The 546478-nt window shown below is 43.5% G+C and overlaps 7 protein-coding genes across 11 annotated transcripts; 3 read left to right on the top strand and 4 right to left on the bottom strand.

Moving 5' to 3' along the window:
- Positions 1-63782: 63782 nt before the first annotated feature.
- Positions 63783-177403, bottom strand: timm50 (translocase of inner mitochondrial membrane 50 homolog (S. cerevisiae)). 2 transcript variants are annotated; one of them, XM_052044391.1, is made up of 10 exons: positions 176960-177403; positions 153596-153627; positions 123495-123516; positions 97973-98031; positions 96563-96682; positions 92731-92835; positions 88279-88377; positions 75135-75291; positions 66952-67058; positions 63786-65409 (listed from the first exon to the last, which is right to left on the bottom strand). In XM_052044391.1, exons 1-10 carry the CDS (start codon positions 177369-177371, stop codon positions 65308-65310), a joined length of 1215 nt encoding a protein of 404 aa, XP_051900351.1. In that variant the 5' UTR covers positions 177372-177403; the 3' UTR covers positions 63786-65307. The 2 variants fall into 2 exon arrangements, with proteins under 2 accessions (XP_051900352.1, XP_051900351.1); XM_052044392.1 differs by lacking the exons at positions 153596-153627; positions 176960-177403 and adding an exon at positions 123706-123912 and having other exon boundaries at positions 63783-65409.
- Positions 177404-179889: 2486 nt separating this feature from the next.
- On the bottom strand, positions 179890-240788 carry supt5h (SPT5 homolog, DSIF elongation factor subunit). Its single transcript, XM_052044393.1, is given in 31 exon segments — positions 179890-181774; positions 183982-184077; positions 185758-185961; positions 188091-188259; positions 188658-188816; positions 189001-189106; positions 192087-192214; positions 192802-192904; positions 194884-194991; positions 195554-195638; positions 198326-198451; positions 201060-201206; positions 203686-203832; positions 206527-206682; positions 207477-207613; positions 210987-211080; positions 211730-211835; positions 212524-212594; positions 212910-212999; positions 214533-214784; positions 216525-216593; positions 217955-217985; positions 218102-218167; positions 218286-218354; positions 220555-220624; positions 231504-231569; positions 233843-233857; positions 233860-233892; positions 233895-234049; positions 237290-237389; positions 240687-240788. Coding segments are annotated over 30 exon segments (3321 nt in total). The 5' UTR covers positions 237370-237389; positions 240687-240788; the 3' UTR covers positions 179890-181591.
- Positions 240789-246683: 5895 nt separating this feature from the next.
- Positions 246684-284495, top strand: zc3h4 (zinc finger CCCH-type containing 4). Its single transcript, XM_052044062.1, is given in 19 exon segments — positions 246684-246969; positions 254518-254749; positions 262469-262579; positions 266739-267055; positions 268297-268307; positions 268656-269215; positions 271516-271629; positions 273853-273966; positions 277423-277530; positions 277977-278311; positions 280014-280357; positions 282157-282399; positions 283270-283403; positions 283436-283456; positions 283458-283741; positions 283743-283983; positions 283985-284167; positions 284169-284297; positions 284299-284495. Coding segments are annotated over 19 exon segments (3660 nt in total). The 5' UTR covers positions 246684-246877; the 3' UTR covers positions 284386-284495.
- A 66609-nt stretch (positions 284496-351104) lies between these two features.
- zgc:154093 (uncharacterized protein LOC777623 homolog) lies at positions 351105-375538 on the top strand. Its single transcript, XM_052044247.1, has 2 exons — positions 351105-351336; positions 372013-375538. Exon 2 carries the CDS (start codon positions 372218-372220, stop codon positions 372953-372955), a length of 738 nt encoding a protein of 245 aa, XP_051900207.1. The 5' UTR covers positions 351105-351336; positions 372013-372217; the 3' UTR covers positions 372956-375538.
- Positions 375539-407227: 31689 nt separating this feature from the next.
- Positions 407228-446963, top strand: pld3 (phospholipase D family, member 3). 2 transcript variants are annotated; one of them, XM_052044354.1, is made up of 13 exons: positions 407228-407372; positions 408519-408665; positions 413788-413855; positions 418612-418680; positions 420772-420944; positions 421314-421497; positions 422985-423102; positions 426019-426146; positions 427515-427715; positions 429562-429701; positions 432505-432670; positions 434218-434317; positions 436107-446963. In XM_052044354.1, exons 3-13 carry the CDS (start codon positions 413829-413831, stop codon positions 436307-436309), a joined length of 1509 nt encoding a protein of 502 aa, XP_051900314.1. In that variant the 5' UTR covers positions 407228-407372; positions 408519-408665; positions 413788-413828; the 3' UTR covers positions 436310-446963. The 2 variants fall into 2 exon arrangements, with proteins under 2 accessions (XP_051900314.1, XP_051900315.1); XM_052044355.1 differs by lacking the exon at positions 407228-407372 and adding an exon at positions 407621-407759.
- Positions 442425-463374, bottom strand: LOC127586257 (homeodomain-interacting protein kinase 4-like). Its single transcript, XM_052044061.1, has 4 exons — positions 462858-463374; positions 451610-452763; positions 447741-447839; positions 442425-442604 (listed from the first exon to the last, which is right to left on the bottom strand). Exons 1-4 carry the CDS (start codon positions 463372-463374, stop codon positions 442425-442427), a joined length of 1950 nt encoding a protein of 649 aa, XP_051900021.1.
- Positions 463375-478511: 15137 nt separating this feature from the next.
- On the bottom strand, positions 478512-546144 carry LOC127586411 (neuroblast differentiation-associated protein AHNAK-like). Of its 3 annotated transcripts, none has more exons than XM_052044351.1 (7): positions 545943-546144; positions 501635-501687; positions 498741-498845; positions 495222-495341; positions 493821-493977; positions 490436-490629; positions 478512-488997 (listed from the first exon to the last, which is right to left on the bottom strand). In XM_052044351.1, exons 4-7 carry the CDS (start codon positions 495252-495254, stop codon positions 482677-482679), a joined length of 6705 nt encoding a protein of 2234 aa, XP_051900311.1. In that variant the 5' UTR covers positions 495255-495341; positions 498741-498845; positions 501635-501687; positions 545943-546144; the 3' UTR covers positions 478512-482676. The 3 variants fall into 3 exon arrangements, with proteins under 3 accessions (XP_051900311.1, XP_051900312.1, XP_051900313.1); XM_052044352.1 differs by lacking the exon at positions 545943-546144 and adding an exon at positions 507025-507052; XM_052044353.1 differs by lacking the exon at positions 501635-501687 and having other exon boundaries at positions 545943-545990.
- Positions 546145-546478: the final 334 nt, after the last annotated feature.

Below are 546478 nucleotides of genomic sequence, written 5' to 3'. Positions count from 1 at the left end.
TTTTTGCCCATTCCTCATCACTACGTAAAAGGAATCTCTTCAGTTGCCCTCTGCCTCATATACAGTTATTCTGACCTCCAATTACTAATTCACCTGCCAGTGAACGATTGCTCCTGATTTTTCTAACCTGGTTTAATTTCTGGGCCAAATCCAGTAGAAAGCTACAGAATATTTTCACCATTTACATTGCAGCTGCAGGTCACAAGTTAAACCATGAGCATGCACATTGAAATTTCCAGTTCAAATGCACCTGTTGCGCACAGTTGGAACAACATTGGCATATTCACCCATTGCTGACCCACACTTGTTTCAGACTGATCCAGTGAATGCTGAATTCCTCAGCTGACCTGTGCTGAACAAGGATTTCATAGAACGTAGAACATTATAGCACAGGCCCTTCGGCCCACGATGTTGTGCCGACATTTTATCCTGCTCTAAGATATATCTAACCCTTCCCTCCCACATAGCCCTCCATTTCGCTATCATTCATGTGTCTATCTAAGAGTCTCTTAAATGTCCCTGATGTATCTGCCTCCACAACCTCTGCCGGCAGTGCGTTCCACGCACCCACCACTTTCTGTGCAAAAAACTTACCTCTGACATCCCCCTTATACCTTCCTCCAATCACCTTAAAATTATGCCCCAACCCACACTCTGAACTTCATTTTCAAATACTGGACAATTTTCTGTTGGTATTTTAAATAATATTCTTACATTTCCATAGCACCATTCACAAACTCAAGATCTCCAAAAGCACTTTACATCCAATGCATTTCTAACTGAGTGTTGTAACAGAAGAACTCCGGCAGCCATTTTGGCGCAGAAAGGTCCCACGTGATCAAAAATTAAAAACCCAGGGGAGGCCATTCAGCCCGTCATGCCTGACCAGACCTTCAATGTGATTATGACTGATCTGCAGCCCCAGTGCTACCTCCTGCCCTAACCCCATTTTGTTTGATTCCCTTAATATCTAAAGCATTTCCTTTTGATCTTTCTCTCTCTCGGATATACTCGGGGACTAAATATCTAAAATATCTCCCGTCGATCTCTCTCTGTCTTGGATGTACTCTGGGACTAAGTTTCCATAGTTCTCTTGGATAGATAATCCAAAGATTTACTACTCGCTGGGTGAAGTACTCTCTTCACATCTCCGAATGACCAACCTCTTATTTTGGGACCAGCCAGGGGAAACATCACCTCTGTATCTACTCTGTCAAGCCCCATAAATATGTTGTAAACTTCCATCACGCATTCTTCTGAAGTCCAGAGGTTACAGACCCCCACTTCTTAATTTCTGTTGCTAGTTCAATAATGAGTTAATTGCGTTAATTAGGGAATAAGCATTGGGCAAGGGGCTAACTCCTTGCTCTTCTTCAAAACAGAGGGATCTTTTGCCCCCATTTTAGCAAGAGCAGACCTCCAAATGGAGTCTCATCCAGAAGAAGCCAGCCCGACAGTGCAGCAGTCCCTCAGCGCCCGCAGTTCCTTCCATTTCCGTTGCACTCAGTGGGTGACGGAGGCCAGGTAGTCACAAACGCTTATGAATTATCTGGACCAGCACAAGACAGAGAAGGATACAGACCGAGTGCTGGTAAATGGGTTCGGAGTAGATGGGCACCTGATGGTTGGGTGTAGTGTTTCTGTGCTGTCTGGCGGTATGAACAGAAATAATGATCATCGAAATGAAATATGATTCAGTTCCCGAGCGGGACACAATCAAAGCAATGTCGTTTCGCGTTAGTTAAACAGTTACAAAACAGTTTGTATCTGGGTCTGGCTTTCTCAAGGGCAAGTGGACAATTGTAATAAATGCTGGACTTGCCAAGGACGCCAAGGTCCCGAAAATGAATAAAAAATATATTGCTAATTCCTGTTCTTTTTGTTCATATTTATGTTGCATTTTTGTGCCGGGGACTTAGCTATTAGCCCCAGTTTTTCAGGTAACTTCCCTGACGCTGCAACGCAAGAGGTTTGAATTCGAAGAACCCGCTGTCCTGTGTAACAGCAATGTAAAATATTTAGCCATTGCTACCTAACCTCCATTTTAGCTTCGTAATTTTAAATCTAACCTGCCGTTTTTCCCTCAAAATCTAACACAAAAAGCAAAATGGTGCGGTTCTGGGACTCCCATCCTGAGCATTTCCAACTATTTCTTTTTTGGATTTCTGCTCAAAACGGAACGTTTTATCCCTCAAATGAGCGTTTGGAGTCACGGTTGTTGTGTCCCGCTGTGAACAGATCAACATTCGCATCCAAGGGCCAGGAGATCGGAGTGTGGTGCATTGGAAAAGACATCCCGTCACTCAAGTCTACACCACTCCATTCACATATCTGTCATCTGGACACACAACACAATGTCACACGTCACACCCAATGAACAGCAAGCAACGGGGAAGGAAAATTAAGATCCCAAATAGGTCAGAAGAATCGTGTCAATAGTGAGGAGGCTATTGCTTTGTCTCTCAGACAACCTAGAAAAACACGTCCCTTCAAATAACGTCCAGTGGGCTTCAGTGAATGGGATAATTCATTATTATCGCCACATCCCCACCTCCTTGTTGATTATGGAAATTACCGGATCTTCCTTTTTACCTCAAAAGGGACTTTGGTTATCGGGGGTAAATTGTGCAAAATGCAATCCCTTGTAGGTTTGTTTCTGGAATGGATAATTGTGGAAATGGCGTGTGGTGGTGTACAGAGCAGTAGGGCAGCGTTCCCGGAGTCACAGCATCGCCCCCCTGTCGATCTTTAAGCAGTCCATTTGTCAGAATTTGAGATTGGCACGGGTCCCTGAACCACCCGTGCAGCGCCGCTGACTGCCGGCACTCCCCGGCACTATGGTTTGACCATAAAGAGCACAGAGAGGTGGACAATGTTCCGGCTGTGAGCTCTCATCCAAATACTGGACTTCATTTCCTCTTTGTCAAGTGAAAGCTCAGCAGGTCGTGAGTTGAGTTTAAAACTTGAAGAACAGTGATCCTGCGCCTCTGATTGAAATTGAGAGATTATGTACAACCATTATATAGGGAGCTGGGATACCATAAACTCTACACAGACAATACAGGAAGGTCCAAACACCTACACACGCAGTCATATCTAAACATAGATGCACATAACAACTACACACATAAATAGATACACAACATGCAAACACAGACGCGCCATTCAGAAACATCTACCACCACAGAGAGATAAATGTATCAAACTATTTTATTTAATTTATCTAAATATTTATCCATCAATACATGTATCCAAAACGCGTTTCATTCCAGACAATTATTTCTCTCGTTATCTATAGTTCGTCCAGTCTCCGCCTGCATATCTCCTCGTCTATCTAAATGCAATAATCTACCTGTCTGACGATCTACTAGGAGATTCTATCCACAAGGAGAGACCGGAGAGGCTGGGTTTGTCTGCCCTGGAGCGGAGGAGGCTGAGAGGGGACCTGATAGAGGTGCACAAAATTATGAGGAGCACAGACGGCGTAAATAGTAACAATCTTTTCCCCCAGGTGGGGGTGTCAGAGACAAGAGGGTATAGGTTTAAGGTGACAGGCATGAGGTTTAGGGGAGGGGGGATTCACACAGAGGATGTTTGGAACCTGGAACACGCTGCCTGAGGGGGTGGTGGAGGGAGATACTCTCACAACATTTAATAAGCATCTGGAGACGCAAGAGACTGCAGATGCTGGAAGTCTGAAGTAACACAAAAAATGCAGCAGGAACTCAGCGGGTCGGGCAGCGTCTGTGGAGGGAAATGGACAGTCGACGTTTCGGGTGGAGACCCTTCATCAGGAATCCCTCAATTTTATCTCCCTCCACAGATGCTGCCTGAGCCACTGAGTTCTTCCAGCATTTGGTGTGTTGCATTTAATAAGCATCTGCCTGAATCACCGGCATAGAAGGACCCAACGCCGGTAAATGGCATTAGAGTAGGTAGGTACAACGGGCCGAATGGCCTGTTTCTGTACTGTATGATACTATGACTCTGAATTTTTCTGAAGATTACGCCGAGTCATCTCATTATATTGTAACGATGTACAGACAATAAACAAAAACAGTGTTGCTGGAGATGCATTTTTATCATCTGAAGGGGATTTTGAAGGCAGGTAGAGCCACAACGTGGCCGAGCCGTTTGCCAAGGTAAACCGCACCTGCAACTTCTCCCCAACGTGAAACGAAATCTTTTCAGCGAACACTTCACCGTACCAGCGGTTCTTGCAGCTCACAAAGCCCGCCAAGAACGCGTGCCTTTCACTGTGCAGATAACAAACGAAAGCGAGAGATTATAGAAAAGTGGAAATCTTTAAGGGTCATTAACAATAAGGGATTCGGGAGAAATCTTACGCCGGAGGGTGGTGGGAAGGTGGACCTCTCGGCCGGCGGAGAATGGAAGGGCGTGGGGAGAGGCTGGGCGGAAGGTGGGGGAGGCTTGTGTGCACCAGAACTGGACTAAAGGGGCCGAGTGGCCTGTTTCTGCGATCCGTATTCAGTGTGGTGCGGTGAGAGGGTGCGATCCATGCCCCTGACAAGCGAATATAATACATTTTATTTTAAAAAATCTATTACTAACAGGTTATTGACTTCAACCGGATTTAACTTTCTTCTGGAGTAATGATAGGAGGCGTTATATAATGGTGTTTATTCAGATCTGTGTGGGGCCAGTAAACCGGGCAACGCTTACTGTGTGTAAACGGGTGAAGTCATCGAAAGCAGTGGATTCCGTGCATTATCCACGGTTGGCCCAGCTCCTATTCTGATCTCATGTCCCACTGCAGGATGGTCTCTGCCCTCCCCCTCCTCTCTCTCTCCGGCAAGATTCCTGTTTCAATTAATAATAAAGGAACGGTCTGTATGCAAGGAAAAGTCCGTCCATTCTATTTCACCAGTACTGGCAAACAATCGTGCACATGTTTTTCGACACAATGGAACAATGTAAGTCTGGTTGATGGACTTCTCTTCGCTGCAAGAAGTGTTATTTCCTTGTTGGGTTTCGGAAGAACATTGGCTCATTAGATCTTCAGAACTAGGGTCCCAGTCCCTTACAGCCCAACCATTAAAAACACAGGTCATTCCGTATACAATTTCCAACTTAACTCATTCTGAATAAAAAAAAGGAAGCCAACACAAGAATAAAACAGTTTGCAGTGTCAGAGAATAAATTTAAGACTTGTTCAGCAATGGCGACTCTCAATATCCAGATGTCTTGGTTTTCTGATCGATTCTCGCCTGGGCTGTGTGGTAAGAGCCAGATTTGCATTTCTGCTCAGTTTATCACGACCCTCCAAAGAGCCTTACAGCCGACAACGTCCTTTTTTGAACTGTTATAATGTCAGAAAGGCAGTAGTTAATCTATGCACGGCAAGATCCCACAAACAGCAAAGGACCTTCTGCTTTAACGCTGTTGCTTCAGGGACCAATACTGGGCAGGATGTTAGGGTTAAATACCCTCTTTCTCTTCATGATGGGACCACGGACTTCTTCCATCCACTGGAGAGGGGCCAAAGAGTCAAAGTCAAAGTCGAGTTTATTGTCATCTGCACAAGTCCACATGTGCACAGGTGCAGTGAAAAACTTACTTGCAGCAGCATCATAGGTACATGGCATCAGATATGTGCCTGTGATGCTGCTCCAGTGTGACTATGTCCTTCCTATAGTGTGGTGACCAGAACTACACACAAGTTTTAAACTTGACAAACCAGTGTTCTGTAAAATTGTAACATAATGTCCCACCTGCTATATTCTATACCCCAATTTATGAAGGCAAGCATGCCATATGCCTTCTTTAACATCCTATCCACCTGTGTTTGACTTGAAACCCAAGGCCCCTCTGTTCACTAATTGAAGGTCTGGAGTCACATATCGGCCACATATGGGTAAGGGCAGCAGATCTCCTCCCTTGTAGGATATAAGTGCTCTTTTACCACAGTCTGTTAGATTCAAGGTCACATGAGCTTCTTATTCCAGATTATCAACTAACTGATGTCCCTCATTGCCAGGTGGGATTTGAGTTCATGTCACTGGATCCTGAGTTTAGGATTCTGGATGCCTCATCCAGCTGAGTGATGCTACTGACTCCAGCACTCATGTCTAGGCTTGTTACTGAACACATTAACTATAAAAGCCTAATAATTCTTCCTAAACATTGGGGTTAGTGGAACCAATAAAGAAGAATGCAACAGAAACTGATGTGAGGTTCATAAAGGTGAAAATACATGGACTCAAGACTTCCCGCTCAATAAACTTCATCCTTTCATTCAATCATCCATTCTTCAATCTTCAGATCATTCACCATCATTCCCTCATTCCATCCCGTTGTGCAAAGTCCCAACCATCCCTCTGACTCTTTCAGAGGTTAATGGGATGAAGATCAAGTATTAAACATTAATAGGTGAACAGCATTGGATTGTTAACGATCCCATCAGAAGGCAGACAGCTACACTTTCCAGTCTGACGCTTTGTTTTGTTAATTTTAAGGCAGCAATATCAGGACATAGAGCTATCCCTCGGTCAGTAGCTGAGCAACTGAGCCGTGGAAAGATCAGGATGAATACTGAATGTAAGCAAGCCAACAGTTTGGGAGCTAAAACTGGTCTCATTATCCAGATGTGGGAAATTGTTAGATCCCATTTTAGATTAGGTATTATATTTTAATAAGAATTGCAGAGAGAAAAGCAACTTAGCTTGATTGAAAGTTTCCACACACCAGCTGGTGTACTCCTCTCAACAGCCAGGAGATTAAATGGAATTGAGTGTTTAAAATTAATTATGAATTCACTTCGAAAGTATTTATTGATGCTGCTGTTGTCTGCACACTGCTGAGAACCTTTGGTTCAGTGTAATGGAGATGACAGAGGATCATACACCCAATCACATCTGAAAACCCTATAACTGAGTTGACATCTATTGAAATAAGACTCCCCTCCTGGCTCATTAAGTTTATGCAGTGTTAAGATATACAGACTTACCAGGTCATTGGTTTGATCACTGGGCTCAACCTAACACAGCTGAAGCAAAATGTTGCAGATGCTACAAACCTGAAATAAAAACAGAAGGTGTGGGAAATACTCCGCAGGTCAGGCAGCAACTGTGGAGGGAGAAACAGAGTCAATTCAGGTCAGTTCATCAATCAGAAATGTTTATTCTGGTTCTTGATTTCAACAAGGCATCAAAGGTGAAAAAACTGGGGCAGAAAAGGATCGAAGGGAATGGTATGGTCTTTGAGGTTTATTTGGGCTAGAATCACGCAGACACACTGAGCAAAAGGTCGCAGGGGTCACTATCACCAGGTTTTTGTTTTTCAAGGAAAAAGAGACAGAATTACAGAATGGGAATGGCTGCTCCCCCTCCCCCCCCACCCCGCCCCACCAAACAAAAAAAAAATTCAGTAAAAAATTTGAGGATTCCTTATAAAAATCACTGCTGACCAGTCCTTCTCTGTACACTGTGACTGACTCTGATAATCTGCCATTGTTTTGTTGCTTAACAAGGGGTGGGCAAATTATCTACTTTCGGGTTTCAGACTTCACCGAGTTTTGGAAGTTAATTTGCTTTGCTCTGGACGGTTATTTTCAGCATTAGCCTCAATCCAAAACAAAGCAGAGATCCGAACTTCCCTCACCTCCTCTCAGCCAGCTGAGCTCAGCTTGGCAGTCATTCAATCTCCTTCCAACAACCAACCTCTTTCTATTACTTTGCAGGAAACTTAGGAGCATAACCCATTGTTATTAAAAGTGAAATCATACAAATAACAAAATAATCCCATTTGTACAAGGCTACGGAGAAAGAACAGGGGAGTGGGACTATTTGGATGGCCTATTCAAAGAGCCAGTGGAGAGATGGTGGGCTCGTCCTGTACTCTGAGTCTTTCCTATCCTGCAGAAGTCTTCAAGTGATCCTAATTTGTTATAGTTTAGTTCAAGTGCTCCAGCTAATTACCTGCAATTGCAACACTATATTCTGCGTTCTGTTGCGATGTTCTTATGTGTGGCATGATCTGTTTGGATGGCACGCAAAACAAAAGCTTTCCTAGAGGAAGGGTTTCGACCCAAAATGCCGTCTGTCCATTTCTCTCTGTGGATTCTGCCTGACCCGCTGAGTTCCTCGTTCCTTTGTGCATTATTCCAGATTTCCAGCATCTGCAGTCTCTTATGTCTCCTTTTCCAGAGGCCATTATAGCCAGCTCCACTTTTCAACCTACAAGATTACAAGATTTAACAGTCAGATTAACAGCATACTCACCCAGCATAGAACATATACAGGAACAGGTTCTTTGGCACACGGTGTCTGCACCAAGCATTATGCCGAATTAAACTAAATCTCCTCTGTCTGTACGTGATCCATATTCCTCCATTCCCTACATATTCATGTGCCTAACAGCCTCTTCAACACCACTATCATATCTGCTTCCACCACCACCCCGGCAGCCCGTTCCAGGCACCCACCACTCCCTGTGTAAAAAAAACTTGCCCTACACATCTATTTTAAACTTTCCCCTCTCACCTTAACGTGGCCCAGTAAGACTGAAATCCAAACCATATTCATGCTAATACAGCAGCTCTACCACAAGCTTCCAAGCCTTGTCTTACTGAGAATCTTCACCATTCTTGCCCCACACCTTTCCCCACCTCACAATCTCTTTATAGTCATTGAAGTACCCTTGTGGACACTGTTGTAATGTAGGATGCAGCCATTCGGAGTACAACCAACATCAATCAGTGTGATGGTTGTACTCCCAATTTATTTTATTAACATTGATTGAAGGGTAAATATTGGTTGGGACACCAGGGAGGACTTGTTTTTGAAATAATTGTTTTACTTTCAACTGAGAGGGCAGATGGGACAGTTTAATGAGGGACTTTATTAAACAGTCCAGCCCCCAGTAATGCCACTGGAAACAGGAGCAGTGCAGTCCACTCCACCATTCTACAAGCCCATGGACAATCTGATCATTGGCATCGTTCATTTGCCTGCCAGATCCCTGCAACCCTTGACTTTCCCGTCGTCAACCTATCTCAGTCTTCAATCTACTTAATGACTCAGCCTGCACAGCTGGAATATGGCAAAAATTTCAGAATAATTTTATCCCATCTTTGGAATATGGGTGGTGAGTACATGGAACGAGCTGTCAGAGGAAGCTGTAGAAGCAGGTACAATTACAACATTTAAAAGAGAGGTACATGGATAGGAAAGGTTTAGAGGGATATGGGACAAACACAGGCAAAGGTAGGCAGGTTGGTCGGCATGGATGAGTTGGGCCGAAGGGCCTGTTTCTGTGCTGTACAACTACAACACTATGGCATAATTTGACCCACAGTCAAAAAGCGTGGCGATTTTCACACCAGAGCTCACAAACAAAAATAACAATGATGTCACTGCATCATTTATAATAGTGTGGTTTGTGGGTGATAAAATCAGTGTTTATTATATTTAGTTTGGGGAAATAGGATGACTACTTCCAGTCACTGAAGTTATTTCATCTGGAATTTAAAGGTAAAATGTAATAGAATACATTACCAAAAGAACATGATGATAACATGGGCGCAAGTTTAATGTTGTTGTATTCCTCATTGAAAAGTGAGAGGAATCTTGTGAATTCCGCTTCCTGTCATCATTATTGATCAGAAAATAATTACCCAGCATTGGCCTGGAAGGGACGGTCACAGAGCAGCCATTGAGTTAACCACTGGACTGCCAATGGTCTACTAAAATGATCCAGTATTTTACAAATACTCTCATTCTGCTACTTCAGTCCACAAATGTCCTTTCCTGTGGCCTCAGTGAGGTTGTTCCACCAACCCTAAGGTATTACAGCCTAAACCGTAATGCAGAAGGCAGTGCAGTTTCTCACAGTTACAACAGTCCAGGTTTGATCCTGATCTTTGCTCCTGTCTGTGTGGGAGCGATGGTCATTGTAGTTTTCCAACTTTTATTAAGCTGTTGAACAATATGCGAGCAGCAACCTTCGCAATAACCCAGGCCTGCTACACAGAATGTGATTGCCGCACTGGCAACTGTTTTACTCCTTGCCTGTGTTTTTTGTCTGATTATTCTTTATTGTTAGCTCCTTGCTTGGCTGGAAACTACTTTGTGGTTTTGTGTGCTTCACAGTTCAATTTCACTGAAATGTCAGCAATGAAGGAAAATCATGGCTTACTGCAAGTTCTGTGAAGTGTGGCATTTTCCTTCTGGATCTTCTCTGCGTCTAATGCGTTATGCACAGAGGAATCCAGATGTTTAGTTTTGGTCACCCTGCTATGGGAAAGATGCCATTAATCTGGAAAGAATGCAGAGCAGATGCTACCAGGACTCATGGGACTGAGTTATGGGGAGAGGTTGAGTAGGTTGGGACTTTTTTCATTGGAGTGTAGGAGAATGAGGGGTGATCTTATAGAAGAGGATAAAATTATGAGGTGCATAGATACAGTGAATGCTCACAGTCTTTTTCCCAGCATTGGGGAATCAAGAACTAGAGGGCACGGGTTTAAGGTGAGAGGGGAGAGATTTAATAGGAACCTGAGGTGCAACTTTTTCACCTGGAGTGTGGTCCATATATGGAACGAGCTGCCAGAGGAAGTGGTTGAGGCAGGTACATTAACAACATTTAAAAGGCACTTGGACAGATACGTGGATAGGAAAGGTTTAGTGGGATAGGGACTAAACGTATTGATAATGGTATTGGTATTGGTTTATTATTGTCACTTGCACTGAGGTACAGTGAAAAACTTGTCTTACAAACCGATCGTACAGGTCAATTCATTACACAGTGCAGTTACATTGGGTTAGTACAGAGTGCATTGATGTAGTACAGGTAAAAACAATAACAGTACAGAGTACAGTGTTACAGCTACAGAGAAAGTGCAGTACAATAAGGTGCAAGGTCACAACAAGGTAGATCGCGAGGTCATAGTCCATCTCATTGTATAAGGGAAGGGCCACAAGCCACGGTTAGGGTGCTTGAGCAGCCTGCTCCATGCCCAGTGGAAACTCCTCGCTTTCTTTTGTCTCCCTTTCTCCTCTCGGCATTTTAACTGCTTCTTCTTCTGAGATTCAACAAACAATCTGGTGTCAACTCCCAGAAGGGGATTTGGAAGTGGATTCAATGGGAACTTGAAACTGGGGAAAGGGTAAAGGATTGAAGAATTCAGCGGGGGGGGGAAGAGTAGAGAATTGGAAGCTATGATTATCTGAAGCCTGAATCTCAGCTTGTACACTGGACAACACAGTAGTGTAAAAGCAAACTGGAGTTCTGGTCTGTGTGTATCAGTGAGCAAAGGAGAGGCATTTTAACAAGTCTCTGCATGTTCTGAAGGTGAATATGGAGTAGACAAGACAATTCAAATAGATGGTTATGTTAACTGTAGTCTTTCCTTTGAAAACTGGAACTGATTTTTGTTATGTTAACTTGTGAAGGGCTTCACAAAAGGTTGTAAACAGAGCACATTTAGATATGGAAGAGCCAGAGATGGCCAATGTTGTCACCTGCTTTCTCTGTGATTGTGGGAACGGCCTTCAATTGTTTATCTCTGCTGCAGAGATTAACCTCCTTCAACCCACCTTCTGAAGGTCGCTCCGAGCCCAGAGTGCTGTATAAATGGGCAAACTGTCTGTCCTCCCCAGTGGGGCCTTGCACACAGTCTGCACACAGGTGAACCAGCAGGATCCCATAAATCCAGATGAAGGGTCTCGACCCGAAACGTCAACTGTCCATTTCCCTCCATAGATGCTGCCTGACCCGCTGAGTTCCTCCAGCACTTTGTGTGTGTTGCTCCAGATTTCCAGCACCTGCAGTCTCTTGTGTTTCACCTTATTCTCAGTGGATGCCAGCATGGAAAAAGGATTGGGATCTTGATCCTTTAGCATATCCTTGAATTCCGAAAGAATTCCTCACATCAGGACTTTTGCTACGGGTATCAGCTGTGGTTCGGTGTGAGGCACTGGGCCCAGATCAGAGACAGATGCTCCTGAGTCCCTCGATTGACAGCGAGGCCAGACAAGCTGTGATCTTAACCAAAGTGTCCACAACAGGCAGCACAGGGCAGTGTCAAGCAAGACTGTACCATCACCCCAGCAATTTTCTCAATCATTCTTACTGAAGTGCTACACCTTACCTCACCTCCAGCTTCCTGCTGGGATGGAACTAATCTACAGGATAACTGGAAAACAGTTCACTCTGCGTCACCTGCTCTCCAAAACCAAGGTCATGCTGACCTCAGTCACCAAGCTGTGACACACAGATGACACTTGCATATGTTCAGAAGCCAAACTCCAAGTCATTCTCAACTTATTCATTGAAACAAACAAGGGAATGGGCTTTACTGTAAATAGCCATTAAAAAAGGTCCACCCAGTGTACAACACTATGTCCCAATAATGGTTCGTGATGAGACCCTGTTAGATAAGAGCTGCCTCCCATATCTCAGGAGCCACTTCTCAATGAAGGCAGACATTGATGACAGAATTCACCATTGCCTTCAATGCAAGACCTTTGGTTGTCTCAAGAATAGAGTGTTTGAAGGTCATGACCTCAAACTGGGTACAAATCTGATGGTTTACTGGGCAACAGTTACCCCTGCCCTCCTGCATGCTCCAAGACCTGGACGACCTACAGCAGGCATCTCAAAGCACAGGTGAGATACCACCAGTGCTGCTCTGCAAATCCACTGGAGGTTCCTCTCCCAGGCCAACACCCCAGCATCAACAATCAGTCGGGAAGGCCACTTGACCACATACATGGCACAAATCAGGCACACTATTGCTACATCACAGGAAGAGGCTACCAGGCTCACAAAGGACAGGACCCGCATGAACCCGACAGGAATCCATGGCTCCAACTGCTCAGAGCGGAGAAGGACCATTCAGGATCATGCTGACCTCAAGTCTGTGCATCAAGGACGAACAGACGCCCAGCGTGAATGGCGAAGAAACAAATGACTTCCGAGATTACCCACCCACGGCCCATCAAGCACCTCCTGCCACATCTGCGGGAGGTTCCCTATTGGTCTCAGGGATAAAAAATGGGAGTGGAAGCAAGCTATCCTCGAGCCTGAGGGACCCCTTGAGAGCAACTCCCCCCCCAGCCACCCCACACACACACTTAAGTCTTAAGGTTGCTCAGACTTGAACAAGACAATAATAATTGGAAAATCTGCTTCAGTGTCGTTGATTGGGGATTGGGAAATATTCACCTGGCATCCTTAAGGTTGCATAGTGAGACCTTTTACCAGAGAGGCCACCAGGGGCCTTTGTCTGAAGATCCCAGCTGAGGGATGACAATTACAGCACTCACTCAGCACTGGACTGCGGCGCCAACCCACATAATGTGCCCAGGATCCTGAGTGGGATTTGAACCCACAACCCAATGTATCATAAACGCTGCCCACTGAGTCACAGCTGACACCTGAGCATTGGGAATCAGTGCCAACGCACATGGGACTGCAGAAAGGGTCAGGGTCTTCAGAGAAAAAGCCGTGTCGGACAATCTCCAGAAATAATTAGTCTTTGAATTCTGCAATCAGGTTGTTTTTCTCTCCCAACTATCCCTGCTTGTTGCCAAAGATGTGGAAATGTGTGTGAGTGAGCCAGTGGAACACAGCAGGGAAATAACCCACACTGACATTGAGATAAGAAAAGCCTGAGGCAAGGGGATGGTGAGTTCTCCAGCACAGTCTGAATGGTAGGAAGTATCTGAGTCCTAATTATTTCTGCTTTGCTTTGCCGTTCCAACTCTCAGCAGCAGCCGTCACTGATACACGTTAGAACTCAGAGTATTTCTCTGTAAACAGAAAGAACCCAGTGGTCCGCGAACAGCCAGCCTGTTTTCATCTACATCCACGCACACAATTCCTGGCATTCATGTCCCACAATAGAACTGTCTCCACATTTCCCAGGCAGTGCCATTCTGCCGCTCAACCTGCAACTGCAGCTGTTTGAACCGAATCCCAGTGACAGACAGTAAGTTCAGCTTTAGTAAGTTTAGCTTTACTAGATCCCTACCACCCAGGCCATGCCATCTGCTTCGCAGGGGGTACAGAAGCCTGAAGTCCCACACCACCAGGTTCAGGAACAGCTACTTCCCTTCAACCATTCAGTTCTTGAGCCAACCTGCACAACCCTAATCACTGCCTCAGTATAGCAACACTATGACCACTTTGCACTGCAATGGACTTTGTTTGCTTTGCTTTAATTGTGTACTTTCTTGTAAAAATTGTGCATAATTTATGTTTAATTTATGACTGTTGTGTGTCAGATGTTATGCGCCTGTGATGCTGCTGCAGGTAAGTTTTAGCAAATATATTCCAGCTGTGGTAGAAGCTCAAAATGTTTCTGCTCTTTCGTCTCTGAGTCAAAAGAATCCAAGTCCCACCCTAGGGACTAAATCTAGGGTGACATCCCTGTCCAGGACTGAAAGAGTAATGTCCTGCTCCATGATATTTGTGGGCAGTAATAACCTGAGGTCAAGAAACAAACTGCTGGAGGAACTCAGCGGGTCAGGCAGCATCTGTGGAGTGAAATGGACAGTCAACGTTTTGGGTCAAGACCCTTCATCTGTCTGAGGTCACAGGAGGTGCTGCCTCAAGAAGGCAACATCTATCTTCAACGATCCCCCACCATCCGGGCCATGCCATCTACCATCGGGCAGGAGGTACAGAAGCCTGAAGTCCCACACCACCAGGTTCAAGAACAGTTACTTCCCTTCAACCATTCAGTTCTTGAACCAACCTGCACAACCCTAATCACTGCCTTAGTATATCAGCACTGTGACCACTTTGATCACTTTGCACTAAAATGGACTTTGTTTTCTTTGTTCTAATTGTGTTCTTTCTAGTAAAAATTGTGTATAATTTATGTTTAATCTATATTTTTCTTGTGAATGCTGCTTATCTGACGCTATGTGCCTGTGATGCTGCTGCAAGTAAGTTTTTCATTGCTCCTGTGCTCACATGGACTTGTGCATATGACAATAAACCTGATTTTGACTTTGAGCAACGGGCTTGGGGAGGTTCGTCTCCAACAAGCTTGCCGCTGGAGTGGAGCTAATCTACAAACCAAATAGAAAAATGTTTGATGTACATCAACTCCAACTCCAGAACCAAGGTCGCCTCTGTGGTCAAGCTACAGCAAACATACAACTTGTCTATGCACACAGTTGGAGGCAGAGTTCCAAATAATTATCAACTGATTCGCCAAGGCTTATGAGAGAATGGGCCTTGTATTAAACATTCGCAAAACAAAGATCTCCACAATCCTGCTCCCGAGGCACAACCTTGCCCTCCAACAAAAAAGAAACTTGAGAAAACAAGGTACATGTCCCACCTCCCAGACATTGATGATGAAACTCTTCAGACAGCGACACACTCTTTGGCTGACTCAGGAACAGAGTGTTTGAAGAGTAAGACCTCAAACACCGCACAAAGTTGGTAATTGGTTATTGGTAATTGGTTTGTAATTGTCACATGTACCGAGATACAGTGAAGAGCTTTTGTTTGTGTGCCATGCAGACAGATCATTCCGTACATAAGTACATTGAAGTAGTACAAAATGGAAAAACAGAATGCAAAATATAGTGTTGCAGTTACAGAGAAAGCGTAGTGCAGGTCGACAAATAAAGTGCAAGGGCCACGACGAGGCAGACTGAGAGATCGTGGTCTAGGAGGGAGCAGTGAGCCCTGCTCTCCTACAGGCTTCTGAGACGTGGACACCTCAAAGTATTGGAGAGATACCACCAACAGGATCTCCAGAAACTCTTCCAAATCTCTAGCAGGACAATAGCGAGCTAACATCAGCGTCCTCTCCCAGGCCAACGTTCCCAGCACTGAGGTCCCAATTACACTCAGTCAGCTCCGCTGGGGAGGTGGGATAGTTCCCATGGCTGACAGCAGACGTGCGAAATGCATGCTCTACTCCACACTCTGCCAGGGCACAAGGTCAACCAGCTGGGCAGAGGGAATGATTCAAGGATGTCTCCAAAGCCTACTTGAGAAAGTGCAACATCCTCACTGGCTCCTGGGGATCCCAGGCCCATTACCTCTCAAAGTGGAGAAGGAGCATTTCCTAAAGCACCCGACAGTTAACAAAATAGGGTGGTAATCACAGGAAAGAGGTGATCATGTGTGCATTGCAAGATCCCACAAACAGGAACAAGAAAGTGAGAAGACCCATTTTGGACTTACGTTGGAGCTTTAACGTTGAGAGAACAACTGTTGTGTGTTGTACGAGCATGACTCATTGAGATACCCCATAAGGTCCAAATTTAAAGCTTCGGCCTTTTGATCATAACATCTAATGGACACATAATCCAGTACTCAAAATACCTGTACAATCATTTTCCTTCATTCCATTGTTGTTTGCAGTTTTAGTTTTACTTCATGCACCTCGGTTCATTACTTGCCTCCCTGATCATGATGCACCTCCCTCACAGCACAGGACTCCAACAGGGCGGTGTGTTGCGAGGGTGGTTAGGTGCACTGAAGGTCACGTTGTCCCCTTTCTCCAGCATTTCCCTCACCTCCATGGCAGCCTGTAATGCAGCTGGTCTGCAGTTGCTACAAGGATGCCTGCTCCATGGTTTTGGACCAGCTGTGGCTTGGCAACATTCCCTGCACATGGCTTGGTAAAGGTGCAGCAATCGCAGTCATTCTCTGCAGCAGAAACTGCAACATCATTTGGCGCATCTTTCAGGTAAAACCACCCAGGCACTGAAACAAGCATCTGTTTAACCACATTCACAAATGTTTGCAGGTGATCTAAACAATGGGTGAGCACACCAAAATTAGGCAAATCCTATCCCTGGGCAGGTGTTCCATAGTCTTACCTTTGTACGTAACAGCTTGTCCTAATTTCTCTTCAGGATGGACCAGCTATTGTCCCCCCAGGAGCAGGTCATGGGTAACCTATCAGGTCCAAGATTCTTTGTGGGAAAGAGAGAAAGACGTTAGTTTTAATGTCAGATATTCCCCTGTCTAATCCACCCCTCCCCACAAATTCTCTGCTAACTTTTGTTCTCTTTCCAAGTTCTGATGAAGGGTCTTCGACCTGAACCGTTAACTCTGTTTCTCTCTGCACAGATGCTGCCTGGCCTGCTGAGTATTTCCAGCATTTCCTGCCTTTGTTTCAGATTTCCAGCATCTGCAGTCTTCCGATTTTCAGCAGGTAAATGTAACGTCCTTGTTACAGACTAATTTTAACCATGCACATATAATTTATTCGTTCCTGTTGTCTCTAACCCCCATCACTCACCTCCAGTTATTTGCCTGAGTCAGAAATCATTTGCAACTATTATTTTTTAAATCTCTTCTCTTTCCTTTGATGTAAAATATAACCAATTCCTTTAGCAGACACCTGGTTTGTTCCATCAATCAGAGTTTGCCTTATTTAATTTGTCTGTGGTGGCGTTTCTAGGACGCAGGGAGGTATCTGCCTCAGGTTATCAGTGGGCAATCTGCTCAGGATCATCAAATCCTCCGACAGAGCACAACAGGCTTGTGCCAGCAAGCTTGAGTATTGTGATCAACCAATGCAGAGAATAACTGATAAAGGAGCTGCTTGATGGAATCTCCTTGTGTTTACTGAATTCTGGCAACTGATCCAGCAGTGACTCACATTTAAAATTCTCTTCATATCTTCGGCTTCATTATCTCCGTTACCTCATCCAGCCCAAAAACAGTTCACCAGGGACACAAGAGACTGCAGATGCTGTAATCTGGTGCAAAAAGACAAGCTGCTGCAGGAACTTAGCAGGTCGAGCAGCATCTGTGCGGGGAAAGGGACAGTTTATGTTTCGAGACCCTGGATCAGGCTTTCAGAACTTACCTCTTGCACAACCCTGATTACTTTCCCCTCCTCCCTGTACTAAGCTCCATCTCACCCCTCTCTCCTTCCACAAAACACATTTTAAAATCCATCCTTTCATCAAGCCCTTGTTCACCTGTCTTAACGTTTGCCTCTGAGACTCGGTCATGATTAGTTTGCTAATACTTTATGAATTTTTGTACATGCAAGTCCTAAATACAAGTTTTTGATGCGTCTAGGGCTAAATCAGCATCAAAAATCAGACATCCACACCTTTGCTGTTTGTCTGAGCTTGCAAATACATCCGCTGAATTTGGACGGTGAAGTACCTTGAGGTTGCCATGATCCACTCTGTCATGGGTCTTGAGTTTCAGTTCTATGGCCATGGAGGCTGGTACTCCTCTACGTCGGTGAGACCATACGCAGACTAGGTGAACGTTTAGCAGAACACCTGCGGTCTGTCCGTAACTGCGATCTGCATCTCCCCATTGCCAGTCACTTCAACTCCCCCTCCCACACTATCACTGATATGTCAGCCCTCGGCCTCCTCCACTGCCAGGAGAATTCCAAGCACAAACTGGAGGAACAGCACCTCATTTTCCGTCTTGGAACCTTGCAGCCTAACGGCATGAACATTGAATGCTCCCACTTTAGGTAATCCTCACCCCCCTTCCCCACCACCCCCCCACTCCACCCCACCATGTTTCTTCTCTTCTTCCCTTTCCTAGCCTCTTTTTTTCAACATTTTCTTCCTCTCTCTCCTTACCTTTGACCCATCCCACGGTGGATCTGCTCTCCCCTCCTCCCCCGCACCTGCCCATCACTATGTCTTACCTGCATCTACCTATCACCACCCTGTGCCCACCCCACCTCCCCTCTTTTGTCCACCTGTCACTGCTTTGCTTTTCCCTCCTATATATTGGGCTTCCCCTTTTCCTATCTTCATTCCTGAAGAAGAGTCCTGACCCAAAACGTTGACCGCCTGCTTTTCTCCACGGATGCTGCCTGGCCTGCTGAATTCCTCCAGCATCATCGTGTTTTTCATTGTTCCAGTGTTGTTGTGAGGGAGTGATGCAGTATCGGTGGTATCAGTGCTCCAACAGCGCATTAAACACAGGCCCCATCAACCTGAGCAGGGGGATCTCGGTGCTGTCTACCTCAGGGAAAGTCATCCCCGGGGTCCTGCTTAACCACCACTTCCCAATGGTCAAGGAGCTGCCAGCGTGGATCCCTCAATGGTAGGCACGGTAGTGTAGCGGTTAGCGTAACGCTTTACAGTGCCAGCGACCCGGGTTCAATTCCCGCTGCTGTCTGTCAGGAGTTTGTACGTTCTCCCCGTGTCTGCGTGGGTTTCCTCCAGGTGCTCCGGTTTCCTCCCACATTCCAAAGACGTAAGAGTGAAGGAGTTGTGGGCATGCTCTGTTGGCACCAGAAGCGTGGCGACACTTGCGGGCTGCCCCCAGAACACTCTACGCAAAAGGTGTGTTTCACTGTGTGTTTCGATGTACATTTGACCAATAAAGATATTCAATCAATCTATCCATCCATCTATCCATCCATCTATCTATCCATCCATCTATCCATCCATCTATCCATCCATCTATCTATCCATCTATCTATCGATCCATCCATCTATCCATCCATCTATCTATCCATCCATCTACCCATCCATCTATCTATCCATCCATCTATCCATCCATCTATCCATCCATCTATCCATCCATCTATCTATCCATCCATCTACCCATCCATCTATCTATCCATCCATCTATCCATCCATCTATCCATCCATCTATCCATCCATCTATCTATCCATCCATCTATCCATCCATCTATCCATCCATCCATCTATCCATCCATCTATCTATCCATCTATCGATCCATCCATCTATCCATCCATCTATCCATCCATCCATCTATCCATCCATCTATTCATCCATCTATCTATCCATCTATCTATCCATCCAGAGGTACAGTGGTTTACAGTGATTTTCACCATATGACAATCCCAGGACAAATGCAGGGAGCAGCACCAGCCACTGTTTACCCAACTAAAGCCTTCAACTCTGTCAACAGGAGGGACTGTGGAGCAGCCTCGTCAAATCTGGTTGCCCACAGAAAGTTGTCTCTATCTTACACTTGCTTCAAGATGCTATTAAGGTCTTGCTCCTCACCAATGGGACTGCAGCAGAGCCAATGTCAGTGAAGCCCAGTGGAGACACGAGAGACTGCAAACGCTGGAATCTGGAACAACCTGCTGGAGGAGCTCAGCGTGGCGAGCAGCATCTGTGGGAGGAAAGGAATCGTTCAAGCCCCACTCCAAGCACTAACGCTCTCTGCAGTGGTGCAAGTGAGCTGCATGGTTGGTGGTATTGACTTTCGGATGGGGCATTAAACTGAGGTCTTATCTGCCCTCAGAAGAGGTTCATCTGAATTAGAGGGTATGTGCAATATGGAAAGGTTGAACAAACTTGGGTTGTTTTCTCTGGAGCATCGGAGGCTGTGGGGAAACCTGATAGAGGTTTATAAGATTGTAAGAGGCATAGATAGAGTAAACAGTTAGAGTCTTTTTCCCAGCATAGAGATGTCAAATACTAGAGGGCATGCATTTAAGGTGAGAGGGGGAAAGTCTGAAGGAGATGTATTGGTATTGGTATTGGTTTATTATTGTCACTTGCATACCGATCGTACAGGTCAATTCATTACACAGTGCAGTTACATTGAGTTAGTGCAGAGTGCATTGATGTAGTACAGGTAAAAACAATTACAGTACAAAGTGTCACAGCTACAGAGAAAGTGCAGTGCAATAAGGTGCAAGGTCACAACAAGGTAGATCGTCAAGTCAGAGTCCATCTCATTGTATAAGGGAACTGTTCAATAGTCGTATCACAGTGGGGTAGAAGCTGTCCTTAAGTACGTGCCCTCAGGCTCCTGTATCTTCTGCCTGATGGAAGAAGAGAGAAGAGAGAATGAGCCGGGTGGCAGGGGTCTTCAATTATGCTGGCTGCTTCACCAAGGCAGCAAGAGGTAAAGACAGAGTCCAAGGAGGGGAGGCTGGTTTCTGCGTGCAGGGCAAGTTTTGTTTACACAGAGAGTGGTGGGTGCCTGGAATGCACTGCCAGGGGTAGTGGTGGAAGCAGATGCAATAGCGGTGTTTAAGAGGCTTTTAGACAGGCACATAAATATGCAGGAAATGAATGGATACAGATCATGTGCAGGCAGAAGAGATTTAGTTTAATTTGGCATCGTGTTCAGCACAGACATTGTGGGCCGAAGGGCCTGTTCCTGTGCTGTACTGTTCCATGTTCTATGATTTCCCCCCTCTCTCCTGGTCAACAGTCGTTCCTCAACAAACATCATTAAAGCAGATTACCAGCTGGTTAGCCCATCGTTGCCCGTGGGATCTTTCTGTGCACAAATCAGCCAGGTTTCCTGCATGGCCACACTTTAGAAATGCTTCCTCGACTGTCCAAGGCTTTGGGTTGTCTTGGCGAAGCTGTGAGAAAGGCCAGTTCTTTCTCCAGTCACTTGGCATACCGTCCTGGGAATCTCCAACTGTTAAAAATTACTTACTGATCCCCTCCCATCATCGTTTCCCATGGGTTTCTCCACCACCTTTCAGCTAACCCCCACATATCCTCCCAACTCCCCGCCATTTACAACACAGATTAGAAACTCCTACCATGTGCAAGTGAGAAATCTGAAATCTGATAACCCTTTGCAAAGTAGGAGACCCACTTGTTTCTGTGGTTGTGCTTAATCATGTAAACACTTTAAAAAATGTAACTCAGTTTATTTATTTACAGAGCTGCACATTGCTTTGTTTAAATGGAGTCTGATTTTCAGCACAATAGTACATTATTCAGCAGAACAATGCTTGGGCTTAAAGTACAAGTGGAAACAATGCCAACCACTACAAGAAAGAGGAAACTGCACTCATCTGACGGCCTCGAAGGTACAACTAATGCCCAGTTTAGGGCCAGAGCTAGCGCTTGCTTCGATGGGATTCCAGGAAATTACCATCATTGAATCATCTCTGTTTCCCTGTGGCAGAATTATGAATTTATGAAAAGCTGGGGTTATAGAACATAGAACAGCACAGCACAGGAATAGGCCCTTTGGCCCACAATGTCTGTGCCAAACACGATGTCGAATTAAATTAAATCTCTTCTGCCTGCACATGATCCATATCCCTCCATTCCCTGCATATTCATGTGCCTGTCCAAAAGCCTCTTAAACGCCACTATGGGATCTGCTTCATCACCACCCCTGGCAGCTCGTTCCAGGCACCCACCACTCTGTATGTACAGCAAACAAGCCCTTCCACCCATCATCTGTACTGACCAACAAGCACCAAATTACACTAATCCTACTTTAATCCCACTCTTATTCTCTCCACGTTCCCATCAACTCTTCCCAGATTCTATCACTGATTTATACATCAGGGACAATCTACAATGGTCATTTAACCCACCAACCTACGCATCTTTGGGATGTGGGAGGAAACCGGAGCACCCGGGGGAAACCCACGCAGTCACAGGGAGAATGTGCAAACTCCACACAGGCAGCACCGGAGGCCAGGATCAAGTCTGGCTATTAGAGCTGTGAGGCAGCAGCTCTACTGGCTGTGCCACTGCACAGTTAGCAGGATTAAGGAGCCTGGATAACTGCGAAATGTGAGCATCTGGCTCATTGACACTGGGAGTAAAACCAGACCAAGACCAGTGGGGGTTTACCTGCATCTTCCTGGTGGCTAGCCAATCGAGCCTGTGTGGATTTTCTTCTGAGGAAAGGTTTGACAGACTGGACTTTGGAAGTGTGAGTGGTGATTATAAGATGCTGAGGGTCTTGGCAGAGGGCATTTGCAGAAGATGCTTCCTCTTGTGAATAAAATGGGATTAGTGTAAATCAATGATGGTTGGTGTGGACCCGTTTCTGTACTGAATGACTCCATGACCTGCTCACCGTCACTGTGAGGTCCAGTGCAAGCTGGATGAACAACACCTCATCCTCCATCTGGGCATGTTGCACCCTTCTGGACTCAATGTTGAATTCTACAGCTTCAAGTAACTGGGGTTCTCAGTCTATATCATTCATTATCTGTAATATTAGATCAGCTTGTTTTTTTTAATCCCTCCTTATTTTCTCTCTGGGAGTGGAGGGCATGCCCAGGCTGACCTGCCGGGCATGTCTTCCTGCTCTGTATTTTGCCACTCCCACATTCTTTTGTCTAAGTTCTCACCCACTGACTGCTCCCATTCACTCACTGACCAGACAACCTTGTTTACAGCTTATCCCACAGGTTTCTCTATCAGAGACACCCCACCCTGCAGGTTCTTTTGTCTCCTTTTCAGTTCTGACAAAGGGTTTCCAACCCAAACCTTTAACTCCATTTGTCTTCCCATAGATGCTGCCTGACCTGCTGAGTATTTTCTGTTTTTATTTTAGATTTCCAGCATCTGCAGTTTTTATTTGATTTTCAATCTGCCATCCTTACCCAGTGTGACCGACATGTGACTCCTGATCCACCAATCCAGTTGACTCATATCTACCTCCTCAGTTCAGGGGCAATTGCGGATAGACAATGCTGGCATTTCCAGCAATATCCACCTCCTGTGAATCAACAAAGTTAATCCAACAAATAAGAACTGATTGCAAGTTGTGATTGGGTGCAAGATAATTGAAGTCCAAGTTCCCTTTAGTATTTCCTAATTAAAATGTTTACTTTACCTCAAGTTCAGTTGGAATTGTTACCTGCACCACTCACCCCCAGTAGGTGATGGCTAAATTAAAAAGTTTGACAATGGAGGCCCCATTGAAAGGCTGATCCACTCTGGGGCAGGTGGACTTTATCTACACTTGATTCCTTGGAAACACAAGGGACTGCAGATGCTGAAGTCTGGAGCGACACACAAAGTGCTGGAGGAACTCAGCGGGTCAGGAAGCATCTGTGGAGGGAAATGGACAGTTGACGTTTTGGGTCAAGACCCTTCATCTGGTTGAGTGCAGAAAAAGATTAGAAGTTGGTTTTAAACGGGGCCTCATAAAAGCGAAAGTATGTGTGGAGACAATGTATTTACAGTCCAAGTCAAAATGTCATACAGCATGGAAAACAGGCTCTTTGGCCCATCAGGTTCATGCTACCCATTAAACATCCATTGACACAAAACCTACACAAAGCCATTTTATTCTTCCCACATTCCTATCAGCTCCCCCCAGAATTCTACCACTCACCTACACATTACATACACTACACATACACAGAGCAACACTGTGACCACATTGATGATCACTTTGTACTACAATGGACTTTGTTTATTTTGTTCTAATTGTTCTTTCTCGTAGAAATTGTGTATAATTTATGTTTAATTTGTTTTTCTTGTGAATGCTGCTTATCTGATGCTTTGTGCCTGTGATGCTGCTGCAAGTAAGTTTTTCATCGCACCTGTGCACACATGTACTTGTACATGTGACAATAAACTCGACTTTGACTTTGACATTAGGGGCAATTTACAACAGGCAGTGAACATTCTGACCCACATTTCTTTGGGATGTGGGAAGAAACCGGAGCACCCAGAGGAAACCTATGTGGTCACAGCGGGAACATGCAAACTCCACACAGACATCACCAGAGGTCAGCATCGAACCTGGGTCTCCGAAGCTCTACCAGCTGTGTTATTGTGCTACCCTAGGTGGGGAAGGGATTGGATCGTGGCTGTAGGCATGGCCAGCAATGATGGATCACAGAATGCAGGGACTGGAATTTGAGATTTCTGGCCTCTAGTCTCAGTGGGAACATGGATATTGCACGGAACTTATAGCAGAGCAAGAGACCATTTGGCCCAACCAGTCTGTGGCAGTGTTTATGCTCCACAGGAGCCTCCCATCTTGTAATCCTAGCAGAATAACCTTTTATTCCTTTCCCATAGTGTAACTAATAAAATAGAATCATAGAGCATGGAAACAGGCCCTTCGGCCCAACTGGTCCATGCCGACCAAGATTCCCATCTAAACTAGTCCCATCTACCTGTGTTTGGCCCATATCCCTCTAAACCTTTCCTATCCATGTACCTGTCCAAGTACCTTTTAAATGTTGTTAATGTATCTGCCTCAACCACTTCCTCTGGCAGCTCATTCCATATACTGACCACCCTCTGGGTGACAGAGTTACCCCTCAGGTTCCCATTAAATCTTTCTCTTTCCACCTTAAACCTATGCCCTTGAGTTCTTGATTCCCTAACCCTGGGAAAAAGATTGTGCGTATCTATGCCCCTCAGGATTTTATACACCTCCATAAGATCACACCTCATTCTCCTATGGTCTAATGAAAAAAAAAGTCCCAATCTGCTCGACCTCTCTCCATAACTCAGTCCCTCAAGCCCTGGCAATGTTTCTCCAAAATTCATTAATAATGACGATCTTTATTATTCTGGAACTGGTCTCACCCACAAAAAGTGCCTTCTCTCCACCATGCCAGATCCACTCAGATTCCTGAAGATCTCAATGAGGTTGCCCCTCACCTTTCACTCCTCTGGTTTGCTCAGCATTTCCTGTTAGCTGTAACCTCTCATTTCGGGTACACCATTGTAAACTTTTGTTTTTTAATACCTGCTCCACTGTCTCTAAATCCATGTGCTGATCAGAATTGTGCACTGTCCTGTACTCACAGGGGTGGACTGAACACAGTCTGATGGAATCTGGAGCAACAAACTGCTGGAGGAACTCAGCAGGTCAGGCAGCATCCGTGGAGGGGAAAGGAATTGGCGATGTTTCAGGTCAAGACCCTTCCACCTTTCAGTCTGGATTGAGGGTCTCGACCGGAAACGTTGACTGTCCATTTCCCTCCACAGATGCTGCCTGACCCGCTGAGTTCCTCCAACGGTTTTGTTTTTTTTTGCAAGTGATAAAGAGCAGGTATCCTCAGTACCTCCCAGTTAGTAGAGGATTTCTCTGCATCTCTTTACCTTGTGTATAACTCTTTAAATGGGCATGTGACAGGCAGATCCTGTGACACTATCACACACAGCAATCACTGAATGAATTTTTCCCACACTCAGTCACGGTGTAAAACGGCAGGAGTTATTGGTAATACCGGAGTGATTTATGCTGCTTTCCTTGAAGTTGCAATGTTCCAAAAGCTCCCTTGGGCTGCCAAGGTCTTGCCTCATTGTTTCCTGTCTTTTGGTTTCAATGAAGCAATTTCCTATGGTGGCCTTACCTCATTCTGACAAAATGTAGGACATTATTGTGGGTCCCACAGTGGGAGGGAGATGGAGGAATTTGTCAACAAACAATTGGCGACATTTTCACTTCATTTTCAGTTGTGAGAATCATCCTTTGTTCCCTGCAGGTTCCTGTGTCCTCCTGGCTGGGCTCCTACACTGCACCCTCTGGAAACCTTACCTCACCTTCTTCCCTGCTTCCCGTATCCTGCCGCATCGAACCAACCTCCCCATCTTGCTGTCCTCCATGTCGTAGACCAGTTCCTCAGCTGCTGCAGTCTTTAAAAATTCTAGCCTTTGTCTAAAGCTCCTATTGTAGCCTTGCTTCTCCCTATCTCTGTAATCTCCTTAAGCCTGGGCACTTACACTGTGAAGCACTCCATAGTCAAATTTCCTGCAGATAAGCACCATCAAGCTACACTTGAAAAAAAGATGAACAATCACTGACCTGAAACGTTAACTCTGTTCCTCTCTCCACAGATGCTGCCTGACTTGTTTTATTTCGGATTTCCAGCATCTGTGAGACTGGTCATGACAACCAGGTATCAGAGAACGGATGAGGTCCAGGAACTGTAAAGGAAACTCTGAGCAAGTATATCGTTGTTCCGTCACTGTCACTGGGTTGAAATCCTGGAACCCCCTCCCTAACAGCACTGTGGGTGTACCCACACCTCAAGGACTACTGTGGTTCAAGAAGGCAGCTCACCACCACGTTCTCAAAAGCAACTAAGGATGGGCAATTAAATACTGGCTCAGCCTGTGAAGCCCGCATCCCTTGAGCAAATAAAAGAAAATCACATATTGCCAATACTGCCCTCAGGTATATAGGGGACTGCTTTGCAACCAAGTAATTAGTTATAGTGATTAATCATTTATGAGAAAATGGGAAGAAATGATGTCAATGCCAATTTCTGTCAGATTTGCTCAGGACCCTGAATGGTTTAGGATTCTTTGCAACCATGCAGGTCCTAAAGGTGAACTCTTGACCTCCCAATCTACCTCATCATGGCCCTTGCACTTTGTCTACCTGCACTGCACTTTCTCTGCAACTGCAACATTACATTCTGCATTCTGTTTTCCTTTTTACTACCTCAATGTACTTATGTACAGAATGATTTGTCTGGATGGCACGCAAACAAAAACTTTTCACTGTATTCCAGTATTGGTTTATTATTGTTACTTGTACTGAGGTACAGTGATAAACTTGTCTTGCATACCAATCATATAGATCAATTCATTACACAGTGCATTGAGGTAGTACAGGGTAAAATACAGAATGCAGAATAAAGTGTAAGAGTTACAGAGAAAGTGCAGTGCAAGTAGACAGTAAGGCGCAAGGTCATAACGAGGGAGATTGTGAGGTCAAGAGTCCATCTGATCGTACCAGGGAACCATTCAATAGTCTTACAACAGTGGGATAGAAGCTGTCCTTGAGCCTGGTGGTATGTGCTTTCAGGCGTTTGTATCTTCAGCCTGATGGGAGAGGGGAGAAAAGAGAATGTTTAGGGTGGGTAGGGTCTTTGATTATGTTGGCTGCTTTACCAAGACAGCGAGAAATGTAGACAGAGTCCATGGAGGGGAGGCTGGTTTCCGTGATGTGCAGAGCTGTGTCCACAACTATCTGCAGTTTCTTGTGATAATGGGTAGAGAAAATGCTGTACCAAGCTGTAATGCGTCCAGACACATGTACATGTGACAATAATAAATGAATAGTAATCCCATGCTCTGTCGAAGCATCTCCAGCAGCGTTGCTCACCTTCAGCCTCTCACTGACCTGTCAATGAGCCACAATTACTTGGTCCTAGAGAAGGAATAGAAGACCCTGCAGCCCTGCTCCAGAACATCATCAGACAGGACCATATCCTGAGCCCCATGCTGAAATATTGGGGCAGGTGACCAAAAACTCAGACAAGGAGGTGGGTTTTAAGAAAAAGAGGGAAAGGGAGAGAAGTTTAGGAAGAGATTGGGGCCTCAAGAGTCCAAAGGCATGTCCAGCAAGGTGTAAATCGAAGGAAACTGGGAACTGGAGGAGTGTAAAGGTCACAGAGAGCTGGAGATTACAGAGAGCAAGAGTATGGAGGGGTCTGATAACACGGGCTGTAAATTTTATTATGGATGATTTGCTCAAATGGCATCCAGTGTAGATCCAAGTGCACTGGGATGTTGGGCAAGAGAGACGGTGTAAGTTAGGACAGTGACAGCAGAACTTTGGATGAGTTTGTTAATGGAGAGGAGAACACTGTGGGCAGCACAATGGCCCAGCTGGAAGAGCCGCTGCCTCACAAAGCTGGAGACCCGGGTTCAACCCCGGCCTCGGGGACACTGTATGTGTGGAGTTTGCACGTTCTCCCTGTGACAGTGTGGGTTTCCCCCGGGTGCTCCAGTTTCCTCCCACATCCCAAAGAAGTTTGGGTTGGTGGGCTAATTGGCCGCTGTAAATTGTACCTCGTATGTAGGTGAGGGGTAGAATCTGGGGGGAGTTGATAGGAAAGTAGGAAGAATAAAAGTGGGTTTAGTATAGGATTAGTGTAAATGGTTGATGGTTGGCACAGACTCGCTGGGGGGACAAAGGACTGTGTGTCTCTATCACTCTATGAGAATGAGTGAGGTTGGCCAGGATTGGAGTGGGTAAGTTCAGGGGTACAAGGCAGGGATGTGGGTTTCAGCAGCAAAAGAGATGAGGTAGGGGTTGTGATGGAGCTGAGTGATCTTATTCACGGAGAGGACATGATGTGTCCCTGGGAAGCCAAGAGCTGAGTCAGCACCTTTAAAAGGGTGGGGAGAGAAAACTGGCAGGACATGTTATGTGGAGATTTTTTAAAAATTACCGTGATGTAGCATCTGGTTCTAAATGTTAAACAAAGGCCGATGCTGAGAATTGGTCCTTGAACCCCGACCTCCTCACACTTGCAGCCGCTATTTCAGAGCTCCCGACTGGCCCTTTATCTCGACTGAGCCAGAACTCTCAGAAGGGGCCTGTGTTATTGTAATGGTTCTGACGTGGTTTCCTGTCAATCTTTTTCTCACAGAGTCTTCAAAAAATAGAGAGCTGCGTTGGATCCAGGTTCTACAGGGAGTAGAGAGACTGAGAAGTCAGTGTGCACACACACTCACACAGTGGGAAACGCACATACAGACTGACTCGCACATTCTCTCACATAGAAAACGACACAATCCCACTCACATAGAACAGTACAGCACTGGAACAGGCCCTTTGGCCCACAATGTTGTGTCAAACTAATTAAGTTCATGACACCTTATCCCTTCTGCCTGCACATGGTCCATATCTTATTTAGATATTTATTTATTAGTCATATGTACAGCGAAACACACAGTGAAATGCGTCTTTTTGCGTCACTAAGAATGTGCTGGGGGGCAGCCCACAAGCGTCGCCACTCTTCCGGCACCAACGTAGCATGTCCACAGCTCCTAACCTGTACGTGTTTGGAATGTGGGAGGAAACCGGAGCACCCGGAGGAAACCCACGCAGACACACAGGGAGAAGTGACAAACTCCTTACAGACAGCGGCTGGAATTGAACCTGGGTCGCTGGCGCTGTAATAGTGTTACGCTAACCGCTACACTACCATGCCACCCTCCATTCTCTGCATATTCATGTGCCTATATAAGAACTTCTTGAATGCCTCATGCACACACAAGCTCACATACACACACTCACAGACACACTTATCGTGGGACACACTCTTATACACTAGTAGTCACTCACACACTCCTCACACAGAGTTATATGCAGACATAAGCACAAGTTGAAGGAACAACACCTCATATTCTGGCTTGGGAGTCTCCAACCTGATGGCCTCAATATCGATTTCTCTAACTTCCGGTGACCCCATCCCTTCTTTTTCTTCCCCCCCCCCCCCACTCCTTTGTCTTCCCTTATTCCTGTGGCTCCCTTCCCCCGCCTTGATGACCTGCCCATCTCCTCTCCTCCCCTCCCCCATCCTTTATTCCATGGCCCACTGCCCTCTCCTACCAGATTCCTTCTTCTTTAGCCCTCCTCTACCTATCACCTCTCAGCTTATTACATCTTGTCCCCCTCCCCCACCCACCTACCTTCCCCCTCTCACCTGGACTCACCTCTCACCTGCCCGCATGTGCTCCTCCCCCTCCCCCTCCCCTTCTTATTCCGGCTTCTTCGCCCATCCTCTCCAGTCCTGATGAAGGGTCTCGGCCTGAAACGTCAACTGTTTATTTCCCTCCACGGATGCTGCCTGACCTGCCGAGTTCCTCCAGCGCTTTTCATGCATTGCTCCGGATTCCAGCATCTGCAGAACTTTTTGTGTCTCCTGCATGCACTCAGACATGCACACACGTGTCCACGCATGCACATACATACACACACCTGTTAGTAATTTGCAGCGTTAATTCACAACACAGTTCCAGCTTTTAAAGGGCACTCTTCACTTCTCCATTCAGCCACAGGCACAGCTGGAAAAGTGCACTGATAACCTCACATCAAATGGCTGTAAGAGCAGGGTGCTCCTGCAGCCCATTATTAACAGAGCAGTCCTGTATTTAAGCCATAATATGGGTGCCCTGACCTCTTCTTACAAAATGGCAAATTTTCCTGTGTTTTCTGGTCTTAATATCTGTTGCCTTTCACAGGAGAGCATGACTTAATAACGATGTCCCTGAAACAAAGCTCACATAGGTGAGTAAGGGCCTGCAATGCCATGTAAAGATAAAATCTTGTTGATTTTGCAATAGCAAAACATATACGTATAAGGGCATTCAATTTTAAGATGACACAGCGACACAGCTTGTAGAGTTGCTGCCTCACAGAGCCAAAGGTTCAATCCTGACTTTAGGTGCTGTCTGTGTGTAAAGTTTGCACATTCTCCCTGTGATTGTGTGTGTCCCTCACAGGTGCTGTTTCCTTCCAAATTCAAGCGGGTTGGTAGGTTAATTGGCCACTGTGAATCGCCCCTAGTGTGTAGGTGAGTGGTAGAATCTGAGGATAGAACAAAAATCTGGATGAATGTAGGATTGCGGGCAGGGTAGTGTAGTGGTTAGCGTAACGCTTTACAGTGCCAGCGACCCTGATTCAATTCCGGCTGCTGTCTGTAAGGAGTTTGTACGTTCTCCCCGCGTCTGCGTGGGTTTCCTCCGGGTGCTCCGGTTTCCTCTCACATTCTAAAGACGTACAGGTTAGGAAGTTGTGGGCGTGCTATGTTGGCGCCGGAAGTGTGGTGACACTTGCGGGCTGCCCCAAGAACACTCTACACAAAAGATGCATTTCACTGTGTGTTTTGATGTACATGTGACTAATAAAGATATCTTATCTTAATGTAAATAGGTGGTTGGTAGTCAACATGAACGATGGGCTGAAGGGCCTGTTCCCGTGTGGCATCTTTCAATGATTCTACGTGCTGTGGTAATGGCCACTGCACACGTACTGAGCCAAGAGCAGAATGTTGCAAACCTTGTTAACATTGCAGACATGTCACATGAAGGAGCCTGCTTTATTTAACTGCAGGCTTTCAAAAGGAATTCTGCAGAAGGACCCATCAGTTACTGACAGTGGCAGTGTCATTTGTCAGATGTGAGCAGAAACACTCTCCATCTCCTGCAGTGGATGGTGACATTGCTCACCACCTTTGAACGCAAAGCCACCACACCCAGTAACTGTGCAACGCCAAGTGTCTCACTTCCACTTACAAAGCAAAAAAATGAAGACGATGGTGAGCAGGGGACTGCTTGCTGGCCATCCTGTCGCCATGGACACAGTTTCACCTTTTCAGTTAATTAAAAAAACTTTACCAACTGAAAATTTCCTACACATGGAGAAATCATTATGGTTTATTATTATCACAGGTACTGAGATGCAGCGAAAAGTTTTTGTTTGCGCGCCATCCAGACAGCTCATTCCATACAGAAGTACATTGAGGTAGTAAAAAAGAAAGCAGAATATAGTGTTACAGTCACAGAGAAAATGCAGTGAAGGCAGACAAGTGCAAGAGCCACGACGAATCATTGGTGTTTGCGCCCTTGCAGACCAAAGAACTATTGGGTGATTTTAAAGGCACATTTAAAACTTTATTTATACAGCACGGTAACAGGCCCTTCCAGCCCAACAAGTCCGCCTATGTTAACCTACCCGTACATCTTTGGAATGTGGAAGGAAACTGGAGCACCTGGAGGAAACCCACGCAGACACAGGGAGACAGCAGCGGGAATTGAACCCGGGTCGCTGGTGCTGTAATAGTGTCACGCTAACCACTACACTACTGTTTGCTTTGCTCACTTTGCTTGGATGACTTAAACAAAACAACCAACTGGGACAAATTGTTCCCAGTGCCGGAGTGTTATTTTCTTCCAACAGGCAAGATACAAGAACAAAAATCAAAGAGATTTCTCTGCTGGATAACACATCAGGATTTGCAATGTGAATTTCTTCATCGATTGAAGAAAAGTCATCTCAGAGAAAAGCCTGCAGGATTTGTACAACAGACAGCATCACCACCAACAATGGTGGTTCTAAACCAGCTGGAAGAAACAATGTCTGGCAAAAACTGCGGGTTAAGCTAAGGAAAGGTATATTTCACATTGGTTGTGGTGCTCCCAATGCTCATAGTGTTTACATAGAGCATCTAAATGTCTTACATTGGTCTTGGAATACGCTGCTGTTTATAAAAACCCCCACATTTATGCTGAGCATATAGAAGAACTGAAAGACTTTTCTCCATATTCCATATTTCCTTACAACACAGTAGGAGGCCATCTCGGCCCATCTAGTCTATGCCGCTCACAGAGCAATTCTGTCCCCCACTAATTTTTGCTGTAATCTATTCTACCAGATTCCTATCTACTCCCCCCAAATTCTACCACTCACCTACACACACTAGGAGCAATTTACAGTGGCTAATTAATCTACCAATCTGTATGTCTTTGAGATGCACGAGGAAACCAGAGCTCCTGGAGGAAACCCAGGCAGGGAGAATGTGCAAACTCCACACAGACAGTACCAGAGTTCAGGATCATACCCAGGTCACTGGAGCTGTGAGGGAGCAGCTCTGCTAGTTGCACCCCTTCCTTACGCTGATTTGTCAGCCCTGAGTGTCACAAATTGTCAGATTTGTGCCAGAGAGCTGAGTTCTTCCAGCAGTTTGCTTTTTGCTCCAAACTCCAGCATCTGCAGTCACTTGTGTCTCAAGAAAGTATTTTGTTATTTTTCCAAGACAGACATTGAACCAGCTGCCACTTATCCCTTATTTACTTACCACTTCTTATTACAGTACACACACAAACACACATCCAAAGACAGAGAACAGATTGTGGGTGAGAGGGTCTAGAGAAGGATGGGGAGGGAGGGGAGCAGAGGGCAAGGACACCAAGCCGGAGCACGCTCACGTATGTGTTGACAGTCCAGCTATATGTTTCATATCTCCTTACAACATGGAAAGAGGCAATTCGGCCCATCAAGTCCAGGCCAACTCTCAGAGCAATTCCATCAATCCCATTCCCCCATGTACTTCCATGTAAGGGGAGAAGGTCGTTTGGCCCCTTGAGCCTTCTCCATCATTCATCAAGGTCATGACTGATCTTCTACCCCAGCACTAACCCCACCTGGACCAGACGGACTCCACCCGAGTTCTGAAAGAGGTCGCTGAAGAGATTGTGAAGGCATTAGCAGTGATCTTTCAAGAATCACTGGAGTCAGGGAGGGTCCCAAAGGACTTGAAAATAGCAAAGGTCATACCCCTTGAGCAAAGATGGCCAGAGTTTAAAATGTTGAAAGGTTTTGATAGAGTAGACAAAGAGAGAGTTCTGCTTGTGGGGAAGAACAAGACAACCAAATGGGAATCCTGAAGAACATTCTTTAGCTGGACAGCGGTGAGGATGCAGAACTCACAGCTACAGGGAGCGGCGGTGCTGGATGGTAAGTATTAAGGAGAATTGGAAAGTAATGCCACCTTTGTATCAGACCTTGGTTAGACCACACTTGTATACATCCAGTCAACATTCACAAGGTTGATACCAGAAATAAGTGATTTCACTAATAAGGAAAGGACAGCAACCTGGATAACACAAGGGAACAGTGAGTAAGCTAAAGTTTGCTCAGATGTGAGGAGGTTGAAGGGATCACCATAACCTGGACTGTGTGGGCAGGAAGGCCTGTTCCTCTGCTGTAGATTCTATGCAATTAATTCTGCGTAATTCTAGTAAATGCCCTCTGCACCTTCCTCAAGGCCCTGACATCCTTCCTCAGTGCAGTGAGCAGAATTCAACACAATCCTCCAGCTGAGGCCTGGCCAGTGATTTATAAAGGTTCAGCACAACTTCCTTGCTTTTGTGATCTCTGCCTCTATTTATAAAGTCAAGGCTTCAGTGTGCCTCTTCTGCAACCTTAAATTAGCCATGCAGCTTCACAGATTTATGTATATAAACTCCAGTTCTCTCTGTTCCTGCACTTCCATTAACATTGCTCTATTTATTTTGTCTCTTTCATTCCACCTCACTAAAACCTGTCTCTGGATCTTAGAAAATTTATTATGCAGGCAATTATTCAGCCCATAGTGTTTATAACAAGGGAATGATATCTTTCCATCTTCCAGCATTAGCTCCATAGCCCTGCACACCACAACTCTTCAGATGAACATCCATGTACTGTTTAAATGTGATGAGAGTTTCTGTCTCTCCCAACCTTTTCAGGCAGGGAGTTCTGGACCATGACCACCTCCGGGTGAATTTTTATTTCCTCATGTCCTCTTTAAGGTTTCCATCAATTAAAACCAACAGTGCAAGTACAAAGATCACCCCAAGATTGACTGAAATTTCTCAGAGGAAGTATTTTTAGAAACAAAGAGAGGTCTTGAATTTTTATTTTCGGAATGATTTCTCTCTCCTCTCATTCAGATGCTCTTCCACACGACAACAAAAATTGGCTTCCTTTCTCCGACCTCCAGGAAGGTAAAGGTTCAAACAGAAGCACCCCTGCTGTTCAGCGTAAGGTCATTCTGGTCACGTGATGGATGGGAACATGCTGACTGAAATGTTCACCAATGTCACACCAGGCAGGGCCTCTGTTCTTTTCCCTTGTATGACACATAAGGAAAAAGCAATCGCACTTCCTTCCCTTCCCAGCTCCAGCTCCCAGAAGTGCTCAGAAACCAGGCCTCTGCTGCCCTCTTAAAGCTGCTCATTTTATTTATTTTCCTCTGCTTTTCTACAGAAAGATGTTGACTCCTTGCTGGAATGTTTTCCACAGGCCTCTGGTTTTCCCCAATTCCTTGCTGCCAGGACTCATGCAGGAGACTGAACTGTGAGTGATGGCAGGAAATCTCCACGCAAATCTTCACACAACACAAGTGAACGCCGTAGAGCTGGAGATGTTACCAGCCTTCTGGTGTTGATCTGGGGTCTGCAGGACTTGAAGATTAATCACCTGGACCCTATTGCATGCAAAACCTAGAACAAACATTAAATGGCAATATATAAACATTGTGTTTTTTAAAATGTTGTTTTCTTTTAACATTGCTGCTTATCAGTTATGATAATTTTGGAGCTGGGTCGAAAGGCTGTTGGACGATCAGCTCAGAATCATCCAAATGGGTAGTGAAGCCCTTTCATTTTCCAGTTGGCGTGGGGGGTGAGGCATACAGAGGTGGGCAGGTTAAGCAACCAATGGAAGCAATGTCAGACACCATCCTGGATGTGTGCGCACACCTGGCCCCATTCACACACACGTGCACACCCAGCCCCATTCACTCTCTCACACACACACACACACGCACACATGTGCACACACGGACAGGCACCTGGCTCCTGGATGTGTGCGCACACCGGCCCCATTCTCACACACACAGACACGTGCACACACAGACACACAGACACACACACAGTGTGCACACAAAGACAAGCTCACACACACGCACATCCAGACACACATCCATAATTACACAATTTCACACACACACCACATACAATTACACACAAATTACACACACATACAGACACAATCACACGCACTGACACGCAAACACACAGCACATGCAAACACATAATCACACACACCCCATACACGCACTTCTTTGGCAGTCCCTCGGGATCGAGGATAACTTGTTTCCACCCCAGTTTTGTGAGCTCTGAAGTTGCCGATGAGACCAATGTTGCAGACTCTTCCACAGATGGGGCAGGAGGTGGTGTTGGGGCAAGCAGGTGTATAATTTGTGAGGTGCTGCACTCTTTTTGTCACTTGTGCAGACCCCTGTGTGCTCCCAATGCATGGACTCGAGAGTCTCAGAAACATCCCGAGAGCTCCTTCTCCACTTTGAGTGATCGTGGGCCAGAGATTCCCAGCAGCCGGTGGGAGGTTGCTGCAATTTTTCAAAGAAGCCTTGAGAACATCTTTGAATTTTTTCCTTTGTCCACTTGGTGATATCCAGTGACAGAGCCTGAAATAGAATGTCTGTGTTGGGAGTCAAACGTCAGGCATGCAGGCCCAATGAAGCTGATGGAGTCAGGACTGGAGACGCTGGCCTGGGACAAGGCACTGACCTTGCCTTCCGAGTTCTGCCAGTGGCGTAGAGGATGTTGTGGAGACACAGCCGACGTGGTCCTAACTCCAAGAGAAATACAAGAAGCAGCACCAACCCTGTATGGATGGACCTCACTAAAGCCTACAACTCTGGCAGTCAGGGAGGTTTCGAGTTTGGCTGCCAGCAAACTGCCTGTCTCTGTTTTACATTTTGCTTTATCATGGCATGCAAGCCATAATCTTAACCAACAGGTCCATAAACAGAGCCAATCTCAATGCAGTCGAACAAGGCCGTTCTATCAGCCCATCACTTTTTCCCCCCGTTATGTGGCACCTCACCTCCAACAAGTTTCCCACAGGAGTGGAGATACTCTACAGGACTAATGGGATGCTCTTCAACCCACAGCACTCCACTCTGCAGCTAAGGTGACTCCAACCGCAGCAGATGAGTTGCAGCTTGTGTGTGCACTCCTTCAGAGGTCGAGCTGCAAGTCATTGTCAACTCATTCACTTTGCAGACAAGAGGATGGACTTTATACTCAAGGCCTGATAAACAAAAGTCTTCTACTTGTCTGCTGTACATCACTGCCCTCCAACAACAAAGGTTCACAGTGAGACCCTAGGAAGCATTGGACCACTTACTACACCTCAGGAGCCACCTCTCAGCAGAAGATGTTGATGATAAAATTCAACATTGCCTTCAGAGCACCAGCACACGTTTGGCCCTCTGAGGAAGAGGATGTTTGAAGATCCCAGCATCAATCTCAGTTCTGACCCCTGCCATCCTGCAGGTTTCTAAGACCTCCTCACAAGGATATGTCACCTGACACATCTGAGCAATAAAGCACCAGACTGGAAGGGAGGCAGGATGCCTGTTCTGAAATAAACAGTTACACCATTTGTTTATGACAGTTTCAAAATTTTGTCAGTGATTTTCATGTGAAATCTCAGTAAAATTATAAGATATCTTTATTAGTCACATGTACATCGAAACACACAGTGAAATGCATCTTTTCTGTTGAGTGTTCTGGAGGCAGCCCACAAATCAGATAATCTACAAACCTATCATGCCTCATTCACCTTTTCTTCTTGTTTACCAACTGTTTATGGTTCTGTTTATGGTTCTTGTGCACCACTGGCACAATAGTGTAGTGGTTAGCGTAACACTTTACAGTGCCAGTGACCCGGGTTCAAATCCGGCCGCTGTCTGTAAGGAGTTTGTACGTTCTCCCCGTGCCTGTGTGGGTTTCCTCCGGGTGCTCCGGTTTCCTCCCACATTCCAAAGATGTACAGGTTAGAAAATTTTGGGCATGCTATGTTGGCGCCGGAAGCGTGGCGACACTTACGGGCTGCCCCCCGAACACTCTACGCAAAAGGTGCATTTCACTGTGTGTTTTGATGTATATGTGACTAGTAAAGAAATCTTATCTCTTATTTCTTATTAATTTCCATTATTAAATTTGATGTCACAATGAAAACTGACACTGATGTGCTGATAAGTTCTGCGTCATCAACCGAAATATCTTTTTGTTCAGGTGGACGTAAAGTATCCCCACAGAAAAACCGGAAGGGTGGAGAATTCTGAAAGATCATTAACCTAAAATATTAACCCTGCTTCCCTCTCCACAGGCGCTGCTCAACTGCCAAGTGTTCCTGGCAGTTTCTGTTTTGGTCTCAGATTTCTGGTGTCTGCATTCTTTTTCACTTCAATAGACTTTACTCTTATTTCCTTTGCAACACTTTTTTTGTGATCAACATCATCAGAGGATAACTATTGCTCAACTGGCTGCACTCAAACCTCTGACTCAGGAGGCTGTGGGTTTGTATCTCTCATGGGACAAATCCAAAGATCTGGGTTGAGACTCCAGTGCAGCACTGAGGGAGTGATGCACTGTTGGGAATGCAGTCTTCCAGGATGAGACTGAAATGTTGTCCATAGTCTTAAAAAATCCCAGACCAATACAGGGCTGTCCCTGGGTTACACAGCCCAACGTACGGACACTCCTACCTATAATCGAGCTCTCATAATATTACTAAATTCAAAAGTCCGACATACATACATATGTTCATTCCTGCAAACAGCAAAACTAGTTATTTCTCTCTCCCCATTTTTAGCATTTGTTCTTTCTTATCATTCTTATGTGTTTTTGATGCCGTTCATTACAATACTGTGGCGGTGAGGTTACCACATTGAGTGATTTTTCTGTGGTTTCTGACTTATGGACTCAATCGACTTAAGGACGTCTGCTGAAACAGAACCTGTTCATTACCAGCGGACTGCCTGTAACTTGAGGAAGTCAAGGATGTGGCTCTGAAGTTACCCCCTAACCAACATGACTATCATTTGGGTAGCAGTGAAGGCCGGGGAGGGTGATGGGTGGAACAAAGGGAATGTTCTCAGTTCTGATGTAGGGTCCCCCATCTGAAATGTTCACTGTTTCCACGGAGGCTTCCTAAGCTGTTGAGCATTTTCCAGCATTTTCCATTTTTATGTCATGTTGACTCAGTTTATTCTTATTCTCATAGTCCAGCCTGCTGGGCAGGTACCACAGCAATGCCATTGGCAACTCATCACACAGACCAACCTTAATGTACTGGTAACTGCCTTCATTAAGCCATTCCAATTCATCCTATCAAAGATGTTCCCTTTGCCCTTTCCTCAGCCATCTCCTCTCCAACTGAAAACAAAACGTGTACTTCTCTCTTTTCCAATTCTGGTGAAGAGTTCCAAACCCAAAATGCTGACTGTTTCTCCTTCTACAGTTGCTGCCTGACCTGCTGAGTTTTTCCATCAATTTCTGTCTTCACCTCAGATTTCCAGCATCTGCATCCATTTTGATCTTCATGACTGTTAGAATCATAGAGATACAGCACAGAAACAGGCCCTTCGGCCCACTGACCCATGCTGACCATTAACCACCCATTTACACCAATCCTACATTAATCCCATTTTTTTATTCTCCTCACATTCTCATCAACTCCTCCCAGATTCTAGCACTCACCTACACACAAGGAGCAATTTACAGTGGCCAATTTAACCTACAAAGCCGCATGTCTTTGGGATGTGGGAAGAAACCAGAGCAGCTGGAGTTTGCACATTCTCTCCCATGTGGTCACGGAGAGAAGGTGCAAACTCCACACAGACAGCACTGGAGGTCAGGATCGAACCCGGGTCTGTGCTGTGAGGCAGCAGCTCTAGTAGATTCACTATGGTGCTGCATTATTTGGAGACACAAGAGACTGCAGATGCTGGAATCTGGAGAAACAGACAAGATGCTGGAGGAACTCAGCGGGTCAGGCAGCATCTGTGCAGGGAAACGGACAGTTGATGTTTTGGCTTGAGACCCTTCATCTGGACTCTGGATTGTTTCATTTGGGGAAACAATCAACATTTTGTGTTTGCAAGAACACTCTTTGCCAGAATTGGGAAAGAGAGAAGTAGAAGTTTGTTTTCGGTAGGAGAGAATGTGGCTGAGGGATGTGTAGAGCAAAAGGCAACATCTCTGAAAGGGTGAACTGAAATGGTTTAACGAAAGCAGTTACCAGTACATTAACGTTGGTCTGTGTGATGGCATCATTGTGGTACATGCCAAGCAAGCTAGACTATCAGAATAAGAAGAAAAAGCTGAGCCAACATGACATAAAGCAGAATATGTATATCTTGGAAAAGTCAACAGTTCAGGTAGCATCTGTGGAAAGAAAATCAGTTAATGTTTCAGACGAGGGACACTACATCAGACCTGAAGATTCCCTTTGTTCCACCCAGATAAGGGTCTCGATCCTGTCCATTTCCCTCCAGAGTTCCTCCAGCATCGTGTGCGTTACCACATTACTTGGTTGTTATCAGACTGCTTGGGTGTGGGATGTTGCTGTGCAGATGTTGGCTGCTGCGATTCCTCCATTTTGTGCGGTCACTGGCGCTTTGGAACGGACTGAGGGAGTGAAAGGTACTGCAGTAATCCAAATCTGCCGTTACTTGGAATCAGATTAATTGGTCTTCCGTTCGCTTGCTGTTTGTGGAAGCTTGCTGTGCGAACAGCTACAGTGAGCAGCGGAGTTGAGCCATCCACATCAGGAAGGCACCAGCGAGCTACCAGTGTCTGTGGGAAGCAAACAATAATAAGAAAGCTCTCGGGCAGTAACTGTAAACATCTAAAGAAGGAAACAATTTTAACAAGCAGAAATCTCTGAACAAAGCTTCACAAAAAAACCCTCTTAATTCATATTTAGTATGATGTTGCCTGTAATACATATTTTGCCTGTTGTGAGCACCATGCTGATTGCAGGCATGGCCTCCTGACAATTAAAGGAAATAGCTGCCCTTGAACTAAGAGCGGCTGAAGCTTTGATGTCCCAGTAACAAACAGATTGTCAGGCTGAATGAGTGTCTGACACTCCCGCCTGTCACATTCATTAACCCCAGCGAGCAGAGGCAGCCAATCACGTCCAGCAGTTGTTCTCCAAAAAACTGCTGCTCGCCGCTGCTCTTTCATTCATATTAAAGTAACTTGGATCGAGTTCAATCTCCCTGTGGTTACACCGCACATTCTCCACCAAACTATGAAACAAAAGCGGAAGTGCTGCTGGTTGTTTAAATCTGAGTGGTGGGACATTGCCTTACTCGTGTCCTCTGTTCACCTTCACTCTGAGGCTGGAGCTCAGCTCCGCTCGTGTGGAAAGGCCAGACCTCCTCCTCCTCCCCCACCACCATCTCACAATGGCTCATTTCTTTGTCTAGGGCTTTCATTCCTCCTCCTCTCACCTCCTGGACAGCCCCTCTTCATTCATCGAACAGTTTCGGATCAGCAAGAACTCTGCTGCTCATTATCCCCACTCACAACCAGACCCACGGCCATCAGACTTGCTCCCCACCATCGGTTACCTCTCCAACAAGGGGTCGATTTTCATTTCCCATCCTTCTTTTCAAACCCTTCCATGATTACCTCCATAATCTTTCTCAGCTCTTCTAACACCGCCAGTTCTGCCCTCTCCTGCATCGCCAAGCCAGACCTACGTTGACAGCTGGGCCTGATTTTAATACTTGACTAGTTGTACCCCAATAGTTGTCACTCAGTAGTGCAGTTGGGAGAGCCGCTGCCTCACAGCTCCAGGGACCCGGGTTCAATCCTGACCCCCGGGTGCTGTCTGTGTGGTGTTTGCGCGTTTTCCCCGTGAACCTGTGGGATTCCCCCAAGGTGCTCGTTTCCTCCCACCTCCCAAAGACATTGCAGGTTAATTGACCACTGTAATATGTAGAGGTGAATTGGGGTTGATGAGAATATCGGGACAATAGGATTAGTGTATATGGGTGTGTGATGGTCAGCAATGGTGTAGATGGGCCGAAGGGCCTGTTTCATGCTGCTATGACTCAAATGGGGAAAATGACTATTGGTTAAGATAAACCTAAGCCCTGTGTCATTTTCTGATGGCTCTGCTGCTTCTCGCTGAGCTTCTTTGCTGAGTTTCATCAGCAGGTGGGTCTCCACCCACTGTGGTTGCCAATCCAACCAAGGATGTCAGGGGCTACAGCACCTCCTGGGTTTTCTCCTGGGAGATTTGGGCTCTTTGCAGATCGTCAAAGGGAAAATGGAGCGACCATGCCGATAAATCCAGTTACCTGATTTTAACCTTCCCCTCTGCCCCATTCCCTCACAGCCAGAAGAGGGTTAAAATCAAACAACCCCCCACCCACCCAATCAACCGGCACCGAGACTTGCCCATGGGATAATTCGTCCTGTCCTTGAGTGCCTTCTCTCTGTTGCTCCCTCGGTTTTATTTGGAGCTCGATACAGGAGGATATACCAGGGTGAGTGCAGTCAGGAAGAAAATCTGATGATCAAGCTCTTGGTGTAACATGTCTCTGCCTAGTCTTAAAGCTGGAGGTGATGCAGTCAGAAGCACAGTTAGAGAGCTGGAGCATTGCTAGCCAGCTCCCAGCTAGAGGTGATGTGCTGGAGGCCCTGCCTGTCACTCTTTGGCTCCAATTCCTATTTCCTTTTCTGCTCCTTGTAACTCTGGAGAGCTTTGACATTCTCACCCAGTCTGCATTTAGCCATGAACTTCCTGCAGGAGAGCTGAATATAGCCAAATCGCTAGAATCCTGACAGTTTGATTCAATATTGTGATGACTCAGACAAAAGATTCTGTGTCGCTTCCAATGGTACAATTAATTCAACCATGAGTATGAATATTTAACCCTTAAACTTCCTCATACAGTTGCTTAAAACTACAACCACACTGCTTCGCAATCCATTGCAGCCTCACAACATTGCACAGTAACTGAACGAGACAGTTCAGTCAATCCATTAGATCTGTCTTAGATCATAGAACAGTACAGCATAGGAACAGGCCTTTCAGCCCATCATGTCTGCACTGAATATAATGCTAAATTAAACTAAATCTCTTCTGTCTGTACCTGATCCATATCCCTCCATTCCTTGCACATTCGTGTCTAACAGCCTCGTAAACGCCACTATCCTATCTGTTTCCACCACTCCCCCTGTCAGCCCGTTCCAGGCACCCACCACTCTCTGTGTAACAATTTGCCTCACGCATTTCCTTTAAACTTTCCCCCTCTCACCTTAAATCCATTTCCTCTAGTACTTGATTTCTTCACTCTGCTCCTGTAACCATGAGTTTGAAATTTTCCAACAGTTTTTTGTGGGAGATCCAGATTTTTACTATCCTTTGTGCGAAGGGGTGTCTCCTGTGAACAACTTGGCTCCAATTTTAGGATCATGCTTCCTTGTTCTAGACGTCCCCATCAAAGGAATACCGATAATCCAGCACCTGATTGTTCAGAAATCTGAATAATCCAGCATCTGCCTCACTCATTCGTCCGGAATGTGAACTATGGGTCCAGAGTGCAAGCTAAGGGTCTGGAGTGTGGGCCAGGGGTTGGACTCCAGAAGACAGGGGGGTTAGGAACATGGGTAAGGTGTGCGGATGGGGCCAGGGGACACAATGCTTGTATATTTACCACTCCCTTTAAGTGCACTGGTTCACTAAAAAAAAATGTATTCTATTACTGTGTAACATAGAAACATAGAAATATAGAAAACCTACAGCACAATTCAGGCCCTTCGGCCCACAAAGTTGTGCCGAACATGTACCTACATTAGAAATTACTAGGCTTACCCATAGCCCTCTATTTTTCAAAGCAGCATGTACCTATCCAAAAGTCTCTTAAAAGACCCTGTCGCATCTGCCTCCACCACCATTGCCGGCAGCCCATTCCACGCACTCACCACTCTCTGAGTAAAAAACTTACCCGACATCTCCTCTGCACCTGCTCCCCAGCACCTTAAACCTGTCCTCTTGTGGCATGTAAAAAAAGTGAAATAAGAGTATGTTTGGTTAGTAATAGGAGCATTACCAAAGCAGCAAGGGTGCTGGATTGTCAGAGTTTTACTGTGGCTTCTCTCCATCTACTCTATTACCCCCTTTAATCATCCAAGAAACCTCAGTTACATTACTGTTAGACCACCTGTGCGAGGTCTTTTTTAATTTTATTCCTTTCAGTCTCGTCTCCCAGTTTTCCCATGCAGTGCCAGTAACCCTGGTTCAATCCTGACCTCGGGTCCTGTCTGTGCGGGGTTTGCACGTTCGCCCTGTGACCTCATAGGTTTCCCACGGGTGCTCCAGTTCTCCTCCCACATCCCAAAGACTTGCGGGTTGATGGGTTAATTGGCCACTGTAAATTGCTCCTAGTGTGTGGGTGAGTGGCAGAATCTGGGGAGAGTTGATGAGTGGGGAGAATAAAATAGGATTACTGTAGGTTGTTGATGGTCAGTGTGGACTCGATGGGCTGAAGGGCCTGTTTTGACGCGATATGTCTCTATTAAAAAGTACCTAAATGGCAGTTTACCAATGAATGTAAAATACACCGTTGAAGAGGCACAGGGAAGTTCCTCTTTAGAAGAAGGTGTTGCAGAAAGTTGTACCAAAGCAGCACCTTGCAATACTGCAGCCATACAAAAGCAAAGTCCTGCAGATGCTGGAAATCTGAAATAAAACAGAAAATGCTAGAAATACTTAGCAGCTCAGGCAGCATCCATGAAGAGAAAAACGATGCAAATGTTTCAGGTCGAAGACTTTCCATTGGTTCCACGGTCAGTCTGAATCATGCATTCTGAGGCATGAGAAAGTAGAAGAGGGAAGGATCATCACAGCAATTCCTACAAGTGGGCCTACCAAGAGTGAGTACTCAATGTCATTCAAGGACCGCAGAAATTTATGGGACTGAAGCTGGCAAACAACCAGGTTACATCCTATGGTATTAAAACAAGTGAGAATGATAGAAGAGGAATTGGATTTGATCTTCCCTGGATTCTAGAATATTCCTCACGGACTGGAAAGTGACGAATGTAACAATGTTGTTCAAGAAAGGAGTAGACAAGAAAATGGGAAACAAGCCATTAACTCTGATATCAGCCATAGGAAATAATGGGAACATCTATCATTAAGGACATGACATGACAACTGGAAAATTACAGGGGAGACCCAGTATCATGCAAGGGAGATGGCTGGCTAACCATTCACTTTTTTTTTAAAAGAGATAACTAGCAAGATATTGAAAACAGATCGAGGACTATTATGATGAATGGTCATCAATCTAAAATGTTAACTCTGTTTTGCTCTCCACAGATGCTGCTTGACCTGCTGAGTATCTCCAGCATATTCTGTTTTTAAACCAGCAGGATATGCAATGGAGCATTTCTGGATGTTGTATATTTGGGAATATCGTGAGCTATCACACAAAGGGTTGGGGCTAAAAACTTGCCATGGTTTGTGGAGAGATCGCACCTGGAGCAGAGTGTACAGTTTAGATTTCCTCAACTTAGAGAGGTATCCAACAAAGTTCATCAGATTGATTCCTAAAATGAGAGAGCTGACCTGGGAAGAGACTGCGGAGATCGATCTCTGTTCATCAGAGTTTAGAAGCAAAAAATATGTTTGCGTATTTTGGATAAGCTTCAGTTCATGGGGAACGAGGGTAGGATGCCAGTTAGAGCATCAAAGAAGTCCAGTCTGATGGTAAAAAGGGCATAGATATGGTTCATGGCAACAAGCTAGGAAGAGACAAGATCAGGGTTGATGTGATGAAAACACCTTCATAATGATGTACAGAGGAATTGTCTTTCCTCAGAGAACAGCAGCAGCAATAATATGTGGGGAAAAACAGTGTCTGATGACAACTGAGGTCCAGCTGAGGTTCCCAGGGATTAAATATCTTCTGTCATTCACTGCCATTGTTCCTCTTGACTTTACTCTGATATTGTTCCTGAAGACCAGGCATGCATACTTCATTTCATGACCTTCAAATGAAGGCCAACCTGAGATTCTTCTTTTACCCAGTATCTCAGAAATGGAAGCCCTTGTTTCCATTAGCTGTCTACTGTGGTCTAGCTGGTACCAGGCTTGGCTCTGGGCCAGAAGGTTGCGAGTTTAAGCAGCATTCCTCAACCAGCATCACCAGCATTTGTGTCATTCAGTCTCTCTTGGTCTCCATCCCATCACAGATATTCCTGTTTGTTCGCTTTACCCACTCTAATTTTGATGAAAGATTATCAACCTGAAATGTTTCTCTCTCCAGGGATGATGCCCAACCCACTGAGTATTTCCAGCATTTTCCCTGTTTTGATTTTCAGACTTCAGCATCTGTAGTGTTTTGCTTTAGGATCCAGAGGGCTGTACTACTAACCCAGAGACACGAGTTCAACTCCCATCACCGCCCGTGGGGAATTAAAATTCAGTTAACTAAATAAATCTGGAATTAAAAAAACCGTCTGGTGTCAGCAAGATAGTTCAGATAGGCATCTTGGCTGGCATGGATGAGTTGGGCAGAAGGGCCCATTTCCGTGCTGTATAATTCCATGAATCAATAGTATTGATTCACAAATTATTATTTAAGACTCATTTGGTTCATATGCTGTAAGGAAGGGAATCTGCTGTCTTTACTCAGTCGGACCCATGTCAATGTGGTTAACTCTCAAGTGCCCTCATAAATGGCCCAGAGACCCATTCAGCTACACAGGTAACGAGTGACAGGGTAACAAATTCTGGCCTTGATAATGATCCCTGCATCCCAATAACGAGTATATAAAAACACGTAGAGCAGATAGAGGTGCCCTGAGGTAGGGTAAGGTCTTCATGCATTTTGTTGTCCCATCCTCCTCAAACTTTATCTACCATATTTCCCTTTCAATGAATGTGCTCTTGTTTAGAGGAACTTTTAAATGTCATAGCATCAAACAGCACAGAAACAGACCCATCGGCCAGCATGTCCATGCTAGGCATCAAATACCATATTAGTCTTACTTTCCAGCATTTGGTCCCTAGCTTTTATGCCATGATATTTCAGGTGCTCATCCAGATAAATGTTGTGAGAGTATCTACCACCCCCTCAGGTAGGGGTTCCAGATTCTTCCTCAAGTCCTCTCGAAACCTCCTACCTTTTACCCTCTGGTTATAAACACCTCTGTTAGGGGACAGGTTTCTTACAATCTATGTCCTTTATAAATCCCCAAAACGTGCAGGTTGGTAGGTTAATGTGCCACTGTAAATTGTCTCTGGTGTGTAAATGTGTGGTAGAATCTGGGGTGAGTTGATGAGAATGTGGGGAGGAAAAAGTGGGTTAGGGTAGGAACAGCTTCTTCCCCTCCGCCATCAGATTTCTGAACAATTCATGAACCCATGAACTCTGCCTCATTATTCCTCTTTTGCACTATTTATTTATTTTTGTAATTTATGGTCATTTTTATGTCTTTATGTCTTGCACTGTACTGCTGCCACAAAAATAACAAATTTCACAACATATAAATCTAATTCTGATTCTAATTCTAATGTGAAACTGTGTGCTTGACGGTTGGGCTGAAGGGCCTGTTTCCGTGCTTATCTATGACTCTATAAAAAGTTTTAAAACAAACTCGTGACATAATAGTGAGATTATAGTTTTGCTTCAAGGATAGTGTCCCATCGCTGAGAGAAGCCACCAACTTGTTGATTACAGAGCTTCTGTTCCCAAAATAACACATCATGGAAAAACCTATTTTATTTTAATCAAGGGATCAAACAGGTGGCTTCCACCTCAAAACAGGCCACAATGTTGGGTAACAAAGACCAGAAAGATTAACTAAAGAATCTGTAATAGGGCATTATGTGAATTTCCCCTTCTTTAAACTTTTTCTTAGTGCTGTCAACCATACAAACCAATCAATACAATCAAATAAGTTCTTTGAAGCAAGAATTGATTTTGTGTTTATACAAACCTCAGAAGTTCAATGTGAAAACTTTGCATAGGGGTAGAGGAGCAAAAAACAGAGAACAAATGTGTCCTGTCTAATGAACATGCTGTATTCCAAATTTTTATTTGAACTCCTAGTTAAACTGAATATACAGAGTAAATCTATAAAAGTGGACTTATCTCTCTGTCTCAACATGCTCCAGTAATTGCCTTTGTGCGTCAGATCGCTGCACCTGCTGACCAGCTGTCAAACACAGAGAGAACTCACTCGCCCCTTCCACTGATGGACAATGGGGAAATTATTGGAAAATGGAAGTTAATCACGATTTCACTGACACAAGAGAGTGTGGAAAGACGGAAGGAGGAATCAGCTAGAAATTATTTTGCTAATGAATCTTGAAGTTTTGTTTAATTCTGCTGAAAGGTCACTTTCATTTATTCATGTATTTGTATGATGTGCATGCATGTGCATGTTTGTGTGTGCGTGTTTGTGTAAGGGGCGTAGAAATAGGAGAACAATATAGAAGAAAAACTAATTGTATTGATTAGGAGCAGGCGAATCTGCCTCTATTTCTGAAGGAAGAAAACATTTAGCATATGAAAAGTAATAGCAAAATCCAAATAAGGAGTGCAAAGTCACACACTGCAAATTCATTTAGATTCAAAAAGGGTTACTGTAGTTCTAGCCACTCAGAGATTGCAGATTCCAGGCCAGCGTTGTGCTAATCTAGGGTTGCAGACTCTGAGAGAGATGAAGGGGTGAAGGGTGGGTAACCTAGGGCTTCAGCTCCCAGTTAGTATGTGGTAACCCTCCTAATGCTAGGGGAGCCTAGCAAAGGATTTGACCATGATATCCAGTCACAACTGAGTAGTCCGCCGGTGCTGAGTCTGGCACTCAAAGCTAAAACAGCAGCCAGTTCTTGGACCAGAGGATCACTCCTAACCAGCCTTCGGAAAAGTAAAGAAATGCCTCTAAAAATGTGTCCACAATGTAAATTCTTGCCCTTGCTTTGTCAATTACAGAATGGACTTTAGCATATTCACTGTCACCAATACCTGGTATTTACAGCATAGACAAAGAACCTCAGAGCGACAGCTCAGTGCAGTTGTCCATGTTCTGCCTGCCTCTTCGCACCTTTCCTCAATTAACCCAATGGTAATCCTCCTTATTCTTTGTAAATTTGACTCATGGCAGAACCCTTTTACGGACCATTGTGATATTGTCCAACTGAATCTCGGGTATAAATCCCAGAGTACGCACACCATGGTGGGCTGTTGTTCACACCTCCTTAATATGGCTATCTTGTACTGTACAGGTCAGAGGTTCCTATTCACTAACATGAGCAGATCTCAACTATTGCACTTCAATCTGCCTTCCCGTTTCAAGACTAGGATCAAAGCAACTGAAGCAAATTTCCACTGGTTCATATGCGCTCCATTTCTGTACCATATTACCAGGAATGTGCCCAGTCTGACACTACAACAAGGTATTTAAGCTAAGGGGTGGTAATGGAGGAGTGTTACTGCTGGCTCCAACTTCTCTGGGTTAAAGAGCAGAAATATCAATCAGGGCTCACAGTCACTGTGTAACAATCCCTAAAAGCAAAAAAAAACACAGATGCTGGAAGTATTGAATAAAAACAGAAAATTATGCAAATACTTAGCAGGTCAGGCAGCATTTGTAGAAAGAGAAATAGAATTAACTTTTCAGATCAATGACTTTTCATGAAGTGTGGGGAATTCACAAGCAGTGGTGCTGAGTACAAGGTTTTACTACAGTTAGTTAGTCGGGTAGTTTCCTCATATTACTGAGATGTGTCAGAGGAGGAGTTAATATAGTTGGTCGAGTGAAACCACTTTCCCTGCTGGAGAAATCACCAAAGAGGGGTAACATCTAAACAGAAGTGAGGCCAATCCTGGTGGCATTTCTCTCACAGAAATGTTAGTGGAGATCTCACCCGAAACATTGCTGAGACTGGGAAGCATCTGAACACTTCTAAACTGAGACTGTTGGATTTTTGTTAGGTAAGAGTATCAAGGTGTCCAGAACCAAACAATGCACAGGGAGTTGTTACTGATCTAACTGAATGGTAAAACAAGCTCAATGATATTCCTATATGGATGCTGCTCATGAGCCAAGATATTCTGCATCCCAACAAGGAGGTATGGTAATCTTCCGATTTCTGATGGGATGAACTGCAACTCATTTGGTATTTGTCAAAGCTCTATACAGAGCTGCTTCACTACAGAATGTGGCAGTAGCTGTAACACACATGCGCACACATGCATATGTACGTACATACATACAACACACACACACACACACACACACACACGGAGGAACTGGAATGATGGACTCTACTTGGAGCCCGCACAGACTTAATGGGCCAAATGGCCTTCTGTGCTGGAATAATGCTACGTTTATACTATGCTGAATACTCTCCTCTTGATCTGTATGGAGACTGGGTGGAACTGCTTGGTGGCTGAGCTTGTGAAGGATCTGGAAACAAAGGCAGGGAAAGTAACTGAAGAAAATGTCTGACATGTTCAACACTGATTGGTGGGTTACAGATAGAGCTCATGTCACTACAGGTGGGTACAGAAAGCAGAAAGACTTTGCACTTCCTCAATAGAATGGAATGCTTGTTCTGCTTCAGACCCAATCAGCCCATGGAGGTGGGTGCATGGGATATTGACTTCACCCAGTGTATTGCTCTCAATCTGCGTTAAACTCAGCCATTTCAGAGGGCATTGAGTTTTGGATGGGCTCTCAAATATATGAAGTTAAAAAACTGATTGTCTCTCCTTAATGTGTTTGTTTTGTTTGGCTAGAAGTTTTTGATGCATTAAAACATTTGTGCTCGTGCTAAATTGGGTCCTGTTACATACAGATCATAAAGCAGGTCAAAATAATAAGCCAAAGAGCACTAGGGTGGTTTACACCCAGGAAGAAGTGCTAAAGGAGACTTGTATGGTTTGCTGGGAGACCACACAATTCAGGACAGTAATCACAGAAGGGCATTAGCCCTTAATGCCACATCCCACATGGTAGCCTGACAACATCTACAAACTGCACACTTATCCTTGAGCCCTATTTTACAGAGGCCAATTAAAGGAGATCTGAGGGGTAAGTTTTCCACACGGAGTGTGATGAATATCTGGAATGAACTGCCAGAGGAAGTAGTGAAGGCAGGTACAACTACAATGTTTAAAAGGCACTTGTAAAGGTAGGAAAGGCATAGAGGGATACAGGCCTAATGTGGACAAATGGGATTAGTGTAGACAGGCATCATTGTTGGCATGGATGAGGTGGGCCAAAAGGCCAGTTTCTATGCTATACATTTCTAAGACTCTATGAACCTATCATTCTGCACATCTTTGAGATCTGGGAGAAAACTGGAGCATATTGAGGAAATCTATGTGATCACAGGAAGAACATGGAAACCCAGCACAGGCAGCACAAGAGTAGATGTGGCTAAGTTGTTTCCCTTGGTGGGTGAGTCTAGGACTAGAAGGCACAGTCTTAGAATTAGAGGGTACCCATTTAGAACAGAAATGAAATTTCTTTAGCCAGATGGTCGTGGATCTATGGAATTTGTTGCCACATACAGCTGTGGAGGCCCGATCACTGGGGGTGTTTAAGGAGGAGATTGATAGGTATCTAATTAGTCAAGGTATGAAGGGATATGGGGAAAAGACCAGGAATTGGGGCTAGATGGGAACAGTTTAGCTCATGGTGAGGTAGCGGAGCAGACTTGATGGGCCGAATGGCCTACTTCTGCTCCTTTGTCTTGTGATCTTGTGAAGGTCAGGATTGAAACTGGCATGCTGGAGCTGTGAGGCTACAGCTCTAATAGGCTGTGCCACTGTCTCCCTGAGAATGACTGCAAGCACTTTTGCAAAACAGATCTTGCATTTACGTAGCACCATTCATGTTCTCAGACCATCCCAGCATGAAACAATTGAATAATAAGGAACATTGGACAGAAACTCTTAATCAGCTTTGAACAGGGGCATTGGATCTATCATTTGCAATTGCAAAGATTTTATTTGAAAGATTACTACTTCAACAATGCAAAGCTCCACCAATATTGTATTGCTTAGACTTAGCACTTGTTTTGAAGGGAATCTGACTCAAAGGTAAGGGAACTGCTAAGCTATCAAAATTCTAGTGTTGAATCTAATAAAGGTTATTGATTCCTTTTGTCCTCAAATATGTGGAATTATAAAAGGTAGCTATACAGGAAATACAGTGGCATGCAAAAGTTTGGGCACCCCTGGTCAAAATTTCTGTTACTGTGAAAAGGCATAAAGTTAAAGATGACACATTTCTTTAATATTTTAAGCAAGATTACTTTTTTATTTCCATCTTTTACAGTTTCAAAATAACAAAAAAGGAAAAGGGCCCGAAGAAAAAGTTTGGGCACCCTGCATGGTCAGTACTTCGTAACACCCCCTTTGGCAAGTATCACAGTTTGTAAACGCTCTCTGTAGCCAGCTAAGAGTCTTTCAATTCTTGTTTGGGGGATTTTCACCAATTCTTCCTTGCAAAAGGCTTCTAGTTCTGTCAGATTCTTTGGGCCGTCTTGCATGCACTGCTCTTTTGAGGTCTATCCATAGACTTTCGATGATGTTTAGGTCAGGGGACTGTGAGGGCCATGGCAAAACCTTCAGCTTGTGCCTCTTCAGGTAGTCCATATTGGATTTTGAGGTGTGTTTAGGATCGTTATCCTGTTGTAGAAGCCATCCTCTTTTCATCTTCAGCTTTTTTTTCACAGACGGTGTGATGTTTGCTTCCAGAATTTGCTGGTATTTAATTGAACTCATTCTTCCCTCTACCAGTGAAATGTTCTCCATGCCACTGGCTGCAACACAAGCCCAAAGCATGATCGATCCACCCCCGTGCTTAACAGTTGGAGAGGTGTTCTTTTCATGAAATTCTGCACACTTTTTTCTCCAAACTTTTCTGTGTCCTCACCACAAAATTTAGCATCAGAAGTTTGCAAAGGAACATCTAAACAAGCCTGATGCATTTTGGAAACAAGTCCTGTGGACTGATGAAGCTAAAATAGAACTTTTCGACCGCAATGAGCAAAGGTATGTTTGGAGAGCATTTATTTTGAAACTGTAAAAGATGGAAATAAAAAAGTAATCTTGCTTAAAATATTAAAGAAATGTGTCATCCCTAACTTTATGCCTTTTGGAAATCAGGCCATCTTTTACTCACTTAGCTATTCACAGTAACAGAAATTTTGACCAGAGGTGCCCAAACTTTTGCATGCCTCTGTAAATATTCCCAGACAGTAGGGTGCAAGACGGTCCTCAAAACATACCCTTTACTCAATGTCTCTACCACACCATTTGAGCAAGGGTTACAGAGTACAAATCGAGAGTAACAATTTAAGCTAATTTTCTTCTCAGCCTTCACCAAGGTCAGGTAATTCCACACACATTGCATATCTTTTTTTAAGCAGGGAGTGTTGATTGGTTTGTGGTCTTAAATGCAGGAAACAAAGCTACAACATTAACATCACCCCCAATCCAGTGGCTATTCTTCAGAAACACGAATACCTTTAATTTTACAAGGTACCTTCATTTCACTTCGGGATTGTCTCCATAACCACAGCTGTTGGAGATCGATACCACAAGTCTATTCCTCTGATACAGCAGGGTACCAAAAGTCATCATTACAATCACAAGTGTTTAATACTGCAAAGAAAAGAAACAAACCAGCAAATTAAGTCTTCAATGACATTCCAGTTTGGTTTCCGAATCGGGCACTTACATTGTAGACATAAGATCTCACACATGAACCAGACAACTTTATAGTGTTAAATAAAAACAGAAAATACTGGAAATATTCAGCAGGTTAGGCAGCATCCGTGGAGTGAGACACAGAGCTACTCTTTCAGGTTGTTGTGTTTTCATCAGAACTATGCAATGTTAACTCATCTTAGCCAGCACAGAAACTGCAGTGATAATTGCTCCAAGAGCTTTCACTATTAAACAGTCTGAAAACAGTCCGAAATATCTGGTGAAAATCAAATAAAAAATGCTGGAAATTTGAAACAAATCTAGCTCCAATATATCACAGATATTCATTTTGTCCTATCCATTCCTCTCCATAACTTCTCTGCAACTTAAAAACTTTTTTTCATGAAGATTGAACATTGTTGGGTATGAACACTGAACTCTCCAATTTCAGGTAACCCGCTCCCCCTTTACCCCTATTTTCTCTCTCCGTCTGATCTACCCAGTTCCTCCTATACCCAGCCCAACCCTCGAACCCCCTATCACCCTGTTTCATTCCCCTCTCCATCTGCCCATCACACACACACTCCTCCCACTGGGTCCCCACCCCCCTACTATTCCCAACTGCCCTCCCCACCTCCCTTAATTGCTTCCATGCTCCACCTTCCCTATCAGGTATCCACCATCTGCAGCCCTTTGTTGCTTCCACCTATCACCTCCCAGCCTCTGTCGGTATTCCCACTCTCCCCTCCCCATCTGCCTTTCACCCCTCCTCACCTGGATCCACCGATCACCTGCTAGCTCCTGCTCCATTCCTTCCCCTCACCTCTTTATACTGGCAATCGCCCCTCTTGTCTTTCAGTCCAGGTGAAGGGTCTCAACCCGAAACATCAACTGTCCAATTCCCCCCACAGGTGCTGCCTGACCCACTGAGTTCCTTCAGCAGTTTGTTTTTTGCTCCAGATTCCAGCATCTGCTGTCTCTTGTGTCTTCTCTTTTCTCTCTCTGTCCCAGTTACATCAAAAGATCTTTGACCTGAAACATAAGGGTCTCAGCCCGAAATGTCGACTGTTTATTTCCTACCATGGATGCTGTCTGACCTCCTGAGTTCCTCCAGCACTTTTGTGTATTGCTCCAGATTCCAACATCTGCAGAATTTTTTGTGTCTCATCTCTCTTAACCTGCTGCGTGTTTCCAGCATTTCCTGCTTTTGTGTCCGAACCATTCAGTGACTTGCATTGGTGGACTGCACAGCAAGGACCGAGGCAAGTTACATTCCATGGACAAATAGGCTGTCGGAATCCCCTGTCAGGGATGTCCGCGCTGATGCTCCAAATCCATGGCAATCTAGCCCAGCAAAACCCAGGCAACTCAGTCTCAATTGCACATAAACAGAGAAACTGGAAACTTTAAAAACTCAACGGTGGTGGAGGCAGATACGATAGGGTCTGTTAAGAGACTTTTGGATAGGTACATGGAGCTGAGAAAGGTGGAGGGCTATGGGTAAGCCTGGTGGTTTCTGGGGTGGGGACATGTTCGGCACAGCTTTGTGGGCCAAAGGGCCTGAATTGTGCTGTAGGTTTTCTATGTTCTGTGTTCTAAGTGCCCTTAAAAGTCCCAAATGGTGTTGGAAGTACACGTGGGCACAAACTTCACTATACGGCACATTATAGTGGCCCAGGCATAGCAAAAAGCCACCAGAATTATGCAGAGCAAGACATCCTTCAGTGCACACTGTTGATTTGACACCAGTGCTGTAATTTGGAGTTCAATAATTTAGTTGAACAAGTGTTCAGTGGCAGGAAGGATCAGCACTAAGGGATCACCAAGCACTTACGGGTTGTTGCAGGCTTTTTCTTCCGACTATTGTTAGAATTTTTCAAGTGTTTAATGATTTTTCTTTCTCTGCCATGCCGCTCCCTGCTGGAGTACACAAGGAGTAGCGTGTCGGGTGCTGAAGAAATTTTTGCTAAGTTCAAGCAGTCTGTATTATCCAAATGCTCATAAACATGTTTGCATTAGCAGACAGCTCCTTCGCAGTATAGCATGATTGGGAGAATGAGTGGAGAACACACCAAGCAGTCCAGGAGTTTAAAGAGAGGGGAAGGAGAGAAAAGTTCTCAACAGGAGGCCATATCCATCCAGGATGTACAAGGATCAATTCAAAGAAGAACAATGTGTGGGACTTCTGTCCAATAAGGAAGTCCTTATTGAAATATGCCATCTGCTGCAGTTACAATTGACTGCATTGCAAGTAGCTGCTAAGATTGCTCTAGTAATGAACTTTTATGCATCTGGTTCCTTCTAGGCTGCAGCTGGAGTTAATTGTAACCCCTCTCAGTTTGCTGTCCACTGTTGTATGAGGGAGATCACTGGCAATGTCTGTCAGAAAATTAGCTACATTTTAGTCTCTCTTGTGAGAGATTAGCAGGCAGAGAGAATACTCGGCTTTGCTACATTTGCAATCTCCCTTACAGTACAGGCTACCATTCACTGTAAGCATATCACTTTGTGGGCACAGAGATCAGTTCCACCCTTTGCCAGAACCAAGAGGGGTTTTTAAAGAAAATGATTGCAGTGATAGTACAGCCAGTGGTTGAAGTTTTTCAAAACTCACTGAATTCCGAGAGGGTTCTGGTGGATTGGAAAACCACAGTGTCCTTATTCAAGGAGGGAGAGAAAAAGCACAAAACTGTAGGCCAGTTAGCTTAACGCCTGTTGTTGGCAAGGTGTTGGAGTCTATAATCAAGGAAAAAATAGCTAATCATTTAGAAAACCTGAAGTCACTATGTTTTATGAAAGTCATGTTTGACAAAGCTGTTAGAATCCTTTGAGGATATAACAAGCAAAGGTGGTAGAGGGGAACCTGTAAATATGGGGTATTTTGATTTCCAGAGGGCAATCCATGTCACACAAAAGGCTAGTGCACAAGAGCTCTTGGTAAAGGGGAGGTGTTAACATGGATTGATGACTGATCACATAGAAGATATAGCTGGAATAAATGGGGGAAAAAGCTGCTGGAGGAACTCAGCGCGTAGGGCTGCATCTGAGGAGGCAAAGCGATGGTCAATGTTTCTGGTTGAGGGCCTGCATCAGGACGAGAGTGTAGAGGGGAGATAGCATAAAGAAGTGAGAGGAAGGGGTGAATTAGGGGCTGGCAGGTGAATGGTGGAACCAGGTGAGGAGGGAGATGGTGGGCAGACGGAGCCAGGAAGGGGAGAGGGAGAGGTGGAGTTGGGAGACAGCGGCAGGTGGGTGATAGGTAGAGAGATGGGAAGTGAGAAAAAAAGGGGGGGGGGCAGATGGAGCCAGGTGGGAGGAGGTGAGGGTGGAAGAAGAGACAGAGGCTGGTAGCTGATAAGTGGAGACACAAGAGGCTGAAGATGCTGGAATGTGATGTGAGGAATGGGCCTCCATTCTGGAGTAACTTGGGTCACTTTTCAGACTGGTAGAGTGCCCAAGGACTTCAATGATTTACTATCTATATGAATGACTTGGAAGAGGGGGCAGAGTATAAGTTATCCATGTTTACTGATTGCATGCAAATAGGTGGGAAGGCATACTGTGATGAGGATACATGGATTCCGTAACAGGACATAGATAGGTTGACTGAGGGGGCAAAAATCTGGCCAATGGAGTTTAATGCAGGAAAGTGTGAGGTCATGAATTTCATTGGAAGGAATCAAATGGAGGTGACTGCAAATGAGTAGAGTACAGTGGGACCTTGGTTCTCTTGTGCATGACAATGTCAGCATCACAGGTGCAGCAAGTAATTAAGAAGGCAAGTGGCCTATTAGCCTTTATTGCAAGGGCATTGGCGTTTAAAAATCGAGAACTAGTTATACTGGCACAGAGTATTATTGAGGCCACACCTAGAGTGCCGTGTACAGTTTTGATCCCCTTATTTAAGCAGGATATACTAGCATTGGAGGCAGTCCACAAGAGATTTGCTAGGCTACTTCTTGGGATGAAAGGGTTGTCTTTTCACCAAGGCCTAAAAAAGTTAGACAAGTATACCTTAGAGTTGAGAAGAATGAGGAGTGATCTTATTGTGGTATATAATTTTGTAAGGAGGCACAAAAGGGTAGATATTAAGGTTTTTCCCCTGGTGGGAGAACCTCAAATGAGAGGACATAGTTACAAGTTTAGAGTCCATCCTTTAACACGTGGCTGTGTAGGAATCTCTTCCCACAGAGGAACGTGAATCATTGGATTCTCTACCCTAGAAAGTGGCAGAGGCTAGAATACTGGAGGTATTTCAAACAAGAGATAGACACATTTCTGTAGATGAGGGAACTGAGGGCTATGTGGGACTGACACATAAGAGGAGTTGAGACTTAGAGGAGGTCAGCCATGATCAAATTAAATGGAGGGGCAGGCTTGAGAGCCAGATGAGCTATAACTGCTCTTATTTTCTCATGTTCTTGTATTCCTTCAATATCCAGTAACTGTAACCAGTGCAACTTGCAGAATACTGCCAAGTATCGTGGCACAACAGTAATGCCCCTGTTCTGACAGTACACTATGCAAGCTGCATTTAGCAGCCACTACAACAGACAAAAGATGGCCACAATAAAATGAAGCCATCTACTGATGAAATGGTTGATGACTCTTATGCCTGTGCAACATCAATACAAATGAACACCAAGCTGTGATTTGAAATGCGATACAACAGTCCACTGGCATACTGAAAGAACAGCTCCACTGCCTGGACCATAATGGAGGAGCCTTGCAATGAGGGGCAGAGCAAGAGTGATGATCTGCTGCAGGTTGCACAACTTCATTATCATGAAGGGACTGTTCTTGTCATCAGCTATAGGGCAAGCATCAATGGAGCCTGAGCATGTAGAACAGGCAGAAGTAGAAGGTAGGAAATCAGCTTCAGTCTGGATGTTGTAATGTAATGCAAATATGGATAACTGCAACCCCAGTGCCTCATTCATCAACACTCCCACACATACCTCCTTCTATTATCTATCAAAAACATTATCCAATGTAAAAATAAAAGCAACGACAAAATAAACATTGCCAACTAATTTTGTCACTCCATAGTCAAACATCTATTACAAGCCCACAAGCTCCCACTGCTATTTCACCTATCCTTCAGCTTACCTCCTGTAGAGACTCCATACCATTATCCTTATTCTTCCATCTCCATTGCATCTGTTCCAATGATGTGACTTTCAACACAGGTGCCTCTGAGATGTCCTCCTTTTTCTTGAACCGTAGCTTCCCTTCTACGGTTATATATATTTGATGTAGCTCTTGATCACACCTCATTTATTTCCCTCATTTCTGCTCTCTTCCCATCTCCTTCTGCACAAGGGTAGAGTTCCCTTGGTCCTCACTTTCCACCCTACCAGTTCCCAAATTCAATGGATCATCCTTCACAATTCCCACCAACTTCAACGAGATTCCACCACCAGGCACACCTTCCTCTTCCCTCTCATTTCAGCATCAATATGAAACGTTGACTCTGCTTCTTTCTCCACACATGCTACCTGGCCAGCTGAGTATTTCCAGCTTTTGCTGCTTCTATTTTGACACACCACCACCTCAAGGGAATTAGAGATGGATAGTAAATGTTGGCTGAGCCAGCAATCACAAAAGGAGAAAGGAATTAGGGTAAGGTTGTGGGATTGGAAGTAGGAGGTGTATGCTTACACCTTTTTGAGAACGTGAGATGGTTAGGATGTGGGGTGAAGGATTAGGATTGAGAATATCAATTGGATTTGCATCTATAGAACTTTTCAGCCAATTAAATACTTTTGAAGTATAGCCAATGTAGCAGTGTGGGAAATGCAGCTGCTTTTCCACACAGCCAGGTCTCACAAAACAGAAATGTGATAACTATCTGTTGCTGCAGGAGATAAATATTGGCCAGAACACTGGGATTAACCCTCCTGCTCATTTTAAAAACAGTGTTATAGGATCTATCAGTGAGTGGATGGAGTTCAGTTCAATGACATCACTAATGTGGCACTTCAACGGTACTGCACCAGAATGTCAGCCTGGATGTTTGCCACAGTGGGTTTAAGAACATAGGTAGAAGCCTGCCTCACAGTAACAGCTCTGGGGAGACTCAAATCCACACCACGTGAATGAATTCTTTTGCTTCATTTTTGGAAGTCCAACACATTAGCCAGCAGGCCACAGAATCTGAATCTAGAACTTACAGGCATTAAGTTTTTCATTGTCTTCAGTTGTTTAAGCTCTGCACTAGCCATTTCCCAGTGATGGCCAGCACCATCTCTTCAATGTGGATAAGACATGCAGATGCAACTGCATTCATTCCAATTAGCTCCTGAGCTGTGTGAGAGAACACGTCAGTGGATGTTGTGTAAATTACTTAGTAATGTGGTTGCATGGTTGACAGTGTTTGCAAGCTGAGAACTGTGGCTGTGTGTGGGAGGCTGCAGTGGAGCATAAACGTTGGTCACAATTCCTGATAAGAGTGTGAACTGAGCATTTCTGGGGAAAGTGATGCAGTGGGTAGGATTGTATTCAATAGGGCAGGGGTGAGTTTTAGTGGGTAAATCCTGAATTCTAACATCGTTATTTCATGTTTTGGGATTTGGGTATCACTGGCAAGAGGTATTTTAATTCCTAATTGCTCTTCAGAACACAAGAAAATAGGAGCAGGAGTAGACTATCAGGTCTTTCAAGTCTACCCCACCACTTAATATGATCATGGCTGATCTCTGCTGGCCTCAACTCCTCTTCTGTGCCATTTCTCCATACCCCTCAGTTCCTCAATCGATCATGTATTTATCCATTTCCACTTTAAATACTTCAAACGATTCAACTTCCATTACCCACCGGTGCAGAGGATTACAGAGATTCACCACCTTCTGCAAAAAATTTTATCTACCTCAGTTCTGAATGACCAGCCCCTTGTAGTTATATCCCCTTGTTTGAGTCTCTCCCAGGTTAGGTGATCAGACTGTCTCTTACTGAGATGGTCACTGCCTGGCACTTTTGTGGCACTAATGTTGCCTAGGTCTAACTGCATGCAGGCATGGACTGCACAGTGGTGCAGCAGTTAATGTTGCTGCCTCACAACTGCAGGAATTTAGGTTCAATCATGATCTCTGATGCCATCTGTGTGGAGTTTGCATGTTCTCCCCATGACCAAACTCATTTCTGCTGGGTGAGTTTCCTCCCAAATCCCAAAAACATAGTAGGTTAACTGGCCACTGCAAATGACTCCTTAGCGTAGTTAAGTGGCAAAAGAATCAAAGGACAGTTGATGGGTAGGGGAGAGAGAACTAGTGCATGGTTACAGAGAAATAAGAGATGAAAATAAAAAAACTGCAGATGCTAGAAATTTGAAATTAAAACAGAAAATGCACTTTTTCAATTCTGCCAAAGGGTCTTGGACATAAAACATTAACTGTTTCTTTATCCATAGGTGCTTCCTGACCTGCTGAGTGGTAGGATTGTTCTGCTGGGAGCCAGCTTGGGTCCAATGGGCCAAATATCCTCCTCCTGTGTTGTGATAAGGAAGCTTCATTGGCTGAGCAATTGTGAATGGAATTAAATACTGGGCAAATCAGAAAGAAACATCTCCACAGCCGAGTGTTGATGTTAAGGACAGTCACGCTCATCTTATCTCTGGAATTCAGTTCATTGGCTGTGATGATGTCTGGAACTAGGAGCTAAGCGCATCATGAAGTGCTTTGAGAGGCTGGTCATGGCACACATTAACTCCAGTCTCTCAGACAACCTCAGCCCACTGCAATTCGCCTACTGCTGAAACAGGTCTACAGCAGGTACCATCTCCCTGGCCTTACACTCATCTCTGGAGCATCTGGACAGTAAAGACATCTACATCAGACTATTGTTTATTGACTACAGCTCTGCCTTCAATACTATAATTCCAAGCAAACTCATCTCCAAACTCCGAGACCTGGAAATCAACACCTCCCTTTTGACTTCCTGACCAACAGGCCACAATCAGTAAGGATAGGCAACAACACCTCTGCCATGATTATTCTCAACACTGGTGCTCTACAAGTACATACAGCCCCGTCCCTATACATTCATGACTGCGTGGCCTACACTGCTCTAACTCCCTAACTCCATCTACAAGTTTGCAGATGATACCATCATAGTGGGGTGTATCCCAAATAATGATGAGTCGGAGTACAGGAAGGAGATAGAGAGCCTAGTGACATGGTGTTATGACAACAACCTTTCCCTCAATGTCAGCAAAACAAAAGAGCTGGTCATTGACTTCAGGAAGGGGGAAGTGCACATGCATCTGTCTACATCAACGGTGTTGAGGTTGAGAGGGTTGAGAGTTTCAAGGTCCTAGGAGTGAACATCACCAATAGCCTGTCCTGGTTCAACCACACGGACGCCACGGCCAAGGAAGCTCATCAGCGCCTCTACTTCTTCAGGAGGCTGAAGAAATTTGGCCTGTTCCCATTGACCCTCACCAATTTTTATCAATGCACCATGGCTTGGTATGGCAACTGCTCTGCCTGTGACCTCACGAAACTGCAGAAAGTTGTAGACACAGCTGAGCACATCATGGAAACCAGCATCCCCTCCGTGGATATGTCTATACTTCTCACTGCCGCGGCAAAGCAACCAGCATAATCAAAGGTCCCACCCACCCCAGACATTCTCTTCTCCCCTCACCCATCAGACAGAAGATACAAAAGCCTGAAAGTGCGTACCACCAGGCTCAAGGACAACTTCTATCCCACTGTTATAAGACTACTGAATGGTTCCCTAGTACAGTAAGATGGACTCTTGACCTCACAATCTATCTCATTATGACCTTGCACCATATTGTCTACCTGCACTGCACTTCCTCTGTGACACCTTATTCTGCATTCTGTTATTGTTTTATCCAGTACTATCTCAATGCACTGTGTAATGAATCGATCTGTATGAACAGTATGTACGTTTTTTTTTAACCTTACCTCAGTACATGTGACAATGATAAACCAATTTACCAATTTAAGTGGTCCTGACAAAATCCAAACTTGGTAGCATGACTAGGCACTTGACAGCACCATCAACGACACCTTTTGTCACTCTGGAGATGATTGAGCGCAAATTCACTGGATTGGATTTGTTCTGCTTCTTTGGAACAAGTTATATCAGAACAATTTTCCAACTGTCAGGTAGATACCAATATTGAAACTGTACTGGAATAGCTCGGATCGAGATGTAGCTAATTCTGAAGTGCAGGTCTCCAGCACCGCAGCTGTATGTTGTCTGGTTCCACGCCCTTTGAAGTATGCTCTCTTGTGATCACATGGAGTGAATTGAATTGGCTGAAGGCAGCTTCTGCAATGGGAGGATCTCAGGAGCAAGCTGCAGGGAGCATCTACTTGACACTTCTGGCTGCAAATGCTTCAGCCTCTAGTGCAGAGTTTTAAATCAAACACAGCACACACAGATTGTAAAGGTGAGGAATTCAGTTTCTCAGCTCTGCTCCACGTTCAGTTTGATTGTAGCTTATACCTCAACCAATTTACCTGCCTTTGACTGGTATCCCTTGATACACTTACATAACAAAACAATGCCTTGCAAGCCTCAGTTGAGAGTGTCCTGACCAGCTGCATCTCTGCCTGGTACGGTAACTGTAACACCTCAAACCGCAAGCCTCTGCAGAGAATTGCAAGCACAGCTGGAAAGATAATTGGAGAACCTCTTCCCTCTATCCTGGACATCTACAACACACGATGCACCCGCAAGGTCTGCAGAATCATAGATGACCCCCGTCATCCCTCTCACGACCTATTTGTCCCACTGCCGTCTGGCAAGCGGTACCGGAGCATCCAGGCCAGAACTACTAGACTGTACAACAGTTTTCTCCCCACAGGCTGTCAGGCTCCTGAATACCCTGGAGGCAGTCTCAGACACATGCCGTGTCAAAAGTCCTGGTTTGCACAACAGCGTATGAGAACTTTGGCTGCTGCTGAACATGTTTATACACTTAGTGCAATACATTGAGTTCTGTATTTTCTTTGTCCAACTCGGTTTTGCACTGACCTTGCACTAATTTTGTATCCTGTATATACCATTTTTTGCACTATTTGTGCTTGCACAATTTTTCTGTCTGCGTTTATTGTACGTCTTCTGTTCTATGTATGCCCTCTGTTGTGTGAGTCTGGGGGAAACGACATTTCGTTCCTCCATGTGTTTTACAGCATATGGGTGAATGAGTTCCAGCTTTCCATTATGGAAAGTGTTTTGATGTCACAATACCAAAATTTCTGGCTCTAATTCTTAAGCCATTACCACCATTTTCTGTTCTGAATTATCTGATCAGAGGAAACAAATTTCTTTTAATGTTTAAAAATATTAAAAATAGCAAGGCAAATTTTGCTTCCTTCTACTTACTCCAAATTGTTTTGTTTGTTTCTTCAAACAAGCACTTTTTATTCAAAGTGCATGTCGATTAATGCAGGATTAGCGTAGCAGTTGATGATCAGCACGAACCCAGTCGGCCAAAGGGCTCGTTTCTGTGCTGGATCTCTCTATGACTCAATCAACAATCCCATCAGAAACTTAAGTGGCTGTCTTGCTTTCCTTACTGATAATCACAGGTATGTGATATTCAGAATTCTGAATAGGGGTAAGAAGGGAATTTCAAGCTGAACAGTTTGCAAGGGATCGATGAAATTAAGAATATTCCTTTAAAGGAACAAAAGGACTGCAGATCCTGGAATCTAGATGAAAAACACTATGATGCTGGAGGAACTCAGCAGGCCAGGCAGCATCCATGGAGAAAAGCAGACAGTCAACATTTCGGGTCAGGAGCCTTCTTCAGGACTGAAGATAGGAAAAGAGGAAGCCCAATATATAGGGGGAGAAAACAGAGCAGTGAAAGATGGACAAAAGAGGGGAGGTGGGGTGGGCACAAGGTGGAATATTCCTTTAAACTTATGTCCAAAACAAAACACAGAAAATTCCTTAAACAGATTTCACTTACTCTATGCAGCACATGCTAAACATTGTTCAGTATAAACAAACTTAGGCAGTACGCGCAATAAAATTGTTCAACACAACAAGATTAGGACTGTTCAAAGCCACACTGCTGCTATGAGTATAGGACAGGTACCACATAGACATGTTAGCGTTGTTGTGACTACAGTGAAATTTATGTGGAATTTAAATTCCCCATTTTTGCTTTCATAATTTTATTAAACATTTCACTGACCACACTCTGTTTCATATGCACATCATTCACAGAATGCTCGAGACACAAACCTGTATTGATTGTACAAAAAGCAAAAGAAAAAATAAATTTTGGTGGATGCCATTTTGTAGGCACAGTCTAAAAACCCGTGTGCAGATTTAATACTTGGTAGAGTACAGTCACAATGATAAGACAATCGGATTTCCCTGTTCCCAATCCCAGAGTAACTTTACCACGATTTAACTGTTGGCATGTTAAAAAAAAAACTGAAACTTGGGGGAAAAAAGAATGATTATTTCTTCACTTAACTAAAATGTGAAACAAAGCAATGACATAAGATTAAATCTGACTTTTCCATTGCATTCAAATTACGTTGGTACATCCAAAATGGTAGCCAATATCAAGGCATGTAATGGAAAATAATTATCAGTGTTCCATCTCTGTGCTATCTTTCATATCTAACCCTGCCAACTAAAGGCATTGGATAGTATGAAATTAACTGGACCGCATCTGGTAATAGCTTTCACTATATGCACAACCCAGGGTGAAGACGCCATTGATCACTCCAGCTTGGAGCGATGTGCCAGGCTTCTCTAGGTAACTCCCTAAGACAAGAGGGTGGGCCTGGAAATTAGGCTTGTGTTACTGTGGTTTGGACCGATGCCATAGTCTGCTTGTCAAGGATCCAAGGGAGAGAGTAGATGACTTCTGCTGTGATAGCTCAGATATTCGCTGTTTTTCTTCCTGGGTTTTGAGAAACAAAAAGCAAATAGTTAGCACTGTCAACAGACTCTTACTGGCATGACTAACTCTTCCAGTGTAACCATTATTTAACGTATGAAATGGGTCAGACAACCTGTGCAATCAAACCGCTGCAAACAATAACAGCATCAGAGTGAGATAACCTCCATTTCCTAAAAGTGTGATTAGTTGAGTTTTGGACAGAGAAGAGTACTACTCAACTCTTCTGAAAAGCTCTCCTGCTTGCCTGGTCTCAACATGGTCTTAGTTAAACACTGCATGAGAAAAGGCGGCTTCACCAACCATGTACCATTCCCTCAGTACCGCAGAGGCAGTTAGTTCTCAACCTGAAGAGCCACAGTTCACATCTGCCCACAATAAAGCAGAATTAAGTGACAATGTGGTAAGTTAAAGTAAAACTGACAATCAATCCCACAGGAATTCTGTAATCAAATATATTGCTTTACACAAGGGTTTCATACAAATACATATCTGAAACAAATGTGTGAAATTGGGTTACAATATGATGTGAGAAAAGCTGAAAAGCTGTTTTACATTCCAAGACAATTAACAAAACCGATAATTCGCTAAGTCTTTGGCAAAAAAAGACACAGAAATATTTTAGACATATAAAAATACTGCTGGGAACTTTCCTAGTGGGAGAAAAGGTAAGTCAACAGCCGTAAGGATCTATTGAGAACAGCACCGACAGCTGTGTAACCTCTCCATTGGCAAATGACATAAAAGAAACCAGTGAAAAAACACGTGTCTTATGAGGACCGAGGAGGAATCTGACAGAAGTACAGGTAGTTCTGCTATAATGCAATAGTTACATTCCTAAGAAACCTCGTGTCATTAAAAAATTGCATTATAGCAGAACAGGCTGCAGTTGCCTTCAATGCCCAGATTTAGGCAGGTTTTCCCGATTGTGATTGCACTATAACCAATGAGGTCTGCGTAATGCGAATTGTGCTGCCTAATCCATCAATTGTGTTATAACAGTTCGTGTTATGGAAACACATATTATAGCAGGACTACCTGTACATAAAGTAACAGCGGTCTGGACAGGTTGGATAATGGGAGGCTGAACCCATTGCTGGAGGTGTTGAGGACTAGAAGTCACATGTATAAAATAAAGAGGAAGATAACTAACAGTGACAGAAGGAAAAACTTTTTTTTACTGAGTGTGTGGTTGGACTAGGAATGCAGATGTGGTGAAGGCAGGTTCCACTGTGGCCTTCAAGAGGGCACTGAATAAATGGTGAGGAAAACTTTGAAAGGTTACAGAGAAGGGGCCAGGGGTTTGGAATTAGTGAGTCGTTGTGGTTGAGGATCCAACATGATGGGCCAAATGGCCTCCTTCTGTGCTGTAACCACGCTATGATTATACTTGGAGTGACAAAAGCATTGATAACAGAAGGGTGATTGTCAGATTGCCAGTCAAAAGATATCAGAAACATTATTAACATTAAAAAATGTGCTCACTTTTTATTGTAAAAACAATGTGGTAATTTGAGGTACTGACACAAACAGCTGAACTCTCACCTGTGCTAGAAGTTCTTGCCTTTTTTTAAATGCTTCAATTGGATCATCTTCGAGAGCATAGTTCTCCAGTACAGATCTGATATCTTCAACTCCACTCATTGCAATTGCTGTAATGAAAAATAAACAAACGAGTGAACTGAAATGCATTATACAATCAGAACGTTTCACTGAAGCATTTGTAAGACTGACTCTGAGGTCCTTCGATGGATCAGTGGGAAAATACACATAATCCAGATGTCAGGTCTCATAGATTATGGTAGTGCTGGTTTAACTAGCATAGATTTAACTAATATACGGGTTGGAACTATAAGTCGCCTCGGAATGCCTGTTCCCAAGGATGGAGAAAAATCAAGGGCATCATCAAAGTAACAGCTAGTTTCAAACATGTATTAGTCAAAGTATGGGAGCAGGTGTCTCTGCTGGAACAGCTAGGTAACGATGTGCAAGAGGAAGGAAAATAAAAGAACAAATTAACTTGCATCTATATAATGCCTTTGTTCCACATATATCCTAAGGTGCTTTATAATCAGTAGCTATAGTCATTGCTGTTATGTAGATAAATAAACCCACTCATTTTCACACAGCAAGAACACATGTACAGCATACAGGAAAACCAGCTTTGGTGGCATTGTTTGAAGCAGCAATTTAAACACCTTCTGAGTTTCATATATATCACATCAACTACACTTCCCTCGTTGATCCTCTTTGTTATTTCATCAAAAGATGTTTATCAAGTTCTCAAATGTTCTCAATCAGTGATAAGGATCTCCTTTGGAGGCATCACTCAAACAGAACAACGTCTCATAGAATTATGGAAGGACAAGGATGCTGGGGAAGTTAATACTCTTCCTTTTATATCCATAAAAATAGCCACTTGGGGTCTGTGTAAACATTAACCATATATCATTTTATGCACAGTCGTGATAAATGTGACAAGACGCTGTGCTGCGTGAGTGATGCCTCCAAAGGAGATCCTTATCACAGATTGAGAACATTTCAGAACTTGATAGAGATTTTTGATGAAGTCACAAAGAGAGTCATTGAAGGAAATGCAGTTGATGTGATACAGATGAAAATCCAGAAGGTGTTTAATAAAGTAAACATTAAAGACTTATCATCAAGATTGAAGGCCATGGAATTAGAGGCTGCAGCAGCATGGGTAGAGAATTGGCTAAGTAATAGGAAACTAAGATGGTGAAAGATTGTTTTTCAGATCAGAAGTGTACAATGGAGTTTCCCACGGCTCTGAAGATAGACCATTGCTTTTCTTAATATGTATTAATTGCTTTAAATTGAGTTTTCAGGGCATGAGTTCCAATTCCAAACCTGCAAATGGCACAAAGCTTGGAGGTGTAGTAAACTGTGAGGATAGATCAAGGAGATATGGCAAGTGTGGTGGAGGGGAGGAGCAGATGAAATTTAATGCTGAAATGTTATATTTGGTAGGATGAGAAGAGACTATATCAACTGAAGGACACAATCCTGAAGAAGTCCAAGTACAGATGGATCTGGGGTATTTAGTTCATTGAAAGTGGCAGTGCAGGTTGAGAAAATGGTTAAAGAAATACACGATTCTGGCTTTTGTTTAGAAGAGAGTACAAGAGCAAGGAAGTTACAATGGAATTTTATAAAACACTGACCTGAACCCATAGGGAGTATTATGCCCAATACTGGGTGCCACACTTTAGGAAAGGTGTAAAAGCTTTAGAGAGGTGCAGGAGAGGTTTACAAAAATGATTATAGGGATGAGGGACTTTAGTTATGTGAATAGACAAAAGGACTGGGATTGTTCTCCTTGGAAGAGCAGAGATTGTAAGGAGATCCAATGGAGGTATTTCAAATTATGTATGGAATGAAGTAGTCAGGTAGAGAGAAACCATTTCCATTGGTGGAGGGGGTCAGTAATTAACAACACAGAATAAAGGTGGTTGGTAAAGGAACCAAAAGTGATGTGAGGAAATACTTCTTTTATACCATGTATGGCTAGGGTCCGAAATGGGGTGGTAGTGGGGAAGAGATTAAAATTACAGCCCTCAAGGGGAACTGGAATAAATATCTGAAAGGAAAGAATTTGCAGGCTGTGGAGAGTGAGGCTTACTGGGTTGCTTTTACTTAAGAGCCAGTACGGATTAAATGAACTAAGTGGTCTTCCTTGCTGAACCATTCTCTGATTTGGAGGGGAAAATGCAACAGGTATAAAAGTGAAACTGCAGTCTTATGGTTGAGTAATGAGTCTGCAGGAAAACCACCTCACAGGCTAGTCCACCCCAAAGAAATGAAACAATTATCAAGCTTCATTTCACAAAGCTAGAGAACCACCAAAAGTGGGAAAGGTAATAATGGCGGAGGAAATACGCCATCAACCCTCAAACGAGTAAGGCCTTTGACGAGGTCTGATGTGTGAAACTGGTACAAAAATTTAAAGTGCATTGGATCCAAGGCAAGTTGGCAAATTGGATCCCATGTACTTTGGGTTGGGTTGGCAATAGGAGGCAGAAGGTGATGGTGATGGTGAGGCCCTGTTTTTGTGACTGGAAGCCTATGACCAGTGGTGCACTGCAGGGACTGTCCTAGGACTCTTACTATTTGACATATACATTAATGACTTGGATATGTATTCAGGAAGTATGATGAGTAAATTCACAGAGGATCTGAAAGTTAATGGTGTTGTTGATAGTGAGATTAGTCTCAGGTTACAGGATAATATTGTTCAGTTGGTGAGACGGCTAGATCAATGCCATAGGAGATATAATCTTGATAAGTATAAAGTGATGCACTTTGGAAGGACTCACAAGGAGAGGACACAAACAATGAATTGGCCTTGTGAGATGGTGGTGAGCCACCTTCTTCAATCTTGGCAGTCCTTTTGAAGAAGGTACCCCAACAATGATGTTGGGAGGAGAGTTCTCACATTTAATAGTGACAATGGAAGAATGGTGATATATCAGGATGGGGTGCAACATGAAAAGAAACATACAGATGTTGGTGTTCCCATGAACATTGTTCTTGGTGGCTGAGGTCATGGGTTTTGGAGGTGCTGTTAGAATATCCTAAGTGAATAACTACAGTGTGTTTTCTAGAAGATACACACTACAGACACAGTGTGCCAATCGTAGAGGGAATTAATGTTTAGGGTGATGGACAGGGTGCCAATCAACCAGACTGCTTTACCCTGGATGCTGTTGGGTTTCTTGAATATTGTTAGACCTGCACTCATTAAGTCAGTATTGCATTGCACTCCTGAATTGTATCTTATAGATGCTGGAAAGCCCTTGGGATTTTAGTGAATCACTTGCAATAAGAAATCCATCCTTTGACCTGCTCTAGTAGCACGGTGTTAATGTGGCTGGCTCAGTTGTCAATGGTGACCCCAGAATGTTGCTGGTTGGGAACTTGGCAATGATAAATGCATCTGAAGTTGAGGGAGGGTAGTGGAGATGGTCATATCCCGGCATTTCTGTGGCATGAGTCTTCATTACCTCATGCTGAATGTTATCCAGGCCTTGCTGTGTGTAAGTATGGACAGTTTTATTTGCTGAGGAGTTCTAAGTGGAACTGAACACTGAGCAATCATCAGTGGGCATTCTCTCTTCTGACCTTGTGACCAAACTAAGGTCTTTGATGAAGCAGTTAAGATGGTTGGGGTAAGAACATTGCCCTGAGGAACTCCTATAGTGATGTCCTGCAGCTGGGCGGACTGATTTCCAACATCCACAACTGATTTCCTTTGTGCAAAGTACAACTCCAGCCATTGGAACACTTGCCACCTGAATGCCCATTGACTTCAGTTTTATCAGAGCTCCTTAATGCCACACTCACAAGAAAATAGAACTCAGCTCCTGAAGCCTGCCCTACTCTTCCATATGATCATGGCTAATCTGCCCTCATCTCCTCATCTCCAATTTCCCATCACCCTTAATTCTCTGATCTTTCAATAATTTACCTACTTCCTCTTTAAATACCCCCAATAATCTAGTCTCCACACTTCTCTGCGGTAGACAATTCCAGAGATTCACCACCCTCTGTGAGAAGTTGTTCCCACTCACCTCAGTTTTATGTAACCACCCTTGATCTTTAACCACTATGTCGACTCATTCAAGATTCTCCCACTAGTGAAAACATCTCACTACCTACCCTGTCATTCCCCCTAAGAATCTTATAAATTTATCAAACTTCTAAACGCCAAATCACTCAGTCAACTACTGTCTTGATGTCAAGGCCAGTTACTCCCACTTCAACTCTGGAATTTAGTTCTTTGGACACTGTTTGGTCTTGGTGAAATCCAAAATGACCCTTGGTGAGCAGGTTACTGGAGAGGAAGTGCTGTTGAACAGCACTATCATATACAGCTTCATCACTCTGTTGGTGACTGAGAGTAGATTGACTGACTGGTAATTAGTTAAATTGGATTTAGCCTGCTTTTTGTGAACTAGATAAGTGAGTTTTAAGTGTAAACAAATTTAGTGTTTTGAGGATGCCAAATGATAATTTGTCAATGAAGATGGTTTCAAAGTACCTCTTATAATAACCTGCCATGTAAGGTTATTTGGGATTGCAAATGAATGTTTTTACAAGAGTTTCTTTTTTAGGAGTGCCATTGTTACAGATTTCACTGTGCCATAAATTGGTCCCATTTTTTATATTGGGTCTAAGCCACTGACTGTTGCAAATTCAAGATTTTTGTTTAAAATCTACAACTTTAAATTGGAAACCAGATACCAATTTAATCCAACTGAAAGCAATTACACTAAATACAACTGAGACCAGTGCATCTACCATCAATAATGTAAATTTCCTGCATGAAACTTTAAAGAAAAGCATCATCTATCCATTGTAAATTAAAGTAAATGTAGTGAACACATTTAAATTTCCCCCAACATAGACCTTTGTTGGGTAATGACCCTACAGGTGCTGAAGAGTTTTCTAATGCTTCAGGCAAGTAGCCATCTGTGGGCCAAGACATTAGATTACAGCAGAGTATTTGAGGATGGAGAGTATGACATTAAAGTCCAACACTGCTATCTCCCAACAAATAGATTGCTTAGTGATCAGAAGTAGTTAATCTGCATTATTTCCCCACAGCCTCACCTCATGAGATTCAGGTCAACTGCAGTTTGCTTATAATGGCATATGCAGATAAAGTGAGTCCCAATTCCTGACACAAATGGTTCTGCATCATATATGGCATTTTGGCTTAACTGACAGCACTCAGCTCTAAATCAGAAGGAATTAAATTTAAGCTATGCTCCAGGACGTCAAAGCCAAATTCGGGGAATGCTGCATTGTCTTCCTGCCTGTCCATGAGATTGAAAAAATCTCAATACACTACTTGAAAAAGAATAGAAATCTCTCTATTATCTAGGCCAACATTTTGCTCTTAACCAGAAAGAGATTAACATGTAATTTCTTGTACTACTGTTTTTGGGATAGTAATATGCACAAAATTGTCACAGTCATAGAGTCATACAGGATGAACAAAGACCCTTCAGGCCACCGAGTCCACATGGACCATTAAGCACCATTTACATTGATCCCATTTTATTCTCCCCACATTCCCATCAACTACCCCCAGGGTTCTAACACTCACCTACACACTCGGCACAATATACAGTGGCCAATTAACCTACTAATCCGCATGCCTTTGGGATGTGGGAGGAGACCAGGGCACCCAGGGCAAACAGACAGTGTCACAGGGGGAGCTGCAAACTCCACACAGACACCACTGGAGGTCAGGATTGAAGCCGGGTCACTGGAGTTGATGAGGCAGCAGCTCTACTAGTTGTGCCATGGTGCCACCCACCCCCATTACTAGTTGCACCATTGTGCTATCCACTAATTTTCCATGAGCCTCATAATAACAGTGATTAGATTATTAAAGTAATTCTTTGGCCGTGAAGCAATTCAGGACTTCCTCAGGATGTGAAAGGTGCCACATAAATGCAAATTTTACCTTCGCTTGCTAAGCCATCAGGGAACTTGGGATACAAGTTTAATTTCTTTTCTCCAAAATTACTGTGATTGGAAAATAAAGTTCCAAATTTTGCTGAGTTACCCAGGAAGAAGAGCGAGAAGAGTGTTCACAATCTGATAATTGCATGAAGGTCATGGATTGTTAACAGACTGGAGTCAGCTCTCCTCGTATCAAATTCAAAGTGAAACTTTAGATTACTCTTGCAGTAATTAATTAAGATCAACTGGAAATTTACATCTCCACCAGGTATATTACTTTGAAAGAGTGTTTCAATAAGAGGTTGCTCCACCAGATTCTATTAAGCCACATATCACAAGAACATTCCAGTGTGAATTCCTTTCCCAGACATCAGACATTTTTAGTTTTAAAGCCGCACAAATAGGTATTCTTATAGTAGCTTGCTGTTTCCTGTTCCTGGCTTAATAGCTGAGAGCAGCAATCTGTCTGAGGCTGGGTGAACTGCAAAGAATGGTAACCTCAGTCCATGCAGGCTGTATAACCTCTGATACTGATGTGCTTCACTAAAAAAAAGAGGGTGGCAATCGATTTTGCTGTCATACCCATTGAAAACAATGCCTGATTACTGAAGTTTTCAGTTATGGAAGTTATGGAACTCAAGAGGCAAATGTCAAGATAGGGAAGTAATAAAATAAAACAAAACCATGCAGGCTCTTCCTTTAATTCTACCTAGTCATTGGGAGTCCATATGCGACCTGGAGCCCTTCACACTCCAAAATAATATGGGCCTGGTATGTAGGTATAGAGACGTAGTACTGAAACAGGCCCTCAGCCCACTGCATCCATGATGACCAAACATTCACCTACATTAATCTTATTTTTCCTTTTGCTCTCTCAACTCCGCACCCACCTCCCCCCCTCCACCAACCATCCCAATTCTCCTGCCACTCACCTACAGTGGGAGCAATTCACAATAGCTCTTAACCTATCAACCCTTACACCTTTGGCATGTGGGAGGAAAACTGGGCTCCCAGGGAAACCTACGTAGTCACAGGGAGAATGAGCAAACTCTACACAGACAGCACCCAAAGTCAGGATCGGATCCGGGTAGTCAGAGCTAACCGCTGTGCCGTAGTGCTGCCAGCTTCTCTCCCAATGCCAACCCAGTAAGGACAGAGTATTCGTAAGGTCGTTGTGTGTGCCAAACACTTGTCACAAAAGTACACTGCCTTGCCAACCTGCTCTGCCACCATTCCCTTGTGCCTCTTTCACCTAGTGCTCCAAAACAACACCTGCTGTGTGATTTACCAGACTGGTTGGGACTGCAAGTGACATGAAAAGACCTAGTTTCACCAGCGATGGGTACTACCTGTATCAGCAAAATGGAAAGATTAATTTGCCACGGGCATCGTCCACATAAAAGGGAAGTGCGGCAAATAATACCTGTTTAGTTCTGAGACTTTCAGTGAATAGCTTCTTAAGGAGACTTTTGGTGCAAGGCCACCAAGGTAATTCACAACACGGAGTTTCATCCATTGGTAATTTTTCCAATACAGGCAATAGCTTGATAGAAAAGGGCATAACTGTCTGCAGCTAAGGCTTCCTGACATTAAATTTAACAACATAATGTAGGCTCTCACAATGCAATTTTAAACATGCCCCGAGTCCCTTTCAAACCTTGTGTCACAGCTTTTCTTTAGCCTCTGTGACCTTCTAACCTCAGTTCATTCAAAGGCACAACAAATATTTAACTTGTTCATAACTAAAGGAACCATTTGGCATTGTTCCCCCCATGGACCTTGGTCCTTGGAAGATGCCAGATGGCATCACTGCAGCTGCTAGCAGCGACATGATCTATAGTAAGTGGCATCACAATGGCAGTGCATGGTGAATGAGTTAATCTACATCAATAGTGAAAAGAGGAGGAAAAAAAAATACATTAATAAAACACAAAGGACAAATAACCAGATTGTCATAATTGACCCAAAGGTCTTGGGCACATATGCCTCTTGCAGCTTTCCTATGATTAACTGTTAAGGTACCAGTTGCAGTACTTATTATGGAAACTTTAGCTCATGTTTGTTCATACAGAGAGGTGGAGGCCAGCCAGGGTTTGAGGAGGGGTTAAGTTTAGAGTAACAAAATAAGATAACCCACGCAATTTGAATTAGTGGCACAAAGCCTTCAAGGGAATCTCGCTCGAGGATCCAGAGAACAAAACACATCATGAGACAGCAGGCAGATGGGAACTTACTTTTCAGGAATGCTGCAAGTTCATATAGGGTTCGGTCATCAGAATTTCCATCCCATTTCTTTAGTGCAATGCCGTTGAAAGGCTGGAGACGGAAAGCTTCTTTTTTACAATCTACAATAATAACTTTGGAAGGATCCCTGTTCAGGCAAGACACATCCTACATGAATGGAAAGAGAGAATATTCAACACAATTTCATTTTACACTGATAAATTAAGTGTCTCTGATGGCTGCCTAAGGCAGTACCATACCAAGATTTGATTCAATCTGTTCAGACAGTATTGGTGTCAGCAAGTAAATACAAGATCAGGCTTGACCACCATGCTTCCCAACTAGAATGATATGTCAGCCTCTACTGTATACATGGTGAAAAATTCTAACATGTGACCACTTCACAGCACCAGTTGACTTCTTCAGGAGTACAACAAAGAACAACCCCCTTCTGATGCTGTGCTGATTTCAGCAATCCATTTATTTATATGGGATGTGCATCAGGATTTATACTCCTAAAATAATTGTTATCTAGTAACCCCTCATCAAAACGCATGCCATAGTCATAGGGTCATATATGGATGGCAAGAATAATGCTGGATTGTAAATAATCTTCCAGAGTTGACTGGGTCCACAGCAGAACGAATGGTCACTTTGGGCAGGGAATTGAGGGCATTTAGTGCCTTTTGCTGCCAGACTCAGAAATAGGAGTGAAAAATCAGTCACGAGAGATCAGAGAAAATTGATTAAAATTTAAAACAAAATCCCAAACAGTCAGCATGAATTGCATATTAATAAAAAAAATATTAATATTGAAGAGACTGCTGCCACCATCTGTGGATACAGAATTGCCATATTGTTTAATCTAATTATTGCAAACCCATCTGCTCTCGAGAAGAGTAAATCAGTCATTATTTAACCAGAGACAAATACTAATAAAGCTGTTATGCGTCACCCCTTCATAACAGCATAACCTTCTAATTAATTACAATTAAATCTACACTCACTCCATGTACATTCCCTCTATATTAAAGGAACAGTTTGATGTCGTGCAGGGAAATCTGTCAAAAGTTAACATGTTTCCATTTTACAAATATCTGGTATTAAACCAAAGTATCATTAACTTGAATGAGGGCAAAACATCAGCTAATGTAAAACAGAATTTCTTTAATAATATTTGCACGGCACAAGAAGAAACTAACAGGATTATAGTTGTTACCATATTATGAACACATGGAGTATTCTCCAGCTTATTTGCTAACACTTAGCCTCGTAAATAAGAAATGTGGAGATCTGAATTTTATACATCACAGCTTAGATATTTGGCATGTGTCAAATTAGCTAACGAAAGAAGGGATAGCCGTAGGAATGAGGTATCATTTTATCCAATTTACCTGTTCCATTCTCCCTTTTATGACCTTTGCAACTAAATTCTGCCCTACAATCCAGCTGTGGTCAAATCTATAATATGAACACCACAATGATCTGATCCCCTCACTTTTTTCATTCTTGGCAACCTTTGCTTGTTTTGTGTACTCATCAATTTTGCGGTCATTATCTCAACTGTACTCCACTATAAAACATTCCAGTCTTTGGCTCCCTTCTATTTCTTCATGTCTCTTGGAGACATCACCCAACTTCCATATGTATGCCACCATGACCCAGCTTTATCCTAAACCATCATCTTTGATTCCATGGGAGTGGCCATGTCTTTCTAATGAACAGTCCAAGATCAAGTTGTGTATCAGTTTGAAGCTCCTCCATTCTTTCGCAAGACTAAATCTATCCCATTTAAAACTCAACATAAACTCCATATCCACATTCAATTCCTGTGACTGCGGGGTGTGAGACTAAACCAGATTGTACACATACTGTATATCATGTTGTTCAAGCTGAAATTTGAACAAATTCAGCCCAGCAACCAAAAATACTAGTACTACATGTGTCCCAATATCATCAACTTTGAGGCCATGAGGTTCAACAGGATGCTCATCAGCCTCTGAACTCCACCACCACTTTTCCATTTACTGCTTACTTAACCAGTGCCCTTTGTCAACCACTTATTGCCCATCTCTCAACACTGACTTCAATATTACACCTACAACTCCTCCATTTTCTCTCTCCACTTTCTTTGCAGCTTCACCCAGCTCTATATACCCATCCAACTCTACACCCCAACTCATAACTTTCTGCTCCTGTGAACCTGGAGAATTCATAATCTTCATTCTCTTCACATATAATTACTACGTTTAAGGGGCACTTAGGCAGACACATAGATAGGAAAGGCTCAGAAGGATACTGTGCTAATGCAGGCAAATGGGATTAGTGTCGATGAACAAAAAGGTCAGCATGATGTGGTGGGCCATAGGGCCTGCTTTTGAGCTGTACTACTTTATGACTATGCCTCTGACACACCACTGGATGCAGACATTGCAACCAACATAATCTGGCTTGAGATATTCTCAAATTCACTCCACTGATGTGAAAGTTATTACATTGTCTGAGATCATCTGCCCTGACTTTCCTCCCAAAATCCCTGCTCATTCACACCGCCAGCCCACCTTGCAAATAATTTTGATACCTTTGCTTTAGTTAAAGATGATACGTAAATGTGGTCTGCACAACTGAATTCAGCGCCCAAGCTAGAAATTAAATAGAATTTAAACAAATGGCGTAGCTGGCCTTTGGCAGTGATTATGCTTTAACATGAGCCTCCTCTCGAGCTACTCCATTTCATCCTATCAACATTACATTGCAGTTCTTTCAAATTCAAGTTTTACATCCAAGGGAAAAATCTTTTTGACTGCCTTCTACAGAACAACATATAATTTCTCCCATCCAACTGGATAAATGAATGAAGCAAACGGTAAAGTGCAGGAGGCTGTGACTTACTGGATAGATGATTAAAGAGCTAGCACATGAATGATGGTTCGAGTGTCCTGTTTTTGCACTCTCATTCTAGGATTCAATGGTTTCAGGCCAGAATCTTACTGTGATGAAGTTCTATGCATTCACCAGCTCCACAACACCTGGAGCAACTGGCCATTCTTCCTAGCCATTCTAGATAATAATATTTAGCAAGCTCTGCAACATTTGTCACAGTGAGGCCCAAACTTATTCTCATCCAAAATCAATGCATTTCTGCAGGCATCACAGGCAAGTGATTTGAGTTGAAATCTGGGTGGTTTACAGGCTCTCTCAGCCAGGATCTGCCCCAGCTGAGGTCAACCAAACCATTAGAGGCTAGCAAATGAGCCAGCCATTCTTACTCAACACCTTTCACAAGGATGCTGTTAGGCCCATCGGGTCCACACCTCCTCCAAAAGACAAACCGCATCGTCCCATTCCCTCTCTGTTTATTTCCCCGTAGTCCTTCTACTTTATTCTTTCTCATATGCCCATCAATTCTCCTCCTATTCTTTTGTTGCTTATTTACACTAGCATACAAAATCAAGATCAATCTGAATTCCAGGAGCAATGAGGCAACAGCACCAACTGCTGTGCCATTGTCTGTATTGCCAATAGGGATTCCCACTCCTGATTATTATCAATCAAAATTGATAAATATGGATAGAGATGGAAGAAGGGCGATGAAATTCCAAAAACTGCAGATGCTGGAAATCTGAAATAAAAACAGAAAATGCTGGAAACAATCGGCAGGTCAGACGGCATCTTTGGAAAGAGAAATAATTAACATTTGGTTTTGGTATTGGTTTATTATTGTCACTTGTACCGAGGTACAGTGAAAAACTTGTCTATCAGAGGTCCTTCTTTGGAATGTTGACTGTTTCTCTTTCCACAGATGCTGCCTGACCTGTTGACTGTTTCCAGCATCTTCTGTTTTTCTGGAAGAACAAATCAGGTTGTTGATACCCAAGTGTAGAAATTCATTTACGGACGGTGGCATTTGCAAATTCCAGCACCACTAAAAACTAATGGAACCGAATTTCAGAAGGTGGAGCAACTATTAGTGGATGTGCATGTTTTGTGTAAAAGACAAAGCTGCAAAATCTACTTTCAATACCTAAGCTCTCACTCATGAAGAATGTTCACTCAGATGAGGCCGTTGGTACCTGGTAAAAACTGAAAGCACAAGTTATTATCTCCAGATCAGACAAAAGAAGAGGTAGGTTGGAATGAGGAGACAGACCTTAAAGCAATGGGAAATAAATAAAATCATGTATCTCAGCCTCCTCATTAAATCTCTCACAAAACCAACAATTAAGGAGCGCCTGTTTGATCTCTGCTTGTGCAGGGTTGGCTGCTCTCACCTTGAGTATGACAATCTAAGCATTAAAAGTTTACATCTGCACACTGGATTACAGACAGAGCATTAGTTGGAATGCTTCAGCTGAAAGTATCAAGTGCCCCTGCAAGAAGTGCATGAATGAATATATAACCTGACTGGCTATATGATCCATGCACATGGATAATCTGCCAGTATTTTCCACAAAGGATATTATATGAACACTCACTATTTAGCTTAGCTTCTGGAAGACAACTAGCACTGAAAGAGTCATACATCAAAAAGGACAAATAAATTATAGAGAGGAAGCAACAGAAAACAATGTCATAGAGCTCCATGTACAATGGAACTATTTTTAATTAATTTTTGCTTACAACTATAATGGAGACCATTTGGCCCATTATGCTGCTGCAAGCTCCCAGCAGAGCAATCCTATCAGTTTCACTCTGATTTTTCCAAGTCTCCTTTGATTCTACTTTTGCCACTTACACAAAAGGGAAATTTTTGCAGTCACCAACTAGCTTACCCGTATGTTTTGGATGTGGGAGGAAACCAGAGGACCCAGCAAAACCTTGTACAGTCACAATGAGAGCATGCCAACTACTCACAGACATCATATAAAGTCAGATTGAACTTGGGTCCCTGGAGCTGTGAGGCAATAGTGCTAAGTCCTGCACCACCATGCCGCCCTATGAGTTTTCAGCATTGCTGTCAAGAGCAACATTTCCCATCCCTAAATGCCCTTGACAAAGTAGTGGTGACAACAGAGTGGTTTGCTGAGCCATTTCAGAGTTCAGTTAAGAGCTACTGGTCTGGAGTCACATACTGTGCTATAACACTATTCAGAAGACATCTCATCCTACATTGCTTCCATAATGACAAGCTCAGGGGCTGCCAGCAGGCACCTTGGCCTACATATATTAGCCAGGACTTCCAAAAAATCTTGATGCTCTATCTCTCTCCTGCATCTCCATCACTCTATGGAATGCTTTGCCATGCTCTTCACCTTTAAAACCATCTCCATAAAACTTACCAATGACCTTGCCTTTGGTCATCTCTTCTGACTCTTTTGGCACATCCTAAATGAGCATTCTCATATGATGCTACATCGTGAGTGTTGGTGGGATATTTAACTTGGCTGTCACCTGAAGATCATGCACAACTTCTTGCTGCTGGGATGTATCTCAGTGATCAAGAGTGAAACCCTAGTTGCTTTTCTCTTTTGCTCTCTCTGTCAGGCCCTGGACAGCTCAAATGTTGCTTACCACTGGTGTTCCTCACACAGATAAGTATGCATATAGCTTAATACCGCTCTGGAACACTTTCAAGATGACACTGAAACACAATAACACCCCTATCGTTACAATTTGGTGACTAGAGTACTTTTGTAAAAAAAAATAAATTTAGCAAACGTAATGAAGTAGACAAATCTAATTAGTGCAATGGAAAGCAATAGGATGCAGATTCCTAAATGGTAGTGGGTTTGCATTTTGTTCCTGGTTGTCAAGATATGAATCCAAGCAGGCTTGACAGAAGAAAGTGAGCTTCTCAAGATCAAAATATTGGGCATTTCACAGCTGACAGCTAAAGACATGCTCATGATCTCATTCTGCAATCAGTACAGTACAGAGGGAGGTACAATTTCAAAGCTGTATGAGTGTCAATCTAAAGTATAATTGTAGAACCATTTGTAAATATTATTCCAAATCAAATTCTTGTTTTGGCATCCTGATACGGAACAAGCTATAAAAGTCAAAGGTAAATAGGGATTAGATGCTATAAAAAGAGCCTGTCACTTTACATTACATGTTATAGAACATTTGATTAAATTATCCTATTTTCAGCTATCATTAGATATAACTTAAAACTGCACTAGAGTTATTTCTTTTCTAGTTAGGTGTACTCAGAAATTGCACAATATAGTTAGGTGATAGGTAACATTTTGAAATTGCCACATGAAGGTCTAAGTGGTCTTTACATGTATGTAAGATATGAAAAATTAATCTTCAAATATACATTTTAAAAAAGACAATATCTGCTTTAAAAAAGACAAATTGAGGCAAACCAAAACCTTGATCAAAAAATAAACTGCTGTGCACACATCCCTGGAAGCCCATCATTTCCTGACCAACATTGTACAGTCAGCATACAAAGTCTGTTAGATTGAGTTTCAGCAGTGTGGCTTCTTGTTTGATGATTTTATTGGTGCAGGTTGACTTCTGACAGTGCCAGAAAAAAAAGTGACAGATTGCCCAGGGCCAGATGCTCCACAGTGAAGGCAGCAGAGCAGCATTTTGTCAGGTGGCAGATGGGCGATGGGATTTTTTAGAAGACATCGTCACCTTGCCCTGGATCTAATGTGGGCTTCAGACTATAGCTGTTGAATGCTCTGATTCACAAATATCAACAACTTTGTTCAAGTTATCTGTAGCCTGTAGATTATGGGTGATGAGTACTGTATAAATATATGTACATGTACTTGAAGGGTCACTTTCCAACTACCTTGCTTATGTCAACATCAAGGATCATAAATCCTGTCCTATGACTAGTGGATGCCATGGACTCTTGATCCACACTTCTTATTATCTTCCAGTAGGTCGGCCAAGTGTATATACTTTTGTAATCAGCCCCGAACTGTAAATTCTTTACATGCAATCACAGTAAGGAATTAAACCTAAATTGGATCCTTCCCTCATTCGAAGAGCACAACTCTTAACAGAATAATGCACACAGCTGGAACTGCTTTGAGTCTAGGGCACAACTGGACTGCCTTTCTAGTATCAGAGAACAAAGCTAGAACCCTTCAGATCTACGCAGCTCAGTCCCTTAATGGGTAATTCATTTACTAATCATGCCAACCAGAACACCGTAGTGGAGAAATAAATCTATGATTGGTCTTCGATCTGAATGTAGTTATTTTTCTTGTCAAAGTAAATGCTTCAATCTATTCGGTAACATATTGACTTTTATTTTCTAAAGCTTACAGACACCAGAAAAAGATTTAACCACAAAAACTAAGCAAATTTTATAAAATATACTGATTATCAGTACATGCTAGTTCAGAATATATTCAAATATATAAAATATATTTCATACATATATATATATATGTGTGTGTGTGTATATATATATATATATATATATATATATATATACACACACATACATACATATACACACACACACACACACACAAAGTGGCAAAAGAAAAGTATCCGAAACAAGAAAATTACTGAGTTGTAAATTGGAAAGAAAGTAATAGACATAACTAGTATGGAAGTGGTTAAGTTACTAGGCTAACAACCAGAGTTCTGGACCACTGATCCAGAGGCATGAGTTCAAATCCCACCACGGTAGCTGGAGAAGTTAAATTTAAGTAATTAAATATTATAAAAAGATAGTAATTCATATAAAAAAATTTGCCTCTGTAATAGTTCACTAATGTCCTTCAGTGAAGGAAATCTGGCAGCTTCATCCAGTCTGACCTCGATGTAACTCCCGACCTGCTGATGGTTGAGTCCTAAACTGCCTCCTTGGTTCAGGGCCAATTATAAATGGACAGTAAATGTCGGCATTCCCAGCAATATCCACATTCCATGAATGAATTAAAAAAAAAACACACTTCAGCTCACCTGTTACAAATAGTTTGTGGTTTTAAACATAACATTACAAACTCTCTATAATTAACTAAACTCTTGAATAAATACACTTTCATCAAAGAATTGAGTGAAATGAGCAGATGCGTCAGCATTGGTGAGAAAGGCAACTGGGGAATGCACAGCATTTCAAGGTGTTGGTGAGGATACTCAGAACCAGACTTGATCACCTGATAACCTTGGAGTTTCACAGAAGTTTGGCGAGAGTCGGGGTGAGGTGGCGATGAGTGGTGGGTGGCGGGATAGGAGGTGGCAGTGGAAATGGTCTGCAGTTTAGAAGATAGGGCAATAGAACATAGGGTGAGCAGTCAAGCCCTACAACCAGTTCTGGTGTCCTTCCTTCAGAGTGGGACAGGTTTTGTTACTTTTCCAAGATGAAACAAATGCAGACAAAGGAGAATGAGGATGCACTGTTCTTGTGGAAAGCCTGAAAATCCATCCCCCTTCATGAAAAGGTGTAGGCTTTCCACATTTGCTTTATAGTGTTCAAGATAAAAGCAACTCCACCACGGCTCTGGCTAAGTTTGTAGTCTGAAAGCTTGCATATTTGGAAGATGATGGAGACAACAGTATGCCATCAATAACACAGGCAAGAATTATCACTCACACAAGCTGATAATTCTACCCAGCCCTAAGAACATAAGAAACAGGAGTAGGACTAGGTTAATTGGCCCCTCAAGCTGCTCCAACATTTTCTATGATCATGGCTGATCCAATCTTGGTATCAACACAACTTTCCTCTCACTCTCTCCAAACCCTTGGACTCCTTGCTGTGGCAGTTTAAATGTCTGTCAATCTCCATGTTGAAATATTCAATGACTCTGTCTCTGCAGCTTTCTGGGGTTAGAGAATTCCAAAGATTCACAAAGCTCTGACAAAAGAAGTTCCTCCTCAACTCCAGTTTAAATGTGCTATCATTTGTTATAGATAATCGCATTAGGGAAACATCCTCTCAGTAACCCCCATCAGAATCAGAATCTTATATGCTTCAATAATATGACCACTTCTAACTTGCTAAACCATTCTTCACACATCAACCCTTTCATCCCAGGAATCAACCTTCTGAAACTTCTCTGCATTGCCACCAATGTAAATCTATCATTCCTTATGTATGGAGATCAAAACTGCACACACTGCTCCAAGTGCTGTAAGCAGCTCACCCACACTCTGTAAATTTGCATCGTAATTTCCCTACTTGTGTTCTCCATACACTCTTCTCCAAGGTTGCCACCAAGAGGACCCGGTCTTCTGCTGCAGAAGTGGGTTCCAGTGTACAAAAAGTGAAAGCTTGCATTATACAGCACCTAGTATTTTTAAAACATGGATGTAGGAAATGAATCAGTCAATTTATACACAGTAAGGTCTGCCAAAAAGCAATGTCACAATAAACAGATGATATGTTTAATCGTGTTGGGTGAGAAATAAATATTAGGCAAAATTCCACGGAGAAATCCCATGCTTTCTTTCAAATAATGCCATGGGACATTTTTTTTAAACCCATCATCCTAAGAGGAGATTGGGCCTTGATTTCATATCCCATAGAATACATGGCACCTTTGACAGTGAAGCAGTACTGTCTTGGAGGCTTGTGTGCAACCCACTTAAGAACAGAGATATCAGAGGTATTTGTACTTACTCAGTCCCAGAAAAGAGGAAGTTTAAAAGGCCAAAGATACATCAATCAAAATTTGATAATGAGCAACAATAAGATATTAAGATATGTGATCAAAGATACAGAGTCATACAGCACGGAAACAGGCCCTTTGGGCCAACTGGTCCATGCTGACCAAGATGCCTCATCCCAAGCTAGTCCCATTTGCCAGCATTTGGCCCATAACCTTCTAAACCTTTCCCATCCATGTACCTGTCCAACTGTCTTTTAAAACTTGTTATTGTACCTGCCTCAACCACTTCCTCTGGCAGCTCATTCCACATACAGACCACCCTTTGTGTAATAAAAGTTGTTCCTCAAGTTCCTCTTAAATCTCTCCCCCCTCACCTTAAACCTATGCCCTCTAGTTCTTGATACCCAAACTCTGGGAAAAAGACTATGCATTCACCCTGTCTATGCCCCTCATGATTTTATACACCTCGAAGATCACTCCTCAGTCTCCTATGCTCCAAGGAATAAAGTCCTAGCCTGTTCAACCTCTCCCCATAAATCAGTCCCTCAGGTCCTGGCAACATCCTTGTAAATCTTTTCTGCACTCTGACCAGTTTAATAACATCTTTCCTATAGCAGGGCGACCAAAACTGAACACAGTACTCCAAGTGTGGCCTCACCAGTGTCCTGCACAACTGCACCCTGACCTCCCACATTTTATACTCAGTGCCCTGACTAGTGAAGGCCAGTGTGCCTATAATAAGGGTTTAAGGAAAAAGGAAAATGGATCAGCACGTAAGAATAATTTGCAAGGCTATGGGAGTGAAATTGATAGGATTGCACTAATAGAAGTCAGTATAAATTCAACAGACCAAGTATTTCCTTTCCATGCCATAACAACTTCATGATTCTAAAAATAGGGGCAAGAAGGCAGAGAGGTTTAGGAAGAAAATTCTATACTTTAGAACCCAGGCAGCTGACGCTAATGAAGCAATTAAAACTTGGATCAGGCAAGAAATCAGAATTAGAGGAATGCAGAGCTCTATCTCAATAATCGGGTGGCACATAGGAAGAAAGGAGAAAATGAATTGTAGGGGTGGGGAATAGTGGAAGTTTGAGGTAGTAAAACTTGTTCTACATTCCAAATCTGTATTAAATTTCCACTCACTGCGAAACTCAGTTGAGCCTGCTCATTTTTTTAAACTGAGATAAACAGATAATTTTTTAGTTTACTCATCTTTTACATGCATGCATCTGCAATCCACCCCCCTCCACACAGACAAGTGCATTCTACAGGGTTTCTTCAAAATACAACATAATCTACAAAATGGAATTTCAGTGAAGGCAATAATTAATCCACTTTGCTGTTAAAAGTTTCACAACCATCCTAACAGAAGCTGCACATTTATCACAGACAAGGTTAAAAAAGATAGGGAGCAAAAGCAGGAGAAAACGTGGAGGTAGGGAAAAAAACCCAGCATATAGCAAGAGCACAAGCAAGATCAAGGTAATGACACAGAGGGTGAGACGGACAAGACTTTTGGCCCCAGTCTACATAATTTTCTTAAATGCCACAAACAGTTGTACTGAAGAGACATTGATATGTAATTAAGCACTTGTGGCTATAACTACCCATGTCTTTCATCTGGAAATGAAAAGGTCCTTTGGGGAATCAGTCTCTAACACTGTGGTTATAGTACCAGCAGCCTTTAAACTATCGTAATCTTAAGTGCACAGCAGGTCTGTCACTGCTGTTGCTCTCGGCAAGCCCCAGTCTTTTTCAGGAGGGGATGTTGTGTGCTCAGAAAGGCTCCCTGGGTGCCACAGGCCAACAGATGGGAGGTGGGAAGCAAAGGCAGAAGGCTCACAATAATGCAGGCCACACATACTATTGTAGACATGGTCATTTCAGGGGAGCTCAGATTACAGAACATGGGGCAACCCACAGCTTCCCCTGCCCCCAACACAGCCCTGCCCCCATTCCATCTATAAACTTTTGCTTTGTAAATATTGTGGAACTGAAGCTAGTGGCAACAGACAGATGGGATACAGAGGATTACTGAGGCCTTTAACCCTTTAAAGACTACTGTAAATTACAAGAATAAACAAGACTCTATTTTTCCATTTTCTCATCTCTCCTGATGCTGCTGCCTATGGCTCTCCTATTCCTTACTGAAGTGGCTGCTCTTCATGTCTCCATCTAAGACAGGTCTTCACCTTTGTCAAACACATAAATACGTAGCCAGTTCAGACTCAAAGAAATGTGAGTCTACGTGTTTGCTGTTTGATTAAAATTTTCTGATTCTGAAAAAGTTGCCTGGGTTCCAGGTTTCTACAGTTCCTTGGCTCTGTAAGCTTTTACAAAGTGGCGAGTGTCACCAAGATAAAATGAAAAGAGAATTAGAGATCTCTGGTAGAGGAAGTGACAGTAAACCAAAAGCACATTTAATGAAATGTCCCCCGAAAGTATCAAATTAACTGAAAATTCAGCACTTTGAATACCCACACAGTTTCTCTGGCATCACCCAAGTACAGGAAAATTCCAAAAATCTGGCACCCTCAGGACTTTGATGGTTCTGGACTGGTAGTTTTTCCGGAATGTGGGATATCTACATTGTCTACGTGAGTTTTAGCAAGGCCCTTGACAAGGTTCTGCATAGTAAGCTGGTCAGGAAGGATAGATCACATGGGATCCAAGGCGAGCTAGCCAATTGGATACACAATTGGCTTGCTGGTAAGAGGCAAAATGATAGTGGTGGGTTGTTTTTTAGATTGAAGACCAGTGGTGCACTACAGGGATCGGTGCTGGGTCCTCTGTTGTTTGTCGTGCATATTAATGATTTGGATGAGAATGTAGGTGGCATGATTAGTAAGTTTGCAGATGATACCAACATTGGTGGTACAGTGGACATTGAAGAAGATTGTTTACGGTTACAACAGGATATAGATCAACTGGGAAAGTTGAATCAGTGGATCAAAACTGTGACCAGCCTTCCAGGTGTGGCCTTACCAGTACTCTGTATAATTGTAACAATGCCGCCCTATTTCTAAATGCCAATCTTCTTACAATAAAGGTCAATATGCTCTTTGCCTTCCTAACCACTTGCTGCACCTGCCTACTAACTTTATGATTTGTGCACAAGAACACTTAGATCCTGTACTTTGCTCATCTGCAATCTTTCTCCATTTAGATAGATCTTCCTTTGGATTCTTCTCACCAAAGTGCATGATCTAATTTTTTCTGCATATTTCACTACATTTGCCAAGTTTCCGCCCACTTGCTTACATTTTACACTTGCTTACCACCTACAATTTTGTGATTTTAAATTTATTTTGAATTCCCTATTTGAGTAATATCACATTAGTGGTCATCACATAGCAGTTATCCTTCTGCCTCACACTCAATATAGTATTGTTTCCTCCATGTTAGAAATTGTTCAAATGGAGGGGTAATGGAGAACCTACTCTTTCACCAACCAAAGCACTTAACAACTTACCAACTCTTGTGCCAAATGGTCAGAGGATTCTGTGCATTGACAAATTAAATGTTTCATAGAAGCTTTCGACACCTAGGAATATCACACCCTGCTGTGGAGGCAGAATTAATATTCAACATATACAGATTGTAAAAGGAGGAAAGGGACAATTACCTTCACATGGTGGCCTTCCATATAGCGTGTTGCATCCCTGAACAAACGGTACATGATGAATCCATGTGGATCCACACTGTCAATGAGTGGATATGCTGTCTGTGAAAGGTAAATTTGCAGAGATATTAACAACTATCCTAAATGTAGATTAAAGTTCAAGTCAAAAATAAATAGAAGTGAGTCAACACAAAACCAATCCCAACACATATACACCATCTAACCTGATACTGAAATATAGTTGCTGGACACAGTGAACTGAGGATGAGGGAATGGAATTAATACAAGGATGTGAAGAAGTTGTGAAGTTTGACATTTCTACCCTGGGAGAAAGATTCTGACTATCTACTCTTTCTATGCCTCTCATAATTTTATAAACTTCTATCAGGTCTCCCCTCAGCCTCCAATGCTCCACAGAAAACAACCCAATTTTGTCCAACTTCTCCTTATAGCTCATACCCTCTAGTGCAAGCAGCATCCTGGTGAACCTCTTGTGTACTCTTTCCAAAGGTTCCACATCCTCCCTGTAATCAGGTGACCAGAATTACACCCAATTTTGAAGAGTCAGGGGAGCTCTCTGTCAACCAGCATCATATAAAAAAAATCTGGTCCTTATCACACTTCTGTTTATGGTAAGAACCAACTGCGTGACATATTTCCTGCATTATTGCAATGAATATACATTCAATAACATACATAATTGACTGTAAGACATTATGGGGCACTCTCAAGTCATGAAAAGTGGCAATACAAATGCATGTTTTAAACATTACTCTGAATAACTGCTTCCAAACCACTAAAATTCATTGGAATTACTGATTAGTTATGAAATGTGGGGTTAAAAAGCCACTGTGCTGCTGCTAAGTACAGTCATAAAGACATACCACTCAGAAACAAGCTGTCAGACCATTGTGTCTGTGCTGGATATCAGCTAACTATGTATTTCAATCCCATTTTCCTGTACTTAGCCTGTGGTCCTCTGTGCTATGGCATTTCAAGTGCTCATCATCTCTCCAAGTGCATATTTCTTAAAAATGTGGAGTGCCTCTACCACACTCTCAAGTAGTGCACTCCAGATTTCAACCATCCTCTGGATGAAAAAATTCTTTCTCAAATTCCCTTGAAATCTTTATCCCTTACCTTAAACATGCTCTCTGGGTATAGACACCTCACCTAGGGGAAAAGTTTCCTATTATCTACCCTATCTATGGCCCTCATAATTTTATGTACCTCAATCTGATCCTCCCTCAGCCTCCTCTGTTCCAAGGAAGACTAACCCAGCCTTTCCAATCTCTCATTGTAGCTGAAATGATCCATCCCTGCAATATCCTGGTGAATTTCCTCTGGCCCTTTCCAATGTAAACACAACCTCCCTATAGCACGGCAACCACAACTGCACATGGTATTCCAGATGTGGCCTAACTAATGTTGTGTGTAGTTGTACCATAACCTTACTACTTTTATATTCTGTGCCCTGGCTAATTAAAGCAAGTACCCTGTATGCCTTCTTAACCACCTTATTTGTCTGAGCCACTACTTTTGGTGATCCTTGGACATGTACATCAAGGACCCTACGGTTCTCATGGGGTCCAGCCAATTGTTGTGTACATCCTAGGCTTATTAGTGCTCCCAAAATGTATCACTTCACACTTTTTAGTATTAAATTCCATCTGCATATGAGCATAGTTGGCAAATAAACTCCCTCCCGTAAGCAGGCATAAACCTGCCATCCCACATTCATCGTTATCTATTCCAGAATAAGTATATCGGTTTTGCATCATTTCATTTGCAATCTTGCCTTGAAGAACATTTTTGAAAGTTGAGCAGTGAGCATAGCCTGAGATTGAATCTGTTGCAAAAGTATTTTTGTTATCTGTCACATTTCCCATATACTGGCTACATACCAAACAATGTCAGCCCACAGTTCAGTGAACCCAACAAAAGACTCGTATTTATGTCAGACCTTCCATTACTTTACAGTAAATGAAACATTTTTCAAAACTAAAAAAACAGAAAATGTCGAGGATACTCAAGAGGACAAGCAGCATCTGTGGAGAGAGAAATAAGAGTTAATGTTTTGGGTCAGTGATGTTCCATCAGAATTGGAAAAGTAAGAAAACAAGAATGTTTTAAGTTACAGAGAATGGGGGGAGGAGCAGAGAAAATAAAGGGAATGTTTGATAGGGCGGAGACCAAGATAGTCCATCTGATGCCACTGTTTATAATGCCATCTTAGAGAGAAAAAGGTTTGCTCATTATTCATAGCTGATCTGTCTGGAGTCATGTAAATAAAGGAAGATGAAACTGTGAGATGCAGAACACAGCTGATTATGGAAATCTAAAATAAAAGAAAATTCTGAAAACATTCAACAGATCAAGTAGCATCTGTGGAGTGAGAAAAGGTGGACGACCTTGTATTAGAATTCACACAAATAGGAAGGGCTTGTTGTCTGAAATTGTGGAATTCAATGTTGAGAGCTGAGGGCTGCAACCTGACATGGTGCTGTTCCTCAAGCTTTGTGTTGGACTTTGCTGGAACAGTGTAGGAGGTGTGTGAGAGAGAGCGAGAGATAATTAAAGCTCAGCTCAGGCAGGTAACCTCACAACAATTGAATTGTCAAGGTATAGAAAGCTACAAACCAAGTGATGGTAAATGGAATTAGTGTAGATGGGTACTTGATTGTCAGCATGGAGATGGTGGGCCAAGGGGCCTTTTTCTCTGCTGTATGACTCTAAATTCACTTTTCAGCACACGATCTATAACTTTGCATGTTACTTCAGCAAGTCCACTCTAAATGCAGTGAGAGGTTTTACCTCTGATCCCTCTACCAACTACAATAAATGGACCTCATCATATCATAGAAACATAGAAAACCTACACAATTCAGGCCCTTCGGCCCACAAAGCTGTGCCAAACATGTCCCTACCTTAGAAATTATTAGGCTTACCCATAGCCCTCTATTTTTCTCAGCTCCATGTACCTATCCAAAACTCTCTTAAAAGATCCTATCGTTTCCGCTTCCACCACCGTTGCCGGCAGCCCGTTCCACACACTCACCACTCTCTGAGTAAAAGACTTACCCCAAACATCTCCTCTATACCTACTCCCCAACACCTTAAGCCTATGTCCTCTTGTGGCAACCACTTCAGCCCTGGGGAAAAAGCCTTGGACTATCCACATGATCAATGCCTCTCATCATCACCTTAGGAACATCCTTCCTATTCACCTATTCAGGAGCTCCTCTGTTCCAAAAGCAAAACAATCCTACCCTATCCAATCATTCCTTATGGTTGAAGTCCAGTCCAGGCAACATCTTTGTAAATCCCCTCTATACTGCCACTTGTTCTAGTTATGTGGTGATCAGAACTGCGTTCAGTCCTCCAGCAGTGGCCTATCTTGTGCTTTATCAAGTTCTAGCTTGAGCTCCCTGTGCTTGTACTTTTTGCCTCAGCCAATAAGACAAAATATCTCAAATGGTTTCTGAAAAGCATTAGTTACCAATCCTGCTCTCTTCAGGGATCACGCACTTTGTCCTTATGTTCCTCTTCATTTCTGAGTGACCTAACACATAATGTGCAGTACTTTAGTTTGCTCACCCAAATACATTACCTTTCACTTCCCCATATTGAATATCACTTGTCACTTTTCTGCTCTCCTGATATCACTGTTGGATTCGACTGTTTTAATTAGTTTTTTTAACAATTATAGTGTTTAATACACCTCAAGCGGCTGCACAAGGAATGGCCGGTTCCTAGCTTATTGGTTCGTCCATCAGGTGAATATGTGTTTTCTCATTGGTTGGTTTGGCCACAAGTATCTAATAGGTTTCCTGATTGGACTATTGTTAGCTAAGGAGTAGCTCTTATCTCAGGTATAAAAGGTGTCGTTTTTTTTTGTTAATCACTCTCTTGCTCTCTTCCCCCCCTTGGCCCTAGCTCATCTTTAGTTCCTTTTGTCTCGGCTCATCTCCTAGTAGTAAAGCTAGTGTTATGTGCTCTGTGGCTGTTTCTTTGTTTTAAACTTTTCCAATAAAACTTTGTGAAGCACCAAGTTGTTTTCAACTCATTCCTGGACTCCTGAAAGAACCTGCGGATTCGAAAGTAACCGGATCCGACATCACCTTGATGTCTCCCTGCAAACCTTCTTCCTCACTTTCAACCACAATGACAATTTTTGTATAATTTGCAAATTTTAGTCACAGCCCCTATGATAGGAATCCTACCCCATTCTAAAAATCAACCATAAAATATATATTTCTTTCATAGCTAATTTACTCCTCCGTATCTTGGCTGAAGTTGAATTTGGAACTGGTCCTGCTCACCTACACATTTTTCAGTTATTCAGCATCTTGAGCAGGGGATAAGGTTGAAAAAGAAAAAAGGTAAACACGAGCATAAGGTAGCATGAAGGATTATTAATCACGTAGTGAATTCAAAAATACATGATAAACTCACCATTCCTGTTTCTGTGGTGAAGATAACAATTTCATACAGTGGAGCCAATTGCTGGAAAAGGTAGTCTATACCTGGCCTCTTCTTAAACCGCCAGCCTGTGACTAACTTGAAAGAAGGATAGAAAGAGTGAGTCGATTAAAACACTACTGTTTAGAAATGTTGAGGCCAAGACCCCATATTCAGTGGGCAAAGAAATCTAATAGTACTACATTGAGAAACTTTGGGACTTCTCTTGGTGACTTGGTCATAATTATCTCTCAACCTAAAGGGAACATCACTAAAATTGATTATCTTGCAATGTCACTATCTCAATACAGTTTTCAGTGAGCCAATAGTCTACCGTCTTTCCTCCATTACAAATAGAAACCTCTATAGAATTATTTCATTGGCTCCCATGCACATAAATACATGCTTTGAATACTACCATATAGCCATATGATACGGGACAAATAATTGTACACTTTTCACAGTTTACTTCTTTATCTGCCATCTCCCATAAACTAAGATGCAGGCTCATAAATGTCAGTTACACTACAGAGTCTCAAAGTACTCGATGGATTGGCCTTGACAATAGGCATCAGCTGGTCACTTGCTTTCAGAGCTTACAACTCGATCACGCCTGATACCATGCTAGTTTTATTCTCTCTCTCAGCATGAGTCATCCGATAGTGAACAGGACCAGAAACTTTGAATTATTTTCACATTCTACAATAAGGGTCACTAAGGCCAATTATACTACCACAGAAGCAAAGATTGTCTGCAGAATGTAGAGTCTAAAGTCTACATTTAGTTTCGAGCAAGAATGCACCAACATCTGCAGGTACCTCAGATGATTCAGATATAGTGAAATGAAAATCAGATTCAAGGATATTGTTAAAATGAAGAGTATCATGCTAAGGCAAATATCAAAACAGCTCAGGGGTATTCATTCTTTGTTTCTGATGTGTTCCATGGAGTACTGAGGCCAGATATGGAATTTAATCCACGTTCCCATTAATTTGCACTTTTCACAAGATGTAGAAACAAATCTTGATCTTTCTACTCATGATTCACCGACCTGATAGACTGCTACATTAACATTCCTTTCTTAAACGTCTCACAGGACAATTACAGGAGTATAAACATGAAAGAAATACATGTCCAAAAATAAAAAAAAAGTTCTTGGACTGAACTATCTGGAGTACACATGCAGCCCACCAGCTATAATTTAGACACTTATTCTATTCTGTTCCTAGTATGGACCATAATTAATGGAATAGAATGGAAATGTCTTCATTGCAAAGAAAAAACCTCACAGGGATCTGATATTGGAAGTATAGTTTCTGATGCAGTAATTGTTAAAATAATGCACTGGAAGCATGCTGAGATCTTTTTTCCCTTATTCTATACTTAATGTTTAACATGCAGGAAGACTATATGACTCAGGCCTTTGAAACGATACCATGATGTTGTGTGAAGAAATTTAATCTGAACTCTAATGGCACCATCTAATCAAATCTGTTTGTGTCACCAGAAATGGAGGGAACCCACAACTCTCATTCTATACCCACAACAACTTTTACAATCTGCAAACTCAAAGTTGACACAATAAAACAGTACTTCCAAGAATAATAAATAATAAGAGTTCTCATAATCTTGCCTAAGGACAAGTGCTTTCATTATACCTCTACATTGTTAAAAAGTACTGTAATAAATATCACTGCAGTCCCTCCCCTCTGAAAAGCAGCATATGGGGAGTCCTCACTCTTTACAACCACCTGCTCCATACTCAGGTGCTCATGTTACATCGGACTGCCCACTCAACAGGTGTGGGTTTCAACAGATACAATGAAACACTTAGGCACACTGACACAAGAAGAAGCCAGTCTGTGAAGTCAGTTGATCTAGGCCCAACATGGGTTGGCAGCAGAGATATGGTAATTGGTCTCAGTACTTCTCTAATTGGGTATGGAGGGACAAAATCATTACTGGTCCCCGTTTCACTGTCTGACTTTGGAAAAGGATGGAAGCATCCTCAACGTCAATGCCCCCGGTAACAAAGAGAGTGTTTATAATAAGTGAAGAATCATTAATACACAAAGAATCGTTTGCTTAGGAAAAGAAGGAATGGTAGAGGATGGTAAATGTAAGTGAATGAATTAATACTTTCAGGCTGGGATGAAGCAGAACTGCGAAAGATTACTGCAGAGACTATGCATATTTTTGTTTCCTTGTTCATGGGAAATGGACTGCATTCAAGAGCAGCATTTATCACCTGTCTCCAAATGCTTGTGGCTTACTAGGATATTTCAAAGGATTGTAAAGGATCAACCTACTTGTGTGGATCTGGTGCCAGGCCAGGCCAGGATCCTGAAGGACTTGGGTGGGTTTTGTTTTTAAACAATCTAATAGATACATGGCTATTATAATAATACTAACTTTTCATTCCATATTTATTCGACATTCAATTCCTCGGATGCTAAAGAGGGTGATGTATTCAGTTTGCAAGTCTTGCAACAACTGTTCAGGGCACCAGATCATACCTGGAGTACTGCATACAGTCTTGGTATCCTTTTTTAAGAAGAGTTGCAATTGGTTTGGAGGCAGAACACACGAGGTTCACTTAATTGATCTTGAAATGAAAGGGTTCTCTATTCTCTTAAGAGGAAATGATGAGTGGGTAGATTGTAAACTTATTGGAGTTTAGAAGAGTGAATTATATAACATTCCAAGGAGGCTCAACAAGGTTGAGAGGATATTGGAATTTGGAAGCAGGGGACATAGTTTCAGAATAAGGGGTTGCCCAATTCAGAGATGAGAGGAATTTCTCAGAGGGCTGGAATTCTCTACCCTAGAGAGACATGGAGGCTGAATCACTGAATATATTTAAGCTCAAGATGGACAGTTTTCTGGTCTACTGGGAAGATGGGGCTAGAGAAAACAAGCAAGAAAGCAGAGGCTGAGATCAGAAAACTATCATCTCAGTGAAATGATGGTGCCCTGAGGGGCCACAAGGCCTATTCCTTTTCATCTTTCTTATGTTCATATGACATGTTTCCAGATCTATAGTTACAGAAATCATAAAACTGAAATGAGAAGCCATTCGGTCCACTGTGCCTGCGCCAGTCAAGAAAAAACTAGCCAACCTGAACCCAACTTTGAGCACTTTTCCAGTACAATCCAGGTATATTTTAAATACAGTGAGGACCTCTGGCCCTACCACTCTCTCAGGTAGCAAGTTCCAGACCCCCACCATCCAATGTCTAAGAAATATTTTCCTCATCTCCCCACTACGTCTACGAATTACTTTAAGTCTACGTCTCCAAGTTTCTGACCCCTCTGCTAAGGGAAACAATTTATTCTATATAGGCCCCTGATAAGTTTATACTGCTCAATTAAACTTCCTCTCAGCCTTCTATGTTTCAAAGAACCCTATCTTATCCAATCTTTCCTCATGGTTACAATTTCAATCTGTTCTTTCTGTAATGTGGTTCAGGCTTCTGGATACTAGGCTAGTAATCAATATGCTACCATACACCCTGTGGATTTTCTGTGAAATGAAGTAAGCATCTCTCCCTAAATGCCAAATGTATACACAAAGATGATGTTTTTCAGATTAAAGCAAAGGTTCTGAATGTTATTAGGTACAGCTAGATAACTGATAAAACTGTGTTGCAGTAATGGTGGTCAAAGGGTTAAAGAGGGCTTTTTTAAAAAAGATTGGAATAACAAAACTTTAATTTAAGTGAAACTTAAAATTTAAAGAAAAAATTCCTCCTGATTTTTCTTCCCCTTTCTTCAACTCACCAATCGATGCCTTGAGGTGTTGTACATCAGGTGCTGAGAGACTTACCGACCATTCTGGGTGCAGTAACACATCTGTTAGTTCTAACACAACAGTATACGGTGGCTGGTAATATGGCTCTTTAAGGGGGTCTGGCAGCAGCTTCTGACTGGTGGGCTCAATTATCATCTGGGAAAAAAAGGAATGAAAGAAAAAGGGCAGGATCAAAGAAACGGGCAACAGCTTATGTTACAAGGGCAAATTTGTAAAAAAACAATACTTTGATCAATCTGAAGAGGCAGGGAAAAGAAAGTTTCTTTTCAGAGCATCCCTCCCATCTATTGATGACAACCTCAATGCCACTAGTTTTCTATTGTTGCATTCACAGATCTGCTGTGTGAGTCAGCTCCCAGCTGTCGGGGGATTACTACACACCTGAACCTTGACGTGTATCACAGGACAACCCACCACAGCAGAATCTTAACATCCACTGATGGTAACACAAGTACTCTTAATAACCCATTTATTGCAGTTGTGTGTCAAGAACACCACCCAGTCAGCTGGCTTTGCTCTCTGCCTCCAGAGACAGCTGTTCACATTCAGTTGGAGGGGCTGCTATTTCACTGGCCTGGAAAGCCAGCTTTCAGCACAGCTGCATCAGTGAACAATCTGATTTCACACAAAATCTAATGTACCTTTGCTGGTCTGACATTAAGGAAGCAACATTATCAGAAGTAGTTTGCTTCAATGTTATAACCTGTGGAATAGGCAATGCAGCATTCACAAAGTTTTAATACTTTCAAACATCTCCACTGTAGTTTGCAAATATGCTACTCAATAATGAATTGAAAGGTTGTGGCTAATACATGTCTTTATTTTTAACAGGAGAGCAGAACAGACTTAGCACAAATATTAATCTCATCAGTTCTGTCCTGGACTTTGTACACAGGGAGAAGGCTTCAGTGAAGATCAGGAGAAAGGGCTCACTGAAGATGGAACTGGATAGAAGATGAAGAGATTCCACAAATGTTGAGGTTGCGGGATGTAATTATAAACAGTAACAGAAATTGAAAGTCTGAGTTTTTGTGTGTCTGGTGTTCCTTTACTCAAGGAGGTTGAAAAACCTTGTGCTTTTGGGAAGTCATGGCATATATGGATTAGGAAGGAACAACTAGATGCGGGGAACTTGTTTAGTTTCAGTGCAAGTCAAACAGGACATATGGCCTAACCCCCCTCCTATTTTTGATCCCACATGCCCATTTTCCATGTGGCAAATTGTTAAAGCAAAGCCTGAGAGTGCAAAAATCCAAACCACACAACACAAAATCACCAATTTTTCGGTTATGATCTACAATTTTAGTTGACATAGAGAACCTGGTCATGTATATACCATGAACTGCACCTATAAGTTGTTGCACCTTGTTCTGCTTGATTGGACAAGAATTTCTTGAGTATGCTGTATGTTGTTAATACACTCACCTGTCTGTAATCTTTGAAGTAGCGATACGTTCTTCGTAACTGCTGTACTACAGGAGGATCTGTAAGACACAATGGCAAAGGCTGAAAGCACATATCACCAGGCTCAAGGACAGCTTCTATCCTGCTATTATAAGACTATTGAACGGTCCCCTAGTAAAGTAAGATGGATTCTTGACCTCACACTCTACCTCGTTATGGCCTCACATTTTACTGCCTGCACTGCACTTTCTCTGCAACTGTAATACTTTATCCTGCAATCTGTCATTGTTTTCCCTTGTACTACCTCAATGCACTGTTGTAATGAAATGATCTTTATGGATGGCATGCAAAACAAAGTCTTTCACTGTAGCTCAGTACATGTGACAATAATAAACCAATTTACTCTGTAAACCATGAAGTTCTTATTCACCACCACTATTAAATGGATGTAACACTTCCTCCAAATGACTTGTAAATAATTTCTCAATAAGGATAAAGACTTAACAAATTGTTTGGTATCTTGGGAAAATAGTACATTCAAACCAGGACATAAAGGTGCACGTAATTTAAAATAAACTGAATTTTATTTGCTCTACCTGGTCCTTTGTGTTAAGCTATTTAAATTATTTTAACATCACAAGGAGTAGTCATGGCGAAAAACATTGATGCATTTAGTGGAACCCAATAAACACGTGATGGAGAAACTCACAGGCAGGTATACTGGGAAAAGCTCATGCATAAAAGGCTTACACTATTCATTCTTGCAAGTTCTAGCAACGTTGACTGGAAGGGAAACAAACATATGCTGCAATTAAGAAAATAAATGCTTGGAGAAAAATACCTCTAGATCTGGAAACCACAGATCATCCTTCAACACTTAAAACAGTGAAGAGGCTACCTACCTCAACCATGTGTCAGTTGTGACTCAATGGATTCTAAGCCAGTAAACAGTAGGTTCAAGTTTCCGTTTACAGATGCCCAGGCTAACACTTCAATTCTGTACTGTCAGATACCAGTTTTTGGTTGATACATTAAACTGGGATGTAAACTACTGGATCCAAAAGATACAAGGGGGAATAATTTCTCAGCATCCTAGCTAGTAATCATTCTTCAACCAACGCCTAGAAAATGGCGCGATGATTTATTTTAATCCTGTTTGTGGGAGCTTGCTGTGAATGAATTGATTATCTTGTTCTCAAATTACAATAATTAGATATTTCTTTTATCCTTTCATTGGTTGTGGAAGCCCCAGGCAAAGTTACGTTTATTGCACTCAAATTGAGTGGCTTGTCAAGTCATTTCAGATGACAGTTAAGTGTCAAACACATTGATAGTTTCAGAATCATATACAAGCCAGACTGAGTAAGGACACCAGATTTCCTTCCAAAAGGGTATCAATGAATGAGATGGATTTTTACAATAATCTAATAGTTTCATGCTTATTGATTTTTCTTTTTAATTCCAGAGTTAGATAATGAAAAGAATTTAAATTTTGCAACTCCCATGGAAAGATTCAAACTCGTATTTCTGGATCATTAGTCTGACTCTCTGAATTCTAGTATATTAAATAGCTTTATATTACCACACCCTTGTCTGGCTTCAAAATTAAAACACTTGTAACATCCCAATGTTGTGACAGGTGCTATGTGGGCTGCTTTAAGATTGTAGGTTCATTCTTTCACAACAATGAGCCACAGACTAATTTGGATTGTGCCGCATATCTTAGGAAAGATGTGCTGATGTTAGAGAGGGTTCAGAGGAGACTTACAAGGATGATTCCCGGAATGAAAGGGCTTCCGTATGATGAGCGTTTGTTGGCTCTTGGACTGTACTCACTGGAATACAGAAGAATGAGAGGGAACCTCATAGAGACATTTAAAATGTTGAAAGGACTGGACAGAGTAGATGTAGCTAGGCTGTTTCCCTTGGTGGGTGAGTCCAGGACCAGAGGGCACAAACTTAGAATTAGAGGGTACAGATTTAAAAACAGAGATGAGGAGAAATTTCTTTAGCCAGAGGGTGGTGAATTTGTGGAACTCCTTGCCAGGTACAGCAGTGGAGGCCAGATCATTGGAGGCGTTTAAGGAAGAGACAGATAGATATCTAAATAGTTGGGGTATCAAGGGATATGGGGATAAGGCCGGAAATTGGGGTTAGAATAGTTTTTTTTTTCACCTGCCCCCCCCCCCCAAATTTCTCATTTCTTTTTCCCCTTTTCCTTGGAGCAGACTCGATGGGTCGAATGGCCTACTTCTGCTCCCTTGTCTTGTGATCTTAACGGATATTTCTGTTTGCAATGTATGTGAAGGTGAACACAAAAATGTACAGTTAACCTTCCTGATGGCAGACTTAATGGACCTGGCAATCTTATTTTGGGGTTGCTGATGGCCATGAAGCAGTACATATTATAAGTTCTCACCATTAAAGTTTACACATCAGCAATGGCCATTTCAGTAAAACAGGAGAGGACACCAGTGGTGCAGTCAAACTTGAGAAAATTAAAAATAAATCAAATGACTGTCATGCACTGGAATACACAACTGTGTGAGGAAAGAAAAAGATTGGTGTGTACGATCACGGTGCAATTATTGCTGTCTTGCCTTTCTTATACACATGACCTTTAAGTACAGACTGAATTAAGTTACATAATTATGTTACTTTCTGCAGCCTATTACTGCCATATTGTTCACAAAGGCGAACAACACTGTTGGAAACTAACAGTAAATGGTAGCCTGAGGCAGTTTTAAGAGTTTAAAATAATTATGCCGTACTTAGATTAATGAGTCCATAATGGATCAGTACCAACTTGAAAGCAAGTGAGGAAGGCTGCTGATCTCAAACAAGTCCAATGTGTCACATCTCTGGAGCAACAGCCTCAGACAACAGCTCAATAGAAAAGTTATAAAACTTAACAACCACCTGAAAATTCGGAAGGGAAGTTTCCTCTAATGGATCATTCTCATTAAACAAGTATAATTTTGAGTTTCAAGGTTTGCACAGCTTTTATTCATTTACACCAATTGTGCAATCTTCCATTTGCATGCATCAGTCTTCATAATAGAAAATATGAAAGTCCAATCCAAAGTACTAATACACTGAGCATCTCACCATTCCTGAACCATCACTATTTATCTGACATCCTGCCATTATCTATTATACTTGCTTAGAAAGAGTTTTTCAATAACCAAAAAAGGTCTGTGTAAAGGTGAATGTAGAAAGCTTGAATTTGTACGATGTAAGTGCATTTCAAACTTCTACAACCATTTGCAAGTAGAAGTATTACTCAGTTTCACTCATAAAAGGCCCAGCTCCAATTTATGAAAAATATTCCCTTGTTCCTAAACTCACCCACCAGCAGCAAGAATTTCTCCTTATTACCTCACGAGTTAATGATAAAGATCTTCATCTTTAAGATATCTTTATCAGTCACATGTACATCAAAACACACAGTGAAATGCATCTTCTGCATAGAGTGTTCTGGGGGCAGTCCGCAAGTGTTGCCACGCTTCCAGCGCCAACATAGCATGCCCACAACTTCCTAACCTGTACGTCTTTGGAATGCGGGAGGAAACCGGAGCACCCGGAGGAAACCCACACAGGCACGGGGAGAACGCACAAACTCCTTACAGACAGCAGCCAGAATTGAACCTGGGTCGCTGGTGCTGTAAAGCGTTAGGCTAACTGCAACATTACCATGCCTCACTCAGTATCTTGAAAACCTTAAAAAAAATCACTCCTTAGACTAAGTTTCAGAAGTTATTTGATGATCAAAATGTAGAGGAAGACAAAGCAGGTTTGAGTGAGAATTTCAGTGGTCGAGGTGAATGATTAGCCTCTTACAAAGTAACAATCAGATGCTGAGGGGAAAGGCTGGCCTAAATGAAAAATAAATTCTATGTGGAGTAATTTCAGTCAGTGGAAGGATTTAAAATAGATTCTTTGGAGAAGGTGAAGGTGGCACGTTGCGCACTGGGTGAGGAGGCCAAACTTTGTACGACAGATGCCTTAGCTAGCACCAGTTGCAGTAGTGAAGTTCATAGAAGTGATGGGCCAGCTAAGTTCTTCAGGTGAATGTTGGGAAGAGCAATGATAAACAAGGCACAAGGTTTAAATTCAGTTCTGGATTAACACTGACAGATATTGGCAAATATATGTGTTGTATTCAGGTTCAACTGTGTTCTTGGTCAAATGGTCAGCTATCAATCACATATCAGAATAGGATGCAATGGATGGCCAGATTTTAAAAAAACATACCAGGGATGCCAGCATCCTTGGAAAATTAGCTCAATCCTAGTCACCTTTTTTGACAGATAAGGAAAGAAAATTGTTTTCAGACAAGGAAATACACAGTGAGTTCAAGGCATGAGTTAAGGGTTAAACCGTCTGGGCAAAAGGGAGCGAATTTTATTTGATTGTTTACGTCAGACAATAGAGAGCAGTATACTGCTAATCTAGGTACAGCTGGCGATTCATGTGCCATTCTCTTCCTCCATGTGCGGCTGGGAGGAGGAGCCAGTTTGGCAGTGCTGACTGCGCAGTGATTACTAAACGCTCCTCTGAGAGAGAGTATTAGCATTTTGGTGCCTGATCTCATTCAAACAAAAAAGGAGTGTTAATCAATCATTCGGAGTCCTGCTGAATGATCCCCGATTTGTTTTTTATTCTGATGTTAATGTCGAGGAACAGCTGAAACAGATGACTGCTTAATGATTTCAAATGGGCTTTCAGGTGTTAACCTGTGTGTAGGAGTGAGGGAAAGCATGTGAAAGTGCGAGGTTGAGTGTGAGAGGAGGGAAGGGAAACACGCACACAGGAAATGGGGTACATATGACAGGTGTGTTCATCATACCTGGAAACCACAGGTGAAGAAAGGGATAGGCTAAGTTTAGATAGAAGGAAAAAGAGTGTGAGGGACAGAGGAAACAGAATAGAAAAATAAGAGGTAAATTGGACAGTGAGATATAATAGCAAAGGAAATGAATAAAGAGAAAGGCAACAATGTGAGAGAGCAAATTGGAGTTTGAGTGCATTATTCCAATTCTGGAGACAAGCTGAGTTTTTAACCAAACTGCACATTGTGAATCTACAGCCAGAATGACACTGCAAGCAGGAGTGCAAGCGCACCATTGTTCCACTATTACCAATAAATGAGGAAAACATGGGAAGTCTTGAAGCTGAAACAATTGCGAAGCTGCTTCTTTGGAGTGTGTGAAACACCCAGTGGAATGTGACCTCGAAAAGTGGGCAGGAGATATCTTGGCATGGGGCAGTGGGAAGGGTCAGGCTTTGGGGAGGACAGGAGCAAATATAAGACAAAACAAGATCTTTGAAAATTTTAAAATGATATAGGCTCAACCCAAATTTAATGAAATTTCTAACCTTGACCTCACAAGGCACCTAATATTTACAAGAATGCTAAAACCAGAAAATGGAGATAACATTTTGCAGCAGGACGTTCAAGTAATAAAGGGCGTGGGCTTGAATGGACAATGCACAGTGATTCTAATGCCTCATGGTCAATACAACATATGCTGACCTTGTCATACTTAGCAGGTAAAGCAACTCCCTTTCATACGTCAAACATTCACAAAACAGTCTTAAATCAAATCACTCCACTCTGCAAAACCAGTTGCTTTTACATCTCTAATGCCTTTAGTGCAGCCTCAGAGCCCAGTTCTATACAGCATTTGGACTCCTGTGGGAGAATGTTTCAAAATTTGCGTTTCTGCTGTGCAATATGTTGCAGCAAAGCAGCTGGGAGGCCTGAGCTCTGAGTCCTTGGGGACCGCCATTTTATCTCAGCCCCCAAAGGTCCTCATTATGCTTCATTACACCATTTGCCACCATGCTCCCTATAGCCATGCCTAAAGGGCAATGTGGAGCCACGGTAGGCCTATCTTCTCACCCTGACCTGCTGTCCTTACACAGGGTCAAGCGCTGTTAATGCAGAACTACAGCTGTTCCCTCAGCCCAGTGCAAACAGCTCTTTTATCCAACGTTTCACAAATCTTATTAGAATTGTAAAGCACATTTCTCTGCTCTGGCTCTCTTGTGCTGGTTACTTACCATGAGAAAGCCTTTGAACACATACACCAGAAGGCTCATTTAAGCATGGAAGGTATTTTGCATTTACAGTGCATGCTCAAACTAGACAGTGAATTATCTTCAGACTGAATTCTAATGTTTTTTGAGTAAAAATTGATTTTTCTTTATGTACAAGAAAAATAGCATGCACACCTCCTGTTTACCTATCAGACTTTCAAGGGTCAGAAGTTCACAGCCTAGCTGAACAGGTTTTCAAACTCGATGTGTTTGTCACTGGAGCTTTGTTTATATACTCGGACGTGTTTCAACATCAATATTAGTTACCTTAAGTTTTATTACCAGAGTCCATAGCTTCTCCTGTTTACTGAGACTGGTGAGTTAAGCTTTCTGCTGTTCTGCTGGAAATGGGATTAAGATTGCCTTCACCCCCTGTGTAAATACCATAAATCGAACCCAGGACCCCTGCAGTGGGTTTTTGTCCATTTCACAAAGGAATATAATGGGATGGTTATACCAAGACCAGGAGGTGTAATGCAGACCCAGTATCTTAAATTTGCATAGACAGATTGAGCAGAACTGACCCTGTTAAATTGCACTCACTCAGTGGGGCAGCTCGGCTGTAGAAATATTTTTGGCCGTACACAATGCAAATATTCAGATGGGTTGATATTTTCCCATCCAATATTTTCCCCCTTCCTGTCCTGAAGCCAATAACTCAACCTTGCTACAGACACCTGGCCAAGTACTCAATCTTTTTCGGCATGTCTAGACAGTGAGTATCAGCAGGTCACTCTACTGTCGGACACAGCTCAACCACAGTCCCACTTATCCGACTCCCACAAACTCTCAGGCATCAGTTCATACTGTAACAAGGAATCCCAGATGATTTATACAACACTATGAAACAGCACTCAGACTTGTTACTGGCCCAGCTGATTCAAGACAAGAAGAAAGTAAAGCCTTTATAACTCCAGAATATCACAAAGTGCTTTACCATCAATTAAATATTTTTAAAGTATAATCTATTTCCATATTCTCTTATAATATTGGAGACTACTTCAACCCACCAAGTCGATGCTGGCTCTCAGAGCAATCCCATTCCCCGACTAATTTTCCTTGTAACCTATTCTCCCCATATCCCCATCAATTCCCCCGGATTCACCATCCACCAAATCGCAATCTAGTACTTTGGGTTGTAGGAGGAACCAGAGCACCAAGGGGAAGCCCCACACAGATACCAATATAGAAAATGCGGCAGCCAATTTGTACATTATGAGTTCCAAGAAACAGCAATGTGATAATGACCAGATTATCCGCTCTTTAACAATGTTGGTCAGTGGAAAGATATTGGCCAAGACAATAGTGAGATTCCCCTGATCTCTTCCATTGGGATTTTATTTTACAGCCACCTGAGAAAATAGGTGGGACTCAGTTTCATATCTCCTGTCTGATAGCTCTTCACTGTTTCAGGATGAGCACGAGTAGGGTTTATGCGCTTAAACCACTGGATTGGGATTTGAATGTTATCAAATGAATCACTGAAGACCCTTGGTGCCCAAGGACTATATCCCAAACCTAAACTAAGTCATACATATTCTAAAAAAAATGCAACAGCCAGTAACCTGCAGTTGAGGTGAAAAGAACCAACAGGAATCAATGTGGTTGGACAAACAGTACAAGTCACTTGTTACAGCATTAAACTACAGTGGCATGGTTCCAATTCAATGTCTGCAAGATTTGGAATGCTTGATATATCACATTTTTGAAAACTGATTTAGAAAAACTGAAATTGAGGAACAGAAGTTCAAGATGACTTTGGTAAAATCTTGAAACAAGGTTTCCATTATAACATAAGTTTGAATTTGAGATTTAACTTGGGCTACCCAGGAATATCAACATTACCAAAGAAGCATCTTAAATCATAAAATCATAGAATAGTACAGCACAATACAGGCCCTTTGGCCCACAATGTTGTGCCGACCTTAAACCAAGGAAATCTCTTCATTTGTATTCCTGCAGCCAGCTCTATTTGATTAACCCAGTTTCTCTAACTCAGACTCCAACCTGTAGCGTATATGTCACAGCTTGAATGCCTATTCTGAAAAACAAATCTAAAAGATGTCTGTTATGTTTCGGCCCTCCAGTCACACATGACAACATCTATCACACAATGATTAAGCACCATGCAGACAGATACACATCTGAGTTTGATCATTTCATGTTAATCTATTAAAACCAATTCATCTCGTTTTAATCATAGTATTAATCTGCAGCTAATTAATATGCAAATTGAAAGGATTTTGGTAACAATGAGGGAGTGATTAATTAGTTGGGTGGTTTTGTTCTGTGGCCAGTTAAATTTTATTTACGAGCATTTTTTCTTGTCTGGATGTTAACGGTAAGGAAATTGAGTCTCCAAATAGTAGCCAGAATGCTTCAGCCTGTGTGTGCCAATAATTTTTACCAGCAGAAGAGAAACAATAATAACACATGGCAATTTTGTCCTTTTCTGAAGTCAAGCTGCCTGAAACACTTTGTTATTACTTGTAGTGATTGTGCAGCAGCTCTTTCCTCTACATTAAGAGCAACCATTTCTCTGCAAACAGAACTCGAACAAAAAAGGTGTCAAGTACAGATGCTGCCTCTGCACCAACAGAGACTGCTCGGCTCAAGTCCTCATTATGGCTTTGGTCCAAACATAGATAAAAGGCATGAATTAGTGAGGCGAGGTGAAAGTGACTGACTTTGGCATAAGGATACAAGAAAAAAAAGCAGTAGCAGCCATTCGTCCCCTCATGCCTGCTTCGGCATTCACTACGATCATGCTGATCCTTTTCCTTAGTGCCATTTTCTTGCATAAACCCACATTGCTCCATTCCCTTCATATCCAAAGATCCATCAGCTGCTATCTTGAATATACACAGCAACCATCCAGAATACTCCCCCTGGGTAGAGAATACCAAAGATTCATTGTCCTCTGGATGAAGACATTTCTCCTCATCTCTAAATGGCAGACCCCTTATTCTGAGATTGTGGCCCCAGGTTCTATTCACACTATCCAGGGGAAATATCATCCTTGCACATTATCGATTTTTTCTGTATTATATTCCATATGCCATGTCCTCACCTATTTACTTAGGCTGTCTCTACCCCCTCAGAAATTTCTCTGCATCCTCCTCACATCCTACACTGCCATCCAGCTTTGTATCATCAGCAAATTTCTATATATTACACTTTTTCCCCTTTATCCAAATCATTGACACAGATTGTACGCAGCTGAGGCCCCAGTCCCAACCTCAGTGGTATCTCAATATCCCAACCTGAAAATAACCTGTGTATTCCTACTGTTCAAATCATCTACTATCGAAGATTCGGGCCATGCCATCTTCTCGCAGCTATCATTGGGCAGGAGGTATAGAATCCTGAAGTCCTACCACACCAGGATCAAGAACAGCTACTTCATCCAGTTGGTTCTTGAACCAACCTGCACAATCCTTATCACTACCTCAGTATAGCAGCACTGTGACCACTTTGACTATTTTGCACTACAATAGATTTTGTTTTTTTTGTTTTAAATGTATTCTTTTTTGTATAATTTATGTTTAGTGTTTTTCTTGTGAATGTTGTGCCTCTAATGCCTGTGATGCTGCTGAAAGTTTTTCATAACATCTGTGCATACATGTACTTGTGCATTTGACAATAAATTCGACTATGAAAACTTTATTTTCTATCTGTAAACAAATCTCCCATCCATGCCAGTGTATTACTTCCGTTCCTTAGGCTCTGATTTTGTTTAATAGCCTCTTCTGTGGCACCTTATTGGAGGCCTAAAATTCCAAATACATCGCATCTACTCATCTATTCAACTCAAGTTACAACCTCAAAAAATTTAACAGATTTCTCAAACATAATTTCCATTTCACAACTTCATGCTGTCTCTGCCTAATCCTATTATTTTCCAAATGCCCTGTTACTACTTTCTTAATAATAGATTCTAGCATTTTCCCTAGTCCTGATGTCAAATTAACTGGCCCATGGTTCCACGTTTTCCCCTCTCTTTCTCTCTCCTAAGTAGTGGAGTCACATTTGCTGTCTTCCAATCCCTGGCAACTGCTCTAGAATCTATGGAATTTTTAAAGATGACAGCAGCCCATTTGATTTACTGGCTTTCTGTCTCATTAAGTTCAAGACTATTTACTTTTTACTAATGCCAATTTCTTTATCACAACACAGAATGAAGCCATTTGGCTCATTGTGTGTAGGCGAGCTCCCAGCAGAGCAATCCCATCAGTCCCATTCCCTCTCTCATTTTCCTGTAACCCTGCAACTTAGTCTCTCCCACATGCCCTTTGATTCTTTTGCCACTTATCTACATTAAGGGGTAGTTTACAATTAACCCACCAGCACATCTTTGGGATGTGGAGGAAACCATCACAGAGAAAACAGGCAAATTCCATTGTCAGCACCAGAGGTCAGAATTGGATCTGGGTGGCTGGAGCTGCGAGGCAGCAGCACCAACAGTTGTGCCACTGCGCTGCACAGATCCTTATTCATTATAGACCTGATGTTCTCCACATTTGATTAATTTCCCTGCCATTTCTTCTTTCTCCTAAATAATTTTGCTTGTCTTTGCTTTTTTTAAAAATATTTATAGAAACTTTCACAATCTGTTTTTTTAAAATTTCTTCTTATATTACCCTAATATTCTATTTCCCCTTTCCTCCTTTTCCAAGTTTTCTCCAATCGTCATTCCTACTGCTCTTTTTGGCAACATTATAAATCTTCAATTAATGAAGCAGGAACATCCACATGAAACCAGACCTGGGTCATGTTCAACCATTGGCTGATAAATCTAGGTAACCACTGGGCCACAGAACTGGCAGACAATGAACATCTCTAAGAAGAGAAAAAGTAACTATTTTTCCATCACATTCAACAGCATTGCCATGGAAATTCCTTTGCCATCAACATACTGTAGGAGAACGTGTAGGAGTTTTTTTGATGTGATTGTTCTGAGAGCTGGCATAGACTTGATGGGTCAAATGGCCTCCTATGTCATAGGAGAACATGATAATAGGTATATAGGAGAATGGGTGGTAAAGAAGGCTTAACTGAACTAACTATAATACTCCAACCACAAGGTTAGATCAGGGACTGGGTATTCTGTGACTGGTGACTCACAACAGACTTCCCAAACCATTTCTACCATCTACAAGGGGCAAAAGTTCCCACAATGATAAAGCATGACTGACTAAATAGGCCAAAATCAACATGGTTTCCTTAAGGGGACATCTTGCCTGACAAATCTGTTGGAATTCTTTGAGGAAGTAACAAACAGAATAGACAAAGGAGAGTCAGTGGATGTTGTTTACTTTGATTTTCAGAAGGCCTTTGACAAGGTGCTGCACACGAGGCTGCTAAACCAGATAAGAGCCCATGGTATTAAAGGAAAGGTACTAGCATGGATAGAAGTTTGGCTGACTGGCAGAAGGCAAAGAGTGGGAATAAAGGGGGCCTTTTCTGGTTGACTGCCAGTGACTAGTGGTGTTCCCCAGGGGTCAATGTTGGGTCCACTACTTTTCACGTTATATGTTAATGATCTGGATGATGGAATTGATGGCTTTGTGGCCAAGTTTGCGGATGATACAAAGATAGGTGGAGGGGCAGGTAGTGTTGAGGAAGCAGGGAGTCTGCAGGAGGACTTGGGCAAGTTGGGAGAATGGGCAAAGAAGTGGCAGATGGAATACAGTGTAGAGAAGTGTACGGTCATGCACTTTAGTAGAAGGAATAAAGGCGTAGATTATTTTCTAAATGGGGAGAGAATTCAGAAATCAGAGGTGCAAAGGGACTTGGGAGTCCTAGTGCAGGATTCCCTAAAGGTTAACTTGCAGGTTGAGTCGCTAGTAAGGAAGGCAAATGCAATGTTAATATTCATTTTGAGAGGACCAGAATATAAAAGCAAGGATGTAATGCTGAGGCTTTATAAGGCGTTAGTCAGACCATATTAAGGGTTAATGTACGAAGAGTGTTTGATGGCCTGTACTTGCTGGAGTCTATAGGATATGGGGGGGGGGGGGGGGGGTAGGTGTGGTGGTGGATCTCACTGAAACCTACTTTATATTGAAAGGCCTGCATAGAGTGGACGTGGAAAGGATGTTTCCAGGAGTGGGAGAGTCTAATACCAGAGGGCACAGCCTTAGAATAAAAGGACATCCTTTCAGAACAGAGATGAAGCCAGAGGGTGGTGAATCTGTGGAATTCATTGCCACAGATGGCCGTGGAGGCCAAGTCATTGGGTATATTTAAACCAGAGATTGATAGGTTCTCGATTAGTAAGAGTGTCAAAGATTACGAAGAGAAGGCAGGAGAATGGGGTTGAGGGGGAATAATAAATCAGCCATGATCGAATGGGGGAGCTGACTCGATGGGCTGAATGGCCTAATTCTGCTGCTATGTCTTATGGACTGAAGAGTGCATCTCCAACACCACCATTTATGACAAACTAGCATGCCTGACTAACATCTCAAAGACCAACTTAAAATTCACTCCCTTCATCAATGGCACACCATACTGCAGTGTATAACACCTTCCAAAGTAATTCTGTGAGCAATTATATAGAAAGCCCACTCCCCCCATCTCCTGCTAGGTTGCTGGTGATGCTGCAAGTTTGCAGTTATCACCCATTTTCTTTTTGATCTGAATTGTTTTAATAGTTCACCGGACATATTCAGACGTCATTGGAATCATTGGTAATGGAGTTGCCATTCCTTTCTTTGCACTACTTATTTATTTTGTAATTTGTAGTAATTTTTATGTCTTGCACAGTACTGCTGCCGCAAAACAACAAATTTCACACATATGTCAGTGATGATAAACCTGATTCTGATTCAGAGGTTCTTGTCCCTAAAGTAAAGATAAGATTTTTAAACAACAAAGCAATAATCTATTTTCTGCTGCGAAGGCTTCAATATTCAGATGTTCACTTGAGCCTTCCCCCTTTTCAATACATTAATACACATGGTTGGGAGGAAAAATCCCAAGGTAAAAGCAAACTATTTGGGAAGGGAGAGGCATGGGGAAGTACAGAATATGGTTCAGAGTGAACTCCAATGTGGAGCTGCAACTTGCACAGCTTTCCTCTAAATTAGCAACATTAGAGACGGTCACGACATCTCTCTTTACGACTGGGCTTACATTCCTTCTTGTGACAACTTCATAGCATCAGCAAAAAAAAATTTCCAACCAACCGTTCTGCATATTAACCCTGACTTCTGAATTATGATGCATTCCACACAGCTTTGACTCATCCTTAAAAGAATTGGTTTATTGCACTACCTAGTTCATATTTATTTCTTATACTTATCTATCATGACATAGGAGGCCACTTGGCCCATTAAATCTATTCCAGCTTTTTAGAGCCATGCCACCAATCCTGTCCCCTCACTCCTGTCATCTACTGTTTCTCACATGCCCATCATTTCTACCCTGGTTCTCCTACCGTCCACCAGCACCAGGGGTTATTTATAGTTGCCAATTAACTTACCAGCCAGTACATCCTTGAAAAGTAGGAGGAATCCAAAGCACTTGGGGGAAACCCATGCAGTCACAGGAAGAATGAGCAAACTCCACTCAGACGGCACCAGAGATCAGGATCGAACCCGGGTCACTACAGCTAGCAGCAATACCTGCTGAGCCACTGTGCCACCATTGGTGAGAAATGCAAATGTAAAGCCATGCAAAACAATGAGTGTCTTTAGAGATGATAAAAAATAAAATCATGGAAAATCATGGGGTGCTAAAAACAAGATGGCATAGGTCTAAGATCAGAGGAGAGAGATTTAAAAGGGACATCAGTGGCAGCTTTTTTACGCAAAGGGTGGTGCACATATGGAATGAGCTGCCAGAAATAGTGGTCGAGGCGAGCACATTAGCAACATTTAAAAGCCATTTAGATAAATACATGGAAAGGCAAGGTTTAGAGGGCTATGGGCCAAACACGTGCAGATAGGACTAGCTCACTGTGTAACAGTTAGCATGGATGAGTTGGGCCGAAGGGCCTGTTTCCCGTCCTCTATGACGAAAATAGTGTACTTTGAAATAAAAATGATGAGAGTCTACAGACTCAAAGATACAATTTCAAAGATGGTGCAGGGTGGGTCTTCAGTTTATCTACATTGAATATGTTAAGACAGGTTGATCAGACTATTAAAAAAAACACGGGGGTTTTAGCTTTTGTAAATAAGAGTCTAAGAATACAACAGCAAGGGTGTTATGCTAAATCTTTACTCAACTGGAGTCCAATTCACACTGTCCTGGAGGATGTTGGGGAATGAGTAGAGAGCTATTTTATTACTCTAGTGTTTGGGATGACATATATCAGTTACATAGAGAGACGTGAAAGGCTCTGGGCAGTGACTAGGGCAACAAAAATAATTGAATACTTATTTCAAAGAGCTGGGATGGGTATGATGGACTAGAATAGCCTCCTTAAGTGTTCAATAACTCTATGATAATAGTGGCAGAACTAGAAATGAGAATCACCAAAATATATTCTAAGGATGCATTAATAAAAAGAAAATAAGGTAAAGTTGGATTTCTGACAGTAAAGAACAGCGAATTAGCAGAGATCAAAGAGAATTGCAGGGATAGGTAAATATAGTAAAACTCCATTAATCCTGAATACTTTGAGCTTTGGCGGTGCAAGTTTTCTGGACTATTGGATGTTAATGCTACAAAACATTTAATTTAATTCAATTTTTTTTAAAGAAAGACATTACACAGTAAAATATTGCAATTTCCAGTGAATACAGTAAGAATAAAGGGATGGCAGGAAACAAGGTCCCAATAATTTTAAAGGGAATGTGCGAAACAAAAGCAAGCAAGTTTCAAGGGAGCATGGCCAACTTAACCAGATGAGTTTAAACAGAGCAAGGGAACTGGAGGGCAGGTGAGGGAGAAGGAATAGAGGAACCAAGGCCCTGGTGAGTTCCAGTGAATGGAATGCAATATGGGAACTAGGTCCCCAGTGAGCAGACAGGGATTGCGGAAACCAGGGCCCAAGAGAGCGGATGAGAAACGCAGGAACTGGGTCCTGGAGAGTGAATGAGGAGTGCGGGAACTGGGGTCCTTGAGAGTGGATGAGGAATGTGACAAACATCACCTGGTGAGACAGATGCTGGACCATTGAGATTTCTGAACAGTCGGATAGTGGATTATTGGAGTTTTATTCTACTTTGCATTATTTAGAGAAAGGAATAATGGCTGAAGGTAAACTACAGATTGATTAGTAATGAAAGATTTTTATAAATAAAACTTCTAGCAAGTTTGTTAATTTATTGCCTTGTAGTTATATAAATACTTTACCAACTTCAGGATGTCCCAAATCCTCTTAGAGGTAATGAAGTGCCTTTCTGAAGCACTGCATAGGAGGTGTGTACCAGAAGCTCTGACAAAGTGCTGAAACCTGACACGATATATCCAAGCACCCGCAAGAGAATTGATAGCAGAGGTGCTTTAAATTATGTTTAAATATTTGATTGAGAATTGCTTTGGAGGACATATTTTCATTAAGGGAAAAGAAAATTAACCAACTAGTTGATTTAAGTTATCTCAAATTCTGGAAACTGTAATTGAAGAGAAACCTGATAAAAATTCAAACTAAGGAAGAAGAGACAGCAACAATTTCAGACAGCAAGATCGTGCTTAACAAGCTAAGTTCTTTGAGGTGGTGAGAAACATGGTGAGTAAATGCAACAGATGTGGTATACGTAAACTCTTAGAAAACCCATGACAAATTATCACAGAGGAGACTGTTCAGGAACAAGAGATGTGAAATTTTAAGGGAAGGGTTGCAAATTGGATTAAGGCTTGTTGAGAAGGCAGGAAATAGAGGAGTTAGGGCAATTTTTTCCAGAGTGGTTGGAAATGATAAACTGTCCCAAAGACTGCATGCCTCTTCTATTTACAACATGCATGAATGACTTTGACATGCAGATTTAAAGATGTGTTAACATTGGCAAACAATTTTAAAATATAAAAAAATGTAAAGGTCTATTGATTAGATAATGGAACAGGGTAAAAACGGACCATAAAACTCAATCATAGTGTTAGATTGGTTAAATCTCACTTTTCATAATTATACTTTGAATTGGGGAAAAGCTGGTGACATGGAAGAGCAAAAGAACTTTACATTCAGGGTCACAAAGCATTAAATTCAGTATCTCAAGTTAACGTATTTAAGGAGAAGCAAGATAAACACATGAAAGAGAAAGAAATTTCAAAAATCCAGAAGATACACAGTAAATACAATCAGGACTCATCTTTCTCTACATTGCTTGTACCATTAATTCAATATATTCTCTTAGTATCAACACCACTCACATATCCTTCTTAAATAAAGCACCCACGAAGTGTTTGAGAGGCTGTTACACAGAGCCCAGCCCCTCAGTGTCATGTGACAGCAGGACCGCTGATTTTGCATTGGCTGCACTGAACTTCGCTGCATCCTTCAGCACATTCTCCTGCACCTTGGAACATATGTTTGCCAACATCCTAGATTGAAAGACCAACGGGTTTTGGGCAGATCAAAGCAGCAACTGATCTATGTCTCAGTATGCGTCCCTGGGAATAGCCCATAGATAACAGAATTCTGTGTTATGCAGCTGCAAAGGGTGAACCTCAACAAGGACCATTGCATCCTTTTCCAGACCACCTTGGCAAATGCACAGTGAGGTGGACAATTGTCTACACCACAGCCATCTTGAGGGCAGTGTGCAGTGGGATTAAGGCCCTCATTCTGTATGAAGGATCTGATGAGGAAGATCTCTCCCACTACTATCCAAGGTCTTGATGCATATTTCTTGAGTTCTGGCAAAGAGGCATTATGCCACATGACTTTGACAAACTGCATGGGGTATCATCTCGCAGCATCCACCGTCTCCTCCCACAGAGCCTCCAGGACATTCTGTGCTGACCACAGCCTTATGGACTCGTGATCAAAGGCAATTATCTGCAGAAACTCGTTCTACGAAGGGCAGGTAGTACGGCAAGCTGCAATTAAATGGAACAGTGCATGGCAACGAGGCCAGGCCCATGCACACTGCATGGCAGGTGGAACCTCAGCATCCAGTGACATTTGCCGTTTGCATGTTGAGGCTCTGTGCACAGTTTGAGATGGCATTGGTCACAATGGTGGCTATCAGGGTGAAGACTTTGTTGGCTGTTTTCCTCATTTTCTCTGGAGATTTGTACATCATGATCCAACAGATGCGATCTATCCTGGATCTCCACGTGAAATGGAGATTGGCTCAAGTGTGATAGACCTGCACCACATACAGCAACACTAAGAGCACCTCCAATTTGATGACCAGGTTCTTGCCCACAAAAGAGAGAGAGTGTTGTTCTCACATTCCCAATTTCTATTTCACCATGGCTATCCACTTCAGCCAATTTTTGTCCCACTTCCTGGCTCCTCAGAACCAGATTCCCAGCACCTTCAGGAAGTCGGACCTGACAGTGAAGGGAAGAGAGGATTTATTGGGCCAGTTGCCAAAGAATATGACCTCAATCTTGCTGCAGTTGACTTGGCCCAATGCCATCTCAAACTGGTCACAGATGCTGATCAATCTGCAGGTTGACTGTGGGTCCAAACAGAAGTCAGCAACATCATCCATGGGGAGGGAAGCTTTAGCTCGAGTGCTCCCATCAAGTGCCTGGCATCATTGCCCCTTTATGCTCTTCTTGATGGATTAAGCCAAATGCATGTTGAAGTAAACAAACAGGACAAAGGAGAGTAGGCCACCTTGCCTGGTTCCAGAATTAATGAGGAAGTTTTCTGTTTCTCAGGTGTTAATTTGAACTGTGCTACTGACATATGTGTAGAGCACCAATGTAGAGCAGTCCTTCTACATATTCATTTCCCACCTCCAACCCTTACAGGATAGTCTGAGAGGCCTGAAATACATCCAGACCCCAACCATCAAAACCCTAATCTTCTAGCCAGACTTATTAGGATTTAAATGTACAGAACATATGTTTATATAAACCCTACTTTGCTGATGTACACTTCATGTCTTGAACAAATTTCCCTTTCTATTCTGCTGCTGTGGTCTTGGGTATGCTGAGCTTTTGTGGGGTATATTTTGTTCCAGGCCTTTATCAGGAACTTGTCCTGAGGTCAAAAATTTCACTCTTCCCTTAGCTATACACGTATATCCTGCCTTTTCCTCCTTTGGCTACTCTAGCTCGATTTCTAAAAACAGCGTTGACCAACGTCCATTATAAGCCTTCTGACTCCCACAGCTACCACGACTGCAGGTCCTCTCATCCCATCTCCTGCAGGGTCAAATCTCCCACTTTATGATAATGCAAACTTCTCACAAGTCTTTTCTTTTCAATTTCAACATCGACAGGGCTCTTGACTGTGTCTGTAGATTCCACAGACTTCTGCTCTACCCTTCTCCTTCCTCCCAGAACCATGATGAGGTACTGATAGTTTTTATCCTCAACACAAGTCACCACATTTAACAGAATATCCTTTGCAATCTCAAATGTTGTAGCAGCAAATAAATCTCTCCCCTTTTCCTTCACCATTTCGAAGGCACTATTTTGTGACATACTGGTTACTGTTCAATCACCTCTAACAACCGCTCCTATGTTCACAACACCTTCCTGTATGAATACAGGAGACGCTTTACTGCCTTTTTACCTACCTCCTTCCCACTGCCTGTCATTCTGCTTCCAGCTGAAAGAGTGCTTTAATACTGTTAGTTGGTGCTCACAATGGCGACACAGGTGACACTAAACGCTGATAAGAAGAAAGCTCTGCAGATCCCTTTCCCTCTGATCTCACTTTCCAATCTAATGAAGATCAACGAGGCTTGAGGAACAAGACCTCATCTTTTGATTGTGCACTAAGTTCAACAATTTCAGGTCATAACTGACTTTCCTCAGATGGCACGGCAGTTGCTGGTAATAATTCAGATGTTTAGAGTTCTTCTGGGCCCATCTTTTGTTTTTTGGCCCATTGCTGCCCCCTTTGGTCAGTCTCTTTGCTTTTCTCATTCATCTTCTTCTGCCTTCCATCCTATCATAGTCCTTTCCTTTTGTTTCTTTCACCTTTCCTCCTTCCCCACATCCCTGTATTTCCTTGTTATATAATTTTTTTTGTCAGTTGTAAAATATCAAATGTGAACCACATGACATAAACTTCTGCTTGGCTCTTCACTGATGTTGCCTGCAGCATTTCTAGCGCTTTCGGTTTTTATTTCAAACTATAGGAAACCAAATTAAAGTTAAAGAAGTACCACACAGAATTATTGGGCAGGGGCTTAGTTTGAGAAAATCTGGAAGATTACAAAGCAATCTGACACTTAAAATTAAGAAATAAGACAGTAAAATTACATCACTGGATTCTTTGAAGATTTCCACATGTCTGCAGCGCTGCTTATTTCATAGGCAATGTGTCATGTTCAATAATAAGAAACATCTTCACAAGTGATGCACAAGATAACTCACGGGTACATTGACTGCACACATTCACCCACTGAGTTTGTTCACCTTGTCTTCAGCTTTGAATCTTTTAGTCCAAATCATTTTCAGGGCTGGAAGGTGCCCTATTCTCTGTATCTCTCCCTTCTCACCAGAGCCTCATTATCACACTCCATCTCTAATTCACAGCTTGTAACTATTGCTTCAGTCACTGTGTCCTCACTCTCCAAAACCATTTTTCCAGTTCTGATGAAGGATCACTAACCTGAAATGCTAACTTTGTTTTTCACTCTACAGATGCTGTCCGACCTGCTGGATAGTTCCAGTATTTTCTGCCTTATTTCAGACTTCTAGCATTTGCAATAATTTGTTTTTGCATCTCCTTTTGTGACTCAATATTAAATTTTACCTGATAATGAACTGTGGGAGATTTTTTTTTAAAGAGGCTCTGTGTAAATTAAAATTATTGCTGTTTTAACTGACTTTAAAGTTGCAACAGGCTTATTAATGAAACTTCCCTCTGAAGAGTTGCAACCAGCTAATCTGGCCTATGCAATGATTAAGCCAGACTGGGAAAACATATTAAGGTATCATTAGGAGCAAACTTGGGAGACTTGGGAGCAGCTGCCGAAAGGTAATTGTAGGCAAAATATGAGTTTGCACAAGCACCCATCCAATGTTTAAAAACTGTCAAAATTGTTGCTGAATCTGTGCAATTGCAACCAATAGAGATCACATTACATGTATTGGGGTCTGAAGAGTAATGGCAGTCCACTTACATATTTGATGTTGAGCTATTTTACCAGACTTTTTGGAATTTGCTAACAAAGCAGCAAAGGTGCAAACTTGTGTGTCAATTGCCTAAAGGCCAGTTGACGAGCATGGTCTTTGGAAAGGAGGGGTCAGCGGAGCTTGCTTATGATTACGTCAGTCTTATTGTGATAGTGGAATAATCAATATTCCCTCAGCTCCACGTGGACATGGGCCTTCAGAATTAAATTGTAAGGTACATCTGGATGGACAAGCTCAGGGAAACTCATCAGTCGTCTAGTCAGATAAGAATGCATGGCATATCATAACCACTTTATCTCCTATTTCTCACTCCTGAAATATCCTTGTAGTAATTACAGGATTCCTTTTGTTTTTTTGCTTAAATTCCCCAGATTTAGTTAACTGGGGAATATCTGTAGGGTGATACTATACACTTCATTAAAAGCCAATCAATTGCCCCTAATGTGTAGGTGATTGGTAACATTTGGGGGAGTTGATGAGAATGTGGGGAGAATAAAAATGGGATTAATGTAGACTTAGTGTAAATGGGTGGTTGATGGTCAACACTGATCCTCGGTGGGCTGAATGGCCTGTTTTTGTGCTGTGTGACTCTATGACTTTAAATTCCTAATGTCTCAAAATAAATCATGACGCAATTCTGTAAATGTGGCCACCTCTCACAAAGCTGCATCTTGAGAATGCATTTTCATTAAGTATTCATTCTGCTGTCTCGATTTCAAGGTGTTACTTGAGTGTCCATCTGCTCAGTACAACATGAGTCAATCAGATTGACTGTTTATATTCATGTCATCTGGTGCAAGCAGGTATATATTATTGTATTATGCTCATAACAAAGTCTCTGATAGCTTTCAACTCTCATAACTCAGATGGCTAAGAAAACATCCAATGGGGCCAGAACGATCAGAGGTCAATTTCCAATCTTCATCAAGTTAATTGATGCCAAACTGAAAGGAAAATCATTCCTTGCTTGAGCTCCGAATATTGTTGGAAGAATTTGCCTGGACCATTGAATGAACTGTCAACAATGCGCAGAACGAGAGAAGATAATTAGTGGGGTGTAAATAAACAAAAAATCTTGATGTCTACATAATGTAGACACCAGCCAGTTACACTGTTCTGTAAAATGCTAGATAAACTGTGGCTCCAGAATGGAAAGGCCCAGAGTATGTAATTGCTCATCTGCTGCCACATAATTACAATACATTAATAAAAAATACATTCTGCAGATTTGCCATGGATATCCAAGTCTGAAGACAGGAGGTCTCTGGGAAACTTATCGCAGTTGACTCTCAATTAGCTAGGGTCATGGAGGGGACTATCTCCATGGACAATGCAAACAAGTCAACAGACCACAACAACAGTCCGTCTACAGTGACGGAGGGTGGCTCCTCAGTGTCCAGCACTGCATGCACCTACTTTCATTGCAGCAAACAACTCTTCAGCAGGTTGGCCATACTGCAGATCCACTTCAAGACCATACTTCTGGATAAGTCTGGACAAGCAAAGGTTTTCCCCTGAGCAGAACGTGTCCAAAGCTAAAGGGCTTAAGTTTGGGATAAAGGGCAAAAGATTTAGAGGGATCAGACGAAGAATTTTTTCATCCCGAGGATGTATCTGACCTGAAGTGCACAGCTCGAGTGGGTGACAGAGACAGGTACTCCCACAATATTTAAGAATTATCCAGACAAGTACTTAAATCACCAAGACGTAAAAGGCTACAGACCAAATGCTGCGAAATAGGATTAGTATAGATGGGTACTTGATGGTCAGCCGAAGGGCTTGTTTCTGTGCTGTGTGACATTAAGGCTACACATGCCAGTCTACCTTAAGGGCATAACCTCCTTCTACAACCATAAGTAGCTGTGACTGGTCCAGAAAATGCATTAGGGTTTAAGGGTAAGGTATGCATTTATATGAATTCCATTTTATTGTTACACATCTCATATCTTGGATATGTGAATCTAAACTATTTAACTGACATGCAAAGTTCCTGGAAAATGTAATTCTTTGCTTGCTGAAACACTGAAGCATCTACATGAATTAATATGATATCCTGACCCACACTCATACGATATTCGTAGTAGCTTTGCCCATGAAAACGTGTCAAGCAAAGGCCTCTCTCACAAGGAGCAAGGGAAATGTTGGAATAGAGACAAGTCTTGCTCAGCTCAAATGTAACAGAAACTCAAGTGCAGCAGGCCAGTTTGTTCCTTTCCTTGAAAAATGCTAAAAATATCATTAGAATCATATAGCGTAGAGAAAGATTATTTGCTCAATTGTACTCATAACGACTCTTAGATCAATCCAATGAATCCCACTCTCCCCCACAGCCCTTTTCAGTTGTTTATCCAATTCTCGTTGAGAGATACTACCAATTTGTTTCAAATACCCCTTCAGCCATTGCATTCCAGATCGTAATAACTTGCTGTGTAGAAACAGTTCTCAACTCTCCCCTCCCTCTGGTTCATTTCCCAATTAATGTCTTCTGTGACCAACCTTCCTGCCAGTGGAAACAGCTTTATATTTATTCACAAAATTATAAAGTTAATGGTAACAGGTTAATCACAAAACACACTAAATTTATTTTAACAATGAACTAACTTGCACTGAAATTATACAATGTTTGACATGTGCACACTAAGCAATGCTTTTTAAAATCTCTTTTACATTTCTGAACAGCAACTAGAAATGCACACTTCTCTGGTCACTGGCAACTATTACAAGAAATAAATTACTTTTAAAACTTTTCAAATGAGGATTAGAAACCCACATTTTCTGTGGAAATTAGGAGATAATGTTGGGTTCAAGAGTCTGGAATTCTGCTACTCTATGAAAACCGACACACTTTAAAATACAAGATCAATGTTAAGCAAGTGAAACTAAAAGCAACTACTGTGCTGAATCACATAATTTTATCAGGTAGGCGTATTATATTTTTGAAATGAAAACTTACCAGCATAACACATGAGAAAAAAATCATGTTCAACTGGTATTTTAAAAATTACAGGACATAAATTTTCTGAATTTTGAGTATAATTAAACCTCCATAGCAAAACCTTCACAAGATGTGGTGGGGTGGGGCTGGAGGAATTGCAAGTAAATCAATCACCCCCTTCAGCACTTCAACAGCCATTAAATGTTCCCCACTACAGCCAAGGCTCAGGCAGTGAAAGACCAGAGAAATGAAGCAGTTCAAACCAGCTAAAAATAATTGAATTGCAACAAAGCACTCAGCCTGTACTGGAGAATTGAGGGTGGTAGGCTGATGGAAGGATTCAACCAGATGAATATACCATCCTTATTTCCCTGCTTAAGTCCAGGCTAGGAGTCAACCATTACATATTTGTTTCTTGCAAAACAATATCTAATAGTAACTCCACCAATATAGCCATTAACATATTAATGTATTTCTCTAGTATTTGCTCTGAATTATATCTTTCATTTTAAATGGAGAAACTACATCAGTAACTAGATCTACAAACACTTAACAAAAAAACTGGTTGATCAAGTCTCAGAAGGACAATTGTCAAAAATACTCCAGTGCTAACTGGCAAAACTTGTCAACCAGAAATGAAGATCATGCACACAGACAAGAAAAACATAAATCTTACTTAGCAGTGTTACAAGCAGCATTCTGCATTCCATGTACTTTCCTATCAATGTTTTTTTTCCTGACACCACTTCCACCAAATATACAAACATATATGGAGATATAGGCCCAACGAACATATTCCAGTACTCTGCCCAAATAGCTTCGTTAACAGGCATACTTTGAAAGGAATGTTGTGCAGTATTTGACTGAAATGGACCTACACTGCCAAGCTAATGTTGCTCTCATTAGAATTGCCCAGTGAGTCCAACTACACAAGATTTGCACCTTGCAAATGCCAGCCAATGACCATCTCCAACAACAGAAAGACTAATCACTAACCTTGACATTCTACATTACTATTGCTTAGTTTCTCTACATCATTATACTGGGGTGACCGCTACTGAACAGAAATTTAACTGGATCAACTGCTGTGGTTTGCAAGGGCAGATGGGTAACACATGGCCAGTGACTCAACTTCCTCGAAGCCTTTGGAATACTCTTCACTTGCCTGAATGAGCGTAACTCCAACAAGCTCAACACCAACAAGGACAAGGCAAACTGTCTGACCGGTACCCTGTCCATAACATTCACTCCATCACCGATGTATCAAGGCTACAGGATGGATTGCAGTAACTCATTAAGGCTACTCTGAGAACACCAATTGTACATGTAACCAATACAACCAGGAAGGGCAAATGCAGCAAGCATATGGGATTGCCACCATTTGCAGCCTCCCTTCCAAGTTGTATACTACTCTAGCTTGGAAATGCATCACCATATATTGTTGTTGGGTCTAAATCCTGGAATTCCAAAACAATGTGGTAACATCTTCACTACTTTCTTGAGATCAATTAAGGATGGACTGTCTGAAAACCCTACATCCTATAAATTAATAAATAAATACTCTGCAGTGGATAGTGACAAAGAATGTGACCCCTCATCAGATTTCCTTTCCCCATTGTATGGGAGCTAAAGCCAATGTAACATCCCAGCTGAAATCAGCAATAACATGCTTCTGTACTGAATTTGACTGTTCCATCAAATGATTAAGCTAGCTTTCTCAGTGATAAATACAACGTCCAAACTTCAATTTCAGATTTATAAGTTTTTATACGTAAGGCTGTCCCCTGAATCCATGCCTACAATGCTGAAAGATTTTTGCCTGGTGCAAATACAGCACATGAAAAGATTGGTTTATCCCCATTGCTCTAGAGGACACACTATGACTAAGAATAGCATTAAAGCAGATAACTACTTTGGGAATTATACCTTTAAAGTTACAGGGAGCAAAAACTTTAGACATATGGACACACTCTCTCTTAAGCTCACAGAGCACTTTTTATTTAATATTTCCAGTGCAGTAACTATATTCTGCAAACTGTTCATTTTGCAAAGTTTAGAATTTTAAATATAAGACAAAAGGAGCCCCAATTTCTTTCACACATGAATCCCACTTTATCAAAGTGGACCATCTGTGATCAGAAATAACAGTTTCAATATTTATTAAATAATAAAAAAAGGACACTTTGCCCAGATTGTGCCACTTAGGAAAAAGAAACTTGCTTCTACATGCCAATACCGAGTTGTGCCCAGCAGTGCAAACAATTCCAAATTGATTTTACTCACCATTATCAAATTCATCCGGAATCTGCAGAGAAAAAGAGAAAAAAAAGTGATCAGTTTATGCAGGCTGTTTACCAGCAGGTTGAGAGCACGCTACACCACAATCCCATTCTCCCAATTAAGATAGAAATTAATCTCCAAACATATGAATATTCAAATACATCTGTCAATGGTTGGGGAAGCAGCTGGTTCCCAAATCACCGTCAACACCCACACTGTAGCTGGAGTCAGGTCTGTTGCTAGGCCGAGACTTTATTAGCAGCAGGCAGTAGAAGTCAATCCACATATTTATTCCCATATCCCACTCTATCCTGAAGGCTTTGGCTTTTGCTGGGTTTACAAACTACTCATACAAGTGGACGTTCTTTGTTTTAAACATTGACTGCCCACAGGCTATTTGCGGGCATGATTGCCAAGCCCAATCTTGTCTTCGCCCAACGGCGAAACAGGAACAAACACCGAATAACAATTAGGGGGCGAGAACATTAGCTGATTTTTATCAGTCCCTCCCCCAAGCCACAGACCAATTGTAATGGTCCATTTATAGTTGTGGATAAAATTAGCTATCGCAGCACAGACAAGAATTAAACAGCACCTTCTGGTTTGCACGGCTTCATGTATTAGGCAGTCGCCAAACCATCAGCAGCTGTACACCTATATTTTAAAAGCTGAAAACTTATAAGTAATCATGATCGAGATAAATGGTAACCTCAGAGGCAGAGATAAGAAATTATATAGGCAGTTAGGTAGCAGTGAAGGTGTTAGACAAATGCTCCACATCTGTCTTTACCGTAGAAAACAAAAACATATCAGAAATATGTGGAAATCAAGGCTCTAATAACAGTGAATAATTGACTTGACATACTAAGAGTTTAAAAGAGGTGTTGCAAAGATAGTGAAACATTGGCTCTGATTCTCTGGAACCCCCTGGATTTTTAAACCACCCTGTGAATTAGAAGGCAGAAAATAGAACTCAATTGTTCAGCTCTTGCAACAGAGAAAATGGTGCACCAAAGTCCTGTAGCCTGACATCAGGAAAATGATAGCAACAGAACTCTTAACAAAAAATCTTATAACTATTCATAAGTCAATACAGGTTTATGTAAGGGAAGTGGTATTTGGCAAATCTATTAGCATTTAAGAGTTTGGCCAGCAGGGTGGATAAGAAGGAGCCATGGATGCAATATATTTGGCATTCCAGAAGGTATTCATTCAATAAGATGCCACATAAGAGACAATTGCATGAGATTAGAGCTCATGGGTTTGGGAGAGTATATTAGTACGAATTCAGGAATAGTTTACAGACAGCAAGAGAGTAAGAATACATGAATCAAAACAAATGAAGAAAAATCTCTCCAGTCAGACTGCAACTCTTTGGAACTCTCAAACCTAAAATGGCTCTGGTCATTCAATCAACGAACAACTTTTTGATACTAGTGGAATCAGGAGATAATAGGGATAGGCCAAGAAAGCAGAGCCACAACCTTATTGGCTGGCAGGAGAAGTTCATCTTTTAGATTCTAAATGGAGATCCTTGACAGATTCTGCATTCTCCTGCATTGCTACTAGCTTCAATAAGACATTAACTAGGAATCACAATCTAGCTATTCAGTTCTCAGCATAAAGGGCTTAATAACATTGCTTCTCCAAGACTCATTGATACAGCAATGAGCTGGAATCCTTCATTGTGTGATGGCTCTACTGATGTCAAGGCTGGACCACACAAGACAAGACAAGATATCTTTCTTAGTCATATGTACATCGAAACACACAGTGAACTACATCTTTTTGCGTAGACTGCTCTGGGGGCAGCCCGCAAGCATTGCCACACTTCCGGCGACAACATAGCACACCCACTACTTCCTAACCTGTACGTCTTTGGAATGTGGGAGGAAACCGGAGCACCCGGAGGAAACCCACGCAGACACGGGGAGAATGTACAAACTCCTTACAGACAGTGGCTGGATTTGAACCCGGGTTGCTGGCGCTGTAAAGCGTTACGCTAACTGCTACACTACCGTGACAGCCCTATTTAATTTTGATGCATCTCACTCTCTGTTAATATCAGGTTTGCAAATTGTACATGTAATGCGAATTCTGATGTGACTTTAACAATACTTTTAATGTGGAGCCACAAGAGATTGCAGATGCTGGAATCTGGAGCAACACACAAAAAGCTGGAGGAACTCAGCGGGTCAGGCAGCATCTATGAAGGGAAATGGATAGTCGATGCTTTGGGTTAAGACTCTTCATCTGGACCGTGTCCACTGTAGCTAAATGGCTAACACTCAGGAGGTTGTTTAGGTCCCACAGGAGCACAAATTCTAGGTTGAAAGACTGTTGCACAATCAGACAACAGCCTAATGGAATCTATATAGCTGTTACAGAAAGCATTCACAAATGCTTTCTATGACAATTATACAGACTCCATAAGGCTATTTAAAGAGCAGAAAGTTCCCTCTATACTGACATGCTCAAAATTTATTCCTCAACTACCATCATTAACAATGCTTACAATTTCATTACTGAGTTTGGGATGATGTTGTGTGCAAATTGGCCATTGCACCTACTTTGTAACTGTGTCAACACTTCAAAACTAATGTCCTTGCCTGCATGCTTTGAATAGCACAGCAAAAATACAGATCTATCTTTCTTTAAGGTGATCAATAGCATTGTGCACTGGTATAACCTTCAGAGTGTGCTTTGAGATGACACTGAAGGGTCTTGAATCCCTACGTTATACATTAAAGAAAACTTGCACGTTCATTCATGTCAGCAGCTGGTGAGATCCTCTTTTCATATAAATTGATGCAGCTATGAGAGATTGAAATGCTGGAAGGAAGCAGCAACATGGCACCAGGTCATTATTAAATTAAGCTATGCACTCTTACTTGTGTTGTTGCCATCACTGGAGAATACAAGTACTTTTGTATCCTACTAAGTAATCTAGAAAAAGGTCAAAACCTAGTTCTAATGTAAGGTACCAGACTTGAAACACTAACTGTTTCTCTTTCCACAGATGTTGCCTGACCTACTGAATGTTTCTAGCATTTTCTGTTTTTATATCAAAATATGGGTCCTGGACAGATTTTGACTCAAAACATTTGAATAATTTTTTTTGATCTGCCAGTGTGTTAACCTTTAAAGCAAGGTATTTTATCATTGAGATAGATTTAGTTATTAATAATAGTCTGCTACTGCAAGCAGTTTTGAATGAAAAACTCCAAGAACCAAGCTTGAATGCTAATCAAAAATGTCTCTACATTTTAAAATTTTCTTTTATTGCCAATCCCCCACTGCCCTGAAAGATGTTAGTGAACCTCCTTGGACTGCTACAGTCACACTTAGTTTGCCATTGAGCAGGGAGTTCCAGAATTTTTGAACCAGGAACAACGAAGGGATGGCAAGCATATGGCATATTTAGATTTTCAAAAGACTTTTGATAAGGTTCCACAGGGGTTGGTCAACCCTTGTGGAACCTTATTAGAATCCCATTTCCTCCCATGTCCAAAAGACGTGGGTTGGTAGGTTAACTGGCCGCTGCAAATTGCTGCTAGTGTGTAGATGAATGCTAGAACCTGGGGGGAGTTGACAGTATGCAGAAAGAATGAGATTAATATAGGATCAGTGTAAATAGATGGTTAATGGTCGGCACAGACCTGGTGGCACTATATCTCTCTATGACTTATATGGAGTTTGGGATAATATTAGTTGAGAATTGGTTGCTGGACAGAAAGCAAACAACGGGAGTAAGCAAACAACGGGAGTAAGCAAACTGGATCTTTCTCAAATTAGGAGGCTGTGACTAGTGAGCTACCACAAGATTGGTGTTTAAGCTCCAACTTATCACAGTCTATATCATCCATTTGGTTGCAGGGACAAAATGTTATATTTCCAAGTTTACTGATGATACAAAACTAAGTGGGATTGTGAGTAGGATGCAGGAGATAAAGAGGCTTCAAAGAGATACAGACAAGTTGAGTGAGTAGGCAAGAAGTTGGCAGATGGAATACAAAGTGGAAAAATGTGAAGTTATCAACTCTGGTGCACAAATGGAGTATTTGTTAAGTGGTGAGAGATTGGGTAGTGTTGATGTTTATGGAGGCAAATTTATAATTTGGCCTTTATTATGAGAGGATTTGAGTACAGAAGTAAAAGATGTCTTATTGCAAGTATATAGGGCCTTGATGAGACTGAACCTGGAGGACTGTAGACTTTTGGTCTTACTGAAAATAGGATATATCAGCCATAGAGGGAGTGTAACAAAGATTCACTAGACTGGCTCCAGGGGCAACGGGTTTGCTACGTAAGGGGAGATTGAGTAGACTGAGGCTGTATTCCCTAGAGTTTTGAAGAATGAGAGGAGATTACTTTGAACTTACACAATTCTTTCAGGCAGAATGCAAGATTAATATTTCACTTATCGGAGGAGTCTAGAACCATGGGTCAGTCTCAGAATAAAGAACAGAGGGCATTTTGCACCTAGATGAGGAGAAATTTCACCATAAAGAAGGTAGTGAATCTTTGAAATTGTTTATTTTGGGGAGCTATGGAAGTTCTGTTGTTGTGCTCATTCAAAATACAGATGGAAAAATTTCTAGATATGATGGGAATCAAGGGATATGGGGATAGTTCATGAAAATGGTACTGAGGTAGAAGATCAGCAATGATTTTAAATGGTGGAGTCAGCTCAAAGGGCCAGATGGCCTTCCCCTGCTCCTATTTCTTCTGATGGTGTGAGACATGGAGGGAAATAGTTGATGATGCACCCATGTCTCTATCATCAATGGACAGAAAGGTGATGACTGCAAATAACACCTTACAATCATAAAGAAAATACTGCAGATTGGAGACTCATTGGAGCTCTTCCACAGAATGCCATAAACTGCACACACTCAGGAGTATTAATCATTTCACATTGGTCTTTTTAACTATTGTTGTCTCTTATTCCATTAAGAGTTTTGGATAATAGCAGGATTTGCCACATTCCCATTTTAGCTTCCAGATATAATGCCTAAAAGAAAAAAAAGCTTTTCTTGTCCCAAAAAATAAATAGCCTTTATTGGGAGTAACTTGTGAGTAAAAGAGCAAGGAAGTTTTATTACAAATTAGTAAGACTGCGTCCAGTATGTTGTGTACCGTTTTGCTCTTCAAGGAAGGATGTATTTGTCTTAATGCAAGTGATTATTAACCAGGTTGATTCCAAGGATGACTTTTGTTCTACAAGGACAAATTTAGTAGAAATGGCATGTAAATTTTGTCAGTGATGTCACTGAAACGAGGAAAAATCATTGAAACAAGGAAAACTCCAGGAGGATTAACAGGGCAGATGCTGAGAAAACTTTCTCCCCAACTGGCAAGTCCAGACTTGTCATATTCTCAGGCTATAAAGTCCGTCAGTCAGGAATGAGATGTGAAGAAATTTCTCCTGGATGTAAAGCTTTTAAATTCTATACCCTAGAGATGTGGATACTCAAGTTAGAGTATATTCAAGACCGATAGATACATTTTTGAGGGCATTAAGGGAATGAATGCATATGGGGTTACAGCAGGAAAATGGAACTGATATAAGATTCAACCAAGACCTTACTGAATAGCAAAATGAGTTTGAGTAACCGTATGGCCTCCAACTGCTCCTATTGTTTGCAAGTAGTGTAGTTTCCTAAATCAAGATACAAATAGTTGTCATGTGATCATGGAATTATCAAATATGCAGCATTATTCAGAAATCTTTACCAGATACAGACAAATGATTAAGGTGCAATTCACTGAATAGAGTGGAATTAGGGCAATAGCAACCTGAAAATGCTTTACCAAAAGTGAGCATGCTGAATCATTTTTGGCAACAATTCTTCGCAGCAATTTTTATCCTTAATTCAATACAGATGCATTGTTAAACTTCCCTTAATTATTCCAGGCAATGAGACAGAATAATAATTGTGGTTAAAACTCTCAAAAGACACTAAAGCAAGTTCATTCATTGCTCAAAGAAATTCAGTGGTTCCTGGAAATTCAGTGTAAAGTGGTATGCCCATATTACCTAATTTAACACATGCTAGCTTTATGATCTTTCAGGGTTGAATATTTGGCTTAAAAACAAGAGCTTAAACCATTACTACTTAGCCCACATCTGCCAAGTTTCCTTGTTTTCATTTGTTAATAGTGTTAGTTTTCCAATGTTACTTGACAGCCATTAAATGAAATGTCCACCCAACTGCCACAAAATTACAACAGTTAAATTGGGACTGTGGAGAGGACTGAGTGATTTATGACTGTGTACAGTTCTAAAGATTGTGCAATAATAGAGGGATTTGGATATATCTTTGAAAGGTGACTGGACATTTTGAGAGAATGGTCAGTACAATATTCGGATCCTGGGACTATTTCCGGGGGGGGGGGGGGTAGAGCGGGTGTGGTATCTTTGACTCATTAGTTAAACCTCAACTAATATTAAAAATATCTTATCATTATCAAATATTGTCTGCGCAAGTCTGCAATAAACGTTGATTGCTACAGGAGTTGATGTTACTGCCGGGTGAAGCAACACACAATCTGCTGGAGGAACTCAGCATCTGTGGGAGGAAAGGAATTGTCGACGTGTCGGACCAAAATCCTGCATCATTCCTTTCCTCCCACAGATGCTGCTCGACCCGCGGAGTTCCTCCAGCAGATTGTTTGTTGCTCCAGGTTCCAGCATCTGCAATCTCTTGTGTTTCTCCTTTATGCCAGCTGGGTTATTTGACCAGGAGCTGCAGTCTCAAAATAAAGGGACAGCCATACAGGACAGAGGTGACAATAAATTTCTTCATCCAAAGGACAGTGAATCATTGGAATTTTCTATCCAAAAAAGGTCAATTGTTGAATATATCCAAGACATAGAGCAATTTTTTAAAATATATATTAAGGGAATCAAAGGATATGGGATTGGTGTAGAAAAGTGAGGTAAATGATCTCAACAACTGGTGATGCACAAGGGGACAAATGGCCAACTTTTTTTTTAAATGTTCTTATTTTCTATATTATATCAAAGATAACACTCAAAAGTATTCCTTTGGTTGTAAAGCTCCATGGGACATCCTGAGATTATGAAAGGCATTGAAGAAATAAATGTAAACTTTAATAAGTAAATAGTCTGATAGTCATTGGCTCTACCCATAATAATATTAGTCATTTTGACAGCATATTGAAATAGACAGTATCCATGACTGGTTGCTCAGGATGACATCTTGTCTTCAGACAAGTAAAAAAAATACAGAGATACAAGAGACTGCAGATGCTAGAATCTGGAGCAACAAAACAAGATGTTGGAGGAACTCAGTGGGTCAGGCAGCATTAATGGAGGGAAACTGGCAGACAATATTTCTGGCCGAGACCCTTCACCTGGACTTTAGCCTATCTTTCAGTCCAGATGAAGGGTCTCGGCCCAAAACGTCAACTGTCTATTTCCCTCCATATTTGCTGCCTGACCCGCTGAGTTCCTCCAGCATCTTATTTTTTTTAGCAGAAGTAAAATAAAACACTTTGTTATGTACAAGTCAAACTGCATATGTGGTATTCAACCAGCGGTTTGGTGGGTGGAGTGAGGCGGGGGGGGGTGAAGGGTGAAATGAGGGGTTGCAGATAACCATCTTGGAATGGGGCAGAAATTGAAATACAGGCTCCGTTGCTCATAAAATGATTACTAGCCAGGGTAAGATCCCTTAAGTTTGTTAGAGTAACGGTGCCTTAATGTTAAGTACCAACTTTATTGAACACAGGTTAGTCTCCAGTCACAAAATCACTAATTCTTACAACAATGACCTCCAAAACTATTAACACATTTAATGCTCAGAGCTTTTAAATGTTGCTTTGGATCAACTGCCTCACCTAACCTATAGCCATAACAAAGAAACAAAATAACTGAAAGTGATGAGGAAATTTTTTTGTAACACAGCGAGTGGTTTGAGTCTTTAATGAACTGTCAGGGATAGTGCACAAAGCAAATTCAATTGTAGCATTCAATGAGGAGCTGGATAAGTATCAAAAAAGAAAAGAACTCAGAGGGCTGTTGTACGAGGGTGTCGGAGTGGGACTGGTTAAATTCTTCTATGCATAGCTGGTATGGACTCAACAGGCACACAGCTTCTTCTGATTCTATGAAATCTTCAGCTACACTCATAAGAATTCTGTAACTACACAACATCTAATGATATATATAGACTCAATTCTTGACTGGCAAAAGTAAGTAACCACCAACATTATTCCTCAGAAGCACTCAGAACTATTTTAATCAAATTTGTATTTAAATAATATCGTGTACAGCATCATAGGACGAGTCATAATGCAGGAAATCTACCAAAGGATATTATAATCTGAAAATACAGAAGGCATGAAAATTTTGAAGGTACCCATACCACAATAGTTTTGAATAGCTGACACATACTTCCATTTAACACATTAAGCTGCCCACATTAAAACGAAAGGAAATGCTTCTTCGAGGAAGTGCTAAGTACCTGTCATCACAGGCTTACCAGTAGGCACAAGGAGGGAATTTGTGTTCCCACAAACCAAGTGTTAAGTTCCCAGACTCTGTGTCAAATTACCTTATAAGATAGTGTTAGATATTTCTGCTTACACAGGAGCTTGTCAAACCATATTGTCTATATTGACATATAGACATTGCACATGCAAAAATGTGACAAATGCACATTTTATATTACCAAATGGATTAGGTATATTGCAATATTTTTCTAATAGTAATGCTATAGACCATTCAAAAGGTTTATTCTCCATTTCAACCTTTAGAGCCACCACTATACTGTGTGACCAATAAAATAACCTCCGTCACAAGAGATTCTGAGTCCTATCACCTGCCAACCTTTGTTCCTCCCCCTCCCCCAACCTTCTTATTCTGGCTTCTGCTCTCTTCCTATCCAGTCCTGATGAAGGGCCGCAACCCGAAATGTCGACTGTTTACTTCCCTCCATAGATGTTGCCTGACCTGCTGAGTTCCTCCAGCATTTTGTGTATTGCTGCATCACAAATCTATGGTTTATTAAATGATTCATTTCAGCTCATGATTTTTATGAAACTTACTATGGCCGGATTGTGATAGACCACCTTGCCCCTTATGGCAGCACTAGGTTTTTGTGGTCTTGTAGGTTTAATCGAGCTTCAAGCTTTGGTGCCATTGCCGGGCTGGTTGAAAGCTCATGAACCTTGAGGTAAGCTTCAGTGCAGCACGACTGAGCCCTGGCCCTACACACAGCACTTGAGCGGCGGAGCTGGAGATGAAATGCACAAACATACAATTGCCAGCGCATTCCTGATTTTCACTTTGCAATGCATGGGCATAGAAGTCAGGAATGTGTTGAACCACAATGAGGAACTCACCATTGGTTCTCTTCCACAACAATGGCGAAAGCATGTTTCAACCCATTGGTTTTCCCTGAAGCTAACCAATTATAAATATTGTGCCTCGGTGATATTGGATAACTTATTCCAAGATGAACAGAGCAAGCTGGAAGGAATGGCTTACCTATACGAGTACCCTCATACTTAAGTATCATCAATCACTTTAAACTATAAACTGATGGCAGGAACAACAAAAAAGTCAACCATATTTATAACCATTCTGACATCATTTACTGCAGGTCATATACAGTTATCAACATTTCTACAAATATTTCTCACTACTCTGAAGGCAATAATTCTTGGTGGTGTACAGTGCCATGAAGATTATGGTTCATGCTGGAATACAATTCAATGGTGTCATCACTCATCTGACACCTCACCTAAGTGGCCATCGTTTAATTAATCCCACAAAGGATTGCCTGATTAGCCATGTAAACCATTTTCTCAGGCAAGATACTACTAATATCAAATGAATAATACCAATGGGGAAAAATGCAAACAAGCAGACTTTGAACCAAAGATAGCATGATTTTGTATTCCCACACTACCTTGATGGTTTTGTCATGCACCCTGATTAGCTCATTTGAAAACCAATAATGCATAATCTGGTTTAAAATTCAGATCTGGGAATGCATTATCCTGGATTTAATAACACAATAGAGTGAAATTTAGATTAACATAACAAATAACTGAAGCACAAAACTTGTACAAAAATAGGCTGTTATATTTAAGAGAATTGAGTGGTACTAGTATCATGCAATGACGATATCTTGCTGCTGTAGAAATGCTGATAAGGGAGAATTGCGGGAAAAAATTCTCACTTCACCATAATGATGAGTGTCCTTTACAATGGTGTGACGGAAAACTATTTCACATGTAAGGATCAACCCTAGGGCAATACCTTGGAACTGCAGAAGGAGTGGAAGATAAAGCCCAGGAAGGAGGGAGTGGACAAGGAGTCAGGATTCTTTGCATATGCTTATCCAATGGCCAGTGCTGGAGACCATACCTTCATGAAAGGCAGGTGAGAACAGAACCCACTAATGCCCACCATCAGTCACCAATACTGTTCACACAAAGCATGCATGCTTACAGAAGATAATGGAGGAATCAGCAAAGAAAATGTTGTGGGCTGGGGAAGTACCAATCTTACTTCAGAGATTTAAAATTCTGAAACCTATGAAACTGTCTCAAAAGAATCACGGCAAGAGTTAATTTTCATAGTTCCATGTACGTGAAGCTTTGATGCAATGCCTATGCACATCTTAAAAGCAAGACATCCTTTATTAGATCAACAAATGCAGGTTCAAAGTAGAGGGATGTGTTCACATTGCCTTGTAAGGAGTGTGCTTCAACACCACATATACTTGCTCTTCAACTATTCATTTTCAATGTGTTAGGATGAGACTGAAGAAACAAGGAGTTTCCCAGGGAGACTCAAAATGTGAAGATTCTCACACAGTAACTTGTACTGCAGCTAAACTATAAAATGCACCATGTACAAAGGAACCTCTGCAAGTCATTAAGAAAGACACCCTCACACATCATTGTTAAGAGACTTTGGTCAGTGCTTAAGTCAGGCTTAAGTATAAAAGGGAGGGCAGGGGAACAGAGTAAAAGACAAACAGAGCAAGTAAGCTTATGACTCATTGATCTAAATTACTTATATAAAAATGTTATTTATATATGCTGAGCACAACATCTAATTCTGAATTATTAGCATGTGTGGAAAATGCATGATCAAGAATCAAGGGATCATAAGTAGATTGATAAAATAATAAAAGCAATCATTAATGTTACATTATATTTTATTACATTAACAGTCAGAAATAAACTGAAATACAAAAAGCATTTTCTTTCTTCTCTGGAAAATATTAGATACATTTCTGAAAGCACTACCGGCTAAATAACCCTACACAAACCACTAAATATTCATAGTACATGAGTCTAAACTTGGTGCATCAGGAAGACTTTAAACGATGCCTGACTTCAGAGCAAGATACGAGTTGCTCTAACTTTATGTTTCAACTTGCACACCTTCCAGTTGGGTCACAAGAAGATAATCAGGGTGAGAACCTCAAGATTCTTTCTCGTCCAAATCGCAAGGACATCAAAACCCACTGCAAAATGATTGCTGAAATTAGTCACTTCAGGAGACCACAGATCCAATCAGGTCAATGTATATTTTTTTTTGTTACTTTATTAATTACTACATTGGGGAAACTGAGGGTTTGAATTTCAAGTTCATGTACTGTTACCAACTGCCTGGCCTTTGACCTTCCATTCTGTTGATGAACCAAATTACTTGCATGTCCATTTCCAATAAGTGTCTCCAATAAAATGCAGTCTTAATTTTTCCCCGGACTTTTAATATATCCAAGACTGCAGATAATGCAAAGCTGGATGGAAGCATGGGCTGTGAGAAGGATGCAGAGAGGCTTTAGAGGGATATAAACAGGCTAGGTAAATGGGCAAAGGCATGGAAATGGAACAGAATGTGAAAAAAGGAATATAATGTGGAAAAAGATGAGAAAAATAGAGAAGCAGAGTATTTTTTTAAAGTGAGATAATGAAAGGCATTGATGTCAAAGTTGAGTTTATTGTCATATGCACAAGTACATGTAAGCACAGATGCAATGAAAAACTTACTTGCAGCAGCATCACGGGCACATAACACCATGTAAGCAGCATTCACAAAAACATAAATTAAACAAATTATACAAAATTTTTATAAGAAACACAATTAGAACAAAAAAAACCCGAAGTCCATTTTAGTGCAAAGTGATCAAAGTGGTCGTGGTTTTGCAAAACCGTAGTGATTAGGGTTGTGCCAGTTGGTTCAAGAACTGAATGGTTGAAGGGAAGTAGCTGTTCTTGAACCTGGTGGTGTGGGACTTCGGGCTCCTGCCTGATGGCAGCTGCAAGAAGACGGCATGGCCTGAATGGTGGGGATCTTCAATGATGGGTGTTGCCTTCTTGAGGCAGTACCTCCTGTAGATAGTATCGATGGTGGGAAGGGATGCAATGGCAAGATCATTTTAATCACTCCATTATTGCAAGTGCACTGCTAAGGACTGAGCTCTCAATCAAGCACAGAAGCAGGCAGCTGCGGGGAAGGCAGGGGCTAGTACTAGGTTTGCAACATATCTAACTCACCTCTCTCTCTCTCTAATGCTATAATGACCTCTTTTAGCACTGATTCCATGAGCGCGCCCTTTGCTGGGAATGCATACTGAGCACCACTAGCGTCAGATAAGCTGCGAAAGAATCAGTTTTATCATATCAGTTGAGGAAAAGAAAAGCTATTTGGAGCACCTGGTCCAAAGGTTTCACCTACAACAAATTGCTGAAAGGCCACTCCAGGTTTTGATTATATGTTGTGAAGAACCTTTCCATTCAGTCCTAAAACTGTTTGAACAAACCATTATTCTACCCCTACTATACATGTTAAAGTAACATCAGTGATTAACCTGCATTTGAAAATCAAAAAACGGCACATGCTGAAATTTTGAAATAACAGAAAATGCTGTAAACATTTTAGCAGGTCAGGCAAAATCTATCAAAAGAGGAAAAGTTAACGTTTCACGTCAAAGACTCTTCATTGGAACTGGGAGAGTGAGAAAATGAGTTACATTTTAAATGGTAGAGGTTGGGAATGGATGGCTGGGACAAAGGGCATCTCTCTGCTAGGGCATGGCTAAAGTTGTCATGGTGGTGTGTTATAGAACATAGAACACTACAGCACAGGCCCTTCAGCCCACAATGTTGTGCCGACATTTTATCCTGCTCTAAGATCTATCTAACCCTTCCCTCCCACATAGCCCCCTATTATTTACAGAGCCATCTGTTTGATGGATTAACGGGTGAGGTTTAAGAGAGGAAATAAACAAAAGGGATATGTTAATACTGTGAACTACAAGGCAAAGTTATTGTGGTAAACTGAAATCAAAAGGAGAACAGTGGAACTACCCAGCAGATCAGGTTGTGTATGTGTTACTATAACTGATAGATAAACTGCAGCAGAAGAGTCCCATTTTTGTACACTTAACTGAAATTGTTAAATTTAATATCGTTCCAAAAGATGCAACTTGCCCAAATACTAGGTAAGGTGCTGTTCCTCAAGCTTACAGTGGGCATTGTCAGAACAGTATAGGAGACAATACACAGATAGGTCAGAGTGGGAGTGAGAGTGGACTGTGGCCTGTGGCCTCACCCTATCAGAGACATTCCCTTTATCCTATCCATCCCCACCCCCCAGCCTCTCGGCGTTTAATGGAGTCACAGACTCACAGCACAGAAACAAGCCCTTTAGTCCATCGTGTCCATGCCAACCATCAAGCATTAACCTATACTAATCTCATTTTATTTGCCACACATTGCCATGAAGTCCCCTCCAAGTCTATCACTATACTCATCTTCATATTAAGGGCAACTTACAGTAGGCAATTAAGTCATCAACCAGCTTGCCGTTGGCATGTGGGAAGAAACTAGAGCTCCTGTAAGAAATTCACGTATTTCATGTAATCTCCACAAAGACAGCACCAAAAGTCGGGATTGAATCCAGGTCAATGGATCTCTGAGTCAGCAGCTGTACTGTTGTGCCATGGTACTGCCCATTCACTTTTCCAATTCAGATAAAGCATCTTGGATCTGAAATGTTAACACCATTTCTCTTCTCCACAGATGCTCCCTGATCTGTTAAGTGTTTCCGGCTCTTTTCTCTTTTCATCCCACATTAACCTAGCCCATCTTGCTTTATAAAATCTTCTCTCAAAACATAACACTAACCTCTGATGTCAGGAACCAGCCTTCTCTGCATTGCTTCTGGTGTATAAACATTGGGAAATAACTTTTAAATCTCCAATGTTTCTTTCATCTGTATCCTCAGCAAATTCAAATGCATGGCATCCCTCTTCCCAACCACATGCAACATTAATGCATCAGGATGCATTATGTTTCATTTGCCATTGCTCCACACACTCACTGAATTTATTACATTTTCACTGGGCTGCTTTCAATACTGCTGCTCCCACTTTAACACAGCTCCATAATATAAGACACTGTGTACATTGGTAATTATTGCTAAGATCGAGTAACCCCTCTCAATTCTCCTTCACATTGACATGACAGATGAGGAATTATTCAGCAAGTCCTGAATTAAGTTGAATTGCCTTCATTAATTCACAGAGGAAATTAAGTTTACATTGTGCTCACATGAACAAACAGTTACACAGATTATCTAAGTGGGTCAATTATGCCAGATGAATTCTGCAGAATTATTTTTCTAGGATGCCTCCCAGCACATAATGCTATTGCCTGCCATTCTGGTTGCAACTCTCTGCACTGTTGAAATCACTGTCTTTTTGCCAGGTCTTTTCCACTGAATCCACACATTAACAACTGCATCACTATGTCCACCCATGAGCAGGTAAAACATAGAACAATTACAGGACAATTCAGGCCCTTCGGCCCACAAAGCTGTGCCGAACATGTCCCTACCCTAGAAATTACTAGGCTTACCCATAGCCCTCTATTTTACTCAGCTCCATATACCGATCTAACAGTCTCTTGAAAGACCCTATCGTATCAGCCTCCACCACCATTTCCAGCAGCCCATTCCACGCACTCACCACTCTGAGTAAAAAAAAACTTACCCCTGACATCTCCTCTATATCCACTCCCCAGCACCTTAAACCCATGTCCTCTTGTGGCCACCAATTCAGCCCTGGGGAAAAGCCTCTGACTATCTACCCTATCAATACCTCTCATCATCTTATACACCTCTATCAGGTCCTCCCTCATCCTCCGTCTCTCCAAGGAGAAAAGGCCGAGTTCCCTCAACCTGCTTTCATGAGGCATGCTCCGCATCCCAGGTAGCATCCTTGTAAATCTCCCCTGCACCCTCTCTATTGCTTCCACATCTTTCCTGTAGTGAGGCAACCAGAACTGAGCACAGTACTCCAAGTGGGGTCTGACCAGGGACCTATATAGCTGCAACAATACCTCCCGGCTCCTAAATTCAATTCCCCGATTGATGAAGGACAATACACCATTTGCCTTCTTAACCACAGAGTCAACCTGCGCCGCCACTTTGAGCGTCGAAAATCTTATCTCTAGGGTTAAAGAAGATTCAGTTAGTGAAACTGCCTTTTCATTCTTTTTGCTGGACAGTGGTCAAGGAAACAACAATAAATGCTGCATTATTAGGCAACTTCATGCAGCTGACAGGGCAAGGAAACTCCTGAGAGGCGGCAAACTTACCTTAAGTGGTCAGTTTGCGTTGTAACACAAGCAGAGATGCAATGAATAAATTTAGAACATTTTAGGGAACTCAGATGGAGCAAAATTCCACATATCAGCAGGAAATAGTTCTTGAAAATTATGTTTTCCTCACCCCAAGGTTCACCCAGCTCCCCAATGCTCTGGACTACACCACGTATACTTCAGGCATCAAGCCAACTGCCAGAAAACATAGTCAACTCTGCCAGCACGGGTACATAGTGCATCATATCCACAAGCCAGCATAATCTCATTTAGTAATGTCCTAACTGCAGCATTGCCAGAGTGGGAAAAGTAAGTACAGCATTGACTTTAGCTGAGCATGTGGGCAATTAACAAGGCAACAGACAGGAGAGCATGAATTAGACTTCAGCGTCAATCTCTTCACCTTATGTCCTAAACAGAACACGAGAAGAAGTGTGCTGCATGCTAAAAGGCCACATGCCCATTTGCAAAATACAGATGGCATGAGCTGAGTAAAGATCAAAAGAGCAGCTTTCACATCCAAGTGTGAACGTGTGCTACGTTCACATTCAAGCTCCTTGTTCAGCACTAAACAAATGAGGATGAAACAGAAATGAACAAGAGTTGTGGTGTGATATCTCCAAGGGATTTACCTGCATATAAAAAGACTATTCACTTCAAAACTAACGGCTTTAAAAGTGCTGGTAGTATCGCTTCTGTTGATCCCAAGACTTGCACTCAAAAGTGACGAGGAAACCTCCCACAATATACCTCCATCACAGAGGACTTTCCAATATCTGAAAGCTCACATTTTCTCAAAATATAGAAGGTGGCCATTCATCCCATCTCTAGCAAACTTGGCTAATAAATTTGATTTAAACACGTTTCAAAGAATGAACAAAGCAGGCTGCACGTCCTTACACAGTCAGCTATGGAAATTCAAACACTACATACAGCATTGCAAAACAGCGTCAGTTCTTTCTCTGACAATAGGTAATTAGAACAGTCATCTCTGTCAATTGCCAAAAAAATTCTGAGATCATCTGCAGCAAAGCTTAAAGAATTAATTTTAGTTTCAATTTAGTTACTGGCAACAAACCGCACATCTGCTGATATAAACCAGTTAGGGCTTACATCATTAAAATTGCTCAATTAGGGTTTCTGCTGCTGTATGTTAACAGCTTTAAAGTGCCGTTCCTATTCCTTCTGTTGATTCCAAGCCTCATACTCAAAAGTATGAGGAGAACATTGTACCTTTGCGCTCGCTCTTTTTTATTAATCATTGTTCAGGATCTGAGCATCACTGGTAGGGCCAACATTTACCATTTATGCCTAGATGCCCTTGAAAGGGTGGTGGTCAGCTGCAGTCTGTCTAGTGAAGGCACTCCCAGTATTGATAGGTTGGTAGTTCCAGGATTAAGATTCTGCAACAATGAAGGAATAGCAATATATTTCACGTTAGGGTGGTGAGAGACTTGGAGGGGAACCTGCAGGAATTAGTTTCCCAATGTGCCTGCTGTCTTCGTCCTTCTTGGTGGTAGAGGTTGTAGTTTGGGGAGGTGTTGTTGGAGTAACCTAGGCAAGTAAATGCAGTGCACTTTACATGTTGTAAACACTGTAGCCACTCAGCACTGGTAGTGAAGGAAATGAATGCTTTGGATGGTGAATGGGGTACCAAACAAGCTGACTGCTTTGTTCTGGATGATGGGGAAATTCTGGAGTTTTGTTGGAGCCATACAGTACAGAGAGTTTTCCATCACACTCCTGACATGCCTTGTACATGCAGAAGCTTAGGGATGTCAAGAGGCGAGTAACCTGCTGCAGGATACTCTACGATCGACTCCTGTCACCACATTTTATGTGGCTGGTCCAGCTGAGTTTCTAGTTAATAGTAACCCCCAGGATGTTGATTCTGAGAAAATAAGCAATGATAATGCCACTGATGTCAAGGATAGATGGTTAGGCTTTCTCTTGGTGGAGAGGGTCATTGCCAGGCAATTTTGTTGCAGAAATTTTACTTGCCACTTACCAACCCATACCTGAATGTTCTCCAAGTCTTGCTATATCCAGCCATGGACTGCTTCATTTGCTGAAAAGTTGCAAATGCAATTGAATATTGTGCAATTATCAGCAATGCCTCCAAATCTGACCTCCTGACAGAAGGCCAGCCAATGATGATGCAACTCAAAATGGTGAGGAATAAGATACTGCCCCTGATGCAATTGGCCTGGGGCTGAGATAATTGACCTCCAACAACTACAACCATCTTCCTTTTTGCAAGGTACTACTCCAACCACTGGAGTATTTTCCCCTTGACATCAATTGAGTTCATTTTTACCAGGGCCTCTTGATGTCACACCCAATCAAATGCCATAGTGACGTCGAGGGCAGTCACCCTCACCTCACCTTTAGAATGCCACTTTTTGGTCTGCATTTGGACAAAGCTATAATGAAGTCTGGAGCCAAGTAGTCCAAGCAAAATTCAAATTGAGCATCAGTGAGCAGCTTATTGGTGACTAACTATTGCTTAATAAACTATTAACACTTTCCATCACTTTGCTGATGATTTAGAATTGACAGACTGCAGCGTAATTAGCCGGGATTGGACCTGACCCGTTTTTGTGAACAGACATAACTAGGTAATTTTCCAAATTGTTAGGTAGATGCCAGTATCATAATGGTAGTAGAACTGTCAGGCTAGAGATGTGACTAGCTCTGGAGCTCAAGTCTTCAATCTTACAACTGGGATGTTGTGAGGCCTTTATTGTATCTGGTGCCCACAGCTGTTTCTTGATAATCTCATGGAGCAAACCAAATTGGCTAGACTTAAATTTCCTAGCTCATGCCTCCTAATTCACCTGCTACTGCCAAAACTGGAATGAGAGTGAAAATATTATAAACAACCTCCCAATTTTCTCATTGTGAATAAATGAACTATATAATGATACCATGCAGATAGAAAATCTCAGGTTCATTTACTCAGCCTGAATTGTCAGCTGGCTAAGCAATAGGGGTGTTCCAATTGGTCTGCTTGCCCTGGGCTAGGGGGAGAATAAAAAAATCTGGTCAGCTGGGGCCTCCAATTCCAATTGTCTTCAGCAGGTCCCACTCAAAATTAGGTTCACATAGATGCCAAGTAACAAGCAGCTCTGGGTTGCCTACATTTCATTCCAGTTAAAAGGTCTGAAGATATTACATTTTAGGTTGCAATTTTGCCACAAGATCAGAGGGCTACATTTCCCTGGGATAATGGAGATACAGGAGACTGCAGACGCTGGGATCTGGAGCAAAAAAAACCAAACTGCTGGAGGCACTCAGTGGGTCAGGCAGCACCTTTAGAGGCAAAGGGATAGTCGACGTTTTGGGTCAAGACCCCACATTAGGACTGTGAGTGTAAGGGAAGGCAACCAGTACAAAAAGAGGCGAGGCATAACACAGGAGCCAGCAAGCGACGAGGAAGGGTTGATGGGCAGATGGAGCTAGGTGGGGGAGGGAGAGGCGGAGATAGCGACAGTAGCTGGGAGGCGATTAGTGGAGACAACAAAGGGCTGCATATTATAAACATTGAACTATCGACTAACTCTTTGTCTCCACAGATGCTGCCTGACCCAGCAAGTTCTGCCAGTAATGTGCTTTCCCTAGGGTAAACAGTTTCTTAGTGAAAAAATGATAGCAAAACTGTACACAACTGTGAGACAATACCCTGGCAAGAGTTCAGATCTCTCTTCAGTACCTCACTGAAAGTTAACACTAGTGGAAGTCCAAGTAAGGCTACATCTGCAGAAGCATTTCCAGTGAGAGCTTACACCTTTGAAAGTGTCCTTTAAGAACAGTTGATGCTTATAGAAGCATTCCCCATTAAATTTACAGCTGTGAAACCATAACCCAGTAATAATCCACATCTGTGAAGTGTACCCCAGTGACAGTGTACACCTGTGAAACTATAGTCCAGTTATAGTATCGTTACACACCAGTAACAACAGAAACACACTGAGTCATGTACAAGTGTTAAAAACTATTTTATTAATAACTACTTGTAATAATAAAAGTAAAAATGTTAGATACCAAACATAATCCCCAAAACTAAACTCAAAGTGTGTGTGTGGCAAATTCCCAAACTCCAAGTCTAGGAATAATTCTCAAAGTTCACTTCAGCAAGTCATAAGGTAAAACGTGAACGAAGGCTTTTGCAAAACCACCACTGACTGAAGAGAAAATGTAGAGAGAATATAGAAAGAAATTATGAAATCCACATGTTCCACGATGGAACCCAAACGACACCTTGATCTCCAATGATCTCCATTGCTTTATTCCAAAGTACCTGCCACCCCGAAGGCATTCGAGACATGGCCGCCCACAGAAATACCTGTTTCCCTCTACAGGTTAACGGCAAAGTGGAGTCCACTTGTTTGCTCCAAAAATCCATACATGGATTGTAGTGACAGACACAGCTATTGTTCTTCATCCATTGTTACGGAGATCAGCAGTCAGTGTCTCTCTCTCTCCTGACCCAGAGCAAAACAGTCAGCATGTTGTAATCTTGCTGTCGTGATGATACCACACACACGCACACACACACACACACACACCACTACTCTACTGTCCAGATCTTAAAGGGACATTCACCAAATAGCAATCTGATCCGTAACAGTGTACACCTCTGAAAACAATACCTCACATGGTTAAATGGTATTCCAATGTGTCTACACGAGGTAACTCCATTTTTACAGTACAAAATAATAACAAGGCATCAACGTCTTTGGTTAAGATGTTTGGGACAATTAACACTGGTGAAGTATCATTTGAAATGAAACTACTGAAAGTCAGATGCTTAATATATCAAACCAGGATTTTCTGCACTTAAGTCAACAAGATGTGTTTCCATACTCTTCATGCATCTTCATTTCTTGCCTCTCCTTTAGTTAGGGTTTGCTCCTATGCCCCCCACTTCTGCAAATGTTCAGCTAGCCATAAGCAAACAATCTAAGGAATATGTCTAGGCTACAGCCCAATGTTCACTTGGCACCAACCCACTGCTGCACAATCGAAGAGAGAATAAACACGGAGAAATGTGCAACCAAATGTTAGTCCATTCTTTATACATAGAAATTCTTCAAATGAAATTCTTTCTTTATACCCTGTCAGGTTGACTCAGTTGATAGCACTCTTAGCTAAAACCAGCATCTAGGATTGTGAAGCCAGCAATACTGGCAAAGCATTAAAACAGCTCCTGTGATAAAGCTCAAATTCCACAAACAACAGTTGCAAGAGTTTTGTTTTGCTTCTCCATCTTTCTAAACAGGGCAAATAGCCAAGTATTACAAAATTAATGCCATATTTTATTTACAATGTCTGAGGCTTTCTCAAAGAGCCAAATCTAATTAATGGAGAAGTTAGAATCACAAGTTTACATCTGATCCACAATGATTAATATGTATAATGTTTCACCAAAGGCAGTTAGCTGGACCGTGAGCAATTTCTATATAGAAACAAAAGCAATTTAGATTTAGTTTTATGAGGGCAATTGGGAATGACTAATTGGGAATATTACAATTAAACACTTATCAAACCATTTCCAAAAACAGTCTTCTTTAAAGCAATAACAATCCTTCCACACAAAACTCTTCCTTAGAATTTAACTAAAGAACATGAGCTCAGAATCTATAACCTACTCAGCTCCTTAATTTTGTCACATTATCACCTTTACCTCCTCTGCTAATCTAACTGAGTGCCGCCTCATTGGCACTAAAACATCCTGTTTTATATTAAGCACTACTTTTCCTCTCAAGTCCAATCATGGTCCAGAAATGCTTCTAAAATGTTGCCCTCAAGAACACCCTGTCTAGTTCCTGCCTTACTTATCCTCATACCAAGAAATGAAACTCCCAAAAATCCTCCTCTATGACTTAAGACTCCCACGTGTATTCAGCCAGGCTTGTACTAATGCTAAGTATTCACTGGATCATATCGCAAAAGAAAATTTACTTATTCTCAAGGATCACTTTAAAAGCAGGAGGATTTTGTTATATCACAAATAACCTTATGTTTGTGCTCACAGTAACTATTCAGGAACCTGGGGTGGAAATGCATGTTGGGATTAAGCACAAACACAATGCCTTTAGAGTTAAATAGCTGTTACAGTAAAACTCCAATAACTCACTGTCTGACTCCTCTAAAATCCTATTGGCCCAGTAAATGGTTCACTGGGGACAGATTCCAGTACTGCCTTCCACTCAACAAGCCTGCAGTTCCTGCACTCCCTTCCATCTGGTAGTGTAGCGGTTAGCATAACGCTATTACAGCACTAGTGACCCGGATTCAATTCCCACCGCCGTCTGTAAGGAGTTTGTACATTCTCCCCATGTCTGCGTGGGTTTCCTCTGGGTGCTCCGGTTTCCTCCCACATTCCAAAGACATACAGGTTGGGAGTTGTGGGCATACTACGTTGGCGCCGGAAGTGTGGCAACACTTGTGGGCTGCCCCCAGTTCATTCTTAGTAATGCAAAAAGATGCATTTTAATGTGCATTTTGATGTACATGTGCCTAATAAATAAGTATCTTATCTTTATCACTGGGGCCCAAACTCCCGCATTCCTTTTCACTCACCAGGACCCCATTCCCACACTCCCTTTCAACTCACTCGGTTCACAGATTTATTATTCTACTGTGTAATATCTTAAAATAAAGGTGAACTAAAAGTGTGTTGGTGTATTAATAAAGTAACATCAGATAGACATGAAAATCTGCTTATCTGGCACCAAAGTCCCAAGTTTTACTGTAGAACATTACAGCACAGTACAGGCCCATCGGCCTATGATGTTGTGCCGAAATTTTATCCTGCTCTAATACATCTAACCCTTCCTTCCTACACAGCCATCCATTTCTTTATCATTCATGTATCTAAGAGTCTCTTAAAGGTCCCTAATGTATCTGCCCCCACAACCTCAGCCAGCAGTGTGTTCCACGCACTCACCACTCTCTGTTTAAAAAAAAACTTACCTCTGACATCCCCCTTATATCTTCCTCCAATCACCTTAAAATTATGCCCCCTCATATTAGCTATTTATGCCCTGGGGAAAAGTCTCTGACTGTCCACTTGATCTATGTACTAATCACAAAGACACATGCAAAACTACATTGTTATCAATTAACTAAAAACTCAACAAAAACAAACTATAATTGAGAAAAGGAAACCGCATGTACTGTACGACAAATACTAGAACAATTTAATGCAAAATTTGGAATGAGAATTCACAGAAATGACAGATACTGTTGCAGGCTATGAATGAGTGAATGTCTGCAATGTTGAGGATCTGCTAAGTCAGCAACTTCTAATTGAATTTAACAAATCTAAAATATAAACAGTGAATTTTCATAAAATCAAAATTAACTTCAGTATGACAGAAAAGAAGCTTAAAAACAGAAACTATACTTTCAAGGATGAAACCATTTTGTGCAGTTGGGCAAGACACCAAAGGTCATCCAACATCTGCGGAATTGAAGCCCAGCAAAGAGCTAATGACTCCCGAAGCAGAAAGAGAAATAAGTCATGCCATAATATTTTTCTAGCATCAAAGGTTTGGGAACCATGAGATAGAAATAATTTCTCCAGTGAGATTGTTTTCTTCCTCCTTGCTCCTCAATTTTTTTTATTGAAGTAACTGTGCTGGACTTTTATCAGTCCAAGGACAGGCTAATGAATACATCATGAATTTAAAGAGAGCAAGTTTTTCAGTAAGGCAGTGTCGTAATGTGTTATTATGTAGTTATAATAAAGAACTACAGTTCCCAGCAGGCAATGCAAAGGGTCACATGGGGGAAAGAGGAAGTGGCTGGAGAGAGGGGGAAAAGCAGCCAGCCTGTCTGTTGCAAGTCTGTTGTAGCCTGTTGTTGTTTTAATAAATGTTCAGATGTTAAACCCAAGCCAAGTTTGTCTCATGATGAAGAATAAATATAACAGTAAATAACTGCAAAAATCTCATTGTCTTCCAATTAGAACTCCCCTCTTGCATTTGAGAGAGGAGATTTGTGATCCAACAATTGATTAGTCAGACAATCCACTGTTCAATGTGGTAATGACCAATATAGGTCATGATGTAACTAGCTATCTCACCATCATACAACTGACCTCAGAACTGGGGGCTGGAGAAAAAAAAAACAGCAAATCACTTGATCGCTTTCCACTGGGACTTGCTGGAATGTCCTTTGAATAAGACATAATCACATTCACAGCTGAATACCTTGACAGTATTTACAGTTCAGGATCACCAGGCTCAAGGACAGTTTCTATCCCACTGTTATGACTATTGAACTGTCACCGAGTATGATAAGATGGACTCTAGACCTCACAATTTACCTCATTATGGCTTTGCATCTTATTGACTGCCTGCACTACACTTTCTCTGTAACTGTAACACTTTATTTTTCATTGTTATTGTTTTCCCTTGTACTACCTCAATGCACTGATGTGATAAAATGATCTGTATGGATGGTATGTAAGACAAGTTTTTCACTGTACCTCTGTACAAATAACAATAATAAGCTAATTTACCAAATTTACATAGGAAAGAATGGCCAGTGAAGAAGATATTTACTTACATAGTCATACTGCACAGAAACAGGCCCTTCAATCCATTGTGTCCATGCCAGCCACCAAGTACTTATCTTTACCGATGTTAATGTACACCATTTGGCCCATAGCCTTCGATGCCACAGTATTTCAAATGCTTATCTAAATACTTTTTAAATATTGTGAAAGTACCTGCCTCCACCACCCACTCAATCAGTGCTTTCCAGATGTTAACCACCCTATTGGTGAAATATTTTTCATCGAACACCCTCGAGATCTCCTGCCTTTTACCTTAAAACCTACGCCCTCTGGTTATAGCCACCACTGCTAAGGGGAAAGGTTCCTCATAATTTACTCTATCTATGCCCCTCAATTTTATACACCTCAGTCAGGTCCCCACTCTAGTGTTCTCTGCTGCAAAGAAAACAAATTCAGCCTACCTGGTTTCTCCTCCAATATCCAATCACATTCTTCCTGCACTGTGGCAACCACAATTACCTAAATGTTTTATATACTTATACCACAACCACAACCACAACTTATATTCTATGCCCTGACTAAAAAGGCACATATCCTAAATGCCTCCTTAATCATCTTATCTACCCATGCTGCTGTCTTCAGAGATTGTTGGACAGGTACAAAAAAAATCCTTCTGTATCTCAATATTTCCTAGGGTCATATTATTTATTGTTTTATACTAGCCTTATTGGTCCTTCCAATCAATTTCCATCTGCCATTCCTCTGCCCATCTTCCCCCTCGACCAATGAAGGGGGTATCACCTCAGGGAGCCACGTGAGTGGCAATGGTGCTATGTTTGTTTGTGTTTTCTCTTTAAAAGTTTATACTACTGAATGTAACAACCATGAATATAAAGGTTTTCTGTGCTGTTCCCTCCTTCATCTGTATTTTTTTTATTATGAATGAAGTCTACTTTTAAAATAAAAAACTTTCTTTAATGGTTGGCAGAACCTCTGGATTTGTTTCCACAGATCCATAGCTAACCAAGAATTTAGACGCATATCCCAGTATTCTCAGGAAACTAGTGCAGTAGGTAAGGGGCTGTGGGAAAGAGAGAAATTCAGGAAAAGGATGTTCAAATAATTGAGAAAGGTCCATTGATATGGTGGGCATGAACACACCTTTACTGACACTGCAACTTTGCAGAAGTCTATTATTTGAATAATGTTAAACAACACTATGTTCCCAGGGTAAACACCGAAAATCAATATATCCTTTTACAAAAGAACAAGCTCTTGGGAAATTCTTTCAGTGATGGGAACTCCTTGTAATTATGGCCAGTGGGAATCAAAGCACTCCCTTTGATGGCTGGTCAGCATTTCAAAGTGTCTGTATATCAAAGGGCTGCCCAATAGCAGCACTTCCAACTCTTAGGTAGCACCAAGGTTCACAGACGCACCTAATGGTGTGTTTCTGGCATGTGCTGAGGATAATGTAACACTGTGAATTAGGTGTTAGCATTGTCACCCCAGGCACATGTGAAATACAAGCTGCAGGTGAACCTATGAGAACTTTTAGTTTTCAAATCAACAAAATCATTACTTTCAGCAGACTCTAAGTGTTCTTTAAATGCCCTAATTCTGTTAGTGCAGTACACCCTGCCAATATCTTCACCTCCAACAAGCATTAAAAGATTTTCATCTGTGCAGGATGCTAGATTACACATGTTGTAGCCAGGGCAAGTGGGACCAAGAACCCTGGATGACTTTTACCATCCCTAGCCCAAAGGAGTTCAAGCCATTTGCTACTCAGGTAATCTCACCAACTGAGACCAGCTCATGAACCATGTTTTTGGCTTCTTGGCAGATCTTTCTATACTGAAAGGTGCATAATGAAAACATATTTCCTTTTTCTTCTTCATAAAGCAGTGCATTAACAATGTTGTGGAAGCTTTTAAAATACAAGACTACATGTCATTTGCTTATGATTTGAAGATTGCTGCTAAGATCAAGAATGGAAATTAGCTGCATTTAGTTAAATACCATGCTCAACAGCCCTGCTTGGAGTAAACAGCCTGATAAAACTCTTCAGCTTACAGCAGCCGAGATTCACACCAATCTGCATTAACAATGACCTCCACAGACCTTAGCAAACACAATGTGGTACAACAATTACTGAAGAACAGACTGACGCAGGGCACAACAACAACTCGTACTTAAATAGTGCTTTTAGCCTGGCAAAATATCCCAAGGTACTTTGCACGAACAAACAAAATTTGACATTGAGCCAAATAAGGAAAATTGAGGCAGATGGCAAAAGTTTGGTCAAAGGGGCAGATTTTATGGATCAGCCCAGATTCATGCTCCAAGCATATCCAATTATCAGGATTAAACTTCCAAGATAAAACAAACACAATATTGCCCTCTGCTTTTTTTTCCTCCTTCAAGCCGATTGTCACACACAGCACCAAGCCCCCATTTTCAATTTGTAATAGCAAATTCTATACAAAGTCTGATATAAACTTTAAAACAAAGCACCATAAATGTCACTTTATTTCTCCTAGAGCTCAATAAAACATCAGAACTGCAATTGTACAAACTTGCATGCAAAAGACTTAAAGCTGTTCTTTGCAAGTCTTTTTCAATAGGTTTGCCTTTACCTGGGGAAGGTACATTGGCTGGTGAATTAATTACTCAGCCTGGCTTTGGCAATTTCAGTTAACCCTCCAGTGTGACAGCACAACATCCTGATGTTTATACCTGATGTTAGGGCATTATCATCATGCATTACATGACATTTACCTGCACCTAACATACGCAAAAGCAACGGCTTAGGGTCTGAGGACTGATGCTGAATTAATTACTTTCCATTTGGAAATGCTGGCCACTTCCCATGATGCAAGGCTACTCCTGTTTTTTGAATTACCTCTTAGTTTGATAATTTGCTACCATTAAGTAAAGTTTAAAACAGTAAACTATAAGATATTTCTGAAGGTTATCAATTCAAAAGAAACAGAGACATTAAAAACAAGAGCTGCCCTTGAGGCTATTCCACCATTCTATGTGATCATGCCTCATGTTCTGTATCAATTCCATTTTTCTGAACTTTTCTCACAGCTCATTTACCCAACTTGCAAAAATCAATTTCCGTGTGAGTGTACAAATTCAACCAAACATCCAGAGCTCTCAGTAGTGGAGAGATTCACAATACTCCAAGTGAGGAAACCTTTCAGAGGAGTGGAAATAACTGTAAACTCTTCAGAAAGCTAACAAAAGTATCATGGCCTGAAATGCCTCCCGTGCTTGATTATAAAGATCTCTTTATTACCTATAATAGAATAAGTGAAAGGTGACGGCATGTGTCTATGGGAAACTCTCTCAAGTTGAATCCCGGCTGAGTGGTAGACAAGGTGAAAGCACTACAAAAGCTCAACCACACTTTTCAGCAAAGACTGTTACCTGTGAATCTATGGAGAATGTGTTGCAAGCCTGAGAACTATCAGATGATAAAGGGAATTTGATGCTTCCTGTCTGTTTGCACCAGTTTGCAAACTGCTGCTGCTGATTTCTGCTAACTCAAAGGGAAAAGGCTGTTTTTCACAGTGCTATGAGGAGTGTGCCAGGAGCCACACTTCTCACAGTGTGCATCGGATCTTTTCTGACCAGTAAAGATAATTAAGAACCACTAAGTGTCACAACACTGCAAGCCTTAATATGAAGGCTTAACACAATGCAACAACAATCTGTAAACATAGAGCAGAGCAACCTAGGTTAATTTAGTTTGATAGACTCTGTTCCTGCGGTGCATAATGTCTTGGTTTATCTTCAAAACAGAAGTATAATAAATAAATGTTTTATAAAGGTTTTTTGAAAAATATGCTGCTTGCATTCAGCATTTGCTTTTGAAATTAGAATCAAATGATACCAAAAAAATGTTGATTCCAGCTTCCAGAGTAATAGTAAGAACTGTCCTAATTAATTATTAATTCATTGTACCCTAACACATATCAAGTCCCATTCATCCATCATCCGTGTTTGAGTCACACTGGCTTCTGGTTGAACAGTGCCAACTTTACAATTCTCATTCTTGTTTTCAGTCCCTCCATGGTCTCAATTTTCTCTTGCTATGTAGTCTCCAGCCCTAAATCCCACCCAAATATCAGTGCTCCTAGCACAAGAACACAAAAAACATAAACAGCAGTTGGTGATACTGCTCCTTGAGTCTGCCCCACATTCAGTAAGATCATGACCAATCCTATACCTTGTCCACTTTCCTACACAATCCTCATTCCCCATCATTATTTCAGCATCTAAAAAATCCATCAAGCCTGCTGCTCATCCCTGAATTTATTCATTCCTTCTCTTGTGATGTCTTCAGCAACCAAGACTAAGTTCTGTAAGTCCTGCACCAAACACCTCCACATTTCCTATTTTGAAACCTCTATCCTTGACCAGGTTTTCAGTCATCTGTTGGAATGTCTCTTCACAAAGCTCAGATATTTTTTGGAACCCATACCCAACTCTAGGTTGAAACTCGTAAAAGAACATAAGAAATACAGGTAGGAGTAGGCCATCCTGCTTCTTGGACCTGCTCCACCATTCAGAGAATTATAGCTGATTTTTTTTCTTTCCAACAATAAACCCATATCCCTTGATTCTCGTCAAACCCAAAAATCCCTCTCTGCCTTCAGACTAAGCCTCCACAAGGCTCCTGGGTTGAGAATTCTAAATGTATGCTCGGTGAAGAAATTTAATTTAATTTCAGTCCTGAATGGCAACCCTTTGAGTCCCACCACCACCTATCCCAGGAATTAATTTGCATTCTATCTTTTTCTATCACATATACATCCTTCCTCAGGTGGAGAGACTGACCTGTACACAATATTCCAGGAATGTCCTCACCAGAGCCCTATATAATTAACGCATTATATCTTTACTCTTGTACTCAAATCCCATTGGAATAGAGGGCAACATACTGCTTGCCTTCCTGTTTGCTGTACCTGCAAGGAGACTCAAATCCCTTCGAACACCAACACTTTTTAAATCTCATTTAATACTCGGCTTTTCTACATTTTCCTACCAAAGTAGATGACCTCATGTGTTTCACATTATATCCCATCTGCCACGTCTCACCCATTAGCCCAACTTGTCTATATCTCCTTGAATTCTCTGTACAATCTACCGATAACTCAAATTGCCAGCCTGCTTTGTGTGATCAAGATAGCACGTAGAAGGTAGTATATAAATGGAAGCTGTCATTTTACTGCTGTCACTCTCTTTACAATTGATTTGCATCCTTTGCCAAAGTGATTCAATTTCCAGCACTTTTGGATCTACAAATCCCATATATGAATGGTGACATTCTGTAGACATGTAGATTCTAAGGCAATCCAGAGGCTAATCGCAGGAATCAATCTTGTGAAACTCCATTTTGCATTCTCCAAGGTCAAATACATCTAAAGTAAAACCAAATTCTTCCTACTAAAGAGAAAGGGGGGGGGGGGGGGGGGGGCGGGAAACAGTCACAATTGAATTAGAAAGTCAACTATGCCAGAACCACAAGTTTTATCTCTGATGCAAGATAAATCCAGCCTACAGCTACTGCCAGCTGAGCAAAGAGAAGAACTGGCACTAGAGCAGACTTCGCATCTGTTCAACCATCACCAAAGATAAGACGCTACATGGTAGAAAAAGCCTGAGGGGATTGGTTGGGAGGTCACAAAGGCAAAAGCGGATAGCAAAAATCATTTTAATTATCTCTCTCATTGTCCTGATTCTCACTGCTTGCCTCATGAAAAATGAAGTGGCTTTTCTCCTGCCAGACAGTTCTCGACCATTACAACTTAAAATCAGATATTCTAAGGATAACAGCATACTCTAGGGCACCGAGTTCCCAATACACCTTCACCACTGTTACCAAGAGCAATTAAAGGTTTCCTACCTTATTTCCAGCTTCATCCATTGAATTACTACCTGTAAAAGGGGGTTAAGGTGTTGTGGTTGTTGGGGTTTGGTGGGGAGGGGGGGAGAAAGAGGAAGGAAAAAAATATTTTTAATAATTGACAATGGTAAATAACAATTAGATGTTTGAAAATTACATTGAAAAAGATATATAAACATAATGAAATAAAATAAGATTTCTTTATTAGTCATGTACATCGAAACACACAGTGAAATGCACTTTGTGTAGAATGTTCTGGAGGCAGCCCTCAAGTGTCGCCATGCTTCCAGCGCCAACATAGCATGCTCACAACTTCCTAACCCATACGTCTTTGGAATGTGGGAGGAAATCAGAGCACCCGGAGGAATATTTTTGATTTAGTATCCATCAATAACAAAATTCATCAAGATGCTTCATCTAAAAGGATCTACTAATCTTGCTTTCTTTTTGAAACAACTACATCCTTTTTAAATATCCCAGATCACATTCTTTAATTGATTACTCTTCATTTAAACCCTTGCCATTAACTGGAATTCTTGTTTTATTCTGCCTTCGTCCTTTATATTTTAAGTCCACTTGCTCTCAACAGTTTGCCCATAAAAAAATGATTCATAGGAACTTACAACACAGAAAATGACCCAGTATATCCCTTCCAGCCAAGAGTTGAGCTTCCCAGGTCTCGGCACATTGCCTTGTAGGTTAGAGCTCTTCCAGACAATTTTTACATATAACGAGGGTGAAAAAATTCCCCCAGCTCCTCTCTAATCCTTCCCAATTAATATACTATGATCTGCAGTTATCAAGCTCTCTCCCATGTGAAAAATGTTTTTCCTGAACATCCGGTCAAGGCCTGTCAATTTGAAATGATTAAATCTCTCTTTAGTCTCCTTGCTTCTTAAGAAAATAACCCTAGCCCAGTCACTCTCTCCTCATAACTAATATGTCGTTATCCACAGGGGATAAGGCATGCACTTCCCCTGGATGACAAAAAATGCAGATACCACCAAGGCCCTCTCCTTGTTATCCAATACACCCCAAATAACATAAGAATGAGCTACAATGTTCTAGATGCATTAACAGATACATTAAATGCTTAAATATCTGAAAAGATATGATATCATCTAACATTACTTCCATTTGACTGTATTGTAACTTACAAGTAGTGATGAATTTGAAGTCACAAGGTGCAGCTGTGTAAATGAAGACGACTCTCAATCAGATCAGCACACAGTGGGGAGCCACTCCACAAAAGTAATCTGGAAACTGATTGTGGTATTCATATATAGAATGATCAGTTCCAAGTGTAGTGTATACAGATATATCTGTTCAAAAGAATTTCAAGATAAGGCCTGGGGATGACCTCACGATTATGCGGATCTGTGGATTGCAAATCAGCGGATAACGAGGATGCTTGTATTTTTGAGTTCATGGAGAATCAGAGCAGAATAGGTGGTGATGGTATGATGTGGACATCCTTGCAGTTCCTACTGAAATTCTAAAATTCAGTGATGAGGAGCTTCAATCAGAAATCCGTAACTTCGTTGTCTACATCTAAGAAGTGGAAATATGCCACAGGACCTCAGAGACAACATGGTCAAAACCATCTTCAAGAAAGGACAGCCAACTAAAGAACAGGTTGTACTAGTCTAGACACCATGCAATGAGAAGAGGTTCATTAGTAATATTGCTGTGTGGGGGCCTTTAGGAAAGAGTGATCAGAACATGAGCATGATTAAAATGGAAAGTGAAGTCAGTCAATCTGAAACTAGGGCCTAAAAATCTAAACGAAGGTTAGTGTGAGGATACGAGGAGTGTGTTGACTATGATAGATTAGGGTTCTTCATTGAAAGTCATGACATTGGATAGGAAATGGCTAATATTTAAGTAATGAATGTAGGAATGAACAGTATATATTCCTTTAAGACACAAAAACATAAAAGGAAAAGCAATCCAACCTTAGCTCCAAAGGAAGTTAAGGATAGTATTAGATCTGAAGAGACATTTAAAGTTTCCTGAAGAAGTGGCACACCTGAAGATTGGAGCTGTTTACAACTTATTAGCAAAATGGGCCAGGGGATTGATTAAGAGAGCAAAAATAGAGTATGAGAATAAACTTGCAAGAAACATAAAAGTGGACTGTAATACCTTCTAAGAATATGTAAAAACAAAAAGATTAGTGAAGACAAATGTAGGTCATTTACATTAAGACACTGGAGAATTTATAATGGGGAACAAAGAAACAGCAGAACAACTAAAGAAATATTTTTTCTTCTGCCTTCACGGAAGACGATGCAAATAACTTTCGAGAAGCGGTGGGGAAGTAAGAGTCTAACTAAAGGGAGGAATTCAAGGGATTTAGTATTAGTTAAAAAGTTCTGGAGAAATTAATGGCACTAAATGTTGATAAATCCCAGAGTACAATAATGCCTGCTTATAGACTATGGAACCATAGCTGCAGATTTGTGGGGTGGCAAATGTAACCCCATTATTTAAAAATGGAGGGAGAGAGCAAAAAGCAAACTGCACATCTCACAGTGACTTACATTTACAGTAGTAACATTACCAACATTAGTAGTGGGGACAATGCACAAAAGTCTACCATAAAGAATGCAATAACATGATTCTTAGAAAATAAGCTGTGATGGTTTCATCAATAGTTGAATCACCACACCACAGCATAATCAGCACAGCAATTCTGATCTCACCCCCATCAGAAATGTCCCCTTTCTCCTATCCATTCTTTCCACCCCTTCCCCCCACCTTCTCTGCAACTTATCACATACTCCAACACTAAAGGCCTCATAGTGAGACATGGACAACTAACTTCCCATATCTAGGGAGCCATCTTTCAGAGAAGGCAGACATCAATGACAAAATTTACCAGTGCCTTCAGTCCACTAGCACAGCCTTGGACAACTGAGGAATATGGTTTTTTGAAGATCAAATTTAGCACAAAGCTCATGGTTTACTAGACAGCAGTAATCCCTGCCCTCCTATATATTTTGTGACTTTGTCTACTTACATCAGGTTCTTTGAAGCACTGAAAAGATACCAATAATACCACATTGTCTTGCAAAATCCTCCAGATCCACTAGAAAGATAAGCAAACTAGTGTCAGCCAACATCCCCAAGACTGAGGCCCTAATTACACTTCGCGCTGTTGGACAGGCTACTTCATTCATGTGCCTGACACCACCACTATTCCCAACTCTGGCATGGGAAAACATCCTTGAAAAAAATGCAATATGCCCATGAACTTCTGGGAATCCATGACCCACGATCACTCAAAGTAGAGAAGGTGCTTGTGGGAGGGCACTGAGAATTGAGTCCTTACATCAGGAATACTAACCCTAACCCTAAGCCCAGTGTAAATAGCGGACAGACCACGCATCTTCTGCCTCATCAATGGAGCAGAATGCAGTATCCAGTGGTCTCAAAGAAATATATAGAACCAGATAGAAAGCAAGACATCCTAAATCACAAGGAATTGTATAAGAAGTTGCTGTTTTCCAATAACTGGCTCATGCCCTTAGTATCTCACATGCTTTATATCTACCTTATCCACCCGAGTTTTCTTTGATAATCACTTATCTTTCACATGTTTAATAGAAAGGGTTTGTACTTGATTTTACCTGCTGATATTGTTTCATGTGCCCACTTTACCTGCTGCTGTATAACTCTATATACAGTGGCATGCAAAAGTTTGGGCACCCCTGGTTAAAATTTCTGTTACTGTGAATAGCTAAGCGAGTAAAAAATGGCCTGATTTCCAAAAGGCATAACGTTAAAGATGACATTTCTTTAATATTTTAAGCAAGATTACTTTCTTATTTCCATCTTTTACAGCTTCAAAATAACAAGAAAGGAAAAAGGGCCTGAAGCAAAAGTTTGGGCACCCTGCATGGTCAGTACTTAGTAACACCCCCTTTGGCAAGTATCACAGCTTGTAAATGCTCTATGTAGCCAGCTAAGAGTCTTTCAATTCTTGTTTGGGGGATTTTCACCCATTCTTCCTGCAAAAGGCTTCTAGTTCTGTGAGATTCTTGGGCCGTCTTGCATGCAGTGCTCTTTTGAGGTCTATCCACAGATTTTCAATGATATTTAGGTCTCCCTTTTTTCTCCAAACTTTCCTGTGTCCTCACCACAAAATTCAGCATCAGAAGTTTGCAAAGGAACATCTAAACGAGCCTGATGCATTCTGGAAACAAGTCCTGTGGACTGATGAAGTTAAAATAGAACTTTTTGGCCACAATGAGCAAAGGTATGTTTGGAGAAAAAAGGGTGCAGAATTTCACAAAAAGAACACCTCTCCAACTGTTAAGCATGGGGGTGGATCGATCATGCTTTGGTCTTGTGTTGCAGCCAGTGGCACAGGGAACATTTCACTGGTAGCGGGAAGAATGAATTCAATTAAATACCAGCAAATTCTGGAAGCAAACATCACACCGTCTGTAAAAAAGCTGAAGATGAAAAGAGGATGGCTTCTACAACAGGATAACAATCCTAAACACACCTCAAAATCCACAATGGACTACCTCAAGAGGCACAAGCTGAAGGTTTTTCCATGCCCTCACAGTCCCCCGACCTAAACATCATCGAAAATCTGTGGCTAGACCTCAAAAGAGCAGTGCATACAAGACGGCCCAAGAATCTCACAGAACTAGAAGCCTTTTGCAAGGAAGAATGGGCGAAAATCCCTCAAACAAGAATTGAAAGACTCTTAGCTGGCTACAGAGAGTGTTTACAAGCTGTGATACTTGCCAAAGGGGGTGTTACTAAGTACTGACCATTCAGGGTGCCCAAACTTTTGCTTCAGGCCCTTTTCCTTTTTTGTTATTTTGAAGCTGTTAAAGATGGTAATAAAAAGTAATCTTGCTTAAAATATTAAAGAAATGTGTCATCTTTAACTTTATGCCTTTTGAAAATCAGGCCATCTTTTACTCGCTTAGCTATTCACAGTAACAGAAATTTTGACCAGGGGTGCCCAAACTTTCGCATGCCACTGTATATTTATGTCCTTTCTCATTTTCTTTTTAATTTCACCTCTACAGACTTTCTGCACTGTTGAGCCCTCAGTTTTGTGTCTTATCCTGCAATGTACATTCCTCAACACATGCTGGGTGGGGAGCTGGGGAGGAAGGGGGTCAAGATTTGGGAGAATCTATTTTTCTATTATTGGAAACGTATTTGAACTGAATCCTAACTACTTCCTTTTTGAACACGTCCCACTGTTCTGACATTAGCTTAACTTAAAATAGCTCCCCTTCTATTTTTGTTATATCATATTTCAGCTTGATAAATTTGATATTCTATCATTATAAACCACTTATTCCAGGACTATCTGTTCTTTCCCTTAAGTATGCCAAACCTAATTAATTATGAGTGCTCCCTCAAGAACATTCTTCTGCTTCTGCCCTTCCCACTTGCCCAGGTTCATTAAACACAGGTTCAGAACTGCCCCTTTCCTATTGTTCTTACTATGTACATCGAAACACACAGTGAAATGCATCCTTTGCACAGAAATGTTCTGGGGGCAGCCCGCAAGTGTCACCACACTTCCAACGCCAACGTAGCATGCCCACAACTTCCTAACCTGTATGTCTTTGGAATGTGCGAGGAAACCGGAGCACCAGGAGGAAACCCACACAGACACGGGGAGAACGTACAAACCCCTTACAGACAGCGGCCGGAATTGAACCTGGGTCGCTGGCGATGTAATAGCGTTACGCTGTGCCTAACGATTCTCTCAAATGCACTTCAAGAACTCCGCATCTTCCAAACTATTCACTCTCCTCTTGAATCTGATTAATGTTAGAGTAATTGAAATCCCCTATTATTACCTTGTTATTTTTGCACTTCTCAGAAACTGGCCTACGTATTAGCTCTTCCATCTTCCTCTGAACATTTGAGGTTTATAATATGTTCCCAGCAATGTAACTGCCTGTGTTTGTTCCTCAATTTATCTCATAGGACTTCATTTGTTGATGCATGTAGCATATTATCCCCCTCTACAGATGTAATTAATTCCTTAAACAATATTCTTATAACCCCTCTTTTTATAACCCACCTCAATTTTATCTGAAAATCCTAAACTGCCATTTCTGCCAATCTTCAAGCCATGTTTCAGCAATAGGCACAATACAATATTCATAATTCAAATTTCTAGAAATCTAAGTGAAAGATTTTGAACTAATCTGTTGGTAAAGGTACCTGCACACTCTCTCAAACCCAGTGTAGCTCAAAGCTGTACAAATGAGAATACCACTACAATGAGATTCTCCAGCAAATGTTAGCTACTACTGGTTGGGGGTGCGCAATTAGTTTGAGAGCTGCTGCTCTGTACAGCAGGAAAAACAAATAAAAATGAATTCCTTATTACAGTCACGATGTGTTGGATAAAATGCAAAAGCAGTAATGTATTTTGGTTGGAGGCGGGAGGATGGTGGTGGAGAACATGGTGTGGTGTTGTGGGTGAAGAAATCTGCACAAGATCTTCCAATCGTAATTATATCTTGCATTTAGATTACATATCCCTGATCACACTGACACTTAGGAAATGGATGTTATTATGCCATCAGTTGGAATTGGTGCCATATTCTTCATCTTCTCTGAGCACTCGTTACGAGGTACACACATGAACAATAGCCACTTCGGGCAGGATACCTGGCCATGGGCATCACAGATCCACTCCCAGCATGAATCAGTAGCTTCGAGAGAGAAAGGGAGGGGGCAAAGGTTGTTCCAGAATGGCCCTGATGTCAATGCTGGAAGTAACAAGTTGCCTTTCACTGCAAAGATTAATTGACTCCCTGGTGCTGTTATAAAGCAATATTTACATGACACATTTTTACTGCAAAGTAGCAAAGAGAAACACACATGTCTAAGTGACAAAATTAATTACATTACAGCTTTCCGGACTAGGCTGCCAAAATTTGTGTTTTTTTTGAAAAGGAAAGTGTTAAAGCAAAACAAATTGAATGCTAGAAATCAGCTCAGTGACGGTCTCAAAAGGCAGGAATTTTTTCAAAACACAAACCACCTTACTACTTTAAAAAGTTATTTTAAATCACTGAACTGTGCTGCTGAACAATCTCATTTTAGCGAGAAGAAAACTCGTTTTTTTCCCACCAAATCATTATCCTGTAACCTACAGTGTGGATGTGGGTGGAGATAGCATCTCTACCTGCAACCAAATAATCTGTTATTTATCTTTGTCAAAGCTCGTAAGTAAATAATAGCTATTTGGCAGCAATCTTAAGGGCACTCATCACCAATAGACGATCACGAGCAGCAAATGCCATCAAGAGAAAGGGAAGAGGGGACAAATGGCCAAAACAGGAGACAGAGAAATTATTTCTTGGTGGCACTAGATAACACTCAAATTTTTATCTACAGTTTTTATCTCAGTAAAATTGTAGAATTGGCTGGAGTGGCAGGGTTGTCATGATGACTCTCAATGGCTCTTTTATGTTGTTCCTTTCATCTGCCAGCAATGCTCAGTAGAGCCCAAAGATTTGCCAATTTATTTTCCTTCCGATTTCTATCACCAGTACAATTCTTCTCCCCAAACCAGGCATTTCAGATTGTAATCAAATGGGAAGCCAGAGTGCGTGGTCAGCGCATTCAATGACAGGAGAAACAGGAGAAACTGAATATGACTGAGCCCAATTTTCAGTTAACAATATTGTGTGTCCTGGCTGTTACTTAACTTTAAACTATCATCAATAAGACAATATATCTGTTCTTCAACACTTGGCTGTCTAAGGGAGCTTGCTGGAAGCAGAATGACTACCAGATTTCCTACATTACAAAAGTGACCGCAGTTCACATGCTGCAAGATACTTTGAAAAGTCCCAAAGTTGTGATGGGAACTAGGCAAATACAAACCTCTCTTCCTTCTTTTCATTTTGTCATCAGTGATGAAAACAATTTAAGTTCTTCATCACATAACTACTATGCGTCAAGTTGCTCTGTCCCTTCTAATTTTTTAAGCATTGATATGGTCCTGCAGTATGAAGTTGGGTCTCTCACCTAGTTTTCTATCTCGTGCCACTAATATCTTGTACTTTTACTCTTAAACTAAGACAGCCAGGCAAAGGGCCAAGATCAATAAATGCAGGAACATAAACTCGTACAGCTTCCTCTCCTTTTGTCCAGTAGACTTTCTGACCTCTGGGCAAAGCTCTGTTTCTCATAGCTACTAAGAGCGCAAAATGAAGCATTTTGAGTAGACTGAACAAGCAAGTTTGTTTTTAAAAAGTGAAACTTCTTAAACATTGTCACATTTAGACAAAAGTAACAAAGCAAAACAAACCTCTGGTAAACCAGCAACAGATCTTCAGAAAGAATTCAGCTACTATTTTACAGTAACAAGACTGAACTTGCCTTTGGAATTGGGCCAGCAACGGCACTTTTATCTAACTTATCTTTGGGCACACATGACTATTTAGGTGCCATGTGCAATCTGGCAAAAAAAATAGTCAACCAGCTTTCTGGACAAACCTTTTGTGACTTAAGAAGAAAGTTAAAAAGGTAAGAAAACTCACTTAAGTTTGAAGCAACTTGAAATAATGAGCAAACCCACTATGTTATCGCTGAGAGGCAGGAGGAGAGCACAACATAGTGTATGTTTTATGCTCATACAAGTCTTTGTGGTACAAAAGAGTTTCACTGTGTGAAAATATTAAGACAATTCAATCCAATGAATGTAGTTAACCCACAGAAGTCAAGTCAGGAGACTGTTTTAAGGCAGTACAGTGCTTGCATTTTAAGGTTGTATGTTGAAATATAAATGTCATTGTCATGCATGTAACATCTGAATAAAAACTGTAAATGGGACAGGAATTTTAATACATTAGATTTAAATGTACATCTTGCAAATTTTTGAACTGGATAAAACTAATTTTCCTTTTCTTTTGGGGAAAGAAGGACTCAATTAACAATTGAAACTCTCCTGTGGCTCAGTGTTTACCTTCCTGGCAATAATCACATGTGTTATATCTTTAGAGCAAAAAAATGTTACAGCAGTTCTCAAAGGGGTTAATGACAGGGAAGGATTTTTATTCCTCAACAAAAATGTAAAACAAAAGGAACCAATTAAGTTAGTTGGTGAAGCAGATGGGACCGCAGGGCAGCAGCAGGGGAGCAGACAGAGTGCCACATGCAGGGGTGCTAATACTTCTGTTAGCTTTAACTGCTGGCACTCGCACACTAACACATGGCAGCAAGCCTTTGGCAGATTTGTCATCAAACTCATTTAGATGAAACACAAACTGTTTGCTCCTCGATTGGAAAAGGTCAAGAAATCCACAAATTCACAACTCATTGGAAAAGCAGGAGAAGGCCAAGGATTAGGATACTTACTGCAGCAGCAAGATAATGCTACTTTGGCAGCTTGCAGGGATAAGTCTATTTACAAACCATCCTAACTGAGAGGAGTTACTTTTATCGTTACCTGCTCTTTTAGCTACTAACTCCCAAATGACACAAATTACATTCTCCTTTGCAGTGATAATTTTTGTTTAACCTAACATTTAAGTACCATTGTAAAATATATCACGACGTTTCACAAATAAGCAGAAGGCAAAGGCATCATAGCAAGAGCAATTACGACAGTAAATGAAAACTGGGATAAAAAGATCCTTTGAGATTTTCCAAAAGGCTAGAAATGCAGCAAAGTTTGGGGACTTCCAAAAACGATTGAGGTATATTAAAGGTGTGATGAATAAAAATGCAGGAACAAAGCAATTGAAAGGATAGAAGGAGTCAAAAGATTGCAGAGAAAAGGGTGCTAACAGATGGATGGATAAATAGAACAATTCTGAATTTAACAAGTTCAGAGACAGGAAGTCAGCACAGGTGAGCAAGATAATACAGTACAGGATACATGTTACAGAATGTTGGGGAAGTTGCATCTTGTATACAGATTGGCCTTGGGTGTTGTGAAAATATAAAGAGCACACCACCATTTTGGCAGAGTAAGAGTTCCAGACAACAGAGGTGTAGAATCTTGCTAAGATGGACGTAGGTTATCTTAGTGATGTTAAATAAGATCTGGAAGTGAGATTTATATCTCAGCTCATGGTTAAGTCAGGTATAATTGCAAATGATTTTGTCCAAACTGAGACAATGGTCAGGAAGGTAACCCTGGCAAGGAAGGCAAAGAAGTAGAGTTTGTGGCAGAGGCTGAAGACAATGGCTTCATCTGTAACTTGGCTGAAAGGGAACTGTGACTCATCCAGGACTAATACCAATTAAAACATGCGCGGTGGAGGTTGAGATGGAGGAGATGAATGATATCACAATGCACATGGAAATCCATCCTGCAGCCAAAAGACATCACAGTGTTCTCACTATTCTTTCTTGTATAATTTATGTTGTTAATTTATGTTTTTCTTATGAATGTTGTGTATCTGATGCTATGTGCTTGTGATGCTGCTGCAAATAAGTTTTTCATTGCACCTGTGCACACATGTACTTGTGGATATGACAATAAACTTGACTTTGACTTTTGACTTTGACCCAATGGTCTAGAAGAAAAGGAGACTATAAAAACAGCTTTATAGGATTCTAGGTCTGACTGCAGGTGGAAGAAGCCTCACATGAAATTGATAAGTGGAAAACGTTGAATGAGTAAGGGAGGGTCAGCTGAGAACAATGCCAATATTTTCCCTGTAATCTCCTCTTTCCTTGTACAGACCTGTCTCTACACTATGCTCTGAATTAAGGCATGTAAATGTCTGTAATCAGTGATGAAGGGCTTTTACCAAAATCAGATACAGAAAAGGTGGTGACTTGGGTATTCCAGCACAAAACAACAAGTATTACAGTGCACTGTACAAGACCTTGATTGATCCCCATCTAAAGTAGTGTCCAGTTCTTTGCCATTAGCATGGTGGGAGATGTACAATGGAAAATGTTTTAAAATCGGTTACTAGATTAATACTTAAGTTAAAGATCATTAATTATCATAATAGGGTTAGAATAGGCTGGATCTTTATACTCCAGATCAGTCTTAATATTGGAGATGGACAGGTCAGATGGGATTTTAATTAAAATATTTGGAATATTGAAGGGGAACTGGACTGAGTACATGTGGATAGATTATTACGATTAGATAAATTAATAGGGCATCATGGACTTAACTTGTTAATCAAATCCAGATCAGACGTCACGTGGTTTCTCTTTCCCCAAAGGGTCACTGACCTTTGGAATAACTTCCTGGCTCCAGCAGTGCATGCAATTTTCCTGCAAATGTTCAAATCAGAACTAGATATTTCCCAGCACAGATGAACCAAAGGAAGCTGGAATGTTGGTAATGTAACTCATGGCCACCTCCTGGAACTACCTTTTGGTGAAGACTTTTCAAGAATTCTTTTTTTTCATCCACATATCAAGTGTGTTTTTAAAATAAATGCAGGGCTTGGGAAAATCATAGATGGGAATTATTGGGGATTGTATTAAATAGCTGCAACACAATTTAATAAGGCACATGATGGATTGGCTGAGCCTTTGTTTTTTGAACATCTGTATGTTCTGATGCCATGATTCCATCTACCTTTCTGTGAAAAGCCAGAGGTCTTGAACATGTTGCACAAAAGGCAACATTGCTGCCAGCTGGATTGGAATGGAAGAATCCCTGTTATAACCTGTTACTATCACCCAGGATCTCATCATACAGCTTTAGGGCATAACAAGGCTGATGGGAGTTAGAACATTCAATGACAAATTTAGAAAGGAAGTGAGAGCCACACAGAGAAATAAAACAACTAGATAAATAGAACTATAGCATTAAGTCACCTCAACACAGGATCCAGCTGATGCTTGTGGTCCACTGGAAGTTCACTGAGTGGATATGAACTGCTTAGCTAATCGGCGTTCAACATCTTGCACATACAGTATTGTACAATGGTTTTTATGCAATAGAAGAGGTATACATGAGAGTGTGACAGCAAGTTGAAAACCTGCTACCATCTCATTTCATAAATTATACATTTGGATCACAGTGCATCACGATTTTGAGAAACTCTTGTTTCCATCTGCCAGTGATTAACAATAAATCCCTTCGAAATTAGACAAGACAGGGATGAACAAGAGAACAAGACACTCACTGAAGGTGGTGGATCACAAACCCAGCATTTGCTTAAACACAGGAAGGATCCTAGGTTGGTACAAAGACTGTGGCTAAACACAAGGTATATGCTACCACCCAGTGGACAATCTGGGCACATTACAGGAGGAAAATAATCAGATCTGGCTGGGTCTCCACAGTCTTAAGGAAAACTTTGGAAATAAATTACCAGTCCTTCATCATCACTTAATCTAAATGCTGCAACTCCCTCAATAACTCTGTGGGAACACCTTCACCAGAAGGACTGCAGTGGTTCAAGGAGGCAGCTAACCAGCAACTTCTCAAGAACAATTAGAGATGGGCAATAAACACTGGCCTTGCCAGCAACATGCATATCCCAAAAATGAATTTATGGATTAGTTGCTCAGCGTCAAACGTGCTGAAGGTTTGGTTTTTTTTTTAAATATATGAAATGATTGTTCAAGAAAACAACAGTGTCATTGCCATGACATTCATCTTCAGTGCTTGGCATGATGGAGAGTATGTCATGCATGTCCCTATAACACACATTTGACACAAACTGGATTAAGCTGCAGGAATACAGCTGTTCCCCTCACCCAATCTGTGATATCTGGAACTACCTGAGTTCACGTTTAAACAAAGTCTGGAAATCTTACATATCACGGAACTGAAATTTAGCTGTTTCTTACTGATGCTTCGACCTTCCACACCAGCAGTTTTCCCCACCGCAGAAGTGTTTATATTACTTTAGTTTAGTGCCAGTCAGAGAATCTCAGAATTACAGCATAAAATGAGGCTATCTGGCCCATCAAGTCCATGCTGCACCATGTAAGAAGCAATCCAGCTGGTCACAATCCCAGCCCTATCGTTATAGCCCTGCAAATTCTTTCCTCTCAGAGCACTTTTGAACACTACAAATGAACCTGTCTCCATCAGTACCCCCAGTTATGTATTTCAGACCCTAACCATTCACTGTGTAAAAAAAAATTACTTGCATGATACTGGGTTTTTAATGCCAATCATCTACATTTTATGTCGGTCATTTCTTGACCCCTTCAATAATAAGAAAGATTTCTCTATCTACTCAGCATAAACCCACCATGATATTAAATACTTCCATCAGATTGCCTGGCAACCTCCTCCATTCCCAGATGAGGGGTGACCTGATAGAGGTGTATAAGATGATAATAGGCATTGATTGTGTGGGTAGTCAGAGGCATTTTCCCAGGGCTGAAATGGTTGCCACAAGAGAACACAGGTTTAAGGTGCTGGGGAGTAGGTATAGAGGAGATGTCAGGGGTAAGTTTTTTTTTTACTCAGAGTGGTGAGTGCATGGAATGGGCTGCCAGCAATGGTGGTGGAGGCGGATACGATAGGGTCTTTTAAGAGACTTTTGGATAGGTACATGGAGCTTAGAAAAATAGAGGGCTATGGGTAAGCCTAGTAATTTCTAAGGTACGGACATGTTCGGCACAACTTTGTGGGCTGAAGGGCCTGAATTGTGCTGCAGGGTTTCTATGTTTCTATAACCCCAGCTACTCCCAGCCTGACTGCCACCCCATTGGCACCAATTCCATCCCTGTCTTTGACCAGTGCTCCAGACAATTTTAATGCACAGGCTGAAATGTATTTCTGCTGGCAGTTTGGAAGAGATCCACCCACGTTCCTCTTCGTGAATCAGCACATTCCCAACTTCCGCACCTGCTTCCTGGTCCACCCTGGACCCAGCACAGAGCTCAGAGATGGAGCTCAGTCAAGGGGGTGGATGCATTTCACATCAGCCCCTTAGCTTTACACCAGCCATGAAGATGAGCTCATTCATGGAAAGGCAAGAGCAGGTAGATAGGTTTCTTTGTTCTTTAACTTTAATTTTAATTTAAAATTAATTTTAGTTAACTTACATCAGTTATATGCATTTTAACTAAATGTAATTTTAATTTTTTAATAAATCATATTTTTAAAAAATTATTTAAATCTCTTTCTAGAAACAGTTAGAAAGCTTTTGACAACATAAACTGTCAAAGGGCCCTTAGGGCTGTCTAGGCCAAAAACTAATCAACCACTGCCCTGAAGCCTAGTTTCAGCTCACAGATTGCGCCACCTTGTGGGATGGTCAGAACAGCAAGGCCTGGACTCCTATTAGACGCAGGGGGCTTCAAAAGTTAGTTGCAGGGATCACACAGGGAGCACAAATGTGAAGTGCGGGTCGGGTCAAGCAGGATCCTTCTGTTAGGTTTTACACAACATCACATTCCATCCCAAAGGCCACCTGCTTCCTTCTCTGTCATACTTTCTGGCTCCTCTGCCTCCCCCCCCACCCATTTACAGTTGAAAACATATAATGCGCATTGTTGTTTGTGTTCTCTTCTAACTTAATATTGAAAAACAGCCACCTATGTAAACCAATAATCCATGGAAAGCACTTCCTGCTCCATTCCTTGCATAACTACCAATCACCTTACAGGAAACCTGCCAGGATTCACCAGGCAAGCTAATCACCCGACTTCAAGTAAACTAGTTTCATCCTGAGTACAGGTTAAACAAATAAAACATCTAATGTAGACAAAATTGAGACATAAATTCCACCGTAACTACTTAAATTGTTCAGTGAAAATCCGATCTGAAGACCTCACATGAAAAGGGCTACAAGTGATGCAAAAGTGAAAAGCAAAGTCCACAAAGCTGGCTTATTGGGTGGCAAATACAGGCACTTTTTTTTGCGGTAAAGCAAATTAACTGGACATTGTCCACTTCAATGGCCTTGCCTGGTACTATGCTCAAGGGAGTGTAGGAGAGAAACAGATCAAGTTTAGATTGATAGAAGCAGACAAGTGGGTTGCCTATCAAAAATCCACCATCCTATTGAAAGTACCATTAAGTAGATTTACTGCTGGCAATACATATCAAATTCTCCTCATCTGCCTCAGTGCAAGTCATTCTCTTAACCAAAATCTTTTGAGTTTTACTTTAAAGCGGCACTGTACATTTGCAGTAATTATGTATTCCACAACGTTTAACAGCAGCATTAATGATTCTAAGCAAATGATGGAAGACTTTGTAGCAATCTGGACAAAGTCAGAATTTTGTCATAAAAAGCACGAAGCAAGTTTAATCTCCCAAAATGCTGGCTGCTCCCAAGAGTGGTTAACAGTAATGGTACTAGCCTAACTTTAGCTGACTAAGCTGCACTATGAACTTGGAATCTTTCTCGGAGGATGTACACTCTGTACTATGCTAGAAGAACTCCTAGAGGAGGACAGCTTCAGGACTTCAATTTGTGGTTTCTGGAATACTGGCATAGGTGTAGATGCTGTTAGATACTTGGCCACTCAAGATAAAACAGCAGAAAGGATCATGATCCTCAGAATTTGTTCTGCAACCAGAGGGAGTTCAGGCTTGGTTCCTCCCTGGGGGGTCCTCCTGTGGTAGAAACAGGAGTAAGAACAAACTATCTTTTATATGGTTCCTCTCTGTTCTCTTGATATCCCAGTTAATGCTTTTGATAACTAGCCAATTATTTAGATAATACCACTAGTCAACAAGCCACTATATAGATCTTGCAAATACTCAGGTGGTTAGGCATTTCTAGAGTGCTGATGACACGAAATGTTAACTATTTCTTTTTCCACAGATGCTGCCTGACGTGCTGAGTATTTCCAGTATTTATTGTTTTAGGTTTGGATTTTCAGCTTTTGCACCACAGTCTTCATTTTGTTACTCAAGAATGGGAGAACTCTAAACTTCCCAATAGTTCCATGGGATTTTTACTTAGAAAGGAAATTAGTTTAAGGTCCTATTCAAACCAAAAGGAATGCCTGCAAATGCAGCAACTACAGTAAAGCATTGATACATCAGTCTGGAAATTGTATCAAGTCTATTGAAGTGATAGACTTGAACCTATCACTTCCTGACTTATGAGCAAGAGGACAACCATTGAATGAAAATGCAGTATTTAAATTAATAATTTTTATCATTACAAATAATATTTAATTGCTCTGACTACAAATAATTTATTCATTGACAACACTTATTACAGCTAAAGTCAACACACAAGAACCCGCAAATTCAAAGTGCAGTATGGTGTGTTTCTCTGTGCTCGAATATGCTTTCTGCACATGGGGACACCCAAGTCTCAGTAAACACATTGACAACACCCTCAACGACACAGGCTGAACCATGGCAGGCTGCCTAAAATTGCCCATGTTTCCTGCCTGAATGTCCCAATCCCCCAACGTCAGGTGGAAAGAAGCTGGTGGTTATTGAAGATAACTATCACCCACTTTACAAACATCTCCCAGAACATCATTGCCTCTCACCTGGAGTGAGTGGGCTATCTTAAGAAAGGTTAGACAGAATGGGCTTGTATTTATATGGAGTTCAGAAGAGTGAAAAAGGACTTCATTGGAGGGTCTAATGTTGACAAGATGACGATGGAGAAAGCATTTCCTCCCAAGGGAGAATCTAGAGCTAGGGGTTATTGTTTAAAATTGAAGCATTGCTCATTTAAGAAACAATATGATTATTTTTTTCCTCAGGGGTCTTTGGAACTCACTTCCTCAAAGGGTAATGGGAGCAGAGACTTTGAATATTTTTAAGCCAGAGGTAGAAACGTTCTTGATATGTAGAGGGTTGAAAGGTTACCACAGGTGGACAGCAATGCAGAGATGAGGTTAAGATCAGATCAGCCATGATCTTTTTAATTGCAGAGCAGATTCAAAGGGCCAAGGAGGACTCCTGTTCCTAATTTGTATGTTCCTTTGTAACTACCCTCGGGTGGAAAGAATGGGAGAAACTAGGCACAAAGCTACTGAATGGAACTAATGAGGGTTATCCAGTCTCAATTACAAATGGCAAAAATGGCCAGAGCAGAGAGGTAGAGACAGAAACAGGGTGAGACTGTGTGAAATTTGGTTGATGAAACTTTCTCATGAAATTGCTGCCACTGACTGTTATACATGTCTTGGATCCTCTCCCAAAATCCTACAGCAACACAGTGTACTCAAAAAGAGTTTGCAATATCAACAAGAGAAGAATATTCAAAGAACATTCAGAAATGTTGCACTGAAGACAAAACAACCACAGACAACACTAGTTTCCTTAGATTTCAGTGCATGTCTACATGACTGGATTTAAAGGCTGGTGTCAACGCTGCAACTTGTGCTAAAAATTGCAGACAAACAGGAGCTTACTCTAGCCCATGTCAAGACCTCAGTTTTAGAAATTTGTATTAAAACAGAAAAGGCCAGAACATTGGGGGGGGGGCCAAGCAGTATCTACGGTGAGAGGCTAACTTTTCAGTTCTACCTTTCATTGGAATGAGCCAGTTTCGATGCAAAATGAATAACCACATTTTCCAGTTTAGCCAGTCCTTCAGGCCTTGTTTTGCAGTCCTTTTAGCTTGCACCCTACCTGTGGCAGTCAGCAAGCCTTCCAACTCCAGATACTGCAGCCCTACACCAATCATCTTGCTGACACCACCTAGGTCAGGAAATCAAGACCACTAAGCACTCTGAACTGAGCATTTTTATCATTCAATTACTTTTGTTATGAACCAGCAACAAAAACACACCGAGTCATGTATAAGTGTTAAAAACTATTTTATTAATAACTACTTATGATAATAAGAAAAATAAAACTGTTAGAATGTTCGAAGTAAAAATGTTAGATCTTCAACATTAACCCCAAAAACTAAACTCAAAGTGCGTGTGTGGCAAATTCCCAAACTCCAAGTCCAGGAATGGTTCTCAAAGTTCAGTTCAGCAAGCCATAAGGTAAAACGTGAGCAAAGGCTTCTTCAACAACCACCGTTGACTGAAGACAAAACGTAGAGAGAAAATAGAGAGTAATTACAAAATCCAAATGTTCCACAATGGAACCCACACGACACCTCAGCGTCTACTCAGCAGTGACTACTCCACTGCTTTGTTCCGAAGCATCTGCCACCCCGAAAGGCACTCGAATCATGGCCGTCCACACAAATACCTGTTTCCTTCTACAGGTTAACGACAAAGTGGACTCCACCGGATTATTCCAAAAATCCATACGTGGATTGTAGTGACAGGCACAGTTATTGTTTTTCATCCATCGATAGAGACTAGCAGGCTGGTGTCTTTCTGTCTCTCTCTCTTCCTCTGACTGACTCCGACTGTCTGCTCCAAAAACGTCATTACATCCTTATCTTCTGTTGTCGTCATCACGCCCCACACACACACACTACGGTGCTCTATCTTAAAGGAACATTCACCAATAGTAACTTGGTCCGTAACACTTCAGACCAAGTTCTACACCTTCACCAGTCTTTTCTTTCTGTCTTCCTCAAAAAGAAATAAAAAGGCCACACTCCTCCAGCACTCTTTAGTACTTATCTCACAAATCCAAAGATCCCATTTTCAATTCCCATGCGAGAAACTAAATTAACAAGCCTCTACATTAGCCTCTCAGAGGTAGAAAAATGACCAAATCTACAAGACTGTTGTAAAGGTCTGACTAGTCCAAATACTATCTGTCAGAGAACCCACCACTCAGTCTGGACTCCAATCCCAGACAATGTGATTGATCAAAGCACCATGTCTCTTTTTTGCCTATTCACTGTTGGGACATGGATGCCTCTGACAATGCTGGCATTCACTGTGCATCCCTAATTGCCTCAAACTGAGAATAACAGACAACGGTGGGTGTGAAGTCACAAATAGGCCAGACAAGGAAAGGATTTCCTTCCTTGAAGGATATCACTAAACCAGATTGACTATTACAATAACCCTGAAAGCACTGGACCTTATCACTGAAACCTGATTTTTTTAAAATTCTAGATTTATTTAATTCCTGGTTTAAGATAACTCAACTAATGGAAACATCAACTGTGCATCTATCTTTTCATGCATATTCAAAATGTTGTACTTTTCAATGAGATCATCTCTCATTCCTCTGAACCCCCTAGAACGTATAAGGCATGTCTGCTTAATTGCTCCTCATATGACAATCATCATCATCTCTGGAATCAGATTGGTCAATCTTTGCTGCACTCCCTCTAACTGCAAGTATATCCTCTCTGAGGGAGGGTGACCAGACCCGTGCACAATATTCCAGATGCCGTCTCACCAGGGTCGTACACAATTGGAGCAATACATCTCAAATCCTTTTTCTATAAAAGCCAACATATCAGTTGCCTTAATTGTTGCTGAACCTACATGTGACTTCAATATTCTAGCTGTTTATCCAGTAACTTAACCTCCAAGCTACTACTCAAGAAAATGCACTAGCATCTCTTGTCCACTTGGGATGGAAAATGATGCAGCCTTGCCAAGACAACACAGAATTAGTGCTCACAATATTAGGGATAATATACCAATGGAATATAATGTAGAACAAGTAGAAAAGCAGACCATTTTTGTTAAAAGGCAAGCTGATTGTGTTGATAGGGATTTGGGTATCCTTGTACATGAATCACAATGCAAACAAGCAGGTAATGAAGGCAATTAGGAAGGCTTTTATTGTGAGAGAATGGGTACAAGAGTAGAGTGAAAAATTGCATAGGCCATGGTGACAATGCAGTTGATATAGTATATACAGGCTTGGTCTCCCTACCTATGGAAAGAAGGTTCACCAGACTGATTCCTTTGATGGGGTTTGTCCTGAGAAGAAAGATTAAACAGACTAGGCCTGTTGAATGAAAGGCAATCTCATTTAAACCTACAAAATGCTTATGAGGCTTGACAGGAGAGATGCAGAAAAGCTGATTTCCCTAATCGGATCTTTAGAACCAGCAGTCACAGTCTCAAAATAAAGGTTGTCCATTCAGGCAGAGACAAGAAGAAATTTGTTTACTCAGGGATAGTAAATCTCTGGAATTCTGGACCCAAGAGTGCTCTGAAGGCTCTCGAAATAGAGATCAATAGATATAGTGTATTAAAGAAATTAAGGATTAAGGTTAAATGCAGGAAGATGGCAATAAGGTAAAAGATCTGCCGTAGCTTGAGGGGCTAAATGGCCAACTCCTGCTTCTTCTTATGTTAACTGGAAATGTCAGCCAAAATAATGCCCTCAATCCACTGGAATGTCACGAACTTTTGCCACAGTCAGTTTGATATTACAAAGCCAAGTTGACATCAGGCTCATTGGTGAAGAAGCTCCATTTCCTATCACCCACTGCACTCCTGTAACCTGCTAACATTTAAAGATAGCACAGTGGCAACAGCAGCACAATGAGCAGTGTTGATGTCGCACAGCCCCAACAACCTAGACTCATTTCTGAGTGGAGTTTGCACGTTCTTTCTGTGGCCATGTCAGTTTCCCTCAGACCCTCTGCTTCCCAAAGATGTGCTAGTTGGTGGGTTATTTGGTTCTCTTCTTCTTAGGTAGTCCCTCAGGATTGACGCTGACTTGTTTCCACTCTGGTTTTGTGAAGTCTGAGGTGGTTGATGAGGCCAATTTGAGAATCTCAGACTTTTCCAAAGATTGGGCAGGTAGATGGGAAGTTTGTGGGGTACTGTGCTTCTTCCGCCAGTAATGCAGGCTTTCTGTGTACTCTTGATGCACGGTCTCAGGGTTCTGTATACCATCTCAAGTGCACCTTCTCCACTTTAACTGGTCATTGGCCAGGGATTCCCAGGGATCAGAGGGAACGTTATACAACTTCAATGAAGCTTTTGAATACACTCCCATACTTTTTCTCTCTCCACCTCTTCCAATGACAGACCTTAGAACAGAGTGTCTGTTTCAGGAGTTTAGTGTCAGACATACAATTGACGTGATCAGGTCAATGTAGCCAACTGAGAATAACTAGTGCCTCACTGTTGGGGAGGTTGGACTGAGAAGGGATACGGACAGAGGTTTACTTGTCCTTCCAGTGCAGTTGGAAGATTTTACAGAGAAAACACCGATGGTATTTTTCCACTGTCTGGTTCTGTTTGTCTGCTGAAGGGAATCCAGGTTCCAGAAGCACGTCAGAGAGCAGGGACCACTGCTGCCCAGTAGACCATCAGTTTTGTGTCAAGTCCGAGATGTTGATAGTCAAGAATTCTTTTCCTCAATCTGCTGGAATGACCATCACCTAATTCATTGTTATCTCCATCAACCTGGCTCCAAAACATCAATGTCAACAGAAACATGTCAGAGCTCTCAAGGATTCCACAAAGATAGCTCTTCTCAAACAGCGCCTCTCAGCCAACCTGCCCACTCCAGGTCCAGAGGAGCCACACACAGCCTTCACAGCATATGGGTTGGCCTGAAGTCTGCCATAATTAGCACCTGTGGAGAAACTCGCGGCTTCTCCACCAAGAACCAGGACTGGTTTGATCAAAGTGACAAGAAGATCAAACTGCAAATGCAAGGCAATCATGGATTACAAACTCCACCTTTACTCATCAGAAGAGAAACAGCTTTGCAGATGCCTGAAGGCAATGATCCAAAAGAAAACCCATGAATTAAACAATAAACAGTGGATGGAGTGACGGAGGCTCAGAAACTCACTGACGGCCATGACATGCACGAGTTCTTCAGCAGTGTAAAAACTATTTATGTGCTAAACACCCAAGCCCTACCCTACTGGAAACAAAGAACTGCAATAAATTTATCAGGGTTAGAGAAAGCCACTCAACACGTACAGGAAGGGGACACTTTGAAGACCTCTTCAACCATGACTCTGCCTTGATTCCACTCCACTCCACTCCACAACAGTCAATATAGACCAGCCTTGCTGCCATCCCTGACCAACGTCATCAATAAGGGCACATCCCTATTCAAAAGTATCAAGGCATTGGGAGCAGACAGTATCCCTGCTGAAATCCCAAAGCTTGCGGATGAGGAGCTTCATCAGAATCTAGTCGTATTTCGCACGTCTGGGAAGAGGAGGACATACCAGGGACTTCTAAGATGCCACAATCAGGACTACCTTCAAGGAAGGAGATAGGTCCAGCTGCGATTACCAGAGATAGGTCACCCTGCTGTCAGCCATAGAGAAATCATCGCCATGAAGAAAAAAGACATACATTTCAAAGTTGGTATGTGACTTGGATGGGAACCTAGAAGTGGTATGATTTTCATCCCTCTGCTGTCACTTCCTTTTTATTTTGGGGGGGGGGGGGATCAAGTTATCCTTTAGAAGCTAAGTGACTTTGAAAACAAAACAAGTGAGGTTCAGCAGCTGTACAGCAAGGTTACTGCATGTAATAGGTGTTCAGTGACATACTATTTATGGAGACACAAGAGACTGCAGATTCTGGAATGTGGAGCAACAAACAATCTGCTGGAGGGTCAACTCAGCGGGTCAAACGGATGATGCTCGATCCACTGAGTTCCTCCAGCAGATTGTTTGTTGCGACTCACTATTTATGGCTGTTAACACCATCATGTGACATCTTAGGAGCTTCACACAAGATGCTGGAAGAACTCAGCTGGTCAGGCGGCATCCATGGAGGGAAATGGACAGTCAATGTTTGGGGTGGAGACCCTTCATTTGGACTGAATGAATAAATGAACCCAAAATGTTGACTGTTTCACTCCACACACGTTGCCTGACACTCTGAGTTCCTCCAGCATCTTCTATGTTCCAGCATCTGAAGACTCTTGAGCTTGAGGTGTTGCTCAAGATGAATGTAAATCTTCAAAGATGAATATAAATCTTCAAGATGAATATAAATCTTCAAAGTCAATGTGTTGATGAAATGTCATCAACCCCAAATGCTGCATGACCTGAAGATTCCCAGCACTTTCATTCATTTGATCAAAGACCCCACCCACCTGGGTCATTCTCTCTTCTCTCCTCTTCCATCAGGTAGAAGATACAGGAGCCTGAGGGCACGTACCACCAGACTTAAGGACAGCTTCTACCCCACTGTGATAAGACTATTGAACGGCTCCCTTATACAATTAGATGGACTCTGACCTCACGATCTACCTTGTTGTGACCTTGCACCTTATTGCACTGCACTTTCTCTGTAGCTGTGACACTTTATTCTGTACTGTTATGGTTTTTACCTGTACTACCTCAATGCACTCTGTACTAACTCAATATAACTGCACTGTGCAATGAATTGACCTGTACGATCGGTTTGTAAGGCAAGTTTTTCCACTGTACCTCGGTACAAATGGCAATAATAAACCAATATAAATTGGTTCAAAGGCGGCAGCTTCCCAAACCCACTTCACGGCGCCCCCCAGCGCCCCACGCCGGAACTTCACCGTGACAGTTGACATAGAAAACCGAACGGGCCCCGGAGATCGACCGCTGGTGGACCGGCCAGACTTGGGGACGCGACCGATGCGCCGCCACTCACCGAAGACGTAGACCACCCCGAGGGCGCTGCCGGCGCCCAGCAGCCCCGCCAGCCTCAGCACCATTCTCTTGGCGTAGGCCGCGTTTTGCTTCTGTTTCTGCTCCTGCTCGGTGCCGGCATCGCCGCCGCTGCTGCCGCCGCCGCCGCCGCCGCCCGCCTCCTCCTTGCCCCGCTCCCGCTGCTGCTGCTGCTGCAGCTTCTCCTGCAGGATGGCCTGAGCCAGACCGCCGGTCCCCGGCCCGCCGCCTTTCTCCGTCGACAGCGGCCGGCACGCCGGCCACGGGTGGCACGTTACCTCATAACTTTGCAGCGCCGGTTTTTTGCGGGCGGTCCCGGGCCGATCCCGCAGGATTTTCCCGCAGAGATGCCGCACCGACCGGCGACACATGCAGCTGAGTGACACCGCCATCATGGGCAACGATCCCGCCCACCTCCCTCTCTCGGTCAATCTAACCGCCCTTCTCTTTTATTGACGTCGCACTCCACCAATGGAAAGCGGGGATACTAACTGTCGCTGGTACCGCGCCGCCAATCAGGGCAAAAGTAGGAGCAGACTGAGAGCCAACAAGTTAGGTTGATTCCGCCGCGACCCTGCCAAAGGTCAGGACAGCAAGGGAGGAGGGACAAACGGAACGTGAAACCAAAAAGCGAAGCTCGACTCAAAATATCGAGCCTGAAAATTCTTGAATTCTGTTAAAAATGTAAACAGCTTTTACTTACAACGAGGTTATGCTGCTGAAAAAACATTTACTCTTACTGAAATCATATATTAAAAGAAAATCTTTCCACATCTGAATTGGGAACTAGATATTGAGTAAAGTTAGTTTTTATTCCTAAAGATGCCATTGCATTTCAAGCACAATGGGAGAACCAAAATATGTAGCAGATTTTCAAAGAGAATTTAGTAAATAGGAATATTTCAGAGGACGTGTGGAAAGAACTGTATTCAAGTCTTGCTGTGGTACACTTACCTTGAATTTAAGGAATATTGGTGGGCATAGTCACATCCAAGGTATTAGCTGTATAAGTTTGTGCAGTTCACACCTCCAAACCCAAAGATTTCTCATTTCTCCGGGCTGACCTCACAATTCTAGGACGTGCAACATTTTACTTACCGCTTATATGGTCTTTATTATTTTGCAGTGTGCATACTTGCTTTTGCTGAGCATCACTCAGCACTGACATCGGACAGGCCAAATCATTCGCAACACCCGACTCCTGAGCAGTCCATTGGGCTGTCATAGGAAGACATTGCCAAGTAGGCAGAGGATTCAAGGATGCTCTCAAAGTCAATGTCCGCACTGACTGCTGGGAATCCTTGTTCAATTCCCATTTGAAGAGGAAAAACATTGGGAATGGTGCAAAAAAGGCAGCTGGAGGAACTGAGCGGGTTGAGCAGCATGTGTGGTGGAAGGAATTGTTGACATTTTGAGTCGAGACTCTGCATCAGGACTGTGAATGGAGGGGGAAGGTAACATGTAATAAAGAGCAAAGGGAGAGGGCTGAGACAAAGCTGATGGGTGGACTGAGGATGGGTGAAGGGTGATGGGAAGATGAAGCCAGAAGGGGATGAATGGGGAAACAGGTGGGTGATAGGTGGAAGCAGGAAACAAAAGCCTGTGTAGCACAGCAAGGCCTGAATACTGTCCATTCCCTACAGCTCCCCATTGCCTCATTCTCCTGATTTATAATCATCATTCCTAGAACTTGAGTTCTTTTATGAACTCTACATTACTTAAGTCCTGAGCTCTTGTATCACACATCCCTTTGCCCAGTACTGGAGGCTGAATCTAAAGCCACATAGGTCCAAATGTCAGAATTCCTTCCTTAAATTTTCCCTTCAAAATTGCTTTAACCTTACCACTGGCCATGTATAGTTAATTATCTCCCTTCATTTGACATGGTTGCTTTGTTGGTAAGGTACATGGACATGCCACCACCTTTATAACAGGAACCTTACTAAGAATCACCGAAAATACTACCCTCGGACATTTCACCCTCTTCCTCTCCTGGGTTACGTACCACCAATGATCAGGAAGACAGAAAGCTTGGCTTCCACTCAGCAGTGGTGAAATGGAAAAGTTATTCTGCACTTATTGCGGGCCATGATCTCAGCATCTCAGCCATTTTTCTACAGCAAAAATACTCATTCCTGAAGTATAGAAGTACTTCTTTCTTACTCCAAATTTCCACCAATTTTGAAGCATTTGCAAGGTCTCAGTTATTTTATCTTTAAAACGTCAATAATGAAAATAAACCAAACTGAACTGAATTTGTAAACCAGATGAACAGCAACTCTGATGTGGGCATCCACACTGTGTTAGAATCCCCACCTCAGCCTCCCCCAAGGTTCAGTTAAGTAAAAGTATCACCCAACCAGCACAGTGTTGAGCCGGAGGCTAGAGCCAATTTATTTCTCAGCATTTCCAATTAGTTAACCTCACTTGTAATTGCCCATGGGTATTTAAATTTTTAATTGCTTTCCATTGTCTCCGGGTTAGAAACTGCCGGTACGAATGTCAGATAAGGAAGGGCAAGTCTCTGGATTAGGGCTGAGCAAAGGGAAATTTCTCCAATCTTAAGGGTTGGGAATCTTCTGAATTTTCTACCTCTGGAGGGCTGAAGTGGTCTGATGATAAGTACATGCAAGGAGGGAAATAAGTTTATGGGTCTCAAAGGAATCGAGAAACGTGGCGAGAGGACAGCAATGCTTTGACTTTTCTAAGTGGTGAGGCAGCTCCGGGGGGGGGGGGGGGCATTTGGTCCTCCTCCAGATTTAAATTCTGATCCTATGGATGGAATAAAAAGCATTTATGTTTCAATAGTCACACCGTCAGGCTATCACCACAGAGAACGACACCCCAACAAGAACAAACAATACTGTAAAGTCTTAAAATGCAGCCCCCTCCACATGTACAACACAAGACCTTAAGATCTGCAAGTCTTTTTTTTATTGACTATTTGGAACAAATGGGTTTACAAGCTCAAATATTGGCCATACAAATGGTATTCCCAAACCACAGAAATACATTTTACATTAGGTGACATTTAGCAAACAAGTCGGCAGAAGCAGATCTTAGCAGTGGCCATTGTTCAATAATATTAACCTGAAGATTTAATGGTTGAGTAGAACAGGGTTTATCGTGTGCAGCTTTTCCAATTTACATTGCTTTTAAAACTATACACCAGACCAAGGTAGACATTTTGGGGCAGATGTTTTCCAAGTTAACTTTTATGATCACACATTTATGGAATATATATGCAATAAAATTAGGGTCAAGGAGTCTGCTGACGCTTTGGACTATGTTGTTTGTTCCCATGATGCTAACCGGTTAACTGACATTACGTTCATGGGGAAAGAAGATGCAGAATCTTCATGCATTTATCAGTCATTCTGAAATCTTAAAATCACAATTACTTGGAGAAACCTCAAGCAGATTCAGGCCTTTCTGGAAATGGTCTGTCAGGTGATCTTTTCTGACATCTGCATTCACTTCATGACATTACATCTGGACACAAAGTTCTGCAGGTTTTCCAATCTGGGGCAAAACTTCCTTTCCTCTGTGCCAGGCCAATTAAAAACTGCAGCCAGACCCACACTGACAGCTACACTCGGCGCACAAGCAGCTCAATAATAGCCCCTCTGACAGCTCCTTCTTGCGGGCAGTGGAGACATTACTCACTGCCTCTGATACAGACAAGATCACAAATCCACAAATCAGGAGCAATACCAGAATGTCGATGGGACTTTGGTTTAAATTTTGTCTCAGACTTTTGGCAAAACGAATGGAATCAGAAGGGAATAAATTGGGAACTGAGGGAATGAGCGAGGAATAAAGTGAGACTCCTGGCATTTAATCCCACCTAACCTCCATCACCACTCCTTTGTTCTTTTCTCCCCCCTTCCGACCCTTACTTTGCATCTTAAAAGTTGCTTCATCGCCAACTTTATCCAGTTCTGATGAAAAGCTAACTGTTTTTCTCTCTCCACAGATGCTACCTGACCTGCAGAACATTTCCAGTGTAATCTCCAGCGGTTCAGAGCAATAACTCCAGAATCTTGAAAATAGAACATCCAGTGCAGTTTTCAAAGCACTTTTAAATCTTTTCCAAAACAAGCGGCAACATACAAAGCTTTCTATAGAAATTTACACAACTATTTTGAGCTAGCTTGCTTAAAAAATAATTGCAGCATTTTTGTCAAAACTGTCTATTCTTTCCTGTGTCTTCTCTCATCTCCTCAGGTGCGCTTATTACAAAAATAGCTTTTCGTCTCTTCCTGAAGGAGTACCATTCGATTGCTACAAAAAGTATTTATCTTCACTGTCAAATCTCAGACTCATTTTACCCCTTTCATACATCAGTCTTTGTCTTTTGCATTAAAAAAAACACCATTTACCCATTTAAGTCTCAAATGGGTTTCATTTTTATAAAATGTACGGCCAGTTTTTTCAATGCCAAATTAATATCGATTTCTCCACTTACTCTAGCAACCAGTTGTTGCTATTTTCGGTCTTTTGTGATAACCACTGCTAACATCTGCCCACAATAAGCAAGACATTATCAAAGCAAAAACACAAGGAAAGAAGGAAACCTAAAAATCTGAACAAAACTTCACAGAAGAGAGTTCTATTACTTCCGACTATATACATCCTTTCCAGATGATCCTGTTCCTTCTTCATTCAGGATCCCAAGGAATCTCAGGTTGAGGATCTTCAGCTGGTCATCCAGTTCCATACGGACAATGCCGTCCTCACCGTCAATGCTCAGTAGCATACCTGTTGCCTCCCGATCTTCACCGAGAATCACCTTCACCTACAGGTAGAAAAATGGTTATACGAGCACTCACCAAGTTCCAATCGGAATTTTACTCTAAATCCTGCCCTGATGTGGACAGTCTCCTAGGGCACAATCCACAGCATCTAGTGGGCACCCATCATTGTGGACATGGCATCTCAGTAACTTACCCAGCCTCTCAGCCAAGCTTCCAAATTACCTCAGGAATTAGCAGAGGGAGCAAATATACAACTGATTCTTCTACCTAGCTTCTTCTAAACACTCGGAATTATGCCATTAAAAAGAGAAAGCTTTGGTATCCATTTCTAGCAACCATTAATGGATTGTCCCCTCAATCACTCCTTTCCCAACTGTGGCCAGTCACATACAACACAAAGTACTGTGCAAGACATAAAACACAATGGACATCAAGAATATGGAGGGTGCTATTTAAACATAAGGTTTTATTTCAGAGATTCGTTAGTGAAATTTCCTTTTTGTAACTTTTTGATATATTTGTAACTATATGTAGAACTTTAAAAGATGTTAATAAATCTTACTGTCAAGGTGTTATTTTGCATTTTACCACTTTAATACCACTTCAAGTGAAGTACACAGCAGTGTCTGCGTGGCAACAAACAGGCAATTCATCCATTCTCTTCTTATTGCAGAGAATTGAGGGTCAGATTGAGGCAATGCAGAACTCATTAATCAAGTGCCTTTACTCAATTATTTTCTGGCTCAGTGATACCAAATCATCAAACATTTAACAATTTTTAATTGGAAGGTCTGTTTGTAAAGGCTTCTTCCTGCTTGCTCAGATGTACTGAAAACTTCATTTACATCAGCTGATGAACTCATGTCTAAGACAACTCTTTCCAACCACCACTCTGGTGCCCTCATTAAAACATATCCTGCTGAGTATACATCAAACAAACTCTTCTTTAAAATAAACCCCAAGGCTTCCTCGAGTGGAAAGCATAATATTTTCTTCTCAAATCAGAATGCTGAGTTTTTGAAGCTATAATCCTTTGAATTATTAGTAAATAGGCTGCTTTTACATACAGCATTATTTTACTAGTCACCATCTTAAAATGACTGTCTAAATTATATTTCTAAATGCAATTTTTATGGTCAAATTAAGTCTTAGGGCAGGAAGAGTAAAACCACAATTTCACATGCTCCCACTTATGATTTAACACAATCAGATGCAGAGTAAAGTTCCCTCAGTTCTGCTGTTACGATGAGCTCAAAAATCTCGTGTGATATTATTCCACTTCCTACAGCTATCGCAGCTGCCACTTGGGACTAAACTATAGGCCATTTATGCTGGTGATTTATACCAAGAAATACAGAGTCCAAAAAAGATTTTTATGTACATTCTTTACAAGTAGGAGGTAGTGAAGTATTTCATCCCCATTCTATACTTGAGCAAAGAATCAGAAGTAAAAGATCCACAGCATCACCTTGTGAATCTTTACAGAAGCATAGGAATATAGCAGAAGTAGGCCTCTCAGCCCTTCAATAACCTGTGAAAATAAAATAAATGCAGGTGCTGGAACTCTGAAATAAAAACAGAAAATGCTGAAAAAAATCTCAGCAAGACAGGTAGCATCTCTGGAAAGAGAAACAGTTAACATTTCATCATAATTGAGAGAGGCAAGTATGTTAGTCGAGGTAGCAGAGTTTGGTACAGAGGGTAATGGGTGAAACAAAGGGAATTTTTCTGATGATGTTTTCTCCCCACATCCCTTGATCAGTCCAGCCCTTAGAAAAATATCCATTAAAGTTGCCCTTTCTAAAAAAAAATAATAAATAATAAATGCCCATACTAAAAGAAAAAGTTTTGTCAGCTGGGTAGTTTCATCATGAAATGCAAATTTGCTTCAGGGGCATAAACAGGTTGGATAGTGAGAAACTTTTCCCCATAACAGAGGCATCTAAAACCATGGGACATGGGTTTATGGTGAGAAACAAGAGAATTAGAGGGGATCTAAGGATTTTTTTTAAATCCAGAGCAAGGTTGGAATCTGGAAGGCACTGACTGAGAAGGTGGTGGAGGCAGAGACGCCCACACTTAAAAAGTACCTGGACAAGCACTTGAATCACTGAGGTATAGAAGGAGGTAGAGCAAGTGCTGCTAAAGGGGATGAGTCGAGATGGGAACTTGATGGTCAGCATGGGTGTGGTGGGCTGAAGGGCATGTGTGTAGTATGACTCCGTGGTTCTAACCAATTGGGTCTTACCTTATCGTTTTTCACAGGGGTGACTGGTTCAAGATGCTCACTCGAGATGCTGACCACTTTGTCAGTGGTTGACAGGTACACAGAGCACAGCCCACCCTGCAAGGGAAAAGAAATGTTCAAACTTCCATCAAACTCGTACACGCATTTCAGCAAATGCATTGCAGTGAACATTCCCCTCCTTCACCATCTGAGTACTGCTTTCCCCTGCACAAGCCATTACAGTTCAAAGTAATTAATGAATTCAAGTGCTTTGAGGGATCCACTAAGGAGGTAAAAATAATCTGTTGTCTAATTCTATACATCTGCACAACACACTGGGGAATGAAAACAAATACACATTTGCTTGTGCCAGCTTCTATTAAAAATTTTCCTCCAAAACGAAGTTTCTCTAACTGGCCTCTCAGCCCTCAGCTTTCCTCAGCATGATGTAAAGCAGCAAAAAAAAGTGATAGCTTTAGTAGCCAAGCAAAAAGGTCCACTCTCTTAGCTTATACTTGGTGTACGGCAGGTTTAGAAATCTCGCCTCACCACAGAGCTAGTAGTAAATGAGTATTTTATCTTCCAGAGATATGATGGCAAACACATATACCACTTATTTCAGGCAAGTGACAAAGTCTGTCAATGAAACAACAAAAAAAACTTTTTCAACAAATGATTAGAGTGGTAGTCCAATATAACCAGGCAGGGGCAAGATGAGAATATGGCGCTCTGGCTGACTCTGAACCACCTCAGAGAGAGGGAATTCCACATGCCTCAGCTGGAAAGCTAGTTTCCCCACAGGACTGAATACATGCAGATCAACTATTCTCAAGCCATTCCAAGATTGCTCTATTAACTTTACAGCTGAGGATTAATGGCAATTGACTGCAGAGCCTCTTTATGCTGCTTCTTTTGTTTGTGGTTGATTATACACTTTAGACCCAGACATTCAGACTTAAACCTGTCCATCAAGTTATTGTTCTAGATGCTATTAAACCCTATCCAAGACAGCTGGATAGGGTAGCACAGCCTTGTAGCTGGAGTGGCACACCTCCCCACATCTCCAGTGGCCTGGGTACAATGCAATCCTGACCCAGGGTGCTGTCTGTGTGGAGTTTGCATGTTCTCCCTGTGAACACATGGGTTTCCCCGGTTCCTTCAGCTTGCTCCCACATCCCAAAGATCTGCAGATTGATAGGTTGATTGGCCACTAAAATGTTCCTGGTGGGTGATGGAATCTCAGGGGTGGGGAGCAGAGTTGATGGGAATGTGGGGAGAATGAGATAGGATCAATGTAAATGGGTGTTTGATGCACTGGGACATAATGAGGGGACTGTGGAGATCTATCAAGCTATTGGAATCTTTCAGTAATGGGGAGAGACTGGATATCCCAGGTTTGCTTTCCTTGACACGAAGGAGAGTGAGGGGAACCTGACAGAAGTATACAACATTGTGAGGGGCTTAGATAGGGGGGAAACTGAGGAAGTTTTCCCTGATAACAGAGACATGTAAAACCAGAATGCATAGATTTAAGAGGGTTAGAGGGGATCTGAGGAGAAAATCTTTCACCCAGAGGGTGGTTGCCATCTGAACACACTGCCTGAGAAGGTGATGGAGGCAGGTACACTCACAACATTGAAGTGGTACCTAGAAGAGCACTTGAACTGCCAGCACATAGAAGGCTACAGGCCAAATGGGATTAGTATAAATGGGTTCTTAGTCATCATGGATATGGTGGGCCAAAGAGCCAGTTCTTGTGCTGTATAACTATGACAACAACACAGCAATACTACATACCGACACACTGCGGATGACTCCCGTCTGCCCCACAACCTGGGCGTCCAGGTACGTGTCCCGGACTTTGACCATGATGTCTGTCGTTACCCAGTCGTTGGACCCCTGATCAATGCTGGAACCTGGTGTATGGGGATTGTATGCGCCAGGAGATGGGGCTCCAGGTGTCATGGGACTATATCCGACAGGGCTTGGGCTTGGACTTGCCTGAAACACAAAACAAGCTGTGAGTGGGCCAGAAAAATACAAGGAGAAAATAATATCCAGCGCTGTTCACATTCCTTAAAGAGAAAGTTATTTCCTATCATCGTCGAAACAGTCATTTAACTCCATCCACCAGCAGTGCCCCCCTCAAAACAAAATTACCTTCAAAACCAACCTCAGCCAACTTAAAGTCAAGTAGGTACAGGAAGTATTGAGTTCTGTCACATCACAGGGATGAATGGACACAGTTCTTGAGCCTTTCCTTTGTGTCTTTAAACTTGTCGCACAAATCATTGTACGTCTGTACAGTGGAGGTAGGTAAATTTTTGGAAGGTCAGGGAATTGAGTCTATTGGAGGAGTTAAGCCCAGTACAGATCAGCTGTGAACATACTGAATGGCAGGGCAGGACTGAGGGGCTTGGTGGCCTACTCCCTCTCCTAGTTTCTGCTATTCTTGTATTCTCAGATGGATCCACAGGATCCCTCAGAACTCAAATGAAAATGGAAAAACTGCAGCTGCTGAAAAGGGCCTCCAACATGAAACGGTAACAGTTTCTCTTTCTACAGATAGAGCATAGAACAGTACAGCACACTACAGGCCCTTCAGCCCACAATGTTGTGCCAACCTTTAAACCTCGCCTAAAACTATCTAACCCCTTCCTCCCACATATCCCTCTATTTTAAATTCCTCCATATGCTTATCTAGTAGTCTCTTGAATTTGACCAATGTACCTGCCTCCACCACCGTCCCAGGCAGCACATTCCATGCCCCAACCACTCTCTGGGTAAAAAATACCTTCCTCTGATATCTCCCTTGATCTTCCCACCCATTACTTTAAAGCCATGCCCTCTTGTATTGAGCATTGGTGCCCTGGGAAAGAGGCACTGGCGGTCCACTATCTATGCCTCTTAATATTTTGTACACCTCTATGACGTCTCCTCTCATCCTCCTTCTCTCCAAAGAGTAAAGCCCCAGCTCCCTTAGTCTCTCCTCATAATGCATACTCTCTAAACCAGGCAGCGTCCTGGTAAATCTCCTCTGCACCCTTTCCAACACTTCCACATCCTAATGCTGATAATCCAGATGCTGCCAGCACTTTGTTTTTATCCCTCAGTATTACTTGGAGAGAGACAACATATCATCTCAGTGCCTAGCCAACATTTATCCATCAGTCAAGCCCACGAAAGAACAGATAATCTGGTCATTTACCTTGGAAAATCACATGACATCCTGCACCACACTAGGTCAGGGATGCTTCCAGCCACATGTGTAGGAAGCATCTCCAGATGTAGCAGCAGCTGGAGTCACCGTGGTGTATCTTTGAAGACAAAGACTTTGTGGATAACACATGTAGGGAGGTGGACACAGTGCAGCTTAAACACAGGCAGGCAGAGAGGGCGCGGCTGACTGTTGAACAGAGGAAGTTGCAGGTGGGAGTCCTCACTCCCTGATAGATTTTCCCCTTCAAATACCATTGGTGGGGTCTGTTGCTCAGATAACTGTGGTCACAGCCAGGAGCGTGGCATCGCAAAAGGAGGGGAGGAAGAAGAGTGAAGGAGCAATGGTGATAGCAGACTCAGTGGGGTGAGGGAAAACATAGCCCGTGGCTGGAAATAACTCCATGATGTTACATTGCCTCCATGGGGCCAGGGCTAAGGATGCCACTGCTATACAACATTCTGAAGGGGGAAGGTGAACAGTCAGAGGTCATGGTCCATATTGGTACTGACCACACAGAAAAAAGGATGAGATCCTGCAGCAGGGTTTAAGGAGCTAGGAAGCAGGTAAAAAGCAGGACCTCCTAAGGTAGCAATGTCAAGATTATTCCCAGTGCCATGTATAAATAAGTAGAAATAGGAGGATAGAGCAGATGAATTCATGGCTGGAGAATGCTGGTAGAAGATCAGCCATAATCTTAATGAATGGTAGACCAGGTTCCAAGGGCCAAATGGCCTACTCCTGCTCTTATTTATGTTCTTTCATATTCAATTATCTCGTTGATATCCAAGTCCTGACCAAATCTATTACAGAATCCGAACTACTGTACAGTTAAGCTAACCCAACAGGGTCAAAACAGTTCTGGATTAATACATGCGCAAAGTATCCATACACGTTCTGGCTTAAAATTTACCTGGTACGCCATGGGTGAGGGTGTTGGGTGATAGCTGGCTGGTGAGTGAGTATTCTGATAGCCCACAGGACTCGGTGCAACTTGGTGATAGCTCTGTGGACTGGGGCTGGGTTGATAAGATCCTTGAGGGGATGGAGCTGCATAGGGAGAAAATTGGTCAGTGTTGTACCTGAAAAATAAAATGATAAACAACAGGTCTCATTAAGTGAACAAACTTTTCAAACAAGTAGCAATCAATGCCAAGCCAGCTGAACATATATCAAAATTACTTCCCCTCTACCATCACCAACCCCTCGAAAAGGTGCTTACTAAATGAAATTGGCCAGGAAGGAATAGAGGGAGGAGGTTCACTTGGAAAATAACACTGCCATAGATCACATGGACAAGTAGCCTGTTTCTCTGCCTCAAATTCTAAGCACTCCATTGTCTATTTCTGCATAGATTTTCTTCCTCCTAGTAGCAACTATAGACAAAGGGGATGGAAACAGAAAAAATGTTCCATCTTTAGAGAATAAAAGGACCAATGCTATAATTAATTATTCAATGAAGGGATTTGCAGGTACTTACATTGCTGGTGTTCCAGGGGTTTGAGGGTTGTATTGGGGATTAACCTGTGGAGATGGAACATCTGTGTAGCCTGGAGTCTGTGGGTTGGGTGTTCCTCCGTATGCCTGTGGTGATGGTGTGGGCTCATCATCATAAGGGAAATCGTAGTCTTCTTCGTTCCTGTGAGATCAAATACATTTCTTTTTAAAATGGTTAGTTGCAGCTGAGGCAGAAAACAAAATAAATTAAATTTGTAAAAAATTAATATGCACATAAACATATGTGAAAAGATAAAGCCACATTATCTGTGGTAATTTGTAAGCCAATGTGCACTGTAACTGTTGAGGTTTCAAGAGCTGCTAACCTGGAGGGTGTGTTGGGATTATTAGGATCCCAAGCACCGCTCTGTCCTGGTGTTCTGCTCCCATCATGAACTGGTGTCTGGGAACCATAATGAGGGGTTCGACTTCCTAGAAGAATGGAAAATTAGTTTGAGACACAGTGATCTTCAGTGATGTTTTTGCAGAGTTATTTTAGATTATGTAGCCCTGAAGATTCTGCAGCAATTCTAGCTGAAATATACCGAAGTGGTCAGAATGGAGCAAAAGGACCATCACAAGGTACAACTAAAATGGAGCCATTCAGCCCAGTGTGTTATTTTTCTCTTTTGTCCCTCTGGGAGTTGAGGACACCCCCAGCCTAATCTGCCAGATAAATCTTCTTGCACTGCATTTTGCAACACCCACATTCTTTTTATGTTCCCTCTCTCTGACTGCTCCCATTCACTCTGATTAGATAACCTTGTTTACAGTTTATCCCCATGGTCACACTGATTTTACCCTATCAGGGCCATCCCTCCTTCCCGCAACTTTTGCCTCCTCCTCCTGACAAAGGGCGCAGCTGCTGGAAAATAGAAATAAAGAGAAAATGCTGGAAATCCTCAGCAGATCAGGTAGCATCAGAAACAGGGTAAATGTTTCAGCAGATGAAAATCTTTGACCTGAAATAATAATACTTCTTTGCTGGCACCTCAGGATAGAGTCAGAGTAATACAGCACGGAAACAGGCCCTTCAGCCCAACTCATCCATGTCAACCAATGGAGGATTATGGGTTGTGTAGGAGGGAAGGAAGGGTTAGATTGATCATATAGTAGGTTTATATAGGTCAGCACAACATCGTGGGCCGAAGGACCCATAAAGTGCTGTATTGTTCTACGTTCTAACCAAGATGCCCACCCTAAGCTTGTCCCATTTGCCTGCTTTAGGCCTATATCCCTCTTAACCTTTCCAATCCATGTGATGAAGGCAGACTTGTCACACTCTGGTTCTGTGGGTTCCAGGTGGCTGGCGAGCCAACATGGGGGACTCAAAGACTCTGTCCGAGGTAGAGTCAATGGAACAGCCGGTAGTTTGGAAGGGATTCCCACAAGTCAGCAAGAGTGTCACACTTTTTGTTTAAAAGGAGGCTTTGAGAAGGTCCTCAAATCTTTTCCTCTGTCCGCCTGACAATCATTTCCCATGACAGAGCTCAGAGCAGACTATGTTGGGAGTCTGGTTGGGCACACACACAATAAAGGCTGACCAATATAGGAAGTCATCCTCACCAGGATGCTTGGTGAGGCAGCACTTGGAATACTGTGTTCAGTTTTGGTCGCCCTGCTATAGGAACAATGTTATGAAACTGGAAAGAGTGCAGAAAAGATTTACAAGGATGCTGCCAGGACTTGAGAGACTGAGTTATAGGGAGAGGTAGGACAGGCTGGGACTTTATTCCTTAGAATGTAGGAGACTGAGAGGTGATCTTATAGATATGTATAAAATCATGAGGGGTATAGAAAAGGTGAATGCATTCAGTCTCCTCCCCCACGCTCCCCCCCCCTCCCCCCAGAGGGAATCAAGAACTAGAGGGCATAGGTTTAAGGTGAGAAGGGAAAGATTAAAGAGAAACGCAAGGACAATTTTTTTTTTGTTTACACAAAGGGTGGTCTGTATGTGGAATGATCTGGCAGAGGAAGTGGTTGAGGCAGGAACAATAACAATTTTTAAAAGACAGTTGGACAGGTATGTGGATTGGAAAGGTTTAGACGGTTATGGTCAAACAGTGGCAAATAGGACCAGCTTGGATGGGACATCTTGGTCAGCATGGACCAGTCTGGCCAAAAGGTCCATTTCCATGCTGTATGACTTTTTGACTCAATGGAGCTGACTGAACGTAATTAGGGCCTCAAACCTGGAGTGTTAGCCTAGGAGAAAACACTGACAGGCTAGCTTAAAATTCCAGCAAAAAACAAGCTGCTCAAAGAACTCAGCAGTCAGGCAGCATCTGTGGAGGGAAATGGACAGTCGACTCCCTTCACCTGGACTGCTATCCGCTGAGTTCCTCCAGCAGTTTGTTTTTTTGCTCCAGATTCCAGCATCTGCATTCTCGTGTCACTTAAACTTCCAATGGTGTTGGAGGATTTTTGCACTCCACTCCACTCCAGTGGCAAGTTTGTTGGCGGTGAAGTGCCGTATTATGGCGAGAAAAATTGAGTAGAGGCAACAACGCAGCCTTGCTTGTCTGTAGTAAAATTGGGATCCATTAAGATCATGATTTGGTGTAATCGTGTAGCAGGTATATGTGGGCTGTGAAATTCAAGGATGCCTCAAAATGGATGGAATCCACACTGCAATCCAGGGAACATCTCTGTGGCCACAAGGTGGAGGCATTTAAGGAGGACCTAGTGAGGACTTTCTCTGAGCAGATAGCAGGGAGTTACTGCAGTCAAAATGGTCTCCCTTCTTGAAGATGGTCATGATTGAGCTCCCCGAGCAAGTTGTCCTTTTCCCAGACAGTGTAAAGCCTCAGATAAAATCCAAGTTATTCATAGAAACATAGAAAGTAGGAGCAAGCCATTCAACATAATCATGGCTGATCGTCCAAATTCAATGCTGTTTCAGCTTTCCCCTCTTATCCATTGATCCCTCTAATCCAAGAACAATCCCCAACTCCTTCTTGAAGCCAAATCATTAAATATATTCAACTGCTTTCTGTGGTAAAGAATTTCACAGGTTCACCACTCTTGGGAAGAAGAAATTTCTCCTCACTTTAGTCTTAAAAGGCCTAGTCTTATCTTTAGATTGTGAACTCCGGTCCTGGACTCCCTGGCCATCAGGAACATCCATCTTGCACCTAATCCATCCCAATCCTGTTGGAATTTTGTAGGTTTCTATGTAATCCCCTCATTTTTCCAAATGCTAATAAATACAAGCCTAATTGAGCCAATCTCTTGTCATATGCCAGTCCCAAGTTAGAGTTTTTTCAGCTACTACATTTACAGACTGTCTCAGAATGTTCTTCTGCAAAGCCAAAATTCCTAGTTAATGATGCCAAGTATTTAGTTACAATGACCAATGGGAAAGGGTGAACTCAGAATGGAAGGAAAACTCCATCTGGTTGAGTGATCTTACCATCATGCAAGGGTGTCTGGGAACCATACATGGGTGTCCGAGATCCAGAGCCATACAGTGGGGTTTGGGAGCCATACAAAGGCGTGCGACCATAGGCAGACGTCAAGCCACCCTTCTTCTTTGAGTCCCTGAGAATTCAAATGTTAAATCATTCAGTATTTATGAGACAAATGTCACCTTAAGAAATCATTTATTTAGTTTGAGGCACATTTATTTCACTGCCTTTGGGATTAAAGATATTAAATATAAAATATTAAATATCAACACTAAATTCTACAGATAAATGATAAAAAATATACAAGCTGTATATACACAGAACCTCCACCTTCTAGAACTACCACAATATTTCAGATTAACCAGGATCAGTCTGAACAATTCCCAGTTACATACAAATTAGGAGCAGAAGACCAATCAGCTCCTGCCCATTACTTTGCCAATGCCCTCCAATCCCTATGAAATTCATTCCATGCTTGGGTTAGTTCCGTCAGCATAATACTCCAGTCACCATCCACTTCCAAGCCATCAGTGAGGATCAGCAACCTGTTCGAGTCTAACCCTTGGGACATCACAGACAAACTTAATGCTGGAAACGTTCTCACAGAACCATAGCTGCCTTCACTCTGTCTGGGCATTTGGAGTAGGATTCAGCTAATTTGAGTTAGTGCATTAGGCACACTCATCTCCCTCAACACTTTCAGTGAAACTCTGTACTTACACTGTGGTGAGCCGCTGACGATCTACAGAAATGGTCTGGCAGGTGGAATGAAGTTCAACTCGAGCCGTAGATTCTGTTGCGTCCTTAACTACACCAATGTAACCTGTGGAAACAAGTGCATTTGACTTGTGGCATTTGGCTGAATTTGGCATCGAGGTGCCATGGAAAAACTGGAGTCAATGGGCATCAAGGGGAAAACATTCCAGTGGTTGGAGTCACACCCGACAAAAGGAAGGTTGTGGTTGTTCGAGGTGAATCATCCCAACCTCAGGACATCACTGTAGGAGCTCCTCAGGGCAGTGTCATTGATGACCTTTATTTATCCAAGATCAGAAACAAGAATATTCACTGACCATTGCACAATGTTCATTCCAGGCACAACTACACAGTAAATGAAGCAGTCCACATCTACATGCAGTCAGATCTAGTCAACATTCAGGAATAGATGATATGTGGCCGTTAACAATCATGTAACAAAAGTACATGGCATTGACCATCTCCAACAAAGCACAGTGCAACTACTAACCCTTGAAATCTAACCACATTACCATGGCAGCATCCCCCACAATCAGCCTTCTACTACTGACCAGAAGCACAACTGGACTAGCCACATAAATACTGTGACTACAAGAGTGGATCAGAGGCTGGGTATCGTAGTAAGCGACTCACCTACTGACACCCCAAAGACTTTATGTACAAGGCAGAAGTCAGGACTTGTCTGGATGGGTCCAATTCCAACAAACTTAACACCATCCAAGACAAAACACCCTGCTTGAATGGCACCCCATCCACCAGCCTAAACATTAATTTCCTCCACCAGTGGCGCACTGTGGCTACAGGATGCATTTCCGACAAAACACACTGCAATTACTCAGCTTGGCTACTTTGAAAGCACCTCCCAAACCACAAAATCAAGATGACAAGAGCAACAAGCTCAAGGGAATAGAATCGCTTGAAGGTTATCCTTCAAGTCGTACACTGTCCTGAGTGAGAAATATAACAACATTCCTTCAGTGAGCCCAAATGCTGAAACTCTGATCCAAGAGTATTGTGAGAGCATCTTTAGCAGTAGGACAGCAGCACCTCACCTCCAAGGGCAATTAGCAAATCTGAAAATGAAATAAATGAGTCATTTTCAAAATGCACCTGCAGGTGAGGGCAGGGTTCCGTCCCCGAGAACCATCTGTAACACGAACAGTGCACAAGTTGGAAATCCGGCTGCAAATATGGCAGAAGATGCCTGCAGCCCCGCAGCAGCCGGTAAGTCCATCCAGCCAGTCTCCCAAATGCTCATTCATGTGCACGGACTGTACACAAGTCGGGTGTTCATGCGTAACCTGGGGAGGAACTGTACCGTGAAGTAGGCTGGAGGTGAGATATTTACATTTCAGTGAGGATGAATTGCTTGAGTTTTAATTTTTAATTCGGAAACATCTTATCCCAAAGTGAGGTTTGACCCTTCAAGGGGTGGAAGAATTCTGGAACACTACCTACTACCAGCCAACAAAAAAAAACCTCAGGCTGATAGTCAAATTAAAGTCTCAGAACTGAGAATGATAGAATTATGTTAGGCAAGGGTACTAAAGGTTACACAATCAAGTAGAAGGGAGAAAAAAAAGGTCAGGCAAAATCATATTGAATGACAGAACAGACCAAGGGGTTGAATAATTATCTATTATCTTATGATCCCCTTCTCATGACATCTGCCTGGACTTGTACTATGCCACACAGAGAGTATTAATCAATGAGTTAAAAAGAAACAATTTAAGCTTCACCTATTAAGGTGATACAGTGACAACCAAGCAGTCAACATGATCTACAATCAAGTATATTTACTAATAATTATTTGGATTTTTATACTGCAGTTACTGAGTTGTTAATGGTTTACATAGAATTTTAATTCTATTGTTTTAAAAATTTGATGCACAAAACCTGACACTGGAGAGACTGTGAACACAAAATTGTACATCAGGAACAGGTACTACCACCGGGAGGTTTAGCAGGTCCTGTGGTGCACAATATCTCGACCAGGTGGCCTTCACGAGTTGGTGTTATTTTAAAAGGTCTCTGTTGCAGACATACCTTTATATGGCCCTTGTGAAATACGAACTGTCTGTCCAATCAAATCGTTGTCTCTGCGTCCTCGACCACGCCCCATTCCTTGTCCTCCGAATCCGCCGCCTCGAGGGGCTGCAAGATAAAATAATTATCTGAATCTGCACAGTTGCAAAAAAGCTATTAATGAAATCACCAAAATGTACCATGCATACAGAACTTCAGATACAGACTAAATCTTAGCACGGAACTGGGGCAAATGCACAAAATGTAAGACAAGAAATAATTGAAATAAAACAAATTATGGCTTTAACACATTTAAAATAATATGGCAAATTTGAATTTACATTTCAGGCTAGTCCTGTTAAACTACTCGCAAGAAAATGCAACATTATATTAAACCACGTCATTTATTATTGAGGGCTGCAATGTCCTAACAGGCTTATTTGTTGACTTGCATTGAAATTATCCATTCCACGGTGGATTTCAAACATGTTCCTTGGTCATAATTAGGTTGCTGGGTTACTGAACCAATAAATTAACTGCTGTGCCAGCTTACCCCCCAACTGTATGAAACCGATGGGAGTGTGCTCCTGAGACAAGACAGGAATAGCACACTGTGTCACATTAACTTGTATGAACAGGTCGTGTTGGACCAAAGCAAATTTCAGTCCTCATGGTGACAATGTGCACTCACCTCCACCACTGGGGTGCATCGGACTGCTGATCCGTGGGCTCATAGGAGCAAAACCACCTACTGTGAAATTTGTAACGTCCCTTGGCTGCAACAGAAGTAAAACTCATGAATTAGAGAGAAGAAATACACAGATATTTGAAATCTGAAACTAAACAGCAAATGCTGGAAGCACACAGCAGAAGGGAATATCCTTGGTCTGGAACATCAACTGTTTCTCTCTGATTCATGCTGCTTGCTTCCAATATTTTCTGTTGTTAAAACTGGTGAACTGGTCCATATTGATTTTGATTTAAGATCAAGAGGCAGCACTAGTTTAAAGGAAAATTAAGATTGTTTTCTCAACCAGTTGCAGAATGGTTCTACAGGTATTGAATACAGATCCTCCCCAGATTACAATAGGGTCCCATTCCCATGAACTGTTTGTAACCTGAACACTTCGCAAGTTGGAAATGTGACCATGAACCAAGTTCCCACCTGGCAGAAGATGTCTCCAACCCTGCAGCAGCCAGCAAAACCATCCCACCAGTCTCCCAGATGCTTGTTCAAATGTACAGGCTGTACACAAGTTGGGTATCTGTAAGCTGGGGAGGACCTGTATGCTCCAATAACTTAGACAAGTAGCCATTACTGACAAGTTGGTGGAGACAGAAGTGACTCCACTCACTTCTTACAAAACAAAGTTGCAGCTGTGGGAATTCGCAAAGAAGTGGAGGAAGTGCCAGTGGGAAATAGCGACCATACCTCTTCAAGACGGTTATAAAGAATAAGGATAGAACACAAATTAAAGCCCTGAATTGGGGAAAGGCTGATTTCAAAAATGATAAAGCAGGACATGGCCAAAGACAGCTACCTACAAGCAAGTCTACATCCAACAAGTGGGAATCATTTAAAAGTGAAACAGTGGGAGTTCACAGTCAATGTGTTCCTATAAAGATGAAAGGTAAAGACAGCAAGTCCAGGGAAACCCAGATGACAAGGGATATCCAGGGTTGGATAAGGGGAAAAAAGGAAGCAGGTGTGGAGAACTTATAATGTGGTGGAACACCTTCTAGAGAACAGAAAGTGTAAAGATAGGAGGGCAAAGAGGGGGAACAAAATAACACTGGGCAGACAAGATTGAGGAACACTCAAAAGCATCTTATTAGTATAGTAACAGCAAGAGATAAGATAGGGACTAAATGGGCATATGTGCATGGAAGATGTAGTTGAGATCTTAAATGAATATTTCTCATCTGTATTCACTGAGAAAGAATAATTGAAGAATTCAGAGAAAGAGGTGATAGAACAAAAGAACTCTGGAACAAATTACCATCCAAAAGGAGGAGATAATTAGATATCTTGGCAGGTTTAAATGTGGATAAATCCCTAGTGACTGAAGTATATCCCAAGCTACTCCAGAAGGTTGGGGGGGGGGGGGGGGGGGGGCGGGTGTCGCGGGCAAGGAAGGAGATTACTGGAGCTCCAACAGAAATTTACAAATCTCCTCTGGCCACAGAAGTGGTGTCAAGGATAAACGAGGTAATTACAAGCAGGCATGTCTAACTTCACTGGTAGGGACAAGATGAATCTGCACTCGGAAAGGCAGGGATTAAGGATAGTCACTGTGGCTATGTGAACAGGATATGATGTTTGAATGAAATTGAAGAAGTGAAGAGGGCACATTCCTGCCCTCAAGATTTAACAATGAATTCGACACTTTCAGATAACTAAGTCTTTCCAATTTGGGTCAAAACTGATTTTTTTTTTGATGAAAGGCCATCAAACTTGTAACATTGATTCTGCTTTTCCCTTTCCAGAAATGCTACCTGACCTGCTGAGTATTTCCGGGATACTGTTTTATTTCAGATTTGCAGTATTAGCATTACTTTGTACCTCACAGTTCCAGCACTGCTTCCTCCCCCACTTAAAGTTATCGTCGTATTGCATCTCTCAGATCAGTTGTGATTAACAAGCTTCACCATGCTGTCTCAATCAGTATCACCAGGGGTCTCTCTTGATCTCCACCCAATCACAGACACCCTCTTTATTCTCTCTCTCTCTCTCCCTCCCTCTCCCCCTCCCCTTTCTCCGCAATTTAAAACAAATATTTTTAATTTTTCTCTGTTCCAATGAAAGGTTATCGACCTGAAATTTTAATTCCATCTCCACTACTGGTGTCCACTACTGCTGGGCATTTCAGGCATTTTCAGTTTTTATTTCAGACTTCCAAACAAAGACACAAATTGAGAGCAAGAAGCCACTCAGCCCTTCGACCTCACCCTACCATTTAAGAAGATCTGGCTGTACCCTCAAATCTGCATTTCTGTCAACCCCAGTAACCTTTCACCCCCTTGCTTTTCAAAAATCTGTCTACATCTGCCTTAAAAATATTCAAGACTCTGCTTCCAACCTTTGAGGAAGAGAGTTCAAAAGCAGTCAAAATATAAATACGAAGATGGATTTCACAAGGACGACTGCAAAATTCAGATCTGGTGCCAGATCCAGTCTTGTGCATGCAGTCATCACCTACACTCACAACGTTTGGTAACATTTTATATCACCATTTAGCATTGAAACTACCTTTGTAAACATATAGAATAAAAATTCCCTTGCTAAATTGCCTGGGATCTTTAACACCAATCTCTATGCAGTAGCATGGAAAATTCAGCAACACCCTTCCCATTTTACATATACAAAGAACATTTTCAACTCACCTTAGGAAATGTACATTTACTTTAAGACTGGAATTATACTCCCTATTTTGATTTTAAAAAGGTATTTTATTTTGCTTACCTTTGCACCACCAGCAAGTACCAAGTGGCGCGTTTTGCAGACAAACATGCCACCATTTTCCACCAACTTCTTACAGTGTAGAAATGCAAAGCTACGATACAAGTGTCTAATCTCGCCTTCACGGCCCTGAAAAAAAATGTATTTTACAGTTTTTCCTATTCAGCAAAATACTGTTTGCCCGCATATTTTGACCAAAGTTACATACTTCACTTATAAAACTGGGTGACCACAAAAATTAATGAGCTAAGACTTGGAGAACAACAGTATTTATATAAAGAACTGCAATAAAGTGAACAAAATACACCTTAGATTGACATATCTGAGGAAAAATTAATAAGACCAGATGAAAGATGAAAAATTATCTCCAAATAAATATTTGGAGGTTCAGGTTTTCTTTTATGTATACGAATACTTGCCTTTGTATCAAATTGCCAGCAACAGCCATCGAGACCCAGCTCATTAATTTACAGTTTATATGCCACTTGACTTACAAATTCACTGTCCTTGGAATCAATTTGATTAATCTTTCCTGTACTCCCTCTCTCACAAGTATATTATTCCTTGGGTTGGGAGATCAGACCTATTCCACATAAATTTTCACTAGGGGTCTATATAGTTGAAAGAGCCGATCTCTACTCCTGTACACAAATTCTTTGAAGAAATGCAAAATCAAAAGAATAACTTGATGAAGGCTTTCTTTTGGGTTAAAAGGATTTGTAGTAGAGTAGACACAGAAGAGAAATCTACTAAAATGTCCTCAAATCCCTGAGGGTAGAGTGGCAAGCAGATAAGGTTTTTTTTTTGTTTAAAAGGTTACAGAATATCTGCCTTTAATGCCCGAGGGACAGAATACAAGATCAGGGAAATCATGCTGAAGCTACAGCTACAGTTCTGGTCATCACACAAAGGGAAGGACATGACAACTATGCAACTATCTCCTCATAACTATCTCTTCCAGCTCTGGCAACATCCTCATAAGTTTCCTCCGGAGCCTCTCAAAACATATATGCTTGACCATCAAGGGCAGCAGACACTTGAGAACACCACTTCTACCTGCAGACTCCCCTCCAAGTCGCACACCATCCCGACTTGGAAATATCATTTCTTCATCGTTGCTAGGTCTAGATCCTGGAACATCCATCCCAAAGCGTTCTGGCAGTTCTGGAGGGTGGCTCACTCTCATCTCCTCAAGGATAATTACGGATGGGCATTACTTGCCAACTTTGTCATCCACGCAGCGAATCAAAAATTCATGGTGCAAAAATAAATACTTCTGATTGTTTCTTCTGGCTTGTACTGGAATGTTTTTCTGTATCTATACAAAAAGATGCATGGTGCTGATGCTTACTTTGAACACTTAATTCAGTATTGCTACTGGTGAATTATAAAAGTGGCTGTGCAACACTCTCATTTCATATTCATTTGAATTGTAAAATGGATTTGCAGGTCTCATTACTGCTTTTGCATTTTCAGATTTCTGTTGTCTTTTTTTAAATTGGATTTTCAGTGATGGATGTCGGGTGCAGTTCTAGTGAAAGTGTTTCTACTTCATGTGTAGTTGGCAATCCAGACACGGGTGCAGCTAATAGAGCTGCTGCCTCACAGCACCAAAGATCCGGGTACAGTCTGACCTCAGCTGCCATTTGTGTGGAATTTGCACATTCTCCCTGTGAATGCATGGGCTTCCTCCCACATCCCAAAGACATGTGGGTTGGTAGGTTGATTGACCACTAATTTGACTGAAGTGTGCAGGTAAATGGCAGAATCTGTGGGGGGTGGGGGGGGGATTGAAATCAGAATCAGGTTTATTATCACTGACATATGTCATGAAATTTATTGTTTTGCAGCAGCAGTACAGTGCAAGACATAAAAATTACTATAAATTACCAAAAAAAAAGTGCAGCAGAGGAATAACGAGGTAGAGTTTATAGACCGTTCAGAAATCTGATGGCAGAGGGGAAGAAGCTGTTCCTAAAATGTTGAGTGTGGGTCTTCAGGCTGCTGTATCTCCTCTGTGATGGTAGTAATGAGAAAGGGGCATGTCCCCGATGGAGAGGGTCCTTAATAATGGATGCCACCTTTTTGAGGCATAGTCTCTTGAAGATGTCCTTGACGGTGGGGAGGGTTGTGCCAGTGATGGAGCTGGTTAAGTCTACAACCCTCTACAGCCTCTTTTGATCCTGCACGTTGCAGCCTCCATACCAGGCGGTGATGCTCTCCACCGTACATCTATAGAAATTTGCAAGTCTTTGGTGACAAAACAAATCTCCTCAAACTCCTCATGAAGTAGACCCACTGCCGCGCTTTCTTCGTGATTGCATCAATGTGTTGCGGCCAGGATAGATCCTCTGAGATGTTGACACCCAGGAACTTGAAGCTGCTCAGCCTTTCCATCGCTGATCCCTCAATGAGGACTGGTGTGTGTTCTCCTGACTTCCCCTTCCTGAAGTCCACCATCATTTCCTTGGTCTTGCTGACATTGAATACAAGGTTGTTGCAGCAACCAACCAATCTATTTCACTCCCGTATGCCTCTTCGTCATCATCCCATAAAATGTTTAATCCCATAAAAATAGGATTATTGAAGGATCAGTGTAAACTGGTGATCAATGACCGGCACAGACTCACTGGGCTTAAGGGCCTGTTTCTGTGCATCTCTCGATGACCCTATGACTTAACTATTTCAAATTACTATTCTCGTGGTCCTAAGGAAAAGCCAAGCAAGCAAGTCTTACCGAGTGCGGTCCGTCAATGACTTTGACGATGTCTTTCACATGAATATTGTTTTGTTCAGAGTCCAGGGCCACAGCAAACCGATTGTCCTTTTTCCGGGTTATTGCCTGGTGCCGTACAGTAATCACCTTCCCATACATGTTAAGAACCTGCAAAAGACAAACATTACATGACCAAGGTGCTTGCAGTTCTCAGCCCACGTTTAAGAGGACCTAAACAACAGATAGTGGGTAGAAAGAGCACAGGAATCCAAGCAATGTTGTCGTCAGCTACGACATACATGGGTTCTTCAGAACAATCAAGGTCATCTGCAGCCTAAACGCTAAAGGCCGTCCCACTTCACTGGGAGGTGAACTTATCAAGGACAGAGACAGCATCTGCACCCACAGGAAGGAACTCTTCAGAAACCTAAGCTCCCACTTTGTTCTTGATGCGAGTGCTCTCAACTTAATCCCACAGTGGTCTATTTAGTACAGCCTTGCTGCTATTCCTGACCAACAAGAAATCAAAAAGGCCATATCCTAACTAAAAAACAACTTCAGGAAGAGATGAAGTTCTAAAACTCGGCAGTTAAGAACCCACAACCTCATTACCCACATTAGGAAAGAAAAGGATATGCACAAGGGGACCTCAGAGATCCCAGAATCATGACCGTCTACAAAAATAATTGAACTGGACTAACTGCAGAGAGGTCCTCCTAATGTTCCACAAAGTGCATTGTGGATTCTGTACATCTTGAGGCACAATGGACATGGTATTCACTGCACAACACTGTCAAGAGTACAAGGAGCAGCACTGACCTCTAGACATTGCCTTTCTCAACCTCACTAAACCCTTTGACTCTTAATCAGAAGGGACTGCGGAGCATCTTCTTCATCATATGTGGCCTCCAACAAAATTTCATGCCCACCTTATGTTTGCTTCACAATAACAATCCTAGTCAACAGGTGCCCAACAGCAGCAATCTTAGGAAAGAGTAGGGTTGAGCAAGGCTGCTCTTCTTTGTCCTGACACTTTTTTCAATTTTTCTCTCCAGATGTACTGGATTTCACCTTCAAGAAGCTTTCTGCTGAAGTAGAGCTAATCTACAGGACTAATGGGAAAATGTTTAACAATCAGCACCTATATTCTGGAACCAAGGCTACCCCCAACCTCAGTAATTAGGCAACTGTACAGAAACAATCCTTTTGTTTGCACACATTAAGGCCAAGCTTCAAATCACCATTGACTCATTCACTGAAGAATACAAGAGGATGGGTCTTACACCCAAAACCCACGAACCGAATGTCCTCAACTAATCTGCTTCCACTATACAGCACTGCCCTCTGATGACGAAAGTTCACAGTGAGACCTTGGAAAACATGAACCACCCCTCAGTAAAGGCAGACATTGATGACTAGATCACCACCACCTTTAATACACATTTGGCCATCCGAGCAAAATGGGTTTTTGGAGATCAAGACCTCAAAACTGGCACAAAACTCACAATGCACAAGGCAACAGTACTCCCTGCCCTCCATAAAGCTTTTAAGACTTGAACAACCTGCAACAGAGCACTGGAAAGATACAAATATTGTCTCCAGCATTGGGGCCCTAATTGCACTCAGACGGCTCCATTGAGCAAGTCACGTTGGTTATATGCCCAACGCCAGACTTAAAACCCACCTTTTCAAATTTGTATCACCTATCCTAATGTCTCTATATATGGTTCAATGTCCAATACTGATTAATAAATAGCTGTAAAAAAGCCACAGAACACTTTACGATGTTAATGGCAACATGAAAACCAAAATCATTAAGACTCTAGATTCTGAAGAGTAGGTTCAAATCCAACCCTGACCAATTGAGATTAAAGTCTTGGCCTTATTTTATACATTGCCTAACAGATGGACATCTGGTTAAAGCTCAACTCATGCCCACTGAACAAGTCCAGAGCAACAACATTTCTAACTTAGAAATCTAGCCCAGCAATGTGATTATGGTTCTTTCCAAACTACAAAAGGAATTAAACTTAACCATATTGCAGATGAATAGGATGCACAGCCAGATGCCCTGGACCTAGATAGAAATATATGATGCTGGTGTGGGCGACAAATAGAAAATACTGATAAGCAGCCCAAGAAAACCAACAAATTTACTCTTAACAGCCAGAATTTCTGACTGCTTGAGGAATTTCTGCATTAAAATGTCCAGTTATAAAACAATCACTGAATATACTGCCCAGTCAAATTACAAGTATCGCACTTCTTCTATAAGATCTCCAATAATTAGCAATACGTTTAGCAGGCACGGTAGTGTAGCAGTTAGCGTAATGCTTTACAGCACCAGCGACCCAGGTTCAAATCCGGCCACTGTCTCCAAGGAGTTTGTACGTTCTCCCCATATCTGCATGGGTTTCCTCCAGGTGCTCCGGTTTCCTCCCACATTCCAAAGACGTACAGGTTAGGAAGTTGTGGGCATGCTATGTTGGCGTTGGAAGAGTGGCGACACTTGCAGGCTGCCCCCAGAACATTCTACGCAAAAGATGCATTTCACTGTGTTTCGATGTACATGTGACCAATGAAGATATCTTATCTTATAATACATCCCAAAAGGCTTACTTCTGTAGTCTGTAATCAACCGTTGTACCTGGAATGTCTCTCTCTCCAACCGGACAATGACTCCCATAGTCTGTGGATCAAGTTGCACCAGTTCACCCCACTCATGCTGACCCCCTGCATCTACTCCAGATGCCGTTTCCGAACATAGCTGCAAATCCCTCGGGAGTACTTTCAGCTGAAAAACAGTGGGAGAGGATTGGGTGAAACAATGCATCGTAAAGCTGCATCACTGTGCAAGTTACCTGAAAGCACAAGGTGTACATTTTCTAACAGAATAAAACAGATGAGAATTGACCAGACCCAGGCAACCAATGAAGTGTTGACCTCGAGTGCTCTCAAAAAGGAAGGAAAATATTTAAAAGAATTCCTGCTCCAGTACAATATTCCAGGATCACCTTGGATATACCAGCAGGTGTGGAAAAAATTGCCACACTTAATTACGTTGTGAATAGTAATAATCTGGAGATGACGCCATGGAGCTACTGCTACCCCATGCCAGTGAACCTAGGAAACACTGGTAACAAGACAGTTTGGGAAAGAGACAAAACAGGAACCAAGCAAAAGGCTTTGTCAATTAAGACAAGATGTCATTACATTGCCATCAGAAAGGAGTTGACACAAACAAGTACAGGACATGAAATTCTTAGTAAAGCATCACAGATTGCTCAAACCTGTAGTGATTAGCGAGCAGTGCCTTGAGACATACTGTCAGCATCTGATTACTGACCCAGACACAGTACAGAAATAGATCAGAGGTTGTGCAATCCTCCCTTAAACTTTACATTAATATTCAAGTCAGTAAACAGAGAAAAACAATTATTAAATGAGAAAATTATATTTGGTTCCTTCAGATTTCTTAACTAGACTAATTCATAACCCAGACATTTTCCCCCAGTACTTTTGACTCAAGAAATGCCTCCTGAAACAGTTATCAGTTTATTAAACTATGGCCAATATGCTTTAAATTCAATTTTTTTTGGATGATTACCCAATTGCCAAGATTTAATGACACTTTAGCATCCATCCCTTGCCTTGCAAAGCTGAATCCCAGCAGGACTATCCAAGCCATTCACTCCCATTGTGACACACAGTAATAATATCATTTCGGCAAGGCTTAGTTTGGAACTGAGTACTACACCCTTAGCGTATTCCTTTCTCAAAAGAAATTTTGGACAAATCCAAATTTTGGATCTGTCCAAAATTTCTTTTCTCCGCAATCCTTTCCCCCTCCTTACAGGACCACTTTGTGTGCAACTTAGTTTCAGCTTAACCCACAGATCAATACTTAATCAATTCCCTGGACCAGAATTTGAAATCACAATGGCCTCACTATTTAAACATGATGTTTCCTGGAGTTGGTGATTTTAGTATTTAAGATGAAGACAAAAATCGAAAATACTAATCCTCCCATATGCAGGCCACCCCAGGTTATGAACACCCCTACATATGAATGAGCTCCCATATTACTAAATTCAGAAGTCTGACATATTTGCAAACATTTGTTCCTACGAATGGCAGAACTAGTTTCACCTCTCTTGATTTTTAGTAATTGCTTTTTATCATCAGTTTTATGCCTTTCATTACAATACTGTGGTTAGGTTACCATAAAGTCATTTTTATGCTCCCCCCCCCCCCCCCCACACAAGTTAGGGACAAAATCGGTTTATGGACATCTGTAAAAATAGAACACATTTGTTCCCCTGGAATGACCTCCTTGGTAAAAAGATCATTCCTTTAAACTATAATCACTCAGGAGGATCAGTGATTATATAGCAATAGCTCCCATGATACTCTATGAAGATCACATACAGCCCTGACCATAACACTTGCTACCCATCTCAACAAAAACACAATCTGGCTGCTTCATGGTTGGAAATACCACCGTAGCTCTAAACACCCCAAGGTTCTTCAATATCTTTTCACCTCCCAAATCCAGGTCCCACAACTCCATCCATGAAACATCCTACCCTGCACTTCAACAGCCCTAACCAAACATTCAAATATTTGTCTGATAGTAACCAGCGTTTACTTTTCCTTCTCCTGTTCCTCAGTTTCCACTCCCCCCCTCCCCCCAATACACAACCTCATTTCTCTTAACCACCTCTCTTTTTTCAATGGAGAGAATCAATCTTGCTAACTTCTACTCCTACTAATCCACTTGTAGCCAAAGAATCAACTTATGGATTTGCTTCCTATGCCCCACGCTGTTACCTTGGGCTCTTCCATATCCATTACTGGCACCATCCTCTCTCCCTTTCACATGTCATCTTTACGTCACACCATGACATTACATCAGATTCTTTGTGATACCTCTCCTTTCTTAACCCTTTCTGCATTGCCAGCTCTGGATGAGCTGCAATTAAAAGCCATAATCTGCAGTCACCTTTGATTCCCTTCCCTATCCCAGCCAGTCAAGCTGAACTAGCATACTTACAATGTTGCTGACCTATATTGTCTCATGGTGTACTGAAGCCTGAATTTTTATTCTTATCCTCATGTTCGGTGTCATGCCTTTCTTTATTAATATCCCACCATTCACTGCTAAGAACACTCCTTATGCATCCTCATTACCCTTTGCTCCACCACTGGTGGTTATCTGTTGTGTAGGTACTAAGTTCCAGAATCCTGTCAAACTTCACAGTAGCTCCTCTTTCTTCCCCTTTGAGGCCCTTAAAACTTAAAGATTTTAAGCACATTGTCTCTTAGCTGGGTGTTGATACTTGTCAGCAGACTCCTCTGCAGTGCCACCGAACATCTTCCTACATTAAAAGATACTATTTAAATGCAAATATTGCTAACGTTCACCATAAATCAAGATTTCTTCAAAGTAACAGTACAATTTTAGAGTATGTCATTTACAAAATATTACCTCATGCATTGTCAGATCAGAGAAAAGAATGACAAAATTCTCCTCCACTCGCACAATCAGTCCTGTATCTCCCTCATAACGCCCTGCTATCACTTTCACGTGGTCTCCCATTTTGAAGTATTTGCGCAATTCATGGGCTGGAAACTCTAAAGGATCCTGGAAATAAACAAATGTTGGAATTAAAAGCATAAAGACTGTAGACGGTGCAAATCTGAAATAAAAATTAGAAAATGCTGAAAATAACAGATCAAGCAGCAATGAGGAGAGAAACAGAGATACTTTAGGTTGAAGATCTTTCATCAAATGTTGACTGTTTCACTCCCCACAGATGTTACTTTTAATTTTAAAAAAGCATTTTCTATTTTTTATTTCAAAATGTTAAATTGAATCATTTTCTTTAAGGTGCACCCCATCTGCACATTCCAATGCCCATTAGTCGTTTACCAACATCATCTTTACAAAAGATAAAATGACCATTTGAGGTTTAATTTTTTTTAAATCTCTTTCAAATATTTTCTTTCTCCCAATGTGTTGACTCTCAGCTAAGAGACCACCAAAATATCTAAGATTCATGCAAGAAACTTTCCAGAGAAATTAATGAACTAAAATTGGCTTTACAGTGTTACTGGTCTCACCCATCCTCCGCAGAGTCACACTTCCAGGAGGGGTTCCTGTCCACTAGTTTGACAGCTGGTTATTAGATTCCCAAAAGCATGGATTTTCTTTGTTTGAATTTGCAAGTGAAAAGAACAATCCATTACTACACTTAATACAAGACTGGAACCGTCATTTTATTTTGGACAATCTGGCTCAGCTTAAAAGCTGGTTGCTACAAGTAATTGAAAAGATCACATTGGCACAAGTAAAAACATCCACTGTTAATGATACACTGTTTGTTCACTAGTAGAGATGAGTCGTCCACAAATGATTCTCAGCTAAATTTTCAGTACCTTCAGATCCTCATGTTTGGGCAGAATTGTGATCTTATTGCCCTCCACACTCAAAATCTTCCCTTGCAGGTTTATCAATTCACCCTCGCAAACTTCCACATTATCTCCAGGTTGCAAGTTGTGTTCTCTTTCTTTGCCTGAAAAATGTCACAACATTCGACTTAGGAAACTGAAAATTCAAGCAATGGCAAAAACCACACCTAGCCCACCACAATCTTCGCTTGCAATGACACACTGCCTCCACTGCAGCAATTTGAGTATGCTGGAGGATTGTAACACCAATAACCTTAATATGCCCAATCTGAATATTTCTGATATTGGTTTCCCATTTACCTTCAAGGAATTTACAGTGTAGGAATAAATGGGCCAACTCCTGGTTGGAAGGCTGTGGCTAACGAGATGCTGCATCAGTGCCAAGTTTGCTGGTAAGTGACACAGGAAGAGGCTTTGTGAAGAAATGGACAGGTTAAGTGAATGGGTCAGGGCATGGCAGATGGAATCTAATGCAGAGAAACTCGAGATCATCCACTTTTGTAGAAAAAAAACTATTTTTTTTAAAAATGGTACAAGATTGAAATGTATTGGTGGTTGAAGAAATCCAGGCGTGCTTGCTCACAGATCACTGGATGTTAATATGCAGATACAGCAAGCAACCTGGAAGGCAAACAGTATTCTGGTCTTGATTGCAAGAGGTTCTGAGGACAAGAGTAGAGATATCTTGTTCCAATTATATGAAATTCCAGTGAGATCACAGCTGGAATGTCGTGTACAAGTCTGGTCCCCCTACCTAAGGAATAATAAACTTGCAAAAGAGAAGTGCAGCAAAAGGTTCCAGACTGATTCCTGGGATTTGGGGATGAGGTGGGGGTACTTGGGCGGAATTATTAGAGTCATAAAGTCATGGAGTAATACAGCATGGAAACAGGCCCTTCAGTCCAACTCACCCACACCGACTATGATGTCCATCAAGCCAGTCCCATGTGCCTGCATTTGGCCCATATCCCTCTAAACCCCTCCTATCCATGTTCTTATCTAAATGTCTTTTGAATGTTGTTATTGTACCTGCCTCAACCACTTTCTCTGGCAAGTCATTCCATATACATACCACCCTCTGCATGAAGAGGTTACCCCTCAGGTCCCTTTTAAATCTTTCATCTCTCACCTATGCCCTCTCGTCTTTAGTTCCCCTTCCCTGAGAAAATGACTATGTGCATTCACCTTATTTATGCCCCTCATTTAATACACCTCTATAAAGTCATCCCTCAGTCTCCTATTTCCAAGGAATGAAGTCCGAGTCTACCCAACCTCTCCCTATAACTTTGGCCCTCAAGTCCTGGCAGCATCCCTTGTAAATCTTCTCTGCACTCTTTCCAGTTTAATGGTGTATTTCCTTTAATAGGACAACCAAAACTGTACACAATAGGAATTCTACAAGGGAAAATTAAACAGATTGGGCCCAAACACTTCCAAGTTTACAATGAAAGACAATGGCAATCTCAGCGAAACATACTAAATTCTTATAAGGTTGGCAGGGCCAATTGGTTGATGTTACCTTTGGATGGCCATCCTACAACCAAAATAAGGTCTCAGCCATTCAACACTGAAATGAAAAGATTTTTTAAAATCTTGGTGGGTAATAGATCTTTAGAATTTTCCACCCAAGAGGGCAGCAGAACTCAGTCAATGAATATATTTCAGACAAGAGATCTAACAATTCTTAAATATTGGAAAGTTAAGTGTAAGAAAGTGGCAGGGAGTTAAAGGATTAGCCATTATCAGTCACGATTCTGAGCAGGCACAAGGGGCTGCATGTGTACACCTACTTCTACGTTCTCCATAATATGCTAGGTTTATCCCTTCAAAACCCTTTTAAATAGTAACTGAATGGGAGTCTTTCCTTAGCCAGCCTTTACAGGTTTCTACTATATTTTTCTTCATTGTTTCCTTGACACTTAGAAAATGACCACTGCACAAACATCACTATACTTGACACACCACTACTTTTTGTGACACAGTAACAAGAAAATACTTCAAACTGTGGCTAACCACAACAGTGGAATAACTGTGGAAAAAAACTTGGGAGGCTGGATTTCTCAGTACACCACATTATTGAATGACTATTCCTCCTTTCAGTACCTAAAAAGTCAGCCACATAGCCCCTTCAAAACAAGGGGTTCTGCTCAAAAAAATTTACACAATATTTCTTACATACATTTAAATTTTCTAACATGCCCTGTGCAAGGTTCTAGATGTATCATTATAACCTTGGAGACATTTATGAAAATTTTATAGACACTGGTTGTCTCCGAGTCATTCTACCCATTTGTTATCCTACACCAATGAAATTTCCTTCCCATTCACTTTGGGGATCAAGTTAAGAGGATCTATTTTCACAAATACTGCATCCCCTTTAGTATTTCAACAACGGTCCATACTTCAGGCTATTTAACCACCAACTACATGGGTAAAAGAATGAAAAGTCAAGTTTGCATTTACCAAGCACTCTTCAAAATTTCTGGGTATTCCAAAATACAACCAAAGTGCCGCTGAAGAGCACTCATTATTGTATTGCAGGAGCAGCAGCCAGTTCACACATAGCAAGCTCCCACAAACAACAATGCAACAATAGAGACAGAAGAGGCTGCAGATGCTGGAATCGTGAGCAACACACAAGATGCGGGAGGAATTCAGGTCAGGCAGCATCTATGGAGGGAAATGGACAGTCAATGTTTTGAGTCGAGACCCTTCATCTGGTCAGTGAGCAATGCAACAATGACCAGGTAAGCTTTTAATGGCATAGACCAAGTGGTAATTTCTGACCAGGACAGCATCCTCTCCAAATAGCACCATGAGGTCTTTTATACTACCTGAAAGAGCAGATGAATCTCATTTTAATGTTTCTTCTGAAATTTCACATCTCTGACAATACAGCACCGTCAGAGCTGCACCGTAGTGTCGACCTATAGTTTTGTGCTCTAGAGTGGTTCTTGAACTCTCAAACTTTCTGACATGCATTGAAAGTTCTACCAACTGAATTACAACTGACATCCAATATCATTAGATTACAGAGCCTAGTTTTATTGCATTCTCACTCGCAATTGCCACTCTCACCTTGCAATCGGCAAAGGGAAACCTATCCAGCTTTTCCTCTCCCTAATCCAAAGGCACAAAGGCTGAATACCAGCACAACATATTTTACACCTCAACCTAATCAGTGGATTTATTAACATCTAGAGCTCAGTCAAATGCTGCAAACACTAACACAGATGTTGGGGAAGACTGAACTTGAAATCATAACCTCATTGCCTCCGAAAAATTCCAACTGCTGACGTGACATCAACCGTGTTGACTTCACTCCCCTCACCCCTCCAAAAAAATGTAGCTCCAAGTTCCAGCATCTGCATTTTCTTGTGTCTCCAAACTAGAAATTATTGCAGAGAAGTGAAAACCAAGATGCAAAATCCCTAGATTGCAACTCTGCAACCTCTCCCTTTAAAGCAAAGCACATACCTGTTGATTCAGTAACCACCTCCAGATCAATGCCCTCTGGCTGATCCTCATACTTTTCCAACTCAGAAAGTGTGGGTTTAACTCCTTCTGTAATCTGTAATATACCAAACACCAACAAAAATTGTAGAACACAAGAGGCACAAGCTCCTTTGTTACATTACCAGTGTTAATTGAACAGTCAAATAACCTCAACAGAGTGCAAATTGCACTGTTTTATTTGGTAGTTAGTCTAATTTAGACTAACGGTAGATGGGGAGGGAGGAGCAGGAAGATTAAATTTAGTTAAAATTTGCCTAAGGTAGATGTAGCACTTTAATAAGCAATGAAAGCTGAAATTCTAAATGATACTCTATTTTCAAAGATAATCTTCATTTCACTCAGCTAACAGGTTAAGAAATCTGCACTGCACAACCCTAGACCCAGGCAAAGGTCTGGTTTAATATGACAGGAAGTGAACATTGGATTTACAGAATGTGCATGCGTTACTCAAGACCATTACTACTTAATTACATTAAACATTGCAACAAGACTTCACCAGCATCTATTTGAAGGTTGGAGATTCAATACAACTTTCCTAGACTGGGTACTCTGATTTTTCATGATACTGCTATTTAGCACTAGTAGTATGTTTATGAAGTACCCACAGCTATAAAGCAGCTTGGATAACTTGGGAAAATGCACTTTAATGCAAGATTTCAAACCACAATGTCACATAAAGAGATTCAACAAGAGACATCACTTACAACTGCAGACATGGCAAAACTTTTGAACAAAAATCCTTTCCTGCTGTAGCGATTGCCCTCGAATATCAGGAAGTCTCCATCAGTGGTAACTTCACCACCCAGCGATCTGTGTAGTTATTGGAACATTACAATTCAAACAGATTAATGGTGTGAAAGCCCAACAGAAAATATAGTGGTTAATTGAGATCACTCTGTAGACAAAGTAACAGAATCCAGTTGTGTGTAGCTTCAATGCAAGACAATAAGACCAAGCAAATTTATCAACCCATTCCCATTACATTTATCTTGGTTGGAGTTGTGAAAAAGTTCTAATTAGAGGTGTATAAACCAGTGAATGATATTTGATATTTCCAATGTCATAAAACTGGCAGTAAGAAATCTATAGAGTTATGGTTAAAATGCCACAATGGTTGTGTTAAAACTATTTCAATGTACTTCATTTTATTTTGGTGGCCATCAACTCTTCTATGCTGGCTGCTACCCACTATACAAGTACCAACACTCAGCGTCAGCACAAAGAAAGGAAGCTATCCTTATGAAAGATGTTGTTCATATACAATAACGTTAAGGTCCAAGCAAGGCGCTGAAGACAAAAATGAGTATCAGAAATCAGAGACCAACTTGATTCCAAAAGGACTATCCTGATACCACAAATTAGTCTACGGTCCCATGACTTACCCAGACTATTAATGAACTGTCTTCTTCAAATTCCCTGAAATCACTCTTTAGAATTCAGATACATCCAAATTACTTGCACCATATCATTCTAAAGCAAATGAATTTTAAAATCATACCTGATTTTTTCTGCATCAAACAGTCTTTGAAGTGGCCGCTTAAATCTTTTCCTTTTGGCAAACCAGTCTTTCTGTGGGTCAAAATTTAAATTATTAAACACTTGACTTAATTATTGTGCTAGATTATCATTAACTCCATTTCAAAAATCAAGCAGCAACTAAACAACAGTGCAAACCAAATCTTCAGTGGAATATATTCATAGAACCATAGAAATTTCATGCAGGAGAGAATCTTAGCTTCAGCAGAATTCTCCCAATTCACAACTATATTGCTTGGATAATGCCAAGTACACACAGCTTTATTTTTAAATGTCAAGGCACACAGACTACTCAGAAACAGCCTCATTCCACTGCAGAGAAGAGTAGTAATGTAACTGGGTTCTTACTAAACTCATCCGAGCTTTGATGCGTTCATAATCAATTCTTGGGATCAGTTTCAGAGAAATGGTGTTCTGGCTTGGCTCAACATAGTCCACCTGGAAAGAAAAAGCAAGTCTTTGAAGGTCGTTTAAATGAGGCAGAACTGCAAGGACATTTGGAGGAATAGGCCACTTGGCCCCTCAAGCCTGCCCCGCACCCAATAAAATCAAAGCTGAATTGCCTCAGGTTTCATCTCCTCTTCTCTGCTAGTTCTCCTCAGCCCTCAATACCATGATGTTTCAAAAATTTATCTATTGCCTCTTTACATGTCCCAATAATCTAGCCTCCACAAACCTCCGTGGTAGAGAATTCCAGAGGTTCACTAACCTCTGGAAGAAGTTGTGCCTATGCACCTCAGTTGTAAATGTCAACGCCCAAATCGTATAACTTCAATCACTTGTTTAAGATTCTCCCATAATGGAAATATCTTGACATCTACCCTGTCCTGCCCCCTCAGGTTCCTTTATGTTTCAGTAATATCAGCCCTCGTCTTCTGAACGCCAAAAATATACACCTAATTTCCTTAGCCACTCGTGATAAGACAACCCTTTCATCCCAGGAATTAGTCTTGTGAATCTCTTTTGGTCCAATGCCAGTTTATCTTTTCTTAATTAAGGGGACCAAAACTGTGCACAGTTCTCCAGGTGCATTAAATGTGTGTCTTCTGGCTGCCAACACTACTAAGGGAATTAAGGGAAAGGGGATTAATGCAGCAAAGTCACACTGAGGTAAAAGACCAATTACGTCCTTAGTAAACGGTGTAGCAGGCACAAGGAGCCCATCAGCCTACTCCAGCTTCTATTCCTTATGTTCTTACATTCAATGCAAAGATGAGAGTCATAGACAAAAGCACAGGAAAAGGCCCTTCGGACCATCGTCCACAGCAGCCATCATCCACCCATTTACACTAATCCTACATTAATGCCATTTTATTCTCCCCATATTCTCACTATTTCTTCCTTGCCTACCCCCACCTTCAGATTCTACTGCTCACCCACAAACTAGGGTCAATTTATAGTGGCCAGTTAATCTACTGACCCGCATGGCTTTGGAATGTGGGAGGAAACCAGTGAGCTAGAAGGAAATCCATACAGTCACAGAGAGAACCTGCAAACTCCACACAGACAGCACTGGCAATCTGGATTGAACTCTGGTGTCTAGCACTGTGAGGCAACAGCTCTACCAGCTGCACCATCCAAAACAGTTTTCTCCTGTACAATCAATTGAAACACCTTGAGTTTAACAGCAGCTATATAAAACATGAAAGATATTTGGTGGTGAAAGGAGAATAATATCACCACTTCTGGTCTTTCCACATAAATGATAACCCTCTTTTCAGCTACCAATTCAAGCAAATTTCTATATTCATCACACTGGCATCCTTCCTGAAGTATTGAACACAATGTTCCTAAAAAGATATGAAAAATGGCCACAGAAGAAAAAGTCTGCTTACAGAAAATCAGACAGCACTGTTCTACTTTCAGAAAACACAGTACCTGCAATATTTTTTTTCCCAAAAGTGTCCACTTAATACATTCAGGCTATTTTTTTCCACTATGTTAGACAAGCTGCAAAAAAGTATGCTTTACCTGTGCAATGTCATCCTTGTAGAGACCTCTCTTTAGACGAACCCAAGACTTGGGTTTCAAGTTGGTCACCTCCTTCACCACCTTCAGCACATCTGTCATTTCCTTGATGGGGACCATCTGCTGGTTCCAGAACCCTATCCGGAGGTTCCCCACACCCTCAATGGCCTGCTTCACATGAGTCTGCTTGTATGCCTCAACGTAAATGTATCCCTTCACATGTTCAGGAGAAACAATAGACTTGATCTGGAGTGGCTAGAGGTAGAAAAAAAAAACAAAAAAAAAGTTTATTCTAATTAGCTTGCAGCTCATTCCAAACACTAAATTCATAATATGGCAGACAAGAATGTGAAGACAAAAACTGCCAAGAAACACTCATGCACAACAAGTCCTCCCATGCTTGGAATGTACACCTCTCAAGGATCTGAAAAAAAAATTTAAATGAATAATAATAACTGAGAATTTCTACAAGATTTGGAGAAGCAGAGACGATTTGGGAAAGTTAACACATAAAAAGAAATATATGCTGGCTAAATATTTTCTCTTTTTAAAGATGATATTGCGTAACCCATACAGAGGAGATGGTCTGATGAATTCTGTTATTTGCTAAGCTGGTTCATCTCAACTGGAATAATGATTACATCAATATTTCAGCATGGCAAAGGGATTGGCAGATTGTTATTCACCTACAAAGTTTGTGAATAGATACAATGGTGGACAAGACCAATTTTGACTGCTACCTTGACAACAGTACAAACTGATGAAAAGGGAGTAGACTTACATTGACATAATTTTTTCAACGTCACAGAACATTTTATAGGCAAGTACGTCTGAAGCCAATTAAGTCTGTTTTAATACAAGATGTGCAATGCAAAAATGCTCAGAGCAAGGCAAATGCTGAGAGAACACTCTGCTTTTCTTTGAAAGGGCAGCACAGTGGTGCACCCAGTAGAGCTGCTGCCCCCACAGCACCAATGATCCAGGTTCAATCTTAACCTCTGGTGCTGTCCGTGCGGAGTTTGCACGTTCTCCCTGTGACTGGGTAGGTTTCTTCCCACACACTAATGACGTGCAGACTGGCAGATTAATTGGCCACTGTAAATTATTCCTAGTATGTAGATAAGCAGTAGAATCTGGGAGTGTTGAGGGGAAGATGGGAAGAACAGGATTAGTATGGATGGGTGCTTGATGGTTGGCATGGACTCAGTGGGCCAAAGGGCCTTGCTTCATGTTGCATGTTTCTATGAATATATAAATACTAATAGTCCTTTAATATCCAGCGAAGAGTGTAAAAAAAAAGACAGTTCAGTTTATAATCTTGTCCAACGAGCAGTCCTTTAGTCATAATGGAACTTTACACACTATAGAATCCCTCAGTACCAAACTGATTACGATCACTTTGACTTCATGCTTGCCTCTGATTGCCACTGATGTGGCCATGAACTCAAAACCTCCTGCCTCAGATGCACAATATGGGTTAACGTGACTATGAAGATCTGAAAGATGCTGCTAGCAATAGAGGCATGGATGCATTCCTTCAAACAAAAAAATGGAGAGGCAACCGAAGGGGGAAAAAATTGAACAACCTGTTGATGTACTTGAACCCACGAACTGCCAGATATAATGGGTGCATCACTTCAAATACATTGCTATGATCAACACCAAACAGAAGCCACATCTCAGTAAATTTAATAGGACATGGATATCCACATCTCTAACATGTGGCTTCACAGTACTTTTGAGAAGGGAATGGTTAAAAAGGTGCATACTTCATGATGAATGAAGACGACACGAGTCATTTTCTAAGCATCTGATAATTAATTGATATTCCAAGCAAACTACTATATAAACCAAACAATCTTGGGAAACAGGGAGGGAAAAATCAAAACAATCCTCAGCAAGAATAATAGAAAAATTTATCCACGTATGTCTAGTATGAGTACAGTGGCCAACTTTGTTAAATTTGGTGCTGAATAATGATGAAAAGGTACCTACTGAATCTGTATACTGATAGGCAACAAACTTCCTCATCAGGGAAATGGCAGTTGCCCGTTCTTCACCAATCTGGAAAAGGGGAAAGAAAACTGAAATAATCCAAAATTTTACCAACAGCAATCCACAAACCATAGATGTATGTCTTTTTTAAAAAAAGGAAGCTGACAACTGAGTCAAACACAGTAACAATTCAGAAACTGTCAGAAATACTCAAAAGGTGAGGCACTTCTGTGTAGAGAGAATCAGTTAACGTTTTAGACCCACGACCTTGATCAGAACAGAGGAAAATTGGAAATCATGCAAGTTTTAAATTACAGAGAAGAGAACAAAGGGTAGAGACAAAGAGTGAATGGCAATTGGTGTTGGTGCTGGCTGAGAAAGAGTGGTGAAGGCTTCTTAATTACAGCTGATCTGTCCATGGAGATGTAAAGAGAACAAGAACAGAGGAGAGAGGAAAAATAAAACATGAGAAATGCAATGCTAGAAATCTGAAATAAAGTACAAGAAACAGTCAACAGATTGGGCAACATCTATTACATGTTGATGACCTTCCATCGGAACTGAAAAAGCTGGTTATCTTTGAATTCAAGAATGTTGAATGAGTCCCAAGGACTGTAACAAGCCTGATCAGAAGATAGAATGTTCAACTTCAAGGTTACATTGAACTTTGTTGAAACTTTGCTCAGGAGATCAGAGTGGGAGTGGTACAGTAAACTGAAATGACAGCCAACTAAAACTCGAGGATACCTTTGCAGACTGAACAGAGGTATTCTGCACAGCAGTCTCCTGACCTGCATTTGATTTCTCCAGCACTAAAATGGAAGCAGTACTACTTCATTTGGAATGTGTGTTTGGGTCTCTTCATGGTGAGAAGGGAAATAGTTTAAAGGCAAGTGTTATACCTCCTGTGGTTGCAAGGGCAAGTGCCATGTGAGAGGGAGGAACTGTTGGTGGAGATGGAAAAATGAAAAAGGGAGCCATGGAGGGAACGGTCCTTTTGGAATGTTGAAGGAGGGGAGGGGAGGGGAATATGTAACTGGTGGTGCCATCACATTAGAAGTGTCAGAAATTATGGAGGATGTTCTGTGGAATGCAGAAGCTGGTGGAATGGAAAGCGAGGACAAGGGGAGCTGTATCCTCTCTCTCAGTGGAAAGAGAAAGGAGAGAGCAGAAGTGCAGAAAAACATGGTTGAGAGCCTCGACAACTATAGTGGAGGGAAAACATGTCTTAGGAAAAAGGAAGATATCCATATGCATTCATTGGAATGGTTTGATAATTAAAAGAACAATCAGTTGTTGCTAGATGTTTGTGCAATTTTATATAAGTATTTCCTGCAATTCATATCATTTTGACGTTACTTTCATATTGTCCAGAAATGTACAAGGTATACAGGTTTAAGCATTCAATATACATTTGTAAACAGCCATACCTTACATTTCACAGTCCACAAATTGGGATCTCTGTGTGAATGGAGGAAAAAAATAGAATTAGATCAGGGATATACAAATGCTGTCAAATGTTGAAAAGAATTAATATAGATGTACAAAAGCTCATTTTTTCCTGAAGGGTTACTTACTTTACACCAGGTAGTAACTGTTGCTGTGTGATGTCATCCGAGAGTTCATCTGAAGCACCATAGAAGCTAAAAATACAAGAGAGGGTAGTTTATATCCAAACTTCTACATTTGTCTTCGAGTTCTATAATACAATAGGAATGGAATCACAAGAGTTGTCATGTGTGTTCGAATAGAATTACTTACTGATCTCCTGCAGTTGGCTTGGCATATTTATTCATATAATATTCACCAAGTTCCTCTTCTCTTTTGTCTCTGCAAAACACAATGAATTTTTGGCTGCAGCATTATTTAAGTAACATTAGCATTAACAAGTACAAGTACATACCATGATAATTTGATTTTCACTTCCACTTGTAACTAAATCACACCTCACTAGGACAGCTCAGAACTTGGAAGATGAGCTGCTGCCTGGGTTTTACAAGTTTGTGTGGGTGGAGCTTTCATCCAATTATACCACCAAAGTTCATTGAGCAGTTGACATTAACAGCAAACACCAAATTAAAATGAAAATAAAGAAGTCCATAACTTTGGCATGAACAATTACAAAGCTTTTCCTGCACTAAAAGTGCAGAACTATGAAGTATAATTGTGAAATTCAAATATTAACATTTAAGAGTTTGATGAAAAATGATATATCAGAATAAATGTATCAGCAAACTCTTCTTCTGTAGATACGATTCGGAAAAAATTTGGCTTACACAGTGATGGTGACTTTAGTTATTATATATTGTGTAGGATCTTTTGATATGCTTTAAAAAGTTAGATAACTTTCTCTGCTCTCCTAAAGTTCCAGTGTTTTACTGGACGTAGTGCCATGTGCAACATGACACTTTCTGGTATCGTGCCCATCACCGGGCATCTGTAAACATGCACAAATTATTCTATCTGAAATATTGCACATTGTGGAAACAAAGGGAATTCAAAAAATCTTCTGAAGACAAAGTAACATTAAAAAAATCATTGCCTGGAAAGACAGACCAAATTTGATTTATCCTGCGGGAAACAGAAGTCATGACTCAGGTCTCAAAAGAGTGCTTTGTCTTTACCAAGAAATCAGATTTTGCCAAAGATTTGGGAGGGAATCAGTTGTGAATGCTTGTCTTTCAGACTGGAAGGAGAGGCACGAAGACCACTGGCGATTAGGGCAGGCTATTAAATCAAACTTGAGAATGCCAGAAACAAGTTTAAGATCTGCAGATGTGAATCTTAAAGTGCAGTAAACAATAAGAAACAGTTAGAAACCCAGAGAATATGGGCAAGTTTGAGAGATGGGCAGTCACATGGCAAACAACATTCAAAGCAAAAAAAAAGCTACCAAAATGTATTGCCTAACAAGATGGAAATAAGTTAAAATGTTAAAATAAGTGCTATACTTAAAAATGTGGAATAGTTCTGGTACCTTGAGTGAAATGTTACCAGCTCACTGAACCTTAACGGAGAATCAGATATGCACACTGGCAAAGCCTCCATGACCTCTGACAAATTTATTGCATCTATCAGTGAGGTCCAAGGTATCAGTACATCAAGTTTGTGTCCCTAATATTTTATGGACGTTTAAGCTATATCACAGAAAGCGAAGTGCAGACTGAACAATCCTTGGTGTGTGGGATCAACATTTCACCAATAATCCTTAAGAACACTGGCCTACAGTTCATACAAGTGATCTTAAATACTCATAGGTTTTACTGGTTAAGGCAAACTAAGCAAATGCCTCAAAACCACATACCCAAAGATGGGTTCCATGAGCAACTGAAAGACCAGCCTCAAGAGAAGTCATTAACAGGGGGATACAAGCCTGCAGAAGGTCAATATCCTTCTTGAAGGCTCAAATAAACTTTGCCTGAGTGTCTGGTCTGAAGGAGCAGCACCAAAGCAAGTGCAGCTATCAAGGAGATTCCCCAGAAAAAGTCGGGAATTAGCCTGCATGCCTCCATACCTCTGACAGATGTGTATTTGTTGTGGGAAGCCCTGTTGTTCTCAGATTGTCTCCTCCCTCACATCAAAGTCTAGTACCCCATACTGACTCTTCCTGTGCACACATCTGTGAAAATGCTACATAGCCATGAAAATGGGTGCCAGAATAGACAAAGCCAGTGATGTTTAAATAGAGGCATGGAATACAAAAGCAAGGAAGTTTTGCTCAAACTGTGTAAAACATTAAGCCATTGGAAGTATTTCGTCCAATTTTGGGCATCACAATTTATGAAGCCTTAGAAGAAAATGTGTAATTTACCTTCTACGAATGCAAAAATTAATCCCCATCTCAGCTATGTCACCACGGGAAGGTACGGAAAGAGGTAAAGCAAAAGCATAAAAATTATTCTTCAGCCTTTCTTTTTCCAATATTGTTGAGTGTTGGGTGTGGAAGTGGGAGTGGGAGTGGAGGATGCAGGGAGATATGCCGATAATAAGAAGGTTTTTTCCATCACTTAAGGGAAATGGGATAAGTTACCTCCAATGATTCAGCAATCTTCTTGCTCCTGAATGATCTTCGTCAAGGACTAGGTTATCAATGTTGGAGGCTACAAAATACAATAAATAGAATAAAGAGGCAACATTTCAATGACACATCAACCCCTGTAGGTCCACCAAAAATTAGATAGAGACATATGGTTTGACTTTTACCCTTTTAAGTAGCGACCCACTTAACAAAAGTTGAAAATTTCTAAATGGTAAACAGATCAGTGTGTCCTATCAACCAAACGGAAGCCTGGGCTCAAACCGATATCGGAGGGCTAAATCACATCACGAGTAGTGTCTATCCTAAATTATATTCAAGAAATCCTAATATTAAAAATAAATTAATCACATTTTTGGACTGTGAAGAATAATTTGCAAATGCTTCTAGATTTTAACTTAAGTAACATGCATAGGTTAAAAGCATGGTTCAACTCCAATCAACAGTTATCACTCCCTGTTTTTCCACAGCACTTGGAAATTACTAACTGAATCAAACTACTTTATCAGCGAACTAAAGCTTTTATGTAACTGTTATCAACAATAAGAATACACTCATACTGTGGTATTGTGAATGCATTCACACACACAAGGCTGGCATTTTGTACACTGCAATAACTAATAAAAACATCTCACCCATAGCAAATACTACAAATGGATAACCATGCAACTTGAATCCCATGTTTTAATTTGTGCAAATGAAGCCTGTAGGGTGAACAAAGCAACCTGTTCAAGTCAGCTTTGGTTCTGAAGTTCCAATAAAATTAAGATTTCCATATTTACAAATCTGATATATTTAGACAGACTGTTTTCAGTTTGGGGGGGGGGGGGGATGTGGAGAAAGAGGAGGAATTGCTTGATCAATCAGCATGCACAAGAATCAACCCGTTTTCAGCAACTCCATTCTTTATGTAAGATGACAAAACAGTGAACAATTCCCAATTCAATGATTCCTAAGTAAAAAAAGTAAACACAAGGTTGCCAAGTTTTGCCACACAAAAAAAAAGCAAATAGACAAATTATCCTAGGCTGCAAACACAACAGATTATGGGTGGAAGATCTTACAGCAGGGTGCCCAACACTTAGTCAGACAAAGGACCGGGTGCTCCGGTTTCCTACCACATTCTAAAGACATATGGGTAGGTTAATTTGGGGGTTTAAAATGGGCAGCGCGGACTCGTTGGGCTGGAAGGGCCTGTTACCACGCTGTAAAAAAAAATTTTTTTTTTTAAAAATCTACATTAGAAAGTCAAGAACGTGTCATTCCACATTATCTTTCTAGTGTATTCTGTTACTTAAACTAAAAACAATTTCTTTTTGGGAATAAGAGGGAAAATGAAGTGCTTCAGACATCACTGAAGAACAATTAACATGATGATTAAAAAAAGGACCAAAAACCATAAGCAGCATTTCCAATCCCTCTTCATTATACCCAATCCTTGAGGAAGATGAACAGAACTAGAGAAACTCAGTCCAATTAAGAGACAGTAGTGGACTTTGATCTTTAACATCCCATCAATCAAAACAACTTAAAAAAATAGATGGTATGTTGCTTCAAAAAGAAAAGATATATTACCAGACAATTTAATTTAGTAACTACACAATTTCAAATTAAATCCCACAAATCAACTCAAAGCTTGTATTAGAACATACTAGGGCTTCAAAATTATTCTGTGCAAATATTACTATCAGAATATTTTATAAGTGTGCATACTTTTATAACACGTTAGTGGTTGCCGAAATAAATGCTTAACATCCCCCAATGAAATTCCTGCTTTTACTTTAATAGATTTTCTGAAACTCATCGATCATCCATTAAACAGGAAAAGAACAGATTTGTGATAACATTCATACAGCGTAATTTCTAAGCCCTAAATAAGTATTAAGCTTTAAAGCAAATGCTGAATTGTGTACATACCTTCAATTTCTTCTGTTCAGAAGGCAACACAGTAAAGAGCCAAATAATACCACCAAAATCACATGGTCAATGGGAAACAAAAGTGCAAGGATAAAAATTAAAACATGGCAGATAAGCAGTAATGTGTGATGTTTTAAACGCAAAAAATTTAAAAAAAAATACACACAAGCAAAATGGTTTTGTTCATAAAGAGCACTCACAGTAAACAAATCTTACACCAGCTCTTTATTAAAACTCGGGTCCAATTGAACATTTCTTAGTTTCCAACCGCATGCTCTCTGATTCATTTGATCACAGTGATCATAACCTGCATTGACATCTGAAGTGCTACCAGTGACAATACCGAGATATTTCATTCAGTGGGGAAAGAAGTGCAAAAAAAAGTGTCCTTGCTGGCATAAAACAAAGCATTTTAGCTGTTTGACTAAATTTTCCAAAGTATTGGGCAGTTAGTTCATTAAAGCATTTATATGCAAAACAGCTACTGAATTCAGTAAGTTGTTCCAGAGTTACATAGTAGCTAAAGCCTGTAGCTATCTTGGAAAGACAGAATTAGAAACATTAACAAAACAACTTGCAAGAGTAAACATTGTTGGGATTGAGAATCAAAAATATCATTAACCTAGTAGAGGTTGGACATAGTAGAAGTTGTATGCTTACAAGGTTTTAATTGCATCTATAAATAATCTATGCAAATATACGCATGAAGAAACTCCGACAGTCATTTGATTCGGGTCTACCTCTGCACCAAATTAATTCCAAAATGCTGACCCATACATAAACCAAGGATATCAAAATTTAATTTTTTTTGAAGAGGTATAAGAGAGTGGATTTAAATCTAAATAATTTTTAGAATTAGAAATTCTAAAATTGCGCTTTAATACAAATGAAAAATGTGTTAATTAACATGTTTCCCTTGGAATTCATAAATTAGATACTTAACATTTTACAGTGCAAAATTAGGTTGCATCAGTTCTTTGCTATTGTAATTTGTCCTTTTGGTATCAGCACTACAATGATAAAGGGATTTCTATTCAGTAATTTTTGTATACAAAAACAGAATGTTATAAAATTATGCTTTCTTTTAAAAATAGCTCAAATGTTCATGCTCCAATTGAATTATCTTGTGATCACAAGATCACAAGACAAGGGAGCAGAAGCAGGCCATTCGGCCCATCGAGTCTGCTCCAAGGAAAAGGGAAAAAGAAATGGGGAATGGGGAGGAAAAAAAACCTATTCTAATCCCAATTTCCAGCCTTATCCCCATATCCCTTGATACCCTGACTATTTAGATATCTATCTATCTCCTCCTTGAACGCCCCCACTGATCTGGCCTCCACTGCTGTACGTGGCAAGGAGTTCCACAAATTCACCACCCTCTGGCTAAAGAAATTTCTCCTCATCTGTTTTGAAACTGTACCCTCTAATTCTAAGATTGTGCCCTCTGGTCCTGGACTCACCCACCAAGGGAAACAGCCTAGCCACATCTACTCTGTCCTTTCCTATCAACATTTTAAATGTCGCTATGAGGTCCCCTCTCATTCTTCTGTACTCCAGTGAGTACAGTCCAAGAGCCGACGAACGCTCATCATACATAAGCCCTTTCATTCCTGGAATCATCCTCGCAAATCTCCTCTGAACCCTCTCCAACGTCAGCACATCCTTCCTAAGATGTGGGGCCCAAAACTGCACACAATATTCCAAATGAGGCCTCACTAGTGCCCCGTAGAGCCTCATCAACACTTCCTTACTTTTATACACTATACCTCTCGAAATGAATGCCAACATAGCATTCGCTTTCTTCACCACCGATCCGACCTGGTGGTTAACCTTTAAGGTATCTTGCACGAGTAGCCCCAAGTCCCTTTGCACTTCCGTACTTTGAATTTTCTCTCCTTCTAGATAATAATCTGCCCGCTTATTTCTGCTTCCAAAGTGTACAACTGCACATTTCTCAACATTGAATCTCATCTGCCATTTCCTTGCCCATTCTCCTAAACTGTCTAGGTCCCTCTGCAACCTTCCTATCTCCTCAATACTCCCTACTCCTCCACCTATCTTGGTGTCATCCGCAAACTTAGCCACGAAACCATTTATTCCATTATCCAAATCGTTGATGTACAAGGTAAAAAGGAGCGGTCCCAACACCGACCCCTGCGGCACACCACTAGTAACCGGTAACCAACCAGAACTACATCCTTTTATTTCCACTCTTTGCTTCCTGCCAACCAGCCAATGCTCCACCCATTCTGCTATCCTATCCGTAATTCCATGACCTCTCATCTTATTAATCAGTCTCTTATAAGGCACCTTATCGAAGGCCTTTTGAAAGTCTAAATACACAACATCTACCGCCTCTCCCTTATCCACCCTACCTGTGATTTCTTCAAAAAACTCCAATAGGTTGGTCAGGCAAGATCTTCCCTTCACAAAACCATGTTGGCTAGGACCTATCTTGCCTTGTGCCTCTAGGTATTCTGTAACCCATCCTTGAGGATAGATTCCAATAATTTTCCCACCACTGACATCAGACTAATAGGTCTGTAATTTCCTTTATGCTGCCTCCCATCTTTCTTATACAACGGAACTACATTTGCGACCCTCCAGTCCTCCGGAACCATGCCGGAATCTATCAATTCCTGGAAAATTATCACCAATGCCTCCGCTAGCTCTAAAGCCACCTCCTTCAGAACCCGGGGATGCACCTCATCCAGTCCGGGAGACTTATCAGTCTTTAGCCCATTTAGTTTTCCTAGCACCTTCTCCCTAGTAATCTTAACTGAACTCAGTTCCATTTCGTGAGACTCCTGACTAACCGGCACATTGCTGATGTCCTCCACGGTGAAGACCGATGCAAAATATTCATTCAATTCCTCTGCCATCTCTCTATCGTCCATTACAATACCTCCTGCACCGTTATCAATTGGTCCTATATCAACCTGTGTCTCTCTTTTACTCCTTATGTATTTAAAAAAACTCTTAGTATCCTTTCGAATGTTATCCGCCAACTTCCTTTCATAATTCATCTTTTCTTTCCTGATGACCTTCTTAGTTTCTCTCTGCAGCTTTTTAAAAGCTTCCCAGTCTTCTGTTTTCCCATTAATTTTTGCTTCTTTGTACGCCGCCCCTTTTGCTTTTATTTTAGCCTTTACCTCTCTCGTTATCCACATTTGTGCCTTTTTTCCATTCAAAACCTTTTTTCTTGGAATATATCTATCCTGCATTTTCCTCATTTCCTGTAGAAATTCCTTCCATTTCTCCTCCACCGTCCCTACAGCTAGCTTACTCTTCCAATCAATTTGGGCCAACTCTTCTCTCATACCATTGTAATTTCCTTTGTTCCACTGAAATATCGATACACCAGTTATCAGCTTCTCCTTCTCAAACTTGAAACTGAACTCAATCATATTGTGATCACTGGTTCCCAGTGGTTCCTTTACCTTTAGTTCCCTAGTCACCTCCTTGATATGAAATTAGGCCACAGCCTACATATCATTACCAGAACATGCACTTTAAATACATACACCACCAACAATTTTGAATGCATTTACTGAATGTATCAGAACAATCTGAGTAAGGGCTAAAGGTGGTACATTATTGCAATTCTTATCCTGCCTAGGAATAAACTAAATAACTGCACATCAAAATTTCAATAGTGCAAGTCAGCCCTAAATATAGAAACAACTGAGGCAACCTCTGAATGCTCCCCACGTTGTCATAACCCTGCATGGCAAAGATAACAAAGGCAACAATGTGGAAAAAGCATAGGAGGCATATTTAATGTTTCAAGGAGCAACAAAGTATTTTCAACAATACTGAAGGAAAAGTGTGTGTTTGAGGTTGAAGGTGCTGACCACCTGAGCAAGTATCAGGTGCCATCTTCTCAGTGCACAGGTGAACAAAACTGGCAGCCAATCCGCATGGATACATTTAGCATTTGCAAACAAAAGCAAATTCCACCCCAATGCCACTAAAAAGCTAAACTTTTATTCTTAGTTTCATCTTCTCCGCATTTTGATTTTTCATTCACACCTATATTTGTTCATCTGTTGATTACCAGACTTGTCCAATACATCTTGAACCCAACACAGGCAAATTGATGGAAAAACTATTTGTCAAAGTTGACTATCACTGGGACAAAAACACGATGATGCTGGAGGAACTCAGCAGGCCAGGCAGCACCCGTAGAGAAAAGCAGGTGGTCAACGTTTTGGGTCAGGATCCTTCTTCAGGACTGAAGATAGGAAAAGGGGAAGCCCTATATATAGGAGGGAAAAGCAGAGCAGTGACAGGTGGACAAAAGAGGGGAGGTTGGGGTGGGCACAAGGTGGTGACAGGTAGATGCAGATAAGAGATAGTGATAGACAGGTGTGGGGCTTGGAGGAGAGAGCAGATCCACCGGGAGGTGAGTCAAAGGTGGAGGAGGAAAAAAGGGGGGTAGAAAGAAAGAATAGGCTAGGAAAGGGAAGAGGCATGGTGGGTGCGGGGGGTTACTTAAAGTGGGAGAATTCAATGTTCATGCTGTTAGGCTGCAAGGTTCCAAGATGGAAAATGAGGTGCTGTTCCTTCCAGTTCGCGCTTGGAATTCTCCTGGCAGTGGAGGATGGCCGAGGACTGACATATCTGTGACAGAGTGGGAGGGGGAATTGAAGTGACTGGCAATGGGGAGATGCAGATCACGGTTATGGATGGAGCACACGGAACTCATATCTGGACAACATCCTGTCCACCCAGTCCAATACCTTCCCACCTACTTCCATGACGCATCACACAGTCTCCAACTCTTCCATAGCTTTAAGTTCTCCAGCACGCACAACCTCATCTTCATCATAGATGTCCAGTCCCTATGTACCTCCATTATCCACCATGATGGCCTCACTGCCCTCCGCTTCTTTCTTGACCAGAGACAGAACCAGTCCCCTTCCACTAACACTCTCCTCTGCCTGGCTGAACTTGTCCTCACTCTAAATACTTTCAATTCCTTTCACATTCTACAGACCAAGGGCATAGCCATGGGCACTCACATGGGCCCCAGCTATGCCTGCCTCTTCGTTGGCTACGTTGAACCTACTCTGGCCCCATTCCTCAACTATATCAACGACTGCATTGGTGCCACCTCTTGCACCCGTGCGGAACTTGACCGTTTCCATAAATTTTGCCACAAATTTTCACCCTGCTCTCCAATTCACTTGGACTATCTCTGAAACCTCTCTCTCCTTCTCGACCTTTCCATCTCAGGAGATTCCTTATCCACCGACATCTTCTACAAACCGACTGACGCCAAGAGATACTTCGATTACAGCTCCTCCCACCCTGTCTCATGAAAGGATGCTATCCTTTTTTCTCATTTCTCTGCCTCCTCCCCCATGATGAGGCTTTCCACTCCAGGACATCCGACATGTCCAACTTCTTTACTAACCGTGGCTTCCCACTACTGTGGTCAAGAGATCTTGCACCCGCATCTCTGCTATTTCCCACACCTCTGCTCTCACCCCCACCCTTCCCAGACCCAACAGGGATAGGGTCCCCCTTGTCGTCATATCTCACCCTACCAACCTATGTATCCAACACATCATTCTCTGCCACTTTCGCCATCTCCAACAGGACCCCACACCAAGCACATCTTCCCCTCCCCACCCCTTTCTGCCTTTCGTATGCATCTGTGACTCCCTACTTCACTCCCCCGCCCCCCCCAGGAACTTTCCACTGCCCCTGCCATAGGTGCAACACCTGCCCCTACACCACCTCCATCCAGGGACCCAAACAGTCCTTCAGGTGAGACAGAGACTACCTGCAGCTTTCTTAATATCATCTATTGCATTCGGTGCTCCAACTGTGGCCTCCTCTATATTGGTGAGACCAAACGCAGACTAGGTGACCATTTCGCAGAACACCTGCGCTCCGTCCATAACCGCAATCTGCATCTCCCCGTTGTCAGTCACTTCAATTCCCCCTCCATCACAGATATGCCAGTCCTTAGCCTCCTCCACTGCCAGGAGAATCTCAACGAAAACTGGAGGAATAGCACCTTATTTTCCATCTTGGAACCTTGCAACTTAATGCATGAACATTGAATTCTCCCACTTTAAGTAACCCCCACATCCCCCATGCCTCTTCTTTTCTTTTCCTAATCCCGCTCTCTTTTTTCTACCTCCCCTTTTTTCCTCCTTACCTTTGAGCCATCCCCCACTGTTCTCCCCTCCTCCCCCACACCTGCCTATCACTATCTCTTACCTGCATCTACCTATCACCACCCTGTGCCCACCTCTCCTTCTCCCTTTTGTCAACCTATCATTGCTCCTGCTTTTCCTTATATATTGGGCTCCCCTTTTCCTATCTTCAGTCCTGAAGATGGGTCGTGACTCAAAACATTGACTTCCTGCTTTTCTCCATGGATGCTACCTGGCCTGCTGAGTTCCTCCAGCATCATCGTGTTTTTCATCTAGATTCCAGCATCTGCAGTCCTTTTTCTCTCTATTATCACTGGGACAAAAATGGACAAAACTACCACATTCCCACTAACCCTACTCTCACTTTCCACAAACTTACTGACTCTACCTGGGGGCTGATCCCATGAGTGTTGGGGGCCAGCTGCTGACTCAACACTAGTATTGTTGATGTACAGATCAGAGCAGTGGGTGTTAATATGCTGAATGACATGCAGAGCAGCAACAGCTTGCATTTCTATAGCACCTTTTGTGCAATTAGATACCAAGGTGCTTTGCAGGAACATTATCAAACAAAATTGGCTCCAAGCTACTTCATATTAGTGAAGGTAACCAAATGCTTGCTTAGAGAGAGGTTCTAAAGTGTGACAAGAGACAGTCAGAAAGATTTAGGCAGAGAATTCAAGAGCTTAGGGCCAAGACAGCAGAAGGCACGATTACCAATGTATACAAAAGAAACTGGGGTAAAGAGGTATGCAAAGTCCCTGGAGGGTGCATGGTTAGGGAAAACATATCAAATGCACTCAGTGTAAGGACATAGGTAGCAGAGTTTGGGGTTGTATGGCCAAGTATGATCCTGCCCACCAGGTGTATTCTACCAGGACTGGCTAGATTGCAATGGGAATCCTAGTTTATTGTTATTTGCCCAAGCCAACTTCAGGATGGAGGTAACCTTGTTCCAGCTGCTGCCTAGGAACAAGTTCAGCTTGCAGGAGCAACTTCAAAGCATTTTGGTCTGCATGCTTTAGGAACCACGGTACGCCAATCCTCTAATTACACCACAGAATTGGTTTGCCAAATTCTAGCACTCTCTACTGATTCCCTCAGGCACACTTAAAAGGAATACAAGGTAAAAATGTAAATTGCCTTTACTTTACCAGACAAAAATAACTGATGAAATAGCTCTTACTGTTCCGAATTTTATGTCAGTTAAGTTACTGTCTTTTAGAAGACTTACGTGAAGCAAAGATCCATAGAGATACTTGGGACAAGTTATTGATTTCTGTTCTGTAAATTCCATGCAATTCATTTCACGTTGTATTGCATGGAATGCACAAGACTGACACAAATTATGCTGGTAACTTGCCATAGAAATGGCAATTTAGATTTTTCTTACATTTCATAAAGTTTTAAAGTGGAAAATTACTCCCACTACAGGATGCTTTCTCTGCATTGGCTAATTCAAGTTGTGTTACATACAAACAATTAACCTTTATATGCACAGCACATGTAGCCTGTATTTACATCTACTCATACAAAAAGGTGCACAGAAATTAGAAGTAACAGTGAGACACTTCTTTTGTTGTCCTGAGGTTCAATTGTCCTTTGCACAGAAACTAAAGAAAGCAAGCAAAAACGTTAAACTGACAATTTAATGCAAAAGGCCACAGGCAAGGCCAACATGATTCAATCATTCATTCCACATCAATACTCAATCAGAATTCATCACCTGCAGCCTGCACCACAACTTAAGACTTCAGCTCAGTCTTCTATTTCTCATACCCAGCTCAGATAAACGCCAATATGAAATAAAGCCATGCCAGTAACAGACAACCACCTGAACCATTCTCATTCACATGCTCCCTATTCCAGCCCCAAGCCCCTCACAACATTTCTCACATACCATGAAAGTAATGCAAAAACATGTGGCACAGAGAATAACATGGTAGAGAAAAGTAAGTACATGAAAGGATAGGGGAAGGGGAAGATAGGGGAAGCTAAGAGTTGTAGACAATAAAGTAAAACATTTCTTTTCCCCCATAAAGGGCTGACTTTTGTCCCATCAAGTCCATGCTGATTCTCAGAAAATCACTCAATTCCATTGCCCCATTGCTTTCCCTGCACCCTAATCTCTCTCACATGCCCATCAACTCCCCATGACTCTCTTGTCACCCTATGCTAGGGGTAGTAGCCAATAAACCTCCCAACATGTCTTTGGAACGTGGGCAAAAACCAGAGCACCCAGGTGAAGCTTACAGTCACAGGGAATAAGAGCAAACTCCATACAGATAGCACCCAAGGTCAAGATTGAGACCCAGGTGGCCAGTGCTGTGTGGCAGCAGCACTAACGGCTCTCCACCACACTGCCCGGTTACAGAAAAGGGGATGGAAATATAGTTATAGGAAAATAATTCAATTAAAAAAAAAGAAAATCTTGTCCATGAGGAATCAATTGGCTAGCAACTAAAGTATACCTGCCAACCTAGCTCAGGATGATTAGCAGACAATGAGCTTTTGGATCTGCAAATAAGATGATTAATTTGCTTCAGACAAACATTGTTGCTTGGATATTTTAACATAACCATAGAGATATTAACACCACATGAATTTCAGCAATATTGTTACTACAATCAAAGTCTAATTTTAGAAGTTACAATTTGACCAAATGAGTCAACTATGGTCAATTGGTACATTTTTAGTGATGGAAGCATGTAGGTGAAGTCTGAATGAATGGAATTATTATTTTACACATTTGGTTTAACATTGCATGGTCCAATACACAACAGGTGGAAAAGGTCATATTGCACCGTAATATATATTTCAGTCTGCCAAGGTAAATAATGTTAGCGTTGGACAAACCTTTCTCAAGGATGTCTTCTGCGCCATCTTCCCACTGATCTTCATCTTCATATTCATCATCCACATCTTTAAAGAAAAAGAAAAAAGAATTCAACGTTTCTGATATTTAATTGGCTAATTACTTCAAAGAAAAGTATATGCTCCAATTTTGATAACCATATGGCTACCTTGACAACCCAATTTCTTAGGCTGACAAATGCTAATGGCTCTAAGTTAAACCAGCAGCATCTAGATGGTTAAACAGCAAACCTCTGCGCATACACTATCAAACACACACGTTTCCTGACTGACTGACAGATTCGGAAAGCCAATTCTGCCATTTCTGTCGCGAAACTGCATAGACTTGTTAGCTGCAGAGCTCAGGCCTGCTAAGATTTCCCAGCATTATAATGGGGGGGGGGGGGGGGGGGGGGAGGGGGAGGGGGGTGGTGGGAAGATAGAGCAGGGCAGGAGAGCACCTTCAGTTCCTGCACCAAGATAGATGCTATCAATTCCTCATGATCAGAATCCCATTATTTTCTATAAGGATTTAGGGCTGCAGATTAGGAGGCAAAGCAGACTGCTAATTACTTCCCTTCAAATGAATTCACTTCAGTGCAATGTTTTTAGTTAACTCTTTTTCAAGTTTTTTTTTAAATGCTTGATTTTTCTATAAATACTTAATTCAAATTTTAAAACTCAAATATGAATGAAGAGTCATTTAAAACCTATCAGAAAGAACTTGCAGCTTTCACAGATGAAAAAACTTGGAACGAGTCTTTTGTCGGTTTATAAGGGCAAGGTTTCACCTCACTATGACCCTGCCAGCAAGACTGGCCCTCACATCAAAGTGGAGGCATGGGAGGTTCACAAATGGCAATTCAAGGCAGAAAGACCTGGTCAGCAAGAATGCGCCCACTATCTTTGAGAAAATTCTGGTGGCCATTTTGGTAGCCAAACTAATTCTAGTTAGGCCGCAGCTGGAGTATTGCATTCAGTTCTGGTCGTCCTATTATAGTCCAGGATGTGGAGGCTTTGGAGAGGGTGCAGAAGAGGTTTACCTGGATTAGAGGGCATGTTCTATAAGGAGAGGTGGACATACTTGGGTTGATTTCTCTGGAGCAACAAAGGCCAAGGGGAGAACTGGTAGAGGCTTATAAGATTATGAGAGGCAGAGATAGACAGCTGGTATCTTTCCCCCCGAGTCAAGATGTCTAATACTAGAGGGCATGCATTTAAGGTGAGAAGGGGCAAGTTCAAAGGAGATGTGCGGGGCAAGTTTTTCCTTTCTTTTTTTTTTTACACACAGTGGTGGGTGCTTGGAAACGCACTGACAGGGGTGGTGGTGGAGGCAAATACAATGGAGGAGTTTAAGAGGCTCTTAGATAGGCACACGAATGTGCAGAGAATGGAGGATATGGACATTATGAATTAGTTTCATAACTAGTTTCATTAAAATCAAAAGGGATTAGTTTAGTTAGGCATTTAATTACTAGTTTAATTAGTTTGGCACAACATGATAGACCGAAGGGCTTGTTCTGTGCTGTACTGTTCTATGTTGTATTTCTCATGTGCACATAGATGGTGCCCATTCAAGTGATTGTAAGGGAGAAATTATTTTTAGCAGTACAGTTTTAAATTCAAAATATCTGTATCAATTCCAAATGAAACCACTTTGCTGGAGTAATGCAGGAGCAGCAGACTTAAGTTCTATTGTCAATGATTTGACATCAACTCTTCTGTTGGTTTCATGCCAGGACAGAACCTTGCTCACACTCATCTATATGACAGATGTTAAGTGAGCACAAGCTGGCTTGCCGCCAAATTAATTTGAAAATAAATTCCAAAGGACTGTATGAAATTTCACTTAGCAGATAAATGCAGTCAAAATACTGCAAGCCCAAAGTAGCAGAAGACAACCTCCTGCCAGCTTTCTCCTTCCTTTGGACAAAGTGTACTTTGAATACCTCATATCCAAATTACATAAATGTGTTCAGGTGAGGAAACACCAGTTTAGAAGTCACCGCATCAGTCTGTCAATAAGGGCAATAGTTTGGCACATAGGAAATAGTGCAAATTCTGGTTAGTACATTACAAAGAGCAATTAATTTAGAGCTTAGCAAATCTCAAGCATAAAGTGTTTAAATATAGTCATTAAAAAACACCAAACTGTTGCATCTCATCACAAAGGAAAAAAATCCTAAAGCATGCCTCATTTTCTCAAGAAAAGAGTCAATTTTTACAAAATATATCATTGCAATCTGCAGCAATACAAATATCCATCATATTACGATGCAACTTGATTAGCATTTCCAATCCAGATACAAAGCCACCATAAAAATGTTAATTATGTTCAGTACCAGCTTCATCCAGATGAATCCACCATGTCGCGGCTTCTTCTTGGGTCGTCATCATCTTCTTCCTCATCATACTCTTCCTCTTCTTCCTCCTCCTCCTCTTCCTCCTCTTCTTCCTCCTCCTCATCAACTTCTTCTGCCTCTTCTTCTACCTCTCCTTCTCCCTCTGCTTTCTCGCTGCCGCCCCTGCTTGCATGGTCTTCCTCCTCCCTAGATTACAGAAAAGCACACAGACTACTGATGAGATCGAGATTCACAAAATTGAGTCCCGATGCAGGGTCTTGACTCGAAATGTCAACTGTCCTTTTGCCTCCACAGATGCTGCCTGACCCGCCAAGTTCCTCCTGCTGTTTGTCTTCTGCTCACCAAATTAAAGGTAACTGAAATCAGTCGATATTCCAATTTTATCAGCGTTGAGAAGATTTAATAACCTGGAAAGATTAAGTGGGTGGGAATCTTTTTCCATGGAAAAGCAAATGATGTCCAAGAGAAACTGGTTAGGATGCCCACAGAAGTTATGAAGTGGTTCGACAGAGGAGGTGAGCAAACATACACAGGCAGCCTAATGGCAGATGGAATTTAATCCTAATGAGTATGAGATGATGCACTTCGGGAGAACTGATAAAGGTGGATATATACATTGAATGGTAGGTCCTTAGGGATAATTGAGGAACTGAGGGACCACTGCGTACAGGTGTGGCAGCACAGGTAGAAAAGCTGGGGAACAGAATGTAAGAGTAGGGAGGTTATGATACAACTTTATAAAACACCAAAGACTCTTGCAAATTTCTATAGATATATGGTGGAAAGCATTCTGACTGGTTGCATCACAGCCTGGTATGGAGGCTCCAAAGCACAGGATTGCAAGAGGCTGCAGAGGGTTGTAGACTCAGCCAGCTCCATCATGAGCACAATCCACCCCACCATCAAAGACATCTTCAAGGGGCGGTGCCTCAAGAAGGCGGCATCCATCATTAAGGATCCTCACCATCTGGGACATGCCCTCTTCTCGTTACCATCATCAGGGAGGAGTCTGAGGACCCACGCTCAATGATTCAGGAGCAGCTTCTTCCCCTCCATCATTAGATTTCTGAACGGTCCATGAACACTACCTCATTGTTCCTTTTTCTTTTCCCCGCACTATTTATTTTGTAATTTATAGTTTTGTTTTTAAAAATGTTCTTTGCACTGTACTGCTACTGCAAAACAACAAATTTCACGTCATATAAGACAGTGATAATAAACCTGATCCCGAACATTGGTTAGGCCACAGCTAAAGTACTGTGTGCAGTTCTGGTCACCGCACTTAGGAAGGACATGATTGACTGGAGAGGGCATGGAAAAGATTCACCAGAACATTTTCTGGCATGGAGGATTTCAGTTATGAGAGACTGGATAGGCTGCTTTCCTTGGACTTTTGCAAGGGTTTTGACAAGGTCCCACTGGTAGGCTGGTCCAGAAAGTTAAGGCACATGGGGTCCAAGGTGTTTTGGCAAACTGGATCCAAAATTGGCTTGGTGATCGAAGATAGAGGGCAGTGGTAAAGGATTGTTTGTCTGACCGGAAATCTGTAACTAGTGGTGGACTGCAGGGATCAGTGCTGTGGCCTTGGTTGCTTATCATAACTTGGATGAGAATGTCTATGGTCTAATAAGTTTGCTGATAACACAAAGATTGGTGGAGTTGTAGATAGTGAGGATGGTTGCCTAAGGATATGGAGTGACATAGATCAGGTGGAAAGTTGGGCAGAGTGGTGGCAATGGCAGAATTTGGGCGGATGGAATTTAATCCAGACAAGTGTGAGGTAATGTACTTTGGGCTGTGTAATACTGACAGGATACATACAGTAAATGGCAGGGAAGCTTAGAAGTGTTGATGTACAGAGTGACCCTTGGGGTGCAAGTTCACAGCTCTCTGAAAACTGCAACATAGGTGGATAGGTAGTGAAGCCAGCGTTTAGCTTCCTTGCTTTCATAGACAGGGTTATTGAGTACAAGAGTTGGGGCATCATGTTGCATCTGTACAAGATATTGGTTGGGCCACACTTGCAATAGTGTATGCAGTTCTGGTCACCATACAATAGAAAGGATGTGATAGCACTTGAAAGAATGCAGAAGAGATTCACCAGGTTTTTGCTTGGACTGGAAGGTTTCAGTTACAAGGAGAGATTGGATAGGCTGGGATTGTTCTCACTGGAGTGCAGAAGGCTGAAGGGTGACCTGAGAGAGATTAATAAAATTATGAGGGGCATAGATAGGGTAGACAGTCACACTCTTTCTCCAAAGGTAGAGGAGTTTAAAACTTGAGGACATAGGTTTAAGGTGACATGGGAAATATTTAAAGGAGATCTGAGGAGCAAATTTTTCACACAGAGAAAAGTATACATTGTTATATTTGTAAAAGAAAATATATATATTTAAATGTATATGGAACAAGCTGCCAGACGAGATGGTATTGGTGGGTACAATCACAGTGTTTAAAAAACATTTTGACAGGTAAATGGATAGGAATGAAAGAGGGATATGAACCAAATGCAGGAAAATGGGATTATCGTAGATAGGCAGCATGGATGAGTTGGGCCGGAGGGCCTGTTTCTGTGCTATACAACTCTATGAGTTAAAATTTCATACCAATACCCATTCATCAGAACGGAGAAAGATGAGAGATAAAACACTTTTGAAGACGCTGAGAAAGGGAAGCGCGAAGAATGCAAAGGAAAAACCTGTGATAGGGTTGTAGGCAAGAGAGATCAAATAAAAAAGAGGTGATAGCACAGGGTGAAAGGAGTGTGCAAACAGACTAACAAATAACGGAAGGTCAGTCTAGAGAAGGTGTAGACAGAAATAGAATGCCCATCTGAAATTTTCAACATTCATTTGTCCCCTGGAAATGTAAAATACAAAAATTAGAGATGATTATAAAAAATTGTTGAATTCTGTTGATTCACAAAGGTGCAATGTGTCCCATTGTAAGGTAAGGTGTTTGTTCCTCCTGCTTACATTGAGATTCAGTCAAACAGTGGAGGAGACTGAAAACAGAGGTCAAAGTGGCAGTGGGAAGGATAATTAAATAGACAACTGGAAGCTAAAGCAGAAGGGGGCAAGTCACTACAACTAAACAGAAGCATTCGACAAACTAAACACTAAACCCACGTTCAGCTTTTCCAATATAGAGGAAACCACATTGTGAGCAGTAAGCTCTCTATACTAAATGCAAGTAAATCTCTACTTCACCTAGAAAGAGTGCTTAGTGCGCTGGATGGTTAGAAACCAGGAGGTAAAAGGGCAGGTAAGGGATCTCCTGCAGTTGGAAAGGTGAATGTCCATTGATGGAAGAATGGACCAGAGCATCTTTTGGAATGCTGAAAGGGGAGAGGAGAGGAGAGGGAAGTCTGTCGTGGCAGTATCAGATTTAAAAGAGTTGGAACACTAGATCTGAATTTCAAGTACCTCATTTTCCTCTTGCTCTTCTCCCTCACTGCTGCGGGAACTCTCATCATCAGTAAAGTTGCTCCCATCACTGTCCGACATCTTGTGGACTCAGTGAAAGACTGAAATAAAAAGAGTTTGTTTAAGGTATAGGAATTATACCTTATATTGGAATTTTCAATGTGAATATCTGTGTGCCTTACATGCAATAGCCTAGCTGAGTTTGGGTGTACAAAATAACAATGTATTCAAATACCAGGAGTTTAAGGCTCTTTTATGCAATGTATCACCTTTTAAGCGTTCAAGAGTAAATAAATATCACATCATCCTTAAATATAGACTCTGAACAGTTATTACCAAGATGTACAAGGAAAGCGTGCGTGCAAAATAAACTATAATCAATTTGTTATGATTTAAATAGAAGAATAGACTTTGAACAAGATATTTTGGCAATACAACATCGAACTAAATTAAGCAGAAAATATGAAAACAAATTTCACCATAAAATTGAAACTTACAAATCTAGAACAAAGGCAGCTGAAACTGTGATAATTGGTTTAACACTTTGGCACCACGTAACAAAATGTTTCCAAAGTGTCGTTCAATAGCACTCTTTCTCAGTTACCTGCTAAACTTTATGCTGATGCTCACGAACCTCAAAAGATAATAAATTGGTTTTGAAGCAATCCGGGATGCCATGAAGATCAGATACAATGTTCTTTCCAAATATTACTACTATTATAATAACTTATTTTCTAATTGAAGCACAACAGACTTGAAATGTTAACTGTCTCTCTCTCCACAAATGCTGAATGACGCAAGGCACTTGTGGGAGCATGCTCTGTTTATATTTCAGATTTTTAACATCTGATTTTTTGTTTGCTTTCTGAGATTACATTGAAAAAAAACATGCCCTTCTCCTCTTGAGTCTTTGCTCTTGGTTTATGTTTCACAGATGCCAGTTAACCTTTAATACCATACAAGTCCATACTTCATCTGAGTCCAGGGAGTGAATGTCAACAAGCTACTCGACCATGGAATTACTATAACACAGCCCGCCGCAATCCTCACTCTACATCCATGCACATCTTTTTTACTGCTAGGACAAATGAATATAGATCATTTGGAAATTCTGGAGCCATTTGCATTGTTGTTCTTTAAAACGACCCCCTGAAATGGTGCCATCGAGACAATCTATTTCAACCTTCATAAGACCTTCAGATTCTGCCTCTCTCTCAGGTAATCTACTGCCAAAATCCTCATACATTTCTTTATTATTTCTTTGCCCAACTGTTGCAAGGTACTCCTGGTTGGATTCTAATCTTCCACCCTTCATGAATTTGAGATCATCCAAAACTCTGCTGTTCTCAACCAAACTCTCTCTCACTCATGCAAATTATTCCTGTTCCTACTGACCTACATTGTCTACAATTCTCACTTTTATTTTGAAACCCCTCAATAACTGTAACCCTCCGTCAGCCTGCTGAGATCTACACTCCGTCAGCCTGCTGAGATCTACACTCCGTCATTCCAGTCTCCTGAGCATTTGTATGTTAATCCATTCGCTATTGATGACTGCGATTTCAGATGCCTGGCCCCAATAGCACAGGAGTTTTCTCCTTAAACCTTCCTGCCACTCTCTTACCCGGTGTAAAAATCTTCCTTAACACTTACTCTTTTGACCAAGCCTTTGGCCTTCTGCCTCAGTCTCACATTTTGTTTTATGATGGAACAGATAAGCACTGTTACTGACAGGTCAAGGAATCCTAGTGTATACTGGAGAGGGGAAATCAAACAATTATCACCACAGAATAAAAGAAAATAATCTGATGAAACCAAAAATGGGAAAAAATATAATGAACTGAAACTATTTCCATTTGTTAGATTTATTAAGGTTATTCACTTCACATAGACCGATACTCCACTAAAGTGCAAGTTCCTTCCAGTTTACAAAATCAAATGCAGTGTGTGAGTATCCTACAGCCTATAAAGTGAACAATTAGGTCCGTGTTGGCTCTGTTAAAGAGATATCCCATTTATCCCAATCCACAGCCCTTCCCCCAGAGCCTTGCATTTATTATCCTTTTGAGGTAAATATTCAATCCTTATGTGCAAGATACCACTAAATCTTCTTCCACCCTCCTTTGAGATAAGGTAAAATATGGAACAAAACAGCAAGTGAGGGCAAGATCCCTCATATCCAACAACAACACTTGCTGGAAACACAAACCTCAGAAAGCATACAAAGCAATATGGGACAAGCAGGAGCTACCCATGACAATATATATACTTCTATAACTCCAATAATTCACTTGTTCATGGTTGAATCTTTGCATATCATGGTTGTGATTTATATTATAGGTTTAAAACCTACTGCAGGGTTCTGGGCAAAATATCCAGGCCGACACATGGCTGTTACACTACAACTAAGAATTTATCTGGAGTAAAGTGTTGTCTGAAATGAATAAACCAATGGCTCGTCCTAAACAATTTGATGTCACAATTTCGAAGGGCAAGAACTACTCTCCATCACCCCTTCCCTCCCCACCCCAGATTACCTGTTGGCCAACATCAAAACAATGATATGATGCTCATCACGCTTATGTTCGTGACAGCTCACTCTCAGTGTTCCAAGAACCTCGAGATAGACAAATTTTCAACTGATACTTTAAATGACCCGATTGGAATCTAGCTGCTGGTTCATATCCCAAAGCCAACAAACCCCCTTTATCTGAGCACAAAGTTAAAATCAAAACTGAATTTTGGATAAGGGAACTTCATAGAAATACAATGATAGGTCATGGCCACGTGCACCAAAGTAGTTAAGAGATCAGATTATCAGCCTTAATGCAAACTAAACCTTCCAGTTTGTATTGTGAAAATTAAAATTCCTCAAGAGGGGGGCAAACAGTACACACACATTTCATCTGAGGATGAGTCGCAAAGATAAACAAATTGGGTTTATCTTTTCTCTGAGATGTAATCTAGTCGGTTCCGGTTCCAGGAGCAAACTTTATTCCTCAGACGATGCTAAACTCACATGTTCGGAATGAAAAACTCAGGGTTTAAATACAATCAAAGTCCAAGCAAGAGGCGCAAGATGCTGAAGCACTGCATCAATGGGTCACTTCTGGCCTGGGGAGTCTCCTCTCAGGAATAAAACCCAACGGCCGAGCCAGGCCGAGCAAAAAACACCAGGCGTGGGTGGCAGCGGCTCCCGGCACGGGTGGCGAGGGTGCAGGTAACCCGGGGGCAGCGGTGCGGCCTAGCTGGCGTCCCCAAGCCTGGGACTCAGTTAGAGACTGTGGCCGATCTGCCCCGCCGGCCGACTACCGCCACGCCACCCGAGTGCAGGCCACGAACCGGCCACGTCAACCACATCCGTCACCGCTCTCGGCAACGATTCACTGGTCACTCACCAAGTCCCGGACCGGTCCTCCTCCCCCGCCGCCGCCGTTCGCGCGAACACAGCTCGTCACCGGGCGTGCGCGGCGCCGCGTCTGTGGAAAGGCTAACGTGCGCGGCATCGCCTGAGAGTGGCCGCGCTGCGTGTGACGTAACGTCAGCGCGTGCGCGCGCCCCGGGAACGGACCGTCAGCACGTGGGCGCGCCACGCCCTGGGTACGGACCGTCCGCGCATGCGGCCTGGCCGGCAATACCTCCACTGTCTCCCTGTCCCCTTCCAACATCCCCAAGAGTTCATTCCCTGTGCGATTCACTGGTTCGTTCTCTCATTTCTGCTGGATACCCACTCTCATTCCCATTCCTCTCCACATTCCCCTCCAATATTCCTCTCCACATTCCCCTCCAATATTCCTCTCCACATTCCCCTCCAATATTCCTCTCCACATTCCCCTCCAATATACCTCTCCACATTCCCCTCCAATATTCCTCTCCACATTCCCCTCCAATATTCCTCTCCACATTCCCCTCCAATATTCCCCACTTATGGTTATCTTGCCAACTACCTCCATTCTGTGCACCCTGCTTCTTGAACCCTCTGCCAATGGGAAAGTTTTTCTCCATCCTCTGTACCCTTGACACAAGAGACTGCAGGTGCTGGAACGCAGATGGGTCCTGATGCAGGGTTTTGAACTGAAACGTCGTCAATTCCTTCACCACCCCCCCCAAACACCCACATGCTGCTCGACCCACTGTTTGTCCAGCAGATTTTTTGCTGATTATACCCTTAATGTTGTCAAATATCTCCTCTTCCAACCCCAGCATTCCATTCTGTCCTACTTGCCTGTGTTTGGCCCGTATCCATATAAACCTTTCCTACACATGTACTTGAGAAACAAAGGATTGCAGATGCTGTCCGCAACCGCGCAGAACACCTGCGCTCTGTCCGTAACCGTGACCTGCATCTCCCCGTTGCCAGTCACTTCAATTCCCCCTCCCACACTATCACTGATATGACAGTCCTCAGACTCCTCCACTGCCAGGAGAATTCCAAGCGCAAACTGGAGGAACAGCACCTCATTTTCCATCTTGGAACCTTGCAGCCTAACGGCTATGAACATTGAATTCTCCCACTTTGGGTAATCCCCACCCCCCACCTTGCTTCTCTTCTTCCCCTTTCCTAGCCTCTTTTTTTTTCTTTTTTCTTCCTCTCTCTCCTTTCCTTTGACCCATCCCCCGATGTATCCGCTCTCCCCTCCTGTCCCGCACCTACCTGTCACTATCTCTTACCTGCATCTACCTATCACCACCTTGTGCCCACCCCACCTCCCCTCTTCTGTCCACCAATCGCTGCTCTGCTTTTCTTCCTATATATTGGGCTTCCCCTTTTCCTACCTTCAGTCCTGAAGAAGGGTCCTGACCTGAAACGTTGACCTCCTGCTTTTCTCCACGGATGCTGCCCGGCCTGCTGAGTTCCTTCAGCATTGTCGTGTTTTTCATCTATCCATACACTTATCCATTCTGTGGAGGGAAGGTGAACAGATGAGTTTTTTCATGTAATAAATTGATAGGCAAAGATTTCAGTAAAGGTTGTATAGTTATTTGAAAAGCTTATTTTGCAATGTATAAGAGAATGGGTACAGAGCTTATTTTGCAATGTATAAGAGAAAGGGTACAGTATATTAAATGATGTTAAATTGTTTAGCTGCCTTTGTGGGATTTGAACTCATTTTCAGATATTAGTCCAATAATTTAATCATTATGCTACTATAACCCATTATTCTACATGCACCAAGATCACACAATCAGCAGTCATGACAAAATAGTCCATTTTGTTTTGGCAATAGTGATTGAGGGATAAATATGAGTCATGATAGAAATGAGTTAGTATTTTCTGAATTTATTATTGTTTCTTTCCATCAAATAATACAGTACTTCAGTGGTTTGCAGATTTGGCAGTATAATGGAATCTTTTGTTTCTGGGGTCCAATCCAAATTTTTGGATTGTAAACAAAAGCAAAATACTGTGCTGCAAATATTGTTTAATATCTCTGCAGGTCAGGCATCATCTGTTGAGGGAGAAACAGCTAAGGTTTCATATCAATTTGAGAGAACCAGTTGGTTGTAAACCTCCTCTCTTGATAGTTCTACTGTTTGTTTATGTTTGCTGAAAATTCGCTGCAAGTTTTAAATCCAAAATATTTAATTGCTCATAATTTTTGCATTCAATTTCTCAGTACACAAAGTGCAACTATTGAGCCAAGGCTGGTGCCCTGATTTCTGAAGCGGGAAGATGAACAGATGAGTTTTTCATTTAACAAATTGACAGGCAAAGGTTTGAGTAAAGGTTGGATGGATAGCTTATTTGAAATGTTTTTTATGCAACATATAAGAGGTGGGGTAGAGTTTTACGAAGTGTGGAAGGTACAAGATGTAGCTCAATAAAGTATAGATATGAGAGACCGCAGATGCTGGAGTCTGGAGCAAAAAGTGAACTGCTGGGGGAGCTCCACAGACTAAGCAGCATCTGTGGAGGCAAAAGGATGGTCAGCATTTCGGGCTGAGACTCTGTATCAGGATTGTGAGGGTAGAGGGAAGAAGGCCAGTAATAAACAGGTGAGAGAGAGGGGTGAGACGGGCTGGTAGGGTGATAGGTGGAACCAGGTGAGGTAGGTGGAGGAGCAGAAGGTGATATATGGTGATATAAGAGAGGGATCATGGAACTAGATGGGGAGGAATAGGAAAGGTAGACCGAGGGAGAAGTAGCCCAGGTGGATAGGTGTGTGGGTGATGGGCAGATGGAGCTAGGCGGGGGATGGTAACAAATCCAGGTAATGGGAAGAGGGGAATGGTCAGGGTGAACATAAGGAGAGAAAACCTAGGTGGACAAGTGGGAGTGGGAAAGGAACACAGGAGGTGTGGGTTACCTGAAATTGGAAAATTCACCATTTATACCTTTGAGCTACTCAATTGGAGTATGAGGTGTTGTCAGAGTGCAGTTGATCCCTACAGTCCTGTGTACCTGGTTTACAAAGGCTTTACCTTACATCTCTGTCCTGCTATTTCTGATCTTGGCTATTTAGTGATGATATTCAGTCAAAAATGAAATGCTCCCCACTAATACCCCAAGATAAACTGAATGGTAGTTATTATACTATGTTCATTGTCATAGCTTTATTTACCAGAAAGACCCATGGTTTGATTCTTGATCTCTCTTAACAAAGCATCTCTCAGCTGGGGTAACAGTCACAGTGTAACAACTAACTTCATGGTCTTTATTCTAGGAATGAGAAAAACTGCCAGCTTTATACTTCAACTTCTGTTTCTAATTGGTGGTTGGAGACTTCTGCTAGACAGTGGATATCAGAAAAGGAAAAATAGGTTTGGATTCTGCCAATAATCACCGATTCAGTTTTTCCAGTTTCTCCTGTTCTGTCTCATCTGTTTTGTTAATGCCACTTTCCGCACCTGTGCTTCCAACATCTTCATTTCGCTTCATAGACAACGAGTCCAGCTGCTACCTCACAGCTCCAGATTCAGATTCAATCCTAATCTCTGATGTCAGTGTGGAGTTTGCATTGTTCTCCCTGTAACCATATGGGTTTCCTCTAGATGCTCCAGTTTCCTCCCACATCCCAAAGGCATATGGGTTGGTAGATTTATTGGCTACTATAAATTGCTCCAATTGTGTAGGTGAGTGGTAGAATCCAGGGTGGTGCTGGTTGATGGGGGGGAGGGGGGCGCATGGAGTTGAGAATGTGGGGAGAATGGAAAAAAAAGGATGATTATAGATGTTTGCTTGATGGTTGGTGTGGACTCAAAGGGCCTGTATGAATCTATGAATTCCACACCACCATATTTGACGGTGCTCTTCACCATGTCTCTGTCATATCTTCCAATTCTGCTGTTACTCAGTTCTCTGCCTTCCAGAATCAATGCAGGATTCCCTTCCTATCTCATTTACAACTTCCACATTCAGCAAATCATCCTCTGTCATTTTGTTCACTTCCATCATGATGTGCCTTCTGTTCCTCTAATCAACTTGGGTTCACCCCCTCTTATCTTTCCCTTCCCACATACGCTACTGGAGGAGATCAAACACCTTCCCTCCCCTGGTTCAGAGCCTCAAACACATTTCCCATATGACAACAGCGATGTCTTCACTCAATTCAGAATATTAAATGATCTCCCTCCTTAGCAGTGAGACCAAATGCAGAATAGATGACCAAGAACAATCCATTCAAGCTCCAGGTGCTTCCAGCTGCCTGTCACTTTCATTTTCTGTCCCATAATCACCTGGACCTCTGTCTGAGGCTTCTTGCACTGTTCCACTGAAAGTCCAAACAAGCACGTCGTTAGACACATTATTGCATATCATGGATTCCCAGACACAACATTGTGTTTAAAGTTTACAGCTTATAATCACTTTTCCAACAGTGGCTGTTGGTGATGCTTCTGCTACTCCCATGTAAATCTTTTATAAGCTCTTTCTTTTCTGACTTGTTCCATTATCATCTCCTTTTGTCAAGTGTTATCATCCCTTCTCTCATTTAACTTCTATTATCCTGCCCTTACAATAGGCCAACTCTCATTTCTTTCTTGCGTGGCTTCCTCTTGCTGCCTCTTACTTTTAGCCATAGAGTCGTACATCACAAAGTCAGGCCCATACTGACCATCAAGGTCCAATCTACACTAATCCCATTTACTAGCTCTTGGTTCATTGCCTTTGGTGCTGATGAAAGATCATTCACTTTCTTGAAATAATTCTGTTTCTTCCTTTTCTGACGCTCCCTGACTTTTTTTTAAATGTTTTCAGCCTTTTCTATTCTTATTTAAAAATGCAGTAAAGTGCATGAGAATGTTTGGAGCAATAAAAGGGACTACAGAAATCTAAGTGTTTCTTTGTACTTGGAATGGTAAGAAACAGGGGATTCAGTGAAAGGAGAGGAATTTTGATGACTGTTTAATTGGCATTGCTGCTGATAGATTATCAGAACTGACATTTAGCAATTAACAATTTGTAAATGAAATACAAAATTAGGCAGGGAAAACTTTATACATTTCTGAACAACTCCAGCAATCAGCCTATTTTCCATAATATTTACTTACAATATAGGAGGCCATTTGGCCACTGAGTCTTTGCCAGCCCTCAGAGCAATCCCATCATTACCATACTAACCCGCCCCCTGCAGACACACAAACACACACTTAGTTCCCTTATAACCTAGTCTCTCTAACATGCCCACCCTGAAAAAAAGGTGGTGGGTACAGTAAACGGCAAAGTTCTTAGCTGGCCTGAATGTGAGGAAAGCCACTTGAATTTCTTTTTTAAATTTATATTTAAAACTGGATGCAAGGGTGAAATACATTTCTGTATTACGTGCATTGAAATAAAAACACATAACTTTATTCAGACGTTTAAGGCATAAAACATTGAAAATGCACATTTACCTTAGAAAATAAAGAGAAATATTAAAAATCAAAAACCTGCTGCACATCTGAAATAAAAACTGAAAGTACTCTAAATCCTCAGGTCAGGAAACGAGAGACTGGAATCTGGAGCAACAACTCCGTAGGTCGGACAGCATTTATTGATAGAGAAAAATTGCATTTTTTTCAAAGCAAAAAGTCAAACGTTTCTCATTGTTCTGTAAAATGAGTGGTGTTCTGTAAAGTGAGCCAGCTATCGAGTTGTCCACTCATCCCCACAAATCTGCATACTCAATCGTTGAATTCGGCATCTTTCGTCCCGAGACTTCGTGTATTTCCGTGCAATGACGCCTGCACGTTGGCACTCGGGCGGCGGACGATTCGGGTATTTCCGTACTAAAAGACATCCGCCGCACCCACACCCACCCGAAGCTACAGCTTCGGCCACTTTCGGCGGGGACGCTGGATCTCGGCAGTTTCCGGCGACGTTCGTGAGCTTCCGTGAGTGGGGATTTTTTTTTCTCTCTCTCCCCCACTGCCGTGCGTCACGCCGTCGACGGGCGCCATGTTGTCGAGCTGTTTTGTTCAGTCATTGTGTAATGGAGAGAAACCCGGGGGTCGGATCCGCACAGAAAAGCACCGAGAAAATACCAAAACGCTTAAACAGTTACCAACAGAGCCGGTTTATTTCCTATCTTTAGAATCAGTGAGAGCCTAATTGCTGGTAATTTTAGAGGCCTTTAGAGACAGACAAAAGGGAGAGAGCGAGCGAGAGAAAATGTCTCTCGAAAGCCTCAGCCTCACCTCCTCCAACAAGCAGTCCCCCCAAAACGAGCACAACATCAACCTCACTGAGTCAGGAGACGAAAGGTCGAGTAAAAACAACCTTTTTTTTATCCAACATTTCTATATTTTATTATCTTTTATTTATAAAAAAAACAAACCAACAACAACCAAAAAAAATCCAACAACCCACCAAGGTTTTTTCTGAAAAAGAGAAAGGAAACCTTGGAAACGTAAGGTAGAGGAATGTATCTTTGGATTAATATTTTTCTTTTTAATCTCATTTTAAATCCTCTGGAAAAGTTTATTCGCTCGATTTTTAAAAAAATATATATTTATATAATTAAAAAAATAAACCAGGAATTTGAGGGAGGGGGGTGGTTTGAGGCCTATTTGCATGCTTGGGTGGCAGAGAGCAATGCGGATGTGTCTTTAATGCAGAGGAATTATTAACAGGAGAGCCTGTTTCTGTTATTGCATTCGAGTTTAATTACATTAATGCTTATTTTCGATATAAATCCTCTAATAAATGGAGCCCGTTTAAAGGACATCGACAAGTGACCTTTGAACTTGGATTTTTTTTTACCCAGCGTCCCCATGTAGCATGTAAATAGAGAAACATTTATAATTTATTTTATCCCCTCTATTGTGATGTGTTGGTGATGATTTTCCTTTAAATATGCATGGTCTATTAAAAAAAATCTTGTCATTTTACAAACGCAGCTGCCTAAAATGTATTTTATTTGTTCTGGTGGCTTCAAAAATCTGTTAGTATTCACAGCAACAAAACAAAATCACCACTTTCTGTTTGTACAATATTTACCTGGTATTGTGAAACATTGATATTGTATCATTTCCTGTTTTCTTTACAAGAAAACAAAAGTGTCATTCTTTTAACTATTTTCACTGTTAATCAATGCATAACTGACCCCTTGGTATACATTTTTTAATCATTTTCTGTGTGGCGTGCCAATGAACAGTGTTGTCATTAGGATTTCAATAAAATGTAATAGTGGATGTGTAAAAGTCACTCCATATCCACTTGAACCAAAAATGCACAGTACACTTTTAGATTGCACCCTTCTGGTTTCAAATTATTCTTTTGGGGGTGAATAACACAAAAAAATGCAATCATCGAGATAAATTGCAATTAACAGGCAACACTGAAATACCTTAAGCCTATATTCAATTATGTGCAGTTATGATTTGTAATATGACCCTGTTGACAACACTGGAAAATCTTAGGTGCAAAGAGAGGTGTTGCAGGATAAACTCAACTGCATTTTAGATAATATATTCAGAATTAAAGATTTGACATAGACAAGTGCAGCCTTTATTATAACTATCTTGTCCATAAACAAAACATAATTTTATCAATGCCCTGGAGTAAATCAACAAACTCTAGGATGTTGGCAAAATCACTTACATGTCTTAAAACAGGTGTCATCAAAGGATTTTGGTTTAAAAGAGTAGAGTCCATTTTCTGGGGTAAGTACAAACATGAAGATTTCAATAACTTTTATTTTGTGTACAATTACTTTATTAGATTTAACAGTGTTAACATGATCTGTGTATGTGCCAAAAATATGTTTTGTTCTGGTAATCCTTGGGAGTAATTGTATATTGGAGAACTGGTAATCCTTGGTAATTGTATATTGGGGAACAACGAGCTGAGTTTCACAAAAATGTAGCACACTGAAATTTAGGATTTGTGATTATAATTGAGATCTTTCCATGGTTTATTGGTGAGAATGCCAAACAGAAAGTGAATATTTTACAAAAAAAGTGATGGAAGATTACTCCAGTTTAGTCTCGTGTAATTGTGCGAATCCTTGCAGCTGACCTGAAAGCTATTGGCAGTGTTGGGTAAAAGTCCACAAATTCACAAGGCCAAAAACTTGTGCAGAGAAAACCTAGCATTGCATCTTGGGAAATTTAAGATCCATGTGAAAAAGAATGATAAAAAGTGTGGTTCATGTTTGCTGCTTCTGTTTGCAAATCACCATCTGGTAATTGTGATAAAATCTTGGATTATAATTCCCTTACTTATAAAACAAGGAATAAAAGTTCCTTGCATTGTTCTTTAGGCAGAGAACAGTCTAAGATGAACAGAATTTGATTGAGATCATGTGTATATGTATTATGATAAATATAATGTATGTGAGTTAAAATTTCTTTAATTGGTTATGGAACTCATCAGCCTAGTCGGAAAAAGTTATATTTGTTTCGTCTCCAATTTTTTGTTCAAGTACTGAGCAATTCCCAATAATTTAGTGGGATTAATAACTTGGATTTGTTAACTGTTCAGTGGCTCATGATAAGTCCGTCAGACTAGATCAATTGCTCTTGTGTCATGTGTATGGTGGCAGCCTGATGTGTGATTTAAAAATGCAGAATAATATCAAAGATTTTTAATTTTTATTTAGCTACATCCATTGTACTTTTATATTTAATATCAAAAGATGGTGTTTCTCCACTAGCTCCTTTGGTAAAGACAGCATACAATTGAGTAAGAAGGCCCCAGGTTGTTTTTGGTTTGTGCTGAAGCAGCTAATCTTAGATAGCATGCCAATACAGGGATTCAGTAAAAAAAAAATTAAACCAGTTGCTGGAAGTCCATCTGTATCTTATCTTTAGGTGAGTAGAAGATTGAGTTTAGTCACCTATATTATGGAATAGGCTGCCAACAATCACACGTGAGTATTCAGAGTACTATATTGCATCATGAATAAATGTTTTCTAAGAGAGGAGGTGATAGGTTGTGTGTGTGTGGGGGGGGGGGGAGGGGGGGGTCGTGGTTAATGTAGCCATAAACAGTTACATTTTCTACTGCTGACTTGAGACATTTTATTTCTTTTGCTGCTTTGGTTCTCAGCAGATTGTGCTCTGTGTTGCTTCCTTTATGAAGACCCCCATTTTATGAAAACAAGTTGTTAGCTTGACCAGGATAGATTGCTAAATGCATGGGCTGGGCTCCGTGCTTTACTAGATGTGTTTGAATGTTTTATTGCAATTTACAGTTAATGGTCTTTATTATTAGTGGTGGCTTGTGTAGAAATTACACATTTTTTGCTAATCAGAATACCACTGATATGTCACAATGAACCATTAATACTTGGCTGAGATTTTTTTTTCCACAATCAGTCTTAAGAATGCTACTTTTCTCCATTAACTGAACATTTCAAATCCAAGTTGGGTTAATCACCAGGGCTTCCATTATGTTAAATACATATAACTAATTTACATTCTGTGGATCATTTTTGAAGATGAGTTAAAATACTGATTTACATCCCCAATTTTAATGAATGGGTGGATTTGAGCTGCTTCATTTTGAAGTTACCATTGCTCTTGAGACAGTAGTAATCCAGAATGTTTAATTTGCTCTATACCAAAACTTTAGAAATATCACCAATTTTGTTTGTGTATTTGTGCCACTGGCGCACCATCTGTGAGTCTTAATTTTAATTTGAGGGAAGATGTATCGTATAGGCCTCTTAATACTTTTTTAATTCTTTCCTCACTTCTAATGTAACTTAAATTTTCTGTTTTATACGTAAGTTTACCTTTTCCAGAGTCCCGAGAGGTGAATGAAACTGAAGTTTGTCTGAGCAGAGTAGCAAGTTAGTACAGTTCATCATGTTCCCATCATTTATTGTATTTTTAAACCTTCGTTTAACATTTTCTAGCTAGAAAGATGGGAAATTTATCATATTTCCGCCAACATTGTTGTGTATTTGGCAATTAGCAGGTGTACAGAACATTTTTTCTACTTTATACCTCTAAGACTTAGAGTGGGAGGACTCTGCGATGGGAATCGTAGTTCTGGTTTTGCCATATTAGAATATTAGAAATTTGAGCCTGAAATCAAGATTCCTGATCTTCATGCTGTCTGATAGCCACGTTCTGTAATTATTTAAGCTGTAATTTGCATAAACAGTACTACTGAAAATTCAGCAACAACTTGTTTTAGTAAAGCATTGAAATATAGTTAAACACTCCATTACATTTCACTGGAGCATAATTGGAGAGAGAAAAAATTGACACTGAGCCAATGGGAGAGATGTTGGAACTGGCAACCAGGAGCTTGGTCAGGCTTGAAAGCAGTATCAGGAGGGAGAAGTGGAAACAGTTCAGGAGGGAATTCCAGAAGTTGGGGCTTTTATGGCTGCACATGGTGGGGCAAAGCAGTGGATGTGCATAAGAGGACAAAGCTGAGTTATATGGAAATCTCAGAGGGTTATGGGACACAAATTGAATGTGTTTATACTCAATTTTGGGATGTTGTACTCTTATTGCCTTGAATATATGATTAAATGATGCTATATGATTATATGATGCCTGTGATGCTGCTGCAAGTAAGTTCTTCATTGCACCTGTGCACACTGTACATGTACTTGTGCATATGACAATAAACTCAACTTTGACATGCATTCACTGTTGGCTGTTGCATTGAGCAATACTACTCTGAAGATGTCAGGTTTGTACTGTGGTTTTATGCTGTTTTTAGCTGCATATAGGGAGGGAACAAATCAGCCAGGCTTTCCTCCTCTGAATGGATAATGTTGTGAAATGCATTAACCCATGTTACCACAAATTGCTGACATGTGTAGTTCATACTTGTGTAAGTTATGATCACTTGCTTAGGTATTAGAGGGTGGCTGGGCACCCATGAACTATGTCAGTATAAGTCAACACCTATAGGTGTAGAGAAAATTACCCCAAGAATCCTTCAAATTAAAATTCTTATATTAAATAGATTTTGTGTAATCAGATTAATAGTTCTTCAAGGTATTTTGAACTGAATTCTGTTCTAGATTTAGTAATATTCACATTAATGTCAAAGTTTTTCTCGATGTGGGAGGTGTGAGACAAAAAATGGAAACAGCATCACAGTCAGATTCTAAGACCAAAAAGATTAAAATCTTGTATAACGCTTGGCAAAACCTTGCTCAGCGGGACAGAATATTGATCTGAGTGGAAAAATAGGTAGGGTAATAGAGGTGGTGTAAATCTGCAAATATTTTTACAACAAAACAATCAGTATGTTATTAATGGTATTGAAGGTAGATTTTATTTGCTGGAACATCTGTAAAGGGAAGAGTGATCAAGTGACAAGTATAAATCAGGGTTATTAATCATACCTGTTATACATACATAGATGCTGCAAAGCAAATTATATACTGATGTCTCCTCTTAATACATTGGTTCCTGTTACGGGGTTCGACAGGTGCCAGTGTACTACTGTGAGGCGTGATAGTTGCCAGAGATGGAGTGGGGGGAGTGGACAGTGTTTACAACCCACCTTCATTCTGTCTTCATTAAGTGCTTTCTGTTAATAATCAGGTGCAATGACATCAGTGAGTAGTGTTTTTTCCAACTCAGAAGTGCTTGTTATAATATTCAAACTATTCTCTTGGCTTGGCAAACTGAGGATTACAACTAGGCTTTTGTTTGTGTTTGTGCCTTTTGGGGTATCTTGCTCATCTGCTACTGGATTTTGTTATGTTTTGTAACAAATTATTTTTGAAGTTATTTCTTTATTTAGCCTATTTGATAGATACAATGTGAATCAAATGTTGGTGGTGGCACATTGGTGCAGAAGTTGGTGATGCTGCCTCGCAGCCCCAGCTGCCCTTGGGTACTGACTATGTGGAGTTTGTTCTGTCTGTGACTGCCTTGTTATTTCAATTTGCTTCCACATACCAAAGATGTACCAGTCAGTAGATTAATGGTATGCTGTAAAATTGCCCGCTGTAGATGGTTGACAGGAGAATTGGGGGGGGGGGGGGTGGTTAATGGGGAGGGCGGGGTTGGGGGGGCAGGGTTGACGAGGGCTGAGAATCCAAGAGGAAAAATTGGGATTAGAAAGATGAGCGTTTGATGTTCAGTGTGAAGATGATAGACCAAAGGAGCTGTTTATGTAACATCCTTGCCATTCCATCCAAAATAAAATATAGTAAACTAGCTTGTTCGCTACACTGGTAACAAAAGCCACTGTTTACACTAAAGTAAGCAAAAAATGAAGCAAAAAATGTCTTCAATCATGTTTGCTTTTTGAAGCAGAAAATAAATGCCTTTGAAGTTTATTGTTTAATTCCAAGAATTTAGTCATGTTACCTGTTTAATTTGCTCATGGAAATGCTGTTCAGTTTTCGCCCACCTAAAATTACTGAGTCTTGCTGGAATCCAATTTTTGGATTCCTACCTGACAGGTTTTCTTCAGAGGGTGTGAACCAGGATGTTTGATGTTGGCAGCTTGGAAATGGAGAGAATCTTAGTTGACCCTGGTCCTCATCAAAAATTCACATCTTCCACAAAGTCATCTTCAGACTGGTAATTCTGGCCTGTTCCCATGTTTGGGAATTGAAGTTAACTTCAATATTTCTACCTCAACTTTGCTGAGATTAGTTACCTCAAGGCAACCAAGATCTCAAAACTTGGAATCTTCCTGGGATACTTGGCTCAGCTGAGTCAGTGGACAAGCCTATATTAGTAGGGTTGTCAAATTTCTGCCATGCTGAAAACCAGATGAGTCATGTTCAACCTTCAATCTGTACTAAACTTGATCACTTCAGCCAGGAAATATGTTAGCACCCCATAATAGATCTGTTCTCATGAGATTTGGAGAGGAATTTCATCAGGGATCAGCATCTAAGTGAAACTATAGTTTATATATGAAGTAATAATAAATCACGCATGCACAAATTGCGCAGCAAGATTTACAGTTTCAAAGAGAATTAAATGTCTCTTCATAATGCATAAAATTTAATTGGAAGTAATTTTCAATTAATGAAAACCAAAAGAAAATTGCAGATGCTGGAAATCTGAAATAAGAACAGAAAATGCTAGGCCAGGCAGTAACTGCGGAAAGACCTGCTGAGTTCCTCCAGTGCTTTGTGTGTTGCTCCAGATTCTAGCATCTGCAGTCTCTTGTGTCTACAGTGTCCTATCTGAATTAACATTTCAGATTGGAGACCCTTTGTGAGGAGCTAAGATTACCTTTTAATTAATGTATGCAAACTATGAGAATAGGATAAATTTGCGCTGTCTCCCCCAAGGATGTACTGGCAGACATGAGAGAGTACAGCGTTTTCACAGATAAAGATGACTGAAGATATGGCCATTCACAGGGGAATAATTTCTCATAGTTAAGGTTGCGCCTCCTTCCAACTTGGTGAGGCAACAATTAACTTTCATAGTTTACACACCTTCGTTAGGTAAAGCACTTGATGTTTTCTTGGTTTTATATAACCCAAGCTCAACAAGTCAACATCACCATGAAAACCAAGAGTTTATTTGTAAAAACAAAATTATTTTGTTTCAAATAAAATTTAACGTGCCATGCATTTTCAAACTGTATTAGGAAGTTACTGAACATGACAGAGTTAGGTTCTTGTTAGAATGCGTGTTATTTGAGCTTCAGGAGTGAGACTTACTTCTAAACCCTCAGCAGAAGTGGATGGTGCTCAGTAATGATCTTAAATAGCAGCAGTATTCTTATTCCTATAACTCAATTACAATTGCTATCACAAAGTCTTATTCGGTTGCCATGTATCTTTTTTGCTTGATTCTGGGTTTAGATTCCCCACATCATCAATCTGTGACACTAACGTTTATTCGGTTTTGATATTATAGGGAAGAAGGAGAACTGGAGGAAGGAGAATTACAAGATGATGGTGAGGAAGTGGAGGTTCAGGAGGAATCCCAAGAGAAAATCAAGAAAGACAAATCGGAAAAACAGGATTGGGATCATGAAGATGAGGAGAAAGATAAGGACAAAGCCCATAGGAGGATGAAGAGAAAGAGGAAGAAAGAAAGAGAAAAAGAAAAGAAGAGATCAAAAAAGAAACGAAAGTCAAAGCACAAGGTACTCAGTCCTAAAGCTAAGTAAAAATCCCACATTTCCAGAATATGAGCCATTCTTTAAATATACATATCTTCTTGCAACTAAGCCTCAAGGTTTTATTAAAATTGTGAATATTTTATACATATAATCTTGGAGAATACACCCAACTCTCCGTCTTATTTTTTGTTAAGCATATTGTAAAACATTACAGGCTCCTTTTGATATAATGGGGCAGATGATTATTAACTTCAGTTAATGACATTGGGGAATGAGAGTGTTGGCAGTGCTAAGCTCCGGTACTTCTCAGGAGCATATATCCTACTTACAAATATAAAGAAAAATTATAGGGTTATATATTATTTTGATAATGAAATTGCATACCTTGTGCTAGAATTTCCCCATGTTTCCACACATAACGTTACAGATAATAATGTGCCGGTTAGTCAGGAGTCTCACGAAATGGAACTGAGTTCAGTTAAGATTACTAGGGGGAAGGTGCTAGGAAAACTAAATGGGCTAAAGACTGATAAGTCTCCCGGACCGGATGAGGTGCATCCCCGGGTTCTGAAGGAGGTGGCTTTAGAGATAGCAGAGGCATTGGTGATAATTTTCCAGGAATCGATAGATTCCGGCACGGTTCCGGAGGACTGGAGGGTCGCAAATGTAGTTCCGCTGTATAAGAAAGGAGGAAGGCAGCATAAAGGAAATTACAGACCTATTAGTCTGACGTCAGTGGTGGGAAAGTTATTGGAATCTATCCTCAAGGATGGGTTACGGAATACCTAGAGGCGCAAGGCAAGATAGGTCCTAGCCAACATGGTTTTGTGAAGGGAAGATCCTGCCTGACCAACCTATTGGAGTTTTTTGAAGAAATCACAGGTAGGGTGGATAAGGGAGAGGCGGTAGATGTTGTGTATTTAAACTTTCAAAAGGCCTTCGATAAGGTGCCTCACAAGAGACTGATTAATAAGATGAGAGGTCATGGAATTACAGGTAGGATAACAGAATGGGTGGAGCATTGGCTGGTTGGCAGGAAGCAAAGAGTGGAAATAAAAGGATGTAGTTCTGGTTGGCTACTGGTTACTAGTGGTGTGCCGCAGGGGTCGGTGTTGGGGCCGCTTCTTTTTACCTTGTACATTAACGATTTGGATGATGGAATAAATAGTTTCGTGGCTAAGTTTGCGGATAACACCAAGATAGGTCGAGGAGTAGGGAGTATTGAGGAGATAGGAAGGTTGCAGAGGGACCTAGACAGTTTAGGAGAATGGGCAAGGAAATGGCTGATGAGATTCAATGTTGAGAAATGTGCAGTTGTACACTTTGGAAGCAGAAATAAGCGGGCAGATTATTATCTAGAAGGAGAGAAAATTCAAAGTACGGAAGTACAAAGGGACTTGGGGGTACTCGTGCAGGCTACCTTAAAGGTTAACCACCAGGTCGGATCGGTGGTAAAGAAAGCGAATGCTATGTTGGCATTCATTTCGAGAGGTATAGTGTATAAAAGTAAGGAAGTGTTGATGAGGCTCTACGGGGCACTAGAGAGGCCTCATTTGGAATATTGTGTGCAGTTTTGGGCCCCACATCTTAGGAAGGATGTGCTGACGTTGGAGAGGGTTCAGAGGAGATTTACGAGGATGATTCCAGGAATGAAAGGGCTTACGTATGATGAGCATTTGTCGGCTCTTGAACTGTACTCACTGGAGTACAGAAGAATGAGAGGGGACCTCATAGTGACATTTAAAATGTTGATAGGAAAGGACAGAGTAGATGTGGCTAGGCTGTTTCCCTTGGTGGGTGAGTCCAGGACCAGAGGGCACAATCTTAGAATTAGAGGGTACAGTTTCAACACAGAGATGAGGAGAAATTTCTTTAGCCAGAGGGTGGTGAATTTGTGGAACTCCTTGCCACGTACAGCAGTGGAGGCCAGATCAGTGGGGGCGTTCAAGGAGGAGATAGATAGATATCTAAATAGTCAGGGTATCAAGGGATATGGGGATAAGGCCGGAAATTGGGATTAGAATAGGTTTTTTTTTGGTTTTGTTCTCCCCCCCCCACCATTCCCCATTTCTCATTTCTTTTTTTCCCTTTTCCTTGGAGCAGACTCGATGGGCCGAATGGCCTGCTTTTGCTCCCTTGTCTAGTGATCTTGTGAGAATCTCAGCCACTTTAAACGAACTATGCACATATACCCCCCAGATCATGCTGTTGTTCTACTTCTTTCAGAAATGTGTCCACTAGTTTACATTGCCTCTTCTCATTCTTGCTACTAAAATATAAAGCTTTGCATTTCTGAACATTATATTTCATCTGCCACATGACCACCCATTCCACCAGCCTTTCAGTATTTCCTTGAAGTCTATTACTATCCTCCTCACAGTTCACCACGTCTCAATGTTTTATGTTATTTTCAAATTCGCTAAAGTCCGAAATATTAACATGTATTAAGAAAAACAGTAATCTTTGTACCAACCCCTGGGTAACGCCACTGTGTCCTTTGCTATAGTTTGAAAAGCATTTAACTACTGTTTCCTGTTACTTAGTCAATTCCTGTCCATGTTGCTACAGACACTTTTATTCTGTGGCCTTCAGTTTTGATGACAAGCCTGTTATGTGGCACTTAATCAAACAGCTTTTGGAAGTCCACATATACCACATTAGTTGCATTTCCCTCATTAATTCACTATGTTATTTTATCAAAAAACTCTTTACTAATTTTAGGTAGATATGATTTGCCTTTAAGAAATCCTTGCATCCTTTCTCTATTCAATCAAGTGACTGGAAACTCTTATCTAGATTTTTGTTTATGGAACTTCCGTAATACTAAGTGTCACGAACCAGCAACAAAAGAAACACACTGAGCATGATTCAGTGTTAAAAACTATTTTATTAATCACTACTTATGATAATACGTAAAATAAAAGTAAAAATGTTAGTATGTTAGAATTCAAAAATGTGAAACCTCGAACGTTAACCCCAAAACTAAACTCTTCGCGCGTGTGTGTGTGTGTGTGTGTGTGTGTGTGTGTGTGTGTGTGTGTGTGTGTGTGTGTGGCAAAGTCCAAACTCCCAGTTCCGGAATGGTTCTTAAAGTTCAGTTCCGCAAGCCATAAGGTGAAACATGAGCAAGGGCTTCTTCAACAACCACCGTTGTCAGAAGATAAGACGTAGATGTAGAAAAACATAGAGAGAGTAAATACGAAATCCAAATGTTCCACGATGCAACCCAAACGACACTCCAGTGTTTACTCGGTGGTGACTGCCTCACCCCGAAAAGCATCCGAATCGTGGTCGTCCACACAAATACCTGTTTCCTTCTACAGGTCAGCAACAAAGTGAACTCCACTGGATTACTTCCAACTTCCATACATGGATTTCAGTGGCAGACACAGTTATTGTTTCTCATCCATCGATAGAAAAAACTTGCAGGCTGGTGTCTCTCTCCCTTCTCTCGCTCTCTCTCTCTCTCCTAACTTCTTCAACAACGTCATTACGTCCTTTATCTTCTATTGACGTAAGCACGCCCCACACACACATACACACACACTCTCTATCCTAAAGGGGCTTTCACTGAGTCCGTAACATAAGGTTAAACTGACTAGTTTATAGAAACGTGGCTATATGTAGTTATCTTTTTTTTTAGAACAAGGGAGTAAAATTTGCAATTTTCTAGTCCTCGTGTGTTACCCCTAAATCTATAGATGTTCGGAAAATTATGGCCAAAGCCTCCGCGATATCCCCTAACTTTCCTGAGAATGCATTCCATTTGGACAAAGTGATTTATCCACTAAAAGTGCAGCAAACCTTTCTGGTACTTTATCAATTTTTAGCTTATTCAAAATCCTATTTACATCTCTTTTTTAGTTGAGACTTCAGTAGTATCCAAAGATTGATGTAAAGGACTCAGTTTGTACCTCAGTTATGCCCTCTTGTCTCCACAAATATATCTTCGTCTTGACCTCTGGCTCCATCTCTTTTACATTCCTGGTTACGTGAAATATATTTGGATTCCCATTTATGTTTGCTGTCATTGAGTTCTTATGTTCTCTCGTTGCTTATTTTGTTTCCTATTTTCTGTTCCCCTTAAACTTTGTGTAATCAGCCCACTCTCACTTGTATAAATAACTTGGCATCCATCATACAGTCTTCTTGACTTCAGTCTCTTTCTTATTATCCAAGGAGCACTGGCTTTAATTTCCTTGTCTTTCTCCCACATTGGAATGTACCTTGATTGTAGCTGACACATCTCCACCTTGAAGACCTCTCATTATTTAGTTACAGTTTTGCCTGCCAAGCTTTGATTCCAATGAATCTGGGTCTAATCTTTTCTTACCCTTTTGAAATCAGCTCTTTCCTGAATGACTGACTATTTTTATCTCTGTATAACCTCCGAGGTATATGAAAGAACCAAGAGTTCAGAGAGACAAAGGAACTGAAGAAAATCAGTATTAGTCGAGAAATAGTTCTGGGACATTAATGACCTTGAGGGCTGAGAAACCTCCAAGGCCTAATAATCTACATCCTAGAGTACAAAAGGAAATGGCTTTGAAAGTAGTGGATGCAATGCTAGTCATCTTCCAAAATTCTTTTGAGTCCGGAGCAGTTCCTATAGATTTGAGGAGAGTAGCTGTAATCCTATTATTTAAAAATAGGAGGGGGATAAAACACAGAATTGCAGACCAGAAAGCCTAACAACAGCTGTGGAGAAAATGCTAGAACCTGTTACGTGAGACACGAGATTCTGCAGATGCTGGAATCTGGAGCAACACACACAAAAAGTGCTGGAGGAACTCGGCAGGTCAGGTTGCGAGTCTGGGTGAGCACATGGTCGAAGAGTTGGAGGGCAGCAGAGATCATAGAGGGGGAGGACTTACCTGACCTGCTGAGTTCTTTCAATACTTTTTGTGTGTGTTAAATCTGTTATGTGAGATGTTTCAATAGAACAATTGGAAAGCAATAACAGGATTGGGCAAATCAGCATTGTTTATGAAAGGGAAATAAGTCCTTTTTGAGGATATAATTACTAGGATAGATAAGGGAGAACCAGAGGATGTAGTGTGTTTGTACTTTCAGTAGGCTTATCTGTTTTTAGGACCACAGTCATAGAGACATACAGCTGGAAACAGACAGTTCGGCCTACCAAGTCCATGCAACCATCAAACAACCAATTAAACTAATTCTTCACTTCTCTCCAACTCCCCCCAGATTTTGTCACTGACCAACACACTTGGGGTAATTCACACTGGGGTAATGTTTTCATGCTCTATGACTCTCTATGGTTTTGGTGCTAAAAACAGAAAGACATTATGATGTGAATGTTGATGGATTGGGAAAAGGGATGTTAAAGTGAGAGCTAGATGTCCTTGTCCTTCCACCAGATGCTGAAAGTAGGCAGGTGCAGCAAGCAGTTAAGAAGGCAAGTATTATGTTGATGCCAAGGGCAGTTACTCTCACTTCACCTCTGGAGTTTAGCTCTTTTGTCCATGTTTGCACCAAGGCTGTAATAAAGTCAGGAGCTGAGTAACTTTGGCAGAACCCAAACTGAGCTTCTGTGAGCAGGTTGTTGCTAAGCAAGTGCCGCTTAATGACACTATCGATTACCCCTTCCCTTTCCATCACTTCGCTGATGATCAAGAGTGGACTAATGGGGCAGAAACTGGCCAGGTTGGATTTGTCCTGTTGCTTGTGGACAGGGCATAACTGGGCAATTTTCCACATTGTCGGGTAAATGCCATGTTGCAGCTAAATTACTATAGGACTAGAAAGACTAGATACACGGAGGATGTTCCTGATGGCTGGAGAGTCCAGAACCAGGAGTCACAGTCTCAAGGTACAGGGTATGCCATTTAGAACTGAGATCAGGAAAAATTTCTTCAGTCAGGTGGTGAACAGAGGAAGCAAATCATTAAATATTTTCAAGAAAAAGGCGGGTATATTTTTTAATGCTTAAGATATCAAGGAGTATTAGGGAAGTTGGGATCAGGGTACTGGAGTGAATGTTCAACCATGACTGTGTTGAATGGAGCCACTAAAACCCCTTGTCTTGCACCATCACTTATGCCATGCATTTGTTTGAGCTGTTCTCCAATTTCTGAACTCACTGGGGCAGGACACATGGAGTCATTTGGAAAGTAGCATCTTTGGGATAATCATCTTTCTTCCTAACTCAAAATCTGTCGTCAAGACTTCGTCACTTGTTCTACCTATGCCGTGGATATATGGTTTAGTTACTGGCTAGAGAGCACAGTCCCCTTGGACGTTTCCTGAACTATCCATATGCTTTCATCCATCTGTCCAATGGTCACCCATTCTATCCTGCTTGCACCTGAGCAGTTGGGCAGTACTTCATGAAATGGCCTCACCAGAGAGTACTCATTCTCATGGATGGATCACCTGCACCTGTGACTTGTCCCACATGACACAGGATGTGTGTTCCATGTGTCTGAGGTGCTCTGCCATGTGTTAAATTAAGTTAACGAATAGATAAAACATATATTTAAAATACTATTACAGTAAACCTCATTAATCCGGTACGCTCAGGGCTTTGGTGATGTCAGTCAGGCAGATTTTCCAAACTGTTGGATGTTATTCCAATTAATATTCCAAAACATTTCTATTAGATGTTATACAGTGGTATAATGAGTTTTCTAGCAAACCTGGTAAGTTGAAAGGGAACACGGGAAACAGAATCTGGTCAGTTTCAAGAGACCATGCTAACCTGGCCCTGATGTATTAAAGGGAGTGTGGAAACTGGGGCCCTAATGTGTTACCGGAAGTTCAGGAATCAGCACCCAGTGAGCCACATGCAGAACCGGTGGGATTTCCAAACAATTGGATGGCATGTTATCAAAGTTTTTACTGTGTTATTAAATTACATATTGTTTTACTTATCGTGAACAAACTATTACATTCCCCAGATCCTTACTTAAACCCTTTGGGACTTTGTCTCCTATGCTTTTTTTTAAATTCACTGGGCTCCCTTTCTCGTATTTCTTTTAAACTCACTGATTTCCATATTTCTCCTTATGGCCCTAGAAGGATATCATCTGGCCCATCAGCTTGCAGAATAATCTCATTCCCCCGCTAATTTTCCCTGTAATCTATTCTCCACACATTCCCATTCTACCAACTGCCAGCAATGGGTGCTACTTACAGTGACCAAATTAACCTACCAACCCCTTCATCTTTGGCATGTGGGAGGAAATTGGAGTACACGAAGGAAAAGCACATGGTCACAGGGAGAACTTACAAACTCTACTCAGCCAATGCAGGTGGTCAGGATCAAATCCAGGTAGAGCTGTGAGATAGCAACTCTACTAGCTGCGCTACTGTGCCACCCATTCAGGTGCAACAAGCAGTCAAGGAGACAAATGGTACATTGGAATTTGTTGCAAGAGTACAGAAACAAGGATGTCTTGATCAGCTGTACAGAGCTGATGAGATCCTTTCTGGAGTTTTGTGTGTAGTTTTGGTCTCCTTATTTGAGGAAGGATATTCTTGCCATGAAGGGAGTGCAGCAATAGTTTACTAGGCTGATTTCTGGGATGGCAGGACTGATGTATGAGGAGGACTATATTTTAATTACTTTCAAAATGTTGCTACTATCTGGTAAATAAATATGTTGCCATAACAACTACATGTTAACCAATTATTTGGTGGGTCACCCTGTTGTAATAGGTAGAATATTAGTTGTGTCTCTCTTTGCTATATTTTTCAATCTTTTTACTTAAATTTTCTTTTCAGCGACATGTGTCTTCCAGTGATGATTATTCAGATTATAGTGATGAGTCTGACTACAGTCCTGGAGAGAAGGGATACCGGAAATATCGAGAATACAGTCCACCATATTTGCAGGTATGGACGGATGAAATATATTATTACAAGTTGTTGTACTTTACCACCCTCGAAGGATTTTATTTGGAGTAAAGTATAGATGTAATATCAATGTATTTTCCCCTTTATTGAGCTAGAAATGTGTTACACTGAAGGGAAATTTATCAGTGTTCACAGTCATTGCGCTATGAAACTAATATCAGCTTCAGCATTTCCACACATGTAGTTGGAGATCCCAAGTTGCTGTCATTGAATCAGTGCACACTGTTGTCTGTACTTTTTTTTTGTGCAACCCTTTCTGCTAGAATGAAATTAGATCAGTCAACTGACAAAATTGTTGTAAGGTACCTTGAAATTCTAAAATTTAGTTTCACAAGGTGTAAGTGAGTTTTTAATGGTGTAACTGAGCCACATTACTGTTTAGTAATCTCTCTCACCTTTAAATTTGTGGACTGTAATTCCCATGGACAGATATTTCAAAATATAATGGATTTTAAAATATTATATGTCAGTTTATTTTCTTTCAATTCTACCTTGATGACATACATAACACTCTGTAAAATGTTCAAGGCAGTAATGAAAAATTTTCCTTTCTGGTTTGCTGTCTGAGAATTATTTTATGTGTTTGCTAGTAGTCAGCTTGATGAGATCACAACTGCTGAACTACAGAGATCCTCTTGAATTAATATCTGACAGCAGCTAATGTCAGAAAAGGGAAGTCCACGTTGCAAAGATCAGTAGATTTATGTGGGCAACTTTCTTCAAGGTCAGCAAAAAGAGGAACTCAGTGGGTTGAGCAGCATCTTCAGGGGGAGAGGAATTGACGTTTTGGGTCGAAATCCCTGCATCAGGACAGGATCTGCATCTGCAGTCTCTTGTGTCAGCAAAAAGTGATGTGCTTTGTCACCGACTGTAAATTCTAGTTTTTGTTTTGTGTTTTTTCATCTCAGTGTCTCAAAGTGCTTTGTAGGTAACAAAATACATCTTTGCAGTTCAGACGTTATTGTTGCACAGGGAATGCATCCAACTTCTGTCCAACAAGGTCAGCACAAACAGCTACTGATAATCGCCATTTGATCTATTTTAGTAACGTTAGTGGAAGGGTAAATATTAACTAAGACACCAAGGAAAACTCCTTATATTGCTATTAGATCTTTTATGATTAGTTAAGAAAACAGGTTTAACATTTCATTCATAAGATAGTGCTTCCAACAGTGAAGCACTTCCTCAGTTCTGTGCTGAAGTGTTCACCAGGATTATCAGGGTTTGAGTCCACAGCAAATCAGAGGGACAACAGCTTGCACCTGATGCCATTAACATGTGGTAAAGTGGAAGAAATAGTTGCTTGCAACTTCATGTCCTTTTATTATAATTTCTCTCTTTGTTATAAATGAATTTATTTTTGCTACTATTCTGGTTTTACTTTTACACTCTGCTCTTTCGTCATCTGCTTTTCTGGTTCCCCATCTGAAGAGATTTCTTTTCATCATTTCTTCGTTCTTCCCTCCTTAATCTTTACTTTCCTCACCCCTCCCCCCCCCCACCCCCCACCTCCCAGTTCCCCACATACACACGCACAAATATACACACACACACACACATGTGTTTCTTCATTGGAAAATTCTATTGATGTAAAGATGGTGGAGAATTAATCCCTCCATATGTAACAGTAATTGCAAACTCTCACACCATGGTTTTAAGAATGGGACCAAGGTATCAAACTTGTGATGGAGCATTAGAGGCATAGATCAAGGAGTCATGCCTGTTTTACGATGGGGGGGGAGGGGGGCAAAGAGGAAGATGAGATGTAAATTGGGAAATGGTTAGCAATAAATAGTATAGATTTAGTGAATCTGGAAGAATAGACCACGGATTTTTATTTTTAGAGTTAGGCTGCGCAGTATTCCAGTTCACATCTGCTGCATCTTGCCAGTGAGAACATCAGAAATAGCAGCCAGAGTGGGCCATTTAGCCCTTTGTGTCTGCTCCATCGTTCAGTAAAATATTTTGGTTGTTAATTTTAGCTGAGAAATGGTGGTTAAACAGTTGACTGTAGGAAAATAGATTAGACCTTTCCTGTTGAAATTTAGCTTCTAGAGCAGATCAACTGTATTTGTTTCTGATCTCAGCCATGTTTCAGAGGCCACTGTAAGTGAACAACAGACATTTTCCTACTGCTGAGAAAGGAAAGTTGAAGAGTCCATCACCTGAAATATGGGCAAGCTGGTCCCAGTAGCTAGTCCAAGACCATTAATGGCAGAGAAAGATGCAGGACTAGACAACAATCTGTGTTTCATAAGTAGTTCCATCTCTAGTGATGTTACAATGCAGGCATTTAGCCAAATGTGGAGGAATTATGTCCTATTCACAAAAAGCAGGGCAAATCAATTAAGTGAATTATCGCCTAATCAGTCTACCCTCAATCATCAGAAAAGTGATAGAAGCTGTCATTGACAGTGCTATCAAACAGCATTTACCCACCAATAACGTAATTGTTGATGCCCAGTTTGGGTTTTACCAGGACCATTCATAGCCTTGGTCCAAATATGGACCAAAAAGCTGAATTTGAGGGATGAGGTGAGAACGATTGTCTCTGAAATCAAAGTAACGTTTAATAGAATGTGGCATGAAGGCACCTTGAATAAACTGGGTATGAAAGAGAAAACAGTTCAGTGATTGAAGTCATAGCTTGTATAAAGGGATGTGGTTGTGATTGTCAGAGGTCATTCATCTCAGTCCCAGTCTGTAGGAGTTCTTCAGCACAGTGTTCCAGAGACAACCTTCAAGTGCTTTATCACAACTCCTCAGCAAATGAAGCAGCCTATGCCTGCGTGCAGTGAAAGCTACACAGCATTGAGGCATGAGATAATAAGTTATAAGTAACATTTGCAGCACAACAAGTGCCAGGCAATGATTATCTCCAGCAAGAGGAAGTTGAAGTATGTACGCTTGACATTCAATGGCATTACCATTACTGAGTCTCCCACCATCAATATTCAGGGGATCACCACTGACCAGAAATTCAGCTGGACCAGCTGCATAAATACTGTGGCTGCAAGAACAAGTCAGAGGCTGGGGTATCCTGCAGCAAGTGATCTATTTCTGACACTCTGAGGCTTTTCCGCCATATACAAGGCACAAGCCAGTGGAATGCTCATCATTTGCTTGGATGAATGCAGTGCCAACAATTTGTGAAACTCCATCCAAGACAAGGCAGCCCCCTTGATTGATACCCCATCAACCACCCTAAACATTCATTCCCTCCACCACTGATTTGCAGTGGCAGCAATTTTTACATTTACAAAATGCACTGAAGTTACTCTTCCCAGGCTAATCCAGCAACACTCCACAAACCTGCAACTTCTACCACCGTAAAGGACAATGGGCAGCAGACACATGGGAACATCTGCCCCTGCAGGTTCTGCACTGTGGCACACCATCCTGATTTAGAAATACATCGGGATCCTTCATCGCTGGGTCTAAATCCTGCAGCTCCCTGTCCAGTAGCACTCTTGGAATACTTTCAGTGGGAATACCACAGTGGTTAAAGAAGGTGGCTCACTGCTGCATTCTCAGTAGCAGTTAAGAATGGGTAATAAACGATGTCCTTTTCAACCAAGCTCACATCCTGAAAATGAAAGGAAGAAAAACTATTTATGGATGCCAGATAGCCTCTAGACCATAGAAGAGTACAGATTGAGTAGAATTGCAAGCAGAAAGCAAAACATAGCATCACTGTGAAACAAATCTGAAGAACCATTGTGAAGATGCATCCTATTTGTAGGAGTATTAAAAGTCAAAATTGAAAAAGAAGCATCCCACATTTTCGTAGTGTGCAGGATGGAAGCATCGAATTTGCCTACAAACATTTTGCTTCAGTCTAATGTTATAAATATATAGGTTGTGCACAAGAATGCTTAATCTCTTACCAATGTTAACTTAATTGCTGTTGAGAAATGGTCCTATACCTTCAATACTGATCTGAGTTAAGCAGGGTCAAGTTATTTTTTCTCTGGGTATTGGTGTCAATCTATGTACTCCCACTGTGGGGCTGGATGCTAACATACCAACCCATTGTGCACCTGTTAGGTGATTTTTTAATGCTTTGATAATCGAATATTTTTACAGATTTTGCTTCAGTCCTTCAATTAATTATTTGTCTTTTGTTTACTCAACCCAGCCACCTTATCCCCCATCTTCAGGGACTCCTATGTCAAAGAAGACGTATATGAAACCAGAAAAGATGAACTACAATATGTATGAGGAGTATGAAGATGATCAATATATTGATTATGAGGGGGTAGAGGAGGAGGAAGTACCAGATGAGGAAGAAGAAGAATATGATGATTTTGCCAAAGAATTAAGCCAGTATAGGAAAGCAAAAGAGGCTTCTCAGCAACAACAACAACACCAACAGCAGCAGCAGCAGCAACAACAACACCAACACCAGCAGCAAAACCCATGTGCCTATGGGACACCGGGGACGTGGAACATCAGGTATATCTGATAGGAAGTTGAACTTCAGTGTTTTTTCCCTTTTTGTCCACTTTTTTCTATCTGCTCCTATGGAATTGACGTTTTGGAATATCTTATTATCAATCAATGAGATCATTCTTGATTAATCAATTAATTCTGAATCCTCCAAGAAATCCATTTCTATCAGGAGTAAGTTCATGATGATAAGCAATGTAAAGACTAGCCATTTGTTTCCACTTCTCCTTGGCTCAGGAATGCTGAGATGGTTGTGACATACCCGTGGTTTTAATCCTGTCTCTCTCTAACCTTCTGCAGCTCAGCAATCCTCAAGATTTCTGTGTCCTTCTAGTTAGAGTTCATCCTTTACCTTGATTTGGATATTTGCTAATTTTTTTTGGAAATTCTGCAATGAAACCTTTTGTGTTTCTTTTCCTTTGAGAACTTTCTTTAAAACCTACATCACTTGCTGTATAGATGTTTATGTGGCCCTCTATCACATATCTTTTGGATAATTCACTAAGATACAGGTGCTATATGAACACTAGCTACCGTTCATTGCAACTTCAACAACAAATAATTGCCTGGATTTTGCTGGGTTTCACTGGCAATTCTTCTCAGGGTTTATTCACAGCATTTACTCTTGTAATTACTTGCAAGTTTCATGATACCTATGTGAATAAGTAAGCTATGATCTTGCTGGCTGAGCTTTGCTGGCAGTTTTCCAAATGAACTCAGCGACTTGGAGTCCTATTGTACAGTAGGAGCCCACTGCAATTCATATATGCTGGTGAATCCACTGTTGGATTCTGTGCCAGTTTGGACAGAATTTGCAAGCCCATTCACTTGTATCGTTGTTTGAACGAAATGTAACAATAAGGTAAGTTACTTATTTCTGTTTGATTTAATGTTTTTATTGAAAAGTGATGTTCAGAAACATTGAAGAAACTTACAGTTTTGATCGACAACAAAGCTAGAGGTGTGGCTTTGTCATTGTTAAATGTTTCTGGAGGAGTTTCATGGATGGGTTTCTCTGACCTGCCCACATGTATTGATCGAGGCCCATGCAACCAGTCGGGGCCTCACCCAGAAAGACTGACTTTGTGAATCCAGGTCGGGTAAGTTCAGGACAAGAGGAACGAAGCTGTGAATGTGAGCAGTGGGCCACACCCTGCAAAACCTGGGCCAGATAATTTAGCTGAAGCCAGGGATCAAATTGGATCTCCCCACTCCATATTGTACTGTGTGGTGCTTCCGCTTCCTAGGGTTGTTGAGGGTAATTGCTGAAAGGTTGGATTTTATTTTTCTTAGTTCAATAATGTTAATAGTGTAAGTTCAATCATATTGCTGGATTTATTAACGCCTATATAGATACAGCATTACAAAATAGAACTATCTATTTCCATCATTGGAATTCTCATTAGAGAGTTATAGATAAAGATTATATATTATTTTCTAGACTTTATTTGACTTCTCTGTCCATTTGGTGATTTATTTGTATCTATCCATTTGTGATTTATTTGTAATTCATTCTGCTAAATGCATTTGAATGCATAGCTATTCTGATCTCTCATTGTCTATTCTAATCATCAATTTATTTTGTCTCTTTGCTTTTAAACTGCAGGTCCTGGTAGAGGTGGTGGTAGAGGTCGTGGTATCCGAGGCAGAGGAGGCCGAGGAAGGGCCAGGGGACGGGGTGGAAGAGGAGGCAGAGGGGGAGCTCATGGCCAAATGCACGGTCAGAGCCATGGGGCAGGGCATGGACCTCCAGAACATGGACCTTCAGAGCATGGACCTGGGTCTGCACATGGGCCACCAGGGCACGGAGCAGGACCAGGACATGGGCCCCCGGGCCATGGACATGGACAACCAGGCCATGGACCCCCAGGCCACGGACCCCCTTCAGGTCATGGGCCCCCTCCAGGCCATGGATCTGGGCCAGGTCACGGCCCCTCTCCAGGTCATAGTTCTGGGCCAGGGCAAGGGCCTCCAGGTCATGGTCAGGGGTCAGGACATGGACCTGGTCCAGGTCATGGGCCACCAGGCCATGGGCCTGGACCAGGATATGGCCCTCCTTGTCATGGACCTGGGCCATTACACGGACCACCAGGCCATGGAATACCAGGACACATGATGGACCCTGCCGATGATTGTGACCATGACCTTTACGATGAAGATATGCCGGTAAGAGACACAACGTATTACATTCTTTTTCTGGGTATTAAAATAAGTTCAAGGTGTCTTTTGTAAGATAAGGAGATATGTAGTAGAATCTGGAGGGTAGTTGATAGGATTGTTGTGAGGATAGAATGGGATGCTTGTAGGATTGGTGTAAATACGTGGTCAACGGTTGGTGTGGACTCGGTGGGTCAGAGACCGTTTATGTGCTCTGTGACTCTAAGTATTTGTCCCCAAAGAGCTGAATGCTATTAAAGAGTTGGATGAGTAAATATTGCTAATACCAAAATATATTCTTTAAAGACAAAGAAGAACATAGGAGAAAGATTGCACATAAAATATCCTTGGTTTAAAGTAGGTTTGCCATTTGCTTTTCGGTTGCTTTCATGATCTTGTACTTCCCAAAGTGTTTTTCATTCAGTAAAGTGTAATCAACTTTCAGAAATCCAGCAGCAGTTCATCTACCAACTCTGCCACCCACCTCCCCCAACCTCACTGGCAAACTCATCATTGTCCTCTCTGGTTGCTGCTGCAAGCGGTTCTCTCCGCTGTTGCCCCAGGATGTACTGTGGTGTCCTGGTTGGACCCTTGGGGTAGGCACCATCCTAGGTGGAATATATTTAATCACAGCCGCTGAATCATTCCCAAAAGACTAATCTCTTTAAGTCATATCATGGTAGAGAAATTATTGGAGAAGATTTTTAGGGATATGATTTACTCACATCCAGAAATGTATGGACTTATTAGGGATAGTCAACATGGCTGTGTGCAGGGGAGGTCAAGTCTTGTAAATTTGTATTTTTTTGAGGAGGTGACGAAGATGATTGATAGGGGTAGGGCAGTGGATGTTTTTTCAGGTGGACTTAAGTAAAACATTTGACAAGGTACCTCATGGGAGGCTAATGCAGAAGATTAAGGCATATGAGATCCACAGAGACTTGGTAAATTGGATTCAAGATTGGCTTGGCCATAGCAGATAGGGGATGGTGGTGGAGGGGTGTTATTCTAACTGGAGGTCGGTGACCAATGGTGTTCTGCTGGGATCAGTGCTGGCAACTCTTTAATTTGTGATGTATATGAGCTGTTCAGTAAGTTTGCAGACGACACAAAAGATTGACAGAGTTGTGGATAGTGAGGGAGGGTTGTCAAAGGATACAGTAGGACTTGGATCAGTTGAAAATATGGGTGGAGAAATAGCAGGGAGAGTTTAATCTGGGGTGTTGCATTTTGGAAGATGAAATAAAAGAGGAAAGTATACAATAAGTGGCAGAACCCTTATGAACATTGATGTACACAGGGATCTTGGAGTTCATAGCTCCCTGAATGTGGCAACATAAGTAAATAGCCTGGTAAAGAAAGCATACAGCATGTTTGCCTTAATCAGTGAGGGCATTGAGCATAAAAGTTGGCAAGTCACGTTGCAGCTATATAAAACTTTGGTTAGGCCACATTTGGAGTATTGTGTGCAGTTCTAGTTGCTGCATTACCGGAAGGATGTGGAAGCTTCGGAGAGAGGGCGCAGAAGAGGTTCGCCAGGATGTTGCCTGAATTGAGAGCATTAGGAATAAGGACAGGTTGGACAAACTTGGATTGTTTCTTCTGGAGTGTCAGTGAATGAGGGGTGACCTGATATAAACATATACATTTATATATAAATAAGTAAATGTAGCCAATTTGAGCTCAAAAGCAAAGTGGTAATAAGCCCATCATCTGTTCTAATTTTGCTCATTAAGTATTGGCTAGGACATCAGGGAGAGTTCCCTGACTTTCTTCAAAATTGCCCCATAGAATTTCTTCCATCCTTCAGAAAAGTGTGACCAGGACCTCAATTAAAAATCTGCTAAAATGTGGCACTTCCAAGCAGTGCAGAGTTTCCTCACCACAACACTGAAGTGACAGCTTGGATTTTTGTGTTCAGGCCTCTGGTGTGGAATTTGAACTCTCAAACCTTCTCTCTCATTGTTATCATCTGAGCTATGGCTGACACATATAGCACAATAGTGAATTTGTATCTATATATGCTGAGTTTCAAATTCCACCAAGCATTTCCCATAGACTGAGCATGAGATGTTAACTCATCAAAAGAATTCACTCCTCCCTTCCGAACTTCTGTAATTACTTGTCCAGTGTAACTCATTTTGAACTGCATTTTTATGACTTTTTTTAGTAATTTTTGTAGTTCATTAAAATTGCATACTGTGTACTGCATGTGCATATTTAATTTTGAAATAAACGTGCTATTTAAGGCTTTTGAACATGATTAACTCCTTTACTCCATCACAGAGTTGTTTTTTCTGTTTTGCTAGAATCTTGATGATGGAATGCGTATGCGGAACACGCATGATCATGGGCATCAGCCAAGTGGAGAGAAGAAAGGAAAAGTACTTTGCAAGTTCTTTGTGGAGGGTAGATGTTCAAAGGTGAGAAATGGAACGTTGGTCTTGCTAAGGCTGAGTAACTGGCAATTAGAGTAACAATTAGATTCCTATGACATTCTGTTTTGGTTGATGACATTTAATTATTGCTCTATTAGAAATTAGACAGAGTAAATGTTTGCTTTTTAAGGAAGTGGTTGGATTCATTTTATTAATTTGCATTCATTTTCTTAAAAACAATTCATTATTTTAACTGCTTCACCTAGACAAGATAGATTAGGGTTTTTTTTTGCAAAACATATTCTTGCTTTGTACCATTCCTCAGTTGGCTGAGACTGCAGGTTATTAATTTCTATGGTGCTGGTTTGCTGTTACTAGTTATTAGGACATGCACCTGACTTGCTCTCTAATACTTCCTCCTGTTATTGACCACTAATATCCAGATGTGTTAAAATCTAGTATTGTTCATGTAACCAATATTGAATGCAAATCCAATCCTTACATTTACCTCGTGTCACTACTTGACCATATTTGACGATGCACTGTTTCTACCTTTTTTGTTCGGTATATTTTCTGTTTAATATTCTGCTCCAGTTTCTACCACATCTTTACTGAAGGCAGGGGTTCATGAGAACCTTAGGGGCTCATGATAACCTTAGGGGCAGGATCCCAAAGCCTGCCCCTCCATTCAATATGATTATGGCTGATCTGCCCCAGGCCTTTTTCCTCTTCTGTACCAATTATTTGGACCTTCTATTCCCTGATCTTTAAATGGTTCATTGAAAATGCAAGATGATGGTTTATCTTGCAATACAGTGCCATGATTGTTCCCACCCAAGCAGTTATTCATCTTTTGAGAAACTAGGCAATGAGGTTCATAGCAAAGTCACACCCAGGTCCTCGTCTGCATTTACACAGAAGTTATGCTTATACAGTGATTGGAAGATGAATATCCCCATTGAACTCCAGGGATACATGTCCAAATTACAGTATTTTTATTTTATCGATAGCTCAGTTAATTCAAAATAGAGCAGAAAATGGAATATGAAATTACTTTTATTTTGAAACTATAAAGTAAAGTAAGATTAAGTATGGAAATATTGACAAAAAGATTCACACACAGACATCAAATATTAGTTGTAATTATATTTGCTCCCAACAAATGCAGCATGAATTCCATTGTTTATAGTTCACTTACACTTCAATTGGCTGTTTCCATTTCAAACAGTAGTTCTTCCATTTTTTGGATGCTTGTTCAAGTGTATTAAATTTATGTTCAGTTAGTCCAATTATAAAGGTTCGGGTTTCACATATATTTGAGCATGAACAGGATCTGATGCTAGTCCATATGTGAATGTGACTTATAACACTCAGGAAGTTTTAAATGAGAAAGTTGCATTTAAAATGCAAATAATAAATGTCTCCATTTCTTCTGAATTATTCAACAACCACTCCAAAATCCTCATTTCACACCTCAGGGATATAAGACCACAATGGTTTAAACTTTTCAATTCTAACCTATAGCAACCACAACAAAACCCAGAAAACGTACTTAGATGTTTCAATTTTTATATTTGCACTGACAAAATAATGTCAAATCTGCATTTGCTTCAAAAATATGGTTTTCCAGACTCTGATAATGTACACAGTTTGGACCAATCACAATTGTTTGTGAATACGGAATAGAATTTGCTAATCATAACAGGACTTGGGTAACTCTGGAAATAAAACTTGGAATAGTGAAAATGCAAGTGGCACTGGATGACCCTGAATGTGCAGTGTTATTCTGTCATCATGTAAACCAAGAGTTGATATATTAGCCTAAAGTGTCTTTTCATAACAGAAAATAGCTTGTATTGCCAACAATGATGATGACTGGAAAAACTTCCCTAAACTGAACAAAAAATAAAAATTGAATAGTTCAAGCTATCGATACTACATGCAAACTTGTTCTAAAATTTCAAGCACAGTGGTGAGTAGCTTTGCCTGCCTTTATTGGTTGTGCAGTGGGGATTGAAATTCACCTGCGCAAATCTTTTCTTTTACTGCAAATTCTGGAATTTCATTTACAGACAGTTTACTTCATCTTTTCATCTGATTTTTCTTTAAAACTATCTCAACAGTGATGGATTTTCATGTTCTTTTCTCTATTGATGTTCTCAGTTGATATATTCATGGTAAACATTTTCTACATTGGGATTTTTTTTTAATGAATTCGATACATTTGAAAATGGTGAAGCAATATTCACTGTTTACCTCTTTCTGCAGGGGGATCAGTGCAATTTCAGTCATGATTTGGGACCACCAAGAAAGCGAGAGCTCTGCAGATTTTACTACAATGGATTTTGCGCTAAAGCAGAAAATTGTTTGTACATGCACAATATCCTTTACCAGTGCTGAACTTGACAGTATGATTCATTCCTGTTCTTATTCAAGCTGAAGTCATGCTGTTGAGAAGGATGATCCTCATTTTATGATCTTGACAGCTAAAAACACTTTGGTGCAGTGTCAAGTCAAATTTAAGAATTACTTTGATAGTAATTCTTGCACACTTGATAAATTGATGTGAAAGTTTTAAAAATGTTTGAATATCTTATCAGGAGATCCAGAATTTACATTCCACGGACAGAGTTTATGCACATTTTAATCTCAGAAATCTAACATTTTGCCTCCACTTTCTAAAAGCTATTACAGGAAGATTTCTTCTTCCAAGTGTTCATTGCACTTTTTTTCTCAAGTAAGCACAAAAATTGCAGTACATTAAAATGAAACTCTTTTTACTGGATTTTAACACTCAACAGTATGCAAAAGTATCACACGTGTAGTGGGAGGCTGCTCACTCTATTCTAAATCCAAAGTAGTCTTAAATAATCAACTTTTGGCCTGTACAATCTTATCCTTGATCAGGTTAATGATATTATTTATAGCGATACTAGTATTTGGCTTTATACAACTCTAATCCAAACAGAACTTTGAAATTTTGTTTACAACCTGTAAATGAAGCATTTAATTCTGAAAACTGGTCTTATCAGTCAGGGCATTGAGTGTCTAAGTTGGAATATTAGGTTGCAGTTGTACAAGATGTTGGTGAGGCTTCATTTAATATTGTGTTCTGTTTTGGTCACCCTGCAATAGGAAAGATGTCATTAAGCTGGAAAGGTTGCAGAGGAGATTTACGAATATGTTGCTGGGACTCGAGGTTGAGCAGGTTGAGACTGTTTTCATTGGAGCATAGGAGATTGAGGGGTGATCTTATAGAGGTGTATAAAATCCTAAGGGGCATAAATAGGGCCAATATGCACACTCTTTGGGAAATCAAGAACTAGAGGGCATAGGTTTAAGGTGGGGGGGGGGGGGAGGTGGAATTTAATAGGAACTAAGGGACAATTTTTTCATGCAAAGGGTGTTCAGTATATGGAATGAGCTGCCAGAGGAAGTGGTTTAGGCAGGTACATTGACAACATTTAAAAGTTAATAGGACAGGTACATGGATAGGAAAGGTTTAGAGGGGTATGGGCCAAATGCAGACAAATGAGACTAGCTTAGTTGGGCATCTTGGTCAGCATGGGCCAGTTGGGCCGAAGGGCCCATTTCTGTGCTGTATGATTCTATAACTATTTTGTCTCATTGTTCAGACCCTGCTTCTCGTGTGTTAATTAAGTGATGTTTATCCTAATTAACCAGGTTATTGTTGTCACTGCTCTTTTTCTAGCTTCAACTCCCAATCCTGTGAGCTCTCAACTTCCTTCTGTATCTGCTGTCTGTATGTTGGTACCATATTTTTATCCTTTTCTGAGTTTGAATTATATATCTCAATATGGCATCTTATAAAGTTCTAAACTGACTCTGTTCATTATCCTATTTTGTCCTCCCATGCCTGATATTCTTATGAACACCACAGGCAGATCTAAAGCTTAGAGCTCACCTGTCCAAAGATAAGTTATCGCGTTTCTATTTGGATATATCTCCTTATTGTGACAAATGCAATAATGGAGAGGCTTCTTAATCCATATGTTTTGGTCATGTCCGAGTTTGGAAAAATTCTTGGTGTACTTCAAACTTTTTCTATACTTAAAATAAGTTTTTAAGCCAAATCCTTTAACTGCATTATTCGGGATTGTTGGAGAAAAGGATATAATTTTGGAGACTTCCGACTTACTCATATTGGCCTTCATTTCTCTTATAGCCAGGAGGGCTGTATTGCTTAAATGGAAGGAACTATTCCTCCTACTCATGCTCAATGGTTTAACGGGATGGGCATCTCATATCTAAATTTAGAGGAAGATCTGTTGCTGTATTTCTGGATCTATTCTGGACTTTCAAATATTATGGGGACCTTTTTTGAACTACTTTCAAAGCCACTGATTTGGTGCTTAATGTACAGATATTGGCCAATACTACTATGTCTTTAGGATGCTACTAAACAGCTTTGGTTTTGGTAGTGGGGTTAGAATTTTTTAATAATAAAATTATTCCAACTTATCAATATCAATTGATATCTTTTTTGTTTATCAATATGAAGCATTGTGATTTTTAGTGTGATTCAATATAATCTATTTTGTAACTTTTTTTTCCCTTTGTTTCATGCATTTTGTACTTCTTATTTGAAATTAATAAAAATATTGAAAAAGAAGAAAACATTGTTGAACCAACACTAATGAACCCCTCAATTTAACAGTTCTTCAATTTATGACATCATCATTCCTGGTCTTTCTTTGGCAACCCTCTCAGAGTTACCATTCTGCAAACTTTCTCCTCCAGACATTCACGAATGCTAGTGGACTGTTGCATAATCATCGCCACTTTCCACAAAAGCCAGGTTGCAAACAATAACAGACAATTGTCTGGGAAATGAATGCCTGTCTTGATATTTATAAACCAGTGTCGTTTTGAGTGCAGCATTACCATTGCAGCATTTAATGCACTCTCCATTACATGTTTCAGTGCTCCTGTTATTGTAAAGGGTATAATCTGACTGACTGTTATGGTCATGTTGACAGATCTACCTGTGTAAATAAGTATCAGATATACAAGAAATCACATTACTAATGTCTCACCATTTGCTTAAGGAAAAGAACCAGTATATCTTTTGTTTGTTACTTTCAGGGATCTGTGAACACGCTCTCCAAGTTCTCTTTGTTCCTCTCTGATTCTCAGTATACAGCTATCTATTTACTCTTGAACATACGAAACATGTTTCCACTGGACTTTCCAATCAAGCCTGAAATTTTTGTTAGGTTCTTGAACCTGCTGCATAAAAGAGAGCTTTTTTTGTCCTGTTTGACTATTCTTGTGCTTCTCTAAAATTTGTGCTAACCCCCTGCAGGTGGATACAACTGTATCTGCAAAGCTTTCTCTTAACCTGCAGAGTTTAATTTAGAGCCAGGATATATAAATTCAGGTTATAATAACTGCAGAACAAAAACACTTTACATTTCTCAACAAAGAGAAAAAAATCATTAATTGGTTCATTATTTCCTTATTCCCTTCAATATTTGGCTCGTCAAGTCTGTGCTGGCTCTCAGAGAAGTCCCATTCCCCCACTTATTCTCTTTCAACCAACCACCTACACTACCAGTAATTTACAGTTGCCAATTAACCTAACAATCAGCATGTCTTTGGCATGTGAGAGGAAACCCATGCAGTCACAGGGAGAATGTGTAGACTCCACACAGACAGCTTCACAGGTCAGAATGGAACCCAGGTTACTGGGACTGTGAAGCAGCTGCACTACTTTCAGCACCTCTATGGAGTATTTGGTAAAATTTTGGTTTAACAGTGTGTTGGAAAATTCTGCTGTTTTTTCATTAATATTATCATCCTTAACATTTCTTACATGAATTTCCTTGTAAGTTCTTTCATACGACAGGCAATTGTTACCAGGGAGATGATTGCAAGTTTTCCCATAGGCTTCTAACTGATGAAACCAGGGAGCTGCTGGATAAGGTAAAGGAAATCCAAGATTTTGTATTCCAGTTTTCTCTTGTCATTCTGGGATACAGTTCCATTGCAGCCTCTGTGCATCTTGCTTAAGTGATCATTTTGGTCATAGACCTTGTCTGTAGATTATATTGTTGGGTGGTGCTTGCTAAGGTGGGAGTCTGGAAACACACTCAAGCACTATTGTATACTCTTCCAAGAGTATACAATAAAAGCACATTAAAACAGGTGATCACTGAATAGAAGTATTTTTATAATGGTTGATGATCAAGAAAGCATTGCCTGAAATAGTGGATTCGTATGAATTGCAAAAGTGAACTAAATAATTACTTGGAGTTAGAAAAGTTAAAAGGCGAGGGAAGGGAGCCATAAGCTGAATGGATTTTTTTTTAAAGTCCTGTGCTCTTTCATCGTATAATTCTTTGAACTGGTAATTACATCTTTCCAAACAGATGTTAGCCAGTGAGGCAGAAGCTGGTGCAGAAGACGAAAAGGAAGTGGAAGAACTAAAGAAACAAGGAATCACGCCCTTACCGAAACCCCCACCCGGAGTTGGGTTGTTACCGACACCACCTCGACCTCCCATGCCACCTCCTTCAAATATTCCCAATGCTCCTCGACCTCCGATGATGGGACCACTGCCCCCAGGCCCTCCGCCACCTGGTCCCCCACCTCCAGGCCCCCCACCTCCTGGACCTCCATGTTTACCAGGTCAAAAGAAGATCCCCTCACTCTTTGAGATTGTTGTTCAGCCCACTCCACACCTCGCTCATAAAATGGGAATGAAGTAAGCACAATGATAATTTTTTTATTTTGAATTGTTTTTAAAGTTACACTCAGTTTTTTTTTGAATGATAATCTTTTTAAAACAAATGATTATCAACTATTTTGTGTGATAGGATTGTTCATAATTGTGTCACCTATAACATTATGTTTCTATTTATATAATTAAGTGGTCGGGAAAATGCTGGAGTTTTTTTTTCTAAAGGATGTGGTAACAGGGCACTTAAGGAAATGTATCAATGGAATTAAACAAAGTCAGCATGGAATTATGAAAAGGAAATTGTGTTTGACAAACTTACTGGACGCTTTGAGGATGTGTCTGGTAGACCAGCAAAGGGGAGAACCAATGGATGTAATACTATGGATTTTCAAAAGACTTTTGATAAGGTCTGACATGAGAGGTTAGTGTGCAAGATTAAAGCACGTGAAATTGGGAGTACTATACTGGCAGGGATTGAAAATTGGTGGACAGACAGGAAACAGAGTGGGAATAAATGGGCCTTGTTCGGTATAGCAGGTGTGGGATATCACAGGGGTCAGTGTTTGAGCTCCAGCTATTCAAAATAGATGGCAGATGCAGGATCATGTGGATAAATGTGAAGTTAACCACATTGGTAGGAAAAGCAGAATGGCAATTATCTAAATGGCAATGGATTAGGAAATGTTGATATAGAAAGGGATATGAGTGTCCTTGTACACCAGTCACCTGCAGGTACAAGTTGTTAAGAAGGCAAATAATATTGTTTGCTTTTATTACAAGAAGATTTGATTGCAGGAGACAGGATGCTTTTGTGAGAACAATATGGAGTACTGTGTGACGTTTTGCTGTCCTTACCTAAGATAGTATATACTAGCCATAGACCAAGTGCAACAACTGATTGGCTCTTGGGATGGCGGACTGTTATATGAAGAGAGATTAGGTCAACAAAGCCCATATTCACCAGAGTTTAGAAGAATGTGAGGAGATCGAAATGTATAAAATTGTGACAGGTCTTGACAGGCTGGATGCATAGAGGATTTTTCCCCTGGTTGAAGGGTCTAGGACCAGGGGTCATAGACTCAGGCTATGGAGGAAGATATGTAGAACTGGGATGAGGAAAAATCTCTTCACTTAGAGGGTGATGTACCTGTGGATTTTTTTTTTATCCCATAAGGCTCTCAAAGCCAAGTTGCTCAATATATTTCAAAAAGAGGTTGACAGATAAATGAGCCCAAAAGGCGTCAAAGAGCACGGGCATATGGTATTAAGACAGAAACACTAGCCATTATCATGCAGAATGGCAGACCCAGCTCGAACGACTAAATAGCCTGCCGCTGGTATTATGTTTTCTAATCCTCTGGTCAAAAGTACCTCAGCTACAATTAGACAACTGGTTGTTCCTAAGGAGATCAAAGACTGTGGCTGAAGTGTTGGGTTGAGCTCAATCAAAAAAGACAGGCTGCAGGCTTGTTGGAGACCTCAGTGACCATTTGCTTGTGTTTTTTTAGGATGGTGCAATTTATAGGTCATTTGTTGACAGCATCATGCGAAATTGTATAAATTTTATTAAATACTATAGGTTTATGTCAAATTTTATCATTTAAACAAAAATAAACTTGATGTAGCATTGTCAGAGTTGCCTTCTACATAAAAGTATACACTTTGTGAGAGTAGTTTGAAAACCAAGCATGTGTTTGAGAATAAAATCGATTGTTCTTTTTCCAAGTAGGCCACGGTTCCCGCCACCACCTCCTAGGTTCTCAGGACCTCCGGGACCTCCTGGGCCACCAGGGCCTCCCATAGGTCCAGGACCTGTGCCTGGTATGGGACCAGGACCAGGTCCCATGCCAGGCCCTATGCCTGGACCCATGCCAGGCCCTGGCCCAGAAGAGATCCCAGGAGGGCCTGGAATGAATCCAGGACCACAAGTAGGACCAGGCCCTCCAGTACCACCATTCATGCAAGGAGATCCAGGAATGATGCCACCTATTCCTTCTGCACCCAATTTCTATGACAACTACTATCAACAGCAGGGAATGTCGATGGATCCTGGTCCAGATGGAGAAGAAGGTAAAACACAAGTAATGTGTGTAACTTGCTCGTTCGCCAGCACACACTGCACTGAATTTTAGCAACTGTCCTTTTCCATAAGCATTTAAAATGGAAGTTTCCAAATCAAACATTTTCAAACATTAAATAAGAATCTTAAAATTAGAAATTTATCACAGGCTATCAATCAGTTCAGAGCACATCATTCTGTCTTCAGCAGAAGTAATATCTGTCCATTCAAGAAGCTAACAAAGATTTAACAAAATAAAATAAATGTGATGAAGGCTCCTTCAAACATTTTCAAGTAGCCTAACAGGTAAATTTCACAAAAATATTAAATATGTATAGTCTTTGGGTGACTGGTATGATGAGGAAGGTGAGGATTAGTGGTTTCCTTCTTGTTGAAATCAAGCACTCAAATATGGGCTTCTGTAAAGTGTTATCCATTCCGCACCATCGATGTGTGTTGTGTTTAGTTTTAGAGGAGCATCCATCCTTCTTGGACCAGTGGCGTCTTCCCTTGCACAATGAGCCCTTTTTTCATCCTTGAGTGAGATAATTTCCAGTTTGTATAAAATTAGTAATGTGCTGTGATCCTGACCATCAGCAACTATGTTCAGTTTGTACAATTGCATCTCTGGAATATGATAATGGTTGGAAGGGACTGTTTGTTTTAAAAGGAAGTTGACAATCACTCTTGGCTAGAGTCAAATCCTGCAAGCAAGAAAACAGTAAATCTGCACAAATTAGTTAGCAGCCAGGTAGCTTAACATAAACTAATACACTGAATCTTAGACAGACCATCATAAGAGGTAGACCATCTTAGTAATTGGTTATCGGTCTTACTGGGAGCATGGTGAATTCTTGGCGAAATGCAGCAAGATTGAATCTCCAATCCCTGGCATCATAGGAGATTCAACAAAAGAAAGAATAGAAATGTAGTAGTTACAAGGAGTTTAATAGTTAGGACATAGAAGAATATTTCCATAACCACAGACATGATTCCCAGTTGCTTTGCTGGTGTAAACTGTATCACTGAGCAGGCAATATTGAACAGGACATTGCATGAGGGATTATAGTCCATATTGGAACCAGTAGAATAGTTAGGAAGTATTGGTATTGGTTTATTATTGTCACTTGTACAGTGAAAAACTTGTCTTGCATACTGATCGTACAGATCAATTCATTACACAGTGCAGTTACGTTGAGTTAGTACAGAGTGCATTGATGTAGTACAGGTAAAAACAATAACAGTACAGAGTAAAGTGTAGTCGTTCCTGGAGGTCAGAAGATCGCCAGCCCTGTAAGAAGATTTAAAAGAACATTAGTAATAGTTAATGACATAAAGTTTAAATTTAAAAGTGTAGGGCGATTATAGTAAGGGTAATGAGTAGATCTGTAGAGAGCAGCTTGCAACAAGTCGCCACGCTCAGGCAGTCTTTCAGGGAAAAAATGATTTTTAAAAAGAGCGTCAGGATTACTTTCAGTGCTACATGATACTAAGTATAGAAACAGAAAGATAGCACCTTTTGGAAGAGTTTTGGATTTTTGGAGCTTTAGTTTAATTGTTCCTGTGAAATAGGATGACAAACCCAACCGTGACCTGAAGTACTATGAAACAAGCTGAGAGAAAGATCTCAACTGTGTCTCCTTATACAGTGATAATTCTCATACATCTCACCAAATTCAGCCTAAAAGTTTCTTCAAAATAAAAAAATGTTTAGTTTTGCAGAAACTTATCTGTTGAATTTGATGAATGTGTGAGAACAATCACAGGAGTAAACTTCTTACCTCACTGCCGTTTCTTATTTGTGTGCCAGGGGATAATGAAGAGGTGGAGGAAGGAGATGACCAGCAGGTTTTGCTGCAACAGATTGATGAACTGGAGGCTGAGGAGAAGGAAGGCGCCTCGTCTGGTCAAAGGACAACTGCAAACATCCCTGACTTCCTACCTGCAGCCCAACGGGCACTATTCCTGCGCATTCAGCAAAAGCAACAGGAGGAGGAGGAGAAGGCAAAGAGGAGAGCAGACAGCAGTCAGCGAGAAAAGGAAAATGAGGAGGGCAAGTATCGCTCTTTATTGTGAGGTTTGTGAAACAAGTATCTTTATTCAATATCCCATCGTAAGCCAGAATTAAAGAGCAAGTAAGCAAATTTTATCCCATTCATCTTAAGTTTGTGTGGGTTGATGTCTGCATTATTTGAAAGTTTATTCTAAATACCCAAGTTATGCAATGCAAACTGGACCTACTGTTTTCAAGCCCATGTTTATTTTGTTAGTCAAATGATTCTAAGTAATTAATTGAACTCAAATTTATACCCACTTAAAGACCACAGACACTTTCAAAGTATTGATTATTTATGTTGGGCTATAAGATGTAACCAGTCTCAGTTCGAATGTGTACAATATGTATTGCACCACTCTCCCCAGTTCAGGGCACCAGTGACACTATTACGTTTATGTTTTCAAGACAGTCATGAAGGAGAGAAGGATACTTCTTCATTAACCTTTTTCCTCTTCACCATTACAATATCCAACCATTTGTTAGAACAGCAGCGTTTGATTTTAAAGTCAGACTCCTACAGTTAGTACTGTATGAATGAAGATCTTCCTGTTGTCAGTCTACATCTACTTTTCTCCAGCTTGAACTCTGGCCTCTTGAAATAATTCCTTGATTTAACAAAGTAGCTTATACTTTTTCTTTAACATCTGTTTTCTGATATATCTCTTACAAAGAACTCTTATTAATTTCTAGCTGTTTCACAACTGCATGATAGTTATACTGGGTGCAGAAATGTAGAGAAAATGGATATTAGAAGTGTGTAAAGAGCAGTAAATGAGAAGTCTGCGCACTTTTCTTAATTTAAGTGCGGTTATCATGCCGCAAGTTAAAATAAGCTTGCAGTGTAATCGGCTGCTGTCTGTTTTATAGGTGATGGCGATAACTGGGATTCGAGTGATGAAGAGGAAGGTGGAAGTAGTATGAGCTACATATTAAAAAACACTCCGTCAGCAATCTGCAAGGAAGCCTCAAGGCACAAGGCTCATGGATGTCACATAACAAGAATGGTAACAGCCAGAATGCTGCTGATCCACGTCTGCAGAAGGAGAGGCCTGTCAAATGCAAATCGACCCGTAGACCCACGGATTTCAAGGGACCCCAGGCTGTCTCGAAGCACAGAGATCACATTGGGAAGTTCTGGGTCAGATACAGCTGCTGCAGAAAGCAGAACTATTACTGCACCTAAGATGGATGCTGCCCTTCAAACTCTCCCCAGCAGTACAAAATCTCAGACGGTTATTAATGAGGAGGAGGAGGAGAGGATTCTGAGGGAAAAGACAGTGGTCATTCCTCTTGATCCACTGCCAGGTTCTTCACTCCGAGATCCAGATCTCAGCTTAAACAATTAGCCACATTAAAATGGACATCTCTCTTGGAAAGCCTCATTTTGCTAAAAGTGTCTTGTGGAGCCCAGAGGATTTGATCCCACTACCCATCCCAAAGCCAGATCCAGTTGCCATCTCTGTGCCCTTCCCAGCATTGGACCCCCGATTGAACCGTAGTCCGCAAGCAGGGCCTTCAGATCCCCGGCAGCGCAATACTGACCCAAGCAGCAGTGGAGCCCTCGCAGCCAGCACCAACTTCTGCCCTGCCAGATTTGGGTTTGCTATCTAGAATACTGAAGAGCGTTGATGTTTCAGCAACCAAGGTGACTGGGCAGAATGACAAGCCTTCTGATCCCAGGATGCGAAAGGTTCCTGCTGATCCTAGCTGCAGAGGTCCAGTGGTGGACTCCAAACCTCCAACTCCCAATCAGGAAAAGCCCCCAGAGCATATTGAAATCCCCAGCTGGACCTGCTTTGAAGGATCTGGGTGGTGGTCTGGCACCATATGATCCCAGGTTGGTTACTGCTGGTGGGCAGAACAGAGAGGAGGAGGGTGGAGGACAGAGCACCATGGCTGAGTGGCATCAGTTTGTATGATCCAAGAACTCCAAGCAACCAGAGTGGAAATGTTAGAAGTACCGAGCCTTCCAGTGAAGGGTAACAGTCAGCTTAAAGGGTTGGATGTCCCAAAAGGTGTAATCAGACAAAAAGAACCCTTGTTTGTCAGGAAATCAGCATTGGATCACTGAAAATGGAGAAATCAAGTTCAGAAACTCCACAGACAGATATATAGTTACAACAACCCAGGCCAAAGCCACGCACTCCTGCTGCTCCCACACCAGAGACCGGTCAGACAGGGGTACACTAGCCTCCCAGTGTCGTCTCTGTTTGGACTGATTCACCCGCAGTTCTCTGAGGTGAAACAGGCCAGTAAATCTGGCTCAGGCAGCCCTTTTGGTGGAACAGTCCCCTTGAGGAGAGTGAGCAAGATGCAACCTCGTTGAAGGATGTTTTAAAGGGTTTGATCCCACTGCGTCACCCTTTTGTCAGTAAAAGACACATGCTGCATTAACCTTGTATATTTAACCTCACAGCAGGGGCTGGACGCAGTGTTGGGCAACATTTTATCATATTCTTTAACTTTGTAATTTAATACAGTAATAAATGTGAATATGCTTAGAAACCAGGTGATCAAAATCACCGAACTGAACTTAAAGTCAGCTTAGACCATTATCTGAATCAATGTGATTCCAACAGTTATTGGTTATTATGCATTCTTTCTAAACAACCAGTTGGTCTGTCTGATGAAATTGGCACGAGCAGAGAGCTTGTCTGTGACAAGATGGCAGAGTTCCTACTGATGCTGGAAAAATTCAAAAAGGCAAGAATTTTCTTTTTGGCAGGACGCAGCCTTTTTGAAAATGTACATATTAGTTATATTGTAGAAGTGTGTAATTGATCTTGAAAGTGGATGTAATATGATACAAGTTGAATGATGTGTTTGTGCAGTGACCTTATAATGCATTAACTAAGTGTCTTGTTCTGTGGATTCCTGAATTTACTCTTTCCCATGCGATATTCAGGTGGAGAGGGCTGAGGCTGGTTAGGGCAATCTATAACTTCTACATTACCAGACATCCCCATTATGAGCAAAAGGCCATTAACACGTCACATGTAAGGCTCTAAAAACTTCCTAGATTTAACCAAAAAAACTAGAAATGTTGAATGTTGTGAACATGTATTTTAAAAATACACACATTTGTACATACACCACACTTTTGACAGACTGAGGGCCGAGGAATCTTTTCATCTTAAAAATGTTTTTAAAAAAAAAGCGCCTCCTGGTACCTGCTCTCTGGAAACTACTATGAACAAGCCATTGTTTTTTTTTTGCATTCCTAGAACATGTCCAACCTGGACATGTATGTCTTCCAACTTACCATGGTTTTCTTAGCTCAAGAATTCCACTATCCATGATGTAGTCCCAATTACCTTTATATTGAAACATTTCTTCTGTGGAGAAATCGTACACAAGGTGCTGTTTTGTTTACTTTTGTTTTAATATCCTTTTCTGGTAAATGTGTACAAAAAGCAAAGAAAAAGTCAAGCTTTCATAGGTTTAGGTCTGTTTGTACCTGCAGCTTTGGCACTAAAGAATCAGAGACTGATGGATTAGTGTAGAGTAATCTGTTTGATGAAAATAAAATTATTTTTTTTCTGTTATAAAGCTGCCACATTTCCTGAAATTCAGGTTGGATGCACAGTGACAAGTTCATCTTTTTTATATAGTCTTTGTATATTTGTAGGGATTGCTGCTTAAGTTAAAATTTTAACATGATTTTTTCCATTAACACAGAACTAACTTCAGTGAAAGAGATCAAATATTTTTGTACTTATTATCTGCAAGGTGCTTGTGTATATGGGTGGAAAGGATACTGGTGAGCAGTGCAGTAAACTTAATGCTGTGATTACTGGTTATATGCCTGTAAACTTCCAAAGTTACCAATCAAATCTCAGTATAAACAGAGCTACCCAGGTAAATCTCAAAAAAATGAATTCCATGTTGCTCTGAGTAACCCAGAGTAAAATTTGTTACCAGCAAGTGCTGCTGAGTTGTTGACAGCTCAGCAATGTAATGATGGCGAAGTCAGAGACCTCGTAAATGATCTATTATTGTCATAAAGGAGTAATAATTAATGTTTTGATTAAGATGTCACTGGGATGCTAATGTGTTCAGTGATGGCATTAGGAGTTGGCATCACAGGGTTTGCTTGTTGATCATGTGACAGTGAGGCATAGCAGCAGTGTTACATATGGTGAAGATCAGTGTGTGGTCGAGGAGAGATGAAACATTGCAGTCTGAAGTCAATGGAGGAACGAAATATGAGTGGGGCCAAAGGGAGTGCATAGTGGTTTTGTGTTGGAATCCTGTTAGGTTTATCGTAGGTTGATGCAATGGATTTATTTCTGATACAATGATTTTAACGAGCATGTTAGCCAAGTGAGAGCAGCGAGTTGGTGAGGTTTACTTCAGAATGATGTTGTTTAGAAAAGATGGAGCTCTAAATTTCACAAGATAGCAATGATCTTACATAGTTTAGGCAAATATATTTTTATTATATATATAATATATACAGCATATAACCCTGGGGTGTACTCCTTTAATCAATATTTATTAAACAAAGTTTCAATGCTAATAAAAACACAAATGCTAAAAATACTCAGCAGATCTGGCAGCATCTGTGAAGAAAATTTGAATCTTCTTTCATCTAAGGACTTAACTCAGCACTGAATGTGGAATGCTAGCAACAGTTTGCTAGTGTTACACAATGACACAGTGTATTCTGTATTAACTGTTCACAATACTTATAATAACCATGACTTTGAACGTTTAATAATATAATATAATATAATCTTGAGGTTCAGAAAGTGTTATGAAATGTTGACGCACCGATACCTTTAGAACCTGTTGATCAGCTTCTATGACCTTTAATCTACTTCCAAGGTACTTGTTCTATGTTAACTTTTCATAGATTTTGTCCTTTTTAATGAGGTGTATCTATAGCTTTACATGCAAATTGCTAACAAACTATAAATTATTTCCTTTCCTCCATTTCATAAAGCACGCAAGATGTTTGAGATCAACGATTACCTTAACATCAGAGCATTGTAACCAGCAGGTTATTATATACAGGTAACAATCTTAGGCTGGGGTTTGTTAGCTTTCTTTTAAACTCCATTTTATTAATTTTAAAGCGTTCTCTTTTAAAATGTATCTTTCTCAAGAGAAAATTGACTAAGAAAATGTGGTTGATAAGTTTTTGAATCCTATCCTTTGCAGGTCTAAGAAAAGTACAGTCACCTTGTTTATGCCAATTATTGAAGTGGGAAGCAAGGTGAAGCCTCTTTTTGTCACAAGATAATTGTTCTATCTTCTGACCATATCAGGAGTTTTTAGATTTTGAGGTCTTTAGCTACCAGAAGTAAACACCCCTTTATGTGAGCTGTATTAACTCCATAAGAGTCGTAGGAATGACGGTTGAGATGGACATTGTGTAGATTAAATTTAAAATTTACATTATATTTTGGTCATTGTGTAGATCTTATTGCCCTTTGTCTACTTTTACCAACCTGCTCAGAAGTCTGGGATCAATTCAGATCCAATGAAATATGATTGATCTGTTAATACACATGCAATGTCATGAAAAATTCAACTGAAGCTGAGCAACACTTCAAATTTTGGGTTGGCTATAACCAAAGTGACTTCTTTCACCAAGTCTGTGACTTCTGAAACCCCAGGGTGTAGTTTGCTCCAGGTAATAGCTAATCGGGCAAAATAAGTTTACATCATTCATGCTCTATTGTGCTAGAATGTTGGAGTGGGGATAATTGGGGCTTCTTTTCTCATTTCACTGAGCCAAGGCAGATTTCACACATGTATTAATATTGGATAATATGACAGAATGTACATTTTGTGATTCGACCCATGGTTCTGCATTGTTGCTTGTTGTGATGACTGATTGTCAAAGGCGGGAGGTTAAATTCAAACATGCAAACCTAAAAGTTAGGGGTAATCTAAATGAAAGTTATTCTTTGCGCAGATATAGTATCACTTCAAATGAATTTTGAATGAACAATCTGGATTAATTTTAGTGGCCAAACATGTAACCTGTGTTTTCCATGCACGTGTGTAGGTATGGGGGTGGGAGGGAAATAGATGGTAAAACTGTTGATGCTGCAAATGCATTTTAAAGAATTTATTCTTTAATTGGCATTATTTAATAGGTGTGAGATTGGGAAGGAATGAATGTGTCACCATAATCCTGTTTTGTCTGAAATTTCATAATATTTCAGCTGAGTAGTTAACACCTTCAACCAATGCAAGTGGGCTTGTGAATGTAATGTTTTAAAATATTATTACAGTATATTTTACAAGATTATAATACTTGAAACACACTTTGTTACTATGTCATTATTCATTTAACAGTGGGTGCTTGCCAGTTTTTGTATATCAAACTGGACGTGATGGATTTAAACAAACAGAAGTGTGCAGTTGGGTGCATTAAAGTATTATGGCATGTCATTTCCGAATTGAATTAGAAAACATTTGCATAGATCCAAGTTCTTCCTCTGATGTGGATTGCAGTGGTCCTGATTTGAATTGATTAGATCTTCCCTGCACATGCTGGATTCTTTATTGTGGATCAATTGTTAATTGAATTCAAGTAATGTATACTGGATTTCAATGATTTGACTAAGGTATGTACAGAATTAGTCAGGCACATTTTTTTCTTTGGCCAAACACACAATATCTGCACTAATTTGAAGACCGAGTTGTTCAAACACAAAGTGACACATGACAATGGCAGCTCAATCTCCACAGACAAGATGTACTATATACAGCTGAGTGTTGCCTCATGCTGAGTCCAGCTTCTTCACACAGGTACCACAAAACTATTTTCCTTGTATGTGTAAAAAGAAAAAAGTCTTTGTATTTAATTGTCATTGAAATGAATGTATTAATTAAACTTTTTTTTAAAGAAAAGGTATTTGGAGGGAGGAGCATGCAGAAGAACAGTATAAGTGTGTTACTGTGCACCCTTAAGCATCAAAATCACAATGTCTTTTGTGATAGGTAGATTGTAATGTCATGTATTCTTTCCATCAGCTTTTTAACTAACAGCTAATAAAAAGTAAAGTATTGCTATTTTATTCTTGGTGACGGGTGCATGCTCTTGGTCTCTTTGAGGTAGGAATTAGCTGCAGAGCAGGTAGGTCATGATTACATCTTCGACTGCTAGCAAGCGTGTGGATTTTTGGGCTTTGGACAAAGGCAGGATTGGGTCCTGTCATGGTACTTTCCATGGTCAGGTAGCTTCCTGATACAGAATTTGCAAGCTCACAAGTAAAAGATTGACACTTCAGGAAAATACTGCATCCCAGTATCTTCATGAGACACACATTAATCAGTAAATAGGCTGAGAAGATGGGCCGTAGGAATCTATAGTTCACTTCTCTAAATCATCGACAGCTGACAGGAGGATGGAAGTGCATAGTGCAGTGGATAAGGATTTCTTTCAGCCTTGCTGATGGGATATTCCCTTTCAGGAAATAGCAACGTGTGATGAAATCAGCCATCTAGGTCAGTTTGGCACAAATTAATCTCGCTTAGGGAGCAAAGGATGGAGATGCTGAAGAATATGATATAGGGCATACCCAGACTCCAAAAATGAAGTGAAAAGTATTACATGCTCAACTGGGAGTGCTTAATAATGAAAATGTCCACTCCCCAGCACTGCCATTCCTTAACACATTGAGTGCCTTCCTTAACCAGGAATCATTAAGTACTGTCTTCAAATCATATTCTGTTGCCTACAAGTTTACTTTTGCCAGTGAAAATTCAAAATTAAAATTCAGTTTAAATGTAATTGAAGTGAATGTATTAATCAGCTTATTAATTAGTTAAACTATTTATAAAGAACTAGCTAGAGGGAGGGCACGCAGAAAACAATAGTATAAGTTAGCATTTATGTAGAAGGTGTTTTTAAGCAGCATGTTTCTCACCCCTAACCATATTTTCTTTAATTAAATATGGTTTATATCTATTTTAAACAGATTCTGCAAGCACTACTAAAGGCAGCATAGCAATAAACATTGCAATTCCCTTCCATTCCAAAAGCATCTTTATAATGAGTATTTTGTTGTTGAAGATAATAAATGTCAACTTATGAATTCAGCAATTGCAATATTATTATGGAAGGTACTTTGCCACCTACACTAAGTGTATAAAAAATCTTCCTGTTTACATAGTTACCAGAATAGTAGTCCTGTATCCCCTGGTGTGAGCACCTAGCCCAACCCAGAGAGGCTTCATGTGCAGCCAGAAAATATACTCAGGTCCAAGTTTAAAGTAAATGATCTTGAGTGGTTTTATTCCAGGATGATGACATGAACTGCTGTAGTGTATTTTCAGGTGTCGATGGTTCTCAATTAACAATTTGCCCTGGTTCTAGTTCATTATTGAGATGAAGAAGCCATTCTAAGGCAAAAAGGAGCTTCTTTTCGTTAATGCAACACTGCTAAGGCCTAAGCAATTAATTCAGAAAGGGAACATTTTATTAGATTTTAACTGTATAAATACCCTGTTAAAAAATATAGGCCAGGTATTGCTTCCCCTATAAGGGGAAAGAGAGCTGTTTTGTTGGGGTGGACTACACCTGAACCATGCTGGGACCAGAGCTCTCGCACATCAAAGTTTAATGGGGTGGGGAGGGTCCTGATGGACAAATCTGGAATGCTAAAAAGCAAAGAAACTGCAGAAAAGTGATTTGAGTAAAGATAAGCTTAAGTTTTGTAAGGAAGGGACAGAGTACAAACAAAAATGTGAGCCATCAAAGAGGACGTGCATTTAAAGCGAGAGGGGGAAAGTTTAAAGGAGATGTGCAGAGCAGGTATCTTACACAGAGTGGTGGGTGCCTGGAGCGGGCTGCCAGGGGTAGTGGTGGAGGCAGCTATAACAGTGGCATTTAAGAGGCTTTTAGATATCTGAATACGCAGGGAGTGGAGGGATATGGATCATGTGCAGGCAGAAGAGATTTAGTTAAACTTGTGTTCTGCACAGACATCATGGGCTGGAGGGCCTGTTCCAGTGCTGCACTGTTCTATGTTCTAAGGAGGGTCCAGGGCAGAAAATATGGTAGTGAAATAAATAAGGCCTTAAGTTTAAAAAAAGTGAAGATATCTAAAAACTGTTAAAATGACAAATGAAGCATTCATAATAAGCAAGACAAGTTAACAGTGCAAATGGATGTCAGTGGATCTGATATAATTTGCCCTTATGGAGATATGGCTGCAGGGTGAACCGGGCTGGGAGCTGCATATTTAATATTTAGGAAGGTCGGGCATAAAGAAAAAGGAAGTGTGGAGGCATTGTTAGGGAAAAATGAAACCAGAGTGAGAGGATATTGGCTCAAAAAATGAAGCTAAGGAATCAGTCTGGGTGGAACTATGCACCAAGAAGCAGAAAACGTTGATGGAACTTGTCTATAGGCCTCCAAAGAGCAGTAGTGTAGAGGACGGCATCAGACGGGAAATTAGAGATGCATGTACTGTGGGTACTACAGTAATAATGGGTGACTTTAGTCTGACCAGTCTAAGTGTAACTTGGCAATAATACTGCAGAAAAAGAATTATCGAGTGTGTATGGGATTTTGTTTTAAACGAGTAAGTTGAGAAGCCAACTAGGGAACAGGCTATCATTGACTGAATACTGCGCATTGAGAAGGGGTTGGTTAATAATATTGTGTAAGATCTTTTCGGGAAGTATGACAGTCACATTGTCGAATTCTTTATTAACTTGGAAAGCGAAGTAGTTCGTTCCAAAATTGGGGTCCTCAGTTTAAAATAAATACAAGGTTATGAAGAGGAAGTTGGCTATGAGGAATTACAACGAAAGACATGATGGTGGATAGGCAACGGTTAACATTTATAGAACGAATGTGGGAACTGCAACAATTAAATATTCCTTTCTGGCATAAAAATACAAGAAGACTGCAACCCAACCATGGTTAATTGTAGTAATAGATCCAAAGAGAAGACGTAACATTGCCAGAAAAAGTAGGAAAGCCTGAGATTTGGAAGCAATTTAGAATTCAGCAGAAATGGACCAAGTAACTTATCGAGGAAAAAAAAACCTGAGTAAGTGTGCAAGGAATACAAAAACAAACTAAAAGCTTCCACAGTTCTGTAAAAAGAAATAGTGTAGTGAAGGCAAATGTATGTCCCTTACAGTCAGAAAGGCAAGAATTTAGAATGGGGAACAAAGAAATAGAAGGGCAATTAAACAACTACTTTGGTTCTGTCTTGATGGAGGAGGACACTCAAATAACTTCCCAGGAACACCAGAGAACCAAGAGTCTAATGAAAAGGAGGAGTTAAAATAAATTGAAGTTTTTTTTAAAAAGTGCTGGAGAAAATAATGATACTGAAAGCTGATCAATCCCCAGAACCTGGCCTGACGATCTGCTTCCCAGACTGCTAAAAGAGGTAGCTGTGGAGATAGAGCATGCATTGGTTGCAAACTACAGACAATGGAATGGTTCCTGCAGAACAGAGGTTGGCAAAATATAGCACCGCACTCCACACCCCCCCCCCCCACCCCCGAGAGAGAAAACGGGGACCTACTGAGCGTCTAAGCCCAAAATAGTAGTACTAGAGTATTATAAAAGATTTAATAACAGGACCCTTGGAAAATATTAATAGGGTTAGATAAAGCTAATAAATATTTATAAAGGGGAAGTCATGCTTAACAAATCTACTTGAGTTTTTTTTTGCCGATGTAACTGGTATATAAGGAAGAATCAACGGATGAATTTGGACTTCACAAAGCATTTGATAATGACCTCTATAAGAGGCCAGTTTTCAAAATTAAAGCGCAGATGGTTGATTCGGATTGAAGATTGTTCGATAGGCAGGAAACAGTGGAAATAAATGGGTCTTTTTGGGGGTGGCAGGTGGTGACTAATACAGGGATCAGTGTATGGGCCCCAGCTGGTCACAATGTGTATCAGTGATTTGGATGAGGGAACCAAACGCAATGTTTTTAAGTTTGCTGACAACATGAAACCAGATGGGATTTGTGAATTGTGAGGAGGAAGCCAAGAGGCTTCAAGGTGATTTAGACAAGTTGGATAAGTGGCAGATACAGAATGAGATGGATTAATGTGAAGTTATCCACTATAGTACAAAAAGCAGCAGGGCAGAGTATTATTTAAATAGTGATAGATTGGGAAATGTTGATGTAGAAAGGGATCTGGGTCTTATAGAGCCATACAGCCCAGAAACAGGCCCCTCAATCCACCACATCCATGCTGACATCAAGTACCCAGCTACAGTAATCCCATTTGCTAACACTTGGTCCATAACCTTCTATGCTTTGGTGATTAATATGCTCATGTAGATACTACTAAAATGTTCCCTGAAATAGTGCTTTCCAGATTCCAAACACCTTGTGGGTGAAAATATTCCTCTAAACCTCTCACTCCTTACCCTAAACCTATGTCCTCTGTTATGGGGTAAAGGTTCCTACATTATCTATGCCCCTCGTAATTTTGCATATCAGTTCCCCGCCTGGCCTCCCCTGTTTGAAGCAAAACATACTCACCCTCCCCAGTCTCTCCTTGTAGCTAAAACACTCCCTCCTGGGCAACATCTTGTGAATCTCCTCTGCACCTTCTCCAATGCTCTTGTACACCAAACATGCAGGTGTTGCAAGCAGTTACGTGGCAAATGGTACACCAGCCTTCATTGCAAGAAGTTTTGAGTACAGGAACAAAGATGTCTTACTACAGTCATGCAGGGCTGTGGTGAGACTACAGCTGGAATATTGTGTGGAGAACTCCTTACTTAAGAAAGAATATACTTGCCATAGAGAGGTTGCAACAGACTGATTACTGGGATTGTAGGAGGAGAGGTTGGCTTGACCATGCCTGTACTCACTGGAGTTTGGAAGAATGAGAGGTCTCATTGGAATGTAGAAGATGCTGACAGGACTTGATGTGCTGGGTGCAGGGAGGGTATATCCTGGCTGGGGATTTAGAACCAGGGGTCACAGTCTCAAGGTACTGAGGTGAGAAATGTCTTCACTCAGAGGGTGGTGAACCTATGGATTTCTCTACTACAGAGGCCATGGAGATCAAGTCACTGAATACATTTAAGTAGATTTCCAGACACAAAAGGCATGATGGAGAAAGGACAGGAGTGCACGATTGAGATGGATGATCAGTCACGACTGGATGGAATGATGGCACAAGCTTGAAGAGCTGAATGGGCTACTTCTGCTCCTACTTTTCTGCTTCCATAGAACCATACAGTAAAGAAGCAGGCCCTTCAGCCCAACTCATCCATGCCAACCCAGTTACCTACCTGAGCTAGTCCCATTTGCCTGTGTTTGGCCCATATCCCACTAAACCTTTCCTAACCATGTACCTGTCTAACTACCTCTTAAACGTTGTAGTTATACCCGGCTCTACCACTTCCTCATTCCACACAACCACCACCCCCTGTGTGGAAAAGTTACCCCTCACATCCCCGTTAAATTTTTCCCCTCTCACCTTAAAACCTCTGCCCTCTAGTTTTAGATTCCCCTATCCTGGGAAACAGACTGCGACCAATGACCCTCATGATTTTATATACCAATTCACATTATTCTGGAAATGGGTATGTGGTTATAACTCTCAGTTTTTCTATTACAAATTCCCACATCAACAATTAAAATGAAAACTGTGGAAATAAACTACCACGTTTAATCACATCCTTCCATATCAAGGTGGTGCTGCATTGGCTCACTTCCTTCCTCAGCCCGTGCTGAGGGTAAAATCCTTGCTGTAGCTTATCCTATTTCTCTGTTTTGTAAATGACCCTAAGGTTTACTTTTAATTGTAGTATCTATAATATAAGCAAAAAATATGGGTTGAGAATGGAGGCTGAATTATATCTGCACATTCTCATCCACACCAACGGAAGGCAGCACTTAGTTCTGACACCGTTGGTAAGGAGCTCATTTAAGGTGAGAGGGGGAAGGTTTAAAGGAGATGTGTGGGGCAATTTTTTTTTCCACAGAGAGTGGTGGGTGCCTGGAACGGGCTGCCGTGGAGAGTGTTTGGAAGCAGATGCGATAGTGGTGTTTAAGAGGCTGTTAGACACATGAATACGCGGGGAATGAAGGGATCGAGATCACGTGCAGGCAGAAGAGATTTAGTTAAATTTGGCATCGTGTTTGACGCAGACATTGTGGGCCGAAGGGCCTGTTCCTGTGCTGTACCATTCTACATCCCAACTCTGGTTACGTATTATAATTGCATCATCGTTTATGGTTTCTTTTTCTAGTAGCTCACTAAACTACACCAATAAACTGAATAGCCCAGTTTTAACATCCAGGTAATGTGCACACTAACCCTAAACCCTAATGCACACTTTTGTCCCTATCAGTTTGTTTTCCAATCTGGCTGGAAATTAGCTGAGGACTGCCTTCAGGTACCTTGGCGTTTAAGTGATCATTCTTCATGTGTGAGCTGAGTTAATGAACAGGGGTACATTTGAAGTTTAATTAGTCTGCTTTTAAAATTAGTTTTGTTTTATGCTTGGGGGTAAAATATACCTTTCACACCAAGCAATCAACATAACCAAGCCCAATTCTGTCTTCACACAAATTTAGCACCCACATGCTTTTTTTCAGTTGGAGTGATTTTGTGATGGACGTGAGTGGGGCTGCTTGGCAAATTTTCTTCCCTCCAATCGTACAATACTGGTGCAAAGTAGGCTGTGAGACTTCCTCTGCTGTTTCAAGGGTAAGCCACTGGCTTAAACCCTAATGCACACTTTTGTCCCTATCAGTTTGTTTTCCAATCTGCTGAAGGTGAAAGATGAAGGTCACAATTTTAAACTTTTCAGAATATTTAATACGTAAAGCTTTTAAAAAGTATTTAAATATTAAAAAACAGACAAAACTGGAAATATTCAAGTTAACACATTAGGTTACTGGTCTTTCAGCAGGTTTTACACGAAAGGTTTTAAGCAAATCCCGAGAAGAAGAGGAGGAAGGAACTAAAGCAATGGATGGAAGTGGGGAGAGAAGCAAAAGGCAATAGTAATGTCTTGAAAAAAAGAAATGGGTTTACAGGTTTAAAAAATAGTAGGTTCATCACTAACAACTGCTGACTGAAAAAACTGGAAGCAATGAGTAATCTAAAATTGTTCCAGTCAATGTTAAATCCAGAAAACTATGTAAAGTAAGGTACTTTGAGCCTCCGGGCATCTACATTTAAAATGAGCCTCTCAATTCCCTTTCAAACATCCCAAAGTTGTTTTTGACCTGTGAATATTTTTGAATTGTAGCCTCTGTTGTAACATAAGGAATGTAGCAAACCCCCTGAAACAACAAAGTGATAATGATCTGACAAACCTCCTTAATAATGTTGAAAGAAATATAAATATTGGCCTGGGTACCAGAAATTCCTGTTCTGCTTTAAATTAGTATCATGGAATCTTTTACATTGATTCAAAGAAACGAATTTCGCTTTAACATCTTATCCAAAAGGCACATTCTCTGACAATTCTGCAGAGAAATGTCACCTAGATTATTATGCCCAATCTCTGGAGTAGGATTTTAACCCACAATCTTTAAACTTTCCTGTGTTGGAGGTGGAGGAGATGTGGGGTAATGCAGAGATGGGATGGGAAGAGGTTTGGTGGCGCCATCATGTGGAGCTGCTGGAAACAGCAGAATTGTAAGATGGGTGGGCTATAAGAAGCAGAATCCACACTTGATGATAGAGTATATTCTGTGTCCTTAATGTTCACGGTGCTTTTTCCTGTGTTGTCTATCATGGAGAACTGAGTCATCAACTGAGAGAGAACGATAGGTGTTAATCAACATGAGGTTTGTCAATTGCAAGCGGTTGCCTGACATCTTAATTCTTCACTGCCTCCAGTTTGATCTCCCTACCTCTGGCCAGCTGCGGTCCAATCAGCAATACACTTGTATGAGTTACAGCACTGTAGGTTCATATCCGACTCCAGAGATGAGCACAAAAAATCTAGCCTGAAACGTCAGTGCAGTACTGAAGGAGTGCATTATTATACATCAATTTTTCGAAAAGGTGTTAAGCTCAGGGCCACCACTTTTCAATAGGAGATTCTTTCGCTTTGTTTGACCTGATGCTATGAGTTCATGGGAGTATGGATCAATGTTGATGATCCCTGCTGACCAATTAGTGGGAAGGGACGACCCAGAGTATGATGATGTCTTGTGAATGCTGCTTATCTGATGCCATGTGCCGTGATGCTGCTGCAAGTAAGTTTTTTCATTGCACCTGTGCACACATGGACTTGTGCATATGACAATAAACGAGACTTTGATTTTGACATTGGGCGAAAGGTCTGATTTTCAGTTCAAGCGTAAGGCTTTGCTTGGGGCAGGTCTCCCATCTTCAGTACTATCCCCAGGTGTACATGAGGGGTACTTTGCAGAGTTGACTGGGAAGGTTGTGTCTTTATCATGTCCAAATCCACTGCCAAATTTAGTGTAGATTGGCCTACTTGTTTTATTTTCGTGTACCTTCAAATAGTTTGGTACTAATGGGCTCCAAGACCACTTCAGGGCTGTTTGGAATTACTAAACCAGCTGAGGGTGGCAAATTTTCTCCCTGGAATACCTTTAGTAAGGCAACACAAAAAGCACCAGAAGAACTCTACGGATCAGGCAGCATCTGTGGAGGTAATGGACAGTCAACATTCGGGTTGAGACACTTCATCTAGACTGGAAAGAAAGAGAGGAGATAGCCAATAGGCAAATGGGTTTTAATGTGCATTCAATAGTTTCCCGGTCAACATTGCTGATTCTTGCTATTTTTTTCCCTAGGTTTATTTCATTAACCAATGTATTTCTATTCCTTAAGTCTTCACTCAGTCCTAAGCTGCTAAAGATGGATTTGGACTCATTTCTCTGCCACTGTATCACCCTCAGTGAAGGAAATTTACTGAACAGTGGAAAAGACTCCAGCTCTTGAATCAGTGGTAGCATTCACACCTCTAAATAAGAAGGTCTGGGCTTCAAGTGCTGCTCCAAAGATGTGAATCCTCAAGCTAAACTGACATTCCAGGTACAGTGACGAGGCATCACTGCATAAGCAGAGAAACCAACCTTACAGAAAGGTACTGCCTGCCTCTCAGGTGGATGTGGAGATTCCACAGTCATTATTCAACAGCAGGAGCATTCTCCCTGTTGTCCTCGACAACATGTATCCCTTAATCAACATGACTATCATGCTGCCGTTTGTTGGATCTTGCTAAATGCAAATTAGTCCCAGCATTTCTTACATTTCAATAATGACTACACTTCAAAGCTATTTAAAAACCTCTGACTAAGGGTTGCAGATACAAAATTGTTGACTGTTTCTCTTTCCACAGATGCTGCACGACTTGTTGAGTTTTTTGGGCATTTTCTTTTTTTTCAGATTTCTAGCATCTGCAGTTTTATTTTGATCTTCAAAACTATTTGGTCAATTATGGTGGCATCCGTTAGTCTCGCGAGACCATGGATCTGCGCACGGAGGGTCTTGCTTCAGTCGGTAGTGGTAGAGCAGCGTCTGTTGTGACTGTAGAGGCCTACACAGGAGTGACAGTCTCGGCTGCAGCGACTGCACTTGAAGGCGCTGTCCTCCTGTGTTGCTTTGGTGCTGTTTTTTCTGGCGAGTGCGCTTTTCTTCAACAGCTAGCCTCAGCCTCTCTTCGTTTCAGACCTCTGTGTAGTTCCAGCCTCCAGCGAGAGCGATCACTTGCAATTTCTTCCCACCTCTCGACATTCATGTTCAGTGACTTCATATCTCTCTTACAGACATCTTTGAAGCGAAGATGGGGCCATCCTTGTGCTCTCTTGCCGGAGGCCAACTCCCCGTACAGCAGGTCTTTCAGGATCCTCCTGTCTGGCATGCGATGTACGTGGCCCAGCCAGTGGAGACGACATTGTTGAAGCAGGGTGAAAGAGGCTGGGTATCTGAGCGCAGGTCAGGACCTCATTGTTGGTGACTCTGTCAGTCCACTTTATGTCCAGGGTGCGTCTCAGGCTACGAAGGTGGAAGGCATTAAGACGCCGCTCCTGTCTGGAGGCTCCAGGTCTTTGGTCAATTATACAGTGATTTAAAAAAAAAACTGAGGTGATAAAAACTTTACTTTTTTGTATATTTACACAGGATTGGAACACTTTTACCAGATGACTTTATTGTCTGAACTGTCCAATATTTTACATGTGGACTGAGGCACATTCACAAAATTTATTGAAGACAAGGTTGTTAGTTGACTGGGTTACAGGACAATCCAGACTGCTCGCAGTTCTAACTTCCATGCAGTTCATAATCCAACTGATTGAGGCTGTGATCGGAATCCTGAAAATAACATTATGCTTGAGAAAGGTAGAGGTCAGTGGTGAATGATAGTGTTTTAATGTTAGCCAACCAAAACCAGTTCTATTGCCTCACTCCAGTCCTACCCTTCCAATGGGTCCCCTGTTGACCTTCTGTAAGATGTCCTTGCTCCTATTCCCTAGGAGTTTTCACTCAGTCCACATTCCCAACTGGAATTTTGGGTCTGTCTCTTACCTTTGTTCCCCCCGCCCGCCCCCCCACCCCCCACCACTCTTCCATTGGAGCCAGGCTCCTGTTGCTGTATCTCCAAGTTGGAACTTGCCACCTCGATCCTTTAAGAGCTTTTCAAAGCCTCCTTTTGACTGTCCCTGTTTGAGAAGACTGCTCATCGGTGCCCACTGCTTTATGCAAAAGTGCAGTCTCTAAAAACTTACTGGACTAATCCCGCAGATACCACATTCCTTGTCAGGGCAACCCAGTGACAGAATCCTAAAATTATCATTTTGTGAACTTGCACCTTGCTTTCCTATCCCTACTGAACAGATTCCTGGAAGTTTATCACCAGACATCCCACCCACCTCTAATTGACCCTCCCTCTTCTCCTATCTCCAATATTAACCATAGAGCACAAAACAGGCCCTTCGGCCTTTTATATGAAGGGTACAATTTTTATTCAATTCTCCCAATGAATTTTTTTCTGCGGCAGTTGCCAGAGGGTAGATCTTTAATCTTGCTGGCTCCAAGGTATTTCAAGTAAGTTAGTCACCTTCCAGATATAGGACCAATTACCCTGTTGAATAGTGTCACAGGGTCTATTGAACAAAGATATACAGTCTATGCAATGGCCATTCTGTCTGTGTCTGGGCTTGTATCGTAGATGCTTGGCTAATTGAAGTTTTAGACCAAAAAATTCACACATCTCAGGAATGCAAATAACACCATCAGTTGGTTCCTACTTGGATGATGGACCAAAATCTGCTTTAATTTGATGTAACGTGCTGAGAATTTTCAACCTGAAACCAGCGGTCAATGAGAGAAATCTGAGTACAAAAAAGGAGCTGAAATCCAGGGCTAAATTACTTCTATCCCATTGTATTACCCACTCCTAGTCCAAGGATGAAGAAAATGTTAAATAATTCTTATTCCTCTGTGCTTGCACATTTCGGTCCAGAGTGTATTTATTGTATGATAAGGGTAGGTAGAAATATCCCGTTATGTAAGATAAAGCAGCATGCTGCACAGAGGCTTTCTCCAGTCGGGTTGGAAGGGAGAATTGATTGGTGTTTTAAGAAATCTCTCATTATTTATAAATGTTCAAGTACCATTGGTTTTATTTTTAAATCAAATCGTTAACCATCACTGTCAGAAGATTTGTGGTGCTGGTGGCTCCTGCTCTCTCAAGCAGTTGGTCTGTGGTTCTGTTGGCTCCTCCGACACTGTCGTTTCAATGCTACACATCTCTGACCTCGTCAACTTCATCCTGGAGGCATAAAAAGAAGTAAACGTCAAATGTTGTCTCTTCCCTGTCCTGCAGGGAAATGTAATCTTATTACCGGGCATGGTGCTGGTGATATAGGAAGGAGTGTGCCATCTGGGCATGCACAACCCTTAACATGGTAACTGAATAAGTCTGGATGTGTTGAATGATCATCCCTTTGGGAATATACCCACCAGAGTTGGTAACCCGACTGGCACTGTTGGATGGGAACAAGGAAAACACAGGCCACTGCCTGTTACAACTGGTCCAAGCTGTTCCACAAAGTGACATATCGTCTTTTGTCACTGAAGCCTGTTGGGAACTTGATGTGTGCATGTTGGCTACAGCCTTTCCTAGGTTACAGGAATAACTACGTTCAAATTATTTCATTGACCTGTGATGTGTTCTGGGCTGATCACTAGATGCACTATAGAGATGCAGGTGTGTCTTCTATTTCAGGCCCTGAGTACCTAGCCACTTCAAGTTTAGTGACTTGACAGAAGCCCCAAGTTATCCCACTGACCATTGCAAGTCAAGTTTATTATCATGTGAGGTTACAGATACAATGAAAAACTTGCTTGCAGCAGCATCACAGGCACATAGAGTCACATAATTGAAGGAAAAAACTCTGTGCAAAACAAGACATTAATGCAAATAAAACATAATCAGGAGACAAGTCCATGGTAGTGGCAAGAGGTCCATAGCGTTCTGTTGCTGAGGTAGGAGTTGGAAAATCCTACCTCAGCAGTAGGATTAGGCTTGGGAAAATCAAAAGTGTCTGTCCTTAATTTAAGCATAGCGAACCAATTAATATCCGTTTCATATTTGGATATGTAACTAGTTAGCAGCCAGTATAAGCCTAGGTATAAAATTAAAGAACTGGAGACGTAAAACAAAGTATTAGAAACACTCAGCAGGTCAGGCAGCGTCTGTGGAGAGAGAGAGAGAGACACAAAGTTAACACTTCGAGGTGAAGATGTTTGATCAGAAGTGGGTACAAGAAAAGCAAGTTGTCTTCCAGTGATATTGGCTGCCCATTAGCACAGCCTGTCCTACAGCTCTGCATTCCTCAGTTTTTACATTCCTTTGTTCGTGCTCTCCACTCACCAAATGCTCTCATTTCATCGCCTTTTAGTCCTTTGCTATGTACTCTGCCCCGATTAACCCATTGACCAGATGACTTTATTTACAGCTTATCTGCAAGGCTAATGTGGCCTCACCCTAACACAGATATTCTCTGGGTCCTATCCATCCCTCCCCCATCCTGCAAATTGAAGCCAACTTATTTTTTCTTTCCTGGTTGAGATAAAGGGTCTTTAACTTCTTCTCTTTCCATAGATGTTGCCTGACCTGTCGAGAACTTTTTTTATTTATGCCTAATATAGTGTGACAATCCTTGTACTATTTCACTAAATTAGGTTTGAATATGGTGACTTCCAAGTGGAAACAGCATATGTAGTATTGCTCAATCTTGATGTGATGCAATGGGAGGTGTAACTGTAGCCACAAGCAGGCCAACGTTATCAACTATGGCAGTGGTGTTGAGGACATGTATGAAGACATTCAGAGTCAGTGCTGAATGGATCACTCTGGCCTGCCCCAAAGCAATTCGTTTCCCTAAAAGCTCTCTAACATCGCTGAGGATTCTTCAGGTGCCATGAACTCTATAAGCACTGGGATATGGTGTTGGAACATTGGCCATGAATAATTGGCCAGGATTTTGAACTGGGTACGTGTGCACAGAGAGAGTTAGAATGAAAAGAAATGAAGAAAATTTGTCAAATACATCTCTAAACTTGTGTGATCCAATCAAATGTGATCATTATAGGCAAACAAAACTAATGAGTGGCTTGAGAAGTTGAATGTAATTGGAAAAGGGAGCGGAGAACCAGGTTAAGTAAGTGGATCGACTCAGACTGGTTGTAAGAAGCTGTGACTTGGGCTTTACTTGCTCCCTCCACATCCCTCCAGCCCAATGACCCCAGTCAGGTTACCAACCATGGGTGGATATATTCCTGCGGAGGTGATCATTTGCCAGATCCACAACTCACAAAGCTTTTAAAATGGTATATGCAATGAGCGGTGTATCCCCTGAACGGCAGACTTTGTTGAGTCCCAGATTTCATTCACCCAAGATTTGTGCTCTGAGTGCTTAAGCGGACTCTAACTGCAGGACATCTGTTTACGATTCCCAGTGGTGTCAATCTAACTTGGGCTTCTTGTGCCAAACGTGTTAACCCCTAATGTGCAACAAGTATGTTGTTATTGGCTCAGTGTTGCTTTACAGTACTGTGAAGACTCCTTCCATTACTTTGTTGATGTCCAGAATGTAGACTGATAAAGCAGTAATTGGCCAGATCAGATTTATCACTATTTCTGTGGACAAGACGTATCTCAGCAATTTTCCATTGGTGGGCAGCTGCCAGTCATGTCTTGGCTGCAGAACAGAACAGTACAGTACAGTACAGGCCCTTCAGCCCACGATGTACAGACAGAGGGTAATGTTACAGATAGAGACATAACTGGTTCTGAAGCACAATCCTCAGCACAACTGCTGGATCAACCAAAGTTGAGTTCCCAGCAAAACCAACTTGTGTTTTACAACTAATTATGGAGTGTAGTCACAGTGTATAATGCAGGAAATGTGCAGCCAACACACACGTCCAGCAAGTGTGAATGAACTGATAATGGTTTTAGTAATGTTGGCTGAATAATAACATTGCCCAGGAAGAACTTTGAAATAGTGTGGGTGACCTCAAGAAGATCAGACAGGAGCCCAGTTTGGTATCACTGGTGTGGAATGTGAATCCATGAAGTTGAGGCAAGAGCAGGAGTGCTATCAAGTTTGCCACAGATGATGTCAAATTCCTCGACTGGAGCAGACACTTTCCAAGGTTCAGAAACAAAAGCATCCTGTCAACTCGAATGCTTATAATATCCTCAAGAAGACTTGTTAACTGCAGTGTAGTTGGTTAATCTTCCCCTGGAAAGCAGTAATTCCAAACGTGTATGCCTTTTGATGTACTAAAGGAACCAACACTTACAATTATACAAAGTAAAATGATAGAGTCATACAGCATGAAACAGGCCCTGGTCCACAGAGTCTGTGCCAACCATCAAGCACCCATCTACAATGTCATTTTTCTCTCAAAATTTCCTAAGGTGCTTTTACGAGAGTGTCACCCACAACATTTGACACCTGAGAAGGTATCAGACCAGGTGATCAAAAGCTCGATCAAAGAGGTGACAAAGGGGCAGGTACGTTTAGGTCGGGAATTCCAGAGATTTGGGCCACGGCAGCCAAATACAATGGTTGAGCATAGTACACTGGGACTGTGCAATGATGTCCAGAATGGAGGATTTAAAAAAAATAGTGGTGTACGCTAAACCCTGGTCTCTACTGAAATGTCCATCCATTTTCATCAAACCAGTGTCGTAACTCCCTCTTTGCTGATGAACATCTGACCAGTGAACCCTCGCGGACCACAGCCGGGTGCAGTTACATGATTTGCATTGAAACAACAAATCAGCTCCTCTAAATTTATCTTCTGTTTCTCATCTCATTACCATCCAACCTGCTTTACCACAACATCACTGTCATCATTTCACCTCTTCCCCTTCCATCCCATTACACACTTACCCTGATCCTGATCCTCCCCTTGCCTCCACTTCCTTAAATCTGTTACATTTTTAATTGTTTATCATTGACCTGAAACTAACCTCTCTCTACAATTTCTAACTGAGCTCTGCATTTTTGGCATTTGCTTTCGATGGGAGGGGCTTACTGCATTATAAATCAGCAATATTAGTTGCTGTATTTGAAGTATAACTGTGAAACAGGGCAATTTCAGTTGCTGCATGCAGTGATTGATGCAGAGACTGCATTTACCACAATATCCTGTAAATAACCTTTCAAGATTATACTAAGAAAATACTGCCTCAATTTGCCAACCTTTAAAGACACCAAATTAACCTGCTGTTGCACGTCACTGGCTGCATCAATCAATTTACTTTGGAGGAATATTATCCTTGCTTCACAACCCATAAGACGGAGTGAAGCACATACTGGTTGGAAGTTTCACCTGATCGTTATCGCTGTCTGTGGCTACTGTCTTCACACTGACAGGGGCACTGAGGCCGCACTCAGTTCTGTATGTGATGTGGTAACTGTGAAATACGAAAGACGTAATTATGGTAGTGATTAGTAAATTACGGATTTAGGAGTCCAAATATAATATTACTTGGGCCATTACTAAAAACATTGGGAGTGAAACTTGTCACTCCCATTGGTCAGCCTCTCACCGGCCACGATCCTCCTTGATTTCTATCCTCAGTGTTCTCAGGGCAACCAGTGAATCTCCTCTGGTGACAAATGAGTCCTCACCCAACCCTCCTGAAGACAATGACATCATGGGCTCTTTCCTTCTTGTAATGAAGGCATCGCCTCACACTGGCAGAGTTCTGTGGGTGATCCCTAACCAAATGATGGTTTCTTCCTAGTATGAAGTGAAGTGGGCAACTCTGGCTTACACTATCATTTCTGAAATGTTTCACACATTTGTCTGGTTTTTTTTAGGTTGCAACAAGTAGAATGGGTCAGGAGGAATCAGTGGATGTGGTATATTTGGATTTCAGAGGTGTCACACTCGAACAAAAACAGTCCGAAATTAGAGCACGTGATTGAAGATAATGCACAGGCCATGGACTGAGGTCTTGTTAACAGTCAGAAAACAGAGCAGGAATGAATGGGTTATTTTCATGTTGGGAGGTTGTGACCAATGGGATGCTGCAACTGTTCACAATCTATAAGCAATGATCTGGATGAGGGTGCCAAGTGTAATGTATCCAAGCTTGCTGATGGTACAAAATTGGATGGTGGCATGGCTGTGAGGAGCATGTAGAGGAAGGTTCAAGGGGAAAGGGACAGGCAAAGTGAATGGGTTTGGGCATGGAAGATGGAATATAATGTGGAAAACCATGAAGTAATCACTTTGGTAGAAAACAGAAAAGCAGAGTATTTTTTACTCTGATGTTCAGAGGAACTTGGATGAACTTCTACATGAATCACTGGATCTATTTTCTAACTATGTGAGCAATTTAGAAAGCAAACAGTATGTTGGCCTTTGCTGCAGGAGGATTTGAGTACGAGTGTAAACATGTCTTAGTACAGTTATATCAGGCCCTGGTGAGGAATATGGTTCACAAATCCGGTTTTCCTTAGGAAAGAGTACAACAAAGACTAACCAGATTGATTCCTTGGAGGAACAGATTAAGTAGACTGGGTCAATACTCTGAAGTTGAGGGGAATAAGAATTGCTCGTTGAAGCATACAAAGTTCTTACAGGGCTTAATAGGATAGATACAGCTCCATGTCCACACTATTTTCTATTCAAAGTGTTTCAACAGAAACTTGGAGGGACTTTGGCTGATTTTACAAATAAGGAAGTTTTGTTACAATTGTATTGGTAAGGCACACACACTGGAGTACCGTGCACAGTTTCGGTCCCTGTACCAGAGAAAGGTACAGTAGCATTGGAGGTGGTCCAAAGGAGATTCACTAGGCAGTTCCTGGGAAGAGAGGATTGTCCTATCAAGAGAGGCTAAACAGGTTGGGTCTGTATTCTTGGGAGTTTAGAAGAAATGAGGGGTGATCTTATTGAAACATTTAAGATCCTGAGGGGGGGCTTGACAGGATAAATTTTGAGATGTTTTCACAAATGGAAGAGTCTTGAATGAAGGTCAGAGTTTCAAGATAACGAGTCGGTCATTTACAAGAGAGGTAATAGAAACTTCTTTTGGAATTCTTTGCCTCAGAGAGCTTTGGAATCTCATTCATTAGAAGTATCTAAAGTGAGGAAGATTAAGGTATTGAGAGCTGTGGCAATCTGGCACAGAGAAGCAGTTGAGGCCTGGGGTAGATCAGCCATGAATGTATTGAATGGCGGGCAGGCTCGAGGGGCCAGTTGGGCTACACATTCTCCTTTTTTCTTGAATTCATTTGCCAGTTTCAGACCTACCACAACTTGTTCCAAACCCGTCCTCCCAACCAAACACAGCTACATTCAGGCTAGCCAGAATCAACCAGGAATCGATCCAGGCACGTGCTGCTGGATACGATCATTGGAGCACAAGCTTGTGGCTCTTGTTATACATTGGGCTTATGATAAGCTCACCCATCAATGATTCAACCATCAAATTAGCTTCATCCAGTGCCTTCCTGTCCTGGAAATAAGAGATGGAAATCACATTCAGCATTCTATGGTGTTAATATTTGCAGTATGGTGGTTTGAATTTTATTTCGTTCTATATTTTGGAGACACAAGAGACTGCAGATGCTGGAATCTGGAGCAAAAAACAAACTGCTGGAGGAACTCAGCGGGTCAGGCAGCATCTTGTGGAGGGAAATGGATAGTCGATATTTCGGGCTGAGGCCTTCTTCTGTTTTACTTTGGATGTACTCTGTGCAAGAATTACACCACCCAGTTACCACCAGTAGGAGTTTCAGCAGGTGTGTGAATATGAGGAAGTTACAAATGTAATCTAAATACTTAAATGTTCTGCAGGCTTCTGCCTTGCCGGATTGTCCCAGTGTTTTGTTTTATTCTGGTTTTATTTTGTTGTCCCTTCCATCCACCAACTGGGTGTCTCTGATTTATCAATTAGCGCACCTAATGATGGGCACTATCACCACTGGTTTTTGCTGGAAGTGTTTCATTGGGTAACGAGAAGCAATTACTATTTCCAATTAACAAATACCCTGCATCATGATCATAAACTCCTTCTGTGGTACAAATGGAAAAGTTGTAAAACTATCCTGTGTTTGGCAACTGAGCTGTGCTTGTTTCTGAATGTAAAAGTGCACAGGATTGACAAAAAAAAAGACTTTTTGCAGAGTATATATTCTCAGGGTAGGAATAGAATATGTTGGAAATAGTTCAGGCAGTATTTGTGGAGCGTTAATGTTCCTGGTTGACGAGACAGTGTGCCTTAGAGAACAGCTAAAACAAGTAATATTCCACATATCCCAGTCTAAGAAAGGCCATAATGATTCCCATAGTTACACATGGAACTGTAGATGCTGGAATCCAGAGCACAGTGGCTCCATCTGTCCATTATCCTTCACCCCTCTTCGGTCCACCTATTACCTACTGGCCCCTGGCTCACTCCTCCCCCTCTCCTCTTTATACTGATCATCTTCCCTCTTCACTCTCAGTCCCTGATGGCAGGGTCTCAACCCGAAAGATCAACAGTTCCTTCCCCCCCCCCCCCCCCCCCACAGATGCTGCTCAACCTGCTGAGTTCCTTCAGTTTGTTTTTTGCTCCCATAATTACACCTTTTACTTGGAGTCAAAGGAGAAAACATTCAAAGTGATTACAAGTTCAACCAGTGAAGGAGGGTGATGGTGGAGAGGAAGTGGTTGGGCCTCTTTACAAGGAAGAAATGAAGAGGCCTCAGACAATCATCGTGAATGCTGGAAGCGTAGACGTCCTGCATGGATGTGGTGAAACAAGACAGATGGGTCCAGGAAACTGGAAACAGTTTAACTGGCAGAAGTTTAATGAATGTTGGTGGGAAAAGAGTAGCCGAGAGGAGAAGGAAAAGGTAAGGAAACAGTTATGTGGGACATGAATGCTCTGAAATGCTCCTGCTTGGAGATCGTAGTGAGAAAGTAGAAGCTGGCCATGTGTGGTTGGAGGGTGTGGAGGGAGAATCTCCAGAAAAGATGGGGTTTGTGACTGTATAGGAATATTGGGCTGATATTTAGTGTTGAGGCCATGGTCCAAAAGGGGGTAGTATGTATTGTCAAAGAAATTGTTGCCTTCCCAAATATTTCACCAAATAACAAGAGCACTGCCTTTGTCAGTGGCTTTAATGACAGTGTTGTGCAGGTTAGAGTGAGTGAGGCTCTTTGACGGGAAGCACAAGTGGAGGTACAGCACAAGGTTGATAGTCAAGTCTTATGCTGCCAGCACCTGATAACCCCAGGTGTGTTTTCAGGTCATAAATCTGAAACGGTAACCCTTCTCCTCTCTCTGCAGATGCTGCTGGACCTGCTGAATATTTCCAGCAGTACCTCTATTTATTTATTTTTAGAATATTGTGTTTTTATTCCAGATTTCCAACATCTGCAGTATTTTACTTAATTATGCTAAAGAACAAAGTTCCTTGACTTTCAGCCATTTTTTGCTAATCTGTCAATCTAATTACATCAGTACATGGCAGTGTCACAGTGGGGTGGCTGGAATTGTGGTGTAAAGTGGGCAATAATGGAACAGCTAAAATATGTCTCTTCTGATTAACTTCAACAAAAGTGAGAATCAGGGGAAATCTTAAATTGTTCAAGTTCAAAATTAATTCCCAATTACCTCTAAAGAGCTTAAGTGGAGATGAAGGCAAATAAAGGGCATGGCACAAGTTTCATGAGGAGTAGTAATGAATAACAGAAGTTTCATGGAAGAGGAACTAAGAAATCCCCTATTCCATATTTACGCACTGTGAACATAAACCATGCAAAGATTTAAGATCTACATTTATGTGGGTTCTGTAGTGGGTTGGTTTAGGTCCTAGTAATAGAATTTTGATCAGAGCACAGACAAAAAAATAATTAACTAAGCCACCATATTTTGTGTAATTACAGTCACAAGAAATGATTTACTTTTGTTTTACCTGTTCTTTGTTTCTGTCCTCTAGGTCTGCTATCTCAGTTGAATCAGTGACAGAACTGGTGCCATGCTGAGAGTACACAGTGTCATAACTGTGGAAATATGGAAACGTTCAGCAATTCTGATTCAAACAAGTCATTTGTCTTTCCCTGTTTCTCTCATTGACACTACCAGTTACTGGGATGAAATTATATGAGCTCAGTCCACTGATCATTCATGAGATGTGAACTGACATGATGATTGTCTTCAGGCTATTTGACTTGGAGGGAGGAGAGTCTGATGGACAAGCACAATCCTGTCAGCAACTCGTGCTTTCTGATACTGGATAACAATCAAGATTGGGAAGCCCGAATCATATTTCTCTTTGCTCTCAGGCCAATGACACTTGCAGGTTGCCCATCTGAGAGCAGTAACTTGATGTGACTCATTCTCAATTTATAATTATTTTTAATTCTGCCTTTTTTTGTTTTGCTGAAGGCATTTCCTGAAGTGGCTCTAAAATACTGTGGTTACTGGTAAAGATTCTAAACATTTAGAACAAAGTTTTCAAAAACATGTAGGAAATAGGGTGTTGATGCACACAAGCCTCTCAGGTGTTGAAATTAGTGCAACTTCTCATCACTCAGGTGCCTGACTGTCCCACCTGGGAGTGGTAAGACACATGTGGGTAATATACTTGAGTAACAAAAATAGAAATATTGTTTACAACTTGTACACCATTCAGATTCCTACGTCATCATGGATGCAAAGACAGAGGTGAACAAATCATTAAGAGCAACACCATAGGTCAGCAAAATATACAAAATGGGAACAAAGCAGAAGGATTTATGATGAGGGGTATAGAACTGAATGAAGGTGTGTTAAACATATAGGATCCTGTTCAGTCCATACAAAAGAATACTGGTCTCTGCATTATAAAAAAAAGAACAGAGAAACACAGAAGTAAGTGTGAGAGTTACGAGAATGGTACCACAACAGAAATTACTGCTACCGGGGAAGATTGAGGAAATTTTGAAAGAAAAGAGAAAAGTTGGAGATGTTCTTAAAGATGTCTTTAAAATCATGAATGTATTGAATAAGGTCGCTGTGAAAAGAATCCAAAATCATAGGTTATAATTTTTTTTATATAGTCATTCAAACGATGTGAGCTTCTCGGGCTGAGCCAGCATTTAACCGCCCATCCCTAGCTGCAACAAATACAACACCTTAATAAACTTGGGTCAATGAACACAGAACAAAGCAGAAATCAAGCTTGGCACCTCCCAACAATCGTGATGAAAAATGCATGATACACAGGGGAAGCTCACATTAATTTTACTGAGATGTGATTCTGTAGTAAGCTTACCTGTTAAACACTTCAACTAAAATGTTACTTTCATGGTGTGACTGCAAGAAACAGAATTTATGGTTAACTATAGATTGAAAACATCAGGTAATATTATTTCCCTCATGGTCTGTTCATGAGGAGTTATGCCTGGTTTTGATCTGAGGGCTTTGGCAAATGGATTTGGCCATAATCCACAGCTCTGGTTTACATACTATGGGAAAGAGTACAGAGACATTGGAGGAGATGCAAAATGATTCACAGGCACTTCATTATAGAGGGCAACATCTCCACAAACACTATCAAACAGACTTTTTAAACTCATTCCCACGACACAAACTTAACTGCCGAGGCTGGTATTTGTTGCGCATCCTTGCTTGCTCTCAAGTAGTAGTTGAACTGCGTAGTCTATGTGGTAAAGCTTCTCCTGCAGCGTCAGATAAAATTTTGACCAAGAGTGGCACAGCAGAGAAACAGGGCCATCAGCCCACCATGTCTATGTTGACCATCAAGTACTCATATGTACTACTCCTATTTACCAGCACTTGGTCCATTGTCTTGTATATTTTGGCAATTCAAGTTTCATCTACATACTTCTTAACTGTTGTGAGTGTCTCTGCCTCCACCACCCCCTCAGACAGTGCTTTCCAGATTCCAACCACCCTCGGGGCGAAAAGGTTCTTCTTCAGATCTCCTCCAAACATCTAACCCTTCCCCTCAAATCCCCTCTAATTTTAGAAACTGTATAATTTTGTTTTCCTTCATCAAGCCTCTCGTCTACTCCAAGCCAAACAAATTCACCTTTCCAGTCTCTTTTCATTACTGATATGCTCCATCCCCAGACAACATCCTGGAGAATCTTCTGCAGCCTTTTCAGTGCAATCGTGTCCTTCCTATAGCACAGTGACCAGAACTGCACGCAGTATTCCAGCTGTGGCCTAAACAATGTTATATCATAACAGTCGTCTTGTATTATATGCTCCTGCTAATTAAGGCAAGTATTCCATACGACTTTCTTTCACCTTATTTATTGAGCTGCCACCTTCAGGGATCCTTGGATTTGTACACCAAGATCCCTCTGTTCCTCCGTATTCCCTCAGGCCCTACCATTCACTGTGTGTGCCCTATCCTTATTCGTCCTCCCAAAGTGCATCACCTCACAGTTATCAGCATTAAATTCCATCTGCCATTGCTCTGCCCATCTTGTTTATTGATCAATATCATCCTTCAGCCTACAACTATCCCCCTTGCTGTCAAAAATGCCACCAACGTTCCTGTCATCTGCAAACTTACTAATCATACCTCCTAATTCATGCCTATTTCATTTCCAAATCATTAACATACACAGTAAGGGTCCCAGCATTAATCCCTGTTGTACATCACTGGTCACAGGGTTACAATCACAAAAAGAATCCTCCACCATCAACCTCTTCCTCCTAATACCAAACGTATTTTGGATCCAGTTTTCCAACAAGGGAAGGTGAACCCTTTGATCGCTTTCCCATTTCCAAGGCCTGACTGACATCCACGTAGACTACAAGTGAGTATAAAGCAATAGTGATATGTGTCTGAGTCAAGTGGGTGGCAACTTTGATAGGATCCAGAAAGCAACGTTGTTCCCATGCAACTTTCTTGCCAGCTCTATCTATGAGTGTGCTGACACCGTTGCTGGTACTGAGATGCAATCAGCCCATAAAACAAAATCTCATTATTTTACATCTCAGTAAATGATGTGATTTTTAATTCTATATTTTAAAATGTTTTGTATTACCTGTTCTTCACCTTTGCCTGTGATCTCGGTTATTTCAGGCATGTCATCAACAGGGACAATATCAGGAGCTGAGTTGATGTTGTCAGAACTATAGAAATGGAAAGAACAGGTAAATGAGTTGTGCTGCTATGGTACAGAGTCCATAGGTGTCCGTTGCTTCTCAGTGTATGAGACCTGACAATGCCTATTACCAGGCTGATCAACTAGACGTGCATTACAGCCAAATGCAATCCTGTTCTGACTGAATATTCACATGGCACCATCCATGAAAGATGATCAAGATTGGAAACCTGGCTCAGCTACAACAGCTAACCACCCCATCTGCACACTACTTGCCCCTCTCCCCACCCCCCCAACCTCACTTCATGGTCCAGAAGTGCTAAAGTCTTTTGTAGCATCCCAGCTGAGATCAGGTGATTCAGCACCAACCTATTATTGGACATGGCATGCTCAACTCTTTATTGAAATAAGTATTTAACAACTCTTAACCTTTCACAATTACATAGAATTTTCCAAACAAAAATGAAATGCAACTTTCTTATACTGGAGGCACATAATCCATATCAAAGCACGTTGATGTAAATAAGTAAAACATCATGCAAATTTCTCATCCATAAAGTGAGGGAACTTTTAAGTCCAAAGGTGCAATTTGTCATTTTACCTATGGTAGCATCAGCTCATCTACTTGAGCCACATCTACTCATTCTTGAGGTTTATGCATTACACCAAAATATCACATTTGTTATGTAACAGACCTGTACCTTATATTAATTTGCTTTGTATTTCATAAAGGGTTGTGTTTCATTTGCCATTTACAGGATACCCACCGCTTCAGGGCTCCTAATGTTACACCGGCATCAGTGCTGCTGCCATTCCATGAGCAGTGACCAGGAGGCAAGTGCCAGTGATAGAAGACCCAGCCAGAATGCCCTGATGGTCTCTGCCAGATCATGTTGATGGGAGGCTTTTTCCACCTTTCTAAATGCCTCCAGTGAAAACAGACATTTAGAAGCAGTTGAAAACCATTTAAATAATTTTTTAAAAATAATGAAATGTTTGAATTTTAAACCACATTTTAGTTGTAATTAATTCAGAAACTTACAATAAAGTAAAAAAAATACACGTTTTGGTGAAGGCTGTAACTCCATACAATAGATGGGGTTGTGCTGAATATGCCAGCTATGGCTGGTGTAAAGCTGAGGGGCCAGATATGAAGAGCATCTGGTTCCCTCAACTCAGTACATTACAGAACTGTCACTGAACTTGGTGGTGAACTTATATACTAACACATGAACCACCAGTGCAATCCAGCCCAGACATTCAAAAAGATTGCTGCAATTAATTGTGTCATAAACTATTTATCATGGTGTTTATATCAGACAAAATGTTCAACTGATTCCATGGCAGAAGTACTGCAGAAGTCTAAGCTGTGGCAATTAGAATAAATGCTTTAACATTAGTAAACCCAAATATAACTTCATTTTGTCAGCTTTGACAACGAGTGTTGACAGGAATTGATTATGTAGGGTCAATACTGTCTGGCTCTATGAGGCCTGTGTGTCACAACAATGTGTCCCAAACCTAAGATTGGTAGGAGTCAATGAATCTCATCCTCCAAGTGCTAAGGGCAGGAAGATTAGAATGGGTTAGGAATTGAACCTGGAAGTTTCCACTGTTTGTAGCTCAGTACTGCCATTCACTTATTGGAGCAGCATAACATTTGACCTTCCTATGATTTGAATTTATTGTAAGCTTGCCTGTTAATGAGATCAACGAGCATATCAGCCTCATCTTCTATCTCCTGCAAGAGATGAAATTCACACTTAGCAGTTAATATTTGGCTGTAGATTTTTTTCTGTTCTTTTAATCCAGTTCTAGTCTGTAAAGGAGTAGCATAGTCCAAACTGAGGTTTACATAATATGCCTTGGGTCCACACATCTTAGCAAAGTTGGTGTTACCTGGGCAACTAGATTTGGATCTTCTGAGGCCCTACACCGCTGATTCCACCCTTCTTCCTCAGTTGGAATCAGCTTGAGTGCAGGACCTCTCAATTCCTGTGTTAGGTCAGATCTGACGTTGAATCTAAGCCCCCACTGATTTCAAAGGGGATTTTTGTCCTGCAGGTTAGGAGGCTATGGAGAAGATGTTTATTTTCTAATAGCTGTGCTTTAGTTTAATGGTTTTAATTATTCTTAAATGCCTTTGAATGTAATTAATTTTATTTTTAACTTTAAAAATGTAAATGTTTAATTATCTTTAAGTGCCTCTGACAAAGCTCTGCCCCCAGCTCAGCCTTCTGTTCAGGGTGCCTTGAAGTGGGGCCTGTTCACCAGCCTTCCTTTGCTGCCTGACTCATGGGCAACAGGATTTACCCTCTGGCTCCAGCCCAGAGGTAAATGTAGGTGCCTAAGGACCAGAAGTGTTCCAGGTGCCAGGCTCGCTCCCGCAAAATCCAGTTCATTACAGGTCTTTTGTGGTAGTCAGAGTGGAGTTTCCAAGATTTTTTTCGTCGAGGGAGTTTCCCTTAGTGTTTATTTGCCTCTTTCAGAAGATGACATGGTTACCGATGGGCAAGGTCACAGAGAATCAATTACATCCTTATTGTATGTTACATGGCTAATGAAGCAACTGGATTTTAATTCCTTTCTAATACACACTTAAGTATGAAGTTTCTCTGCTTACAGTTCACAAATGGATAGTTTTCCAAACAGGTGCTGGCAAAGAGAAGTTCACACATAGACTTATCTTGCAAGAAAATAAGCAACACCACGATCATAAAGAGATCATTGCAAAGGAGCTCCAATGCAGTTATTTCACAGGGAAGGTAATGGGGATGTTTATGTGAATATGTTTAGTAGTTCTAGTTTTCCACACCTACCATGAAGTCACAAACTAAAACGAGTGGACTTTCTCATGGAGGGAAGAGAAAGTTAGGAGAGTGATTCCTGGAATAAGGGACTACTGTTACAAGGATAGATTAAAGACACTAGGACTGTTTTCTTTGGAGAAAGCTGAGAGGCGACCTGAGCAAAGTACACAAAATGATAAATGGTCTGGAGACCATCGATTGTAGGAGACTATTCCTGTTGGTGGAGGGGTCGAGGACTAGAGGCCATGGTTATAAAATAAAGGAGAAGAGGATTAAGAATGACATGAGGAAAAACATTTTATATACAGCATATGGCTGGAATCCAGAATACACTGCCAGGAGATGTGGTGAAAGCAGGTTCCACTATGGTCATTAGAAGGGAAATGGATAAATATATAGTAAGAAAAAATTTACAAGACTACAAAGATGGAACCAGGGGTGGAACTGGTGAGTTGCTATGGTAGACAGCTGATGTGGGTAAGAATGTTTTAATCTTTAAAAATTACCAGAAGGAACTAGACTCTTGGAAGATAAGTTGAAGAGCATAAATAGTATTAGAAAGAAATAAGAAACTTGCGCTTTATTTAGTGCCATCAATATTGCCACATATATTAATTGTGGTTACCTGACTCGTTAATATTTCTTAATGATAGCTATTCTGCACAAGGAAAGATTTGACAAAAGCACAGCCCATAATAAAGCAGCAATGTCAGACTAGGCTATACACTCAAGATACTTAAATTAATAGATTTCTGACCTTGAGGTCTTCATTTCCTTCAGACCTATCCTCTGCTTCATTATCCTCCAGATACCCACTCACAATCGCAAGCCTTCATCACAGGAAAAGAAAACAACATGTATTAAACTGATCTCTGGAGATGACAATTTGTAACCTGAATGAAGCAAGGACATCATTCATTTTTGGGATCTGGCAACACTGGAAAGACTCACAGTTATTGCCCATCCCAAATTGCCCTTGACAAGCTGGTAGTGAACCACCTTTCTGAAGAGCTGCAGTCCTTCTGGTGAAGTTACTTCTACAGTGCTGTTGGGTGGGGAGTTCCAGGATTTAGACCCAGTGACGATGAAAGAACAGCAATATATTTCCAAGTCAGGACAGTTTGTGTCTTGGAAGGGAGCCTGCAAGTGGTGGGATCTCATGTACTTGCTGCCCTTCACCTTATTGGTAGTAGAGGATATGGGTTTGGAAGGTGCTGTTGAAGTCTTTTCTGAACCCTCTCTAATGTCTCCACATCTTTCTTATAAGGAAGCCAGCAATGAACACAATATTCCAGTGAGGCTAGATCAGTGTTCTTTACAGCATGGCTTCCTTGATGAGCATAAAGGCAGTGTTTAGACTCTGTGCCTTTATTAATGAAGCACAGAAGTATATTCCTTATTAAGCACTTTCTCAATCTGTCCTCCCACTTTCAATGACTTGTGCTCCTGCACCCCTTTCAGGATACTACCCTTCATTCTACATTGCCCTTCTTAATCCTTTCTACTAACATACATCACTGTGTATTTTTCTGCATTAAATCTCATCTGCTGTGTGGAGACACAGTCCTGATGCAGGGTTTCAACCCGAAACGTCGACAGTTCCTTTCCCCTCACAGATGCTGCTCAACTTGCTGAGTTCCTCCATCAGATTGTTGCTTCGTCTGCCTATTCTCCCAGCCTGTTTTCCTCATGGTGTAATTTATCGCTTTTTTGCATTGCACTGTACTGCCAAATTCTATGTCATCCACAATTTCAGAAATTGTGGCTTGTGCCCCCAATCTAGGTCATTAACGTATATCAACAAAAAACTAACGGTTCCTGGGAAAGGCCACGAATTGCCTTCCTTCTGTCTAAGCAATAACCATTTGCCAGTATCCTCCATTGCCTTTTACTTAGCTAACTTTGTATCCATGCTACAAATGTCATATGTTTCAACTTTGTAGATGAGCCTGTTACACAGCAGCTTATCAAAAGCCTTCTGGAAGCCCATAAGTTTTGCCATTAAATAGATACTAAGGTATCTACTTGTTAGGTACCCGGCCTAACTTTCTGTGTTGAGCTTTATTGGCAATGGAGCAATTGCTTCAAACTCATGTCAAGGTCAATAATGTAATGCCATTTTTCAGAGGCTAATAGGGAATGAGACAAACTTCCAGCAACATAGTGATTCACATTTCATAGCAGTTACTTCTCTTGTCTCGTGTAGGTAGATTATTTATAGATTGAGGGCCTGCTCCGTTATCTTGGCAGCAAAATCTGGGCCAATGGTTTTCTCGTTTGCTACAACTACATGCAGCAGAACTATTCCTTTGCTTGTTTACTACCTATTCTCTAACCAACATTATTTGTGTTGTTCTGTCGTTCCACATATTAGAGTAAAATTCCACAACATTTCATTGGATATTCTCCTTTTAATGGTTTTACTGAGTTGCTAGGCTAATAGCATTGGAATGGAAAAGGAAGAATGATTCCATACCAAATCTGGCATTCTATACTGTCCTCATGGTCCTTAAGACTGGCAGTTCCTTCATCTCTTCCTGTAGAGAATGAGGAACAGTGGATTAAAAAAAACTTGCAAGTAAACACTAAATAATACAAAATGACTATCTTGCTCCCTGCTCATCATCACCATATAAAAACTTTAAAAAGTGCGTTAATACATTTTTCAGATTTTGTTGCCCATTTGCAGCATTAATTTCTAGTATTCAGCTGACAAATTATAGCAGTATCCTTGACTTAGTATTAAGTAATACTTTAAAAAGACTCCATTTGTTTTTTCTGTAAACTTATAAACTCACTCTTGTAAACACATTGACTACATTCTGAATCTAACTAGTTGCTTAAAGGCAAAATTAGGTAGCTCTTAACAGTTAATGACATATTGCAAAACTCTCACACTTAAAGCCCAAAGAGTACCACAATGATGACTAGATGAGCAAGAGTAACACCCAAAGCTGAACAGAGACATGCATACAAACAAGGATAGAGATACTTGTTTACAGCTGGCTTCAGAGTGTTTTGAGGGGTGATCACTGGGGCTACTGTTTCTGATCCAGAAGTCCCTGTTGAAAGTATGCAATCCTGCACAATAGACGAGGGTAGGATTAGACTCAATTATGATGCACTGCTTGGACAAATAACCAATGGGTCTCATTAGGAATGGCAGCTTTAACAAGGTTGAGTTGTGTTGTTGCTCGTGAAACTGCACCTCAGCAGTTGTAGGGCCTTAGGGAAAGGAAAATACTGAAATTTGAAGGATAAAGAAACATTTCCATTACCGGAACAAGCATAAATGAAGAAAGCCATTCAGCTGAATGAATCTGAAAGCTTAACATAAATAATAGTCTGTGGGAATGTCGGCACTTTAATTTGAGTGATCCCACTACTACGGAATGATTTGATATCAGATTCTCTTAGATTATGTTTAGCATGGTCTACATGTGAAGTATAGCTCCTTATGGCATTGAACAAACTACTGACAAGGCCAGCATTTCTTGATCATCCCTGATTGCGATGAGAAAATGATGAGCTACCACCTTGAACTCTTGCAGCCCGGCTGGTATTCCTTAGCACGTTAGTCTGGTGTCCTCAGCAGCAAAATGTGCTATTTAAATCTTTAAATTGCAGGTTTCAGAGGTGGAGAAAGAATGAGGGTGAGAGACAATGAATGGGTCTGCATTTCTACACAGTCAATGAGTATTTTCTCCACATCAGCTGTGTGTCAACTGGTGGACTCATGTTGACCAGGAAGTGGAGTCAGGCCACTCAAAGTAATCTTACTACAGTAGTCATGGCAGGGAGGAGACACTGTTAGACCTTAATGATTCAGTAATAAGATTCCTACCAGCCAAAGCATAGCACTTCTGTGTTTCTTTATCTTCTGTCAGCTGGAACATGTCACTATAGGCACGAATCATCCGCCAGCAGAACTCTTTTCTCTTACCGTACTGCAGGTTATGAGAAAGCTAATTCAAACACCATGGTGATATATAATGGCTCAGCAAGATTTACTTCATACTGTAATTCTTCTGATATATTAGTAAAGTAAGAAGTGAGATTTGCATTTACATGGATAAGGATTTTTCACCTTTTATAACTTTACAATATCTTTCCAACTGACAAATACTTTTTGACATGCACTCACTATTGAAATGTAGGAAACATGGCATCTAATGTTATAGATTGTGGGAGCTTGATGTATATACATGATAATGGCTGCAAAATCTTATCTTGGCAATACTGATCATGGTCTAAATACTCTTAAGAATCATTCTTGAGACACCAAGAGAGTAATCCTCGAGTACATCCTGAAGTCAATTATGGTCTGATTATAAAACTCTGGTCCTTGTCTAGTCAGAGAAAACACACAAAAACGCTGTCTTTCTTGTAACAAAACGTAACATCAGATATATGACAATTGATACATGACATGCTGTATGTATATCAGCTTAAAATTTCCCCAAAATAATCAACTGGAAATGATTTCTCAATTAGGCTGCAGCAATGACACAGCGACCACTAATCTTTCACTATGAAAGCCACTTGTGTATCAACCACATGGCACATTGACAGTTAGTATATATGCAGACTCTTGGACCTAAAACTATACTCAATCAGGGGCAAGCAAAGGATTTTAAATCTAACCACTTATGCGGGGGCACTTTAAACACAATATACACATGCAATCGTATTCGTAATGTGTTTGATGATTCTTTGGGGATGAAGGGCATGCTTCTGTGCACACCTCTGCTCACCACTAAACCTGATACTAAGCAGAACACAAAAACTTCCTGTCACTGTAGAGTGTTATCCATCTTGTTTCCCTCTTGATTTTCTACTTGCTGGATATACTTAAGTATCATTGGATGCAGTTAGGCCTGCAAATCTCTCCTTATTTATTCCTGAGATGTTAAACCCACTTTGTGCACACATAAATTTCAAAGCTCAGCTTCTTGCTTGAATATCAGAATCCTTCAAAGTCTCACCTTAAAACATCATAAACAATATGGTTGACTGCTTTTAACAGAGTAAAACTATTAGCTAACTATTAACTGTTAATCATTATACAATGGAGACTATAAATGCTGTAGATCTTAGAAAACGCTTGAATATAGAACAGAGAATCTCGGAAGGCAATCACCATTTGGAAATAACATTCATTTGGATTGGTTGAATGGGACCATCTGAAATATGACTCTATTAATCTCAATGGGATCATTTCCTTTGTAATAGCCCATTAGTTCTTATCAATAGAACCATAGAACACTACAGCACATAAAACAGGCCATTTGGCCCTTCTAGTCTGTGCCCAAACTTTATTCCGCTAGTCCGCATTGTATATTCTGCATTGTATATTTTATTGGCAAAAAATGTCAATGTGATAAGTAGATAGTAGCAACCTACAGATGAGTTCGATTAAGCTTCAAAGTTGGAAGGTGCTTAAGAAAAGCACATCAGATGAGATCAAACACCTTATTAAGGATGAATTCTTTCTTGTCTTCCCTCACCTCTGTGTCTTTACTCCTCAAGTGTTGTCTCAATGTTTGACAAAATTACTATGTCCCAGATGTAAATAGATCAATGTTCAGTAGCTGTACATTGAAAATAAATGATTGTGCTGGGTCCAATTGGATAGCTATCAGTTTTGGGTAGCTTCCAACCTCTCTTTAGTCTGGGAGGTACCAAAGTCAATTATAAAGCCTCTGTTCCAAAGAGGCTTTATTATTGGCCTTGGTTAAGAGTGGCACACCCGCACTGCCTGGCTCTTTCTACCCTGCAAAATTCTCACTGACTAATCCTCTTGTTTTCTTCGTCCCTGCAGGACGACCAAGTCCGGCAATGTGCATTCCTGGAAATTTGCAGCCTCTCACATCCGCTACAGTGACTCCAGCTATAAATCAAGCTCTGAAACCTTGAGCTTGAATCAAGCAGTTGTGGTTATCCAGCACATACAAATTTCCAATCAACAGACTGTCCTAGAAATTCCTCTGCAGAAATCCAAAAACAAAACAGTACTGTGTAATTGAAAATCAGCTTAAATTGGAGGAATGCAATCGAACACCCAACAGGAAATCAAACTCCTGACTTTTCAAAGGCATTTTCATTTGTGTTAGGTAAATTTGTCACATGTATTGAGGTACAGTGAAAAACTTTGTTTTGCATGCCATCCATACAGATTATTTCATCACATCAGTGCATTGAGGTAGTACAAGGGAAAACAATAACAGAATGCAGAATAGTGTCACAGTTACAGAGAAAGTGCAGTGCAGGTGCAAGGTCATAACAAGGTAGGTTGTGAGGTCAAGAATCCATCTTATCGTACTAGGGAACCATTCAATAGTCTTATAACAATGGGATAGAAGCTGTCCTTGACCCTGGTGGTACGCGCTTTCAGGCTTTTGTGTCTTCTGTCCGATGGGAGGAGGAAGAAGAGAGAATGTCAGGGTGGGGTCTCTGATTATGCTGGCTGCTTTACCAAGGCAGCGAGAAGTATAGACCATAGAGTCCATGGAGGGCAGGCTGGTTTCTGTGATGTGCTGAGCTGTGTCCACAACTCTCTGCAGTTTTTTGTGGTCACGGGCAGAGCAGTTGCCGTACCAAACTGTGATGCAACTAGATAGGATGCTTTCTATGATGCATCAATAAAAATTGGTGCGGGTCAAAGGGGACATGCCAACTTTCTTTAGCCTCCTGAGGAAGTAGAGCAGCTTTGTACCTTTTTTCTGACATAAAATTCACTCAAAGATTTCAACAGTAATGCAAATCCCAAAAGTCATTTCCAGTGTGAGTTTCAACTCACTGTACTGAAAAATGTGATTTTATTTACTCACAGCGCAACCATGTGAAATCCTGCGATTTATAGGGTCAACCCTCAAAATGCAATCTTTATCCTCACTTGTGACTTCCTACAAACAACCTCTCTCTCTCGATTTCTTTACTCATAAAGGCCAGGCTTATGATCACTCTGAGCTCCTCAGCCTCAGGACCATTCTAGGTTGCTACAGCTGATCTCTGCCACATATCTGCTGCATTATGGAAGTCACCCAAACACCATAGTCAAGGGTAGGAGACTTCACTTACCTTTCCTTCAGCCACAGGGCAGGTAGAGTGGCTAGGGGATTTGTCATCATTGCAGGCTTCCCCATAGTGCAGGCAGACATGCAGTATTACTCCTTATAGAGAACTTCCTAGCAACCTCCTGCAAGAGGGCCTGGCTATAACTCTGGTGGGACCCTGTGGTCCTCCAGCACAAAGAGCATTCCTCCCACATGCACTGTTTTTCCCCAGCCTGCCCAGGTCCATCTGACTCCTCAGGAGCACTCTCCTACACCCTTCCAACATTACAGCAATTATTCAATAGCAGCATTACCTTCTAGCTGGAAAAGTACTGCTTATATCAAGGAATGCTGGCTGCCAACGTCCGAGGTGCTAAATTAAATGCCGACAGCAGCAACAATTTGTAATAGATCAATGGTGCAGTGCCATGCTGAAAATGACATGACGTCACATTATACAGGGAAACTCAACAACATTGTTCTGTGAACCAAGCAATAGAGGATTATAATCTTTAAAGGACTTCTACAAACAGCTTTAGGGTGTCCCACAATGCAAGTTTAACACCATTAAAATGTAGTAAAACAGTATCTAGGCCGTTAACTGAGGCAGGTTAACCTCCAATCGAGGTTAATAGTCATATTTCAGATGGTCCCATCCAGCCAAGTCAAACAAATGTTATTTCCAAATGTTGATTATCTTCCAAGATTTTCCATTCTATATTCCTTACTCTTCCACATGACTTCAGGCTCCTGAAACTCCATCAGTACTACCTCACTCTCCCACCCAACCCAAAGCTCCCAACGCTCTGCCAGATCCTTCTCCTCCTTTCCCCATTTAACTTGAAACTTGGAGAGTATTTGAGTAAAGTAAGAATGAGATTATAAACTGTAATAATGTAAAGTAATTGGTTCTGCTAAAGGTAGAGATGAGATTCCTTGATCGCTCTCTTGTCAATGCTGTTTAGATTAGTCTTTACAGGATGCCCTGTTATTGGCTCTTAGGACATGGGTGAACTATAATGTCACTTTGCTAGACTGACCAAGATCCATTGGTGGGGAAAGAAAAGAACATTCTTTTTGGAAGACACAGATACAGAACTTCTATTGTTGCAGATTTTTACACAGCAATTGTCTATGACTTCATGGTTGAACATGAACAAAGTTCTTTACCAGTGTATTTTGAAACTGCTGCGATCTACTTATTCTTAGATTTGTGACATTTTTCTATCCTCTATAATAAAAATAGAAAGTGCTGGGTCAGGCAGCATCAGTGGAAAGAAAAATAGAGTTAACATTTCAGTTCAATGACCCTTCGCCTACTTTATAACCTATTGCTTCCCTACTTCACAATCAGGTTTATCAATGGGAATAACACTCAGCCTTCCTCCAATTTTGTAGTTAAAAGGCAATTTTACTAAAAGTTCAAGGAATCAATTTTGAAGAAATTATTTTTACAGACAGGATATTGATTTTCACTTGCTATTAATTTCCCATTCCGAGAACGTGACTGCTGGTGACAGGGCTGAGTTTATTTCCCATGCCACAATTTAATCTGTGGCTTCCAGGATGACTTTAGAAGCCAATTGCAGAATACAGATAAAAGATTCATGTGAGCCAGGTATTAGCGGAGAAAGAAGTGGGCAGATTGAAGTGAAAGTATTAATGCTGGAAACTAAATTAAACCATTTAAACAAAATTTTTCAACAGTCATTTAGCCGGTTGATCCAAGCATTACTCTTCTACATTCATCCATGATTCTGTGGGCCTGACAAGAATTGTAAAGAAATGAATCCAACAAAACATTTTGATTTGTTTTTACCTTATTTTTACTGTCCAAAAGGACTTTGAACCCTTGTTCTTGCTCCTCTTTGGTTCCATCATGCAGTCTGTCTACTTCTTGTAGCAGTGAGCCAATTTCATTTTCATCATCTTCAGGTGTTTTCAAGGACTGTATAGAGTCAGCCTCTGGCTCCATAGGAGGGGAGAAATTCAGAACCTGCACCAAATCGCTGACCTCTTCTTCATCCTTCTCTGTTTCTGTTTCATTTGTTACTGTTGTATAACTGGAATAAATTGGTTTCAGTGGTTATAAGTTTACTTACATAAAAAGTGTCAGTAGAGTTGGGAGACTTCGGAAACTTGGACCACAGAAGTAGCTGATATGGACCAGAGAAAACTGGAATTGCTACTGCAAATATATGATGAACAGAACAGCACTCCACTATTGTGGATGGTGAACAGTTTGGCAAACACTTTCTTAAAAAAAGTTATGGAATCAAAATGGAATGCAAACTATGGGATAATATTCTGAAAAGGTGCGCGATCAGCAAGTTTTTAAAGTCACTGACTTATTAGCGACCTTCAGTTGGTGGTGCTTAGTACTGTCAAAAACTGCATTAAAGAAGTAATTGTGAGGATTTTTATTACTCTTGCAGTGTATGGTACTTTTGCATCTATTTTACATGTCGACAGTAGGCCACAGAAAGGTGTTAGAATAACAGTAAATTCAACTCATTACCCAATTTCCTGTTGAAATTGAAGAAGTGAAGAGTCAGCATCCAGGCCAGCTCTGTCATCTGTGAATGATGCTGCTGCGAAAGCAAGCATTGAACAGTCTAATCCCGCAGGGATTCTGACTTGTCTGTTGATTACAAAGGAAATATAAATTCTTACTTTTCAACCCTATAAAAAGATTTGCAAAGCTCAAACACTGTCATTTTTCCTTAAGTATTAATTTAATCCAGTTATTTTGTATTAGTGATATAATTATCATAGCAAGTCTCAAAGTCAAATGATTATTAAAGTCTACATGCTGTCACAATCCAATTTAAAGTTTTACGTTAGAACTGTCTCCATCTCATATGATTCTGAAATAACAGTCTCCCTTTGAGGTCATACATATAACACATACCTGTATACATAACATAAAGTAATGAGAGAGTCTCCAAAAGTAGAATATTAGGGTAAATGAAAGGTCCAAACCATCGCATTAACTAAAATACATGCAAGGTACTGAGAGTACTGGAACATACACCAGGAGGGTGTTTTCTCAAGCTGAAAAGTCTGGAACAAGTGGGCACAGTATTTGGAAAGGATTTGTTCATTGAGAACTGACATTGTGAGAACTTTCTTTCATAGAGGATTGTAAATCTGGAATCCTCTACTCCAGAGAATTGCAGCTGCTCAGTCATTCAGTGTATTAAAATCAAGAGATTTGAAATCAAGAGATACTTGGATACTGAGGAAATCAAAGTACATGGGAATTGGCTGGGGAAAGAAACTTGGGGAACAGAATCAGTCACCCGATGGAGCTGGCTCAGGGAAAAAAAAGGTCTACTACTATTTCTAATGTTCTTATGTTAGTATTGTGAGGGAAAGTCACAATGTGTGGAAGCCCTTGGAGGAAAGGTTCTATTCCCAGGGTTGAGGAACCAAGAACTAGAGGGCATAGGTTGAAGGTGAGAGGGGAAAGATTTTAAAGGGACCTGAGGGGCAACTTCTTCACACAGACAGTGGTGCTTAAATGGAACAAGCTGCCAGAAGAAGTGGTTGAAGCAGATACAACAACATTTAAAAGACAGGGTACATGGATAGGAAAGGTTTACGGGCCAAACAAAGGCAAATGGGACTTGTTTAGATGAGCAACTTGGTCGTCATGGATGTTGGGCCAAAGGGCCAGTTTCTGTGCTGTACTACATCATCAGATACAAGAGCACATTAAGACCATACAGCCCATTGAGTCATCTCAGCCATTCAAACGTGGCTGGTTTCCTTCTTTCAACTCCATTCTCCTGCTTTCTCACTGTAACTCTTAGCTCCTTTACCAGTCAAGAAACTATCAATCTCTGCATTAAGTACATCCCCTACACAATACTTAAATACACCCAACAACTTGGCCTCCACAGCCCTCTGTGGCAACGAATTCCACAGATTCACCATCCTCTGGCTGAGGAAGTTCCCTGCATTCTCAGTTTTAAAGGGGTGTCCCATTATTCTGAGGCTGTGCCCTCGGATCCTAGACTCTCTTAATGGGGATACCCTCTCCATGTCCACTCTATTAATACCTACTACTCTATGACTAACCCTGCTTCACTCTCACTGTCTGAGGCTTTCACAGCGTTTGCTGTGAAGTAGATGGAGACGGATTCTGCCGAATCATCGCTGTCTCTCTTGGATTCATATCTCCTCTTCTTCCTTCTGGCAGTCTTGTATTTCTTCACGCTAACCTGCTTCTCTACAACGCCTTGGATGCACTCCCTCAGGGAGGACACCTCTTCCTTCAGGCCATTCAAGCAGACTTGTATGGAATCGAGATGCCACCGGATTTCGGCCTGCTCCTCTGAGACCCAACTGGGGGCTTCCTGGGCATCCGCCAGGGCGGGGGGCTGCTGCCCTGGCTCGGCCACAGGCCCCGCGGCCTCCACCTGCTCCAGGGCTTCCAGGAGAATGGGGCCCTTCTGGTGTCTCCATAAGTAGTACATTCCCAAGGCTCCCGAGGCCACCCCAACCCCTGCCAGCAACCCCACGGCCTTGAAGCTCTGCTTGGTGAACATGGGCCCGGCCCCAGTCACGCCATTGCCGCCCGTCGACACCCCGCTTGCGGTCAGGCGACGCCGTGCCGCCGTTGCTAGGGACGCGCGGGCGGCCGCGCAGGCTCACGCGAGACCCGCTGCTCGGGCGGGAAAACGGCGGGCGCTGCGTTGTCATGGCAACGCTGGAGCCGACGGCTGGCTGCGTGTGGTATGTCAATCATCGCTTCCAAAAGGGAGAATGTACCCTCAATATAAAATGTGAGCTAATTTACTGGGATCTGGTGCCTTCAATCTTTTTTATATCAAATTTGCAGATGAGGAATGGCAACCCCCCCCCCCTCCTCCCCGGCACTGGCGGTAAATGCAGCCGAAACATCGACTGTCCTTTCCCCTCCACAGATGCTGCTCGACCCGCTGAGCTCTTCCAGCAATTTGTTTTTTTTTCGCTCCAGTTTCCAATATCTCCTTGCGCTCCCCACTCCGCAACTTAAAGCAAGTTTAATGTCTTAACTTTTCCCCGTACACATTGACCTGAAACCCTACACAAAATGCTGGAGGAACTCAGCAGGTCAGGCAGCATCTATGGAGGGAAATAAACGGTTGAGGTTTTGGGTCGAGACCCTGAAACCTTAATTCTACTTCGCCCTCCACAGATGCTGCGTGACCTGCTGAGTACTGTATTTCCAGATTCCAGCACCTGCAGTCTCTGGGGGTTCGCTGCAGGCTTAATGTCTAACTTTTCCCAAAACCCATCGACTAGAAGCCTTAATTCTGCTTCTGTCTGACCTGCTGAGTTCCAGTGCTTTTCGTATTTAATTATTGCACTGAACCTTGCAGGGTTGTTCATTCACAACACTGGCACTAAATGCTGTGAGGATCATACACATGTAAATTTCACATACAGGCAGTGATGGCCATGTGCAAAGTTTCACAATATCTGCAGAGAGAACCGTGCATGGTGTATTTCTCAATGCCATCAGTGAATGTGGCGAGACTGATGTAGTAGAGTTCTGGTCCAGAGTCAGCAAGGTGGTAGATGAGGTGCTTCACTACTGTGCTAATGGATTGAAGAGAAGTTGAACTCAGCACAAAGAATGACCATTGTAGTTGTTGGGGAGGTCAATCATTCTGCTACGGAACAATAGGCTCAGGAGTTACTGCAGTCCTAGGCCCAACCAACTTTAGCTGCTTCATCAATGACCTCCCAATTATAACCTCAAAGTGGGGATGTTCACTGATCATTGCGCAATGTTCAATTCCATTTGCAACTCCTCAGCAAATCAAGCAGTCATGCCTGCATGCAGTAGGACCTGGACAACGTTCAGATATGGGCTGTTAACCAGCAAGTGACATTCATGGCACATAAGTGCAAGCAATAGCCATTTCAATAAGAAAAATTCTAACCATCTACTGTGGCATTAAGTGAAATTATAGTCGCTGAGTTCCCCACCAACAAAATTCCGGGAGGAACCATTAACCAGAAACTCAATTGGACCAGCTACATAAATACTGTAGCTACAAGTGCAAGCCAGAGGCTTTGTACTCTCCAGCTATTGACTCAACTCCAGACACCCCTAAGACTACCCACCATCAATGCAAAAGATGATGGAATACTTTCAACTTGTGTGGCTGGGTGCAGCTGCAACAACACCCTAGAGAAACGTGGGACCATCCAGGACAAAGCAGCTCACTTTATTGGCATCTGATCCACCCCCCTAAACATTAACTGCCTCCCCCACCGCCCACTATAGCTGCAATGTGTGCCTCCCTTGAAATGCATGGCATTTTCTCCCAATCGATGAACTCAACCAAAAGCAGTAGGTTCAGGGGATCACTACCTGCAGGTTCTTCTTCAGGTAAAACCACCTTAACTTGGAAACATATTGCCATTTCTTCATCGTCATTGGAAGTAAACCCTGGAAGTACTTAAACAACTACACTGTACATGAAGGACTGCAGAGATTCAGGACTGTCTCACCACTACCTTCTCAAGGGCAATTGGTACAGGCAATAAATTCTGGCTTTGTTGGAAATGGCCACATTCTGAGAAATAAATACAATAAAAATCCATGATTTTGTTACCTCCAGATTCAACTATATAAGGAATCAAAGGGAGAATAGGTCTGACGGCACCTCAGACCTGCTCCACAATTCAGTAAGATCATGGCAATATTTTACCTTGTTCACTTTACCTTGATGCTCAAAATTCTATTGATCTCAGCCCTGAGTATAGTCAAGGACTGAGTACACAATGTCCCTTCATGAATTCAAAAGACTCACAGTCCTCTGAGTAGCAAATTTGTTTACATCTCTGTAATTATCCTGACACTTATGCCCCCAGGTTTTACTCTTAGCCCAAGAGAACAGCCTGTCAACCTCTACTCTATCAATTACTATTGGAACATTGTGTTTCATTAAGATCACCCCTCATTCTACTAAACTCCAATGGATTTAGGCTCATCCTACTCAATCTCTGCTTAGAAGTCTCTGTTTCTCCTGGGATTTCCAATTGTCTCTCAGCCAGCCTACTATCTTAAAACTTCCATAAACAAGTATATCTAAAAATCCGCTGCCTACCATCTTTACCTCTTTCCATCCTTCTTTCCCACACAGAGCACAGTTCACCTAACAACATTTCATGAACTATTTACGCTTCAGATCTGGCAACATCTTGACTTTAAAATTCACTTTATTGTTTTTAAGTACCATAATGGCCCTGTTCTTTCTTTCCCTGCAATTACATTCATCCCTACATATTTTCAGATTTTGAAATTCCCTGAAAAGTGGACAGTTGACTGTATCATCCCAGGGGGTGCATGAGTGGCAATGGTGCTATATACAAAAAAAGATGTGCTAACATTGATATGTATAGAACCAGTATCACTGAATGTAAAGAGCTTTGCACCGCGTTCTTCTTTTGTATCTATTTTTTATTATGAATAAAGTTTATTTGTGGAATTAAAACATTTCATTTCCCCCATTCCCCGCCACAGATGCTGCTCGACCTGCTGAGTTCCTCCAGCAGATTGTTTGTTGCTCCAAATTCCAGCATCTGTAGTCCATTGTATCTTCATTTTCCCTCCCTTAACCTTGCTACTTCTCTACCTCTATCCTTTCTTTTACAGCGATCTTTAGAGTAGATCTTTTAGATATCAAATTTTGTTTGATAATCTTTCTCAGGAGTTTTAGGTGCAAATTGTTCTTTCATTTCTGCCATATTCTGTTGTAATTGAAAAGGCCTTAAGGTGGTGCTTTTGTACCAATTTCATTAGGATGAATCACTGAGAGTTTGAAACCTCAAACTGAAGTTTCAAATCTATTAGTACACTCAAGCATTCTTGCAATAAAGTAATTTTTAAAAGCTACTGTGGATATAGGAAGAATAAGGTAAGGAATAATGGTGTATTTTGTTGCTGAATGTGCTTGCAAACTTGTTTTAAGGGACTAGGATCTCTATAATGTTGTTTTGTCCTGCTTGCTTTGACAGATAATTTTGGAGCTAGTTAAGAGCTACTGTGCATCTTGTGCAGAATTTATTGTTCAATCGGTTGTCATGGACTTACTATTTGGAGTTGGTTATTGAGTCTGGATTACTATAATGCTTTTAACATGGCAAAACATCCCAAAGCACTCAAGAACATTATCACTAACAATATGATACCCAGCTACAGAAGGACCTATTACGTAAAATGACCAAACTTTTGGTGATAGAGGTAGGTTTTAAGGAATGTCACAAAGGCAAAAGGAGATATAAAGGTGAATAGATTTAATAAGGAAATTCCAGAACCTTGCTAGTTGAAAAAAACAGATGCCAGTTAATGTCATGGATGTGAAGGAATGAGGTTGCAGAGAGATTTGCAAACCAAGTTAAGTATTTTAATGTAAGGTCTTGTTGAAGTGGTAGGTCATTGAGCATGGCAGTGATGAACTTGGGAGGCCTGTTAGGGTAATGCAGGCATTGTGTCATGACTGGTCAGAAGATTGGAGTCCAGTACATTCATAAGTTTGCATTAACTACTCAACATCATGATTAAATGATTCTCTCTTAATTCAAATGATTTTAAATTGCATTGATGATGTCAATGACAGTACACATTGAGGATTCACATTATTAAATTCTGTAGTCCCTTGTTGTCGCAAGAGGATTATGGATTAAATGCTAGAGAAATTCCACATGGATATTGATGTATCCATTATTAATATTGCAGAGTAGAGCTTCAACTCATTATGAAATTGCAAAGTTACAACAGCTGGACAACAAGATTTGTATTATTGTAAAATGATTTTACTATTCCATCCCTGTGCAGCTGTGTGGAGTAATTTAATGATTATTGTGATTTCAGTGCACTGAGCTGTCAGCATTTTATCTGATTTATGCCCTTCTGATTTATCAGTTTATTAATTAAAACCTTACTACACAATATGTATATATAATGCACACTCCAGAATGGACCAGAGGAACACTGTGCAGTTTTGTGTTCCTGAACCAGCCCTGTCAATCTAGAGATGCTTAGTATTATTGATTCTACTGGCACAACTGTGAATGAGTGCTTCTAACTTCTGTACCGGTAAAATCATTAAAAATATGAATTAACCAGCCATTTATCCCGTTTATAGGAACTTCCTTGTATCAGTGAATGCATTGTGTTTAGAATGGTTTGGGAGGTTCCTGAGAGAGATTATAACCTGTTGTGTGCATGCAATTCCTTTTCACAATACAAATCAAAAGTTATCAATTGATTACCACTTATAACCTGGTTTTAAATGGAAATCTGACAAATATTGGAAGCAGCAATGTTATATCATGTTGTGATTATGCACCTGAAACAGATGAAATGCAGTCACTTTGTCTTTATAATATAATGGGGACAATTTTAATTGTATCCTCTCTTTGGACACACTGATGTGATTGGGTGCCACACTGGTTTTTTATCGTCTGATTTTAGTGGAGAACAACATTAGCTGAAATTCAGAGTCCTACCTAATCCTGGCAGGGAAATTAGGTTAAAATTGCTCCCAAAGGATGTAATGTCCAACTGGAGTATCTAGGCAGGCAGCCGACACACATGGAATCCGTACCTGGATAACACAGTGGATTAATCTTCATCTGAAAATGATGAAATACATACTCAAAAACTAAATTGATCACTGATTGAGGGCAGGATATTTATTTGTGATTGTTGTCAGAAGGTCCACAATTTTTTCAGGATTCCTGTTGCTTCTAGACCATAAGACATAGGAGCAGAGTTAGGCCATCAGCCCATCGATTCAGCTCCGCCATTCGATCATGGCTGATTTATTTTTCCCTCTCAACCCCATTCTCCTGCCTTCTCCCTGTAACCTTTTACACCCTTACTAGTCAAGAGCCTATCAACCTCCACGTTAAATATCTTCAGTGACTTGGCCTCCACAGCTGTCCGTGACAATGAATTCCACAGAGTCACCACCCTCTGGCTAAAGAAATTCCTCCTCATCTCTGTTCTAAAGGGAAGTCCTTTTATTCTGAGGCTGTGCCCTCTGGTCCTAGACTTTCCCACTGCTGGAAACATCCTCTCCACATCCACTCTATCCAGGCCTTTCAGTGTTCAGTAGGTTTCAATGAGATCCCCCCACTCTTTCTAAACTCCAGCGAGTACAGGCCCAGAGCCATCAAATGCTCCTCATCCATTAACCCTTTCAACCCCAGGATCATTCTCGTAAACCTCCTCTGGACCCTCTCCAATGCCAGCACATCCTTCCTTGGATATGGGGCCCAAAATTGCTCACAATACTTCAGATGTGGTCTGACCAATGCCTTATAAAGCCTCTTGCTCCACATATAATGTGAAGAGACCTTCCTGTTGGTTTGCCATGTTGAACTGTGTGGGCTGTGATGCACTGGATCTTCAAATAGTGAAAGTCCTCAGGGCCAAGGAAATGAAAACTAACCAAGGTTCTTATTCTAAGTTGACCTCTCCAGAACGGAAGGTCCTAATGCAGTCCACACAAGTAATTTGAGTGATAAGGTATTAACAGCACTCAAATTTCCTTTGTATGTTTAATTACATATAAGTTACAGAACCAGTTGCAAACAACTGATTTTATTGGATCTGTTGATGGGAGTAGTACATTGCAAACAAATGTAGTTTAAATGGATAGGTCACAATCCATTGGACAATTCAGAAAGTTTTTGGAAAGAGTCATAAGGCATCTCAATCATCAGTTATCAAGCAAAAAGAAGCTGGAGATAGAAAACTAGTAATAAAGAGAATGTAGTACATGAATATAGAAAAATTGTCACAAAGCAGCAACTCTGCTTTCACCTGGATATCTAAAATGTGTGGTAATGTCTATAATGGACAAGTTTTTAGCACACTAGGTTGTTACGTATCCAAACAATGACTCATGTTATTTATTCCAATTGAATATTTTCCAAGTCAAGCTGAACTGCATCTTCTCCAAATGTAAGTGACAATAGGGCTCAAAGAGAAGGACTATTGGGCCCACACTTGAAATTGGGCTAATTATACACAATAGTGTCAGAGTGCAGCCTGAGCAAGTGCAGTCAGAAGGGGAAAACAAATGAACAGTAAAAACTCAACTGGTTGCTCAAGGCAACAGCTTGATTACAAAAACTGCTATAAAATGCTTTCACAGTTGAAGAATCATACAGCCACAGCCCATCATGCTGCTTTTTTTGAAAGAGCTTTCATGTCAGCCTAATTTACTTCTTTCCACATAGCCCTGTAATCTTTTCCCCCATCAAGAATTTACCTATTGAATAAGCTACTGCCACCTGTGGAGAGATCAGCCAGGTTTATATTCCAGCTGCAGACCCTCCTTCTGAGCACTATAAGCTGCAGATAGAAGAATTAATACAACCAGAAAAATAGGGCAGGAAGATATAAAGATGCATAAAAGTCTTCATGAAGAATCTTGAGTAAAACTTAAATCAATCAAAAACAACAACTCTGCTAGGAAGAAACATTGACGTCAGTAAATGAATGGCAAAAGCAATGTTTGTCAAAGGATTCTGGCCTTGGTGAAATTGAATAACTCTGATCACTTCAGTGGCCGTTATCAGCTCTATGAGGTAGGAGTGAGATCATGTACAGGATATTCTCACAATACCAATAAGGAAAAGGAACTCAGCTGTCACATACAAACACTTCATCTCCTTGGTAAACCCTGGTATATTATCTCATTTATGAAAATAGAGCATCCTCTGTCAGAATCAAAAAAAAATCAGGCACCAAAGAGTTCATCTTCTTGTGGGGCTTCAAAGTTCCTTGTTTCTCATAACGAATGAAATTTTAAATTACTAAAGTGTACAAGCTTTTGTTTTGCACTCCTTACGCTTAAATAGCTCAAAATCCTTCACACAATAGACTACGTTTGAAATTCACTATGTTATTATGTAGACAAACCATGATTCATTCCAATTGATATTTCCAGAACCAAAGCTGGCTGCCTGCCAGTTTTGTTGGCCCATCCACACATCCCTCCTAGCTGAGGCTCAACAAGAAGGTGGTGTTTGAACCTTTTACACAAATCCATGTCACATTATGGTCATATATTTTCACCTTGATTTCCTAACAAAGAAAAAAATTATATATTTTTTATTTATTCATTTTTCAGTATTTGGGCATCACTGACAAGGCCATTATTTATTGCCCACTAATTGTTCTTGGGAAGGTGATGCTGAGCTGCCTTCTAGAACCACAGCAATCTTTCTGGTAAAAGTGTTCTCACAGTGTTGCTTTGGAGGAAGTTCTGGAATCATGATGATGTGTGACGTGGAGGGGAAGAGGCAGGTTGTGGTGTCTCCATGCACCTGAAATCCTTGTCTTTCTTGAAAGAAGAGGTTGTAAATTTGGGAGGTGCTGTCAGAGTAGCCAAGTCTAATAACTGCAGAGCATTTTAACAATGCAGTCACTGTGCATCACTGATGAAGGGAATGAATATTTAGGCTACATTGTCCTTAATGGTGTCAAGCTCTTGAGAATTGTTGGAGCTGCACTTATACTGACAAGCTGGGGTGTATTCCATCAAGCTCCTGCCTTGTCCTACTTGGTGGAAGGCTTTGGGAGTGTGACTTACCTCACAATACCCAACTTCAGACCTGCTAGTCCAGTTGAATTTCTGGTCAATGGGAATCCCCAGGATGTCAGGATGTTTGATAGTGAGGAACTTGGCAAGCATAGGTATTCCGGCTCTCCCTTGTTGGAGATAATTACTACCTCACCAATTTTTATAGATGCACCATAGAAAGCTTCCTATCCAGATGCATCATGGCTTGGTATAGCAACTGCTCTGCCCGAGACCACAAGAAACTGCAGAGAGTTGTGGACACAGCTCAGTACATCACAGAAACCAGCCTCCCCTCCATGGACTCTGTTTACACTTCTCACTGCCTCAGTAAAGCAGCCAACATGATCAAAGATCCCACCCACCCTAGACATTCTCTCTTCTCCCTCCTCCCATCGATCAGAAGATACAAAAGCCTGAAAGCACGTACCGCCAGGCTCAAGGATAGCTTCTATCCCGCTGTTATAAGACTATTGAACAGTCCCCTAGTACAGGAAGATGGACTCTTGACCTCACAATCTACCTTGTCATTGCCTGGCACCTTATTGTCTGCCTGCACTGCACTTTCTCTGTAACTGTAACATTTCATTCTGCATTCTGTTATTCTTTTCCCTTGTACTCCTTCAATGTACTGATGTGTTGAAATAAGCTGTATGGATGGCATGCAAAACAACGTTTTTCACTTTACTTCGGTACATGTGATAGTAATAGACCAATTTACAATTTTATGGCATAAATGTTACATCAACTGCCACCAATCAACCCATATCTGAATGATATCATGTCTGGCTGTGTACAGATATTCACTGGCTCATTGCTAAGGAGTTGTGAACAGAAGTGAACATTGCATAATCTTCAGCAAAAATACCTTATGATGGAAGGAAGGTCATTGATAAAGCAGTTGGGACACTATCCTGAGGAACCTTTGCAATAATGAGGTGGGTCTGCAAAGATTGACCTTCAACAAATACAATTTTCCTTGTGCAAGGTGTGGCTCCAGACATTGGAGTGTTATCCTCTTGACGCCTATTGACTTCAGATATACCAGGGCTTCAAGGGTATAATGATGCTGCTGAGGGGTTAAATTATGGACTAACAATCCATAGACCTAAGTTACAGGAGCTGTGAATTCAAAAGCAGTCAATAAGGAATCTGAAGAAACCACAATGGTCATATAAGTGATGACCAGAAATAAAAGAAACTACTGGACTGTTGCTAGAACCCATCTGGTTCACAGACCTCCTTGGGGGTAAGAAATTTGTCATCCTTACCCAGTCTAGCATAAACGGGACTCCAAACCAACCCACCCCATGTGACTGACTCGAAATGTCTAATAAGCTAGTCAGTTGTAGGTGGCTCACCACCACTGTTTCAAAGACAGTTAGAGAAGAGCAATAAATGCTGGCTTTGCCAGTGATGTCCAGATCCTTGAAAATTGAATATTTAAAAAAAAATCCACACAGTCAAATGTGGCGTTCATGTCAAGAGCAGTTATTCCCACTTCACCTCTGGAGTTCAGCTCAGTGGTCCATGTTTGGATTGAGAATATAATGAAGTTTGGAGCTGAATGGTCCTGATGAAACCCAGACTGGGATCAATGAGCACATTATTGATGAGTAAGTGCCACTTGATAGCACTGTCAATGACACCTTCCATCACTTGATTGAGAGCTGATTGATTGGGCAATAATTATTTGGATGAGATTTGTCCTGCTTTTTTGTGAATAGGATCTGAGCAATTTCCTGTGTGATTGGTTAGTTGTCGGTGTTTGTAAGTAGTATTGTAATAGCTTGGGTAGAGACACAGTTGGTTCTGGAATTCAAGTCTCCCACAGTGCAAGCAGGATATTTTCTTGTTCCAAGCCTTTACTGAAGCCAGTGCCCTCACCTGTCTCTTGATATCCACTGCAGTAAATAGAATTAGCTGAAGACTGGCTTCTGTGATCGTGGGGATCATCATGAGGAAGCCTTGCATCACAGTAGGAGTAGAAAAGTGGACACCCCAGTGCAAAATGGGTAACAAAAATGATATAAGATGTAGGAATGGATGAGGAATGCAGTGTCAAAGCAAAGTCTTCAACAGTTTATTTAAAGAGGCAATGAGGCAGATTGATTTGCATAAGGTGCTAACTAAAAGAATGATAATGAGTTTTAAGAGACTAAAATATTGCAAAGAGCAAAACAGCTCCCCTAATGGGTAAAAGGCATCAGCTTGGTGACATTGAGTCACATAGACCTAAAGGTTACAGGCTATTTTGACTGAGATATTAGCTTATCTCAGCTAGACCACCACTGAGGGTAATAAAACCAAAAATGCTGAAAGTGCTCTAATGAACAGCCATTGACTCAAATTATTAACTGTGCTTCTCTCATTGCAGATGCTGTTTTCAGTATTTTCTGTTCTAGTTCCAATTTCCAACATCGCTAATCATAGTTATTGACAGTGATAATCATTCCTTGAAACCCCTGCAGTTTCCTGCAGTCCTGTGTAACAAATAGCCTCAACTATTCTCCCTCCTATCCACCTCTTTTTGCTCCATCTTCAGCATTAGTTAATAGAGTCATAGCGTTATACAGCACGGAAACAGGCCCTTTGGCCCAACTCATCCATACTGACCATCATGCCTTCTTGAACTACTCCAATCTGTCAGCTTTTGGCCCATATCTCTCTTGTCATATGCACGTGCAAGTATGCACAGGTGCAATGAAAACCTTACTTGTAGCAGCATCACAGGCACATAGCATCAGATAAGCTTTAGATAAGATATCTTTATTAGTCACATGTACATCGAAACACTGTGAAATGCATCTTTTGCGTAGAGTGTTCTGGGGACAGCCCGCATCATTCACAAGAAAAACATAAGTTGAACAATTATACACAATTTTAAAAAAAAGAACACAACTAGAACAAAAAAAAAAACAAAGCTGATTTTAGTGCAAGGTGGTCACAGTGTTGCTATACTGAGGTAGTAATCAGGGTTGTGCAGGTTGGTTCATGAACTGAATGATTGAAGTAGCTGTTCTTGAACCTGGTGGTGTGGGACTTCAGCCTTCTGTACCTCCTGCCCGATGGTAGCTGTGAGAAGATGGCATGGCCCGAATGATGGGGATCTAAACCTTTCCTATCCATGTACCTGTCCAAATGTCTGTTAAACATTGTAAATTGGTAAATTTATTTATTATTGTCACATGGACCAAGGTACAGTGAAAAACTTTGTTTTGCATGCCATCCATACAGATCATTTCATCACATCAGTACATCGAGGTACTACAAGGGAAAGCAATAACAGAATGTAGAATAAAGTGTTACAGTTGCAAAGAAAGTGCAGTGCAGGCAGACAATAAGGTGCAAGGCCATGACGAGGTAGATTGTGAGGTCGAGAGTCCATCTTCTTGTACTAGGGGACCGTTCAATTGTCTTAGAACAGTGGGATAGAAACCGTCCTTGGGCCTGGTGGTATGTGCTGTCAGGCTTTTGTATCTTCTGCCATATAGTTTTAGACTTCCCTATCTTGGGAAAAAGACTGTAACCATCCACTTTATCTATGCCCCTCATGATTTTATAAACCACTACAAGGTCACCCCTCAGCCTTTTACACTCCAGGGGAAACAATCCTAGCCCATCCAGTCTCTCCTTATAACTCAGGCCCTGTCAAAATTCAGAGACACAAAAGACTGTAGATGTTGGAATCCTGAGCAACACACAAAAAGCGGAAGAAACAGCAGGTCAGGCAGCATCAAATGGATGGAAATGGACAATCGATGTTTCAGGTTGAGTTCCTTCACCTGGACTGAAAGGTAGAGGGGAGATGGCCAGGATAAAAAGGCGGAGGGAAGGGGTGGAGCAAGAAACCAACCAGGTGATAAGTGGTGACAAATGTCACCTCCCACCTTCTGACACTATTCCCACTCTTCCCTCCCCTATCTGCCTGTCACCCGCCCCTCCCCTCACCTGGACCCACCTATCACCTGCTGGCTCACATGCTTCACCCCTTCCCTCCACCTTTCCTCAATTGATCAAAAGCTGTGCTGGCATCATCAATGTCTGCCTTCTCTGAGAGATGGTGTTGTGAGAAAAGGTTCTTTCGGGTCTTAAAGGCAGAGGGCTTTAGACACAAGTCTTTGTATTTTTAAAATTTATTTACAAAGACAAACACGGGGACAGAATGGATGGGAACCGATGCACACTTGCACGCACACACAGGTGATCGCGAGACGTGGGGGAAATCGCAACGGGGAGAGATACACACACACACACACACACACACACACAATGAACTGGTTACAAATGATCAAGAAATAAACAATACAATGTCTGAACATCTTGAATCTGGACAAACATTGGCTCTAACGCTCCCCGGGATCTTTAACTATCTACCCTGAAGTAGTGCACAGCGTACCTCAACATCCTTGGGGGGGGGGGGGGTGGAAGGAGGGAGAGAGAGAGAGAGAGAGAGAGAGAGAGAGAGAGAGAACCAAACATGCAGTACTTTCATACTGCTGGAGGGCTGGGTGGTCCAGCAAGGACAAAGGTGTTTAAATGGGCCAATGGTTAGGTGTGCCCAGGAACAAAGGTGCTCGCAAAGACCAATCCCTAGGTGTATACCTAATGGGTGGGGTGGAGCCAAACCTTGATTGACCATGGTGTCACTTCCGACCCAATGAGCAATGCTATCCTCCGATGGGGGGGGGGGGGGTGGTCAGTGTTTTCACTGTCACATGACAGCCATGTGCTTTCACAGTACAGATGGCTCCCAAGATATGGGAAGTGGTTCACATTTCCCAGGATCTTGTCATAAAGCTTTCTTGTTAGAGGGCAGTGTGGTGCACAGGAGCAGGTTGTATAGGAGCATAGGAGTAGCTATGTGGAATTCAGTATTACAATGAAAAGTTATAGCATAATAGAGAATAGCATAAGTACCTGGGGGAGCCAGGTAATTTAGTGAGGGATGGAAGGAGGAATAAAAGAATGTCCTAATAGGATCAGATGAAGCAGGGTGGATCAGAATCCATGTGAAATATAGACCAGTTGGGTTGAATGATTGGTTTCTGTCTTGTACATTTAGTATAATATCATGATGGATACAGAATATTAAAGGATTCCTATCAGTGATTCTGTTACATTATGTTGACAGTCCAAGGTCAATCATTGTGTCATAACATATTAACATAAATAATCACATTAAGTCTTGTGTCATAGTGACTGGAACAGTATAAGGAAACTACCGGCACTTCATGGAGACCGCCCATCCGGAAAATCTGGGTATGGCTGCTGCTGTTGTTGTTGCAGAGGACACATTTTAAAGTCACTAGGAAAAGCAAATACTAATACTCAGCTATAAATAGATGATTTATTGTTAATCATCTTACAGTTTGACCAGGTTAAACACTTAGTCCGATTGGAATTAATAAATGGATGTACTCTGGCTATAAGCATTTTTCAGACTGTTGCCAAAAGCTATCTCAGATATTCTCTTTTCCAATTTTCCAGAAGAATGGAAAGGAAAAAATATGTATTGCATTAGCAACTTTCATCATCTCAGAATTTCCCAAAGCTATTTTGGAGACACCAAGCCCTTACAGACAGCAATGTGATGATAAACATACAAACTATTTAAGTGATGTTACATGAGGGATAAATGTTGATCAGGATACTGGAGATCTTTTGCATCCATCTGACAAGGCAGATGGATATTTGGTTAAATGTCTTATCCAAGAGGCAGCACCTGAGCACCCACCACAGTACTGGAGCATCATTCTGGATTTTGTGCTCAGGAAGTGGTATACCTCTTCTACTACCACTGTTCAGGGGCCCACACATTAATGTTGTAATGTCATACTGTATGTCCATCAGTGCCCTCAACTCAACAGCCTTATTCACAAAACTCCTCTCATTCAAATATAACCCACTAAGTAAAGACAGATGCTTTTGCCAATTATATTTGCTCTGTCTTTCAAACTCTCTCTAATTTCTTGCCCTCCATTTCCAGTTCTGCTGTTTGAATCTTTGCTCAGCTTCTCATCCTCCTACCATGCTAGTTTAAACCATCTCTAACAGCACAAACAGAACTACTATCAAGAATATGGGTATCAGCCCTGCTGAGGTGTGACTATCTAACCCGCACAGATCCATGTGAAGCATTGTGAGTTCCAAGACTTGTGCTTTTTCAGTTGGTCTTGTGTTGGGATTCTGATGTTAGGGAGAAGACAGGTGTTTTGGAGGTTGCTGACACGATTTCAGGGGAGTTTGTTGCCTTACTGGTACCAGAGTCAAGGATAACTCTAAATGAACATCTGCAAAATATTCTGGAGAAGGAGGGTGAGCAACTGGATATTGTGGTCCAATACTGGGTCCAACAACATAGGTAGACAACATAAAATCTGCAGCCAGATTTTAATTAGTTTTGAAAGAGGTTAAAAAGCAGGACGTCAATGGTAGGAATTTCTGTATTACCCCAGTACCAGGATCTGTGCAGGTTAGGTGGTCACACCTCATCAGGGCTGATACCCATATTCTTGATAGTAGTTCTGTTTGTGCTGTTAGAGAGGGTTTAAACAAGCATGGTAGGAGAATGAGAAGCTGAGCAAAGATTCAAACAGCAGAACTGGAAATGGAGGGCAGGAGATTAGAGAGAGTTTGAAAGACAGAGCAAATATACTCGGCAAAATCATCTGTCTCTGCTTAATGTGTTATACTTGAATGCGAGGAGTTTTGTGAATAAGGCTGTTGAGTTGAGGGCATTGATTGACATACAGTATGACATTATAACATTAATGCAAAAGCAATATGTTAGGATCATCAAATGAGAAACAGGTAATATGAGCAGGAGAAGGCCATTCAGCCCTTTGGGACCTCTCCTCCATTCTATACCATCATAGCCTATTTTCCACTTCAGTAACAAGCAATCCAGATTCCAGAGCAACAAACAATCTGCTGGAGGAACTCAGTGGGTTAAGCAGCATCTATGGGAGGAAAGGAATTGTCGACGTTTTGGATTGAAACCCTGCATCAGGTCTATGAATCCAGATTCCAGCATCTGCAGTCTCTTGTGTCTCCATTGTGTATCCACTTCAGTACCTCGTTCCCACCTTCTCCCCCCATCCTTTGATCCCTTCAGTATTAAGCAATATATCGATCTCAATGAATATATTTAATGACACCGTCTCTCCTGTAGTAGAGCATTCCATGCATTCACCAACCTCTGGGTATGGAAAATTTCTCCTGATCTTGGTTCTGAATGGCATACCCCATGAGTCTGTGACCCTGGTTCTGAATTCTCTAGCCATTGTTTGCAGCCTCACTCTATCTGGTCTGTCAAGTCCTGTTCGAATTTTATAGACTTCAATGAGATCTCTTATCATTTTTCTGAACTCCAGTAAATATAGGCCTAATCAACCCAAACTCTCCTCATACATTAGCCTTGCCATCCAATGAATCAGTCTAGTAAACCTATGTTGTAATCCCTTCATGGCAAGGACATCCTTCCTTAAGTAAGGAGACCAAAACTCCAGATGGATTCTCACTGAAACCCTGTAAGCAGCAAGACATCCTTGCTCCTGTACTTATATTCTAAGTTACTATACACTTCTTAACAGTCTGAGGCAGGTGGAACAAATTTGTAAACAGATTTCTGACATACAAAGATGCCAGGGTAGCAACAGTAGGAGGTTTACTTATCCCATTATTAACTGGGGTATGGTCAGTGTTAAAGGTATAGAAGCCACAGAATTCCTAAATTGCATTCAGGAGAATATTTACTTGGTATATATCAAGCCCAACAAGAGGGGGTACAATTCTGGAGTTAGTTTTGGAGAATGAAACTGGGCATGTAGAAGGAGTATTGGTAGTTTGTGAGGTGGTCCACTCCTGCTACTCATGCAGGACCTCTGTGTGCTCCTGATGTTTGGCTTCAAGGTTCTCAGTACCATCCCGAATGCACTTTCTCCATTTGGAGTGGTCAAGGATCAGGGATTCCCAGGAGTTAGTGGGAATATTGCATTTCTTCAAGGATGCTTTGTGTATACCCTTGAATCTTTTCCTTTTTCTCCCAGGTCCAATGTTTCAGTTGTCTAGTTTCAGATTGTTTCAGATTGCCGGGTATGCAATCAACATGGCCTGCCCAACGTAGATGACTGAGTGTAACTAGGACCTCAGTAATAGAGATTTTGGCTTGGGAGAGAAGAGATGTTTGCTTTCCTTCCAGTAAATTTGGAGGATTTTGCAGTGACAGCATTGGTGATATTTCTCCAGTGTACTGAGATGCCTGATGTAGGTAGTTCAGGTCTCAGAAGCACATAGAAGGGCAGAGATGAGGTCTTGATCTTCAAATCCCTTTCCCTCAGTGCTGGTGCATTGAAGGTGGTGGTGAATTTCATCATGGCTGTCTGCCTTTGCTGAAGATTGGCTCCCAAAATATGAGAAATGGTCCACGTTTTCCAGGATCACGCCGTGAACTTTTATTGTTGGAATGCAGTGTGTTGCAGCAGGATCAGATCAGTAGAGGATCTTATGGATGTTGAGTGTAAGGCCCATCCTCTTGTTTGCGTCAGTGAATGGATTGACAGCGTCCTGGAGCTTGGCCTGTATGCATGCAGAAACTTTTGGTCTTAATCCCCTGAGCTTAATCACAGTCATCTTATCTTATAACTTTATGAGGAGTAAACAAAGATAAACTGTTCACGCTGACTGGAGAGATAGAAATCCACACAATGTAAGCCAACAGAGAAAGAACAGGGAATGGTTCTTACCAAGGTCCAGCCCAGTTAACCAAATGTGCCTTCTCCCATTGCTAAACTGTTCAATAAAATAGTGATGATAGGAAACCTACCTGCTGAATTGCAACATTAAATAAGGCTTGATTTTTTTTTGGTTTTCACTTTTATCTTGTTGGTATTTGGTAAAATTGCATATTTTAGTTTCACTTGAGATGCACCAACTATCTGTCTCTATAAAGCTCAACTAAATCAAAATTAATAATAGTTGCAGACAACTTCAGAATTGAACTTAATTATTTTTTTCACAACATCCATACATACTTTCACATAGTGAAGAACATCATTTGCTTTTCACATCATTTCCCCCTGGACTTTTACTCTTTATCACCACCATCATTCCCTAGACCAACACATCCCACAAACAAACAGTGGTCGTTTTGATCATGAAAACCATATGTAGAATTCTTAAAGCAAACTGTGTTGTTGATCTTTACCGCTGGTGTGTAGCTTTATGAGTGGAATAAATACAATTTTCAAAGGAAAACGTTGTTTTTTTTTGGTTACATTGGTCAAAACCAAAGAATTCCAGCTTAAGCATTGATCAGGTAGCTCCAGTAGTAATTTCCTCAGTTACTGAGTGCCATGACTTAATAACTGATCTGGTGAGGATCTACAAGGTACCAAGTCAATCTGAGGTACATTTGCACATACCAAAATGGAAAGGGTTATGCTGGAATATGCTGTCACAGGGAATCTACTTTCATTCAGAGCCATACAGAAGGGATCATTTCAGGGGCCATCTTCATATGAAATCAAACAAAATGGATGAAGGTAAACAAGGAGTATCATTTAAGAGTAATTTTTCAAAATGTATTTTAGAATGCATTTTGGATTTAGGGCCTGTTTGAGGCTGATTAAATCTAGTTTCAACAGACCAATGTCAGCCTTCAGTTCCCACTAAGTTAAACGCAGACCAGATGGTTTCATTATGGTCATATTTTCCTCGGAAGGGCCTCTTCCGAAATCCTAACCCCACGTGAGTAAAGAATTTGTCATTCTCAAGTCATTTGGCAGTGAAACAAATTCAAATTTCTGGCCAAATATGGAGTCAAGGCAGAAAGCCAAGATAAACTCAAATCAATTAGGTCACAAGAATGCCTCCACCAAAACATGGTTAACCCTATCAGAACTAAATCTCTTTTGCCACTTGGGACAAAGTTATTTCTTTATAATAGCTCCCCTGTGTCTAATTACCCTTACGAAGACCCTCGAGAAAATTCTCTGGAAACAACAAATACGGTAAATTGCATGGCATTAGCCATGAGTCTTGCTTCAGGGGGCAGGGCTCCTGCCTCATACCACATTCCAAAGATGACTGGGCCATCTCTCGGGAATGTAAAAAAAAACACATTTTTGAGGAAGAGCAGGGAATTCTCCTTAGTGTCTGGGCCAATTATTAACCGACCACCCTCAAAATTAGTGCAGTTCAATATCAAAATGCTGTCCTCACAATGAGACAACTTCCAGCCACGGGGAACATCTGCTCTTAACACTATTCAATAATATTAATGAGTGAATTGACTCACAACTTATGGCGAGGAGCAGATACCCAAGAATTTTGAGTTTGCACAAGTTCCTGCATGGTAGGCTGGTCTGGAAGGTTAGAACACCTGGGATCCAGGGTGAGCTAGCCAGCTGGATACAAAATTGGCTTGGTGGTAGCACGCCTTGGGTGGTATTAGAGGTTAGTTTTTCAGATTGGAGATCTGTGACGAGTGGTATGCCACAGGGATTGGTGCCAGGTCCAGTTTTGAAAAACATTTGACAGGTACACGGATTGGAAAAGTTTAGAAAAAGTTTTGAAAAACATTTGGAAATGTTTAGAAAAAGTTTTGAAAAACATTTGACAGGTACATGGATTGGAAAAGTTTAGGGAGATATGGGTCAAAAGCAGTCAAATGGGGGATTAGCTTAGATAGCCATCTTGGTTGACATGGACGAGTTTGGCCGAAGGGCCTGTTTCCATGCTCTATAACTGGATGAATCTATTCTGCCACCCATTGTTAGCATCATGAATGTGACATCTCAGCCCAATTGCCAGCACTTCTCACAAACCTGCCCAATTCCAAGTTAATTGCCCATTAAACCTCCCACAGCAACATAAGTCCTTTTAACAGTGTGATAATAAATTGCTGCCAATCATCTTCTCTTGCCCAGAAAGTTAGCATTTATGTGGAAAGTTAAATACCATCAGGTTTTGAATTATTTTAAGAAGATACAAGTCAAATTTTAGACTAATTTTATGTTACTTTTCATTTTGTTTTTATTTTTCCCTTTATTTCTCTATCTCCTTCTGATTAATTTAATTCACTTTCCTTTTCATTCATTCCTCTACATACAAATCCTTTAAAATCTAATACCCTGGACTTGCCAGCTACCTTGATACTTTCTACCATACTGCTTCCTGTAAGGGCTCTGTGCTATGCATCTGTCACCGTCACATCTGCACTAGCAATAGCAATTTTGGTCCCAGTGCTTTGGAAATGGTTGTAGCTGACAGGGGCCACCATTCCATTTCCTGCACCTCTGCTTCCCTACCTTCCTCTCCTTCCCAGGGCCACAGTAGAATTCCTCTTGTCTTCATCATCTGCCTCACTGGCTTCCACATTTAACAATCACCCTCTTCCATTTCTGACACTTCTAGCATGGTGCTACTATCAAATACACCTTCCCCTCTCCTTGCAGTATTCCCATTCCCTCTGGGACATTCTGCCTCACTCTTCATACAGCACCAACACACCCTCACTTTCCCATGACGTTTTCCCATCCAAACACAGGAAGTGAAACACTTGCCCTTTTTTCTCTCAGATCTCAAACACTCATCCTAGGTAAAATAGTAACGTACTTATCTCAATTTAATATATTGTATTTACTGCTTGTGATCTGATCTCTTCCATATTTTTGGGTGACTGCTCTGCAAAATACCTCTGTTCAGTCTGCAAGCACAATCCCAAGCTGCCAGATCATCTGTTACTTTAATTCTCCATTCCCTTACATTCTGACACCTCTCTCTGACCTCTGTCTCCTACACTACTCCACTGATGCTCAATGAAGACCATCTCAGCCTCCAGCTCAGCACTCAACAATTTCAGCTGATGACTCAGCTACTCATGTTTGCACCTCCTCCAAACCTGTCTTTTGTTCTCTTCTCTGGTTATCAACCAATTTTGCTTTGCACCATTGATCATGTTTGCCATTTAAACTCTCCTTTTCTCTGTGAATTAAAACCTGTGCATCCCTAAGTTATTCCAATTCTGGCGAAAGATTATTGACCTGAAATGCAAACTCTGCTTCTGTGTCGAGAGATTCTGTCCGACGTGTTAAAGATTTCAGAGCAAAAATCAAACTGCTGGAGGAACTCGGTAGGTCAGGCAGCATCTGTGGAGGGAAAGGAATGGTTGACATTTCAGGTCGAGACCCTGCACCAGGACTGTTGAGGATTTCATCATTTTCCACTGAATGCAGGAGATGTCATTGAGCAAGGAGGAGTCCATCTCCAAGCTCTTGCAACAACTAATTAAGAAAGCAAACAGTGTGTTGGCCTTTATTGCAATAGAATTTGAGCAGAACAGTACAGCATAGGAACAGGCCCTTCAGCCCATCAAGACTGTGGCAATCATGAAGTTAATCCAACTAATCCTATCTGCCTGCACATAGTCTATAGCTCTCTATTCCCTGCCTGTTCATGTGCCTGTCTAAATGCCTCCTAAATGTTGCCATCGTATGTCCTTCTACCACCTCCCCTGGAAGTGCATTTCAGGCACCTACCACTGTCTGTTTAAAAAACTTGCTTTGCACATCTCCCTTCAACTTTTCCCCCTTGCCTTAAACACATGCCCTCTGGTATTTGACATTTCCACCCTGGGAAAAAGAATCTATACCCTATGACTATCTATCCTATCTATGCCTCTCATAATTTTATATCCTTCTATCAGGTCACCCTTCGGCCCCCAGTGCTCCAGAGGAGAATGAAGGTGTCTTACAGATGGAGCCCTAGTAAGACTGCATCTGGAATATTGAGTTGAGGTCTAGTCTCCCTAGCAAAGAAAGGATACCATTGCCTTTAGAGGGAGTGCAACAGAAGTTCAGCAAATTGGTTCCTGGGATGGGCAGGATTCCTCAAATGAGAGATTAAGCAGAGTTTAGAAAGTAAAATGTAATCTCATTGAAATATACAAAGTTCTGATAGACTTCACAGGATGAATGCAGAGATGATGTTTCCCCCGGCTGCAGTCCAGCACTGGGGGTCAGCCTCAAAACAAGGTGTCATTCAGGACTGAAATGAGATGCAGTGAACCTGGAATTATGCAGTGTTGGTCACTGAGTACATAAAAAGCTGAGATTGCTTGGTTTTGGGATATTAGAAAAAAATCAAGGCATATGTGGTTTGTGCAGGAAAGTGAGGTAAAAGATCAGCTATGATTTTATTCAATGGTACAGAAAGCATGAGGGGCCAAATGGCCTACTCCTGCTTCTATTCCTTGCATTCTTGTGTTCTATGATGCCCAACGTGTCCTGTTGCCTTTGCTAGCCAATGCCAACATGTACTACAGTGACTGTTACTAACTATTTAAGACTCTAATACTGCATGATATGAGAAGGAAGCCAGTAATGAACAGGCTTAAATCTGAAACATTAACTGTTTCTGTTTGCTTCGATGCTGCCTAACCTGCTGCAGATTTCAGATTTTCAGCATCTGTAGTATTTTGCATTTGCATGAAAATTATATAGGCTTTAACAGTTGACAGAGGGTTCTTCTGATAATTTTTTTAAATTCCTGCTTCTCCTCTAGCTATCAGTCTTTTTCTCTCAGCTCCCCAGGATTTAATACTGCTCTCCTCCTGGCCACAATTACTTGGCCAACATAGGTTACCCAGCTTATCCCCTCTTTATGTCAGAACTGTAGTTGTCGACAGCATAAAGTATTGATTGGATCGATAAGAGTGGAAATGGTGAGGATAATCCCACTAAATTAGGGATCAGAGGACAGGGGTTGGAGGTGAATGATGTGCCTCACAAGCCTAATTGAGTTTTTTGAGGAGGTGACAAAACAAATTGATGAAGGTAGAGCGGTGGATTAAGTGTATATGGATTTTAGGAAGATGCTTAACAAGGTTCCCCATGGTAGGCTTATCCAGAAAGTCATGAGGCATAAGATCCATGGAAACTTGGCTGCATGGATTTGGAGTTGGCTTGCCCAGAGAAGGCAGAAGGTAGTAGTAGATGGAGAGTATTCTGCCTGGAGGTCGGTGACTAGTGGTGTTCTGCAGGGATCTGTTCTGGGACTCCTGCTCTTTGTGATTTTTATAAGTTACTTGGATGAGGAAGTGGAGGGGTGAGTTAGTAAGTTTGCAGATGTCACGAAGTTTGGAGATGTTGTCGATAGTGTAGAAGGTTGTTGTAGGTTACAATGGGATATAGACAGGATGCAGAGTGGGCAGAGAAGTGGCAGACGAAGTTCAATCTGGAAAAGTGTGATGCGATACACTTTGGAAGATTGAACTTGAAGGAGGAGTACAAGGTTAATGGCAGGATTCTTAGCAGTGTGGAGGAGCAGAGGGATCTTGGAGTCCAAGTCCATAGTTCCCTCAAAGTTGCCGCGCAAGTTGATAGGGTGGTTAAGAAGGCATATAGTGTGCTGGCCTACATTAGTCGAGGGATTGAATTCAAGAGCTGCGAGGTAATGTTGCAGCTCTATAAAACTCTGGTTAGACTACATTGAGAGTGTTGTGTTCAGTTCTGGTTGCTTCATTATAGGAAGGATGTGGAAGCTTTAGAGAGGGTGCAGAGGAGATTTACCAGGATACTGCCTGGATTAGAGAACATGTCTTATGAGGAAAGATTGAGCAAGCTAGGACTTTTCTTTTTGGAGCTACGGAGGATGAGAGGCGACTTGTTAGAAGTGTATAAGATTATGAGAGGCATAGATAGAGTGGACAGCCAGCACCTTTTCCCCAGGGCGGCAATGGCCAATACCAGAGGACATCCATTTAAGGTCAGAGGAGGAAAGTTTAGGGGAGATGTCAGAGGTGGGTTTTTTACACAGAGAGTGGTTGATGCCTAGAATGCACTGCCAGGGGTGGTGATTCAATTGGGACATTAAAAGACTGTTAGGTAGGCACATGGATGTAAGAAAAATAGAGGGTTATGGGCTGTTTAGGAGGGAAGGGTTAGGTTAATTGTGGAGTAGGTTTATATAGGTAAGCACAACATTGTGGGCCAAAGGGCCTGTACTGTGCTGTACCATTCTATGTTCTATGTGGTTGACCATGTCAATGGCTATGTCAGAAAGAAGGAGGTGAAAGGGAACTATATTCACTGAAGATTAACACCTTAACCTTAATTTTATTAAAAAAAATAATCCCTGGTTGATGGTTATTGTGTAGATTACTGAAAGATTTAGGTAAGTATGAAGAATTAGAGAGACTTCTCTGACAGATTTATTCTATCATGCAAATTGTTCTCAATTAAAGAATCCACATATTCTAGGAGATGGCAGCCATTCTTAATCTGAAATGTACCTGTTCCTTAAACCGTTCTCTGTCACCATTACTACTGGTGTCCCTCTCCACAACACTTGATGTTCCCCTACCACCAAGGCACCTGTATTCAAAAGCGGATTGATTACTCACAAGTAGAAATCATCCCCTGGCTCTGATTTTATTTTTTGAATAGACTTTTACTTTTATTGTAAGTATAATACAACTGGAGTAAAGGCGACTGAGCCAGTCACCCAGCTGGGTTAATCAGCAATGCTGAGGGATAATCCAAATAGTAGATAGCATTTTCCAGAGTCTCAGGAAGGGACAGCTGTGGATAAGCTTAAGCAAAGTTGCCATTCTGACGTCAGTATTTCCTGAGTCAGTTGAAGCTGCAGTGCGTTAACCCACCCTCCCCTCCCCTTTCCTTCTCTCTGCACACACTCTCACACTTCAAGGCATGTGCTAGAGTGACTGCCTGACGTTAGAATTCTTCACAATACTCCAGCTGTGTGCTGCCCGCTCAGGATCTACTGACTACAGAACACTCTGTGCTGATGCACACACAGCCTTGCCTCCTGCTTTTCTGTTCATCAATTTTAATTCAGTTGTAGAAGAAACAAAAAGGACCAGAGCAGTTTGGAATCTGAATGGACAGCAGACAGCACAGCTTATTCTGGTAAGAACTCTCCAATTACCTTTGCAGAATAAAAGAAAGCTTTTCAAAAATTTGTTGCATTGCTAGAGATCACTAGTTTCCATATAAATATTTTACATTTTTCATTTCAAAACCACTATTTTTTTGTGTCGTGCAAAATTTCAGCTTTAAAATTCTGTACAGTAGATCATCCACTTTCCTACGTTCCAGTTAAAACTGCCAGTATTTTGGATTATGAATCGCAGCTACGGAGAGCAAAATTATTGATCAAAGTTTTCGAATGATGCCCTTTAACAAGTTAGAAAGGAACTTTCCACAATCAGCATTCCCACAGCTGTAGAGTTGGGCCAGATTTTGCTGGAGCTGGTCACCTCCTTAGTTATACCTCTTTTCTTGCACTTCAGCTGAAAAGTATTTTTGGCCCACAAACTACTAGAAAAGTAGGCTGATAGCAGAAGTCATTGGATCATCCAGAGCCTTCGTGAAGAGTGGCACTAACACTCTTTCTCCTCAAGTATTATGATATTGAAACAAAATGAAAGGAAAAAAAGAATTAAAACATTAAAAACACTGAGCACCGGATGTGTGTAATAGTAACGTTTTCACATTGAACTGAAATTTGATTCTATTGATTTTTGTTTAGTTCTTGGAAAAGAGGATACATTTGTGCTCCAGAAGATTTAGAAATATCTGCTTAGTTTATTACCTGTGGGAATGAGATTCCACTGTTTAGGTTTATCCCTTTCTGAGTCGAATAAATCTCATCATTAAATGTTTCTTGGCTTGCTAAATAACACCCCTAACGTCCTGTGGTAAGTTTAATTGGGAATTAGGATGCATTTTCTTGAAACTGACAGGGATGTTCAGGGTAAGGAATAGGCATGACAAGGCTAAGAGCTGGGTGAATTTCCCTCGCCACAATTGTTGCGTTAATTACACACTAATAGTGGTTTTTGGCTGATTTTCCAGCAAATTCTGAACCACTGGGTGTCAAGGCATGTAATTCTGTCATTCTCCAACCATGTTGATGTGACTGTCAGATGTAGCAATACTGGCAGCGACTGGCTTTTTGTTTGTACCTGGATATTTCAGAGGCACTTCCATTGGCAAACTTGGCTAATTATACCCTCTAAGCTCAGTGTGACACCTGTGCAGGGGAAATTGTGAGAGTTAACTAAGACAGCTATTTGAAAGGAACATTGATTGCATGGATATAGTACCTTTCAGGTTGTCAGGGTTTCCTAAAATGTTTCCCATCTATGAAGCCATTTTCAAGAACAGTTGCAATATACAAAATCAGCAGGATAGATCTCCCTGGTCCTGGCCAACATTCATTCATTAATCAACATAACTAAGAGGAAGATTATGTGGTCATTTTCTTCATTGTTGTTTGTGGAATGTTACTGTCTATCAATTGGCTTCTATCATTCCTGCATTACAATAGTGACTGCATTTTTGCCTCCCAGACCGGCATTCTAAAACATTCTACGCATATCAAGTTGATGTGTTTCTAAGTGAAGAGTTGCTTAAAATTAAGTAATCAAAGTACATGAATTAGATATGTTTGATATTCAGCAGGGTAAGTAATCCACTTTGACAATCCCAGTGCTGTTCCTCAGGGATGCTGCACTGTTGGTCTGCCTTCTTTATGATATGTTTCTCTCAGATGGATGCAATAACATCTCATGGCATTATTTCCAAGAAGATCAGGGAATATGTCTAGTGTACTCAAACAATACCAAAGTCATGCAAACATATGAATTAGGAGCAGGAGTAGGCCAATTGGTCTGGCCTGTTCTTCCATTTAATAAGATCATAGCTGATCTGATTGTAACCTCCCCTCTGCATTCCTATTCACCTAGACCATAAGATATAGGAGCATAATTAGGCCATTTAGCCCATCGAATCTGCTCCGCCATTCAATCATGGCTGATTTTATTTTCAACCCCATTCTCTTGCCCTCTCCCTGTAATCCTTAACCCCCTTACCAATCAAGAACCTATCAGTCTCTGCCTTAAATACACCCAATGACTTGGCCTCCATAGCCCTATCATGGCAATAAATTGCACAGATTCAAAGCTCTCTGGCTGAAAAAATTCTTCCTTATCTCACTTTTGAAGGGACATCCCTTTATTCTGAGGCTGTGGCTCAGATCCTAGACTGTCCTACTAATAGAAACATCCTCTCTATGTCCACTCTATCCAGGCCTTTCAGTATCTGGTAGGTTTCAGTGAGATCCCCTTTGATGTCTCTGAGCCTGTACTCAATGGAGTTTATCCTTCTGAACTCTCTCACAACAGGAAGCATCCTCTCCACATCCACACTGTGAGACCCCTCGGGATATTATATGTTTCAATCTCTCCCTCTTACCCTTCTGAAGTTAAGCAGATACAGTCCTAGCCTGGCCAACTTTCAGAAGCAGAATGAGGTTTATTATCACTGATATATGTTGTGAAATTTGTGATTTTGCAGCAGTAGTACAGTGCAAGACATAAAAATTACTGTAAGTTACATAAATAAATAAATAGTGCAAAAGAGGAATAACGAGGTAGTGAAAAACATTATGATGCCGGAGGAACTCAGCAGGCCAGGCAGCATCCATGGAAAAAAGCAGGCGGTCAGCGTTTTGGAGCAGGACTGAAGATTGGAAAAGTGGAAATCCAAAATATAGGAGGGAGAAGCAGAGAAGTGATAGGTGGACAAAAGAGGGGAGGCTGGGTGGGCACAAGGTGGTGACAGGTAGATGCAGGTAAGCGATAGTGATAGGCAGGTGCAGGGGAGGAGGGGAGAGCAGATCCAGGGGATGGGTCAAAGGTAAGGAGGAAAAAAGGGGAGGGGGTAGAAAAAGAGAGATAGGTTAGGAAAAGGAAGAAAAGAAAAGGCATGGTTGGGGGGTGGGCATAGGGTGGGGGTGGGGAATTCAATGTTCATGCCATTAGGCTGCAAGGTTCCAAGACGGAAAATGAGGTGCTGTTCCTCCAGTTTGAGCTTGGAATTCTCCCGGCAGTAGAGAAGGCCAAGGACTGATATATCTGTGATGGAGAGGGAGTTGAAGTGACTGGCAACGGGGAGATGCAGGTCGCAGTTACGGACGGAGCACAGATGTTCTGCGAAATGGTCACCTAGTCTCCGTTTGGTCTTGCCAATGTAGATGAGGCCACACTTGGAGCACCAAATGCAGTAGATGATATTAAGGGAGGTGCAGGTAAATCTTTGTCTCACCTGAAAGGACTGTTTGGGTCCCTGGATGGAGGTCCTCCTTACCTTTGACCCATCCCCCAGTGGATCTGCTCTCCCATCCTCCCCCACACCTGCCTATCACCATCTCTTACCTGCATCTACCTATCACCAGATTGTGCCCACCCCACCCCCCTCTTTTGTCCACCTATCACTGCTCTGCTTTTCCCTCCTATGTATTGGGTTTCCCCTTTTCCTATCTTCAGTCCTGAAGAAGGGTCCTGACCTGAAAAGTTGACCACCTGCTTTTCTCCACGGATGCTGCCTGGCCTGCTGAGTTCCTCCAGCATCATAGTGTTTTTCATTTGCAGTCCTTTGTTTTACCATTAATGAGGTGGTGTTCAAGGGTTCATGGACCATTCAGAAATCTGATGGCGGAGGGGAAGAAGCTGTTCCGGAATCGTTGAGTGTGGGTTCTTCAGGATCCTGTACCTCCTCCCCGATGGTAGTAACATGAAGAGGGCACGTCCTAGGTGGTGAGGGTCCTTCTTGAGGCACCGCCTCTTGAAGATGTCCTCAATAGCGGGGAGGGTTGTGCCTGTGATGGAGCTGACTGAGGCTACAATCCTCTGCAGCCTCTTTTGATCCTGCACATTGGAGCCTCCATACCAGGCAGTGATACAACCAGTCAGAATGCTCTCCGCCATACATCTGTAGAAATTTGCAAGAGTCTCTGGTGACGTACCTTTGGTGAGATTCCTCATAAAGACAACGGTATTAGTCTCTGAGCCTACAAATGCATTAATATCATTTCTAAATAAGATCAATACACAGTATTCCAGATGTTTGTGGAGCTCCTTATTTGCAAATTGGCTACTATGTAACTTATTCCGCTAAATGTGACCAGCCTCCAACAATACTCCACTGGCAACAAAAGACTCTGGGAAGAAATGAAGATGTGAAAGGAACGAAAGAAATGCTATTCATTTTTAAAAGCAAGATTACATTCATCCTGTCATTAGTGATGTTCTCCTGAAAGTTCACTATGATTAGTGATCCTATTTAGACATCTTAGATTATTCAGGATCAGCAACAAACTGCAGGTGCTGGAAATTGGAAATAAAAACAGAAGTCAGTGAGTATCTTTGGAGAGAGAAACAAACTTAAAGTTTCTTATGGAAAATCATAGACCAGAAACTTAAATCTATATCTCTCTCCACAGATACTCCCTGATCTGTTGATCATTTGCAACGTTTTCTGTTCTTGAATCATAAAGGAGATTCAGGTGGAAATTCTGTCTGCCATTCTCCATTTGTCTACCTACAGGCTGTCCCCGGGTAATGAACCGGTTCTGTTTTTACAGACGCCCATAAGTCAATTTTGTCCATAAATTGGAAAATACACAAAAATCACTCGATATGGTAGCCATACCCCCACCGTATTTTAATAAATGGCATCAAAAGTATGTAAGATTAATAAGGAAGAACAATTGCTAAAAGTGGAGAGGGAGAGGAAGCTAGTTCTGCTGAATGAACAGACGTACACACGTCGGACTTTTGAAGTTAATAATGTTAAGGGAGCTCATTCATATGTACGGGTGTCCATAAGTCGGGTGTTCCTAACCCAGGGATGGCCTGCTCTATCTATTTCTCTTTTGTTCTTTCCGTCTATCAGACTGTGAGTTGTAGGCTCAAATCATATCAAAGGCTAAGTTGCATGTGTGAATTTGACCAACAAAATATGGAGTGAATTATCTGCTTGGCATTGGTTGTTCTGATCAGGCTGAAGGAATGTATTCAATTTGGGATTTCTGCCTGCAGAATGTCAAGCTGGTGACCTCCTAGCAGATGCTTGGGGTGGGACCAGGATTTCAACGAGACATCCAGTCAACTGATTTTGTCCATTTGGGAATTCTGAGTACAGATGTTTATTGATGGACATCTGCTCTTCTTTCCCAGTCTGACCTTAGTGATACACAAGACAGACTAATGTGATTAACTGTCCTCTGAAATGACATTATAAGCTGTTTTGTTCAAAGGCAATTCATGTTGTAACAATAAGTGCAAGTTTTACCAAGGATGTCCACATTGTATGAAAGAAAAAAAAACTCCATTCAGCAGAGTGTAAGAAGTCCCAAATTAGAGGTTCACCATGTCCGATACAAAATGTAACCCACTTCAGAAAGAATTGGTAGCTTGGATTCATGGGTTGGATAAACAAGGCCACAAGGTGACTAATTGAGAGTGGTTGAACAATGAAAGTAGAAAGATTTAAATCATGTCCTTAATTGGATTTTGCTCTGAATCCTGTGTGTGGAGAGATTTATAAGGGAGTCTGACTGCTTCTTACCCATCCTGATACAACAGCATCCTGTGTTTATTTTGTACCTTTAATGCAGTAAATGTTCCACATCATGGATATGGGTCAAGTGCAAGCAAATAGGACTAGCTCAGGTAGGCATCTTGGACTTCATGGATGAGTTGGGCCGAAGGGCCTGTTTCCATGCTGTATAATGCTAAATTTGGGACTGAGATACTTAAAAATAACAGATGCCCAAATACTTGGTGAAAGAGAGAGGTTTAAAGGAGCATCTTAAATGGGGGAAAGAGGTGCAAAACAAGGAAGGTTAGGGACAGAATTAGAGCTCAGAGCCTTGGTACCTAAAGTGGTGGAGCAGATGAAACTACTCATAAGACCTCATTGGTAGAGTCAGATCTCTCTTTGGGTTTTAGGGCTGGAGGAGATCACAGGAGAATGGGGAGGGATTTGGAAATAAGGTTAAAAGTTTTAAGATTCAGGTATTGCTTAACAAAGAGCCAGTATAAGTCAGGAAACACAGGGTGCTGTGTGATTGGATGCAAGTCAAGATGAGTGTCAGAGTTTTGGATGACGTTTATGGAGCGTGAGGGAGGCAATCCAGGAGTGCATTAGAATAGTAACATCGAGAGAGAGCAAATGCATGGATGAGGTTTTCAACTGAACTGAGGGAAGGTGAACAAGCTGAAAGGTGTTATGATGGCAGACCACAAATGATTATGCAGATATGCTGTTTGGAGCTTGCCTTGAGATCAAGTATGACACCTATGTTGCCAACAGTTTTGTTCACCTCAGACAACTGCTAAGGAGAGAAAAAGAACAAATGGCTAGATTTTGAGGCAGGAGCTGGGGATAGTGGGTTCTTTATTCCCAATGTTTAGTTACAGGAAATTTCTGCTCATCTAGTTCTGGGTGTTAGACAAGGAGCCTGACAATTTAGAGGCAGTGAAAGGACCAAGAGATGTGATATGGAGCTGGATGTTGCCAGGGTACCTGTGGAAACAACCTCTGTGTCTTTGGATGAAGTTGCTAAGGGGCATTGACTTAAAGAGAAGAAGAAGGATGGACCTTGGAGATATCAGAGATGATGGTGCATTTGCAGGGAGAAAAGACACGGTACGCAATTCTCTGACTACAGGTGGATAGACCCAGGTGAATGTTTTCCCGCCCAGCTGGTTGACAGAGGAAGTCCATTGGAGGAATAAAGGATGCAGATATATGTAAACAAGAGGGAGTTTACCTTTGTTGCTATCCTCTGATCTGCGATATTGCTATTGGTTTATTATTGTCACTTGTACTGAGATACAGTGAAAAACTTGTCTTGCATACCAATCGTACAGGTCAATTCATTACACAGTGCAGTTATATTGAGTTAGTACAGAGTGCATTGAGGTAGTACAGGTAAAAACAATAACAGTACAGAGTACAGCTACAGAGGAAGTGCAGTGCAATAAGGTGCAAGGTCACAAGAAGGTAGATTGTGAGGTCATAGTCCATCTTATCGTATAAGGGAACCGTTCAACAGTCTTATCACAGCGGGATAGAAGCTGTCCTTAAGCCTTGTGGTATGTGCACTCAGGCTCCTGTATTTTCTACCTGATGGAAGAGGAGCGGAGAGAGAATGACCCGGGTGGGTGGGGTCTTTGATTATGCTGGCTGCTTCACCAAGGCAGCGAGGGGTAAAGACAAGAGTCCAAGGAGGGGAGACTGGTTTCCGTGACGTGCTGAGCTGTGTCCACAACTCTCTGCAGTTTCTTGTGGTCCTGGGCAGTTTCAGAACTACAACAGAAATATAAACCTGATTGAAGGGACTGAAATGTAAATTTGTGGAAAGATTACAGTCCATGTCCTTTATTGCTGCTTGAAACTTTCCTCTCTGGTGACTGTAAAGCTGAAACTGTCCTATTTTGTGTGATCCTCACTCTGTGCTTAATGCAATGAAATGAAAAGAGTTTGGCTCAAATGTTAACACAGTCACATGAAATTCCTGGTTCACTCTTGTAGCAGAGGCATATAGCCTATTTATTTTATTGCTTCAGTGAAGTAATGAACTGAAGAATTTCATCCAAAGATGTTAATGCACTTGTGATTGATATTGCCCCAGCATGATTTGGTCCAAATTTTACAGCAGTTTGTCATTTTCTCCCCATACCATAGATTCAGTAAGCTATATACCTACCCTAGACTTGCCCTCCTGTTAAATATTTACTGTTGTGCAGAAACACAGCACTGAGCCGAGTGATTGTGGGCTGCCACTTTTGAAGAGCAGTCCAATTGGTCCCATCCATTGCATTTTTTCCATATCCCTGCAGTGCCTTTCCCCTTCATGTATTTATCCAGTTCCCTCATGAAAGCTACTTCTGTATCTTGTTCTATCACCCCATCAGACTCTTCATATCCTAACCATTTCCTAAGTAAAGCCATTTTTCTTCAGGTCATTTCTGGCTCATTTGCCCACTGCCTTAGATCTAAGCCAATTGGTTATCCACCCTTCATCCATCAGAAACAGTTTCACTTTATTCACTCTATCAAAGCTATTGGAATAACAGCTTCCGAACCATTCCCATCTCCCACTCTGCCTAAGCTTGTTGATTCCGTGCATAATGAGCCTTGACCTTTCATCTAGAGGTTCTCTATATTAATAAAAGTATGTGTTACACATGGCAACAATTTGATAAAAATACATTGAACAGAACTCTCACAGAAATGCTGACTATAAACATAAATGTCTTTGGTTAATTAAGTTTATCTGTGATATCTGTAACAGGACAATAAAACTGGAAGGAAGGAACTAGCATTTATTTATTCATCTAGTCTTTCTTATCTTGTTTTGGAACTTTCCAAAATGCTATGAAGTGTGGTCACTATTTTTATGTATGCAAATGTGGTAGTCAATTTGCCTCAGCTAGGATGCAGACAATAATGCAGTAACTTTACTGCAATGTTGCACCTCAATGGGTGCCCCCCCTCCCTCGGTCTGGTAGTTATGTCACCCCCTCAGCTCGAATGGAATTCTTGCTGTGTAGCAGCTGGAAGAGCTAGCTGATAACAGTGCAGTGAGGGCAGCTGAGAAAAAGAAGCGCAACATGGAATAGTAGGATCCAGGATCTATTTCCTTTACCCCTGAGATTTAGTTTAACAAAGAGGAGCAGAAAGAAGAGGGAATTGTCGCCATATCTGTTGCAGAAAGAGGAATAATATGAGGTCCTGATAGGTTAGAACATAGAACATAGAACAATTACAGCACAATTCAGGCCCTTCGGCCCACAAAGCTGTGCTGAACGTGTCCCTACCCTAGAAATTACTAGGCTTACCCATAGCCCTCTATTTTACTCAGCTCCATATACCGATCTAACAGTCTCTTGAAAGACCCTATCGTATCAGCCTCCACCACCATTTCCGGCAGCCCATTCCACACACTCACCACTCTTGAGTAAAAAACTTGCCCCGACATCTCCTCTATATCTACTCCCCAGCACCTTAAACCTATGTCCTCTTGTGGCCACCAATTCAGCCTCGGGGAAAAGCCTCTGACTATCTACCCTATCAATACCTCTCATCATCTTATACACCTCTATCAGGTCCCCCCTCATCCTCCGTCTCTCCAAGGAGAAGGTTGGATAAAAAGAGAATGAGAGGAAGGAAAAATAGAAAAAAAACTTGCATCTAACATTTGATTTTTAAACTTCTAAGTTTTGCTTTAATTCTCTGAATATTTACTACATATAGGAATTTGGGAGTCAGCAATTTAAATTGTTTCTTTTGTAAAACTGAGATGTTGATTGGCATTGCAATAACAATTATCCCCTTGTTTAAGAGGCACTTATTGTTAATTGACCTTTCTGCTTGGTCAGTTTAACAGATAATTGACATGTAAATCCAGAAAGCTTTAAAATTAATGGATGACTGAGAGTGAGAAGCCAGGTGTATAAAACAACTGCTTGAGCAGCATAAATCGACCAACGTTTTTTTTTGGGAATTAACAACTAATGGCATATATATTCCTCTCCTGAGCTAAATATTTTTAGAGCATTAATAACAGGGAATGCATTAGCATGGAGTTATTTCTCCAACTATTGTGGTTTTGGTTGCGTCAGATGAGGGAGCCACCTGAGATGTCCCATAAGTGGCAGCACCTCTGGCAATACCTTAGTGAAGTGTCAGGCTGGTTTATACCTGGCAGCATATTCAGTCTTGAATCTATTGCTGTCTGAGTGACAGGCGAGAGTGTTATTGAACTGGGAGCTTGAAGTATAAAATTTGTTACTACAGTCCACAAAATTTATTCTTTAAAGGAGAAATTATACTAGATTGATATTTCCTTTTACAACAGCATCTGCTACAGCTAATGGTGCTAAGTGATTTATCCTCACTGTTCCTGCTGTTTATTGTAAAAATACTTTGCTGAAGCTTGTGAACTGGATGAGGTTAAGAATTTGACCCCTCTTCAGATGTCATTCCTAATTCCTGATGTTAGTTCAGAGGAATGCCAGACCAGTTCAAGTGAATAGTTTTACTACATAAAAAGTAGGAACAACTCTCAATAAATTCTAGTAATTGCAAATGCATTAAATAATTACTGCAGAGCTTTCACGATATTATTCAGATTAAAAAAAACGTTAAGTTTTATTTTCTAAGCTCCCTCATTCTTTGTGTTCCTCTCTGAGGTGTTATGTCCTGTTTTCTTTCTCACTTGTCCTTGATTTTGTAAACTTTTATCACTCCATTTGTAACTCTCTTCTTTGGCATCTTCACTGCCTTCTGTATCTTAAAAACATATTTAATGTATTTGCACAGGCTATCAATTAAAGGAGCATTTCTTGTATAAGTGTCTTAAGATATACAAGATGAGGATGTTATAACCAAGGTAGATCAATCCATGGTGGGGGTCCCTTCTGAATTCTTTTAAGCGCTAGAAAGAGGGGTTTCTTTATAGGAATAGTGTTAGAACTTGCTATTTGTCTGTTGTTATCATTAAAAGTTATCTATTGGTTGGAGGAATCTATAGATAAAATGAAACAATTACATATTCAGATGACTGCATTGGTGCTGCTTCCTGCTCTTGCACATTAGTTGCAAATTTCCACCCAATTTCACATAATCCATCTCTGATTCTTCCTTTCCCTTTCTTGACTTCTTTACTTTCATTTCAGGGGGTTGGTTAGTGACCAACTACCCACAGATTCCTGCAACTGTCTCAACACCATCTCCTCCCACCCTGCTTCTTGTAAGTCATTCCATTCTCCAAGTGTTTCTGGCTCCATTGTACTTGTTCTGAAGAAACATGGCTTCTCCTCCATGTAGTTGATGTGGTTCTCAACCACATCTGTTCCATCTCCCACACTTCAATTCTCCTCCCCTTCAGATCAATGATGGTGTTCCTTCTGTCTGGTCCTCATCTTCCATCCCACTAGCCTCCACAGTCAAGCTTAGTAACTTCTGCCACTTTCAAAGTGATCCAGCCACCACAAACATCTTCCTCTCCCCTTTCAGCATTACAACAGTCCTTGATTCTGACTTTGATAAGGTGCTACAAGAGATTATTAAAACAAAATTAGAGCACAGGACATTGAGCGTATAATACCAATGTGGATTGAGGATTGGTTAATGAGCAGAAAATGGAGAGTAGGAATGAAGGGAACTTTTTAATTTGCAAGGCAGTGGCTGCTCAGGTGCCGTGAAGTGTGGTGCTGTATCTCCAGCTGTTTGTTATCTTTATCACTGATTTGGACAAGAGCAATCAAGTGTAATCTATCTATGTTTGGTGGTGATGCAAAACTAGGTGGACTTGGGTATCCTTGTACATCAAGCTTTGGAAATCAACATGTAGTTACATCAAGCAATTAGGAAGGCCATGGTATGTTAACCTTTATTGCAAGAAGAACTGAGTATAAGACATCTTTGTCCAATTATATAGGGCCCTCATAAGACTGTATCTGGAATATTGTGTACAGGTCTGGTTGAGTGCAGTGAAGGTTCATTCTGAGATTGTGGATTTTTTTGTAAGTAGAGAAATACAGCAGACCAGGTCTACGGACTCTTGAGTTTAGAAGAATGAGAGGCAATCTCATTGAAACACACAAATGGGGCTTGACAATGAGTTCATGTTTCCCTTGCTTGTCGTATCTAGAACCAGGAGTCGCAGTCTCAAATTAAGGGGTTGACCATTCAGGACAGAGAATACATAGAACATAGAACAGTACAGCACAGAACAGGCCCTTCGGCCCACAATGTTGTGCCAACATAGCTATTCCCTCCTGCCTGCAGAATGCCCATACCCCTTTATTTTCCTCTCATTCATGTGCCCATCCAAGCCCTTCTTGAAAACCCCCAATGAGTTTGCCTCCACCACCCTATCAGGCAATGCATTCCAGGCATCCGCCACTCTCTCAGTAAATAAAAGTACGCCTCACATCTCTTCACCTGGAGGGTAATGAAGTTTTGGAATTCTCTACCGAAGAGGACTCAAGGCTCAGTCACCAAGTATACTAAAGGTAAGAGTTCAACAGATTTTTAGAGAGAGTGGGTGACAGCTTTGCATAACATGGAGCTGGCTGGAAGGGCTGTGGGCTAGTCCTGCTCCTATTTCCTCTGTTCAGTTCACAAGCATAACCCTAAGCTTCCAGTTGCTGTTACTTTAATTCTCTATTGACTCCCACTGTGAGCTCTCCGACTTTGGCCCCTTACACTGTTCCAATGAAACCCAACATAAGTCTAAGAAACATCATCTCATTTTCCAGTGAGGCATCTTGCAGCTCTCAGGACTCAGCACTCAGAAGTTGAACAATTTCAGATAACCATCCTTTCCATTTTGTGCCACAACTGGACACTTCTGATGAAAGCCCGGACAGAGACATTTAAGAGACATTTAGACAGACACCTGAACAAACAGGGAAAGGAGGGATATGGACCATGTTCAGGCAGATGGGATTAGTTTAATTTGGTATCAAGATCAGTGAAGACATTGTGGGCTGAACGGCCTGTTCCTGTGCTGTACTGTTCTATGTTATATGGTTCTACAACACTTTATCTCACTCATCCAAGGAAACCTATAGTTCTCCTTGACGAGGAATGGGTGTGGCATAAGATGAACACTCTATGTATACAAAAAAATGTTGAACAGAAGGGACTGTATCTCTGTTTTATCTCTTGCACCCTAGCTGCATCTTTTTAAGATATCTATTAGTCACACATACATTGAAACACACAGTGAAATGCATCTTTTTGCGTAGTGATTTGGGGGCAGCCCGCAAGTGTTGCCACGCTTCCTGTGCCAACATAGCATAACTTCCTAACCTGCACGTCTTTGGAATGTGGGAGGAAATCGGAGCACCTGGAGGAAACCCACGCAGACACAGGAAGAACGTACAAGCTCCTTACAGGCAGCGGCTGGATTTGAACCCAGGTCACTGGCGCTGTAAAGCATTACACTTACCACTATGCAATCCATTATCTTGGGTTTGGGTGGTTAATGATGAAGGTCAGATTCCTGGGACATTCCTACCGACACTTGGGAGTGCACCGTTACCACCTTGGGAAGCCAGCTTGTTTTTTAGCGAGGCTGCATTGGTATGATGAAGGTGCAGAAAAATATGACTTGCTGTTCCATAACACAGTTTATGACCTCAGAATCTCCCAAAACACAAAACAAGCAATGAAATACAGTTGAAGTGCAGTTCCTGTTGTAATGTACCAGCTAGTCTGTATAAAGCAATAAACCAAACTGCATTGAGATAGATGGCTGCTGATCTGTTCTCATTCGATGAGGGACAGGTATTGGTCAATCCACTGGAGAAAGTTCCCCTGCTCTTCCACAGGAAGTGACTATAGGATTATTTTCATGTTCACCCAAGAAATTAGCTTATTTCAGACAGCACCTCAGGTACCCCAGCACTTTCTCAGTGTCAGTCCACTCTTTGGGTTCATGTCTTTGGATTGGAACTTGAAACCGCAGTTTTTTGACTCGGACAACTTTTTACCTTAGTGACCTTTGGATGATGCCTCGACTCTAACTGTAGCTCAGACCTTTGAAGATAATTCTTCTAACATCATCTTTCTTGAGGCATGCAGCCAATGACCTGTAGAAATAACAACAGCTGCACAGATAAATTATTGTTAGATACAGGAATTGCAGATTTTACTTGTCTTTTTCCTTTCCAAAACCTCTCTGTTTTCTAGACCTTCTCTCCTCTTGATGTGATGTGTGACCAAACCTTTGCATTTGCCTCCAAATGGTGGGAAGTGGGAATAATATACATACAGTATGTCAAGATGATGGTTTTGATTTGTCTGGACAAGTGGCCTATTGCTCCTAAGTCTTGCTTTCCTTTGATGCCTGGGGCACAAAGTGAAGAAGGATTATTTTCTTTAAAAAGAGATGTCTATTATTTCTGCCTAAGTGGAAAACAGTCAGTGATTCAATTTATCAATCAGGGTACTTTATTAAGCAAAGGAAAAGTTTTCACTGAGGGACAGTATCCTGTTGTAGCTTCCTTCCATATAGGTAAACGTGTTCTGCCCATTTTAAAAACAAACTGCTGGAGGAACTCAACAGGTTAGGGAGCATATGTGAGGCAGGGGGATGCTCGACATTTCAGATCGAGACCCTGCATTAGGACTTGCAATGTCGACCATCACTCTGCCTCACAGATGCTGTTTAACCCACTGCATTCCTCCATCAGTTTGTTTTTTTTGCTCCAGAGTACAGGATCTGCAGTGTCTTGTGTCTGCCCAGTTCCACACTGAAACATACCAACAGCAGTTGATCACATGCTGCGTTCCATAAAGAGTACCCACCCGATATTACATAAGCCACATACGATAATGTGATTATGATGTTAATGCAAATTGTCAGAAGATTTCTACTATTTACTGTCAACCCTCTCTAACTCTTGACCTTAGCATTGCTGGCTAAAGATGATTGGGAATGGAGCGTGTGTGGGCCCCTGTGTCTTTAGTGATGACACAAGTGGGCTGTGAGATTAGTTTACTGCACGGAGACAGGTAATTCAACCCCAGCAGGTTCACACTGGTGTTTATTCCACTCAAGCTTCTGGCCTTGAATACATCTCTTGACATTTTGCTCAATATCTACTCACAATGAGCAATATTAAAATCTAAAATATAAAGGCAAAACTGATTTGAGACGTCATTAATTAACTCCCAATAAAGCAGGGTTGCAAGTCAAGTATTTGTATACTTAACCCTCTTAAGGGAGCTTAGTGGCAACTAAGTGCACTCTTAATTTCCTTTAAGATAGTTGGACTTGGACTCTGAGTAGTGCTGTTTTCATACTTGCAAATAAATGAGTTAATGCCAACTGGAAAACATTGGGCCCGGGGATACTTGCTGGGATCCCTCGAGTGAATCGCTCTGCTTCTTGATTCCAGTGGGTCTTAAAGGGGAATGAATTAAAACAAAACTGTGTGTATCCTGCTGTTTCCCATAGGCTGGCTTTGTTGTGTAACAGGGTTTGTGAGATATTGCTTAGCACAAACTGGCCGCCACATTTCAGGAGAGAAGTTTTTTTCCTGTACAAATGAATTTGGATGAGGATATTAAACTGACATTGACAAATGTGTCTTGCATTATGTAAAGGTTTGGCTGTGTTGCCTTTAACACTGGATGCATATCTGGAATTCTGTGAGTGAAGCGGTGGTAATTCAATGCATCTTTCTTCTTTTTTTTGCAAACTCTCTTTAGTAATTAAGACAAAAGCATCATTTAGTGGTATCTTCAGAACTGAACATTGAGGACAGAATGTTTTCAGGGCTAAATCTGGCAAGGTAAGCTTTCGATCTGAATTCCACCAAACCTTCAACACATGGCCTGGATTTAAATGTAAACCAAGCAAGGTATGAGAATTAGTCCAGACTTCTCAAGTGCTTTGATCTTGAACATTTTGCCTTTAGCCAAAGTGGGTTACAAGGAGCCATTCATAAGTTCCAACATTCATATTTCTGGACAAAAGCAACGTGGGAGGAAGTTTCATGTAGCTTTGGCACAACTAACCCCAAGGGAGGAGGTCAAGATGGTTGTTTGAATAAATCTGCATTTCGTTTGTTCGTGCCACTCTTTTCCTGCGGAGGTTAAAAAAAAGTAACCCTTTGATACTTTGTGAGCATTATGAATTCAACACGGGCTTACTGCCCGAGAGTCAAGAACCTTGTAACATGAAGGGGTGTAGCTAGAGATGCAGCTGACATTACCCAAACATCCCTAGTGTTACCCAAGTATTGCTGGAGATCTCAAGTGTTTCTAGACTAACTTGTCAGTGGAGCTACCAGGCGTAACTGGAAATATCAAATGTTACTCCACTGACTAGTCACTGGAAATACTTGGAGCTGTAGCAGATACCAAGTGGTACTAGGCTAACTAGGTGTAACTGGAGATACCAGGCATCTGTGGAGTTACCAGATGCAGCTGGAAATATCAAGTGCAACTAGATTGACCAAATGTCACTGGAGATACAAAGTGTCACCAGGGATACCAGGCTTAGAAATTTAAACATTTAAAAGATCCTGATGCAGGAGATAGCACATTGTTGTGGGTAGGAGACTGGTTGGCCAACATGAAACAAAGAGTAGGGTCTTTTTGTAGTTGTCAAGGTGTAACAAATGTTGTGCCACAGGGATTGGTGCTGGGGCCTCAGCTTTTTCCAATTTATGTAAATAACTTTGATAAGCACGAACTGCTGTCGTCCACAGTGGCCGTCCCGTCGCAGGACATTTCAGCTGTCCTCCCCATTCCCACACCGACATGTGAATTTAGCAATGTTGCAAAGATAGGTGAGAAAGTAAGTTGTGAAGAGAACATAAAGAGGCTACAAAGGGATAGCATTAAGTTAAATGGGTATAATATGAGAGATTGTGAAATTGTTATTTTTGCAGGAAAAATAAAAAAGCTTATTATCCAAGTTCTGAGAGATTGCAGAGCTCTGATATGCAGAGAGATCTGTGTGTTTTTGTGGGTGATTTGCAAATGGCTAGTATGTTGGTACAGCGAGTAATTAGGAAAATTAACAGAATATTGCTATGGAAATTGAATACAAAAATAGAGGTTATGCTTCAGCTATATAGGGCATTGGTGAGACTGTACCTGGAGTCCTGTTTATAATATAGGTGTCATTTAAAGGTGGATGGATGCAGTTCAGAGAAGGTTTACTAAGTTAGCACCTAGAATGAGTATGAGGAAAGGTTGGATAGGCTCAGAGTGTAATCCACTGGGGTTTAGAAGAATGGGAGAGAACTTAACTGAAGCATTAATGATCCTGAGGAATATTAACAAGGTGGATGTGCAGGATGTGTTTCTTTGTGGGTGAAGCTAGAACAAGGACTCACTACTTGCAGAAATATGAGGCAAAATGTATTTCTCTCAGAGGATTGATAGTCTTTGGAACTTCATTCTCAAAGGACATTGGAAGCAGAGATTTTGAATATTTTGAATATAAGATATCTTTATTAGTCACATGTATATCGAAACACACAGTGAAATGCATCTTTTTTGCATAGAGTGTTCTGCGGGCAGCCCGCAAGTGTCGCCACGCTTCCGGCACCAATATAGCATGCCCACGACTTCCTAACCCGTACGTCTTTGGAATGTGGGAGGAAACCAGATTACCCGGAGGAAACCTACACAGACACGGGGAGGACGTACAAACTCCTTATAGACAGTGGCCAGAATTGAACCTGGGTCGCTGACACTGTAAAGCGTTACGCTAACCACTACACTTGAAGTAGAGTTAGTTAGGCTCTTCAAAGTTTATCTCAGGTGGAGAGGAATACAGAGCTGAGATTACAATCAGGTCAGCCATGATCTTATTAAATGGCAGAGCAGGCTTGAGGGTGTGAATGGTCGTCTGTTACTAACTCATTTCTTCATATGTAGCTGCATGACATGTTTTCTTTAATGTAAAATGGGACGGACTTTAGTAAAGTTGATCACAGGGAACCTTACAGTGTCATGTTTGTTCTGATTACACAATTCTATGCAGATAATAGATGCACATATTCAATGTACAGGGTGCCATCATGCACAATTGATGCCTTCCAGTGTGAACCAGTAAGGCTAAATGATGGGGACAAGCCCTGCTCCAGTGCCATCTAAAGAAATCAGCAATCATTTGCAAGTTTGTTGGAGTGTTAGTTGGAGCATAGATTGAGTCGGCCACACTGAGGTTAAGAGCTGCTGTTCCTCCAGCAGGTCATATTGGGAGATTAAATGTCTTTGCTTAAAGTGTTGGATGCTTTAGTGTGGCCACACTGTGGTCACACGAGCAGGAGCAGAAGAGAATGAAGGCAAGCGACTACTTTGCAAGGGAAACAGAAAGACGAAGTGCAGAAGGGTTCTGGCTAAGAGGACCTATACCCTAATAACCTTCCAAGAGCAAAAAAAATGAAGCTGGAGAAACTCAGCGGGTCAGGCAGCATCTGTGGAGGAAAATGAAAAGTCAAAACATCCCCCCCCACAATCAACTGTCCATTTCCTTTCACAGATGCTGCCAGACCCGTCGATTTCCTCCAGCTTCTTGTGTGTTGCTCCACATTCCAGCATCTGCAGTCTCTTGTGTCTGCAGTCCTGCAGGAGCTCTGCTTCTACCTCAATCTTTTCAGGGAGCAATGCATCCAAACGCTAAGTTTGTCAAAGGTAGTGGGTAGAGCATCACCTGCTGTGTTTAGATGAAAGGTCGTTGACCTGAAACAGTAACTGTTTCTTTCTCCACAGATGCTACCTAACCTGCTGAGTATCTCCAGCACTCTGTTGTTATTTCAGCTGGGTTGTCATCTGCTGACATTCTATACTCCTGTTAGTGGGGAAATCCCAGATTTTTAGTGGTAATTTGGGCTCTGCAACAGTACATGCATATTGGGTGCCTTCTGCCAGTGTTACAGTGGAAGCTATATCCTTGCCTATCACATGGTTAGGTCCATGGAATGACCACCACTTCACTGATGGAAAGAGTGGAGTCCAGGCTGTGCACAAAGCTGAGTGCTGTTGCACCTTGACTTCCCCATGGTCCTATATGTATCAGACATGATGACAACAGCCCAAGCATCTTGGAGCACGCCTACTCTGCATGTTCCAAAGACTGCCCCATTGACCTCGCCCTCTGGAGATCTACCCTTTCCCCCCTAACCTGCCTGATAACTCACCATACTCTAAACCACACTGTACAGTCCCTGCGTTGCCATAATCTGAGCCAGTGGCCAGGAGTGGAGGGGCATGCGTCAGTCCACTGAAGTCTTATTGTCCTCCCCTGGTTCCTGCAGCTCAACCGCTGGATCCCTGGCCTGTCAGTAATTCCCGTGTATCTGCAAGGTGAAAGGCACAAGGGTGTGGTCATAGTGGGATGAGGGGCAGCATCTGAACCGTGTAATGCACATTAGATGGTTGGACATTGGGTGGGGGGAATGGGAGATATGAGAAGAGAAATTATATAGGACCCTACTGTCAACATCATCAACCCCTGATCCTCTGCTGTCATTGCCTCTGTGGTGACTAAGCCTATGCTCACCAATACTCTACCTTACCCATGGCAGAAGAGTCCAAGACCAGAGGATATAGATTTATGTTGAGATGTAACAGGGAATCTGAGGAGAATTTTTTCACCCCGAGGTTGCAGTCTAGAACTCATTGCCTGAGAAGGTGGTGGAGGCAGGTATGCTTACAATAATTAAGTAGCTAGACAAGCACTTGAAGCCAAGGTATAGAAGGCTACAGACCAAGTAAATGGGATTACTATAGATAAGTACGATGGCTGGCACGGACATGATGGGCTGAAGGGCCTGTTTCTGTGCTGTGTGACTCCATGACTGTCCTCTGGGTGACTCAGGCAGTGGGCTTGCTGCATTATCTTGTAGCTTGTCACTTGCAAAGGGAACAGAGGCAGTAAGTGTGCCAAGGCTACAATGTGTATAAAGTGTGATTTACGCAGGAACTGGAGTTGTGTGTGAGGATAGCGGATGGGTTTCATTGCTTCCACAGACTTCAACAACACATAAAGAGATTGAACATTTTTCAGACTGGAACCAGGTCCTCGGGGAATCCAGAGCAACAAACAATCTGCTGGAGGAACGCAGCGGGTCGAGCAGCATCCGTGAGGCGGGGGGACATTTCAGGTCGAAACCCTGCATCAGGACCGAAAGTGGAGGGTGGAGATGGCCAGTATGAGGAGGAGAGGAGGGGTCAGTGGTGAGACAGGAGCCCGAGGGGATTGGTGGGCTAAGGAGGGATGAAAGATGATGGGCAGGTTGCATCAGGTAAGGGACGGGAAGCGGTGGAGTTGGGAGGCAGTGGCAGGTGGATGATAGATGAAGGCAGACAAAGAGAAAATAAAATGAGAGGGAGATGGAGCGAAGTGAGGGAGGGGAGGGTGAAGGTTGGAGACAGCTGCTAGAGGGAGATGAGCAGGAACATAAAGGAATACCGGTGCAGCAGAGCATCTGTTTCACTCATTTATCTCTCCTTGTCCCACTCTGTTTCATTTCGACCAAGGGTGACTTACTGCCCCCTACCCCCCCCCCCAAAGTGTGCAGGACGCTTCTTTGGACCAGGGTGCCCAGTCACCATGGGTGAAGTGGCTGGTCTCCCTCACTCCCTTGCGCTGCCTCCCTTTTCTTCCATGTTCCCCAGACTGCACAGCGACTTGCAGTAAGTGAGTTCAGTACACACCTCTCCTTTAGAAGCTGCAGGTCAGATGAGAATGATTGCAGGTTAGTTTCAGCTGGCAGGACTGATGTAATTACGTGTGTTTGACGTGTCACTCAGGAAAACATCGCAACTGGCACTTCATCGAATAAGTTTGTACATAAGGTCATGTACTGGGAGAAACTGGTGCATATTTACTCTGCAGCACAATTTTAGTGGAAGTTTTTAATTAGCCATTAAATATTAGTTTGTGGGGTGTGTCTAGAGCATCATGTGTTACTGGACACATTAGATATCACTATTGCTGGGGACTCTATGTGTTGTTGGTGTGACCAGACCAGGAGTCACGAGACAAACCATGTATCACTGTTTAACTTTAACCTACAGAAGTTTCCTGCACACTGGAATCTGTACAGGGCAGGTTGAAAGTGAAAGAAAACCCAAATGTGATTTGAAATCTGAATGACATTTGCTATTTAAAGGATTGAACATGCCCAACTATCTGTGTGAGAGTACTTTAATTACCATTGAAAACTTACCCTGCTTGTATGTTTTCAGGCTGTGAAGCAAACGGAGGTGACACATCCTGCAGTATTGATGGTTGCCATTTCACACAAGGCAGAACCAAGGCGAGTAAAGCTGCTTTTAGAGTGAGAACCATCTCCAAGTGGACCTGAAGACCAACCAGAACCTGATACTGAAGAGATATCAGGAGCTGTTCTCAGTTTGTTAGGTTCATCTATTGTAGTCCAGCTGCTCCAATATGCCTGCAAAAACCCCCATGTATCTAAAGACATCAACCCCCAAACGGGGCAAGAAGCAGAGACTGCGTGATGTTCTGTCAGGCGACATGATCAGTCCTCCCCTGGGTGACTTTCGGCATAGTGCCCACATTGGGAGGGCTGGTGAAGGTGATATGTTCGGAGACATCTCCTTCTTGCAGGGCAAGTATGACCTCCTTCCAAACATCAACGGGCGGCCAACTTCTAAAAGCACAGAGAAAGGACTAAGTGATGAGTATAACTATGAGCGGGCATTTAACAACGGGGCAGGTGGATATCCCACCCTGCTGAAGAATGCTGTTTCCCTTCCTGTCTTCAGCGATGTACATGAAAGCCAAGATCTAGAGCAAGCTCCTCCAAAACCCCCCAGACTCCACCTGGACGAAGGCCCTGGTCAGAGGTCAATGTCAGTCAGCTGCACGGCAGAGTGCTTCCACAGCCACCAAGAGATGTCCACATTTGACAAGACAGTTGGGTCATCTGTTTCCCTGTCTGCAGCATCGCATACCTCCTCGGAATGCTCAGTAATTGACGTCGGGCAGCTGGACGGGAAGAGAGCCCTAATCTTCAACAGTGAGATGTCCCTCAGCAACGGCAGCCCTTTTCCTTCTGATTCCTATATGAGTGGCTCAGAATCCTCTCTTGGCTTGGATTTGGACTTAGGGCCTTCAATACTGGATGATGTCCTCAGAATTATGGATGGATACAAATTACACTGAAATAACGGAAATCTAAGGCACTTTGTTCAGTATGTCAGTGGTGAAAGGACATGAAAGGAAAAAAAGATGAACAAAACCAATCTGGCATTCGGTCCAAACAGAACCTTGGCATTTGCTGGCGATGGTCCAAGAAAATCTTTCCTGGAGTCTCTATCAGAGAACAAACTTAGATACTTCCAGTTTTATATACTCATGGATTTACCTCTTTCTAAACTGCCTCTCCATCTACATATTCGAGTAAAGAGCCTTGTGAAGTTAATTGTTACTTGTTTTTCCTTCACTGAACCAATTTTTAAAGGATGGTATCAGGATCACATGGAACTAGCAATGCTAAACTGAATAAAAAAACCCTGCTAAACTCCTGAACTTAGAAGGTATAAAGTATGTAGTACTGGATACTGAAGCAGAGTACATGGAATTATGGCTGGAATCACTAATAAACCATTTGGGTTTGAACGATAATCCAATGGATTTCTGATAACCATTACTGATAATGATTTATAATCCCAGATCTAAAAAGCCCTATAAAATCAGCAAGGTTGGTTTTCAGCTCAGCGGTTCTCCCTATCTGCAGCCATCTACAGGCCAACTAATCCTCCCAAACGCAGTAACGGCCTCCAGAACCACAGTCCTGCACGATCATTGCTCTCATCCAGTTCAGTGCTCTTGTGCACCTGTTTTCGTTTGCTCCGCCTTTAGCGGCTGTGCCTTCAACTGTTTTGGACCCAGCTCAGAATATGCTCCTCCTCTTCACCAGTTAACCTACTGAGCTTTCGGTCACCTGACCTAATATCAATTTACATTGCCCCGGAGTCAAACTTCATTGACAGTGCTTCTGTGAAACACCTTGAGTGCTGTATCAACACAACTAAATCCCAACTAAAACTGGGCACTGAATTAGATTAAGGGTAAGAAAGGACCAAGACTAGATGCTGGGATTATGGCTCTATACTCCCTGTAGTGATGAGAATGAATTTAAAACACTACTGTACTCATTAATGCTTTTACATTGCATTTGTGGATCAATGGTTAGTTTCTCAGCAGCTCGCTCTGGCTGGAGACCATCGCTAATCTTAAACCACTACATCGACACATGGATTCTTCACTGAAACATCAGATTGACTACTTGTTTTGGTCTCCCCTTCTCTGTTCCACACACTGTATCTTACAAACAGCCAGCTCCCTGTGTCCTTCCATTATTCACAATGTTGTCTTTGCAAATTAGATAAGGATAGGGAAGGGATCTGGCTACCATGTGTTTTTTGTCTTCTTGCATCCCTGGGAGGATATGCCCCATTTGTATTTGAAGAGTAGCTCAGTTTTTTCTGGAGTAAAATCAGGCCAATCCAACTCACTGTCCTGAGAATGTGAAGAACAGAACTATCTCTGGTTATGAGGTGGGAGATTAGGAGTCTGTTGCTCTGTTGACTCTTTTTAATGAGGTCCATTAATCAAATGAGTGGCGCTGACAACACAGATTTGCTATTGCTATGCAAGGAATGCAGTGTCTAACTTAACAAGTACAAGCAACTGAAGCTCATCAGCTCTCTTGAGAATTGGAATATAATCATTTTTTTGTTTGTATACCTAATGTTAAATAACATTATTGTACTTTTTTCACTGAGTGCCATTTCTATTGAAATGATGGTTATAGAATGTGTGGCGATTAACAGTAAATAATGCACAATTTCTTAAAGGGATAATCTTGAAAGATCTCCCATTGAAGTGCTGAGGGTGTGGTGGTGGAGTTAGGTTGTGCAATCCTCTGTGGCATTTCCATCTATTGGCTGGGTCCCTGCCCTGTGTCTACACTCACTGTCTCGCCCTCTCTGCATCTGTAGCAGTGTAGCAGTGGTGGGTACGGCAGAGTATTTCAGCCTCTGCAGTGGGCAGGGGTTAAAATTACAAAACTAGTCAGCAGGTCAGAAACTGCACAAACTTGCTAGCTTTTATATTTAACCAGAATGCATCAGGCTGCAAGGAAAATCCCTTGAGAGTGGGAACTTGCCAATTTAATTGTTTGTTAAGACCAAAGTTTGGAGGTTATCCCTGCAGGCGTGATTTCCTGAATGTACTGGAGCCACAGAGACTCCAGCATCACAGAACTGGGCTAAGGAGCAGACTGTCAAACCTGCCGATAAATCCGCAGCTTCACTTCTGACAGTGCCCCACTCCTGCTGCTGCCTGTCGTTAAAGACATAAATTAGAGCATTCAGGCTAAGATTTTTTTACAGTTTTTCATTACTTTTCACACACAGCTGACTTGCAGTCCAGTTGAGCAGGTGTGTGTCTGGATAAATTCTGTTGGCAGGTAGCTGTGAGACACCCCCCCCCCCCCCCCCCCATCTCCCAATCCCCACTATTGTGTATTCTGTCAAACTGCTGACCTGCTGGCTCAGCAGATGTGAACAGGCTGATCTGTGAACAACCAGCTCTCTCCGTTTCTGTCTCTGCCTGGCATTCTATGTGACTTCTCTACAGGAGGAAGAACGGACAGACCCATCATTGGAATGAGATGATGTTGAATGTCAGCAGTGTGGGGGAAAGGGGGTGGGAGGGAGTGCATGGGTGAAGAGAAGGGGATGGGAGGAAGTGAGGGAGTGAGTGGGAAGGGCGGGAGGGAGTTGTGGGAGGGGAGGCAGGAGGGTGTGAGTTGGTAGAGAGAGAGGATGGGAAGGAATGTGTAGGTGGAGAGAGGAGGTTGGGAGGGAGGGTGTTGGCAGAGAGAAGGAGACAGGAGGGAGTGAGTGGGCGGAGAGAGGGGGACGAGAGGGAGTGAGTAGGAGGGAGTGTGTGAGTGGAGAGAGGGATGTGTGCATCTCCAAGGGAAGCAGTTGTGAGGACTGATGGACTCCTTAGAGCCAAGAGAAGGGATTGAGGCTTGGACAGATACCACACAGCCGGGTGCAGATGTTCCCTGGTGAGGCCATTAAACAGTTTGCAGCAGTGAATCCAGGAGCAGAGGATGACACTCCATGTATCTCTGACTGTGTGTCCTTGCACAGCTCCAGTCCTCTTCCTCCCACTAGCAGGGAATATGACCTCCCTGTGCACCCTTGCCAACCAGTGTGGGACCAGGTGAGACGCCGGTGAAGCTGACTAGACGTGTTTGCCCATTGCCCATTTTTGTTTTCTTCCTCAGTTATTCGGACAACCCTGAGTCCATCAAAAGCCATATTTCCAATGTGCCTTCAGAGAGTGGAGCTGAAATTAGTCATACATGCCATTGCGCCAGCTCAGCACAGCTGGTCTCTGAGGTAAATACGCTGCAGAGATTTGGGGCCTTCCACTGCCTGGCAAGGCCCTTGGTTCAGTTTGTAGCGAGTACAACTCTGTATCTCCAGATTTGCTGCCTGTTTCCCTCACTGTCTGTCCACATTAACTGGCCATATCCCTCTCTGTGTATCTCCTTCTACTGCCCATATCCCTCACTGTGTATCCCCACCTACTGCCCGTATCCCTCTCTGTGTATCCCCACCTACTGCCTGTATCCCTCTCTGTGTAGTCCCACCTATTGCCTGTATCCCTCACTGTGTATCCACCTCTAAAGCCCATACTCCTCACTTTTTTCCCTTGAATATTTACTGCCTGCTTGATATTCCACACCACCACGATTTATTGCAGTGGCTGTGGTCATGCAGTGGGACTGGAAGGGTGTTGTTGATGATTTATGAACTGGCTCTCTGTTCATTTTAGCAGTGCATGTTGAGATGTTAATCAGCTGATCAAAATGAAGCTTTTTGTATCTAGACACCTGTCCACGCTCAATACTTTAACACCTTCACTTCCAGACATCTGTGTACTGGATTTTAAAACTGTAAATACGTTTTTAGAAACTCGAATTTACTGTGAAAATTCATTTTAAAATATCTATTGCTTAAAGATGTCTGTTGAATTATTGTTTAATCAGCTGCCATTATCCTGTGTTGTAATAAATGAAAACAGATCTTTAAACATTCACGAGTGTTCACATGGGTGGACTTTTCAATCTTTGCATTACAGTATGAAGGGTTTGGATAGAATAAATTAGAGGAAGCTGTTTCCATTGCCAGGAGGGTCAGTAACTTGAGGTCACAGACTTAAAACAATAGGCAAAAGAACCAGAAGGGAGGTGGCAATATTATAGCTCTTTTATCCAATGAATTGGCATGACAGTCTGAACATCAGAAATGGGTCTCTCTGGGAGACATTAACAAACACAGGCACATCTAACATGACAGGAGTTCGAAAGTCTCTACTTAAATGATAACTGGCATTCAGTCAAAAACTAAATTTTAACCCAGAGGTTAATAGAGTTTTATTTGAAAAGAAAAGTCGAGTTTATTGTCATATACACAAGTACATGTGTGCATATGTGCAATGAAAAACTTTCTTGCAGCAGCATCACGGGCACATAGGATAATATATGCTGCAATCACAAGAAAACCATAAATTAAACATAAATTCTACACATTTTTTACAAGAAAGAACACAATTAGAACAAAAAAAGTCAATTTTGTGCAAAGTGATCAAAGTGGTCATAGTGTTGCTAAACTGTAGTGATTAGGGTTTTGCCAGTTGGTTCAAGAACCGAATGGTTCACTAAAGGATATCTGGGGAAATGGTGCATCAAAGAGCAGAGAGGAATGAGGGGCCTAATGTTCTGTCTCCAATGTTCTGCAGAATGGAATGTGCTGTGGTAAAGAATGTTGGCAGCAAATTCAGTAATAATTTTAAAGTCAGTAGTAATAAGAAGTAAAAACAGAAAATCCCAGCAAGTCAGGTAGCATCTGTAGACAGAGAAACAGTCAATATTTGGGTCTTGGAACTGGGAAAGAGAGAGATACGTTAGTTTTAAGTAGGAGAGAAGATAGGGGAGGGATGTGTAGAACAAAAGGAATGTTTGTGGTAGGATGAGTCAAAATGGCTTAATTGGGGGTAGTTACTAGCACATTAAGCTTCTTGGCCCGTGCAATAAGTTGTTAATGCTAAGGTAGTGGGACCTGCCTGGCAGTCCAGACTTAAATGTGTAGCAAAAGAAAAATGTGGCCAACATGGAAAATGGAAAGTGCTGGGTAAACTAATGGCATTTGTTAGTTTTTTTTTATTCTGTAGTAAAAAAAGCCTGGCACAGGCAAAATAGGTCGAATGTCCCCCAGCACTACAGTTCTATACCTCTAGTAACAAAGTCTACTGTAGTAAAAAATTGATACTTGTGGAACAATCTTTGAGGATGGGAGTCGGCTGACAGTAGAGGAAGAAATATTATGCAGTCTTTTACACCGATCACAGCTCATTGCTGCTTGCCAATGTGGGTTGAGAGAAAGATGCAGAGAGCCTTCAGAGGGATATAAACAGGCTCACTGACTGGGCAAGGACATGGCAGATGGAATATAATGTAGAAAAAATGAGGCCAGCAATATTTGTAGAAGAAAGTAAAAGAGCAGCATTTTAAAAATGGTGAGAGTTTGAAAGATTCTGGTGTTCAGGTGGGCCTTGAAGTTAATGTGTAGGTACAGCAAGCAATTTGAGAGGTAAGTGGTCTATTGGCCTTTATTGCAAGAATAAAGGCCAATTGGATTGGACACATGCAACCTTTGCACTGGGTATTAAGTGCAGGTATCTTCTTCTGAAGCAATCTCTTAGGATCGAGCAAAGAACAAACTGATGGAGGAACTCAGGGGGTCAGGCAGCACCTGTGGAGGGAAATGGACAGTCGATGTTTCAGGTTGAGACCCTTCATCTGGACAAAGAGTAGAAGGGAGATAGCCAGTATAAAGAGATGAGGGGGAGGGTTGGGGCAAGAGCTGGCAAGTGACAGGTGGATCCAGGTGAGGAGGGGAGAGTGGAAATAGTGACAGAGGCTGGGACGGGATAGGTAGAGGCAAGAAAGGGCTGCAGACGATGGATTCTGACAGTGGAGCATGGAACCAAATAAGAGAGGTGTGGTGGGCAGATGGGAGGTGGGGGGAGGGGACACAGTGTGTGGGTGATGGGCAGGTGCAATGGACAGAGGAGGGGAAAGAAATGGGGGCTGGATGATCTACGAATTGAGAATGACTTTCACACCATTTTGGCAGGTTCTGAGGCCAATGTGGGAACTGCAGACTCTGCCACGTGTTGGGCAGGAGGTGCCTGATGAGGGTGAATGAGTGGGGAGTGTGAGGTGATGTACTCCTTCTGCTATTTACCCTGGTGCTCCCAATACATGGTCAATCAGCTCTGTTCAGAATGCTCCTTCTCTTTGAGCAGTCATTAGCCAGGGATTCCCAGGAGTTAGTGAGGACGTTGCATTTTTTTCCCAAAGAGGCTTCAAGAACATCTCTGTCCAATTGGTAATCTCTTCCCATGACGAAGCTCGGGAAACAGCTTATTTCAGGAGTCCGCATTTGGGCATGCAGACGATGTGACCTGCCCAGAGCCAACTGCTTTTAATGAGGGCCTCAATGCCAGGACAACAAACAATTTGCTGGAGGAACTCAGCGGGTCGAGCAGCATCTGTGGGGGAAACGGAATTGATGACGTTTTGAGTCGAGACCCTGCATCAGGACTGTGAGTGGAGAGGGGAGATGGCCGGAATAAAGAGGAGAGGGGGAGTGGTGAGACAGGGGCCAGAGGTGATTGGTGGACTGAGGAGGGGTGAAGGACGATGGTCAGGTTGCACAGGTAGGGGAGGGGAGGGGAGGGGGTCCTGGAGTTGGGAGACAATGGCAGGTGGATGATAGATGGAGGCAGATGGAGCGAGGTGAGGGAAGGGGAGAGCGAAGGCTGGAGACAGCATTCGGAGGGAGATAAGCAGGAATGCTGGGATGTTGGCCTGGGAGAGAACACTGACCTTAAGACCCTGGTTTCAGATTCTATTATAACATAGTAGGAGGCCATTCAGTCCATACGATCTATACCAGCTCCCAGAACAATCCCATCAATCCCATTCCCTCACTCATTTCCCTGTAATCTATTCTCTATCACAAACCCATTCACTCCCCCTTGTTCTCCTACAACACTAGTGGTAGATCTTACAGCGGCCAATTCATCATTGTGATGTGGGAGGAAACTGGAGCACCTAGGGGGGGATTTCAAGCAGTCACAGACAGCACAGGAGATCGGCAATTGTGGTTTCTAACAAGATATCTTTATTAGTCACATGTACATCGAAACACACAGTGAAATGCATCTTTTGCGTAGAGTGTTCTGGGGGCAGCCTGCAAGTGTCGTCATGCTTCTGGCGCCGAGAACCCAGTGAAAAAGGGGCTGATTCTGGTCACCCGTGTGATCACAAGCCCCATGCCAAAATATGTAGGCGTACACCTCCCAGTACTTGCACATAATCACACACTTCAGTGCCATCGCTCCATGGTGACAATGAACTTTAACATAGTTTAAGATGAAAAATAGCGATAATATCCAGGCCTGGGCTGATAGGTGGCAAGTAACATTGGCGCCACACAAGTGCCAGGCAATGACGATATCCAACAAGAGAAAATCCAGCTATCACCCCCTGACATTCAATGGCATCACCATCACTGAATTCCCCACTATCAATATCCTGGGGGTTACCACTGACCAGAAACTGAACTGGAGTAGCCACATACACAGTGTGGCTACAAGAGCAGGTCAGAGGCTAGGAATCCTGAGGTGAGTAATTCACCTCCTAACTCCCCAAAGCCTGTCCACCATCTACAAGGCTCAAGTCGGGAGTGTGATGGAACACTCTCCACTTGCCTGGATGAGTGCAGCATCAACAACACTCAAGAAGTGCAAAAGCTTGACACCATACAGGACGTAGCAGCCTGCGTGATAGGCACCCCATCCACAACCGTTCACTCACTTCACCACTGATGCACAGTCGGAGCAGTTTTTACCATCTACAGGATGCACTGCAGCAACTCACCAGGACTCCTTAGACAGCACCTTCCAGACCCACCACCTCTACCAGCTAGAAGGACAAGGGCAGCAAAAGCACGGGGAACACCACCCCCTGGAAGTTGACCTCCAAGCCACACATCACCCTGACTTGGAAATATATCACCGTTCCTTCACCGTCACTGGGTCACAATCCTGGAACTCCCTCCCTAGCGGCACTGTGGGTGCACCCACACCTCAGGGGCTGCAGCAGTTCAAGAAGGCAGCTCACCGCCACCTTCTCAAAGGCAACTATGGACGGGCAATTAAATGCTGGCTCAGCCTGCGAAGCCAACATCCCTTGAAAGGAAATTTCAAAGGAAACAAGATGGGGCACAGAGCTATGAAGGTGTGGACCCTGAGTAAATAAGGCCACACAGGAATCTAAAGCTAGGATCAAAGGTCTTAAAGATGGATTTGTGGGTGGAAGGCCAGACAGATTTAGGAAGGGAAGCTGCAGCATTGGGGCCGATTGGATGAGGGTGGATGGACTGCATGAGGTAGCAGACCAGCCGTGGGCAGGATGAGAGGAGACCACAGTCAGAGAGAGGTCAGCCCATGGAGTGATTCAAAGATGATGAGGAATTCAGAAATCATGAACATCTGTCTCAAACTTAAAGATTAGAACTGGAAGGAAAGAAATAAAGTGAATGTTTATTTTCTTTAATGAACGGGAAGTTCTTGTAATGTGTTGGAAAACTACGATTGTTTACTTTGTTAAAAATATTCTGGCAAAAGTGTTCAAATTAAGTAATTACTTCACTCCATTGAGAGTGAGGAAATGCTTTGCTTGGTGTGATTATTCCCAGACCACTGCTAGTCGACCACTTCTAGCACTGTACACATGGTGACAGCAAGTTACTGATGGTATTTATCCTTCTCAGCTGTTGATTCCCCATCGGGTTGTGGCTCTACAGCTTACAGTGGCTCAGCAGGTCTTCTGTCCGACCATCCCTGGCTCACCCAGTCCAACGCTGGGCACAGCATTGCCCCGGGACACTGAATGTCACATCTGATCTCCCAGTGTCCGTACTTCCCAATGGGTGGACAGTGCAAGAAGGGGTCAGTGGGGATGGGTCAGTGAGGGAGGGAGGGTTCAGTGAGGGAGGATCAGTGAAGGGGTTGGGTCTGGGCTGTACAGTTTGTGTTGTTGGGTACATTGGACACAATCGTGGAGTGAGCACAGTTCTGCTTTGTCCATATTGGGAAGAGAAAGCCTTTTCCCTGTGGGAACGCTGAACTTCCAGCTCAACAACACCTTCCACTGGTACAGCCACTGTAATCAGTGAAACCTGATAAGCTGCTTTATCCCAATCACAAAAATAGATGGACACTCCCATGAGTTATGAAGCCAGAAGACAAAAGGCTTGGGTCAAAATTCAAAGAGCACCTTAAAGAGCTGGAGAAGTTTGAGGAGAGAATTCCAGAGCTGAAGGAACAGCTGCCACCGGTGGAGCAGTTAGAGGTGGGAACGTCCAGGTCACCAGGGTTCGAGAAGCACAGATGTCACTGAGGAGGATTGGAGCTGGGGAGATTGTGCAGGTAAAGAGTGACAGAACAACAGAGGGGTTTGAAAACAAAGATAAGAATTTTTACATGTAATTTTATTATAATGTCATCAAAAAGAATTTCAAATGGGGTTGCAGGAGCTGAGGGTGTGGGGTATGCCCACCTCCTTGGAGATGACAACAAGGGTATTAAAAGACCGAGCAAGCTTTGTAAACAAGAGGCACTCAGCACTAAAGCAAAGTAGCTATGCTGAACCATTGCAGGATCACAAGGTAAACCCTAGTTGGAGAGTTATGTCCTTATCTCCACAATCTAGGGTGTTAAAGTGCTTTAGGGAGTGCCAGCGAGAATATGCCAGCGAGAAAGTGGCAGGACAGGAGAATCTGGACTTTTCTCCTCACGGCAGAGAAGATCGACAGGAGAATGAATCAGATGCCTGTTCAAAGCTCTTAATAAGATGCCTCTGCCTTATTTAAAATTGGATATTTAATTTGATTTACTCCAGTCATGGAATCATACAGCATGGAAACAGGCCCTTCAGCCCAACTGGTCCATGCCAACCAAGATTCCCATCTAAACTAGTCCCATTTGCCCCCGCTTGGCCCATGTCCCTCTATACCTTTCCCATCCATGTTCCTGTCCAACCTGCTCCGCCATTCAATAAGATCATGGCTGATCTGGCCGTGGACTCAGCTCCACCTACCTGCCTTTTCCCCACAACCCTTAATTCCCCTACTATGCAAAAATCTATCTAACTGTGTCTTAAATGTATTTAATGAGGTAGCCTCCACTGCTTCCTTTGGCAGTTAATTCCATATACATATCACCCTCTGCGTGAAGAAGTTGCCCCTGATTACTATTAAATCTCTCCCCTCTCACCTATACCCTCTGATTATTGATTCCCCAACCCTGGGAAAAAGACTGTGTGCATTCACCCTATCTATGCCCCTTATAGTTTTATACACCTCTATAAAGTCACCCCTCAGTTATCACAGTTCTGGGCAGGAAATTTATGGAGCCATGGTTGTTGCTACATTACTGCAGCTGTGAAAGGATTGGTAACTGGATTCACTGTTGATGTGTGGAGAGTAAAGTGGGATTGGTGTAGAATTAGTGTAGACAGGTGCCTGGTGGTCAGCATGGACTCAATGGGCTGAAGGGCCTTCTCCTGTGCTCTATGATTCTATGACTATTTTGGGCAGATGCATCGGAAAGGAGATGAGGAGGAAAGTGTTTCATCCAATGCCCTGTGACTGCTGTCTGGAAGGGAGGTGGATGTAGATCTTTTCAAACCTCACATTGTCCATGGAGAAAGGGGTGAGCTTAATAATTTATTCAAAGAGCTGTCCGTGCACTGAGTGACCATCTTGTGCATTCGATTCCATAGTTCAAATCCTTCCTTCATTGCCTTTGGGCATTGATTTCCTGCTACGGCCTGGCTTTGCTCTCCAGCATACAGATCCTCTCCATCTTCAGTGGCATTTTACAGGAGTGGGTGTCGGTGGACCTTGTCCTTTGTCAATCACTCCCCTTTAACAAAAAAAAGTGCAGGTCAAGTCAAGGATCAACTTTTGTACTAAATCAGGACTTCCTCCCGAGGCCTGTTGGAAGATTTTGGCCTAACTTAGAACTTCCAGGAGAGGCTGATCTCATTGTGTTGTTGGGATCGCTCAGTTCCTGTTCAATGACAAGATGTCAATGAGGTCCCCCACCATCTGTCCTGTCCCTGCTTCAGTCTGGAACTCCCTCAGCTTCAGATGCTTTCACCGTTATTTCTATTAATAAACAAATCCTCTCACAAGCCGCTTAGCTTGGCATTAGGGAAAGCATTTCCACCAGTGGAACAAGCTCAGTTGGGCTTTAGTTGACAGTTTAGTGAATGTAGTTGGTTCCATAGAAAGCATCCTCTCTGGATGTATTGCGGCTTGGTACGGCAACTGCTCTGCCTGGGACCGCAAAAAGCTGCAGAGAATTGTGGACACAGCCCAGCGCGTCACGGACACCAGCCTCCCCTCCTTGGACTCTCGTCTTTACCTCTCGCTGCCTTGGTGAAGCAGCCAGCATAATCACAGACCCCACCCACCCGGGTCATTCTCTCTTCTCTCCGCTCCCGTCAGGTAGAAGATACAGAAGCCTAGGGCACATACCACCAGGCTCAAGGACAGCTTCTATCCCACTGTGATAAGACTATTGAATGGTTCCCTTATACGATGAGATGGACTCTGACCTCACGATCTACCTTGTTGTGACCTTGCACCTTATTGTCTACCTGCACTGCACTTCCTCTGTAGCTGTGACACTTTACTCTGTACCGTTATTGTTTTTACCCTGTACTTCCTCAATGCACTCTGTACTAACTCAAAGTAACTGCACTGTGTAATGAATTGACCTGTACGATCAGTATGCAAGACAAGTTTTTCACTGTACCTTGGTACAAGTGACAATAATAAACCGATACCAATTCCAATACCAATATCCACTGTCCCTGCAGAGTTGGGGCCAGAACACTACTTCCATCCAACAGGTTTGAGCACCAGGTTATGGAGTGCTGAGGCAATGCTCCACACTGTTGAGGTACAATCTCTCAGATGAGAAGTTACTTTGAGACCCCACCTCCTCTCTTGGGTGATTTGAAGATTCCACAGTCAGAGGAGGTCTCACTGGTTCCTTGGACGTCTTTTATCTTTCATGCAACCGCACCTGAACAGAATATCTGGTGATTACCACATTGCTGTTGTTGGGATTGGCTGTGCAGGTTGTTACTGTTTCCTACAGCAGCAACTGCCCCTGAAAAATATTTTGTTAGTGGTTTGGAACGTTCTGTGATTGTGAAAGGTGGTATAAAGATGAGAGCCAATCTTGTTTTCTGATGGTACTGCCCTTAAGGTTTATACCACGGCCTCTGCAAGTTGTGGAGTTGAAAAGCATCTCCATAAAAACTAATCGATCTCAGGAGCTGTTGAAGTAATCGAAAATCAAGAAACTGCAGATGCTGGAAATCTGAAATAAAATCAGGAAGTGCTGGAAACACTCGGCAGGTAAGTCAGTATCTGCGGACAGAGAAGCAGAGTTAATGTTTCATCAGAACCTCCTTTTAGACCTGAAATCTATCTCTGCTTCCCTTTCCGCAGATACTGCCTGATCTGCCAGGTGTTAAAATTGTTTAGTCATAGAGATACCACATGGAAATAGACCCTTCGGCCCATCAAGTCATGCTGACCATCAATCACCCATTTACACTGTTCTAATATTAATCCCATTGTCTTATTTTCCTCACAACTCCCCCCAGATTCTACCACTCACCTACACACTAGGGGCAACTTACAGCAGCCAGTTAAACCACCAACCTGCACGTCTTTGGGATGTGGGAGGAAACCGGAGCACCCGGGGGGAAACCCACGCCGTCACAGGGAGAACGTGCAAACTCCACACAGACAGCACCAGAGATCGGGATTGAACCTGAGTCTCTGCTGTTGTGAGGCAGTGGCTCTACCAGCTGCGCCACTGTTCTGATCGTGCAGAATCTTTCGGCCAGTGATGGTATTGTACTGTAAACAGTGGAGCTGCTGCCTCCCAATGAGCCATGGCTTCTGGGTCCTGACAGAAGAAAGTTTAAGGACCCTGGTCCTTACGATAATAGTGACCGCACTCCAAAAGTAATTCATTGACGTAGAAGCACTTCAGGCTGTATCAGGGATATGAGCAATGATTAATACACTTAAATCTTCGGCTACACTGATTGGAGGAATAATATTCTCATTGCATGTATGAGAATTTGGACCACAGAAGAGATGTATAGAAAGAGGGAGAAACTGAGAGAGGGGGGGAGTGAGAAAATAGAGAGAGAGAGAGAGGGAGAGAAGGAGAAAGGGGGATCGAGTGTGTGAGGGAGTGAGAGGGGAGAGAAAGTGAGGGAGGGGGAAGGTAAAAAAGCAGTGAGAGAGAATGTGCAGTAACAGGAAGGATTAGAGGGTTTTTATCGTTTAATATTTATATTTATTAAATAAATATTAGTGGTACTTCAGCCTTTTACACAGGGAGTGGGAATCTGGAATTCTACTCCAAGAAAAACAACAGGCTGGGGGAGGAGGTGACAACATCTGATGGCTCAGTGCTGGGTAGCCTCCTCCTGTGTCCCTGTAACCCTGATACCACTGTTCCAAGCTCACGTACCCATTCTCCCGATTCCTCAAAGGATTTCCTTTGTTGAATTCATGTTTCCTTTTCAAATAAAATTAGAATTTATTCTTTCTGGTAGCCTTGGAAACAGGAAGTGGGACTCATGGGTCAATGATACAATTTATCTCAGTGTTTTGTAATGTTTAACCCTGAATGACTTGTTCTTTTTATATTGAAACAATATGACTCATGTGCTTTATTTACGGTCTTTCTACAGATTTCAGTAAGTCTGCATAATCTCCATTGTTTATCTGACAAAATCAAATCCATGGGCTCTGAAGTTCAAACAGAAAGCGCTGGAAACACTCAGCAGGTCAGGCAGCATCTGTGGAGAGAGAAACGATTTGAAAGTGGAAGACATTTCATCAGAAGATTCTGATGAAATGTCTTCCACCTTCAAATTGAAGATTCTGATGAAAGGGTGTTTGACCTGAAACATTATCTCTGTTTTAGTCTGCTGTGTTTTCAGGACTTTCTGGTTTTATTTCAGATTTCTGGCAGCTGGAGGTTTTGATTTCCATTCACTCTGGGCTCATGGCAGTGATGGTCCAATGGTTAAGGTTTTGGACTTGAGATCCAATGGGGGTCTGCCCATGTAGGTTCAAACCCTGCCCGCTGATGTGACTTATCTTAGGCAGCACGGTGGCACATTTGGTAGAGCTGCTGCCTCACAGTATCAGAGACCCTAGTTCGATCCTGACCTCCGACACTGTCTGTGTGGAGTTTGCACGTTCTCCCTGCGACCTGGTGGGTTTCCCACGGGTGCTCCAGTTTCCTCCCACATCCCAAAGCCGTGTGGGTTAGGAGGTTAACTGGTTGCCTCTGGTGTTTGTAGGTGAGTGGAGTCTGCGGGGTAGATGATGAACATAAAAAATGTTGCTTTAGTGTAGGATTAGTTTAACTATGGGTGGTTGATGGTTGGCATGGATTCAGTGGGCCAAAGGGCCTCTTTTCAAGCAGAGTCTCTCCATGACCGTGTGCGACACTCATAATTCTGACCCTGACCTGGTGCTCCAGCTCACCCAAGTTAAAGAAAGACAGATTTCTATTGTTATTATTCACCTGGTGAAGAGAGCATTAGATCTTCTGCAAACTTTCCTGAAACATCAGTGATTCAGCCCAGAGAAAACACCAAATGGATGTTAACTTCAAGGGTAAAACAAACCCAGCAAGTGATTTATCTGAAACTGTTGACCTTCCAGCTGAACTAGACAGTTATTAACCCAGTTTTTCTCTCTCCACGGATGCTGCCTGATCTGCTGGGAATTTCCTTCTGGTTTCAGCTTTCAGCAATGGGTCTAACCTGCATTTCACAGCTTTTACACATCCCTTCGTTTGTTTCCTCTCTGTATCTAACTTCCCTCAATGATCTACTAACCACTCAGCACCACCGTAACTCTGGCCTCACCCTATCACACATATTCCTTTTGACACAGCGCAGCACATCACGGAAACCAGCCTCCCCTCCATGGACTCTGTCTGCACTTCTCATTGCCTCGGTAAAGCAGCCAGCATAATCAACCACACCGGACATTCTCTCTTCTCCCCTCTCCCATCGGGCAGAAGATACAAAAGCCTGAAAGCACGTACCACCAGGCTCAAGAACAGCTTCTATCCTGCTGTTATAAGACTATTGAATGGTTCCTTCGTACGATAAGATGGACTCTTGGCCTCACAATCTACCTCGTTATGACCTTGCACCTTATTGTCTACCTGCACTGCACTTTCTCTGTAGCTGTGACACTTTACTCTGCATTCTGTATTGTTTTACCCTGTACTACCTCAATGCACTGTGTAATGAATTGATCTGTACAAACGGAATGCAAGACAAGTTTTTCACTGTACCTCAGTACATGTGACAATAATAAACCAATTCCAATTCCATCCCTGCTCCTTCCTCCCTGCAATATAAAACTAACGTGTTTTCTTACTTTCTTGCTGCTGATGAAGGTTTTCTGACCTGAAACATTGACTCTGTTTCCCTCTCCACAGACGCTGCCTGACCTGCTGAGTGTTTCCAGCATTTTCTGCTTTCATTCAGGTTTCTGATGTTTTTTTTCCGCAAAAGGATTACCTTAAATAAGCAAAGAATAAGTAGGGCCACGAGGGTGGAAAAGAAACAGTGGACTGTGTAAGACAAGTTGTAATACAGTAAAGAACTAAATGTCTTCTATAATCCCAAGAGAATCACTTCATTGTTTGACTTTGTGACCTGAAGTGACATCTCCCTGTTACAGTAAAGCTCCGATATCCCGGTGTCCGATTCTTTGGAAATCCTGGTGGTCCAGCATTTGGCTCACTTATTAGTCTGAAACGTGAGCTGGGAGCCCAGAGTGGGATTTTCAGCCAGAGCCAGGGTTGGGGTCTGAAACAACAGGGGTCAGGGGTATGGGTGGGTTTGCAACTGGATCTGGGGTCGGGAGTGCTTGTACGTTTACCACTCCCTTTAAATTCAGAGAGACACAAGAGACCGCAGATGCTGGAATCTGGAGCAACACACAAAACGCTGGAGGAACTCAGCGGGTCAGGCAGCATCCGTGGAGGGAAATGGACAGTTGGTGTTTTGGGTCGCGACCCTTCATCTGGACTGAAAGATAAGAGGGGAGATAGGCAGTAAAAAGAGGTGGGTGCGAGGGATGGAGAAAGAGCTGGCAGGTGATAGGTGGAATCAGGTGAGGGAGGGGGTGATAGGCCGGTGGATGAGGGGAGAGTGGGACTGGCTTCAGAAGCTGGAAGGTGATAGACAGTTGGCTAGTACTGCACAACCAGGGCGCTAGATTATTGCACTGGGACTTGGAGCACTGTCCTTGAGTGTAGGAGTCCATCAGCAGAGACTCACCATCATTTGTTGGACCAGAGATTCTCCGTGAGGAGAAGCTTTTGTCCAAGTGAAACAGTCCTTGATTTCATCTTCCTGGGATGCTGATCCCACCAGGTGTTCCAGTTTCCTGGCCTCCCAACACCTTCCAGGCTCTGCAGTATCTGACGGAAACACTTTTCTGGCACCTCCCCTTCTTCTGTGCCTCTCTTGAATGAACACTGCCCCACTCGCCAACAGAGTCCAGGAGTGTAGAGGCAGCTGTGGTCAGCTGCAGCATCTGGAGCCAATGCCCCATCCGCTGGCAGCAATCTGCAACTGCAAGTGTAACCCGCATAAAGGCTATTGTTCGATTTGGTGGCTTCTTTCAGGTGCCTTCTGTAGGTCGAGGACGAACACAGCAGGGCAGGAGTCACGGCTACTCAGTAGCCCGTGAGTTTTGCGGGAAGAGTGCCCCGGATTCCCACTCCCTGTGGGGGCAGCAACATTCCATCTCATATGGGAGGGGAAAGATTTAAAGGGGATCTGAGGGGCAAGATTTTCATGCAGAGGGTGGTGGGTGTGTGGAATGAGCTACCAGAAGAAGTTGTACAGGCAGGTACAGTTACAACATTTAAAAGACATTTGGACAGATACATGGATAGGAAAGGTTTAGAGGGATGTGGGCCAAACACAGGCAAACAGGACTAGTGTAAGTAGGCATTTTGGTCAGCATGAATGAGTTGGACCAAAGGGCTTGTTTCCATGCTGTTTGACTGTGAATCAATGAATCTAACAAAGCCACAGAAGAGCTGGACTGTTGCTCCCCCACAGGGAGTGTGAATCTGGGGCACTCTTCCTGTAAATCTCCACAGTCTACAGAGTAGCAGTGATCCCGGCCCTCCTGTAGGCTTCTGTGATCTACAGAAGGCACCTCAAAGAAGCCACCAGAGGTGTCTGCGCAAAATCCTCCAAGTCCACTGGAAGGACAAGTAAAGCAACGCTGGTGACCCCTTCCAGGCCAACATGCCCAGCACCGAGGCTCGTGCTAAACTCAGTTGATAAGTACATATCATTCATGGTCACCCGACAACAGACTCCCAAATCTATTCCCAACTCTGTCAGCGGAAGAGAATCAGTATCAGGTTTATTATCATTGACTTACATGTCGTGAAAGTTGTTGTTTTGCAGCAGCAGTACAGTGCAAGACATAAAATTACTATAAATTACAAAATAAATAAATAGTGCAAAAAAAAAGGAATAATGAGGTAGTGTTCATGGGTTCATGGACCCTTCAGAAATCTGATGGCGGAGAGGAAGAAGCTGTTCCTGAATCATTGAGTGTGGGTCTTCAGGCTCCTGTACCTCCTCCCTGATGGTAGTAATGAGAAGAGGGCATGTCCTAGATGGTGAGGGTCCTTAGTGATGGATGGTGCCTTCTTGAGGCACCGCCTCTTGAAGATGTCCTTGATGGCGGGGAGGGTTGTGCCCGTGATGGAGCTGGCTGAGTCTACAACCCTCTGCAGCCTCTTGCAAGCCTGTGCATTGGAGCCCCCATACCAGGTGACGATGCAACCAGTTAGAATGGTCTCTGCCGTACATCTACAGAAATTTGCGAGACTCTTTGGTGACACACTAAATCTCCTCAAGCTCGTAATGAAGTAGAGCCGCTGGCATGCCTTCTTCATGATTTCATCAATGAGTTGGGCTCAGGATAGATGCCTTTGTTGCCCAGGAACTTGAAGCTGCTCACTTTAACCCTCACTGGGTGGACAGAGGGAAAAATTTGACGATGTGCTCAAACTCTCCTTGAAGAGATGCAAGGTCCCCACTCACTCTGGGAACTTCTGGCCCATGAATGCTCAAAGTGGGAGAGAAGTGTTTGGGATGGTTTTGAGAACCTTGTACCGGGAGTGAGCAGAAGTCCAGGGTAAGCGACCACCTCACAAACTACTCCTGCCCCACCAGCCACCTCCTGACCTGCCTGTGGAAGTTCCCACATTCACCTTGTCAGTCTCCTCAGAACACCCAAAAGCTGGACGGCACGGTGGCGCAGCTGGTAGAGCCTCTCCCTCATGGTGCCAGAGACCTGGGTTCAATCCTGACCTCCGGTACCGTCTGTGTGGAGTTTGCACGTTCTCCCTGTGACCGCGTGGGTTACTGCCAAGTGCTCCAGTTTCCCCGCACATCCCAGAGATGTGCAGATCAGTGGGTCGCTGTAAATTCCCCTGGTGTGTGGGTGAGAGGTAGAATCTGGGCGGAGTTGATGAGAATTTGGGGAGAATAAAATATGGGATTAGCATAAATGGGTGGGTTAATAGCCAGCATGGAATTGTTGGGCCGAAGGGCCTGTTTCTGTGCGGTATCTCTCAATGAGAATGGAAGCAAGTCATGCTTGATCCCTCAGGAGAAGATAGAGAGGGTTCTGGAAGCTCTGGGTCATTCTCGGATACTTGATTAAAATATGGCTTAAATACAAGTCAGCCATGTTCTAATTGTACATTGGAACAGTCTCGAGGGGCTGAATGGCTTCTACTATCTCCTTAGTTCTGTAACATTGGCTCTCACCTATGGACAGTGCTGACACCCTGTGGCCAATGTGGGTATATGCCTCTTTCACAGATTGGTATTGGTATTGGTTTATTATTGTCACTTGTACCGAGGTACAGTGAAAAACTCGTCTTGCAAACCGATCGTATAGGTCAATTCATTACACAGTGCAGTTACACTGAGTTAGTACAGAGTGCATTGAGGTAGTACAGGTAAAAACCATAACAGTACAGAGTAAAGTGTCACAGCTACAGAGAAAGTGCAATGCAATAAAGGTGCAAGGTTACAACAAGGCAGATCATGAGGTCATAGTCCATTTCATCGTATAAGGGAACCGTTCAACAGTCTTATCACAGTGGGGTAGAAGCTGTCCTTGAGCCTGGTGGTACGTGCCCTCAGGCTCCTGTATCTTCTACCCGATGGAAGAGGAGCGGAGAGAGAATGACCCAGGTGGGTGGGGTCTTTGATTATTCTGGCTGCTTCACCAAGACAATGAGAGGTAAAGACAGAGTCCAAGGAGGGGAGGCTGGTTTCCGTGATGCGCTGGGCTGTGTGCACAACTCTCTGCAGTTTCTCGCAGTCCTGGGCAGAGCAGTTGCCATACCAAGCCGTGATACCTCCAGATAGGATGCTTTCTATGGTGCATCAGTAAAAGATGGTGAGAGTCAAAGGGGACAAACTGAATTTCTTTAGCCTCCTGAGGAAGTAGAGGTGCTGGTGAGCTTTCTTGGCTGTGGCATCTACATGATTTGACCAGGATCTGACTCATGTCTGTTGTGGAATCACACAGTGGGTGGGTTTCAGCCATCATGGATACAGCACAAACACAGGCCCTTCGGCCCAACTGGTCCATGCCGAGCAAGATTCCCATCTACACTAGTCGCATTTTCCCATGTTTGGCCCATATCCCTCTAAACCTTTCCTATCCATGTACCTGTCCGAGTACCTTTTGAATGTTTTTAATGTACCTGCCTCAATGTCGGTCTGTGCAAAAGTGTCCGAGCTGAAATCACGGTTCCTGTTGGAAGAACAGCTCCTGTCTGTGTTACACCACACCGGGGAACTTGTGCTCACTGTAAGCACAATGGGAAGGAGTGTGCTCGGGGTAGGGGGTGGGGGTGGGGGTGGGGGTGGTAGCTGAACTGAGAAGGAAGGTTGAAAAGGCATGGATTTTTCCTCACATTTTCTCCCTCATCCCTCTGGAGACTGCGGTCGTGACCTCCTTAAAATCATGAAGGGAATTGACAGGATGGTTTTTGGGAAGATTGTTTTCCTAAACAGAAGGGTGTCCAACACAAATCTAACAAGGTTGAAGGAGAAATCTGTCCATCCAAAGAGTGATTAGGTTGTGAAACTCAGTGATAAAGTAGAACTCTGATGATCTGCCATTTAATTGTTCAGAAATCCCGATAGTTTGGTTTCTGGTTCACCAGGTAACTGGTAATTGGTTTATTATTGTCACATGTACTGAGATACAGTGAAAAGCTTTGTTTGTGTGTCACCTCCAGACAGATCATTATGTACATAAGTACAAAAGCAGAAACAATGACGGAATGCAGAATATAGTGTTACAGTTACAGAGAAAGTGCAGCGCAGGCAGACAATAAGGTGCAAGAGCCATAACAAGGTAGATGGAAGATCAAGAGTTCATCTTTATCATACAAGAGGTCTGTTCAAGAGCCTTATAACAGCAGGGTAGAAGCTGTCCTTGAGCCTGGCGGTACGTGTTGTCTAGCTTTTATATCTTCTGCCCAATGGAAGGGGGGAGAAGAGGGAATATCCGGGGTGGGAGGAGTCTTTCGTTATGTTGGCTTCTTTCCCGAGGCAGCGGGAAGTGTGGACGGAGTCAATGGAGGGGAGGCTTGTTTCCGTGATGGACTGGGCTGTGCTGATTTCCATGTTCCCTCTGCTTCACCAGGGTCCTGGTTCCTGCACTACTTGTAACTCACCAGGACCCCAGTCCCGCACTCCCCTTAAACTCACCAGCTTCTGTTTCCTGCATTTCCTTTTAACTCGCTGGGTTCACCAGAAAATTTATTGTACAACTGTACTATGTAGAATCTAAACAAAAATTATTGGAGCATTAATTGAAGTGACATCCAACAGTTTGAAAAATCTGCCAGTCCCTGAGTGCCAGGTTAATGGAGTCTTACTATATAAAGAAGTAATTAACGTCAAAGTCAAGTTTATTGTCATGTGCACAAGTCCATGTGTACACAGGTGCAGCAGCATCACAGGCACATAGCATCAGATACACAGCAGTCACAAAAAAACAAATTAAACATAAATTATACAAAAATTATACAAGAAAGAACACAATTAGAACATTGCAGTGCAAAGTGGTCACAGTGTTTCTATACTGAGGCAGTAATTAGGGTTGTGCCGGTTGGTTCAAGAACCAAATGGTTGAAGGGAAGTAGCTGTTGTTGAACCTGGTGGTGTGGGACTTCAGGCTTCTGTACCTCCTGCCCGCTGGTAGCAGTGAGAAGATGGCATGTCCTGGATGGTGGAGGTCTTTGAGGATAGGTGTTGCCTTCTTGAGGCAGCGCCTCCTGTAGATACTCACGATGGTGGGGAGGGATGTGCCTGTGATGTATTGGGCCGAGTCCACTACTCTCTGCAGCTTCTTACGTTCCTTCACGTAATGTGAAGAGTTTAGTTGTACTTGAGTTGTGAGATGAGGGAGAGGTGGGATCAAGTTTGCATGGAGCCTGGATATTGGCACAGACCAGTTGGGCGAAGGGTCTGTTTCTGCGCTGTAAATGTACACGGCACCCAAGAAAAATGAGTGACGATTGGAATCTCGGTGTTGGTGGGGCCTTGCTCTTTGAAAATTAACTGTTGCATTTTGCAACAAACCATTGTGGTTCATTGTTTGGGAAGTTAGAATGAGTTACAGTGCTGGATAAGTACGGATCGTTAATTATGACATTCAGTTTTGCTCGTGACCCAAGTCTGGTGGGGAAGTGGGCAGTAAAGAGGAAGTCCAGGCAGATAATGAACGGTTAATCAATTGAGCAAGATGGTGCCAGCTGGGGTACGCAGTTGGGAAACGTGAGCTCGTCCACTTTGGTCAGAAGTATAGAAATAAACTTGCAGGTGACATGAAATTAGGAGGTGTTGTTGATAGTGAAGAAGGTTATTGTAGATCACAGGGGGATCTTGATCGGTTCGGGAAGTGCAGTGAGGAGTGGCAAATGGATCTCAATACAGATAAGTGTGAGGTGATGCATTTTGGAAAGTCAAACCAGAGTAGGACTTATACTATGAACAGCAGGGAACTAGGGAGTGTAATGGAACAGAGGGACCTCGGAGTACAAGTGCATAGTTCATTGAAAGTGGCGTCACAGGTAGACAGGGTGGTGAAAAAGGCAGTTAGCACGCTGGCCTTCATCAGTTAGGGTATTGAGTATAGGAGTTGGGAGATTACATTGCCGTTGTATAAATCATTGGTGAGGCCGCACTTAGAGTACTGTGTACAGTTTTAGTCACCCTGTTATAGGAAAAAAGTGGTTAAGCTGGAAAAGATTTACAAGGTTGTTGCCAGGACTAGAGGGCTTGAATTACAGGGGGAGGTTGGCCAGGCTAGGTCTTTATTCCTTGGAGTGTAGGAGAATGAGGGGCGACCTTATAGAAGTGGTTAAAGTTATGAGAGACAGAGATAAGGTGGACGGTAACAGTCTTTTCCCCAGGGTAGGGGAGTCCCAAACTAGGGGGCATAGATTTATGGTGAGAGGGGAAAGATTTAAAGTGGTCCTGAGGGGCAACTTTTTCACGCAGAGGGTGGTGAGTATACGGAATGATCTGCCAGAGGAAGTGGTGAAGCAGGTAAAATAGAGTCATTTAAGAAGCACTTGGATGGGAACATGGAGGGGTGGGGCTTGGAGGGGTAAGGGCTGAACGCAGGAAACTGTGACTAGCTGGGTGGGCACCGTGGTCGGCATGGACTGGTTGGGCCAAAGGGCCTGTATCCGTGCTGTATTGCTCTATGACTCTATGACTCTAAACAGGATACTTCTAAAAAGACCAATAATCATTGATGTAGAGAAGGGTCTGGAGATACTGGTTCGAAAAATGGTGGAAATTACTGTACAGCGACATCAAACAGTTGGGAAGGGTAATGGTTTGAGCCATAGAGAGATACAGCATGGAAGCAGGCTCTTCAGCCCATCGAGTCCATACTGACCATCAGTCATCCATTACACTAATCCTACATTAATCCCATTTTATTATTCTTCCCACATTCTCATCAACTCCCCCTAGATTCTACCACACCCCTCCGCACTCGGGGCAATTTATAGCAGTCAATTAGTCCACCAATCCACTTATCTTTGGGATGTTGGGAGAACCTGGAGCCCCCGGTCACAGGAAGAACATGCAAACTGCACCCGAGGTCAGGATTGAACCCGGGCCTCCAGCGCTGTGAGGCAGCGGCTCTACATGCTGTGCCACTGAGCCACCACTGGCTCTTGACTTGTAATGCATGGGCTTGGAGTATGAATAAGGGAGTGTGAGCACTCAGCGAGAGCATTTCTAGAGCTGTGGTCCTCCTACCCTTAGAGAGGGTGCAAAGGTTCACTAGATTAACTCTGGTGCTGACGGCGGAGAGATTCAACAAGGATGGGCATTTGGTCCCCAGCATTTAAAGAATAAGAGCCATTTCTTTGGAATCTCCCACCGTCTGGGAGGATCAGCAGTGTAATTGATAATTGGTGATTGGTTTATTATTGTCACATGTACCAAGGCACAGTGAAAAACTTGTCTTGCATACCATCCATACAGATTATTTCATTACATCAGTACATCGAGGTAGTACAAGGGAAGAGCAGAACAGAATGCAGAATATAGTGTTACAGTTACAGAGAAAGTGCAGTGCAGGCAGACAATAAGGTGCAATCATGACGAGGTAGATTGCAAGGTCAAGAGTCCATCTTATCGTACAAGAAGTCCGTTCAATAGTCTTATACAGTGGGGTAGAAGCTGTTCTTGAGCCTGGTGGTACCTGCTTTCAGACTTTTGTATCTTCTGCCCGATGGGAGGAGGGAGAAGGGAGAATGTCCAGTGAGGGAAGGGTCGTTGATTATGTTGGCTGTTTTTCCAAGGCAGTGAAAAGTGTAGACAGAGTCCGTGGAGGGGAGGCTAGGTTTTGTGATGTGCTGAGCTGTGTCCATAACCTTCTGCAGTTTCTTGCGGTCCTGGGCAGAGTAGTAGCCATACCAAGCCGTAATGCATTTCTATGGTGCATCTATCTCTCTCTCTCTCTCTCTCTCTCTCTCTCTCTCTCTCCCCCCCCCTTCTCCCCCCCTTCCCTACCCCCACATGGCTCTATCTACAGTCACCCCCTCCTTACCTGCATCCACCTGTCAGCTTCCACCTCACCCTGCCCCCTCACCTCTTTATACTGGCGACCTCCCCAGGATGTTCTCAGTCCTGATGAAGGCTCTTGACCCGAAACGTCAACCATCCCTTTCCCGCCACAGGTGCTGCCTGATCCGCTGAGTTTCTCCAGCTCCTTTGCATGTTGCTGCAGGTTTCCAGCACCTGCAGTCTCTTGTGTCTCAGTGTTCATACCATTGGGTTGGAGATGACCCAGGTGGAATATGAGGTGCTGTTCCTCCAGTTTGTGTTTGGCCTCACTTTTTGGCTTGGGAGATGATGTACAGCAGGGATCAGTGCCGGAGCCCCAGTTATTCCCAATCTATATCAATAATTTGGGCGAGGGACCCAAAGTGTAATACACGTATTTGGATATATCATTTGGTCTTCTCACCTGGATCATTGGTAGAACCAAGCTGGGTGACAGTGTGGGTTGAGAAAATGATGCAGGGAGATTTCTGGAAGATTTAGACATTGTAAATCTTTTTACAAATTACCTTAATATGTAATTAAAGGTCAGTCACCCAATATGATAAGAGGCATAGATCGAGTGGACAGTCAGAGACTTTTTCCCAGGGCGACAATGGCTAACACAAGGGGACATAATTTTAAGGTGATTGGAGGAAGGTGTAAGGGGGATGTCAGGGGTAATTTTTTTACATGGAGAGTGGTGGGTGTGTGGAACGCACTGCCGGCAGAGGTTGTGGGGGCAGATACATTAGGGACATTTAAGAGACTCTTAGATAGACACATGAATGATAGAGAAATGGAGGGCTATGTGGGAGGGAAGGGTTAGATAGATCTTAGAGCAGGATAAAATGTTGGCACAACATTGGGGGCCGAAGGGCCTGTACTGTGCTGTAGTGTTCTGTGTTCTAATGATAGATACGGAGGGGGTGATGGAGGCCGAGACGTCACATTTACGAAGTATCTAAATGAGCACTTGAATCTCCAGGGTATGCCAAGTGCAAGTGTTATCTGCATAGAATTGCGTAATCAGAACAAACATGACACTGTAAGGTTCCCTGTGATCAATTTTACTAAAGTCCGTCCCATTTTACATTAAAGAAAACATGTCATGCAGCTACATATGAAGAAATGAGTTAGTAACAGATGACCATTCACACCCTCAAGCCTGCTCTGCCATTTAATAAGATCATGGCTGACCTGATTGTAATCTCAGCTCTGTATTCCTCTCCACCTGAGATAACCTTTGAAGAGCCTAATTAACTCTACTTCAAGTGTAGTGGTTAGCGTAACGCCTTACAGCGCCAGAGACCCGGGTTCAATTCTGGCCACTGTCTGTGATGAGTTTGTACGTTCTCCCCGTGTCTGCGTGGGTTTCCTCCGGGTGCTCCGGTTTCCTCCCACATTCCAAAGATGTATGGGTTAGGAAGTTGTGGGTGTGCTATGTTAGCGCCGGAAGTGTGGCGACACTTGCGGGCTGCTCCCAGAACACTCTATGCAAAAGATGCATTTCACTGTGTGTTTCTATGTACATGTGACTAATAAAGATATCTTTTCTTATCTTAAATGGGATTAGTATAGATGGGTACTTTTGAAGGTAGACAGGCAACTTGCAGAATTACGTATTTACAATGGGAGCACTTCCTAATTGGCAGAGCCCCTTTGAATATCCAAATATCAATGGCTGGTTCAAGGGGTTCTGAGCACTATGACCAGATGTTCAAAATATACTACTTTTGTTACAGTGTTGAGAGATGGCTCCCTGGATATACAAACAGCCAAAATATTAATTGGCAAAACAGACCTGTCCTGAACTGCGTGTTAAGTGCCAGGGATATGTTTTTTACCCACTGTTAATACAGGAGATGGCCGCTTTATGCCTTCCCCGATCTCATCATGAGGGTTTCAGTGAGGGATGTTAACATGAACATTCACATCCTGTTGCAGAGACTCGACCTGAAACATTGATGATCCCAGGTGCTTCTCCACCCACCGAGTTCCTCCAGCAGTTTGTTGCTCTAGATCCCAGCGGGTACAGTCGCTTTTGTCTCCATTGCCTTCCCCTGCGCCATTACAATGGTGCAGAATCGGAACATCCCACACCCATTGGTTTCAATGGCCTTTGAATATCAGTGGAAGTCAAATCATGAACAGGTTTTTATCTGTGAAAACTGATTCTTGTTTGAAGCAACTATCTGCTCCCCCCATCTCATAACTCCTGAAGATGTCCCAAACAATCGGGCGGCATGGTGGCGTAGCAGTTAGCGCGACGCTATTACAGCGCCTGCGATCGGGGTTCGATTCCTGTCACTGTCTGTAAGGAGTTTGTACGTTCTCCCGTGTCTGCGTGGGTTTCCTCCAGGTGATCTGGTTTCCTCCCACATTGCAAAAGACATACGGGTAGGTTAATTTGGGTTTAAAATGGGTGGTGCGGACTCGTTGGGCCGGAAGGGCCTGTTACCATGCTGTAAATAAAATTTTTTTAAAAATCCCTAACAAGTCAAAAGGCCTGTTTCAGTACTGCAGAGCACTTTGACTCTATAAGCATGACTGGATAAGGCCGGCAGATTTGCTTCATTGAAGGATATTGGCAAACTGGTTGAATTTTTACCCAGAATCTGATAGTCTGATGTCGTTGTTAGGAGGCTGTAGCCGTTACTAGAACTGGAAAAGTGTTGATGTTCAGAGGAATCTGGGTATCCTTATACACATGTCACTGATAGTTAATATACAGTACAGCAATCAATTAGGAAAACTGGTTGTATGTTGGCCTTTATTGCAAGAGGACTGAGTATAGAGGGATCTAGCTGCAATTATACAGGGTCGTGATGAGCCAGCAGCTGGGACATTGGGGACAGACCTAGTGCGCCTGCCTAAGGAAGGATATACTTGTGACGAAATGTTCACCAGATTGCTCTGCGGAAGGGCAGATTTTTCACTGTTCTTCCAGTTTGCACTTGGAATTCTCCCGGCAGTGATATGTCAGTCCTCGGCCTCCTCCACTGCCAGGAGAATTCCAAGTGCAAACTGAAGAAACAGCGCCTCAGTTTCTGTTTTGGAACCTTGCAGCCGAATGGCATGAACATTGAATTCTCCCTCTTTAAGTAATCCCCACCCCCTTCCTCACAACCCCCATCCACCCCCCCCACCCCCCCACCACGCTTCTTTTCATCCCTTTCCTCTCTCTCTTTTTTCTAGACCCCCCTTTTCTCCCTCTTTCTTTACCCTTGACCCATCCCCCGGAGGCCCTTGCACTTTATTTGTCTACCTGCACTGTACATTCTCTGTAACTGTAACACTACATTCTGCATTCTGTTTTCTTTTTACTACCTTGATGTTCTTATGTATGGAATGATCTGTCTAGATGGCACGCACACAAAGCTTTTCACTGTATCTCGTTACATGTGACAGTAATAAACCAATTACTGATTACCTGGTGAACCAGACACCAAGCCATCGGGTTTTCTGAACAATTAAATAGTGGATTATCAGAGTTCTACTTTATTACTGAGTTTCACGATCAAACCACTCTTTGGATAGACAGATTTCTCCTTAAACCTTATTAGATTTGCATTTGACGCCCTTATATTTGGGGAAACAATCTTCCTGAAGTTTCTCACTGTATCTTGGTACACATGACAATAATAAACCAATACCAATGTTCACTCCTCATTAGCTATCTCACAACCTGAGACTGTGATCAGTCAGTTAGGACATTGGCCAGATGCCCAGGTGGGGAGGATGGGGGGGGGGGGGGGTGGGTGGGAGGGGAAAGCAGTTTGGGGGTCTGGTGAATGAGAGGAAGGCAATGTAACTGGAGTGACAGGGAATGGGTGGAGCCACAGCCCAGCCCTCCCATTGACTGCAGCACCAGAGCTGGGTTAAGTTACTGGACTAATATCCAGGAACCTAGATCTGGAGGTGCGTGTTCAAATCCCACCAGGGCAGGTGGGGAATTTAAATGTTAGTGACTAAATAAATTTGGAGCAAGAGCTGGAGACCGGTAATTGGGATTAGAATAGTTTTTTTTTCTTCTTCTTCCCCCATTCCCCATTTCTCATTTCTATTTCCCTTTCCTTGGAGCAGACTCGATGGGCCGAATGGCCTGCTTCTGCTCCCTTGTCTTGTGATCTTGTGGAGACACAAAAGACTGCAGATGCTGGAACCTGGTGCAAAAAGCAAACTGCTGGTGGCACTCAACAGGTCAGGCAGCATCTGAGGAGGGAAATGATCAGTTGACATTTTGGGTTGAGACCCTGCATCTAGTGTAAGAACTATTGGATTATTGTCAAATCTGGTCAGGGGAGGGAATCTGCCATCCTGACCCGGTCTGGCCTACATGAGACTGGCACAGACAGTAAGGAATGGATGATAAATTCTGGTCCTGCAGGTAATATCTGCACCTGTGAGCAAATTAATAATAAAAAATAATTCCCTCCTTCAGAGCCATAGAGGGATACAGCATGGAAACAGGCCCTTCCGTCCATCGAGACTTTGTTGACCATCAACCACCCATTTACACTGATCCCATTTTATTCTCCTCACGTTCTCATCAACTCCCCCCAGATTCTACCCCTCACCCACACACTGGGGACAATTTACAGCGGCCAATTAACCCACCAACCTGCACGTCTTTGGGATGTGGGAGGAAACTAGAGCTCCAGAGGGGAAACTCACGCGGTCACAAGGAGAACATGCAAACTCCACACAGACAGTGTCCGAGGTCAGGATCGAACCTGGGTCGCCGGCTCCGTGAGGTAGTGACTCTGCCTGATGTGCCACTAGTGCCAAGCAGTGGGGCTAGGTTGGAAACAAATTATTGATGATGTGATTCAGGGGGGTTTAACAACAGGACTCAGCGTGGCTGTGGACACAGCCCAGCGCATCATGGACACCAGCCTCCCCTCCATGGACTCTGTCTTTACCTCTCGCTGTCTTGGTGAAGCAGCCAGAATAATCAAAGACCCCACCCACCCGGGACATTCTCTCTTCTCTCCTCTTCCATCAAGTAGAAGATACAGGAGCCTGAGGGCACGTACCACCAGACTTAAGGACAGCTTCTACCCCACTATTGAACGGTTCCCTGATACGATCAGATGGACTATGACCTCACGATCTACCTTGTTGTGACCTTGCACCTTATTGCACTGCACTTTCTCTGTAGCTGTGACACTTATTGTTTTTACCTGCACTACCTCAATGCACGCTGTACTAACTCAATGTAACTGCACTGTGTAATGAATTGACCTGTACGATTGGTATGCAAGACAAGTTTTTCACTGTACCTCGGTACAAGTGACAATAATAAACCAATACCAATACCAAGAACCCTCATCAATGGGTGTGGGGTGGGACGTCCCAATGGGTAGAATCTCTCCAGTCCGCACTACTCCGGGGCAGTCTATATTCAACCAGGCAGCTCCATGTTCCTCAGTGCGGTTGGAAGGGACTTCCTAAAATTGGACCCCAGAGATCATCAAAACAAGACTCTGATTCTGCTGAAGCAGGAGATGTATCATATGGAGGTCATGAAAGAAGAAGTGTGTGTAAGTGGCATAAGGGTGGTGCACAATCAGACTGCTGGCTTTCACTTCACATTTTGAGCCAGATCAGTATCGCTTACTTCCATCATCGGAGCCTGGTTCTCTGGTGAGTGGCCAGGCACTGTGTCCCTTTACACTGGTTGAGGGCTGGGGGTGATAAGCACTGGGGTCCGTATTGTGTTGTGCTGGGTGGTTGGTGGTTTGGGGGAAGGTGGGAACCTCGCAGTGAGGCAGGATCCCAACAAGCTCCTGATCCACCACGTTCTATCTCCCATGGCCATCTGGAGCTCCCAGTTGTCAGCCATTTTAATTCCCCTCCCCATTCCCACACCGACCTGTCTGTCCTCGGCCTCCTCCAGTGCCAGGGTGAAGCCAAGCTCAAACTAGTGGAGCAGAACCTCATATTCCGCCTGGGCGGCCTACAACCCAACTGCACGAACATTGAGTTCTCCATTACAGGTAACCCACACCCCTTCCGTCCCTTTCTCTCTCCTGATCCACCCAGACCCTCCCACACACACCGTCCCTTCCAAGACAACACCCATCTCCCAGTTTCTTTCCCCTCCCCCACCCACTCCAACTGCCCATCACCCACAAACTCCTCCCACTGGGTCCCCTACTCCCACCATCCCCCTCTGCTCTCCCCACCTCCCTTACTTGGTTCCATGCTCCGCCCTCCTGTCCCGTCAGATTGCACCGTCTGCAGCCCTCCACCTCCCACCTCCCAGCCTCTGCCGCTGTCTACACTTTTTGCTGGCCCACCTGACTCCATCTGCCAATCAACCCCTCCCCGCCTGCATCCACCAAAGCTTGCCAGCTCCTGCTTCGTCCCACCCCCTCAGCTCTTTATACCGGCTACCTCCCCTCGACTCTCTCGCTCCAGATGAAGGGTCTCGACCCGGAACGTTGACTGTCCGTTTCCCTCCACTGAAAGTTTCCAGCATCTGCAGTGCCTTGTGTCTCCTGGCCCTTCACCAGACCCACCAAAGGGTGAAGTGCTGGGCACCTTCTTCCTCCAGCAGGTTCGGACCTTGCTGCTGGTATCCCCACAGCCACCCGGAGACCAGACTGTCCACTCACTGGAATCAGGCCTTGTCTTTGGCTTGTTCAGCAACATGTTCCGTCCCACCTCCTCATCAGCCCCGTGTTCAGCCAGCCAGCCAGCCAGGAGATCTTCAGGGCGCAGGGATCGGGGTGGGGAGCACAGGGGCTCCCACAAGAACCTTGTTCGCACCTCCTCATAGGTCCTTCATTGAAACCGCAGATAGTCACTGTCGATGAATATCTTGGTTGTTCTGGGAGAGGCTACGTTGTCAGACGCAAACAGTCAATGACACCCTGACTAGCTGCAGGTCCCTGTTCCCTGTTGCTGCTGGTGCTGCTGGTCCTGGTCTTTAAGGTGCTGGTCCTGTTGCTGCTGGTCCTCTTGGTCTTGCTGGTGCAGATGATCTTCAACCCTGTTACCTCCAACCTTCTATTAATCCTCAGCAATTCCTGTACACCGATCTCTGACCCCCCCCCCCCCATCTACTGAACTGACATCCCCAGTTCTCCAATACCCTCACAACTAGTGACCCCAAACCTCAACCACCAATCCCTGATCTCCTGGTCTACTGATCCCCAAAGCCTCTATGTTTACTCATTCCTTGATCACCAATAAGCCTGTCCTGGTCCAACCACGTAGACGCCACCATAAAGAAAGCTCACCAGCGCCTCTACTTCCCCAGGAGGCTAAAGAAATTTGGCATGTTCCCTTTGACACTCACCAATTTTTATCATTGCACCATAGAAAGCATCCTATCTGGATGCGTCATGGCTTGGAATGGCAACTGCTCTGCCCAGGACCACAAGAAACTGGAGAGTGTTGTGGACACAGCCCAGCACATCACAGAAACCAGCCTCCCCTCCACTGTGGACTCCCCTATACCTCTCACTGCCTTGGTGAAGCAGCCGCCATTATCAAAGGCCCCATCCACCCGGCTCATTCTTTCTTCTCTCCTCTCCCATTATGACCTTGCACCTTATTGCACTGCACTTTCTCTGTAGCTGTGACACTTTACTCTGCACTGTTATTGTTTTTACCCTGTACTACCTCAATGCACTCTGTACTAACCCAATGTAACTGCACTGTGTAATGAATTGATCTGTATGATCTGTATGCAAGACAAGTTTTTCACTGTATCTCGGTACAAGTGACAATAATAAACCAATACCAATACCAAACTCCAATCTCCCTGTTTGTCAAACCTCACAACCCTGTATCTCCTGACCCCTCCAGTTGACGTCCATCCTTTGGTTCATGTGTTGCAGGACGGCCATGCATGAGGGAAGTCTTTGATCACATGAGGTCTTTATTTTGTTTATTTATCCACAGGATATGGATATTACTGAGAATACTCGCACTTAACACCCATCCCTAATTGCTCCCAAGCTAAGTAGCTGAGAGCCAACACTAGTTCGTCCTGAGTGTTCCATATTATATGAAGCTCAACAGAATTGTTGGACTCATTGGTTGCTGTGTCCTGTATAATTACCTGAACTGTATCCACACTTTTCCAGTTAGGGGGTAAAAGGTTTCGAGGGGATCTGAGGAAGAGCTTTTTCACCCATATGATAGTTGGAATTTGGAGCACGACTGCCTGAAGAGGTGGTGCAGGCAGAGACTTCAGGGAAGCACGGTGGCGCAGCGGGTAGAGCCACTGCCTCACAGCGCCTGAGACCCGGGTTCAATCCTGACCTCTGGCGCTATTTGAGTGGAGTTTGCACGCCCTCCCTGTGATCCTGTGAGTTTTCCCCTGAGCGCTCCGGTTTCCTCCCACATCCCAAAGGCGCGCGAATTGACAGGTTAATTGACCACTGTAAATTGTCCCTAGTGTGTAGGTGAGTGGTTGAATCTGGGGGGAGCTGTTGGGAATGTGAGGAGAATAGAATGGGATTTGTGTGGGATTGGTGTAAATGGGTGGTTGATGGTCAGCACGGACTCGGTGGGCCAAAGGGCCTGTTTCCTTGCTGTATGACTTTATTACTGTCACAGCATTTAAGTACAGACCATCTCTGGGTAACAAACGGGTTCCGTTTTTACAGACATCCATAAGTTGATTTTGTCCGGAAGTCAGGAAAATTATCCGGATAAGTCACGAAATACATGAAAATCACTCAAAATGGTAACAACACCTCCACACTGTTGTAAAGAAATGGCATCAAGAGCACATAAAACTGATAAGAAAGGGCAGTTACTAAAAGTGGGGAGAGAGAGGAAACCAGTTCTGCCGTTCGTAGGAACGAATATATGTATGTGCGTCGGATTTTTGAATTTAATAATGCAGGGGGTTGTAGACTCAGCCAGCTCCATCACGGGCACAACCCTCCCCGCCATCGAGGACATCTTCCAGAGGCTGTGCCTCAAGAAGGCGGTGCCCATCACTAAGGATCCTCACCACCCAGGACGTGCCCTCTCCTCGTTATTACCATCGGGGCGGAGGTGCAGGAGCCCGAAGACCCACACTCAATGATTCAGGAACAGCTTCTTCTCCTCCACCATCAGATTTCTGAACGGTCCACGAACCCATGAACACTACCTTGATATTCCTATCACCATTTATTTAAATTTGTAATTTCTGGTAGTTTTATATCTTTGCACTGTACTGCTGCTGCAAAACCACAAATTTCTCATCATCTACGTCAGTGATAGTAAATCTGATTCTGATTTAATAATATTATGGGAGCTCGTTTATATGTAGAGCGTCCATAACCTGAGGATGCCCAGTCTCTAGAGGAGCACATGAATTAGGGACATTTAAGAGACTCAGATAGACACATGAATGATAGAGAAATGGAGGGCAATGTGGGAGGGAAAGGTTAGATAGATCTAAGAGCAGGATAAAATGTCGGCACAACATTGTGGGCCGAAGGGCCTGTGCTGTGCTGTAAAGTTCTATGAATTGGAAAGACAAAGACGGCTGCAGACCAAATTTTTTTTATTCCAAAATAAACTTTATTCATAATAAAAGACAAACTAATACAATTATAAAACAGTGCAAGCCTTTACATTCTTGTACAGATCAATCATTAGTGTTCTCTCTTTATATAAAAAACACAGCGCCGATGCCACTCGTGTGGCTCCCTGGGGGCTACCCAGTGCTGGTAAATGGGATTCCTGCAGAGAGCTGTGGGGACATGGTGAGTGAAGACCTCATTTCTGTGCTGTATAATTTTAGGCCACTTTACTAACCACTGATAATGTGAGTGGCTTATGACTGCCTGTGTCCAAGTACATGATTGTTCAAGAAAAATGGAACAGAAAACATTGGGCAGGTTCTTTTGAATAAGTCAGGGTCAAAACTCAATAGAATTGCAAACCTGTCGGTTTGTGCTTTGCATTGGCCAGGATTTTCCGAGAGGTGAGAGCACTCTGATTGGTGCTTGTCCCGATGGCTGGGAATCATGTGATCCTGATGTCAGCCTTTGTAACAAGAGTTAGCCCAGCGCACACATGCTCAGGCGACCAGAGCTCTGTGCTACAGACCGGGGAGGGAGGACGTGAATCACTCGGTTTCTCCTGTGCCCTGGCGCACACGGGAGTTGAACAACCACACAGCGGAGGGACCGGGACCCGGTGAGTCACTGCTCTGTTAACCCGGTGGTGCCGTGGACAGAGAAGGGAGATGGCCGTAAGGGTTGGCCCTTTGCGGTCCCGCAGCCTTTCTCCCGCTGTGATGCTTTCACCGCAGATACTACAGAGACGCTGCAAGCAATAGCTGAATAAGGACTCTGGCACCAGGAGGGTGAGGGGGGGGGGGGTGTGTGGTTTCCGATGTGGGTGGAGTGTTCGTCGGCAGCTCCCAGTGATCAGGGGGTGGCCCAGGTTCGATCCTGACCTTGGCTGCCGTCTGTGTGGAGTTTGCACGGTCTCCCAGTGACGGTGTGGGTTTCCTCCCGCACCTCAAAAGACATGATGGGTTGGTAGGTGAACTTGTCACTGGAAAGTGCCCCCAGTATGTAGGTGAGTTGTGGAATCTTGGGAGGGGTTGGTGGGAATGTGGGGAGAATAAAATGGGATTGGTGTAAATGGGTTGGCATGGACTTGGTGGGCTGAAGGGCCTGCTTCCGTGCTGTACCTCTCTGTGACTCTATAACACACAGTCAGGGATGTAGAGGCAACAACAACTTGTGTTTGCAGAGCACCACTTGCATCTCAAACGTTTCACAGGGTGATTTTTGGACAGAGGCTGCGGTGGTAGAAGGTTGGGTGGGGTGGGGGTGGAGAAGTACAGGGAGGTACCAGTGGGGTTTGGGGTCTTGGTGTGTGGATGAGAGTGTGACAGAGACGAGGAATGTATGTGAGTGTCAGAATGGAGATCTCGGAGGGTTGGGGATGGGGGAGGAAGTCAGCATATGGGGATGGTGAAGATGGGGAAGTTTAAGTTGAGGAGTTGCCTGGTTGGGAGCCAATGAGGCACAGGGTGTGCTGTTAATGGGACGGTGGGTGCTGGGACCCCGGTGGGGACTGGGTGCCGGCGGACGGGACGGTGGGTGCTGGGACCCCGGTGGGGACTGGGTGCCGGCGGACGGGACGGTGGGTGCTGGGACCCCGGTGGGGACTGGGTGCCGGCGGACGGGACGGTGGGTGCTGGGACCCCTGTGGGCTGCAGCACTGAGCTTTGTGGAGTGTGGGAGGTCAGAAGTTGGAGACTGTTGAAACATTCGAGCACCTGACTACTCTAATTAAACATAGAAAGGACTGTGTTTAATTCTTTCACAGGATGTGGGTGCCCACTTCTACGTTCCCAAGGGATCCACTGTGCTGGTGAACTGCTTTCCTGAACCACTGCTGTCTCAGGGGTGAAGGACCTCCGTGTGTAACAACTTTGGCATCATCGTGTGGCTTGGTAGGCTGTGCAGACATTGGGTAAGATGAAAGGCTGCTACCCTCTTTTCTCCAGTGTGTCACAGTTCACCAACAGTCCTGTGAGTTGCACAAATGTTTAATTAGGGTCATTAATGCAGCAGAGCAACAAGCTTTTCATCCCAATGAGTCTGCTGTAGAAACCTACAGCTCATTGGTTCTATACTGACCGTTAGCCCATTCACTACTGATCCCATTTTATTCTCCCCACATTCCCATCAACTCCCCCCAAGATTCTACCCCTCACCCACACACTAGGGGCAATTTACCAACAGCCTTTAGGATGTGGGAGGAAATCCACGCGTTAACCAGGAGAACGTGCAAACTCCACACAGACAGTGCCCGAGGTCAGGATTGAACCCTGGTCGCTGGAGCTGGGAGGCACTAACTGTACTGCCCACCTTCGACACTGAGGTGTGCAACACGTGACTTTGCGTGTATGGTTCTGGGAACCAATATAATCCCATTTTGCCTGCTGCAGACTGTGGCCCTTCTACACCAGCAGCGAGGCTTTGTGTGTGTGCGAGAGTCAGGGTGAGTTCTTGGGTGTGGGTGGGGGCAGAATGTTCCCTGTCCACAGACAGTTCAGCGGTTTGGGCTGATGTGTGACGGAAACTCAAATCACTTGGTGGTTTTGGAGGAGGGGAGAGGTTTCTGCAAAGTGCAGGGTGAACATTTTGCAATCATTTGAACTTCCTCTGTATAATTTGCACCCAGTGTGGTTTTAGGTTTGCACAGACACCAAACCAATCATCCCTCCCAGCTGCACGGGTCGTTGCTTGTTCTGAGGGCCCCTCCGGAATCTGAGAGGTATTTGCCTTTGGAAGCAAAAGACGGGCCATTTTGTATGGCGTCCACCCCAACCTTGGGGGCCCAATTACTGAGTGGAGGAGTAGCAGCAGCCAGGTCGATCCCACTTGAGGAATGTTCTCTCTGGGTTGCTGTCAACCAGGAGGGAAGAGTTGTAAGTCAGGCTGGGATCAGGGGGAGAAATGGACGTGGCTGGCAGAAGAAACTGTCTCGATGCTGTGTTACATTGACTCTAAGTGTCACAATAACTCGTCCATCAGCTCTGTTCTACAGCAAATTACTTCCAGGTGATGAAGGACTGTGGCGTTAATGTGGGTAACGTGTGCACATTACTCCCGTGACTGAAATGAGCCAATTAATTACTTCCTATGCAATTAAAGAAATGCTGGAAACATTCGGCAGGTCAGACAGCAGCTGTGGAGAGCAAAGACCCTCCGTCACATTTCCAGCATCTGCAATTGTTAAACTTTTGATTTGTGCTTTGATGAGTTGGTTTCAATTGGCCTGGTCCCAAATACTCCTTGTTGTCTTTATGAATCATCATGTATTTGCAGCCTTGCCCCTCCCTGTCTCTGTACACTCCTAAAACCATGCAAGGTTCCTCTAATTGTGGTCTTGTGATCTTCCCCAAATTTAGCTGCTCTGTTATTGAGTCTTCAGCTGCCGTGATCCCAAGCTCTGGAATTTGCTTTCCTAACCCTCTACCTCCTCCTTTGGAATGCTCCAAATCAGCCTTTGAAAGCCCTGCTGTTAAAGGCACTCTAAGTGCAAGTTGTTGTTGTTGTTGGCATCTTAAGTGCTGAGTAAGTTCTGCAGAGCCATACTTGTACACATGAGCAGTTTCGGGAGGAAGTCGGCACGGAATGAATTGACTGTAGTTGGAACAGATGCTCTCTTTACTTTCCAGGAGCCTGCTCCTGATCTCCTGACTGACTGAGGGTCACGATACACCAGCAGCACTTCCTGCCTGTGGTGTTACAGGAGTCACAGACTATGGTAATGAAATGACTGTAGGTGACTGAGTGCTGTCCAGTGTCACACGGCGGTGACCTTACAAAGGGCTGCAACTATGAAGGTTTCAGTGTGATCCAAGAGGGTCCCTTGACCCAGAGTCGTTAACCAACGAGCAGAAATCTAACAAGAGCTTCCCTTTCCAGAGAGCCACAATTAACAAAAAGCACATTATGCCAAAGGAAGCCGAACAAATTAAATAACATTGTTGTAAATGACATGACCTCCTTTTATTTACTACACACACCGGCCTTGCAAAGGCCCCTCAGTGGCAGAAAGTTCTAGATTCATAGAGTTATGTAGCACAGAAAGGGGCCCTTCAGCCCATTGTGTCCATGTCGACCATCTGTACTAACCAATGGGCATCGCGCACTTCCTCGGCAGAGACAGGGCTGTGAGAGCGGACTGGAACGCCAGGTGAATCCCAACATCCCTGCTGGTCATGTCCGGCCTGTTACTTGGCATACTTGCCTTGACGTACCCAGGAGCAGGCACCGGGAAGAGACTGGCCGTCGGTGAGTTGCACTTCAGCTGCTCCATCTCTTGTCTGAACACCAGAGCCAGTCGGATGGCGGCGGAGCCAATAGGCTGGAATTCCTCAGGAGCTTTCTCCGCATCTGCTGTAATCCAGGAGAACAGGATACGATCCAATCACATCTTGCCTCCGGCACCTTCACCTGTCCTCCCAGAAGGTACAAGAAGGAAAGGCAGTGTTGTAACCAGCAATGCGGTGCTGACTAGATAATCCATTTGATTATTGTTAGAGAGGTAACTAATGGATAGCACAGAATTCCAGAGAACTTCTGACCAATCATTTGCCAGTTAAGACTTTTCAATGAGGTGCCAAATTACACCCAACTGTCCATTTACTATCAGATATATTCTCAGCAAATTGATATGAAATATTTACTCATGACAAGAAGGCCATTCGGCCTATCAAGTTTATGCCAGCTCTCGGGAGCAATCCCATTCCCCCACTTGCTTACCTGACGCCCATTCTCTCTCACGTGCCCACTAACTCCCCACTGACTTTTTTTCCCCACTAGTCACCCACACACTGGGGGCAATTTACAGCTGCCGATTAACAAACCAACCAATCAAATAACTGCAGATACTGGAAATCTGAATTAAAACCAGAAAATGCAGGAAACACTCAGCTGGTCAGGCAGCATCTGTAGAGAGAGAGAAACGGAGTTGGCTTTTCAGGTCAGAGACACACAATGTTAATTGTTTCTCTCTCCACAGATGCTGCCTGACCTGCTGAGTGTTCCCAACATTTTCTGTTTTGGTCACAGGGAGACCGTGCAAACTCCACGCAGACAGCACTAGAGCTGGGCACCTACACTCTGCAATGGCCATCTTGGGCTCCTAGATGCATGCCTTTTCAACCCCCATTCCCACACTGAATGGTGGGCTTCTCCACTGCCAGGGTGAGGCCCAATGCGAACTAGAACAAAACCTCATATTCTGCCTGGAGAGTCTACAGCTCAATGGCATGAACATGGCAGGCAGGGTAGTGTAGCGGTTAACGTAACGCTTTACAGCGCCAGCGACCCGGGTTCAATTCTGGCCACTGTCTGTAAGGAGTTCGTACGTTCTCCCCGTGTCTGCATGGGTTTCCTCCGGGTGCTCCGGTTTCCCCCCGCATTCCAAAGATGTATGGGTAGGAAGTTGTAGGCATGCTATGTTGGTGCCGGGAGCGTGGTGACACTTGTGGGCTGCCCCCAGAACACACTATGCAAAAAGGTGTATTTCACTGTGTTTGGATGTACATGTAACTAATAAAAAAAATCTTGTCTTATCTTTTCCAGTGTCAGCTTGCCCACAGCCAAAATGTCTTTTTCTCTCTCCCTCTTACTCCCCCACCCCCACCCTCTTCTTTCCAAACTCTGCCCCAACCCCATTTTCTTTCCTCACCCCCTCTGGTTCCATCTCCGCCTCATTCCTCCCTTATCTGGTTCCACTCATCGTCTTTCTTAATTATCAGATTCCAGCATCTGCAACCTCTTGTTTCCCTTACTCATCACCTTCCAGCCTCTGTCTCTACCTCCACCCTCCCCTCCCCCTACCTGGCTGGTGGATTTAGTTGTCTAGACCTGGGCGGAGGGATTTGGCATAAACTCTGGTCAAACTACCAAGTAAACAGAAGCGCAATTTCACCCTCTCGCACAGGAATGCACTGCTGGCAGAGGTTGTGGGGGCAGATGTGTTAGGGACATTTAAGAGCCTCTCAGATAGCCACATGAATGACTTAAAAAAAATGGAGAGTTATGTGGGAGGGAAGGGTTAGATAGATCTTAGAGCAGGATAAAATGGCAGCACAACCGCGTGGGCCGAAGGGCCTGTACTGTGCTGTAATGTTCTAGGAAAGGGAGGAGTGAAGCCTGAGGTGGAGCAGACTGTTACATGTCGGAGCAGGTTTAACAAGATCCTTGACGCCAAAGGAAAAAGCAGGAAATCTGTGTTTAAACCTCTAGAAAATGCAGATGGGCCCCAACTGGGCCTAGGGAGTGTCATAGGGCACAGAAACAGGCCCTTTGGCCACACTGACCACCGTTCCACTCATTTACACCAATCCCATATTTTGTTTTCCCAACATTCCCATCAACTCCCCCCAGATCCCACCCCTCACTCACACACTGAGGGCAATTTGCAGCAGTCAATTAACCTACCAACCCACACGCCTTTGGGATGCGGGAGGAAACCCACGCGGTCACAAGGAGAGGGTGCAAGCTCCACACGGACAGTGCCCGAGGTCAGGATTGAACCCAGGTCTCCAATGCAACGAGGGAGTGCTCTACCAACTGTGCCACCCAATAAGCAGCAATAGGTGGGACAGACCAGTCACTCAGAGGAGCTGCTGTGGTCCACCTCCAAGCCGTGAAGGTCGGGGGGGGGTTGGGACAGAGGTTTTGAGAATACTGAAGGATTTTGATAAAACCTATCAGCAGGGACTGTTCCTAGTGGCAGGAGTGTCGGTGGCTCAGAGGTACAGACACGTAAGAACCAGTGGTGATGTGGCTTCAGGTAGCACGCTGTTGTGTTCTGGAGATCAAAAGGGAATTTGATAAAAGGGAAGTTCTGTTTAAGCCCACAGAGAAAGCTCTGGACTGTGGAACTGACTGGATGGGGTTGTCGAAGGGAAATAAACAGAAGAGTCTCTTATTCTGTTATGGAGTGACTTGTTTTGGTCCTTTTCTGGGTGTGTGGCCCTTCTTCCCCACCCCCACACACTGCCAACTTACCCACCAACCCACCCCACCCCCGCCCCCTCACTAACACCCCGTCTGGTTCCCTTCTGCAGGTGCGTGACTGAGCTCCAACCCTGGCCTGTGTGGTGGCGACATGAAGCTGCAGCTCATCCACCAGAAGGTAACGGTGTCACAGATACTGCCCGGGGAGGTATCTGGTGTTGCGGGCTCTGCCCCGGGGGGGGGGGGGGGGTAACAAGTTTGCGAACTGTGCCTGGTCTTGCCACTGTCTCTAGGACCATTTCTTGACCAATTATTTCCTTCACATCTCCTTCCTGCTAAACCCTTGGTTCTCCAATGTCCCTGTCCCCTGCAAAGTGGTTTCTGTGTGCAGGAGGATACAGGAGTGTGAGTGTGAACAAAGGGGTTTTAGTGTGTGTGTGTGCACACGAGTGTGAGTGCCCGTGCACGTGTATTTACGTGTGTGTGTGTGCATGAGTGTGTGAGTGCACGTGTATTTATGTGTGTGTGTGGTTGAGCTGCTCGGCGTGGGGACTGTGTTCCCTGGCGCACAGAGCTGGCGTCCGTCACCTTTTGCTTCCCACTCTCGCACTTCCCTTCCTCTGCAAGACAGCACCAGAGGTGGCGACTAGTTGCAAGCTGCTGTCTGCAGATCTACTCATTACTTCCATTATAATCATTCTACTCTTTTAAATCTAAATTCTACGTCTCTAAGGATTACTAATAACATTCTTTGAAATCTACTTACAAGTGTGGCACTGTAACACTTTATTCTGCATTCTGTTGTTGTTTTCCCTTGTACTACCTCAATGCACTCTTGTAATGAAATGATCCATATGGATGGCATGCAAAACAAAATTTTTCACTGTACCTCGGTGACAATGGGCAGCACAGTAGTGTAGCGGTTAGCGTAACGCTATTACAGCGCCAGCGACCCGGGTTCAATTCCCGCCTCTGTAAGGAGTTTGTATGTTCTCCCTGTGTCTGCGTGGGTTTTCCTCCGGGTGCTCCGGTTTCCTCCCACGTTCCAAAAAAAGATGTACGGGTTAGGAGTTGTGGGCATGCTATGTTGGCGCCAGAAGAGTGGCGACACTTGCGGGCTGCCCCCAGCGCCTTCTCAGTAACGCAAAAAGACGCACTTCACTGTGTGTTTTGATGTACATGTGACTAATAAATAAATATATTAATATATATCTATAATAAACCAATTCCAATTATAAAGTTTGCCACAAAACATCTGCCCTCAAATCTCCCCGTAGGAGGAGTAGGGCACTGTGGTATTTGACTTCTGGAGGCATCCCACCAACTTCTGACCCGTCAGCTCACTGGAGGAGTTGTTGGTAGCAAACCTCAGCCCCTCTGACTCCAGTGGTGCTGAGGCTCTGTGGAACTGGCTCACTGCCAACCCACCACCTCCCCCATACCCACGTGTAGGGTGGGTGAGCAGTGGTGTGGAGCAGCCCCTGGTATTCCAGGTGGGTTCCCCATGCTGGCTGACGTGCGCAGTGCTTCTCCAGTCTCCTGTGCTCGACGTGTCCGTAGATTATGCCTTGGAACGCGAGTGGCTGACGGTTCCCAGCTACCACCCACTGCTGACTGTGGAAGGCTCCGGGTGTGGGCCCTGCTGGATGCACTATTCCGAATCTTGTTCCGTACGCTTGCTCCTCCCCATGTGGTCCCAGGGTCGGACTCTGCCTCTCATTGGAGGTGATGGGTTCGAGTCCCACTCTCAGGATCTGAGTGTGCAGCTCCAGCACAATTGGGGCTGCTGGTTTTCTGATGATTCCATAGCGATATTCAAAGAGATGCCAGAGGATGCTCCTCAATATCCCAACTAACGTCTACCTCTCAACTAATGCTGAAAACCAGGTATTATCAGCTCACGGGGTTTCTATGTGAGCAGGCAGGGAACAGAAGGATATGGACTTTGTGCAGGCAGGTGGGATTGGTTAGATTGGTGTCGTGGTCGGCACAGACATCGTGGGCCGAGGGGCCTGTTCCTGCGTTGTACGGTTCTCTCTAAAGAGGGTAGCTAGGTCTGTGGGACCCTAGAGGGCGAGACTGGGGAATTAATAACGGGAAACAAGGAAGTGGCAGCTACGTTAAATCACTAGTTTGTATCAGTCTTCATGGTGGAGGACAGGGTAAACTTCCCAAAGATTCCTGATGGGTTAGTTTTAAACTGGAAAAATCTTGCAACAATCACTTTCAGAAGGAGCAAAGTATTGGGGGAGAAACTAAATGGGATTGAAGGCAGACAAGTTGCTGGGTACCAATGGTTTGTACCCAATGGTATTAAAGGAAGGGGCTACAGAGGTAGTAGAGCCATTGGTCATAGAGTCACACAGCACAGAAACAGGCCCTTTGGCCCAACTGTTCCATGCTGACCAGGATTCCCATCTAAACTAGTCCCATTTGCGTGCATTTAGCCTGTATCTCTCTAAACCTTTCCTATCCATGTACCTGTCCAACTGTATTTTAAACATCATTAATGTACCTGCTTCAATTACTTCCTCTGGCAGCTTATTCCATATACAGACTACCTTCTGGGTGAAAAAGTTGTGACTCTGGTTCCTAATAAATCTCTTCCCTCCCGCCCTGAGTCTATGCCCTGCATGTTCTTGATTCCCCAAGCCTGGGGAAAATTGGTTGAAGTTTTTTTCATAGCTCGCTGAGTTCCAGGAAGTGCCAGTGGACCTGCAAATGTGGCTCCATTGTTCAAGAAGGGAGGAAGACAAAAGGCAGGTAACTACAGGCCTGTTAACTTAACATCTGTTGTTGGTAAGATGCTGGAGTCTATAATCAAGGAAGAAATAGCTAGTCATTCAGAGAAGCTTAATGTATTGGTTTACTATTGTCACTTGTACCGAGGTACAGTGAAAAACTTGTCTTGCATACTGTTCGTTCAGATCAATTCATTACACAGTGCAGTTACCTTGAGTTAGTACAGAGTGCATTGAGATAGTAATGTAATCAAACCATCAGCGTGGTCTTGTGAAAGATGACAAATTTACTCGAGGTCTTTGAAGATGTAATGGATATGCTGGCATGGTTATTGCATTGGGGAAAGAGCTGGAATAAATGGCTCTCTTTCAGGCAGCAAGGAGGTGAAGTGCCTCATGGATCAGTTCTTGGCCCTCACTCATATATGGTCTCTGTTAATGATCTGGGGAGGGAGCAGAGTGTAAGGTATCCAAGTTTGCCACTGACTTGTAAATAGGTTGGAAGGCATGTTGCGACAAAGATATTTGGACTCTGCCATGGTTGGAAATTTGGCAAATGGAGATTAATGTGGGAAAATGTGAGGTCACGTACTTTTTGGTAAGAAATGGAGAAAGAACCCAGGTGAGTGAAGTACAGAGGGCTCGAGGTGTTTGTGTAATGGAATGTCAAACTGTTAGCAGACAAGTGTAGGAAGTGGTTGGGAAGATAAATGGTATTTTGGCCTTGACTGCAAGAGGTTTGGAGGGTAGGAAATGGGGAAATATTGTTACAATTGTACAGAGTACAGGTGAGGCCACAGCTGGAGTACTGTGCATAGTTTTGATCGCTGTATTTGAGAAAGGATAGACTGGCATTGGAGAGTTATCAGACTGAGATGAGAGGGTTGGCCTGTCACAAATGGATAAAGAAATTAGATCTATATGCTTTGGAGTTTAGAAAAATGAGGGGCAATCTTATTACGATATATAAGATCCTGAGCGGCCATCATAGAGGAGATGTTGAGATGTTTCCACTAGCGGGAGAGATTCAAACAAGGGGATGCAATTACAAGATTAAGGAGTGGGCAGGCACAGTAGTGTAGCAGTTAGCGTAACACTATTACAGCGCTGGCGATACGGGTTCAAATCCGGCTGCTGTCTGTAAGGAGTCTGTACGTTCTCCCCGTGTCTGCGTGGGTTTCCTCTGGGTGCTCCGGTTTCGTCCCACATTTCAAAGACGTACAGGTTAGGAAGTTGTGGGCATGCTATGTTGGCGCTGGAAGCGTGGCGACGCTTGCGGGCTGCCCCCAGAACACACTACGCAAAAGATTCATTTCACTGTGTGTTTCGATGTATGTGTGACTAATAAAGAAATCTTATTTTAAAACCGAGGTGAGTAGGAACTTTTTGCAGAGGGTGGGGAATCTCTGGAATTCTCTTGCCCCCGAGGGCGGTGGAGACCGGATCACGGGGGATTAAAAGTGGAAGTAGATAAATTTTTGAAAGGGTAGGGAATTGAGGGAACTGACGCAGAGGATGGGTTGAGGCCTGGGCCAGATCAGGTGTGATGGTGTTGATTATTGGGGCAGGTTTCAGGGCTGATTGTAGAGCTCACTGGTTGTATAGCTGTTGAACATTCTGAGTTCTGTCCTTCACTTCAAAGATCATCTTGATCTGCAGTGGCCGTTCTGCAAGGAAGAAGGGGAAGGTAAGATCCTAGAAAAAGCGATGTGATAACTCCCTGACAAAGTGAGTTCTGGTGTCTTTTTGTCCACGGAAATTAGCACCCATGACAGTGCAACACCCTCTCAGTGGAGCATCCACTTAGATGTAGTCAAGGGGGCTTTAGAGATGAGAGTACTGTCAGTGAGTTCAGGTAATGTGGGGGAAGGGGATGTGGGGCAGGCAGCTGTGGTAGAAATAATTTTTAGGATTGCACTTTTGCACTATTTATTTTTGTAACTCCTGGTAATTTTTGTCTTTGTCTTGCACTGTACTGCTGCCACAAAATAACAAACTGATTCTGTGTGAGAGAGAGAGTGTGTGTGTGTGTGTGAACTGTCACTAACAGGTGATGGTGGGGTTCAGTGTTCCACACTCAGTGCACAGTATTCAGTATGCCCGAACCAAAGGTCCTGTGTATTGTTGGGACTCAGGGGCCCAGCATTAGTATTATCATGTCTTCTTCTAACCATATTTTCTTTCTCCTTGTAGGTGAAGCCATCGTTACCGTCGCCCAGTGGGAGTGTAAGCTGCTCCCCTCCGACCCCAGGACTGCATAAGGTAAGGATTCCACCCCCGGTGAGTCCCTGGGGTCTGGGAAGGTCTACTTCCCGGGGGTGAGGACGATGGGGGTCTGTCCAGCTCATCGCACCGGCTGGCATTTGCATGCCAAAACAATTGTACTGAGACAAAAGGGTTAAATTACAAGGATAGGTTGCACGGACCAGATGAATGTGTGCAGAACTGGTAGGCAACCCTGTCAAGGATCATAGTGCACATGGTCGACGGCAATAAATGATTTCCTCAGAAGGGAGAACGCAGAACAGCTTTGTGTGTTTCTGTGTGACATGTTCTGTAGATTAGAGCAGGGCCATTCTGGAGTGAACTCCGGGGAAACTTTCTCATCTGGGGAAGGTGCTGAAGGTGAGCGGAGGGTGTCCGGTCAAAGTTGAGTTTATTGTCACATGCACAAGTCCACATGTGCACAGGTGCAATGAAGAACTTACTTGCAGCAACATCACAGGCATAGCATCAAGTACCCAACATTCACAAGAAAATTAACAACATAAATTATACAAAAAAAAACACAATTAGAACAAAAAATAGTCCAATGTGGTGCAAAGTGGTCATAGTGTTATTATTACTGAGGTAGTGATTAGGGTTGTGCAGGTTGAAGGGAAGTAGCTGTTCCTGAACCTGGTGGTGTGGGACTTCAGGCTTCTGTACCTCCTGTCTGTCGGTAGCTGTGAGAAGATGGCACGGCCCGGATGATGGGGATCTCTGATGATAGACGTTGTCTTCTTGAGGCAGCGCCTCCTGTAGATACTCCCGATGGCGGAGATGGATGTACCTGTGATGCATTGGGCTGAGTCCACTGCTCTCTGCAGCTTTTTACATTCTTGCGAATTTGAATTACTGTACCAGGTCATGATGCAGTCAGGACACTTCCAACAGTACGTCTGTAGAAGTTTGCTAGTGTTCGGTGACATGCCAAGCCGCCTTAACCTTCTAAGAAAATAGAGACACTGGCGCGCCTTGCTTGTGATTGCATCTATGTGTTGGGCCCCAGGACGGGTCATTTGATATGTGAACAGCCAGGAATTTAAAGCTGCTGACCCTCCCCACTGCTGATTTTTTTTTGTTGTTTCCGCCCTCCCCCCCCCCCCCCCCCCCCCCCAAATGTAGACTGGCGCATGTTCACCCCTCCTTCCCCTTCCTGAAGTCAGCAATCAGCTCTCGTTTTACTGACACTGAGCGAGAGGTTGTTGTTGCGGCGCTACTCAACCAGGGGAATGACCTCGCCCCTGTACGCTGACCCATCACCACCTGTGATGCGTCCAACCTGACCTTCAAGGTTTTGCCTCTGGAGAGAGTGGAGATGATGTGGGTAACTGGAGTTAAAACAAGAGTCTGAAAGGGGGAGTGACACTTCCCTCCAGTTCCAAGCCTTTCCGACATTTAGTAAAACTCCGATGATCTGATTGTTTGGAAATCCTAACGGTCTGACATTTGGCTCACTCATTAGTCCAGAACATGAGCTGGGGGTCCTGAGTTCAAGTAGGGTGTGTGGCCAGAGCTGGGGGTCTGGAGTGGGGCTGGGGTCTGGAGTGTGGGGGCTGCATGTGTGTCCGGGGCTGGGGGCTGGAGTGTGGGGGCTATGTGTGCGTCTGGAGTGGGGCTGGGGTCCGGAGCGTGGGGGCTGCGTGTGCGTCCGGAGCTGGGGGTCTGGAGTGGGGCTGGGGGCTGGAGTGTGGGAGCTGCATGAGCGTCTGGAGCTGGGCTTGGGTTCAGGAACACCAGAGGTCGGTTTGCAGTCGCATTTGGGGTCCAGAGTGCTTGTGTATCTCCCCTTAAACTAGGTGGATTTAACGGAAAATTTATCCTACATGTTGGAAACACAAAGGTGTATTTGGGTGTATATGAAGTAACATCCAGCAGTCCAGAACATTATTGGTCTGGCACCACCAAAGTCCCAAGGGTGCTGTGTAAGCGGAGTTTCGCTGTGTCTTGCTTTCACTGGGTGCAGTTTCTCCCTGGAGGGAGAGTCTGGCTCGTGCCTGTGACCGTGGAGCGGTTTGGAGTGGGCAGACATTGGTGGGGAGGGGAGATATGGAATGTTCTAACCCCCACTGAATTTGTCTGCTCCTCCAGATCTACCGGGAGGCAGTCCTGGTGCTAGGAGTCGTCCTCGTCCTCATCCTCCTGATGCTGATTCAGTTGCTTCTCTTCCCACTCAACCAGCAAATCAGCAAGACGGCTCGGACCCAGGGTGCGATAGTGCGACCAGCCGAGCACCTGAGCAAGGCTTGCACCGACCCCTGCAGGTAGCCAATGGGATAGTGGGCTGTTGCGCTTCCTGCAGGAATCCAGGGGCATTGGTGGGTGGTACATCCCGTTGTAGCAGGGTCTGGTTGCATGCCCCACGTACCACTGACCTTCTCCGATTGTCTGGACTTCGTGCCCTCATTATATCTGGTGACGGATTTGAGGATAGTTATTAAAGGAGCAGACTGACAAGGCTTGCCTGCCTCCTGGTAGGAGTGGGCTTGGATGGATGATGTCTTCTGAGTCCCATCCATTACTGCATGCTGCTTCTGTCGGGGAAAAATATGATACTAATCAAATGTAGCGAATGGGAGAGATTTGGCCTTAACCAGTTTTGTTTGAGCTGAGTCTCATTCTTCTGTTCCCAGTCTCACCCTCGTTGAAAGTATTCCAGAGGGGATGCACTTTGATCCCAATTCCACCAGGAATCCCTCCATTTCTGATGGCTGGATGAAGTTGTTAAGTGAGGCGGCGAGCAGCGTTGACATTGCTTCCTTCTACTGGACCATGAGGAACGATGACACGAAGACGAAGGAGCCCACAGCCAGCCAGGTAGGTCAGGAGACGTTCAACGTCAGTGTGTCCATCATCAAATGGAGTCGGTGTGCTCGCTGGTGGCATCTCTCCGTCACCCATTCCTGACATCTTTGGAACGTCACAGACAAATGGGGTTTGACCTCTTCCCAGGACCACCCTTGTGTTTTCCTTACCAGTAGTTAGGAATGTGGTGGAATATTGTCCAGCTGCCCAGATGAGTGCAGTTCCAGTAACTCAAACTCCAGGGCAAAGTAGTCCTCTTAACATCTCATCGATCAACCTAAACATTCGCCCCCTCCACCAACGGTGCACAGTGTGTCCTGTCTACAAAATGTACTGCAGCTACTCGCCAGGATACTCCAACAGCACCTCCCAAACCCCGTCACCCCTTCTCCAAGAAGGACCATGGCAGCGAGTGTAAGGGAACACCGTTTGGAGTTTCCCATCCTGGTCGTGCACTTTCCTGATTGGGGAATTATGTGGCTGGTCTAAATCCTGGAACTCCCTCCCCAGCAGCACCATGGGAGCACCTTCACCAGAAGGACTGCAGCGGTTCAGAAAAGTGCCTCGCTGTTCCTCTGTCCTCCGATCTGTGCTGGTCGTTGGATTCTCTCCTCCCTGGAACCTCTCTGAGTGGAGTTTGCATGTTCTCCCTGCGACCGTGTGGGTTTCCTCCCACATCCCAAAAGACATGCTGGTTGGAAGGCTAGTTGGCCACTGTAAATAGCCCCTATTATGTAGGTGAGTGGTAGAATCTGGGGGGAGTTGATAAGAATGTGGGGAGAATTTAAAAAAAAATAAGATTAATGTATGATTGGTGTAAATGGGTGGTCCATGGTTGGCATGGGTTTGGTAGGCCGAAGGGCCTGTTTCTGTTCTGTGTTTATCTATGACTCATTCCAGTAAATTCTCTTTTTTAACCTTTTTTAATTTTTCTTTACAAAAACAAGTTTATTACAAATACTACAACAAATTGCTCCAACTAAACTTCAGCTAAATTATAACGTTATCATCCTGATGCAATTGATTCCCTGCAGCGCCCAACGGTCCCGGAACACCTCCGTGGTGTCTGTTGGCACCGTGTGTTTTTTTTTCCAGGGATATCCAGGCACGGACTTAACCCCAGAAAGTGGCCAAGCCGTCGGCTCGGGTGGAGCCCTCGGCTGCCTGTCTCCATGTCCCGTGAGTGGCCAATTTGGCCAAGCTCAGGAGCAAGGCAACCTGGGCAAGTAAATCCTTTCTTAGTCTTCACACCCTTCTGTGGAGCCCTGAAGTGGGCTCAGTGCCCCAGCTGGGGCTGTCCCCGCTTCCCTCTTTGTGAGCACACCATCTCTGTTCTTGCAACCTCTTTCCAGTGGCTCCATCTCTCCCCATTCCTTCTGCTGAATGTTTCACCTCACCTCATCCTGCGCTGCGTTCCGTCTGCCCGTCTCTCCGCCAGCCATGCCCTCAATCGCCGCCTCCCTCACCACCGGGCTTTGATCGTTGCCTTCTCTCCACAGGGGGAAGCCATTCTAAAGGAACTGGAGAGAGTTTCCGGGAAGCTGTCTGTCAGAGTTGCAGTCAGCAAACCATCCAGGAGCCAGACGCTGGCTGACCTGACTCTGCTACAACAGAGTGGTGAGGAGAGGTGACGGTGGGGGCTGGGGAGCAATCGGGAAGGGAGCAGGAAACCAGAAAGTAAAATGGATTGGAGGTGGGGGAAAGGTTGCTGGGCGGAGGCTGTGTGGAGAGGTCCTGGAGGGGGTGTGGGGGGAAGGGAAGAGCAGGCCTGTGCGGAGAATGGGGGTTGGAATTGGACGGGAGTGTGGGGCTGCTGGCTATTGTGAAGAGCGTGAAAGACTACGGTAGTCCTGAGGAGAGGCTGGGGAAGGAACACGAGATCTCAACGCTGGGTTACGATCTGCTCCCTCCTCCCAGGCCTGTGATCCTGCGGTGTTGGTCATCGATGTTACTGCTGTTTTCTTTTACAAAAGCAATTTTATTACAAATATTACAATGCTGCATCAAATTACTGCAAACGACAACTAAACTTCAGCTAAATTAAAATATTACCATCCTGATGCAGGATGCAATTGATCCCTGCAGTGCCCAACAGTCCCAGAAGACCTCCATGGTGTCCATGGATCCTGCGTGTACCTTTTCCAGGGCTATCTGGGCATGAACATATCCCTGGAAGTCGGCTGAGCAGTCAGCTTGGGTGGAGCCCTTGACTGCCCGTCTCTGTGTCCCGTGGGTGGCCAGTTTGACTGAGGCCTAGGAGCAAAGCAGTCAGGACATCCTCCTCCTGATCTGCCTCCACCACCACACCACCCCCCCCCCCCCCCCCGCCCCCCCAAACTGCACTGTAAGCTATTCACGTCATTGTGATGTTGGCCATCGATGTTGCTGCAGCAGCCCAGGGTTTAGTCACCAGGTACAGGTAACCAATGCTTGCGTGGCCCCACATGAGTGACTTTCCAGGCGGAGGACTTTCTCCTCCTCCACCTGCCCTGTGCTGAGACCAGGGGTCAGCTGACCCTTGTTGCTAGTGAAATGGAGCTAAACTGTGTTAGGTTACAGAGTTACTGCTCCTGGGCTCAGCCTGGGAGGTGCCAACCCTTCAATGAAACCGGTTTGCCCTCAGCAGGCTCAGGGTTGGAGACTTCCTGGAGAATTGGCTGATGATTCAAGTCCCTTGGCATGGACCCATGGGGCTGAAGGGCCTGTATCCATGCTGTATTGCTCTATGACTCCACTGGATCACGATGTCTTGCTAAAATTTTGTAGGGTCTTGGTGAGACCACGCCTGGGCTATTGTATGCAGTTTTAAGGGTGGCTCCCTGGGTTACTGAAGACCTGACTTCTAGAAATCTGACTTTATGCAAATTCTCCATAACTTGTTAGCTTGACAAATAATATTAAAATGTTTTATGGTATTCATCAATAACTAGATACACTATATGGTCCATTAGCTAAAAACAAACTGCTGTAGGAACTCAGCGGGTCAGGCAGCATCTGTGGAGGCAAATGGACAGTCGACATTTCTGGCTGAGGCCCTTTTCTTGTGTCTCCATGTGTTCAGTTAGTTTAATTATGGGTGGTGTTGGGGTGAATGTAGGAGATGGAGACACAAGAGACTGCAGATGCTGGAATGCGGATCCAGTTCAGGTGAAGGGTCTCGATCCGAAACGTCGACTGTCCACTTCCCTCCACAGATGCTGCCTGACCCACTGAGTTCCTCCAGCATTCTGGTACTTTCTTCTCAATAAAGGAGATATTCGATGAAATAAAGAATTATAAGGAGTGTATGTAGGGCGATACGATATGGGTAGATATAGAAAATGAACGATATCGCAATGCGGTGCTGAGGGAAAACAGAATAGTGCATCAGGATGGGGGGGTGCAACTATTTCAGGTGATGGGTTTTGGGAGAAATTTGTTTATTTCTGATGGAAAAGTGGGTTTATGGACTGCTCTCAGGAACGGAGCCCTTGCATAACCCAGGGACTGCCTGTATTTTCCTCAGAGGGAGTGGAACGCAGGGTCACCAGACTGATTCCTGAGGTGGAAGAGGGGAGATTAAGTTGACTAGGTCTGTATTCCGAGAGGGGATTGAAGTGAAGTTTACGTTTTGATGGACTGACTGGATGCAGGGAGGAAGTTCGTCCTGACTGGGAGTTCGAGAACGAGAGATCACAGCATCAGATTTAGGACTAAAATGAGAAGTTTCTTCACTCAGAGAGTGGGGAGCCTGTGGAATTGTTTACCACAGAGGCCACGTTGCTGAATATTGTTAAGAAGGAGGTGGGTAGTCTATGTTTAAAAGGCATTTAGACAGATACTTATCAGTAATTGGTGTATTATTGTCACATTTACCAAGATGCAGTGAAAAGTCTTTGTTTGCATGCCATCCAGACAGATCATTCCATACACAAGTACATCGAGGTAGTACAAAAGGGGAGAAAAAGTGAAGAATATATTGTTACATTTACAGAGAAAGTGAAGTACCAGTAGACAAAGTGCAAGGGACATGGAGAGGTAGATTGAGGGGTCAAAAGCTCATTTTTATTATACAAGAGGTCCATTCAATAGTCTTATAAGTGGGATAGAAGCTGTCCTTGAACCTGGTGATATGTGTTCTCAAGTTTTTGTACCTTCTGCCCGATGGGAGGGGGGGAGAAGAGAGAATGTCTGGGACGGGCGGGGGTTCTTGATTATGTTGGCTGCTTTCCCAAGGCAGTGGGAAGTGTAGATTGCACAGAAAGATAAAATCCTAATGCATGCAAAGAGGTCGAGTGTAGAAGGTAAAAAAGGTTGGCATGGATGTGGTGAGCTGAAAGGCCTGTTTCTCTATGGTACAACTCGACTGATTTCTGTACAGAGAGTTGAGAGTTATGGGGGAGAGCGGGATTGTGGTGTTGAGACGGAGGATTAGTCACAATCGTGTTGAACGGCGGAGAAAGGTTGAATGGTCTGCCCTTATTCCTGTTTTCAATGTATCTGTGGGTGTGCAGGGCAGTGCGTTGGGTTAATGTCTATTTGATGTGTTAACAGGAGCTGAGGTGACAGTGGTGGACATGCCCAGACTGACCACTGGGGTCTTGCACACCAAGTTCTGGATTGTGGATAAGAGACATTTGTACATTGGGAGTGCCAACATGGACTGGAGATCGCTGACACAGGTACGGGGTGGGGACTACAGGAGAGTTAGTCTGCTGACAGCACCGTGTCAGGCACCAGATCAGAGACCTTGAAACGTCGGGCTGCAGAGAGCTGGTTGGGGGAGGTTCTGGGTTGGACTCTCCTCCAATGTTGGACCTCAACCTTCAGGTACCTCTGGGTGGAGGAGAGGTCCATTCAGGAGGTGTGGGGGACATTGTGAGGGTCGGGTGTGTACTGGTCAGGGAACGGAACCTGTCGGGGGAAGAGAGGAAAGGGGGCTATAGAGAGAGACAGCACAGAAACAGGCCCTTTGGCCCACTGAGTTCCTGATGACTAACCAACATTTGCACTAATCCTACACTAATTCCATTTTATTCTCTCCACATTCCCATCAACTACCCCTCACCCACACACGAGGGGCAATCTACAGCGGCCAATTAACCCACCAACTTGTATGCCTTTAGGGTGTGGGAGGAAACCGGAGCACCCGGAAGAAACTCACGCAGTCACAGGAAGAACATGCAAGCTCCACATGAGACAGCGCCTGAGGTCGGGATCGAACCCGGGTTTCTGGCACTGTGAGGCAACAGCTGTACCCGCTGCGCCACCGTCCCAGTGACTGTGGGGCTGGTTTTGCAATGATGGATGGGCAGTTGGGGGAGGGGTGCACTGGTGAGGATGTGCAGGGACATTCCAGGAAACCTTCCTGTTTTTCCCAACTCCACAATGGGACAAGTCTCCAGTTAATCCAGAGAGGTCACTGTTCTCAGCTCAGCACCAACCGTGCCAGGGCAGTCCGGCTTTGTATCTGGGTCACAAACTGGTGCAAGGGTCCCTCTGGAACCCCCACCACCCCCTCCAATCGGCACAGTTGGGACCCCTCCCTTCTTTTGGCTTTTACCTCCACAGTGAAAAATGTGGCGGTGGTCCCCCCCCCCCCCCCCCCCCCCCCCCCGTCTGAAAACTATCTGCCCCACTGTGTAATTTCTCGTCCAAAAGGATGTCAGTTCGAGCCCCACTGCCAGACGTGTGGGCACCAAGTCGAGGCTGAGACTCCGGTGATGCACCCAAGGAGTGCAGCTCGGTCACGAGTGTTGTCCTTTGGATCAGACTCTGAATGGAGCTGTGTTGAGGGTGACAGCGGACGACACCTCATGTCACAGACTAGGGGAGAGCAGGGGTTCCTTCAGCATCCTCACCAGAATTTATCCCTAGACGGGCTGTGCACCTCACAGATGCCTGTGGGATCTTGCTATGTACCGTTCGGCCACTGTGCTCATCCTCAACCTGTGACCAGGCAGGTGATGCTCTTTGGGAGGAGCTGCCACACATTCAGGAGCTTCCTGCCTCCTGGGAGTTTCCCCTAAATTCGTTCCCTTCTTTGACAGGTGAAGGAACTGGGAGCTATCGTCTACAACTGCAGCTGCTTGGCCGAGGATCTGGGGAAGATTTTCGAGGCGTACTGGAGCATCGGTGGGACGAACAGTAGCATCCCTGATCCTTGGCCCAGTAACTACTCCACACTCTACAACAGGGAGAATCCAATGGAACTGAAGTTCAACAACATACCAGCCAGCGTCTACTTCTCGGTGAGTTCCTGCTCCACAAGTGCACCACCTGGTTGTTCCAGAGATGGTGCCAGTGAGCCGACCAGGTCTGGCCTATAGATGGTGAGGTGGACAAGCCACACGTCTGGTGGGTTCGCTGGGATTAATGTGTAGCAATGCTGGGGCCCCCACTTGTGACAAGGTGAGGATGCAAGTCTGGAGCGCTCGCTCCCTCTACCCAGGGAGTTATTGGGGCTGGGTTGGAACAATTAATTTTGAATGATCGGTTTTTCCTAGTGAGTGGCGTTAGGGGATTTGAAAGCAGAGCGGTTTGGTGGAATTAAGATCTAGTCGTCCACTATATTCTTTGATTGAATAGGCAAAAGGGGTTACTCCTGCGCCCATTTCCACAGGATAAAGAAATTTGCATGTCCCCTTTTATCAATGCACCATAGAAAGCATCCTATCTGGATGCATCACGGCTTGGTACGGCAGCTGCTCTGCCTGGGACCGCAAGAAGCTGCAGAGAGTTGTGGACACAGCCCAGCGCATCAAGGACACCAGCCACCCCTCCATGGACTCTGTCTTTACCTCTCGCTGCCTCGGTAAAGCAGCCAACATAATCAAAGACCCCACCCCACCCGGGTCATTCTCTCTCCTCTCCTCTCCCATCAGGTAGAAAATACAGGAGCCTGAGGGCACATACCACCAGACTCAAGAACAGCTTCTATCCCACTGTGATAAGACTATTGAACGGTTCCCTTATACGATGAGATGGACTCTGACCTCACAATCTATCTTGTTATGACCTTGCACCTTATTGTCTACCTGCAATGCCCTTCCCTGTAGCTGTGACACTTTACTCTGTATTCTGTTATTGTTTTATGCTGTACTACCTCAATGCACTGTGTAATGAATTGATCTGTACAAATGATATGCAAGACAAGTTTTTCACTGTACCTTGGTACAAGTGACAATAATAAACCAATACCATATTTCCTCATGACATAGGAGGAGCCATTGAGTCACAGGGCAATCCCATTCTCCACTTATCTCCAATTAACTCACCGACCCACATGTCTTTGGGATGTGGGAGGAAACGGGAGTACCCAGAGGAAACTCGCGTGTCTGTGTGGAGAGCATGCAAACTCCACACAGTACCCAAGGTCAGAATTGAGCCCAGGGTTCTGGAGCTGTGAGGCAGTAGCTGCACCACTGTTCCGCTCCCTTCCTAGCTCATAGTTTCTTGCCGTTTTTTTTTAAAAAGCAATCCATTTGTGGGTGACCTCTATCTCCTGCCCTGAACTGCATTTGCTGCAGGTTTGCCCATTTACTTAACCCCTCTGAGTCTCTTAGTAGCTTCCTACCCTGGCCCAATATCCTACTGCCCCGCTTCACAGCACTGGCCAGTGTGGCTGCTGTGACTTCCACTGAGTTACCACATCCCTCCGCACCATCGGGAGTATCTACAGGAGGCGCTGCCTCAACAAGGCAACGTTTAATATCAAAGATCCCCACCATCTGGGCCATGCCACCTTCTCACAGCTATCATGGGGCAGGAGGTACAGAAGCCTGAAGTCCCACACCACCAGGTTCAAGAACAGCCTCTTCCCTTCGACCATTCGGTTCTTGAACCAACCTGCACAACCCTAATCACTACCTCAGTATAGCAATACTATGACAGCTTTGCACTTTTTTGTTCTAATTGTGTTGTGTCTTGTATAATTTTGTATAATTTGTTTTTCTTCTGAATGTTGTGTATCTGATGCTATGTGCCTGTGATGCTGCTGCAAGTAAGTTTTTCATTGCACCTGTGCACACATGTACTTGCGCATCTGACAATTAACTCGACTTTGACCTTGGCCTCTCGAACCCTTCTCCCTTCCAGAGCTCCCCACCCGCTCTGTGCCCAAAGAGCCGGACTGATGACCTTGCATCCATCCTCGGCATTATCGATGATGCAGCAGAGTTTGTGCACGTGGCCGTCATGAATTACATTCCTGTTGTGATGTTTTCTCATCCCAGAAGGTAACAGACTTTAATTATCGTGTGTGCACCCGGGGGCACGTGTATGTGTTTTCTTGCATGTGTTTCATCTATTTTCTTTTTCTCATCACTATCATCACTAATCCCACCACTAGAACCCAAGCCATCCTTTGCATTGGCTAAAACCCACGCACGATTGTAGGGAGCCCAACTGTGGCTAATTATATGTCAAACACAGCATGAAATGTGACAGTTATTGGCCAGTGGTGTTCATCTTTACACAGCCTCTACATGTGAACTTCAACTTTTGTGTGGATTGGTTGGTGAGATGACAAGCAGTGTGTTTGAGCGTCTGTGTGCCAGAGGGATATTGGTTATATAACTGTACCTGTGTGAATTATATTCTGCATTTACATTACTGTTGACTTTACTAAATCCAGGGCTGGTTGGTAAAAGGGTGTCCCTATTGGAGTACCAGTAGTGAGTGAATGAGCCCTGGTGGACAACACTAGCCTAAGTCCCTGTGCTGTCAGCATTGAACCACGTCCAGTGGCAATCTCATCCTGCAGTCTGAGCACTTCTGCCCAGGAGGCTGGAACAGCAGATTCCATGGGGATCTCTACCCAAAGTGTGACCAAGCTCGGCAATCTCCACCCCGCATGCAGAGTCCCGAACTTGCTGGCTGCAAATTCCCCAGCACTTCCATTGGGCATTCTCAGCCGGGGCACATTCATTTAACTGGAGTGGAATGTCTGCAAGGATTTGACAAGTTTTGGATTTTGGAATAAATTGAGCTTAAATATTTTAGATTTTGCAGAATTTAAAAAAAAATGTAATTTTTAAAATGTTTTAATTGTCTTTAATAGTTTTTGATCGTTTCTAAATGTTGGAGATATTAAGATATGTTCATAGATTGTGACAGGTTTAATGAGCAGTGAAGCCACAGTGCACAGTTTAGCAATCTGTCATGTCTATCTTGTGGGTGGGGCTTATTCTGGCCCTTCCCACCTCCCATGTTGTCTCACCAAGCTGGGTCACGCCACTGCGAACCTTTGCAAGAAGTTGCTACCGATGCATCAGCAAAAGGCTGTGGTTTTCAAGTACAAGTGGGTCACCATTGATGGTAGAACTGAAATCTGTGGGCATCAAGAGTTGGAGCTGGATGTCACACAAAGGGTTGCAGTTGTTGGAGGTCAATCATCCCAGCCCAAGGACGTCGCTGCTGGAGCAGTGTCCAGACCTGAGCAGCTTCATCGATGGCCTTCCTTCCATCAGGTCGGAAGTGGGGTGCCCGCTGATCATTGCACTGTTGAATTCCATTCGCAACTCTCAGTAAACGTAGCAAGACCGCGACAACATTCAAATATGTTAACCTCAAAGGAGGCCATTTGTCCCATCATGTCTGTACTGGCTCTCAGACCAATCCCATTCCCTTAAGTGTTTCCCAGGAGCCAGTCCTCTCCCCTCTCCCACATCCCCATTGACTACACCCACTAAACACAGTTTACCCGCAGGCTCGTGCCCTGACCCCCCCCCCCCCCCCCCCCCCCCCCCCACCTCCACCTCTCTCCCCATCTGGTTCTGGTTCTAACTGCCATACACCTCTCCCCTAGTGGTTCCCATTCTCACGCCAGCGACCCGGGTTTGAATCTGGCCACTGTCTGTAAGGAGTTTGTACGTTCTCCCCGTGTCTGCGTGGGTTTCCTCCGGGTGCTCCGGTTTCCTCCCACATTCCAAAAGATGTACAGGTTAGGAAGTCGTGGGCGTGCTATGTCGCCACCAGAAGAGTGGAGACACTTGCGGGGCTGCCCTCGGAACACTCTACACAAAAGATGCATTTCACTGTGTGTTTCGATGTACATGTGACTAGTAAAGAGATCTTATCAGATTCCAGCACTGATAGCCCTTGTGTTCCTGCTTATCTCCCTCCAGCCGTCTCCACCTTCACCCTCCCCTCACCTCACTCCATCTGCCTCTCACCTTTCCTCCTGCCTGCCTCCATCTGCCATTTACCTGCCACTCTCTCCCAACTCCACCTCCCTCTCCTCCCCTACCTGTCGCAACCTGCCCATCATCTTTCACCCCTCCTCGGTCCACCAATCACCTCGGGCTCCTGTCTCACTCCCCCCACCTCCACCTCCACCAGCCGCCTCCCCTCTCAACCCTGATGCAGGGGTTTCAACCTGAAGCGTCAACAGTTACTGTTCGACCCACTGAGTTCCTCCATCAGGTTAGCTGTTGCTCTAGATTCCTGCATCTGCGGTCTCTTGTGACTCTTTCCCTCCGCCCCATTCTCCTGCCACCCGCCCCCACGCCAGGGGCAATTCACAGCGGCCATTTAACCTACCAACCAGCATTTCTTTGGGACGTGGCAGGAAACCGGAGTACCTCCTCGCCACAATCACATTTCTGTTTATGGGAGCTTGCTGTGCAAAGACCGGCGGCTGGACTTCCTGCAGCAGGACAGAAAGTAACCAGTTGTCTTCATCAGTGCAATCTCCTTTCTTTTAACAGTTACGTCGGTCTGGAGTTGGTTTGTTTTTGTCATGTGTACCGAGATACAATGGGAGGGGAAAAAAAACTTGGTTTTCCATGCCGTCTGTACAGATAATTTCAAAGCAAAGGTTCATTGAGGTAGTACAAGGAAAAGCAATAACAGGATGCAGGATAGTGTTACAGAGAAAGTGAAATGCAGACAATAGGGTGCAAGGGCTCAGTGCAAAGTCTGTCCCAGTGAGGGCAGGGAGGCCAATGTTGAGGAGAGCAGGGGTTGCTTCATTCGGGTCCGAGGTTTCCCTGGTGGGGAAATCGATAGTGCCTGATACTGATCTCTGTGTCCCCACAGGTTCTGGCCAGCAATCGACAGCCACCTGCGGAGGGCGGCGTTCGAGCGGAATCTGCAAGTGCGTCTCCTGGTCAGCTGCTGGCAGCACACAGACCCCTCCATGTTCCCTTTCCTTCATTCCCTGGCTGCCCTGAAGAGCCACTGGAAACCCCTGGACGTGGAAGTGGTGAGTGAACTGTGGCACCAGGTGCCAGAAGCAGGAGCGGAGGGCAGGGCAGACAACATCTGCGGGGAAGATCCACGATCCTGCTATTTTTATGGATTCTGTGAAACTTTAAGTTCGTATTTTTCATCATCACATTGAAGGAGGGTATTGGATCCGAGCCTTGAATCCCATCCCTTTCCCTGGTACCCCCACTTCCTAAACCCTTTCTGAATTCACGAGCCTATCGCGTCAGAGGAAATGTCTCTTCCCATGTCCTCGGGCTGGAGAGAGTGTGACCGAGGAGGGACTTGGCTGTGACTGCTGTCCCACTTGACTCACTGACGTCATATCCAAATCTTGTGGCCCCACGGTAGTGAGTGACTGAGAATAAAAGTTGACAACATTTGTTGTTTCTCCTGCGAGAGCCTTGCCCACCCCTCCTCCGAATCTAATGTTGGCCTCGGCTGTTAAATAACAGCAGTGGGTCACTTTGTCCTTGCTGACGATATGGCTTATAATGGCAGAAGCATCCCGTAGGGACGCATCTCTGCTTATAACATGGGATTCAATGGGAGAAGGGGACTTGCGTTACAGAAAATCACGCTATGGATAGTTTTCTAGCAATGCAAGCCCCCCTGTAACACAGGGGAGGTCACCTGTTCCTGTCTATAACATAGGTGCCACAATGGTGCAGCAAGTAGAGCCACTGCCTCGCAGCTCCAGAGACCCGGGTTCCATCCTGACCTTGGGAGCTGTCTGTGGGGAGTTTGCACGTTCTCCCTGTGACTGCGGGGGTTCACAATGGGAGCTCTGGTTTTCCTCCCCCGTCCCAAAGATGTGTGGGTTGGTGGGTTAATTGGCTGCTGAGTGCGGATGAGTGGTAGAACTTGGGGGGCAGTTGATGGGAATGGGGGGAGAATAAAATGAGTTAGGGTGAGATTAGTGCAAAAGAAAAAGGAGCTTGAAGGTCAGTGTGGACTCAATGGGCCAAAGGGCCTGCTTCTGTGCTGTATATCTGTATGACTCTATCCTGTGGGAACGTCTGCATTCCTTGGATACCCTTCGTGGTGCCCAGAACTGAATGCGGTTCTCTTACTGGAGTCCAGCCAGACGTCTGCACATCTGGGAATGGACGTTGAACCATGAACCCGTTTGTATTCCAGCTCCTTGAGAAAGGGCAGATTTTTCTCCCTGGGACACAGGTGAGCAGATGGGAGTTTCCACACTAACACTGCATTCTAGATTTATTTGAATCCAAATTCTCCTTTTGAATTTGGACCAACGTCTTCAGACGTTTGGACACTAGACTAGCAACACAGCCACTGATGTGCACAGCCATGCTATCCCTGGTCTCTGCATCTGCTCTGAGCTTCTGGCCAATCACAGACTCTAAATTGGCAGAGGCCATTCACTCCGCGCATGCCCTGATCTTCTTGCCCCCTCCCGCACCACGTCAGGCAGGACCTTCACTCACTGAGGCAGGACGGTGTTATGGAGGCATCATTCCCGTCTCTGGCGGTCTGTTGTCACGGATACACACGGTAACCTTTCCTGTTTGCTTCTTGCAGAGAGTCTTTGTTGTCCCAGCTACACAGAAGCAGAGTAAAATTCCGTACTCTCGGGTCAATCACAACAAGTACATGGTGACAGACAAGGTGGCCTACATCGGTGAGCTCCAAGCCACGCAGTTGAATGATTTGTTTGCAAACTGTTGGATTTGAAACATTGTGAGATTTGTACTTAAGGAATAATGTTGTTCAGGGCCTTGGCCACAAGGGTAAATTTGCCATCTGGGAGACGAGAGCAGGAATGGGTAGAGTTGTTCGGCTAACGTCGATTGGAGTTGATGGTTAAAGATGGCACTGAACGCAGGCGAAATATGACTGGATTAGAAGGAATCAGGGGTTTGTGAAGGGTCAGCCTTACATTGAAGGGGTGGAAATTATGGAGGGTGATCCATTGAGTGTGGAGGCTGGTAGGGTGGAGGGAGAGGATGGCTGTCCTCGTACAATGGGATCACTATAGTGTCTGGCAAATTGGGCTCACTAGTGTGTGAGAATGCTGTCCTCGTACACTGGGGTCAAGTCAAGTGTATTGTCATGTGTGCAAGTACAGTGAGGTACAACCACAGTGAAATACTTGCAGCAGTATCATAGGCACGTAGGTACAGACAACACATAGATATAATTTGTACATTGTTTTGTATAATTTATGTATAAATAGTGAGGAAAAAGGGAAAAAAAAGTGCAAAACCAAAAAAGTATAAAGAAAAAGACACAGAGACAAGTCCACGGCAGTGCAAGAGGTGGTCCATAGTGTTCCGTTGCTGGGGTAGGGGTAGGGTTAGGGTTGTGCAGGTCGGTTCAAGAACCTGATGGTTGTAGGAAAGTGGAGAGACGAGAGAGAGATTGCAGATGCTGGAAATCTGAAGCAACACACAAAATGCTGGAGGAACTCAGCAGGTCAGGCAGCATCTGTGGAGGGAACTGGACAGTCGATGTTTTGGGCTGGGACCCTTCATCAGGACTCAAGGATTTTGTAGGAAAGTAGCTGTTCCTGAACCTGGTGGTGTGGGACTTCAGGCTTCTGTACCTCCTGCCCGACGGTAGCAGTGGAAGAGGGCATGGCCCGGATGGTGGGGATTCTTGATAGATGCTCACAAGATAACAAGACAAAGGAGCAGAAGTAGGCCATTCGGCCCATCGAGTCTGCTCCATGAGCTAAACTAATACTATTCCTATCTAGCCCCAATTTCTGGCCTTATCCCCTTATCCCTTGATATCTTGACTAATTAGATACCTATCTATCGCCTCCTTAAACACCCCCAATGATTGGGCTTCCACAGCTGTACGTGGCAAAGAATTCTATAATTTCACTACCCTCTGGCTAAAGAAATTTCTCCTCATTTCTGTTTTAAACCGGTACCCTCTAATTTTAAGATTGTGCCCTCTAGTCCTGGACTCACCCACCAGAGGAAACAGCTTAACCACATCTACTCTGTCCAGTCCTTTCAACATTCGAAATGTTTCTATGAGGTCCTCTCTCATTCTTCATTCACGAGGCGGTGTCTCCCGTAGATGCATACGACACCGCTGTCCCTGTACAGTGAGGACACTAGTGTGTCACCTGGCTGCCCTTTTACACTGGGGCCACTAGTGTGTGACACAACTATCCTGATGTGGATTTGTGGAGGTTGAACAGTAGATGAAGAGTGGCTTGGAAGGCCGCTTGAGGAGAGGAGTCACTGATGGTTTGTGGTCTGAGTGTTGGAGGTAGAGTTTACAGGAGATGGGATGGGATGGCTGGAAGTTTAACCTCTACACAAACATTCTTAGGTCTTTATGAGACAAGGTCTCTTCGTCAGTGAGGTTTGGGAATGGTGTCAGCGTCTGCTTTTCATTCAGTGGTCGTTCTGCCACAGGACTCGGCTAAACCCAATGTTCTCTCTGCAATTCAGGGACGTCCAACTGGTCTGGTGACTACTTTGAGAACACGGCAGGTGTGGGGCTGGTGATCAACCAGACCGATTCGAGGGGACAGTCCCCAGTGCCCACCATCCCACAGCAGCTGCAGGAGGTGTTCGAGCGAGACTGGAACTCGCCATACAGCAAGATCATGGACACTCTGAATAACTGGCACAGCATCTGTAAATATGTCTAACCACCCAGCCGAGAAGCCGCTCGTTTGGGGTTGGAACATTAACCGGCACGGCCCTGGAAACAGTGCAAGGGCCTCAAATGGTGCTCATAGATGTCTGTCAGGAAGTGATGTCACAAGACGTGATCGCCGACCTCTTGACTTTCCATTGAGGGTTCTCCTGATCATCCACTCTAACTCTGGCAGAAAATCTGGGGAATTCTCAATCCCAATTCTCCAGGCTGTCCATAGGAAATGATTTGAGGAACCCTCAGGAAAATTCGGTACACTTCTCCCTGCAGATGTTGCGTCCAATGACAGGGAGATACTGACTTGCTGCTAGTTTATTGCTGTGCCCCTGTCTCCACACTCATGGTCGCTCTGTACCCAGCATTGTAGTGGTTGGGGAGGTCAACACCAGTGTCTCACTGCTGGGACAGGAGTCACACCCGAGTCATCTCAGGCCATTGCATTTGCTGTGGGGATCCCTGACTCTCTATAACTCAGCACTGGGAAGCAGTACCACACTGGGCTGTCTCGCACTGTTGGGAGTATAGAAATTTTACAACGTAGTGCATTTTTAAACCGGAGCTTTAGCAACATCCAGTGGCTGAATGAGATTGGGTGCCCAGAGCGCTCGGGTGCACACTTGTTGCGTTCTGCACCCACAGCACAAACAGCGCAGACTCACGGCAGCACGGAGACTGGGTAGTGAAGGGTGCGTTGTATGGTGCGATGGTACTCCTGCCCATTTTGCTCCTTGTACATGCTGGCAGCCTTGCAGGTCTCAGCCAGAGGTTTGAGGTGCTGTGACATTAAGGACCTGACCTGACCTTGCCTGGTCTGGTCTTGTTGTCCAGGGAGCTGCTTTTTTAAGGGACAGTCCTCTCACCACCACCCATCCTGATTTCCGCTGCTACTGCACTCTCTCCTGCCCACGATTCACCCCAGCTTACCCCACCCGCACTGCTACAACTGAACCTCGTCTCTCCACGTCGTATCTACATCTGACCTGCCCCTCAAACCAGACCTCTCTACCCCCCCCCCAACTCCGTTTGCCTCTCCCACTCTACACCTCGCCGCACCCCCCCCCCCCCCCCCCCACTGCCAGCCACTTGCCGAGTGATTCCCTCTGTGATCCATTAAATTGCAAGCTCACGGGCGGAGGGGGTTTGTCCACACAACAAATGCCTTGGACCATGCATCTGCCCTCAAAACAGGCATGGGTTCCAACTCAGTGCCGTTCCTAGCCCAGTACTATCCCCACCCTGGGAGTGTGTGGCGGGACGTTGTAGAGGGAGCTTCACACCAGGTGGAATGTTTTTTTTCTTTTGTTTCCCCACAGCCCAGTGCTCTCTCTGCCCTGGGAATGTGTGACAGGTCTGTGTCTCACACCCCTCTGTCAAAAGTCACATCAAAGGAAACAATCGTGCAAACATGGAGCAAAGTTACTCTTTCTGAATCACAGGTTCCCTTTGGCTGCAGTGTTGGTGCAGGTGCAATGTGTGGGAGACTCGTGTGTGTGTGTGTGGGAGACTCGTGTGTGTGTGTGTGTGTGGGAGACTCGTGTGTGTGTGTGTGTGGGAGACGTGTGTGTGTGTGAGAGACTCGTGTGTGTGTGTGTGAGACTCGTGTGTGTGTGTGTGTGTGTGAGAGACTCGTGTGTGTGTGTGTGTGAGACTCGTGTGTGTGAGACTCGTGTGTGTGTGAGACTCGTGTGTGTGAGAGACGTGTGTGTGTGAGAGACGTGTGTGTGTGTGAGACTCGTGTGTGTGAGACTCGTGTGTGTGAGACTCGTGTGTGTGAGAGACGTGTGTGTGTGTGTGAGAGACTGTGTGTGAGAGACGTGTGTGTGTGTGTGAGAGACGTGTGTGTGTGTGTGTGTGAGAGACTCGTGTGTGTGTGAGAGACGTGTGTGTGTGAGAGACTCGTGTGTGTGTGTGAGAGACTCGTGTGTGTGTGTGTGAGAGACTCGTGTGTGTGAGAGACTCGTGTGTGTGAGAGACTCGTGTGTGTGAGAGACGTGTGTGTGTGTGTGAGAGACTGTGTGTGTGTGTGTGTGAGAGACTGTGTGTGTGTGTGAGAGACTGTGTGTGTGAGAGACTGTGTGTGTGAGAGACTGTGTGTGTGAGAGACTGTGTGTGTGAGAGACTGTGTGTGTGTGGGAGACTCGTGTGTGTGTGGGAGACTCGTGTGTGTGTGTGTGGGAGAGACTCGTGTGTGTGTGAGAGACTCGTGTGTGTGTGAGAGACTCGTGTGTGTGTGAGAGACTCGTGTGTGTGTGTGTGTGTGTGTGAGAGACTCGTGTGTGTGTGTGAGAGACTCGTGTGTGTGTGTGTGTGTGAAGCCCAATATAGTTAATCAAACTCCTTACAGGAATTGTTGGGTTTTAAATAAAAATGAGTCTGATTGCCTTTACCCGTCCCGTACTGCACTCTTTGTGAATCTGTCAGGCACTACGTGGCTCCCTCAAATTTCACTGCAGGTGCAATCAAAGTTTAGTTCAAACAATTACTGTTCACTCAGGAAAGTGAGGCCAGGACTGGGAGCAGAGGGGACCTTCAGAGTTCACGGAGAGTGGCGGAGACTTTCTGGAGTCGGGGAAGAATGGTCGGCTGACGCTATACCTGATGTTCGGAGGATGGTTTTGTGATGCAGCGTTGTGGTCAATTATAATTTAGTTGTAAGGTTGGGGAGGGGAGACTAGCAGGACTCTTGTCTCCCATAGGACAGATAGTAAGCAGCAAAATATGAATTTTAACAAAAACCCTGCCACGTGAGGGACTCGTGGATATTTTTGCCTCTCAGACTGAGACTAACTGTTAATTACCCCTTCATTCTCTCCCGCAGTTCCTGAACATCATTAGCTTTGACCATTTCCACTGTAAAGCCTCTCATTCCTCCTCACCCTGAGCTCTTGCCTGGTTCAGTTCAGCTCACCTGACACCGCTCTTGGACCGACCACTGTTACCTTGCCGTTTCATGAGCTTGGTGGTCACGTGCTTCCACAGGACGCACACACTTAACCCTCGGTTCCTTTCCCATATAGCACCGAAGCAGGCCCTTTGGCCCACTGAGTCCATGCCCACCCATGTACACTCATCCCAATTCGTTCTCCCCTCATTCCCATCAACTCCCCCGCCCCCCGATTCTACCACTAACTGACATACTAAGGACAACTTACAGCGGCCTGCACTTCTTTGGTATGTGGGAGGAACCAGGGCACCCAGGGGAAACCCCCACGGCTGCAGGGAGAACATGCGAACTCCACACAGAGGGCAGGATCAAACCTGGGTTGCCAGAGCTGTGAGGCAGCAGCTCTACCAGCTGCACAACACTGCCTCCCTACTCGAGGGCAACGGGTGTGTCTCTAGGGGAGTTCCTCTTGGGTATGGGCCCCTCCCAGACAGACGAGGCACTTCAGTGCACAGTAGAGGAAATGTGTAACGAGAGTTGCCTAACTGGATGAGATATCAAACACAAGGCAGTATCTGAAGACAAAGAAGAATTTTCTTCCAGCCTGCGCTGGTATTTGCCCCTCAACTCGTTTGTCATCGCCTGACTTTATCCTTCAATACGTCTGTGCTCATATTCCCAACCCACTCTTTCAACAATTACTTGATGCCTTTGATGTTGCAGAGCCTCCCTAATTAGGTCATCACCCCTAATATCCAATTGGATATTAAGGTGATGACCAAAAGCCTTATCACAAGTGGTGAGTTTTAACAAATGCCCTGAAGGGAGGGAGGTGGGAAGGTGCGAGGGTTTGGGGTGAAAATTCTACAGTTTGGAACTTGTCTTCAAAAGAAGCGACTACTTTTAAAAGACTCCAAATTTATTAATGTTGGTGGCTGAGTGGCCAGAAATTGGAACATTCAAGTCTCAAGGTAACAAGGGCATGGGCAAGGCTTTCGGCTGTGAATGAGGTGGGGCAGGGGCAGACTTGGGTTGAAGCTACAGAGGTGGAGGTTGGTGTCTTCCTGATGGTCAGAATCTCATCTCGGGGCCAGACATGGCACTGAATTTGCAAGCCATCCGGTGGCTGGGGAATGGAATGTCACAGGGAGTGAAGGAAATGGCTTTGGTCTTTGGAATTGGTATTGGTTTATTATTGTAACTTGTACCGAGGTCCAGTGAAAAACTTGTCTTGCATACCGATCGTACAGGTCAATTCATTACACAGTGCTGTTACATTGGGTTAGTACTGAGTGCATTGAGGTAGTACAGGTGAAAACAATAACAGTACGGAGTAAAGTGTCACAGCTACAGAGAAAGTGCAGTGCAATAAGGTGCAAGGTCACAACAAGGTAGATTGTGGGATCATAGTCCATTCTATCGTATAAGGGAACCGTTCAATAGTCTTATCACAGTGGGGTAGAAGTTGTCCTTGAGTCCGGTGGTACGTGCCCTCAGGCTCCTGTATCTTCTACCTGATGGAAGAGGAGAGAAGAGAGAATGACCCAGGTGGGTGGGGTCTTTGCCTTTACCTCTCGCTGTCTTGGAGAAGCAGCCAGCATAATCAGTCCAAGGAGGGGAGGCTGGTGTCCGTGATGCGCTGGGCTGTGTCCACAGCTCTCTGCAGTTTCTTGCGGTCCTGGGCAGAGCAGTTGCCATACCAAGCCGTGATACATTCAGGTAGGATGCTTTCTATGGTGCATCAATAAAAGTTGCTGAGAAGAAATGACTGGATCTTGAAACAGGCAGTCTGACAACAGAGAGCTAATGGGGCAGAGAGAGTGGTGGTCATGCTTAGGGGGGTAGTGAGGTGGAGCCAATGTACCTATGGAAAGTTACTCTGTTTTTGGAAGGTGCTGCTGTGAGACAAATCCAATAATAGTGGGGAGAGATGCCTGTGGGAGGGGGAAGAGAAGCCATTGCTGGTGAAACTCTAGCCTTGACGAGTTAGATAAGGCTTGGAGAAGCATTATTCTAATCTGCTCAGCCTTCACCAGGCGGCAAGGGGCTTTAGTTAGGTGCAGGTGGCGGGAAGGGGGGGGTGCTTTTACTTCGGAGAAGGCTAACGCAAGCTCGAAGAACAGTACCTCATTCGCCTGGGCATCTTGCAGCCCTTGGACTCGGTAATGAATTCAACTATTTCAGATGTAAAATCAGAAATGTGAAGTTTTTGTCTCTCTCCACAGATGCTGCCTGACCTGCTATTTCCAGCATTCTCCTTTATCTCAGGAGAGCGGGGATAAAGGCAGGGAGTAATAAGTGAGTCAAGAGCAGGATGAGGGATGTGTCTGCTGGGATAGTCCTGCTTGTGGATCTTGAGGAGGAAGGAGAAGTGGGTTGGAGATGGAGGGCAAACCTCCCAAGGATGTGAGGTCACTATCAGTCTGGGAGACAATGTCCTGGTGTCCAGTGGTGGGGTCGAGATGCTGTGTGGGGGAAGGTGGTGAAGAGGTTTCTGAGAGCAGATGGTTGGTCTCTGCAAGGTTAAGGACAGATTCAACTGCTCAGGAATTGTCATCATCCTCTTGCTCCACCATTTGAGTTCAGATGCGGTGGCGTACCAAGCTTTTGCTAGCATTGGCAATACCATGTGCATCAGTGCCCATGGATGATCTGCCAAAAAGGTTCTATGCACCTGAGGTCTCCTGGTGAGGCATCAGCCATTTCTATGCATTTATACCTGGGAAGATTATTCAACCCAACAAACCTCATTGATTTTCAAACAGTTTTATTAACAATACAGAATACAGAGTGCTTTAACACTGAATAATCAGATAACAAGTCAAAGCTCTTTTCCAAATCTCCCCCAAAGTTTCAGAGTGTTGAGGAAGTCAATTTCAGAAATAGATTGAATACTCAATCACATTAAACTGGCCATTTTTGTTTCTTAAATGAAGGACTCGCACGTCTTCCCTGCTCCACCTTATCTCCCGACTGCCCGTGGTTTTGATTTCAGACCTGGCATGCTTTAGTACAATATATATTTCTAAATTCCTTTCATATGATCTGAGAGATCTATATTTTCACGTTGCTTTATTATAAATAAAATGATGCTTACAGTTGAAGATTTAATGACGGTTTATTTTGTGGCAAACATCCGAGGCATTTGTCACATCGTAAAATCATTTGAAGTATTTTCTGATTGGCAGGGGGCGCTCTCTGCAAGGCCAACTGGGCAAGGCAACTAATGCTGATTTTCCATGTGCAGGTAATTCTGGTAACTGTTACTTCGTGTCTGTATCTCCTCGTATTCAATGGAGACGGAATCTGTGCTATCAGGACTCCAAGTCTCGCTGCCGTTATTTAACCATTCATTGTCGAAGCTGTCGGAGTGTTCAGAATCCTGTTGGCTTGGTTGAGATCTCTGGATAAAGTAGTAAATAGATTGATGTTAGTACCAGTGAAAGCAGCTCTTGGCCTCTTACCTTGTAGCGGATCCTTCCACTGTTTATGTACCTCTTGCATGTCAAAGGTCTGCTTTTACTTTAATTCCTCCCAGTTTACAACAGTGGTGCAGCTGGTAAAGCCACTGCATCACAGCGCCGGAGACGTTGTCCTTGGTTAGAACCTGGGGGGAGTTGATGGGAATGTGGGGAGAATAAAATGGGATCAGTGTGAATGGGTGGTTGATGGACTTGGTGGGCAGAAGAGAGATGCTCCATCTCTATGATTGCAACCCACCTATCCCTCTAGCCCAGTAAGCCTAACATCTGTGGTAGGTAACTTACTAGACGGATAAGATGTACATGCATTTGGAAAGATAGGGGTTGATTAGGGATTGTCAGCAGGGTTTTGTCCGTTGGAGATCATGTCTCATGAATTTGATTGTTTTTTGAAGAAGTAACCAAGAAGGTCGATGTGGCCTATATGGACTTCAGTAAGGCCTTTGATATGTTAGGCTGCCATGGAAAGTTAGATTGCATGGGATCCAGGGAGAGCTGGCTAATTGGATACAGAATTGGCTTAATGGTAGGAAGCAGAGGGTGATGGTGGAAGGTTGTTTTTCAGACTGGAGGCCTGTGACTAGTGGTGTTCTCCAGGGGTCGGTGCTAGGCCCATTGCTAGTTGTCATCTATATCAATGGTTTGAATGAGAATGTACAAGGCTTGGTTTGTAAGTTTGCAGATGACACTAAAATAGGTGGTGGTGTTGACAATGAAGATGGTTCTCAGGCTTTACAGAGGGATCTTGATCAGCTGGGTAAGTGGGCCAAGGAATGGCAAATGGAGTTTAATTTGGATAAGTACGAGGTGTTGCATTTTGGGAAGACAAACCAGGGTAGGACTTCCACTGTGAACAGTAGGGCCCTGGGGAGTGTTGTAGAACAGAGGGATCTAGAAATACAAGTACATGGTTCCCTGAAGATGGCATCACAGGGAGACAGGGTGATGAAGAAGGCTTTTGGTACGCTGGCCTTCATTGAGTTTAGAAGTTAGGATGTTATGTTACAGTTCTACAAGATGTTGGTGAGGCCGCATTTGGAATATTGTGTTCAGTTTTGGTCGCCCTGCTACAGGAAAGATGCCATTAAGCTGGAGAGAGCGCAGAGGATGGAAAGACACTTTTAACATTATTTCATCTGTATTGAATATTGATTTACAGCCTCATCCTGTTACTGCAATTTTTGGGTTACCAATGATGGAATCTGGCCATTTATCTGCTTCTGCTCGTCGTATGATCGCTTTTGTCACATTAATGGCCAAGTGATCCATTTTGTTCAAACGGAAAGATCCAATACCTCCCACCACTTTTCAGTGGTTTTCTCAAACTATAGCATGATTAAACTTAGAAAAAAATTAGGAGTGGTACTGTTGATCCTTCACTTAAATTTGAGGAAGTTTGGAGTCCATTTATTCAATATTTCCATATGATATAAGCTGACCTTTTTCAGATCCCTTTCAATAACCCTTGAATGCAGAGGAGCGGAGTTGATGACATAATATTTTTTTTAATTGAAGAAATATCAGTCCAGTGTTTTTTTTTCAAGTTTTTGGTTTCTTTTGGTTTTTTTTTGATTTGGGGGTTCTTTTCTCGTATAATTAAATCTTTTCAATTTTCCTTTTGTATTATGTTCACTTAAGAGAACGGGATGCCTAGATTACTTTTTTGTACTCCTTGTGATTTTATTTTTATATATATATATTAACTGTTATGATCAGACAGTATCTGTGGAGAGAGAACAGGGTTAATGTTTCACTTTTGGTAAAAGGATAACTTCATTTCTCTCCCTGATGTTTTTGCATCTCTTGCCATGTGAGGTCTGTCAGCGTGCTGTGTGGTCTTGGCCCAGTCTGCAACAGTATTACCTTCTCATTGCTTGTGTAATACATTGCTTTGAGCTCACACAATATCACCTTATCGTTCAACCTTAAGGATATTGCTTGATTTTTTTAAAAGAACAAGTCAATTTGCTCAATGTACAAGCTGGATGCTTCTTGCAATCAGTCATGAATGTTGAAGTTTTAAAAAAAAAATTATCATGCTGTTCCATTAAGACAGACAGGCACACGCAACCCAGGGACTCGCGTTGAAAGGGTGCAAGGACAGATATCGCAAGGAGGGACAGAATGTGACCAGTGTACAGACAGGGATCTGAAACTGTTCCATAAATTGTTGCTATGAGTTGTCAAGGGAGCAGGGGTGCATCCAGTTGGTCATTGCTACTTTGAGAGAAGATGTTCTGTCTGAACTTCACGCTGAATACTCAGGAATAGTTGGTGTGAAAGAAGTCTTTGTTTACTGGCCCCACTTGGACAGCGGCCACGAATTATTGATGAGCAGATGCAATATTTGCCCAATGTTGAGAATAAGACCCTAAAAGCTCCTTTATAGTCGAGGTCCTGGCAACTGGACTTTTTCCAGAGAGAAAACATTGACTTTGTGAAAAAGGGACTGACAATTTCCTACTGATCAATAGTCGTTCAGAGTAGATTGAAGGGAAATGCATGGGTTTGCGTCCCACTGCTGAATGTAATTGGTTTATTATTGTCACATGTACTGAGGTACAGTGAAAAACTTTGTTTTGCAAGCCATCCATACAGATCATTTCACCACATCAGTGCATCAAGGTAGTTCAAGGGAAAAGCAATAACAGAATGCAGAATAAAGTGTTACTGTTACAGAGAAAGTGCAGTGCAGGCAGACAATAAGGCGCAAGGCCACGACAAGGTAGATTGAGGTCAAGAGTCCATCTTATCGTGCTAGGGGACTGTTCAATAGTCTAATAACAGCAGGATAGAAGCTGTCCTTGAGCCTGGTGGTACGTGCTTTCAGGCTTTTATATCTTCTGCCCAATGGGAGGGGGAAGAAGAGAGAATGTCTGGGGTGGGTGGGGTCTTTGATTATGCTGGCTGCTTTACTGAGGCAGCAAGATGTGTAGACAGAGTCCATGGAGGGGAGGCTGGTTTCTGTGATGTGCTGAGCTGTGTCCACAACTCTCTGCAGTTTCTTGTGGTCTTGGGCAGAGCAGTTGCCGTAACAAGCTGTGGTGCATCTATAAAAATTGGTGAGGATCAATGGGGATATGCCAAATTTCCTTCGCCTCCTGAGGAAGCAGAGGCAATAGATGAGTGGAGATCTATCTGTGTGTGTTGTGGTTTATCTGAAGGGCTCACTTCTGACAATGGCTCCTGTTCCTACCTGCTATGATTGCAAACCATGAAACAGAATGCTATGAAACAGTCTCACTCCTTCCTATCATCCAGAGCAGCTGAAAGGTCAGAATAGCTCAAGCTGCAAGTGTTGCAGGGATTTCAAAGCTCAGCATGAATTATCACTGTCAATTTCTTGCTGAAATACAGAATAACACTGCACACCACCCCGGGATATACACCTACAGGACTGCTTGATGAAGGTTAAGAACACACTGCAGACTTATTCAAACAAGTTTGGCTTTTGGAGCTGAAGAGGAGTTGAGTCAAGACTATGACAATGATTCTAATCATGAGTGCATTTTCAAACAAAAATATTGTGTTCTTAGCTGTCCTAGCAAGATGACATCATACAAGTGGGAGGTAGGAACCCTTGTAAAGTTGGACAAATTAGTGACAAAATCCAAAGTGAACTTTGTAGATCAAACAATCTCTTCCAGAAAAGAATAAAGTCTGGATGATGGAATTGTGTCTGAGCTGGATCCAGGGCAGAAAGTCCCGAGTCTAAGCACCTGTAAATGAGAATCAAAAGATGCTGGAAATCTGAAATAAAAATGGTAAATCCTGGAAACACTCAGCAGGTCAGGCAGCAGCTGTGGAGAGAAGTAATGTTGGCAATAATAATTGCCAGTTTTGGGCAAAGAGTGCTTCCAGCATTTTCTCCTCTTAATCCAAAATCCAGTGAAGAAACAGAACATTCTTTGAGTTTGGATCCAAAACCAAAAAGTCTTAAAGCATGTTCAACACTAAAACCTGTGAAGGGGAGACTCTGAAAACGAGTTTCTGGGCTTGGTTTATGATTATTCATTTAAAAGAGACAGTTCTAATTATGTGAAATGTGTATGTTGATGAGGTACTCACTCTTCACTGTAGAAAGTATACAGGCAAGAAGTGGGAACGGTATCTTTGAACCTATGTGTGTGTGGACATACTATGGTCCCATTGGACAGTAAGTCATGTATCATGACTATTTTGTAACAATGTAATAGTTTTCCCTTAATGTGCAATAGGTCAAGATTCTGCCTGTATACAGGTAAAATATGTTGCTTTGTAAATAAAGAACTACTTCTTTTGGTGTCTATATACTGTACTGTGTCTGAATGCATTTAGAGTTTTGGCGTCACAGAGAGATCCAGCCCACCGAGTCCACGGTGACCATCAATCACCCATCTTTACATGAATCCTGCCCTAACCTCTTTCAGGAGAAAACTGGAGTTACCAAGACTGAAAAATGTCAGGTAAAAGTAGCAAGAGATCACAGTGGAGTTACGTGGATTACCAGTTGTGTAACAAATGGTGAGGCTATCTCCCAACAGCTGGATGGGTTAATTAGTCACTTTGACACCAGCCTATCAGAAAAACCAGAGCCTTTCTATTCAGTACTACCTTCCCTTGCCTGCCAAACTATTCTTCTCCCTGGCAACAGAACCAGACCATGTGCAAGTTCAGTGTTACATGTAACCCTAGGGTGTTGGTATGCCTCCCTCCAGTAGGACTACCTATTGCCTTCTCCTGTCTCATCCCTTTGCTACCAAAACCCTATTCAATGCTCTGCTATCCCCAGCCTTGCTGTCCTGGATGGCCTCCCTTCATCTACCCTCAGTAAACACTAGGCCATCCAAAACCTTCCAGATGAAGGGTCTTGACCCAAAACAGTGACTGTCCATTTCCCTCCACAGAATCTGCCTGACCTGCTGAGTTTCTCCAGCATCTTGTGTGTTGCTCCAGATTCCAGCATCTGCAGTCTCTTGTGTCTCCATCCAAAACCCTGCAGCCTGTGTCCTAACTCACACTAAGTCACATTCACCATTCTCCATGTGCACACCAGAAAGGCTCTCTGCTAAGCAAACCCTTATGTTAATGTTCTCATTCTGGTTTTCCAACAACTCGACGGTCTTGCTGTGCCTGACACCTGTAACCTCCATCAGTTCGATAATCTGCTGAGGTATCTACACATAAGAACACAAGAAAATAGGAGCAGGAGTAGGCCACTCGGCCCCTTAAACCTGTCCTGCTATTCAATATGAGTGTGGCTGCTCTACCTCAGGCCTCAACTCTACTTCTCTGCCAGTTCCCCATTGCCCTCAATTCCCTGATCTATCAAAAATCTATCTACCTCCACCTTAAGTACTTCCAATGAGATAGACTACACAACTCTCTGGGGCAGAGACTTCTGCGAGAAGAAATTTCTCTGTACGTCAGTTTTAAATGATCTGCCCTTATCTTGTAACCATGTCCCATTACTCAACATTTCCCCTAGTGAAAGCATCTAAACATCTACCCTGTCATGCCCCTTCGGATCTTATATAGACTCCTACAGCATGGAAACAGGCCCTTTGGTTCAACTGGTCCATTGCTGACCAAAATTCCCATCTAAACTACTACCAATTCCCTGCGTTTGGCCCATATCCATCTAAACCTTTCCTACCCATGTACCTATCCAAATATGTTTTAAATGTTAATGTACCTGCCTCAACCACTTCCTCTGGCAGCTCGTTCCATATACAGACCATCCTCTGGGTGAAAAAGTTATCCCTCAGGTTCCTATTAAATCTCTCCCCTCTCACCTTAAACCTACAGTATGTTCTCTAGTTCTTGCTTCCCCAACCCTGGGAAAAGACTGTGTATATTCACCCTATCTGTTCCCTTCACAATTTTATACACCTCTATAAGATCGCCCCTCATTCTCCTACCCCCCAGCGATAAAGTCCCAGCCTCCTCCGCCTCTCTCCATAACTCCGTCCCTTGAATCCCAGCAACATCCTTGTAAATATCCTCGGTCCTCCTTACAGCTTAATGGCATCTTTCCTATAGCAGGGTGATCAAAACTGAACACAGTATTCCAAATGTGGCCTCACCAATGTTTTGTACAACTTCAACATAACATCCCTACCTCCATACTCATTGCTCTGACTGATGAAGGCCAGTGTGCCTAAAGCTTTCTTCACTACTCTGTCTACCCGTGATGCCACTTTCAGTGAATCATGTTCTTATACTCCTAGTCCCTCTGTTCTACAACACTCCCCAGGGCCCTATGGTCCACCGTGAATGTTTCAATAAAATCATCGTTCATTCTTCTAAACTCCCAGTTTACAGAAGTTAGAGCCTCTCACTCATCACAAGTGTAATGCCTCCATAATGGGTGATCATGCCTTTGGAATTCCCTTCTGAACTTTTGCTTCTCCGTCCTTCCCTAGGACCCCACTTAAAACCTGCCTTATGTTGGAACCAGTGACAGGGTTGAGGTCCCACAGTCATTTTCAGGAGCTGGGGCTGAAGATTAAAGGCAGTGGTGGTGATAAAGTTATATTGTTATTGAGCACGGAAACAGGCCCTTCAGCACACTGTGTCCATGCTGGATTTCTCCCAGTGCCAACACATGGGTATAGAAACAGGAACAAACACAGATAATGCTGGAACACTCAGCAGGTCAGGCAGCATCTGTGGAGAGAAACAGTTAACGTTTCAGCTCTGAGACCCATCGTCAGGACTGGGAAAGAGTTTTCAGTAGAAGAGAGCGAAGAGGAGGGATGGGTGGAACAAAGGGAATATCTCTGATGGGGTGAGACCAGATGGGTTAAAGGAGGCAGTGAGAGTGTCAGTTAATAGCACGTTATGCTTCTTTGCCTATGTAATGTGCTGTAAATGGCAAGGCTGTGGAATAGCTCAACAGGCTAGACTAGACTAACAGAATTGGAATTGGTTAATTATTGTCACATGTACCGAGATATAGTGAAAAGATTTTGTGTGCGTGCCATCCAGGCAGAACATGCCATACATAAGTACATCGAGGTAGTAAAAAGGAAAACAGAACGCAGAATATAGTGTTACAGTTACGCAGAATGTGCAGTGCAGGTAGTCAAATAAAGTGCAAGGGCCACAATGAGGTAGATTGAAAGATCAGGAGTTTATCCTTAGCGTTTGAGAGGTATTGGTATTCGTTTATTATTGTCACTTGTACCGAGGTACAGTGACAATGTTGTCTTGTATACTGATCGTACAGGTCAATTCATTACACAGTGCAGTTACATTGGGTTAGTACAGAGTGCATTGGTGTAGTACAGGTAAAAGCAATAACAGTACAGAGTAAAGTGTCACAGCTACAGAGAAAGTGCAGTGCAATAAGATGTAAGGTCACAACAAGGTAGATCATAAGGTCAGAGTCCATCTCATCAGATAAGGGAACCATTCAAAAGTCTTATCACAGTGGGGTAGAAGCTGTTCTTAAGTCTGGTGGTACGTGCCCTCAGGCTCCTGTCTGATGACAGTGGGATAGAAGCTTTCCTTGAGCCTGGTGGTACGTGCTTGCGAGAAGACGGAATGTCTGGGGTGGAATGGCCAGAGAAAGCAAATCAGAGGCAAAATGATGGCAAACCGAAGTGGCTGGTTCTGATACAGACAGAAAGAAAGAGTGAGTTGCCTAAAGTTGGAGAATTTGGTATTGAGTCCCCAAGGCTGCGACGTGCCCAGTTGGAAGATGAGATGTTGTTCCTCAAGCTTGCATTGGCCATTGCAGGAGACCAGAGGCAGAAAGGTTGGAGTGGGAGTGGGATGAAGAATTGAAGTGGCAGGGAACAGGAAGGTTATGTGGAGGCAGTTCAGGTGCTCCACAAAGCGATTACCCAACTTGCCTTTGGTTTCCCCAATGTAGAGAATTTATTTCAGATTCCCAGCATCTGCACTTCTTACATTTTCCATTTATAACAGATCAGGCAGATTGATAGGTGGTGCAAGAGGGAAGGCTTCAGATTCTTGGCACTGGTCTGGGGCAGGAGGGATCTATTCAGAACGGATGGATTCCACCTCAATAGGATTGGGGCCAACATTCCCATGGAAAGGTTGGGGACGGTTTAATCTGAACAGGCAGAATGGTGGGAGCGAGAATATAAAAATACAAAATGGTGGGGAAAAAACTCAGGTGCACAAAGGAGTGGGAATCAGAATAAACACTTCAGGTCAAAGACCCTTTGAATCTGTTCCTCTCTCGACAGATGCTGCCCGACCTGCTGAGTGTTTCCGGCGCTTTCTGGCTTTGACTCAGATTTCCAACTTCTGCAGTTTTTTTTTGGTTTTCCTGCTCACGGTGGGAATGTTGGGTAAAGGTGGAACGTTAAAAGGCAGCAGGAGAGCCAGCATTACAAAAGCAGACTGAATGCTTACGGAACGCTGGCCACTTTTGCCCCAGTAACCTGCACTGCCCCATACCAAACAACGTCCACCTCTGCCAGGTAGGCTGTTACTGAGTATATCTGAGACAAGCATTGAAAGGTTTTAACATGCTGAGAGAATCAAAGGATTGGCATTAGTACAGGAAAATGGTGCTGAGCAAAAAGATCAGCCTGACCATAATGAATGGTGGGCCTCCTCCGGGATTTATTAATGTTATTTATTCCTGGTGTATCGAGTCCTGGGTAAACCCTGCTCTGCTCATTACCCACCCCAGGACCAATCCTGCATGAATCCCAGTGCACCTATCCCACTGCCGTTATTATTCTGGGATTAGTTATTTATGGGAAACCTGGAAACTGGTGCAAAGGAAAGCTCCTGAGCGCTCTGGTCCAGGAATGTCAAACTCATAGTTTTTTTTTCCCTGAGCTCTGCAGCCCTTGTGCTTTTTTCCTGCACCAGTGAGGTTTGGATTTGAAGCTGTGTCGAGTAGGTTGCCATGTCAACGCCCTGGTACCACCACGCGGCTGCCCTGCACTTCCTTTGAGCTTACCTCAGGACCCGAAGGCTCTTTATGGAACATGGCCTCCTCGGCCCTCTTCGCCTCTTGTGCCGAGGAAGAAGGAGCTGAAAAGATGGCCTCCGTGTCCTCCTCCTCCCAGCTGATGACCTCCGTGGAAGGTTCCTGTCCGAGCAGTATCACATTCCCAAACGTAGGGTCCGACTTGGAATGGTGAGGAGCCTTCCGCTGCTTCAGCCCGCCTTGGTTGCCGTAGTAACACATGACTGGCTCTTTCCTGTGCCGATGGCCAGTGTGGTTGGACCTGAAGCAGGCTCCTTGGTGGTATGAATGGGGCAGGCAGGTGGGATTCACCGCCTTTGAGGTGGAAGGCTGGTACACTGCATTACCTGCTCCTTCAGGCCACATGCTGATGCCAACCTCCCGGCCTGGCTCCTCAATAGTCAGGTTGTCCATCTTGTCAATGGCCCTCTGCATCGAGGTGATGCTGGGGATGTGGTGAGCCTGCCTGCACTCGTAGTGATCAGAGTTGGCGTAGAAAGTCTCATCGACCACGTTGTAGTAATGTCGTTGAGCCAGGGCCCGCTTGTCACAGTTGAGAGCTGCGTTGAGCCCTTGCACTGACAGGTCATAGTACTTGGTGTGCTCGTGGGTCATTTTGAGCTGCTGAATGGTGACGAAAGGGTGCTTCAGCGCGGCGCTGGGCGTGATGCGCTCATGTGAGTCCAGGGTTAACATCCTCTTGATGAGCTCCACCATGTTCTTGCGGTCGTGGAACTCGGCGATCACCTCATCGTCCGGGAAGACAGTCTTGGTGATGTTGATGGTCTCCAGCTGGTCCAGCGACTTGAGCACGTACTTCCTCCTCTCCAGGGGCTGCACCATAGTCTCCGCCTGGTAATCGGCGGCGCACTTGAGCTGCCACTGGGGGCCAGCATGCTGGCGTGGGTTGCGGCGGAAGAACTGCCCCGCCTTGGTGGCCGCGTTGAGGAGCTGGTCTTTCGGCAGCCCCTGCGTCTCCACGATGTAGCGGACCTGGTCGTACTCACTGTTGCCGGGGTAGAGGGGCCAGCCCAGGTGCAGCTCTGCCATGACGCAGCCCAGCGACCACATGTCCACCTTCTCGCAGAAGGGGAGGCCGAGGAGAATCTCAGGAGAGCGATAGAACCTGGACTGGATGTAGGGTTCTGCGGGAAGGTAGAAAGAACAGATCAGTGACAAGGGAAAGGAGGAGATTCAGTCACACAGCAAAGAAACAGGCCCTTAGGCCCAATTCGTCCATGCCGACCGTGGTGTCTTCCTGAGCTCGTCACATTTGCCTGCATTTGGTTCATGTCCCTCTGAACCTTTCCTATCCATGTATCTGTCCAAGTGTCTTGTTAAACAGTATAATCGTACCCGCCTCTGCCACTTCCTCAGAACCAGAATCAGAATCAGGTTTATTATCACTGACATGTGACGTGAAATTTGTTGTTTTGCGGCAGCAGTACAGCGCAAGACACAAAGATCAGTGTAAGTCACAAAATAGTGCAAAAGAGGAAAAACGAGGCAGCGTTCATGGATCCATGGACCGCCCAGAAATCCGATGGCGAAGAAGCTCTCAACAAACATCTTACGCAGCTGGACTGGGGGACGTTTCCCCCGGCTGAGGAGTCCAGGAGCAGGACACCCCAAATGAGAATAAAGTTTAAGCTTATTGTCATAGGCATGCAAACACAGGGTATAAAGTGCCATGAAAATTAGCTTTTTTGCAGCAACAGCACAGTACGTTACAACTTGACAAATAAAAGTTAACATAAACATACGATCCAAGATGGACAAAGTAAACATAACAAGATCGGTGCAAGTTGAGAGAGAGAAAAAGAAATTAGATGAGATTTCTTTATGTCACACGTACATGGAAATACAATGAAATGCATTCAAAGTCAAAGTCGAGTTTATTGTCATCTGCACAAGTCCATGTGTGCACAGGTGCAATGAAAAACTTACTTGCAGCAACATCACAGGCACATAGCATCAGATAAGCAGCTTTCAGAAGAAAAACATCAATTGAACATAAATTATACATAATTTTTACAAGAAAATACAATCAGAACAAAAAAAAGGACCATTTTAGTGCAAAGTGATCAAAGTGGTTATAGTGTTGCTAAACTGTAGTGATTAGGGTTTTGTCTGTTGGTTCAAGAACCGAATGGTCCAAGGCAGCGTTTGGGTCTTTCAGGTTGGTTCAACGATCTGACAGCAGTGGGGGAGAAGCTGTTGTTGAACCTTGAGGTGTGGGTCTTCAGGCTCCTGTACCTCCAGCCTGATGGCAGCATCGAGATGAGGGCATGGTCCACATGGTGGGGGGGTCCCTGATAATGGACGTCACCTTCCTGAGACATCGTCCCTTGCAGATGACCTCGACGGTGGGGAGAGCTGTACCTGTCGTGGAACTGGCTGAGATAAGGGGTGTAGGACAGAGATGAGGAGGAATTTCTTCACTCTGAGGTGATGAATCTATGGGATTCTGTGATTGTGGATGCTCATTCAAAACAGAGGTCAGTAGATTTCTGAACGTTATTGGGAAAGTTATAGAAAATAGTACAGGAGTAGAAGTTGGACCACACCTGGAGCACTGACTGTGCAGATCCGTTCACCACAATACAGGAAGGATGTGGAGCACAAACAAGGTGCTGGAGGAACTCAGTGGGTCAGACAGCATCAGTGGAGGGAAATGGACAGTTGAGAGCCTTCATCTGGACTGGAAGATAAAGGGGAGATAACCAGTGAGGGGAAGGAGTGGCGCAAGAGCTGGCAAGGATCCAGGTGAGGAGGGGTGATGGGCGGATGGAGGAGGGGAGAGTGGGAACAGCGACAGAGGCTGGGAGGTGAGAGGTGGAGGTGACAGAGGGCTGCAGATGGTGGATACCTGAAAGGAGAGGAAGGTGCAACATGGAACCAAGGGAGGGAGGTGGGGACAGGAGATGGAAACAGTGAGGGGAGGGGAACCAGAAGGAACGTGTGGTGATTCCAGCATCTGGAGTCTCCATAGTAAGGGTGAGATGGCACTGGAGAGGATACAGAGGAGATTCACCAGAGTGTTGCCTGGATTGGAGCGTCTCGGTCACTGGGTAGGCTGTGTTTGTTTTCTTTGGAGTGGAGAAGGCTGAGGGGTGACCTGTTGGAGGTGTATAAACTTATAAGGGGCATAGATAGCAGAGTTAGTAAAGAATCTTTTTCTCATAGTTGGGGATGTCTAAGATAAGAGAACTTAGGTTTAAGGTGAGAGGTTGGAAGTTTAGAGGGGGAATATTTTCACCCAGAGGGTGGTTGGAATCTGGAGCACACTGCCTGAGGGGGGATTAGAGGCAGGAACTCTCACTACAGTTAGGAAGCATCTAGACAAGTACTTGAATCGCCAAGGCATGTAGGAGGCTAAAGACCTAATGTGGGTAAACGGGATTATTGTAGATAGGTACGATGGGCTGCATGGACAGGCTGGGCCGAAGGGCCTGTTTGTGTGCTGTACAACTCTATGGCTAAGATCAGCCAGGATCGGTGAATGGCAGAGCAGGCTTGAAGATCAAGATGGCCAACCCCTGCTCCCATTTCTCACGTTCCCACATAAACTGAGAGAGCTTGATGATTAAGGCTGGGTCACTTTCCAAATTTGAGTGTGACAGTAAACATTCTCTCTTCTCTCCTCTCCCATCAGGCATGTACCACCAGGCTCAAGGACAGCTTCTATCCCATGGCGATAAGACTATTGAATGGTTCCCTTATACGACGAGATGGACTCTTGACCTCACAATCTACCTCATTTGACCTTGCACCTTATCGTCTACCTGCAATGCACTTCCCTGTAGCCGTGACACCTTACTCTGTATTCTGTCATTGTTTTTACCCTGTACTACCTCTGATCTGTATGAACGGTATGCAAGACAAGTTTTTCACTGTACCTCAGTACAAGTGACAATAATAAACCAATACCAATATCAGTACTAGTAAAGCAGACTTTACTGGTATTGATATTGGTATTGGTTTAGTATTATCACAGAAGCAAACAAAATTATCACAGTAGCAAACAAAATTCCAGCGTGAGGAGATATTCAAGCTGGTGATTGGTTGTGGTGAGTGAGGCAGAGAGGTTTAGGGAGGGAAGTTCAGGGTTTGATGGCAAGGGAGCTGAAGACATGATTCCAGTGACGGGGTGAAAAGTGCCAGAAGTTGAAGAGGGCTGCAGAGAGAAGGTCCAACCTGAGGACAGTCACACTCTGATAATCTGCTATCCAACTATTTGGAAATCCCAATGGTTCAGTATCTGAGTCACTAGGTGATGTTTGCTGCACTCCCTTCCACTCACTGGGTATGCTCCCTTTCACGCAGCGGGGCCCACGTTCCTACACTCCCTTCCTAGCCTCTGGGGCCCCAGTTCCTTCCAAATCACCAAGGCCCCGGGTCCTACACTCCCTTGAAACTCTCTCTGTTCTGCTTCCCATGCTCCCTTCAAACTTAACGGTTCCCTGAAACATTTATCATTCAGGTGCAGAAGGCTGAAGTCCCACACCACCAGGTTCAAGAACAGCTACTTCCCTTCAACCATTCAGTTCTTGAACCAACCTGCACAACCCTAATCATTACCTCAGTACAGCAACACTGGGACCACTTTGACCACTTTGCAATACAATGGAGTTTTTTTTTAGTTGTGTTCTTTCTAGTATAATTTTGTATAACTTACAATTAAGTTATGTTTTTCTTGTGGATGTTGTGTATCTAATGCCATGTGCCTGTGATGCTGCTGCAAGTAAGTTTTTCATTGCACCTGTGCACACATGTACTTGTGCATATGACAGTAAACTTGACTAGACGCGTAACATCTTAAAAAGAATAATTATTAATGTTTCTGAGTATTTTTTGGGGGGTGCAGTGGGGGGGGGGGGTGGTGGCAATAACATCCAATAGTCCAGAAAATCTGTGTCTATATCCTGATCAAGAAACAAAAGCAAAATAATGCAGATGCTTGAAATCTGAAATAAAAACATTTGCTTGGAATACTCAGCAGGACAATGGAGCATCTGTGGAAAGAGATTGTATGCTCTCCCAGGACCACATGGATTTTCCACCGGGTGCTCCAGTTTCCTCCCACAACCCAAACACATGCTGGTGGGGAAATTGGTTGCTGTAAATTACCCCCGGTATAGGTGGTGGTAGGAGATTCAGAGTTGGCGGCCATGTGTGAGATAGAATAAGATGCAAGTGCAGGGGGATAAGGGGGAGAATGGGACTGATGGGCTTCTTCTCCTGAGAGCTGGCGGGGACCTGATAAGCTGAATGGCCTCCGTCTTTGTCACTTCGAGGAAGAAGAACAGCTGCTCAGAGAAAGGTAGGTTTCAGAGAATTTACTTCTCTTAATTGAGTTAAGTTAAATGCCATTACTTTATTATGTGCTTTTAATTGGTTCGTTTTTATTTTGATAATTGTATAGGCATTAATAGTGTGTTCATTTTTGACAGTTTTTGAATGGGAATGCCAGAGACATTCAGAAATACTCAAGCTCATTCACAGTTTTGACAGCCAGTGAAACTTAACTAGCTGTCGAAATATTTCTGCAATTGGAAGTCCTGTGCCGTTGGAACTGGCACCAGAGATGAACTTGCTGCTGAAAGATCAGGTACGGCCACAGTGATAGAGGAGCAGAGAGCGAAGGTGACTTGCTACTCCTAGGAGGTTCTGGGCCATTGAATAAGTATCTTGGTGCATTCCCCTATGCCTTATTAAAGTTTCTGTTAATTTTCTGACCAATAACGTTGAGCAAATGGTTAGTTGTACTAGACTTACCTCTCTCTCTAAGAATAGGAACCACATTGGCTGTCCTCTAATCCAATACTCTGTCACTATTACCTTCTACTCTGTGTAAAGTTTTTACTTCACTAAGTTCTCTTAATGTGCACAAACGTCAACCCATGCCGACTCGGAGTCTTATCCTCTCCAAACCTGGATAGTAAATGAATTATCTCAACCCTTTGCATCTTTAACAATTTAAAAAATCTCAGCTTCAAATTTCATGACCATCGTATTAATTTCCTGCAAACTCAGGCGAAAGGAGTTAGATGAGATTTCTGCTATTTCACTGTTGCTGTGTGTTTTTTTTATTTTCCAGGATTAGTTGTCATTGACAAAACTGGCATTTATTGTCCATTCCTCAGTGTGTGACATGGGCCCCGTTCTGAGCCTGACTTTCCTTTTGCTATTGGTGTCTTGAATTATTCCAACAACAATTTGTGTTCATAACTTTCAGCAGATGCTGCCTCTCTGAAAGGGCATCACACTAAGCAATGTAAAGAAATAAGCGCGTGAACGTAAACCAGATCAGATGTGAAAACAGAAAATGTTGTAAATACGCAGCAGGTCAGGCAGCATCTGTGGAGAGACAAATAATTAATGTTTCAACACTGTGACCCTTCATCAAATGCATGTGTGAGCCCACCCCATTCATGCCAACGTATCTGGATGCATCACAGCTCGGTATGGCAACTGCTCTGCCCAAGACCTCAAGAAATTGCAGAGAGTTGTGAACACAGCCCAGTCCATCACACAAACCAGCCTCCCCTCTACTGACTCCGTCTACACTTCCCGCTGCCTTGGGAAAGCAGTCGACATAATCAAAACCCTTCCCACCCTGGTCATTCTCTCTTCAACTCCCATCCATCGGGCAAAAGATACAAAAGCTTGAAAACATGTACCACCAGGCTCACTGTTATAAGACTCTTGAACAGACCTCTTATATGATAAAAATGAACTCTTTACCTTTCAATCTACCTCACCATGGCCCTTTCACCTTATTGCCTACCTGAGCTGCATTTTCTCTGTAACTGTAACACTATATTCTGCATTCTGTTATTGTTTTTCTTTTGTATCACCCCGATGTACTTATGTTCAGAATGATCTGTCTGGATGGCACGTAAACAAAAGCTTTTCACTGCACAACTGTACATGTGACAGTAATAAACCAATCACCAATTAAAGTTGTGCTTGTTGGCCACCAATCAAAATGCCCAGATCACCCTGCAGGTGTTCCTCAGGGTAGTGACCTTGGCCCAACATCTTTATCAGTCAGAAGTGGGGATGTTTACCGATGGCTGCACAATGTTCAATTCCATTTGCAACTCTACAGGTAATGAAACCTACAAGCAGCAGGACTAAGAAAAAATACAGGCAAGAGCGGATAAGCTGGAAGCACAAATGACCATCTTCAACAAGAGTCAAACCATCTACCATTAACATTCAATGGCAGTACCAGCACAGAATTCTCCCACCGTCAATAAACTCGGAGTCACCACTGACCACAGTCTCAACTGGACTGGTCACATCAATGGTGCTTCTATAAGAGCAGGACAGAGGCTGGGTATCCTGCAGTGAGTGACCCACCTCCTAACACCCCGAAACTTTTCCTCCCATCTGCAAGGCACGTCAGGAATGTAATGAAATATTTTCCATTTTTCTGGGTATGTACAGCTCCAACAACTCTCAAGAAGCTTGACACCAACCAGAACAGAACAGCCCACTTGATTGGCACTGCATCAACTATCCTAAATATTCATTCCCTCTAGCACTGGTGCACAGTGGTTGCAATGTGTACTTTCCACAGACTGCACTTCAGTTACAGCCCAGGACACTCCAACAGCACCTCCCAAAGCACCAAGAAGGACAAGGGTGGCAAGTGCATGGGAACATTCCAACCTGCAGGTTCCCCACCAAATTATGCACCATCCCAGCTTAGAAACATATGAGATGAGATGAGATTTCTTTATTAGTCACATGTACATCGAAACACATAGTGCAATGCACCTTTTGAGTAGAATGTTCTGGGGGCAGCCCGCAAATGTCACCGCTCTTCCGGCACCAACATAGCACGCCAACAACTTCCTAACCCGTATGCCTTTGGAATTGGGGAGGAAACCGGAGCAGCCGGAGGAAACCCACTCGGACATAAGGAGAATGTACAAACTCCTTACAGACAGCGGCTGGAATTGCACTCGGGTCACTGGCACTTTAATAGTGTTACGTTAACCACTATGCTACCGTGCTTTCATCATTTCCGGGTCTAAATCCGGAAACGCCCTCTGCAACACCGCTGCAGGGGTACCTCCACCAGAAGGGCTGCAGAGGGTCAAGGAGGCAGTTCACCACCACCTCAAGGGCAGGTAGAGATGGGCAATAAGTGCTGGCCTTGCCAACAACACACAAATCCTGAAAACGATATTGACCAAACTGCAATGCCTCAAACTCTTGCTTTTTTTCCTTTTCCAGAGGAAGTTTAACAGTGATTACAGCACCACATCATTACAATACTACAGCATTCCATAAATCACTCTATTTACAGTCAATAGTTTCAAATTACAACACAGCCACTGCTATCCAGAACACACTCGAGCCCCTGTGGTGCCCACCTGTCCCGGAAGACTCCCACTGTACCTGTGGATACCGCGTGCTCCTTCTCCAGGGACACACGGGCATGGACGTAACCCCAGAAGAGGGGCAGACAATTGGCTGGGGCAGAACCCCCGAATGCCCGTGAATGGCAGACTTGGCCAGGCCCAGGAGCAAACCGACCAGGAGATCCCCCAAGCGACCCAACCTCCTCCGCACCAGGTAACCGAAGATCAGGAGCATGGGGCTGAAGTGCAGCCATAACCTGAGCAGCAACCCCTTCAGATACTAAAATCAAGGCTGCAACCTCTCCCACTCCATATATACACAATACACCGTCTCGTCCTGGCCGCAGAAACGGCAGGAGGCTGGGGAGTCCGTAAACCGACTCAGGAATCTGTTACACAGCACTGCTCTGTGCAACACTGTGACCTCCACATCACGGGGAGAACGTATCTGCGTGGGTTTCCTCTGGGTGCTCCGGTTTCCTCCCACATTCAAAAGACGTACGGGTCAGGAAGTTGTGGGCATGCCATGTTGGCGCCAGAAGAGTGGCGACACTTGCGGGCTGCCCCCAGAACACTCTACACAAAAGATGCATTTCACTGTGTGTTTCGATGTACATGTGACTAATAAAGAAATCTTATCTTATCTTATCCCCAGGTCTGGGAGGCACTGTGGCCCTCAGGTGGAAAGTGAAAGTGTCTGGATGCTGGCCTCAAGCAACAGCTACTTTTGATGCTTTACAGGTTACCTTGGCTTGCAGTCTGACACATACTGTAACTCAGGTTATTTCACTGGACAATATCAAAAGATTCAGGTCTGTCCCTAGACAGCAGCCCTTCCACCACGACCTTCTTCAACAGCAACTCCCCCTGCCCCCGCCCCCTCTAACCCTCACCCCTCCACCACGCCCCCCCCCCCCCCGCCATTCAACTGGGCAAGAAAGAAGCAAATAACTCCCTGCAGGCAATGAGTGGGCACACAGTGAGCTCATCCTCTCAAAGAAGGGCTCCAGAGTCAGCAGGTATTAACTAGCCCAACTTCTGCTCGGGTACCTGACCACGGCCAATCAGAACCCAGCCCACGCTGAAGGGTTGATGGGTTAACTGGCTGCTGTATGTTACCCCTAGTGTGCAGGTGGGTGGGGGGAGTTGATGAGAATGTGGGGAGAATAAAATGGGATTAGTGCAGAATTAATGTAAAGGGTAGTTGATGGTCAGTATAGTCTCAGTGGGCCGAAGGACCTGTTTCCATGCTGTACAACTGCATGACAAGGTATTTGACAGGTGGTTGGATTCCATCGAGCTGCAGTAGGGTCGCTGAGCTCCATCCCACCCTGGGAGCATTCTGCTTTTCCCAGAATTATCCCCAGGGGGAATGTTAGTGGTGCACAGACAGGAGTGAACACACTCTGTCACTCCACACACCCTGAAGGACTGAACATTGAACCATCAACAAGCTTCGTCCAACCCTGGCCATTGGTCAAGGGGAGCAGGTCACCCTGCCCATTGAGAACGATCCCAAAATATTCTTACACCCCCACCACAGCCTTGCGTCAGTTCCAACCTACTCCTCCCCCTGCCTTCCCATAATCTGGGATCAATCTGAAACTCTTCCCACTGCCCCCCTCTCTCCAAATTCCTCAATGGATCACCAATGAATTTTTCCGCCCTCCTCTCTTGTAAAACGTCCCCATTTTTCTCTCTCCCAACTTTCCTGAATCATTCACAAACTTTTCCCACCATCTGTGTAAAGAAACATCTCCTCCACTTACTCTGAGCGCAGTGCACCGACTTCTCAGTCCCCACCCTGAGCCAACAAACTTCCCTTTTTCACACAATCAAAAATCTTTTATATCTACAAAATATCCATATTGGATCATTTCCTGGACAAGATCTGACCTGCAGGTTACTTTGTCTTTGATTAGGCTCAGCTGTAGCTCAAAGAGCCAGTCCAAGTTTGAGAAGCATCTGGGCAAGCACTTACATCACCAAGTCATAGTAAGCTACCGACCAAGTGCTAGTACATGGGTTTAGTGTAGGTAGGTACTTTATGGTCAATATGAATACGATGGGCCAAAGGGCCGGTTCCTGTGCTGTATGACTCCATGACCCTGTTTCAGAATGGATGACAGACATCTTCAAGGATCTTCTGGCCTTCGCCCTCTGCCTGGGGTAGAAGATCAAGCAACTGATATCCAACAATGGTTGGATTGATATAGGAAGTAGAGGCTGGGATGAGAGGGAATTAATAAGATAGAGAGGGAGATGAAGTGAGCTAATTTCGACAGTGAGGATACATGAAGGTGCTCAAGTTTAAAATTTACGGTTCCCATTGTAGTTTTCAAATCACTCCATATCTGCATCCTTCCCCGTCCCTGTAACCTTCTGGGGCCCTGCAACCCACTGAGATGTCTGTTCCCCTCCTATTCTGAACTTTATATATCTTTGAATTGGGTTGCTCCATTACTCATGGGTGCGGCTTCAACTACCATGGCCCTGAGTTCTGGAATTATCTCCCTTAGCCTTTCCAACTCTCTATCCTTATCTGTTCCTGTAAGATCTTCCTTAAAACCTACATCTTTGACCAAGTTTTGTCATATGTCCTAATATCTCCTTGCATTACTTGGTTGTTGTTATATCTGATGAGGGCCCTGTGAAATGCCTTGTGATCTTTTACTCTGTTAGCAGCGCCATCTAAGACCAAGTTGTTTTTGTTAGAAAGTACGTGGAAATCCTTTCTTGGTTCCGTGAACAGCTGCCATGGGCCAGACTGGTACACCAGCCAAGTTTACCATTTAGATTGAGTGTTGGCTCTAACATAAGGGGCTGGAGGTCAATAATATGGACAAAGCACACACTCCTACCTTTGACATACCGCACCTCATGAAATATGCTCGCAGATCCAAAATCAATAACTTTCACACGGAAGGGGAACCGCTTCTGATCAATGATCATGATATTCTCAGGCTTAAGGTCAGCATGAATGATTGACAGGTCCTTGAGCTTCTGGAGGGCTCTCAGGACCTGGGTTGTTACAGTCCGAATGTGTCTGGCAGGGAGGAGGGCAAAGTTGTTCTCCTTCTGAAACTCAAAGATGTTCTGTTCCAGAAGCTCAAACACCAAGTACGACTTGGTGTCGTCGTGGAAACACTCAAAGAATCGGATGAAGTGGTATTGGTCGGGATTCACTGTTCCCAACACTCTCAACATCTTTAGCTCGTTTTTGATGATTCGGGCACGGTATGAATCACTTTTGAGGATCTTGATGGCCACAAAATGGCCGGTGCTCCTCTTCCAGCACTTTGCCACCTCACCAAAAGTCCCCTTGCCCAAGATCTGAATAATATCATAGGTGTCTGTTTCAGAATGGATGACAGACATCTTCAAGGATCTTCTGGCCTTCGCCCTCTGCCTGGGGTGGAAGATCAACCAACTGGTATCCAACAATAGAAGCTTTAGGGTGTAACAATGGGGGGGTCATTGTTACCAAACCAGGCTCTGGGGTAGCTGTCTGAGAGTCTCAAGAGCTTGAGGAACGTTTGAACAGGGACCAGCCCCAATGTGACGATTCCACCTCCTTTAGTGGACTGAGTTCCCATTTTACCCCAAAGTAGTGACTAAATGTGCTCATACCCCTGTGCTGTGCTCCCAGATCACTGTAACCATTGCCATGCAAGGCTGAAAAAGAACGTGGGAATGCTTTCTCTGAGGTAAGAGCTTTAATCAACTTATTCCACCAGATTTTGTTGAAGAGCTAACAGTTTCTGACATTGCTCACTGTTATTAAGTTGGCCAGCAACTTGCGATGAGAGAGGTTCCGAGGAATTGCAAATCTTCCGATAGCTGAACCGTTGTTAAGGCTTTCTAAAGGGAATTGGATAGACATGTGCTCTAAAATAATTTGCAAGGCTACTGGGAAAAAGTAGGAATAGGGTGGAATGGATTCCTGTTCAAGGGGTTAGCACAAACTTGATAGATGGAATGGCCTCCTTCCGTGCCATACCAATTCTCTAATTATGTTGCCTTCTGTCAGCTTCACAGAAACAATATTTCAGCCTCCACCTCGCCATAACTTTCATTAACTGTATATTAATTACCAGTAAACTCACTCTAGTAAGTCTGTTAATATCATCTCAGGCATCTTTTAACCATGCGATAATTATTAATGATTGCCAGTTGATCTCTTTGAACCAGAAAGTAAACAACGATGGCCCAGGAATTCATGCACACAAGTCCAAGAGTAAACACTGAGTTGTTCTAAGTTAGCTTGACCCAACATTGTCCAAATTTCTGGGCCCCTCAGCACCAGTCACAAAAATTGACTCCTGACTTTTCAACAGGAGTTTCATTCTGTCACCTTTTCCCCAATATCAGACAGTCCTGAATGATATCACAGCAAAATGCATCTTCAGGCGGTTTTTAATCTTCACCACAACACAACACAACACAACACAACACAACACAACACAACACAACACAACACAACACAACACAACAGTTGGTTGGTTTATTATTGTCACATGTACCGATGTACAGTGAAAAACTTTGTTTTACATGCCATCCATACAAATCATTTCACCACAAAAATACATCGAGGTAGTACAAGGGAAATGCAATAACAGAATGCAGAATATAGAGTTACAGTTACAGAGAAAGTGCAGTGCAGGCAGACAATAGAGTCCAAGGCCATGACGAGGTAGATTGTGAGGTCAAGAGTCCATCATAGTGAGATTAACACAACTCTATCTGGTCAGGGTAATGGTCATTCTCAGCTTCTTAGTCTCAGGACTATTCCAAGCTGCCGCTGCTGATCTCTGCCACATCTCCTAGTTGCTGTTCACTGGTGCATTAGAAAGGTCTCCCAAAGTATGTGCTCAAGCCCAAAGGAGCAGGAACTTTCAGAAAACATAGCAAGCACGGTAGTGTAGCGGTTAGCGTAACACTATTACAGCGCCAGTGACCTGGGTTCAATTCTGGCCGCTGTCTGTAAGGAGTTTGTACGTTCTCCCCGTGCCTGCATGGGTTTCCTCCGGATGCTCCGGTTTCCTCCCACAGCCCAAAGACGTATGGGTTAGGAAGTTGTGGGCATGCTATGTTGGCGCCGGAAGTGCGGTGACACTTGCAGGCTGGTCCCCCAGAACACTCTACGCAAGAGATGCATTTCACTGTGTGTTTTGATGTACATGTGACTAATAAAGATATCTTATCTTAAATAGAAGCACCAGTAAGCCATTCAGTCCATTGTTCCTCTTCCCCATTCAATAACAGCATGACTGACCTTTTACCTCAGTGCCAGTTCACTTCATTAACTTCATAACCTTTGATTTCCTTAATGTCGAGAAATTCGTAAATCACTGTCTTGAATACTGTATACTCAGTGACCGAGTCTCCACTGTCTTCATGGGCAGAGAATTCCAAAGATTGTAAAAAAATTTCACCTCATCCCTTTCCTGAATAGTTAACCTCCTATTCTGAGACTGTGACCCCTGGCTCAGGACAGCATTGCCGGGGAAAACGCCAACTCCACATCTCGCTTATCAAGCCCCTTAAGTCAAGTCACTCCAGTACACCACCAAGGTCCATCACCATCTGGGACACTCCCTTTTCTCATTACTACCATCAGGGAGGAGGTACAGGAGCCTGAAGACCCACGCTCAACGCTTTAGGAACAGCTTCTTCCCCTCCGCTATCTGATTTCTGAACGGTCCACGAACCCATGAACTCTACCTCGTTATTCCTTTTCGTTGCACTATTTATTTATTTTGGTAATTTGTAGATATATACGTCTTGCACTGTACTGCTGCCACCAAACAACAAATCTCACAACAAATGTCAGTGACAGTAAACCTGATTCCGATTCTGATTCATCAGGCTAATTCTCAGGATGAAAGGGTTGTCCCACCAATAGAGGCTAAACAGGTTAGATCTGTATTCCTGGGAGTTTAGAGGAATACCTTATTGAGACATAAAATCCTAAGGATAGATGTCGAGATGTTTCCACTAGCGGGAGAGCCGACAAGATAAAGGGCTGGTCATTTAAAATGGAGGTGCGTAGAAATTTCTTTACACAGGGATGTGGTAGATCTTTGAACTCCTCTATCCCAGTGGAGGCGTGACCATTTGGGGGGGGGGGCGCGAGGGGGTATTTAAGGAGGAGTTAGATACATCTTTGAAAGATCAGAAAATTGAAGGAATTGAAGAGCAGATGAGCCTGTGGTAGACCAGCCATGATCATATAAAATGGTGGGACAGGCTTGAGGGGCCGAGTGGACTACTCCTATTTTCTTGTGCACTGGTGTGAACAAGATGTGGTGACAGTGCAGCAGGTCACAGCATTAAATAAACTACTCCCTGTCCTGGGCTGGAACATTGCTCAGTGCCGTCTGCTCAGTTCAATCACACCTCTGCATTTCAAAACAAGAACAATGGAATTCAACTGCAGGAGAATTTAGTAACAGGAAGAGACTGTTTATCTCAATGGTTCATCTCCACTCCTGCTTGGCAGGATTCCGTCCCAGCTTCCGGCTTTCCATCATGGTCAACCAACCCAGAGGCTCCCACGTTATCTTTGCTGTCTCCTGCTTCTGGCCATCTGCATGCTGAGCCTTATCTCCATTTACTTGTCAATTTACTTATAATGAATAAAAGCTGCTTGTTATTACAAGGAAATCCAACGTCAAACCATTGTCAAGCATGTACTAAAACCCCCCAGACATAAAACTGTTCAATGTGCAGTAAGAAGAGGGCCTGTTTGCTGGCAGACAGGTCATGGTAGACCCAAGAGACCGCAGATGCTGGAATCTGGAGCAACACACAAAACGCTGGAGGAACTCAGCGGGTCAGGCAGCATCCGTGGAGGGAAATGGACAAGCAACGTTTTGGGTCGAGACCCTTCATCAGGTCTGGAAGGAAAGAGGGGAGATAGCCAGTATAAAAAGGTGGGGGAGAAGGGGTGGAGAAAGAGCTGGCGGGTGATAGGTGGATCCAGGTGAGGAGGGTGGGTTACCGGAAGTTAGAGAAATCACAGCTCACGCTGTCCGGTTGGACAAGCTATGATATCCTGGTTTGATATGGATGACTCACCCGCCTATGGAATGGGTGGCGGATGGGAGGGTTTCCCCTTTCAAGAGAGCTTTCGTGGGGTGAAACCTTACCCTCCAATGGGCCAGACTTATCCAGGGGGCTGCTGGAGGTCTCTGCACTCACACCCATTTGGACGGGGTCAGTTTGGAGTTGGGGGGGGGAGACTCCTAACTTTCAGATGGGTTTGACCTCTGCAGTCGGGAGCGCAGTGTGACCTCCTGGGTGTGAGGGTTTGGGGTTGGCAGTGATAAGAAATGACTCCTGCACGTGGAGGGAGTGGGTTGGGGGTGATGGGGTGGAGGGCGAGGAAGAATCTCCTGTGTGTGAGGGAGCAGGAGAGGAGGGGGTAGAGACTCTTCTGAATGAATAAATGGGAGGGGAGGATCCTGTTTACAAAGTGAGCAGGAGGGGAGGATTCTGGGGAGGGAGGGGGGCTTGTGTCATGACTTTGGACGCCCAGTTTTGTACTCAAATGCTCCCCCATGCACAGTGGAGTCTCTGAGCACTGCACAGATGGATATTTCCAACCTCTAGTCTTCCCAGACCTCACTGGTCAGATTTCTGGGAGCTTATTGCTCGGAATTGACTCATTCCTTATCCTTCAGAGAGGTGTGCTGGACTGCAGAGAGCTGGAAGTCCGCAGTACACAGCACATCTTGGCATCACCAGGTGGCAACAGGGAGACATAACCACAGGAATTCAACCATGCAGAGATTGTGGGTGGCACATTGACAGAGCTGGTAGAGCTGCTGCCTCACACTGCCAGAGACCCGGGTTCGATCCCGACCTCTGGTGCTGTCTGTGTGAAGTTTGTGCGTTCTCCCTGTGACCGTGTAGATTTCCTCCCCGAGTGCTCCGGTTTCCTCCCACATCCCACAGACATGCAGGTCAACAGGTTAACTGGCCGCTGTAAATTGCCCCTAGCGTGTGGATGAGTGGTAGAATCTGGCGGGAGCTGATGAAAATGTGAGGAGAATAAAAAATGACATTAATATAGGATTGGTGTAAATGGGTGGTTGCTGGATAGCATGGACTCGATGGGCTGAAGATCCTGTTTCTGTTCTGTATCTCTCTATGGGATATGCATTTTTTAATTTCAAAACTATGTTTTATAAAAATATACACTGGAAGTACAATACAATGAGTGTCTTTCTTTACATTTGTTGAGCCATCAAACCAATAATTATGGAATATCCACGCTTGGACCGTTGAATTTTGGAACAATGTGCTGATTTTAGCAACACTGTCCTCCTAGCCCCACTGACGACACCACGCCAGCCTTTGAGTAAAAGGCAAGTCCCAGTCTGGAAACTCAGCATCTGACTCTTCCTCAGAGAGACACAGAAATAATGACCCACGGAAGTGACCTTTCCCCTGTGTGCATTTATTGTGTGTCAGTCAGGAGGAGATAAGGGAGGATTTATGGACGGAGACACGTTGCTTGCTGCCCAGTCCCGAGGATGTCATCCCCCACATCCAACGCAGGGAGGTTTTGCTGGGGGGGGGGGGGGGTGGAAGGGGTTGGGGGTCAAATCAACATTGATCTTTCCTGAACTATTTATACACGGAAAGGAGACCTCCTGTGGTTATAGAACCAGCCACACTGATGGTTGAATTCCCCACAGTAAATGCACTGGAGACAGGATCGTGTGGGAGCCAAGATAAACAATGATAAACACTATTGTCCCGAGGCTCCCGAGGACCTGAGCAGGATTCAGGAAAACAATGAGGAGACAGTGTGCCGGAACACTGACCCCACCCACCTTGACATCGCTGTGACTTCTTCCTGACCTCATCATCCCAAAACTACACCTTCCATCTGAGTCCCCTAACTACCTCAGAGACTTAAGAGACCGCAGATGCTGGAATCTGGAGCTACAAGCAATCCGCTGGAGAAACTCAGTGGGTCGAGCAGCATCTATGGGGAGAGAGGAATTGTCGATGTTTCGGGTGACCCGAAATGTCGACAATTCCTTTCTCACCACGGATGCTGCTCGACCCTCTGAGTTCCTCTGGCAGATTGTTTTTTGCCCCTAACTATCTTCTCTTGGATACCAGGAGCATGAGAGTGGATTTGCCCCAGGGCGTGTCTCTTACTGAGATGATGATGAGGTTTGTCTCAGTACACATCCCTGGGAACAGTTCCTGGATCACAGAGTCCTGTGTTACACAGCTGCTGGGGGTGGACGTTGACAAGGAACCGCTGTGTCCTTTTCCAAACTTCCTTGGTAAACACACAGTCCACGAGGAGTGGCCGATCATCTCATCTGCACCGCAGCCATCTCGAGGCCAGTGTGTGGTGGGGGTGAGACTCTGGCTGTGCAGGAAGGATCTTTGGCCTGCCTGAAACATGTTGTTCTTCCAGTGTAACTCTTACTGCTCCCCCTCTCCTCTTTATACTATCCATCTGTCTTTATACTATGCCTCTGTCTCCCAATTCCACCCCTCCCCCTCCCCTATCTGGCTCCAGCTGCCCATCATCCTTCGCCCTCCCTCGGTCCACCAATCACCTCTGGCCCCTGTGTCACCATCCCCCTCTCCTCTTTATACCGGCCATCTCCCCACTCCACTCCCAGTCCTGATACCCCAAGCAACGACAATTCCTTCCTCCCCACAGATGCTCAACCCACTGAGTTAGAACATAGAACAGTACAGAGATGGCCCATGATGTTTGTGCCGAACATGATGCCAAATTGATCTTCTGATCCATGTCCCTCCATTCTCTGCATATTCTTGTGTCTATCTAAAAGCCTCTTAAATGTCACTATTGTACCTGCTCCCTTCACCACCCCTTGGCAGCCCGTTCCAGGAACCTACCACTCGCTGTGTAAAAAACTTAGCCCGCACACTTCCCTTAAACTTTCCCCCCTGAGAGTTCCTCAAGCAGATTGTTTGTTGTTCCAGTGTAAGGAGATGTCCATAGGCGAATGCTATCAACTGGTGCAAGAGGACGTACTGAGGGGTGTGCGGAAGCTCAGTGCAGCCTGGAGCCCCACTGTCACTGGACACTGAGGGGTAGCAACCTGTGTAACAGCCTCTCAGACATTTCAGGGATTCATTGTTTAAGGAGGAAACATGACTGTTGTTGACACATTGCTGGAGAATGCATTGAATTGATGGGACAACGCATGTGGGGTAAGATGTGTACCAATTGTATTTACTGCATTTTTTATGAATAAATTATAGTTTTAAAATATAAAACAAGCCCACTCGCTCATTCCCTGCTTGTTTGAGGCAGACACTCTCACCACTGTCTGTCCCCATGCAGGGAGGGAGATATATAGTATGTATCGTACAGAGGGCAGGCACACATCAGCAAGATCTTAGGATGATTTGCCCTCTGTATGATACATACTGTATATCCCTCCCTGCAGGCACACATCAGCAAGATCTCAGGATGATTTGCCCTCTGTACGATACATACTGTATATCCCTCCCTGCAGGCACACATCAGCAAGATCTCAGGATGCTTTGCCCTGTATTGAATTTTTTACTTACAAATTTCGAACATCATACAAAGTTTGTTTCTCCCACATGTCACTTACCTACACTGGGTATTGGTATTGGTTTAATATTGTCGGATGTACTGAGATACAGTGAGACATTTTTGTGTTACGTGTCATTCAGACAGAACATGCATATATAAGCACATCAAGGCAGCACAAAGGAAAACAGAATGCAGAATATAGTGTTACAGTTACAGAGAAAATGCAGTGCAGGTGGACAAATAAAGTGCAAGGGCCACGACAAGGGAGACTGGAAGAACAAGAGTTTATCTTTTAGCGTATGAGAGGTTTGTTCAGGAGTCTTATTATAACATAGAACATAGAGATCTACAGTACAGTACAGGCCCTTCAGCCCATAATGTTGTGCCGACATTTTATCCTGCTCTAAGATCTATCTAACCCTTCCCTCCCACATAGCACCCTATTTTTCTATCATTCATGTGTCTAAGAGTCTCTTAAATGTCCCTAATGTAACAACAGGATAGAAGCTGTCCTTGAGCCTGATGGCACATGTTTTTCTCCCTGATGGGAAGGGGGAGAAGAGAGAATGACCAGGGTGGGAGGGGTCCTCGATGATATTGGCTGCTTTCCTGAGGCATCGGGGAGTGTAGACGGAGTAAACGAATGGGAGGTTGGTTTGCGTGATGGACTGGGCTGTGTTCATAACTCCCTGCAGTTTCTTGCGGTCTTGGGCAGAGCAGTTGCCATACCAAGCTGTGATGTATCCGGATAGGATGCTTTCTATGGTGCATCTGTAAAGATTGGTAAGAGTTATTGGGGACATGCCGAATTTCCTTAGCCTTCCAAGGAAGTAGAGATGTTGGATTTCTTACTTGGATTGTTTTCTGTGGAGCGTCAGAGGCTGAAGGGAGACCTGATAGAAGTTTATAAAATTATGAGAGGCAGAGATAGGGGAGACAGTCAGAATCTTCTTCCCAGGGTAGGAAGGTCAAAACTAGAGGGCATAGCTTTAGGGTGAGAAGGGAAAAATCTAAAGGAGACTGCAGGGCATGTTTTTTCACTGAGAGCGGTGGGTGCCTGGAACGTGCTGCTAGGGGTGGTGGTGGAAGCAGACAGGACAGAGGCATTTTAGAGGCATTTAGACAGCAGAATATGCAGGGATGGAGGGATATGGACCATGTGCAGGCAGAAGACATTAGTTTAGTTTGGCATTGTGGTCAGCTCAGATGTGATGGGCTGAAGGGCCTGTTCCTGGGCTGTGCTGTTCTATGTTCTGTATTTTGTTGTCAGAGCTGAATATTGTTTTGGACACCACCGAGTTCCTTTCCATGCTAAATCAAGTGACAGTCCTTCTCCAATCATAACTTAGACCTACCTGACAGAGCTGCAGTCTTTGGTGAACTGTCTGACATTTTTTTTTGATTGGAATAAGGAATTTTATTTGTCAAAATAATGATGATGATAAGAAATAATAATTTCTTAAACAATTTTTTCCATACGTTCTTGGTATTGGTAAATATTATTATTCAGCAACCTTTGTTCACTTGGTAATCCGGGCTTGACTTTGGAGAATTATCAATCAAATTTTTATCCAATGTTTCATACTGATACCAAGCACCATCACCTCTTTCTCTCATCAGCCGATGAACCCCAAGCTGCTTAGGCCTCAGATCTGCCTTCTCTGCTTCAACTGCAATAAGGGCCATCACTGTCTGACGTGTTGGCGACATATGTCGAGCTGATGGTGGTTCACATAGCGGGAGTGGGAGTCCTGACGGTAAATCCTGGGGCTGACACAAGTAACGTTGCTGGTGAGGTGAGCCGATTTTCATTAAAGCATCCACAACTAAACAGTTAACTGAAATTGCTGACCAGGTTGTCCTCTAACCCCTGAAGGGCCCACTGGTCCCAGAACATCTCTGTTCAGCTAGCTTGTGATATATATAAATGACTTGGATGAAAATGTGGATGGGTGGGTTCGTTAGTTTGCAGATGATATAAAGATTGGTGGTGTTGAGGATCATGTAGATGATTGCCAAAGGATACAGTGGGATATAGATCAGTTGCAGATATGGGCAGAGAAATGACAGATGGAGTTTAATTTGGGTGTGAGGTGTTGCACTTTGGGAGATCAAATGTAAAGGGACAGTACAGAGTTAATGGCAGGACCCTTAACAGCGTTGATGTATAGAGGGATCTTGGGGTCCAAGTCTGTAGCTCCCTAAAAATGGCCGGACAAGTCAATAGGGTGGTAAGGAAGGTGTGTGGCATGCTGGCCTTTATTAGTCAAGGCAGCGAGTTCAAGAGTCAGGAAGTTATGTTGCAGCTTTATAAAACTCTGGTTCGGCCGCATCTGGAGTATTGCATTCAGTTCTGGTCGCCCCGTTACAGGAAGGATGTGAAAGCTTTGGAGAGGGTGTGGAAGAGGTTCACCAGGATGCTGCCTGGGTTAGAGGGTATGAGCTGTAAGGAGAGGTTGGACAAACTTGGGTTGTTTTCTCTGGAGCGACGGAGGCTGTGGGGAGACCTGACAGAAGTTTATAAGATTATGAGAGGCATAGATAGAATAGACAACTGGTATCTTTTTCCCAGGGTTGAAATGTCTAATACAAGAGGGCATGCATTTAAAGTGAGAGGGGGGAAGTTCGAAGGAGATGTGCAGGGCAGGTTTTTCACACAGAAAGTGGTGGGTGCCTGGAATGTGCTGCCAGGGGTGATGGTGGAGGCAGATACGATAGAGGGGTTTAAGAGGCTCTTAGATAGGCACATGAATGTGCAGAGAATGGAGGGATGTGGACATTGTGTAGGCAGAAGGGGTTCGGTGTCATTAGTTTAATTAGTTCGGCACAACATCGTGGGCAGAAGGGCCTGTTCCTATGCTGTACTGTTCTATGTTCTATGTTCTATGTTCTATGAGCCAGCGGACAGTGCTTGCTTCCTCTCCCTGGGCACAGACATAACCACAGTAGAGGAGCTCATTGGCTGGAGGCTGCCTTGATGGCCCTCAGCCTTGACCTGTGAATGGCCACCTTGACCAGGACCTTGAGCAGACGGATGAGGAGGTCCCCCGACCGACACACCTCCCTCCTCACTGGGTGCCTAAAGATCTGGGGCTGAAGTGCAGGCAGAACCTGAGGAGCAACCCCTTCAAGTACTCAAAGTGGGGCTGAAACCCTTTCCCTGGTGGTGGGGGCATTCTCTGACAAGAAGTGACCATGTCCCAGACCCTGAAAGGGTCCTGGAAAACACCTGCCAAGAGGAGCTGAGGCCGGTGCCTCAGGGGCTGTTCTGAACGGTCCATGAACCCATGAACACTACCTCGTTATTCCTCTTTTGCACTATTTATTAATTTTGTAACTTACAGTAATTTTTATGCCTTGTACCATACGGCTGCTGCAAAACAACAAATCTCACGACGTATGCCAGTGATAATAAACCTGATTCTGATGAGAAGCGACCGTCCCAGACTCGGAAAGGGTCCTGGTGAAAGATGTCAGTCAACAGGAGCTGCGTGTCGTCCTGACGCCTGTGTCCCAGCGGAAAAAATACGTCATCTGGGAGGAAGGTCTATGTACAGGTTCTCCCACATAACTGTGCACACCCTCACCAATGGATCCAGAGGGAACAGAGTGCTGTAAACGGAGCAACCCAACTATTTCCATGGCAGAAGAACTGCCCTTGGCCAGCAGATCCACCAGCTGCTTACAGACCATCCCACAGTGACAAGAAGGGTGAACGTAGTCACAATTAGAAAAGATGTCGATCCATGACCTCACATACACACCTTGGGATCTCACGAGATGTGAGTCCCTCCTTGCATTCTTTGTATGTCTGCCAAGTCAAGAACCTCCATCTCAAGCCATCTGATCTCGGACTGCTCCTCTTGATCGACCACTTTGAGTACTCCTGACAGCAACAACGGATGTGAATCTTGCCCACGTCCCACCATAGCCTGAGGGTGGGGAGGTCCTCTGACAGAACCATCAGAACAAATCCTGGGATCACCCATCCTCCAGCAGCTGGGTGCCAAACCATGAACCCCACCCACGTGCGCCAAGGAGTGATTTCTACCCTCACCAGATGGTGGTCCGTGGATGGCACTGACTGCTTGGAGGCCACCGAGACTCAGGAGACGACGCCTATGATTGAAGAGCCTCCTCTAGACCTCCAGGTGAAGGTGCTTCTCCACCCATCCTTGACCACGATGGGGACTGGAGCGATTCCCTCTTCAATGGTATGGTTGAAATCCCCGCTGAGGAAGATTTACTCACCATTATCGATGGAGCTCAAGAGAGCAGACACTTCTTGAAAGAGGACCAAAGGAATCTGGGAGTTCAGATACATAATTCCCTGAAAGTGGCGTCACAGGTAGACAGGGTTGTAAAGAAGGCTTTTGGCATCCTGGCATTCATAAATCAAAGTATTGAGTATAGGAGTTGGGATGTTATGGTGAGGTTGTATGAGACATTGGTGTGGCCAAATTTGGAGTATTGTGTGCAGTTCTGGTCACCTAACTATAGGAAGGATATCAGTAAGATTGAAAGAGTGCAGAGAAGATTTACTAGAATGTTGCCGGGTCTTCAGGAGTTGAGTTACAGGGCAAGATTGAACAGGTTAGGACTTTATTGCTTGGAGCGCAGAAGAATGAGGGGAGATTTGATAGGGGTTTACAAAATTATGAGGGGTATAGACAGAATAAATGCAAGTAGGCTCTTTCCACCTAGATTGGGAGAGATAAGTACGAGAGGACATGGCTTTAGTGTGAAAGGGGAAAAGGTTAGGGGGAACACTAGGGGGAACTTCTTCACTCAGAGAGTGGTGGGAGTGTGGAATGAGCTGCCATCTGACGTGGTAAATGCAGGCTCACTCTTAAGTTTTAAGAATAAATTGGATAGATACATGGATGGGAGAGGTCTGGAGGGTTATGGACTGGGTGCAGGTCAATGGGACTCGCGGAATAAAGTTTCAGCACAGACTAGAAGGGCCAAATGGCCTGTTTTCTGTGCTGTAGTGTTCTATGGTTCTACGAACAGCTCGCTGCCTAGATGCACAGCAAGTGGCCTGGCACAAGTTCGCTGATCACCAAGATCTCTGGTTGAAAAGTCAGCTCCAACAAGACGCCAGCCTGGTGGAAACTGAACGGAGGTTGCCCACGTAGAACCTTCCTTGGCATTGCAGGAGCCAGGTAGCTCTGGGAGGAGTTGGTCCTACAGGGAATCCCTGTTCCTCCCTTTTCCTGTGGGACAGCGTACACCTCTCCAGGGCTCACAGTGATGATGGGAGAAGGTCAGGAACCCACCCCAGAAGCCAACATCACCCCCACCACCCCAGCCCCAACAAATGGCCTCTGTTCCTCAGGACTTCCCTCCACCTCAAAGGAGGGACACCTCCTGCTTTTCTTCCCTGAGGAACTCCATCAGGGGAAGGTCTCTGTCTCCTCCACCCAGTTCCCTCAGGCATAGCCTCAGGCTCGGATTGGGGTCCTTGAGGTGTTTTATCTTCCTCAGTGCCTTCCTTCTTGCCCCAACAGATCCCCCTCCTTGCCAACCTCTGGCCCAAGCCCTGCACCCACTTCTCCTGGCGTGGGGCAATGGGGAGAAGCAGCAGTAACTCTCTGGGCTGCCAAGGTGGAATTTGTGGCCAGGAGTTCTTCCAAACCAGCCCCACCCCCTGACAGGCATGGCACCACGTTGTGCATGCAGTCCAGAAGACATGGTAGGCCGTCCCTTGGAACTAGACACTAAACTGTCCGTTGTCTTCCTCCTCCTGCATTGGGACTTTCTCAGGGAGCAGGCAGTGAAGGTTGGGGTGCCTCAGGGATCGGTGCTTGGTACTCAGTCATTCTCCATATACATCAGTGACTTGGATGAGGGAACCGAATGCAATAGTTCTAAGTTTACTGACAGCACAAAATTGGGTGGGGGTGTGAGCTGTGAGGAGGATACATAGAGGCTTGAGGATGATTTAGACAGCAACGGGCAAATCTGAAGCAGGATGTGAATCAACGTAGGAGTCAATGCTCTGTGATGTTGAATATGTGATTGGGTCTCGCGTCTCACAGTGTGCCGCAGGGGTCGGTGCTGGGACCTATGTTGTTTGTTATTTATATAAGCAACTTGGATGTAAATGCACAAGGCATGGTGTTAGTAAGTCTGCAAATGATACTAAAGTAGGTGGCATTGTAGACCGTGAAGGTTGTCAAAAACTGTAGGGGGATCTTGATCAGCTGGGTAAGTGGGCTGAGCATTGGCAAATGGCTTTCAATTTGGATTAGTGCAAAGTGTTGCATTTTGGTATTGGTATTGGTTTATTATTGTCACTTGTACCGAGGTACAGTGAAAAACTCGTCTTGCATACCGATCGTACAGGTCAATTCATTACACAGTGCAGTTACATTGAGTTAGTACAGAGTGCATTGATGTAGTACAGGTAAAAACAATAACAGAACAAAGTGTCACAGCTACAGAGAAAGTGCAGTGCAATAAAGTGCAAGGTCACAACAAGGTAGATCGTGAGGTCAGAGTCCATCTCGTTGTATAAGGGAACCGTTCAATAGTCTTATCACAGTGAGGTAGAAGCTGTCCTTAATTCTGGTGGTACGTGCCCTCAGGCTCCTGTATCTTCTACCTGATGGAAGAGGAGAGAAGAGAGAATGACCCAGGTGGGTGGGGTCTTTGATTATGCCGGCTGCTTCGCCAAGGCAGCGAGAGGTAAAGACAGAGTCCAAGGAGGGGAGGCTGGTTTCCATGACACGCTGGGCCTTGTCCACAACTCTCCGCAGTTTCTTGTGGTCCTGGGCAGAGCAGTCGCCGTACCAAGCCATGATGCATCCAGATAGGATGCTTTCTATGGTTTGGGGAAGTCAAACCAGAGTAGGGCTTATACAGTGAATGGTTAGGCCCTGAGGAGTGTCGTGGAACGGAAGGGCCTAGGACCACAAGTACATTGTTAGCTGAAAGTGGCGTAGCAGGTAGACAGGGTGGTGAAGAAGGCATGTGGCACACTGGCCTTCATCAGTCAGGGCACTGAGTATAGGAGTTGGAACATTATGTTGCAGTTGTACAAGTCATTGGTGGGAACGTACTTGGAGCACTGTGTACAGTTTTGGTCACCCTGTTATAGGAAAGATGTCGTTAAACTGGAAAGAGTGCAGGGAAGATTTACAAGGATGCTGACAGGACTCGAGGGCCTGAGTTATAGGGGAGAGGTTGGGCATCTAGGACTTTAGTCCTTGGAATGTAGGAGTTTGACGGGTGACCTTATAGAAGTCTATAAAATCATGAGGGGTATAGATAGGGTGAACGCACATGATCTTTTTCCCAGGCAGGGGAAACTAAAAATGAGAGGGCATAGATTTAAGGTGAGAGGTGAAAGATTTGAAAGGGACCTGAGGGGCAACTTCTTCACGCAGAGGGTGGTGCGTACATGGAACGAGCTGCCAGAGGAAGTGGTTGAGGCAGGTACAATAACAACATTTAAAAGACACTTGGATAAGTACACAGACAGAAGGGTCAAACGCGGACAAATGGGACTGCTTGGTGGGCACGATGGTTGGCATGGACTAGTTGGGCCGAAGGGCCTGTATTACTCTATGACTCAGGCCTTTCCGCAAAAAGGAGAGAAAGTTAAGGGGCGATTTAATAGAAGTTTTCGATATTATGAGGTGCTCTGATTGAGTAAGTCAGAGGAAATTTATTCTTGTGGCAGAGGAGCAAGTCTGCACTCTTCCCAATCCAATGGGACAATGTGGACTGGCTCTGCCTTCTTCAGCACAATATGTGGGACTGGGGGCTCAGCGATGTTAGGGCACGCAGTTCCAACAGGCGTGTGAGCAGAACTGGCCACCTCTTCCCGTTCATCAGCTGTGTACCGTTCCCCCCTTGAATTGTTTGGTGTTAGCCACCAAGAGCCCTGTGTCCCAGCGGATATAACCAGACGCTGCAGGAATTATGTGAGCATTCTGTCATCTTTATTACCATCCATGGTTAAAGTTATTCATTAAAAATATATTCCACACAAAGCTTACATGTTACAATCACAAATTCAAAAGTATCCCAGAAGATGGGATCAAGAGATATTTAATTCTCCACAGTCATATCGACACAGCTGCCTTCTCAACTCAAGATTTTATTAAGTAGCTTATTTTCAAAACTGTTACTAGCATGGGGAAATAAACATAAAGATGTCTGTAGTCATGTCTGGCGATATGAAGGTGAATCTAAAGTAAAAAAAATGTTGTTAATGAAAGAATGTGTACAGTGTCCGAGCATTGAAAATTATAATGAAATTGGCACAGCATTGGATGACAATTGTATATCATGGCTTGCGGTGATCATATGCAATATTGTAGGATCTGTAAAATAACAAGAACAGAAAACAAAGCAGCCAGATTACAAATACCTGCTGGCTCCAACTCTTGTGTTCCAGTAGGAGCTGCAGGTGAAAAGGACTGTGTGTTACTAGTAATGGGGAAGCCTGCACTTGATAATGGGACTGGGGGAGAGTGTGGTGGAGAGACAGAGGGAGAGAGAAAGGGGGAGAGAGAAAGAGAGAGAGAGAATGTGGGAAAGAAGGAGAGGATGTAAAAGAGAGAATGAGAGAGAGAATGGGAGAGAGAAAAATGAAAGTGTGTGTGTGTGTGTCTGGGTATGTGGGGAGCTGGTATCTGAGAGTGGGATAGGTTTTGTGTATATGTGTGTGTGTATGGAGGAGCTGGTGTCGGAGCTCTGTGTGTGTGTGTGTGTGTGTGTGTGTGTGTGTGTGTGTGTGTGTGTGTGTGTGTGTGTGTGTGTGTGTGTGTGTAAACCAATTTATAGACATAACCTCCTCTGCTACATTTCCTCCCATCTGAAGCAAAACAAACAATGTGATGTCACATCTGGAAACATGAACTCACATCTGGAAATGGCCACATATTTAAGCTTGGAGAATTAAATATCTCTTAAGCAACTGGCTGGAACATATCTATAAGAAGGCACTTAAAGAATTCCAATACTTAAAAAGTGGTTAATTTTCTTTTGCACAGAAAGTATTAAAAGCAGAAATGTCGGTGAATTTGCAGGAGAGAACACTGCAAGTTGCTGTGTTCTCCAAAGTAAATCCTTCATTCTCTCCGGACAGTCAGTGTAGGAACTGCTTTAGTGCGTTACTCCAGTATCTGTTAGTTCTAAACATCTGGCTCCTGGGAAGTGATGCTCATGAACACTGTTTCAAAGTAAGCTAAGAATTAAAATTTGCTATGAAGCTGGTAGGATTGAGGTCTATAGGATCACTTTTACTCACCAGCAGCCCTGACCGATTTAAATCACTGTTTGTCACCTATCCTAACATATGTAACCCTTTGTTCACCACCAAGCCTTGACGAGTTAATCCATTTCTAGCTGTGCATATCCTACAATGAAATAATTTTATAGCTGTCAACCCCAGCATGACTTAATTCAAACGTAGAATTTATGTTTTTGGGGTAGAAATTCATTCTTGGTCACGTGAGTTCAATGCACAACCCAGCAGATGTGACATGTTGAACTCTGCTTTTGACATTTGGCTCCATTGCTTTGTTGGAACTCTGCGTGCACCCTGTACTATCTTGTTGCATTTAGTGGTTATGATACTAAAGGCCAGGGGCTGATCAGCTATGATCATATTGAATTGCAAGGGAGGCTCCCGCTCCTATTTACTGGTGTTCCTGTGTGACTGAGGACAAATTTGTCAGTGACTCCTTCAGCTCCTCATTTGAACTACCACATCTTGATGTGGGTTGTGAACCTGTCAGTTGTAAATTCACCCAGTTCTGTGACCTGCCATTGTAGGCTGGACTGAGGAGGTAAAATCATGGAATAAACACAGAAACTGCCATCAAGCAGCAAGTGTGGAGAGAGAACCAGAGTCAATGTTAGAGGTTGGACAAACTTGGGTTGTTTTCTCTGGAGCAGTGGCGGCTGAGGGGAGACCTGATAGAAGTTTATAAGATTATGAGAGGCATAGACAGCTGGTATCTTTCGCCCAGGGTGGAAATGTCTAATACCAGAGGGCATCCATTTAAGGTGAGAGGGGAAACTTCAAAAGAGATGTGTGGGGTGGCTTTCTTTTACACAGAGAGTGGTGGGTGCCTGGAACACACTGCCAGGGGTGGTGGTGGAGGCAGATACAATAGAGATGTTCAAGAGGCTCTTTGATAAGCACATGAATGTGCAGAGAATGGAGGGATGTGGACCTTGTGCAGGCAGAAGGGATTAGTTTAATTAGGCATCATTAGCTTAATTAGTTCAGCACAACATCGTGGGCCAAAGGGCCTGTTCCTGTGCTGTACTGTTCTGTTCTATGTTCTGTGTTTCTAACTGATGTAAGGTCATTGACCTGATACGTTAACTCTGGCTCTCTCTCCACAGAAGCTGCCCGACTTGCTGCACATTTCCAGCATTTTCTGTTTTTATTTCAGATTTCCAGCATCTGCAGTATTGTATTTATCAATTACTTGTCGATTCCTACAAGTAACCAATGATACCTGTATTGGCTCCTTGACGACGTTGTCCTGTTTCACCCCGATCTACCCATTTTGCTGCAACATTGTAAATTTCTCCTCTTCAAAGACATGGCTGCTCATCTTTAGAATGTTCCTATGGGATCCAGTTCCAGCAGCCTCACTGGAAGTGTGTTCCAGATCATAAACATTTCTGTGGAAACCACCTGCTTTCCTCTCACTTGAACCTATGACCTCTGGTGTCCAAGGAGATGGCTTCTCCCTCCTTGTCTTAACTCCTCACTTATAGGAGTTTCCCCCTTAACCGCTGTCCCCTCAGAGGAATACCTCAACTTCTCCAATCTCTCCACATAACCCAGATCCCTCTCCTTCACTACCAACAGAGTAAACCTTCTCTGCCCCCCGACCAAAGCTCCGATGTGTTTTCAAAAATGTGGTGAGTTCACGTTAGATTTTGCCGACAGTTCAGCAGGAGTTTGACGCTTAATTTATCCTCAGTAACACCAGCAGAACACAACAGGAACCCACTGCTTGGCTCACCCATGGTTGTCCCAATGTCCCAAGTGTCGAAGCAGTAGGAATGGGGCATTGATAGAGATGGGCCTCCATTGACCAATAATGAGCTCAAGGAGAAAGCTTCTCTACTCTGGATTGACTATTTCCTCAGTAAGCTTGAAGCTAACCTTACACACACTGAAAATGTCCTAAAAGCGGGAGTCAGATGAACTTTACAAGACGAGAATCATTAGCATGTTCGATTTTCTCACTCAGGTCCCGCACGAACTCCTGTGAGCCCTACTGTTGCCCTGTTATTGGTGGACGTGGATGCATTTGTTGGCCTCCCTCCCTGCACAATCCTGCCCTCCTGGCAGCTCCTGCCCACTGATCTCACTGCAGCAACATTTAGGACAAGGCATCATTACTAGTTAATAAATTCATTGAGACAGGATGCCTTAAGATAGCACTGGAATGGGCAAAGGTGAAGGCACCCCAATAGGCCAGAGTCACAGTGTCCAGTCAGCCTATGGATCACTATGGGACCCATTCATCCCCAATTACCTTGTGGGATCTATTCACTCTTCATCACCTCATAGGATCCATTCACCTCCAATTACTTCACCAGATCCATTCACCCTGTTTCACTGCAAAATCACTTCAATTCCCTTGCTGTGTGGGACTCCCTCTTGTCTAATTCTCCCTCAAGACGATGCTCACCGATGTCTCTCGCCGCCACCAAAAAGAAACAAGCGACTGTGTATCTTCCACTCATTAGATAAAAGCTCACTCGAGTATTTTTTAATCCACGTTTAACATATTAAGACCATAATATTTTGATTGCTACAAATGGCTAACCTAAGCAGGGTTGGGAGCTGGCAGGGATGGGAGGCATGTATCTGTGAGGGGAGTGGCTGACAAGAGTTAGTCACACAGCAGTTGCTTCTACAACCTCTCCTGTAACGTGTTAGTGGAGGCACAGTATTGGGCAGTCCAGTTTCAGCTGTCAGTTCGGGCACACGGAGACCATCTTCTGCCCATGTTCTAACACACTGGAGTGTTGTTAAACCCGAGCCCAAGTAGGGGGTGGGGGAAGCCACGATCCATCCAAAAACCAGCCCGGTCTCTGACCCTCCTCCCACTGCTCCTAGGCGTCACTTAAATGCTGGTCGACTTATCGGCCAGAGTTCCAGTTTTCACCTGTTTTTTGCCCTTTGACACAGTCACGGAGCTGATGTCCCCCACGATCTTCTCCTCCGAGGCGTGCTCCTCCTGGTAGACCGTTGTGAACCCCACCTTGGGCATCTGTAGTTTGAAGTGTCGCGTTGCACCCTCGTTCTCCAGCTGCCCCTCCGAGTGGATGTTGTTTTCGTATTCCAGGGAGTTGGATTTGGCGCTGAGGGCCAACTTTGGGAGCTTGAATTTCGCCGACTTGTCTTTGCCGTCTAACTCATCCCCTGGGCATCCCTTCGGCTTGGGCTCCTTCCCCGTGACCGACGAGGTTCCCAGCTCTTTGGACTTCCCTGAAGTAAAGCCCAGTATGCTTTTAGACTTAGTGTGACCAGCGTCCCCTCCTGAATCCAGGAGCACCAACTCTGTCCTGGCGGTCGATGTCACTAGATTCGACATTTCGGTCTCCTCGTCGGACCCCGCTCTTTCGCCGTTTTTCTTTTTGAATGCAGAGAAGGTTATTTTCGGCGCTTTAATTTTGGAACCCCTCACTTCCCCTCTGTTCACTCTGGGAGAGGAGGTGTCGAAGGATTGATCAGCTCGGAGCCCACCATCATCTTTGGAGGCGGACACCTCCGTTTTGACCAGTTGGAGACTTAATTCGGTGTCACTCTCCCTCACCTTCTGATAAGGCGAGGAGAACTCTACTTTTGGAAGTTTTATCCTGCTCATCTTCCCTGGGCTTCCGGACTCTTCACCGTCCCCATTAATGTGAACTCCCGGTGACTCAGTCGTTATATTAACAGGGGACGATTTTACAGGTGTGAAACTAACCTTTGGCAATTTCAGTTTCATTTTCGGCTTTTCATCCAAGCTGTCCGGGTCATCCACTTCCTCAGCTCTGGTCCCCTTTTTACGGGGAGTTTGAGTCGTTGAGTCACCCGCCTCTCCATTTCCATTAAACTCCATCGTTTTACTCTTGGGCCACGAGATTCCGAAGCTGGGCTTCTTCACCTTGGACACTCTCAGCTTGGCCTCTGCGCTGTCGGTCTCGGCCGGGATTCCTCCAAGGTCCCCCTTCGCAGCCGGAGACCTGCTGCGGTCCCTGGCCTTGGGAGACGAGGTTTCAATGTGTCCTTCCGGACTCTTGAGTTTTGGCACAGAAAAGCCGAACAATTGCCTCCTGGTTTTGTCGGTTTTTAATTCGGCATCCGGTCCCTCAAGCCCCACCTCTGACTTATGTCTGACCTCCCGACCCTTTGCCTCAGTGGACAAGCCCACCTCCTCTTGCTGCGTGACTTTGGGGAGCTCCACTCCAACCTTCGACATTTTATCTTTCAGCTTGCTCAACATTCCCTCCGGGACGTCTCCCGTGTCCCCCTGAACCTGCGGACCTTTAATGTCTATTTTAGCTCCAGAGCTCCTACTATCTCCAGATGCCTCTTGGTCCTTTTCCTTGGAGGATCCAAAGGAGGGCAAAGTGACCTTGGGCATCTTCAGCTCAAGAGCACTGGGATCAGCCTCCTTAAGACACCCTGTGCCCTCTGCCGGGGACAGCTCAATGCCGACACTTCTGGTCTCTACCCCGGCAGATACGTCGCTGGTGTGAAGGGATGAAATCTCCACGCTGGGCATTTTAAAGGGAACTTTGGTGGACATTGTTTCTGAACCAAAGGCGTCTCCACCAGGCTTCTGACCCGCTCTGATCTCGGTTTTTTTTCCCGCGGATGATTCGTCTCTGGACAAGCCAATCTCGACTTTGGGCATGTTCACCTTCAACATCTGGAGCCTGCCCTCGGACTCCACCTCTGGACCCTCAATATCTACCTCACCCTTCGACCTTCGGACTACCACATCCGAAACCTTGACCTTCGCTGTTCGGTCCTCGTCCTTCCTGCTGCTCCCAGGGATCCCAAAATCAGGCATGGTCAACTTGGGCATTTTAAACCTGGATTCTGAACCGTCGGAGATTGTAACCGGGGCCGGGGTTTCGCCTTTCACCCGTGCTTCCCTTCCCTTCCCCGTTTCATCTTTGGCTTCACGGTCGACAGAAGTGTCCTTGGCTTTTGGGAAACTGACGTCCAGATCAACATCTGGCCCTTTCACCTTTGGGGTTGCGATAGTAACAGACGGAATCTTAACCTTGAACTTATCTCCTTGGGAATCTCCCTCTGACTGCCCAGACTCTCCAACCTCTGCTTTCTGGCCTTTGCCCAGAGAAAGGCCAAACTTGGACATTTTCAATTTGGATTCTTTGGCCTTTCCGTCCGAGCCTTCCATCTCCAGGTCAGCTTCCGTCTCAGGGGATTTTGATGAGATCCCAAATTTTGGTAGTTTCAGTTTCAACTTGCCTCCTTCTGTTTCGGCATCAGCTTTCGTGGCCTCGGTTGAGTCCTCTACAGCCTTGTCTTTTGATGCTGTCATTCGAAACTTGGGCATTTTAATCTTCCCCCCAATTATCTTGTCCTCTTGCCCTTCCAGTCCCTCTCCGCCCTCCATTTGAGTTTTAACTTCTGCCTTCGCCTTTGGCTGAGCTTTCTCAGTGGAGAGGCTGCCATCCGAGTTCGTTCCAGTCCCTGAGGCGGATAAGCCAAAAGTCGGCAAGGACACCTGAGGCATCTTCAGTTTAAATTCAGCCCCTGACACCTCAGCGTCAACCTTGGGGTCTGAGGAACCACTGGAAAGCCTCTTGTCTTTGGAGAGACTTAAGTCAATGTCAAGTTCGGGAGCTTTCAGTTTTGGTGGCGAGATCTTTGGCAATGTAAAACCAGGCATCTTAAATTTTTCCTCTGCTTCAGGTCCTTCAATCTCAAGCAGGGAAGCATCCATATCGATGTCAGCATCTGATTGTCTAACTTTGGGGAGGGAAATGTCAACCTTGGGCATTCGAGCTTTGAAGCTCATACCCTTGCCATCAGCATCATCCGCGTGGTAATCCCCACTTACTCCTGAGCTGGAGATGTCAGCCCCTCGTTCTTTATCTTTTGACCCAGACACCCCAAACTTAGGCAATCCCAGCTTGGGCATCTTCAGTCTGAAGGCTGCATCGTCGGCTTCAGAGCTTATTAAAGTGGCCTCGCCCTCAGTCCCTCTGACAGTGGTGTCAATCTTGGGCATGGAGAAACTGAGGTCAACTTCGGGTGCCTTTACTTTGGGCACTGAGATGTCAATTGCTGGCATTTTCACTGACGGGAGCTTCTGTTTTCCCTCCGGATCGGCCGCCTCCACGTCACCTTTCACTTTTGGAATCTTTAACTCCCCCCCGTAGGTTTTCAGGTCCGCTTCTGAAACATCAACCTCTGCTCCTGGCCTCCTGATCTCAGGCACCGCGATTGCAATCGAGGGCATCTGCACTTTGGGCATCTTCAGCTTGCCGGCTGAACCTTCCGCTTCGGAGTCCATGGATCCCGTTTTGGTCTTGACTTCAGGGGTCCTTCCAGTTGGTCCAGGGATGTCGACGTCCTCTTCATATTTTTTGGAAGTTCCAAAGGTAGGCATCTTGATCTTTGGCATCTTAAACCTACCTTCTTTCCCCTTTAACCTTCCATCATCGATATCTGCATCTGCATCAACTCCTTTGACACCAGAATCAAGATCCTTCCCTTTAGATTGAACTTTACCTTTGCCTTCGACATGGGGCACTTTCACCTCAACTTTTGGCATGTTGCCATCTCCCTCCACCTCCTCCTTACCCTTGGAGCCAAATTTTGGGAGTGATATTTTGGGCATCTTCACTTTAGCATCGGGTCCTTCGATCTTAACCCCAGTAGGATGACCGCCGCTGTCAATTTTGGAATTTTCTTCAGCAGAGAAAGGTGACTTCACCGACGGTAGGTTGATATCAACTTCTGGGACCTTAACCTGAAGAGCCGACATATCGATTGTCGGCATTTTCATTGAAGGCAGTTTCAGTTTTGCTTCTGCACTCTCCACTTCAATTTTCCCCTTTGTATCTCTTTTGATATCGGCCTCAGTTGTTGGGCCAGACACCTCCGCTTCACTTGATCTCATTTTGGGCAGAGCTACTTCAAATTTGGGCATTTTAAGTGCTGGGCTTTTCACTCCATCTGTCTCCTCAGCTGCCTTCATTCCAGTGTCTGCTCCAGTCTCCTTGCTCTTGAGGGAAATATCAAACTTTGGGAGTGATACCTTTGGGATTTGAAATGTGACATCAGGTCCTTCTGTGGCAGCTGTAGGCATGTGGCTGGCTACACTGGTCTTCGTTGACTTGACGCTGGCATCCTCTCCAGCGACCAATTCAGAAGCATCTGCCTTTCCTTTCGGAAGGCGCACATCGATGTCGACCTCAGGTACTTTGACCTTGAGCACTGACAAGTCAATAGTGGGCATCTTAGCGCCGACTTCAGGGCTGCTCGGTTCACCTTTTGCCTCTTTCTCGCTGGCTGATGCCCCAAATGAGGGCAGAGAGACTTTCGGCATTTTCAACTGCAAATCGAACACTTCTGAGCTCGATTCGGATGGTTGGTCACCAGTTCTGGCCACCCCAACTTTAGGATCCTTGACGCCACCTGCAGCAGTCAGTCCCTCTGCTTTTCCTGAGGGAAGGTGAACGTTAACATCTGGAATCTTCACCTTGGGTGCAGAAATGTCAATACTGGGCATCTTAACGCTTGGCAGTTTGCCCACGGTGAATCCCGAATCTTTGACCTCAGCCTCCACCCCAGGTCCCGTCTCTGCCTCTGCAGGTTTCATTCCGGGTACGGCGATTTCAAACTTGGGCAGGGTTATTATGGGATGCTTGAGCTTAGTGTCCTCTCCGTCCGCGTCCACCTTGGCGCTCACCTCCGCTTCTCTCCCGCCGGCCGACAACTTTGGCAGTGACACTTTCGGTATTTTCAGCTTCAGGTCGAACCCGTCAGGTTGCTCCCCGACCCCTGGCACCTTTGGTGCCTTCCCATCCGCCGGCCCGGAGACCTCCGCTTTACTCATTGGAAACTGAACATCTGGGAGTGTGACCTTGGGCACAGCGATGTCAATGGTTGGCACTTTCACTGATGGGAGCTTTATTTTGGCCTCAGGACCTTCCAGCTGAGGGCCCTTAATGTCCATCTTAACTTTAGAAACATGCAGCCCAGATACCCCAGCTTCTGCGGTTGCTGGGGAAACATCAGCCCTGGCTTCATCTAATTTCACTTTGGGCACGGACACTTCAACTTTTGGCATCTTTAACACAGGGCCCGAAACATCTGGAGCTGCGGGCACTGCCTCTACCGCGCCCTCTTTACCCTTGGCAGAGATGCCAAACTCCGGCAGCGATACCTTGGGCATTTTCAGTCTTGTTTCCGGTCCTTCGATGGTGATCTTAGACGTCTGGACATCGACCTTCCCAGTCCCAGCCCCCACCACAGGGAGGTCTGCTGCAGCCCTTGGGAGACAGATGTCAACATCTGGCACCTTGGGGGCTGAAATGTCAATTGTCGTGACCTTCTGTGCAAGTTCTTTCATCTTTCCTTCCAGACCTAATGCCTTATAGCTGCCCACAGCAATCTCTACCCCTGACATGGTCACATCTTCTTCACTCTGCTTTATTTTCGGTACAGAAATGTCAATAGCAGGCATTTTCAGCTTGGCCTCTGCCCCTTCCACCTGATCCCCTGCTTCCTTGCCTTTTGCATCCGTTCCCTCTGAACCCTTTAGTTCAAATGAGGGCATTTTTACCTTAAAGCTGGGTCCTTTTGCCTTGACTTCTCCTTCAGCTGATGGGCTTTTGACATCAACTTCAGCCTTCGATAATCCAATGTCTATTTCGACCTTTGGCGCTTGCATTGGGAGCCCGAGCTTTAACTTGCCCTCAGGCGCTTCTCCATCAGTCGACACTCCCGCTTTCACGGAATCCTTCAGCTCCTCTTTACCTTTTGGACTTGGAGCTTCAGCTTTTCCCTTTTTGGTGAGGTCAAACGAAGGCATCTTAAATTTTGTCTTCCCCTCCACGTCCTTCACTGAGACTGCGACTTTCTCTGTGGGTTCCATGCCGACCTCCACCTTGACCTTTCCAGGGTCGCTTGTGCGGAATCCTGGGAATTTGAGCCTTTTCTTCTTGCCCTTGGTTTGTCCCTCACCCAAGGAGAGTTCGGCTTCGGCTTCAGGATGTCTAAACGTGCCTTCACCTTTCAAAGCCGCCGCATCTTTGGGAGAGGTGATGCTCAGTCTTTTAAACCTGGAGAATTTGGGAAAAGCAAATTCCACGTCCACTGGCACGTCTAGCTCTACAGCTGCCTCCTCCTTATTCAGGGTCTTTCCCTTCATCAGCTGCTTGGTCTTCTTGACGGGCGAGATGCTCTTGACACTCTAAACAAAGACACAACATCTGTCATCAGAATTCTGCTGCGGTACCACTCAATAACATTGGAGGTGGTCAACACTGGGTAAATTTTTGTCCGGAACATAAAACCAGAGGAACAGGCAGAGGCCATTCGCCCCCAGAACATGTTCTATCATTCAATGAGATCATGTATCTTAAGCAAAAAAATCCATCTCATCAAAAGTCTGGGGAAGACCATAGTTTTCCCCTATTACAAAGGAACATATGGCTTTGAACATATACAAAGGAAAGTAGTGTTCTGAGGCCAATACATCATGGGCACATCCCTCCCCACCATGGAAAGTATCCACATGAGGAGTTGCCATCTGTCATCAAAGATAGATTCCTCAGGGAATATCATTCAACATTACACACCATTTCTCAGCATCATCCACCTCAATGTATTACCCCATTCCCGTCGTACTTCAAAGGTTAAGGAGGTTCGGCATGTCACCGAACACTGTAACAAACCTTTATAGATGTACTGTTGAAAGTATCTTGACCGGTTGCATCATGACCTGGTACGTCAATTTGAATGCGCAGGAACATAATAAGCTGCAGAGAGTAGTGGACTCAGCCCAATACATCACGGGCACATCCCTCCACTCCACTGAAAGTACCCACATGAGGCACTGCCTCAAGAAGGCAATATCTATCCTCAAAGATCCGCACTATCTGGGCCGTGCCATCTTCTCACAGCTCCCATCGGGCAGGAGGTACAGAAGCCTGAGGTCCCACACCACCAGGTTCAAGAACAGCTACTTCCCTTCAACCATTCGGTTCTTGAACCAACTTGCACAACCCTAATCACTACCTCAGTATAGCAACACTGTGACCATTTTGCACTACAATGGAGTTTTTTTTGTTCGAATGGTGTTCTTTCTTGTATAAGAATTGAAAGCAATACTCCACATGCAGACTAAACAGACTTTTATAAAGCTACAACATAACTTCCTGACTCTTGACTTTAGTGCCTCCTTCAATAAAGGCAAGCATGCCTTACGCCTTCTTTACCACCCTATCAAATTGTGCAGCCACTCTCAGGGACAACTACATCGATGCCATTTCCTGCTCTTGTCCTGAGTAGGAAAATTCCACCAGTTTTGCCACCTATATCTGCACCAGTCCTTATCATATAATCTCACCCCCTTCTGGCCCATCACAGACCTTGTCCTGACCCCATCCAGCTTCCTAAAACCTAAATTCTCAGAGTGAGCTCCCTCCTGTAAGCCGCAGTGCTCTGTTGAAACCCACAGACGGGTGCTGCCCCAGTTAAAACAAACTCTGTTTTTCATTAGTTTCAAGCGATACAAAAATCAGGGAGTGTACAAAATTCCCCGCTGCGCTGGCAGTAAAAGTGAAAATTCAAATCCTCATGTCATTTGCCACTTTATTGGATCATCTGCAATTTATTGAAAATCTTACCAGCTTTGTCTTTTTGGCTTCTGGTCCTCTCAGTTCAAGGCTCCCAGTCTCTGATGAAATGGCCACGTCAGCACTGGGCACAGTCCGCTTGAGACAGAAGGCAACTTTATATGGTTCAGCACTCTGCAGGATCTTCACCACATCCTCATACCTGGCATTGTCGAAGTAGACCTTGGCACACAGGAGCTGATCTCCTGCAGAACACAACCACACCGACAGTCAGGGAGGGGGATGTGAGGGGCTGCAGATGCGAGGGGGAGAACTTCAAACACTGGCAGATTCCTACCAGGAGACATGAGGAGAAGAAGTGATCTCACCCAACAGTCAGAAGAACGGAAAGGGGAAAGGGGACAGAGGGTAAAACATTCAGAAGACAAGGCACAAAGTGGGTAGGACTCAGCTGGTGAAAGGTGAGGCAATGACAGAAGGTAGAGTATTCAGAAAATAAAATACTGGGGGCTAAGTGGTGCAGTGAGCTGAGTGAAGTGGGGGAAATAAGACGGGCAAGGGTCCTACGGGGAAATGCCAATAAAATCTGAGGCTAGAGTGTAAGGGAATTAATGGGTGAAAGGATAAAGGAAGAGGGTGAAGGGCAGAGAGGGTAAAGGGCACAGGGTAAAGGACAGAGAGTAAAGGACAAGAGAGGGTAAGGGAAGAGGTAGATGATAGAGAGTAAAGGGCTCAGGGGGTAAAGGGCACAGGGAGTAAAGGGCACAGGTTAAAGGGCACAGGGGGTAAAGGGCACAGGGGGTAAAGGGTACCGGGAGTAAAGGGCACAGGGAGTAAAGGGCACAGGGAGTAAAGGGCACAGGGTAAAGGCACGGGGTGTAAAGGGCACAGAGTGAAGGGCATGGGGGTAAAGGGCACAGGATGTAAAGGGCACAGGGGGGTAAAGGGCACAGGGGGTAAAGGGTACAGGGGGTAAAGGGCACAGGGGGGTAAAGGGCACAGGATGTAAAGGGCACAGGGGGGTAAAGGGCACAGGGGGTAAAGGGTACAGGGAGTATAGGGCACAGGGACTAAAGGGCATGGGAGTAAAGTGCACAGGGGTAAAGGGCAGAGGGTAAATGGCACAGAGGAGCTGATGTCCTGCACTCTCAGCAATGGTCAGGCAGACAGATGTGAACAGCAGAACAAACATCGGAAGTTTACCACCACGAGACAAGGGTCATAGAGTGTTAGGGTAACAGAGGGTAAAGGTCACAGATGGTTAGGGTAACAGAGGGTAAAGGTCACATTCTAAGAACTGCTGGATTTTGAAATTCTCGTCCTTGTGTTCATGTCCATCCCTATCTCCATAACCTCCTCCAGTCATAAAGGGAGGGAGGTGGGGAGGGGGACCGGTGGGAGGGGTGTGTGGGTGATGGGCGGGTGGAGATGGTGGGGGAGGGGAAAGAGATGGGGTGACGGGGGCTGGTGGATCAGGAGAGGAGAGCAAAGGAAAATGGGGGAGAAATGGTAGAGGGGAAAATTAAGTCAATTTAAGTAATTTAAATGCTAGCATCGGTAATGGTGACCACAAAACTTACAGCTTCTATGTAAGATTAGATTTGTTTACTAGTCACACATACATCAAAACACACAGTGAAATACATCTTTTGCGTAGAGTGTTCTGGGGGCAGCCCGCAAGTGTCGCCACACTTCCAGCGCCAACATAGCATGCCCACAACTTCCTAACCCGTACGTCTTTGGAATGTGGGAAGAAACCGGAGCACCCGGAGGAAAGCCACGCAGACACGGGGAGAACGTACAAACTCCTCACAGACAGCGGCTGGAATTGAACCCGGGTCACTGGCGCTGTAATAACTTTACGCTAACCGCTACACTACCGTGCCTGCTTTGCCCAGTCTGGTCTATATGTGACTCCAGACTCGTAGTAATATGGTTGTCTCTTAAGTGATGCCTGAAGTGGCCAAGGGAGCAATCAGTTATTGACAATAAATGACAGCCAAGCACATGACATCTACAAACCTTGAACAAATAGGTTAAAAATTAGTTAAACCTCTTAAATCTCTCTTCCTTTATATCACTCCTAGACACTTGATCATCAATCCCAACGTCTCCTTATGGGGTTTGCAACCAAAGTCTCTTTGATAGCTCGCCTGTGAAGTTAAAGTCATGAAGTCACACAGCACAGAAACAGGCCCTTCAGTCCAACTCACCCATGCCGACCAAGATGCCTATCCAAGCTAGTCTCAGTTGCCTGCACTTGGCCCATATCCCTCTAAACCTCTTCTATCCATGTACCTGTCTGAATGTCTTCTAAACGTTGTAATTGTACCCACATCTACAGCCTCCTCTGGCAGCTCGTTCCACACACCCGCCACCCTCTGTATGGAAAAGTTTCCCCTCAGGTCCCTTTTAAACCTTTCCTCTCTCACCTTAAGTCAATGCCCTGGGAAAAAGACTGCAACCATTCACCTTATCCATGCCCTTCGTGATTTTATAAACCTCTGTAAGGTCACCCCTCAGCCTCTGACACTCCAGGGAAAAAAGTTCCAACCTATCCAGCCTCTCCTTGTAGCTCAAGCTCTCCAGTCCTGGTAACATCCACGTGAATCTTTTCTGAACCCTTTTCAGCTCAAGTTCTTTGGGATGTTTCGCTACATTTAAGGCCTGAGTTGTTGTTGTAGCGAAAGTCATAAAATATTTGGGGGCAGAAAGAAAGGGATGGGCTGGATCCCAACCAATTCCATTGGTCAGTCATTGGGAAGCCAACCCACTGGCACCTGCTGCCTGGAGCCAGGAAGAGTTTAGGAGGGGAGGTGAATCCACTGGAGTAGGTCTGGAAGTGAACAGGCTATGATTTCTGTGACAGATAGGCTACAGAGGCAGACTCATGCATGGGCAGCAAACTTCTCATGATTAAGATGTCTTTGAATGACCACTGGGATGACCTGTAATGTCATCGCACAGAAGCAGGCCCTTCAGCCCACTGTGTCTATGCTGACTATCAAATACCCCCATGTAGCGGCAGTTCATGCCACGGAAATTCGCCCGTGTGGAATTCACAAATCACCACCGAAAGATCTGAGATACGGAATAAAAATCCTCTCATATGGAAGTTGTGAGAAAAAGTGACTAAATGAACACAAAATGTGAAAGAAACATCAAATTTTGTCAATTTTGTTGTGGGGTTTGCGTTACGGAAAATCCCGATATGGGCGGTTTTCTAGGAAAGCCACCCCTCTGTAACACGGGTGCACTGTACCTACCTATACTGGACCCATGCACCAGCACTTGGACCACAGCTTACCATCCTGAAGTGCTCAAGCAGATGCTTCTCAAATGTAGAAGTACCTGCCTCCACCACCACCACCCCTCAGGCCCACCTCACCTCTTTAGTTCCAAGTCCAACCTGCCTTACCCACAGCACACAGCTTACCCTCCTTCAGGTTCAGTGCCTTTGCAGCCCGGGAATCCTTCAGAACCTCCTTGACAAAGATGCCTTCCTTTCCCCCACCAGTCACGCTGAATCCAGTTGCTCCAACCTCAGCCTCCGTCTCCACAACCAACTCCACCATCTCTGACATCTTGAGCTCCTGATTGAGGGGGGGGGGGGGGGGGGGGGGGGGTGTTAAGATAAGATTTCTTTATTAGTCACATGTACATAGAAACACACAGCAAAATGCATCTTTTCGCACAGTGCGTTCTTGGGGCCAGCCCGCAAGTGTCGCCACGCCTCCAGCGCTAACATAGCACGCCCACAACTTCCTAACCCGTACGTCTTTGGAACATTGGAGGAAACCGGAGCACCCAGAGGAAACCCACACAGACACGGGGAGAATGTACAAACTCCTTACAGACAGCGGCCGGAATTGAACCCGGGTCGCTGGCGCTGTAAAGTGTTACACTAACCGCTTACACTACTGTGTGCGTGCTCTCCTCCTGGTCATTCTCACCGCTGCTATGTTGGCCTTTGATGCCCATTTTCCTGCAGCTCATTGCAGGGGAGCCATTGACAGAAGGGACCCAGGCAGCTTGCTTGGGGTGTTGAGGGGTTCAAGTACCCAGAGGATAAACACAAAGGAGTTAGGGGTGGGAAAGCAAGTTGGGTGAAGCTCAGTGACAGAAGCTAAGCAGGCGGCAATAGCACCCTCTCCGAGCCACACACGGACATACTGACAAAATTCCTCCATCATCGTTGGGCCAAAGTCAAGAAATCCTCAGCCTCACACAACTTTAGCAGGACCTTGATACATGGACCACAGCAGTTCCATAAGGTGCCTACCGCTCAGGACTGGTGGAAGGATATGCTAGTTAGCTGGGTTTGGGGAATTATTTTTAATTATTAAGATCTGGATATTGCTGGTGGGGATGAGCAGTTCTTCTGGGGAAGGTGCTCCCTCTGTGCTGTTGGGGAGGCAGATCCGGGATTTAGACCCAGTGATAATGAAGGTACGGCGACGGTGTTGGAGGGGAACCTGGAGTCGGTGGTGTCCCCATGTGCCTCCTGCCCTTCTTGGTGGCAGAGGATGTGGATTTGGGAGGAGCTGGGTGGGAAGAGGCGGTTCATTTTGCAGATGGCACAGGCTGCAGCCACCGTGTGCCAACGGTGGTGGGACTGAACAATCATGGCCTCTTCCTGTCTGTGGTAGACTCCAATCCTTGAAGCTGCAGGCATAGTGGGAAGAGCTGGGAATTCTCCAGCCCCCTTTGAGGGAGGTGGGTATGTCAGGATGCTAGGGAAGGGAATGGAAGGGTCCAACACCCCAGGGATATCACTGTGTTAACTGGCACCAGGGCCTCAATAAACAGAGTGCTGCCGGGTCAGAGATCATGTTACCTTGGTGACCTGGCTCTGGCCCGTGGTCTCCATGTCAGCTTCGGACAATAAATCGACGCGACGATTCTTCTTAATCTGTAGAAATTGTTTTAACTCCTCATGAAGCAGCTCCTTGTGAATCTGTAATTCAGAAAGTGTCCTCAGACACACATATTGACTTCCCAAACCACTGATACTATGACCAGGGAGCAATGGTGGTTAAAGTGAGACTGAGGGAAGGGAAATACAGGGAGAATCTAGTAACAGGAGGGGGCAGGGTGGGGTGAAGGATGTGAATGGGCAGGGTTGAGGTATACAGTGGGGCAACTGAGTGGATGGAGTTGAGGGGTACAATCGGAGTGGGCAATTGGGTAAGGATTCCAACTTATCAGTGACAGTGTTTGTGCTCCAGAGAAGCCTGACCCCAACTGCCTCCATCTCCCCCGACCAGTGCACCCTAATCGTCCCTCCCCCTTGCTTCTCCAGCACCCTTTTGAACTTCTCTCCATGATCTTCCTCAACCAGTCCACACGTGACGTTCTGACCAGTGTCTGGGGAATGGGAAACCACAAACAACAGATTCCGGAGATTGAACTAAATTCAGAAGTTGTCGGAAACACTCATCAGGTCAGGCAGCATCAATGGAGAGAGAAGCAGAGCCAACGTTTCAGATCAATCATCTTTTACTGGAACCAGATGAAGTCAGGTTGCAGAGAAGAGCATGAGGCAGAGCCAGCAAAGGGGATACTCAAAGAAGAGCAAAAGAAACTGAACAACAGAAGTGGTGGTGGTGCTGGCTGACGGGGTGGTGAGGAATTGGTATTGGGATTGGTTTATTATTGTCACTTGTACCGAGGTACAGTGAAAAACGTCTTGTATACCAATCGTACAGGTCAATTCCTTACACAGTGCAGTTACATTGAGTTAGTACAGAGTGCATTGATGTAGTACAGGTAAAAACAATAACAGTACAGAGTAAAGTGTCACAGCTACAGAGAAAGTGCAGTGCAATAAGGTGTTAATCACAGCTGATCAGTCCAGGGAAGGTCTCAATAGAAGGGAATGAGTTAGGACAGAGAAGGAAAAGAGAGAGAGTGAGTGAGAGCGTGCGTGAGAGAGAGGGAGAGCATGAGGGAGAGAGTGTGAGGAAGAGGACAAGAGTGGGAGCAAGAAAGCGAGAGAGAGAGAGAGTGTGCATAAGAGAGAGACAGAGGGAGAGGAACAGCTAGGCTCCAAGGACAATGGTGAATTCAACAATTCTGGCTACCTAATTAAAAAGCCATCAAGCTGTAACTCAATTTTTCTTCACAGATGCTGCCTGACCTGCTGAGTATTTCCAGCAATTTTGATCTTTAATTGGTTGATAATATTTCTACCGAGTCGCCTGTGGGATTTATCGCTGACTAACGTATACCTTTGGACCCAACGTTTGGTTCCTGGTTCTCCTGGGCCCGACGTTGCCGTCAGTGACGAGACTCACTGCTTATTGCTGGCTGATGGGTCGGTAGGAAATCAGCTCAATGGGTCAACATGCTAGTAAACAGGATCCGATCCTAAACACCAGGAACCTGCGCAGTGGTGTGGCCTTGGGTGATGTAATCCCATCAGGTGGGGGTGGGGGTGGTGGTGGTGAGCAGGTGTGTGGGACAAAGCATGGGAGCATGAAGGCTGGGAAGGAAGCTGGGATCAGCGATGCGGTGCAGGAGTTGGGGTTATGGAAGCTGGGGATGTGGGCAGGGGATGGGGGCATAGGTTAGGTGCAGGCTGTGGGGGTGTTGGAGGGAGTGGGTGGAGAAGTGGATAGGGTGAATGCACACAGTCCTTTTCCCAACGGTGGGGGATTGAGAACTAGAGGACATAGGGTGAGAGGGGAGAGATTTAATAGGAACCGGAAGGGCAACGTTTTCACCCAGAGGGTGGTCAGTATATGGAATTAGCTGCCAGGGGAAGTGGTTGAGGCAGGTACATTAAGAACATTTAAAAGGCACTTGGACGGGTACATAGATGGGAAAGATTTAGAAGGTTATGGGCCAAACACAGGCAAATGGGACTAGCTCAGGTAGGCAACTTGGTCAGCATGGATGAATTGGGCCGAAGGGCCTGCTTCCGTGCTGTGTGACTTTATGACTCTAAGAGGTGTGGTGCAGGGTGTGGAGGTGTTGGTGGGTGGGCAGGGAGTGGTGCGGGGCAGTGGGTGGGAATGTTGGAGGGTGAGGCTGTGGGCAGGGCGTGGGGTCAGTGGGTGGGACACACCAGCCACTACCACAAAACTGTTGTGAAAAATTTCAGAGCCTAACCAGCTGTCAATGCCACTGCAATACTTCAGAGTGTCTCTAACATATAAGAGCATGCAAAATTTACTGCAAGTATATGACACATAACATTTTAAACATAATGAGAACTAATGAGAACACAAAGACACTTGAAGCACTTAGACACCCACTGAAAAGATTTGTTCATTCAGCGCTGCACAGCCCTCTCCATGGCTATTCACAGATTCGCTGCTCGTGTTCTGGGTCTCAGCTGGCTCAGGACAGGAGGCAGCTGCGCAGTGTGAATGTTGGCAGGATCTCTGCTGGACCCCAGGGGGCGCTCAGTGCTGCATGTCAGGGAATCAGCAATGTCAGGACTCCCACTTCCATGTCCTGGCCTTTCTTCAGCACCATTCTCTGATACCCCTCCGCAATGTTAATGCCTTCCTTCAGATTACCCTTCAGCCTTCTCTTGCACGGAGAAAATGCCCCCATGCTGCACAACCTGTCCCAGGAGCTACAATCTCAGTTCTGGCATCATCCAAGGGAATCCTGTCTGCACCTGCACCGTGCACTGAACCACAGCCCACACTGGAGGTCAATGGCCAGTGCTGGCCCATTCCCAGTGCCGGCCCATTCCCAGGATCAGTGCCGGCCCACTCCCAGTGCCGGCTCACTCCAATCTCCGGCCCACTCCCAGGACCAGAGCCAGCCCACCTTCAGATGTAGCCTTGGTGGCAGCAGAACTGGTCCCACCCACTTATCCAGTGTCCCAGCCACCGGTTGACTTTGCTGTGACTCTGTATTGGAGCTTCGGACCCTGCGACCCAGGCACCACTGGTGGAAAATCACAGACCACTGCCCCAGCACCAGTTAAAGGTGCTGGGACAGCTGCAATCCCTCCACCTGCCCTACAGCCCTTCAGCGGAGGCACAGATACAGCACAAAAAACAGGTCCTTTGGCCCATTCAGCCCTTACTGACTGACAACCACCCATTTACACTAATCCCACATTAATCCCATTTTATTCTCCCCATATTCCCATCATCTCCTTCCACCTACACACTGGGGGCAATTTACAGCGGCCAATTAAATTACCAATCTGCACGTCTTTGGGATGTGGGAGGAAACCGGAGCACTCGGGGGAAGCTCACGCAGTCACAGGGGGAACATGCAAACCACACAGACAGCACCCGAGGTCAGGATCGAACCTGGGTCCCTGGTGCTGTGAGGCAGCGGCTCTACCAGCTGCGCCACTATGATGCACTTCGTGGTGGAAGGCTCTTACCTCGGTACATGGGCTGATGTCTTTGTCCTGTGGCTGGTTCAAGGGGGTCTGAGATGCTCGCTGAAGTCTCGAGGGGCAGTGGTCGTTCTCCTCTACCGCAGGAACCTGAGGAAACAGGAGTCGAGAATCAGCCGTCAGCTCCGGAGAGCAGGGGGTGAGTGCCTGCCGTCGTGGGAGTGCCTCTCTGCACAGACAGATGGGCTAGGCTGGATGGAATGGCCATAGAGCAGCATCACCAACACCCTGTCCGCTAACTATTCAGGACGGGAAATACAGATGGCATCTTAAGCATGACCTCCTCTCACAATAAAGATTCACAGAGAGAGCTATCCAGGCCCTTCAGCCCATCGAGTCTCTGCTAACCCACTTACACCAATCCCATTATTTATTTTCCCCATATTTCCATCAACTTCCCCCAGATTCTACCCTTCACCCACACACTAGGGGCAATTTACAGCGGCCAACTAACCCACTGATCCTCACCTCGTTGGGATGTGGGAGGAAACCGGAGCATCCTGGAAACCTACGCGTTCACAGGGAGAGCGTGCAAACTCCACACAGACAGTGCCGGAGGTCAGGATCGAACCCAGGTCTCTGGCGCTGTGAGGCAGCAGCTCTACCAGCTGGGCCACGGTGCCGACCTAGGCACTGGGGAGACATCTGGGGGAGATCTCCAGAGCGGGACAGTCAGAGTCAAACTTCCTGCAACTTCGGGAACTCAGTGGGTTGTTGAACACCTAAGAAGCACGATGTTGTGATTCAATGTTGGCTCAACAGCAGCGCTCAACAAACCGCTAAAATCATCTGCTCTAAAAGACGTTTGAACAGGGACATGAACAGGAAAGGTTTAGAGGGATATAGGCCAAACGTGGGCAGATGGGACTAGATCCTGAAGGCACTTTTGTCAGCATGGATGAGTTGGGCTGAAGGGCCTGTTCCATGCTGTGTGACCCTGTGACTTAAGTAAGGGAAAGATGTGATGGTGATGGGAGTGTTTCAAAGGGAGAGAGTAGGAATGAACATCAGTGAGAGTCTGGGTGATCTGTGATCATAACATTACAGGATCACATATATAGTTCTGAAAATGTTTTAAGTCTGAAACTAATTTCTAAATATTAAGATACCTTTATTAGTCACATGTACATCGAAACACACAGTGAAATTCATCTTTTGTGCAGAGTGTTCTGGGGGCAGCCCGCAAGTGCCGCCACGCTTCCGGCGCCAACATAGCACGCCCACAACTTCCTAACCCGTACGTCTTTGGAATGTGGGAGGAAACCGGAGCACCCGGAGGAAACCCACGCAGACACGGGGAGAACGTACAAACTCCTCACAGACAGTGGCCCGAATCGAACCCGGGTCGCTGGCGCTGTAATAGTGCTACGCTAACCGCTGCACTACCCTGCCTGCCTTACTAAACAGATATGGAGGAGAGCTGGCTTAATTACCCTGGAAAATCAGATTAAAAGGGATGATGGTTGGAAAGCAGTTGCAGACAGTTAAAGAAATACTTCATAATTCTGAATGAAAGTGCATTCCACTGAGAAGTAAAACGATCCACACATGACTAACGAGACTGCAGGTATGGAGTGAAAAACAGCTCCATCTGCCTTTTTTATCCCTTGTCTCCTTGCCCCTATCACCCACCTGCCTCTGTCTCCCAGCTCCACCCCTCCCTCTTCCCCCCCTGGCTTCACCTGCCCATCATTCTTCACCCACAAGAAAATGCAGAGAGTTGTGGACACAGCTCAGCACATCACAGAAACCAGCCTCCCCTCCACATGACTCTTGTCTACACTTCTCGCGGCCTCAGTAAAGCGTCAACACAATCAAAGACCCCACCCACCCCGGACATTCTCTCTTCTCCCCTCCACCCCCCCCCCCCCCCCATCAGGCAGAAGATACAAAAGCCTGAAAGCAGGTACCACCAGGCTCAAGGACAGCTTCTATCCCGCTGTTATAAGACTATTGAATGGTTCCCTAGTGCGATAAGATGGACTCTTGGCCTCACAATCTACCTCGTTATGGCTCTTGCACCTTATTGTCTGCCTGCGCTGCACTTTCTCTGTAACTGTAACATTTTATTCTGCATTCTGTTATTGTTTTCCCTCGTACTACCTCGATGTACTGTTCGATGATCTGCATGGATAGGATGCAAAACAAAGTTTATCACTGTACCTCAGTACATGTGATAATAGTAAACCAAGTTTTACCCTCCTCAATTCACCTATCACCTACTGGCCCCTGTCTCACCCCTCCCCCTCTCCTCTTTAGACCAGCTGACTCTCCACTCCACTCCCAATCCTGATGCCGGATCTCGAGCCAAAACATCGACAATTCCTTCCCCCCCACCCCCACAGATGCTGCTCGACCCGCTGAGTTCCTGTAGCATGGTGACCTGAAGAAAAGGCTCCTGAAGCCTGAAGAATGAGAAGGGAGTTTCATAGCCCAGAAGGTGAGAACAAGGTCAATTCAGCAGGGCTGGAATGTGACAGGAAACTGTCAACAGGGATCAGTGTTGGGCCTCAGTAATTTATGAAGAGACAAGTTAATACATCCAAGTTTTCTGACAATACAGTTGTGAGGGCCTGGAAATTTGTCTGGGCTATTAATGGTGGTCATAGAGAGATCAGGAAACAGGCCATTCGGCCCACCGAGTCCATGCCAACCATTAACCACTCATTTACACTGACCCCACATTAGCCCCATTGCTTTTTATTTCCCCACATTCTCATCAAGTCCCCTCCCCCAAGATTCTACCCCTCACCCACACACTAGGGACAATTTAGAGTGGCCAATTAACCTTCCAATCTTTGGGATTGTGGGAGGAAACCGGAGCACCCAGAGGAAACCCACACATTCACAGGGAGAACAGCTTTGCATTCGGTACTCACATGAGGCTGTTCAGATGTAGAGGTGTGACCATCCTCTGGCAACTGCACGATGCCTAGAATACAAAAACAAATGCAGCAATCCAAATCCATTCAATGAATACCAGTGGACCATATAATGGATCAATACGTGGTACAATATATCAAGGCACAGAGCTGTACACTCTCTGAGTGTTGGCACACAGGGTCTATTCCGTTTATCAATACACAAGGTCAACTCTACAGCTGATGCCCTGGAGAAAGTGCCTGGGCTGAAGGCTGGAAGGAAACTCTGAGGATATAGCTGCTGTCTGTGAATTTAATTGCAAACATTTGTCATGAGTTTCCAACAGCAGCGGGACAGGCAGGTTGCGACTTTAGCAGCAGCCACATCTGTCTGCTCCTGGAGACAAGCACAACTGGGGATAGTGAAGACCAACTTGTAAACTGCCTTCCATCATCTCCTGGGAAACTGGACCTTGGTCACACTGAGCTGGCGAATCGTCAGCCAGGCAGGCTTAGAGCTTGTTCAAACTGGTTAGCGGCCAACACGATCAAAGACCCCACCCACCCTGGATGTTCTCTCTTCTCCCCCCTCCCATCAGGCAGAAGATACAAATGCCTGAAAGCACGTACCATGAGGCCCAAGGACAGCTCTGGCTCTTGGTTGAACATCAGTTCCTTGTAAAATTTGCATCCTTGCTTTCAAATCCTTCTATAAGCTTTCTGAAGATCCTCTAACACTATATCCATCCGATGGTGGCAGAGTGGTGCAGGTAGTAGAGCTGCTGCCTCACAGCTCCGCAACCCGGCTTCCATCCTGACCACCGGTGCTGTCTGTGTGGAGTTTGCACGTTCTCCCTGTGACCGCATGGGTTTCCCCCACGTGCTCCGGTTCCCTCCCACAATCCAAAGGCGTACGGGTCGGTGGGTTAACTGGCCGCTGAAAGTTGTTCCCAGAGTGTGGGTGAGGGGTTGAATCTGGGGCGGTGGGAGATGGTGGGAATGTGGGGAGACTAGAGTGGGATCAGTGTAAATGGGTGCTTGAGCGTGGGCACAAGAGTCGATGGGCTGAAGGGCCTGTTTCCATTCTGTATGACTCCTTGGCTCTGGGGTCACTGGGTTTCTCCAATTCTGTCCTCAGAACAATCCTTGTGCACCACTGGAGGCCATAGTGGGTCATAAAGGAGGAGGGGGAGCTGGAGAGGTTTAAATCCCTCCTTAAAAATCCTTAGTCAAACCTTATTTCATGACGTTATGGCTCTTCATAAAGCTGGGTACCAAACTCCGTCTGACAATCACTCCCAGCACTTCCCTTCTGTGCTTTTATTTTGCCAGTGGCACCATGGAGCCACACAGCAGGGAAACAGGCCCTACAGCCCAACTCGTCCATGCCGACTGTGTTGCCCAGTGAGCCAGTCCCATCTGCCCATGTTTGGCCCAGAGCCCTCTAAACCTCTCCTATCCATCGACTTATCAAGATGGCTTTTAAATATTGCTAACATGCCTGCCTCAACCACTATTTCTGGCAGCTCATTCCAAATATGCACTATTCTTTGCATGAAGAAGCTGCCCCGATGCCCCTTTTAAATCTCTTGCCTCTGATCTTAAACCAATGCCCTCTTGTTTTTAGCACCCCCTCCCTGGGAAAAAGACCATGTGCTTTCACCCTGTCTATGCCCGCAATGTAGTGGTTAGCATAACACTATTACAGCACCAGCTATCCGGGTTCAATTCCCTCCGCTGTCTGTAAGGAGTTTGTACGTTCTCCCCGTGTCTGCATGGATTTCCTCCGGGTGCTCCGGTTTCCTCCCACATTCCAAAGATGTACGGGTTAGGAAGTTGTGGGCATGCTATTGTTGGCGCCGGAAGTGTGGCGACACTTGTGGGCTGCCCCCAGAACGTTCTACACAAAGATGCATTTCACTGTTTGTTTTGATGTACATGTGACTAATAAATAAATCTTATCTTACCGCTATCAGGTCACCCCTCAAATCTCCTACCTTCCAGGGAATAAAGTCCTAGTCAACGCAACCTCTCCTTGTAACTCAGGCCCCCAAGTCCAGGCAACATCCTGGTAAATCTTTTCTGCACTTCTTCTAGCTTAATAACATCTTTCCTACAACAGGTACCAGCTGACCGTGTTCTGAAGCCACCCCTCTGTCGACTGTTCAATGCACATTAGACATTATCACAGGGAAGTTGAGATGATCAGATCCCCTTGTTGGGTTTAAACACAGGTGGCATCGGCGGTCAGGACTGAACCTGGGTCGCTGGAATTGTGAGGCGGCAGCTCTGCGCCATGTCCTATCTATCTTGGTTGGTGTTTCCTGTAACCGTCCATGTGAATTGAGCAGGAATTTGACCGCAGTGAGCAACAGCGTGGCTTCCCTCATCAGAGGGAAGCTCTTCCCCTTAATAGGATCACCCTTCAGCCTCCTTTGCTCCAGGGGAAACAGTCTCAGCCTATCCAATCTCTCCTCATGACTCAAGCTCTCTAGTCCCAGCAACATTGCGGTGAATTTTTTCTGCTCCCCCTCTAGCTTCCTCACATCCTTCCTCTCGTAAGGCAACCAGAATTGCACACAATATTCCAGATGCAGGCTCACAAGCATCTTGTACAAGCTGCAACATGATATCCCAACTCTTGTACTCAATGCCCCGTCCGATGAAGGCAAGCATGTCATAAGCTTTCTTCACCACCTTGTCTGCATGTGACCTCACTTTCAGGGAACTATGTACTTGTCTCTCTGTTCTACATCACTCTCCAGGGCCCTGTCATTTACTGTGTAGGTCCCGCCTTGGTTTGTCCCAGTTAAATTTCATCTGCCATTCCTTTGCCACTTTCCCAGTTGATCTAAATCCTGTTGTAACCTTAGACAATCTGCTTCACTTTTGTGAGATTGTGAGGGTAATCCTTTTTGCATAGAGAGTGGAGTTGGTCTAGAACTCTTTGCCAGTGAGAGTGGTGGGAACAGAGGACATCTGGCTTTTCCGAAGACATCTAAGGGACGGTAATTTGGAGGGTTACAAGGAATGGGACTGACGGAGCCAGTATGGATCTAATGGGCTGAATGGTAGCTTCCCGTGCCATATCAATTCTATCATTGTATGTATCATCTCATCCCACTAACTGTTTGTTTATAACTTCTCATCAAAGCCAGTGGCTTCAATCACTTCCCATTCCGCTTTCTTACCACGCACTGGGCAAGGAACTTTCTCTGGAATTTCCTTTTGGATTTATTAGTAATGGTCATACGCTGACTATAAAAACAAAATGAAAAATGCTGGGGACAGTCAAGCAGCTCAGGCAGCGTCTTTGTCCTTGACCTGAAACATTAATCCCGTTTCTCTCGCTACAGATGCTGCCTGACCTGCGGAGCATTTCCAGCACTTTCCATTTATTCCTACTCCCTCTTTTCTGTCCCTGGGCCACTCTTCAGACCTGTCATGCCTTATTTTGTGTAGCTATTTATTGTGTGATACATTATTAAACAGTTTTTGAAAATATTTATATACTACATCCACTTGTCCCCCCTTATCCATCCTCAAAAATTCCATGAGATTTGTCAAATACAATTTTCCCTTCAGAAAGCCAGCTGAGTCCGTTCGATCATATTATGACTTGCTAAATTAGCTGATGGATTACAACACTTTGCTATCAACAGCCAAACCTGCTCGACACCTCCCTATTTTTCACTTCATCCTTCTTTAAATAACATTGTTACATCCTCATCCCTTCCGTTCCACTGGGATTGTTTCAGCTTCTAGGAAATGTGGAATCTGCTGTCTCTGCATCCACCTCTGCCCAAAGTCTGGGATGCAAGTTATAAGGCACGAGACATTTGTCTAATTTCTTTAGCGCTTTCTCTTGACTGATATTAATTACTTTAAGTTTATTTATCATTGGTCCCATGGCTCTCTTCCATTTTTGCTACATTTATTGTGTATTCGGGAGTGAATGCATCAGATCTGTAAAATGCCTCAGCCATTTCCTTACGTACCTTCTTAACTTATCCTCACAGTGACTCTGTGAGATCCACAATATATTTTTGCTCTCTTTTACTTATTTCTCCCTTGAGTTATCTTTCCCTTCTTCAGTCAGTATCTGTCAAAGGAGTGGGGAGTCTCCAACCTCATGGCCTTAACATCAATTTCTCTAACTTCTGGTGACCCCAGACCTTCTTTTTCTCTCCCCCCCCCCCAATCCTTTGTGGCTCCCTTCCCCCACCTTGATGACCTGCCCATCTCCTCTCCTCCCCTCCCCCATCCTTTATTCCATGTCCCACTGCCCCTCTCCTACGGATTCCTTCTTCTTCAGCTCTTTGCTTCCTCTACCTATCACCTCTCAGCTTATTACAACTTCTCCCCCTCCCCCACCCACCTACCTTCCCCCTCTCACCTGGACTCACCTCTCACCTGGACTCACCTCTCACCTGGACTCACCTCTCACCTGCCTGCCTGTGCTCCTTCCCCTCCCCCCACCTTCTTATTCTGGCTTCTGCCCTCTTCCTTTCCAGTCCTGATGAAGGGTCTCGGCCCGAAACGTCGACTGTTTATTTCCCTCCATGGATGCTGCCTGACCCGCTGAGTTCCTCCAGCACTTTTTGTGTGTTGCTCCAGATTCCAGCATCTGCAGAATCTCTTGTGTCAGAGGTCAGGTATAACATTGCAGCAAGAGAGGTTGTATTGGTATTGGTATTGGTTTATTATTGTCACTTGTACCGAGGTACAGTGAAAAACTTGTCTTGCATACCAATCGTACAGGTCAATTCATTACACAATGCAGTTACACTGGGTTAGTACAGAGTGCATTGAGGTAGTGCAGGTAAAAACAATAACAGTACAGGATAAAGTGTCACAGCTACAGAGGAAGTGCAGTGCAATAAGGTGCAAGGTCACAACAAGGTAGATTGTGAGGTCAGAGTCCATCTCATTGTATAAGGGAACCGTTCAATAGTCTAATCACAATGGGGTAGAAGCTGTCCTTAAGCCTGGTGGTACGTGCCCTCAGCCTCCTGTATCTTCTACCCGATGGAAGAGGAGAGAAGAGAGAATGACCCAGGTGGGTGGGGTTGGCAATGAAGCAGTTTAGGGTAGATGTGGGGTGATGTTTCCTCTGGCTGAGGTGTGTAGAACCGGGAGTCCCATAGAGCTGGTCACCCAAGACAGAACAGAGAAGCAACTTCTTCGCTCAGAGGGTCGCGAATCTTTGGAATTCCCTACCCTGGTGGGATGTGGAGTCTCAGTCACTGAGTATATTCTAGACAGAGACCGATAGATTTTGGGATATTAAGGAAATCAGGGAGTCTGTGCAGGAAAGTGGTGCTGAGGTAAAAGATCAGCCATATTCCTACAGAATGGCAGAGCAGAAACGAGGGGCTGAATGGCCTTCTCCTGCTGGAACTTCTTACCGGTCTGTCCATCCCATGTGCTTCCATTCACTGGGCTGCTCTTTATCCACGAGAGCCATGTGATATTTTTGAATGTTGAGCAGATCGCTGCCAGTGGCTGAAATGTAAACGGCAGCCCGGAGTGTGTGAAGCAAGCACTCAACACATTCCACAGTGACCCCACCAATTGCCAGAGTTGGCCCAAGGGGGTTCTGTGCGTGACCACGCAACAAGCACTGATTCGATCTGTTAAGTCTTACCCTCCAACAGAAAGGTTTGACACAAAGAACCAGTTCACATCAGCAAGCTCTGCTGCCCACTCTCAAATACTTGGCATTTCTGGGTTTGGAGGATTACATGTCAAGAAGTGCCCACGGCTCAGCGATGAGCTGCTGACTATCAAATGACAGAGGAGGCTGTTCCTTTATTTTCTCACTGTAATCGAGTCTCAGTTCTGTGGTTGCAGTAACACCAAAATGACTTGTACCTCAGTGCAGGTCCTTGCACACCGCCACCACAGGGCCCTCCATACCTCTGCCACATGGCCCTCCACACCTCCACCACAGAGCCATGTACAGCTCCGCCACAGAGCCATGCACACCTTCGCCACAAAGCCATGTATAGCTCCGCCACAGAGCCATGTACAGCTCCGCCACAGAGCCATGTACAGCTCCGCCACAGAGCCATGCACACCTTCGCCACAAAGCCATGTATAGCTCCGCCACAGGGCCATGTACAGCTCTGGCACAAAGCCATGCACACCTTCGCCACAAAGCCATGTATAGCTCCGCCACAGAGCCATGCACACCTCCACAACCTCTTATTTGCCCTGAATGTTGGAATATTGGTGGAGGATCAGGTGAGTTGATAGTTACCTAAGAGAGAAGTGGTTGAAGGAAGATGTGGGGGGAATAGGATTGATGAGGAAGCTCTGAAACCTGGCATAGACTCGATGGGCTGAATGGCCTCCTTCTGTATCACAAGGAAATGTATGAATATATAAAACATAGAATCCCACACACTTTTTAACCACCTTCTCCACCTGCTCTGGTGCTTTCAATGAACTGCACATAACCCCCGGATTTATGCCCCCATCTGTACTGCCCCTTTTCATTCTACCTCCCAAAAAAGCAGCACATCACCTTTTTCAGCATTAAACTTCACCAACTCCAGCACCCCGTCTGTACCTCAGGTCCTGAGGTCTGTTATCATCATCGCCTGAGCTCACTGCGCCTCTGACTTTTGAATCAACTGCAAATTTGGAACATTGCACAAAACACACATGAAGATACTGTATATTATAAGAAACAGAGGTCCCAGCAGCAATCCCTGGGGAACTCCACAGTACACTTCCAGTTACACCGTCACTCACTGTTACACAGTCACACCACCACACCCCGTTACACAGTTACACCAATGTTCACCATTACACACTTACACCACCACACCCCGTTACACAGTTACACCGTCACTCACTGTTACACAGTCACACCACCACACCCTGTTACACAGTTACACCATCACTCACTGTTACGCAGTCACACCACCACTCCCTGTTACAGAGTTACACCAACGTTCACCATTACACACTTACACCACCACACCCCGTTACACAGTCACACCACCACTCCCCGTTACACAGTTGCAACACCATTCGCTCTTACACAGTTACACCATCTCTCACTATTACACAGTTACACCATCACTCCCCGTTACACAGTTACATTACCACTCCCCGTTACACAACCACTCGCCGTTACAGTTACACAACCACTCACCATTACACAGTTGCAACACCACTCGCTCTTACACAGTTACACCATCACTCACTGTTCCGCAGTTACATCAATCCTTACCACAAATATTCATGGTTACACAGTTCCAACATCCCTCTCCATTAAACAGCAGCTGTGTTGGGTGGGAAGGGTCACAACCCTTTGGCCAGGTGTGATCAGCAAGGAAAGAGAAGGGAAGGTCAGCGGCACTGGGGTCCTTCTCCTGAGTGGATGCTTGGAGCATGGTTTTGTCACAGCAAACACTGTGTTTCATCTGCACATGACACCACAGCTAACTCCTGCTCCAAGCACTGGCACCTGCCATATTGTACCATTATCCAAGCGAGGGGTTGAGGAGATGTCTACCACACCTGATGACAGCTGACCACTGCCTAATCTGTTCTCTTATCACCATCTATCCAGCCCTGAAACATCAGCATCCATCCAATGTTCCATCCAAGCTAGTCCCATTTGCCAGCGTTTGGCCCATAACCTTCTAAATCTTTCCAATCCATGTACTTGTCCAACTGTCTCTTAGAAGTCCTAATTGTACCTGCCTCAACCACTTCTTCTGGCAGCTCGTTCCACATAGATACCACCCTTTATGTAAAAAAGTTGCCCCTCAAGTTTCTATGAGGCAATTTAGGCAAGTTTGGAAGATTTAGACGAGTTGGACGAGTGGGCAGATGCAATTAAACGTGGATAAATATGAGGTCGTCTACTTTGATTCTAAAATCAGAAACACACGTTATTATCTGACTGGTGCCAGACTGGGAAAGTGCAACAAGACCTGATTGTCCTTGGTCCATCGCAGCAAGTAGTTAGGAAGGCAAATGGTCAGCATGGACCCAGGGGTGCTGAAGTGCCTTTCTCCATGCTGTATGTCTCTATGACAGATGGTATGTTGGCCTTCATTGCAAGGGGATTTGAGTACACTTGCTGCAGCTGTACAGGGCCTTGATGAGACCATATCTGGTTTGTGTGTGCAGTGTTGGTCTCCTTATCCGAGAAAGGATGTTCTCGTCATGGTGGGAGTACAATAAAGGTTTACTAATTCCTAAGATGTTAGGACTGACATACATGGGAGATTAGGTCAGTTAGGCCTATACTCACTGGAATATGGAAGAATGAGAGGGGATCTCATAGAAACCTTCAAAATTCTAACAGGACTAGACAGGAGGTCGTTCTGGATGGCTGCAAAGTCCAGAACCAAGGTTCACAGCTTCAGAGTACAGGATACTTCATTTAGAACCAGGATCAGGAGAAATTTCTTCACCCAGGTGGTGAGCTTGTGGAATTAAAAAGCAAGCTGCTGGAGGAACGCAGCAGGTCAAGCAGCATCTGTGGAGGTCAAGGGGTGGCTGACATTTCAGGTCGAGACCCTGCATTGGAGAACTTCTTCAAACTGGGCAGGGGTTGACGAAAATTCGCAGCGGGGTAGTGGGATTGGAGACGCAAGAGACTGCAGATGCTGGAATCTTGAGCAACACACAAAGGGCTGGAGGAACTCAGCGGGTCGAGCAGCATCTGTGGAGGCAAAGGGATGAGACCCTGTCTGCATGTAGAATGCTCTCTCACAGAAGACAGCAGAGATCAAGTCATTAAATATGTTCATGTAGGAGACAGATATATTTCTTCATGCTAAACGGATCATGGGGAGATGGAGGGCAACAAGGCACTGAATGATCAGCTGTGACTGTGTTGAATAGTGGAGCTGCTCCAAAGTGCTGAATGGCCTCCTCCTGCTCCTATTGGCTTTGTCTCTGTATTGAGGCCATGCACCGTGAGCACACAGAGACCCAGTGTAAGTGGCAGGAGGGATGGACCACCTCACAAAACTACTCACACAGCCCGCCTATGGAAGAGAGTTCTGAGGGCACCTGAGAGCCCACACGAACAGAGTGGAGGTTATCCTTGCGCCCAAGGGACTACCTTTAAAGAAGACACCAATCCTCACTATTACACAGTTACAGCAACCCTCATTATCACAGCCACTACACTCACACCAATGCTCACCATTACACAGTTACAGCAACCCTCAGTGTTGCTGATCATGGAATGATAGAAAGGCACGGCACTGAGGGAGGCCATTCAGCCCCTCATGTCCTTACTGGGAATTGGTAGAAGGTGGTTGGAATCTGGAACACACAGCCTGAGGGGGTGGTGGAGACATATTCTTACAATATTTAAGAAGTATCTTGACGAGCCCTTGAATTGCCAAGGCATAGAAGGTGCTGGAAAATGGAATTAATATAGATCACCATTACATGGTTGGCATGGACAACGTGGACCAATGGCTCTGTTTCTGAGTTATTTGACTCTCTAACAGATGCACCACCTATTGTGTCACAGTGCTGCCAGTATTAAGAGAATCAAGGGATATGAGGGGCAGAATGGCCCACTGCATCTTCTACTTATGTAAACAAAACATTTTTTCTCACATGCCCCCAAACCTCTTACTCATCTCTATACATCTGTGTCCCCTTGTTCTTGAACCATTGGTCAATGGAACGTCATCTCCCCCTTTTCCTTTCCAAAACCAGCCACGATATTTCAATTCCATCCCTTCTCCTTCAAATCTGCTTTTCTCCAACAAGAACAACTTCTCCAGTGCAACGTTCTGACCAAAATCCCTCAATCCCGCAAACCATTCTGGTGAATCTCTTCTGCACTCTGTTTAGGACATCTACATCCTCCCCAAAGTGAGGGGACCAGGATTGCACACAACGCCCCGGTGGTGGTGGAACCAGGTTCAATATATCTTCCGTGCATTTATACTCTGTGCCTCTCCTAATGAAGCCCATCTCCTACAGCCACTGCCCTCACTACATGGTCTGCACCTCCAAGGTTTTTTGCAGATGTATCCCAAGGCCCCTCTATTCCCTGTCACCCTTTGCAACTGTGTCATTTAATCACTGTTGCCAATCACTCTTTCTGCCAAAATACATCACTTCCTATTCCTTTGTGTTAAATATTAGGTGACATCTGCCCCAACTGCCAGCCTATCATGTCGTCCCAGAGACTATTATTATCTTCCTCAATATTTTTGATATGTCTTGCAGCATCTGTAAATTTTGAAATTTTCTCCTGAACACGGCATATCGAAATCTTTAACATATATGGTCTTAGCACTGACCCTGGGAAGCACCAATGCCTCCCATCCTACGGTTTCAGAGACAACAGTTTATCACGCCTCTTTACTTTCTGTCCATCAACCGATTTCCAAACATTGCCGCTACTGACCTTTTTATTCCATGACCCTCAGTTTTACTGGCTGCCCTTTCGTGTGGGACACAGAACACAGAACACTACAGCACAGTACAGGTTCTTCAGTCCACAATGATGTGCTAACATTTTATCCTGCTCTAAGATCTATCTAACCCTTCCCTCCCACATAGCCCTTCATTTTTCTATCATTCATGTGGCTATCTAAGAGTTTCTTAAATGTCCCTAATGTATCTGCCCCCACAACCTCTGCCGGCAGTGCGTTCCATGCACCCACCACTCTCTGTGTAAAAAACTTACCACTGACATCCCCCTTATACCTTCCTCCAATCACCTTAAAATTATGTCCCCTCGTGTTAGCCATTGTCGCCCTGGGAAAAAATCTCTGACTGTCCACTCGATCTATGCCTCTTATCATCTTCTACACCTCTATCAAGTCACCTCTCCTCCTCCTTCTCTCCAGAGAGAAAAGCCCTAGCTCACTCAACCTATCCTCAATAGACATGCTCTCCAATCCAGGCAACATCCTGGTAAATCTCCTCTGCACCCTCTCTAAAGCTTCCGCATCCTTTCTATAATGAGGCAATCAGAACTGAACACAATACTCCAAGTGTGGTCTGACCAGAGTTCTATAGAACTGCAACATTACCTCGTGGCTTTTGAAGTCAATACCCCGACTAATGAAGGCCAACACTCCATACGCCTTCTTAACTACCACGTATATGGCATCTACCCTGTCCCCCTCTCAATCTTCTCCATTACCTTAAAAATTTCAGTCAGCCTAGTCAAACATGATTTGCCTTTAACAAATCCAGGGAGGCTTTTACTCATCACCTCAAACTACTCCGAGTGCCAATTATTTTTTTGTCTTGATTATTGTACCTAACAGCTTCTCCAGGACCAAACGCTTCCTTGTGACCAAGGTCAAGCTGCCCATTTTCAGCCCTGAAAAAGGCTGTTACATTTAACATTGTCCATGCCCTTCCACAATCTCCACCCCACCACTCTCAGCAACCCAGGATGCCTCCCATCATATCCAGTCTCCCTAGTCCATCCTCAACAATCTTCACCCACCCACTACCTCCCCTTTTACTGAGATTTTGGTAACACCCTCTTCTCTGGTAAAAACCCACACAATCTCCAGCCATACCTTCCAGCTAATTATAAATCACTTTCTTAGTCCCTAACCATCCCCATTCACCTTCCTCCTTCCTGCCCACTTACCATCCACAGATCAGCAGCAGACCTCTGGCTCCCTCCTCTGTGAAACCCGTTCTCTTCTCCTGGTTTCTCTACCCCTCTCTGCCACATTACATTCATCCAAGTTCTCATCTGAATTATTCACTTGACATGTACCATACGCCCACTACTTTTGTTTTATGAAATTCTTGGTCAAACAGGGGACTCTGCCTTTGATTCTGCTACCCCTCTCTATTCTGGGAAAGTACCTAGCTTGTAGCTGAGACAGAGTCGCAGTGAGATCCCTGCTGAGGGTCAACCACTCATTTACACTAATCTTACATTAATCTCAGTTTTATTCTCCTCACATTCCCATCAGTTCTCCCCCCCCCCCCCAAGATTCTACCCCTCACCTACCCACGAGGGGCAATTTACAGCAGCCAATTAACCTACCAAACCGCACATCTTTGGGATGTGGGAGGAGACCCACGCGGTCACAGGGAGAGAGGTCAGGATCGAACCCGGGTCTCTGGCGCTGTGAGGCAGCGGCTCTACCCGCTGCGCCACTAGGCCGCCCTAAATCTTCTCCTTAAAATTCTGCCAATCCTCACACAGTTACACCATTTTCACTGTTCTACATTTACATCATTCTGCACAATGACATGGTTTCACCTAACTGCAACTGTTATATGCTTATAAGCATCTCGAGAGGTATAGTGTATAAAAGTAAGGACGTGTTGATGAGGCTCTACGCGGCGCTAGTGAGGCCTCATTTGGAATACTGTGCGCAGTTTTGGGCCCCGCATCTTAGGAAGGATGTGCTGACGTTGGAGAGGGTTCAGAGGAGATTTACGAGAATGATTCCAGGAATGAAAGGGCTTAAGTATGATGAGCGTTTGTCGGCTCTTGGACTGTACTCGCTGGAGTACAGAAGGATGAGAGGGGACCTCGTAGCGACATTTAAAATGTTGACAGGTAAGGATAGAGTAGATGTGGCTAGGCTGTTTCCCTTGGTGGGCATGTCCAGGACCAGAGAGCACAATCTTAGAATTAGAGGGTACAGTTTCAAGACAGAGATGAGGAGAAGTTTCTTTACCCAGAGGGTGGTGAAATTGTGGAACTCCTTGCCACGCACAGCAGTGGAGGCCAGATCAGTGGGGGTATTCAAGGAGGAGATAGACAGATATCTAAATAGTCAGGGTATCAAGGGATATGGGGATAAGGCTGGCAAATGGGATTAGAATAGTTTTTTTTTCTCTCTTTTTCCCCACCCCATTTCTTTTTCCCTTTTCCTTGGAGCAGACTCGATGGGCCGAATGGCCTGCTTCTGCTCCCTTATCTTGTGATCTTGTGTGATCTTGTGATAACGGTGCAACCGATACAATACATTTGCCTATTACACAGTCGTGCCAATCCCCAGTTTTGTACGGTTACACTAATCCTCAGGGAAGCACCAGTCATGACGACTGCCTGGTTACACCTGAATGCACTGTGACACAGTTATGTTACTGTCACTATTACACTGGTCCTCATGGCTTCACTGTTCAACCTAATGTCACATACTAAAGCTGTACCAGTCCTCACCTCACACACACACACACACACACACACACACACACACACACACACACACACACACACACACACACACACCAATTTTCACGATATACTGTTGCTTCAAACCTGACTAATACATTAACCTTCAGTGTTACTGTTGCACTAATCGTCACTGATCGGTCACATTAATCTTCTTTACAGTGACACCGATTCTCTCCATTAAACATTGAGCCCAATTCTCACTACTACACAGCAGCCCCAGTAATCACCATTTACCCTCACAGCATCCATTCCACTTTTCACTACTATTCTCCTGTTGTAGAGCTAATGACTTTCTCACCATTCCGCAGCCAACTGCAGTGGCCTCTATCACCATTATGCTCACACTCACCCAGTAAATGCTACCCCTGTAACTGTATAGCGAGAACAGTCTTCACTCTTACATGGCTGTCTCTGTGACATGATCACTACTCTTTTCATGGCAGCAGTGATTCCTCCAGGAATATCGTTCCACATTACACACCATTACTCACCTCACTGAATTACCCCATTCTCATGCTGACCCAGTAACAGCCGACACCACCACTGTCACTAATATACATTTACACCATTTCTCATTATAACATAGAACAGTACAGCACAGGAACAGGCCCTTCAGCCCACCAGGTCTGCGCCAGCTGTGATGCCAATCTAAACTAACCCCATCTGCCTGTACATGGTCTGTATCCCTCCGTTCCCCACCTGTTCATGGGTCTGTCTAAACGCCTCCTGAACTTTACTATCGCACCTACTTCCACCACTCTGGCAAGGCATTCCAGGTTCCTAGAACTCTCGGTGTAAAAAATTTGCCTCACAAATCTCCTTTAAACTTTCTCCCTCTCACCTTAAACCTCTGCTCCATTTAACATTTCCATCCTGGGGAAAAGACCCTTTCTACACTATCTCTGCCTCTCATAGTTTTATAAGCTTCTATCAGGTCTCCCCTCAGCCTCCAACACTCCAGAGAAAACAACGCAAGTTTGTCCAATCTCTCTTTATAGCTCATACTCTCCAATCCAGGCAATATCTTGATGAACTTCTTCTACACCCTCTCCAAAGCCTCCAGAGGTGTTTCTCTGTATAACGTTGGTCAGGACTGTGATGCCTTGATGGATGGTTCCATTAAGAAGAAGCTCGAATGATGTGAGATTGTGATGCACAGCTCACGGTCTGCCCCAGTAGCTCCCATGGTCCTAGATCTGTTCTCCTGACCAGTCGGAAAGAGGCTTCAGTACTTTGAGGACAGCGTGAGAGACATCAAGCCTGCAGCTGTAGGGGAACACTAGAGATGCAGCAAGGGGTGTGTGTAGAGGCCCAGAATGCATATACCAAGTGTTGAGGTTCTGCCCATCTTCGAACTGTACCTAGTGGGGGAATCCAGGCTTCAAACACTTATGAGGGGTTTGCCAAGGTCTAACAAGCCAAAAGAATGAGGGAACCAGATTTATAGAGTAATACAGCACAGAAGCAGGCCCTTCAGCCCAACTCATCCATGCCAACAAAGATGTCCATCTAAGCTAGTATATGGTACACGTTGCAGCTGCTGTGTGTTAGTGAGTCAGAGTCGCAGAGTCAGAGAGATACAGCCCGGAAACAGGCCCTTCGGCCCACCGAGTCCATGCCGACCATCAACCACCTGATGCTATTTTATTCTCCCCACATTCCCATCAACTAGTCATCGACACACTCGGGGCAATTTATGGTGGCCAATTAGCCTACTGACCCGCACATCTTTGGGAAGAAAACAAGAGCACCTGGAGGAAACCCACGCAGTCACAGGGGGAACATGCAAACTCCACACAGACAGCACCGGAGGTCAGGATTGAGCCTGGGTACCTGGTGCTATAAGGTAAAGCTTTTCCTGATGACAAAAAAGGGAGGTGGCAGCATGGACTGTGTGGAGTTTACAGGGGATGAAGGCAAGCTGAGTGAATGGACGAAGACATGAAGGATGGAATACACTGTGGTCAGATCTGGTTATTTTCGAATCCGCGGGTTCTTTCAGGAGTCCAAGAATGAGTTGAAAACAACTTGGTGCTTCACAAAGTTTTATTGGGAAAGTTTAAAACAAAGAAACAGTCACAGAGCACATGGGACTAGCTTTACTACTGGGAGATGAGCCGAGACAAAGGAACTAAAATGAGCTAGGACCGGAGAGGGAAATGAGCAAGAGAGTGATTCACGAACAACGACACCTTTTATACCAGAGATAAGAGGTACTCCTTAGCTGACAATAGTCCAATCAGAAAACTTATTAGGTACCTGTGGCAAAATTAACCAATGAGAAAATACGTAATCACCTGATGGATGAACCAATAAGCTAGGAAGCGGCCATTCCTTGTACAGCCACTTGAGGCGTATTAAACACTAAACATGTTAAAAAACTACTTAAAACAGTCGTATCCAACACTGTAAACACAAGAAGAGAGCAGAGGAGGAGGCCACTCAGCCCCTCAAACATACACCTGCATTCAGAACGATCATGGCTGATCTTCCCCTGTCCTCCTCTGAGCCAGTTCCCCATAACCCACATTCTTCCAAATATTTACCTACCCTCACCTTCAATGACTTGGACGAAAATGTAGATGGGCTGATTCACGAGTTTGCAGACGGCACAAAAATTGACAGAGTTGTGGGTAGTGAGGAAGGCTGTCAAAGGATACAGCAGGATATAGTCCAGTTGGAAATAAGGTCGGAGGAACTGTAGATGGAGTGTGATCCATACAAGTGAGAGGTGTTGAACTTTGGGAGGTCAAATGTAAGAAGAAAGTTTACAGTAAATGGCAGGGCCTTTGGAGCATTGATGTGCAGAGGGATCTTGGGGTGCAAGTCCACCGCTCCCTGACAGTGGTAAAGAAGGCATACAGCATACTTGCCTTCACTGGTCAGGGCGTGAGTATAAATTCGGGAAGTCATGTTGCAGCTGTATAAAACTTTGGTTAGACCACACGTGGAGTGAGATAAGACAACATAAGACATCTTTATTAGTCACATGTACATTGAAACACACAGTGAAATGCGTCTTTTGCATAGTGTGCTGGGGGCAGCCCGCAAGCGTCGCCGCACTTCCGGTGCCAACATAGCATGCCCACAACTTCCTAACCCGTACATCTTTTTTTTAATTCCAAAATAAACTTTATTCATGATAAAAGACAAACTATATACAATTATAAAACAGTGCAAGCCTTTACATTCTTGTACAGATCATTCATTAGTGTTACCTTTTTATATAGAAAACAGCACCGATGCCACACATGTGGCTCCCTGGAAGCTACCCGGTCCTGTATTTACAATATTTAGGAACTTTCTCACCTGACCCCAACCCTCCCTCTCCAGTGGCAGAAGAACCCTAAACTGTCGTCCTTCCCCACCAAGCCCTTGTGTTGGCTGCGCCCAGCTTCAGTGTGTCCCTCAGCACATACTCCTGCGGCCTGGAATGTGCCAGCCGGCAGCATTCCCCTACGGACATCTCGCAGTGCTGGAAGACCAACAAGTTTCGGGCAGACCAAAGGGCACCTTTCACCGAGTTGATGACCTTCCAGCAGCAGCTGATGTCCGTCTCTGTGTGTGTCCCCGGGAACAGCCCGTAGATCAGAGAATCCTCTGTCACGCAGCTGCTGGGGATGAACCGTGACAAGGACCCTTGCATCTTTTGCCACACCCTCCTTGCAAACCCACAGCCTGCAAAGAGGTGGGAGACCGTCTCGTACCCTGCGCAGTCCTCCCGGGAGCAGCGTGCGCTGGGATTGATGTTCCGACCATGCAGGAAGGATCTGACTGGGAGGGCCCCTCTCACCGCCAGCCAAGCGAGGTCTTGGTGCTTGTTGGTGAGTTCTGGCGATGAGGCATTCTACCAGATGGTCTGGACAGTCTGCTCAGGGAACCACCCCACAGTATCCATCGAGTCCTTCCCCTGCAGTGCCTGCAGGATGTTCTGTGCTGACCACTGCCTGATGGACTTGTGGTCAAAGGTATTGGTCTGGAAGAACTTTTCCACAAAGGACAGGTAGCGTGGCAGCGTCTAGCTGACTGGGATGTTGTGTGGCCACGGGGCCAGGCCCATCCTTCACAGCAGCAGGGACGGGTAGAACCCGCACGTCTTTGGAATGTGGGAGGAAACCCACGCAGTCATGGGGAGAGTATCGTGTACACTTCCGGTCACCACATTACAGGAAGGATGTGGAGGCTTTGGAGAGGGTGCAGAAGAGATTCACCAGGAGATTGCCTTGATTGGAGAATATTAGCTATAGCGGTAAGTTGGACAAACTTGGATTTTGTTTCCTCTAGAGCTTTGGATGCTGAGGGGGTAACCCAATAGAGGTATGTCAAATGATGAGAGGCACAGATAGGGTAGACAGTCAGTCTTTTTCCCAGCGTGGAAATGTCAAACACTAGCGGGCATGGGTTTAAGGTGAGAGGGGGACAGCTTAAAGAAGATCAGCGAGGCAAATTATTTTTCTTAATGCAGAGAGTGGTGGGTGCCTGGAACACACTGCCAGGGGAGGCGGTGGAAGCAGATACGATAGCAACATTTAAAAGGCATTCAGACAGGCCCATGAACAGGCAGGGAATGGAGGGATACAGACCGTGTGCAGGCAGATGCCATTAGGTTGAATTGGAAACATGGTCAGTACAGACGTCATGGGCCAAAGGGCCTATTCCTGTGCTGTACTGTTCTATGTAACATAAAACAGTACAGCACAGGAATAGGGCTTTGGGGGGCGGTGGGGGGGTTGGGGGGGGGGGAGAATTCCCGAAATTCACTGTAGAAAAATGAGAAAAAAAGTATTTTTTGAGTATCAAGAGATCGATTTGAGAGGTTGATGCTCAGAGGGACCCAAGTGTCCTTGTATACAGATCTCTGAAAGTTACCACACACATTCAGCAATCCTTCATTGCAAGTGGATTTGAGTGTAAGAGTAGAGGTTTCAATTATAAAAGCCCTGCTGATCCTGCACCTGAATGTTGTATACAGGTCTGGTCTCCCGAACTAAGGAAGGATCTAACTGTGATGGAAGGAGTGTAGCAAAGGTTCACCAGGTTTATTGGTGCAGTGCTGGGTTTGTCACAGGAGGAGACCTTAAGTAGACTGGGCAGAAGGATGTGAGACGACTGCTTCGAAATGTACAAAATTCGTACAGGGCTTGACATGGTGGATGCAGGGACGATGCTTCCCCAGCCTGCAGTGTCTAAAACAAGGGGTCACAGTCACAAAGTGAAGGGTCAGCCATTTCGGAGATGAGAAGAAACCTCTTCACCTAGAAAGTGTGAATCTCTGGAATTCTCTGCCCGAGACTGTTGCTGAGGCTCAGTCTCTGAGTCTATTTAAGACAAAGGCCTTAGGTATTAGGGGAATCAAGGGATGTGGAGTTAGTGCAGGAAGGTAGCAGGAGGTAAAAGATCAACCATGATCACATTGAACAGCAGAGCAAGAAGGAGGGGCTGAATGGCCTTCTCCCATTTATATTTCTTGTCTTCTTACTACGACATTGTGAAACCTATCCTCGCTATTCCACAATACTCCACCTCTCCTCCATACTTCTCAGCAGGAGCTGGGAGACAGCGATAACAGCCCACAGAATGTGACCCAGGTGACAGTCAGGGGCAGGTGACCCACTCAGACACCAGAAGCCTACAGATTGTCAGCAGATGAACCGCAGAGACAGAATGAGTACTTAGATCATAACTTGCAGAGAAAGGGTATCTGACGTTGTAGCGTCAGCCATTACATTGTTGTTGTAATTTCAAGTAAAGGAAGATCATCACAGAATAAGCAATTTATTATTAATTTATTAAATCCTCGGGTCAAACTTTTGCCCAAATGGTGGCAGTTCAGTTGTGTTCTACTGAAAGAGTTGGTTGGAACTCTTTGTTGAAACAAAATGTTGTTGAAACATCCGTCTTGCAAGTTCTATTTTACCTCATTCTTACACTGTGAGAACTTTCCTCACTGTTACACACTAACCATTTCACAGAATAAAACCTCTTCTCACCTTACAGAATGAGTCTTATACTTGGGATCACACAATGAAATCTGTTTTTACTAAGCCCTGGTAAACGCCTTTGCACTGGATACCGTTGAAGTCCTTGTCCTAACGTTCTTCCTCAACGAAAGCATTCCTCACCATCATACAGAAACCCTCTCTTCACTACCAGACAATGACACCTTTCCTCACTGTTACACCACAACACTTTTCCTTGCATATCTTCACAGCAACAACCTCCTCGCCAATTTACAGTGAAATCTTTCCTCTTCATGGCAAAGTAGCTATTGCACAATGAAAACTTTTCCCGCTTTTAAAGTGAAACTTATTTTCTCATTTATTGATTTTTCAAGATTTGACATTTTGTCACTGCTTTAATGTTGGGCCAGGGTAAGCCACTTTATATAAAGAGTTTCCACAAGTGGTGCTGAAATGAGTGTCAGGATAATCTGGTTTAGAAAATGGTGGAGGGTTCATGGTTGGGGCGGCAAGGTAGTCTAGCGGTTAGCGTAACACTATTATAGCGCCAGCAACCCAGGTTCAATTCCACCGCTGTCTGTAAGGAGTTTGTACGTTCTCCCCATGTCTGCGTGGGTTTCCTCTGGGTGCTCCGGTTTCCTCCCACATTCCAAAGACGTACGGGTTAGGAGCTGTGGGCATGCTATGTTGGCGCCAGAAGAGTGGCGACACTTGCGGGCTGCCCCCAGCACATTCTCAGTAAGGCAAAATGACGCATTTCACTTTGTGTTTCGATGTACATGTGACTAATAAATAAATAGACTGACAGATAACTAAATCAATAAATGGAATGAAAGCTTATTACAGAAATAAGGAGTTTTGTCAGTCCATTGCAACTCTTCTGGTTTTATTACTGAGCTCTCTGTGTAAAGGCACTTCTCTGTCATTTTGCTTTTTCAAATTTACTCATCAGAAAACTAAGTGTGATAATGTGCAACTCACTACTACACAGCTGGTATAAAAGCATCAGTGACTTTTAGGGGAAGCTATATGATCAACTGCAACCGATAGGAGAACAAACATATGCCCATGGAGTTATGACCATAGTATGTAGGAACAGGAAAAGGTCAACCAGCCCCTTGAACCTGCTCTGTCATTCAATGGGATCATGGCTGATCCAACATCCCTCTAAGTGCACCTTCCTGCCCTTTCCCCATTACCCTTGATTCCCCTACTGATTAGAAATCTATTGACCCCAGCCTTAAATACATCCAAGTTCTCTGTCCCACACCCCTCTGTGGCAAGAAATTCCATAGACTCACAACTCTCTGAGAGAAGAAATTCTTCCTCATCTCAGTCTTTATCATGGATGCCCCCCTTTTCCTACGACCACACCCATCGGCCCCAGACTCACCCTTAAGAAGAAACCTCCTCTCAACATCTTACCCTGTCTAGCCACCCCTAAGAATCACAGCTGTTTTAATGTTCCTCTCAGTCTACCAAACTCCAGTGAGTAGAGTCCCAACCTGTTTGACATTTCCTCCATACCCAAGATCATCCTGTTCACCTTCTGTGGACCACCTCCAATGAAGTGCTACATTTCCTTAATTAGGGGACAGAAACCGTTCACAGTATTTCACCTATGCTCTCACTAGTGCCTTGTACAGTTACAATAAGACTTCCCTAGTCTTATAGATCAACTGCCTTGAAATAGAGTTATAGATATACAGTATGGAAACTGGCCCAACTCATCCATGCTGACCAAAATGCCATTCAAATTAGTCCCATTTGCCTGTGTTTGGCCCATATCCCTCTAATGCATGTACTTGGCTAAATGTCTTTTAAATGTTGTAATTGTACCCGCCTCTACCACTTTCTCTGGCAGCTTGTTCCACCTACCCACCACCCTCTGTGTAAAAAACTTGCCCCTCAGGTCCCCTGTAAATCTTTCCCCTCTCACCTTAAACCTATGCCCTCTGTTTTCGACTCTCCTACCCTGGGAAAAGGACTGTGACCGTCCACCTTATCTATGCCCCTCATGATCTTATAAACCTCTATAAGGTCACCCCTCAGCCTCCTACACTCCAGGGAAAACAGTCCCAGCTTCTCCTTATAACTCAAGCCCTCCAGTTCTGATGATATCCTCGTGAATCGTTTCTGCACCCTTTCCAGCTTAATGATATCTTTCCTATAGCTGGGCAACCAGAACTGCACACAATACTCCGAGAACAGTCTCACCAACGACTTGATGGAGCCAGAGTTCGTGATCACTATTGCTTGCTGCACTTGGCTGCAAGCCTTTTGTGTTTCATGCATGAGGTCCCCCAGATCCCTTTGTGCTACAGTGCTCTGCAAATGTTCCCCATTTAAATAATTCTCTGTTCTTTTGTTCTTCCTTCCAAAATGAACAACTTCACATTTTCCCATGAGGGATAGGCTGACAGACCCTGTGTATCACTAAAACTGTGGATACCTCTGACGGCACTGGTGATGACACCAATGCTACACTGACGAGCATTACCTAAGAAAAACAAGGTAACATGCCTTAATGACTACCGACCGGCACGCATTAGCTCCAGCCTCCCGGAAAACCTTGACCCACTGCAATTCACCTATCGCCGAAATGGGTCTACAGTGGAGACCATCTCCCTGGCCCTACACTCATCTCTGGAGCATCTGGACAGTAAAGACACCTACTTTAGACTATTGTTTATTGACTACGGCTCCGCCTTCAATACTATAATTCCAAGCAAACTCATCACCAATCTCCGAGACCTGGGACTCAATACCTCCCTCTGCAGCTGGATCCTTGACTTTCTGAACAACAGACTGCAATCAGTGAGGAAAGGCAGCAACACCTCCAGCACAATTATTCTCAACACTGGTGCCCCACAGGCTGCGTCCTCAGCCCTCTACTCTACTCCTTATATACTCACGTCTGCATGGCCAGATTCTGCTCGAACTCCATCTACAAGTTTGCAGATGATACCACTGTAGCGGGCCATATCTCAAATAACAATGAGTCGGAGTACAGGAAGGAGATAGAGAGCCTAGTGACATGTGTCCTGGCAACAACCTTTCCCTCAATGTCAGAAAAACAAAAGAGCTGGTCATCGACTTCAGGAAAGGGGGCAGTGTACATACATCTGTCTACATCAATAGTGCTGAGGTCGAGAGGGTTGAGAGCTTCAAGTTCCTAGGAGTGAACATCACCAAGAACCTGTCCTGGTCCAACCACATAGACGCCTTGGCCAAGAATGCTCACCAGTGCCACTTCTTCCTCAGGAGGCTAAAGAAATTTAGCATGTCCCCTTTGACACTCACCAACTTTTATCGATGCACCATAGAAAGCATCCTATTCGGATGCATCACGGCTTGGTATGGCAACTGCTCTGCCTGGGACCACAAGAAACTGCAGAGAGTTGTGGACACAGCCCAGCACGTCATGGAAACCTGCCTCCCCTCCATGGACTCTGTCTATACCTCTCACTGCCTTGGTGAAGCAGCCAGCATAATCAGAGACCCCACCCACCCGGGTCATTCTCTCTCTCTCCTCTCCCATGGGGCAGAAGATACAGGAGACTGAGGTCACATACCACCAGGCTCAAGGACAGCTTCTGTCCCACTGTTATAAGACTATTGAACGGTTCCCTTATACGATGAGATGGACTCTGACCTCACAATCTACCTTGTACTTTATTGTCTACCTGCACTGCACTTCCTCTGTAGCTGTGACACTTTACTCTGTATTCTGTTATTGTTTTTACCCCGTACTACCTCAATGCACTGTGTAATGAATTGACCTGTATGATCGGTATGCAAGACTATTTTTTCACCGTACCTCTGTACAAGTGACAATAATAAACCAATACCAATACAAGCAGTGGTCAATCCCTCTAACGGATATAACAACCTGCATGTACTTTTCTCCTTTTATGTTTCAGCTTTTCAACACAAGCACTCCAGACCCCTGCTCAAGCCGCATGTCTACCCAAGTTCCTGACACCCGGCGTTCCTGAGTCCCACCCAAGTTCTGGTCACACACCAACCATTGATGTTGCACCACTCACCGACACAAGGCATTAAGTCCAGTCCCTCTCATGGCAAACAGGGTTCACCAGATCCTATAGGAGGTGGCTCTGGAGGAACATGCAGTGTTTACCAACATTCCCATGGCACACGACCGACATCATGAGTAAGCGGATAGTGAGTCAGCAGATGGGGAGGACTTTGTGGACTATATTTTCCCACATTTTGCTCACTCACCTAACTTACAAATATCCGCCCCCCGTAAACAGTTTCATCCCCCTCGTAAGGACACAATAGACTGTAGATGTTGGAATCTGGAGCAACACACAAGATGCTGGAGGAACTCACGGTACGGTAGCAGTTAGCGTAACGCTTTACAGCGCCAGCAACCCGGGGTCAATTCCCACCGCTGTCTATAAGGAGTTTGTATGTTCTCCCTGTGCCTGCGTGGGTTTCCTCCGGGTGCTCCGGTTTCCTCCCACATTCCAAAGACGTACGGGTTAGGAAGTTGTGGGCATGTTATGTTGGTGCCAGAAGCGTGGCGACACTTGCGGGCTGCCCCCAGAACACTCTATGCAAAAGATGCATTTCACTGTGTGTTTCGATGTACATGTAACTAATAAAGAAATCTTATCTCAAAATGGACAGTCAACGTTTCGGGCCAAGACCCTTCATCTGGACTGAAAGAGCAATCCAGATGAAGGGTCTCGACCCAAAACCTTGACTGCCCATTCCCCCCTCCCCATAGATGCTGCCTGACCCGTTGCGTTGCCCCAGCATCTTGTGTGTTGCTCCATCCTCCTCAGAACTTGCCCTCCCACCTATGTTTTGTGTTGCCCACTAATCTGACCACCATACATTCACTACCCTCCTCCAAGTCATTATCATACAGTCTGAACAGCCACAGCACTGATCCCTGTGGAACCCCCACTGGTCATGCTTTATCTACCTGAAAATTACCCTCTTCCCCATACTTACTGCTTCCTGCCTGTTAGCCAATCCTCTATCTCTGCTGCTATGTTACCACCACCACGGCTCTTATCTTGTGACTTAAACTTTTATGAGGCACATTGAAAAAGGTTTAATGCAAGTCCAAACACATCTACTTGTATTTGGACTTGTATATATAATACATCCAAACTCTGGTTGAGTTAAATGTGTAGGATAGTTAAAGCCTCATGGGGAATTGGGGTGAATCTCCTGTCAAAAGGCTACCAAGTTCTATTAACTACGCATGACCCAAGTTGAGAGCTGCAAATCTAGGTTTGCTGATGACACCCTGTTAGGTAGTGCAGTAAGTATTGCAGCTGGGAGCAGAAAGTTGCAAAGAGACTGATAGCTTCCCGGAGTGTGCAAAACTGTGGCAGACAAAGGGTAGGAAAGTGCAAGGCAGTTCACTAAGGAAGACAAGTGGCGAGAAGATGGAGGAACAGTGGGATTTCAGGCTCGAAGAGCTTTGTGCACTAAAAACGGAGCTGGGTCCAAACAACATTGGAACGTTGACCTTTATTTAAAGGGGTGGGAAAGCTAAGGATGTAGCAGCGTCTTTGCTGCAAGTTTGCAGAGTTTGGGTCAGTCTCCTGCATTAATTGTTGACACAACTCCTCAAGGAAGCAGTATCGGAGGATGTTAAATTGTGGGAACAGATTATATATACCAGGCTGGCTCACTCATGAATGCAAAAGATTAAATGGTTTTCCAATTGAGGTGAAAATCTAAACTAAAGCTGCAGATGCTGGAAATCTGAAACAAAAACAGGATGCAGAGAAAATGTTGGGCAGCATCTGTGGAAGGAGAAATAGTCAACATTTTGGGTTCTTACAAAGGGTATGAGACTTGGAAAGTTGACCATTTCTCTTTCCACACATCCTGCCTGTCCTGCTGAGTATTTCCAGCATTTTCTGTTTCCAATTGAAATGTTTAGGATGAGTAAAGAACTTGATTAGGTATAGACTAATAGGTCTATCACTCTATGATCCTAGGTATCTGGAGAGAAACTTCTACTAACTGGAGAATCAAAGACCTTAAAATTAGATCTCACTTGTTCAGAGGAGATCAAGACGCAGTTCTTCACACAAGGGGGTGACAGAAATCTCAAACTTCCTCCCTTCTAAATGTTATTGAGATCCAAGATCAACCGAATGTTTCAAATCTGGGTTTGATTCATCTTTGCAACAAAGAGGATCGTGAGTTAACACACAGATCCAATTAAAGGTGAATCAATAATGAGGAGCTCAGAGCCCAAAACATGTCCCCATTTTCCTAATTCCTTTCTAGAATTTTCTATTGAATCTACTTCCACCATCCTTTTGGGGAAAACACTATTAATCACAGAAACTCACAGGGTGAAAAACATTCTCATCTTCCCTCTAGACATTTAACAATTACTTTGAACTTATATCTTATTGGTAATAGTCTTTCTGCCAGTGGAAACCTCTTTAAAATTACTTTATAACTTTGATATCTCTATTAAACCTCCAATTAATTTAATCTGCTCTAAACAGAATCAGGTTTATTATCATTGATATATGTCTTGAAGTGTTGTTTTGCGGTAGCAGTACTGTGCAAGACATAGAAATTACTATAAATTATAAAAAAACAAACAGGGCAAAAGAGGAATAATGAGGTCGAGTTTATGAGTCAGAAATCTGATGTCAGAAGTGGTTCCTAAAATGTTGAGTGTGGGTCTTCAGGCTCCTGTACCTCTTCTCCGATGGTAGCAATGCAAAGAGGGCATGTCCCGGATGGTGAGGGTCCAGAATAAACCACGTAAGACCTTCACTGCCAGCGTCATTCTAATAACTCTCTGAACCTTCTCCAGGACTCTGTCATCTCTCCTGGAGTGTGCTGCTGAGAACCAGGCACAAGACCGAAGACTCATCTCTGCGTCTCATAAGGTTCGGCAGAAATTTATTGCTTTTCTTTGTCTTGACATAAAATCAAAGGTCTGTTGATACCTTTTAGCAGCTATGCTTCTCAACCTGTCTGGCATCCTTAAAGATTTGTGTACATTCCCATACCCCCTATAATATTACATTACTGGCCATTTCTGGTAATAAACAGATCCTCTTTTTACAGATGTCTATAAGTCAAATTTGTCCATAAGTCAGAAAATATACATAAATCACTCAATATGGTAACCATACCTCCACTGTATTGTACTGAACGGCATCAAAACACACACAAGACTGATGAGGAAGAACAATTCCTTAAAGTGGAGAGAGAGAGGAAACTAATTCTGCCGTTTATAGGAGGAAACACATGTACATATGTCAGACTTTTGAATTTAATAATATGATGGGAACTCATTCATATGTAGGGGTGTCCATAAGTCAGGTGTTCTCAACCCAGGGACAGTCTGTATTCAATTTATATTGACTCTCCTCTTTATTCTTGTCAAACTACATTATTTGTCATAGTTCTGGATGAAATTTCATCAACCTGACCAGATCCTGGTCTGTTGCTATTTCCTGATGACCATATAAACTATGAGAGACATACTCAGGGTACCCGGGGTGGGGGGGGGGGGGGTGAAATGTCAAATACTAAGTGGGTGTAATTTTAAGGTGAGAGGGGGAAAGTTTAAAGGAGATTTGCGAGGCAAGGTTTTCTATACAGTGTTAGGTATCTGGAACACACTGCCAGGGGAGGTTGGAGAAGCAGTTACAATAGCAAAATTTAAAAGACATTTAGACAGGCACATGAACAGGCAGGGAATAGTGGGATACAGACCATGTGCAGGCAGATGTTAGATTGGCATCATGGTTAGCACAGACATGGTGGGCCGAAGGGCCTGTTCCTGTGCTGTTCAGTTCAATGTTCTAAAATCTATGATTGCAATACCAAACTTGGTATCATTTGTAAACTCAGAAATGATGCTCTGTGTACCCAAGTCTAGGCCATTAATATAAATCAAAATGAGAGACGTTCCGAATAATGATACCTGGTGAACAGTCCTGTATGCTTCTTATCTGAAAAATAACCAATCACTACCACTCCCTGTCCTCAATCTGTTCGCCAATTTTGCATCTGAGCTTCCGTCAAACTCATCAACCCTCTCTAACTTCTTCAAAGAAATCCATAAATCTAGCCAAACACAATTTTCCTGGGTTTACTTTATTAACCCAGATTCTTTCAAGTGAGAACTAATTTTGTCATGGATTATTAACTGTAGAAGATTCCTCATGACCAGCATTAGATTGACTGACCTGTAGTTGTTGGGTTTGCCTTTGCTAAGTTTCTGGTTGTTGCCCTGTAGTGACTGGGTTTGTTGTTGTTAGGCCTGAAGGTGCTGTGTTTATAGTTGGTGGGCCTGCACTTGTTATCCTGTAGGCTTCCTGGTTGTTAGCTTATAGTCATTGACCGTATAGCTGTTAGGCTTCTAATTGTTGGGTTGTTGGATTTTTGGTTGTTGGCCTGTTGTCATTGGGCTGGTAGCTGTTAAGTTTGTAGCTGTTTGACTTGTAGTTGTTGGGCTGTTGGAAACTCAGCAACTACAGGCTTTGGGCCTGGTTGTTGGCCTGTAGTTGTTCGGCTGTAGGTTTTGGTTTGAAGTTAATGAGTTGTAGTTGCTGGCCTGCAGTTGCTTAGTTTCTTCTTGTTGGCCTGTAGTTGTTAGGCTGTAGATTTTGATTCGAAGTTGATGGGCTGTAGTTGCTGGCCTGTAATTGCTCAGTTTCTGCTTGTTGGTCTGTCGTTGTTAGGCCTGTAGGTTTTCGTTTGTAGTTGTCAGGCCTGTGGGTTTTAGTTTGCAGTTGTTGGGCCTGTAGTTTTAGGCTGTGGTTATCGGGTGTACCTCTGCTTAGAGGTCAAACATTTGCGCAGAAAGAAGGAATGGAAGCTTTGCTCATCACAGGACGCACCCAGTCTGAATTGAGTCGCTGGCCAGAACATTGGCGAAACACCATCCATGGCCCACCCCCAGCACACCCTGACAGCCTTTAATAGCTTGATGTTGCCAGACCTTTGTAAACAAAAACTAAATGCTTCTGACAGTCTCCTGATTTTAAAAAAATCTATTCAACCAGATTTAAATTATTAAAAACAAAAAAAAAATTAAATTTCTCACATGGATGGGACTGAGGTTTTTGTTCCAGTCTTCCTGGTACAAACTGAGGGGCTGGATGAGGGATATCCCACCACTGGCCCTGCTGACTCCAGCCGCAGGGAGGGAGGCCAGATGTGCCAGCATCTGGCTGTCAGGGTGTTATGGACAATCCTTTGGGTCTGAGACTTACTGGAATGTCTGAGAGCTGGCTGTTCCCTACAGCACCACTGGCTACACATGGCATATTTTGACCAACATCTTACTTTCAAGGAAAACCAGCACTCCCTTGGTATTGGACCCTGGCTTATCTGGAGTGGGATGTGAACCCATGACCTTCTAAATCATACATGGCCTGATACAGGTGAGTCCTGATGCAGGGTTTCGACCCGAAACATCGACAGTTCCTTTCCTCCCACAGATGCTGCTCGACCCACTGAGTTCCTCCAGATTCCAGCATCTGCGGTCTCTTGTGTCTCCTTCTAACTCATGTCCGGGGGCTACCACAGAGCCAAGGTTCAGTCAGTATCCTTCCTGTTCCAAAATGATGTCTACTCTCAGTCTTACAGTTAAACCCCTCCTCGCTACCAGTTACACCTGGACTCACAATTACATAAAACGGATGGGAGTGGGGGTTGGGGGGGGGGGGGAAGTCAGTCAGTCACAGACTGAGAATTGAGAACGAAAACTCCTTTTAATAAAAAGACTCCGGTTCCCAGATAGCCCTCTCCCACATGGCGCAGCTCGGAGGACAGTGGCTATCTTGGAGAAGGTGGGGGAGGTTACAAAGAGGGAAAAGGCTCTGAAGGAATGTTAAAATAACTACGGACCAGCAACCGGGTAACAGGTCTCTGAGTCAGGACACAACAGGGAAACTGGCTCTAGTTGGAAAGAGTGCAGGAGAGATTTACGAGGGTGTTGCCAGGACTCGGGGGACTGAGTTAGGGAGAGAGGTTGAGCAGATTGGGACAGTTTTCACTGGAGCGTAGGAGAACGAGGGGTAACCTTATAGAGGTGCATAAAATCATGAGGGGCATAGGTAGGGTCAATGCACACATTCTTGTTCTCAGGGTTGAGAAATCAAGAACTAGAGGGCATAGGTTTAAGGTAAGAGGGGAGAGATTTAATAGGAACCTGAAGGGCAACTTTTTCATGCAGAGGCTGCTCAGTGTATGGAATGAGCTGCCAGAGGAATTGGCATTGGTATTGGTTTATTATTGTCACTTGTACCGAGGTACAGTGAAAAACTTGTCTTTCATACCGATCGTACAGATCAATTCATTATTCAATGCATTGAGGTAGTACAGGGTAAAAACAATAACAGAATACAGAGTAAAGTGTCACAGCTACAGAGAAGTGCATTACAGGTAGATAATAAGGTGTAAAGTCATAACAAGGTAGATTGTGAGGTCTCATCGTATAAGGGAACCGTTCAATAGTCTTATCACAGAGGGATAGAAGCTGTCCTTGAGTGTGGTGGTAAGTGCCCTCAGGCTCCTGTATCTTTGGCCTGATGGGAGAAGGGAGAAGAAAGAATGACCCAGGTGGGTGGGGTCTTTGATTATGCTGGCTGCTTCACCAAGGCAGAAAGATGTATAAACAGTCCATGGAGGGGAGGCTGGTTTCCGTGATGTGCTGGGCTGTGTCCACAACTCTCTGCAGTTTCTTGCAATCCTGGGCAGAGCAGTTGCCGTACCAAGCCGTGATGCATCCAGATAGGATGCTTTCTATGGTGCATCGATAAAAGTTGGTGAGTGTCAATGTGGTTGAGGCAGGTACATTAACAACATTTAAAAGGTACTTGGACAGGTACATGGATAGGAAAGGTTTAAAGGGATAGGGGCCAAACGCAGGCAAATGGGACTAACTTAGATGGGAATCTTGGTCAGCATGGACCAGTTAGACAACAGAGCCCATTTCTGTGCTGTATGAGGCTATGATTCTAGTTCCAATATCTGTTTGAAATTCACTCTCCTGCTCGCTCCCTCTGCATCAATTTTATAAATATTAATTTGTAGCCTAAGTAGTTGAAAAATTCACAAACTGCTCGGGTCGTGCTGACTCTCCCACTCATAAACATGAGGAATTTGATTCCACCCTCTGTGCCAATCAGCTGAAAGAACGAACTTTATTCAATTTGCAGGGCTGTATTCTGAGAAAACTATGCACTCCTTTCCCACACTCAGTTTCAGGAGCCCACACTTGCTCCTCACTAAAGGTCGATCATTGTAGTTCTGGACTCTCTTGCTCTTGGACCACAGTTGTAATCTGTCACTGGCATTCTTCTTGCTCCCTGGAATGTGTTGCGGCAGCGGGTTAGAAATGCCACGTACAGCATCTCAAGCTGATATCCCAGCGAGTACAAGGTCCTGGTGCAGGCTCACCTGGGGTTACACCTACAGCTACAGGTAGAGTACAGGTGCAGTCATACCTGGACAACAGGCACAGCCTCACCTGGAGCAGAGGTTGGTTACACCTACAGCTACAGGTAGAGTACAGGTGCAGTCACACCTGGACAACAGGCACAGACTCACCTGGAGCAGAGGTACAGTTACACCTACAGCTACAGGTAGAATACAGGTGCAGTCACACCTGGACAACAGGCACAGCCTCAACTGGAGCAGAGGTAAAGTTACATCTACAGCTACAGGTAGAATTCAGGTACAGTCACACCTGGACTATTTACACAACCTCACTTGGAGCAGAGGTACACCTGGGGTTTATAGTCAGACTAACAGCTACAGCTGTTCCACCTCTACAGTCAGAGGTAAGAGTACAGGCACAGTTACACCTGAAGGTACAGCCTCACCTGGAGCAGAGGTACTGTTTGGAGTCAAATCATAAAGCCTAGGAGCTGTGATGATATAGGATGAGACCAATTGGACCATCCAGTCTGTTCTGACTCCAGTGGAACAATCGGTCCCATTCCAACGCTCTCTCCCCACAGCTCTACCAAATATTCACTGTCAAGCTCCTTTACAATTCCTTGTTGAAAGCTCCGGATCGGTGTTGTGAACATAACTGTTATGGGTAGGGAATCCCTGATCCCAGCTACACTGAGAATGAAATAGTTTGCCACCACATCTTCTTTGTGTCCTTTGCCCCAAATTTAAATTCCATTTCCCCCTGGTCCTTGAAGATTCCACAAGTGAGAACAACTTCCCTCTACTTACGGTCTAAACTCACCATGATCTTGTCCGCCTCCAACACATCTCCTCCCAATGTGTGACCACGTGTGTTCCTCGTGCCCCCCCCCATCCCCCCCCGGGTGCTCCAGTTTCATCCCACACCCCAAGGACGTGCAGGTTGGTGGGTTAATTGGCCACTGTTGATTGCCCCTGGTGTGTGTGTGTGTGTGCGCGCGTGTGTGTGTAAAGGAGAGAGAGTGAGTGAGTGTGTGTGTGTGTGCGTGTGTGTGTGTGTGTGTTTGCGCGTGTGTGTGTAAAGGAGAGAGAGTGAGTGTGTGTGTGTGTGTGTGTGTGTGTGTGAGTGTGCGTGTGTGTGTGTGTAAAGGAGAGAGAGTGAGTGTGTGTGTGTGTGTGTGTTTGCGCGTGTGTGTGTAAAGGAGAGAGAGTGAGTGAGTGTGTGTGCGTGTGTGTGTGTGTTTGCGCGTGTGTGTGTAAAGGAGAGAGAGTGAGTGAGTGTGTGTGTGTGAGTGTGTGTGTGTGTGTGTAAAGGAGAGAGAGTGAGTGAGTGTGTGTGTGTGTGTGTGTGAGTGTGCGTGTGTGTGTGTGTAAAGGAGAGAGAGTGAGTGAGTGTGCGTGTGTGTGTGTGTGTGAGTGTGCGTGTGTGTGTGTGTAAAGGAGAGAGAGTGAGTGAGTGAGTGTGTGTGTGTGTGAGTGTGCGTGTGTGTGTGTGTAAAGGAGAGAGAGTGAGTGAGTGTGTGTGTGTGTGTGTGTGTGTGTGTGTGTGTGTCGGGGGGGGGGGCGCGGGGGGGAATGCTTGGTGATAGGATCCAGTGGAGAGTTGATGGGAATGTGAGGAGGATAAAATGGGATTAGTGTGGGATTAGTGTAAAAAAGTGAGCTTCATGGTCGGCAAGGCCTCGGTGGGCCGAAGGGCCTGTTTCCTTGCTGTGTCTCTCCACGACCCTATTCTTTGTTCCAAGGAAAACAAGCCTGGCCTCTCTGGTCTAGCACAGGAGCAGAAATCCCTCATCCCTGGAACCGTCCCAGTAGACCTTTCGTGCTCCTCAGATCATGACGTCCTTCCTCAAGTGTATAGGCCAAAATTAGACTCAGCACTCCAGCTGTGACCTGACCGGGGTTTTCCACAATTTCAACATAACTTCCCTGCTTTTGTACTCAGTGCCTCTCTTTATGTGTCTCAGGATCTGCTGTCCCCATTAAACACTCCCTCAGCAATGCCCTGCCTCTGTCTAGGATTTATGCACCTGTGCCCTCAGGTTCCTCTGTTAGAACATAGAACATAGAAAACCTACAGCATAATTCAGGCCCTTTGGCCCACAAAGCTGTGCTGAACATGTCCCTACCTTAGAAATTACTAGGCTTACCCATAGCCCTGTATTTTTCTAAGCTCCGTGTACCTATCCAAAAGTCTCTTAAAAGACCCTACCGTATCCACCTCCGCCACCGTTGCCGGCAGCCCATTCCGCACACTCACCACTCTTTGAGTAAAAAACTTACCCCTGACATCTCCTCTATACCTACTCCCCAGCACCTTAAACCGATGTCCTCCTGTTGCAACCATTTCAGCCCTGGGGAAAAGCCTCTGACTATCCACACGATCAATGGCTCTCATCATCTTATACACCTCTGTCAAGTCCCCCCTCATCCTCCATCGCTCCAAGGAGAAAAGGCTGAGTTCACTCAACCTGTTCTCACAAGGCATGCTCCCCAATTCTGCATACCCTTCAGAACTGTGCCATTTAATCCATGTTATTTCTTTTTCCTTTCAATCCTCCCATTGCTACATTTCCAGTTATCCATATCCTTGTGATATAACGAGACCATTCAGCCCATCAAGTCTATCCCACAGAGCAATCCCATTCCCCCACTGTTTCCTGGTAACCCCCCGTTTTCATCACTTACCCCCAGATTCTACCCCTCACCCTCACATGAGGGGCAATCTACAGCAGCCAATTAACCCACTAACCTGCACAGCTTTGGGAGCACCCGGGGGGGGGGGGGGGGGGGGGGGGGGAAACACACACGGTCACAGGGACAACGTGCAAACTCCACACAGACAGCACCGGAGGACAAGATTGAACCCCGGTCACTAGACCTGTGAGGCAGTGGCTCTACCAGCTGTTGAACTGTATGACACAGAGGTCATCCCCAGATTTGGAAATGTCCAGCTGTTTAATATATTTTAGTGGACCTATCATTGACTCCCGAGGACACATCTGGCTATACCGTCCAATATGAAAAACACCCGTGATTCAACCCTTCCTGCTTTCTGTCTTTTAAGGTTACTTCCTACCCATGTAACTGCACATCCTCTTCACCAATCATGGACATCATTGGCACTGCCAGCATTTCCTGTCCATTACTAATTGCCCTTAATCTGAAGAGGTAGCTAAGAGTCAACCATTTTGTTATCCAGCCTATCCAGCATAGAAACAGGCCCTTCAGCCCAACTCACCTGAGCTAGTCTCATTTGCCTGCATTTGGCCCATATCCCTCTAAGCCTTTCCTATCCATGTGCCTGTCCAAATGTCTTTTAAAGTTTGTAGCATGGCAGTTTAGCGGTTAGCGTAACGCTTTACAGCACCAGCAACCCAGGTTCAATTCCAGCCACTGTCTTTGAGGAGTTTGTACGTTCTCCCCGTGTCTGCGTGGGTTTCCTCCGGGTTCTCCGGTTTCCTCCCACATTCCAAAGACGCACTGGTTAGGAAGTTGTGGGCGTGCTATGTTGGTGCCGGAAGTGTGGCGACACTTGCAGGCTGCCCTCCAGAACACTCTATGCAAAAGATGCATTTCACTGTGTGTTTTGATGTACATGTGACTAATAAAGAAATCTTATCTTATCTTAATTGTACCCACCTCTACCGCTTACTTTGTTCCACCTACCCACCACCCTCCGCGTGAAAAACTTGCCCCTCAGGTCCCCTTTAAATCTTTCCCCTCTCACCTTAAACCCGTGTCCTCTAGTTTTAGGCTCCCCTACCCTGGGAGAGAAAAGACTGTGACCACCCACCTTTCCTGCACCCCTCATGATTTTATAAGGTCACCCCTCAGCCTCCTTCACTCTAGAAAAAAAATTGTTTCAGTCTCTCCTGATAACCCAAACCCTCCAGTCCCGGCAACATCTTTGTCTGTGGACTGTTATGAAATGCTTGAAAATAGATAACATCTACTACGTTCCCTTCATCAACCTTCTTTGTAACCTCATTTGATTATCCCTTTAACAAATCAGTGCCAACTCTCCTTTATCAGCTCAAATTCTCCAAGTGACCATTAATGATTTCCTTCACCAATTTAAAATCTAAAAGCTTCCCCACAACCAAAGTTAAATTGACACATTGGGGCATGGCGTATGGGAACCCTCCTGGTCCGAGCTATTTTTTCTGATACGTTGATGTCTTCATTGCTCCTGCCTCCCGCTCTCAGTGTATCTCACATGCAACTACATTTTCAGAAGTCCTGGTTGCTCAGCAAATTAGACCATTGCAGTTGACCTGTATATCTAAATTCCAACTTCAGAACTACTTGAAATAGCCTAGTAACTGCTTTGAAACTACTGCACAAGCCTAGGTCCCACAGTAATCCACTGAAGTGGAATCTCTCCAGTTCAATAATCATCTGTCTTCAGATTCACCTTCCAGAAGCCTTCCATTTTCGTACCTGAAGCTGCAATTGTCGAGCTTCCAACTATTCACTTAATTCGAGTCCCGTTGCAGAGTCCAAATATGCTCATCACATAAACTCTCAACTGTCCTCACCTCACAGGCAAACTTGGATACCTTGCTCTTTGTCCCCATGAAGAGTAAAAAAAGGACAACAGAATTATTTTTGTGGCATGCAACCAGTTAGATCCTTCTGCCCTGACCCTAACCCTGTTTTGCACTGGTGTCCATGATCTTGAAAATCTCCTCACCTTTTCTTCCATTGACTATCTTGCGCTCACTTTCACGTGATCCATCTGTTGACTCTTCCCTTCCCTGTCACCACTTCTTTATCTCCATCCGAGGGGACAGGTCAATGCCCTGTGCCCCAGTGAGAGTCAGTGCTGCAACAACTAAATCCCACAAAGGGTTGGTGCTGGACGCAGTGTATCACCATGAGGGTCAGGCAGCACTGGCTGTGTCCCAGTGACAGTCGCAGTGTATCACCGTGAAGGTCAGGCAGCACCGGCTGTGTCCCAGTGACAGTCGCAGTGTATCACCGTGAGGGTCAGGCAGCACCGGCTGTGTCCCAGTGACAGTCACCGTGTATCACCGTGAGGGTCAGGCAGCACCGGCTGTGTCCCAGTGACAGTCACAGTGTATCACTGTGAGGGTCAGGCAGCACTGGCTGTGCCCCAGTGGCAGTCAGGGTTCTGGTACCTCGGAAGACATCAGCACCTTTGGAATGTGAGGAATAGGAGCAGGAATGGGCCATTCGCCCCCCGAGCCTGCCGCAACATTCAGCAGGATCGTGGCTGATCTGCTACCTCACGTCCCTTGATTCCTCTAATGTCCAGGAACCTCCTTTAATGAATTCAGTGACTGAGTCTCCCAACCATCCAGGCTGGAGAATTCCAGATTCACTGTCCTTCGATTGAAGAAAATCCTCCCACGCCACACACTGACCATCACGCCACACACTGACCGACACTCCACTGCACTGACCGTCACTCCACTGCACTGACTGTCACTTCACACACTGACCGACACTCCACTGCACTGACCGTCACTCCACAGCACTGACCATCACTCCACACACTGACTGACACTCCACTGCACTGACCGTCACTTCACACACTGACCGACACTCCACTGCACTGACCGACACTCCACTGCACTGACCATCACTCCACACACTGACCGTCACTCCACTGCACTGACCATCACTCCACACACTGACCGTCACTCCACTGCACTGACCGACACTCCACAGCACTGACCGTCACTCCACAGCACTGACCGTCACTCCACTGCACTGACCGTCACTCTCAGTGTGACCTGAGTAATGCAGTGCTGACTCTCACTGTACACAGATGTTACATATCTCGAGCACAGGTTATCAAGCACTGGCACACACACTTATAGAGGTACTACAGCATTATGTGCCAGAGGTAAAACTGCCTTGAATCTCACTGAGAGAGAGAGATTACATCCTCGACTACCACTCAGGCACAGGTAATACAGCACTAACTTTCAGTGTGACACAGGTTCTACGGGACTGATACTCTTGGCCACACCCGTACCACACCACGAACACTCACAGTGACATCCCTATTTCTGACTCTCCTTTGGCAAGGACTGAAGATCAGGTGGTGGCAATCTGATTCTGTGGAGTCCGATGTGGGATGTGGGAACCACAGGCTGATCCACAAATGGGACGGGAAGAGGCTGATGGGACAGGTGAGTGGATGGATTGTGGGACAGTGCGTTCCTTTATGTGGGACCTCTGTAAACTCCTGATTCATGGCTTCGAGATTCTAATTTGTTGCCACAGAGGGCAGTGGAGACCAGATCACTGGGGGTATTTAAGGTAGAGATTGATAGGTTCTTGATTGGTAAAGGGGTTAAGGGTTACAGGGAAAAGGCAGGAGAATGGGGTTGAAAAAATCAGCCATGACCGAATGAAGGAGCAGACGATGGACTGAATGGCCTAATTCTGCTGCTACATTTTATGGTCTCATGATAAATACAATTCCCAAATCCTCCTTTTCTAATTTGAACGGTCATGGGCCAGGGATTCCCAGGGGTCAGTGTGAAGGTTACGTCTTCTTGAGGAGCCTGGTAGCCTCCTCCCATGACAGAGCTCAGAGCTCGGAGCTCAGAGCTCAGAGCAGCTCATGTCCCTCTGGTGTTGGGCACATGAGTGACATGGCCTGCTGAGTGTAATGAGGGTCTCAGTGCTGGAAATGTTGTCTTGTGGTGGTGGGGGGGGATACTGACAATGGTCCATTTCCAGTGAATTGGGGATTTTGCAGAGACCCCATTAGTGGTATTGCTCAGTGCCTTGGGAAACCAACTCTTGGTAGCGCAGGTCTCAGAAGCAAATAGGAGGGCAGGTATCACTGCTGCCCCTCTGAGATCTTGATTTTCAAACTCACTGTAACAGTGGTACCACAGCACAAACACTCAGTGTGACACAGGTACCACACACTGACTCTCACTGTGACTCACAGACCTAAACAATCTCACCCACTGGAGCACACATACTACATCCCGACTTCACTATGGGAACAGAGTTGCACTGTGACAAGGTTACCACAAAACTGATGCTGATGAGACACAAGTACAACACTAATGACTGTCACTGTGACACAAGTAGTCCAGAAATAATTATCAGTTTGAAACTGGGATTGAAACATCCGCTCTTGCCAGGATAAATGTACGGCTGTTCTGTCTCTCACCGTGACACAGAGATCATACCCCTGATCATCCCTCGGGTACAGGTAATACAATGCTGACACTCAGTGTGACAGGGCCAATCATGTTTACCAGCACTTGGTCCGCAGCCTTCTATGCCTTTGCAATTCAAGTACTTGTCCAGATACTTCTTAAATGTTGTGAGAGTCTCTGCCCCCACCCCCCCAGGCAGTGCATTCCAGGTTCCAGCCTTTCCCTGGGTGAAAAAATTCTTCTTTAAATTCGCATAAAAACTTCTTACCTCTTACATTAAATTATGACCCTCTAATTTTAGCTACCTCTGCTCTGGGGAAAGGTGTCTCACCAGCTACCCTGTCTATGTCTCTCATATTTCTTTATACCTCTATCATGTCGGTAGTGGGTAGGCACGGTGGTGTAGCAGTTAGCATAACGCTATTACAGTGCCAGCGACCTCGATTCAATTCCAGCCGCTGTCTGTAAGGATTTTGTACGTTCTGCGTGGGTTTCCTCCGGGTGCTCTGGTTTCCTCCCACATTCCAAAGACGTACGGGTTAGGAAGTTGTGGGCGTGCTATGTTGGCGCCAGAAGCGTGGCGACACTTGCGGGCTGCCCCCAGAACACTCTACGCAAAAGATGCATTTCACTGTGTGTCTCGATGTACATGTGACTAATAAAGATATCAGGTCCCCCCTCAGCCTCCTCTGCTCCAAGGAAAACAAACCCAGTCTCCCCAGTCTCTTCCCATAGCTGGAACTCTCCATCCCAGACAACATCCTAGTGAATGCACCCTCTCCAGTGCAGTCACATCCTTCCTACAGTGTGGTGACCAGAACTGTAGATGCTGCTCCAGCTGGGGCCTAACCAACGTTTTATAAAGCTATTCCATAATCTTCCTGTTCTTATATCCTATTCACCAGCTAAAGAAGACAAGTATTCCTCACGCCTTCTTCACCATCTGTGCTACCACATTCAGAGATCCTTGGACTTGAACACTAGTACTTCCACAGTACTCCCCACCATTCATTGTGGTCGTTCAACCCTTACTGGCCCTCCCAAAGGGCTTCACCACACACTTATCCGCCCGCCATTGTTCTGTCCATCTTACCAACTGATCGGTGTCGTCCTGTAGCCCACCACTATCCTCACTGTCAACAACAGTACCAGTTTTTCTGTCATCTGCAAACTTACCAATCATACCTCCTACATTTAGATCTAAATTGCTTAATGTATATAACAGACACTCAGGGTCTCCACGCTGATCCCTGCGGTACATCATGGTCAGTTTTCCAGTCGCAAAACTGACCCTCCATCATCATTATTTGCCTCCAATCACCAAGCCAATTTTCGATCCAACTTGCCAACTTGCCGTGCATCCCAAGGGCACTGATCTTTCGGAGAAGCCTTTCATGTCAAAGCTTTCCTGAAGTCCATGTAGGCCACTTAACTGCATGGACTACAGTAAGGCTTTGACATGAAAAATACATCTGTTGCCTTGTCAAAACAGTCAGACAAATTGGTCAGACACAATCTCCCCCTAATGGAGCCATGCTGACTATCTTTGATTAACCTCTGCCTTTGCAAGTGTCAATTAACCTGTAATAGACATGCCCCAACAAGATCACTCAAAGTAACAGCAATACTACATTCCTGATGCACCAGCAGTACAACGGTGAATCTCACTGTGACATTGATACTCAGGCACTGCTGCTCATTGTGGCAGATATTATAACACTGCACTTGCTGTGACATAGGCACTACTGCAGTGATGGTCATTGTAACACGGGGACAATGACACTGCTACAGAACAGAATACAGTACTACAACTCTGGCACGTTGACACTGGTACTTCGGCACTGATTCTTACTGTAACACAGGTATTACCACAGAAATACTATGTCTCTGAGATTCACCATGATCAATGTTCTACATCACTGGTACATTGACAAGGTAGTACAGAGTACAGAACCACCACTAACTGAGACAGAGACACTATTACAGTGATTCTCACTGTGACACAGACACTACAATAGTGATTTGCTGTGATATAGACAAGCTACACTCTCACTGTGACACAGGCAGTGCCACACTGACTCTCACTGTGACACAGACATTATTGTAGTGATTCTCACTGTGACATGACACTACAATAGTGATTCACTGTGACAGACACTACAGTAGTGACTCTCACTATGACACAGACACCACTACAGTCTTACTGTGACACAGACACTACAGCAGTGACTCAATGACATAGACACCACCACAGTCTCACTGTGACACAAACACTACAGTAGTGACTGTTACTGTGACATAGACACCACTACAGTCTCAGTGTGACACAGACACTACAGTAGTGACTCTCACTGTGACACAGACACTATTGCAGTGACTTTCACTGTGACACAGAGACTACAGTAATGACTCTCACTATGACACAGTTACCACTACAGTCTCACTGTGACACAGGCACTATTGCAGTGACTCTTGCTGTGACACAGTGGAGTTATTGTTTCAGGTTGATGACTCTGCATCCAGCTCTGAAGGGTCTTGAACCTGAAACATTAACTCTGTTTCTCTCTCCACAGATGCTGCCTGACCTAATGAACATTTCCAGCATTTCTCTTTATCAGATTTCTTGCACCTGCAGTCTTTTGCTTTTCAGTTGTGAGGAAAGACCGGCGAGGTTGGGCCTTTTCTCCTTTGGAAATAAGTTTAATGAAAGCAGGCTTATGTACTTAAGCCTACTTATGTACTACAGATGTTCAAACGTACGAGGGGTTTGGACAGAGGAAATAGGAGACTATTTTCTGTGACGGAGCGTGGTAATCAGAGGGAGCCACTTCATGTAACTGGCAATATAAGTCACGGAAGGTTTAGGAACATTCCTTGTTACACCTCGAGATCAGGGAACTTCTACCGGAAGTGCTGGCGGAAACAGATTCAGGAGTAATTTTTAAAAAGGAACTGAATAAACGCTTGTAAAGAAAATTAAATAAATGAGTCTATGGGGAAAGAGCAGGAAAATAGGTCTAATCGGACAGCCAAGAGATAACCACAGAGGGGGTCAAATGAATTCCTTTGGGAGCCCTCTGCCGTGCTCTGAGCTGAGTTTATCTGTAATAAGGTGGGTTCTGCTGGAATTATTCATCTAGGGTTGTAATTGGACAAAGCTTGAGGAAAATAAACTTTGGTCTGCCTCCTCTTCTGAGGATTAGCCAGCTGATTCTGAGGACTATAGCCATCACTCTCCCGTTCCCAGGACTTTGTCAGTAAGTGAAACAGAAGTCCGACGAGTCCCCAGCTGCCATCCACAGCGACTTCCTGAGGAGAGCAGGCTGCAGGAAAGGTGTGTGTCCTGCCCTCTGTCAACCACGGAGACAGCACATCCTATCCCTTTGTGCTCGATGCTCCACGAATAAACTGCAGCAATTGTGGCTTTAATTCCCTTGGGGTGTTGCTGGCAAGACCAGCATTTATTGTCCATCCCCCACCGCCCCCGAGAAGGTGGGAGTGAGCCGCCCTTCAGAGCTGCTGCAGTCCTTGCAGTGAAGGTGCCCCCACAGGGATGACCCCCTGACAAGAATAGTTTCTGGGGCGTGGTAAAGACTGGCTTGGCATTTTTTCCATGCCTTCTCCCCCTGACCCTGACTATTTTCTCTGATGAAGGAATCTCGACCAGGGGCTCTAATTAGAACCAGATCCAGCCAGGAGTGAAGTCGGGGATAACTTTACATGCAAGGGCTGATCCAGGAGTCTGGGCTGCCTTTACTTTCTCACGTTCGAATCCTCATCCGTTCTCTGATAAAGACCAAAGCACAGTTGGACCTCAGCTCCAAGGCTAAGCATCCCTTCAACAGGTCCTGCATACAGCTGTGGTGTCTCTGTAACCCTTCTCTCTGCTGAGTCAGGTTTGTCAGCACCACAGTTCCAGCTAAGTCCATGTGTCTCCAGTGTAGAATGAGCAGCTCATAACCCTTCACCTCTCAGTGTCAACTAGTTCACATTAATCCAGAATAAACTGTAATCTTCTTCGAACTAATTAACCTTCAGTCCAGTGACGAGGTGGGATACAGCGGGGTGATCAATTCCAATTGGTGCCCCTGTCTTCACTGAGCTGAACTCCCTGTCACTTCCGTGGACTTATCTTCACCTTGACCTGTCCTGGTCACTTATGCAAACAACCAACCCTCAAAGCCACTCTTTAGTGATTGTAAGCCTTGTGTGAATCTGTTTGCTCATTTCTTCAACTACACAGATCACACACTCCTCTTCTCCAACTTCCTCCAAGGTTGGGATAAATGGTTTCACTTTCTACTCATCCAGATTTGTTCCGATGCTGGTCTGTTCACAGATAATCATTTAAAGTTGCAGGCCCATGAATGATAGAGAAATGGAGGGCTATGTGGGAGGGAAGGGTTAGATAGATCTTAGAGCAGGATAAAATGTCAGCACAACATTGTGGGCCAAAGGGCCTGTACTGTGCTGTAGTGTTCTATGTTCTATGGGTCCCGGAGAGGGGGAGGTGAGAAGGGGTGTTGAGGGAGAAGATAGAAGCACGCACCACGGTGCAGAACCAACCAGGGGCAATGGGACTTGATACAGACACAACCCTTCTAGGGTCTGCAGCGGTGTCAGCTCAGAGGCCCCTTGATGAGGACCCAGTGAACAGCCACAACAGTCCTGCTTCAGACTGTGAGTATTGGAAGTAGTGGAACTGATCTCGGCCTGGTTTTCAAACTGGCGAAGCTGCTCGGAACGACCAAGGCAGACTTGACGTTGGTTCTGGGACTCTGACAGGGCTGGTAGAGCCTCTACCTCACAGAACCAGTGATCTGGGTTCAATCCTGACCTCCGGTGCTGTCTGTGTGGAGTTTGCACGTTCTCCCTGTGACCACATGGGTTTCCCCCGGGTGCTCCAGTTTCCTCCCACATCCCAAAGACATGTGGGTTGGTAGGTTATTTGGCCGCTGTAAATTGCCTCTAGTGTCTGAGTGAGTGGTGGAAGCTGAGGGGAGTTGATGGGAATGTGGGGAGAATAAAAAATGGGATTAACATAGGGTTAGTGTAAATGGTCGGCATGGACTCGGTGGGCCGAAGGGCCTATGCTGGATCTCTCTGTGACTCCAGGCTTGGGTGATGGACCAAAAACTGTGCCTCTGCTCTGAGGGATCCTGTATCATTGGGCAGCTTGTCTCAGACTCAGGGCCCGAACATAATGTTGCTTTGGTGATGGCCGCACACCATATTGGCACAGCTGGACAGGGCCAAGGCAGCCTGGATCCACTCCGGTCTGAAATAATATTCCAAACAGGTCCCAAACTAATTTCTGGCTCTGAATTTACAAATGTAACAGGGACTGAGGGTCCCAAACCTGAATGTGTGTGTAAAAGGGACTGTGTGTGTAACAGGGATGTATGTGTAACAGGGACTGTGTGTAACAGGGACTGTGTGTGTAACAGGGACTGTGTGTGTAACAGGGACTGTGTGTGTAATAGGGACTGTGTGTAACAGGGACTGTGTGTGTAACAGGGATTGTGTGTGTAATAGGAATGTGTCCCAACCCACATGACTGACAGCCTCAGGAATGAACAGGTGAAGGGAAGGAAATGGGAGGAAGGTGCAGGTTGGGTGTGTATTTTCCATATTTATTGGTGTGATGGTGTATTACCTACAATCTGCACTTCAAATGTGAATGAATAATTCTCCCAGCCTTTGTGTCTGACTTCGGGCAGTAACTGACCCTGTGCTGGGCACAGAGATCGAGCAGACCAGGGCAGTGCTGAAGCAGAGCCACTCGCACTGACCCACCTCACTCCCTGGGTCCGGAGGTCCACAAACTGCTGCATCAGTGGACAGTGCAGTTCACAGCAACATAAAACACCTCCCCTGCAATCAGCTTGGAGCTGCTGCCAACAACTGGTATTTAACAGCTGCACTCGCCGCTTTTCCCCACTGTTACATAACACTGACCCTTACTGGGGGACGGGTCCCACACACATTGACCCTCACTGGGGGATGGTCCCACACACACACTGACCCTCACTGGGGGACGGGTCCCACACACACTGACCCTCACTGGGGGACGGGTCCCACACACACTGACCCTCACTGGGGGATGGTCCCACACACACACACACACACACACACACACACACACACACACACACACACACACACACACACACACACACACACAGACCCTCACCGGGTCTTCAGCTACAGAGTGTGTTGTAGCAGTGTCCTGTTGTGCATTTACTCATTATCCACACCTTTGCACGTTCTAGCAGGGGTTAACCTGCAGAGTCCTAATGCTCATCTCTGTTGTGTTCTGTAGCCAGAACAAGATGGACAATGAACATCCTGACACTAATACAGAGGACTGAAGGAAAATGAACAAACTACAAGTGTTGGCAAAATGTTCGACAATCAAACAAAAACAGATGTGATTTAATTAAAACTTTCACCTTTGCAAAAATACTGGAGCGGAAATAAGTCAAAGACCAGAGACACAAACTAACTCCACTCTCAGACTCACAACACAGGAAGTCTGTCCCTCTCAGGGTCAATCGCATTTTAAGTTATAAAACACATGCAAGCAAAACACCGAACAAGTTATGCCACAGAAAACAGAAGCCTTGGTTTACCTTCTCTGCTTAACCCTTCGCTGGAGCCCTGTGTGAGGTGTACGAGGCAGGAGAGCTGGCTGAAGCTGCAGCTCTCTGTAACACCCAGCGCTCTGTGCTGGATGCACAGTCAGGCAGCACCAGCCTGTGTGAGTGAGGAGACGACACTGGTTACAGCCCCAGGAGGTGGGCCCCTCTAACTATTGGTTTGGGCCTGTCTGACATCAAGCGGAGTGAGGCTACATGAGATGTCAATCCTTCCCTGAGTCTTGGGCAGCTTCAGGAGTGCTGACTCTTGTAGTCCAGCTCCTTCAGAAGCTACAGGCTAAACCTGCTGCAATTAACCATTGCAAGCCGCTCATCTCCAGGGATAAGGAGGGCAGGCTGAAGATCAGCTCGCCACCTTAAAGAAAACCAAATCAAATATAGCTCCGCGTATTAACCCCTTCACCACCAATACAACGCCTTGGAATTACATTGTGCTTTTAACATAAGAAAATTGTCTTAAGGCCATAAGATACAGAAGCAGAATGAGGCCATTCAGCCCTTTGAGTCTG

The sequence above is a fragment of the Pristis pectinata genome, chromosome 35 (genome assembly GCF_009764475.1).
Source record: "Pristis pectinata isolate sPriPec2 chromosome 35, sPriPec2.1.pri, whole genome shotgun sequence".
NCBI classification, from domain to species: domain Eukaryota; kingdom Metazoa; phylum Chordata; class Chondrichthyes; order Rhinopristiformes; family Pristidae; genus Pristis; species Pristis pectinata.
The sequence above is the reverse complement of the archived record's forward strand: the minus strand, read 5'-3'. Positions and strand labels throughout refer to the sequence as shown.

Excerpts from the sequence above, each read along its gene's own strand:
- timm50 (XM_052044391.1), bottom strand. The coding sequence starts at position 177,371 with ATGATGGCGGTGTCACTCAGCTGCATGTGTCGCCGGTCGGTGCGGCAT. Across the intron at positions 153,628-176,959 it reads CGGGGTGGTCTACGTCTTCG|GTAGTAATTCAATGGATGAA; the intron begins GTGAGTGGCGGC and ends CCCCTTTTACAG. Across the intron at positions 75,292-88,278 it reads TGGAAGGCCACCATGTGAAG|GATGTGTCTTGCCTGAACAG; the intron begins GTAATTGTCCCT and ends CCATTCATGTAG.
- zgc:154093 (XM_052044247.1), top strand. The coding sequence starts at position 372,218 with ATGCCTGCAAAAACCCCCATGTATCTAAAGACATCAACCCCCAAACGG.
- pld3 (XM_052044354.1), top strand. The coding sequence starts at position 413,829 with ATGAAGCTGCAGCTCATCCACCAGAAG. Across the intron at positions 421,498-422,984 it reads AGGAGCCCACAGCCAGCCAG|GGGGAAGCCATTCTAAAGGA; the intron begins GTAGGTCAGGAG and ends TTCTCTCCACAG. Across the intron at positions 423,103-426,018 it reads GACTCTGCTACAACAGAGTG|GAGCTGAGGTGACAGTGGTG; the intron begins GTGAGGAGAGGT and ends ATGTGTTAACAG.
- LOC127586257 (XM_052044061.1), bottom strand. The coding sequence starts at position 463,374 with ATGTCTGTCATCCATTCTGAAACAGACACCTATGATATTATTCAGATC. Across the intron at positions 452,764-462,857 it reads TGAGGTGCGGTATGTCAAAG|AACCCTACATCCAGTCCAGG; the intron begins GTAGGAGTGTGT and ends ACCTTCCCGCAG. Across the intron at positions 447,840-451,609 it reads AAGAGCCTTCGGGTCCTGAG|ATACCTCAGCAGATTATCGA; the intron begins GTAAGCTCAAAG and ends TCTTATGTGTAG.
- LOC127586411 (XM_052044351.1), bottom strand. The coding sequence starts at position 495,254 with ATGGAGACCACGGGCCAGAGCCAGGTCACCAAG. Across the intron at positions 493,978-495,221 it reads GCCAGAGCCAGGTCACCAAG|GAGCTCAAGATGTCAGAGAT; the intron begins GTAACATGATCT and ends CCCCTCAATCAG. Across the intron at positions 488,998-490,435 it reads AAGCCAAAAAGACAAAGCTG|AGTGTCAAGAGCATCTCGCC; the intron begins GTAAGATTTTCA and ends GTCTTTGTTTAG.